Raw genomic sequence first — 465,536 nt, forward strand, 5'->3', positions numbered from 1 at the left:
AATATGAAACTTATAATACTTATGTGGACTTGAACCGACTGTTTTAGTCAGTTTCTAATTTAGTTTTAGACGCATTGCTTCTTTTTATCCATTACTTAACAATTCATATATCAAACTTTTTTTTTTTTTTTTGTTCTTTTTTGATAAACCTTTCATTATCTATTAGAAAATTTCCTATTGGTTTGCTTTGTCGAACGTGAGTCGAACTGTTTTCTATCCTTGCTTTCTCGAACCGCTTGAAAATTCTTATTGGATAAAGCCAGAGAAGATATGGAGAATGCTCATTATTAAGTCGAAAAGAGTTTTCAGAGCCCCCAAGCCATCTACACCCGTCTCCGATATACCCAGAGGCAGGCTCCGTATTTCTCATCACAATGTATACAGAAAGATACGGTTACATTTAAATAAAGTTATTAACAGTCGGCGGATTCTCACTCCATACTACCGATATCCGGTATGCGCCGATACTTGACAATTGCTAATGTATAATTAAATGTGCTAGAGTTTTATACTCAACTCATGCTTCTCAATTTCTTTGATGCATGTACGGTTGACGAAGGTCTAACTGCTTCAAATAATCTTGGAAAAGGATTATTGGTGGCATGGAGGTAAATGGCTAGATGCATTCCCGCGATTAAACCGGGAAGGGCCTACGGAGCCCAAACCATCAGCCACTGCCTCCGATACGCTCAGAGGCAGCCTCCTTATAACTACCCCCCTCCCGTACAATTGAGAGCATTTCTAATTAAAATAGTACCGAGCTTTTTTAAATTCTAATGTACGGATAAATGCACTTTAAATAATTGGACATACCTTATGTAATAGCCCGAGTCCCCCTTAAGGCAACTAAGATAAGGTGACTGCCTAGAATCTTTGCCGAAGAGGCCATACAGAAGATCCCGTGATTGCTAAATACTATGACGCCCATTGCTAAATGTTATGACGTTCATAGCGATGGCAGTAACCACGAAAAAGCAGCAAATCCACAATTGCTTTATCCTCACTGCTCCAGGGTTGAGAAAATGAACCTCCGATATTCCGTGTTTGAAACACTTTTCCTGCCAGGCTTCGAAATTGTCTTCGAATCCTTGTGTCTAATTCTTCCGAGTATTCGCTTGCAATTGTCAAAAGAAGCCAAAAGAAACTCCCACGCAGATTTATCCATTGTTGTTCGTTAACTCGCTTAGGATACGCTCCCAGCGAATATAACATTTCAACAAAGTTATCTAAAAATAGACAGACTTTTTATATATGTCGGAGAATGAGGTGGCCCAATCACCTCATTTGCTTGTTCCGATCCCACTTTTGATTGTCATCGATCGGTGTCACGTCAGAGTGACAGGCAATGCCATCTGGTTTTAACAACTGGCAACTATTAAATAATCCGCTTCCCTGATATATATGATGAGAACAGATTTTTTTTTTATATATTTGATAACTCGCTCAGGATACGCTCCTAACGAATTTATCGCATTTAAACGAAGGTAGTATATTAATAGATAGTATACAACTAAGTAAACTCGGTGAAAACCGATTTATTTAGTAAACTCCGTTTACATCGCATGATATTATGCCGAGAACGTCTCCAAGAGCGTTAAACAAGCGATGAGTCCTCTTGCTTTTTGCAATGCCCGTTAGCTGAATAAAATTGGGCCATAACTGCTGAAAATCTGAGACATACCTAACCTTATTGTAGGTTATAACACAGCCGTGTTCGGTAAGGTCAGAATCCACTACAGTATTGGTATATATAATACCAAGCAATAGAACAGTATTACATGCATGTAGATACTTGTTAAACAAGAGGTTCAAATGACTCACCCGTTGTCCATTTTTGTACCTTTGAATTTCACAAAAGAAAATTCTCTGACGAGGATGTACTTCTTTGCTGGAGGCCTTCCAGGAGTAGGCCCGATATAGAAATCCGGTTCACGACGTGAAGAAATTCCACCTCCAACATTACACTTACCACAGCACTTTCACTTTTAAACCATGTTACTCTATTGGGAAATAACGACGCTATGAGGTAAGAAGCGTAGTGTCGCCTTTACAACGTCTCGGCGCCCTACCACCTGGGACCACGTGACTTCCGGCGAATCGCTGATTGGTCGAAAACAGCAACCGGAAGTGTAAATCATTGGATAATCAAAGGGAAGTATACAGCGCCCTCTCACAGATGCTGTGCATCGTCACATCCCAAATAATACAAGATATTCTGTCTCCCGTTTATGCCGAATTTTAAGACAATAGGGTTTGTGTGTGGAATTAAACGCCGGTCTTTAACTTTCTAGAAATATTAAAAAATACATTTGAATGCCCATGACTGTCGTGAATACAATTCTGACGTGTTTCTGGCTCCGGTTTATTTGTCTTCCAAAAAAGCATATTCTCCTTGTTATTTTGAATAAAATTAATTGACATTTGACTTGGCCTACAGGAGATCAAGAAATAGAGTAACACTATCACGTAATATTGTAATTTATTCGAAAATAATTAAACTTGTTGATATTAAAGGTTTGGAGATGATACAAAACAGAAATTTCCCTTTACACGGACATATAATCTTCATAAAATCGAAACGAGCAATAAATTCACGTCCTAAATAAACTGTCTTAGAGTAGACCCTTAAGGAACCTAAAATAACAGAGAAAACGTGACTAGAGTATGAAATTTAACTTGAAACTATGAAAAGGTTTTTTGCGTTGACAGTTATGGTGCTAAAAAATGTATAGCTACTAAAAATTCAATCCAGTACAGTTCAGTTCTTTTTGGCTCTGAGATCTCGAGCGTATCAAACTGACTGGTTCAGATCTGGTTTAAATAAAATAATTAAATTAAGTGGGAGAAAGAACCTGGAAAACTAATATTAAGATACTCCATTCCTATTAAGACACTCTCGTCTCCCATTTTGTGTTGATTGGCGGAACTCAACGACATGATTTGCCTTGATACCTGAGCGAGGAAAACAAAACATTAAATATTAAATTTTCAGTGGAAATCAAACCCACAACTAGTTTCGTTTACACGCGACGCTAACGTCCCTGCGCCAATATTGGTCTGTAAGTGAATAAATTTACAATAAATATACAATTTAATAAATTTATTTTAATTAGTATCTACACAAAAATTATCTTTTTGGTAACTTTCCCCTATCTATTTACCTTTAAAACATTAAACCTAACCTACAATAGAAGACCATTTGAAACGTATCAAAGTAAGCAACGACTATCACAGTAATGTGCTCGTGTACTCGTATACATGTATCTGAAATCAAGAATCGAAGAGGTAGTTTGCGGGGCACAGATAAGCGTATCAGAGCCATTTGGCGTATAGCTGATAATTTCCGTTGCAAGATGGCGTCATTTACGCTTGCTAAGTGTTCGGTTGTAGTTTGAGCGTTTTTTTTATTTTATATGAAATATGAAATATTGGTTGGTCTTTTGTAAATTATATCGTCAGGGTGCACCTTCTGACGGCTTTTCATTGACAAGAATTGAGAAGAGCAAAGAGATTATTTATCAGATACAAGTTCAAATAAGTAACAAGCATCAGGAACAACAATTAACCGCTTAAAACACACACTATAGGCATGGATCGTTGTAAACTTATTAGCAAATCAAAGAGGTGCGGGTATTTTTTTATTTAACCCAGAACATGTACGGTTGGATTGAAAACCAAATTAAATTCAAATGAAAATAAATATTTGATTATGATAATCACGTCAAATTATATAATTATATAGATAAATAAATGATCGCCAACAACGCAACCACAACCTTACCTCCGTACGTAGCAAATATGAAAATTGTTTATCTAATTTCAAACTCTATTCTACAAAGCATAAGAGTCTTCAAAGAAACATCACTTAACAGTCTCTATGTTTTCGACAGAGGTATGAAACGTAGATGTCAGTTCGAGATAGTTTGATTAAACTGTTTTCTCAAAGGTGACACCTTTGGCTTAAGGTGAAGTATTATAGGTAGTTCATGTGAGGGTTTTCTAGGTCCTTTCTTATATATACATATGTATGGAATGGAGAGTCTAGTAGTATGGCAAAATTAATTATTTATTTCAACAGTTATGTCAAAAAATTCATCAATCTGATGACAATATGAGGCTTTATTTCATTTCACGTTGTATCCCGTTTATAACGGTACGGTAGGGTAGGTACGGTAGCAGTACGTTAAAGGGCAGTGGTGATTACTTAACACCAGGAGTACCTACGCTCTTTTCCCTATTTTTTTTATATACTATCCAAATATGAAGATATGGCGTGGTAAGTAGTGGAATTCTACCTACAAACAATTTTATCTGCAACGTGGCCATCGTGGCGCAGCTGAAGTTAACGAATTAAATTATTAATTAAAATTATAAATTCAATTTTAAATTTATAAAACAATTAAGTAATTACAAATTATCACGGGATAAGTACAAAAACAAATATCAACATAGTAAACGAGCGAGTAATTTAAATGAATATCAATACACGAACAACTGAAATATTCATGAAATGAAAGATACTCGAGTTTCATTTTATGTAATTATAGATGCATTGCTTTTGATGATTGTCTCATCTGAAATAATTTTGTCATTTTGCTCCGTTTTAATTTAACTAACGTAGCTTTTTTTGCTGCGTTGTGTTACGTTACTAAACACAAAATGTCTAGTGAAAATGAAAGAAGCTTCTTAACACTAGGACGTAGTCTCTGCCACTATTCACTGTACAGTATAAATTAGGAACAGATTATTTGACCCTAAAACTTAATTCTATTATAGCGGTTGGTAAATCGATCCACGCTTAGAATTATTTATTTAATTAATTAGCTTAGCTTAAGAATATATAGGACAAAAGTAGTAAAAAAATGAAAGTATTATATAAAAAAATTAAACTTGCACACAGTATTTCGGTACTTATAGGTATGTATATAGGTATGTATATATGTATACCGAACACAATCTCGAAAGTATTCACTAATGGGAGCAAAATGCGAAAATTACCATACTGTAAGAGACAGACCGCCTTTTGTAAACAGACGTCGACTTTTTCGTGATTAAACATCTAACTTAATTACTTAAAAGCTTTGGTAAAAATGCAAAAAGGCACCTTTGTTTTGTATCACAAAAAAAGTTCTAATTATTGGGGAAATTGTCAAGAAATCAGAGTTTGACTGTGAGTTATGATTGTGGGTTCGAATCCTATTCGAAATAAATGAAATAAATACTGAATATAAGTACCATTTTTACCTGTAAAATATATATTTTACAGGAATATCAAAAGGCATATATACACAATAATGAATATAAGCATATTAATTATTCTTTTTTTAATATAAAATTTAAAGGATTACTCCGCGTAGCGTGGTACGCAAAGAGACTTAATTATTACGATACAGGATACAGCGTGAAGCTGTGAAGCTGAGGGGGACGAAGTGTTTTAACACTAAGTTCTCTCGACCTAACCTGCAAAGTTTAAAAGTTTTTTATTTAAATTCTAGGTCGACGGGGAGTACTCCAAAGGTTTTTATTACGCGGCGAATTTCATGCAATATACATCAAAAACGATACATAAATGCTGGCTTTGATTGCGTTTACTTAGAAGTTTAATTTTAAACTCCATATGAGTGTAGACATGACGGACGATTCCCATTTATATTTTCAGTACAAAACCTACAACACAAACATTGTCCTTTAAATAGAAAAGTGATATTATTAAAAAAAAAAAAAACCGACTTCAAAAAGGAAGGTTCTCAGTTTAAAGCGTAACTGATTTTATTGCATTTTTCAGAAAAGTATTGTTACACTTAGAATAAGGTTTTAACATTTTAACCAACTTCAAAAGAGGATGTTCTCGAAATTTTTTTCGAGGATTTAACGAAATTACTTTAACTTTTTATGCACATACATGTTTTATACAATATAGATTTACAGATCCATACTGATTTAAACCTACAACTATCAGATATTAATTCTTATTCTAAACCACTATGCATTTATATCTTCATTTATAACATAGTATAGTTACCTAGTATCTTATTATAAGTTTTAATTATATCCGCATATTCGAAGCGCAGCGTGCATCTGATGCCTTCGTGATATAATTTATAACGACTAATTAATTAATATATAGCGTTTGCATTGCTCAGTAAATCTTGTAGGAGATAGCTAGCAATTATTATGTGATGGCAGCAAGTGCTTTATTGGTCAAGTAAGTAAATGTAGTGTTGGGTCACTCACACTAATTAAAAAGTTTGGATTTGAGGGTATTTGTATGTTTTGAAGTATCTATTGTAATTTTATATAGTTATTAAAGAAGATTGAGCAAATTGATGTGCAGTAGCAACAAGATAGCGACTAACTGAAAATGAAATGCTTGTAGGTTCGAATTTTACACGCGGAATAAAATCATTTTTATTTTTCCTTTTTTTTTTAAATTTCAAAGGTAGAACAAAGCTCGGCGCGTAGCTTTCAGTTCCACCAGAAGGCTGTAGATTCGTATTTATAAATCGTTTTTATTCATAGATGATTAAGAAGTCATCTCAAGATCGCTCTAAAGATGAGAGCGATTTATAAATATGAGCCGTAGTGTCTCAAATTCGATCTAAAAGTGGAAAACGGGAGTTAAGACTAAGTTAAGACTAAGTCTATTCCTATCCTGCTATATCCAGGATAAAGCACAAAGCTATAAAAGCAATCAACGTATATGTTCACTTTAAACTGCGGTAAAAATGCTATATGGTTGCTATATGGCTATCAAAATTATAGCTTTTGTCAATATGTTAATAAGGCCGTAACTGCGGTTAAAATGTAAAATTAAAATTTAAACTTTTTGTCTATAGCCTTTTATTGATATATGTACCTATAAAAGGCTATAGTGGGAATCGAACCCACAACCGTCGAACCGTAGTGCTTACACACACCCTAGTGCCCCTGCGTCACGACAACCTCAGTTACTTCTCTATGTATATATATTCTTTAGTTTGTTCGATTATGCTGTTGCGCTTACAACTAATGTCGTTAAAATGAGAAGCAAGTGGAGAATAGCGACTTATATATACGTACATAGCTTAAACTAAAAAAATATGTTATTTTCTATAATGTTTAAATAACACTTCCATATTTCCTAGTTAAGGGCACAATAACAATTGTGATGATCAGAGATTAATATCGCGACCCGTAGCGTTACGCCAAATGCACCCGTTGTTGGCTCGTTACCGATCGAATCATTTTGATATTTGAAATGTTAGTTACATTTCAAATTCAAATTTTTTACAATCCTTGTGTTGAATAAATCTTAAGCAGAAGGAGGAGGTACGGCTAAATATCTCAATAATCTTTTAAAGGGAATCTTTAAACAAATGTCCATTTATTTGGATTGCGAGTCCCAAGCACTGCTACTATCTCTTCCTACAACGCGATGGGCGCCGTAAATACAAGGAATGCTAAAGATTTTCTTCTCATGGTGATTGATCGCTTTGGCTATTAAATTATTGTATTGTATATATTGGCTTTCTTAGATGTTATTTGTTTATCTCAATATGTTTTCCACAAATGTTAGAGTAGACAAGGAAAATCCTTTTTACCCCATAACTCTTCCCCGAATAGGAATAGAATTTACAACCCTTGAAATTGGATTTAGCTATGCCAAAATTGTTATGATTTTTTTTTCAGCTGAGAATTTATTGATATTTTTTCTTAATATCTTTCAAAAAATGTTAAGGCTGCTCAAATAACAATCTCTTCATTTAATCTAATAAAACGTAATTACGTTATGATTGCTTTTACAAAGCAAATTTCTCGATAAATTTAAGGAAATTTGTAATAACGTTTAATAAACCACTAAAATTTCTATTCACTGACATGCTTAAGCATGGAAATAGAGTAATAATATGAACCTAAAATATAGAAAATTTACATAAGTAATTTAAAGCGAGTATCAAAATCACTCGTCTCACTACACAACCGCAGTGTCATGGAACGCAATATCCAAAACAGTAATCGCTTCATTTGCTTGAACTTATGATGTACGAATCGAAATGACCGCATTTCAATAATCTATATATATAAAAGGACTTGTCCTCACTGACTGAGGTAAGTAAGACGCGCGCACAGCCGTAACCGCTGTGCGTAGAAACGTGAAATTTGGACAGATGCTTACTTTCGTAATCTGGACATCCACTAAGAAGGGATTTTAAAAAAATTTAACCCTAAAAGGGTGAAATAGGGGTTGGAAGTTTGTATGGAAAAAAAATTAAATCGGCACCGATTTTTATAAAATTTGAAATTTAGATTTTTAAAAGTATTTAATTGAATACGTGTTTCATAGTTTTCTAGAATTCTCCCGCTAAGGGTGCAAATAAGGGGTTGAAAGTTTGTATCGATTTTTTTTAATCGGCACCATATTTTATAAAATCTGAAATTCAGACTCTTAAAAGTATTTAATTGAACAAATGTTTCATTGTTTTCAAGAATTCAACCCCTAAAGGTGCAAATAAGGGGTTGAAAGTTTGTATGGAAAAATCTTCAAACCGCCACCGATTTTATAAAATTTGAAATTACGACTCTTAAAAATATTTCATTGAACACATGTTTCATGGTTTATTAGAATTCACCCCTAAATAAGCTAGCGAAGCTGCGCGCGTCCGCTAGTATGTATATATAAGCTTATGGTTATTGTATGATATATGTATATATACTTATAATTATAAATAGTAAGAGGGACTTATGTGGGTTCAATTTATACTCCGAAGGATGAATCATTTCCACTTCCTGGCTCTGGAAAGACAACAAAGCGCCGTAAGTTCCGCAAAGTTCCGATTTTTTTTCTCAAAGAGCAGCTTTATGCTCTATACCGCATTTAGCATGGCTACAACAGCAGGCACTAGGGGTTAAGACATTCTGTTCGCCACGTATCGCCACGTATCAATTTTCGAGATATTACTTTTTGAGTGTCGGGTCTCAACGCCGCAGGTTTTCTCTCAGAGACTCGAATTTATTAATTTGGAATTACGTAATTTTTTTATCCTGCAAATGGCAGAGTATTCAGTGGGAACTTAGTGTTAAGACACTCCGTTTCCCACTTTCCCCCGAAGGAGGCATTGCGTGATTTTTCCAATTCCTATCATAAATGCCCTAATATTAGAATATCTAAAATAATTGCTACAGGCCTCCTCGTTACCGGCCGATGCCCAATGTAATGAAGTAGATATCTAAATTTCCAGAGGCTGATCAGCTCGTTACTCTTACAGCGTACTCGTAGATAGATTTAGACTAGTCTTGTAAATTCGCCAACTAATCAGTATTCAATCGATATAAAGTTGTGGTGCGAGTGATGGACGGCAGCGAGTTTTCATATTGGTTGGTCAACCATTACTATTTTTAATCGACTTCTGTAGAAAGAGAGGTTTTTTTTATTGGAAAGCATACACTTAAAGGGAACTTGAAGAACATCAAATTGATGAAGGTTTGGTTAGAATCCATTTTTTGTTGAAAATCATATTTTTTTTTGTCTTTGCCTTTTATTGAATTTGCCTTCGTCTTGTTATATGTTAAGGACTAGCCGTCGCCCTCAATATTAGCTCGCGGTGCATTTAGGCGTGTGTGACGACATAAATACCAACCAATATTGTTGAAAATACTATTGAAATGAAAAACTCAGTTTTTTCCCATTACTGTACTTTCTTGATGCTCCCCTACACTCCCTAACCTACTTTTTTTCAACTTCACATTGTATCCCACATATAGCAGACTATATATGCATGTATAGGCGTAGCGAGCCTGGTGCTAAGAGACTCCATTCTCCATTTTTCATCGAATTCTAGAGGCATTTATCAACGTCACGATATACAATACTTAAAAACAAAATAAATACCAACGAATACGTTTAAAAACGCTATCTTCTTATCACTTGGACATTTAAACGCTACTTTACTCAAAGCTCTCCTTGGGGGACGAAAATTTAGGACATGGCTTATGTACTGAGAATCATAATTCGGATGAATATCTTACTTAGTATATCATAATATTCCGTATTGCATGTTCATAATAAATAATAATCAATTTTTCATAGGATAACGTATTTTTACGAAGGTATACATTTTATTAATAGGAAAAGATTTTTCCAAATTTACGCTTTATCCCTAGTGGGATAGCCAGGTAGTATCCTTAGGAGGAGTAGGTCTCTATATACATGCCCTCCGGGAGGTCGTCATGCTTTTTACGTGACTCTAGTATTTTTGATAGTGTTTTCGAAGGTCAGTCGAGATTTCCCTCTAACTGTCCTACTACGTGCAAAATAAAAAAAGAAATTTAAAAAGTAAAATCACGTGAAAATATAACAAAATCGTTTTATCGCATATTTTACACAAGACAGGCGAATTCCTAAAGAATCTATCTACATAGCAACCCAGTTTCAAGCGAGCATTCTTTCACGGAATGAGGAACCATTCCGGGTGATGTCCAAATGAAACTTAATAACCTTCACGGTTTCGTGCCATAGCAGGGTAGACAGAGGAAAGGTTAAGACATGTCTTTTTGTAATTTCTCTCCGCACTTTATTTGGCAGGAGCGGATAAGTGCCTTACCAGTGCAAACATGCAGGCTCCCGCTATCCTGAAATTTCATCGTTTCATCAATGCATAATAATCATAATTTACTAGTAATAACAATTACTGGTAAAAAAAACAAGACAAGCAATATACAGTCATGCTTACATATGAAATGAATATTATTAACAATTTTCTTACAATTTGTAAGATTTTTTATTAAGCCGCGTTGTTGAGTTCCGCCACTCAACACGCAGTCTCGTAATATCTACAGAAAGTGGGGAAGCGAGTGTCTCAGATCTTAACAATAGGTTAACTCTGCTTACCCTGCGGAATACAACGCGCATCTTAAAAAGAACCTGAACTTGAATCATAGAAAGTCCCAGCGCCCTTAAAAGTGCTAAATCAGTTATTTATATTACGAGTATCAATTTGAAATAGCCATGACACGGAAACGTATAGGTGTTTCATAGTTTGGTTATGTTGCATTAAATATTTTAAGCAATTATGCGGGACGCTTGTTTACAATTTATTATGCTAATGAACTCAGCTTTATAGACGCCGGGTGGTTACATATACTACACAGTGCCGCCAAGGATGGACAATTGATTGTTTTTAGGTCACTGCTATGACACTGTAGGGTGTAGGTGCATGTTAAAGCAATGGTTATAGGTTCGATCACAACTCTGGGGAACGATAACGATAACATTTAAATAATTTTTATTTTTTCCCGCAAAAAACATATAGTCAAATCAAAATATCTTAACACTAGATTCTCTGCCTACTCTGCTATATGCATTGGAGAGGATACAGAAATGTTATTGGGTGCTGCTAACCTACTGATAAAATGCAACAATTTATTACTCTGCTTTCTGTTTTTTTTAAGAAACAAATGAATATTAATCGAAATTATACTTATATTCATACTTATTTTTGAATTTATTGAGAAAGGCTAAAGGGTTTAGATGTGGCATGTGTCATACACAAATCTTAGCTGTTTTCATTAGACCACGGAGCGAAGAGACTGGTAAATGTTGTTCATTTTATTAAGTGTTTTAAAGGCTATTTTACGTTTCTTTATTTAGCTTAAACGCTTCTTTATGTATCCCGCACATAGCTGAGAACATAGTGTGAAGACATTTCGCTCCGATTTAGACACTCTCCACCGAATACTGGAAACAGTTGAGTGGCGCAACTCAACGCAGCAAGAAAATGAAAATAAAAATATTTCACTTCCGCGTGTGGACATCGAGACGACAACCTATTTAATTTTATATTACATTTTTAGGTAAAATCGAGTTTACAAGGCAGTGTGTCCTCTTTACGATCTGTTTACACGAGCTATCTGCTGCGAACACGCAGAGTTACGACGCGAAAGTATGTTATACAGTTTCTGTGTCTGGTCGAATGTGAATGTATATATTGTCGCACACATCTCGGAAACTAGTACTGTACTTAATTGTCGTTTCCAGCAGCACAGCATCTGATTGTAAACTCGACAGTTATGGGTTTGATTACAAGTAGAATTAATTATTTTCATTTCCTCGATCTCGTAAAGTAACAAGACGAAGTCGCGCCGTTCAGTATCGCTACTCAACCCGCAATTCCTTGAATGTTAAGCAGAAAGTGCATAATGTATGTTTTGACAATAGGTTCTATCTCTCTATGTTATTACATATGCAGAATGCCGCCTTAAGCTACTTATATACTTTGTTTTAATAACACGGTAGTAGAAATGAGTCCTTAATCATTAATTTATCTATACCTATAAATTAAATTGAAGTCAATCTGTAATTTTAAAATAACCGTGTTTTTCCAAGTCATATAGTTATTTTAATTTTAGCACAATACCAACTCTGTCTTTCTATTTGTTCAGGCTGATCTCCGGAACAGCTGAACCGATTGTGGAACTGACGCTGAAAGATTAAGGGTTGTAGTCAACTTATAGGCTACTTTTCTCAGAATTGCCTCGGGATCGGGATTTACGCAAGAAAAGCCGCAATTGTCGTTCGCGCGAACCTGCGTTTAGATATGAAATAACTATACAATTTTCTAATACAATAATTTTTACTACCAAGATCAAAAAATATCGCTCGTTTCAAATAAATTGTAATTTTTGATATTAAATTAAAAAACGAACTGACTTAAGATTTTGTCTTAAATTTTATAATTTACTAGCGACCCTCTTGCGGCTTCGCCCGCTTTAACTACTGGATTATTCATATAATTTATGTTTGCAAAGCACTTAAAATAATGTGAAAATGAATTAAACCCTAATGCAACATTTTCGTAGTTTCAATAAGGATTATCCAATTGTTTTACACAGCAAGGATTTTTAGTAGGTACCGTAATTTTAAATCTGTGCTACTAATCTTTTCAAGTACTTATTAAAATATATTTAAATGACTATTTTTAGATAGTTAAATGACTATTTTTAACCGGAAGAAATTATAAACTAAAACCTATTTGCTAATAACTACTACAAAAAATATGAAATCAAATATATCGCGCTGAAATAATACATTCAACTCAAATTATGCAATACGTGCAAACGCATCTAAATATTCGTTGCTATAGAGGCAGGCGGGTTTTTTTTTCGAGCTTGGGGTTATGCTGAAGAGGGTATTCTCAAGAAGAGTCCCTGATGAAAAGCAATCACTACGTGGCTGCCTGTGAGGAAAATTAAATAGAATGCATCGGCCGGGAATCGAACCCGGGCCGCCCGCGTGGCAGGCGAGCATTCTACCACTGAACCACCGATGCGTGTAAGGCAGGCAGGCGCGGCGGACGCATGGCGAGTGGCGAGCCGTTTCGCAGCAATGATTTTTTGATATTGTAATAACTTCTAAAGTACTTATTAAAATGAAAAACATTAAAAGAAAGTTTTGATCTACATTAAATGGCCAACGTAACTAATATACTTATTTATATGCTGAGAGTAAGGGATAAGTGAAACTTGACTCGATACAGCTGATGTGTCAACGGCGTGATGTGTCAACAATTAAATGCGTTTTTCTCTAAAACTATTCGCAATTTCGAAATAGTTTAAAAAGCAAATTTTATCTTCGTTTAACGTAGAAATTTAATAAACTATTTTAAAGGAAAAAGATTAATACCATTATGAAAAAATATCCCTCACAATAAAAAATATATTGAAATTATTATTTTTAGACAGAAATATGATCATTACACGTTATTCTTAAAAGATAGTAATATGCTATCACGGACTTTTTTGTAGATCTTATAAAGAGGAACAATACTCCAGTACATTATTTTCATGTATTAGTTACCATTAAAGCAGCGCATGCGCGAAAGTGTCTCAACGGGTAGGACTTTATACACATTTATCGTATTTATGTTAATTTACATAAGAATGTACAAATAATAAACTATATATAAACCTTCCCTGAGAAATACTCGACCTAATGGTGAAAGCCGCATCAAAATCCGTTGGGTGGTTTAGAAGAAGAAGAGTTAGAAAGTTCAGACAGACACGAAAAGCGACTTTGTTTTGTAAGATATAGGATAGGATAGGATATTATTGTGAAGTTGCTATTGAAAAAAAAAACAATAAGAAAAAAGTTATTTATAGTGTGTGATAGACTAGTATATGAAAATAATAAAACTAAATCATCAAATTGAGACAAATTCAAAACTATCTGAGTTTGTACTATTTAAAAGTTTGAAGTATTTACTAGGAATTAGTTTAAATAAAACTGCGAAATAAGTTTATTATATATTTATTAATATTAATCATATAAACATAACTATATGTTCGTTATATATCTTATATCTTCTGATCAGTTCTGTTCCATTCTCCCGTCTTCTAACTTCTCCGCCTTTCCTTTCCTTAGACATGTTCGTGACATATTCACAATATAGATCGTAAATGACTATTTCTTCCAGGAATAACATTCAATCAATATATGTAGTACATACGCCTTAATAATTTCAGTTATATTGAGAAAGCAATCTAAAATATATAATATATAAAAATATATGTAAATAATGATATATTTTAATAAGTTTATGAATATTATACAGATTTATTCTAGATAGGTATTGAACCTACGACCCCTCAAATGCGAAGTAGAATAACATTATAAATAAGAACGTTAGATAATTGATATAAGGAAAGTAAATTTATGATTTTTTTTTCTTAATATTATATATTAATCTATAACAGCTATATACTTTCAAAGCTTACCTAAATCAATATTATGATATATATTAAATTCTGATGTATATATAATTATATGATTTTAGTTGTGTGGACTAATCAATCGATATTGCCTGAAACAAAAATTAAAAATTTTAAGTTAAAAATTTTGTGACATCTATAGTTGCAAAACGATGTTGTGTTGAGTGGCAAAATTTAACTCTGCGCTTTGTCTCTTGTACCTGAATGAGTAAATAAAAATAATTAATTTTACAGAATGGGAATCGAACCCATAATCACGTTTAAACTCATACACGACGCCCTCATCTAAATGTTTATTATATCAAAATACATAATTTCCAAATTAAAAAGGAGGACCTCGAATAGCAATGTTAATTAAAGTACCATGTTTTGATTAATTTCACATGCTAAAATGTTTTCATTTACACAAAATACATATTTTGGTCAAAATATTTAAATATAATACGATGCTATAGGCCTTCATGGGTAGTTAAACGCGATGTTTCAGCGTTCAATTCTTATTTCCCTTATTAAAGCCGCTAGTTCAAGTGAGGTATCAGTGAAAGTTCGAGACCTCTAATTTTTGTACGGAACCCTCGGTGGGTGAGCCTGACTCGCACTTGTCGGGTTTTTTAGAAAATTGTGTCTATACAAAATAGTACTTATATACAACTATACTTATATACAAAGTAGTCATGTAAGTATCAGATAACACTAAATATTTATTGATTAATAATATTATATTACAACCTAGAAATACTTCTATATTAGATAAGATAAACGGAAAAGATAAATTTATGTACCTTTTTATAGATAGATATAATTATGCATAGATTTCCATTAATATATATCAAAATTTAAATAGAATGTGGCCTCTCAATGACAACGCCGCGAACTAGAACAGTCTCATCTTTCTTCTGACATCCTCTTGTTCTACGTTCTTCAGTCCCGTGCAAAAACCAATTCCTTCTGAATTCCTTTCGGCAGTCTCTTCTCTCCCATGGTCCAGAGCTGTATGGTCCAAAATGTTTGCCACATTCATGGTGGTGACCATGATTGTGATGGCCATGCCTATGGCCGTGGCCATGAGGATGAAAGGGATGGCCATGTGGACCATGGCAGCGTCCATGGTGATCATGTAGCCTGAAGTGATGGCCATGGTGATCTTTGTGATGACCATCAAAACGCCAAGGGAAGTCATCATGACCATGGCCAGGAGGACCACGGCATCGCTGTGATATTTCTCTATCACCACCGGTATTTATCCAAGGTCCATGGTGGAAATCAAATCTGCTACAATTGGGTCCCCACATAGCTATTTTCTTTATTTCCTTTCTTTTTATATTCTTTTCTTTTCTTTATTTTGTTTCTGTTTTCCAGTTGTTTAATAGAAGACGTCTCTATAGTATGAGAGCTGACTGCCGAGTGCGCTGCATTTAAGAGAATTGACTTTTTATACGATGATATTTCACAATTTTCAATGGTTTCCTGCAATAATAGTTTAGGGGAATATTGTGAAATTTATGATTTCAGTATATTATGAAATTCAGTATGTTATTATAAATGGATATATGTATATGTTAATTGTTTTTTTCATTTCACAGTTTTGTCGATAAGTCTAACAAATTATATTCTTAACATTGTGTCATAAGGAATATTGATTTTACAAGGCAAATTTTTAAACTGGAACGTGACAGCTTGTGGTCTCAATAGAGAAAATGAAATATTTCATATTTTCATTTCCAAATTCCAATTTTCATTTCTAGTACCGAAGCACAGTGCGGCAGTGAATTCTGACAGTCAAGACGCAATGGAAACTTTATAATTATGATGAGGATGGATTCTGGCAATCCATGAGATTTAAGCCATCCATTACCCACTAAAACCTCACGGTGCTTCTCGCCGATCGCTACTGGGATGGACTGGTGCCAAGGGATTCTTTCGCGAATGGCAGGGTATAACCACTCGTGTTAAGACACTCTTTGCACTGCTTTCCGTCCGAATTCGAATTTTATTATAGATGTTCTATTATCATAAAAAAATATTACCCAAAGTTAAAATTTAAGTGTTTAATAGAACAATAATATTTTTTTTGCATACAACATTGTGCAATACAGTGAGTCACCACATAATTTCACAATAATAAATAAGTTTGTCTGTCTGTATGATTGAATTGCTTAACACTAGGTAAGGCAATCCTTCCCAGGTATCTTCTGTCTACCCTGCTATGTGCGTGATTCAGCGGAAAGCTAAAAAAATATTGATAGTGCTAATAATCTTAAAATAGGTCTATTTCACCAGGAAGACTATATTTTGTCACGTCAATCGTTCCAGTGTAACCTACTTCATGTCATAGCTGCTGTACATGTCATACAGGCGAAGCCTCAAATAAATACTAGTATAATATATAACAATTGAATCTCAAATGCAATAAGCTCAGTGGAAATCCACACGTTGCTCTAATTCTAACTATCAGCATTACAGAGGAAACCGCAGCCGACCTCCAATTCAAAATTCACTTGACTAATAATGGTGTATTTAGTCTTTTATCTCTGTTTTACCATTGTGGTGCAGTAGGATAGCGTTTAATTGTAACCGTGAGTCGTGGGTTCCATCCCCTGTGGGGAATAATAAATAAGTTGTCACGTAATTCTCTCCGCTTTGGTAATGTGCGTAGAATTCCACCAGGCATCAGTTTCCGGTGGGAAACGGAGGACGGAGGTTGACTTTAGTTTGCCTGTACACATATTCATTCATATTCTAAAAGGTATTAGAAAGGATATTAAATATTTTTTTATTAAAAATATATAAGATATTTCCTTCCTTTGGCTACAATATAAGAATAAGTTTAATCGAACAAAGCCACGTTTGGGTGTTTAGTACATAATTTATTACATGACTACATGTACTTAGATACATTTTAAGTGCTTTAAAGAAAATATGTAAAAACAACATAAATTACACATTCGTCGCGTCGCGTTTTAAATTTTCTACTAAATTTTAAACTTTATTCCTTTGTAAATAAAGTTTAAATTGATTTACCGCAGATATGACAGGTTTAACGACGCCGCGTCACGTAGTTCCTTCAGAACTTCAGAAATCACCAGAGAAGTGAAAGATGTCCATATTTTTTTAATTTAAGGGACTAATTGCTTTAAAAGCTTTTGTGGCGCGATGGTATAGCGTACGAATTCATGGGAATTAATTTATTTCACTTGCTCGCGCTCGGCTCACATATCTCGACAATTTGGCGATAAATTGAGTATTTTAAAAAAAGGTTCCCTCGGTCTAAAAGATATTGACACACCTAACAAATTATTTACACGCTTTTGTTGGATTCGTTTGTCTCAATCACTCTCACGAACTCCTTAACTTATTTCCTGGCTCTACCGGAAGGGTAAAAAAATATATAAATATAAGTGGAAATTGAAACCATATTATTATATTTTTTAATAACATTTCTTAAATATTTTCATTTGACATGTTTATATATTTTCATTTTCTCGCTCCACTCAACAAGCACGCCTAGAAAATTTAATGGAAAACAGAGCATCTTAACACTATGTTCCCAGGTTCACACCCACAGCATGGACACCGTACATCTTCCATATTTACACTTGAGAGCATTTTGTAGTGTTGATTCCGTAACGACTTGAAAATTTTCTTCCGTGTTTGTTAAATAGATAATTATATACTTTGCACCAACAACTTCGCTTAATACAAATCATTTTATTTATTTATATACGTTTTATCCAGGAGGGTCGACAAAGGCAATTTAATTTGGAGGTACTACATTCCTCACGCACCGGCCAATTGTCGAGTCATTTCGTGTTGAGTGGCGTAACTCAACGCCGCGTTTTTTTGTAGTTATTCAAGCGAAAAGATGAGAAAAATGATAATCGACCGCACATCCGTCGCCGTAACTGTTACAAGCACAGAAAAATATACTTATTATTATAATTATAATATTATTTGTCGAGGTCGATACCTGCCCCGTTTAAATACACCTACACATAATAATATACGAGTACAAAAGTATATTATATAGATACAAAGTCGATTTTTGCTTCAATCGTATTTACCAAACGGAAATTGACGCAGCTGAGAAGTTTTCTATAAGAACCCTATAGCTTTAACCGCATGGCAATAAATCTATGAAGTAGAATATCCGGCTCGTAATAATCGAGTATTGAGATATATTGAGATATATTACTTGTTTTGTATTTCTGAGGCCGTCGTGGTACAGTGGGACGTTGTTCAACTGTAAACGCATTGGTTGTAGGTTCGATTACCACACGGAGGAATGAAAAGTCAAATAAATCAGCTTCCAATGTATCCCGTACACAGCAAGGTACGCAAAGGGAACCTAGTGTTAAGACAGAAGAACGCAAGAAAAAAAATGCAAGTCTTTAAAATGAGCCGAGCGTGGAAAACGGAGTGCCTATGCCCACCTTACTATGCAAGGGTAGGCTGAGGGAACCTAGTGCCAGGACTACCTTCCCCCTTTTTTTGCTGAATTCTGGAGGTATTGCGTATTGAGTATGTTAAAATGTGTGTATATTAGACTTTTATACGCATTAACGATTAACATGTTTATGCGTCATAATGCAGATGGCTATATTAGATTGCGTGTCAAGAAGTTCACTTATCCGTACTAAAATTCTTAACTCAATTTTGTACTCTATTCAAAAGGTAATAAGATCGATAATGGAATAATAATACGTGATCCTGTTGGCCTGTGACCAGGCGCCGTGAAAACGGCTACTCATGTTGTGATATACGGTTAGTGAATTCTGGTGTTTAGTAATTAGTTTTTTTTTGTTATTTTTATTTATTTTTACGTTTTTGCTATATAGTAGAAATACTAAGGAAAATTTCCTTCAGGTTGACTACATGTACATGTAGTACATGTGTGTAAGTGGGTATTGCAGCGTTTTAACAGTAGGTTACCTCTGCCTATTACGCTATGTAGAGACACACAGCGTTGAACTTTATGAAAAAAAAAGAATATCTGAAGCATTACAATATAGTGACAAAACGTGACCAATTATTGATAAAATACCATTTTTTTTTACATTCTAAAATGCCAAATATGTGAAAATAATAACGGTAATGGCTGCATTGTAACAACAGTGTGTCACAAAATGACCGAGTGTGTCTCGTTCATGATAGAAGTGCATGAGTTGCATAATGCAACGGTAAGTTTATGATGACACTGTCAACGGATACAATATTAAGAAAATCTGGAAAATAACACATTAATATCAAAAAAAATATTAAGTTTTCGAATTACCTTCTTACTCACTTACGAATATTTTATGAACTGTTGTTTTTTAACAAGGTTTTTTTAACTAATTTCTTTTTATAATACGGTTCTTTCTTCAATTACTGCAAGTGACATGGTCGTGTATTCTTTCATTTCAGTGAATCAGAATTAAGGTAACTATCAAGATAGAGTTAACTTAAATCAAATGTGGTTTAATAATTGTGTTTTCTATTTAACTTAAATGTTGAATTAACTTTAAGACAAGCATTATTTTATCTTAAGGAAAGGAAACAGTGTTTAGAATTACTTCATCGAGCAAGTATATAAACTTTTAAAATATCCTATCATAATATATAGATCTACAGACACATATTTCACAACAAATATGCACTAAATCTTTATAAGTAAGCTATAAAAATTGTTCTTCACCATAACTTTCTGCAAAGCCTACATACACCGTAAGTTAGGAGCAATGAGTGGAATGCGAATCGTTAATTTACGGGAAACGGCGTCTTGTCCGGAATCACAATGCTTATGAGAATGTATGGTTCAATCTGTTGGAGACAAGGTTTTGCACTCGGGCGTTTAATGGTGTTTACATCATCGATCATTATTTTTCAAAATTAATATTATCTTATTATAGAAAACGTTAATACAAACGTGATGTGGCGTAGTGGGACAGTGTATGGTTATAATACCGATCATTATGAGTTCGATTTCCACTTGGGGGACATTATTTTTAAATTATTACTCTGGTAGATGAAAGAGAGCATTGAAATCTTCCACTCCAATGTCTACTTTCGCACTTCGTGCATTGAGAGGGGGTCGTTAGCATCGCATTTTGTGAGAAAATGGAAATAGAAAAAAAATAACTCACATTGATTTGACCCTATATTAATTCACATAAACCATCAAACAGAGGAACGCTAAAAATATACAGCCGTCTCAAATATATTTTAATCCGGCTCGAAGGACCAGTTTCTTCTTAACGCCAAATTGATAAAATCTCATATTTCACAGTGTAACGTATTGAAAATATCACGCGTCGACAAAAAACGCTTTTCCAATCTCCCGGTGATGGCCGACTTTGATATTTTTCTCAATATATCGATATACCTTTGATAATATTCCCATTTCTTGAGAAGTGCTGATAACGAGGTGGAGTTATTATGTTGGTTTATGGATACTCCGTATTTCGCAGTAAAAATGTCTTAAACAGGTATGCGCATAATATTAAAGGCTATCGTGTCACAGCGGCACGGCGTCTGACTGTGAAGATGTTTGTGGGTTTATGCCCATTTGAGGGAAAGAATTATTCTTATTCTGTTGATTTGAAAGCTAGAGAAAGCGCGGCCTTATGAACCTGCAACCGCTCTAGTTCTAGATATAAGTCTAGACAAACATTAAATACTTCTTAAATAATTCTAGACTGAACTATGACAGCACTATTTTGAAATAATTTATTAGATAGCTCCAGTATGGTGCTAAGTTTATTTTAGAGGAACGAGTAGACAAAGATGAACGATGCGCGCGTCGTACCAGACGCCACACATCTCAGTGTGCAACACTTGGAGACTTTAAATGAGATATTTTAATGAATTCTCGCCATCTTCGGTCTAACATTGGATAAGATTTAAATGATGTGACCTACGAGTCTATAAATCAATTTCTTCACTCTGGTAGACTAATCAAAGTTTGAATTCCGCCAATCAACACGCAATCGAATAATTGGGCGGAAAGTGGAGACCGGAATGTTTTACTTAACATCAGGCATTGACACTAGGTTCCCTTTGCCTACTCTGTGGGAAAATAGTGACCCTTTTTTTCGTTAATAAAAACGAAAAATAACTACAATTATATATTCTTTATAGATCGTACCATAGTAACACATAAAAAATCAAAAATGAAAGAAAAACAAAAAAAATGTTTTGAATAAATATTTAGAAAGGAGAGTAAAGAGCAAATTTGGATATTATCATAATTTCTTACTAAACCCATTCTGATTTACTAAACACTACAGTGTGATATTTATTATTATTTTGTTATCTAAGTCATATCTAGGCCAATTTAAATCTGAGCCAATATCCCGTAGACTACCAGGTAATTAAGAGTGAAGATTTTAATGAAAATTATTATTAAAGTAAATTTTTGCATTTCATGATATCGACACTATCAATTTTATTATAAGAGTAATAATTAAAAGCTCAGTTTAAAAGAAGAATTATATTAAAATAATTTTCCCAAGTTTACTTCCCGATTGATGTAAAAAACAAAAAAACAAAGAAAAATTGTAAAGCAGATGAATCAAGCAGTGGCAAGGCGACTGTAAACATTTAGGTTGTAAGTTCGATGGCCACTCGGTGAAATAGACTAAAATAGAATAGGCTAGAGCGACAGCGTTGAGTGCCCCAAACAGACAATATCTCGAAAAGTGACAATTGACAACAACATTAAAAAAACATCAATACCCGTAAAAAAGATTCTTAAATTGGCACTATGCAACAAAATTTTACGGTCAACAAACTTCGATGAATCGATATAGAATCCAATTTTGCAATACGAAAGGACTTCAACAATGCTATCTTTGATGAGGAAGTGGAGCGCGAAGTTAATAGTGGTCTGATATTAAATCTTAAAGGATTGAGATAAATCCTAAATTGGTAATTAAAAATATTGTTTGATTTTTATGTTGTATGTTTTTTTTCTTTAGAATAATCTTTAAATGACTTCAAAAGCCTAGCTTTTTTTTATGTTATGTGTCTATCCAAAATATTACGCAATCGGACGAGATGAACCATTTTGATATTAGATTCCAATTAAGAACATAGTTCAAGTTTCATCCAAATTGGTTCAGAAGATTTTGAAACATGAAGACTGACGCATTTCTTGAAGATCATTCACGGATTTTATGAAGGATACAATATATTAAAAATAATTCACGTGCGTGAGGCCTTGGTGGCGCAGCAGCATAAATTCTAAATAAACACAATGCTTGAAAATGTAACCCTCACTCGGGGGACCGAGATATTTTCCATGCTCTGGTAACAAAAAAAAACGCGTTGCTGAGTACCGTCACTTAACTCGTAATATTTCGAAAATTGGACAGAAGGTTGGGAACGGAGGGTTTAATGACTAAATTCTCTTTATATGGTAGCCAGCGAACAGGGCAGCCCTGTTATATGTTGGTTCAACTTTTTAAATTACTTTATTTTTATTTCATATCCTTATTCAGAGGGGCATCCTTATACATCTGAAGGAATAAATATTCAAGCTGTTACATTAAGTTTAACTTAAAAGTTTTTTCAACCGTCCACTCTCAGTACAGACTTATCCTCGATTATCGTACTTGCTAAGAAAGTATCGTTATTGGTCCTATTTCAATAAAACTTTGACTACAGTTTCGTTGCAAGAATTTCTTATATCGCTTATTTGAAAACGAAGTTGGGAAAGCTTGCATATTTGTATTTTAAAGTTTCTTGCATAATTCCTTCTGTATGGGACGTACTTATTAATAGGTTTTTTTTGGCGTCACACTGTATTCCGCCCGTAGGGGGCCTAGACAGATGGAACCCGGAAACGCGTAATGTTAAGACACTCCATTTTCATTAAGACATTTCTATTCCCCACTTCCGGACAAGCGGCGGAGCAAACGTGCGACTGTAGCTGTAACAACCACACGACGTTTGTGAGTTGCATTCCCACTCGAAGAAATAAAATATTTAGGTAATATTTTCATTTTCTCGCTCTTGTAACGAGGCAAAGCACAGCGTTAGGTCCCGTCACTGAACACACAACAAGGAAAATAAAATAAATCTACAAATGAAAATACAGAACACAAAAGGTGTGAGAACTCAAAGATAAATGAAAGGTTGTAAAAATATGCTAAAATTATTATTAGAAAGGCAAATATCATTTTTGACGCACGGAAACCCATAAAAGTAATGCGCCCATTTTTACCGTTCCACGGGAATTTCGATATATTGATATTGATTTGGATAACGTCCCATGAATTTTGAGTGGGCTTGAATGCAGGCTATTATTTAATGTTTATTGTTGTCTTGTCTGTTGTAGACGATATGATATTAAAGGAGCATCGTAGTATAATGGAAAATTCTACCTGTAAACGCATAGGTTGTAGGTTTGATCCTTACTCGTTAAATGAATTATTTTCATTTCCCCGCTTTGATTAGACAAAAGCAGGGCAACAAGCTCTGTAATTCAACACGCAATGTCTCAAATTAGGGTGAAAAATGAAGAACGGAACCTCTTGATACTATCTCTATCTATCTAAATATCTATCTCTGCCTACCCTTCTATTTTACAGAATACAACTTAAAACTTAAAATAATATTTCGCTTAAAGTTGAAATGGAAGGATATTAAATAAAATACAAATTCAGCTAAAATAAATCTTTTACTCAAATCTTGGAAGCGAGAATATATTTCACGTACTCAAAATTACTCCGGAGCCGAGTTACGTTAATTGTTGTGATAAAATTGAACCAATTACAGCCGAGCAATTTTAGTCTAACAATTTCAAAATACTCATCTTCGAATGGCTTGAGCTAGTTTAAAAAACAATGGAATATCAAACGTACGAGTATTCACCGATTCATTATATTATTATATTTTAGCCAAAGCTGGCTCTTAATAAATAATAATCTCAGTTACAGTTGATGAAATAAAAAAACAGTCGTAACTTATCGTATTTATACGGTAACCAGAAATTAATATGTTGTTAGCTTACTCTTTTAAACGAGGGTAAATGAAGGTGAAAAAGACTATAAAATCTGTGAAATTGTGACAATCGGGAACAGTTGCTTGTAGGCAACCTCTATCCGAATATGTTAGAAACATATAGACGATATGTGCTTTTTAGTGTTTTTTAAAAAAACATTAACCGCTTCCGATTTCTAACAATATTATTATTTTTTTGTTGAAATAAAAATTATATTTTTCATGATCATATCATATTTCAATTTAGCTGACATATTATAAAATTTGTCAAGTAAATTGTACACACTTTGTATGAACATTGAAATACAACATTATATTAGCAGCGTCATGTCACTGTGACTAATTGTTGCCAGCTCTCAGCTTCATTACGGGCTGAACTTGTTCAGTAGTTTAATTTATATATAAATTAGTGCTCCCACAATGACACTGTGCTACACCAAAAACTTCCAATGCTGAGAAATTTTGTTTCAAAATGAAGTCCAACTTAGATTAGAATTTGTATTTTGTATTTAATACTCTGTTTCTACGAAAAAAAAAACATATTCAAGAAAAGTAATGAGTTTTTTTTATTTGCACATATAAAATTTACTCAGTTTCCAAACAAATTACCAGCTCTCGTTGCGCCAACTGCTATACCAGCCCAGGTTTCAGCAACAACTTGGTTAATGTATGACGGATCCAGGTGAAATCCGTCGAAACGGCTGTTTAGGCCGGGTAGCTCAAAAGCGTAAGCCAGAGGTACACCCACATAATGAGCATAATCTTTTGCTGCCCCAGAAGTTTGTTGACCTAAAGCCAAAGCTGAATTACCCACTATATACCTAGGGAAATGAGGAAGAGAAACTTTCGCGATTGCGTCAGCCATTGAAGTGCCTACAGTGTGAAGAGCGAAAGCCTGGTTTGATAGACTTCCATCGTGCCCCCAAGGATAAAGAATAAGACTGCCGTAACTGTGCACCGTGATGTATAAAATAAGATTTTCCAGATTTTCCTTAATAATATCATCTACAGCTCGTACTTCAACTTCTGAAAACGATTTGCTTCCAGCGAATCTGTCACTGCACGGACTACTGCTTGTGCCAACAGTATTCCAGACGAAATCAAAGTTAAGATTGGCATCAACTCCGGGGCATATCCCGCCAAAAGGACTTTGATCGATCGACCTCGTTTTTTGCCATAGACGATCCTAAAAGAGGATATTTTTTATTTTGTAATCTTATTATTGGTTTATTTGCCTTTATTAGGGTATAAAGTATAATTAATAAAGGTAAATATTTTATTAAGTACCTATTTGGTAAAAGCGTTCACGACAAAATGCATTTCAACAAACACAAACAAATATTTGTAGCGTGTAAGGCATTTTTTAATTTACTTAATTTTTATGAATGTAGAATTTTATTTGCATCTATTTTCTTATGGTCTTGAGGCCGTGGTGTCTCGGCGGCACAGCGTTTGACAGTACACGTGAGGGTTCTAGGTTCAATTCCCACTGACGGTAATGAATAATTTTCATTTCCTCGCTCTGGTAACAAGACCAAGCGCACCAATGAGTCATATACGTGTCTCAAACCCAAAATTGGGTGTAATTTGTGAAACGACTAGGTTAGCGTGAAACTAGAAAAAAAACTTACACTCACTATTAATAAAACGTGTAAACTTACATACATAATCAAAACTATACACGTAGCCATCAGGGTTGACTACTGGGAACAGGATCCAGTTAAATCTTTCCAAGAGCCCAGGATCAGATACATTTTCAACCAGTTTGTGAATAGCGTAAGTGACGGCTGGTGGTGAGATCCATTCTCTGGCGTGAATTCCTCCATCAATGAAAATAACGGGTTTGTTGCTCTCGAATTTATCTTTGGAAACCTTTAAATATTTTAGAGGTCTACCCTCAAAGGAATTTCCAGCGTTAACTAAAGTTACAACATCGGGGTTCTCCTCCGCCACTTTATCAATGTAGTCGTAGATCTGTAATAAAAGGTCAACTAATTTATTCAATTCAACTTACTTATACAATATAAACTTATAGTAAAATGAAACTAAACTAAATACATTATACAATAAAATCCTACTAATATTATTAATGTGGAAGTTTGTGAGGACAGAGGAAAGTAAGTACAATATAACGCCAAGTTTAAGCGGGTGAAGGATTTAGTTATGGGAGCTAGATTTTTAAAATAGTATAGCCTGATAGATGTTTAATATATTATATACGTACGACGTCAAGAGGTTGATAATTGTCGTAAGGAATCCTGCCACCGTTACGTGAACTTGTCACAACCTTTCTAGCTTCGATAAGTTGATCATCGATGTCCAGTTGACTATAAATAACGAAATAGTAATAATGATTGAAAGGCAATTGAAATGACAATTAAATCCTGTGCGACTTCCACACATTTTACTCTATATTTGATTACTGCAAACTTATTGTCAACATTTAATAGTTATACATCTTGATTCAAGATTGTAGGAAGTACAGTAGCAGAGAAGAGTTCAGTACCAAATTCAAGATTCTTGAAGTTGGTACTGAACTCTCGATGTGAGAATCCGACACGCACTATACCGATATTTTTAATTCATGAGATATAGCCTGTGACAAACGGGCAGATAGTCAGCAAACTCATAGCAATAGTTTTCATTTTACCCCTTGGGTACGGAACCCCAATAGATTATAGAATCTTTTAATGTTTTTAATCCTGTCTTATCTTGATACAACAAAATTCCAATGATTATTTTTGCGGTTTTGTTGTTTATGTGTTGTAAATTCATAGCATAATAGTTAATAGTAGTAGAAGTAATAGTAGTAGTAATCATAACTTACACTTTAACATCCTCAGAGTGAATTCGATGAGCAATTTTTTCTTGCAAAAGGAAGTTCAGGAAATCTGTTTGGTGTTTTGGTTTCACCAACACGACACCCTCACGTTCAACCAGAGCATGACTTAGGAAATCGAGGTCAAAATTCAAAATTTTGCTATTGAGTGCTTTTAATTGGTCTTCGTTATTAGGCCCTACGACAATAGACTTCCACCTGTTTAGTTGAGTTAAAATGATTAACCTTTAAGTATGGACGTCGGGTCTGACAGACCCATCTAGGTCTACGAATTCTACAAATCGGTCACTTCTCGGTGACCTCCGCCACTGAGTCGCTCAGTACCTTTCGTATTAATGACAAAATGAGTGTAGATAGCACTGGTTGTGTCTCTGGGTTCAAAACACGTGAGTATTTAACTTTCTAAACGGGGCCTGGGTCTGTCAGACCCGACGTCCATGTTTCCCATACATGAATGATTTCAAAACACCATATATTTTTATAATATTACAAAATATACTTTAATATTTTAATTGTATTATTTGTATTCAAATGTTTTTATTGTTATATATCATGTATTATTTTGCATTGTTTGTTATATATTTTAGGAATATAAATATTATTTACCTAAAAAAGATTCAATTTTTTTTGTTTTTATGATAAAATGGAAAAAAATGATCGACCAAGCACGTCAGGGACAAAAATATCGGTACTTTATAATCAACATCAAACAAAAGAATTGGACGACGACATTTTATAAAGAAAATAGCACTTTATCAAATAAAAAGACGCGTTTCGTTTACTAAACTACTCTAAGAATTGAGAATGACTTTGACTCGCGTTTCGCGATCTGATCTATCATTTTATGAACATGAAGCTAAAAAAATTGTTTTGGGTTCTTGAAAAACATGTACACTTTGCCCCCAAAAGATATATAGAAAGACAACACATACTTATGTTGACTGCAATCGTCCTGTTTGCCTACAATGTTGAAAGCCATTGTGTATCGATGTTCAATAATACCTTATCTTGAGGTGTTGTCAAAATTTTTATTTTATAACATAAGATGTAATTTCTTTATTTTTTTTATTTGTTAGACTTTATATTTTGTTAAAAAAATATTTATTTTATTATCTGTCTTTTTTTAATAGTATTATTTTCTTAAGAGTCATCCCATGTGGCCAAAGACTGAAATTGTGACTTTAAGTTACTTAAATCGTTGTGATGCGTAAAGTTTAATAAAAAGCGATTTTATTTATATTGATTTTGTTTGATTAGAGGCTATTCACGTAAACTAAAACATAAAATTGTCTTCTTCCTTTAAAAATCAGACGGAATATGACCAATAAATACACTGGTCTGACAGACCCGACGTCCATATGTGTGTTATAAAAAATTCACGTCCATAGTTAAAGGTTAAATAAAACTGTTTCAATGAAAGAAATATTTTTAGATCCATGCTGTATTCTGCACATAGTAGTAGGTATACGCAAAGGGTACATGGGACTCTCACAAAATGTGGCGTTTACATTCGTTTAATATAAACACGCCACGACTAACCTCAAGGAAAAAAGTAAGACGTCTTATTGTTTAATTGTTGTTACTTTTTAGTATTAAAATAATAATATTAATATGACAAAAAAATATAAAAATAACCTTGAAAATATTATTACCATTAGCTTCTGATAACTAAATGACGTCCCCTTTGGTGCACTTATTTTTTTATATTTTATAATATAAGCTGAGAATCATTAACTTACCCAGCATACTGTTCATGCTTAGCAGACGCTACCGTCAAAGTTAACACCAATAACACCACGCTCTGCATTTTCTGTAACTGATACAATGTACTTCGACAGTACATGTTTTATAAAATACGCGAAACTGTAATCTTTCCATATCACGTAAATTGTAGCTGAATAAAATTAAATCATTCTATTTTAATATTTATTTGGTAAAAAATAAAGTCGAAATCTATCTCAGGCCATTTTTCTTTGATATTATCAAAGTTATTCGTAGTAATCTGTTTGTCAGTATTAAACTATAAATCATCAACTTAATTATATGAACAACATTTTACAATAGGTATTTTCTATTACAATTTTGGGTCTAAAAAAGGCAAAGGACACTCAATTGCCTTGAAGGATTTATGGAATTATTTGATTATCTCCCTATTTCGAGCTTTTACATGTTATATGATGTCACGAGCATAACTATTACAGTTCTTTTTTTAGCTTCCCGCTGTATTCTTCATATAGCAGGGTAGCTAGAAGGAACCTGGAAACCTGCTAAGATATTCCGTTCCCATTAAGATACTTATACACCCCCCACCGAACTCTTTAGGCATTTCGTGTTGAGTTGCAGAATTAAATACAAGAAAACTAATTTAATTTTTTTGTCTGTCTCTCTTTTTGTGTAACCGACCTAACCTCAGGACCAGTTGAACTAATTAGTGTGGAGCATCATAAAAGCTATTTTTTATCTCAGATTTTTTCTTAAATACTCTTAATCATTCTTTAATAATTCAAACGAATAAAGCCGCGCAGAGGCGTCTAGTAATTTATAAAAACACACACCTTTTTACATAAAAGAAAGTGATCAAATTAAGCTATTTGTTGTTGTTAAGTTATTGGTTGTTCATGAAACGCATGTATGCAAGGGATTTAAAGTACTTTCTGTTTAAATATAACTTATCTAATAATACCGATATTGAGAAATATTTGCTATTATACTTTGACTATATAACAGTAATCCTGTTCTATTATTCAAACTTCTACTATTGATAGTTAATATTTTATGAACTTTTTTTTCCAACAAGAATTGTGACAAAATATACAATACAAATTCATTATAATTATAAGGTTTTTTTATTTTCTTAATAAATAGTAGTTAATTGCTTATCTTATTTAATTTCTAACCAAACAAATCACCACCTCGTTTAGCGCCAACTGCTATACCAGTCCATGTTTCAACCACTACTTGGTTAATATATTGGGGGTCTAAGTGAAAACCTTGGAAACCTCCTTGCAGCCCGGGTAGTTCATAGGTATACGCCAGAGGGACTCCTATATAATGAGCGTAATCTTCTGCTGCACCAGCGACTTCATAATTTATAGTCAAAGCTGAATTACCAACTCTATATCTAGGGAAGTTCGGAAGAGAAAGCGCATCCATTGCTTCTGCCATTGCTGTGCCAACAGTGTGTAAAGCGAAGGCTTGGTTAGATAAACTTCCATCATGACCCCAAGGGTAAAGAATTAAACTTCCATAGCTGTGAACCGTGATATATAAAATCATATTATCAAGATTGTCTTGAATAATTTTATCTACAGCACGCACTTCAACCTCAGAGAACGCTCTGCTTCCAGCGAAAAGGTCACTGCAAGGATTATTGCTAGTGCCAACTGTATTCCAGACAAAATCATAGTTGCGATTACCATCAACTCCAGGGCATACGCTGCTGAGAGCACCTTGATCTGTAGATCTTGTTTTACGCCAAAAACGTGCCTAAAATAAAATATAACCAATTTAAAATAATTATCAGCACCTAAGCACATACATGTTTCACTGGTCAGATCTTATCTTATGATTTATGTGTTAATTATTACTTGTTATTCTTTAAGAAAGACTTGGTGTTTCAAGTTTCAAAAAATATCAATAAAATTAGTTTTTTAACAAAACGTATAAAAAACATCGTCGTGAGCAATTGAGGCACGAGTGATAATGGGCCCTTATAAAAAAAGTACCTTGCGGTTACCAAAACTTACAGATTCAAACGTATGCACGTAGCCATCAGGGTTGACTACAGGAAACAAGATCCAGTTAAATCTTTCCAAAAGCTCAGGATCAGATACATTTTCAACCAGTTTGTGGATAGCGTAAGTGACAGCTGGTGGTGAGATCCATTCTCTGGAGTGAATTCCACCATCAATGAAGATAACGGGCTTGTTGCTCTCGAATTTGTCTTTAGAAACCTTCAAGTATTTCAGAGGACGTCCTTCAAAGGAATTTCCAGCGTTAACCAAAGTAACAACATTAGGATGTTCGTCGGCAACCTTGTCAATATATTCGTAAATCTGCAATTGAAAAGATCTCGTTAAATCAATGAACTAACCGAGGAAAGCTGAAAGGCTATCGATATTTATTTATTTAATAAAAGTTTTATTCCTATGAACAGCAAGTTAAATATTTTTAATATTTAAATTAATTTAATTGAAAACGATTTTGATTTAAATACACACGTACAACATCAAGAGGTTGATAGTTATCATAAGGAATCCTTCCACCGTTACGCGAGCGTGTCGCAATCTTTCTAGCTTCGATAAGCTGGTCGTCGACATCCAGGTTACTGTAAATAATGATATAATAGCATATTTAATTCAAAATTATTTATAACCCTTGCTTATTTTTTGCACATAGTATTTGTATGTTATAAAGTAGCTATGGTATAAAGCAGCTGAACTCTTTTTCATAGTACCGTAGACAAAAGGATCCAGGACTTAGGACTTTGTGTCTTGTTGAATACACTGTTTCTCTCTTTCCGGCGATTCCGATTGCATCTTGTAGTTATAACCGTGGAAAATGTAAGAAATTTAATTTATTTTCAATGTAATAAACAATTTGAATAAAATAAATATTGATATTAAGAGGTTTATTCTTTATTTTGATATATTTCAGAAATTAGTAATAGACAAAGTCTAGCACCATGGCGCCAATATAGAATATTTATGATATCTTGTAGTTATTGCCGGGATTAATTTTACAGTGCCTATAATCTTTATATATTTTTAAGCTTCATCGCTTATCTTGAAATAATAAAATATATGGCTTTATATAAGGTCATCAAAACCATGAAATCATACGAAACTAATAATTTAATGACTTAGTTTAATGATGGTTAGTTGCTCAACATTTATTTTGAAGAAAGGCCAATGAAACAAAAATGTTCTGTAACATTTCTTCAAGTTAATCGTAGGTTTGTTTTGGTATACTGTGTAACAAATTTACTTTGAAATATACTAATTAACATATTTTATTAAGTAAAAAATAAAGATTTATTTTTCAGAGCTTTACTTATATAGATAGTTTGCGCATAACGTTATTCCACCCTTCTCTTTTTATATTTTAAGTCCTTTGCTGTTATCAAAGGTTGCCTGTAAGAGATTGTTTGAAGCAATAAGGCCGCCTTTGCATACTTGTTTTTTTTATTTCTTTTCTGTTCTATTTGTATTATTCTTTTTCTTTTATTTGCGTGCAATAAAGTATAAACTAACTAACTAACTTTATTGCAGGCCACATATAAGCAGAGTAGGCAGAGGAGCCTAGTATTAATTCTAGCTTCCCACTCTCCGCCGAGGCTTTGCGTTTGGTGAGGTGAAACTCGAAGCCGCTCTCTCACCTCCATACCAAACCGAAGAAATTAAAATATCAAATATTGAATCTTGGAGTGGGAATCGAAACCACAACCTGTCGTTTACTATGCTTCTTTATACTGGTCTTTAATTCCATTTTATTTTTAAAAATCCCTTCTGTCCCTTTTGTCTTAACACAAAATGTTTAGGTTTCTTACTTAGTATCAAATATGACGTTAAAATATCAAATATAAGTAACTTACGCTTTAACATTGTCAGAGTGAACTTGATAAGCAATTTTCTCTTGTGACAAAAATCTAAGGAAATCTGCTTGATATTGAGGCTTCACGAGCACGACTCCCTCACGTCCAACCAGGGCGTGACTCAGAAAATCTAGTTCGAGATCCGAAGTTTTGCTTTTGAGTGCTATCACTTGCTCCTGGCTGTTAGGACTTACGAAGTAAGATTTCCATCTGTAAAAAAATATTTAAGCGACATTGAAACATAATGAATTAAGAATAAAACCAATGATCGTTACGTCATAAAATTTAAATAATTTGCACATTCTTAAGATTTTACAAAAATTATATATTTTTTAGCTTCCAACCAATGTAAAATTTGTAGAATGATTTTGAAAAATAAAATTATTAAGAGTAGCGCTCCATACTGTAATTTATGATTTTCGCAACTTTTATTCATTTTTACGTCATCGGGTTTTCAAAATAGTTTAATACTGAATATACGCAAATATTCCGATTTAATAGTTTCATTCAGCCGTATAAGGGTTTAATTACAGTATCGATATCAAATTATTCTTTATTCAGTTAGGTCATTACAAGTTCTTTTAAATCGTAAAATTATATAAAAATGTCAGTAGTGTCAGTCCTATAGAAAACTCTAGCTCTGAAGGCAATTTTAATTAGAAAAGGCAACAAATTGAATATTAAATTTTTTAAAGTATTATTTATAATTAACGAATACTTTTTCGAGTGAGCTCTCATCAACTGCGTTAAATTTAAGGATTAACTGAATATAATATGTAACATAAACTTTGTTGGCAATATTTTAATGCAATTTATCTTTAATTTCATTAATCTGTACTGTCTGTCTGTTATTTTTATAATGTCAAGATCTTAATTTTTTTAGCTTAACACTGTATCCCGCTTACAGAGAGCCCGCGGCAGAGAGAACTCAGTGTTAAGACACTCCGTTCTCCACCCTCTGCCTAATTTTCTAGATATTGGCAGTTGAATGAATATGTAATAGAGTTTCAGTACTCACCCTGCATATTGTTCGTGTTTGGCGACTACTGCCACCGCGAGGAGCACTGCTAGCACCAGACTCTTCATTTTGTCATACTACACCAAAATAATTTGGCACCACATTTATAAAGGATCCCAAAATGATAATCTTACTGTGCCCGTCACGATCCCAGCAAAACGAACTCAAACGTAACTCATTATAGTCCTTATGACATATAGTCTAAAGTTGAATTTCACTTAGAAATGATTATTATCAAAGATTTTTGGTGAAGTCGATTTATTGTTACCACTAGATAAGGCTATTGAGAATTTATCCTAAGCAATTTGGCCGATTTAGATATTTAAATTATAGATATCGCTCATGAAATGTGCTCAACCCATAAATATGGGTTCGAATCTATTTCAGATTCGATATGAAATTTGAACAGTAGTTGGTAAGTTTAAAGAAAACTGGTAACTGAAGGTAAAAATACTCTGTACGCTACGAAGATAGTTGAAGTAGAAGATAAAATGGGAGTCAATTTTGTATTCTTTTTTTTACTTTCTCCGTAGAAACCTTATTCGTAACCTTTATCCGTAGCGAAGTAGTCGGTGAGAGCGGAACGTCACTCTCTGCTCTTGCTCACTTGCTCTTCACTCATTCTCTCACGGTACCGGTGCGTCAACGTCCTTGCTAGTACCTACCTATTTGTGTATTTCTTAATTGCTGATTCGGTCAAATAAACTGATTCCGCATATCCTACAACATAGAACCTCATATTTCCTTCCAAGAACTCATCGCTAATGAAGCCATAAGTTTTTATTTACACATAGATGTTCTTGTAGAATTGTGTAAAATTTCGTTTTTCCTGGGCAAAAGAGTGTCTTTACACTAGGTTTCTCCTGCCTACCCTGCTGTGTGCGATATACAGCGTGAACCGGATTTTTTTAAATTCTTTTTTCAAAAAATATATTAGCTTTTTGTGTCATTTAAAGTCTAAAAAGGTTTAAAAACGATTTTTTTGACGTAGTAAGTTTTTTTTTCTGTAAAAATTAAACACAAGATACATATATAAACTTATTAAAAAAAAACATTTTTTTCTAATCCTCTGTTGTGTAAGTGTCATATTGTGTTAAGAAATTTACTTAATAAATTTGATTATTAGGTAAAAAATATGAGTATGATTAGAATGAGTTTGTTTATATGCAATAAAAAATGAGTACTAAAACAAATCTTTTTATTGTATACCTCGATACCACAACTGTGAGAAAAAAATATGTAAAAATTTTGAAATAAGTTTTGTATCTCCCGTATGGTCTAGTGGCTAGGATACCTGGCTTTCACCCAGGAGGCTCGGGTTCGATTCCCGGTACGGGAAATTGTTTTTTCTTGTATTTTTTTAGTATTCTGATTATATTATATTAAAATAGGTTATATAATTTATTATTTTTCACGATAGAAAATATTATAGATTCCTCTCTAACATTGGTCTGTTACATTTTATGTTTCTAATATTTCATATTCTATCACCACGGAGCAGAGTCATTAATTATTTTGAGTTCTTCACTATCGTAAGAAGACAGCCTGGCGTTGAATACTCTAAACGCAATCCATGAAAAAGTATTGCCATCATCGCTCTTTGTAAGAAAAAACTTAATTTATAAATTTTTAGCTTCACGCTGTGTCCCACACGTAGCAGCGTAGACAGAGGGAACCTTGAATGCTAGTGTAAGACACTCCATTAATTCTGCATACAGACTTCCTACAGGGTGGCGGAATTCAACGCCGCTCTTTGCCTTGTTACCAAAGTAAATAAAAAAAAATATTAAATATTTCATTCCCGCAAGTGGGAATCGAACTCGAAACCGTCGCGCCGAAAGTCCTATAATTCTGCTCCTGCTCCACGACCACTTCTCGGGACTTTAGCGAGGAAATGAAACTAACTTATTCCTTTAAGTGCAAATTGAACCTACTACTATCGCGTTGGCAGATACACAAATATTACCATACGTGTCCGGTTACAACGTAGATTAAAGTAATAAATATTTTATCAATATAATAAATTTATTACTACAAGCACTACTAAATATCCTCAAGATTAACTTCGTCATACAGCTGCATAATCCATCTAATAAGTATATACCAAACAATTGTTACTTTTCCTGTACATTTTCCGCCCAATTTAAAGGACTGCCTGTGGCAGAGCTCAACACTGCGCTTTTCCGTCGTAGTAGAACGAGGAAATGTAAACTATTAATTTAAATTACAAATTTGATAATATTTTATATATGGACACCCACTAACATAATTTTCAATGATATATCTCAAAAGGCCATCACGTTGTTTCATTTTCTGCTTGCGTAAGACAGTGCGATATTGAGTACCACTACTCAATACCCGGTTCCGAGATATAGAACCGAGTGTCTAAACACTAAGGGAGGCTTCGCACTATAGTACCGATCACGGATCGTTCACAGCTCATTCTCAGTCCGATCTCATATTTTTGTGTAAGAAATATATGCGTGATTGGACCGAGATATGTGATTGGCACTATGGTATCCTCCCTAAGCTCCCACTGCCTAGCCTGCTATAATATTAGTTCAACAAAGATATTTTTTTCACGCTTTTTTGCTCACGCTGTTACCGGACATAGCAAGATAGGTAGAAGGCATCTGGAAAGATGCTTGCGTTCCTCACTAAATGAATACATAATCATTATTGTACCTACTATTTTTTTTTCTAGTTTCACGCTGTGAGCTGCGATATATATAGCAAAATAGACAGAGGAAGCCAAGTGTACATTACGTTCTCCGCTTTCCGATCAATATTTGAGACAATGTGTTAAATGGCTTGCTGCAATGCTGGGCTTTGTCCTATTACCAAAGCAAGAAAATGAAAATAATCCATTTCCCCAGAGGAGAATCGAGCCAACATCTGTCGAGATTGTATTCAACTGCTGACCACTGCTTTACCTCAAACATTTTGCTAATTTCTAATATATCTGGTATAAAAAACACTTAATATTTTATATACATATTTAATTTATTTTTGTGATAAATTAATTAATCACAACCAGTTATTTTTTACAAATGGTTTAATTTATAAGAATATCTGCAGCCCGTCTCGCGCCACTCACAATACCTTCCCAAGTTTCAAAGCAAACTTGCTCAATATATATGGGATTCATGAAAAATCCACCAAAAAGACCTGGCAATTCAATAGAGTAAGCAAGAGGCACTCCCAGGAAGTGAGCATAGTCCACAGATGTACCGGACATGGGGACCTGCCGTACAATAGCTGCGTTTCCAACAACATAATCAGCAAAACTAGGCAATTTATTCTTGTTGATCGCTTCAGCTATACTGACACCAACTGTGTGAAGTCCGAAGGCATTAATCGACAGAGTCTCTTCATACGCCCATGGATATAAAATCATACTACCGAAACTGCTAAAAGATATATACATAGCAATCCTGCCTTCATTTTCTTCCAAAATGTCCCGAACAACAGTAGTTTCTACTTCAGAAAAGGCATGTGTTCCAGGGTACACGTAGGAACAGTGAAGCTCGCTGGTTCCCACTGTGTTCCACTTTATATCGAAGTTCCTATCTATATCCACACCGGGACACATTCGGCTAAAAGGATCTTCAGTGAAGGAACGTGTTTTTCGCCAAGCAGCGCTCTGAAATATAAAATAGCATAATTCGGCATTGGAAATAAAGATATTTTAATTTAATAAATGACCAATAAAGATATTTATTCAAAGGTTCTACGCGCACCCCACCCCACCCCACCTTCCCCTCCCCCTTTCCTATGCCAAGGTCCTCTACACTATCTAACCACTCCAAAACTTCTAATTCTAGTAGTTTCGCCTGTGCGTTGTCTGTTACTCACTGACAGAAGAGTTTTATATAAAAAAAGTATTATTATTAAAATATTAATAATACCTGTGTGTATTTAATGCTGTCAACATGACAAGACATTAATCCTTAAAATTAGTATGTAAATGACTATGATAACATATTAAGATAATCTAAATTTCATAATCCTTTGCATTATGCTACTATAATAATTTACATACTTTGAAAGAGATATAAGTTCTATATTAAGTACATGCAAAAATATAAACTGATAAAATTTTACAATGTGTGATTAGGTAAAGTTGGAGTTATATAATGTAACAGAGATAGGTGTCATTGCTCTTCCGCTAGCAATAAAAGGGATGGCGGTGGTGTACTAATTGCCGTCAAAAAGAAATGCAGTTCCAAAAGACTTCTTCACCTTGAAACAGATGCAGAGGATTTATGGGTTTTGATAGATCTTCCGTTAAGACCTTCTATTAAGTTTCAAATTTGCGCTGTTTATTTTCCTCCACCAACTAGCCGAATTCTTTTGGATTCGTTTACGGACAAGTTTAATATTTCATTAGCAACCACAGAAAATGAAACATGTATTGTTGGCGATTTTAACTTGGGTTGCATTGACTGGAACTCAAAATCTACTTTATCCTATACCTCAGTTCTTGTCCAAAACCTCCTTGATTTTATATCAGCAAATAATCTTAAACAATGTAACTTGGTCTCAAATAGTAGTGGAAAAATACTAGATCTTGTCCTCACTAGCTTTTCGGAATGCAATGTCTGACCAGCATTAGATATTTTGAGTAAGGTTGATGTATACCATCCTCCAATCTTTATTGAATTTACTTTACCCGGTGGAGGGGCAATGAAACCTCATGCTCATTCTCAGAGACGCAATTTCTTTAAAGCTGATTATGAGGCTATAAATTCCTATCTTCAATTAGTTTCCTGGAGAAACGTTTTTAGGAGCTGTGAAGACGTGGATGGTATGGTTTCTAAGTTTAATGAAATACTAATGAAAGCTATATGTCAATTTGTTCCATATTATGTTCCCAAATCTCGTAACTACCCTCATTGGTTTAGTCAGAGCTTAATCAAAATGATCAGAGAAAAGAATAAAATACGAATAAAATATAAAGTATATAATAATCCCCGAGATGAATTAGAATTTCTGTTAATTAAAAAAAGATGTGAAGATCATGCCAAGTTTTGTTACAATACTTATATTCAAAAGTTAGAGAGCTCAATTAAAAGTAACCCTAAATTTTTTTGGTCTCATATAAAAAATAAACGTGGTCACCGAGATTCCTACCCATCTACACTTTCATATGGATCAACCAGTTCCTCGGATGGAAGCAGAATCTGTGAACTCTTTGCCTCCTTTTTCTCTTCAGTTTATTGTTCAGATGAATCCAGTCAAGATTCAACAGAATTAAAAACACTAGGTCACAGATTGAATAGTGACTCATTCACATGTTTGGCATTCGAGAAAGAAGAAGTTCTTAAAAAATTAAGGGGTCTAGACGCAACCAAAGGAGCTGGACCTGACGGTATACCACCGTATTTTATCAAAAAATGTGCCCACAGTTTAGCTTCACCCCTTGTGGAAATATATAACACTTCTCTTATTTCCGGCACATTTCCTGACTTGTGGAAAACCGCTAGAGTTGTTCCTGTGCACAAAAATGGTGACAAATCGCAAGTTACTAATTATAGACCTATATCTATACTCTCTACCCTGGCTAAGGTGTTTGAAGCATTGTTGTGTCCGTATGTACAGCGTTATTTTCATAAATACTTAATGGAAATGCAACATGGTTTTATCAAGTCGAGAGGTACTACAACTAATTTAACTAGCTTTATTGAAATGCTTTCTCGTAATATTGACAAAAATAAACAGACAGATGCTATATACACGGATTTTAGGAAAGCTTTTGATACGGTATCTCACTCAATACTTATAAGTAAGCTCTCCGCTTATGGTGTTTCTGGTCCTCTAATACGTTGGTTCAAGTCATACCTTACGAATAGATCCTTTGCTGTAGTTGTGAAAGGTTTCAAGTCTAACGATGTCAATATTGCATCTGGAGTGCCACAGGGCTCACGTCTGGGCCCAATTCTATTCAATATCTTCCTAAATGACATATCAAATTGTTTTTTAAATTCTACACCATTCATTTATGCAGATGACATAAAGTTCTCGCGTGAAATTAATACCTATGAAGATGTATCTCTACTGCAGGACGACTTAAATAGAGTTCTAGAATGGTGCAAAACCAATCACATCCATCTAAACAGCACAAAGTGTTCACACATTAAATTTACTAGGAAACATAACCTTATAAAGTCATCTTATGCCATAGAACGGTATACACTAACTGAAGTGGAAGAACAAAAGGATCTTGGGATAATCATTGATTCCAAATTAAGCTTTACCTCTCATATTGACTCGGTGGTGAAAAGATCTTCCCAGCTACTCGGATTTATCACTCGTAATACTCGTAGTTTCAAAGACTCTAAAACAAAAATTTTGCTATACTATGCACTAGTCCGTAGCATTCTGGAGTATTGTAGCATTGTTTGGAGACCACATTTTCGACGCACTTGCTACGACTCGAAAGAGTACAAAAAAGGTTTCTTTGGCATTTATCCTATAGTGCGAATATTGCCCACCGGCTTGGGTCTTACGATGAAAGACTTAACCATTTCCAGATATTATCTCTTAGTAATCGTGGGAAAATGCTAGATATAAGTTTTCTTCACAAGATCTTACATGGATCGATTGACAGCGCTGAATTAGTAGGCTTGCTTAATTTTAGAGTTCCAGCGAGATATCCTCGAAATCTAATTTTGTCTTTTGTGCCCCCCCTCAGAAAAACTGTACTGGGTGCGAATTCGCCTATTTCGAGAATATGTAAGCTGGCAAATGGTCTCCCAAAAAACATTGACATTTTTGCGGATTCTCTTCCTATTATTAAAAATAAATTAAAAATCTTATACACTTGTGTTGACAATAAAATACTTAATGAAACTTAAAGATATTAAAAATTATTATTCAGCTGTATCGTTCTTTTTAAAAGCTTTTATTACCATGTCAGTTTAATTTATTATAATATATATATATATATATATATATATATATATATATATATATGTATATGTGAGTGTGCGTGTGCGTGTGTGTATGTGTATATATATACATGCGTATATGTATCTTAAGCTTGCTGATTAATTTATTTTATTTTATTAATTTATTTAATTTTTAATTGATTGTACCATTAATTTAATTTCAATTTTAAAAATTATTTATTATTAAGTGTCTTTTACCTTAAATTATTAATATTATTAATTGTTTTTTTTTTCGTACTTGTATAACAAAATAGAATAAGTGAATAGTTCATTAATGCATATATGAATCTGTTTTTTATCTTAATAATGTATAAGTTGTGTGTAATTTATTATTTATTTTTTGTATTGTGTTTATTTTTAAGTTGTTGTTCGTTGTTATCGTTGAATTTATTTTTGCATGTGGAGCTTACCTGTAAATAATTGAGCAATTAGAAATAATTTACTTTGTTTTTTCTTTAATGGCATGTAATAATTGTATCAATTGTTGGTGGGCCTTATAAATAAATAAATAAATAAATAAATAAACATGTCTTTTTAGCTTCACGGTGTAACCCATACATAGCAGGGTAGGCAGAGGGATTCATTCGTTTTTCTTTGTTACAAAGCAGAGCCTGCAGAGCAAAGAATATGAAAATAGTAAATATTGTATTTCTCCGAGCGGGAATCGAACCCACTACCGTCCCGTTTGGCCTGACTGGGTGCAATTCCCACTCGGAGAATGAAATTATGTATATTTTCATTTCCTTGCTCTGGCAATGAGGCAAAGCGCGACGGTGCCCGAACTTATGTGCACGTATTGCTTCCAGAATTTGGCGGAAAGTAGGGAACGGAAATATCTGAATTGGAAGAGTGTATAGATTGTATTAACACTAAGTTTCCAGGTGCCTTGCCTACCCGGCTATGGGCGGGATATCATGTGAAGCTAAAAAAATTAGCTGTCCCACTGCGCCACTATGGCTTCCATCATCAAGAATATGAATAAACGATAGTATCTCATATACTTACAACAACACGAGAGAACATATAACCATCTGGATTGACAACAGGCAATAAAATCCAATCGAATTTCTCCAAAAGATCATTCTCTGTCACATTTTCAACTAGCTTGTGAACAGCATAAGTTACGGGGGGGATCGACAACCACTCCCTGCCGTGAATACCACCGTCGAGGAAAATTATAGGCTTGCTAGGATCTTCAAAATTTGTTGTCGAAACTTTCAAATATTTTATTGGTAAGCCATTGAATGAATTGTTTGGAGTGACCACTTTCGCAACATTTGGATGTGCTTCGGCAACTTCTTCTAAGTATTGATAAATCTGGAAACAATCAAAAGTTATAACGTTAATTTAATTCAGGAGATATCTAATTGTCAACGTAATGATTAAATTGTAAGTTCGATTCTCTGTTGAGGATGAATTGTTTTTAACAAGTAACAAGATAAAGCGCGCTCTTAATTTGCGCTACTCTCCAAAATTAGGCAAAAATTGGGGAACGAATGGGCTACGGCATATACCATGAAGTTATCAATTTATCATAAGTTTAGGCCAGAGAAAAAAGAAAAAGTGTATGTACCTAAATAGCCTGCGTTCAACATTTAATTAAAGTCAGTTAGAAGACTTCGGCTCTCTAATGTTCTTGATGCACGATAGATGAATCCAAAATTTTATTATTTCTCTATGGATAAGTTAACATAATTATATTTTAGATAAGAAATTTCATAAATAATATTAATAAGAATTTATTTATTTATTATTTGGGTACATATTTTATCAGATTTGGTTGTAATTGCTTAATCCACCATTACCTGCATGCTCACCGTTGACGATTTTATTTGTTTTAGATAACATTATTAGCTATATAATAATATGATATTTATATATATCCTAAATATTTTTAGTTTTAACAATATTACATATACACATTTAAATACTGTTTAATTACATTGAAGACTATTTCAAATCCTTTTTTGATATTGGTAAAATTATTTTTCTACATTTTAATCAGCAAATTTCTTACCGTTTCCACAGTTTGATATTGATCATAAGGTAATTTCCCACCGAAACCGCTATTAGTTTGCTGTCTTTGAGATTTAAAAATGTTATCCTCATTGTCGAAATGCCTGAAAAAAAAAATATTATTAAAAATAAACACCAACACGATAATAAATCTCCCACATAGGAGGGTAAGCAGAGGGAACCTGGGAACCCTTATGTTCGGACACTTCATCTCCGCCCCTCCATTTTCATTTTCTTCTGTTTTGCCAAATTCTGGAGGCATTGGGTGTTGAGCGACGGAACTCAACGCCACGCGTTGGTTTTCAATATTATTCAATATACAATTTTCAATCACAAATATCGCTGTCGTACGCTTATGTCCTTGTAATTGTACAATTGGCCTCTAACGAGTAAATAATTCTGAAATTATTATATTATACCGAAGAATATTTATTAAAGATATGTAATTTTTTTCGTCCTCCCTAGACAATTGAGGCCTATCGTGGCACAGGGGCACTAAATGTGACTGACTCGAGGAAATGAGATATTTATTTAAATTTATATTTCCATTTCTTCGCTCTGGTGTCGTGGCAAAGCGCGGCGTTGAGTTCCGCCACTCAACACACAATGCCTCTAGAATTCGGCGGAAAGTGGAGAACGGAGTTTCTTAACACTAGGATCCGTCTGCCTACCCTGCTGTGTGCGGAATATAATAATAATAATAATAATATTCTTTATTGTACACCCAAAAATATAACACAAGAAAAGGAAACAAGATCAGAAAGAAATGTACAAGAGGCGGCCTTATCGCTAAAACAGCGATCTCTTCCAGGCAACCTTAAGGCATAGGACGTTAAGCGTAGGAAAGGGTTGGGGGTGTGAATAATAAATTTAATAAAATACATAAAAATAATAAAATATATATATATATATATATATATATATTCATATATAAACATATCCATACATATATACATAAATACATACATATACATACATACAAACATACATACATACATACATTCATAGTACACATATATAGCTTACAGTATAAACAAAATGTAAATAAATAAAAGATAAGAAGCTCAGAAAGTAAGAAAATATTGTTTTAATAAACGTTTAAAAATAGGTAATGATTTTGCCCGTCTAATATTCAAAGGTAAATCATTCCAGAGTCGGGAAGATGTAATTGTAAAAGAATTGCTAAGGAAGGAAGAAGAATGTGAAGGAATTTTCAGTGTTAAGTTATGATTTGAGCGCAAGTGTCGTGAGTGGGATCGCCCCAAAAATTCAAAACGCTCTTTTAGATAAGGTGGGGTCAATGGATCAAACAGTACACAGTAAAGAAGATGTAGAATACGAGTATTCCTGCGAAGTCGGATTGGGAGCCACTTGAGCTTAGTTCGAAACTCTGAGACGTGGTCATACTTTTTTAATCCAAAGATGAACCGAATCGCAAGATTTTGTAGCCGCTCAAGCTTATTAAGTTGCTCTTCTTTTAAGTCAAGGTAACATGAGTCAGCGTAATCAAGAATTGGTATAAGGAGAGACTGTGCTAACGCAATTTTTGTTGGTATAGGCAGAAAATTACGCAATCTTAAAAGATAACCAGTCGAAGCAAACATCTTCCTGCTCACCTCACTAATCTGTGGATCCCAAGACATATTTTGGTCAATAATAATGCCAAGATTTTTAACAGTCTTACTGTACGGTATTGTTTGTCCGTTCAATAGTATAGGAGGTAAAGAGGACGTATTAAATCTAGACATAAGCTTTGGATTGTTACTTGAGTCTTAATTGGATTTAACTGCAGTCCAAAAGTCTTACTCCAGTTAGATATAGTCAATAAATTGTTATTTAAGAAATTTATCGCCGCAGGTAGTTCAGACACTTTGGAATGGCAATAAATTTGTAGATCATCTGCATATAGGTGGTAGAGAGAAGAGATATGTTGGGAAATATTATTAATAAAAAGTGAAAATAAAAGAGGAGACAACACGCCACCCTGCGGAACGCCAGCATTGACTGAAGACCAGTCCGAGTACGAATCATTTATTCGAATACGTTGACGGCGTCCATGCAGGTAATTGTGAAACCAGTCAATTACGTTAGGAGATATGTTAAAAGAAGCTAAGGTGGCAAGCATAAAGTCAAAATCTACAGTGCCAAAAGCATTGCTAAAATCTAGCAACACTAACACCGTGACCTGTTGTGTATCCATAGCAGTACGGATGTCGTCAGTTATTTTTATGAGTGCTGTAGTCGTACTATGACCAGGACGAAAACCGGATTGCAAAGAATTGAGAAGGTTATGCTTTGAAAGGAAGTATGTGAGTTGACTTTGCACCAGGTGTTCGAGGACTTTGGATAAGAAAGGAAGAATTGAAATTGGACGGTAATCGCTATCGCAAGTGGGATTATTCTTTTTAGGTAAAGGAAGAATTTGAGCTTCTTTCCATGCTGAAGGAAATTCACAGGACTCAAGGGAGAAATTAAGCATGGAAGTCAGGATAGGACAAATGATATCAAGAATAGGGATGATCATATTACGACTCACAGCGTCTGCTCCAACGGCGTCAGAGCTGATAGCCACAATATTCTTCTTAACATCACTTTCCGTAAGTTGACTAAAGAAGAAGTTAGGAGCGTTAGAAGAGGTAAAAGCAGTGATATGTTTGAGTGTTTTTTGCTTGTCAGTATGATTAATGTTACTTGAAGAAGAGAAATGTTTATTGAGCTTATTTAAGTCTATATTCTGAGGATTAACGCTTCTGCGTGCTTTACCTACTCCTATGGATTCAAGAAATTTCCATACTCTAGCAGAATCATCTTCTTCGACTATAGATTTATGAATATGGCGTCGTTGGTAGTCTCGACACACCCTATTGCAGTGATTTCTGGCTTTGTTATATTTACGTTGATTTTGGTCAGAGGGATTTGATCTGTAGCGTAATTTTGCCATATTTTTCTTTTTTTGCAGGTCTTTTATATCCTCAGTAAGCCAGGGAGCAGGAAGATGTCTCATCCGAACAGGACGTAGAGGAGCATGACAATCGTAAAGATGCAACAGTAAGGAGTTAAAAGTACTAACTTGTTCGTCAATTGTTTTAAAATTTGAAATATCGCTCCAGTTGATTGCAGCTGCGTCTCTCCGCAGTAGGTTCCAGTCTATACCACGAAAATTGCGTCGCAGAAGAATTCTTGATTTGGCCTTAGGAGGTTTAATCTTGTACGATATGTAAATAAGATCATGGTAAGAGAAAGCCAGAGCAGGATATTGACCGTGTTTTTCAACATGATTAATAGAAGATACGAAAGCTAAATCGAGAAGTGAGGGTAAGCTATTTGGAAAATTGTGCGTAGCAGCGAGAGGAAGTATATGCAAATTGGCACCAGTAACCACTGACTTTAGACGGGAGGCACGATAATCATCTTTTAATAGGCATGTGTTAAAATCGCCCATTAAAATTGTGTGGCTTCAGACGCTCCAACAGGGTTTCAAGAGATGGAAAGTAATCGATCGTAAGGTTTGGACTATAGTAAACTCCGAGCAAGACCCTTGTGTGTGAAAAAATTACCTCTATGAAAAGATGTTCTGGGCCACCACCTGTTTGGTGCTGCGACTGGTCAACTATATTAAAGGCAATATGGGAGCGTAAGTATATAGCAACTCCGCCTCCGGAGCGGCCAATACGATCGTTACGAATCAAATGAAACCCTGGGAGCGAGTAAGAAACCGATTGCAGACATGGCTTTAACCATGACTCTGATACCAATATTGCATGAATATTTTTATTGTTAAAGGAAGTAAGAAGATCTGGATAGTGTGCAGGAATACTTTGTGCATTAATATGAATGACATTAAAGTTTTTCAGAACGTCTGAGAAATTGCTATCAATGGTGTCACTTAATGTGGGAATACTGAGAAAGCTGTCTGTACTACTCGATCCACTAGGAGAGGAAGAAAGGGACAAAAAAGAATCGTCAGGTTCATCATTACTATTAGCCATAACTTATTAGTATATACCATATATGTTTTTATAAAAAAAAATATATATATATAAAATATATAAGACAAATATAAATATTAAAATAAATAAGAATTATAAATATAAAATAAGATATATGAATAAAATAAAAATAAATCAATAATAAATAACGAAAGTAGAAATAAATAAATATTTGTATAATAGATTTACTGATTGACTAGTTAAGTACCCGCCAGTTGCAAGGAGAGATTAATAATAACTTAAACAAGTACACAAAACAAAAAATTATAACTACTTAAAATTTCCCTATCACAAAAGAAATAGCAGAATTACATAAGAAAAATATTGTAATTATAAAAATTGTAACAATAAAAAGAGATAAAAAAAGAAACACAAGTATTAGAAAAAAGAGAAAAAAAAAAAAAAATAGAAGATTAATGACAACAATACATATGTATAGGTTGTTTATATAAATAACCTAAAAAAATAATAAAAAATATAACATAGTATAAGCAAAATCTACTATAAAAAAAATAAAAAAAAATAGGGAAGAAAAATAAGTAATCAATTAGTTAATAATATTGTTAAAGTGTACATAAGTTGTAAAAAAAAAAAATCTGAAGTAAAGGCAAAACAAATAATTTGAGTGGTATAGTCACTATACAAGTTATTTCTTGGTCACTCGTTTACACCTTCGAACAACCACTTTATTGTCTTTGTCGGTGCTTTTAGCAACCACAGTCCCTTGCTTTGTTGGTGGTGACTTAGTTGAAGCGACAGGCACTTCCTGGAGATCTGCATTACACTCCACTCGGTAACGCAAACCATTTGGAGCAATTATGTGAATGAGGCCATCCCGTGTCCAACATTTCCCCACACCAAATCGTTGCCTAGCCAGCATAAATACACCATGACGATTTTTCGTTAGAAATTCAGATATTGTGATACCTGAACCCTTAAGTTTAGATTTAGCGGTCCAAACATTGTGACGCATCTGCGGAGTTGCAAATTTAACCAGTACTGGCCGAGGTTTCTCTCCGTTTAAGCGACCAAGACGATACGCTGACCTGATGCATGTTGTAGAAAAATTAGGAAGGTCAAGGTTATCCGCCACAATATTTGTAACCAGTGCCTCAACATCTTCTGTCTTACTCTCACCTACACCATGGAAAAGTAGTGTTTTACGTCTCCTCGACATCTCCATACGGTCAACCTCCAGATTCAGTAGTTCAACTTGTTTTTGTAACGTACTAAGCGCAGTGTGGATGAACTTTTTAAAAGAAGTAAAATCTGCAGCAATTGTTGTCACGGTCACTGGTGATGAAGTTTTGTTCAGATCTTGTTGAAATTCGTTCATCCTGGCGTTAAACATGTCAGCCATAGCAGTGATGGACTCCTTAATAGCATCCATTGTTGAATATGAAGTTATTTTATTATTAATTGTAAAAACTCAATATAGGACAACACTAGCTTTAGGTACTTAGTTTCACTAGCACATATAGAAGTTTAAAATACTTGTAAATAAAATAAAATATAAAAAAATAAATACAGAGCTTTTCTAACAGCTGTTCACTTTTTTCACGCCTACCCGCGAATAGCGTGCGCGAATAGCGATATAGCGTGAAGCTGATATCTATATCCATAGAATTGTCTATTATTTATTTGTGTGTATTATATTTAGTGTGGTTATCCAACGTATTGACTTTGGATAACCACCGAAACAATACTTATCCAAAAATTTATAGAAAGCTAGAAACAATATTCTCTCTTTATAATCCTTTAATTGGGATGACTTAAATTATACATTGATTATTACTTACACTTTTAAATCGTCTGCGTGGATCCTATAAGGTACGCCTGCATTATCAAGCTCTTCAACAAAACCTTTAGTTTCTGGTTTTACAAAAACTAAGCCTTCACGATTTACACCGGCATGACTGTAAACATCTAAATCCAATTCTTCCACTATTTTATTTAAACCACGCAATTGATCAATATTTGCTGGTTTCACGAAATAGGATTTCCACCTGTAAAGTTGTATGAGTTCATTAAAAGGACCACTTCTCAAGTACAAAACTACGAAGTTTAAGTAGAAAATGTGAAAAAGTTATTTTTCAGAAATCTAAAATTATAGAGACAGTTAAGTTAGGTATACCCGAACTTAATCTATCTACGCAATTATGTCATTTTAGTGGTAGGCAGATAAAACTTAGTATTAAGAATTGAAATAATTCAACTAAATGAATACTTATCGATAAATATAGCAAATACATGAGAATAAAATATAGTTGCATATTGTTATCGCATTGAGAACTATAAAACAGCAGAATGTTTTTATTAATAGCTAATGTACTTAATTGAACAAGTTGCTATTTTATATACAAGATATAGAATCTTGTATATTTTGTAGTGTACAGAACAGAAACACTGGAAAGTCCCTGCAGCAGGTATTTTCTTCTCTTCTCCATCTTCGTACTAAATATGTAGATACAAACATTATATAAACACTTACCCAGCAACATCTTCGTGTTTTGCAAAAACAAATGAAATTAATAACGCAAAAATATATATTTTCGTTGTGGTAGCCATCTCTGAAGTACTAGCCGAAAATTAGACAATTATCGATATTTAAGTGATTCTGTTGTCGTGTTTAATCCCATGGGATTAATAAAAGCTGGAGATTTGATAAAACTACGTGCACATGGATAAAATGAGTCACGAGTTATTATATATCTAATTATATAACATTTTTTTATAGGAACATATGTATATAACATTAAATATTGAAATATTTGAAAAACGAACAGAGAAAATACTGCTTAGCATTAAATGGATTCAGAGTGCAGGTTTCACATTCAGAGGAGAGAAGGGAATAAGGAGCTTACAGTAGTGCCTGGAATTTAAGGCCACGTGTAGGTTACGAAACAAAACTCGAATATATTACACATATTACACGTCTTTGAATTACGTGCCTTCTTATGCAGCACGAATTTTTGAAAAATTAAAAGATTTATTTATTTATTTATTTCGGAAGTCATTAATTCATGCATTCTAGATTGAATGAACATTAGTACAAACATATATACTTTAGTGATTTATAACTTAAAGATGATTCTACTGTTTCAATTAAGAGAGTGAGAGAAGCATCGTCTTATAAAATACATCATTGACTTGCCCCTTCTTCATGTTATATATAATAATATAATATTTATAAGCATATCTAGTCATCAATGTACGAAACTATATCAATCTGTGTCGACTGTTTATCATTGTTATCAATGTCTAGTAATAATCATTTTCAATAAAAAAATAAAAAATAATTGATAATCTAAATTTAATTGTAATTAGAATTGAATTACATCATGAAATCCAGATTGTCCGATTTCAATAATATTTTTTAATTAGAAATTTAAAAATTAATTGATAATCTAAATGTAATAGTAATTAGAATTCAATAATATCATAAAATCTAGATTATCCATTTTTTTACTTCAGTACATATTTGTAGGGTAGGTAGGTAGCACATATTGGCAACAATGTTTAAATTTACGTTATTTTTATTTGTGTCTATTATATTATATTCGATTGAAGCTAAACATGAAGAATATGATGGGTAAGATTTTTTAAATTTATTTGTTACCACGATTTTATTGGATCGAGTCATAGCTACGTATGTAGTTATGTAATGAACACTAAGAAGGTAATCTTTACTAACTTGTAACAATTGTAAACTATGGAAATTGTCAGTTGTATGTGGCTTAGGCGACAATGCAGTAACACAGCATCATCAAACTGAACTGTTGATGGAGCCAAGACTTCAATAGTGAAACTCCTTAAAGGTTACTTGAATTCAGGCTCACATAATTGATAGTTGTTAGTACATTTTACAAAGTTACAAAGGCATATTTTTTTTGGTTTTTAAACTATAATTAACAATTATTACTACTACTAATATAATATTAGTGCCTTTCTTTTTTTTTTATATATAATTGATACAACATTAGCAGAGCTTTAAACTTAGATTGCTCGCAGCAAATGTGGTTTTCTCTATATAGTCAAACGTTATGGCAACATTTCTGCTTCTTTCTGGTAATTTGTGTTTATTGATTCGTCGATCAGGACATACTATTTCAAACGACAATTTTTCTAATACATATGTACTTATTAATATATGCGATTAATTCAATTAAAATAACTGTTCTTTTATTATTATTTTAATAGATAGTGATTTATTTAACATGGTTACTCTTTACAGGCACTCATTGTATCAAGTGGAAGTAAGCAATGAAAATCAAATAGCACAATTACAGAATATAGCAGAAAATCTCAATCTTGATATCTGGTCTCAAGCTGTTAGCGGACGCAGTGGGTTAATACTAGTGGCAAAGCACTTAAAAGAAACTTTTGAAGAAATACTTAAGCTTAATAAGGTGGAATTTAATATCATCAGTTCAAATATTAAGCAGTAAGTATTTAAGCAAAAAAAGACCATTGTCTCGCAGCAGCACAGCGTCTGGCTGTAAACGCTACAGTAACGTCCATTCTTGTTTGTAGGAATTGGATATTTTCCTTTCCTCGAAAATTGAGCGCTCTGTGTAGATCGGGGTGTTTTGATATAAGCCTATCATGTTTAAGACAAAATCAGTACAGTTGGAAAAGTTTACTGTTCAATTTACATTTTTGGTTTTAATATTTCCAGTGAATTAGAGCTCGAAGATAAGCTTTTAGCTGAAGCCTCAAAGAAGAGCAATATTTCAGATTATAGTCGGGCCAATCCGCGTCTATCCTTTGACACTATTCATCGTTACGCCGAGGTATTTAATTAGTTTTAATTTTAATTTAGGACAATTTAAGTTTTAGATTTAACATTATCTATACCATAATTTGACAAATGGTACTAATAAATAAATAGTGGTAGTATTGTATATTTATGGTCAATATGGATAGGCACAAGTGTGTGACTGTAAACGCGACTTGTTATGGGTTCTATCACCATTCGAGAAAATGGAATATTTATTAAAATTTATATTTTCATTTCTTTGTCCTGGTGTCGATGCAAAGAGCGGCGTTGAGTTCCACCACTCAACACGCCACACCCCCAGAATTCAGCGGAAAGTGGGTAACAGAGCTAACACTAGGTTCCCTCGGGTACAGCGTAAAGCTGATGTGACTATTAAAAATCTAATGATAATCTTAATACAAACTGATAGGAGGCTAATTGAGAAGACAAACAAAGTTCCGCCATTCAACAAACAATGTCTCAAAAATCGGATAGAAAGTGGGGAACGGAGTATCTCAAAACAAGGTTCCCTTTGTCTAAAAATTAAAATTATGCTTAAATCTTCAGGTCGATGAGTACCTCGTGGACATAGCCAACAGGTTCCCTAATGTAGCTTCTGTAGTTTCGGCGGGACAGAGTGTAGAGGGTCGTGATATTAAGTACTTGAGGATATCTTCATCAAATTTCGAGGTAATTCGAGAGGATATTTATGATAAAATGTAATTTTGAACTGTGACCGACCCTTTTGTGGCAAATTTGGCTGAACCTGATTAAAATACGTACAAATGGCGATTTAAAATATTGTTAATGAGATTTTTACAATCTTCACATTATTTATTAATCAATATTTACTATAACAAATTTCTGCTGAGAGTTCTGCATATGAAAATTATTAAATTTACAAATATTTTAACACTTGTATAAATACACATAGATACAAGAAAAGGAATAATAAATTAAAGTTTCATTTATTTAACTTAGAACTAAATCGATTTCTTGACTATCAATATAATTAAGCCTACCCCTGTGTTATAAATATAATATTTCTACAAATCTTGTATATTATTACGTTGTTTTTAAATATTTCAGGATAGTAATAAACCCGTCGTTTTTATTCAATCCCTCCTCCACGCTCGTGAGTGGATTACACTTCCGGTGACTTTGTACGCTATACAAAAGCTAGTAGTTGACGTGACGGAACAGGATCTTGTGCGGGACATCGATTGGATCATCTTACCAATAGCGAACCCTGATGGATATGAGTTTACTCATACTAATGTGAGTAAATGTATATATATATTAACAAATTTTGTCAAATATAAAAAATATATATTGAAAGTTCTTCTAGAAATAAAATTCAACATAACTAGGACTATAAATATGAAGTATACTACTAAAAATATCTTTTAAATACAAACACGTTAACACTTACAAATTATTGCAGACACGAATGTGGAGAAAAAACCGTGCTACCGGCTATGGTTTTTGCTTGGGAGTAGATCTCAACAGAAATCACGACTTTAATTGGGGAACAGGATCTAGTAACATACCTTGCTCTGACACCTTCCACGGAAGTGGACCATTCTCAGAACCTGAGACACAAATAACTAGAAATATTTTTAACGAATTAAAATCTCGTATCGCTCTTTTCCTTGATATTCACAGTTTCGGCAGTATGATTCTCTTTGGATATGGAAATGGTACTCTTCCACCAAATGCCCTTATATTGAACATGGTGGGTGTACAAATGGCACAGCGAATCGATTCTATTAAATGGCCTGAAAAGCCTAATTATAGAGTTGGAAACATTGTCGATGTCATTGGGTATTCTGGATCTGGTGGATCAAGCGATTACGCACAAATCATGATTGGTTCTCGTCTTTCTTATACATATGAATTACCAGCATACAGGAACATGGCAAATAATATGAATGGATTCTTGGTTGATCCTGATTTTATTTATCAAGCTGCTTATGAAACATGGGAAGGCATCAAAGTAGCTGCACGATATGTTGCGCCATTTTAACTTTTTGATTGAATGTAAAGTTTTAGCACCACAATCATACTTTTCAACATACGGATTGTGTTTCTTCTACTAATCTAATCTATAATCTACTATATCTATAACTTATTAGGCCTACTACTTATTAATAACTAATTTATAAAACAATAACGGTGCAACAATAAAATTGCTAATATCACTATATATCTCTGTCATCTCATCGTCATCAACATCTTAAAAGAGTTTAGTCCTCGTTCGCTACTCATAACGTTAAATAGGGTCTTACATTTTTCTAACTTGTATGTATTTTGATATATACATATATCAAAAATGTTATGTTAATTGAATTTATTTATGGCATAAATGTATTTTATTTTTGCATAAATTCTTATTAATAAAACATTCAATATTATATGAATTTGTTTTCTTGCTACAGACTTACTTTATAGTAAATTAACAACAACAATGTCATTACCAAAACTTCATTTTCATAGTAAATAATCCCAGTTAATTCATAATAAAGAATACAGGCAAAAGTTAAAACTACTTACAAGACACAACAAGACTTAAGTAAATGAATTGTTGATTATAGTTTATTAGGTTAAAAATAAAATAATAAATAGGTAAGATAACTATTTAAGTTTTTGCATTTTTCTACGTATAGATATTGAGACAAAAATTCTTTGGAGAAAAAAAACGTTAGGCTAAAAAAAAACTAAAGATGAACAATCCAATTCAAGCCTCAGTTTAAGTCTTGTACAATCATGAAGCCAAGCATGTGATTTTAAACATGACAAGTCGTGGGATCGATTCCCACACGAGGAAATGAAATATTTAATATCATATATTCGCTCTGGTGTCGAGGCAAAGCGCAGTGTTGACTTCCGCTACTCAACACTCGATGACTCCAGAATTCATCAGAAAGTGGGGACCGGGGTGTCTTAGTACTAGGCAGAGTACTGTCTATCCTGCTACATGCGAGAAAGAGCAAGAAGGTACAAAAAAATCGTAATAAAATTTTCAAATTAGTAGGGCAAGGACTGGGCTAAGATGGTATTGTAAGATTTTCTTACACACATTGATCGAGACAAATTATTAAATCAAGTAATGCAGTGCCACTTAACACGCAATGCCCCGAGAATTTAGTGGATAGTGGAGAAGGTTCCTAAGTTCTCTCTGTCTTCTCTGCTCTATGCTTGATACAGCGTTAAGCTAAAAAATATGTTAATATATTATTTATTGCCCTGAAATGCCCCCGGGCAGACTAAAAAACCTAAGTGGATCCGCTCTTGTTCTAAAGTATTATTATAAGGACAGAATAATATTCGTAAATGTTGAAATCGAGTAACAAAAACAAAATTTGACCTACGGCTTTAAACTATTTATCAAAATGATTATTTTATCAGCACATTATCATCAATTAAACTTTAATGTAAAGATAAAACTTGGATTAACAAGTTTTAATCGTTATCGATATTTGATAACTTCTGCTAATCCCAAGTCATTATAATATAATTAGGATATTTCAAAATCATTACCATTTAGTGGTAAATTTTTGGTCATTTATTGAGTATTTGGCCAAAATGTTTAAATTTTTTTTCTATTTATTCGTCTCGGTATATTTCGTTTATGCAAAACATGAACAATATGAGGGGTGAGTATTTTTTCTAGTGATTAAATTAATTAAAACTCATTATTATATATCTTAAACACAAATATAAAATCCTTTTCAACTATAATAAAAAAATGGTTAAGTACGATTCGGACTCGCCCAAGGTTTCTGTACCAATTTTAGGATTACGAACGGCAACGGGAAATACAACTTATAAAAATTTACAAACTGAAGTTTGTAGTCGTTTGCATTCATTTTGTATAAAATGAAACACAAGTATATATTTATGTTTTTCTTTTGCATGAAATTCTTATAAATTTTCAGACTACAGGTATTTTCAGATATGTGGTAATGTCTTATAGGTTTTCATTACACGGCATACAAAATAAAGAAAACCAATGCATAAATACCTATTATTTTACCTCGTATTTTAAAAATATTGAATTGTATCTTTTTTAATCCACCCTGCTAAGCATCAAAAAATGTAATGGCTTTTTTTATTTTATGGAACTTTCATGTACTTTACAGATATTTCTTATATGAAGTAAAAGTTAGCAGTTTGGATCAAGTACAGGAAGTGCATTCAATTGCACAAGATGTCGATGCAGATATTTGGTCATACGCACTCCCGGGACGAGAAGGATTGATTATGGTAGCGAAGGAAATGAAAGAATTATTTGAAAATAGTCTTAAAGCTATCGATGTCGAGTATAAAATCGATTCGTCTAATATTAAAGAGTAAGTACTGTAAACTATTGCCTCTTTTGAAGTTAAACGCCATCATTGTGGATTCAACCACCATCAAAATCACCCACTCAACCATATAAAACCCGTGATAAACGGACTATAAAGATTTCAGTTCCTTAATATAATTAAAGTTTAAGAAATTTTTTAAAAGCTTTAATACTAAAAAAAAATCTATAAAAAAATCAATATATTTTATATTGGTATTTTTGTCTATATTAAATTATGACAAAAGACGTGTGATCACCTCCATCCCTGATTAATAGACTATTGAATTTGAATGTAGGGTAATTATAATAAGCTTTATTTAGTAATTATATCTTCCACTGTGCAAAAATGACTTTAACTGAATGTTCCCAAATTGGAACAGCAGCCACGAATGGGCTGAATAAATAAAGAAAGGCAAATTGGTGACTTGATTAACGTCATTGCAAATTCCGCCGTATAATCCAAGGTTGAAACTATAATTATATCATAAATATAATGTCACAACAGTAGATAAATAATAGAATATGATATATTGTTGTAAATGAAATTATATCACATAAATAAATATGATATATGAAAAGTTTTCATATTCTTATCTCACTAAACACCGGAAATGTCTAAAGATTAAAAAAATACCAAATTATTAGCTAATTCTGAGCAAGAAGTTTGAAATTCAATCCTTGCAACCATCCACATTATGATAAAGAGAGTAATATTGAGCTCGAATTCAAAGTTGCTAATAACTTGCTAAGTGAGAAAGATATGCCGCGTTCACGAAATTACGAAATTCCTTTCCTTTAATTACTTACTTTATAATGGACGCAAAATTTTGGATCAAACCGCTGTTTGATATATTATTTTATATAAGTTCAACTTACTTGTGTATAAGATCGTTGCCCAAATGAAACGCATCTGAGTGTAAACGACATTTGGGGGTTCGAAATCATTTGGTATTCAGGAAAAATAGTAGCTTTACGCTATATCCTGCAAATAGCAGGATAGGCAGGGGAATCTAATATCAAGAGAAATTTTCGAAATATTGCGTGTTAAGTGATGGAATTCAAAGACACGCTTTGCCTCGTTACCAGTTATTTTATCCAGTAGAGAACTATTCTTCTATTAACGGACCGTCAGAACCCGTAGAGTAGGATACTAATATTATTTACTTTTTACAGAATTCTAGACCTAGAAGACACACTTTTAACTGAATGGCAAAAAAATAGCAACGCATCCGATCAGAGCAGATTTGGTTCTCGTTTGTCTTTCGATCAAATTCATAGATTCGATGCAGTAAGTTAATTGAAATGTACTTTTTACAAAATCTTATAATAAATGAATGTATAAATACAATACAAAAAATACCACTTTTCAAAATACAAATGTGGAGAATGGAGTTAGAACCCCGAACGGGGAATTCAGTGTCTTCACACTAAGTTCCTAGATTCCCTCTGCCTACTGCTGCTATTACCTGAACGCAGTATGAAGTTTCGAAGCTTCAAAATACGACCAATATTCATGTAAATCTAAAATAGTAAATAGTATTATTTTATAACTAGCGGACGCGCGCAGCTTCGCCCGCTTATTTGCACCCATAGGGGTAAATTAAAATAAACAACGAAACATGTGTTCAATGAAATATTTTTAAGAGTCTAAATTTCAAATTTTATAAAAATCGGTGGCGATTTAAAGATTTTTCCATACAAACTTTCACCCCTTATTGGCACCCCTAGGGGGTAAATTCAAAAAACCGTGAAACACGTGTTCAATTAAATACTTTTAAAAATCTAAATTTCAAATATTATAAAAATCGGCGCCAATTAATTTTTTTTTCCATACAAACTTTCAACCCCTATTTTACCCCTTTAGGGTTAAAATTTTTCAAAATCCCTTCTTAGTAGATGTCCAGATTACGACAGTAAACATCTGTCCAAATTTCACGTTTCTCCCATCAGCGGTTACGGCTGTGCGCGCGTCTTACCTCAGTCAGTGAAGACAAGTCCTTTTATATATATAGATTATATTTTTATATTATACAACATAACAGCAAAACTTTCCAGGTTGACAGGCACCTTGTGGACATAGCCAACAGGTTCCCAAATGTAGCTCGCGTTGTATCTGGCGGACGAAGTGTGCAAGGTCGTGATATCAAGTATTTGAGAATATCCACCACTAACTTCCAGGTAAAATATAGCAATAAGTATTAATAGCAAATATAAATAAATAGTTTGTATATTTTTAGAAAACGTATAAAAATTTAAATTGATTGGACTGTTTTCAAGAGTGTTGAAATTCGTATTTTAAAAACGGTTAAGTATGGAATAGCACTTTAAAGTATTGGAAATATTTTTATGTTATTAAAAGACAAAATATCTGTCCACACTATAATTTCAATAAATAAACAGGCGAATTATTATTTCTTACATCACACTTAGTGACAGATTGGTGATATATCACTTTATTCTTCTGTGGGTTTAAAGTAATGTATTTTTGTTGAAAAATTGATAATATATTTTTTAGGATAGAAGCAAGCCAGTTATTTTCATTCAATCTCTCCTCCACGCCCGTGAATGGATTACACTTCCTGTGACATTGTACGCAATACAAAAGTTGGTAGTCGATGTGACAGACAGTGACCTGGTGCAGAATATCGACTGGATCATCCTGCCTGTTGCCAATCCCGATGGCTATGAATTTACTCATACTAATGTAAGTCTTGTCATTTTAAGAATTAATCTTAAAAATAATAATATTTCGGTTTTTAAATTCTTCTCTTCCATTCAGATCTTACGATTTAACTAAGCGTGATTGAGCCAAATAACATTTTATTTATTTTCATTATATTTGAAAGAATGAAAAGCCCTAATAGAGGTCATATCGCGGAGTAAAATTCCCAATTTTCCAATTTTAATTATGATGGTGGGTTTTACCTACCATCATAATCTGCAGTCTGCGAGGCTGCGAGGCTTATGAAATGCGCTGTAACAAGCTATTAATTAGATTAACAGTACTTTTAAATAACTTAAACAATGTTTTTAGACTCGTATGTGGAGAAAGAATCGCGCTACTGGCTACGGCATCTGCCCAGGAGTTGATCTAAATAGAAACTATGATGCTATGTGGGGAACAGCCTCAAGTAACTCGCCCTGCACTGATACTTTCCATGGACCCAGAGCGTTCTCTGAACCAGAAACCCAAGTCACTAGAAATATTTTCAATGAGCACGGATCACGTATCAGGCTCTTCCTTGATATCCACAGTTTTGGAAGTATGATTCTATTTGGTTTTGGTGACAGAACTCTTCCGCCTAACGCATTAATTCTGAACATGGTAGGTGTACAGATGGCCCAAAGGATAGACTCTGTCAAATTGCCCGCTAACCCTAATTACAGAGTAGGGAATATCGTCGATGTTATCCGTTACTTTGCATCAGGTGGTGCCAGCGACTATGCCCAACTTATGATTGGTCAAGGCTTATCTTACACTTTTGAATTGCCAGCACATAGAAATTCCCTTGGTGTAAACGGATTCTTGGTTGATCCAGCATTTATACCCCAGGCAGCCTTCGAAACATGGGAAGGTATTAAAGTAGGCGCCAGATACGTAGCAAGAAACTAATAAAGAACTTTTAAAAATATTTTTCTTTTATTCTACTACATATTATATATTCAAAACTTTTTAAATATATATGAAATACAAGAAACCAGCATAATTTGCTAAAAGTTTTTAGTGTGTGAACATAATCTATGCATTCAACATCCTGTACATTTGAAATGTTTGTGTGTCTTATACATGCTCTGGAAGACAACTGCTTCCGATTTTAATAGCAATAACTTCATTATATAAAACGTGTCAGAACTTATGACGTCTGACTACAATAATTTTGATTTCCACTCGAATAAATTAATTATTGTCATTTCCTCGCTCTAGTAAATAATAAAAAAACGTATGTAACAATAAACGTTAAGTATCGCTCTCAACACGCAGACTTAATACTAGGTAGAGGTACCCTGCAATATGCGGAATTATGCTAATTAATTATAATATTAATAGATTGTATGTAAACTTAACTGAAGATTAATAAATTGGCTACTATGAGAAAATGTTGATAACTTACTTGGTGAATATAGTTGCCAAACCTAATTTGGGGGGAGTATGTAATCATGTTGTATAAAATTAACTACAAATATAAATTTGTAATGATTTTTTTCTATGAAATACCTATACCTATACCACTTTGTGCCTTTTAAAGCTGAATGTCCACAGGAAGTATCTTATGGGCTTAGAATACGCAGCGAATTTCATAAATAATGCAGTAAAACGATCAAAAACGCTCGTGTCTTTTAGAAGTTTAATTTTGTAGTGTGGAACAATAAAAAACAAATGTTGAACTTGAAATAGATAAACAAAATATTACTTGCTGATATCTTTTCTTATCTTTTCTTTATTTTATCAGCTCATTGATTTAAACTTACACGTTCTCTGCAAAGTTCTTTTGATGAAATTTTAGCCAATGTGTCTGCCAAAAATCCCACTCGTCTGGAAAATTGAGCGAAAATAGTGAACTGTCTTAACACTAGGATCCCTCTATATATTAACATTCTGCTTAATTTTTAATGTAAGTGTGATAGACAACATTTATCTTAGTTAAAATTAAATTTATCTTAGACAACATTTATCTTAGGCAGAAACAGCATTGTTTCACACTCGTAGGAGTGTACTCCTACGAGTGTGAAACAATGCTGTTTCTGCCACATTCCTGAAAAATGCGCACGACACCCTTTAGACCGCGTAATGCAGTTAACGTGTTAAATTTTAATTTTAAGATAAAATTTGGATTAACAACTTTTAATTCTTATCAAAACTTGATAACATCTGTTAATTCCAATTGATATGAATGATATTTCGGAATTATACACATTAAGTGAACAATTTTTGGTCGTTCAATGAGTATTTCATCAAAATGTTTAAAATTTTGTTTTCTTTGTTTGTATCAATAAATGTAATTTATGCGAAACACGAAGAATATGAAGGGTAAATATTTTTTATAATAATTAATAATTTTATGCATAATTAACCTTCAATTGATTTTTAAATATAAATTCAAATGGTAAGACAACCAAAGCGAGCCTGCCACATAACGATGGTTAAAGGTTTAAATACAATAAAATATATTTTTATTGTTATTATTTCTGAAATTTAAAGATATTTTCTGTTCTTATCTATTAAGCAAAAACGCACAGTAATGTTCCTCTTTATTGAGCCCTATCATATTTTATTACAGATATGTATTATATGAAGTAAAAATAAATAGTTATGACCAAGTACAAGAAGTGAATTCAATAGCACAATATGTCAATGCCGATATCTGGTCACGCGCACTTCCAGAACGCGAGGGATTAATTATGGTAGCAAAAGAAATGAAAGATATATTTGAAAATGGTCTTAGAACGATTGATGTGGAGTACAAAATTGATTCATCTAATATAAAGGAGTAAGTATCGTAGAAAAGTACCTTAACACTTGGTTCTCATTGAATATACATGATAAGGTGTGAAACTGACAAAAATTTTAGTAAAAAAATATTTTCATTTTTTATCAAAGGGGAAAAATTACATTTTAAAATATGAGTAGTACATACGTAAGTCAATAATATCTATATTTAGATATATATTTTAGTGAAAAACGAGATAAATATTATTGTGCTATAAAGGTAGGTACTAATTAATGACGACGTCATGATAACTTTTTATTGTTTCCAAAAAATAATACTTAATTTACTTACAGAATTCTAGACTTGGAAGACAAACTTTTAGCAGAAGTGTACAAAAAAAGTAATGCTTCGGATCAAAGTAGATTTGGCTCTCGTTTGTCCTTCGATCAAATTCATAGATTCGATGCGGTAAATTATTACATATATTGTTAATTTTAATTAGATAAGTATACATTTGTATACACACATGTATACTTATACAATTATAGAATACAATTATAGACTAGTCATCAACTCACGGTTTCGCCTGCTTGAACTACTCAATTATTTATTTACTAATCTTAAATAGGTACTTTGTGTCTAACAACAACATTATGATTGTAAAGATAATATCTGTACATTGTAAATTATGTTTGAAGTTTCGCCATCTTAGACCATGATGACTAGAGGAATATAATGTAAAAAATTGCTATGTATTGTTAGGAAAGAATCATTTAATGACACTTCAATATTTTTCAGGTTGACAGGCATCTTGAGGACATAGCCAACAGATTTCCAAATGTTGCACGCGTTGTGTCTGGCGGAAAAAGTGTTGAAGGTCGTGATATCAAGTATTTAAGAATATCCACGACCAACTTTGAAGTAAACATGAATATATACATATTTTTTAATAAATTCACTTTAACAATTGTTATGTTTTAAAGATTATATTGAATAAATCTAGATAACTAATAAGTTACTTCGCTTTCATTTTTGGTAAACTATTACTGTACTACTATTACTATTTTTATTATTATTATTATTTATGTTAATATTTTTTTAGGATATGAGCAAGCCAATAATTGTGATGCAATCTCTCCTCCACGCCCGAGAATGGATCACACTTCCGGTGACGTTGTACGCAATACAAAAGTTGGTGGAAGATGTGACAGATCGTGACCTGGTGCAGAATATCGACTGGATCATCGTACCTATTGCCAACCCCGATGGTTATGAATATTCTCATACTAATGTAAGTACAGACTTATATCGGCCTCAACTCTTTCTTGATATATGAATTTTAAGTAAGCAAACACAATAACTAGGTAACAGTTGTCGTGGTTCTCCGAAGCATATGTATAAATTTTCATTACAAATTATTACACATTTATAATCATTGTATATTTGTATAGAACTTTATAAAAATTGCAATAAGTTAATGATAACGTTGCATTTCAATCCTGAAGACATTGTCTAGCCAAACAAGAAAGACGATAATAGTTAGAATTATTAAATTCACCAAAAATGTTTGTATACCATTTTCATCGTTCCCTGTCACGCATTTCCTAGCTGTTGTAGCTCCAATAAATATTTACATATATGTTTTTTTAATTGTTTTAAATAATACTTTTTTAGAATCGTTTATGGAGAAAAAATCGCGCTACTGGCTATGGTGCATGCCCTGGAGTAGATCTCAATAGAAACTTCGACGCTATGTGGGGAACGGCCTCCAGTAGTGTATCCTGCACTGACACCTTCCATGGTCCCAGTCCATTCTCTGAACCAGAAACCCAAGCTACTAGAAATATTTTCAATGAGCACGGATCACGTATCAGGCTGTTCCTTGATATCCATAGTTTTGGAAGTATGATACTTTTTGGTTTTGGTAACAGAACTTTACCATCTAATGCTCTAATTCTGAACATGGTAGCTGTCCAGATGGCTCAAGGCATTGATTCTGTCAAATTACCCGCTAAACCTTACTATAGAGTTGGAAATATTGTCGACGTTATCCGCTATTTTGCATCAGGTAGTGCTGGTGACTATGCCCAACTTACGATGGGACAAGGTTTATCATACACATTTGAGTTGCCAGCAGCACATACTATTCCAGTTGGTGTTTTCGGATTCTTGGTTAATCCAGAATTTATACCCCAGGCGGCCTTTGAAACATGGGAAGGCATCAAAATAGGCGCCAGATACGTAGCACAAAATTATTAAAGAGATTTTATGATTAATTTTGTTTTATTGTATTTTTTATGCTATGCATATCATAGCTTTAGGATTTTTGAAATGTTTTTATGTATGTAAAACATAATATTAAGTGTTGTCGTCTAATACATAATTTAAGCGTCTCTCTTAAATAACGACACAACTCGATGACAAATCGATACCACTTAAAAAGTGGTCGTAAACATTTTCCACTTCCTTCTCGCGATACAAAAATAGATAATTTAAAAGATACTATTTTCGCAATAACTGCAGTAGCAATGGCGATTCTTCTATTTCAGAATGCTACCTATTGAATAATTGAGATCTTCACGTGACTGAGTTGTCGATGATCTTGTTCCAAGTTTAATAGCGACACCAGGAACTATATAGAGTAGGTATGCGTTATCGCATTTTAAGAGCAATTATAAATTAGATAATATATTAGAAATAGAAATTAGACAAGTAAAATAACACTAGTTATGAACTTATCTATCTTAGATTATATGAACAAAGTTCGACTGTAATATACAAAGGAATTGAATGAAAGATTGGAACCATAAAGCAGGGAAGGCAGCGGGAACCTAGTCTTAAGACTATGTGTCCTAATTCTGCTGAGAGGTACAGCATAAAATATTCTGACGGCGCACCGTACAAAAACAGACATCGGGAAATCCTGTTGTTTTTCAGCGCAGGTAAGCAATAATGGACGGAATTCGAACAATTCTTGGATGTAAGGAATGTTTACAATGGGTAAAAAGTCAGATGTTTTTCTTAGTCCTACTCAATTAGTCGTGTTTTTCCATACATTCTTAATATGTTTATACCTTACAAACGTTGACTTTTGTGTTGTGGATTTTTAATATTATTTATTTCAATTTGAACAGAGCAAACGAAATGAGATGCATTTAACGTGGGTCCAAAACGTAGCCGGTAGAATATGATTGTTTACAATATATGAGTTTATTCTGTCCTGTCTCCTGTCTGTTGGGCAGTGGAACTTTAGTTTCAATATCTGTCACTCATTGTATATCAAATGAAGAATGACGTGACTTATCAGTTTTTTCTCTTACACGAGGTTTCGAAAATACCTTTTCATTATTTTTTATATCTTTTTTATAGTTGATGTATGAGAACATTCCGTTCTCCACGCTGCCGAATTATTGAGATATTATGTATTGAGTGGCGTAACTCAAGGCCGCGTCTTGCCTTGTTACCAGAGCCGAGAAATGAAAATAATTCGTTCACTCGAAGTATAACAATAATTAAATAAATATATTATATGCTCCTATATTACACTATAACATTAATATTATCGAACACCAAATCAACAGTACATTTTTATTAGAAAAGTTCCTTCAATCGTGAACACGAAGCCTTATAAGAGAGTGAGAACGAAAAATATCGTCTCCGGATGCGACGTGATGTCATGCCCCCAGCGAGCTCTACACCTCTACAGTCTGGACGCTGTTAGTGATGTTTGTTTATATTACATTGAATGTAATAGTGCTTGAACAAATTAAAAGTTCCTTTGGAAAACAAACTACATATATTTAAGGTAATTTGTTTTTTTTAGTTTTCTACTTAAAATATCATATAATGCGGTTAATTTTTTTACTAGTTATATAAATTTCAGCACGGTACCTCCACGGAATCCCGGGATAAACGATGTTGATCGTCTGTCCGTCGCGTCGGGGAGAGACGGACAACAAAAGTGACCCAATAAGCGTTCCGTTTTTTTCTTTTTAGCTACGGAACCCTATAAATATATATTAAGCCTTGATATGTACACCGTATTATCCACAATATTAATATTTCGCAACATTAATCACCCAATTTCTAAAACAAATTTAACATTCAATTTATCTTACTCAAAGTTATACCGGTTACCCTTTAATTGTTCAAAACTTTTACGCTGATTCTAAATTAATAATTAAGGGCATTAAGTATTGTAGGCGTCTGCTGTCGATCGTTCATGATAAGATATACATACATTTACAATATATAAATATAATATATTACAACTTAAATACAAAAAAAACCAAGTTTACAGTTTTATGGCATAGCAGGATAATAGGCAGAGGGAACCTAGTGTTAAGATATTCAGTTTCCCACGCACCCTAATTTACGAGACATTGATCGAGGAAAATGAAAATAATTAATTTCGCAAGTGGAAATAAAACCCACAACTGTCGTGTTTACAGCCTGACGCTGTACCTCCTTCGCCAAGACGACCTCAACATAATAAAACAGAATAATCCAATAATATACAACGATTTAAATAGAAATCACATAATTTCAGCCACTGTTGCTAAATTCTCGAACGGATGTAGTATTATTAGGCGCATAAATCTATCTAACCGACTTGTCAGGGATAGCGTTTTGACATCGCTCGCACGCTCCGCTGGAACACAGTTAGCGATATATTATCATGCAAGTTGTTATATCAGATGTTTGTGTGTGATGTGGGATTATTTAGAAAAATAAAGCTACCTTGTAAACACGATGCGGTTTCGATATCATTGTGGAAATTGGAAGTTACAATGATATAAAGCTCTATTCTGTTCTATTCTTTGCATTGTCGCGTTGTGAACGTACCAGTTTAGTGTTCAATGTCACGTTTAAGAACACAAGACGTAGGGTAAGGGAAAAAAAAGAGATAATGTTACACAATGGGGAACTTTATAAGGAAGAACATCATAAAAGAGACGGATTAACTTAGATCAGGTGAAAAGGATGTGAGAAGGGGAATCATCGTTCAGGCCACATTCACATAGAGAATGGTCGCTGACCCGGATCTTCGTTAGATTGTGACCATATGTAAATCGAATATAATGAGAAAATAGAACCTAGCGTCATAAATTATCTCATGACACTAGGCTCTTTCTCTCCGCCCTAACAAAGGCGGGATACAGCGCGAAGCTAAAGAAATTATTCACAGTAGTATTGAACCCGCAACAGACATGTTCACAATCAAAGATATGTCACGACTATACAATCGTGATCTAATAAAGAATGTTTCACTGAAATCTCTGTGAACAATAAACCTAATTTCTCTAGTCTCAGAAAACATAAAAGAAAAAGTAGAATTAATCTTGCTACGAACACTTCGAGTGAAGGCTCAGACCGCAAGATATATAAAGTTGTAACGAAGGTCACTAATTTCACGATACACTGACTGACACTATAAGTTCAAACTTAGCTTTTTATAGCTTTTCATAAGAGCTATGTTTGTCTCGACAGTAGACGTAGGTTCAACTCGTTGTGTGTGGGTTTGATTTCCAATCTACATTTAGTGTGACTTCTTGACTTAGAACGGTAAATGGAAAACGGAGTGTCATAATACTAAGTTTTCTCTTGACAAAGAATGAACCTAAAAATACTTTTAAAGTATCTATATAATAACTTAAATATAAACCATTTTGTATTAAAAAGGAGATATAATTAATTAAATAATTGAACATTACAGCACTCTTTATCCCTCGATACAAATACGTGAATAATCGTACGTGAAAGCAGGTATCCGTTAATAGGACTGTTGAAATTGATAAATTTCGATTCCATTTGTCCTCTATTGGCTTAGTATGGATATTCCTACAATAAAATATATTCTATTTATTATTTGTGTATTAAGTTGAATTAGTGATTTAATTTCAAAACTTGTGGTGGTACGCGTACTAATAAGATATATTTAACACCAAATAAAAGCCTGTAAAAACTTTGATATTAATATATTATTATTATATTTCGTTTCATCGTCGTGCTAACAAGACTAAGTGTTAAGTTCCGCCACTCAGGATGTAACGATATATTATTTTAATTCATCAAAATATTTTAGAATTAATATTAAGTAAAAAGAGCATATCCTTACAAAGTGTAGCTAATAGCGTCGGTGAATAAACCCTGTCACATGTAACGCGTCTATCAATAAAGCTGAGACTGATTGCCGCATTAATAAACAATACTCGGCTTACAAATAGCGGGACTTGAAATGTTCAAATTAGAGAGAGAAAAATATACAGGGTTTTCTAAAAACATTTTTAACAGAAACATAAGCTTTTTTAACTAAATAATTGATATTTTTACTCAGCTGAAACAAACGTTTTAATTTGAAAGAAACATGCATATCACCTCGACCTCGTACTAATCGAATTGAATTATTACATACACTAATAGGGTATTTTACATACAATTTATATGCAACAGTGAGGCTAATGTACACATTGCATGTCGAGTTTCATATAATTTATCAAATTGATCATCAATCTAAGTAGGTACAGCTTTCGTAAAATACCTACACAGACCACATATACAATAGTTTTCCATGTGAAAATCGTGGGAATCTTTGCAAAGTATATACATATATAGAAATAAGTAAAAATAAACACTTCTATTCTCCACTTTCCGCTGATTCTGGAGGTAATGAATATTGAATGAATCAAGCGTACGACTAAACACCACAGGTTGTGATTTAATATTTTCGTTTCCTCGCTCTGATAACGAGGCAAAGCGTGTCGTTGAGTTCCACCACTCAACAAACAATGGTTCCAGAATTGAGCAGTGGGGAACGGAAGTGTCTTAATGGGAATGGATTATCTAGTTTAGTATTAGTTTTCTAAACCAATTGAATTCAAAACAGTTACTTAGAATATAGCTCTACGAAGAAGACAACTTTCGAGAAACTCAGTGATTGATATTTTATATAATTTTATTTCTGATTATTCTGCTCTTGATTATTTATTATTATTTTTATTTATGCAGCAGGAGGATTATTTATCGTGCAGGATGCAGCGTAGCTTCACGCTGCACGGTAGAAGCAGGGTAGACAGAAGGAACCTGGGAACCCAGTATCAAGATACTCCGTTTCCATTAAAACACTTACGTTCCACGCTAAATATAAAATAATTAATAAATGCATTTAAAACTGATATAAATATTTCAAGTGAACTAACAAGAACGAGCGATAGATGCGAGGAATTAAGCTATTAACGCCGACTCGGAGACGGTGAAAACAATTTAGTTCACCGTCTATGTTTGATTTCTATCACACCGCTATATTTTGTTTTTGATATAAATTGATATTTTTTTATAAATTTAAAACGCGCGGAGCGCGTGCCAAGTTTCTGGGTTTCAGAACTGGCGAGCAGCACCGTGTGTTATTTTACACGAACCATTTGAAGCCACTTTTTACCTATTCGTAACTCAAAAACTATTCCACCTAAAGCTGTCATATTTGGCTCAAATATTTAGACCCCCTACCTGTATACGTGCATAAAATTTCATAAACACAGCTCAAACAGTTATTTAGATAATGACGTCCAAAAATCTTAAATTTTTAGGGGGGTGACTGACCTATAGACCTTAATGTTAACCATGTTCCAGATGATCTAGAATGGTGAAATTTAGCATCCGGTTAAGTAATTGGGTGTATGTCAAGGGAAAAATCCGAAACTAGTATTTTTTTAAATATTTTCTTATAATTTTTCAATAAATAGATTCAATTAGGAACATTTACTTATAGCACCTGTAATGAAAGCATAGCAATCAAAGTTAATGATAACTGATTTTTAGGCATAGCGCCTGCCAACAAAATAAGAGCAATGCATTATTTATAAATATGTTGCTTTAATTTATGTCACGCGTTAGTAAATATTTTATTTGTTTTGTAGACTAACTTCACTATTACTTACGTAAGCCATCTAAAACAACACGATGCTTTCAAGTATATTTTAAGATAAGATATGTCTCCATTTGTAGCTGAAAATGAGTCTAATTAATGTCCTGAGAAAGCCTGCCATCATGTGGACTTCAAGGGCTTCACGTAAAAATATAAAAATATAATAAATGAATTAACATCCTTCATTATTATTTATTACTAGCGGACGCGCGCAGCTTCGCTTGCCTATTTAAGGGTGAATTCTAATAACCCATAAAACATGTGTTCAATGAAATATTTTTAAGTCTAAATTTCAAATTTTATAATAATCGATGGCGTTTTAAATATTTTTCTATATTCGGATATATATATATATATATATATATATATTCGGATTCGAGCACTATCCTTATAAGTCCTGGGCCAGCCCCTAAGTTGGAAAAGTTCAGGTACCTTGGATCCGTCATGCACGAGTCTAGAGGCATCGATCACGATCTCCATGGTCGGATAAGCGCTGCCGGGGCTAAGTGGCGGGAGGTCACTGGTGTGGTCTGTGATCGCAAGATACCGTCCAAACGTTTTCCGACTTAGGGGCTGGCCCAGGACTTATAAGGATAGTGCTCGAGTCTGGGCTCTCGCAGGCCATATACTCGGTCTTTGACACATAGCCAATATGCATTTCATTCATGTAGAATGGTTATGTAACGCTAATGCTGCAGCTAGAATGTATCGGAAAAGATACCAAAACGTTGAATGTCATCCCGATTATCGTGTATTTAGATTTTTCTCTCTTCAACAAAGAAGTAATCCAACAAGTGTCGTACCATTTCGGAATCCAGATTAAATGCGCCAACTTTTAAAGTTACTTGCAAAAACAGTGTAGTATATTTTTTTTATAGTACAGTCGGTTAAAGTTGGGTGTAGTAAATATTTTGAATTTAATGTTTGGCAAAAACACGATATTTTATTGAAAACTGATGCAGGTATGTTTCAATCTTAAACTGTAATTCACAGAAGGGTTACTCATGATTACATTACAGAAAAAAAAATGAAGAAAAAGTAATATTTGTAGTCCTGGGACTTGAAAAACCATCACAGGGTGTCGGTTTTTCCGATATTTTTTAAAATCAATATAATATGAAAAATACTTTATATTTTTTTTTATATTTGTCTCATAACTGTCATGACTTGGTCTATCACCTGGTTTCGTTTTATCGTTGACTCCTGGGACACCCTGTATATAGATAATTTAAACATTTTAGTACTTATTATACTAAGAGTATTTGCATAGTCGATTAACGTATTTGATATTAAATACCTGAAGAACTTTTATTAAATTAGTGAATCACTTTTACATTTTTAAATATAAATTATTATAAAAAAAATACATTTAAAAATATTAAAAAATTACATTTAAAAATATTAAAAAAACCACTCTTCCGAGGGCGGGACAAGGGTCCAAGCCATCGGTGGCTAGGGCTCCAGAGAGAGGAACCGCCGCACAATACGTGCCGTCTCAAGTAACACTGCCTTCTGTATCCGGTTCTTGATCCAACAGCTAAGCGATAGCCTCTTAAGGTGTTGGTCGAGGCTTTTCGCTATTAAACCGTTAACCGAAACCACTATCGGCACAATGATAACAAATAACAAATTATTATTACAATATTTAAGTACTAAGTCCTATAAGGGTTCTGTTTTATTGCTTTCGAGGTACAGAATCCTAAAACAGAAAAAAATACACTAAAAAATGAATATAAATAAAAGCTTTTAAAAAGTAATTATATTGATAGAAATATATATAAAATTTAATAATAATATACTATCTGTAAGGTCAGTCGTGGCACAGGGGCATAAAGTGTGACTGTAAAACCTGACTGGTTACTGGTTACTAGTTACTGAGTGTTTTAACACTAGGTTCTCTCTGTCTACTCTTCTGTGTGCGGGATACAGAGTAAAGCTGATTTGATTTTTATTTTGAAACATTGTCAGCCTACCAGCTATCTTAACAGAAGTAATTATAAAGTAATTATTAACAGTAAAAATTTAAGTAATTGTTAATAAAAAAATAAGAGAAAAAAAGAGAAAATTAAAAATTACTTAAACAAAATAATAAAAAAAACCAAAATGTGGTGTCGTGGGACACCAGTTAGGAACGAAGTTCGACGAACGACGAGTCCTTCGGCTAATGTAGAATCGACACAAATTGCAAAGTGCTCAATTTTATGTAGGTTTTCTTGATTTTCTCTTAAATTTTGCTGATTTGTTTTTATTTAAGTACAAGTAAGTATTTAGAAAATTCAGTATTTTAGGAAATAATAAATTACTTAAAATAAAAAAACATCGTAATTCAAATTATCAACTAAAAAAAGAAAGAGGGAGAAAGAGAAAGGTATTATACACTACTCGTCTGTGTATGCGACTGTCGCGCCTGCGCACGTCTCATTTAACGGTTTTATTCCACGCATTTTTCTTACGGTTTTACTATCACATTTTTTTCAGTCCGGTCACGCAGCGAAATCCCTATCCCTTCCAAGCCTGCCGTAAGGAACTTCGTTCCAATAAATAAATCCGCTTTACGGTGTATCCCACACATAGCGGGGTAGACAGAGGGAACCTAGTGTTAAGACATTCAGTTCCCCTCTTTCCATCGAACTCTGGAGGCATTGCGTGTTGAGTTATTCCAACAAAATAATAAAATTAGAAAAAAGTAATAATAAATTTATCAGATTTCTAAACGCAGCATACATTAATTACTTTATAATCTGACAACTGTCATTTAATCAACAAAATAAAAACTATAGTCGAGATTCATAGATAAATATAATCTAAATTCATATATAATTAAATATCATCTTAAGAGTAATAAAACATAATATTATTGACTATAATAAAAAAAGTAAATACCTAATTATATTAGATACATTTTATTGTACGAAGGCGCTCATATTTTAATGTTTTTTTTGGCCTGGGTTTCATGATTTTACTGGTTTTAGGAACACTTGTAAAAACGGCAGAGAACGAAGTTAACCTTGGGATCATATCAATTCAGATTGGTACCGTCAACACTTAATAAACTTATTGTTTATATTTTTTCCAAGACATGTTGAACAATGAGTCGTTCAATAGAATTGCTTGTGGGTGAAACAAGAACCTTACACCGAATTGTTCCAATGCCTCCCGATGGGAGCTGTCTCTTCCATGCTATTGCATATTCTTTGTTTGAGCGTATTGATATACAACAAACTAATAAATTACGCGAGACTATAGTAGAGTACGTATGTCGTAACTGGAATGATTAAGTATCTACACTAGCGCTCGAAACGGGAATCCTTACTCTTCTAAAGAAGACATGCTTTGCTTAACTACGTACGGAGCTACTTCCGAAATAAAGGCTGCAGTAGATTTGTACAATATTAAGATAGAAGTGTATTATCACAATGGTGTCCTACTTGGATTATTCGGCGAAGAGAAATGTCCTATGAAGCGCTTACTCTAAACTATGTTTTAAAAAGAGCAACTCTTGAGTTTCTTGCTATAGTAGCTTCCTATAGGAAAAGTACTTGTAATGGCCAAATTGAATAAAGAATATTTTGATTTTGATAACATTATGAACTTCCTACTTATAATTTCTGTACAAAAAGTAATGATATCCCATCAAAAACATAAATGTAAAAAGAAAGCCAAGTTCTGTAATAAAACGTATGCTTTCAGCGATAAAAGAAGTGAGATGTAAATGTATGCCAAGTTCAATGGTCAGTCCTGAAATTTATTTTTAACAATATAAAATATTTTATAACAACTGAAAATGCCCATTCTTCTTACAACTTGGAGACTTCATTTATGTGTAATATCTGACTTGGCTAGTTTTCAAATTAATTTACATCGATATTAATGAATGTATTCAAATTCTATTCTATTCTATTCAGATTCTATTGTAAATTCATATGAAAACTAGCCAAGTCAGATATTACACATAAATGAAGTCTCCAAGTTGTAAGAAGAATGGGCATTTTCAGTTGTTATAAAATATTTTATATTGTTAAAAATAAATTTCAGGACTGACCATTGAACTTGGCATACATTTACATCTCACTTCTTTTATCGCTGAAAGCATACGTTTTATTACAGAACTTGGCTTTCTTTTTACATTTATGTTTTTGATGGGATAAATGTATACATCTAGATTGTACTTGTAGAGTGCACTAGTGGAACTATTTCGAAACTGATTAGATAGGAAATTAAACACTATTGGTGGGAAGAAGGCCCCTTAAACCTACATTTGGGTAGCATTACCCCAGGCAATGCTATGAGCTTCAACGGAACAAAATTTATCGAAAAAATTAAAAAACCCAAAGAGAATCATCTTATATCCCCCAATGGAAATACATTTTAAAATCTACTTAACCAATACAGATGACACTCTTTAATGTTGTTATTCTCTAAATTAGAATATATACCACACTTAAATCAATAAACACCCCTTCCCTACTTTCTGCCCAATTTTAAAAATCTAGTGTATTTGCGGAATGAGTTACATTCATTTCCTTACTTTTGTTGCCAGAGGGAGGTAATGAAAATAATTCATTTTATAAAACGGGAATCGAACTCAGAATATGGCCAGAATATGACGGCATATTTACATTCAGACACTATGCCGCTCCACCACGACAACCTCAAATCTTACTTCAAATCTACTGAAAGCTTGAACCTCCAATTTACAAGGATCTTCAAATGTTATATTGTTATTTCCTTTTATTTAATTGAAAAGCAACAATACAACGGTGTGATACAAACTCCCCTCGCGCTATATTTCTTCTCGGACCAAACGACATATTCATATTTAAATTTATTGCAAAACTTGCATAGTAAAGCGGCGGCAGCGGGCAACGAACCTTTTGTTCTAGTTTGTCTGCACTCTACATTGAACAGCTTATGTTGTTTTGTTAGGATATTTGTTTTTGTTGGGAAACGTAATATGGCTGTAATTATGACGGCTGTGAATTCGATTTCTACTCGTGAGTTTTAATTAATTTCATATATTCGCTCTAACAAGACAATGTACGGCGCTGAGTTTCGCAGTTAAGCGAAATCGTAAATAAAAGCTAGTTTTTTATAACCTGGCCAAGGATAGAAGGCTCGAAGTAAATTCTCTACAAAGCTATATAGATATTTACCTACAGTAGAGTATAAAATAATGATCTAATCATTAGGTAAAATCAATAGAATAACGAAAGTCTACGTGAAAAGCATATAAAACAAGTTAGCGCTGCGCCGCAAGTAAATCAAAGGGCAAAGGGAAGAAATGCCAGTAGTAAATTACATTAATGACTCAAAAAGCTGTACTTTAGGAATCGACGCTAAAGCTTTGAACTTCGGATGAGTTAAGAAAATTCAAATTTTTGGGGGAAAAAGAAAAGAATTTATGAAGAGGCTGTCGGAGCGCAGTGGCGCTGATTGTGGCTGCAATGGCAATGGTCGTATGTGCTATTCCTATTTGGGGGAATGAATTATGGATCTCCACGTCGCACTTTGCTTTGTTACCAAAGCAAAGAAACCAAAATATTAAATATTTCATTTCCTCGGTTGGGAATCAAACCCACAACCTGTCACGTTTACAGTACCCGTACCCGTGCGCCACGACGGGCCTCTTAATGAAATACTCATATATTTTAAGACACGACCGCACAGTTAAGTGTAATATGTGGTGGAACCAATGTTAATGTATGCAATATATCAAAAACCATGCGGAAAAAGATATTTATCTTTCTTTTACTAGACACATTATCTTTGTAAATGAATTATCGTCTCTGATAAAAGTATCTACCATTAAGACCGTTTCTTCCTAAATGTACTTAAAATAAATGAAATATTAAGTAAGTTTTCAGCCATAAGGCCGTCGTCGTGGCGTGAGACTGTAAAGGCGACAGGTTGTGGGTTCGATACCCAGTCGAGTCTCTGGTAACGAAGCAAAGCACACTCAACAAGCAATGCCTCCAGAATTCGGCGGCAAGTATCTTAATGAGAATAGATTGTCTTAAACTGCGTGCAATGCCCTACGCCCCAATAAAAACATTAATTATAGTAAGCAAAAATCTCAAAACAAATTTTATACATTAAAAAGTTTTATTCAAAGTAATTTGTTGATTAGCATCCATATTCTTGGTTAATTCGAACAGAATTGCTTTTCGTTTCAAGAAACAAAAGAAGTCGTCGTATGCTACACTTTTATATGATCGTAAAAATTTTATATTTTAGGATCGTACAAAATTATATACATTATTTTACAATTGTTGTAATGCTAACAATATAAGCCTTTGTAATGAGACAACCCGCTATTGATGCGTTGTTACGTTGATGAATCGAACTCTAAGCAATAACTGACGTGTTAACTATAGTACTAATTATAAATGCGGCGAGAGTTCTAATATTATACTGGCCTGGTAAATGGGCTTAAGTTTGGGAAGAATAAAAGAAAGTTCGATCTGTTTTAACTAAAAAGAATAAATGCTTCACGTGACAGGGTAGGCAGAGGGTACACAGTGCTAAGACAATCCAATCTCCATTATCCGCTGAATTCTGGAGGCTTTGCGTGTTGAGTGGCGGAACTCAACGCCGCGCTTAGAATTTTCTTATTTTGAATTTAAAAAATAATGAAATAAACATAAATGTTGGTTAATAAATATGATATTTGTACCATATTGTCTATAAGCCATGCTTACCACTGGAGCCCATGGAAAATATATGTAGATACGCCCGCGTAGCTTTGTGGTACGTTTTACTCGTGAGTCATATGCCTTGTATAGGTTATATCAACTATCAAGTATCAAGTATGTACGCTTGCGATACACCAATCCTCTTGTGTATTCTGCAGTACATATCAATCAATCGAGTGTCAGTTTATGCGGGTCCCACTAAATATAATTATTAGTATATAGATATATACTTTATATTTGAAATACTTTATATTTCTTTTTCACATATGAGGGAGGGACAGGGAGCCAAAGTTGTGTGAGACAGTGTTGAGACACTCTATTTTCCGCTCTCCGATCAAATTAAAGATTTCTATCGATCGATGTCGATTTTGTATATAAAACTGTTTTTGAGTAACAAACAGCACCGCTGAAACTGAAAGTGGCTTGGGAGTGAAGGGAAGTACTAAGAGAGGATTCCTGATATTCCTACATGAACGGCAAAACGAGCGTTTTATACAAAATTATATTCATAATAACAATCTAATTTGACTTTGTTTTCTAAGTTTTCTACAATTCCCCGCTCTCCGCCCTTTTTTGCGAACGATCGAGTGGGAATCGTACCCATAACCGTTATGTTTACTGTTGGACTCTATGCCACTGTGGAAGGACATCCTCTATACAATTGACTTATTAATATGGAAGAAAATTTTGTAAATCTTATATTTTAATGTCGAAAGATCAATGTCAAACATATTGGTATGATATATCAATGCAATCATAATATAGAACAAAAAATTGCTATAGTAAAAACACTATAAATCGTTGTCTATGACAAGAAACAATTTTTTTATTCAAAATTTAATATTAAAATATATGAAAACATCTAGCTGTACCTATCAGGATTACATCACCTACTTAATTATATAGATCCGGTAGTTGTAAATGTTGTAGTAGTTACTGCAGGACCGGTAGGAGGATAATGTGGCTCTGAATTTTTCATTTCCAACCTTACATCAAATTTATAAGATCCAGGACATTCGAAAACCGCTAATCCTATATGTTTTTCATCTGTATATTCAGTACCGTTACATGTAAATGGCTTAGTGCATCCTCTTGGTAGATTGTCACCAAAAATTGTGCATATTTTCTTCAAATACCAGCTATCGGATACTTCGAATACTGTATTTTTGTATCCAATTTCTATGATAGGACTTGCGTCGATGCCTAGCTGGTTATATTTGGATGCAGATAGGCTGGCGTAGTTGCCTTTGGTTAAAACACAGTTCTTATACTTAATTGAATCAATACCAGTAGCGCAAAGACAAGTTTCACTGGGATTACCTGTATAAGAAAACCTATATTTATTATTACGTATCTCATAATATTTAGTCACGTTTTTAACAATTAAAATGTAATTTGGTAAAAAGTGGGAAACGGAAGTGCCTTAATGGGGAGCGGAGTGCTAGGTTGCCAAGATCTCCCTACGAAGATAAAAAAACCACAAATAACTTCTTTAATTTTTGATCAGAACACTTATGCTTCATAAGGTAGTGACGTACCTACCTACCTTCCGGTAGTGACGTAGGACGTTATTTTCGCCTATTGCTAAATAATGCATGGTCTCGTCTACTCACCATCCGCTTCACATTTCAAATATTGCGCTTGCAAAAACGTATTCATCTTCATTTCGTTCAAAGCGCACATCTGTGGCACTGTGTACCTCCCGCTGCCTTGTAAATAATATTCTACGGCTATTTCTCCACCGATATTGTCGATTATCCACGGATAGGTCCTTGTGAAGAAGGCGGTATCCTTAAAAACGTCGCCATATAGGGAAATAATATAAGCCGCGTCAGTTGGCATTAGGAAACACAAAAGTAAAAAATACATTGTCTTTTATCCGTAATGTGCGAATTTGTTATATTGGAAGGTGTTAAAGTAAAATCTTTTGTTTAGAGCGAGTACTTCTGATCGAGTAGAATGAGCTCAATTCACCTAAATTTCGATATGACCTCTTTATTTAATCTGTCTGTTGTTAATATCCATCTATTAATAATCGTGGTAATCGTTCCAATGATAACTATATATACACTTGTGAACGTCATTTAATATTATTACTTAACTTTCCTTATCTGAACACAATTTAAACTATTTCTTGACGTATTTTAAGGTCAGTGTATATACTTATGCCTCATTTATATTTATTTGTTAAGAGAGAGATAAGAGAAAAAATATTTTATTGAGTATATTTCAATGGATTCACAGATTTGTGAGAAGTAGATAGAAATTTAAATACGTCACTATCCTTTATTATTTTCTTTTAGCATGATTTAAAGTTTAAAATCTTGATAAATTATTTTAGAGGGAATTTAAAAACACTGCGAGTTGATTAGGGGAACAACTAACGAATGAACTTTGTCTTCTTCCTAGAATGAGAAAAGAAAAATAATTTATTCTTCCGAAGAGAATCGAACTGACAACCACTTACAGACAGACGAGCCGTGAACATCGACGGCATCTGTATATAATTATATATTTTTTTACAAAGCTTTGTATTGTGTTGTACAACACAAATGAGCAGCTATTATCCTACGCCTTACAATTTGTTTGAAATTTTAATAATCTTGTTCATTATAAAGAAAAATCCTTCTTCAATCCTAAACATAATGAGGATTTTGTTTTTTACAAAGAATTTCTATTCGGTTTTCACGACCGAGTGACGACTTGCCTTTAAAAATGAAGATAAACCACTCGGCTCATAAAATGAAAATAAAATAAATTGCTACCGTTTATAAAAATATTTTGAATAATATTAACTTAAAGTATTCAAGTAACAGTAGCGATTGGTATTTAAGTATATTTTTCCGCAAAAGCAAGTACAAATTATTTTTTGTATCCTTTATCCTTATACATGCTTAAAGTGTCGTATCACTAAGGAAAACATTTGGCCAAGAGGCGCGGAACTGAATTTTCACAAATGTCACATTTTTATCGAGTAAGTAGGTTTGTGTTGCGTCTCGTATGTAAGGATAGGTAGAGACACACACTCTGTTCCCCACAAAAGGATAATTGAGATATTACGTGTTCAGTACAGCACTTAACGATGCGTTTTATTTTATCATCAGAGTGACGAAATGAGAATAATTCATTAATCTAGTGGACATGGAACTCACACTTTACAGTCAAACGCTGTACCGCTGCGCCCCACGGCCTCTTTTTTATCAAATTGACACTAGTTTTCTCTTCTCTCAGTGCTATATACCACATGCGGAATACATCAAAATATTAGCTTCACAAAAAAATCTGGGGAATTTTCTACTCTCCACTTCCACTTAGTGCTACTTACTGCTAAGTGTTCAAAACGTTATATTCCAAAATCCAAAAATATATGTGCTCTACAAAATATACGCGACTCATCCGATTAAAGAGTTTCATTTAAAGTGAAGGAATTTATACTAATACTCTAAATCTATCAGAGGTGACTAATTATGCTTGAACTTTTATGCTTTGACTTCGAGTTCGTAACTTTGAGAATAATCGACGAAGACACTCGTCCGATTTAATAGAAGCTGGCTGTAGTGATAGCGATCAATTATTTATTTGTTTTTATTTTTTACTATACTATTATATAAAACTGACAGATTAATAAAATCTACTCAGGAGTACTTCTAAAATCTACTTTATAAGTTGTCTCTGTTTTTAAACTTAGGCACTGCATACAGAGGGAGACCTAATGTTAAGACTCGTCGTTACTCACTGTCGTCACGATTTGCGACACATTATATGTGCTGTGCAGTGCAAATATTGCATTCTCTGAAAGGGAATCGAGCCCAGGACCCTCACGTTTACAGTACACGCTGCGCCACAACGGCCTCAATATCTACCAACGAATACCGCCTCAATTCCAGACAAAGTTCCCTTTGCCTACTCCGCTATGTGCGGGGTACAGTGCTAAACTAAAAAAAAATAGTTTTCTGTAAGTATATATTTAATATTTGTTTCAAGATGTCACCAGGGTAATAGTTTAATAGAGTGGCTAGCCGTGTCTCATAATAGGCTAGTGTATAATCAATATATCAGCGCCCCCGACTCTCGTATATGTTTAATAGATTCTGCATCGCCGCATGATCGTAAATAGGGAGATTGCTTCAGCAATACTGTAGTGATGGACTGAAATTGTGTATCGAGTATTTTTTATTTACATTTTTTTATATCTTGTTATGGAAAAGTTTTATCGCTAAAAAACGTACCTAAACGTCGTTTTAACGGAGTTAACAGACAATACTTTAAAAGTACCGTACATTAAAAGAAAAAATGGAACCCTTATCTGATCTATATCTTTTGTCTATCTATCAAGACCAATCAGTATAGAATCCAGCTTTTGTAATTATTTAATTATTTTTTAAATAATATAAATATGGACCAGATTTATAAAAAATATTCTTACCAGAACCAAAAGTGGTGAATACTAAAAGTCAGGAAAATATTTGGTTCCTAACAATATAAATCAAAAGCATCGATTGCTACGTAAAAAGGCACATCCCTTTAAAGCATGAGGGAATCAAGCTAAGGTATATTGAAGGAAAATATGTCTTCACATAACACTAAAATGATGTCACCTCGTGTATTTACTGCATTTTTAACTTCAAATAACAAAAGATTACAATCAATACCATGAATGGTCGAATGTGGGTTCGATTCCCACTCAAGGAAATGAAAATGAAATATTTAATATTTTCATTTCTCACTAGACACTCTCGTTCCTCACTATCCGCCGATTTCTGAAGGAATTGAGTAGCGGAACTAAAGTAAAATGTTTAATATGATTACTTAGTAGAATCACTGAATTAATTATGTTATAATAATTAACATAGCAACCACCGTAACCCAAAGACTGTATCTACATTTACCTGTTAGCTGTCATAGCTTTCAAAACAACATGGGTATTTTACATATATTCATACATACCTATATTATAAATTCGAAAGTAACTCTGTCTGTCTGTCTGTCTGTCTGTCTGTCTGTCTGTCTTTTCCGCAATCAGGGCCAAACCGCTAATTTAATTGTGATAAAATACTCATATAGAGATACTTGAGGGTCCCGGGATGAACATAGGATACTTTTTTTTTCTCATATTTGTAATATTTTCGTTATATACCAATATATTAAAATAATTAATTTGACAAGGAATTTATTCCGCCATGTTAATAACAATCGTCGCTACGCGTTGCTAAGCAACGGCTTGCAAAGTTTGCTGTTTTAAGAAAACGTCACCCCACAGTGAGTTTGCTTAATGCATACATGGTGCGCGCCGATATAGATTTGTACAAATCTCTTTATACAAATCATTAACAAAAATTAGATGATTTCTATAATTTGATATTCATCCTTATGAAAATAAATATAATAGTCACTTTTAGCATTTCATCTAGATGGAAATTATAGTTTACTGTATAACATTCTAATAAATAATTAAGATGTGACTGATTTCAAATGACCTAGCCTTCGGGCGGCATAATATGAGTATGACCGACGCGAACGGGCGGATGACTTTGATGATTTTGTAAATTTTTATAGATTTTCGAATTACTATTATTTTTTATGTAATTATTTGCTGCTTATAATTAATTTATCTCAGTTCGGTTATCTATACCGATGTTATACACTTAAAATATCGTAATTTTAATCATTTGAGATTTTATTTAATATTGTTCGCAAAAATTAATAATTATTTAATATAGAAAAATGTTTAGTACGCGCGCACAGCAAAACTTTAGGTTTTTTTTTCTAATATTAATAATTTCCTTTAGTTACTTTTACTTCTTTGGTTTGTTCATTTCGGTTACTCAGATATTTTTTCTAATAATAAATCTCCACTTATTATTATTTTTTAACTTATTTGAATGATTTAGGCTTATATTTTCGCGGGCGTAGCCGCGTCCGGGCCCACTAGTACATCCATAATTAACTATTCTGTAAGTATGTTTGTCACACTGCTCGTTTCTTAACAATAGGACCGATTTGGATAAAATCCTGTGTGTATATTTCAACAAGTACCTAAACGATTTGAAAATTTTATTACATCCAGTAAGTGGCGCTGCAGTCAATGTGTTCAGTACCGTACAGTTCCGTTTCCAAGCAGGATAAGCAGAGGGAAACTGGCGTTAAGACACTCCGTTTCCCACTTTCCGCCGAATTTTCCGAGGCATAACGGAGGACTCGATGCCGCGCGTCTTCCACCAGATCGAACTCACAACCTTAGCATTTTAGTCAGATGCTGTTATAAATTAAAATCTTTTAGAATAAATATTATGTTGCTTTTGCGATGGCAGGGCAGGCTTGCAACTACATGGAATATTTTCGCAGCTAAATCTCCTATAATAGATACATTTTTACATGTACATTCTCTTATCCCACGTAAAATTTCCATCAGCACCAGTCATTCACTGTGGCATGACAGATTAGGAACGATCCGAGCTAATCCACGTCAAAGCTTCTTCATCAATACAGGCAAATAAAGCTATCGCTGGGCCCATATTGGTAGTTCATAAAGGCAGTCGACTATCGATTTCAAATGTATATTTGTATGTATGTATACTCAAACACGACTATACACTACTTTTATAAAGCTGAAGAGTTTGATTGGTTGAACGTGCTTATCTCAGGAACTGCAAGTTCGAATTACAAAAACTCTCTGTAGCGCTTAGACTATGTTACATTACGTCAATGTAGTGTCAGAAAATCTGATTTTCACAAAGTAACAATTCGGCGGAAAGTGGAGAACAAAAGTGTCTTAATGGGAATATGTCGAGAACATATCTTAACACTAGGTTCCCAGGTTCCCTCTGCCTACCCAGCTATATGCGGATGCAAAATGGATGGATACAAAAAAAATTATATGTATTAAATGCCCCTTTAACTCTTTAAAGTGTTACAACAAAGAAACAGATTGGATGTAATTATATTACTTGTACAAAGAAATCTAATACCTAATAGAAACAAAAACGCTTAAGGCTGGAAGTAATCAAAGTTTTGTAGGAACTGAGGATTTTTCGCGGCGCGCGGCGGCCCGACGACGTCTCGGGAATAGTATTTACGTCGAATAGAATGATTGCTCAGCTTTAGCTGACATGTGACGGATACGATGCTATATTTTTTTATCAGCTTCACGCTGTATCCCGCGAACAGCAGGGTTCGATTCCGACTCCAAAAAATGAAATATTTATTTAAATGTTTATTTCCATTTCTTTCTTCACTGCGGTTTCTTATTTTTTCAAAGCGCGGCGTTGAGTTCCGCCACTCAACACGCAATGCCTCTATAATTCGGCAAAAGGTAAGCAACGGAAGTTCCTTAATTGGAATGAAGTATCTCAACACTTCCCAAGTTCCCTCTGTCAACATTGTTATGTGCGGAATACAGCGTGATGCTTCAAAAACCACCTTATAAAAAATATCCTTTTTTACAATCGTGTCGTCGAATAGAAAGATACTCTCCAAATAAAATCACAAAATTTTGGAAGTTCAAATTGACTACCGGAAGTATTCTATTTCACTTTCATTTCAAAGTTTTCATAACAGTTTTGTTGGATCGACGTTTGTTTCACGCGTAGTCTGTTGTGTAAGTGGAGTTCCGGTTAATTTCACTTTTATTATACTCAGTTATTTTTAATAGCTTTACTCTTTTTCACACAGGGGAAGGTGGACAGAAGGAACTTAGTATTAAAAGTTTAGAGTTAGAAAGGGTTTTTTGTATTCTCTAATTATTATACTATAGATACTATATGACCAATTGTAGTAAATTTTTATAAGATCACCAAGCCACGTTAAAATTTTGTCTCAAGTCTTAATCTTATCATTTTTTTTATGTAATTACAATATAACAATATTTATATAGTTTTTATTTACAGCGCCACCTATTAAAACTATCTAAAACTTTGTGAATTAACTTTGAACGTCTTAGTTCCGAAATTCTTCACATGTTTAGATAAGAACCTCTTATCACTTTACATAATTATTATAATAATAAATTAAGACAATTAACTTAAATTTAAAAAAAATATTATAGTACTGATTCATAAATAAAAATTCTAATTTCATTATATTTTTATAAAATGCCATCTAGTGGCTGCCTCATACATTAATATGTAAATTAGTCGACAACACAATGGTGTGGTAAACTAATTTACATATTAATGTAGTTTGAGAAAGAATAATACCAAATTCCTTATATTTTTATCTTTTTTATGTTCACACAGTATCCCACACGTAGCAAGGTCGACAGAGGGAACTGGAACTGCCCCTCAACAACTCACTGTTATCTTCTTGTATCTGTATTAATATTTTAAAAATTGTTCATATTGAAAATAATTCCAATATATTTTTTTATTTAATTTCAATTCGTAATAACGTATTTTTCAACCATTACTGTACAAGACATCTAACAGCGAATCTTATCTGTACGAGTATATAAAATAAAATTGTAACCGATCGCTGTCTGTACATGGAGTATGTAATAGAACCATTTTTTTTACTTTTATGTATGTAATAGAACCATTTTTTTAATTTTTATCCGTTTCTCGGTTTGTCTGTACGATTGTGCACACTTATCTCAGAATCGGCTTAAATGCAGTTTTCAGTATTATACTTTAGCAAATTTCCCTGAACAAAGCGAGATTAGACCTACGACAGTCACGTACAGTCGACCACATTTATGTTGTCTTAACAATAGGTAGGTTCTTCTGCCTACCCTCCTGCTATGCGGGAAAAACGTGAAACTGAATAAAATAATAATAGATAAGTTATATTTTTTACTATATAATATAATATAACTATTTTTCAATAAATGATTATAATTTTGCTATAACTCCATATATATAAATATTAAGCCGGAAGTCGGTTTGCTATCAAACTACTACTGATATTTATATAACTAACATAAATACTTGTTTTGCCTTTATATATTGTTTTATTTATGTTTTATAACTGATTCCACATTAACGGTATTATTACATTAAAAATTTGAGAGATAGTCCAGACACCCGAATTAGAGATTAAATGGCGGAACTCAACGCCACACTGAGGGTTGCGTAAAGAGAAAATGTAAAGTTATTATTACTTTTATTTTACCTAGGTATTCTGATTAATGTTGAAAATTCATAAATAAAAATAGAAACGAAGCGTCGTAACATCAGGTTCCCAGTGCTTGGTGATAAAGCGTGAACCTAAAAACGTAACCCCCAAAGTTGAGTTTGATTGATTGACAACTGTTGTGTTTTTCATGGCAGTAATGATACTTTTCATTTCGTTATCTATATGATAATTATAATAATAATAATTACATAAGCTATCAATGTAAATTAAATTAATAGTACAATCAAGCTTCATAATATACATATATGTATAGTATATATATGTAGGTGTATACGTATGTATATTTAACACTGGCAGTACAAGGGGCGGCGTTTTGTTTCGCGACTTAACAAGAGATATCTCGAATTTAGGCAGCTGAGAGAGAAAGATTATTTAACACTACTTGCCTATTCTGCTATTCAAGATAAAGTAAAAATATATATAATTAATTTCAACGATAAACCAGCTATTTAATGTGTTTGTACTTTTGTGTGATTTGATTGACTTAAAAATAATAATTTACGATTATAATAATATAAATAACAATGATTATTTAATTTAATATGATTAATAATAATTTTATATTAGCTCTACACTTTTATTAATTTTATGAATAATTATATAATATCCATTAAAGAAAGTGTTTATGTATAAATTGTTAAAGTGAGAAATTATATTTTCAAAATAGTATAATAAATATAAAGATAAATATCGATTGTAAGAGGTTCACAAATTTGTAAACCAGGAAATAAAAATATAGTTATCAACTCTAGCCTTACTTCCGCCCCGCTGAAGAACTCCACCTTCGTGATTGTAGTGACATTTAATGAAAAAGTAAGAGTTTACAAAATAATAATAAGCATAGAAAGGTATTTCATGTTGTATCACATTTTTTAAAGGTCATGCGCACGCGCAACTGTTCAGTAACAGCGCTGTAGGCGCTGAAGGCAGTGTGTTTTATACATTGTATTTTAAGTGTATTTAATATAAGAAAATTACTTTAAACTAAAGTATAAACAAATATGTGAGTATTGTTTATTTATATGTTAATATTGTAGAATATCAAAATATTTTAGTTTTTTTCACCAGTAGAATATCTTTTTTTTTGGTATTTTACAATTTTATTAAAATCTTAATTTATTATAATTCGATTTTTAGTAATTTTGAACGTTGTTGCTGGATGTAACCTCTAACGTTCAATTTGACGTAATGTTTATTTTCGTAAAAAATTACCTTTTTATCGACATATATGTTTTTATTCCACAATCAAAAGCACTCTAAATTTGTAAAAAGAATTGGTGATTCAAGAATATTGGTTTTAGAGAATAAAATACTAGGTATAAAATAAGCAATTTTTAATTTGATATTATTTTATTCATTGAGGCCAGTCGTGGCGCAGGGGCACAAGCGTGCGACTGTAAGCGCGACAGATTGTGGGTTCGATTCCCACTCGAGAAAATAAAATAGTTAATATTTCCATTTCTTCGCTCTGCCACACACGCCATAAAAAAACGAAACGCCTCCAGAATTCGGTGGAAAATGGGATACGGAAGTATCTTAACGCTAAAAAAAAACTATTCATACAAGAGAATCTAAATTCGATAACCTAACCTAACGCCGTATTCTCTTTATTCAGATAGGCAATTGTTTGTTTATTAAATGAATCCAACATACAATTTTTCTGCCTGTTAAGAAAAAAAATTAGGTACGCAATAAGGAAAATTTTGAAGGTATCCTTTGATATTTCATACATTATTAAATTGCAATACGTCTATAATTATGGAGACATATTTATGAAATGCGTAACGAAATATTGAGGCCACAGTAACGTGATGACAGTAATACAATAAAGGTGATAGTTACAGGTTTGATTCCCGGTGGGGAGAATGAGTAACTTTCATTTCCCCGCTCTCGTAAGACAAAGGGTATCGTTAGGACTCATTTTAATCGGTCAATAACTCGTCAAACGTCAAACAGAATTCGAAAAGTCCCCGAATACGTGTTATCGAAAATTGAAAATAGGCTATCTATATACGGCATACGAGTATCTCCCCCGTGTGACCTAACATCTAGGACGTTCATCGGTTGGGAATTTCCCGCACTTTTGTACTTTTAATGTCTTAAAATCTATTAATAACTCTGTTTCAATACCTTTTGTAATTTGAAAAAAAGTCTAAAACAAATCTTCATATCCATATTCTTCGTGAGGATTTACCGTGTGCTACTTTGTCACTAGGAAAAAAATCAATCAGGTGGGAGTAAGACTCGTCCGTCCGTCCGTCAGGATGTCAGGATTATAAGTCAGCGGGAAGAGCCTACAATTTGTAGTAACTTTAGTTAGCGGGCCTATGCACTCATTTTGTACGAAATGAACTATAATTATAAGTTTTAATGATTTTTTAATGATCTTAACCTACCTACAAAATTTGACTGTTCGGATATGATTCCTTCATTTGTACTGTAAGTTCTTAGTTCAGGACTCAAACTGGCGACTTCATTAAGGCATTCACGCATACAATCAAAGATGGCCTTCATTTAAAAAAACGCATGATATTTATTGTAAGATGTTGCATATTCATTTGACCTAGATACGGTATTAAGTCAGTGTTTTATTACTTGCTGTTATCGATATTCAAGCAAAAAGATTAAAAAAGAAAGTATTATTTTTTAGCGGAGAGCAGAGTTCTTTAAACTATATTTTATGTGCCTTGCGTGTTCTTAAGTTGCATTCCGCGTAAATATATAAATGCGGGAAGGTTTAGTGACAGATACATTAATATGGTATCATCAAGCTGGTCTGATGATGGATGCAGAACTTAAATAGTGAAGCTCTTCATAGGTTACCAGAAAACCTATCCAGTTAAGGATCAATATGAACCTTTTTTTATATAAAATATATAGTACCCATTTCCAATAGTATATGATGAGTATGTACATATAATATGTACATATAATATGTATAAAGTATATAATGCATCAAGAAATTAGCTTAACCTCATAGTTAATAATAATTAATAGATTATAACTTTTTAATGGACATTCATTATACGTTTATCGCACTTTAAGTAAGTGCTATTAACCTTAAATGTCTTAACGGTTCGTTTTATGCCACACATATATACAAGTAACTATGTTCACAAAATAGATAAAATATAAATTAATTTTTAACAAAAAGAAAAACCGAACTAAAAAGTGAAAAATAATTTTACAAAGATTTTATAATTTTGAAGTCGGTGCCAAGTAAAACAAACAGGCTTAATAATTAGATATTGTAGTAAAGGTGTTGTAGCATTAGCTTGACACCGACTTCAAAATTATAAAATCTTTCATCATTATTTTATCATTCATTATTTTTTTTTATCATTCATATCATTATTTTTCACTTTTTAGTTCGTTGTTAGAAGTCGGTTTTTCTTTTTATTAAAAATCAATTTATTTTACGATTTTAAGTGATAGGTAGATCTTAAAATGATGCTTCTTAAACGAGTGGTGATGGTGGTGGTAGTGGTTGTCAACGAGTGGTTGTGGTTTTCCTATGTAAAACTTCATTTAATTAGGTATTATTTTGGTGCAAAGTAACATTTTGATATATTGACAAGAACATACATAAAAAGTATTCGGGCGAATGGGGAATCTCCCTTTTTTGAAGTAGGTTGAAAATGAGAACATCCTCTTTTTTGAGGTTGGTTGAAAATGCAACGATCAGGAATCTCACTTCTAACATCAATTTAAAAAGTTATTGCTTGTAACTATTACAGTATAATAAATTTTTTACCAAAAAAAACAAACTTTCTCAATTTTCACCGGATTCCATAATCGGAACCTAACCAAACTTTCACCAAATTATCCTTGAAGTGTATCCATTAAAATAAAAAAAGAATCATCAAAATCGGTTGGCGCGACATTGAGTTATTCGTCTATTTGTCGCGCACATACCTAATGCAAATTTATGACTTATGGGATTTTCTCATAGATACCATTGTCAGACATGGACGAAAAAAAAATGGGACCTTTCGAAGCACTATCTTTCAAATAAAAAAAAATATCAAAATCGGTTCACCCAGTCAAAAGTTATGAGGTAACAAACATAAAAAAAAAAAAAAGACCTTTTCTTACAGAAGTCGGTTAAAAATAAATCAGCTTCACATTGTATCCCGCACACAGCAGGGTAGGCGGAGGGAACCTAGTGTTCAGACACTCCGTTCCCTACTTTCAATGCTCACCCTAGAATTGTCTTGTGGGCACAAGACTCCAGATTTTATAATAACAAAAAATATCCCTTCAAAAGCTAGTCCAGCTAAAAAAAGACTAGTGCAAAATTTCACATTTCAGTTAGATGCCGTCCCACTTCACGATGACATGATGAAATTCTCAACATGAGGATGTAATTATTTTCCAAATAAGAAAAAAAAACATTTGTAATTTAACTGACGGTAAATGAATTTTGGAGACCTACGTTACAAAGTGAATTCCCAAAACAAACCTAAAACTGTTTAATTCAGCTTACCTTTTGTAGAGTCAATCCCTCTTCAGCTCTTATAAAAAAGTCTGAATTTAAGTGAACTGTTAACTATTTGTACCTGATAAATTAAATTACTGAATATTTTTATTCATAATGTGTATTATTTTAGTGATATTTTAAAATAAATCAATGGTTCCATTAAAATTATTGTATTACTGATAATAGTTCCTCATTTGATTCATGGCTAAAATTATTAAATGATATTGAATTAAAATTGTACCAGTACTTGTCAAGATAGTTGCTGATTTGATTAATAATACAAACTATAAAAAGGCGCGGAATAACTAGTTTAAGGAAGCCAAGGTCGAAGCTCGTCTAACTCGGCTTCCCCAAGTCCGGTGACGCAGTGGAGGCCGCTAAGGCTTCGAATAGTAAATATACAGCTTATACTAAAAACGACAACAAGTATAAGGTTCATTTTTTGCTTGTGCTTTGACGAGTACAGTGCTGCTTAGAGTCACAGTGTTTCTAATAAATAAATTACTAAAGAAATAGAACCATATTGATGTTTGTATTCGCAAAGAGTTAGAGACACGTGAGTAAACTTTGAATTCAAAAGTGACGAGTGTTTCCGCGTTACACAGTAAGAGGATCCATTAAGGTCAGTATAAAATATGTTATATTAGTTATTTAAATTGTACAATTATTTTCCTTGTATGGAATGAATTTATAGTATACATAAACAATTGACATTCTAAGGCATTATATACAATATACATTTTGAATATTATACATTTTTTTAATATATATTTGTACATAAACAAAGGCAACTGTTTGCAAGTTTCAAATTTGAGTTATGAATGAGAATGGAAACTACCTTCGAGGAGGAAAAAGACGCAAACGTGAACTTGGGCCAGCCATGGATCGTGAGCTGAGTTCGCGCAAATCAAGTAGAAGGCGATCGAGGTCGGATCTTCGAGATTCAAGGTCATCTTCTCAGGTGAATTCCAAAAATCAACATTCGCTAGGACCACGTCGCGATTACAAACACTGGAGAAGAATATTGGTAAGTGAGTAAATGTGGAATATTCAATCCCAATAGGAACTGAAAAAACTAGAATGTGTTTTACTTGGGTTGTACATAATAAACAAAGGAATTTAATGTATTATCTTAACGAACATAAATAAATAAGACAAATTCGCGTAACAGGAAATCAGTTACTAGAGCTCAAGTAAGGAAAAACATAATATAAATAATAAATATTAATGAAATAGAAGCAAGTGCAGAACAAAATGTTTAAATGTTTTGATACAGCAATTAAGCAAAGTAAACTCATCATATAGCAGGAAACCTAGTAACCTAGTTTTTCCCCACTTCCCGCCGAATTCAGAAGGCATTGCGTGTTGAGTAGCGGAACTAAACACCGTACTTTGGCGTTACCAAAGCGAGGAAATGAAAATATTAAATATTTCTTTTCTTCAAGTGAGAATCGAACACCACCACCACCCACAACCTGTCGCGTTTTCAGTCGCATGCTTGTGTGCGACTGCGCGCGCGTCGACTGGCCTCAATAAAATATATTAGCTCGATTTTTTTATATTCGAATATGAAGGGAGCTGTCAGTATTTATTATTAAAATAGAAATGATTATAAATGATGTTAAATTTTATTGTTAAAATAGTTACTGTTTTGACTGATTTAACAAAATATACAAAGACTTGAAATTACTAGTGCAGGGAAGGTGTTTTTGTTCCAAATAACTAATGCTTGACAAGTTCAGATCTGTTTAAAGTCAGTTATATTAATTACGTAATAAATAAAGTGATAGAACTGAAGAGCTGTTTCTATTTGTACACACACCTGATTCATAAAAAAATATTTTTTTACGTGGGTCGTATTTCTCGTACAGCCAATCTATACATAGAATATAATTATTGTAACTCAACGCCGTATGTACGTGGAAGATATGTGAGAAAATCTACTACTGGGTAAATGTATTGTTTTTTTCTGCTTGACTGTTTGTCGGCTGTGCAAGCGAAACGGCTTGACTGATTTAAATAAATATTTCACTATGTCATTTTGTAAATCTTTCCTTGATATTTAGTGTTTGTTTTATTTAAATTGGTTAATTAATAAAAATGTTATGTCAATATATTTTTTAAATATATTTTTCGACACAATTGCTACAAAACAATCCTTACCGAATTAGTTGAAATTTTACTTTTTGATGTACCTGTCGTTACCTGTGGATATCTATCTTCAAAATGATAATTTTATTTGATCACATGCCAAACACGTAAGTAAATAAATAATTGTGTAGTTTAAGCGGGCGAAGCCTCGAGCGGGCCGCTAGTCTCAAATATAATAAAACGCTAAGAGAATTTAATATTGCCATATGTAAATAAAAATATTAGACAAAAAGAACAACAAATATTTACTCAGTAGATAATGTCAATGCCAAAATAATAAAAACTGAATTTAAAAAAATATTAATGCAAACATTGCCACAGAATATAAAATAATAAGATTAAATGTCACATTGCTCAAAGTAATTTTTTACAACAATCACTTTGTCTCGACCTTTCTGTTTCAATAAATAAAACGAAATGAACAAATATTTACTTTTAGTTTCACGTTAGGGGGTTCCTGGACAGCCAGTGTTAAGAGCCGGATTAAAAATTGCCAAAAAATACAATAGTGAAACTTTAAATCGGTTAGCGTGCACAACCGCACTCAAAAACAGATAAAAAAATAAAAATTATCGGATTTAGTTCATTATATAGGTAAATACATCGATTTATCGGTATATTGTCCTATAAATGTAATTTATTTCCCACTCGGGGAAATGAATTAAATAATTTATTAAATCAGATTAACGCTGTATCCCGCACACGACAGAGTAGCAGAGGGATCCTAGTGTCAAGACATTCCATTCCCTACTTGAGGAGAGGAGAAATGAAAAAAAAATATTACTTTTCCTCAAGCGGGGATCGAACCCACAACCAGTCGATTTTACAGTCCCACTATGTGCCCCTGCGCTTGTTTATTCTTTTTTGGGGAGGCAGAGGGAACCTGTGATCCTAATGTATAGACACTCTGTTCCCATTAAGACACTTATGTTTACCATTTTCCTCTGAATTCTGGAGGCATTGCGTGTTGAGAGGCGGAATTTAACGCCACTCTTTGCTCCTTTACCAGTGCGAAATAATGAAAATACTCATTATTATTAATTTCATTCCCTCGAGTGGGGATCGCAACAACAAGCTATCACGTTTACAGTAGCACACTTGTGCCGCTGGGCCACAAGCTCCTAATTTATACTTTCCAGTATTATTTTAATATTTAGGTTCATATATCTTATTACAGTATAAGAAATATGATTCAACTACATATACGGTACCTACTCGTATCTGATCTTATATTACAAAGACAAATAGAGCGCTAAGCTTTTAAAAGTTAAAATGTGAGGCCAGTCGTGGCGCAGCAGGGCATCGTGCGACGGTAAACGCAACAGGTTGTGGAATCAATGTGAACTCGAGGAATTATTTTTTTTATATTTTCATTTCCTCACCCTGGTAACGAGAGAAAGCTCAACGTTGAGTTCTGCCATTCAATACGCATTGCTTTGAGAATTCATCGGAAAATGAGGAACGGAAGCGATTTAATGGGAACGGAGTGTGTTAACACTAGGTTCCCAAATTCCCTCTGCCTACCCTGATATGTGCGGGATACAACGTGAAGCTAAAAAAAACATAAGCAATGGCCCGAGTTGAGATTGGACCCATAATCATCGCATTTACATTTCTTCATTATTAATTAATTCTTTTTAATATATCGATCTAAATTAACTATCGATTTTTTATAATACAACCTATTTATATAATATTTAGTTTTACAAAAGATAATGCGGTCATACACATGTCAAAACTCCAAGCTTATCTGGTAATTTTAGCAGGCGATATCAATCACGCGCTAAACCAGTGTAGTGTTTAAGTTCAAGGGAATCTAGGGATAAGAGGTTAGAATAGGAAGTAAACTAATAAAATTCACTTATACTGACTATACATTATCTTAAATTATTTTAAAAAACATTTTAGAAAAAAAAATGTTCTAACCAAGCTTTTAGGTTACTTATATTGTAAAGTGGTAAGTTCTGTTTGGCTAACGCGATAATCGCAGGAACTACTGGAAGACTTCTGTAAAAGGAAGAATTACCATTTTGATTGTATTTTTTTTATGTTTGTTACCTAAGCACTTTTGAGTTATTTTATTTTTGAAAGCTGGTTCTCCTCATGTGGTACCATTGGTCCATTCCTGACAACATTATCCATTAGAAAATAACTTCTGGAAAAATATTACTGCTAAAAAAATCAGATTCCGAAAAAAAAGCCCCAGTCATTTTTTTCTGGAGCCTCTGAATTATTTTTTTTAAATTTACGTGTTTAAAAAATTATTTTTATTATTCAATTATTAATTAATTCAATTAGTTTCGCAATTAGTTCCAAGATTTATACCGATAGAATATATGATAGATTTATATCTATTATATGATACAAAAACCTACTGAGTCGGGTTGTATTTGCCAATTTCTTCAAGAATCCATTTTTTTCCAAAGAATCACAAATTCTTTAATTTATAATTTCTTATGGCTAAACCACTGCAAAATTAAAAGGATATGTGCTGAGGTTCCCTACCCATAGACGACAGTTCCGTCGATCGAGTTACACTCTATCACATATTGAATAATATAGAACCATTTTCTTATATTTCAATTTGTTCCAGATTATGTTGGGCTGTACAGTTATATTGTTACTGCATTTGGCAATCACCGCTAGCACCGTTGACTTGGCGGCTGATAGAGAACTGGTCCTAGCGTTTGTGGTAAGGTATTATCAAATAACATGAGGAAATTAATTATTCAATATTTTAATTCCCTCGGTAACAATGCTAAACGCGGCGTTGAGTTCCGCCACTCAATACGCAATGTTTTAAATATTCGACAGGAAGCGGCGAACCGAGGGTTTTATCATTAGGCTCCCTTTGCCGAACCTGCTATATAGCGGAATGTATGTAATGAATATCGCGTTGCAGGGTGAGGTGGTGAGAACACTGCCTGGGACTTGGGCCTCTTTGAAATGTTCGTGTTTCAGGTTTCTTTAGCCGGGTGGCAAAATTAAAACCCTTATCTACGAATACGTCATGTCTTTCTATTTATATATTTCCGTGTATGTTTCCACTTTATTTTTATTTAATTATATTTTCAGGTGAACAGACATGGAGAAAGAACACCAGATGCAGATGAGTTATCTCTCTCAGATCAACAAGAGAAGTTAAGAAACTTAACATATATAGAAGGCCTGGAAGGACTCACGAATGTAAGTTCCTAAATGTGACTTAATTAAGAACATTATATATCCTAATAAAAAACACACACTTAATAATAGTAAAATAAGCAAATAACACAAATTGGTAAAACTGGATTTTAGTATCTACGAGTACAGTACTATGAAACTCAATAAAACATTATAATAATTAAGATAAAGTAGAACACGGAAATATAGATTAAATAATTAACTCAGTTGCGTTGAAAGACTTAAAAAATGCCCTTGTAACAGAGCGACGCGGCGTCAAGGATTATTTAACGATTGTAAATACTACATAATACTAGTCGTCTCCCACAACTTTGTTTGCGTGGAATTTAAAACGTAAAATGGAAAATAATTTCTTAGTGCACCCTACACTCCCTAACTTATCTACTTCCTAAGTTGTAACTTTCTAAATAAAATAGTTTCGCCTGTGCGTTGTCTGTCAGTCACTCAGTATCGAAATAGTTTCATGTATGATAGATATTCTGAGCCCTATATACTCTTCAAATTTATATATTTTAAGAGGCCGCAGTTGAAAAACGTTTTACAGTAAACGCGACGGTAGTGGGTTCGATCCTTACTTCGAGGAATGATTATATGTAATTTATCTTCATTTCTGAACTCTGGCAAGCGAAGTGCATCGTTAATTTCCGTTATTTACTATCAAGCAATTTCAAAAAGTCAGCAAAAAGTCGAAAAGGGGTTCCCTGTGTGTACCCGTTATAAACATTTATAAAAAGATGTAACTAATTGCGTAACAAAATAGATTTTGCTGAATTCGATTTAGATTTTCAATATATCTACATTATCAATATAACCGAAAACACTTTCTCAACTAACGAAGTCCATCCAAATAAGCAAAACAAATTAACATCTCAAGTAAACTAATAAACTTAAATTACAGACTGGCAAACGACGAGCATTCCAAATTGGTAAATTCATTCGCCAAAGATACGGGAGCCAAGGGTACAACTTGCTATCGAAGATATACCTACAAGATGAAATAGCGATAAGAAGCACTGATAAGGAGAGGACCAAGATGACTGCTCAACTGACAATGGCGGCTGTATACCCACCGGAAGTCGATCAGCAATGGGGCGAAGGCCTAGGAAAGCTGTGGCAACCGGTTCCTTATACAGCGGTGCCTTTAACTGAAGATTATGTAAGATTTTTTGATATATTATATATATATATATATATATATATATATATATATATATATATATATATATATATATATATATATATATATATATATTGGGTTTGTACTGTAAATTTAGATTAGATTAGATATTTTATCCTGTTATTTAACTAACCGTCAGTACAGCATCTGACAGTAAGCGTTACGGTTCGATTTCAACTTTAGGCAATGAATTGTTTTGCTAGGTTCTCTCTGTCTACCCTGCTATGTTCTGGATATATTTGCGTGAAGCGAAAAAATATATTTATAAGTATTTAGTCGTTTTGACGATTATACTTATACTTATTTATACAATAAAAAATTGCCCCGATGCGCCACAATAATCGCAATACTAAAACTATCTAACTATTTTTTTTGCTATAATTATTTTATTAACTAACATATTAAATTATTATGAATTTCAGTTAAGATACTATTCAAACTGCAAACGTTTTCGTGAATTAATGGTGAAGGCCAAGGAAGAAGCTGTGCAGCAGGAGTTTCAGCAGTTCAAAGATTTGGTGGTCCTCGTGAAGAAGGAAACTGGGAAGAACTTTACTGAAGATCCTCTACAATTTCAAACTTTGTTCGATTTGTTTAGAAGTCAGGTGAGTCTAAGATCTTATAAAAAGTGTGTTTAGATAATTAAAATTATATATATAATTATAAAGTCAATCTGACTAACTAAATTACATTTTGCATGAAATCAACAACAAATATTTTTTTCTGTGAAATACTTTTTTATTTTCACCTTAAGTTTTCTTTAATTATTTCTTTATTTGTAAGTTCTCAGTTCGTGCTAATTTTCGTAACTGTAGGTCCTCGGCAAGTACCTACTCTATACGTATTTTTTAACATTTTTAAAGTTATTCCACACTCAGGAACGAAAAATACTTATTTAAAAAACGTATTATAACGTAATTTGGACGTAGCAGGATTTGAACCTGCCCCTCTCCGAAAGCGTCATAGTGCTCTGACCACAAAGCTATACGTTCTCATCAAGTTACATCGAAGTTCATATACGCTTATTATTTTTGTACGTTTTCTTAATAAGTATTACTCTATAGGCTTTGATTACGCGCGAATTTCATACAAAATACAGCAAAAACGATGCATAAGCGCTTGTCAGAAATTATTTATTTCTATAATAAAAATATATCAATAATAATATATAATATTTATAAAAATATATAATATTCAATTATTTAATAAAAGTAATCTATTACTTGTTAGAATTTATTAATTTCTATAATAGAAATATATCAAAAATAATATAAAATATATAATATATAATATTTGTAATAATATTTAAGTATTTAATAATTTAAAACGTATAAAAATAATCTATTACTGAAAAGTTATTTAAATTCTTATAACTGCTTTATATGGACGGGATAAGAGAAACAAATAATAAATTCAAAATAATATTTATTCAAATAGACTTTTATTATAAGCACTTTGAATTGTCGAATGAACATATGAACAAAAAGCTACTACCGGTTCGGAAAGCAGTTCTGCCGAGAAGAACCGGCAAGAAACTCAACAGTTGCTCTTTTCAAAATCAATGGTACAATTTATTACATTAGCTGACAGCTACGTCTATTACATTTAATAGACATTAATTCCATACATGTTTGTCCTCTAAATATTCTTGAATATATACCAATTTCATAATTCATAAACTAATTTATTATATTTCTTAATTTATTATATTTCCCTTATTTAATAAATTCAGTAAATACATCATTATATATTTGATAATTAAATAAATAATAGAAATATTAAATAAAAGCACAAGATTTATATTCAGTTAAATAATAGAAATAATAAGCAAAAGCAACAATTTATCTGTAAATAGTCATTTTTAAAAAAAGAATCAATAGAAAGCAGCACTTACGTCTGTTCAGTCCGGCAGCTCGTCACAAGATGTCTTTACAAAGCACTGCACTTCGATTTATAAACTACCGACCGATGATGGTGGGGAACCACCATCATAAATTTAGTCAAAATACTTCTAATAAATTTTATTATTTTAAGATACTGTCAAATTCATATTTTTTTTATTTTAGTATTATAATATTCTTAACGATAAAATTTAGAATACAATAAATGTATAATTTTAAGATACTATCACGGCCATACTGACAGTACTTCGCTCCTCGAAGTACAAAACTTAATATTAAAACATAACAAAATACGTAATATAATACAGTAAGTAATATAATACAGTAAACAATATAACATAGTAAGTAAAATAACACAGTAAGTAATATAACATAGTAAGTAATATAACACAGTAAGTAACATAACATAGTAAGTAACATAACCTAGTAAGTAACATAACCTAGTAAGTAACATAACATAGTAAGTAATACATAGTTAATTGCTTTTACAGTTAATTGCTTTTACAGTTAATTGATTTTACAGTTAATTGGTTTTACAGGTAATTGGTTTTACATATTAAATCTATACAATAATTCTTAAACATAACTTACTACTATTAACAATTCTTAAACATTAATCGCTGCCGCCAGACCTCTCACATTAGGTTGACAAGACAACGAACAACTCGCAACTGTTCTATCTCTCACATTAGATGAACATGTTAGCGATCCTCTTATTGTCATACCTCTCACATTAGGTTGACATAACTCGCAACTGTTCTATCTCTCACATTAGATGAACATGTTAGCGATACTCTTTTCTTACTATCTCACCTCTCACATTAGGTAGATAAGTTAAGAAATCACTCTTGCTGTCGCCCCATCTCTCACATTAGATGGACAATCTAGCAATATCCTCGTGTCCATCTTTCACATTAGATGAACAAATACCATAACATTAATAAGCAATTTAGGAAGCAATTAACACATATTATAAATAAAAACATTAATGAAAAGAAATCAACACTTAAAACATTATATTCATTATAAATTAAAGTATTATATACTACCAAATGAGATTAAATTTATCATGTGTCATCTACCCATTCTCCATGCCACAATCTTAATTTATCTTTAGCAACAACAATATTTCGTAAATGCCCTTGACCCTGAAGAGAGTACCTATCGTTTGGTAAGAGAGCCATAATTTTATATGGTCCCTTAAATTTGCAACTCAGTTTATCACGACGTCTGTGATCTTGGTTTACATAAACTATATTGCCTACCTCAAAAGACACATTATCCCGCCTTACACTGTCAAATCGATTTCTAAACCTTTCGGCTTCTAATTGTAAACGCCTGGTAGCTAACTCGCGATCGGCTCTTAAATCAATGCTGGACCCTGGGACACTAACATCATTTAAACGAGCTTGTATACAAGGTATGTTAGCATTTACACCTATAAGTAAGCGAATCGGAGCAAATCCAGTTGATTTTTGGACAGTGGTATTAATAGACTGTTGGACCTTCCATAAACCGCTTGGCCAGTCTGACGAACCGTTACAGGTAGTATTCAACATATTGATAAGTGTCGCAATGTATCGCTCTACCTGACCATTTCCCCTTGGGGTACCGGTTGATATCATATGATGTTCGATTTGTAATTCCGTAAACATTGACCTAATTTGAAGAGAACTAAAGTTAGTGCCTCTATCGGTTATTACCAATGAGGGAGTACCGAACAATGTAATGGTATCTCGAATAAGTGGTACCAATTCTACAGCACCGAGCGTTTTAAGTGGTTTTAACACACAAAACTTGGTGAAAGCATCTAAGAGTAACAAAATATATTTGTAACCGTCATTTGTTTGTACGAATGGACCCGTACAGTCTAAATGAATCGTGTGAAAGGGAATAGGGACTTTTTCAATTGGATGTAAGAAACCTTGCTTTGGGCCAGAGTGGCTCTTTCGTTCTACACAAATTAAACAGTGTTTTAAGTATTTCTTAATAAATGGAATCATTCTCGGAAACCAGAAATTTTCACGAAGCTTATGTAAAACTTTCTCGAATCCTACATGACAATTGTTGTCATGATAAAGTTGTAAAAGACAATCTAGCTCCTTTTGGTAAATATAATTTTGGCTCCCCAGATTTAATTTTATAAAACAATAAATGGTTCTCTAAAAGATAACGGTTTTCATCAAGGTCACCAGCTGTAACTCGACTAATTAAATTTTGAATTTCTGGATCATTTTGTTGGGCAATTTCTAACCAAGATGGCGTCTCATTAATAAAATTGACATTTAAGAATTCAGTAGGTGAGCATAGACTAGTAGAAACATTACTTGGAGCATTTTGATAGGTAATTTTAGCAAGATTAACAGAAACAGGACTCCCAACAGGATTGCGACTAAGGAAATCAACGTGTCCAATATATTTACCCTTTTTATATACGATATCAAATTCAAAATCTTGCATAAAGATCCACCAACGGGCTACACGTGGAGATAAATCTTTTTTATTAAATGTAGCTTTAATAGCATTACAATCGGTAATGATTATAAATTTGATACCTAAAAGGTATACCCTAAATTGTTTTAAGGCGTTATAAATAGCTAAAGTTTCTAGGTCATACGAACAATATCTAGATTCTGTAGGAGACGTTCTTTTACTAAAGTAAGCTACAACTGATTTTACATTATTTACTTTTTGCACCAAAACTGCTCCATAGCCTATTGAACTAGCGTCAGTGTAAAGTTCTGTAAGTAATTTTGGGTCAAATACAGTTAATAAAGGTTTAGATGACAAATGCTTAATGACATAATCCCTAGCCTCGTTTTGTTCGGGTCCCCACTGAAATTTGAAATTATTTTTAGTTAAATTCGTGATACAGGCCGTACGCGTTGCGAAATTTGGAATAAATTTTCTAAAATAACTAGCCAACCCCATAAACTGGCGCACCTGTTTAATATTATTAGGTACTGGAGAATTTACCAGTGCAGATACTTTTTTCACTAGGTCTTACACCTTCTTGTGATATGTGTCTTCCGAGATATTCAATACTGTCAACAAAAAATTTACATTTCGACAAATTAATAATAAATCCTGCAGAACTAAGAGCATTAACTGTTTTTTCTAAATAATCTAATCCTTCGTCGATTGTGGAAAATGGGATAAGGATGTCATCAATGTATACTAAGAGAAATTTTAAGTGTTGCACAGCCTTTGTGATGGATCTTTGAAACACAGCTGGACCATTACAAATTCCAAATGGCATTTTAATAAATTCGTAATGACCAGTTGGCGTCACAAATGCTGTATATTTTCTAGACTCTAACGCCACGGGTATTTGATAAAACCCGTTTCTCATATCCAGTGATATAAAATACCTTGCTGAACCAAGCTTATCGATTTGATCTTCGATGAGAGGAAGTGGATATCGATCCTTTTCTATAATTTTATTCAATGCCCTAAAATCTACACATAACCTATCATTACCATCTTTTTTTTTTTACCAAGATTACGGGACTAGCAAATGGAGATTCACTTTCGCAAATTATTTTTTTTTTCAAAAGCTCTTGAATAATTTTATCCACTTTCTCTCTTTCGACAGGGGCCAACCGATAAGGGCGGTAATAGACAATTTCATTACTTTTCAAACGAATAGTTAGTTCACCGGTTTTTACCGTGCCTATCTCATCCATGACAGAGGGGTATTTCTGAAAAATACTACAAATTTTATTTTGTATAATTAAATCTAAGTGACAAATCTTTGATGCTAAATCAGATAATTCTGTTACAGAAGAAATGAAATTCGCCTCTGCTATGTTTTCGATAGGTTTTCTAATCAAACGAGAACGAGTTGAATCAGTAACAATTTCTATATCCGGGTACTGTACTGCATTTCTACCTATAAGGAGGTCATACTGAAAATCAATATCTCTAACTACATGTATATCGAGTTCTAAATTGACATCTTCAAACTGAACACAAACAGTAATTAGTGCAAAAACATGTATATTATTGCTGCCTATTCCTTTTAAATATAAGGATAAAGGAATTAAGCGACACCCCAGTCTTCTAGCTACGGATTCTCTAATTAAACTACAATTTGCCCCTGTATCAATCAGGGAATTTAGTAATAAACCATTAATAGAAACTGGTGTGAGGCTTAATTCGGTTTTCCTAAAAAATTAACGTCTTTAGTAGGGATTGAAGTTACAGATCTTTTTGAATCTGCCCTTAGTTTATAAAAACAAAGATTTTCGGTATGACCTACTCTTTTGCAATAAGTACATGACTTTACATGAATATCATTTTGCTTCGAAACCTGTGGTGCCTGGTCCGTTTGATTTTTCACATTTTTCCAACATTGAGACTGTACATGTCCAGTTTGGTTACAAAGAAAACATTTTCTATCCATATCAAATTTAGACCGTTTAGCTCCACTGAATCCTGTGCCAGTATTCTTATTACTACTGTCTGAAGCTCTTTTCCTGTTTTTTATGTACGTTGACAACAAGGAGATAAGGGCTGCAGTAGTGGTGACACCGCTATTTAAAGATGCCATTTTTACATCAACATCAGTTATGCCTCCACAGATCAGCTCAATCAGTTGCTCATCTGTAAAGGTTACTTTAGTGTTGCGTAGTAACCTTATTTTTTCTCTGGCATAATCTCCATAGGATTCTACGGCATCAGATGAATAAAGGACTGCTCTTGAAAGTCTCTCGGACAGATTTTTTTTCTCAGGGTAAGCGTCAATAATGTCTTGACGCAGATTTTCCCAAGATCTGCCGTCCGAAGGCTCCCATGACTCAAACCAAAGTAAAGCAGAGCCCTTAAGGGCCTTACCGGATTTAGCCGCTGTTCGAATGCTGCTCCAGTTCAACTCCTTAGCGAGGGACTCCACACTGTTGCACCAGCTGGCGGCTCCACAGTCGTTGTGATCGGGGTCAAACACTGGTAGTGCAATGTCATCATCCTTTTGATGAGTAGCAGTAACGGCATCGCGAATTGCTCGGAGAAGACCACTTATTGCTTCAGAATCCATTCTGAAACTTGTAAAATAGGTGTTAACAATTATGGCTATACGATCCCACTTCTGATGTCAGAAATTATTTATTTCTATAATAAAAATATATCAATAATAATATATAATATTTATAAAAATATATAATATTCAATTATTTAATAAAAGTAATCTATTACTTGTTAGTATTTATTAATTTCTATAATAGAAATATATCAAAAATAATATAAAATATATAATATATAATATTTGTAATAATATTTAAGTATTTAATAATTTAAAACGTATAAAAATAATCTATTACTGAAAAGTTATTTAAATTCTTATAACTGCTTTATATGGACGGGATAAGAGAAACAAATAATAAATTCAAAATAATATTTATTCAAATAGACTTTTATTATAAGCACTTTGAATTGTCGAATGAACATATGAACAAAAAGCTACTACCGGTTCGGAAAGCAGTTCTGCCGAGAAGAACCGGCAAGAAACTCAACAGTTGCTCTTTTCAAAATCAATGGTACAATTTATTACATTAGCTGACAGCTACGTCTATTACATTTAATAGACATTAATTCCATACATGTTTGTCCTCTAAATATTCTTGAATATATACCAATTTCATAATTCATAAACTAATTTATTATATTTCTTAATTTATTATATTTCCCTTATTTAATAAATTCAGTAAATACATCATTATATATTTGATAATTAAATAAATAATAGAAATATTAAATAAAAGCACAAGATAATTTATATTCAGTTAAATAATAGAAATAATAAGCAAAAGCAACAATTTATCTGTAAATAGTCATTTTTAAAAAAAGAATCAATAGAAAGCAGCACTTACGTCTGTTCAGTCCGGCAGCTCGTCACAAGATGTCTTTACAAAGCACTGCACTTCGATTTATAAACTACCGACCGATGATGGTGGGGAACCACCATCATAAATTTAGTCAAAATACTTCTAATAAATTTTATTATTTTAAGATACTGTCAAATTCATATTTTTTTTATTTTAGTATTATAATATTCTTAACGATAAAATTTAGAATACAATAAATGTATAATTTTAAGATACTATCACGCTCATATCTTTTGATTGCTTTGACCTAGAAACTTGTTTTTTTTTCTGTGCTTCAAGGGACTGTGAGTGAGACCTAAATATTTAATAATAATTTCAACTTGACACCCTTACCCTACGCAATCTCGAAATAAATGGTCTTGACAGATAAACAGACAGACAACAGAGTGAATCTCTCTTATTCTCATAAGGGCTGCTTTGGCTGGCTGTACGTACTATTTTTTTCCTTTTGAGATATTTTGGTAAACAGAAATTGAATCCAGGATCTCCTCCATTATACTAGTTGCCAATATTAACTAATGATCACTATAAAAGACTTGTCATAAAACTGAAAATAAACCACTTAATATGTAAATGAATGTAAACTGAAATTCATAGTCTATTGGAGCGACGTTTTAATTAAGCCTTTAAAGTTATTGTAATGCTCTTTAAATAACGAATAGCGGCCAGTTTAAACATTTAATTAATGTTTAAATATGGTAACATTTGTAACTATTGTAAGAGAGTGGAGAAAAAAAATTAAATTTATAGGTATATTGTAAAACAAACATTACAAACTTATATTTGTAGTTCACTTCATATAAAATGAGTGCATATGTACGCAAATTTAAGTTTCCAACGATTTTTTTAACAATCCTAATATCGCACTTAATCGGTTCTTAAAGTGTTATTATAGAATAACACTTTAAAAATCGATCTTTATATATAGATATAGGAAAGAAAAATATTTCTGAAAACACTTTTAACCTACTACTTGAAAACATTTTTAACTGTTGAAAATACCTTCCAAACGTTCTGACCACTAAGATAAATAATTTGTGACGAGCGTATAAGAATTTCGATTCAGCTTGTGTGGCTTAGTGGTCAGAACGCTTGGGCGGGTTTCAAGAAGTGCGCGCTCAATTCCTATTTTATTTTTTTAATTTTTTATAATTTTTTTAAAAGTATTAACCTTTTTTTTAACAAATTAAAAACATTCTTCATTCATATAGACTTTCACAAGAACTTATGAATCAAATGAACATGGAAACTGATCGGCCGTTGCGACTCTTTTGCGTTCTGCGAAACGGTTGCTCTTTTTTATTCCTCTCAGAATATTTAATTTATATAACGAAATTTTATAATGTTCATTCCAGGTTGCTCTCGGTCTAGACATCCCGGAGTGGGCTAAGCCGTTGTTGCCTAAGCTGGGTGAAGCAGCTCGACTTTCATACAGACTGTACTTTCGGTACGATGAAATGAAGAAAATCGGTGGTGGTAAGTATTTTCATATATGTATGTGTTGAGCGGCGGAAATAAGCGCTACGTTGTGTTTGACATATAATATCAATTTTACGCTTCACGTTTTTTGTATCCCGCATGTAGCAGGGTAGGCAGAGGGATTCTAATGTTAAGATACTACGGTCACCGCTTTCCGCCGAACTCTGAGGCGAACACTCTAAGTTAAGATACCCTTCAAATAAAAAAGATTAAATCAAAATCAGTTCTTCCGTTTGTGAGTTCCAAGACCTGATATACAAACAGATACACAAATACAGACACGTCAAACTTATAACTCCCCTCTGTTGATGTCGGGGGTTAATGAAGACAACAATGTTCATAGAATACATTATTTTATTCTATCGGACTATAAACTAAACTTCCCATACATAATGCATGAATGAATATCACCGGTTCAAATCCAACAAAATTTTATTCGAACATAACTCCGCAATGAATGCAGCGCTGCAATGAAAAGATGTACCAACTTTATGACCTCCGGTAACATAACGACGCAAAACTTTCTGCTGAATCAAAAACAAGTTTATAAAACATATAGTTAGGTTACTTTAAAAGGAAGAAATATAATAAGGAAATGAAAAATATAAGCTGTTATTTGGAGGGCGTCGTTGCATAGCGCCGGACTGTAAGCACGAAGACTATGGATTCGATTACCACTCCAGTAAGTAAATTATTTTAATTTCCTCGTTCTGGTAGCAACACAAAACGCAGCATCAGCAGCAGCAGCAGTGCCGGCATTCAACACGCAATATGAATTCGAAACTTGGGCGGACGAATTCGAAACGAGGGGAACGGAGTGCTTTAACACTAGCTACCGTTTGTCTACCATGTTATATATGTAATACAGCGTGACGCTAAAAAATTACCATTTTCAGGTGTAATCCTAAACGACTTCATCCAAGCGGCGTCAAGCATAGAATCAGGAAAGCCTGTCAAGAAGCGTCTCCGCTTGTACTCCGCCCACGACTTCAACATCGGTTCCTTGATGGAAGTCACCAGAGTTATTAGACATGAACAAAGTATACCTGAGTACGGATCATTGTTTGCTCTGGAATTATATAAATCGAAGAGTACTGGAGAGCTGACTGTAGTGGTATGTTTGTTTTCTTTTTTTTATATTTTCACCACCTTTTACAATCTGTGGCTTACTCTCTATGGTCAAATAGAACCTCTGCAAGGCCGATACAGCGTGCTCTAAAAAGCCCTATTATAATTGTGTAACAATATGTTTTAAGATCCTATCCTAAAATATATTCGTACAAAGTCACATGAAAAAAGCTTAGTGATCAATAAAACCAAAATAGTAACAAACAAACCACTGAATGACAAAGTATCGAATAACCGTACAAAATTAATTTTTGAATGTTTTATACCGAAACAATAAAATAACTCGGTTCAGCATAATATATAAATTATATAGAAGCTTTAAACTTTACGAGTCTATTTGTGTTATAACCAATTATTTTTAGCATAAAATTAAGATATTTTCTCGAATTAAATGAGATTAAGCTCTATTAAGGGGTCTCTAAAGGGTTTCGGTATACATCCTGAAGCTAAAAAAAAACAAATAATCAATTCAAAATAATCTTTTCAGCCAATTTACCTTCCCCGAGCTGGTGACTCTACCCCCCAACTGTTACACTTCACTGGATGCGAAGCCAATAGTCACTGCAACTTGAACAAGTTCAAACATAATACCAAAGAATATTTACTTCCCGAGAAAGACTTTTACAGTATCTGCAGTATACGGACCGAGCTGTGATACATACTGACTGGGCTGTGATAAGCTGCGCTGTGATGCTTCATGAAATGAGCTGTATATAAATATATATATTTGTAAAAAAACTAACAAACTTTTATTTATTTCTGTATTGTTGTGAATTTCACTACAACTTGAATAAATTCCAACATACCTATTACCAACTGCAGTATCGACTGAGGTATGATATACTATGGTATACTACCTAGGCTGTGATAAGCAGCTGTGATGCTCTATATGTAAGGAGCTGTGTATAAATATACGTATTTGTCAACTTCATGGTGTATCCCGCACACTGCAGGGTACGCAGAGTAAACCTAATGTTAAGACACTCCGTTCTCCACTTTCCGCCGTATTCTGGAGGCTTTACTTCTTCCAATGGGATCGAACCTACAACCATGCGGTTTACAGTAACACTTTGCGTCCCTGCGCCTTGACTTATTTGTAAAAAAACTTATTCTTCTTTATTAATTTATTGTAAATGTTTTCCTTGGAAATGTCTAAAAGTTATGCATAACATATTGTAAATAACGTGATGCAATATACCATTTAGTAGTTCCTGAGATTATCGTGCTCAAACCAAAGAAACTCTCTAGTTTTATAATATTAAGCTATACTTAATATTATTAAACTTTTATACTATCTATACTAGTATAGATAGTATAACAATGTAGATATGAACAATGTTTAACTGTTTCATAGAAAAAAGTAGAAAAGTGTATTAAATTCATTTCAAGTTAATTGAAATTTAAAAGTTCCTTGCATTCTTGCAGCGACGACGGTTTAGTGAGAAAATCAGTTTCTGTGTTTACTTTATTTCTAATATCTAAGGGATCTTTTGTATAATTATTAATTATACATTCATTTAAAAAATATTATGTCCATTTCTATTAAATCTCGTCGTGGTGGAGCAGCACAACATCTGCCTGTGAACGCGGCGGTTGTGGATTCGAGCTTCACTTACTTGGGTAAAAAGACAAAAGTCGGCGTTAACTTCCGCCACTCAATACGCAATATCTCTATAAATCAGGCAGTGGGAGGCAAATGGAGTGTTGTGACATTACGTTTCTTTTGCCATATGCGGTATGGCATAGCGTGAAGATAAAAAAACCTGTTTTAGTTGAAACATATCTAAATATTAGTTATATTCATCATGATCTCGTCAATGTAGGACATAGAATTCCATTCCATTTCCATTTTTTTGAGTAAACATGAGAATACAGTGTTAGGATATTCGGGTGATCCAATTTTTTTTTTTCAATTTTTTAAAATAACACCTTAATTGAGGCCGCCTGAATGTCGTCGTAAAGTTTCACACCTTCAACCGGAAATTGGAAACGGAAACGGAATATCTGTGTTATATATATATTATTACGGGATATTCCGTCGAGAAACACCAAGAAATTATTTTTAACATTTTAATAATCTTCAGAGCCAAAATAAACAAAATTTACACTACCTATTAATATACGACACAAATTCCAAATGAATATATTTAATTGTTATGCAAAATGATTGTAAATGCGGATTGATTTTGACGAGGGTCCCCTTATTGCTACAAGTATGTCAAACGCTGGTGTCCCTCCTCTGTCAGGTTGATGGTGTAATGTTAATTGTTTAGATATAATCACGTTTTGGCAATGGGACATGGGACTAAGAATATGTAAACTCCAATATTCTTACAACTAATTGATTTTCAGATTAGAGAAAAAAAATATTTTAAAATATTTTAACATATTTAAAAGTTATAAACAAAGTTGACGTTACTATATAATATGTTGGCCGTAAATACAGAGCGGTACAGTGGTACATGTAATGCCTCCAATTTTAGCGAAAAGTGGGAAAAGGAAGTGTCTTAATGGGACGTCTTAACATTAGGTTCCCTCTGCCTATCCTGCTATGTGTGGGATACAGCGTAAAGCTAAAAAAATTAATGACTACATGGAATGAGTGAAGCAGCAGGGTAGGCGATAAGTAAAAAAAAATTAAAAAACCATACCTCGAGAACCTTACTTATATGATTTTCCTTTATATAAAATATTCAAATGTTAACCTTCCTTAATAACTAAAACAAGTTTTTTGAATGTATTATTTATTATACTCTTAACCAACCTATCACCTTTATTAGGTACAGTGCAGTGTCGACTCGTCTAATACTAATACACAAAGTTTGAAGGGTGCTCTACAAACTTTTCTCTTAGATATTTCCTCTGCAAATTACCTGTAACATGTGATGTCACTTGCACGCGGGCCCCTCACGCAGTCTGAGCTGCGGCAACGGTTAGGATATCTATACCTGTACGGTGGTTGTGGGTTTAAATCAAATAATATTTATATTTGTTTCTAGCGGCCCCTGTGCGGCTTCAACCGCTTAAGCTATACGAATATTTATTTAATATTATTTACAAAGGATTGGTTGATTTTTTTAATATGATAATTTCATTAAACATAATTAAAATCTTTTAGGATCTTGATTTTGCAAACGGAAATTATCGTATTTAATAAAATATAAAACAGCAATTGAACGCTTTTCTTGTTATTTTTAAGTTTCTCTCTGTATCCCGCATATTCTAGAAACCAAATTTTGACAACGCCGGATAGTAATAAATGTGTAACTAGATTAACCATCGCCACTTATTAGATTGACGAAGGTGCGATATACGAGGGCTCCAAGAACACGTCATAAATATATAATATTTGGAGCAGGAAAATGATTTATCGCATCTATAAGTAATAGTTACGTGTTTAAACTGAAAATGTGAAAATCTACGGAAAAAGATTAAGGATACCAAAAGTAGTCGTCAAAGCCCAGCAGAACAGTTTTGTCTATAAACGTTACGGTTGTGGCTTCAATTCCTACTTCAACAATGAATTGATCTCTTCAATCTATTCTTCCTTCTGATGAGAAGACAAAGCATGACGTTGAGTTCCACCACTGAACACGCTATGCCTCAACAATTCGGTGGAAAATGGAGAACAGAAGATGTTTACTGGCGAATAGAGTGTCTTAATAGTAGATTCCCAGGTTCACACTACCTACCCTGCTTTACCTGTGCGGTATTCAGCGCGAATATGAAAAAAAACATTTACAAATAATATCTTTTATCCCCCCAGTAATTATAAATTTCACAAAAAGTAAAACCTATTTAATCTGTAAAATTATACATAATTATGAATAAACACACACAAATCATGTAAAAACAGACAAATTATTGTGTAAACAATGAAAAATAAATTAATTACTATTAAACAGTATCCATAAATCTGGTGATATAATGATATTGTATTACAGCGATTACTCTGTCCAACCAATATAGCGTTATGTAGACTATAGGCTATAGAGACTGTTCGCAAATACGGTCATTTTAAACAAGGCTAGGTTATATTTAACAATATTAAAGTATTATTCCACACTTTATTGATTTATTTCTACGAGTGAGAATCGAACCCATGACCTGTCGCGTTTACAATCGCACGCTTGTGCTCCTGCGCCACGACTTGCCTCAAATAATATGATAATAAAAACTATAACTTATCTTAACTATTCTCACCGAAATGTAACCTCACAAAAAGTTTCACTCAATATCTAATAAGAACAATACTCGTAAGCAGCTGTTAACAAAATGTTCAAACAAATCAAAAGTAAGGAAAGCTTTAGCTTTTAGTGTTCAGTGTCTAGCACCCACAAGTACATGGAACTCGGAGCTGAAATTTCAAGCTCGACTCAAGTTTCTTCAAAGACGCTACAAGTAGTTCCACAGTTGACTCCAATGTTATCTTAGACCTGTAGTAAAGGTAAGATTGGCCCATCATGTGGGCCGAATGCGTGTTCATATAACATGTATGCATTTGGTCCATAAAATGTCTTTATAAATTACTTAATAGTACAGCCTGTACTGGCGCAGTATAACTATATATACGAGTGTAAGCAGTTGTGAGTTTAATACACTTGAGGAAATATAACGTCAGCTTAACGTGTAAATTTGCTAACAGCTTATTAAACAAATTATCAGAAGCAACAAAACCGTATCGAAATTTAACTTTTATACTCTACTATATGAAATTTTGTATTCTTTACACTTTCGAATGATATATAAAATATAAAAAAATAATTATATAAGTTTTACATTATAATACTATATTTATATATGACGGAATACGCACAGAACAAAAGAAACGCATACAGGAAATTTCTTACAAAGTGTAACATCTTAATTTAACATCTTACCTACATGTTAAATGTTAGGAAGTGTAGAAAGCGCTAAGGCAAGAATTTCTCTGAGCAAAGAAAGTTGCGGACGACGGCCATTAACCCATAGCTTGCAAATTATAAAAATAACTTCAATCAATCAATTAAGTCAGCCTTTTTATATCCAGTGCTGAACGTAGATCTCTACCAGAGTGCGCCGTCGTTCAGGTCGTCGGTACACCGAGCTGAAAGACACCCAACACCATGCTAGTACTTCAAACGCTATAATTACTTACACTAAAGTTAATGTAAAAAAGTATTACTAAATCTGCTTTTCGTAACCGCTTCCAATTTGCTCGGCTGAAGCGTAAACCACTATAGATCGTTCTGGTGAACGTTTGGCCATTTTGCGGTTCGCATTCTACGACTAACTATGAGCAACTTTTACCCGTATATCGTTTTTTTTTATGTGAAAATAATTATAAATATGTAGTCATCATAGCACACCGGCTGTAAACTGATTGTTGTGGGTTCGATTCGCACTCGAGGGAATGAGTTGTTGCAATTTCTGGTAACAGTACAATGCCCGGGGTTGAGTTGAAATATTTAAATATTTATTTGTACCACTCACACATAATGTCTCGAAAACTTAGTATGAAATTAGGAAACGGAATGTTCCGCGCCACCACTGACCTATAAAAATCTAAATAATCAAAATACATCAGCTTCACGGTATTCTTCTGCCTACACGTTTTCCATCAATTTCTGAAGGCATTGCGTGTTGCATGGCAGAATTCAACGCCGCTGTTTGCCTCAACACTAGAGCGAAGAAATGAAAAAAAAAAAATTAAATATTTCATTTCCTGAAGTGAGGATCGAACCCACGACCGTTGCGTTAGTCACACCGTTCTGCCTTTTGCGCCACGACGGCCTCAATGAAAGTCAAATTAAATAAAACATTACATTGTAGTAATAAAATAATACACTATAATAAAAGTTCATTAATTAAACGTTGATAATTTGCGCCTTATAATATATTCTTAGCAAAGATATTTTTCAATGTTTATTAATGTTTATAATGTCCTTTACCAGACTATTTCTAATGAGGCGTATTACATAGGCAGTTGAAAAAGGATGCATTTCTATTGTCGCTATATTAACAAAAATACTAAAAATTAAATACATATTTAAAGTGGGTCCCATACAAAGTGTAAAATGTGCAGTGTAAAGTCTTCATAGATGTAAAAGTGAAACAATAAATTGTGATTATTAAGTGCTTTCTTACACTTCCCTCCTGATATTTTGACACGAGTAAATAAATTGGAGGATTATCTAATTTATCTAAGTATCTTTTACCTTTCCAACATAATGGATGTAGAGAAAAATAACGTAGTTTTAAGACAGTTCGTTCTGCCGGTACTTAATGCCGGGCTTTTACTAACCCGCAAAATAATCTTGGAATATAACAATAACACGAAATTGGAATCGAATCTGCGGTCATGTGAATTCCTTCCCTTTTGCACCACAATAAACGATGAAATTTTATATAATTAATATATATATGAAATATATATATGGAATTTAATATTATTTAACAGTTTCCTCTTTTTATTAATCTAGTTCTAATAATATGTTTTAAAATTCACGTTAAAAGGCTTCACTATGTTTTATTTATGAAAGTTTGAAACTTTGAATGTATTTTACCTTAATTAATCGCGATGTAGTATAGCGGATTAAACACATTTGTTAATATTGGAAGTTTAGTAAATATTTATTCTTATACTTATATGGTAATGTTAAAAATTAAAATGTAATTGGCCTTATTTATTGTTTTTCTAGTTTTTTAAGATAGACGGAGAAAACCTAGTATTAGTACACTCCGTACAACACTTTCTGTCCAATTATCGAGACAGTGCGTGTTGACCGGGAACGCAACGCTTTGTCTCGTTACGTGAGGGATATATTGAAGTAATTAATTCCTCGAGGTGCGAATCGAACCCACCATCACCGTGTCTACAATCAGACACTGTGTCTCTACGACAGCCTAAATACACTTAGAGCAGAAAATAAAACAGCTTTTCAAAACTGAAATTCAAAAGCCTACAAAAGCGCTATCCTGTTATAACGATAAATCACGTGACTCATTCATTCTACAAAATGGCGGCGGCAGGTAAGGTGAGAATGGCGGAACCAAAATGTGAATATTAAAAATGAGGTTGAACAAATTGAAGTGATGCAGGGATTCAATGAAATCGTGGTTTCTTTTTCCCAATGTTAACAGTTGGTATATTATATTTACAGGTTTTCCGGTTTGGAGACCATTGCAAGTTGGAATTGGGTGAGGATTTTTTAAACATCCATACCTATATTATAAATTCGAAATTAACTCTGTCTGTCTGTCTGTCTGTCTGTCTGTCTGTCTGTCTGTCTGTCTTTTCCGCAATCAGGGCCAAACCGCTAATTTAATTGTGATAAAATACTCATATAGAGATACTTGAGGGTCCCGGGATGAACATAGGATACTTTTTTTTTCTCATATTTGTAATATTTTCGTTATATACCAATATATTAAAATAATTAATTTGACAAGGAATTTATTCCGCCATGTTAATAACAATCGTCGCTACGCGTTGCTAAGCAACAGCTTGCAAAGTTTGCTGTTTTAAGAAAACGTCACCCACAGTGAGTTTGCTTAATGCATACATGGTGCGCGCCGATATAGATTTATACAAATCTCTTTATACAAATCATTAACAAAAATTAGATGATTTCTATAATTTGATATTCATCCTTATGAAAATAAATATAATAGTCACTTTTAGCATTTCATTTCTAGATGGAAATTATAGTTTACTGTATAACATTCTAATAAATAATTAAGATGTGACTGATTCCAAATGACCTAGCCTTCGGGCGGCATAATATGAGTGTGACCGACGCGAACGGGCGGATGACTTTGATGATTTTGTAAATTTTTATAGATTTTCGAATTACTATTATTTTTTATGTAATTATTTGCTGCTTATAATTAATTTATCTCAGTTCGGTTATCTATACCGATGTTATACACTTAAAATATCGTAATTTTAATCATTTGAGATTTTATTTAATATTGTTCGCAAAAATTAATAATTATTTAATATAGAAAAATGTTTAGTACGCGCGCACAGCAAACTTTAGGTTTTTTTTTCTAATATTTTTCCTTTAGTTACTTTTACTTCTTTGGTTTGTTCATTTCGGTTACTCAGATATTTTTTCTAATAATAAATCTCCACTTATTATTATTTTTTAACTTATTTTAATGATTTAGGCTTATATTTTCGCGGGCGTAGCCGCGTCCGGGCCCACTAGTAGATTAATAAAAAAGTAAAAAAAATATTTTAAGTTAAACGGTTTTATATTGCAGATAAATGTACTAAAAGCTAAAAAATAATTTCATGAAAATTATGATTACTAAAATAAAATCGTGGGGCACGTCCAATATCTACAATCGAAAGACATGGCATGAGACTTCACCCACCTAGTGGTAAGCAGCAAGTGTCGTGTTTTCATCAGCATCAGCAATTTCAATCGGTTAACGGGAAGAGGGTTAAATTTCCATTACTAAATTTGACCCAAACAAATATACAAACAAATAAATAAACAAACGGGGTGAGCTTGTTACGTTAGCACACAACCCGGGAATTGCTGACCTAGGACCACCCAGAATATGTCCCACAACGTTACCCATAATTTAATTTCCAATTAATACATTGCACAATTCTCTTAAATCTTGGAATTGTTATTTGAATCCCCGCACCTGCTGTTATAATTAAAATTAGAATTAAATGTAGAATATAAAATCATTCTTGTCTCCGACTTTGAGCAAGTCTCACCTTTGTAACAATAAGTTAATTTTAATAAAGTATTTTTAAGTAAAATCGGTTTTTTTTGGATCCTACGCTGCCACCGTACATAATTGGCGCAGTCGGTAGGATACTCGCGGGCCGGGTCGCGAGCAACGTAACTTAAAATTCGGGAATATCGAATTTAACGTCTCCGCGGACCACCCGGGTGGCTCTCAAGCACCAGCACGAGTATCCAGAATCTACGAGGCGGCGCAGGAGTATCCAGACATTGATGCACCAGAGAAAACAAATTTAACCCAGTAAGTACATTAGAATCTTTCTAGTGATTGCTTACCCGTATTTTTAAGTTTCCTTTTTTCCGTTTCCCTTTTGTGGCAATTGGAGATTTTTTAATATTAATTTAGGTTTAATACGAATAAAAACGCGGTTCTTAAATTTCCTTTTTTGGTAATCTAAGATATATAGGTTTAGCAATTATTATTATAAAGTAATTAATTTTTTTTATTATATAATTAAATAAAATATAATTAAATTAAAATGTCTGAATTAGATAACATTTTTAAAGCTTTACGCCTAGTGCCCGAATTTGACGGAAATTCAAATGTTTTACCCAGATTTATTAGCTTATGCGATCAATTGGTACAGGAATTTATAAGTAACAATCCCGATAATAATTTAGTTAGTATTGCCCTTGCAAATGGTATTTTAAATAAAGTAACAGGCTCAGCGGCACGCTTAATAAATACAAGTGGTATTCCATCAGACTGGAGTGGCATTCGTAAGTCGCTAATTAATAATTTTTCAGATCAACGCGATGAAACTGCGTTGTACAATGATCTCTCTCTTTTAACACAGGGATCTAATACCCCTCAGGAATTTTATGAACGTTGCCAAAATTTATTTAGTACAATAATGACATATATTACATTGCATGAGGAAATTGGAACTACAATAGAAGCTAAAAGAATTTTATATCAGAAATTAACTTTGCAAGCGTTTTTAAGAGGTTTAAAGGACCCCTTAGGCTCACGCATACGATGTATGAGGCCGGAAACCATAGAAAAAGCGTTAGAATTCGTTCAAGACGAATTAAATACTATGTATTTACAGGCTCGAAATGAACCCGACAGGACAAAGCACCCCCAGAACTTTTCTTCTCAGTCTTTTAAGGTAAATAATTTTAATAACCACATTCCACAGTTTAAGCCACATTTTCAAGCTAATTATCCACTTCGTAATAATTTTATAACTAACCCACAACAGACATTACATAGACAACACTTAGGCCCAACACGTACTCAACAAATATTTAGAGCACAACCCCCAAATTATAATCCCCATAATGCATTTAGAATTATCCCACGTAATGCACCCCCACAATTTAACTCGACCTCTCAGGCACCTCGTCCTATGAGCGGTGTTAGTAATTTTGTACCTAGAAATTTACCACCTACTAGACATATTCCAGGACATGATTGGAGTAAGCACGGAAACCCACCATCGTCGAATTATTTTAAAACAAGGGAAATGAATTTCCACGACAGTGACCTTTATGACCAGTACTATGACTATTATGATTATTATGACGATAATGAATATTATAATTACGACGATTATTATTACGCAAATCCATATTATAGTAGCGAACCACCCCAAGAATTATCTCAAAATTGCGAACAAATTGTAGAGGAACCTTCGTCATCAACCCTTAATAAAGAAGAGGATTTTCAGAAACTCAAAATTTTAGACAAACCAAAATAGAACTTAATCTCCAAACTCAACGTCAACTTCCCTATATTCAGATTAAAAATCCCCCTCTAAAATTGCTTATCGATACCGGCGCGAATCAATCTTTTATAAGTCCAGATGCAGTAGAAAAATATTTTTATAAATTTTCTTTAAAATATGATCCTTTCGAAGTAAGTAACGTACACGCTGTAAGTAGACATAAGTATTCCGTAACTATTCCCAGTTTTCCTGAATTTAATAGTAAAGATAGCATTACATTTTTTATATATAAGTTCCATAATTATTTTGACGGTTTAATCGGTACGGATTTATTAGATAAATGGGAAGCGACTATCGATTATAAAAGAAAATTATTTGTTACTTTAAACGCGTGTAACCCTATTCAAATTTATAATTCGTGTAATTTAAATTTGTACGAAAATATTATACCGGCAGGTACCTCGAAATTAGTAAAGTTACCAATTAATATTCGTGAAGGTGAAATTTTTATCCCAGAACAAGTAATCTCTAGTTGTATTATAAAGGAATGTTTAACTTGCGCGAAAAATAACAGAGCTATTTTAGAAATTTATAACCCCACACGCAATGACATTATTTTTTCTATCGACAAACCTATCCAGGCGGAATTGAATAATATCGAATATAAGCATACCGAGCGAATGATAGAACGCGAAAAAGATGTTCTCTCCCGTTTACGGACTAGCCATTTAAATGAGGAAGAAAGAATTAATTTAGAAACGCTTTGTGGTCGTTATTCGGATATATTTTATTTAGAAGGCGAAACCTTAACATTTAGCAATACAATTAAGCATTCGATTAAAACGACAGATGAAATACCCGTATATACTAAAAGCTATAGGTATCCTTTTATACATAGACAGGAAGTTAGGGAACAAATTCAGAGCATGTTAGATCAAGGAATTATTAGACCCTCAGACTCAGCTTGGAGCTCTCCCATATGGATCGTTCCAAAGAAAAGCGACGCTTCCGGAAAAACTAAGTGGCGCATTGTCATAGACTTTCGTAAAGTTAATGAAAAAACAATTGACGACAAGTATCCTATACCGAATATATCGGATATTTTGGATAAATTAGGTAATTGTCAATATTTCAGTACATTAGACCTTGCTAGCGGATTCCACCAAATTGAGATGAACCCCGCTGATATTTCTAAAACCGCTTTTAATGTGGAGCATGGGCATTTCGAGTTTTTAAGAATGCCCATGGGCTTAAAAAACGCACCCTCGACCTTTCAAAGGGTCATGGATAATGTCTTACGTGGTTTACAAAATAAAATATGCTTAGTATATTTAGATGACATAATAGTTTTTAGCACTTCACTTCAAGAACACATAGAAAATTTAGGAAAAGTCTTTGATAGGTTACGCGAGTCAAATTTTAGAATACAAATGAGTAAGTCGGAATTTTTAAAAAAAGAAACAGCATATTTAGGTCATATTATTACATGCGACGGAATAAAACCAAATCCCGACAAGATATCTGCTATTCAAAATTATCCCATTCCGAAAACGAGTACCGAGATAAAACGATTTTTAGGACTCGTAGGTTACTATAGAAAATTTATTCCCAACTTTGCAAAGATTATAAAACCACTCACTCAATGTTTAAAAAAAGGTTCAAAAATTATTTTAAATCAAGATTATACAGATTGTTTCGAAAAATGTAAAAAATTATTGATTAACGATCCCATCCTGCAATACCCCGACTTTTCTAAGGACTTTATACTGACTACGGACGCTTCGAATTTAGCTATAGGCGCTGTACTTTCGCAAGGACCTATTGGTTCAGATAAACCCATTGCATATGCATCTAGAACTTTAAACACGAGCGAAATTAATTATAGCACAATTGAGAAGGAATTATAAGCGATAGTTTGGGCTACGAAGTATTTCCGCCCCTATTTATTTGGAAGAAAATTTAAAATTATGACTGACCATAGACCCCTTCAGTGGATTATGAATATTAAAGAACCCAATTCCCGACTGACTCGATGGAGGTTAAAATTAAGTGAATATGATTTTTCTGTAATATATAAGCAGGGTAAATATAATTGCAATGCCGACGCTTTATCCCGTATAGAGATTCATAATGAAGAAGCGAATTCAATTGCAGTAAATTGCTCAGAAAAATCCCCTTCGAATTCAAATACAGCAACCGTACATACAGACTCAGAAAACCCTATTTTAGAAATTCCCATAACTGACGACCCCTTAAATAAATTTCATAGGCAGATTATTTTTAACATAGTTGGCGACATTAAAAGTAGACCTGTGGTATCGAAAATATTTGAAAATTATATAAAAACTACTATTTCAATTTCAAGTTCGAATCTAGAAAACGACGTAGTAAATGCGGTAAAAGAATACATAAATCCCAAGGTAAAAACTGGTATTTTAATTAATCCCCCATTAGATATGTATAAGATAATCCCAATAATTCAAAATAACTTTAAAAATTCTTCAATGAACCTTCTCCTTTGTAAAAATAATTTAGAAAATGTAAAAGATTATTTAAAACAACAAGAAATAATTAAAAACTATCATGAAGGTAAAACGAACCATCGCGGAATAAATGAAAGTTATCTCTCGTTATCGAAACGATATTTTTGGCCAAAATTAAAGGAACAGGTTACGAAATATATTAATGAATGTTCTATCTGTGGGCAAGCGAAGTATGACCGTAATCCTATTAAGCAAAAATTTCAAATTGTTCCTCCCCCAACTAAACCTTTCACCATAGTTCATTTAGATTTATTTAGTGTGGAAAATCAAAAATATTTAACAATAATTGACGCATTTTCAAAATACGCACAAGCTTATCATTTAAGGGATGCTACTGCGATTAGTGTCGTACAAGGGTTATTAAAGTTTTGCACTCATCACGGTGTGCCCTTGACGGTCGTAACCGATAGAGGTCCCGAATTTTCAAACCAATTATTTTTAGAGTTCCTTAGACTACATAAAATTATTCACCATAAGATTTTACCTTGTTCGCCTAATGAAAATGGAATAGTGGAACGGCTCCATTCCACATTATTAGAACATTTAAGAATATTAAAATTAAACCAAAATGGAGAATCAGTTATTAATCTCATGCCTTATGCCCTCTTAGCTTACAATAGTTCTATTCATAGTTTCACAAAATGTCGACCCTTAGATATAATAACTGGGCATTTCGACCCCCGTGATCCCATAGACATTGACCTGACAGAACAATTATTACAATTATATATAAGCGATCATCGTGACCGAATGAAAAAGGTTTATGATATTATTAACGAATCTTCTTTACACCAACGAACCCAAATTATTGAAAATTTAAATCAAAATAGGGAACCCGAGACTATTTACTTACCCGACCAACAGATATTCATACGAAACCCTAAATCATCTCGACAAAAACTAGCCTCTCGTTTTACTCGCGATAATGTTTTAGCTGATTTACCAATACACATTTATACAAAGAAAAAACGATTACCTATTGCAAAAACGAGGCTAAAAAGAGTACCTAACAGTGCTCGATTGTCACAGACTGACGATCCTGTTAATGACCTTGACCCTAGCGGAAGAGATTAATTTTAGTAACGTGTAGATTTAAGTAAAATTCGTAATAGTTTAGACTCCGTTAAATTACAAATAAATAATATTCAGCCGATTTTAAAGCTTTCCCTTTTCTAAATGCAATGCAGCTGAAAACTTTTGAGTTTAATCGTGTTAAGAGAGGACTCATTGATAGATTATGTAATAGATTATGAAAAATATTTCGGGAAATCTCGACTACACGGACGCCATAAAGCATGATAGAGCCATTAACTTACTAGAAAAAATTAATGAATAATTTAACGAATATTAATACGGAATTGAAAACTAAATTTTATAACTTTTATACATTTTTAATTTTAGGAGGCAACATTCGTGCCAAAAGTAATTATCAATCTATTTTCATTTTTAATATGTATCAAGATATGTTAAGCAAATTAAATATATTATATAAGGAAATTAACTTTTAGGTATTAGTTTTAGTTATTATAAATGAAGGTTATTATTATAATGCTAAAGATATTCTTTTATTTTTTTAAATTTCCAATTGTTGTCCCTAAGAATTTTCCTGAATCATTTGTACTCTGTACCTAAAATAGCACGCCACACCCTTATTCCTCTCACCCCTTCCTAGCAATTCACAAAAAAAGATTTAATGTACATAGAGGCTGAATGCCCGAAGATCGGTGAATCATTATTATATGATCTTAATGCTAATTACCTACAAGGAAGTTTCGAAATAAAACTAAAATTAAATTCGATAAAATTAACTGAAATTTTCCAGCGAAATAAGAAATTTTCCGCACAGCAACCTATTTCAAAAAGTTTAAGAAAAATAAAAAGCCTAAGCCATCGAGTGAAAGGAAATTCTTCAAAAGAAGAGGCCAGCGCTCGAGATCCACTAGAGCACATTCTCCAGCACTATTCGAGATCCAAGGACACCGAATAGGTGCTGTTCTTCAGGAGGGAGGTGTTACGTTAGCACACAACCCGGGAATTGCTGACCTAGGACCACCCAGAATATGTCCCACAACGTTACCCATAATTTAATTTCCAATTAATACATTGCACAATTCTCTTAAATCTTGGAATTGTTATTTGAATCCCCGCACCTGCTGTTATAATTAAAATTAGAATTAAATGTAGAATATAAAATCATTCTTGTCTCCGACTTTGAGCAAGTCTCACCTTTGTAACAATAAGTTAATTTTAATAAAGTATTTTTAAGTAAAATCGGTTTTTTTTGGATCCTACGCTGCCACCGTACATAATTAGCTAAATAAAACCGTTTAAAAACAGGAAAGATTAAAAGCGAAAATTGAGCGATGCGTAGGCAACTGAGCGAGGAAATGAAAATAATTGATTAGAGCGAGTGGAAATCGAACCCCTTGCTTTTACAGTAAAACGTCATACTGCACCACGACGGACAATTTATTTCAGAATAATATTGTATTATTGAGCGCGTGACTGTGACCGCGACGGTTGTGGATTCGATTCCCACTCAAGGGAATCATATATTTAATATTTTGGTAACAAGGCAAAGCGCGGAAAGTGGAAAACGAGAGTGTCTTAATGGGAACGGACAATGTAGTTGGCTTCCTCTGTTTACCCTGCTGCTATGTGCGGATACAGTATGAAGCTAAAAACATAAGTAGGTAACTAATACTTGGCTATTATGTTAAAAGGCAAGTGTGCTACCTTTATCATACATCACTTTAAAAACCACAAAACAACACGAGAAATTAATGAAAATTCAACAGATATCGATAGCTGATGATAAATCATCGTACATCCATGAAAATCCGTTTACCCAATGACGCTTATATGCGACAACAAATGTTACGCTTTGTATTTACATACAAATGTGCATGTACAGTACGGTCGGAGAGTTGTGACACGTGGACGCCTGAAGTTAGCTGTGGATGGCTGCGCAGCTTTTATCTTAAGATTTACTTTTCATCACTTTCTTAGCTAGTCATCAATTAAAAATATGCAAACGTTCAATAAAACTAACTTGAGAACATCCACGACTCTTCGACCGTACTGCATGGACTGTATACATAAAGCTTATACTGGATATATGTTTTACTATTTATTTTTAACTAGTGTCCGCATAGCATGAAACCAAAAAAAGAAATATTCATAACTATGTACTAACTGTCTCACATCATTGATACTTAATCGACAATAGTACTCCATTTTCGTTTCGCCGCGCTTTGCCTCGACACTAGAACGAAGAAATTAAGATACCTACTAAATATTTTATTTTCTAATGTGTGGGAATTAAACCCCCAACCTGACTGAACTCAAAAAAACGTTGGCCTCTTAATGTTAAGAACATAATATTATTTCTTTATCAGAACACATTGTAAAATATAAACATGTGTATTGTAGTATAATTGGATCGAACTTTTCCCGGTAGCGAACTTACTTATATAAAACGAACGACTTATTAGTTATTCAAGTTCTTAACTGATAACAGTTTCTGAGTAACTATATAAAATGAGTAATACGTACTATTTCTTTACGATATATGCTTATAAAAATTCTGAGAACCCTTCGAATTTTTATTTTGCAATCATATGTCATTCCGTTTTAATTTATTTCAAGAATTTCAATAAATATGACTTCAAGCTGTTTCCCGCATGTGTCAGGAGTGAGGGCAGAAGGAACCTAGTGGTAAGTCAGTCAGCGTCCCACTCACCACAGAATTATTTAATCTAATCTTTTCTAAAACTTAAGGTGAATTGATTATACAACAACGCACGGGCAACGGTTGTGGTTTCGACGGCCTATGGTACAAATGAATTATTTTCGATTTAACGCTCTGTTATGTTGAATTTTGCCATTCTACACGTAATATGTTGCAAAAATTGGGGGTTGCGGTTCTTTTTATAAGTTTAGTGCAAAGTAATATTAATTTATCCACTTTTTTGCGTTTACAGATTACTTTCCCATGGCGCTGCCTGCATATTAAATATTTCATTTCATCGAGTGGGAACCGAACCCACTACCTGTTGCGTTCACAGTTGCACGCTTGTGCCCCTGCGCCACGACTGACGTCTATAGTTATTAAAGCTATATTGTTTGTTTAAAAGACAGTAATATAATAAGTATTATTTCGTATTATCCGCCATACATCCATAGTTGTACCTATCTCCACTATACACTGTAAATAAGAAGACGTCATTTGACTTAGTTTCCGGTTAACAATTGTAGTAGACGCTACGTCTTTCCGGTGTTAATTAAATAAAACCACAAGAGACACGGCACGCTGATTCATTCAATAGGAGACAGTAGTTGACGGAAGATTCATATTGAAGTATTATAACTTTATTTTTTTTTACTTTGTACAGTATAACTCTTTTATTAATAATAGAATCATAGTGTGTGTAACAAAATTGAATAAAATAATTATAAATACTGGATTCTGTGTCTCAATCCGTTAGTTCGGCCATCACAACATATTATATAATATTACGTGAAATGGACCGTTATAATCGATTACCAATAACACTACAAATGGGTGATTAACACAAATACAAACAATATTAATAGTTTCGACGCCAAATATATCAATAAGAGACTGTTTATTTGCTATTACAATATCTTTATCTATCGTATGTGAAGAATTATAGTATTGCCACTCCCGAAAATAATGTTATTAATTGCTTACTTCTTAGTTACCAGATGTCATAGTGTCATTTAATGTGGTGCTGACACTTCCATCATGTACCTATATAGATAACTACACACTACCTTAAATTCATAATACGACGTTTAATATTACTGTTATTAAAGAATAAACAATAATCCACTTCATTAAATAAAATGATAAGTAGGTGAGTCATTTATTATTCCTTATCTAGACCCTTAGTTTGACCTCCTTAGGTCATTTAAAGTACGTACTGCAAAAAAAATATTTTTTTATTTATTATTTTAAAAAAAACTTATAAATTATACAGTTACACAGTGCTGTATCTCGCATATAGCAGAATAGGCAGAGGGAAACTAGTGTTGAGATACTCCATTGCACCCGCACAATTTAATTTAAATGAAATTTAAAAAAAAAGAAACTTAACAACTTAATTTAAAAAAAAAAAGGAAATGAAAATAATTCATTCCCCCGAGTGGGAATCGAACCTATGGTGCCACGACGGCCTTCTTAAAAGTAGTAAGAATAATTCATATAAATATATCTTCACATTTAAATATCATCAATCTGAACTACGAGGCAAGTCAAGGGACAGGGGCACAAGCGTACGACTTATTCTTCGTGCGACTGTAAAGTGTAAACGCAACTGTTACGCTCTCTGGTAGTGCGGCGTTGACTACTGTCATTCAACACGCAATGTCTCCAAAACTCGGCGGAAAATGTTGAACGGAGTATCTTAACACTACGTGCAGCTTCCAGGTTTCCTGTGCCTACCCTTGCTATGTGCGGGTATCAGTGTGAAGCTATAAAAAATAATCTACATTTCTATTACAAGTTGAAAAGTCACCAGTCTTCAATTTAAAGTATAAGTAGGTAACAATATAATTAACGGATATCTAGATTTTACTTTCAAGTACTATTATCCGGTGAAAGCAGGAATTAACAAATTAAATATATTTTAACATTATAAATAAGTAAGTACATGACTAAACTTTCTAAAATTCCAATAATCAATCGGCTACCAATGTACGCCATTGTTGGACGAGCCATTAGATAAAAAATTAGGCGCCACTGCAACTGGCAGGTATTCGTGTGAAGTTAGCCGCGCATTCCTTCATTGTTAAATGCATTGAAATGCACCTATATTCACTGTTGCTTTAAGTTAATATTACATAAAACATACTTATAGAATAAAGTATATAAGCATGTTTTTTGTATATTTTTAAATTATTATTAATAAAGTATCTTCCATTAAAATTTTTAAAAGTTTCAATAAAACTTTTTAAACAGTTTCGTTTTAATGTAGATAATGCCAATAAATTAAGAAGTATCTTACGGTGTAATAAAATGAGAGACCGCGTGGGCTTTTTCAATTCGGCCAGGTTATACTCCTGTCAACCGAACGCCAGTTCCACGTTATAAGCCGTGAGGGGCTGTCGTGTCGTTTTTTCAAATACAAAACTTTTATCTTAACGATATAAAGATAAAAATATGTTTAGAACTCATCGAAATTACACGTAAATGTATAAAAACAGTGTTTTCGCGTGTGTTATGCAAGTTTAGTGGCAGTTTTTAAGTGTCTTAGTGCATTCTTTTATCTCTAGTGATTCATCTTGTGAACAAGAAATTCTGTTTGTACCGTGTTCTTATATTTGTGTACCTTAAAAGGAATGTATTTTGAATGCCACAAACGATTTGAAATCTACATTGCTGAGATATAAGGTAATATTTAATACATTAATAACAATTGTATCAATTACAATAAACGTGGCTATAATATTGACAATCTTTGCTATCTTTTTACCGCCTATATTATACGACAAAATTGTACAGATTAATAATATTTAAATCCGTCCGCAGCTGTACAGTGTCTGACTGTGAAGTGTGAACACAACGGTTGTGAGTTCGATTCCCACACATAAGAATGCGCGGCGCTGAGTTCCGATAATCAACACGCAACGTTCCTAAAAATTACGTGAATAGTGGTTAAAAGAGCGTCTGAACGTTAGGTTCCCTCCGACTATCTCGCTATATGCGGGATACAGCGTGAAGCTAACAAAATATTCATATTTAAATATACCACTAATATTTCGCCGCGGCAGAGGCAAAGATATTAGGTTACAACAGCCAAAGGTCTCGGTAAATGGCGAGAGCGAGTATTATTTTTAATAATAACTAAGCTAGGGCTCTTAAAGGCACCTGTGCCATTTCTTTGTCCGTGATTGTGTTTAAGATATGTTTTTGAAACCGGTTATACGACTTGGCCTTTCCACGAATTTATAGTGCAGATGCTACCTAGTTGCTCATTAATGTATGTTGTTTTAATATATTTTGGAGTTTATTTAGTTCTACATATTAATAGATAGATCGCGGCGTTGAGGTCCGCTGCTTTAAACACACAATGTCTTGAAAAAAAAATATTATTCTTTGTTATGTACGAATAATTCAGCCCTTAATTTAATCCAGATGCTTAATTTGTTGTATAATTTGATTCATAAATATTTATGAACAAACAATCTCACAAATATGACTAACATTCAAAAGGAGTCCTTTCGCTATTATCTAGAGATAGTTTACGTATAGTATAATGTCTGTGTTTCTATAATAATATTGTAGAGATGTATGTTTGGTTCCCGTGCTAATCTAGAGAGCTGGCTAGCTGGTTTCAATTTAAAAATACTTCATTGTATTATATACTCCATTTATTGATTCATAAATGTTTATAATGAAACAGTTTTACAAATATGACATGTGGAATATCGGGATGGGTAATCATTTGTTGGAATTAGCTATATTTGAAAATTACGTAACTTTAGTATTAATCTACACTTCTACCCTTAATATTATAAAACCGAAGAAATCTTTTGGTGGCACGAAATATTTAATATTTTCATTTTCTCGTTCTGTTAACGGGACAAAGTGGGGAACGGAATTAACTTAATGACCTTGTTTCCTTTTTCTACCCTGCTACGTGCGTGATACAACGTGAACGTAAAAATATGAGTAATTTATTTTTTGCATATTTGTTAATATGGGTAAAATACATTTTTCCACTTTGGTATGTAACTCTCGAATACTTCAACAATTATGGAGCGATACGCATACGGCATAATTGCAGTACAGTCTATGCAACTAACCTACTTGTTAGCAGAATTATAAGAATAACGTATATTATATATGATTTTTTTTATTATTAACATATTATATCGCTTTTCAGAGTAATTTTTATTTTACATTAAAAAAATATTATATTTAAATACACATGTTAATTTTATTTATTTATTTTTCTGAATGAACTGAATGTTGTATTTAAATTGATAATTCGTTCGTTAATTAATATCCATTTTAAAAAATTGTATTATTAATTCTATTTATACTAGGTAGGTCATGAGTATTGAGGCACAGTGAGATAGCGTTTGAATGTAAAGATGTTGTTATGAGTTCGATTCTCAGTTAGAGGAATGAATTATTTTCATTTCTTTGCTTTGGCAACAAGACAAAACGTTGAATGCCGTTGAGTTCCGCCACACAACCGTGATGCCTCCAGAATTCCAGAAAAACGGAGAGTCTTAAAACTTGATTACCAGTTTGGAGTCTCAAGAAGTCCAAGTACTTACTTATTAAATATTTGATTTCGAGTACGAATCGAACCCACAACCTGTCGCGCTTACAGTCGCAAGCTTGCGCATTGAACCGCTTTATTTCTTATAATAATATACTTTTGTGACATTACCCAAGAAATATACTCTCTTGGACCGTATGAATTGATACGTTTCAATATTTCATAAGTTAAAGCATTTCTTGACCTCTCCTCGTATAAGAGCGATGGTGAGACGCTGTATTTCCGGTTTTTAGGACCGATCTCTTTAAATGTACTTACTTACTCTGAAAGTTATATTTGTAGAGAAGCTTCATATTTGTTTTATGCTACCGTTGAGGTACGATTGATATATTATATTTATAGCGGGGTAAGCAGAAGGAACCTAATGTTAAGACATTCTGTTTCCTACTTCCCACCCAATATTTGAGATATTAAGTTGACTGGTGGAACTTAACGCCAAGCTATGTAATGTTATCAAAAAGAAGTAAAGAAATTAAAATAATTCATTTCTCTCAACTGGAAATCTAACCTAAATCTAATCTAAAAAACCTGTTCCACGACGGCGTCAAATAATATTTATAAAGGAGTTTAATATTTAAATTATTAAACGTTTACTTTACTTTTAATTTTACTGTAATATTATCCGCAAACATGTGCATACATAAAAAAACATAGTTACATTATATAGGACCTAAGAATACTTATAATAATATCTCTTCAAAAGAATATTACAATAAAATATTTTTTATATTGTGAGTTCGATTCCCACACATAAGAATGCGCGGCGCTGAGTTCCGATAATCAACACTGTGTTTTTACTTACAATTCATGCCAATGCATACCAACTTCAAAAATCCTTGACCATATGATTCATAACAAATACGAATAAAAAAAAAGCCACATAGGCGTGTCACTGAGTACTAATCATTTCATTGAGTAATGTGCTATAGTGTTATCCTGTGACTTCCTATGCGATGTGAACCTATACTTTTATACATATAATAAACTAGCGGACGCGCGCAGCTTCGCTTGCGTATTTAAGGGTGAATTCTAATAACCCATGAAACATGTGTTCAATGAAATATTTTTAAGAGTCTAAATTTCAAATTTTATAAAAATCGGTGGCGATTTAAAGATTTTCCATACAAACTTTCAACCCCTTATTTGCACCCTTAGGGAGTGATTTCTAGAAAACCATGAAACATATGTTCAATTAAATCTTTTTAAGAGTCTAAATATCAAATTTTATAAAAATCCGTGGCGATTTAAGAATTTTCCCATACAAACTTTCAACCCCTTATTTGCATCCTTAGGGGGTGAATTCTAGAAAACCATGAAACATGTGTTTAATTATATACGTTTAAGAGTCTGAATTTCAAATTTTATAAAAATTGGTGACGATTTAAGAATTTTTCCATACAAACTTTCAACCCCTTATTTGCACCCTTAGGGGGATAATTCTAGAAAATGATGAAACACGTGTTCAATTAAATACTTTTAAAAATCTAAATTTCAAATTTTATAAAAATCGGTGCCGATTTAATTTTTTTTCCATACAAACTTTGAATCCCTATTTCACCCCTTTAGAGTTGAAATTTTTCAAAATCCCTTCTTAGTGGATGTCCAGATAACGAAAGTAAACATCTGTCCAATTTTCATGTTTCTACGCACAGCGGTTACGGCTGCGCGTGCGTCTTACCTCAGTCAGTGAGGACAAGTCCTTTTATATATATAGATTTACAATATTCCTAAAAAAGAAATATACAAATAGAATTGTGAGAGTAAAATAAAGATAATATGAAAAGATATGCAGAACTCTGCTATAATTAATTTTTTATCATCATTATAGGATAAGCGAGTATTTAGAGGAACTTCAGATATTTAAAACTTCACCCATGGTAGTCAATAATTTTCTTGTTAGTTGGTGTTGGTAACAGAGTATCTTACTGACCGCTATTAGTCTTTCTTAGAATGAGCAGAAAAAGCGTAAACTTAAGAATATACAAAGTTTTCTCTAAGGGATATTCAAATCTATAACCACAGCTTACGCTCAATCGCATTCAAATTGCGAAACGACAGCGTTTTTACCATACATTTTGATATTTGAAAGCGTTTCGCTAAAAACGTAATATGGCGTAAAATAATTCAGTCTTTTTCCTTATAGGTACTGCGCCCGCGTGTTTTTACTAACTTGGCAATTTCAAGTTGAAAATATTAGTTTAAGCTGACTGTGGCAACTGATAAAACAAAGTGATGACGAAAATGACATCTTGTAAGCTCAACAAAATGGTGGATTATACATTCTGCCACCTACCATAGGTATCAAAGAAAAGGGTTCGATTTGTAAAGTAACTTCAAAATACGGAAGACTTAACATAAAGTTCCCAGGTTCCCTCTACCTACCCAGCTAAGTGATAGTCTTAGTGAGTGTAAAACATACCCATTTTAACGAACAAAGAAACTTTATATTTGTATCATGACAGGGAAATATACCCTTAAGTCGGCATAACGTGCGCCAAATAACTTAAAACGTAAAACGCTATTATATTCAGTAGCTTTGTAAATATCAGCTAATGTCGGTTTTTGCTTGTGCGAAAAACTAATTATAGACAAATTACCTTCGATAAAATTGCCTAAATTAATCCCCCACTTCAAAATGATCACGTCACTAAGAGAAATAACTTCATTAATACGACTCTAGCCTAAAACTCGATGGAAATCAGAAATAGAAAGGAAAACTTTCAATTAAACTTGCAGCTAATTGTTCTTTGGGCAGTTCGCAAATAAATCAATGTCTTGACAAACTCCCAAGTTGCTGCTGAAAACATACTTTTTCCTGTAAAACTAAGACCAGTAGGTCCTTTGGGTATCTTCGGGTTAGACATTAGATAGTGTGAACTTTTGCTATTTCTATTATAGTTAAAGATTTTCTTAAGTCTTTTCAATGTGAAGCTATGAGGATGAAAGTTAAAAAAGGGATATTAGAAAAATTGTTGCTCCTCCTCTGTCTTCCAGTGAATGTCCCTTAAAAATTCTGAGATTAGCCTAGACAAACAGAAAGACAGACAGACAAAAAAATTAAGGCTTAGGTTATAGCTATAGCTATAGCTAGCTGACGCGCGCAGCTTCGCTTGCTTATTTAAGAGTGAATTCTAATAAACCACGAAACATGTCTAAATATCAAATTTTATAAAAATCGGTGGCGTTTTAAAGATTATTCCATACAAATTTTCAATTCCTTATTTACACCCTTAGGGGGAGAACTCTAAAAAACGATGAAACACGTGTTTAATTAAATACTTTTAAAAATCGAAATTTCAAATTTTATAAAAATCGGTGCCGTTTTAGATTTTTTTCCATACAAACTTTTAACTCCTATTTCACCCCTTTAGGGTTTAAATTTTTCAAAATCCCTTCTTAGTGGATGTCCATATTACGAAAGTAAACATAGAATTTCACGTTTCTACGCACACGCGTTACAGCTGTGCGTTCGTCTTACCTCAGTCAGTGAGGACAAGTCCTTTTATATATATAGATTATATTTGTCAAAAACATTGGTACTGTATGAATTTCACAGGGCTCAATGGACAGACTACCAAAACGTCTACTGTCTCCGGCGACTGCCATAATAATGACGTGTTACCGTCACGTGGTGCGCACGTGACAGTTTGTCTGTTTGTAGTCTATACTGGTCCATGTATGTAAGTATGCCGTTCATACGGTCAGTATGAAATGACCGAGGGTATGAATGATGAGTTTACAAACGCAAACACTACAATATTCTCCACGGTCCTCTGGACAATAATTGCAAGCACAATACAATTTAATTTGCCCCCACAGGTAGCTGACTACTACAAAATGCTTTCCAAACTACAGAGTCCATTATAACTTTAAATTCGGATAGACGAGTCTTTTGGAAAGTCCTGAACTCGTATGCAATATCAGTTTGTGAATAATCGATGTATTTTATTAAACTAATCCAAGTCCAAAAACAAGTGAAATAAAGCATGATTTGAATGAATGTCCCTTTAGTCCGTAATGTTATAGTTTTTTTACCTTTACGCCGTATGTACCTGTATGCCGTACACAACAGGATAGGCAGAGGTAGTCTGGTGTTGAGTTTTATTGAGTGGTGGAACTCAACGCTGCGATTTGGCCGGATATTAGAACAATGAAACGAAAATATTTAATATTTCATTCTATTCAACGCACAACTGTCGCGTTTACGAACGCTTGTGACTCTGCGACGCTACGACGGCCTTAAATAACTATTTACATTTCTATTACATATTATGTTATAGATAAAAATGTATCAAAAGAGCGTCAAACCTATGGCCTTTAAGTAATACTTTTTACCACTATAGCTCGGAGAAAAGAAAAGCATTATAAGTTCTAAAGGTGCAATACTGCCCGTCGCATCAATGGACCTGGTCTTTTTACCTTCTCTGCAGTACGTGGGTACATGCCACAATAATACGTTGTGATTCCACTGGCTTTGATAGCTTTCAAATAATTGGTTTTCTTAGTATTTTATTTTATATTTAATTGAATTTTTGCCAGTCGTGGCAACACACAACACAAGCGTCTGATTGCAAGCGCGTTAAGTTGCGGTTTCGATTCCCACTTGAAGTAATGGAATAATTAATATTTAAATTTTCTCGCTCTGGTAATCTCAGGAACTAGTCGAATTGAAAATTTATTTTTTTTGTATTGTCCATTTACGCATGAATGCAGGCACTGGGCGCTTAGAATGAATTAGCAGATATTTTTTGCTATCTTATTCTCAGATAGTCCTCACAATCCTCAGATATTTTTTGACCATTGGAAGCTGTAGGTAGACTATAGTAAATAAACAAAACAGGCAACTCATACACATCTCTACAATTATCTATGTCAGTCATTGCTATTGTAAGACAATTGTCAGTGTGAGGGTATTTTACAGAATATAAAATAATAATACCCACATAATTATTTATAAAAGAGGAAGGGAACGGCTATAAAAAGTGACGTTTTTGATGGATTGAGTCAGTACGTCGTTATTCTGCCTGTCGTAAGGTGTAAAATTGTGACAGTGTTCAAGTATTTAAAATCAGTGTCATTGTTGGAACTATGAGTTTTAAAACGTGTATAAGTGTAAAGTGTTATATAGAAACAGTGTTAGAAGTGTGTATACGTAAAAGAGGAACAATAAATTGTGGTTATTAAGTATTTTATTATACTTAGCACCTGACATTTTTACAAATGTCAGAAGTGGGATCCAACACCTAAAGATAACTGGTGTTGTTACTACGCCCAAAGCAGACCAACCGGCGCACGACGACGAACACGGTACGTCTGCGACGGTGATCGTAGACAGAATAGACGCGGAGATAATCAGCGGAAGCGATCACGGCAACCGTAATAACCGAAGTTGTAGTCAAAAGCATAGTTATGGTCGCCGTCCAAGTAGCAGAAGGTACAGTCGAAATCGCAGAAGACGTGAACGTGAGGTACAGGGACGTCTCAGCAGGCGTAGGTGCGTGGTAGCAGGCGTGCCAGTGTGCGTGGTAGTAGTGTTCAACAAAGCAACAGCGACCATGTTTATAAGCCGAAGCGAGAACAGTATGTTTGCCGCTAGCGTGACAGCCGTGCAGATAGCCATCTTCTAAAGAAGACAATGAAAATCGTCTTCCTTGAAGTAAGCATCGTTATGAAGGTACGAGGATTTTATTAATAGTAACAGTAATATTAATCATCAAGTAGAAGTGCAGAAGCGGCACAATATGGTAACAAAATTTTAATAAGATATTAAGATTCAAAAGTCAAAGTAGTCGCTATAATTAAAGTCTCCTTTATAACAAATCTAACAGTGTGCTAAATGTCATGTTATAGTTTACTTAGTTAAAGTCTGTAGAAAAGTGAATCGCGTAAATGAACTAAGTGAAAATGTAATCAAAAAAAAAAAGTAATATAATTAAGTGACGTATTCTCAGTAAACGGCATTGTTTTAAATTCTTTCATTAAACTAGGAACTTTAAGTGAAATAAAAGGTCAATAGTATATTAAGTGAAATAAGGATGAAACGGAGCCTTCGATAGGTTTTGGTAACTCGACAGTTACAGCCGTAGACAGTTATGATATTTAAATTATTATTGATGGCATTTTGGCAATAACGGAAGTGCTTAGTGTCTAATGAATATTTACTTAGGTTATGCTGTTACAGAACAAATATTTATAATGTTTAAGACTTACGATAATTTTAAAATAATAGCTAAATAAAATTATAATACCCGCAGTATTATCATTTAGTAGAATTGAACAAAAAAAAAGTCTTATAAAGTCAAAGCATCAAACAACGGTTAGTGTATAGCAATGGTAGATGTAATAAACTTATAGACGTGTAAAGAATATTTTGTTTTATAAAAATTAAATGAATTTGACGATAAAAATTGTAAACTTATTCTAAAATAACTTGTTGAAGACAAAAAGAAATAAGCTGTCAAAATAAAGTTAAAAGATAGTTATGTGTTTAAAAAATTATTAAAGTAATAATAGTAATTTAAATAAGCAGACCCCAACTTAAAGTAACTTGTTAATGTAGATATTTCATTAATGGAATACATATCGAAATTATTTGTGGTTGGTGATCTAGCAAATTAAATTAATTGATAATAGTGCGGTAGTTTCTGCGTTATGGCGCCCTAGATTTTATTCACTGGTCTAAAGGTTAATTTGGTGACATATTGTATTCATTGCGGGCAACTTTTGAAAAACGTGTTTATTCCTCGAGTTTCTCGCTGCTAGCGCTAGATTCCATAATGTAATTGGCACATCGAATAGTATGGCTAGTAAAATGAGCCACGCGGATGTTTTAAGTCTTAATCCAGTTTTAAAAGATAAACAGAACACTGATGTAGTCATTTATGTTTCAAGTAAATTCAACAAAGTGCAAAAAATACGTACGGTTATGTTTATATTGTGTTTATCACAAGGCACCTAACAAAACCTAAAAGATTAGTAATAAAAATAGTTAATTGTTGTGAATCATTGACATATTTTCTTAAACTATGAAATAGTACAACCAGTTAGAGGAACAGATGCTAATTATGCAATTACAATATAAAATGTTATATTTTATATTTACTACTTCAGTTAGACTGACCAGATAGTTGACTTATAAGACAGACATTTAAAAACACGAAGGACGTGTTAAGCCCATTGTTACCGTTATCTCTACTCCACGATCTAATGAGCAGGTGGAGATATATGTTCCAGTATTGGTTTGAATATAAGAATAGTAAGGCGAGCAGCGTCATGTTCTGTTGGACTCTCATGGCTAAACAAATTGTTTATTTGTATATTTTCGAGCTTACTATCAAATATAGAAAGTAAATATATTTGTCAGAGTATTATTTACAAATCAAGGTGTCATTAATTATTAGTTATAATTGAATTGAGAATAACAGACTGTTTAGAGGTCTTATAAATAAAAGTTATACAAAAGGAAATAGAATACAGTGTTGCTGGTGCTAGTTACAAGTACTTTTTATATAGTAAATGAATCTACTTAATTCAAAGTGTCATTACTATTATTAAATAGAAATATTCTATATAGTATTGCTAGTGCTGTTTAATACGTACTTTAATTCAATCGTTAGCAATTGCAGACAATAATTGTGTTGTTAAATTATATTCATAATAAAGGAATCGGTTGAACGCCGACTAAGGTTTGAAATGTGAGTAGCAACTCTGATAGTCTTATGTTAAAGTCATTAAGCGTAGATATAGAAAATAAAATAGAGAAACAATTCGTAATAAAATTATAGATCAAGTATAAAAAAAAAGGGTTAAATATATAATAGTATAAAAGAACCGCCGTGTAAGTACCAAAACGAATTTTTTGTTAGTTTTTCGTAATAAAAAGGTTACAAGTTTTTAACAAAAGAACAAATATGCCATTAAGATATTCTCCCAATTACAAAAAGTGTAGAGGGGTTTTTATAGAGCAATAGTGGCTATAGATGAAGTTAGAGCGTGGGTAGTTTTGACCGTCTTTCTGACGATAGTGATTCTCAAGCCAAATCGGATAGTCATAATGATAACAAATGTCAGTCTCGAATTATTTAATTTAATGAAGTCTTGTATAAGTTGATAAACAGTCTAGATAAATTTTAATACTATTAAATAAATAGCATGTATGAAGGTTGATGACGGTGGACGAGGCTAGGGAGGTATGTAGGGGCCGTGGCGTTTGGCCCTCCTTTCTCTCTGATTGCCCCGCTAGGGATAATGCTTTATCTATATAAAGCATGGAGTTAAGTGAAGTTAAAAGTATAGTATACAGTGTATACTTATGTCACGTAGATAAAGTATACATGTATATGGATTTATTTACTTCTAAGTGAATTGTGATGTTTAATGTATAGTTTAAGATTTAGTTTTAGAGCAATTGCTCTAGTTCAAGATGGGCAGATTGCCCCAGTTCAAGATGGGCAGATTGCCCCAGTTCAAGATGGGCAGATTGCCCCAGTTCAAGATGGGCAGATTGCCCCAGTTCAAGATGGGCAGATTGCCCCAGTTCAAGATGGGCAGATTGCCCCAGTTCAAGATGGGCAGATTGCCCCAGTTCAAGATGGGCAGATTGCCCCAGTTCAAGATGGGCAGATTGCCCCAGTAAAAGATGGGCACATTGTCCTAGTTTCAGTTGGGCAGATTGCCCTAGTTTCAGTTGGGCAGATTGCCCTAGTTTCAGTTGGGCAGATTGCCCTAGTTTCAGTTGGGCAGATTGCCTCCAATGTCAGTTGGGCAGATTGCCTCCAATTTCAGTTGGGCAGATTGCCCTGGTTTCAGTTGGGCAGAATGCCTTCAGATTCAGTAGGGCAGATTGCTCTGGTTTCAGTTGGGCAGATTGCCCTGATTTCAGTTGGGCAGATTGCCCTGGTTTCAGTTGGGCAGATTGCCTTCAGTTTCAGTAGGGCAGATTGCCCAGGTTTTAGTTGGGCAGATTGCCTCCAGTTTCAGTTGGGCAGGTTGCTGCCAGTTTCGGTTAGGTAGATTGCCCCCAGTCTCGGTTGGGTAAATGGTCCCTAGTTTCGGTTAGGTAGATTGTACCAATTTCATGTTGACAGATTGTCCCAGTTTTATGTGGACAGATTGTCTCAGTTTCATGTGGACAGATTGTTCCAGTTTCATGTGGACAGATTGTCCCAGTTTCATGTGGGTAGATTGCCCCAGCTTCATGTGGGCAGATTGCCCCAGTTTCAGGTAAACAAATTGCCGCAAAGCTGATCACCTCCCAATTTGGGCCAAGTAGACGCGCAGGTAGCTGCTGCGAGCTACCTCGAGCAGACCATCAACGGTGACAACATCATCTTTGACTCCGTAAGGTGCCTAGCAGGCTTCTGCCGCCACGTTTCACGAAGGATTCTAATCTTCGCTGGCTCGCAGCCAGTGGGAGTCGAGGAAGAGCACTGTGAGGAGGGACAGATTGCCGCAAAGCTGATCACCTACCAACTTGGGCCAAGAAGACGCGCAGGTAGCTGCTGCGAGCTACCTCGAGCAGACCATCAACGGTGACAACATCATCTTTGACTCCGTAAGGTGCCTAGCAGGCTTCTGCCGCCACGTTTCACGGAAGATTCTAATCTTCGCTGGCTCGCAGCCAGTGGGAGTCGAGGAGGAGCACTGTGACGAGGGACATATTGCCGCAAGTTAAGGTAAACAGATTTCCGCAGGTTGAGGTTAGAAGATTTTTGCAGGTTTAGGTGAGCAGATTGCCACAGATTAAAATGGGCAGATTACTGCAGCTTAAAATGGGCTGCTTGCCGCAGTTTAAAATGGGCTGATGGCCGCAAGTAAAGGTGGACAGTTTTCCGCAGGTTAAGGTGAGTAGATTTTGCAGGTTTAGTTGGGCAGATTGCCACAGTTTAAAATGGGCAGATTGCCGCAAGTTAAAGTAGGCAGATTGCCGTAGGTTAAGGTGAACAGATTTCCGCAGGTTAAGGTGGGTAGATTTTAACAGATTAAAATGGGCAGATTGCCGCATCTTAAAATGGGCAAGTTATCGCAAGTTAAAGTGGGCAGATTGCCACAGGTTAAAGTGAGCAGATTGCCGCAGGTTAAGGTTAGCAAGTTGAGCCAGGTTACAAGTGAGTAAAAATTGGCCCTAGTTTAACATGGCAGATTGCCTTTAAATATTGTTTGTAAAAGCTGTAAATCTTTTTTGTAAGAGACATTATTACAGTCAATTATGCAAAAGTTATGAACCATAGTTATTCTTTTAGCTTTGTTTTTTTTTTTTTTTTGGAAACACGAGGTCGTGTTTCGGTGCAGGACGGCCGAACTGTAAGACAATTGTCAGTGTGAGGGTATTTTACAGAATATAAAATAATAATACCCACATAATTATTTATAAAAGAGGAAGGGAACGGCTATAAAAAGTGACGTTTTTGATGGATTGAGTCAGTACGTCGTTATTCTGCCTGTCGTAAGGTGTAAAATTGTGACAGTGTTCAAGTATTTAAAATCAGTGTCATTGTTGGAACTATGAGTTTTAAAACGTGTATAAGTGTAAAGTGTTATATAGAAACAGTGTTAGAAGTGTGTATACGTAAAAGAGGAACAATAAATTGTGGTTATTAAGTATTTTATTATACTTAGCACCTGACATTTTTACACTATGTAGTTTAAAGAGTATTTTCTATTTTTATTCTTCTTTTTATTTCCATGTCGTTGCTGTAGCTGCATCGTGTAAAGTATCAACAAAGTGCTTTCATTTGCATTCGATTTTTCGATATATCGCGTGAAATTTTAAAAGATTGCCCTACGTGAGGTAGATGCAAAGTAGCGAATCCCAATATACCCGCTTTTTGTCACCTTTCAGATTTTTTACGCACCATGCTTTGGACGATCAAAGGAAAATAAGCCTGCTTGCTAAGCCTGTGTGTTCAACTGTCGGGTTTTTGGATGTTTTGTGTGAATGTCATCCACAGTTCCATAGATTCACTTTTTTATCTTAACAGTGTATCCTGCATAAATCTGATACTTAGATTTCTTGTTCTGCCCTGGAGGCACTACGTTATCTGTTCTCCATCCAATTTTCGAGATATTGTGAGTTGTACGTAATTTACTCTTCCAAATGGAAATCGAACGCATTATCGCAAAACCAAAATCATTGTCTCGAAAATTGGGGTATAGGTTTCTTCTACCTACTCTTCTACATACGGGATAAAGCGCAAGTTAAGTTCAGTATGCAAAATCTCCAATAGAAAGTGGAAAAAGCAGTGTCTCAACTCCCAGCCTATCCCACAATGGCGGTAGATGAATAAAAATAAAACAAAACACTAAATAATAATTGTCTCGCGGTCGCCGCGTTTGTACCTGCAGAACACAGATAGTGCAATACTGGCATCGTCACTACCGATAATGAGGCACCATTCACAGAAATCACTCATGCGTTTCATTCTTTTGATATTTTTTTTATCTACCCGCGCAATTTCTTAGAGTGAATTTTTAGTATAATATTTAGTATTTTATTCTATACTAGGTAGTATAACTTCAATACAATAAAAAAGCGCTTTATATTTTTATACTTTGTTTTTATTTATGTAAATAATAGTGTTAATTACTTTCATTAAGAAGAAGCCAGTTGAGGCCAGTCGCGAAGCATAGACACAAGCTGTAGCTTATACGCTATAGCCTATCCCGATAAATGGATCTAAGCCTACCTCGCTATAGCCTACCCCGATAAATGGATCTAGCGAAATGAAATTCGAACCAGTACTTGCTGAGATTAGCGCACTCAACCAAACAAAACTTTCAACTTTGTAATATTAGACTCAAAATTAGGTTCTTCCTGCCTACTCTACGGTAAGAAGCGTGAAGCTGAAAAACTTGAAGATAAATCCATTGAAGTCGAGGTGTCTGAATTTAAGACTAACTAATTTGTAACAAACCAAGAAATCTATGTTTTAGTCTAGGATTATTGTGGTGAAAAGACTTGTATAAATTTTTTAGAAACAATCCAGTAAGTATAACTAGGTGTATTTGTTAATAATGACTATCGTTTGTCTACGGCTTACTCAACATGTAATGTCTCCAGAATTCGGCGGAAAGTGGGGAAAGGAGGTGTTTTAATACTAGGTTCTCCGGTTCCCTCTGCCTTAATATAATGTTTAAAAAATCTACTGCTTCGCCCGCCTGGTTGAAAAAAAAGTTTTACGATGAGTACTCTAGGAGAATTTAACCCTAACGTGCTGTAATGTATATGTAACACAATGCTACATATGAAATATAATAGGTACTATCATCACATATAGGTACGTATCATCGTCTTAACTTTTCTTATTTTTACTTATTTTATGTGTGTCTACAGATTTTTTTTGTATTTCTATCTTTTTTTCTAAAAAGCTTTTATTTTAAACGACCTTAATGGAAAAAAATATTGAAATAATAAAGTAATTTACAACAAAAATCAATACTTACGAGAATTTCTGTTCTAAAAACGAAAATCAGGCAAATAGCCTGAAGGCAAAAATGTAACGAGATCTCTGGTTTAGACAATAGAATTTATTAGCTCTTTTTTATCTCACTGAGAAAAGACGAGAGTAGTATGTTTGTGTGTTGGAATTAATGGACTATATAAAGCAAATTTCAAAGACTTTAAAGTGGTAAAGAGGACACAATAAGTAGTGGCTTGGTTTTACCAGGTCCGATTGTAAACGTGATGTTTATTTATGGGTTCGATCCTCTCGGTGGAGATGATTATAAATTGTTTTTTTCCCTTTGGTAGACGTAGCGCGGTATTGAGTTGCGAAACTCAACACACAATGTCTCGTAAATTGTGCGGAAATAAGGAAATGGAGTGTCTTGACACTAGACACTAGGCAGATAGAAATTTATATACTGTGCTAAACGGGAAAAAGCGTGAAGCTGTTTTTTAACTATCTATTAATGTAATGATAATATGTACTTAAGCATCATTTTTGTGACTTACATCTTAGACTATACCGCTCCTCAACGTTACTAACAAAACCATGAATAAACGCCAGTGCTAAGTTAGGGTACACAACGTATTGACCCACAGTAAAGTATCGCAAGATTTGTTAGCACAGTACAGTATAATTAATGGGGCTGGTCGGACTTGTGGGAGCCTCAGTAAGCCAAGACTGCGGGAACAGCCTTTGATTGGTAACTCGGTGTACCAATGTTTTCACCCTAATTGAATAACTGAAGAGTTGCCAAGATTTTTTTTTGAATTCTCAAATTGGCCCCAGAATTTTTTGCGCCCGACGTTTGGATTGTTATGTTACATTTACACATAAATTGCTTTGATGGGAACTTATTACGCGAATGTGGGACGCTTTTTTTGCTGTAACGTAATAAATTGGGGCCTTAACTAGATATAGGCATTCGTTTCTAAACGATTGAAACCAATTTAGTTAATATCTTTGAGTAACACATAAAATTGGTAATTTTATTTATCATAGTTCCGAGCTCCCAATATTTTAACTTGACTTTTTAACTATCTTTTCTGGAGTTAACGTGACTAGTAATTTGTGTTTAAATATATATACTTGAACCAGTCACTGTTATTGAATTACATTGTATATTATATATTATATATTTATATATCTATACTAATATAATAAAGCGGAAGAGTTTGTTTGTTTGTTTGTTTGTTTGTTTGTTTGTTTGTTTGTTTGTTTGTTTGAACGCTAAGATCTCTGGATCTACTGGATCGATTTACTTTGTTTTTGTTTTGTATGAAAGCTGCATTCTTCAGAAGTGCTATAGGCTATATAACAATACACATATATACTAATAAATTAAAATACCTTTTAATTTGAAATGCAATTTATTCTGCCATGTTAATAACAACCGTCGTCGCTACGCGACCGCGTTCGTTACCGCGTCATTTTGATATGCATCCTTATGAAAATAAATATAATAGTCACTTTTAGCATTTCATCTAGATTGAAATTATATTTCTATAGAAATTATATTCTTATATTTCAAGCAGGCGTAGCCGCGTCCGGGTCCGCTAGTAATATAATAAAGCGGAAGAGTTTGTTTGTTTGTTTGTTTGTTTGTTTGTTTGTTTGAACGCTAAGATCTCTGGATCTACTGGTCCGATTTACTATGTTTTTGTTTTGTATGAAAGCTGCATTCTTCAGAAGTGCTATAGGCTATATAACATTACATTACACATATATACCAATAAATTAAAATACTTTCTAATTTGACATGCAATTTATTCTGCCATGTTGTTATTAACAACCGTCGTCGCTACGCGACCGCGTTCGTTACCGCGACATTTTGATATTCATCCTTATGAAAATAAATATAATAGTCACTTTTAGCATTTCATCTAGATTGAAATTATATTTCTATAGAAATTATATTCTTATATTTTAAGCAGGCGTAGCCGCGTCCGGGTCCGCTAGTATTATATATAAGTGAAGAAAAACAAGTTCAAAAATCTTGGACTTGTCTAGAGAATGATAAATGATGTAAGTGGCAAGATAACATGAAAGAGCTCACGATTGACTTTAAAAACACAATGTCAATGATACTGGAGGAAGGTCGCGTACAAAGCGTGAGGGCTCTTCAGAGAGTAGGTGTATAGAAGAGGTTGTGCAAAAAATTTTATAAGTATGGGCGCCATCGTGGGCAGTTCGGAACATATTAATTATAGACATGATGGTTGGAAGTTCACTTTATAGGCTGGCACTTTATAGGGGTGTCTACCCCTATAAAGTGGGAACCTAGTGTTAAGACACTCCGTTAACCATTTTCTTCAAAATTTTCGAGATATTGCGTGTTCAGCGCTGCAAACAATTTAAATATTATAATATCTTCAAGTTTAGATCGAACCTACAAACGTGAAGTTTCAGTAGTAGTAGGTAGTTTTATGATACAATTGTAAAAATTGTCAATGCTATAACAAAAAAAATAGGTTTGCACTAAACGAAATAACTTAAATATAACAACACCTACTTCAAACGTATTGTTTATTGTTTTATCATACCGGTATCTATTCAGTGAACAAATATAGAAAAAAAAATAGTAGTAACATTGTTTGAAGTGGTGGAATAACAAATACGAAATAAAATACCACAATCAATTTGTTTTAATATTTTTGTTTACAAATGTATATTGAGGCCAGTCGTGGCGCAGGGGCACAAGCGTGCGTCTGTAAACGCGAGAGGCTGTCGGTTTCACACTCGAAGAAATGAAATATTTATTATTTTCATACCTCGGTCTGGTAACGACTGAAAGCGGGGCGTTAAGTTGCGTCTAGGGTGGACATTTGTTACAAAATTGTTCTGTTCAATTTCAACAGTATCTATATTTACTTATTACGTTCACTCTTCATTCCGCTTATAGTGATCGTAAGATATCCCCTTCTCTACCTCGCCCAAATTCGACATTTCTTAGAGTCCGAATACATAATCATCACGTCGTCACTACACCACGGCGCCACGATAGGCGTCTTCACCTCGACCGTTAAATAAATGTATCTCATAACAAAATAACAAAAGACTCGCTATTACCAACAATTTTTTGAACATTCTCTTTCCTAAATGAGCCCACAGCAACATCGAGTGCGTGTAAGTGGGTAGGAAAATGACACTGCTATCGCATCTTGAGCACGCCGCGCCGAAAGGACCCTCGAACATTTGATAAGAGAGGAGCTAGATCTATTGCTCACGAGTATATGATGTATATCGTAGGCTGACCCAATTTCACCTTATTACAGTGTATCTATGAAGTTATCGTAGAGTCAGATGAGGACAAATATCTTAATATTATCGTATATTTTTTGATAGATTATATGGGAAGCAGCTTTAAGGGTGAATATCATTGATTGTTACTTTAGTTGTTCATTTTGGCTGCTAATAATCTTCTCTCGGTCTTTTAAGTATTTCTTCTTTTGAGTATCAAATTGTTTATTCAAATATTAGTATAATATTTCACATGTACAGCGGCATCCCAAGATCGATCTCAGACTTGAGAGCGGCTTATAAATATGAGCCTGTGTTTCCAGGTTCCCTCTGCCTATCCTGTTATATGCAAAATATAGCGTGAAGCTAAAAAAATAGTTGACAATACCCGTTGTAGTGTATGTTTAATTTGTCTAATTACTAATGATGGATGCGTTTAAATTTCATTCAATTTTATTCTCGTTATCATCAGACGGCCGATCGGGCAAGGCAACGCATTAATTTATGCGTAAAGTGGAAAAGAAATTATAATAATGATATTCCTTAACAAAAGATATTATTTCTTCTTTTTTACTGTAACTTAATCAATTAACATAAAAATACAAACGAACTATGTATTATCGTTCTAAGGAAAATATAATAGAAAAATAAAGACAAGATGTACTGTAAATGAGACGGTTGTGGGTTCAATTCCGATCTCACTCGAGGAAATGAAATATTTAATATTTTAATTTCTCAACACGCAATGCCTCTAGCATTCGGCGAAAAGTGGGAAACAGCAATGTTTTAATGGAAACGGAGTGTCTTAACACTACGTTTCCATGTTTTCTCTGCAGCGTGAAACTAAAATAAAGATATCTTATATAAAAGAACTGTGGCAGGTATACGCATACTAGGGGCGCGAACTGGATCTCAATTTTGACTCGCTGTGCTCGCAAAATCTCGCTAGTGTCCACATGTTGAGCGAAGCGAGAAATAAATTGTTGAATTTTTTTCGCCTAAAACCATCTACGTGGTCATATCTATATGTTTGCAAATGTTCGTCTCAATCGGTCAAACCGTTTGGGAGCCTATTGGTGACAAAGAGTAAAGTGTCTCCAGTAGAGCCCTCCGATCGCTTCGCTCGATAATTACTAATATTAGCATAACTTTACTGCACATTTTTTTAAAGTAAGTGCTAGTAAAGTGGCTTTAAGTGGACAGCAAAATGACACCACCTATTATCATTCGAGGACGCTGCCCTAAAAGTGGCCCTCGATTTGATAAGGGAAGAGCTCGTATTGCCTATACACGTACACATTGACCCAATTCACTTATTATATTTCCCTGATTATTTATTGTAACCTTGTTCTTGACAATGGAAGGAATAATGCAGTATGATATGTTACTTTGATGTATGATCATTTCACTATTTAGTATTTAAGCAGTTTTTTAGCTATACGCTATTTCCCGCATATGGAAAGGTAGGGTGAGGGAACCTAGTATTACGACACTCCGTTCCCAACTAACTCCAACGGGAGAATTTTTATATTTATAATATCATTTCCGCAGTTTGTTTATTACTTTAGATAAAGCGAGACGTTAGTACAACTCTATATACCTATCAATTAAAAATAGCGACAGTATATGTGTATAGGTATAATCTAGAAAATATTGTCTCATCTGTGATAGGAAAAAGTCCTTATTTAATTTAAATTAGGTATATATTTTTCATAAAAAATATCCTTAGGGTACTTGTTTCCCTTTCATTTTCAACGTGTAATATCGCCCACAAATTAACAACACCGTCGTATTTTATACTTTTATTCTCCACCAAACTACTTCAGATTGGAATTTTACGTATACTCTAAAGCATTTTGGTAGTAAATAGTCCTTTCCATTTTATAGCATCTGCTCTCTCTAGGGGCATTATATTGAAACAATAACAAGATGCACTAGGGGTAGAATTTAAAGCCTTGTAGTATTATAAATGACTAGCGGACGCGCGCAGCTTCGCTTGCGTATTTAGGGGTGAATTCTAAAAAACCACGTTCAAACATGTGTTCAATGAAATATTTTTAAGAGTCTAAATTTCAAATTTTATAAAAATCGGTGGCGATTTAAAGATTTTTCCATACAAACTTTCAACCCCTTATTTGCACCCTTAGGGGGTGAATTCTAGAAAAACCATGAAACACATGTTGAACTAAATATTTTTAAGAGTCTAAATTTAACATTTTATAATAATCCGTGGCGTTTTAAAGATTTTTCCATACAAACTTTCAACCCCTTATTTACACCCTTAGGGGGAGAATTCTAGAAAACGATGAAATACGTGTTCAATTAAATACTTTTAAAAATCTAAATTTAAATTTTTATAAAAATCGGTGCCGATTTAATTTTTTTTCCATACAAACTTTTAACCCCTATTTCACCCCTTTAGGGTTAAATTTTTTTAAAATCCCTTCTTAGTGGATGTCCAGATTACGAAAGTAAACATCTGTCCAAATTTCGCATTTCTACCATGAGCGGTTACGGCTGTGGGTGCGTCTTACCTCAGTCAGTGAGGACAAGTCCTTTTATATATATAGATTAGTGACACAAACGTGGCTTTGCCCGCCTTAACTTATCGTTATAAATATTATATCTAAGTTATAATAAATCTTTATATAATTTGTTGCCTATTGTTATTCTGATGTATATCAAAATTTAAGATTCATCTACATCCGTTAAGTAGTTTTTGTAAGTGAGTGGAATAAACATCTAACCTCGCCAACGTTTACATTTATAATGTTAGGAAGTTGGGTAGGATAGGATAAGGAAATAATAATCGATAATTGCTGTAGGTACAGTGCTGCACGGGTTACAAATTTGAGAGATTTAATGGGCACCACACAACAAAAGATCGTCCCATAACTTAAGTACCTATTTAGTTAAAGTATAAAAAAACACTTGTAGAAAATGCAAAAAAAGAAACGCTTAGAAACAGTATGTGGTCTCTTGCATTTAAAAAGCTAAAGGAGTTTTTATCTCAATTTTTGCCACTTTCAAACAAAAAACTGTAAGTAAAAGCTGTTTGGGATGCTTTTATTATAGAAGCTATCGTGGCGCAGTGGGATAACGACACATATGCGACAGTTTTGGGTTCAATACCCACTCGAAGCAATTTATTGTTGTCATTGCCCCACTCTAGCAACGCTTAAAGGCGGCGTTTAGTTTCGCCACTCAACAGTAGAGTAGTTTTTTAAAATTAATCTTGAATTTACGTATAATAGTTTGTTGGCTAATTTACTAAAACAAAGTAAACATGAAACCGTTATTGTGGAACATTTGCTAGCTTAATGCATTATTTAGTCATAGTAAGTAATTGGTATATGTTTTAATAATTAAATTATAGTTTAAATGTTATATATTTCTATAGATACAGATTTAGTGTATAAAATAATATAGAACAACAATAATATAGACACAACAATATGGGCATTGAAAGTGCATTCATTCATTCATTCCCCCAAGTGTGAATTGAACCCGCAACCATTGTCGTTTATGGTCACGAGGCAGCGTCACCTGTGCCGTGGCACATATAAAGGCGGTCATCATATTTGCTCAACTTTTGAAAACTACGTACTGTTTTGATTTTAATTAATTATGATTATACAATTATAATTAAGAATTCATTTAAAGAATTTTTACTTAAAAATATATATTTATACTATAAGTCTCTCGAAATAATGGATTAGAGATTCCTAAGTGAGATGTCCCGCTCCCGACCAATATCTGTCAATGATATTTGGTGAATTATGAGCTATAGGACAAGTCGCTGTGGGACGGCCCCATTCTTCATCCTAATATTCTTAAATCATCATCATCATCTGATCAATCATCGTTTATCTTAATATTTTTAAATATTATACCTAATATTATATCTATTCCGTTGAGACCGTCGTGGCGCAGCGGCACAAGGGTGTGACTATAACGCGACGGTTGTGGCTTCGATCCCCACTTGACGAAGTTAAATATTTATTTACGTTTATATTTACATTCACAATTACTCACAATTAAAAAAAAAACGAATTATTTTATATCAGATTTTGGCTAAACGCAAATCTCAGGACTCTTACTTGTTCGAATTGAATTTTGAAAAAAAAAATTTTCGTTGTACGAGTATAGTCCATTTACTATCTCGCCGCCGAAATCGCAAGTAAAAGTTAGTATATTATAAATATGATAGTATTTAACAGATCGCTGTGATCACGACGTTAATAATGGCCCAAAGCTACCGTTCATACTATAACCCCCGTAGAACTATAAATCCGCGTCAGTGTGTAATGAATCATCATGTATTTTACTCGCTATTGGGAATATCTAATTGGTTGAAATACAGTGTGGAACTATTATTATACGGCTTCAATATTTTAGGCAATTAACATGATTTTATGATAAAATCAATATAATTTGGTATTTGTTATCGTGTTTGTTTTTAGTATTCATTTTCGAGTTATTAATGGAAAAATGTATTGTTATTGGTATTTATCGAAAGTACCTACTCAAGTTTTATATAAAAGATAAAAATATATATAATAATAACTGTATTCTGCTTACAACAATATAAAATAGTGTTAAAACCAGCATGATCAATGCTGCGAAATGTAAACTCCTTAAATATAAATGAATAAAAAAGAGAAAAAAAGAGTGCCCCAACTCTAGATTCCTCAATCCTCAATAACAGGAAAGGTTCATAAAAACAAAACAGTGAAAACTAACATTAAAAACAAATATAAATGTTTGCCATTAGTCTATGAATGCTTGGAGAGCAACGTAGCAAAAATATTTGTAATAGGTACGAACACTCATACTCCTGCATACCGTATGTTTTATTCATTGTTGGCCGTGTAATTTCGTACTACGGCTTTTTTGATGTGAAATTTTCATTTTTTTTATATGTAAATTGTAAAAAAACGTGTCATATTCAAACTTCAAAGTACGTACTGTGAACGCGTCAGTTTTAACTACTCTTGAAGAGTGGAAGACTTTTTTAATATAGGTATAAACAAAGGAATATGTAAGCGGTTACGTATATACTTAATGTTTAATCCTCCTTCTTATAATATAAAACAAGTTCAGGCAGAAGTCTAGCTGTATATCGCTTCGTTTTTTTTTCTATATAGTGACTTAATCTTAATAATCAGTACTTACAATAAATAAAAATAACTGCAAATCGCTTTCGAACTTACTACTACTTTATCATATTTATTTTTGTTAATCAAAGTCTAAAACGTTCAAAACAAAAAAATATATTAAATAAAAACCATTTCTGCGTTTATAAAGAGTATGGATATTGAATATTTCTTCCGCGCCGCAACACTCAGTAATAACTCGCTTTGAGACAAGAGTGCAATAATGGCTCTTTTTTTCAATAGGAACAATCCATTTACAGTAGTAACTTTAATATCTAAAGTGCCTTCAGACGTCTGCTTAAACAGTGGTTTTTCTACCTGGACGTTAATATTTTTTATTCTTGGACAATTTGAAATATTATAAAACTATCTTTAAGCTTTATCCCTCTTATAGCTCTAGGTAGGCTATGAAAATTTAATGTCAAGACACTTTGTTCTCTGCTTTCCAAGTGGCGAAATTCAATGCCACACTTTGTTCTTACCACAGCGAGTAAATTAAAATTTTAATTTCCGTCACTCAACACGCAATGCTTCTATAATTTGGTGAAAAGAAGGGAATAGAAATGTCTTAATGGGAATAGAGTGTCCTAACATTAGCAAAAAAAAATAATTCTCATGAGTAGTGATCAAACCTGTGATCGTTGCTTTTGCAGTTAGATTTCATTGTAGATGCTTGATGTCATAAAATATAACTAGGTAGTATTTATTTTATAAAAGTTTTCTATTTAAATTTTTATCTAAAATTCTGTAGCAAAACGAATGGTTAAACAACGTCATGTCAAAACAAACAAACAGTTGAAAAAAATACGTTGCTAACATTGATTTCCATTTCAACTAACTTCGAGCTAGTATAGTGAAAATATGCGTAAAGAGTGTCTAGCTGACTATTCATGCTTATGTGAGTGAACATGAGAAAGACGTGACATCCCACATACACACAGTGTTAAGACACTCCGATATCCCGTCCAATTTTTTGCTACCAGAACGAGGAAATGAAATAATTAATTCCTATGAGTGGAAATCGAACCTATAATCGTCGTGTTTACAGTCAAACCGTTGTAAGCCCGCTCTATCGTTATATCACGAGGACCTACTACTACTACTACTACTAGCTCTACTACTAGCTCTAGTTGCGTTAATGGGAAAGGATAATGAAATAAATTTGACCAAATAGATGTTTATCATTAGGAATCATAAAAAATCAACTTTAATGATTATTCCACTTAAACTCAAATAATAATGGTTTTTTTTTTCAAAGAAATTACCTACTAGTAAAAGTATGCATTATTAAAATCGATATATTGCAACACAATCTTTTAACGTATTTTATTTATATCAATGTGTAAACAGTTTATCAGTGTTTATCAAATACTTTATTTTACCCACGCGATTTTAACCCATGCAGTGTTAGAAATAAGTACAAATTTTGTTTATTCGTTTTGTTTAATAAAGTATTAAGGTAAAGTCGATGGGCAGGGCCCTATCTGTTATCAGACTGTATCTTATCATCGACGTATTGATGTGTAGAGTATTCACGTACCCCATGAATTACGAAATGCATTTAACCTATTTGTAAAATAATGTGTCACTTTATTAGTGTTTTTTTTGTTATTCGTAGCGAACCTAATGTTGAGACACTCTTGTCCCCCCTTTGCGTGTTTGGTGGCGGAACTCAACGACGGCGCGCTTTGTCTTGTTTCGAGAACGCGAAAGTTTTGATTTCCAATTCAGAAAGTTTTCAATTCAAACCAGTAGTTTCTAGGAATAGCGTTTTAAAATGTGAAATTGTGCGCAAATATCATAATACGTGTCAAGTCTTAAGTGAAACTAAAGTAGGATGTCCTTATATTAGTGAATTTATGTAATTAATATTAATTTAAACCATTTTTATTGTTTTCAGGTAAACACTATGAACTTAACTCACTTGGTCAGGTAAATATTACTGCTTGCTTTACCGTTTATTGAGTCGTACTTTTAGGCGATATGATGCAACATACAAATATACATAAAAGTGTTAATATATCACACTGTGTAATAAGTATTATTCTAATATGCAATACGAAAGTATAAAGTTATCCTAACCACTCTAAAACGATGAACTTTAAAGACTTGAATAAACAATAAAACAATAAATAATACGTAACATCTTGAAGATGGCTTTGAATTCAATTCAGCGAAAACCTCAGGTAAGAAGCAAATTGAATCAGTTCAAGATCGAGAATACAATTTCACAACATTTTACCTCTCAATTCGAAACTCGTAAGTAATTGTTCAAGTTAAAGATTTGTTCTATAGTAATATTTTCTTATAATAATTTATTGCTAAAATATTGTATTTAAAGAGGCCAATCGTGGCGCAGGGGCACAAGCGTGTGACTGTAAATGTGACAGGTTGTGGGTTCGATTCGCACTCGAGGAAATTTAATATTTAATATTTTCATTTCTTCGCTCTAGTGTTGTAACAAAGCGTGGCGCGCGATGGTGAGCTGTACCACCCAAAACACGGACGGAGAGTCAACACTCCTCTGCCTGCCCTGCTACATATACTTGGCACTTATTGGCTTAATGACACTTAAAATGTATCATTTATCATACATATCTCTAATTAACACAGGCAACGTCCAAGCCACAGATAAAATTTAGTTTTTATATTATCAACGCTGAAAAATTAACAATGTTTCATAATTATTAATTTACTTAAAACACAATCTGTGGAAATCTATTTGTAATAAACAAAGCCACAAATGGCAGCAACAATTAAGATAGCCTCACCCTTTAACCTGCTCTCGTTAACAGCTCTACTTTATAGATATAGGTTTGAAGGTTAATTAGATTGCAAATGACTTGAGACGTACTCGTTAGTGATAAGAAAATTAAAAAAAAACATTATATTTTCTTTAGCTTCACGCTGTATCCCGCACGTTCACTTTGTTCTCATTAAGACTTTCGTTCCGCAGGTTCCGCCGAATTCTAAAGTATCGTGTGTTGAGAGATGGAACTCAACGTCGCGCTTTGCCTTGTTCCCAGAACGAGTAAAAAAAAATATTTCATTTCCCCGAGCTGAAATCGAACCAACAACCGTCGCTTTACAATAAGACGGCTGCAATTATACATCCTTACCTATTTAGTAAGTATATGCGTTTTTGGGGCGTTGAAATCTTAATTCCTCAGAACATTAAATTACGTAAAGGACAATGCGAGCGTGGGAACGGCCCAGCGTAATTTATTTGTTTTTTGAATACACAAACTAATTTCTACATATTACAATAAATCTTGCAAGTTCCCTTTATAGATGGCGGGGCTTCGACAAAGTTTTATTAATACCCTCGTTAAATTCTATTTGCGTGAGTGTCCCTTTTGTTTATAACTTTCGGTTAAATAAATAGTTTTCGTTGTAAGTTTAGAGTTAATGGCGTTGAGACGTGTCTCAGACTGTGAATGTAAGGTTTCAGTTCAAATTTAGAGAAGTGACTTTTTTAAATTTATTGTAGAGACTTTATGTTCTGGAAATAAGTAAGTTTTCAATACGAAATAGTATTTTTTTCATACAAGTATAAATAAATTTACCTATAATTAAAGGCAAAGAAAGCGTCTTTGCAGCTGCTCCCTCTACTCTACCTAGTTTAGTGCTAGGTCTAGCTAGCCAATTTGTTTTCCTTATTCTAAGCTTATTTCAAATAATTTGCGTATTGTTTGACTGGACCATTGTCGCGTTTTGTATAACCAAACCAATATGAATAAAAACGGATTGTAGTTTAACGCTTTCTCCCGTACAGCAGTACAAGCTGAGGGACGTGTTCATATGCGGTAGTGATAAGACACTCTGACCCCACGCTATTCTACTGCGTCACGACGCGACGGTCTAAATACAATAAACATAAAGCAGAATATTCCTTTCCGTATTTGAACAGCGTAATTGAAAGTTTAGGCAGACCGCAAGGTCAACGCATGCTTGTTCAAATAAGCAATAAATCTATTGTCGTATTTTAGCCTGTAGGAGATTGAAACCGCAATTCTTCAGGGAGACCGAGTTTCGCGCAATGCTTCCAAATTGTCAACTAATTGGATTACCCTGTAGTGTGTGTGTTGGTTTTGGTTGGGCGATATTTAAATTATTTTCATCAATCGCTCTGATAGATAAAGCGCGGCGTTGTGTTCCGCCACTTAACACGCAATGTCTCTAAAATTGGGCAGAAGCTGTAAATGTTGTTTCTTATCACTGTGTTTCCTCTACATGCCTTGCTAAGATTGTGATAAAGTCTGAAGGTAGAGAAAAATAAAAGTGAGAAATCACTTACTTTACTATATTTTTTTTTGGTGATTGAAACCGCAATTCTTCGGGTAGCGCAAGTTTTGCTCAATGCTCTCCAAATTGTCAACAAATTGGATTACACTGTAGTGTACGTTTTGGTTTGGGTTAAGTAGAGAATTGTGGGATTGAGCTTTTTGTTGTGGCTAAATGAAATAAAAAGTAAAGCTTAATAATAGTTATCATGTTTTATCTTTACGCGAACTGTTCGTGCGACTACCTCAGTCGTGGTACAGCCGCGTAGTGTCTGATTGAAAACGCAACGGTTGTGGGTTCCATTCCCATTCAAGAAGGGGTTATCACTCTATATACTAGCTTATACTATAGCGGGTCTGTTAAATACTAGAAACAAGCAACCTGTTAACTCTTCACTTAAAACTACTTTATTGCTTTAAGTTAAAACCACGGAGTTACGGGATGTTCCGCAATACTTCAACTAACTTAGTTATAATGAATTGTGCTTAAACCAGGAGAATTTTATTAAAATTATATAAAAAGATATGACGCTCTAGGTAAAAATTAATTATATATGTTGATGATATCTTAAAAAAAAAGTTCTTTTTTGTTATTCTATTTACATTCCCCGCACTGGTAGGAAAAAAGCAATGTTTAGTTTCACTATCCAACACTACACATACACACTATATCTTAAAAATTAGGGAATTGTGAGAAGTGTAGTGTTTTCTTAACATTAGGTTCCCTCTGCCTACCATGCTGTACACGGGATACAGCGTGGAACAAAAAATTACTGACCTCGTTTCTAAAATATTTGCCAACAACACAAAAGCCTGTTATTGGGCCAATAACTACAAACGCTAGAATGATTCACAATAGACATAATAAATATTTTATGAACGTAAAAAAACGAAATGTATGTCGCATTCTCTAATGTGAAGCTAAAGTCTCTTTTCCATTAAAAATCTGGCAAACTAAGCAGTGTATTGTTGTAGCAGTCCAGCCTTTGTGACATGCTATCTGTTATACTTTTATTTATGTATGTATGTCTGTGTATAATGAAATTGTAGCCATCTCATAAACTTAGATGGGATATGCTTATGTTATATTGTAATATGTAGGTAGTTTAATTTATGTTTCTGTAGGAGTGTTCTTGTTTTCATTTCATGGAGAGAACATAGTGATACATTTTCCCGTTTGTTATCTAAATAAATATAGAGGCTGTGTATGGCTGCCTATGTTTTTTTTGTAGTGTTAAGACACTCCGTTCCCACCCACTTAACGCCTAATTCTCGAGGTATTGCGTGCGTAGTGCCTTTGACTTATTACGAGAGCAATGAATAAAAATATTAATTATTCATTACCACGAGAGAGAATCTTATCTGATCGAACAGTTAGACGTTTGTGCCACTGCGCCACTACGTTTTCTAACTTGGTTCTCTAATTAAATGAGTATTAATAATATAAGTTTTTTCTAAATAGTCTTCCGTTGTGCACTAACAGACTGACAGACGCCATACTACCGATGCCATACCTTTGTGCAGGAGCTAAATAAAGGACATTTAGCTACTGCGCAAAGAAAGTTAAAAGGCATTATATGCAGACTATTATTCTTTGAAATGAAAAAAAAAACGGAATTTCACTTTTACGTTTAAAGGTATAATTACGGAAAATAAAAATGGAATAAACAACGAAAAGAAATTGAAGAAACAATGTTTCGAGTAACTACTCGTTTAATATGGAAACTCTTTTATCAATCGCACAGGTGTTAACGTTATTTGACTCATTAGTACGTCTGATTCATAATTATCGTTGTACTTGTTGATATTTGAAACCTACAGTTATGTAATTATAAAAATGTATATTTATTTATTTCACTTATTTTTTTTTGTTTTGTATAATTTTATTTTATAAAATTTTATTAATACTAGACTAATTAAATACTTGAGTATTGAGAACATTAAAACTTTAGGGGTACTTAAACGTGGAATTAAATGAATGAACTTAAACAAGTACCGACGGACCTACTTTATCCAATTTAGTTTACATTAAAGTTGTGTTTTACAATATACACATTCGATTTTAATAGATCATAAACTTTATATAGATTTATGGCGTACTTTAATTCGATGGTGCATATTTACATAAGTCTCTACTATACTATTGTTGTAAAGCTAAAAAAAATGTATTTGGTTGATCTTGCTAATCTTAGGAACTAGTTGCTCGCATTAAATCTTTTTGTGTTGAATAGTCCATTTATTAAAGAAGATTATAAAATATATTACGTCAATAATTTCGATGTTGCTCACTGTTTCATAAAATGAGCAACTTATAAACCGAAATCGATTTTGAGATGCCGTTTTCAAGATCTCAAGATCATTCTCAGACTTGAGGGCGAGATATAAATACGAGATTACGGCATCGAAACAATGTATTGCTATATATATAACGTTATTTGTAAGTTTATGAAATTAACGCGATACTACACTCTACACGAACAATACTTTTATAATATTAGTCTAGATTAAGAATTACAGCCAGACCATATCTGGTGTTGTATATTTTCACCACAAATGTTAGAAAAATCTTTAGAATTTTACCAACTTAATTTATATACTTATAATTAAATATTATATTTAAATAACTTTATAATTAAATACTAGATACCAATTACAATACATTATATTAACAAAGAGACAGACAGTATCATATATGTTTAACCGAAAAATTGTCAAATTAATCTTTTATATAAGTTTGTTGGCTTCATCTGTACAGTCGTATGCCAGCGCCAATGCGTAAGATCTTTCTTTATGGCGAAACATAAATCCGGTTGAAAGCTTCCAGTAAACCCCATTGTTCCTTCAAAGTCTCGAGGAACGCGAATTTGGATAAGTTGTGATGTTAATATTATGAACAGGATGTTTCTAATGCTAACAGGCTTAAGTTATTTTTGTAGGCTGTGATTGCGGTTTGAGCGCGGCGTTGAGTTCCGCCACTGAACAGGCAATGTCTCGAATATTGGGCGGTGAGTGGGGAACGGAATGTCTAAATACTAGGTTTCTTCTGCCTTCCTTGCTGTAGGATACAGCGTGAAGCTATATAAAATGTTTTATTTTCTTTTAATCTGGCCTTCATTATGTGTTCGTGTTTTCCTTAGCAGATTTTTTATTATTTGACCATGATATAATTAATTAGAAATCAAATTAACGTTCATTTTAATTAAAAGTGACTAAACCACTATTTTGTTTTTATGTAGGTATATATCAAAGTAGACAACGAACATAGAGTTGAGTCACTCCATTCTCCACATATTGTAAAATTTATTTATGTATTTCATTACTTAACTTAACGAAAACAAGGAAATAAAAAAAATATCAAATTCAACATAATCATTTCCCTCGTTGTGAATACCTGTATAAATATAAATACTAAAACCTACACCGCAGTGCCTGTATAAGAATATAAATTTACTACTCATGGAAATCGAATTCCCTAACTTCCGTGTCGAAGTACTCTTTAAATATAATAAATATGGAATTTTATCGCAACCAATCTCTATAAGTTGTTTGGTGGCAAACTTATAGCAAACTTTGTGCTAGCATATTATATGATATGTTTTATATATTCCATGACCTAACTGAGTTCTCGGAGTGAATTTTTGTTTGAAAGATATTTATTTGTAGAAGATATTTTTGGACAGATCTGAAAAACATACATACATATATCATACATTCGTTCGTACAGTACATATGTACTTCCATGCTCAATGAATGATATAGTTATATGCTATAGATATAGCAAAAAATTATGTATATAACAGTAGAAAATTATTTATACATAATAAAACTGATTTGATCAGATTAAAATATTATTATATCTAAGCAACACCTAAGAATGAATAAATAACAACAAATTAAATAAAGTGGGGAACGTGATGTTCCTAGAATACTCCCCAAGGAACAGTATAAATCATACTGAAATAATGTTATTAATAATATCTTGAAAAGTTATTCTAGGGAATTATGTAGGTACATTAATTGAAGAGAGAAGTGGCTACTTTATTCTACCTCTTTACTCCTTAGAGATATTATGACAATGAAAATATACTTATATACACTTATTATAATTGTTAAGATGATGTCATTAGTATTTATTAGTATTACTTAGTTTTTATTAGTATAACTTACACAGAGGCCGTGCATTCTCACTCGGGTGAATGACTTATTTTCTTTTCCCTGGTAGCAAAGCACGGCGTTGAGTTGCGCTACTAAGCGCGTAATCCCTCAAGAATTTGCTGGCAATATAACAATAGGCAATATAGCAATATAACGATGAGTATCTTAACAATTAATTATATCCCATCCAAAACCCGCTAAAAGCTACATTTAGATTTTTTCATAACCGTAACCATAACAATTTCTATGGCAATAAAGCACGCTCATTTATTCTACCTGTCGACTGTCGTGGGGTTCGCAAGGAGAAATATTTGATAGTAGCATAAACGTTTTGTACCTTTCGTCCCCTCGCGTGTAATCTGTGGATCGCCGGGTTGATAGTGAGCCGTCTTTAATCTTAGCTTTGTTGGTTGTGGTACAAGTTGATGGGCGTACTGTTTTCTTAGGGTTTTACATTTTTTTGTATAGCTTGCCGTGAAAATTGCGCGTTTTTTGTGTGTTTTTTTTTAATATTTTCTTTTAGCTTCCCGTTGTATCCTGCACATAAGGTAGGCAGAGGAAACTTAGTGTTAAGATACTCCGTTCCTCACTGTGTACCCAATTTTCGAGATATTGTAACCGAAAGATTTGACCTCTTTAAAACTGTCCAAGGTTGACGTTTTCCAAGAGCAGCGGGTTCGAATCGCAAATTCTAAAAAATATAGGTTAAAATAACTTGAATCTTCCACCCACTCCAAATTATACCTACCCACCCACAACGAACTCGCAGTTTCATTTCCAAACAAGAACGAATATAAATGGTAAAAATAATAATTTCCAACTTTTCCGCATAAAACGCTGAATGCATTTGCATCCACTGAATAACAATTAGGGTTCTACGTGACTTACAAATATAATTATCGGGCATTCAAGATATTATGCTCGAATTAAAGAGATTCTTTAAAATACGTTCTTTTAGATTGAAATTAATGTTTATTTGAATTGGTCTCTAATTGCCTTTTTAACTACTCTTTTTATTATTTTGGAACGAGCTATTTCATATAAGCGGTAATTTCATATATGGCTAGGCTATAGTACGCTTTTGATATTATGTAACATATACTTTTTAATTGTCGAGTTCGTATTGTAAATGATAGAGAAATACCATTGACAGATGAGTCATTATTAGTAAATAGTGATATTAAAATTCGCAATGAATTTTCTTGTTTCCCTTCTCTCGTGCGTTTTTTTCTGAACATCTAGGTGTTAGAGGAACGGAGTGGTTAATAGCTCCACGCTATTTCCCGTATAGGGTAGGATAGGAAACCTAGTGATAACACTCCATTCCTCAAGCGCTCCTGCATAGTAGAAAAGTTAATAAAAAATAAACATACTCTTATAACACTTTAACAATATTCCAAGCCAAACACTTACACTTTAAATTTTAAACCTTCCAAACAGTCAGATTACCCCATAAATTTTAAAATGCTACACACAAAATTAAAAACTAAGCTATAGTACGGTCGGCCAATCGTGACCGCTCTGAAGTTAGCTGTACATTGATTTGAGATGGCTACGCAGATATGTTTTTAGAAATAGTCTTAATTTAGGTTATTTTGTGCCCGAGTGATCGATGCGCGAAAGTTCAAAAACCTAAGTTCAGGACGGCCACGACTCGTCGACTGTACTGTACGGCGTTATGCAAACTACTCTAGCATCGATCGGGTTAGAACCCACGCTTACCGCATTGGAGGTGCCAGCGACCATCGCGGCCAGATTTATGACTCTACTTCATTCCACGATAAGTTATAATGGTACGAGTAAAGTTGGTTGAATTGTTTCCAGTGTTTTATAGCTATAATTTTGTTTGGTTATTGAAATATGAAAATAGGAATAAAAAGCGATATTGCCTGACTATGAACGCGACGTCAGCGGCTTCGACTTCCACTCGAGGGGATATGGAATAGAGACCTAAGGACTTATTATTATTGTTTCTCCGCTTGGGGTAATGACCCCAAGTGGGATTCGAACTCAAAACCATTATTTAAAGTTAGCCACGACAATCTCAAAAGCTATTTGACATTTTAAATGAAAATCTTTGACCAGACTAATTGCGTATATTTAGAATAATACATTTTTGAAAGTCCGGCGTTTCGAATACTTTGCAGTCCACTTATTAAAATGTTTAAAAATTGATTTTATCAAAGACCTTATAATACTTTACCGAATTCTAATTTAGTCCTAAATATGTTAAAACAAGAAAATGTCCTAATATTAAAAAAAAATACATTATATTATCTAATGAAGTATAACAAAAAACAACATTAGAAAACGAAAATTTATATCCAAACAAATATAGGCGCAAGTACCCTATTAAAGTAATGAGACAAAATAAACACGCTCTGCTGCACGTAAACAATTCACTTTATAAATATGAAACGATCTGTTTGCCCGTTAATTGGGCGGAATCACTCAATATTATGTTAGAATTTAGTGACTTAATGTGTTTTTCTCAACCCCGAACATTATATATATGAGATAAACGAATATATATGTTATATGAGATAAACTAGGAAAATTAATATTGGTTAGGTATTCAAATTCTTATATAAATGTAGGTATATTATTGACAGAGGCCGTTATATCGTTATTGGAACTTATATAATTTATCAATTCGTTTTGTATTCTAGGAAATGCCTGTATTAAACTTGTTGCCAATTTTCACTTTTTATACACTACATCTTGTTAAAAAAGTGGGGAGCGCAGTGTTTTACTCTCACTAACCGGATCCCTCAGCCTACCGTGCTATGCACTATTAAATTACAATGATTTTTGCAAAAACAAGTGATCCATTGTTAATTGCAATTAAAATTTTCCCAATTGAGAACATCGTGACGATAGCATAAAAAACTTCATCAATCTATCAATAGATGAATATTTTTTTGTGTACAAATATATATCAACTACTTCTTACACCGTCATGTCTAGTTAAACAAAAAATATCAATGTCAAACACCTATTATTTACTTCAAGGGCGAATAGTTCTGTCAACAATGCCTATTTTTATGTTATTTTTTTTCATTCATAGAAATTTAACATAAAAGTACTTAGAGTAAAATATTTTTAGAAAACTATTAAAAGTTAAATCATAGCATACCTTAAACCCGCGTCTATTGGAAACCGTCCAAGCTAGCAAAGTCGTAACTCTGACCACTAAGCCATACGTTCTTAACAAGAGAATAGATGAGAATAAGTCTGAAACTAAATAGATATTTTGTTTTATACTCACACATTATATACGTCGGAGAGAGATAACCCGCTTCTACCAACGTGGAGAGTAACGGAGCTTAACGCCGTGCTTTGCCTTAGCAAAGGTAAGAAACGAAAATGTAATCTTAATATATACCAAATATAAAGATATTTCTGGTCTGTTATAACCTGTCACGGCCTTTTTGGTAAAGGTTCTATCAGAGCGATCGATACTTTCTAAATTATTTCTAACGGACAAAGCGATGCAGATACAATACATATTCTCTAGAGTTTCGAATAGGTTAATAGAAAATTATAGCTATTATTCGTTTAAATTCCAAAGTAATATAGATATAACTTTAACATTTACATGTATCTCTTAACGTGTGGCCTAGTGGTCAGTGCACTTGGACGGTTTCCAAGAGACGTGGGTTCAAATTGAAATTGTGTATTTAGAAAACTAAATAAGTAACAGTGCTTCAAACTCTTAAGCTCTGGTATGACGAAAGTACGGCGTTGAGTTTCGCCATTCACCACACAATGCTGCCAATTCGGGCGGAAAGTGGACAAAGTCGTGTCCTGATTACCCTAGAGGAATACTAATCTTTAAATGTGTCGTATCGCGTAAAGCTGAAAACAATAATTTAAGGATTATTATATCAATACTATTATTCTTATAATTTAATTGTTTTTCCAGGTAATTTACTTTTGGCGTCTTGTATCCCCTAAGGTATTGTAAGAAGACTTAACAGAGAAATTGTTGTGTCTTTTGGCAAGTACGCCTAGCTGCTTTTGGAGTCCGAGCCTAGGAAATGAGGTGAGAACGTCATGGCGAATCGGCATAGCGTTGTGGGATCGACAGTCACTTGGGGGAAATGGTTTGTTTTCATTTCGGCACTCTGGTATCAAGACAAAGCACAATGTTGTATTGCACTCAACACCCAATGTCTCGTAAATTGGATGGTGCGCTGGCTCTACACTCTACATATCTTTCTATATGCGGGAGACAGCGTGACCCTAATATTTATATAAAATCTAACCATTAACTAAGATAATATCTCTTATCAGTTAAAAGTTCAACAATATCTTCCAATAAGTATCAAAAAAACTTCTCACTGCAATCACTGAATAGATTTGTAAACCAAAAGTACTCTATAACTTGAAATTGTTCCGTTGTTTTTTGCTGAGCATTGCCCAGACTGGTCACACCGGTTTACTTTAGCACTTACAAAAAGAACTAATATCCTTTTTTGAATACATTTCATTTTAAATCTTATTCCTCTTCTTTTAGAGTTCTAATTTCTTTGAGAGAAAATAGTAATAATTTTGATTGGGTTTCCAATTTTATTATGGTAGAACTAAAGTTTATTTTCCCATGGTGGTTATGGTGATTGTAATAAGTTCATGGTGTTTTGTGCTAGAGTGTAAGTGAAGTTGGTGAATTTATGCCTCTTTACTTGATAGGTGTAAGTGTATGTAATAGGTTGTTATATACAGTACAAGGGGATTGGTAATTTTGCTTTGGTTTTTCCAGCTTTTGTCTGCTTCGCGCTATATTTTGCATGTAGCAGGATAGGCAGAGAGACTAGTGTTAAGACACTGCGATTGGTCTTTAAGTTTTAACTTTTTACACGTCCCTCGCAATAATTCTAGGTACGCAGATATTCATCACTCCGTTCTTCATTCTATTAGTTATTGTATATAAAATTAAAAAAAATCCTACGCTTTACTATTAAAATAATTTGTTTATCTCTTCTCCAAGGCTCCAAAGAAATGAAATTTTTGAATATTTCCTCTGATAGGAATTAACTCACATCCTGTCGCTTTTACAGTCACACTTTGTAATCCTGCGCCACGACTGGATTAATAAAATTAAATAATAATAATGAAATGGCAAAAAAGGGTACAGACGGATCATATGTGTATAGAGTCAACAGATTTCAAATAAAAAAGCGGCAGACCGGCGAACTGTAGAAGCAATGGTTGTGGGTTGGATTTCCGATAGGGGAAGTGTTTTTTTTCCATTGTCATAACCTGATAATAAAACGCGGCGTTGAGATCCGCCACTCAACACCCAAAGGAGTGGAGTGTCTCAACACTATGTTCTCTGCCTTTCTATATACGGGATACAGCGTCAAACTATTTATTTATTTTAAAACTTCAAAAAAAAAACATAATATTCCCACAATTTCTATATTCGATGTAAGTCAAGGTTACATTTTGAGTCATCGCTCATTCAGTGCAGTGTGAGTGTGACGGGAAGTTCATTCATAAAACTAAAATATTTATGTTATATCCGCTCTGCGGTTTAGTTTTTGTAAATTAACATATAATGGACCTTTTTGGGAAGTCACCAGCTCTCATGTGACTTACAGATGAGTTTGTGCAGTCTTGTGCGTCGTGTAATGTATCTAACGTTTTATAAGCTATATTATTAGGGAAACATTTTAAAAATAAACATTTCCATCAAGGAATTCGAACCTGCAATCATCACGTCTAGAGCAACACATAGCGATCAATTTCGTTGCGGTAAATTCAACCCCCAGTCATTTAAAGCACAGTTACATTTTATTACAATTACTAAACATTCACTTAGTAAGCTTTTTCAAATCGACACTCTACAGCTGGAAATAGGGAACCTGGCGTTTTTAAGCCTTTCAAACTTTACAGACGAGAGCTTTGACGTGAAAAAAAAGAAAAAAGCAGTTGTTAACATAGTTACATGAGTAAGCGATTAAAGTTAATGAACATTAAAATGTGGTTTTTTGTTCATTTTAGATAAAATTATTATGTTTACGTAATATACTTATATTCATAATACGAAGTTACATGCTTCAATTTGCTACTGGTTCACTAAAGTTACTGGATACCTAAGAAAAACAAGCGCAACAATCACGCGGAGATTTTTTTTTTCAAATTAATAATTTATAGATTTCAATTATTTATTAATGACAAACGCGATGATAAATTAATGTATGAAAGTTTAAATGCTTTTTATGAAGTAAATGTAAATAGATACGGACCAATTTTTTTTTTGCATAAACACTGGAATGTTAAATAGAATAGGCAGGACTACCGATTCATACGACCCGTATCAATTTACCTTCCATGAAAGCGGCGTTAAGTCCTGCCACTCGGCACGGAGTCTCGAAGATTCAGCAGAAAGTCAGAAACGGAGTGTCTTCATATTAGACACAGATCCTGTTACATACCTGTTATATAGAGCGCGAAACTAAAATGTCCCCTTCATGTTTACTTCACGTTGCAAGTGCAGTCACGTTACATGCAATATATGTAGATGGAAACCAGTGATAGCTCAGTTTGAGCCCATTTCAGAAATTTCGTTAATTTTAAGACACTCCGTTCCCCACTTTTCGTTTAATTTTCTAGGCATTACGTGCCAAGTGGCTTGAATAGTAATTGAACTCGTGACTATCACGTGTATAGTAAAATACTTTACCAACTACGTTTTGTAAGCCAATCCTATACATAATAAGAAGATGCAAAACTCATTGTAGTCCCGACGACATTTTAAATTCCAGTTTTAATTAACAGATGATCCTTAACATCTTTTTAAATTTTAAATGTGTCATTAAAGTTTCATTAAAGGGAATTAATGAAGTCAATTCCCATCAATTGAAATAATGGTGTCAGTATAATGTTGTGTGCTTATAGGCATTTGTTGGTGGCGTCCATGGCGCAATCTGACTGTAAGCGCGATGATTGTGGGTTCAATCCCCATCGGCAAGAATGTTTTGTTATAAATGGTTAAGTGCTTAGTTAACCTTTCGTTTATTTTAAAAGCAATGTTTGTTATGTTGAGGCTTGTCACAAGCGTGCGTGTGTGTGTGGGTTCGATTCCCTCTTAAGGACAAAAAATATTTATTATTTTCATTTTTTCGGTCTAGTAACGTGGCAAAGCGCGGTGTTGTGCTCTGACACCTAATATGCAGTGCCTCCAGAATTCGGAGGAAAATGGGGATCGGAAGTGTCTCAGTTGGAAATTGGAACGGAGATAAGACTAACACTAGTTTCCCAGGATTTCCCCGCCTAAGCTGCTATGCGCGAGATTCAGCGTGAAGTTTACTAAAAAATAATGTGGCGAAAATGTTTCCTAAATAAGACTGAAACGTACCTGTACCGTAATATTTAACTAAGTACAGGTATACTTATATTTACTTTGTAGCTAACCAAAGGCAATTAAGAGAATATTTTAACCAGGCGCTAGTTCAGGTGTTTCAGGTTTTAAAACAAATTAGTTTTCAGGTAGCACTAACAGCGTTACTATATTACGCCTCTAACACGCAATTAAACAAAGTACACAGCTACTATTTAAATATATGTACATTTAACGGATTTTATTCGTATATTACTTAGGTAGTTTGCGTTATTCTCATTTTTGTAAAAATGGAGTATTCAGATAGATGAAAAAAATCAAAAAGTTTTTGATACATTAAAGCGTTATCAATCCACAGTTAGGAAAGCTATTTTTTTTTAAATATATATAAAAAAAATTTACAATGCAGGATTTGAACCCACGCCTGGAAACCACCTTGGAAACAGTCCCGTCCAAGCGGGAGAAGCGAAGTTTCCCGCTCTGGCTACTAAGCCATAGGTGTTTACTTAGAAGAGTATGTAAGATATGGGGAGAGCTGGGCTGGGTTCTCTAGAAGAGAAAAAATATGGGCTAATAGGTACTCAATATTATCTGTCCCTTGAATCTTAATTTAATTTTTCGTCAGCGTCATTCTGTATCCCACATTTAGAAACGTAGACAAAAATAATTATTTAATTCGAACCTATAGTTTCTGAGATTAGCATATTTAATCAAACAAAATCTTCAGCTTTATAATTTTAGTACTGATATAAAATGTATGATATGTATTAATTTAATGAAATCTTAAGACGTATCTTGGCTTTACGCTAGAGTTAGTCGTTACATTGTTATTTACGTGCGTCATCTCTTGGGATTTGTTTCGGGACAATGTTGCATGTGAGTGGAATATATTATTTAATATCGAAATATGTTATGAACGTACTCGTACATAAGGAACGGACTGACTTTGGTTTATTACTTATATAGTTTGTTCTGACTTCGGGAAGCTACTGATAACATCAGTTTATTACGCAGCTGTCACTCTACTATCAGTAGTCTAACTCCCGTGTTTATAAACCGCACTCAATTTTGAGATCTATCTTGAGATCCCGTTTTGATAATATACGAATGATAACAGCATCTCTAGCTTGAACTCAGAGTTCACAGCAGCTTATTTCGAATTACTAGTGAAATGCTGCAATTCGTAACGGGAACGTAAGTGTCTTAATGAGGAACAGAGTGTCTTTACACTAGGATCCCAGGTTCCCTGTGCCTACTTTGTCATGTGCGGGATAAAGCGTGAAGCTAAAACAAAAAATAATATTATTATAATATACTAACAATTGTCACTGAGTACCTACTCCTTGTGTAACAACTAAGATAACAGGAAAACCCTTTCAAAACCAAACACAGTGTAACCCCACGATTTAAGAAGCATCATTTATTTCGAATTTCCAATACACGGCAGTTGGAAGTTTTAAAAGGTTGCCCTCAAGTTAACTGTTAAATTTACAATTTTTCCTCGAACCCTGAAGGTATGTACTGGTTGCTAACAAATACCAATACAATTTATTAAAGAACAAACCTTTTATCGAATCCGCGATTAAAATTGTATACTAGGTACTTTTACTTTGATTTTACAAAACATTTCTTTCCTTTATAATTTTTTTGTTAGACATTCTTTGAAATCGATGGAATATGGTGAGGGAAGTTTCTTAACTATAGATTGTGTACAGTAGTGTAATAGTTATATTTAAACATTTTAGTCGAGAGTTGTTGTCTGCTTTATAAGAAAGCTTGATGTACACTTCATGAAAGGAACGTATGGCTTCGTGGTCAGAACTCTTCAACAGTTTCCAAGAGGCGCGGGTTCGAATACCGTTACAATTTTTTTAATATATTTTCTAAAAAAAATAATTTTACCTAAGTGTGGACTAACATTTTTAGAATGTTATTTTTTATCTATCTAATACCAATAATACTTAATCCCAAATGTAACGAAAAAGACTTGTTAACTTAAAAATACAAAAAATCAATCGATTTTAGAATATTTGTAGTTTAAATTGAATCGTACGGTTACTCCAAACAGTATTCTTCTATTTTCGAGCTTTTATTCCAGTTAGCTGCTGGACGTAAGCCTCTCAGCGGTTTTAACTTTCAATTGTCATTTGTTTCACTCTCGCTAGATTATTTACAATAAACCGTGCCGCCATTTGTTCTCCAACTTGAAATGTTTCTTAAGTTAATTCTAGATATTCTGTACGTCTTCCTTACTAGGATTTAAGTTTTATGGTATTTTTTATAAATTAAACATTTACTGTTCAAAGTTAAACAAATACTTCAAAGATACCAATGAACTGTCCAGGCAAAGAGTTAATTTATACGGAGAATAAGGAGTGAGAGATAAAAAAGTGAATTTTCTCTATAGTTTGGTAAAAATCTTGGCCTATGTTGAACTATTAGAAAGTTTTTATTTCTAAAACATGTGCAAGTGCCCATATGATACATATAAAAATAAATAATAATACAAAACTAAATCAAAGGGAGCAGATTCATATTTAATGTTACGAACAGTGTTAATAGACTACTATCACATTACGAAATTCACATACATACATTATATATACATACTAGCGGCCCGCTCGCGGTTACACCCGCGTTAACTATGCTATTATTAATTTCTGTCTCCATGACTACGTCCTAGTGACGTCTATGCAAAATTTGAGACTCCTAGCATTTGTAGTAACGAAGTTTCATACAAACTTTCGACCCCAAAAACAACCCCTTAGAAGTCGAATATTGCAAATTCCCCTCTTAGCGAGCACCTACGTCCTATAAGTAACTCCTATGCAAAATTTCAGATTCCTAGCACTTGTAGTTTCTGAGATTTCGTGATGAGTGAGTGACCTTTCGATTTTATATATATAGATTTATGTATATTACAAGAGAGGCGAATCAGGGCGCAGGGGCGGGCGCGTGTGACAGTAAACGCAACAGGTTGTGGGTTCGCTTCCCACTCGAGGAAATTAAATATTTAATATTTTCATTTTGAGTTCCTTAATTCAGTGGAAGTTGGGGAACAGAAGTGTCTTAATGGGACGGACGGTCTTAACACTAGGTCCCCAAGTTTCCTCTGCCTACCCTGCTATGTGCGGATACGGTGTGAAACTAAAATAAGATTAAGAATGTATATTACACTATTCTTTTCTAAATTCGACTTGTATAATAAACCGTCAAGGAAATTAAATTACAAAATGTTCATAGCTTCCTTCTCAAAGAGTTAATAAAAGTCGGTAATTCTGGAAAAGCGCTTTGGTGTGACGTCACTTAATCAGTTCTCCATGAGGGTTCCTAATACTTAACGACATATTTAATATATAGGATACAAAGGATTAGCAGATATTGCTTTGTTGGAAGTAGGCTTCTGTTCGTTATACTAATTCATTAAAAGACCGAATAAGAAAGCTACACCCGTTTTCCTAGCAGATGGGTCGAAGATATTCCATTCCATAACTTTTTGCACAATATTTGAAAAGACTTAAGTGGAGGAACTCTACGCCGCGCTTTCCAAAATTACCAAATTTTTGAAGCCTATCTTAGGTCGTAAATCCCACACTGCTCAAACTTTTATGGGTATCCTAAAAAACTATTTTACTATAAAACATGTTAAACCCGTGAAACAGGTTCCTTAATACGTTATTAAAGGAAAGCCTCCACAACCTATAAGCCTGTACTAGTTCTCCTGTTCACTTATTAAAAAGTTTATAGCAAACATTACGCTGGTGAATAATGGGCTGCAAGTGTTTAAGCCCGGATGGAAAAAATGGATTTTAACTATGCACATAGTACTCAAGCCTTTTACTACCGGAATTTTTCATTTAACTCGTCTTGAGTTAAATGAAAAATTCCGGTTTTGAGCATTATTATTGTTAATTTGTTATATTGATGGATGATAATAAGTTTCTCTATTATATTGCTATGGCAACACTGCACTTTGATTTGACTAACGGCAGCAATATTTTTGTTACTTAATATATTAGTAACAATGATTTGGACGATTTCTTGTAAAACAACTGTGGGTGGTCCGTGTTTATTAAGAAATGTGAGTAGTGTCAGCAACACACATTCTTATACAAACGTCGCAGACATAAAAATAATAACGGTTAACATTCAAAAGAACATGTTATAACATGTTGCACGCCGGAGGAGCAGGACCTCACAATTGAATTACGTCAGTGCAGGTTTGCGCTTAGAGAAGCTTTCAACTCAATTTTATCTCTCAACAAGACATCTAATTCTTAGGTTTCAAACATTCTGTTTGATCCTTTGTGTCTCCATCTTGTATTGTTCTTTTATTCCAAGCCAATAATTTGTTCTAAAGTCTTGAGTTAAATGAAAAATTCCGGTAGTAAAAGGCATGATTAGTACCTACTATATGCATAGTTAAAATCTATTTTTTCCATCCCGGCTTAAACACTTGCAGCCCATTATTCACCAGCGTAATGTTTGCTATAAACTTTTTAATAAGTGAACAGGAGAACTACTACAGGCTTTAAACTTGTGGAGGCTCTCCTTTCATAACGTATTAAAGAATTTGTTTTATGGGCTTTACAAGTAGGCCAGTTGTGGCGCAGGGCTCACGCATGCGACTATAAACGCGACAGGTTGTGGGTTCAATTGCATATTGAGGAAATATTTATAGAAATTATTATATATTATATATATATTATATATTGTTTTTATAGAATCACACTGTATCATAGCCGCCCGCATGTAGAGTAAACCTAGTGTTAAGACACTCCGTTTCCCACTCTCTAATAAATAGTGACAACATTGGACCTCGATACTTGATAAAACGTATGAACACTACACAACGGATTTTGTAAATCATGTCGGCAATCTTTCATAGCGCCGACTGTCGGAATACTAAAATACAGCTAAAATGTAACAGCTTGCGTCAGTTTCGATTTTAGAGCTAACAATGGCTGGTACAATTAAGCCACTTATTTAAATGCTGTCTAGTTAGCATTTTGGTTTACAGCCTTTGATGCATTCGGTTAGGAAATTGTCATTTTGTATTTGGATTTTTGTTATTTATGTCTCTGATTAAGAAGGTTGTATAATTGTATATACAACTGTTATAGTTTACCTGTAATAATTCTTTTGCAGCTTGACGTTAAATAGTATGTAGAAAAAAGCGTTAAAGGGTAGGCACAGGGAAATTTGTGTGGAAACACTCTGTTCCTCTCTTTTTCAAAATATTGATCCCCTTGGATTGGGGGAATTTAACGATACGCATCATCTATGAGAGCGAGAAAATATTATTATTAATACTTATAATTGTAAAATTTAATTAAGTAGGTACATATTATATTTTTTGAGAATATTTTTCTGTTAAAATGTACTTTTTATTTATCTATAAAAAAATATTCTATTAATACTGACCATAAAAAGGAATATAACCGCTTATCTTGAACATTTACACTCGTTATAACTTAGATAAATACTCATCTAAGAACTTCTAAAGTAAAAAACATTAGTTTAATTATAAAATAAATGGTACAGTCTAAGGTCTTAGTTAGAAACAATATTGGCTACATGTAAAAGAATAAGAGAGAATAAAGAATTCGATTTTTTCTTTTTTTATAAGTAGTGACAAGTTGATAGAATTTGACGAATTGTAATCGATGGTTGTAAGTTCATCCCTTTTAGGTTCTAAAAAAGTCCATACTAAGTTTAAATATGCTTTTGCAAAAAGCTTTCTGTGTACAAATATTTGTACCACGCAGAATTTATTATGTATTTAAAAATATAACCCATGCTTTATAGTAAAGAGAACCAAGGCGGTCATAGTTACATCTATCTTAAAAAGCTAAAGCAACTTCACGTTTTTCCCGCATACACGGCCGGCAGACGTCCGTTCCAAAACTTTCAACCGAATTTTTGAAAACGTGCATGTTTCGACGACCAGTGCGAAGAAAAAAATTATATTCAAAATAATAATTTCCCCGAGTGAGAATCAAACCCATAGCCATCGCGTTTACAGTAAAGATGTTGTTCCATTGTGCCTGCACCGGTTAAGGTCTCCTATCTCAAAGTAGGCCAATAATTTACTAGATTTTTGTAATATCATTTGCCTAATGACTCGCTCGACCTTTCCCCAATATTTTGTAGATAAAGCTAAATTTTTGTGACATTAATCATCTCTAATACCTGCCACGTCTTCAATTTGCTTGGTAATGAAGACTGGCCAACTATTGTTACTGGTTCTATGGAATATCAGCACCCTGTATACGTTTTGTTCTTATAATAGAATGAAAGCCTTTCTGACATGTGTCAATATTTAATGCACATCAATAGATGTTTATTTTTCTTTAGCATATTGTTATCTCATATAACATGAGAAAAATGTCGTGGCGGAAACGAGCGCGACGATTGTGGGTTTGATTACCAATCAGGGTAAAGAATTATTTTAATTTTCTCATTCTGGTATCGAGACAAAGCGCGGCGTTGAGTTCCGCCACTCACCATTAAGTGTCTCGAAGCTTAGGCAGAAAGTGGGAAAGAAAATATCTTAACGCTAGGTTCACTTGTATATTCTGCTAAATGCGAGACGTCCCGACGAGAGTTCACGCTGTATCCCGTTGTACAATATTATGATTTACAACAAAATATTAACTTCTTCTAAAACGTCAACTAATACTCATATTTTTCTTTACAGGTACGTACAGTTTTGTGAAATTTGCTTAACGAGAGGTAAAATCTAAATAATCGAGAAACAATATTTACGGCTTAATTAGATTAACACATGTTAAATGATACTATTATAGTTTAACCGAATTAACCATGTTCGAGTATAACTCGCGAGTTAACACGTTTTATTTAATAATACTCGCTAGTGTTAGATAGCCTCGCGTGGCTTCGAGCTTGAACTACGAGTAATACGACTTTCTAAGTAAATTCGAGCGAATTCCGGTATAAACAGAGCCTATGTGTTGCTCTACAGTCCACTCTATCTTTTAGTGTACGTCCCATAATAATGGGTCCAGCTGTTCCAGGTTAGTCCGGAAAAACTTTTTTTTTTTAAATTGCTTGTGTTTTGGTATCGTGTAAGTAACTATTATACACTTGGAGAAATACGATTTAAATTTTTATTTTTTTCTTTAAGTTTATTTACACGTATACAGGGTAAGATATCTAGATGTACCTATATATTTCTTCTCAGTAACTTGACGCCGTATCCCATATAGTAGAACGCAGACACTTTAGTTATTGCGTAACTTCCCTATAGGTGCGTACGTTTTTTCAACGATCAATGTGAATGACAAGAGCAAACATAACACCAGGTGGTGACAGAGTGCATCTGCGTGATCAAATTGTAAACTAATATTGAATATGGATAAAAATGTATTGTTCATTGTAACTACGTGTGTCGTTACGTCATGTCGGGGTGCAAGAGGGTTGGCAATTCGAATTCATTTAAGGGTGGATTGTTTAGGTTAAAAAAATGTATCGTTTGAATTGAGAACAGTTGTATTAATCGTGTTTATTTAAGCGGAGAACGGAATGTGTTAGCATCAGGATACATCTTTTTACGCCGCTACATGCGTGATACGTGAAGCTAAAGACAATATCATAAACATTAAGTGATATTATTTTATTACAAGTTTTGACTCTAAAGTAGGTACTTTATTCTTAATTTAAGTATGTATATAGTAAAAGAAATTTTAAATTAATAAGTTGTACTTATATAATAAATTGGGTCTACTCTTTTGAGATTTAAATACCCACTTCCATACTATGCGGGAAAAGGCAGATGCGGGCAAAGGAAGATTCAAAAAAAATAATGTCAGTTTTATATATTTAAAAAAAAACAAATTTCTATCTGGGTAGACGTATAAAGACGTCTGCTACTATTTTACGAGCGTATTGCGCAAAGTAATAGTGTGGAATCAATTAAATAAGGATGTAGCTTAAGATAAGTCACGTTTAGTTTTAATAAACCGCGTATATCATAATTTTTCAAATCGCACCTTTAGTTCCTGAGTTTATTCTGTTCCACCATATAAAATCTTCAGCTTAAAATATTATTATAAAAATATAAGTTAATACAAGTCACGTAATGTAACATCTAGACAGTCATTAGCCCTAGATATAAGAAGGAATGCTAAATTAGCATTAATCTAAAACATCTGTCCGTGAGTCAATAGGAGCTGATTGTTTAATTGAAACCTTTTGTTTAGTTAACGTCTGCAAGCTCGGTGGAGGCACGTACTGGAGTTTAAATCAATTATTCTAAGTCATAAATAAGTTCATCTTTACCGTTTTATTATGGGTAATGTAGGTACTAAGTTCTATTCTCGTTTGAAGCAAACTACTTAGAGTAATAACAGCTTAGCGTGTCTTAAGGGACGGTTGTAGGTTCGATTCCAACTCGGCGGTAAGTTCCAAAGCTCACACGCAACGTCTCAAAAATTGATCACCGCGTGAAAAGCGGAGTGTCTTATCACTAGGTTTCTTCTACGTATTCTGCTATATGCGAGCGTTTAGATGTCTTGTAATTATTGTTACTTTGTAGGCCGCGCTTTGCCTATTACCAGAACAAAGAAATGAAAATATTAAAAGTTTCATATCCCCGAGTGGCAATCGAACCGGACCGAACGTTTGTACCTACCTAATTTGGTAATCAACAAACTGCAATTTGTATTAAACGCATGGTCAAATTAATGAATCATTTTGAAATATGACGTTGTTTGTAACGTAACTAAAATTGCTAGTTGCAACGTTATGTCTCGGTCTAAATTGACAACTAACTACAAGAGAATTACACTGAATTAGTAAAATTAATGTTCTTTCATTTTAATCTAGAATCACTCTGTTATGTGCGGGATAGACACCTCCACATCACCGTGGCTCTTCTAGACAAAACGCGGCGTTGACGTTGGCGAAAAATATAGAACTATAAAAGAAAATAATTGAAATTTTACTTTATTATTATCTAAAATAACACGTTTAGTAGGTGTCTCTTCACAAATTTAGCATCATTATAGCTATTGTATGCGCGTACGAATATATTAGCCGAACGCGAAACACCACCAACTGTACAGTAGAACTGTTATTTGCTGTAGCTGCCATCAACGCGCTATTGTGACGGAGCGACGGACGGGCTCGACCTTTTTGTATGCTTTTTAGATATAGACATTTGTGATTTTTATTGGTTTTGTGTAAATTTATTGTATTCTTTGTAAAGTAGGAAATTTGTAAGAAATATTTTATTTTTAGCTTTACGTTGATATATGTGGGACACATATTCTGTATAGACATTCCGTTTACTACTTTTCCGCTTTGCTTTAATTTTTAAGATACATAAGACGCTTGTCTCTCTTGTTAACAGAGCGATAAAATTAAGATAGTTAATTCCCTGTGGGAATCGAATCCACGACTGTCGCGTTTGCAGTCAGAGCAAAACATTGCTGTACCCCGATGACCCCAACTGTAACTTAAATATTTTCTTATTTATTAGTTTACCTTTTAAGTGTATGCGAATGTATACTTATTAAAAAAACATATAATTATAAATATTTCATATTTACTTTTAAAACCGTTTTTTTCCATAAAAATATATTGATGTTAAAGATTTCTCCATTCGTATAGGAAATTTACATATTTAAGTATGTTTAAATTAAAATCTGCGTTAATAACATATAAAAAGTTCATAAACCCGCTAGTTTTTAAAAGAAACGTAAATTTTTATATAAAAAGAATTGTAAGTACCTTTTATATTTAATTTAAACGTAAACTAGAAATGCAAAATTTTTACACAGTTATTAAGTTTTCATGGTTATTTCATATGAGGTTATGAAAAAATACTTCATTTTGTATATCGCTTACCAGTCGTCGCTCACACACTTTGTATCGAAAATCCCGTTTTTTTCTCGTTTCTCAGGGAAGCATCATACACTTCGAAACCTATACTATGAACATGCTAAATTTCAACTTACGCAGTCCAGTAGTTTTGTCTGTGCGTCGTCTGTCAGTCACTAAGTAACAGAAAAAATATATAAATAGATTTCTGTTATATCAAACTGTCACCCGGCCCGATACATAATAGACTTATTGCATCAGTCGTGCTACATTAATATGCTGATGTACTTCTAAGTTTTCTATTTTAATATATGATATATTGAAATAGTAGTAATCTATAGTAATATATTTTTAATAGTAATTTATACCAATATTATAAAGTTATTTTGGTTTAACGCGTGTGGGCGCTAGTAAACTGATCTAAACTTAATGAGACTATGGTTTCGTCTGCACACATCAAACACTGCCCGTCACTGTGACGTGTAAACTGTTAAACCTATAGCTTAGCTTAGCTTAGGCCTTAGAGTAACTTTTCTAATAGTATTTTACTAGGCATTTATCTACTCAAATATTTATTATATCCACGTGGACTTACCACGATAAATGTCTATGTCACTACTCTCGAAATTACGAAGCAAAGAGGATGTAAAAATATGTGTTAATGTATATGTTACTTATAATAAACATTATGTCCTTTTTTCTTTTATGAAAAAATCCCTAAATTTAGTAATTGCTTTATCTAAAGTTTTCTTTAAATAGAAAATCTTCGCGCTTGTTTCCAGACGTGTAAAGATGATTGACATCTTGTTAATACCAGAGGCTCTCGTTATATTTAAACACCCACAATCTCTTATTTGCATACTGTGTTACAAATTCAGTAAATATTAACGTGCGGTGCTTATACATTCTGCCAGTAAGTTTTGTGTTTAATGTTTTTTTTAGTTTCACGCTTTAACTCGCATATCTATTGCAAAGCAGACGGATCCTTCACGCTGGATCCTGCACACAACATCGGATAGGAATCGAGCCCACAACTATCGCATTTACAGTCGGATGATATGATGATATGCCACGATATATCTATGTAATAACATCTTTTGTAATGAAGTTAATACAATAATCCATCATATTTTTCAGTCCATATAAACCAAACAATCCAAAAATATTTATTTAGGAAACGTATAATAAATTAAACGGGATTTGAACCCGCGTTTCGTTGAAACCGTCTAAGCGCTCTGACCACTAAATAAGCCAGACGTTAATGTTAAAATTATTTAAAGAAATGAAATTACTACTGAACCACGACGGTCACCATTTAATATGATTAAACCCAGAATTGAATAAACCAGAAGCTAATGCCCAAGTAAATTAATTACACCAAATCTAAGCCGCCAGTGACAAGATAGAAAGGGGTTGTCTGCTGAACCTTTGCACCTTAACGATAAACATGTTGAGCCTTATAAGTATAAGCCTTATGTTATAATCTCTTTGATATACTTTAATAGTTATTTTTTATTTATTTTATATATAGTTGGTATGTAATATCTATACTATCTATACTAATATAATAAAGCGGAGGAGTTTGTTTGTTTGTTTGTTTGTTTGTTTGTTTGTTTGTTTGTTTGAACGCTAAGATCTCTGGACCTACTGGATCGATTTACTTTGTTTTTGTTTTGTATGAAAGCTGCATTCTTCAGAAGTGGTATAGGCTATATAACATTACATTACACATATATACTAATAAATTAAAATACTTTCTAATTTGACATGCAATTTATTCTGCCATGTTAATAACAACCGTCGTCGCTACGCGACCGCGTTCGTTAACGCGTCATTTTGATATTCATCCTTATGAAAATAAATTATAATAGTCACTTTTAGCATTTCATCTAGATTGAAATTATATTTCTATAGAAATTATTTCTTATATTTCAAGCAGGCGTAGCCGCGTCCGGGTCCGCTAGTAATATAATAAAGCGGAAGAGTTTGTTTGTTTGTTTGTTTGTTTGTTTGTTTGAACGCTAAGATCTCTGGATCTACTGGATCGATTTACTTTGTTTTTGTTTTGTATCAAAGCTGCATTCTTCAGAAGTGCTATAGGCTATATAATATTACATTACACATATATACTAATAAATTAAAATACTTTCTAATTTGACATGCAATTTATTCTGCCATGTTAATAACAACCGTCGTCGCTACGCGACCGCGTTCGTTACCGCGTCATTTTGATATTCATCCTTATGAAAATAAATATAATAGTCACTTTTAGCATTTCATCTAGATTGAAATTATATTTCTATAGAAATTATATTCTTATATTTCAAGCAGGCGTAGCCGCGTCCGGGTCCGCTAGTGTTTAATATAAATAAATAGGTACGTCCACGACGATACACGACGGTTGTTGATTCGGCTTCCACTCGGGGTATTAAGTTGAAAATTTGGTGGGAAGTGGGGAACGAAGTGCCTTAACACTAAGTTCCCTCTGCATAATTTCCAATGCGGGACAAAAACGCGCCAAAATATCTCTTTATGTTTATCCGATTATGCATAAATATGTAACTAATTAGTAAAGGCGTAAAAAACATGAGATTAAATTTTTTTCCTAGGTTCACGCTAGCACATAGCAGGGTGGGCAGTATAAACCTAAAGTGGTTTCGCTTATTTCTAAAAGCATTGTTGTTGAGTGGCGGAACTCAACGCTGCGTTTTTGGTCTCTTTTCATTTTTTGTAGTTTAAAATTCTACTGTACCATCACTTTAAAATTAAATTAAGAATTTATATATATTAGGTTACTACCTAACGCTTCTCCATGTAAAATGCAGAGCAGCATTGTTTATAGTGTAGATTGCGCCATGTTTGTGAACTTCTATGTAGCTTTGCAATATAAGCTGTAGAACAGCTTACCTTTCCCACACTTTTAGAAACGTCTTGACACAGCGTCTATTTGTCAGCGCGACAGTTGTGCGTTCGATTCTCACCTAGGAAGACGGAATTATTTTCATTTTCTGGGTTTGATAACAGATCGAAGCGCGGTATTGATTTGTGCCACTTATTAATGTAGTAGCTCGAAATTAGGTGGTACATTGTAAATCAGGTTCCCTTTGTCTACCCTGCTGTAGGTATTCAAGATACAACATGAAGATAAAAAATCCTCTTCTTTTTATACAGAATAATATTTTTAGTGTTATTCAGTGCCTTGGTAATAGATCTACTCATAGGTTCATATCAAATGATATTCATTTTAATAAACTTAAAAAATTGTTAAATTAATAAAATGTAAAAAATATCAAAATCCAAAATGCAAACTGTGGTGTGAAAAACGTTACACAATGTATTCAATTCCACTATTTATTAATCGATAGTCGTGTTAATTAAAACTTCGAGCATGTTTGTTCATTAAGTTGTTATTATTGATTCCATATCACAAGTCTATGTCATTTGCGGTGAATTGGGAGAGTTAAAACTGTGGTAATTATTATATTTAAAATCGTATGGTTTGGTTGTAGGTTTGATCCGTAACGTCTGCATCAACTTAATTATATAACAATAAAAGAAAAATATGATGTAAATGCGGTATTATTTTACAATTAAAAAAAAAGAACTCGTGGGCATTGGTTGGTTCAGAAATATGATAATACGAGTATATTACACTAGCGGACGCGCGCAGCTTCGCTTGCGTATTTAAGGGTGAATTCTAATAACCCATGAAACATGTGTTCAATGAAATACTTTTTAAGAGTCTAAATTTCAAATTTTATAAAAATCGGTTGTGATTTAAAGATTTTTCCATACAAACTTTCAACCCCTTATTTGCACCCTGAGGGGGTGAATTCAAGAAAACCATGAAACACATGTTCAATTAAATATTTTTAAGAGTCTAAATTGAAAATTTTATAATAATCGGTAGCGTTTTAAAGATTTTTCCATACAAACTTTCAACCCCTTATTTGCACCCTTAGGGGAAGAATTCTAGAAAACCATGAAACATGTGTTCAATTAAATACTTTTAAGAGTCTGAATTTCAAATTTTATAAAAATTGGTGCCGATTTAAAAAAAATCTATACAAACTTTCAACCCCTTATTTGCACCCTTAGAGGGAGAATTCTAGAAAACCATGAAACATGTGTTTAATTATATACGTTTAAGAGTCTGAATTTCAAATTTTATAAAAATTGGTGACGATTTAAAAAAAAACGTATACAAACTTTCAACCCCTTATTTGCACCCTTAGGGGTTCTCCCCCTTCTAGAAAACGATGAAACACGTGTTCAATTAAATACTTTTAAAAATCTAAATTTTAAATTTTATAAAAATCGGTGCCTGTTTAAATTTTTTTCCATACAAACTTTGAACCCCTATTTCACCCCTTTAGGGTTAAAATTTTTCAAAATCCCTTCTTAGTGGATGTCCAGATTACGAAAGTAAACTTTTGTCCAAATTTCACGTTTCTACGCACAGCGGTTACGGCTGTGCGTGCGTCTTAGCTCAGTCAGTGAGGACAAGTCCTTTTATATATATAGATAATCTTAGTTCTCTGCCCTTGCAAATGAATAAACTTTATCAAACATTCACTGAATTGTATTTTTTATCAACTTCACAATTCATTTTATTTTATGACTAGTGGACCCGAACGCGGCTACGCTCGCTTGAACTATAAGAATATTTATTAAATATATTTATGAAATTATTTTCAGTTTTCAATAGACATTTGCGTTAAGCTAGCTCATTTTGGGTGACGTTTTCTAACAACAAACTTTGCAAATCTTTGCTTAGCAACGACGGTTGTTATTAACATGGCGGAACAAATTGCATGTCAAATTAATAAGTATTTTAATATACTGGTATATTTTGAAAATATTACAAATATGAGGAAAAAAAAGTATCCTATGTTCATCCCAAGACCCTCAAGTATCTCTATATGAGTATTTTATCACAATTAAATTACCGGTTTGGCCCTGATTGCGTAAAAGACAGACAGACAGATAGACAGACAGAGAGACAGACAGACAGACAGAGTTACTTTCGAATTTATAATATAGGTATGGACTAGTGGGCCCGGACGCGGCTACGCCCGCGAACATATAAGCCTAAATAATTAAAATAAGTTAAAAAATTATAATAAGTGAAGATTTATTATTAGAAAAAATATCTGAGTAACCGAAATGAACAAACAAAAGAAGTAAAAGTACCTAAAGGAAATTCTTAATATTAGAAAAAGTACCTAAAGTTTGCCATGCGCGCGTACTAAACATTTTTCTATATTAAATAATTATTAATTTTTGCGAATAATATGAAATAAAATCCCAAATGATTAAAATTACGATATTTTAAGTGTATAAAATCGGTATAGATAACCGAACTGAGATAAATTAATTATAAGCAGCAAATAATTACATAAAAAATAATAGTAATTCGAAAATATATAAAAATTTACAAAATCATCAAAGTCGGTCATACTATACCACTCGTAGGCTAGGTCATTTGGAATCAGTGACATCTTAATCATTTATTAGAATGTTGTACAGTAAACTATAATTTCAATCTAGATGAAATGCTAAAAGTGACTATTATATTTATTTTCATAAGGATGAATATCAAATTATAGAAATCATCTAATTTTTGTTAATGTATACAAATCTATATCGGCGCGCGCCATGTATGCATTAAGCAAACTCACTTTGGGTGACGTTTTCTTAAAACAACAAACTCTGCAAGCCGTTGCTTAGCAACGCGTAGCGACGATTGTTATAAACATGGCGGAATAAATAGCATGTCAAATTAATTATTTTAATATATTGGTATATATCGAAAATATTACAAATATGAGAAAAAAAAGTATCCTATGTTCATCCCGAGACCCTCAAGTATCTCTATATGAGTATTTTATCACAATTAAATTAGCGGTTTGGGCCTGATTGCGTAAAAGACAGACAGACAGACAGACAGACAGACAGAGTTACTTTCGAATTTATAATATAGGTATGGATAGTACGTACCTATAGGTATACATACATACGTATAAGCCTGTATCAAATGCCACTATTCATATATCAAAAATAATGCAAATATCTAATATACGAAACGTTTCCCTAAAAATCCGTAAAAGAATTTATAATAGAAAATAACCTTCATATTATATAAAACGCAGGCAGCAAAAGGCAAACTAAAGGTATTCCTAGTTCGCTATACGTTCGTTATAAGCATAACCGTAGCTTATCAAGATTCAGGCGTCCATACCGGCAGGTCGGCAAATGACCTAACGGTGCCAAACTGGTTTCTCTCCTATACTAGATAACGCGAAATTGAACCTTATACCACTGTTTATTACATCAAATGTCTCTTTAAAAGTTATCTTTGGAACGTTTGGATGTTTTCTTAAGTGATTTTTAAGTTAGAATTGTGTAAAGCTCAAATTGTTTGTACCTAAATGTGCTTTTTGTTTATACGTTGGGATATTCGTTAAGCACGGGCTAGCTAAGCCTGTTAGGTAAGCAGTCTAGTTGCCTCTCTACTGCGCAATGCGAAAGCTAATAATTATTTTAAAGCAACTCTCTAACAATGAAATGGTGATAAATCACTTCGTTTTATTTTTGGAACTAAGTGTCAATTATTTGGGGAAGTAGATGCAATTGTTTTATTAACTACATTTTTCGGTTCTGGTTGCTTAGCGCGGGGTTGTGTTCCGCCATTCAATACGCAAAATGCCTCGAAAGCGAGCAGACAAACGAGAACTTAATTCTCAACACAAGGTTTTTTACTGAATGAGTCTATTACAAGCACTCTTAAATCAAGTTACATCAAAACGTCAGTACCCTAATGTCAGTCCTATTAGGAAGTCGCCTCAGCTAGTAAGGCAGTTCTGCTAAGAGGAGACGGCAACAGTTTAAATTTACCCATCAGTTTCACTGCATAATTCATTAGAACCTTTTAACTTTTGATTATGTGGACTATGAACTATGGTCTATGACAAGACAGAAGGTCTATAAAGTTACTTTAAAAGCCAAGTATAGTGGTTTCAATTCTTTTATATTAGTTTCTTATTTTTTTTATATTATAGGATAGGCAGGCGGAACATAGTGTTAAAACATTCTGTTCCCTACTTTTTTGCGGAATTATCGAGTCATTGCTTGCTTAGTGGCGGAGGTTCGGGGTAATGAAAGTAATCCATTACCGAATAAGAATCGAATCCACAACCGTCGCTGACGCTATGTCTCAACTTGTTAGGTAAGCTAATAAGTTTAGAGTTTACAAGAATAGGTTAACAACAATACAAAGTGGTATACATAAGCTAAGTTGGACGATCGATGCCCCTTTCGCACACGTAAAGTTACTTCGTGTTAGTTATCTGCATCGCCCTTACTTAGCCGTGATCTTGTTAGTTTAAAACGATGTGTTCAAGTTTGTTATTGATATTAAGTAAAATATAAAATAAATAATGATGACGGTAGTGGGTTCGATGCGCACTCGGGGGAATGAAAAAAGTTCCGCCACTCAATATGTAATACAGAATGAAACAGAATATCTTAACAAGTTTTTTTTATTTATAGGATATTTAACATGTGGCCGAAATAATTTAGAAATACGCCTCAATTTATTGCGTACCAGTCGAAAAAAAACCACTAAATTGTTTCGCAATCAGAGCAAGCTATTGTTGAACTAACAATCAATTTCCAATTTATATTTGTTTGTGGCTTTAAACACCATATCAATGTTACCGGTCACTTTCAAAACCGAGGAGGTCAGATATCTACTACTAGTTCTAGCCCCCGGCGTCATCTCCTCTGACAAATGGTTATAAATAAGAATGCCCATTAATGGCAAATTTCCAATTTACACCCGTTTCTTGAAAAAGAGTATACTGCGATTATCGCAAAGAAACTTGTTTCGGCCGACGAAATTTACATGACATTTGACGTCCCGGTGCAATATTTTGGGCCATCGGGACACAAGCGAAAAACGGTCAGTCCCGTTTAAAACGGAACGTCTAGTGAACGTCTCGTGAACGAAACGTGGAACGTTAGTTATGATGAAACGAAGAACTGGAGTAGCAAGCCCGTAACCTATAGCCTTGGTACATCGACTATTTAATACACCATTTTTTTTTCAATTCAAACCAGTAGTTCCTGAGATTAGCGTGTTCAACCAGACAAACTCTTCAGCTTTATAATATTAGATAGTAATTTTAAATAACCATGAATAGGGTTAACCTCATTCTATTGTAATCGAGAGTTATAATTGACAGTAAAGTGTAGAATAGCATTAGCGTTTTGGCGTGTTTCACGAATACTATAGAATATTTATAGAAATTAAATAACATTATTTCATGGCTTTACCTAGTTTTAAAAGGATAATTGGGTCTCTGAAATCTTAGATTTTATTACAAGTGCAAACTGTAATAAAATGTAAGAAACTGGCTAATCAAACTTGGCAGTTTTACGTAGCTTAGGTGATAATACAATAACATGGACATCATCGAACTGGTCTGATGATGGACATATTCATAATTGTACAATTTATTGATTTTAGGTTCTGTAATTAAATAAGATACTTAAGTTGAATAAAAAAATGTACATTTTTTTTATCACTCCTATAATTAATGATTTATAAAATATTTACCTACTATTGATTTAAATTTAAATTTTATTTATAAAGATTTTGTTTCATTAAAATTAATTCAATAATCTTAGTATGCAATTACGGATTCAAATTCCTCTCAGGGTTGCATTTATAAGTATTTCTCCTATAATTTTAGACAAAATATGCAGTAGGGAACCCCTCCCTTTTAATTTTGAATTTGAATAATCAACATTTTCTCGCACCCTTACTGTCCTATTCTCTACTTACTGCTTATGTATAAAAATCTATATTTTTTATTTTTTTTTTCATATACACGTTATTAAAGATTTGAAACAAAATGTATTTTCAAGTGCATTTGAAAATTGGTCTTAACATTCCCTTCAGTGTACTCTGCTGTATGCGGAATACAGCGTGAAATTAAAAAAAATACAATACACAGTACACATAAAAATATCGACATGACGAAAAAAGTCAAAGAACATTAAACTCGTAAATGTAACATAAATAAATAGGATTACGCTTTAGGACAATAGACCTTTGTGTATAAACCTGCCTGTCTTTTGTTATCGAACAAAAGACTTTATTTTTCGTAGTGTACATAATCCTATATCTTATAAAACAAAGTCGCTTTTTGTGTCTGTCTGAACTTTCTAACTCTTCTTCTTCTAAACCACCCAACGGATTTGTATGCGGTTTTCACCATTAGGTCAAGTATTTCTCAGGGAAGGTTTATATATAGTTTATTATTTGTACATTCTTATGTAAATTAACATAAATACGATAAATGTGTATAAAGTCCTACCCGTTGAGACACTTTCGCGCATGCGCTGCTTTAATGGTAAGTACTACATGAAAAAAATGTACTGCAGTATTGTTCCTCTTAATAAGATCTACAAAAAAGTCCGCGAGAGCATATTTTTATCTTTTAAGGATAACGTGTAGTGATCATATTTCTGTCTAAAAATAGTAATTTCAATATATTTTTTATTGTGAGTCATATTTTTCCATAATGGTATTAATCCTTATCCTTTAAAATACTTTATTAATTTTCTACGTTAAACGAAGATAAAATTTGCTTTTCACACAATTTCGAAATTGCGAATAGTTTTAGAGAAAAACGCATTTAATTGTTGACACATCCCGCCGTTGACACATCAGCTGTATGTTACTCAAGTTTCGCTTATCCCTTACTCTCAGCATATAAATAAGTATATTAGTTACGTTGGCCATTTAATGTAGACCAAAGCTGTCGTTTACTGCTTTTCATTTTAATAAGTACTTTAGAAGTTGTTACAATATCAAAAAATCCTTGCTGCGAAACAGCTCGCCACTCGCCATGCGTCCGCCGCGCCCGCCTGCCTTACACGCATCGGTGGTTCAGTGGTAGAATGCTCGCCTGCCACGCGGGCAGCCCGGGTTCAATTCCCGGCCGATGCATTCTATTTAATTTTCGTTACAGGCAGCCACGTAGTGCTTGCTTTTCATCAGGTACAGAATACCCTCTTCAGCATTAACCAACAAGCTCGAAAAAAAAACCCGCCTGCCTTTATAGCAACGAAGATTTAGATGCGTTTGCACGTATGGGATAATTCGAGTTGAATGTATTATTTAATGTCATTTAACTATCTAAAAATAATAATTTAAATATATTTTAATAAGTACTTGAAAAGATTAGTAGCACAGATTTAAAATTACGGTACCTACTACAAAATCCTTGCTGTGTAAAACAATTGGAAAATCGTTATTGAAACTACGAAAATGCGGGTTGCATTAGGGTTTAATTAATTTTCACATTATTTTAAGTGCTTTGCAAACATACATTATATGAATAATCCAGTAGTAAAAGCGGGCGAAGCCGCAATAGGGTCGCTAGTATTTTTTATATTTACAAGTAGGATTTTAATTATATCTGAATAGTTTACTTGAAACTTGTTTCAATTATATTGATTTCAAACGGGATGGTCGTGGATTGCCACTCGGTGAAATGAATCATTTTATTCATTCCTCCGAGTTCTATTCCTGTAGGTTTTGAGTTATAGCTCGAAAGTTGAGTTATAACTTTTTTCTTTCTGCCGAATTCTTAAGGCATTGAGTGTTGAGTGGCGGAACTCGACGCTGCGCTTTGCCAGACCGAAGAAATGAAAATATTAAATATATCATCCCCATGACTGAGAATCGAACCCATAACAGTTGCGTTAACAGTCGTAACGCCTGTGCTATTGCGCCACTACGGCCTCAATGGTTTTAAAATCAACGTATATAAGTACCTATACAAAGAAATAACTTTAAAGTCGTGAACGTGAATAGGATATATAAAAGATAGGTAGTACATTCTATTTCTATACGATAAGGGAGCTGAGTGAAGTAAAGTTCTTGAATAGAGCCGTAGAGTACAGTGTGGTATGTCATTGGGGTGCGACGTTTTAATTTAAGGGATGAAATGAAAATTGCATTTTATTTTTTATTTTTTATTATGTCTATATCTTTATTAACATTTTTGAGTGTATGATATTAATTTTAATTGTTTTTGTATTTATAAAGGCTACCGTGACGCAGTGGACAGCAGCAGACTGTAAATGTTACGGGTGTTATTGTGGAACAAGGTTCCTGCCCTCTATCCCCTCCTTAAAAAATATATACGTTAAATATATACATTTTAAGCTAAAACTAGACAGATTTCAATATTCATTAAATGTCCTCGACTCGTGACTGCAGCGCGGGCTCGTGCTGTTTATTGTGCGCTCGTGATTATTTCACTCCTTTCTTCTATGAATGGCCATTATATGTATATGTAGATATTATCTAACATTTATATTATAATGTTATTGTTTCGCTTTTAACGTTTTGTGTGGCTGTTTAATAGTTGAAATGAATAATTAATCTAAATAATTAAAGACATTTAACGTTTATCAAATTCATATTTTTTTGGGATAGTGTTGGATCTGTCACGCGTTCACACAGTATAGGTACTATTCCTTCATGGGGGAATGCATTATTTAAATTTTCTCTATAATTAATGATACTGTGACGGAATAAGGGCGAAGATTGCGTGTTCGAGTCCCATTCAGCGCAATGTTTTAAACACAATATATTTGTTTCCCTCGGGTGATTAGACATGGTGCGACGTTTGGTTTCGCCGTAGAAGAAATATGCATAATAAAATGGGTCTTCATTAGGTTTTCTATGCTTACCCATATACATACATTTAGGTAGATGTGAAAATAATAAATATAAATAACTATAACAGGCCGAGTCGCGGCGGCTCAGGCCAGCATCAGACTGTAAACGTAATGTTTGCAGGTTGAATTCCACATGAGAAAATGGATTATTTTAAACAAGAAAACAAATGAATGAAATTATCATAATAACTTCAAGCAATTATAAGATATCATAATACAAAAATAAATATTGATTGTATTAAAATATCGTATCTTTGGCATAATAATAAATAAAAAAGAAATGAATTAGACTAAGTATGCTGCGGTTCGATTTCTCTGGCACTTCCGTGAGTTAGTACCGTCGTTATCGATTTGGGACCCCACGGAACTTCAAAGAAGTAGGGTCGTCGTAATATCCATGGCAATATTTTTGTAAAAGTACTTTCATTGAAATAAGAAGGGGCATTCAATATGATGAATGGGCGGTAAGCTTATACCTACTTATATATAAATGTTAGTAGAAAGTATAAGCATATGCTTTGTAATATGTTTCTGGTGATTCTGAATGCTTATCAGTAATTATGTATTTCATACTGTCCTTAAAATATGAATGTATTCTTTATTATTATTTTTTATCTTCCCTTGCGGGGTTGCCTGACAAGATGGGCCGCCAAACAGTATGGATTTTGCATAGCTACTTCTTTTGCCTCGTCTATTGTTATCAACCTCTTCATACATGTCCTTCGCGCCTCATGCTTTTACGTGACCTGTCTAGCATCTAGCTAGCTATCTAGCATTATTGAAATGGTGTACTCGAATGTCAACCGAATTCTTTTTCCCCCGCTTTTATGACTCACTCTTGCTTCAGAAATCTTATTTGCTTTATAATTCTTTCGTCACTTTCGCTCACAATTATTTCGGAACTCTCGGCGGAGATAAACCAACTGAACACGTTCTTCTCCATTCTCACTGTTATAATTTCGCTAGTATATAAGTACATATAGTAGGTATAATTATATTTTTATATGTAAATAGATATGTTAACTCTTTTCTGTAATATACATATTCATATTTCTCATCCGCCTTTCCATTATATGTAATTCTGTTGCCCTCGGTCCTAGTTGGCAATTCAATTACAAAAGTTGTTTGTAATATATTTATTCGTTCGTCCATCTGTCTGTGAGAGGGTTGTAGCTGTAATAGATATCCTCTTGAAATTTTAATATAGGTAGTACGTATTGTTGGCCTCTCACTTACTTTTACTATTATGCATGATTTTGGTATATTTAAAAACAATACTACTTATATATGAATAAATATACAATGTTTATAGGATATAATAGATCTTGTTCCCGACTGCTAAGGAAGGGTTATGTCTCATTTACACACACTGCATATGTCGCGAAATGAAGAACAGAGTGTCACGTCATTAGTGTCTCCATCCTGCAAAACGGAAGACATGTTGGAGACGCTGCATATAGCAAGGTAGGAATCTCAACGCCGCGCTTTATCTCGTTGGTAAGACGTGGAAAATACTATGATAATAAATTAATCCCGAGAGTGCAACCCACAACCGTCGTGTCTGCAGTGAGACGCTGTGCCGCTCCCAAAACAAAGTCATACTGAAGTCATTCTTGCTGAATTATTAATTTAAATTATTATTAATAATTTCTCACGTAGCTGACTGCTCTTCGCAATGTCGGCATAAAATGCTTCGCGATCGTATCGCTAGAACGCCGATGTATACTATATGGCCGACCGATGTAACACACGCCTATAGTACGGTCGACGAGTCGTGGCCGCTCTGAAGTAAGGTTTTCTGAATTGATAGAATCCTAAAATCAAAGCTTTGTGTTCATCTGCAACTAACTTCAGGAAGGCCACAACTCCTCGACCATACTATATACGGAATGGCCGACCGATGTAACACACACTTAAGTGCTTCATAAATACGCGTACATTGTCGATAAATTTGAATCTACCCTCCTCACACTCACAGCCCCACTATAAGTCAAGTCCTCAGCAAAGATGAGGGAGGGTCCCCTCAGAGGATTATTCTAGAATCTTGCTGCAATTTAGATTAGACATAAAATGTTATAGAAAGAACGTACCAGGATTAGAACTCATACTCTAAGTTATATTAGTTCTTATTGAGCTACATGGAAACTATTATACGGTCAATGCTAATCATGTTGGTACCGCTTAGAGTAGAAAAAGACCCACGTTTGTTTTTTGTAAGAGATTAGAAAACTTTAGGTTAGGTTACACCACAACGGTTAACGTACTATAGATCATAGTTTTCCTCGATAATAATACTATCCAACACAAAAAAAGCATTTACAATTATTAACTCCTGAGATTAATGCGTTCAACAAAATAAACTCTTTCTCTTCTCTTTATATAATTAAGTATAGTATATAGATTAATAGCAAAACTTTACATTTTCTATCTTTAAAGGTTGTAAGAAAGATTTTGACTATCCGAAAAAAACTCAGATGAGCTAGTGTTTTTGTAAAGTTCCTAATATAAGTACTAAAGTTCTAGATAAGGCAGTGAAGACTTTTTGTTTTTCAGTTATAACTTTTGCTATGGGGAATAGTTTTTGTGACTTTTGTTAGGCTAACGACCTCACGTTTAGGCTTCTGAACGACTCGTGCTGGGATTTTGGTTATGTAGTTTGTAAAACTAAGTTTTAAACGATTTTTTTTATAGTTCTTTATAAAATTCTGTCGATTTCTAAGCCAGAGTTTATTGGTTCGATTTTCACCTTTTTGCGTTTTAATACTACAATTTATGTAAAGATTTCGTAGAATTTCACTATAATATAATAATAAGCCGAAGCAGACAAGATTGGGGTCACTAGTTCTCTCATAAAATGATATTACAGTTCCAAAAATAAATTTAAAAAGTTCAAATTAACTAAACTTTAATATATTGTTCGTTCGTCTTCGGTGACTAATATCTACATTTGGAATGCGTCGCCAGCTTAACTGTTCATTTATAACAGCGACGGGCGCGTCTTCGCGTTAATTGCTGTGAATTTTTAAATAGTTTGCATTTGGCTTTATTTTTCGTTTAAGTATTCTTAACGGTTAGACGTAAATTGTTTTTGTTTTGGAAGTAAAATCTCCGAATCTAATGTTCTTTCTAATTTTTGAGCGTGTTGAATGACAGAACTCAACGCCGAGTATTATCTTGTTACCAGAGTAAATAAATAAAAATAATTTATTTTTCTCAGTGGGAACCTCTATTACCGTCAGGCAGTTTGCCCCACGACGGGCAGTAATTTATTACTTATTTCCAGTTGCCAGTCGTGACGCAAGGACACAGGCGTTTGTCTGTAAACAGACAGGCTGTGGGTTCAATTTAGATATTTTTATTTCCTTGAAAGCTAAAAAAAAAAGAAAATACCACGACCTTGCAACAGCTACGCAACTTGCAATATCTACACATGATCAGAAACGAAACTCCACAAAATACAGAAGATAAACAAAAATAAATATATTAAACATACTTAAGATATTATATCAAGATCAGGTTCTGATATCTACACGTTTTACTTGATTTATTATCAAGTGTAGATCAGTCCAACCAGTTCCGTGACCCCCTCAGCTCGAACATGACTAATCTCCTTCGATGTAATCTCACTGAATAGGACGCCCCTGTAGATTTGAATCAAGGGGATTTTATGGTGCTTTGTTCGATAAAATTCCTATAGGGAACGTTCCTATTGACGGCGGCGGAAACTCGTGGGGGACCCTAGTTTCGTCAATCAACATTTTCATTGCAATCTTCGAGAATCCTTCAATTAAAATTTGTAGGTTTTTGTTCTGTAGCACGAATTTCCCATTGAAGTCCCAAGTTTTTGTTATATGTACTCTATTGTGAAATGTGAAAATAATAGTGCATTCAAAAAAGTCTAGATTTTTTAATATTTTTGAGCGGTTTATTGAAGTAAAGTCACCTGTTCACTCGTTTTAATTAATTAATGTTGATTCTGTCGTGGTACAACGTTGACGATTATAGCTTATATTTTTGTGCATTATGGTAGTCGCTTCAAATTCGATACTCTCCGAAATAGTATGTACATAAAAAATACAATAAGCTAAAATAATTATTGTAAAGAACTTTGAAAATGCATAAGTCGCTTTAATGTAATTAATTTTAATGAGATACAAAGAGGTGCAATCTTGTCCCTGTCATTTATGAATATATAATATACTGTCGTGGAGCACCGAAAAATAAACGCGACAGTTGTGGATTCGTTTCTCTTTCGAGGGACTGAATTATTTTCATTTCCTCGCTCTAATAACAAGAAAAAACGCGGTATTGTGTTCCATCATTCAAAACTTAATATCTCGAAAACTGGGCAAAACCTGAGAAACTGAGTGTTTCTATCTCCACTGCTATGTGCAAAAAGGGTGAAACTGTTTTCTTACTTTTCTTGGCTTAGGATTGTTTATAGCAAAAAAGTGGACAAGTCGTTATGCTTTGGTAAAAATTGTCTAAAAGTAAATATAGGTACATAGGTACATAATTCATTTAATTATATCTATAATCATTCATCAGTCATTTATCAAAAAATGATATAAACACACATTTGTAAACAACATAGAAGTTATTTCACTGATTATTCCACCGGCACGGATTTTTGGGTAAGTCAAAGTTAGTGGCTTCCAAGTTGAGATCTCAAAGTTCAGTCTTTAGGAGCCCACCCAGCTGTGTGTTCTGTTGAACTCCAAAAGCGTTTTAACTGAACACATTTGAATATGAAATTTGCTTGGATTACCATATTTTTCTTCTTACAGGTTGTTTGTGTAATGAAGTGATGTTAATGTTTTATAGCTTTAACTTTTACATATAGGAAATGGGCTCTTTATATTAATAATAATTAATGGCTAAACTAAACTTGTTACTATGGCGACACCTGGGTTCTATACCAATGCGAGGAAATAACTCATTGATCTCCGAGTGAGAACAACTGTCGCATTCATAGTAAGAAATATAACAAAGAATCGTTTTTTTATTTTATTTTTACGTACATAACTAAATTAACCTAACTTTAAACAGCAAAGTTTTTAAAGAAAACAATGTTATAACATAAAGTAGGATTAGCAGACGACCTGCGTTTACAAAAGAATATTTTTAACAGGATAATTAAGTCTCATACACAACTTTTACTTAGCAACATATTTAAGTTATTGTTTATTTAGCTTCACCTGTATCCCGCACATAGCAGGGTAAGCAGAGGGAACCTGGCAATTTACATATGAGATACACGTATTCAATAGTGTGAAACTAGAAAAATATATAACTGTAGTTTTAGTATAGGTTTTGTTAAATATCGCCAAGGATTTTGTCATCAAATTTTATTTATTTTCTTAATTAATCACAAAGTATGAAAAAAATATATAGTAAAATGCGTAATTAACTAAAACCATGTAAAATTATAATAATTCACTCGTGACCTATATACATGCCGACGGTGTATGCGGTCCTCTTCAATCCACCGTCTAACAGCAACAGCTAAACATATATGCGCTGTGCTGCATACAACCGGCCTATGAGACCATATATGCATATTTTGTTGAATATTATTATTATATATTGCTAATATTATAAAATAATAGACTGTTAATGTAAACGCAACGGTTGTGGGTTCAATGCTCGGGAGTAAATTATTTACTATTTTCATTTCAACAATCTGGTAGCAAGGTACAGCGTGGCATTGAGTTGCCCCACTCAAAACATGACATTTTCTCTCTCTCTGCCCTCTAATAAGCGGGATACGACGTCAACCTAAAATAAATACTAATTATTATGAATAACATAGTGAAAGCTTGTGAGGGGTTGGCTGTTTGTTCGACTTTTAATTTTTTGAACAGATTTAGATGAAACTGTACAGTCAGCTTGGCTGGCTACAATATAATATATATGTTATATTAGGATTTAGTGAAATTATGTTTTTTGTGATGTATGAGTTTATTATTATATAGATATCATGCACTTTTTTACCTTCATCCTGCATTTATCGGGGCTGGCAGAGGGAATCTTCTGTTAAGATACTCTCCCAACTTTCCGCCAAATTTTCTACAGATTAAATATATTGAATGGCAGAAATCAGCGTCCATATATGACTCATTCAAAATGAAGCAAAAGTTCGACAAAATTACCATAATTATTGAATTTCATTTAGGTATACCTTTTATATATAAGAATATATATACAATTTCTTTAGAGAGTATTTATATAAGAATCTACATACAGTTTCTTTAGAAAGTACTTGAGTGAAATTTAAAACAAACTTTCTTTCAGTCTTAAAATCGGCAGTGTTTTCCCACATAGTAAAAGTGTAGTGTCGATACGAAGCAAATGTCAAGGTATAACTAACACGTTGTAAGGCCGCGACGTGACCTAAGTGCCGTACTATATATAGCTTTATGTTGCGTAAATAGCTATAGCTTCAAGGGTCAACTTACATAATATAGTAGTGCAGCAGAGGGAACCTAGTGTTAAGATACTCCATTCCCCATTTTCCGCTGAATTCTGAAAGTATTGCGTTTTGGGTGGAAGAACTCAATGCCGCGCCTTATCTCATGGTCAGAGAGAAATATTATATATTTAATTTTCTGCAGTGGAAATCGAACCCACAACCGCCACAGCGTTTACCCTCACACTTTGTGTCCATGTGACATGACTGGCCTGTATTTTACTGAATTTGGTAATTTAAATGACCAAATTTTTTTTTAGTGATTTTAATACTAAAACAGAAGCCGATAGATTACAACTTTAGAATAAAAAGAATGTATGTGAGTTTTTATCACGAACGTTATATTTGTTGATTGAAATAGATCTAATTTCAATTTAGATTAATGTTTCATATCTTGGCTAAACAAAATTATACTCTAAATCTCCTATCACGGTATGTATGTATACCAAAAAATGAGAAAAGATCTTTTCACCGATCACGTTCTTGTTTAGTTTGTAAATAATAATATTTTATTATAGTGTCAAGAGGTTCCCAGGTTCCCTCTACCTACCTTGCTATGTGCGGGATACTGCGTGAAGTTAAAATAAACATATAAACATGTACCTTCAGTACATACACACAAGTAATAGTACGTACAAGTCTCTACCGATAGTGCACGAGGCACAGTGCGACAAAGTATCTTAGGTAACCTAAGCCTTTAATGGAAGGTAGTTCTGTTAGGCTCTTCCACGAGCTTTCAACGAAGTGAGTTGTCACAAGATTTAGTCGAAGCGAGAATTTAGGAGAATTTTCCGATCAAAAGTGTATTTTTAATTAATTGTCGGGAGCTTTTATCGCTTAATCCGACACTTTGTCGAGCTTTCAACTTTCGTGCTGTATTTACTTTACTAAGGTGATGATTTTACTTAAACTATTAGGTAAATGCATGTTGTATGCATCTAAAATTTTGCTTAAGATGCGAAGAATCTATACACTCATTGTTTTCACTCAAATTTTCCTGGATAACGTTGTTGTATAATAAAATTTTTTTATAAAATCGGTAACTAGTCTAAAACAAATAAGATTCCCGGCTCTCTCTACTATAGACTTTTTACACTCTTTGTCATCAATAAGCTCCTAAACGGTGTGACCGATTGAGATGAAAATTGGCAAACATATAGATATGATCACAAAGATGGTTTTAGGCGAAATTATAAAATAAGTAAACATATTACGTCCAACTATGCCAGCACATTTCTAGAGTATTCGGACAGTCAACCTTTTTTTTCATATAAAACCCGTCTCAAATCATCCTAAGGCTTTTTAGATACTAACTCAATTTAATTACCGATTTCTTTATTTAAGACTAAAAGCCTTGATTTTTGTCTTTTATTTCAGATGAAATAAATTGAAATTTCTGTATTGTTGTAGAGTTGTTAACATTTTAATGTAAGGCAGTGGCTATGGATAAATTTTTGTGTTGCATATTTATTTATAAAATAATCCAAACTACGTCTGTTACACACACTTAAATCTCATTTTTTGATATAATGAAACAACTAGTATTCACTTCAAAAAGTGTCAATACGTCAAGGTTGCACAAACAATTGGTGAATTGTTCCAATAAAATATAATAATAATACTTTTTATTTACAAAGCTGCATATTTTATTTACCAATTATTATTATCTATACATCTTCTCTGTACAACATTAGCAAATTATTATTAATAGAAAATCTTATTTGTCCTTAAATACTTTATGTGAACAATAGCCCAACCCATAAAGCATAAGCTTTGCTGCATGCCAGAGGAAGTAACTAATTTATATCATAACATTTAACGTCAAATAGAAATACTCGTAGCCTAAAGCCTCTCTCCATAAATGGACTCTACAAAAAAAATTACCAGTAGTTTCTGAGATAAGTATATATAAGTATAACATACATTCTTACATCAACTACTTACATCAAAAGCTTTTTAACAATCTCTGAGAGTTTTAAAAACAAATAACCCATAAAAAGGGAGCTTATTTTTCATTCTTGTTTACATATTTTTTTTAACCACAATTACTTATTCTAAGGCTTTGCCCGATTCGTTTACATTTTTAATGTAACTTCGGACGGGTTGGCCCTTAGAGGTTTGCTAGGGCCTTTATTTTTAAAAATATTGATTAACATTTTTACTTACAATTCGCCATGGCGATGTAAACTGCTAAAGTATTTATGAAGCTGAATAAATTAAAGAAATAAAGGAAATTCGTTTTTAATTAATAATTTCGGGGCAAAATGTATCTTTTGCTATTTTGAAAATGGGAGGGAGAGATTCTTATCACAATTGCATTGCTCCAATGTTCACCTATAAGGGCAATGCACCTGTAGCCCATATGATGTTACACGGGGTCGTGGGCGGCGTGATCATTTACCACCAGGTAACCCATACGCTAGTATGCTTTGTCTTTCCCATGAAAAAAATTCGATAGAGATAACAATTTCATGACAACATACATTCATATGTTTGATGCCATCGTGGCGCAGGGGCACTAGGATGAGACTGTAGATGCGAAAATTATATGTTCGATTGCTATAGAAATTAGGTACAGAAGTTTTTTAGTGGCAAGGCGGCGTGTCTTTCACAAAAACTTTCTTCACGCACCGCCTAATTTTCGAGACGTTCTATGTTGAGTTTTGACTAGGGCGAGGAAATGAAAATAATTTGTGGGAATGGAACCCGCGACCGTCGGGTTTACATTATAGCAAGTTAGCATGTTTTAATTTAAAATACAACGTTTAGAAAGAATTCAGGGCAGTGTGTGAGAAAACTTGGACACAAGTTGTTGACACAACACCAAGAGACAGACGTCAACACACAAAAGAACTTATTAAAGTTAGGTGAAAATGAAACGAACATTATTTTATTTTTTCTTTGCTTCACGCTGTATCCCGTTCATAATAGAGTAGACAAAGGGAACCTGGGAACCTAGTGTCGCCGCTCCGTTTCCCCAAGAAGCTATCTTTTATATTTTAAATAATTTTATTCTACTGTGCACAATTTAAACTATTACGAGACAAATGGAGAGGATATCGTAAAATAGTTGATTGTCTGTCAGTCTTTATTAAAGTTGATTATTTGAATTTCATGCCCGTATAAGACTTTTCATATTATTATCATAGACCTATTGAGACAATAATATGTTTTTTTAAGTCATACAAAAATAGGATCACGTTATATCTTGATCAAAGCATGAATAAGCACAGGTAGGGGCCTAGTGTTAACAGTTAAGATACCTACTTGACTTACACTTTGCCAAACTTTTTCTTGTGATCAGGGGGGTTTTCTTGTGATTTCTGATTGGGAATCTAACCCACAACCGTCGCGCTTACTCAGACGCTGTGCTGCTGCGCCATGACGGCCTCGTAAAAACTTTACAGGGAAATAAAACATGTTCCCATGAGCCTAATTCTAAATCGGGATATACCTATGTATGCTCTAAAAAGTAACCAGACTGAAGCTTTGTATGTAAATATTACCTGAACTTAGTCGTTTAGGCGGTCGAAGCCGCGGGCGGGTCGCTAGTAAATCATAACCATTGAAAATCATATTCCCTATAAATACATTAGGTTATGTTAAGTAGGTCTCAGAATTCCAGACTTGTACTCGGCGTGCTATCAACGACACTTTGTTTCTTGTTTGCATAATTTAATACTAAGCGTTATATGCACTTGAGTTATCTGCTTCGATCGTATACTGGGAATATGCGGTTGTACAGTCATTTTGTGTTAAGCTAATAGTTTTAGCTTGTGTGTTTAGCGTTTAGCGTTTAGTTGGTTATTGTGATAGTGTTTATATTTATTGACTTTAGAGTAGAGTAGTGGGCACAGATCAACTCCCCTCCCCTCCCCTTTTCTTCTATTTCTACACCCATTAGAGGTCATACATTATTAGAGGTCGCCGTAGCGAAATGTGACAGCATTTTACTGTAAACATACAGAGTTCAACAAATTCGTTTGACACTCCCTCGAGAGATTTTATTATTTTCATTTTCCCAAAGAAAGTCAAAAATTAGTTAGTAGGCATTAAATTCTGCCATTTAACATCTAATAACTTGGGGATAAGGGCGAAAAGCGGAGAACGAAGAGTCTTTACACTAGGCTATATGTATATAGAAAATATATTGCCTATATTTACGATTTATACACTGCGACAACTTTCTCTCATATTAAGCCAAAAAAGGCACTAACTATGTATGTCAGAGGAAAGCCGACAGTATCACGTAGAATGGAGCTTAATGTAGTAAATGTCTTTAAAATATTTGTACAACCACATTTCCTGTTGAATTTAGTTTTTGTTCATTGTTGTTTGATAATTTATCTGAATGAGTTATTTTCGTTTATCTATTGTAAGAAAAAAAAGGCGGCGTTGAGTTCCGCCAATCAATGAACGATGTCTCGAAAAAAGTTGTGTGGAAAAAGTGTTGTTACACTGCGTTCTCTACTTACAAAAAAATGTCTCTTAAAATGACAGCCCGGGTGAACACAGAACTTGGCACTCATATTGTCAATCATCGATTTTTTGTTGGTGATATCTCTTATTTCATATTGAAAGTACTGATTGGACATTACCAAGAAATCGGCAGAAAGTATGGAACGAAAGTGTTTTAACACTTCTCACATTTTCTTTGTTTACCCTACCTATGTGTACACAGAGTACGTGTATGTGTGATACAGAGTGGACCTAAAAAAATAAACATTACTAAGTGATACAAAATGAACACACAACTGCTACAAGATTATCTATGTTTAAACATCAGCTTACAAACGTTCATCCCCTTACACAAGTACGCAACTTAACGCCCATTCTCTTGAGAGACAATTGAAATTCCTTGCAATTGCAACTAGTGGTATTACCGCTCCAACGAACTTGGGATGCGGAACTCTAAATATGTTCCGCTTTCAGTACTAGCGCTGTATACGGAACATTGTTTATACCTTATTCGCCTTTATTGTGCGAATACATTTGCTTTGGATTGTTTAAGGTGTTTAGTAATTGAGATGGTAAGTTTAGACCCATTAGTTCTAAATAACAATATGGTAAAGATAATATTGCTGTTTAAAAGAATGGTGTGCGTATATGTTTTATTTGGATATTATCATATTAGTAGTTATAGTCCATGAAGGGAAAGCCACAGCTAGAACACTACTTTTTATATTATAAAGAAACACTAACCGTATTCAATAAAGTGTCTTGCTACAACGGGAAACATTAATTTAGATTTCTTGAGAAACTGACTAAGAACTTTTGAACTATTAAGTACTTAGCCTTATTTAGATATTTCTGAAGACAACTACTTTTTTTCTTTATTTTACCTTCTTTTATACTTAAATGCAGCGTTCTTTATAATTGTGCAAAAATTGCAAAGAATGAAATAATTTACCTTTTTTACACTTTTACTGATGATATTCATTCCTTCGTCTGAGGAACAAACCCACAACCAATGAGCCACGATAGTATCAAGTATTGTGTTATTAATTTGTCACTAGTTTTTTAGGAATATCAAATTTTTGTATCATTTTAATCACATTTACACCATTAGAACTATAAACATTATAAATTTCCCATTAAAATCAATTAAAACATAAATAAAAAACAATGCATCAAATTTCACAGTCAGTTCAAGAAAATGGATGTGAAATTGAGTAGAGAATATTATCGATTCACTTGAAGAAGTGTTCTGAAATCCGATTATGTTAAAATTATAAATATAATTATGTACATCAAACAGATTTCCGTGGCCGTTTCATGAGTATTTACTCTAGAGTCCAACGTAATATTGAAATACTATTTTCGGCATATATTAGGGATTCCAGGAACATTTTAGTCAGCATTTCCATCAACATCTAAAGCTATATAGACACTGTATACCATAAACATTTAGTATACTTATTCATTGAAATTACGGACAAAGTTAAGGAAATTTGAATTGTAAGCGTAATTTCCAAGTGGAATAGGTGTTAACAGCCACTCAATATAGCCGCAAGGCGTCTTGCACATTCAATGGGGGCATTAGCCGTTCCCAGATTATACGGGAGAGTGTTTTTGAAGGATAATGCTTTACTGTAAAGGTTTGCTGTTATAATGGTTTATTATTAATGTGTATATTTATGATTTTGACGTGAAATTGATCCATTATTCATTCATTCATCATCCTCATCATCATAACCATTTACTCACGCTGAGGCGGTCCTGACCAGGTCGTTGGTCCACCTGATGGAGGGCCTGCCCAGTAGCGTGGACTTTACTTGACCAGGCCGAAATGGCAAATGAAATATATATTAAAATAGACAAATTTTGTTCCAAATTGAACCTACAACCATCACCACGTGCACCCGAAATCCCATAGCTTTGAAGACGTAAGGCTATATAATTATATATGACTACCAATCCAAGCTTAATGGGTCTGAGATAACGAGAAGAGCAATACTAAGCTGTTATTGAACGTTGCATTTGCTATTACCAAATACTGAATAGTGTGGTCAATATCTTTTCTAAATTATATTATGTATAGAGCACCTACAAATTTTAATTATTAAGTATATATTTTTTAGCTTTACGCTGTATCCCGCTTGTAGCAGGGTAGGCATGTTGAGCCTAGTGTTAACACACTCCGCTCCCATTCGGCAGAACTCAACGCCGTGCTTTACCTTGACACCAGAGCAAAGAAATGAAAATATTAAATATTTCATTTTCTCGATTGGGCATCGAACTCCCAACTTATTGCGTTTGCAGTAACACAATTTAAAAAATAAAAGGGTAAAAAGGGAGTGGGCACCTGTGAGCCCGTGCAAGTTATTTTTCCTTAAAAAAAACGTAGATCTCCAAAATACCTCGCGTTATAAATCCGGCAATCTTTAATACCCAAAAGAGAAACAAATGACAAGCTTTGAGTACAAAATATTTCTTAGTCAGCGAATTAAGTGAAAGTAAAATTACTATGAAAATACTATGAGACGGTTAGAAGATATATTTAAGTGTCTCTCACCCTTTTATTTCAGAGATATAATTTATTACGCTTTTTGTGCTCGTTTTGCGTTTTTTTTGTAATCTATTAGGTAATTGTATTTCTTGCTAATATTTTAATAGTCAGTCAGTCTAATATGAACATAAATATACAAGTAAAGCAAGAAATAGTACAATGGGTTACATTAAATCGATATACGAGATGTAATATAACCTTCCTTGATAAGTGGATTATCTGGCAGAAGAATAACACTTCGATTAGTATCACTAGTTCCTGAGACAAGGGCGCCCAATCAAACAAACTCTTTAGCTTTATGAAATTAAAATTTTGATTTATTTACACATCCCTATGGCGCAATTCAGATATACTCTTAGAAAATATATTGTGTTCTTTTTATATTTCTTTTTCTTTAGTGAATATTATAGTTAAAATATTTGGCTTTAGAAACAAAGTTAATATAACTAACTGGTAATAATGTTGAAAAAAGTTTAATAACTGTCAAATAAACTCGTTTGTAATTTATTTTTATATTGTATACCATTTTGTATTTTTGTTTCAGAATAAAGTGGCCTTTAAAATTATTTTTTTCGATATTTGGTAATTTATTTTCCTTGAACTATTTCGCTTAGCTATTGATTATGATAGGTCTCTACTCTACATAATGAATCCCGTTTGATACTTGAAAGCTTCGCAAGAAATATTGGCAGGCCATTAATATGCTTTTCTATAGAAATCATTTTAAGCTCTACTTACTACTAAAGGGCTATAGGGCTTTGGCTGTTTTGTGTATTGGAAGTGTGTTTACCTTTAAATTATATTTTTATTTTAAACTTTTGTATTATAAGTTTTTAGTAGAATTGTTAAAGAACTAACACTTACTTATGTATATTCATAGCATTTTCATAGTGTTACATATATGTTAAAGTGAAAAATATTATGTAACGTATACATAACGGTAAGCTCAGTTTCCAAAACGCTAGGATTCGAGTTCTGTTACGTTTAAATTTTATGTTTCTAAACGTTTTTCTATTCTTAATGTACAAATTTTCTCGCAAGCTGGACTGGTGTAGTTTTTGAAACATCGCATGTTGCCGCGCTTTGTCTTGTTACCAGAGAGAGGAAATAAATCCTCCGAGTGGGAATCGAACCTGCGACAGACCATGTGGCCTTAAAATTAAAATTTATTGAAATGCAATAATCAAAATAGCTATTTTCACCACTTGGCACGCAATTTACTAGAACAAATTTCTAAAATACTTGTATACTAATAAATACTTGAAAATTCACTAAAACATTGTTTATTCCTTTCTTTACCAAACAACTATTCTCGTTTGGCCGTTCAACTAGCGACCCTACAACCTAACGTTTCTTAATACTCTGCACACGTACGACTAAACTAGTGTAGGAGACAATTTAAAAATATCTTCAAATGAAACTAGAAATCAACATCTAAGTCGACTCCTATTTCTTATTCTATAAGGGTGGGTATTTTCTAAGTGTTTTCAAGCAATGGGGTAGTTTGGAATCCAACCCTCGGTCCTGCATAATTAAATAGGATAAATGCACCATGACATCTCCCTAAAACGCTTAAGGGTTCTACGGCTTACATGGATATTTGTGTTAGAAATAACATTTCTGTTAGTTTCTTGAACTCGACCATAGCGTATGACTATAATCGAGAAGGTTGTGGGTTCGATTTTCAGTAGAGCAATTTTTCAACAAATGCCACTTTTACTTATAAATATCTAAAGTATATGAAAAATCAATAGATATTTATAAGCAGTTTCGTATAATATAATCCTTTTATAAGATATTTCTCTATAATACATACCGGAAAAACGTTGATTCATGTAACAATAATAGTATGAACATTCAAATAGCTGTATAATTAGACTGCAAATGCACACGACTTGGTCGTATACATTACGAACGCTCGGCGGCGCTTAAACGCAACCTATTATATCCATATTTGACAGTTTATTTAGTATTTTAACGTATTATTTATTTTCACGCTTTATCCCGCATATAGCGAGGTAAGTACATAGAGAATATTGTGTTTAGACACTGTTCTGCGGTAGACATTGCGTGATTAGTGCTGAAACTTAGAGGGGAAATAAAAATAATAATAGTTGTAAACATTAGTACAACGTATAACGTATAATGTTAGTTACAAATTAAAAAAAAATTGTAAAAAAAATTTCTTTGTGCATTAGATAAAAATTGAAAACCATCCAGGCGCTCTGACCAACTAAGCCATATGTTCTCATCGGACTGCATTGAAATTCTTATAAGCTTGTTACAACTCTTTACCTTCTGTTGCATCGGTGATTTCAGCTTTTCTGAAGATTTGTATTTTATCTTTCATGACTTACTCTCTGGTAAAAAGACCTAGCGCGGTGTTAAGATCCGACACAATAGAGTCAAAAATGTGTCGAATACTGAGTGGTGCGTGAGAATGTCCTAATACTAGGTTTCCTCTCCCTACCTTGCAAAGTAACTTGAAAATCAGCCCTTATACTTAAAGTTTAAAACAAAAAAAGATGGTATCTACACAAGGTATCAATTATTGTTGAAGACTATACAGCTCAAAGTTAATGAGATAAATCTTACAACAGATTGTGATAAAACACGTTTCCCGCAGCAAACACTTTTACGTAGAAACCAATTTTATAAGACGTCTTTTTGAAGCCTTTGTAGGTTAGTACTAGCTAATATACTCGTACTATATACTAGTCATCGTCCGCAACTTTGTGTGGACTTTGAGATGTAAAATAGAAAATCCCTTTCTTTTTTTCGTTCCCTTGTGAATTATTCTTTTTTACCTGCACTGCTGTGCTATATATCTCTGATAATATAAAATGTGAATGCTGATCGCTTTCTGTACTTGATAATAAGAAAATCTATTATTGGGAGCAATTATCATTGTAACAGAACCCAACACTGACTTATAAGCACAAATCAATACTTTGAATGTATTAAGCTATCTTACGATCCCAGCAGGAAGCACGTCGACGCTATTATTACTCTATATTTGTAAGTAAATGCAGCCCACATATGTGCACGAGTGTGTGTACGGAAGTGTTATTGCGAATGCGGCGCCGGCGACCAGTAATGGTTGATAGATATAAATGGATAGCTATATTTGCTGTGCGCTTAGATAGATAAGGCGCGGCGTTGGGTTCCGCCGTTTAATACGCGATGTATTGGAATTTGGATGGAAAGTGGTAAATGGAGTGTCTTAAACCTAAGCCTAATTTTCGAAACATTGTGTGTATTGTATGTATTGGCGCCACTCAGCGCCTTGCTTTGTCTTGTTACCAGAGCGAAGAAATAAAAATAGCTCATTCCCCGAATGGATTTCGAATTCACAACCGTCGCGGTCACACTCACTGCTGTACCGCTGCGTCACGACGGCCTTTAAGTAATGCACCTATTTCAAATAGTCTGACATAATACCGACAACATGCACTTCCTGCTAACTATAAATGTTAAGATGGCTTGTTAAATCTTACAGTCGATCACTTTGACGGTTATACATACGAAGGAATAATTTATTATTATTTTGCTGAACTCGTGATGATTGCATTTCGGTGCGTATGTATAACACTTATTTTGTGAATGGATTTAATTACTTGAACTGTTTTTATGTTATTAATAGTGTATTCCTCTTACAGGTACTTATAGCTGTTACAAATTCAGAGATTCTAGAGAAGTGATGCTGTAAGTTTAGCTGATCTTTATCTTTCTTGCATAGTATTTTGTTTATAATTTTTTATTGCTCTTTTAATTTTTTTAACTCTGTTGTGTAAAGCAACACAATTTATAAAACACAGCTACCAATGTTTTACTCTTAGGATGGCAATGTTATTCAATTTTTCATTTTAGGCATAGCACAAACGCGGCATAACACAAGGTTCTCTATGCTTACCCTGCTATGTGCAGGATACAGCGTGTAGCAAGAAAAAAGTGTTACGAAAATTAAAAAACTTCATAAACTAGAATACATTTAATGCAATTGCATACGCATGCCTATTGTTTATTAGTACTATCATTCTATTGTTTATATTACAATTGTCCTTATGTAAAAGGAGGGCAAATAAACGTCTCACTAGGATGTCTATAAATACATAAAATAAATATTAACTATATAAAAGAAAATTATATTTAAAGAAGAGGTAAGTATAGCAGTGTAAGGTGCAGTACGACAGCGTCTAACTGTCAACGCGATATTTTTGAGTTCGATCCCCATACGGGAAAATCAACTATTTTTATTTCTCTGCTCTGGTGACAGAGCATTAAGTCCCGCCTTCCAACACAAAATTCGGCGGAAAGTGGGGAAACGAAGTGTCTTAACACTAGGTTCCCTTTTCCTACTGTGCTATTTGAAAACAATATTACATAAAACAAATAAACCTTATCAAAATCGATACGGTGTAAATAAATATATTATTTAGTACCAATAAATATATTTATAAATTCTGTTATCACTAGTACCGTAGCGCACGAACAAACCTCTTTAAGCTATAACCCGGTCACTTAGAATACAATAGCATTGTGTTGACTTACCCTCATGAAACATGTATCCTTAATTTGTTAGGTACGTATGAACGATTTCATTGAGACTGTCAAAGGATTTCGTATATATTAAAAGTGTTTGTGTCTGAGTCCGAGTGTGAACGTGACGGTCGTAGGTTCGATTCCTACTCGGGAGAATGATATAGTTCCGCCGTTCAGCACGTAATGTTTCAAATACATGATGGTACGAAGGTACAGGTACGGAATACCTTACACAAAGTATTATCTATATGGTCTACCCTTCTATATGCAGAACACACCGTAAAACGAGAAAACAGGTGTGAAATAAAATATTGATTTAATCGAACATTGTCGCTAAGAAACCTTAGATGTCTCAACGATGCACGGTCAAAGTAAGAAATCATTTTTTTTTAAACTTTTAAAACTGTTTATTGCCTACGGTTTTAATAATATATCGTTTTTAATACAAAACAATCCCGATCGATGCAAGTTTATATTGGCAACAAACGAAAGCTAAAAGCAACAAAGTTTCTTCCTTTCCTGATAGTTACGTTTTTTAGCGTAACGTTGTATGTTGTACGCAATATTCACAAGGTGCTATACCGCTAAAAGGTTTCTACATACTTTTAATATGGCTTTCAGAAACACTGTTCTCTTCATAGAGAACTTAGGAATCCTAGATTTTGCTGAACGTGAAAATGCACTTTCATGGTCCTTTGTTACGTAAAACCTAAGGAACTTTTAAGATAAAGCTCAAGCTCGCTGATGCGAGTGTTATGTTATTCTTGTAGAGCTTTCAACTACTTTACTCGTGCGATTGGTTCTACTCAAGTGTTTAATCCATTCACCTGTGTTCCATTAATATATTTTCTTATAGTAATAATTATCTCTTTTAATTTGCTATGACGACACTGTCCTATGATTTGTTAATTAATGGCAGAATGGAGAGTAAAGCAAAATTTGGTTAGACTGGGGTTTATAAGCCATATTGGGCTAGAGCAGTGAAGGCGATTAACCCTTTACAATTTCCCTGGGTCCCCTGCTCGTGAAGACGTTTGGTTCGTTTGTTTGGCAAATCCCAGGCACTATTCTGAGCTTACGAGCATAAATATAATTTTTCGTTTTACGCTGTATCTCGCTCATAGCAGGGTAGGCGGAGTAAACCTAGGAACCTAGCGTTAAGGCACTCCGATCCCATTAGGACACTTTCGTCCCTAATTTTGATTACGTATTGAGTGGAGGAAATGAAGGTATTAAATATTTCATTTCCTCAAATGGAAGTCGAATCCACAACCCGTCGAATCGTACAGTCGCACGCTTGTGCCCCTGCGCCACCACTGGCCTTAAGTTTTCTTCATATAAATTATATGTAGAATACAACATTTGATACTACAATACTTTGAAGCCAAATAAAATTTTAAAGAAAATTCGGTCAAGAGTGAACGTATAAACCCAACCCCTTTTATAATAGCTTAATGAAAATCGACCTTATGTCTTATAAATAAATGTGTAACATAAGAACTCTGTCTCAAATAATTCGGGGAATTTTGTAATTTCCAAAAACTAGCCACTATATACTATCGAGGGTTGTTTCGACATGTGGTGCTAATACCACCCTTCTGTTGTCCTTTGTCCACATGGCGGTGTTACGTTACAAGGGCTTAGTTTTGTTTACGAAACGTATTTAATAGTATTCCCACTCACATACGTAATAATATGTATTTGTAGCAAGAATAATTCTTACTTACATATAAGACGACTATAAACAAATTATTAGATAATTTGATTTTATTTTTCCTGTATTGTTTTGTGGTTTTGATATTTTACATTAATTGTAATCCTATCATAATTATGTTTCGTTCTCGTTTCTTATATGAGGATCAATGAGAACATTCATATTTTCGTGCCGGTCCAACCACATGTATAAGAATATTTCTCATAACAGAATATAAGACTGCGACGAAGCCCAAAAGGACGGTTATGTTTGTAGCGCGTATGTATGTACAATATCCGTTCCGACTGACTGAAACTGAAATACGCGCTAAAACATAATGATTAATATAAACATTCTACATTAATCGTTAATCTCTTTACAAACACGTCCATAGGCTTACACTGCCCCACAAACGCCACCCCAAAGATAAAACAAAAATTAACGTAAAAAGCTGTAATTGGTCGTATCACCGGCTCTATCTGCCTACCTTTGAAATCCACGAGAATAAAAGATATAAAAGACATTTACGTATAAAATTCAGTTATCATCGGTAAGCGGGCGGTAAAATTAAATTGAGATCGCGTTTTGTTGAGAGTACCCACTTGACCTATCCCGCAAAAATATGAGTACCTACCTACCTACCTACCTACCTTCCTACATTTAGGAATTATCTATCATTTTTTTCCAGTTAAATTGAAATGAAGTCGTTCATTTTGCTTACTTTAGGTCGCCGAATTATGCCAAGGTAATAAATGGCAGCTGATTTTATTTTGTATGAAGGGGCTTACAGGTTCGATATCGTCAAACCGTATGTATATCTTTTTAGCTATATGCTTTACAAGAGGTAGGGCAGAGGGAACAGACAGAGTGTCAATACACTCCGATCTCCTCTTTACGACGCATACTCTACGCGTTGCGTGTATTGTCGTGGTTTTGATGCATGACTGCAGTAAGTTAGTAATTAAGAGAGGAGTCACTGTAGTGCCGGTCACGGTCCGTCATATGCGTGATTGAACCGGAAGTTGACCGGAACGATAGTATGAACGAACCCTAATTAGCGCTATATATGGCCACGCGATTAACCCGTTCAAAGAGTTTCATTTAAAATGTAACCTAAGGTAACAAAACAGGTACAAAAGCTTGCAACAGTACTTACTATTGCAAACTTTTGTAAACATATTTACATAATATATGTACAAAAAAACTCCGACGTTTAACCTGTGCAACTTTCGGCTATATCACATTGTATTTCCATTAAAGTTGTAGCCAACTTTTTGAATAATTTACTATAGCAAGGTTCGCCTGCCGGGTGGTTATGGGTATAGCCTGTCTTCACGTTATAGACTTTATGGTTCAGTATGGACTAACTATAACTATATACATATATATCTATATAGGTACCATGAATTGTGGGTTCGATTACCACTCGGAGAAATGAATTATTTTAAATTCTGCGCTTTTGGTAAAAAGACACAAGTCGTTGAATTCCGCCACTCAACACTATTGAGTGTTCGGAACTTGAATTTTCCGTAGTCATAGGAGTGAAAAATAAAGTAATACTTTACTAGAGTTACGATTGTATAGAAAAGTACACAACACAATGATTATAGTAGGTAATTATTAAATTGAGCCTTTTTAAAGCCACAAAATTGTATGAAACATAGCGTAAAGTGGACGGTGACAATATGATAAAATATAAATAATTGTTGTATTAAAATGGTCACAAAGTTTGCGGCTTTGTGGTTCATACATATGCCTAACTGAACACTGTAGAGATTGCGGGTTACAGTCCTGAAAATAATTGTTTTTATTTAAAACCGATTTGTACGGAATTCCATTATAGTTTTCCATTTCAATTGGTGTATAAAAACATATTTATTAATATTATAAATCTGAGGTTTGTTTCATTCAACGTTTCTCTCTACTTGCTGTTTACTTTTCAACCAAAAATTGTTCACAGGCGATTGTGTGAAAGGCTAATTGACATTGCTAATTGACGAGTTTTCAGATATCTTTATAACCTTTATTTTTTTCTATCTCATCTCTAAAAGAAAAAGTAACTTTTTATATACAATTTTACATTTGTATAGTAGGCATGTAATATTTCCACCCCCGGAACCGTACTGGCAGACGGAAGGGCACCGACTGTATCCGTCGCCGCCGTTTATCACGCGGTGACGGGACTCGAATGCAAAATGTCCTTGCAGCTTAAACTTGCGTGAAATATGGCGTGTGTTCTTTGTATGGCAGTTAACTTGCTAGTCGAAAGAGTTTGCTTAATAGAAGTACAGCAGTTTACAGCAGCAATGCCTTTAGAATTCGTGGAAAATGGGAATCGGAGTGTTTTAACACTAGGTTTCCACACAAAACGACTACCTCGCTACCTCGCAAAGGAAACCTGGGGATATAGTGTTAAAACACTCCGTTCTTATCGACTTTGTCTCATAAATGTGCATGTAATATTAGTAATATACTAATTAAAAGCCTACCACTAAGTTCTCTTTGCCAACACTTCCCTAAAATAGAATACCTAAAGAAAGTGAAAAAAGAAACGAAAATATATCCCAAATAACCTACCAAAATAACCAAGTTTAATCTAACTTAGAATTTAAAAAACTTTACTCCAAGTGACTCGACGAATGTGTTTGTCAGCACGATTAATCTACACATCCGACTTCAGCGGAGTCATGAAGGAAATGTGCTTACACTTTGCAAGTCGTCACCGACGCGAGCTTTGGGAGGTTTTTACCTATTTTTGGGGCGAGCCTATTAAAATTTGGAGTGTCTTGGGAGAAATTTGTATTTCTTCTTTATGTAACTTATAATTTAAATTGAGGCCAGCCGTGGCGCAGGGGCACAAGCGTGCGACTGTAATCGACACAGGTTGTGGGTTCGATTTCCACTGGAGGCAAAGCGATAGTTCATATTTTTATTTATAGTCACCCCCGAGTGGGAATCGAACTCACAATCGTCGCATTTACAGACAGACGATGTGCTGCTCATAACTTTTTATAAACTTGTAGGAGGTATATTAATAATACTATTTTTTTACTTTTATTTAATTAATATGTTCTAAAATATAAACTGATTTCGATCATAAACTGTGAAAAGTTATACACAAACATGTTAATGAGTTTGGCGTATGTTTATATTCTAATTTAATATTAATTAAACCTTAATTGACTTTTCTGACTACATTAAATCACGGCAGCGACACAACGTCTTAGTGTGAGCGTGACGGTTGTAGATTCGATTCCCTTACGCAGGAAAAGGGGTGCGAGCTATTTTCATTTACTCACTCTAATAAGACAACACGCGGCGTTGATTTCTTTTACTGAACACGCAATGTCTCAAAATTGTGATAAAAAATGGGGAACACAAAAGTAGCATTATCTACGATTGCTAATTAACACTTTATAGAAATAAACAAATCCTCGTTAAAGTTAGGTTTTATACTCTATCTATCTATGTCTATATTACAAATTACGAAAAATATATTATGTTAATATATTATAGCTTCAAATCTACAACGTTCGCTTTTACAGTGTTGCTCTAGCGCAACGACGACTTCAAATATAAACAAAATTTATAACCAAAATTAAAAATTTATAAATTCCACCTGTATCTATTTTTAAATGTATTTGAAGAGCATCCTCCAAAAAAAGCCTGTAAAAACATGTACTCTAATATTTTCCTTCCCAAAAATGTTTGTTTTACGTAAATTGCTTGATTCGAAGCGAATTGGTGGATTGATTTTTTAATACTACCCCTTGTAAAAGCTTTTGCAATGCAAAAGTACGGTCAGTACGTAGTAAAAAGTAAGTAAAGTTCTTATGCGAGAGATTATAGAGGCTAGTATTGGCTGGTACAGTATATATCGAGCATGCACATATGTACGCAGAAACGAATGAAATTTTAAAAGGCAATTAAATGCAGGGCCGCCCTAGTGGCACAGTTGGTAGTGTTAATTGTATATGTTGTTTGGGGGTTCGATCTCTTTAATGAATGATAATTTGGTCGGATAAGGTCAGTTGATAGCTTCTTTCCTCTCAAAACTACTCACATTTTAAATCTTTTATTTGTATCACTTCATTCTTAACACTTTGCACTTAATGCTATCACTTAAACTGTTAGCACTTGAGATATTACTTGAACACTTTTGTTTGGAACTTAATAATGATCTGAAATCTTTAGCAAGTCTCTCTCAACTCTTTATTTTGGTGCCTAGATTGGTATAAGGCAAAAAATATAATTCACAATAAAAAGTAGTTTCAGTGCTGCCATACTAATAAAATATTTCATTTTACTTACAATAATCATAGCAATAATTTTTATTTCTAAATAAATATTCATATTATCATTTGTAACAGTATTTTATTTGATTTACAATTTGTATTTTGTCCAGGGACAATTTTTAAGTTGTAAATCATATTAATTCCTCTTTATATTAACAAACAATTTATGTCTCGTTCTATTTGGATTTATCATAATAACTTAACTACTAGTAATTAATGCTACTTACCGTTAACATTTGGTTTTCCTCTGCCTACCCTGCTATGTGAGGGGTACCGCGTAAAGCTAAAAAATGCGTGTTACATAAAATAAACGATTGGCCGCCTTATCGCGACATCGCGTGACTTTAATAACACACAATGAAATAATTATAGTAGTGGCTGACGTTTGAAGGTCGACCGTTTAGATACCGCAGCTTAGGTGAGGCGCGCGCGGTTGTCATTTGGCAATTTTTATGTAGTTATCGGTTTGTCGTCTGTTTGTACAAAGTTTTAATGATGGTCTACGAATGATTTGGGTGGATATATGTTTTTTGTATAACTTCTTTTCAATTGACTTTGTAGATAAAAGTTAATTGTAGTCCGCTAATTCGATTACGTGAACTTCAAAATCCTTTTTTACCTGTTTCCGTTGGGATTTCCGGAAACTCTTATTGGTCCCCTGCACTTCCCAAGGACTCATGTAAAATTCCAGCGTTCTGTGCCTCGTAGTTTCTGCTGTGCTACGCACAGTCATATTTAACAGAATTTTATTTTATATGGATAAAGAGAGACTATCATTTAAAAAAAATAGGCAGCGTCTGAATGTAAACGCGATTATTAAGGCTTGATTCCCACTTATTAATTAATTATTTTAATTTCTTCGTTCTGGCACGGCGCTGATTGCGGCATTGAAGCCCGCCACTCATCTTGCTTCGTGTCTTGAAAATTGGGCAGAAAATGGAAAAGAAGAAAAGCACTCTTAATTCTAAATTCCCGAGTTAGAGAGTGAAGCTAATTCATTTTCTATTTTAATTTAAAAAAATAGCTTTTATTCGTAAAAATAGTTTCTTAGGAAATTACTCTCCAAGAAGCAGTTAAATAACGGGACATTACCACACAATTAAAACATTCATAAAATGCGAATATAAATATAACATTGTAGGCAGGCTAGTGGAAGTTTTAAAGGTCAAGTTTATTAGTCGTTCAGGTAGAAGAGGCTGAATGGATTTAATTAAGAGCTATTGCGGAATTCAACTTTGTACTACTTAGCTGTGGGTTGTATCTGTGGCTTAATGAAATTAAATGGCGGATGTAAAAGGAATTTTTAAAGGTAAGGGGGTTTTGCTTAATATTTTTTTAAGAGGGAAATACTATATCGTTTATGAATGCTTAACTGACTGTAAATGCAACGGTTGTGAGTTCGATTTCCACTCGAAGGAGTGTACTTTCATTTCTTTGCGGTGTTGAGCTCCGCCAATCAAAAATTAATGTCTTAACACTAGGTTCCCTTGACCTACCTTATATGTTAGTAAATTTATAAATTATGTTTACATATTTAGCTTTATGAGCATAACACCATAAAGCTAAACACTCGTATGTAGCATACTTATTAATTCCATAAAAAAAATATAAATACATAACTCTGATCTATTTTTACAAATTTATAAAATATATTTCTTTATAAAAAAATATCAATTATCGAGGAAAGTTTTATATTAACTTACAAAAAGAAAAGGAAAAACAGGGACTGTAATATAATTCCTATTAAATAAGCTATAATCAAGAAATTTAGATCACAATATAATACGCCGTCTTTGAACTTTGCGAAATGGCACTAAAATTCAGAGGTTACGAGAGATATTATTGATCGTCGCTCTAAACGTGTACGAAACGACTTAAGTCGTTAGAATTTCAAGACTATTTTTATCTATCTACAAATATAGCATTGATTTGGAGATTTGGAATAGATTATGGGATTTGGATATCTTTGATGTGAGATTTGGTAACAGCTTAATATTGATATTCATATGTGGGTATATTAACGAGTTAGCGTCTGATTGTGAACGCGACGGTAACGCGTTCGGTTACGATTAATTCTACTGCTATTCTATAGGGGTGTATTTCCAATCAGAATTTTATTATAAGAGGTACCTATGTAAAATGACAATACGTTAGATACCTTTGGAAAGAGAATACTCACGCATGAAGAATAAAGTAAGACCTAAAAATATCCAGATATCCACTTAATTGTATAATTCTCATCAAAAACCCCGAATTACGTGAAAATTTAATTTAACTACACTTTTATATGCTAAATACACATTTAAGTGTACCTACAGCTAGTAATAAAAATGCAAAGTAAAACCACGTAGCGCCGGTAGGATAAGCTTGTTAGGCTCAGGAGTTATGAAAACCTGACTTAAATACCAGGTCATGCTGGTATTACTGCGGTGAAATGGGAATTAGGTTCTTTGAAAATTATTTTTAGGTTTAGTCGCTGGTTCGATCCTCGTTCGATTAAATGCATTATTTTTTATTTTCTCGCTGTAGGTAACAAAACAAAGCGTGGCGTTGGATTCTGCCAATCAATCACGCGTTACGCAATGTCTCTAAAATTGGGCTACAAGTGCGGATCCTGCCTAAGTGCCTATCCTGCTATACGGGGAACATACATACATTTATTACCTACTCATAAAGTAAGGGAGCCAGCCCAAAATGTGTCCATCGAAAAAAGAATAAACAAATGGCGCTACCCATTAGTTTCTCTTTTTTGCCAGTACGTGGTGGAATGTGACGTTTAATATTTTTATATGTGTATAAACCTGAAAATCTAGTGTTAGGATACTCCGTTCCTCATTCAGACGCTTCCATCCTCCATTTGCCCGTTGGGTTGTGGAACACGATGCCGCGTCTTGTCTGGTTTACACACATTTAAAATTTTAAGAAGACAGAGAAAGACAAATTTAAAATATTAAATATTCCTCGAGTGGGCATTGAACCGTCTCGTTTCGTTCGACCTCGTGACGGCCCCTATCAATTATTTGTTAGATTATAAGATATTTGCCGATATCTTCTATTAAAAAGCCAAGAATAATATGTACCTACAAACTAATAGTAGACTATCACGATCGATCAAAGCTAACTAGCCCTGAATGTAATAGAATAATGCCGCCTACTTTGCCCGTCTGTTCGCCAGTTATCGATACAATGCAACACAGTGCAATACACTGTGCACTGTGTTCTGTGCAGTGCACTCGATGCTGTGTAATGAGCAAACTTCCTGAGGAAGTTCGCTTGATTGGATTCATCAAAATCAAAAACTAGTTGAACGCGCTTATCTCAGAAACTACTGGGTCGAATTAAATAAATATTTTTAATTAATATTGAGTTAATAACAATTAATATTGAGTTGTCCATTTTTTGAAGAATTAAGCTTGCGCACTTGTACTTGGGGTCGGAGTTACCTCTCGCACCTTCTATACATTGAAAAGTTAGTTAGTTATGTTCATTCAACGATCCAAACATGGTTACAAAAGTTTGTTTAAATAAGGAATATTTTTATATAATTTTTTTGGAACTAGTGTTAGAACCTAAAAATAGACGACTAAGGTTTGTAACACTAAACGCATTTCACTTTCTATTATTTTAATCCCGCTGTTAAACCATTTCGTTTGAACTAACAGCTAACAGGTCAAGCCAAGTTTTATCGCAGCTCGTGCACTTACGACTGGTTAACGATTCTAAAATGCTTAGAGTAACCTGAGATTTAAGTGTTTGTTTCCGTTCCGTGGTTTACTTAGCTTGAGTTTAATCTGAATACATTTTAGTGTTGCCAGTGCGCTTGGACGATGAGATGTTTTCGTGTCTTAGATCATGTTTATCCGAAATTGTATTATTTATAACGCTTGCAATATTTTTCTTGTTTTTATTTATACCAAAGTGCATGTAATATATTTGCAATTAACATGTAGTAGTAATGTGTATATTTAAGAATTGAATTAATCGTGTTTAGGGTGAGTAGAGATAAGTAGTTTCGTTCTTCACTTTTCGAGTTTTGATATGTTTTCACAGTAATTGGAACCCAAGACCAGGCCCTTTGTTTCTCTATAGTAGTGCTGCATTACACGAAACATATTGTAAGAATCGTCTACAGATCCAATTATAATATAATTATGAATTACTATTAAATTTTTGGTGACGGTTGTGGGTTCGGTTTCTTCTAGGGAGGTTGAATAGTTTTTCTCTTAATTTTCTCGCTCTGGTAACAACACAAACGTGACGTTGAGTTCCATCACACAACATGTGATGTCTCGAAAATTAAGCGAAAGAGGAATGGAGTGTCTTAACACTATGTTCCATCTGCCTATTATATTATATATGGAATACATAAAGAAAAATTATATTTTAACTAATAAGTATAATCTTCATCGTATAAAGTACGCATCTCGTACGTACAGTAATGAGCAAAGTTCCCATAAAACTTAACCTGATTGGTCTTGAATTATTTTAATCCTTAGTTGAACTTAATTCCAAGTTTGCCCAAGTTGTGAGAATTTATCGAACTCCGGGGGTAAGGTAGTCTTTTTCTAATTAAAACCGATACGTAATTTCCGGGACCAATTTATGTAATTGAATGATAATTTTTGCAAATTTTCTTCTTTTTACTTTGTTTGTTGATCGTTATTTCGAGGTGCGGCATTTTTTGTGTCAAGAACAGCTAAATAATATTTTAATTAAATAAATCGTTTGTTTTTTTTTATCTTCAGGTTTTTTTTAAAGTTTTCAAATTGAATATTGTAAAATCATCTCTTCTATGTGGTACCTTACCTAGCTACTGTGTTGCTTTGCGTTGCTTGTCAGTCACTCCGTAACGGAAGAGTTTTTATATTAGGTGTACAGATAAACATGTGACGACAAAAGTCTAAAGTATTTAAGCAAAAATCGCTTACTTTAATCCTAAGAACCGGCGAAACTCGGCAGGAGTTACGTCTGTAAGATAAAACCAAAAGTAATTAACATATTACGCCTTGGGACTTGGCTTTTTCTTGACGTTTGCCGTTTTACATTTTTTTTTTTGCTCGATTGTTTTTGCCTGTAATTAACATGAAATATATTTCTTTTGTTATTTATATAACATTCTTCTCTTTACTGCCCGAAATATAATATATGAATAAATAAATAAATAAAACAAATCAACACGAGGTTACGTCTGCCTACCCTGCTATATCAGGGATACAGCGTGAAGCTAAAAAAACCTCGTTAAGACTAGTAGGACCGTAATTGATTATAATTGCGATAGTTATGGGTTCGATTTCGACTCTGGACTTCTGGGAATAGAAATGTTTTTGGAGAGAAGGCGCTATGTTAAATTCCGCCACTCATCACGCAAGGTCTCCAAATTTCACTCTTAATGGGAACGGGGAGTCTTTACAATAGGTTCCCAGGTTTTCTCTGCCTACCCTACTATGTGCAGGATAGAGCGTGAAGCTCTTACAGTAATTAACTTAAAACATAAACACGTTAAAGTTTAGCGACAAATATATGTAGGTGAAGGATCTTAGCAGTTTTATTATCACCGTTAGTAACCTGGGTGTTTAGACTTTAACAAAATGTTGGTAGCTTTCCTGGATATATTGTCCCATTTATTTAAACGACGTATCTACCTACGTTATTGTCTAGATTTGTGTCTAATTTGGTCGCTAAATTACTATTTGTTCTAAATCGTTTTAACTTCTGTGATAAATTTGTTAGTATTTGAATTATATTCAGTTTGTTGAACTGGTTTGTTGTATAGATTGATTTATGTTAGGGAAAAAATAATGATACGTCATCAGGTCAGCTTCCCTTTTTTTAAACCGACTTCAAAAAAAGGAGGTCACCTGTTTGACATGTGATATTGATGGAATTGGATAATATTTCAATATGATGAACTATATGGGCTTCCAAGCCCGTGCCGTGTGCCAAATTTCGTATGTATATATATCTTTCTCTGTTTGTCCGCTAATATTTCGGAAATTGATAGTCTACTTAATGTTAAAAAATTTTGTTCCCCATTTCGCGCCTAATTTTCTTGATTTTGCGTTAAAATTGTAAATAATTAATTTCCCTGATTGATAATCAAACCCACATCGATTCGACAGTCACACGCTGTGGTCATTTTAGCACGAAACGAAACCCTTAAATCGACGGTGAAATCTCATAAATACATTTACTTACTGTTACTTTATAAGTGATCTATATTTAACCGTTTTCGTCAGTTCCAAAGACATTATAAAGAGATTAATCAACTTAGCTGAATTTAGTCGGGTCGACAGTAGGCAGCTATGTATCCAATTAGGGATGAACCTGAAATTGGATTATCATTATGTTTGGATTATCGTTATATTACTAAACTTTATTATGTATACATTTATATAAAATAAAATACTACTCTTGCGTTGAATTTTGTAGAAACTCTATCCATATAATCAGTCTAATTTTAAGCAATGGCTAAAGTAAACGATCTTATATATACATGTAGGTATTGAGGCCAGTCGTGGCGACAGGTTGTAGGTCTGATTTCCACTCGATTAATCGAAATATTTAATGTTTCATTTCCTCGCTCTGGTAACGAGGCAAAAGCGCGGCGTTGAATGCCTCTGCTCAACCTGCAATATCTTCAGGAAGTAAGGAACAGAATTGTCTTGGAACAGAGTATCTAAACGGTAAGTTCCCTCGGACTACCCTGCTATGTACGGGAAACAGCGTGAACATACACCATTGAACCTATTAGATTTAGAATATTGAAGTTCTATAATACAATAGGTAGGCTAGGGAGAATAGGAGAGCACTAAGAGAGAGATTCTAAAAATTCCTAAGGAAACATAAATCTCACATCGTACTATATAGGTATAATTGTATATAATGGATATACAATTATACCTACATCATAATCGCACCCTCGGGCGCTATCCGACTTCAACTTATCCTTGCTTCATCAAATTGAAAGGTAAAATAATGTTATAAGAAAATATCATTTAAACTTTAATGGGGTTTGTGTCTCTTTTTGATAAAAGGAAATAGTATTTTTTTACTATTTATATATTGAACGAACTATTCAGAGTAAATTAACTATTTAAATGTAATTATGAAACTGTTTCATTTCGTTTTATGAAATAGCATTTGGACATTGAAAACATGTTCAATTCCCACTCGGGAAAATGAATTATTTTAATTTCCAACTTTTAATTACAATATAAAACGCGACGTTTAATTTTACAAAACTTGTTTATTGATAGTAAAAAAATCCTACACAAAAAAGCTCTAAAAATAAATAAATACCTAAATTCTTCAAACGGCTCAACATATTTTTTCAAATCATGGCTAAGAATACTCTCATACAAGAAATAAAAATCGGTTCTTCCGTTTAAGAGTTCACAACAGATAAATACATAGACACGTAAAACTTATAATACCTTTCACTTTCAGTTTTCGTCGGGAAGTACTCCCACAGGCAGCCACACAGTGCCTGCATATTCTCAGGGACAGAGTACCCTCTTCCCTCCTCACCCGGTGTTGCTGTAAAGGGCAATAGGGCTAACAGAACAGAAACCTCAAGACTGAAAAAAAAACGTCGGGAAGTCGGAAAGACACGCCCAGAAACGTAGTTAATCTAAAGCCCGAATTTGTAAATCACTCTCAACTCCGAGATGCGGTTTTCGTTTATTATACTTTATGAGAACGGCATCTCATGATTGCTCTTAAGATCGATCTCACAGTTGAGAGTCTTACAAATAGGGACATATGTATATGTATATATATATATACATTGAAACGACTGTCAAGAGTATATTTAAACTTAGAATATAACTGAATAGTTTAGTAATTATGAAATCCGATTATATCAAGCCTAGGTGCTTTAGTAAAATATGTACCTATATCAAGACTTACCGTACCGTAGTACCTGAGATATTAGTTAACTTACATACATACATACATAATGTATATTGTATGTTAAAATAAAATTTATTTGCAGAATTTTACCCATAACTTGAAATAATGAATGCTTCGTCATACGATAAAGTTATTATTCATGAAGAGTTTTAGTATTATTAGTAAAGTTGGTCTAGATCTGCTTACTCGATGATTTTTTTAAATGTTATTTTTGTTGGTTTTTAGCTTCACAGTCTATCCCGCATATAACAGGGTAAGCCAAGGCAACCTAGTATTAAATTATTCCATTCCCAACCTTTCGTCCAGTTTTCCAGGCATTGCTTGTCGAGGGCACCGTACTCGACGCAGCGACCGCATTTTGTTACTGGAGCGAAGATATAAAAATAATGACCCACAATCGTCGCGTCTTAACGATTTAATATAATTAAAATAAAACATATGTATATTCAAAACAGCTGGTCTTATAAATAAGATTATACAGTGCCAGACCTGGGCAGAGGTCAAAGGCCATGAACACGTCAGTAAGGCAAAACCCGTAGTCATTCCAAATAATTCAACAAAGGGAATGATTGGAGCTAGATTATATTCGCCGTTTGTGTTATACTATCAATTTGGTACTCGAATGTATGTTTGTTCGATCGGAGATATCTGTATAATACTGTGTTATATAATTGTAATGCAGGTAGGCAAGTCATTTTGCAGCAATCAATGAATGAAAATCATTAAATTACTATAAATTGAATTAGGTAAAGAGAGAGAGAGAAAAACGTAGCAGTGGATACTCATTGTAAACGCGACTGCTGTAGGTTCGTTTCCCCACTCGGTAATGACTATATTTAATTTATTTATGAGATTTCTCACTTAACACACACTCACTCGAAAATTCGGCGGGAAGTGGGAACGCTAGGCTTCTTCTGCCTACGCTACCCTATTTAATAATTCATTATTTGTTGCTTTTATTTCTTCTTGTGTATTTTTTTACTTTATATAATGTTAGATTTACCAAACGATGTACCTATTTCTATTTACTTAGTCTCATCTGGCTAGTTAATAATAATACATCTAGCTAACTTAATTTTCTTAAGTATTGTTCATGCAACGACACCAAGGGTACGCCGTTGTTATGGCAACGCTTCCCTATTTTATTTTGTACCCTTATTTAGTCCCCATACAAAACGTTTAGGGTAATTTATGATATACAATTATCACCTGTATTCTTAAAGCTATACGTGTTATAATAGTATGTAACAATAGTTTACCTGCTTTTAGACTGTACATTATACGTCAGCTGTCGTGGCATCTATCACACCGATGTGGGGTGATAGAGAGCGCGTGATATATTTCTAGTGCTATTTTAGTTTATTTTTTAGCAAATTGCAGCGATAAAAAGATTATTTAAAAAAACAGTTAAGTGCGAGTTGGGCACGCCCACCGAGGCGTGGCGGTACCAAAGCGAGATAATGAAAATGATTCAACGAACAACAAGTAGGAACCGAACTGCAACTATGCTTTCCAAAGCATTAGGTTATAATGCCATTGTGTATAAAAACTATTATAGCGCCATTTAAACATTTAAAATAACTCAGAATCTGAATACTAAGTAGGTACTTACTACTTTACTTTTTTACCTTACTTAATGTATAACAACTGAATGACAATAAATTTAAAAACAACGCATGTTATTACAAAAGAACAACAAAAACAGAAACAAAGACTATAATTGCCTTTGAAAATAATGTAAAAAAAGAAAATCGCTACCCGCATTGAAGCGTCATAGTAACTTACAGCCAGCCTGCCCTTCTTGCGAGAACCCTTTGTCTTACTACTAGCATGTTATAACATTGTTAAATTGTATTGTTCTTAATAAAACGATTTGATGAGATTTTTCATGTTTATAGCGGCTGAATGGGGTAAAAATATGTTTATATATAGTAATATATGTAGATGAGGCCGTCTGACTGTAAACGCGTCGGTTGTAGGTTTAATTTCTACTCCGGAGAATGAATTATTACCATTTTATCGCTCTGCTCCGCCACTTAACTAGTAACGCTGGGTTTCTCTGCCTATCCTTCTATATGCAGGAAGCGTGAAGTTGAAAAAGAAATATTAATTCTGTATTTAAAGTAGATATTTTGTTATATTTGAAAAAATGAAACTTATTGATCTTTAATGGGTAGGGCTCTTATTAAAAAACTTATTTATCGGTGAAAATTATATTAATGTTCAATTTGGTATAAAAGACTGTCTCTAGTAGAAAGTAACAAATAATAAAACCTAAATATTGCCTTTCTAGACGACGTTCTAAAACATGTGGATTTTAAATACAAATAATTTAATTTAGCAAATTAACAGTGTAACAGTCTGCCATAAGGACGGCACAGAAGAATTTGTATAAAAAGTGCACCCCACCGTAATCAGCAATAAATAGCCGCGGTGGATCGTTGCCTGCTGTGGTGTGCCAACGTTATCTATATTATGTATCTTTTATCGAGAATTGTGACGATATATGTATTAATACATTTTAACTGAGTCTCTTAATAGTAGGAGACCCTAATAAGTAAAATAGTCATTAATGTATGATCAAAAAAAAGACAATCGAATTGATAACCTCCTTTTCTTACAGAAGACGATTAAAAATCAGATATAATAATCCACCACCAAATGACTGTAATGGTATAGTATTAATTTAAAATAATAAAATAAAAGATTAGGTTCTATTTGGCTACTATATATTATAATCAAAACATTATTCTAAAAAATATAAATATTTTAAATATATATATATATTATAATAAATAACTATGTAGTTCAAGTGCGCAAAATTGACAATTCTTATAAAAACATAAAATATTTTGAGAAAGAGGGTATAAATGTTTGTTACTTTTACTACATTGGATTGAAATCCATAATTATTTGGATATTATTACAATTTTCTAATTATTTCGCCCTAGCAGCTGTCAATTCCACGTGTAGGGTCGCAAATTGGAACGGAATAAACGAAAAGGTTTTCTCCAGTACTTTCTTCTGTAGGGGAAAATACAGTGGAACCATTCCGTTATTTATTGTTAAGTGGACGTTCATGTACAGATGATGATTATGTATGTAAAAATAAATAATTGAAGATTTACTGTAGGCAGTGATATAACGGGATACAGCGCGAAGCTAAATAAACCTTTTATTATATTACGTTTTTTTTTCTCTCTCATGATCCACTCTATAACCTAAAAAGCGCTCAATTACTTTGTATTACTTAATCAAGCTTGAAAAAAACCCTCAAATATTACTAAAAACGTTGAGACTAATCCTCCGTAGGGCAATATTTACGAAACAAGCTTCTGTTTCGCATTTAGAAGAATATTAATATCAATATTAAATGAAGCCAAGCGTGAGCTAAATTAGTACGTGACGGGTTACGTCGCAACGATTGCTCTTTTTCCCGACTGCTAAGGAAGGGTTATTAATTAATTATTGTATTTATTAGGGCAAAATAAAGAATAAGCACAAAGTCCATTTTCCCTGACTTTTCTAAGGTTGACTTATACTATAATTATAAAGTTTAGGTAAAATACAACAGTAGTGGTATCTTCGAGCTGGTTTGATGTAGGTAGACCACTCGAATAGCAATTGGCTAAAAACGTGCTTAAAAATTCTTAAACATTGTTTATATCAAATATTCTGTTCCAAAAATTGTAACGACAATATTATTGCAAGCTTAAAGTATAACATTGATGGTAACATATTTTGACTTATGTTACAATGTTGTTCAAGGACTGATAAATTGTAGCACACCGGAACATGGTCTGGCTATAATGGAATGGTTGTGGGTTCCTCCGCTTAATGGAGCTCACTCAGAGGAAAGATTTAATTTAATTTTCCTTTATCTGGCAACAAGACAATGCGCGACTTTGCATTCCACCAGTCAACATGCAATGTATCAACATTGGAACCAAAAGTAGGTTCCATTTTACTTTTTCTGCTATATTTGGGATAAATCATGAAACTACAAAAAATATAATTATATTTTTTGATATTAACGGAACTCTAAAAATTAAAAATCCTTTGAAGGGAATAAAAAAATATTTCATTATAATAAATACACTCTAGCGTCTAGTTTGTGTAAGAAATAAGGCTTTTGTTTCATGATATTGTTTGAAATTATTTCATTTATAGCGATACTTAAATTAGGTCAGTGCCTATAGATGATAAAAAAAGAAATTTAACAAAAAAAGGCCTATAGATATTTAACGCTTTCCACGAGGTGTGGGTTGAAATCTCGTTTCGTTCGATTTTTTTCTAAAAAGATTAATGTAGCCCTAATGCCGAATAACTCTTAAAAATAAAAGTATACATATGATTCATGATGTATGTGGGTTCTAATTATTGCTTGGAAATGTATATTTAACATTATTTAAACCTACGGTATTTACTTTTTTCCGCGAAACATTTGCAATGTATTAATGAAAAGTAAAAATGGGAGATCTTTCACCAAATTTTCCGAGAGATATCTATACAAAACATTATTTTAATTTTTATCATGTATCCCGCATATGGCAGAGTAGGCAGAGGAAACCAAGAGATGCTAATTTTTGAGACATTGCACGTGGAGTGACGAAACACTACGCCGCCCTCTCTATCTAAAACAAGATTAATTGGATAAAATTTTAGACTTAAAAGCTTACATGTAAATTGAAGTAAAATAGGTTTATACGTAATATTGTTGAAGCTCCGGGTATATAACAAACATTCATTTCAATGTAAATATTTAACGGAGGTGGATTGTTAGGAACATTATATTAATTAAGCGCAAAATCTGTAACTACCTATATAATTGTAAGGATTATACTATTATATTATATTTCTCTGGTGAAGTCTTTCATTCTATTTGTAGGAGTTTACAATTATAGCATGTATACAGAAATTTCCCTACTGTCAATGCAGTTAGCAAATAAAAATATATGTGACAACTTGATGACTTCATTAGACAGATAAAAGTAGCTTACTTAGTGAGTTCCAGTATTTGAATAGATAACGTTGTTTTGTTAAAATATTAAACACTTTAGTTAAAGAAATATAAATAAGATCCTTTTAGTAGGTTCAAATCTGAATTTCAAATTAACCTTTACCCAAAATAGTTGTTTTTATGTTTATGTAAAGGAGATGGAGAGAATGGGTTCGTAGAGAATGCACAGGTTGAGTTGAACAAAGTTCCTTTTACCCCATAAAGAAACATTCCAGATTCCCGCCGCCTTGCACATGGCCAAAAATGAAGAAGAAAAAAGCTATTTCTTTCTGCTCAAAATAAAAGATTCATGTTCACATTTCTAATGCTTAACAAACGGGACAATGCTTTAAATAGAGGCGCAAAGTCGCAAATGGCCTACAATTTTAAGTTCGTCTAGACTAGACTAGACTTTAGACTCTGAGAATTTCCATCTTTCTTTTGTGTAGTTTAGTGGGGCGTCTAATTGTGCTATTTTTGTTCAAATGTATACATTATATTATTTGACTTTACAATTAAAATTTAGTTGCACGTAGAGGCAACTTAGTGATAAGACACTGCGCTCACTTTCTCCACATTTTTCGAGAAATTGAGTGGCGGAACTCATCGGCGCGTTATTTCTTGTGACCAGAGAGGAAGTGGGATTCGTCTTCACAACCGTCACGTTTAAAATCAGACGTTATGCCGCTGCATCATGGCAATATACATACATACTCTTCTTCTTATCTTCTATATATATAAAATCGAAAGGTCACTCACTCATCACGAAATCGCAGAAACTACATGTGCTAGGAATCTCAAATTTTGCATAGGAGTTACTTATAGGACGTAGGTGCTCGCTAAGACGGGAATTTGCAATATTCGCCTGCTAAGGGGTTGTTTTTGGGGTCAAAAGTTTGTATGAAACTTCGTTACTACAAATGCTAGGAGTCTCAAATTTTGCATAGACATAGTTCACGCGGGTGAATCCGCGAGCGGGCCGCTAGTATTTATATATATTCTGTGAATAAAATATTGAACCCCTAAACTTTGCAGCCGTGGGTTGGAGGCCATCGTGGTGCAGCGGCACAGCGTCAAACTAAAAACATACAGTTATATTCCTGAATATGTGTATGCACTTGTGTTACAATAACATTATAAATAAAACATTTCTTAGTACTGTACTATTTAAAAAACACCATTCCCATAATATTTACACAAAGTTCCTGTAAAAGCTCGACTTACTTAAAACAAAAACTTTGCTTTGCCAACTCGATTGTTGAGTCTAAAGACCTATATTTATTAAAGTTTTCGAAACTCAAAATGTTTTGAAACTGAAATTGTAATCAGTCACAACTATACCTAGTTTTAAACACGCGTGATTTAACATAAGCTTTCATTGTTTATTATTATAACTAACCGATAGAGTAAGTAGGTGAAATATATGAGTTTCTTTGTTTTTAGTTTCCCATTAAGACTTCTGTTCATTTCAGATAATAATGACAACTACATCCCTCTTTCGGTATAATAAACCGCGTCGTTGAGTCACGTCAATCAACACGCAATGTTTGTCAACACAAATGTTCTGGAGGTTCAATTTGAAATTGTTCTGGAGGTAGAGACTATGAAGCTAAACAAATATTATTGTGTAGATCAGAGTGTCTTAACACTAATTTCTTTCTACCTGCCATGTTATATTCGAGATACAGTGTAAAGCTGAAAATCTATATATATAAAAGGACTTGTCCTCACTGACTGAGGTAAGACGCACGCACAGCCATAACCGCTGATGGTAGAAACGTTAAATTTGGACAAAAGTTTACTTTCGTAATCTGGACATCCACTAAGAAGGGATTTTGTAAAATTTTAAACCTAAAGGGGTGAAATAGGGGTTGAAAGTTTGTATGGAAAAAAATTTAAATCGGCACCGATTTTTATAAAATTTGAAATGTAGATTTATAAAAGTATTTAATTGAACACGTGTTTCATCGTTTTCTGGAATTTTCCCCCTAAGGGTGCAAATAAAGGGTTGATAGTTTGTATAGATTTTTTTTAAATCGGCACCAATTTTTATAAAATTTGAAATTCAGGCTCTTAAAAGTATTTAATTAAACACATGTTTCATGGTTTTCTAGAATTCTTCCCTTAAGGGTGCAAATAAGGGATTGAAATTTTGTATGGAAGGATCTTTAAAACGCCACCGATTATTATAAAACTTGAAATTTAGACTCTTAAAAATATGAAGTTGAACATGTGTTTCATGGTTTTCTAGAATTCACCCCCTAAGGGTGCAAATAAGGGGTTGAACATTTGTATTGAAAAATGTTTAAATCATCACCGATTTTTAAAAAATTTTAAATTTAGACTCTTAAAAATATTTCATTGAAAACATGTTTCGTGGTTTATTAGAATTCACCCCTAATTACGCAAGCGAAGCTGCGCGCGTCCGCTAGTCAAATATAAATGTTTCTCGCTGTTATAGAGTAATAAGGCATTATATCCTAAGCACAGCTCAACATAAATTAATATTAAATCTTGCATTATGTAATAAAAGGCCTTAGAATATTAAAAGAAAAATATTCACGAATCAGTCCCTTCGTTTTATTATAATAGAATTTCTATTGACTGCCCCTCTGTCGAATATAAATTTATTAAGGGTCATTGATTTGATCAGTCCAATTGAGTTCTAGTCACAGCGTACAAATACTGTACTACCGTACAGTCTAAATATAGTCGGGGCGTGGTTATTCTCGTACATTTTACAAAGTTGTTCAGTTACGACAAAGACATTTTGATATTTATTAAATTACTTAATTACATTACAAAAATTACATAATTACATTACATTACACACCTTTCTTTTTAGCTTCAGGCTGTATACAGAACCTACTTTTAAGACACGCCGTTCCTATATAGTCAGTTCCGTCAAATTCTGGTGGTGTGTTAAGCGGCGAAACTCAACGCAACGGGAATCGAACCAACAACCTACGCAACGTTCTTCATATAACACATTTCAGTTAATTTTAACGACAACAGTTAAAATCTGTGACGGGAAGTAGCCAGTTTCGTATTCGTAAGCCGCGAGGCGACGACGATATCTTGGCATTTACCTAAGAATCTAAAGTAGGGCGTTTTGCAATTCAATAGCTTTATCGGTCATTGTAAGATTAATTGGTTAAACCCATGGATTTTTTGTTGAAATGTTGAACATGGTGTTAAAAAATTGTCATTTCTTAATGTTTTAGTTCTCTTCTATAATGAAATAGAGATAAACTATGACTCTATTCTATAATAAACAGTTAAAAATTTTACAATAAAAAAAATATTGATTCCCACTTGTGGGATTTTTTTAAGCTTTACGTTTTATCTCGCACATAGTTGGGTAGGCAAATGGAACCTGGTAACCTAGTCCTAAGACACTTCCCATTTTTCGCCGGATTCTGGATATATTGTGGTCTGGAACAAAGTACAGTCCAGCGTTGAGTTACGCCCCTGAATGCTCAAAGCCGTGAGAATGCGGCGGAAAAAGGAGAACGAAGTGTTTTAAAACTGGTTTCACTTTCCCTACCTGACCCGATAAAGAATAAATGTTTTTTTGGTAAATGAATTCCTTTACCTCATACTATCTAATTATATTTTCAAAGTGCATTAAATTTTATATGTACTTTTATAATAACATCACAGTACAGTAACATTAACAACTTCCCTCGTGACAGTCCTTTCAGATGCTTAAACTTTAAGCTTGTTAGCGCAAAGTTGTATTCAAACGTACCTACATACGTACATACGTACATATGTAGGTATATGAAATGTTTAATAAGGCTTGACGTGAGCTCACGACTCTTAGTGTTATGGAGGGTGTGGCGGGTTCAGATTTGGTGTTTTAGTTATTCAGAATAAGAAATATATGGTAATAATGGTAACTCTCGCCTAAATATATATTGTTGTTAATTTGGAAGACATTATGAAAACAACATTTCAAAATATTGAATATAGTTTATTACATTTACTACCAAGGGCGACGACTTTAATAACTGAATTATAACTTAAAAGTGTCTGTGATTTTGCGTTTTATTCAATTTTCACGGCTATTGGAAAAGTTTTCACTTATTAAATAGACAGAGTGAAATTTGAAGCGTTTAAATATCCATTTATTTTGTAACGTAGTTTTTGATTAATTAGTATTAGTCCGGCTATAGACCCCGCTAGCTCAGATAATCTAATAGAACTTTTTTGAGCTTCTCAGTTTCTCGTAATAGTATGCGGGTTTGACGGCGGGTTTCACGGCATTTCCCGGATTGGCATGCTAAATTAGGCTAGGCTCTATTCTAGTAGCGTATACAAAAATAAGTCCTTAATGTATTTTAATAATTCATAAAAACCATATAGAGGTACTCGTAAGCATTCTAAGTTATTTATTAATTCATTTGTATTTTTTTTAGGTATGCTCAATTGGTACTTCGCGATTTAGAAAATTATTGATATTGGCAAGTATACACTGCTTTTTTATTTTATTTAAAAAAAAAAACGATTTAATAACTAATTTCACCGTTTGATCACGTTTCGTTCCGACCTCATACTCTTGTATAAGAAATATATGTGTGATTTAAGCGAACGACCTGAAGCGAAACTTGACCGGAACGATAGTATGAATGCTCTCATTGTTTCTCATATAAGAATATTTTTAACAGACTGAGATTGGACCGAAAACAATCCGGCGCTATAGTGTGAATCCTCCCTTATTTTGCAAGTCACTGTACCGAACTCCTCTTCCTGCAACGCGATTGACCTAAAATACATACATGGAATGGAGCTCAGGAACGCCGAAATGTTTAAACTTATGACATATTCCTCGTACAATAATAATACAGAGACTTCTGCGACGCAGTTGTTTGACTGCAACGCGACGGTTGTGCATTCGATTTCCATCCAGGAGAGTAAATTATATTTATTTTTTCCGCTCTGGTAACAAGCAAAACCACGTTGTTGAATACTTTCCTAGTTTAGATTTCCTCTGTCTAACCCCATATATTCGGGATACATACTACTATACTTACTTGAACGGGTTTATTGTGTATGTATTAGTAAGTAATTATTGTTTGTATTGCATCTTATCGCTGCGGCTGCACGCTCACCACTTAGATGGTAGGTTAGGTTCATATAAATTTCTTCATATTGTTGTGATGTCATCAAAATGTTTTGTGAACAAAAAAATTAATACTATGTATAGTGCATAATTTCTATATGTTAAATAGTTTTTTTTTAATTGTTCATGAAATAGAGCCCGATAAGCTATTAACTATTAGTAGATATAGATTACTTCTCCTACTTGTAAATCACGTCATATAATTTGCCTGTTGACTGTTCGATTTTAAGTTTTGTAAGCATTTTCATTCGGCCATATGTTTTTTATTAAATAATTTGTATAATTATGTCCGTTGCCACAAAAAGGAGATTAATTAGAATCTAAATAATCGTAGAAAAATAATAGTTGAGCTAATCCTGTGAAGACGAAAGTTTTGTATTTGGAGTTTTTAATTAATTGTGTAATAAATCTCGTAAAATCAAGAGTAATGCCACGTCATGACGGTATTTGGTCGTGGACATGGAAATACTATCACAGCTGTGCTTACTTCGTCGACTTTAATCAAACCGACATCGGATTTACGTACAGTCAGTGTGCGTCAAACAAACTAGGTTTTTATTTCGTGGAATTCTCACTCACATGAAACAAAAAATAGACTATACCTTAAAACATAAAATTGTAATTTACACGTACAATTGGAACGCAACACCAAAAAATACGTAGTAAATTACAACATACAATCAAAACACTATCATCTGGCCACGTGACGTCATACTGTAGTTTTTCATGGAAAACTGAAATGTTGGCAAGCATCATAAAAAATATTAAACTGCCTATTTTTATGTAAAATGTTAAAAAAAGTCAAAATAACTATAGATTACTTTTAGTTTCGATGGTTTTGCAGAAGGTAGGTACATAAGGTATTTAAGCTTTAGATTGTTTTAAATTTTAAGTGTCTAACTGTAAATGTGCGCTTGTGGGTTCGAGTCCCATTTAGGGTAATAAAAAATTTTCATTTTCTCGCTCTGACAAGAAGATAGCTTGGGACTCGGAACTCAATACAGTTCCGTTACTAGAACGAATTTCTCTAAAATGGGGAACTCTGTTATATGTATAGTCTTATCACTAGGTCCCCTCTGTCTGCCTTGCGAGCAAAATAAAAGTATGGAATTTACAATTCAGCTCATTAACTTCCTTACCTGGAAGGTCAAAGATAAAAAATGTCTACAAAAATGATTCGTTATTCATAGCATTCTTAATTTACAAAGAAAATGTCACTTTGTAATAAGTAATGGAAAATATATTAGGCTTATATTAAAATTGCTCGCGTTTCTAGGCCGTCGAGGGTACTTAAGAAAATTGGCTCAAATCTGTAGAATATTTTAATAGGGGCCTTTTAGATTAATATCGTCTAGACAACCGAAATAAAATGCAGCGGTGGGTTCCGCCAGTTAACATGCAGTGTCTCTCTTTCAAGTAATACTTGTATAACAATACACCTTACTTTAGTTACACGGTACTTCTTTTACACGTTTTCGCTTTTACACGGTTTTCCAAATAAGTTTTTTTTTTTGTTTTTATCGCACACTACTAAATGCTACTGTGATTGAACACGTGCGCTGTGTACACATCGTGTCATAAATCGCTGCTTGGCTCAATATGAAGAAGTTTACAAAGATCTTACAAAAAATTGGAAGCAATTGTTAATAACCAATTTTATTACCATCTCTCATAATGTAAATATTTCTGCTTCAAACATGGAATCGGCACAAATAACTTCGAGTGATTTTTATTTCTGTGTACATCTAAAAATATTGAAAAGAATCTGTTAAATAGCAAAATTATGCATTTTCTGCAAGCTTTTACACGGTTTGCCTTGAAATTTTTTTATTTTAGATAGATACGGTAGATACGTTCCTGAGAAAACCGTGTAATCGAGGGATAGGTGTAGGTACTTGAAAAATTCGAATTTCGAAAATTTCAAAGTTGAATGTCTTGAAGAAAAAATGAGATATTTGAGCAATCTTAACTGTATTCAAAAGGGCTATATATGCACTCCAGCTTCAGCTGCTCCAGCAACTCTGTATAGACCCAAAGAAAGAAAAATTTAATTTGCGATGTGGTAGGACCTCAAATATCGTCAAAAACGGCGATTTTTGCACTTTTAGGATAATACTTACTTTTATTCTTATTTATATATGGATTCGTGGTCAGCACACTAAAAATCATTGGAAAAGTATAGATAGTCCCTTTTCTGGGGCCAAAATGTTGTCGGCCTTTGTTATTGTACGCTTGAGGGCTGTCGTTAACCAAATATAGCTCCTTATTAACTGTCTTAAAATATTATATATTATATAATGACACGTGTCAACCCTAGTCCGGGTTTTCAGACAAAGTTTCAACGCCTACATATAAGGCAAACACCTCACGCGCCGACTATAAATATATATTATAGCCGCTTAAGCTAATAATAACTTTGACACCTTTGCTAATGAAACTAGCTTGTTTAGTAGACCGTTATGTGATGTGTGTGTGAGATAGTTACTAGTTCAAATGTAACTTGAGGGGCACAAGCGTGCGTGCGTGACAGGCTGTGTATTCGATTCTTACTCGAAGAAATGAAATATTAAATATTTCAATTTCTTCGCTCTGGTAACTAGCCAAAGCGCATCGTTGAGATCGATCACTTAACACGCAACACTTCCAAAATCTGTCTAAAAACGTCGATAGTGTCTTTCTTAATGGGAATCGAGTCTCTTACCACTAGGTTCCCAGGCTCTACCTACACTGCTATGTGTAGGATACAGCGTAAAGCTAAATACATACAACAAATTACGAAGCAAAGAGGGCAATTAACAACCTGCTAACTTATCTAGAACTACTCAGTTCGTTAAAACTCAAAACGTTTTTGAGCGAAATTAAAAAAAAGCTCGTACCAAAGCTCTCTAGCCACATCAAAAGCATTGAAACCGAACAAGTTTCTTACCGAATAAAATTCTCTACTGAGAACGTCAGCGTTTTTTATGATATTACTTGAAATGTCTTACATTTGTAACAACTATTATTGTCTTTTTAAAGAAAACAGATCAAAAATATTTTACAAAAGATATAAATTGAAATTGAATTTGAACGTAGCGGACCCGTAGTTTTGAAAGCCGTGTATTAAAAAGCGCCGATTGGAGCGCCACTACGAACAAGTTTTTGTATGTTTTTTATAATATTATAACATTTAAAAACTGTTCAAAATAAAGAGGGGTAAGTAAAAAATGTAATACAAGGAAAGTTAGGTAATTTTTTTATACATTTGAAACTTGTGTATTTTTATTCTAATGTAACAAATAACTTTTTTTACTTATAATATTTGTTAAAGACTAAACATAAAACATTTTATTTTTTGTAATAAGTAAAGAGAAAAGCTGTATTTATTAAAACTTGCTTTTCTAGGTGTTAGCAAGCTTATACTGGATGAACTTTTAAATGAAAGTTACTATAGTAATATTATTGTTTAAAGGTAAGCGTTGTTTACTTTTAGCTTAATAGACATATTTAAGGGAAATTAAATTGAAGAGATTTGAGATTAGTACCACCGTACCACATAATTGAAACATAATATGAACTTTTACTTATTAGAATTTGTTCTCCTAATTATATCCTCCTATAGCAGAATCTAGTGTTAAAACACTTCGTTTCCCACGTTTTTACTTACCCCGTTATGGTAGTCAAAGCTTGGCACGTGTAATGTCTCTTGCGGAGAGCGGAGAATTGACACTAGGTCCACTCTACTATATGCAGAGTACTTACAATGGCGCTAAAAAAACATACCTTTAAACAAAATAATAAATCCATTTAGTATTTTCAAATTTAAGCCTTTTTACTCTGGAAACAAATATTAACCAAACGTAAAATATTATAGCTTTAATACATTATATCTGACATTAATTTGCATATAGCGTGATGTAAACAATAAATATTTTGCAATGAAAAGGCTAAATTATAAAGCTGCAGTGGAAAGTTCGATCGATATAGAGACTATAAAAAATAGGTTAGTTTTGAGTACTGGTAGCTTCCTTGAGGCAACATTTTTTAAGATTTTGCGTGTTGAGTGTCGGAATTTAATGCCGAACTTTGTCTTGTTACTAGAGCGAGAAATTGAAAATAATTCATTCTCCCAAGTTAGAATTGAACCCTCCGTGTTTACAATCTAGTCACTGTGCCACAATGACATAAAAACTTTTAATAATCAGTAAGTATTTATATATTATATGAACTCATTTCAATAAATAACAGTAGGTACACGACATTCACGATAGTTTGATCTTGTTTTGATTTTAGAGCAGCGGGGGTTCTCGCTATAAGGGAGTTACACATACATACATACGTATTATATATCTACTAGCGTTATTACAGCATTTACTTTGTCGTCGACATGTCGTAAAGGACATAAGTTTTGCTATCAAAAAACAACTTTTTTCCTTTTATTTTCGGAATAGTTTTATTTGATCTTAAGATTTTCTTTTAAAGAAATTCAAATATTTGACAATAGATGCTTATGTGATATATTAATATTTGTCTTCTGTTAATTTAAAGACGAAAAAATGTTATTACCAGACTCGGAACCGGACCCAGAATGTATCAATTTTTACATAAACTATAAGCGTCAATTATACAAAGTAAAATAATAAATGTCCTGAATAAATAAAATAATAAATGTCCTGAATGAGCAAAAAAAACGTCAAAGGTAAATTCGACGATTCAAAAGTGCTTATAAAGTTTATTTGAATAAAGAATATTTTGAATTTGAATTTGAATTTTGATAGACGGTAGATTTTTAAAGGCAGCTTTAGATACTTAATTTATTTAATCTGTTTAATTTGTTAATAATAATATATATTTTTTTAATCTTTTATATATATATCTATTGTTTGTTTGTTCTGTTGCCTTTATACCACTAACTTTCATATAAATTTCTCCTCGTAAACCTATAAAGGTAAACCGTATTTCCATACACCAACAACGTCAACAGGGTCAACGTTATCCGCAACGTGTCGCTAGTTTATAGTCATGAGCGATTTAAATCTCCCATTTTGTTTGTATCCCGACTACAAAGTGTTATATTATAAGTGATTTTAACACGGTTCTTATCTGATACGCTTTAAATATTAATGTCGGGTTGCGTGCAATGTATTATGTATTACATCTTATCAAGATATTAGGCTACTGTAAAAGGCTATGGTTCAGTTCCCACTCGGGGGAGTAAAATATTTTTTATTTTTATTTCGTCTCTCTGGAGTCGGTGGTTCCACCACACGATACGCAATATCTCAAGAATTCGGCATGGAAGTGCGGAATGGAAGAGTCTTAATAAGGACCGGGGTTACATTAGATTCTCAGGTTCCCTCTGTATACCCTGCGTGCGGGATCCAGCGTGAAATTAAAAATAATAATCACTACTCAACAGAATGTCTAACCGCTAAACTAAACGGTAAACCAACCTAAATTCAACTTAATTTCACTCTGCCCTTGATCTTGTACAAACTTTGCAAGTACACAATCAATGAAAGCTCCTTGTCAAAGCTTTTGTTTTCTGATAAAGTTTATAGTAAAGTTTGACAATAAAGTTTTACTAAGCGAAGACCATCGTGGCGTAGTTTGTTGTGTTAGTGGGAGCGATTCTTGTCAGGCGGAGTTGCGTGGCGGAACCCAACACTGCGCTTTGTTCTGTTGCCTCTCACTAGAGCGGAGAATCAAAACCAATCACTTTTCCGGGTGGGTGTCGTACTCACAACCATTGCGCTTACACGAAATCAAAATAAAATAAAAATTTCGTTCGTGTACTAAAAGCTGAAGTCCGTCTTTAATTATACAATTCAATTCAACGTTACATCTATTTTACTACTGCCGGTCCTGACGTAACACATAAACCTTACGAATTTAATTTAATTTAGGAGTCACATTTTCGTTAATTTTGCGTAATTTTATTACTTGTGATAAAAATACTTTATTTCAAATATTATATATTTAATTTTAAACGACAGGAAACGAAAGTAAACGTACACACACTGACCAAAATATACAATCTTTACGCTATATCCCCCATTTAACATGGTAAGCAGGGAAAAACTAGAATTAACACACTCCGTTCCCCATGTACCGCCAAATTTTCGTGATATTGCATGTTGAGTGGCGGAACTCAACGCAGCGCTTTCTCTTGTTACCAGAGTGATAATAATTCAATTCCAGGTTACAGTTACCTGTTCCACTGCGCCACGAGGGCATCAGATACAAAATAAGGTCTCTTTAAAATTGAATTCCTTTATATACAGTGTAGTTTAAAATACTTTAGTGTTAATCTTCTATCCTGTCACAATTCATTTTGTCTCCCCATATCCTACTATCCCATACAAATGAAACCCGACAAACCAATTAAAAGCATTAACAGACGGCCATCGAGTTATATATAAATGTATATACAAAAATGAATTCCTTTTTTATACCAGATATTGCTGTTATAGCGTTTAATAAAATTTCGTTAAAACCTTCATTGTATGTTATGTATGGGTAATTCCGAATTAAGTGAGCAGGGAAATGGAAAATATGTATACTTTTTATTGAGGATGAAGAATAAACATCAGGCTAGTCGTGCGACTTGCGACCTCTTGTGGGTTCAATTCCCACTCGAGAAAATGAAATATTTAATATTTTCATTTCCTCGATCTGACAACGAGCCAAGAACCTCATTGAGTTCCGCCACTAAACGCAATTTCGAAATATAAATAAAAGTATACAGTATATATAGTATAAATAAAATAATTATAATTATTCATGGTTAACTTAAGCTTAGCTTTGATTCATTAAGTTATTGTAGCATCGCTTTATCGGATCTAAGTAAGCTGCGGTTATCTTTTATAAGTTCAAAGCAAACAGAACGCTATCATACTTTGAAGAATTAGTGGTTCGAACAAGAACGGGGAAATGAATATAACTTACTCAGCGGTGTGGAAATCGAGCTCATAACAGCTAATAAACGAAAATTGATATATTTTGCTAATTTAAATGTGTTTATTTAGGCCTATACCATATGATTAAATACTTTACAACGCTCTCACAGTATATCTAATCGCTATCACATTACTAGCAAAACCGTTCCATAAGAAATACTACTGTCAGTTGATGTATCACTTCTGATATACTCGTAGTATAGGTGTGTGTTTTATCAGTAAACTAGCGACCCTCTTGCGGCTTCGCCCGCTTTAACTACTGGATTATTCATTTAATGTATGTTTGCAAAGCACTTAAGATAATGTGAAAAAAAGGATTTTCCAATTGTTTTACACAGCAAGGATTTTTTAGTAGGTACCGTAATTTTAAATCTTTGCTACTAATCTTTTCAAGTACTTATTAAAATATATTTAAATGACTATTTTTAGATAGTTAAATGACTATTTTTAAACGGAAGAAATTATAAACAAAAACCTACCTACTAATAACTACTACAAAAAATATGAAACCAAATATATCGCGCTGCAATAATACATTCAACTCCAATTATCCAATACGTGCTATAGAGGCAGGTGAGTTTTTTTTTCGAGCTTGTGGTTAATGCTAAAAAGGGTATTCTGTCCCTGATGAAAAGCACGACGTGGCTGCCTGCGAGGAAAATTAAATAGAATGCATGGGCCGGGAATCGAACCCGGGCCGCCCGCGTGGCAGCCGAGCATTCTTCACTGAACCACCGATGCGTGTAAGACAGGCGGGCACGGCGCGCACTTGGCGAGTGGCGAGCCATTTCGCAGCAAGGATTTTTTGATATTGTAACAACTTCTAAAGTACTTATTAAAATGAAAAATAGTAAAAGACAGTCTTGATCTACATAAAATGGCCAACGTAACTTATATATTTATTTATATGCTGAGAGTAAGGGATAAGTGAAACTTGAGTAACATACAGCTCGTGTGTCAACGGCGGGATGTGTCAACAATTAAATGCGTTTTTCTCTATAACTATTCGCAATTTCGAAATAGTGTAAAAAGCAAATTTTATCTTCGTTTAACGTAGAAAATTAATAAAGGTACGTAGAAAATATTTTAAAGGATAAGGATTAATACCATTATGGAAAAATATCCCTCACAATAAAAAATATATTGAAATTACAATTTTTAGACAGAAATATGATCACTACACGTTATTCTTAAAAGATACGAAGATGCTCTCGCGGACTTTTTTGTAGATCTTATTAAGAGGAAGAATACTCCAGTACATTAATTTCATGTAGTACTTACCATTAAAGCAGCGCATGCGCGAAAGTGTATCAACGGGTAGGGCTTTAGACACATTTATCGTATTTATGTTAACTTACATAAAAATTTACAAATAATAAACTATATATAAACCTTCCCTGAAAAATACTCGACCTAATGGTAAAAACCGCATCAAAATCCGTTGGATGGTTTAAAAGAAGAAGAGTTAGAAAGTTCAGACAGACACGAAAAGCGACTTTGTTTTATAAGATATAGGATAAGCATTACTGAGGCCGTCGTCGTCGAGGCAGTGTCTGTCTGCAAAGGCGATGGTTGTGGTGTGTAGTCCGAACTCATCATCACTGTAGTGATCTTCATACAGTTTTCGTACTAGAAATGGGAATTTATAAAAACATACAAAAAAACGAAACATTTAAAAAATATACAAGTTAACTAATTTATACATTTTATAATATCCACAAATATAAGGAGAAATGTTGTTCAAGGTGAATTCAGGGCACTTCCAGCACTAACTGAAATAAGACCGCGAGTAGGTAAGAGCCAAGTAGTGTTCAGTTGTAAATAGTATACATAAATAATACTTTGCTAAGAACAAGAACTGTAAAATTAAAGTAAATTTAACACTTTGAACTTAAGTTTTACAAAACAAACTTGGGTATTATTGAAGTTGGTGTACATAATTTGTCTATGAATTAATAATTTTTGCCCATTTCCTGTGTTTTTAGAGAAAGGAACATTGAGTTTTCCATTTATTTTAGAGACTATGTAATGGGTGGCGGAACTTAACGCCGTATATTACCTCCCATGGCACACTTTAATTTCTTAGTCTTGTGCTTCATTCGAAGTAATAACAATCATGTACCTATAATCAATGAGGCTAGTCGTGGCGCAGGGCCACACAGGGTTCCATTCGCATTCAAGAAAACGAAATATTTAATATTTTCATTTCCTGGCTCTGGTAAGGAGGCAAACCGTGGCGCTGAGTTCCGTCACTCAACACGCAATGCCTTCAGATTTCGACGGAAAGTGGGGAACAGAAGAGTCTTAACACTATTTTCCCAGGTTCCCTTTACCAACCAATGTCAGGGATACAGCGTGATGTTAAAAAAATGTACAATCAATTAAACTTATCCAACTACGTCTTAACTTTGTTTAAATTGTTTTTATATTTTTACTTCAAACCCAAATTAAAAGGCCGTAATTGTAACTAAATATTGAATTGAATTCAATTACCTATTGTAAATATCAACAACCAGCCGGCTTACTGTAGACTAACTAACTGTCCCAAAAAACCGGTCAAGTGCGAGTCGGAACGGTTTATTATTTGTTGTTATATCGGTAAAAAAATTACAGTTTAGGTACTCCACAGGAATAATTACTGACATGGTCAAATTTTAATGAAGCTCTTTCATGTTTGACATCGATCGATCGATAAAACAACCAACGGTCCCTTTGGTTGATAATTATTTTGCAAACAACTAAGTCGCAATCTGCTGGAACACCACATTTTTTTTAAAATAAAATCTTTTCTTTTATAAAAAAAAAATACGTCAAACGGCCTTTCTGTGTGACATTTCATCTCATCTTTTATGGCAACTTATTCGATTTCCTTTATTTTTATCTTCAAAAATACATTTGGTCAGCTAGATCAATAAAAATAATAATTAATCTTAGAAGGCCGTTACATATGTTGACGTTATACTTTTATATTGGCAATCCAGGGTGTATATATGTCTCGCTCACTCCTATTACTATTCTTATATGTTAGAAAAGGACAGAATGCAAACGAAATACAATCTTCATTCCTCGACCAAACATGATACCGCTAATAAATCTGCACTACAGTATTTATTAAAATACACACGATTTTATACTCTTTATTCCGAGAAATAAGTATTATAATGGCATAAAATGGTATTTGTAATGAATATCACGTAGACAGTAGAGTTTTTGCGGTTCCATAAAGTCGATGTATGAGATTTCGTCACATTATGTTTCTCTGAGTACTTTTGGTACCTGGTATGGGAAATTGAGTTTTTTAACTATAAATATGGGAATTTTCTTTTTAGCGTGAATCTGCATAGGTACTAAATATATAAGAGTAGGCAGTAAAAACATAGTGTTAAGACACTCCGTTCTCCGCTTATTGCGACTTGTCGACTAGTGAAACTAGGCTAAACTAAGCTAAACGTAGGCTATATTGATTTTATTGGTTCATCGTTTTGGTTTAACCCATTGTACCTACGATCAAAGTTATCTTGGGCACTCAGAATGTGTCATTCAGAGTTCTTAGTTATTTCTATTTGGCCACGGGTGAAGCCGCAGGGAGAAGCTAGTCAAATATAAAGCTACTTAACATGACCGGCTTCCATGAGATTAAATTTCGTAAAAGAAAACCAAAACAAACTGTTTTTACATTTATTCACGTATTACTTAACGGACATTAAAATAAACTTATTTTTAATTAAGGCTGTAGGTTCAACGCCCTGTTATGCAATGTTTACGTTTTTATATTTTAATACGTTTTAAGAGTCCATCGTGGCGGAGTAAAACGGGCTGGTTGTCAGTTCGATTCTAATTTAGGGGAATATTTATTTACATTTTGCGGCTCGGATAGCAAATCGCGGCGTTATGCTCTCGAATTCAGGGGAAAAGCTAACAACCGAAGTTTCTGGACAGCAAATTCTTTCTGCCTATCCTTATACATATAAAAAATTTAATATACTCTTATAATACAACCTACCTATGTATTTGACACCTTATACGTATAATTTTTTCACCACACCACATCTATCATCAAGGAATTAATTATTATGAATGTATTTTGCTCTAACTAGTTTTTTTAACTTTACATAAGGCGTTATTACGATACGCTTAGTTAGGTGAGTTGCCTATTAAGGTAAATTAAGTTACCATTTAGTTACCTATTAAGGTAGAATAGCAAGTTTCTCTATATGAGTATAGGATCCTTATACTAAATTTAATTATTTATATTCTTTCCTATCCCTTTTTTATTTCAAATTGTTATAATAAGTATATATAGAAACTATTTTAGAGGCAATGACGATGAATTTATGTAAACAAAATGTTATCCTCGTTTAGTATTTCGTGAGTAAGCTCACACTATTTATATCGAGTTCAAATCGTCCGTGAGAACAGCGACATGTATTACAATCATCATAGTGACCAGACACGCCAAGTTAATAATGAATGGCGCGACACGCGTGCCCCGTGTAATTACAGCCTATCCTGTAGCCTGGCGTGATGAAATACCGTTTTTACGGGTTTATTTTGTTTTGTAGGCGAAAAGTCAAGTTTTGCTAGGTTTTTTAAATGACACTTGCTATTGCTGCTAAAAAAATTAAATAAAAATTTAATTTTAAAAGCTTTCAGCTTAAACATTGCTATGCCAATAATCTATATATATAAAAGGACTTGTCCTCACTGACTGAGGTAAGACGCACGCACAGCCGTAACCGCTGTGCGTAGAAACGTTAAATTTGGACAAAAGTTTACTTTCGTAATCTGGACATCCACTAAGAAGGGATTTTGAAAAATTTTAACCCTAAAGGGGTGAAATAGGGGTTCAAAGTTTGTATGGAAAATTTTTTAAATCGGCACCGATTTTTATAAAATTTGAAATTTAGATTTTTAAAAGTATTTAATTGAACACGTATTTCATCGTTTTCTAGAATTCTCCCCCTAAGGGTGCAAATAAGGGGTCGAAAATTTGTATAGGTTTTTTTTAAATCGTCACCAATTTTTATAAAATTTGAAATCAGACTCTTAAACGTATATAATTAAACACATGTTTCATGGTTTTCTAGAATTCACCCCCTAAGGGTGAAAATAAGGGGTTGAAAGTTTGTATGGGAAAATTCTTAAATCGCCACCGATTTTTATAAAATTTGATATTTAGACTCCTAAAAATATTTAATTGAACATATGTTTCATGGTTTTCTAGAATTCACCCCCTAAGGGTGCAAATAAGGGGTTGAAAGTTTTTATGGAAAAATCTTTAAATCACCACCGATTTTTATAAAATTTGAAATTTAGACTCTTAAAAATATTTCATTGAACACATGTTTCATGGGTTATTAGAATTCACCCTTAAATACGCAAGTGAAGCTGCGCGCGTCCGCTAGTTGAATATATTTAGCACTTAATTACCTGTGTGTGAGTACATTCAATTCAAAATTTAATTTTACCCATGAATAGTAAATCAGTAAAGGATTTTAATTATTATTTAAAAAGTAAAATGCTTCTAGCGTTAAATAGGTAAATAGTGTAGTATTTTTTATATTATAATATTATTTAACAACACAGCGTTCGATCACCATACGGAGCATTGATTTATTTCTATTTCCCCTCTCTGGCAAGACGAACTGCGGCGTTGAGTCCCGTCACTCAACATGCAATATCTCAAAATCGTGCGAAAAGTCGATGTCGGAGTGTTTTAAACTTCTTTCTCTTAAACAGTGTTATATGTGATGCGTTACGTTAATTTCAATGAAACGATTAAAAATATATTTTAACCTATTTTTTTTTATTTTCAGATGAAAACTGCTTGCAGCAATTGCATTTTGGTGTATATATAAAGGTATTTATTTTAAACAATCCTTTCAAACCTCTTTATCATCTACATCTATACGAGTATATTGATACGTGAAGCAGGTTGCTATGCCAAAGCGTTTTTTACGCGGTATTGCATTCTCTAATATAGGTAGGGACATATCGACGACTCAGAGTATAAACCTGCCAACATTACACTACTCGTTGCTTATCACGCACATAGCAAGCTAGGCAGAGGGAACCTGAAAACTTAGTTTTAAGGCACTCTGTTCCCATTATCACAATTTAGTTTCCTTCTTTCCGCTGAAAGCGCTAAACGGTAGAATGTTGAGATGATTTTTTTTATTTTGATAGTTTATAAAAGTTAAATTGGAGGCTTAAACTCTTAGTCAATAGAAAATAAACTAATCTGCAACTTTACCTTTTACATAATATATATTGAGAAAAAAGAAGATTTTCTTTAGAAAAAAGAAGAAGATAATCATGCAATGCCGTGAGCGGAAAACTAGTGTATACTAAGACTTATTTTCGCTAAAATGAGACAAGAGAGCGTCGTCCTACGAGGGGGCAGCGGCATGTCCCCGTCTCACTGCAAAAGCGACGGTTGTGGTTAGGTTCCAACTCGGAAGAATAAATTATTTCAATTTTCTTGTTCTAGTGACAAGAAAAGACGAAGTTTCGAAAATTGGGCAAAGAGTGGACTCTTAACACAAGGTTCCCTCTCCTGAGAAATGAGAACAGAATCAACACGTTAAATACATATCTTCTTTATTTCACTGGCCATGTGTTACTTCTTTATACAATTTACTGTAGTAAAATATCCATATGCGTAAATCCGATACTATTCCAAATATGTTGAAGTCTGAAATTCCTGAAATACCTCGCGTATTTACCGTTTCACAACTAACTTTATGTCACAGTTTATTCGTTAAATGCTTTTAGTTTTTATCAGTTAACAATGCTATTGTTGGTCTATTTTCTGATTTATGACGGCTTAGTAGGCCTACAGTTATCTAGATAAAAACTCGGTCAAGTGCGAGTAGCTAGTCCAGGCTAGTAGTGACTATTTCAGAAATGTAGGGGTAGGGAACGTATTTATAAAAGTGCCAAACTTAGGTTTGTACGCGTATGTACTCATTTTGTATGAAATGAACAACAAATATAAGTTTGTAATGGTTTTTTTCTGTGATATAAGTATAACATAAAAACAACAAATTGCAACAATTTCCATTTTTATGATTTTTCAGACAATCTCTAAACATTGCGCGGGCCTCAGTGACATTGCAGGATCTCGAAGCCATCAAAGATTTTTGAATGAAAAGAAGAGATGAAAGAGAGATGGAAATTCATTACCTCTATATATAAAATATATTAAATGACTATTACTTTCTTGTAGCAAAGTTCAAAATTTTTAAAGCTTATACTAATTAAACATGATTGACTAGTTCGCTATAAATAGACACCCTCGCACCCACATATCATTTCTCATCCTTATTTTTAAAACATCAATTAGTGTGAAAAATTACATACCTATTGAATTTATTTTTGTCTTAAGACAATATGCAGGATGCGTTAATGATGCTTTTTTGACTTTTAGTGTAATAATTAATATTTTATGCGCCTTTTAAGTAACATCGATTGAGGCTGTTCATGGTATAACGGCATAAACGTGTGAATGTAAACCCGAGAGGTTGTAGGTTCGATTCTCATTCGAGAAAATATAGCGGCTTACTTTTGCGAGTATAACGTAGTCCTTAATGTGTCCGCTACGCTCGCAGTGGAAACCGACTTATACTATACGAAATACATTAATGAGCCAATCGATACCATCGCGACAGCGACTGGCTTTAAACACTATAGATCTCACTAAGTTCTGTTGGCTATCTTGTTATGCGGGAAAAAACGTGAAGCCACAAAATATTATATATATATATACTGGCTATAATCCTACACTGGTATCCGTAGATAGTGACCGTAACCACCAGATATTAAATTATAAATCTCAAGCGGTAAGTTATTTCACAGAATCTCACGTTGAATTTTTTTAATATAAAATTTAAGAACAGTATTCTTATACTATTTCTTTGAATAAACTTTAGAAGTGAATTACGTACATAGATTTACATTTTAGTATAGATGTATGTGTTTATATAATATTATATACTATGTTAATATTTAATATAACAGCCATTACTGAAGTTAGTTCTCAGTATTTAATTATACTCATCATTATTATGTTAACTGTAGCTATCTTAATTAAGCAAGCCTAGCGTAAAATGATACAAAGTATCATATATTTTAGGAAATACGTAGAAAATTGATTCTAATTGTAAATACGACGTTTTGGGTTCGATCCCCAGTCGGATAATTGATTATTTTTATTTCCTCGGTCTAACATACAAAGCCCGGTGATGAGGTCCGCCTCTCAACACATAGTGTCAAAAATGGGAAATGAGGAAAGACTAAGTTCTCTACACCAACCTTGTTATATACGGGATACGGCGTGGTGGTATATTTAATTTACAAACCATTACTGAAATTCTCAAGATTTCTTTTAGATGAAATTCTCATCATTATAATGTTAACTTTGGCTATCTTAATTAAGCAAGCCTAGCGGAAAATGTTACAGTGACATATGTTTCAGGAAATGAATAGAAAACTAGCTCACCCCCTCTTTTTGCCCGCTTATTGTTATATTATAGTCAAATTATACAAATTGTTTTGCGGGTAATAGGAAAAGAGTGTCTTAGTATTAAGTTGCCTACCCTCTGATATGCGTTATATACTATTAAGCATTTTTTTATAACATCAAATCACTATTATTTTAAGCATAAAGTGAAAACTATCACATAATACAACTTAACTTCAAATATAACATCAATATTCCTCCCATAAAATATTTTATGAAAGTTGAAACGAATATCCTTTTACATTTATTGCAGCCGAAGCAATTTTAACGCAAAAAAGTGTAAGGGAAGGCGGCGACGGCGTCGAGCGAGTAGAGACTCATTTTTCTTTTTATATTGCGTTAGACATCGGTTAAGTCTTAAGACTAGTTTTCTGTTTACCTTACAATTATTTATAGAAAGTAACATTGAGTTTGAATTATGTTCGTAAAATTGTTTATAATGGTGTAGATATAGCCTCCACTTGCAAGTTCCACCTTCAACAGAATAACCAAAAGTAATATAATGTCTCATCATCATCACTCCATTAAAACAACGAAAATGAGCTTTTCACGTAGCATGGCAGCCAGAGGTAACCTAGTGTTAAGATATTCCATTCTCAACTTTCCATCCAATTATCATTGCGAGTTGAATGGTGAACTCAACGACGCGCTTCGTCTCCCAAAGCGGGAAAATGAATATATTAAATATTTCATTTTCTCGAATGGTAACGTATAGTCACGCCACTGGCCTCAATTAAATGCTTAATTACTTTTAATATGATATTACTCCCAGTGTTTCTTGTTCACTTAGTATGTAACTACAGGCGTCGTTAATAGATTGTGAGAAAAAAGGCTCTAGGAAATAACCGTCGAGGCGCAGAAGGACTTAGCTCGAAGATAAATCATATTTTTTACACCTACAGACTTTTATAGGGTAACTTTTCTTTTGACTCGAGAATAGCGAAAGAGTAATTTATTTATTCCTATAATTTTATTTTTGTATATGTTTGTTTATACATAGAGTTTTTTATAACAAATTGCTGAATAAATCAAAATCACTTTATTGTCCCGTAGTGTGGGTTGCCAAATTTTGTGTTTCGTTGAAAAACACAATAAGTATTTTTAGCGCCAAAATCTTAATTCAAGTTAAATTTAAACTGGACACATAGATCCTCTTGATAAATATAATTAATCTATTAATTAACAAAGAAACACAGAAAATTGAACCTACGATTACAAAGATTCCTATAAAAATAATCTGATAGAAATGGAGTATATGATAAGTTTAAATATTTATTTCAATGAATTTAATATAGTAAATAATGATTTACATATTTAATTTGTTAAAACACTATAATTTCCAAATGGAACCAAAAACCAGCAATTATCACAAAGACCATATTATATCACATATTATACAATACGTTTCAATAGGCACTCGCAATAATCCGTCAATCTCGTCTCACTCAGTTACCATGTGGAGCTTCATTTATTTTTCCAGGGGAATGAGCGATTGTCTGAGAAACGCGCGTCGATGTATACAGTAGGGTTGTCGGGTAGTGTGCGCACAAATTAAGTTACTTTCTGAATTTGTGCGCATTGTTCACTAGGAAAGATAAAAAGGCCCGTGTATCTCCACGTTGGCGGCCGGCAACGCACCTGTAGCTCCTCTAGTGTTGCACGGGGTCGGGGTCGGCGGTGATCACGCTCGTTTGTCCGTCCTCCTTGTCCTTTTCCATAAAAAAATCAAAGAAAAAATGTAAAAACAAATTGGTGTAGCCATCTACAGATAACTTTAGGGCGGCCACGATTCACAGGCTATGCTATAGCAAGCGTTACAAGTATATTATATACGTAATTTGTACAATACGACATACGACATATATGTTTGTTTTGTCGACACATTTTGTTGAAGTGTTTGAATGTATATGATGTGTTGTGGATTCGATTCCGAATGGGGAGATCTTTCGATTTAAATTTCAAAGTGAAATAATTTTATTCAAAATGCCTAGTTTTTTGAACATCAAATTATTTACCACCGGTTCACTAACGTGACTACCTCAGACCTGAGAAAAATGCGCGTAAGGAACTCAGCGGGCCTTTTTTTAAATTAGGTAGTCATTAAAAATGATTCAAACTTATTTATAGTAACAATGCGAGCGAGCATTTAAATCCCAAAACACTAATTCGGCCGACTTCCTGATTTATTCAACAATCGGCGTGGCGTTGAGATCCGCCACTCAACACGGAATATCTTGATAATTGTGCGGTGCGTGTGGAACAAAGGGTCTTACATTAAATTATAGTTTTATACGACTCTATAAATTGTAGTATTACATTCTAAAGTGTAAGAAGACATTCTAAAAAAGAGTTCATTATCATTAAATATACATTAATTGTAGAATCGGTCATACTACATGATGTGCTTATAAAACTTCTTTATTACAAAACTGATATTAAAATTGTATACTATACTTAACAAAAGGATTCTATGAAATTTGTAAACTGGAATAAATGGAGTACAAAATAATAGCATTTAAATATTTATTCTAATGAATTCTATAAATGATTTATGTATTTCATTTAATAATACAATACAATAGACTTTAAAATATACGCATAATGGGAGTTTACATAGACAATCACTTAGTGAAAAATAATTAGTTTTTTTCAGCTTCACGCTGTATAGCCGAGTATTCATACATAAGAATATTGATCGAACCTACAACCCCCGCGTTATAGTAAAAACCCTATCGTCATCTTCAATTTTGGGCCAAATTTGAAGATTTTAAATGAAAGAACAAGAGCACTTTGTGTTTTCATAGATGTTAATGTTGTGACCTACTGTACTCTATTAGTATGAAAATAAACTTTCAGGCCATCACTTTTTATTGCATTGCATTATTTGTTTTTTGTAGCATTATGCACAAACTGTTGTACCTACTTAACATTATTTCTAAGTGATGAATTAAACTTTATGTCATAAAGCAGAGTTGGTAGAGCTGGAACTCAACGCCGTGCTTTGTACCAGAGCCAGTTAATGAAAACAATTCACTCCCCCAGTCCAGTTACTGTCATATAATGTCCCTACCGGCCTCAATTATTAGTACTCATATCACGGCCATATAATAGCAAAATGTTTCTACGATCACTCCTATTTATATATATGTGAAGATACTTACACAATATTGCCTTATGTGATATGAGTTATATCCTCAAATATTCAAGAGATATCCGTCGAAACGTACGCCAGAACCAATCATCGTAGTGTAACGAGAAACTATCATATTTCAAGTATTACACGAACATACATATATGAGAGAAGTGTAGCCTATAAAAGTTGTTCACTTCAATAAAACTCATATAAAATGTTACTTTTGTAGGTTTTTTATGCACTAGGTACTACGAAGTACAGTGACCCGCGGCTTGTGCAGAGATGATTAATGTGTAATCCTTCCTTGATAAATGACAATTCAGTACGAAAATGATTTTTCAATTTAAACCAATTCTTGAGTAGTTATAGTACTGATTTACCATATAAATTCTCAATTGAAATGATATTTTTTTTTGGTTAGAGAGAAGGATTTTGCCTTTAGAACTTAGAGTTATTAACTAAATTTAGAAACACGAATTTCTAAAATCAACGCTGGTCTTGCTATACCAGAGAGGTGAAATAAACATATCTATTATATTTATTATGACAAGGTACGTATGTACTATTATTTCCTTCCAATATTAAAAATCCATAGAAATTGTTACACAAAACCAGTTTCCCTAACACGAGTATTATAACAGTCAGAAAGCTACGAAGAACCGCCGGCGTCCCAGAACAAAGTGTCATTCTTCAAGGCGCTATGCAAATGACTTGGACTCGATTCTAAAAGCTTGTTACGCTAGTACTGTTGCCATAAAAATGTATAAAATTTGAAATTTTATTGCTTTATATATTCTGCTTATTTGTTTTTGTTTTGCAGAAATTTACTAATTATTAGGACTAGCTTTTGCCGACGGCTTTATCCGGTCAAAGGAATATTACTGAGAGGTGCGTATGATCCATTCTAAGTGCCTGAGGAAACTGACCGAAGTTGCAATAGGTTTTATAGAGACGAATTAAATTAGGTAATATAGACTTCCTCCCTCGATTGACCAAAACTCCATCCAGCACAAAATATATTTTTTAATTAGAACAAGTAGTTTCTGTGTTTAGGACGAGCAACCAATATTGAATTTTAATACAGAAAAGTTGTTTTTTTACTGCACTTTTTTTCTGACGCTACTGAAACATGATATAGTTTAGTTTTCTATTCAATGCCATCAACTATGCTCTGTCTTATGCAATTTTCTAAAGTGGTGGCACTCGTTTGACTCGCATGTAAATATTTTGTATTACATACAACGGGTTTTGAGTGAACCCATTCTATAATTCCTTAGGGATTCACTCAGAAGAATGGCATTTTACCAGAAAATACTCTTATTGTGCACTTTTTGAATTTTTAATATCTACTTGCTTCGCGTTGTTGTGTTATATTTAATATTGCAAGCTATCTTACATTTTTTATTTTAAAAAACAGCCTCATGATTCATAGCAATATAGGTAGAGGGAATAAAATGTTATGTGATATTATGATATTCCGTTTCCCACTCTCCGCCCAATTCTTTAGATATTGCGGAACTCCAACAGGTTTTTGTAAGGCAACGAAATTATATTATTTTAATTACAAGCAAGTACCTACAATTTTTTATTATTGTATTAATTTGAGTAGGTACAATTTTTAAAAACCTTTGAACATGCGATACTTTTTATTATATACATGTTTAAAACATGTACTATGCTTTTCATATTTAATGTATGAAAACAATTCCAAAAATATATATTACTTTATTTTTTTTCATTCGATTCTGCTTCTTCAAAAAAGTAATTCTACAATCTCCCTTAAACATCACAGAAATAAAAAAAACTTAAAGGCATATTAGTAGTTCAAACAAACTATAAACTAGTAAACTAGAGTTGTAGGTTACCCAAAAATGCTCCGAAGCGCTACAGGAAACCAGTACAGGACTAATTAATATTTTCCCGTTTTTACTTTCGCTTAAACAAAGAAAATTGCTTCCTCAGCATAATTAATGGTGGAGGAAAATCTTTTAAAAGGCACTAGGCACTCTTTGTGCGTCCCCGACTCGAGTGAAAAATTATTAATTTTGCAAAACAATAAAACGTGGTGAATGCAACCTTTTGGATAATGTAGACAGTTTCTTAAAGATAAAGTTGAAATATTAATGTGTTAATCTGTAAGCAGATTATTTAGAAACATCTGTAAACGCGACGATTGTGGGTTCGATGTTCGATGTCCCATCTTTCTACCATACTATTTGTGGGATACACCGTGAAGCTAAAATAATAAGGAGCACTACATAAAGTACATCCTAGAGCAGGAAAAAGAAGATAATTGATAGTCTTAAACAGAAATCGAATACGCATAAGACGCTGTCCGACTGCTTCACGGTGGCCTCAATGGCGTAACCTTACATAGTATTTAATAATATAATAACATAAACTTCTCAAAGTACGCGGCTTTTAACAGGAACCGCACACGGAAGTCTTGTCATAACTCCACAACCATTACCCACTGTTTGCATTAGGCGCGCGAAAATGTGGCGATTACACGTTAAGATAATATTTTATACATAAAACAGAGAGTTTTATGTTTAGACGTCTTTATAAATGTTTGAGTCAGTCAGGCAAAGTGCGGATACAATTTAACAAAATTCCATAATTCAACACGCAAAGTCTCAAAAGTTGGGCGGTGTGTTGGGCATGGAGTGTCTTAACACTAGGCTCCATCCGCCTATTCTGCTATAAGCAGGACAGACGGAATCTTTTTAATTTTTCATGTAAACATACGAACTCTTAACAATTTCTTTTCCTTCATAATTTCATTCGACTCCTATATTTTCATTATATACCATTTTCATCTCAACATCGCTACACAAATATCAGGCGAGTACAAATCGAGAGGCGCGTTGTTAGCAAACACTGTACTTCAACACGTTTGGGGACTCTCTTTGTAAGTTGTTTCTGCGTTTTATTTGTTATCTTATATTTATTTTGTGAGTAAATACTATATAAATCAGAGAAGATTTTTTGGGAGATAAATGAGTTATGATTGTCCTTGGATGATCTGTTGATGGCTGTAGCAGATTTAAAGTAGTTGGGGTGTTTTTTTTCTTTCAAGATAGATCCTAGTGTCAGGCACTCCGTCTTTACTTTCCGCCCGAATTCGACACATTGCGTGTTGGGTAGAGGAACTCAACACACTTTCTTTTGTGAAATCACGAAAGGGAAAATAATTTAGCTCCCAGAGTTAAACGCTTTAAAGAGAAAAATATGTCCCAGAATATGCTCCAAGATATTTTTATGCGTGTAAAAATTATAATCTTAAAAAGGACTTCCATCATAAGCTTGTAGCGCAAGGGTGCAAGCTTGCGTGTTTACAAACACGATGGTTGCGGGTTGGATTCCCACTCGGAGGAATTAATTATTAATATTTTCTTACCTTCTTTCTGGTGACGAGGCAACCGCGGCAGTGAGTCCCGCTACTCAAAACACGATGCCTCACAAATACTGAGGAAAGCGGAGAATGAAAGTACTTTACTTAGAAACGGAGTACCTTAAGAATAGTTCCCAGGTTACCTCTGCCGACTGTGCTATGTACAACTAAAAAAAACAAGTTCAAATAATGAACTGTGTTATATCAATAGCTATTATTATTATAAAACATACAAATGTATGTAGAGTACTTATATTCAGCCTGGATCCATTTCAAATTGGGGTAGGAGAAATGTCAAATCCATTTAGGGGCTCCTTAAAAACTTCCATTGACACATTTCGCCAACGTAATGTTATTGTAAGCTATACGTATGTAGATGTTTTTATAATGTTTCTAGAAAGAAGGTTAGCGAGGAAGTACGATGAAATATCATGATGATATCTTTTTGATTCCGATTTTTAATCGTGAAAGTTGCCTACGTGTATCAGTTCCTATATAAAAGAAAATATAAAATATGGATATATATGTTTTAGTACATAGTTTAGAGTAGTTCTAGTGTTAAGAGACTCCCTTTTACAGTTTCCGTCTAAATTCACGACACTATGTTGTTGAACGGAACTCAACGCCGCATTTGGTCTGGCCAGAGCGGAGAAATAAAAATAATTATTTCTCCCAATGGGTATCACACCCACAATTACCGAGATTACTGTGAAGACACTATCGCACTATGCCGTCAGAGCCTCTAGTGTTTTATGGCTGTTTAGGACAAAGTTCAATATATTGAACTTTGTCCTAAACAGCCACTGCTGTATACAGCAGAGTGTAAACTTTACAGTAGCCAGTTTCATATAATGAATACGGGGACGAGATCGCTACGTTTATTGTTTTTTTACTGCCCACGAGCTAGGTCTTCAGTGGAAACTAATTACTTTGTCTGAAAAGAACTAATTATAAAATCTACTAAGTATACTTAAATGTTAGAGCTGTTAAATGTTAGTATTAAATGGTTGTAATAAAATGTGTATGACTTTCAACACAAACACACATATTACATATAATTTTGAAGCCAGTGGTGGTGCAGGGAGCACAAGCATGCATGACTGTAAACACGACAGGTTGTGAGTTCGATTACCACTCGAGTAAATGAAATATCTAATATTTTACATTGCCTTGCTCTTTGAACAAGCTTTATATATATTACAGTCATATTGTTCTATTTTTTCACATACAATACGTATTAGGCGAAATAACAATATAATTATATGACAAAAGGATCTTAGTAACATTCGTCTTCATATACAATATCTCACATACCATATGTATATAAGTGACGTAGAGGCTGCTATTGTGAGCTGTTATCCCAAAGGGAGCCTTTATAGAAATTTGCTCGGCTAATGACTACGAAAATGGAATGCTCTATTTAATTAGTTTAGTGAGAAATAAAATTATCTAAATGTGTATCGGAAGTGGTGGCAGTATGTAAAATTGGTAAACAGTAAAAAATATGTAATATTTTTATGATATATTTTTTGCCTGACCAAATTAGTATCGCTTAGGTTTGAAGAAAATTATTTAGTTTTTTTTAATTTCACACTGTATACCGCAGATAGGGGAGGGCAACCTCATCAACATCAACCTAGTGTTAGTACACTCAGTCCCCGTTATGACACTTCGACTTCGAACGGAGTTTCTTTACACTAAGTTACTTAGTTTAGTTTTTTCGTAGTTTTGTGCGGGCACGAAGTAGGGTAGGCAGAGGGAACAGTGTATAAGTTAAAAAAATGATATTAATAAATCGAACATATTGTAGACTGAATACCAACATTATTTGACGTTTACATGACTAGGTAGTAGCTACGTGACGAATTTTAGTAATTAAATTTCCGGTTCGATCGTTTCAGTTTTACAAAGCAAGTGTTTCAGTAGAAATATTAATTTGCGCGTATTTCACTTATATTTCTGCCATATTTTTTATATTTTCTTGCTCATTAAATATTTTTTTATATTTTTTTAGCTTCTTACTGTACTGTATTCCGTATATAGCAGGGTAGGCAGAGGGAACCCAGTGTTAAGACACTCCGTTCACTACCTACCGCCGAATATATACGGACGGACGCTCTATATTGAGTGGCGGAACTTACTGTATTCTGTATTAGGCAAATCTAGAGCAAAAAAGGCAGAGGAAACTTAGTGGTAAGAAGTATCTTACTTAGATACGTCTTAGCAAGCAGGTAAATTTCTGTCACTACCGCTCAATTTTCAAGACATTACGTACCTATTGAATGGCGGATCTCAATACTGCGCTTTGGTTATAGAGCTAGAACTAGGATATAAAAAAAACTAACTAACTTAACTTACCTTTATGCTGTATCCCTGGCGGAGTAGTCAGAGAGAACGGAGCGCTAAACGCTATTGATATAAAAAAATATAACCCCAAGTGGAAATCGAACCCACAGCCATCACGTTAATGTGTTAACATAACGTACCTTATGATAAATATTAACATTAATAATTAATGTTGAGTAAGAAACATGATCCAGTCTACAAATGAGTCATAAATTATTTCGGCTGAAAAAATTATGAATGGCTCTGACGTCATCGGAAACGACGCACTGTCTGCTTTAGTGTGTGTTACATTATATTTGTTAGTAGTATACGCTTCACTTAGTGTTATGTTGTAGAGATTATGGATGAGATGGATTTTTATACTGTTTTTGTATTAATTTTAGTAATTTTTATTAAATAAGTGGGCTTTTGACCGAGTACGCAGTGGTTGTGGGTTCTATTCCTACTCGGAGGAATGGATTATTTTCATTTTCTCACACTTTGACCTAGATTAATATCTCGAGATTTCGGCTGAAAGTGGGGAACGGTGTGTTTTAACCCGCTTTATGCGGGCTAGGTACATAAAAAACCAAGTGTAAATATGAACATATAATACAAATATAAACATATCATGGTTTCATGTTGCAAATAAATCAGTGAGCTCTACAACATTCATTTTACTAATTGGGAGAATAAAGTAATTTTCCAACATATTGTTTTTTTGTAAACTATTCTGAAATAACTATCAAATGTGAAATAACCAATAATATGGTAGTTAAAAGTTACCCTTAGAAAGGCTTTTCAATTTGTTAATCCTTATTCAGGAATTAGAAGTTAAGGAAAAATAACTTTTAGGTTAAGCTTTTAAAACTTTATTAATGATGTCTGCTTAAATGTTTTATTTATTTAAATTTTAAGATATTCATACACAGCGTTGAGTTACGTCTCCAATACCCAGTATTGGGAAGTGGGGAAATGGAGTGTTGTAACACCACGTCTTGCGGGATAGAGCGTGAAGCTGAAAAAAATCATTTACCACATCTAGTTGTAACTACCGTACAAAGCTACAAAGCTTATTTTAGTTCAGTTCAATGCCTCCAGAGTTCAGTACATTAGCCGATGCAAAGTGTTTTATTGTGAGTTATTTTGGACCGCGTCTTAATACGAGATGGGGCCGGTAATGCTTTTCAGTAATATACGAGTAGCTTATTTGAGTGTCGATACTCGATAGTCGTGTAAATTATTATTTTATGAACTACTGGCGTTTGTATTGACTATTTTTCATTTTGTTATAGCTTTGTTTTTATTTTATAGTTATTCTTATTTATTCCGTATTACATATATAACATGGTAGACACAAGGAAAAACTCTCTCTCTTAAAACTCCTCCGTTTCTCAATTTTACTCAGTTTTTGAGATATAACTCACTGCAGTGTAGAAACGATGCCTTCAAATCTTAAGAAATAAAACAGACATTAATAGAATCTTAAAGCCTTAGCCTCCGATAACCTCCTCCTTTGTTTCTTTCGCACCGCCTAATTTTTGACACATATAATAGGCATGTTGAGTGGAAGTCAACGCCGCGCATTATCTTTTTAGCAGGAGACTTAGCAGGAGCTTTGGGATGAAGGTAAATTAGGGAGTGTAGCCAGCACTAAGAGAGGACTATTTGAAATTCTTCTAGGACGGAAAAACAGTGGAGTTCCGGGAGGACACTATTTCACTAGTACACTTTTATTTAATAACTGAAAATAAATATTTTCCATAAATGATTCCATATTAAAATTATCTTCTATAAAACATTCGAGTCGATGCTATCAGTGCAATTATATGATAGCCGCAATTATGGCAAATTAATCGTATCAATTTACCATATATTTTTTTTACTGTACAGTTGCCTCTATTTGTGTAGCGCTATTTACTGTGCATGCTTAATTAATAATACAATAAATTATAGATTCAAATCTCACTGAAGGAATTATTTTTTTTAATTTCACGCTTTGTATTCCGCACATAGCAGGTTAGGTAGGGACCTGGGAATCTAATGTTAAGACTCTCGGTTCTCGATGTTGTGTCCGTATGTGAGAAAGAGAAACGGAGAATAAGAAGAAGAGAAAATATTTTACATTTATATTTATTTCATTTGACAGAAACAGGCGAACAAGAGGTTAAAGTGTTGATAAATAATAAGTCCTACTTGAGTCGATCTTCTCTTTGTATGTTGCTTATGTTTTGTCTAACAGCTTGCTCGCTTATAAAATACCTTTGATAAGTAGTGTGTGTAAACATTGGCAACACTCGTAATGTTAGTTAAACGGTATGCGGAAGCGTTAATTTACAAATGGGCCGACATCGCCACTAATTACGGCGTCTATTGACGGAACGTTTTCTATTTCCTCTGAGTGTGCCGACGTACATACAAAATACTGTTCTTAAACTGTTTTTGTTATAATTTCACTCTGTATCCCGCATATAGCGGGGAAGGCAGAGGGAACCTGGTGATAAGACACTTCGTTTCCCATTCTAACACAAAATTATCGAGACATTGTGTGTTAGGCGGTGGAATTCGACGCTGCCATGCCCTATTACTAGAGTGGGGAAATGAAAATGTTTTTTCCTCGAGTGGGAATCAATCTTACGACCATTTCGTTTCCCGTGCCACTGTGCAAGGATGGCTTCATCTCAACTGTTCTTTTTTAACAATTATTTTTTTTAATAATTGGAACATTTCTATACAACCATTTCATTTCAAACCAGTAGTTCCTAAGATCCGCGCGTTCAACCAATCAAATACATTTGGATGATGACGACTCGTCCAGTTGCAATGAACTGCGCGGTTATAGATCAAATCAATCATATTTTCTACGAAGTCATCTGCGCCCCATCTTATAGCTGACCGAAGTAAGTGTTACTTAACTAAGCAGTCAGAATAAATAATATAATATTTTATATAGTATAATATTTACATCTTACTTCAACCTAATATATAAACTTGTCCTTTATTAGCTACTAAGTGACTAAAATGTGTATATGTAAATAATGACTGAAAATTAACGCACAAAGGAAACTACTGGACTTAGAAAATTGATATTTGACATGTAGGTTTTCGTAAAAGCCCACGCACTTAAATTCCCACGAAATCGTAAATAAAAGCCAGTCCAAACTGTACTTTAGATACCTTTAGTATATACAAACATATCCTAGACTGAATACGCGTCGGGTTGTGGATCGATTCCCACTTGAGGAAATAAAATATCGTTCTCGTTCTCATTCTGGTAACGAGGCAAAGCGCGGCGTTGACTTCCATCACTTAAAGCAACTACACTTACCCTTCTATATGGAGAGTATAGCGAAAAGCTAGGGAAAAAAAACAAAAATAGGATCCAAATTGAACCACAGTCATCACGTTTACCATACTGTAGAGCAGAACTAGTACCATCAAAATATGGAAAAGGAGAAAATCCAGCTAAGGCTGAAATATGCACTGACAAGCAAACTGTAAACAGTCTCTTAATTGCATTCCATCGGACGTTATATTTGGAACTAGGTTTAGACCTAATACTAGGAAGGGAGTCAATTTGCTTTATATAATTCTGTTTCCAAAACGCCCTGTATTTCTAAACTTTAGTACATTAGATCGACAATTGATTTGAACAAAACTGTAGGTACATCTAATAGTAAACACTTACGACATTCCCATTAAAAACTTCCATTCTCCACTTGCCGAATTATGGATGCATTGCGTGTTGAGTGGCGTAACTTAACGCCACGCTTTGACATCACGACATTTTCTCTAGTGCAAATAATTTCTCAATCATTGAACTCTCAACCTCAAAAACAAGATTACAAAAGGATTTACACGGAATCAGCACAATATGTCAAAACTTATCGTTTCTAATCAAATACAAGGACATTGAAACACGTAATGTCAACAGCCTTCTAATTACTGGCCGGGACTCCATCAAACGTCACTATAGGAGTAGTTTGGTTTTCGTATGTTTGTTCTATCCTACTGGTCCTATGTTGATTTAGCTTAAGATATCTACATATGTAGTGGTTTGATTATAATAATTACTATTTATTTTTTCTATAATTCAAAAAACTCGTCGAACTTAAATGAAAGGTACAAAATAATATTATAAGGCTCTCGTGGCGCAGTGGGGCAGCGTGTGATGTTAATATGATGGTTGTAAGTTCAATTTTCACTCGGGGGAATAATAAGATTTTTTTTATTAAATTAATACTTCAATGATTTTGAGTTGAGTTCTGCTACTCAACCAGCGTTGTCTTAAATATTGAGCGGATATTGGGGAACTGAGACCTAAGTCCCTCTGACTACCGTGCTTTGCGGGGAAAACCGAGAAGCTGCTTTATTTTGTTAGTAAGGTAAAGTATATATAGTACGAGCACCGTGCTAAATTAACCAATAAATATAAAAAAACTTTTGAATAAATATAAACTGTATATTGAGCGTACCTACATTTTTTTTAATTTTTTGATTTCCTTTCATAAAGTATATGAAGTAAATGTGTAAATTTATATTGAGGACTTACAGAAACTGTGGATCGTTTTTAATAAAATTTGTACACAGAAGTGTTTTGCAGTCTGGATATCATTTTGATTCAAAATACATTTTTTTAAATGATGTTGTTGATTCTATGAATTGCTAAAATACATTATTTTTAGGTTTCCGTACTCAAAAGGTAAAACGGGACCCTATTATTAAGATTCCGCTGCCTGATCCTGCTGTGTACCTATCTCACGAACCGTAGTAGTGAGAGAATTGAAATTTTTACAGATGATATATACAGACATTGCGTGTTGCACGGGGTGTACATGAGCAAAGAAGTGAACATTATTGAAAATTTAAATATAATAATTATCCTTAATAAATCGTAAGATGTAACCTAAATAAATATATTTAAAGAAAATAATAAATATCATCATACACCTAGTCACATAATCCACCATAAAATCAAATACGGGCAATCACTGCCCAATATTACCTACTATTTAACTGTCAATTATTATACAGATTGAAACATTCTAAATAATTTAATGTCAAACCAAATGAGCTGGGAATACGTCAATAAACTAAATGCGGACTTCTCCCAATCAAATCGGACAATGCCAAATGATTATTGAGTTGATGCTCCTCAAACATTGAACGTGGGGCGGTTTGATTCAATCTATACCTACTCTATACTGATGTTGCTAATCTCGGGAACTGTTGGTTGAAGCAAGTGGACACATCCAACACTTGCGCCATCGCTATTGTAGTAAGGTTGTAAGCTTTATCTTGACAAAATTATTAAATATTTTCTAATTATTTTTGTTTAACAAAATCAAAGTACGTTTTACTTTATATAAAATTATTTTTTACTAATTATGTTGTTTGAAGTCGGTTTTTTTTTTGTTAAAAATTAATTTGTTATTTTACCCTCTATCCCGCTGAATAGGTAAAGAGAATTCAGTGTCAAGATCTTCTTTATTTCTTTCTGACATTACACCGCAATGCAACGCTGCACTTTGTCTTAATAGAGCGAGCGGCGGACGCGGCGGCCTAGCGTGCAAGAACGGCGATGAGTTAAGACATTGAGTACGCAATGTCTCGAAAATCATGTCGGAAAATGGGGAACGGAGCATTTTAACACTAGGTATCCCTGTCTATCCTGCTACGCGGGAAAAAGCGTGAAGCCGTTTAGCTTTGCCTTACCCTGAAATTACATTAACATTATTAAATTTACATTTAAAATTCCTATTTATCACAAATATTATGCAGCTTTATAGCTTTCAGTGGAGGAACTGAAAAATAGGTATTGCGTAAGTTGTCCTTCACAGTAATGAGCTATATAAAGATACACTTAACGGTTCCCAAGAATCTATGATGAATTGCATGAATTTATATAAGAATATTAATTTCTTTTACGAAATGATCGTAATATGGCAGTTTTTATTGCTTATACTTTTATAATGTTAAAAAGAGTACTGAGTTCGATACTTTTAAACCAGATACCTTAAACAAGAAATTATTTTTATAAGTTTTACGTTTTTTTTGTATAGAAGTAGTAATTTATATAGTTTGAATTGTTAAGGGTACAAGTTCGAATAAGGCTTAAATATATTTAATTTTTAAAACTCTTTTTTAAAATAAATGGTAATTCAGCATTTACATATAGGTAGTTTTAAAACTCTTCCCTTACCTAATGACTGACAGACACTTGCAGCCTAAAAACTACACAACGACAGGCAAATTTGGGTTCCTATTTTTAGGTTCCTTGGGGAGTGTAGGAGAGAACTAAATTAGGATTTACAATTGCAATTTTTTTGTCATTACTAAATTCTAATTAATATAACAACAGGAAGATTTCAATAAGTTATATTTAAAAAAACTTTTAAGTAAGTAAGTATTCTTATTTGTTTCAGGTATGAAGAATATTAGAAGTTAAACAAAACATAATGAGGTAAAAAAAAAGTTGTATTGTGCTCAATTTTTTTCTTTTGAGTTTGTGTTAGTAGTATCTTAGGTAAGTAGGTAGGTACATGTAAGTATACTTTATGACGTTATTGCGTTAGGATCACTTGTTATCCTGTTCCTATGTATTTTACTATCAAAATCAATCAAACAAGGGCAACAGCAATTCAAGGGCCACCGTGGCCCGGTCGAAGAGGGATGTGACTGTAAACGCAAAGGTTACAGGTTCAATTCCCACTCGGGGAAATGAATTAATATTTAACATTTTCATCTTCTTGGTAATAAGGAAAAGCCCGGCGGTGACCAACAACACAAGGCTTCACACTTTTCCATAATATGGAGATCGGTCTTTTTGGGACCATAGTCTCTACAACTAGGTTCCCCTTTATTTCAACGTACGGTAAAACGCTAAACGATTTCTCGAAAACTGGCGGGTGCTAGGGTGACTGAGTACGTCGGTGAGCGTGATACAGCGTGCAGCTATGAAATTAAAAAAAAATGCTTACTAGATCAAAAAAGTGAAAATATGTCATAAATGAACATATCAATCGGGTATCGAATTCCTTACCATCGCGTGAACTAACTGCCAGTGTTTATTGCTATTTCGTGCATACATACAGTCCAAATCGTAATATTTCTTCGAAATCTTTAAAGCTTTTAAGCACGTAAACACTTTCTTTTGAGTCTGTTAAAAAATAAACACGAATAGAAAGTGTCACGCGATAGTTGTGAATTGAATCCCGACTCGGGAAACGATTATAGGTATATTTTCAATTATTTTCATATAGAAACAAAATATCTTGAAATTAAATAGAATTGAATATAATTGATCATTGTCTTTTTATTTAAAACTTAACGTCAAAATATCAACACCGAGAAATATCTTCCCACATAATTCCAAAATTTAACTCCAGCCATAACCTTCGATCGAAAACACAACTGTCTCAAAATCCAAAACGGATACTAAAACAAATAAAAACAAGTCAAATTACAGCCGTTCGTTGGTCGGTACACGCCCCGCGGCGAGTAAAAATGTATGGAACATACAATATAGGTACCTCTCCGTAAGTATGCTGAACTCGTGTATGGAGGTATAAGGAAAGTAAACATTTTCATCGTAAATATTAATTTCACCTACGATCTGTAGCGGAGTTTGTATGTCCAAGCATGTAGGCTATACAACTTCATTCAAATGTAATGTTTTATTCAGTTTATATAGTACGTACATTTTGATTTTTTTGATTTTTTTGATTTTTTCTAGCTTCACGTAGTATATCGCGAGTAACTATATCGTAGGCAGGAGGGACCTGGGATCCTAGTATCCAGACACTTCCGTCCCAAATCCTACAAGAATTGCGTGTTGAGTGATGGAACTCAACGCCGCGCTTTGCCTCGCTAACAAAAGAGAAGAAATAGAAATATTAAATATTTCATTTCCTCGAGTGGGAATCGAACCCACAGCCTATCGTGTTTACAGTCACATGCTTGTGCCCCTGCGTCACAACTAACCAAATATAAAAACTATAAAGAAATTTACGCTGTTTCAATACGAAGTCTTTTTATAAAAACACTGTAGTGTAAAGTTAATTATAAGAATATAACCGGATGAACGTACGTCAGTAGTCAGCTCACATCCGGTCAGCTGGTCGCAGTAATAAAATTAACTTGGATTTTTACTATGTGTAATATTAACTGATTTTAAGTGTTTGTTTGTTTATACTGATCTAGTTAACTATTGTATGTAATTAAATTATAAATGTTATTTTAGTTGAAATTTTATTATTTAGTTAACATTTTAATTAAGATACAAGTTGATATTCCTGATATTACATATTATGTCCTGGCTGTGGCCGTTGTGATTTTTTCCTCGCATAAATTAGAAAACAAGCGCAGCGTTAAGCTGTGTCACTCAACACGCCATGTCTCGAAAATTGGATAAAATGTAAGAAACGAACGGGAAACGAACGTCGAAGAACATCTTAACGGAAAAAGCGTGAAACTTTTTGATTGCGCATCTCAGAAATGATATCTAGTTACGTATATATAAGGAAAGTAAACCACGTGTTTTTTGATGTTGGGGAACTGAATGCGCAACTCTAATTGCAATCACCTTTATACATTGACACTGATTAATCATTTCTGATAACTCTACACATTCCTCTGTCAGGAAAGTAGAAATTAAATCGTTTATCTATTTCGATTATGCTTATCATTATAGATATGAGTTCAACGCCTTTTAATAAAATTTTTTTCGAGTAGGAGTCAAACCCAATACTATCGTTTCCACAGTGACAAATTGCACCATAAGATGAATTCTTAAAACTTTTGAATCGTCAAATTACATACAAATGTTAGCAATGTCAGTCCTATAGGAACCATCAGTGAAGAAGACAAGCTTGCTTATATGTGGGTGGGTACGTTGGTACGGTACGATCGATGAGTCGTGGCCGCTTCGAAGTTAAGTTTACCGAACATTTGTTCTATGTTTATTCAGGATGAAAATAATCAAAAATAAGAAAAATCTTAAAATCAAATATGCGTACCCATCCACTGCTATCGACGTTAGCACAGAGTGACGACGACTCGTTGACCGTACTGTACCTACTTCTACTATAAACACAATACTTATTCCACAGTAAACGCAAAGTTCAACAAGTTAAGTTAGTTAAAGTTATCTTCTAAGTAAATGAACAAATGTTTTGTTTAAAACACAAAGAATAACTTATTTGTTCACAATTAGATACAGAGGACTTTATCACAATGATATTGTTGCTTATAAACTCTTAATTAGGGGTATTGTTTTATTTTATAGCGGTCGTGCTTTATTAGGCTAGCGTAAGACTGTAGACGTGGCGGTTACATGTTCGATTCCTACTTAGGGAATGATTTTTCATCGTTTTGTCGCTCTGGTTTCAAGACAAAGCGCGGCGTTGAGCTTCGCCACTCAACTGTCGAACTTCGCCACTGTCTTGACACTGAGGTCCCTCTCCCTTCCTTGATATATGCGGAAAACAGCGTAAAATATAAAAAAAGATGAAAGACCTCTCAATTAAATTGAGAAATTTAAAAAATATTCAATTTCTTTATATTTTATTTATCATTAATTCACTTATCAGGGAGCGCAACGAGAAAACAATGTTTTACTTAAACATTCGCGAAGTTAACTCTGAAATTCTTATTTATATATCCAATAACGAGGCAATTTACTTTACGGACATGTTACCTGCGTGTTTAAAAATATTTTATACCCAATTAAATTATCTTGTTGCCTTAAAATAATCTGTTTTCAGGATAAAATAAATTTATAGCCCAACTATATACTGGCGTGGCTGTAATGTAATAATGAAACCTGGAATTTAATGAAAACGTATTAAATTTTGAAATATTTTTGTTATTTTTCTATGATATAGCTGACTAGCTTTAACTACGACTTGCCTGCTTGTTGAAATGAAAATGTTATCAGAATTCCCTGTTTTTGCTACATTTTTCATTATTAAGTACTTCGATATTATTACATTATATGATCGAGTGCGATGCTATTAAGTCTATCTTCTAGTAATAAATGATTTATCCAACATTTTTTTTCAATTAAAATTAATTAATGAGATTAATTAGCACGTTAAAACAAACCAACTTTTTAGCTTTATATTATTAGTATAGGAAGGAATAGTATCTTATCACTAGTTCCTCTGTGCCTGCCTACTTTGCTATGTGTAGAAATAATAGTAATAATAATATAAACATTTTTCCTAGTGAAAATTGAACCGACAACCAGATCGTGCCAGACACACTTTTAAACACTATATTTCTATTATAATTTAGATAACCCTATACAAAAGCCAGTTGAAACTTGAAGTGCAATCTGTCAAGTAATGTTGGCAAACTCAAGTAATGTCAGAGAGTCCCGATAAAGAAACAAAGACGTGCGCCGCGAGAGTGCCGCGTATCTTTTATTTATACCCGCACATAAATTCCTCTATCTTAAAGTCAATAAACATAATCTATCATGTACCTACTTGTCTTAGAAGTTATATTATGTTGTTGTTATAGAGGTCTGGTGGCTGTCCTAAATTTTGTTTGTTTTGAGTTTAAATTAATTCCCTTTTCTCCCGGTTCTATAGAAATTTTGGAAAATTCTCTAGTTTTCTTTACGCTTCCCAAAGACTCCACACGGAAAATTTCAGCTCTACCCTACGTAGTGTATCTTATCTTATCTTTCTATCTATTTTGTATTTCATGGCAGGGTAGGCAGAGGGGATCTGGGATCCTAAAAAGTAAGCCATTTCCGTTCAACACTTGCCGTCGCATTCTGGAGATATTGCGTGTTGAGTAGCCGAACTCAACGCCGCACTTTTCATCGTTACCAGAGCGAGGAAATGAAAATATTAAATATTTAATTTTCGGATTCGGACCCAAAACCTATCCCGTCTACAGTCCCACGCTTGGGCCACAAGCGTGCACATCGAGTGGCTTCAAGAACTGTCGGTGTAGTTTCATTTTAAGTCAAATTATATTTTTTGTGTAATCGTTGCACATTTATTGATCATTGTCTCGAAATTGTAATATGTGGGTCGTCTTTATTCACCATCGACGACAGCGACGAAATTTACTCTTAACTCTGCGATACCGTCATCTTGCGCCAGAATGCCGTGTTCCTATTGTATTTCCACAAATTTACTACTATACCCATACCTCTATATACTTTATGCACTATTTTCCCCAGTATATGAACCCACTCCATCCACGCAACGTAAATAAGGAAGTAAATATTCCAAATAGTGTTAGGTAATATAAATAAAATAAGAAATGAACTGTCTAAATCTAGTGTTATATGCAAACGCGATGCTCCCGGCTTTGTAAAATCCTGTACGGATCAAAGAGAATATAGGGTAGTCTTTTTTGGGCTTTTACTAGGTTTTTGTGTATATATGTAATATATTAGGTGGTTTTGGTCGACGTGTATTTATACATACATTTAAATTTATTTATATAGCTCAGTAATAAATTTCTTAGTCAACCCATAAAATAATTATGTAAATTTAAAAATATGTCTGTTAGTTATAAATTTCTTTATCATCGCGTTCTGACAGACAAAGTACAGCGTTGTGTTCCGCCACTGATTAAACCAACGTCTCCTGAATTGGGCCTAAAATGAGAATCGAGTCATAACACTAGATTCTCTCTTCTTTAACCTGCTGTGCGAGAAAAAGTGTGAAGCTGCCATTTATAAATCGCTACTACGTGCTATAATATGACATTTTATTCCACGGCCACTAAAGAAATCAATCTTAAAAATGCTATCCCATGGAGGGAAACGTCTTCATCGAGAAGGAAGATTTATGTGCGACATAAATAAAACATACGTAATTTCTCCCTTCGCTGTGAGCGACGGACACGGGCGTGTGTTATGACTTATGAGTGATCACGGTACCTTTATTACGAGATTAGATACCTAATGGTTCTTTTTATTATTAGGTAGCAGTTATTAGGTGAATTAAATATAATATGTATAGCATTTATTTAGTGTTATTCCACTCTTATGAAAGAAAATACTTTTTTAGAAAACTTGTAAAAGATTGAATGCAGCGAAATTTGAACCTGCGCCTCTTGAAATCTACCTCCACTAAACCATACGTTCTTATCATTTTATTATTATTTGAAATATAGAAGGACAAAATATATTTCGAAACAACTTAATTAAATAACTGAACTGAGGAAAACTGATCGAATTAAATAATAGGTTCTTTTCTATATATTTTATTAGTTAAGTAATAGCAAATTCTCAGGAGAGATAAAATACTTTTTATTAAACTATAAGTATAGATATATGTATATAATCACATTTTTACAAATTCTAAAATCGATTTGTATTCTCTACTATAACGATAAAAATAGGATAGGATAAAAAAATAGGATAGCTTTTACGCGAAAAATACTCGACCGATTATCGTGGAACTTTGTACAGATACTCTTAGAGGTATTAGAAATAACATAGGATATAAAAAATATATTATCGTTTGGCTATAATTTAATAATAAGTTCAAAGTGTTAAGTCTAGTATAAAAACAAAGAGCGATTTTTTATATTTAAATTTGTAAAAAATGCATTTTTGAAAAGTATAAAAATGTACGATTAAAAACGGATTTAGCTGGTTTACAAAACCGACGATATGGTATATAATCTTTATAATAAGTATGATAAAGTAATTTTGAACATGCACTATGAGTAAGTGTCAAATAGTTTACAGCATAAAGCTAGTAGTTGATTAAAGGTGAATGGTGCTGATAGCATCGCTACAGCGCGACGCGTGATGACGTGAAGTTGTTATAGATTATGTTATAAACCTTGTATATTGTAGCTTGCTTTGTATATATATTTAGCTTTACGCCACGTAAACTTACTACGCTTACGTAACTTTGTTCAGGACAGGCAGAGGGCACCTGGGACCCTAGCGTTAAGACATTACGTTCACATTAAGATATACCTTTATTTATAACAATGTTCAATCTGTCCCTTAATTGGCTTTACTCAATAAATTCCAAATGTTGTTTTCAGCAACACAGTAATACGGGCTCTTATCTACAATAAACTTGCCTTCAATATCGACAGGTCGCATCAACGTTTGATTTGATTGCCAATTAGAGCTGTCGTTTGTAGCTGGTATTCATTTCGTATTGTTTTATAGGTGAAGGTTGAAAGGATTTATTAATGGATTGACGACGATACCCACTTTCCGTCCAACTTTCGAGACATAGCAGCTGCGTTTTTTCGAACGAAATTGGTATAAATATAATCATTACATACCTACACTCTATCTCTATCTATATCTAAATTCCGCATTGTTTAGACTATTCTATTCATCTCTTTTCGCTTTTATTATAAATACATCACAACGTCGTCGTGCCGCTGATATTTAAATTGAAACAGTAACCTTTTCTGAAACCCGCAGAGACTTCACTACTACAATGTCGTGCGGGCGGTGTCAAATAGATTATATTTAGTTTGACGTAAGACCACGAGCCCATTTTTACGCAAAGGCAAATTTGAGGCTATAATGGAGAAAATAATATTGGATAAGTCTTACTAAATAAATTATAAATTGAAATTTCATTAAGTAAATATTTATTATCCGGTTTCATAAATCAAAGTGTTCGCTAAGAGAAAAGATAGATAACTTTTATTTAAGACAGTCTGCTTACATTCCGTGACTATTCGCGACGTGGTGGAACTCAATCACGTTATGCCTTGTTACCAGAGCGATAAATTAAAAAAAAAATATTCATCCGAGTGGGAACCAAGCGCGCAGCCGTTATGTTTATATTCAGACGTAATGCCGCTGTGCCATGCCATGAGTTAATAAAACAAAACTTACAATACAATAAAGTAGATATATCTTACGAATGAGCGTAGCTATCGAATTAGAATCGATTTCTGCAGACTGATGTCTCTATTTCGAATCTCTTTATCCAATTGAAAGCATCAATTTAAAAGGGTTAAGGATAACGACGTATCTATGTTTATCGACAATTTTCTTTTCTATAACGAGCCTTTAGCATAAAAATTTTATATGGAAATGTATGTAGGAAAAGTGTGTGATAGTTTATTTTTTTCTTTTTTTGGTTTAAGATTTTTGGATCATTTGGTTGGTTTCCGGGAAAAAATGTCAATTGTAAGTAATAAAAGTATAACTAGCATTGTGAAATAAAGCAATGTTTTTTTTTATATTCACGTTGTTACTCGCATATAGCAAAGAAGACAAAGGGAACCTAGTTTTAAGATAGAACTTTCTGCCTTTCGCTTAATTTTCGAGACATTGAATTTTAATGACAGAACTCAAGCCATGCTGTCTTTTTAGCAGAACGAGTATTTGGCCAAAAATATTTTCACAAATGAAATTTATAATAGTCCAGTCGTGGCGTGGCGTGGCTTGTGCCCCAAGCGTTTAAATTCGTCAGTTTGGCTCCCTTTACCTACCCTGCTACATGCAGGATACAGGATGAAGCTAAATAAATATATAATTAAATTATGCAACAAAAGAATAAGAACTGCCCCCTAACCCGATAGTAGCGACATGTTCATTGGACGATTCCAGCAAAAGTCTATTTGAATAAAATAGAATATCTTTGTAATTGAATACCAATCCGCTTCTTGGTACAAGTTAATTCATTGAATTAACTAACACCAAGAACATAATTATCACTACATCTGTGAGTACGACAACGTTACTGTGTGATAATGACGTTTATAGCATCTTATATCGTCGTGGTCGAATAGCTCGTTAGTCGTGTTGGATTTAGCCTTTATAGGATCATTATTATATAGAGACAAATCTCTCTGATTTCTCTGTTTTTTTTGCATAATATATTTAATATAATAGTGACTGTATGGAATGAGGTAATGTATTAAGATATACAGTGTTTGAGATTTAAACTTACATTTATCGCCTTTAATATTGACTTATTCATCTGATTTGAATATTACTTACTCATAGATAATTCACTGTTAAAACAAATTAAAGTGGTCTGTGATTAATTATGAAATATATATGCATATCCTGAGGATCAGCATATACTCCATATTTATAAAAAAAACGACATTTCTTAACATTATTGAAAGCCAGGACGAGAAGTTTATAGAATAGTTTTGTATTATGATTTTTTTTTATATACCTATATTTGGAGCTTTTATAATTTTTTGAATTACTATTACAAACTAAGGAAAAGGAAATATTTTTTTCAGAAAACGTACTCATATCTTGAATTTTATTTTTTATTACAATTTTTAAAGTCCCACAGGTATGTCGCTAGCGGAAGCTGTCTACTAATAAATGCTTTATAAAGTAAACGTAATTGATCCCCCATTCCGCTTAATTTGCTCAGAATGAAATGAATAATTCATTTATTTTAAGCCCTGTTTATCCTTTTAGCTCCTTGCATTTTCAGCTGTCAAGTATTTGTTTTAACATCTTATTTATAGTTAACATCCTGCCAGTATAAAATTTGTGTTTTATGCAAAGATGATGATTAAGTAGGACCAGTTCACAATTTATAGTGTATTTAAGGTTAGTGTTTATAGATATTTGACATGGTGGTGGGTTCGATCCCCACTGCAGGAATGTATTACTTTCATTTCGTCGGAAAACACAGTGTTTTAACGCTCGGCTCACTCTCCTTAAACTGTACTCCGAATACACCTGGTTAGACAGAGGGTACCTAGTCTTAAGACATTCCGTTCTACAATTTCCGCCGAATTTTCGAGACATTGAGTGTCATGTGGCGGAATTCAACGCCGAGCTTTGTCTGGTTACCAGAGCGAAGATTTTAAATTATTAAATAGTTAATTTACCGAGTGTGAATCAAACCCATAAACGTCGCGTTTACAGTCACAGGTTAAAAGAAATCATATTAAAAGTTCTTTCAGCATATTTGAAACGAAATCCTAAGACTAATATTTAATTACATTAGGGTCACGTCAATCATTAATAATCCAGTCTTCATACCTTTCCCAATTAAGTTTAGCTCGTCTCATATTGTTTTCTGGAGGTTTTTTGCGAATTCATTATTCAAGGATTCAACGCGGTGGATGGAAGAATTCACGTTTACTCGAGTTTTGTAGAGTGAGAAAATTGTGGTCGTAATGTATAGGTATATGAAAATGTGCTGGAGAAAAAGTATGTTGTCTTAGTTGATTTTGGCCCGCACATAGCAGGGTAGGCAAAGGAAAAATGAGTTAAGGCTTTACCTTCGTTTCGTTAAGACATTTTCGTTGGCCGCTTTCCGCCGATTTCCGGGGGCATCTAAGAACCTGGGGTTCAAATCTGGCCGTGGAAAATTGTTTATTCGTCTTATTAAATATTTTTCTTCAAAAAAGTTTTTCTAAAAGAATTATATTTAAAGTTACTTTAGATAATTCAATTCTTCTAAAATCGTAGACACTAAAATTAATATTTCATAAAACACCTTATTAACAACGACCGCTGTCATTAGGTTTAGGTTTTAATAAATTGGTCTAATAAAAAATATCTTCAAAGAGAAAAGCGAGGTAATTTGTATTTGTTGGAATAAGACGCTTCACTCATCTCGGGCGTCATCTAAAATTTTATGCTGCCGATTTTTCATATTGATTGTGTGGTGACTGGTGAGTTATATTCTTTTTAGGGTTCCTTAGTTCCGTCAAAAATTGAGAATGAATATGAATTAAATATTGTCTAGGTGTATGTAGGCTTGGAAATATTTTTTCTAGATTTCTTCATAAGTCTTGTAAATAGATTTTTTTTTAGTAAAGTGGTACCTACATGTACATTTTACGCTATTCACGCTGCTTATCTCACCTATCTTCCCTACATGCCGAATTTGAACTTGTGAGTCCCAGCATTACCGTCTACGGCTTGTCTGACAGTCACTCAGTAACGGAATAGTTTGATGTACCAAAATGGTATCGTTGAAAGATAAAATTATATTATAAATCAAAGAAAATAATAAATTTTCAATAGTATACTGCATAAAAGCTGGAATTTACCACCGTACCAAGAACAGGCTTCCTTAAATAAATGATATGTTACTGATACTTGTACCTTTTGATTGATGGTTGGTGTACATTAGCCGCGTTGTACGGCGCCGGCTCATTTCAAAGTAAAAATACTAAAATAAACTTCTATGTACATTTATAGAAGTTACTTTAGATTAGATGGTTGTACTGGTTTTGGTCTTTCATTTAGAATTATACAGAGGATCACGCTTTTCCTGTCTTTTAGGCACATAAAGGGAGAGACAGCTTAGTGTTATGACACTCCTTTCTTATATTAATTATTTTCATTTCCTCGCCCAGGTAAAAAATAAAACGTAACGGTCAATGCGTATGCGAAATGCTAAACACTGTGTTAAGAAATAACAGAAATTGTCTATTTTATTTGTAAAGTTATATAGTGACAAGTTGAAACTACCCTCGTATTGCGTATAACACAGTGAGACCTCTTCTGCGGCCCTCAGATAGGCGCTACATTATTTATGACGGTCACGCTGTAGAGCTGTACTTGTGGAAAAATGTACTCAGAACGTTAAGCTTGTTCTGGTTGTGTACAATATTTTGAGAAATGGTTTTTACTTGAACATTTTGGATAAATTTAAAATTTTGTTTTAGTGTTTTTTACATTAATTTAAATATTAATTCTTTTATCTTTACGCTGAGGCATATTTAACTAAACAAAAGCACACAAAAAAGCTTCTTTTCGCAATATATAATTATACATTATGTTATTTTTGAGCTACAAATATTTTAAGTGATATATGATTCAGTTTTATAATATTAGTCTCTACTAATGAATAACTATAATATATACAGCAATATGAGCAGCGGGATGCAGCAAAACAGCGACTGTAAACACGACAATTATGGGTTCGATTCCCACTCCGGAGTGTGAATGAGTAATTTTAAATCCCCACTTCGGCAACAAAACGTGATTTTGAGTTCCGCCAAGCAACATATTACTTGGATGGATTTGGTTTCATAAATTGGGTAGAAAGTGGAGAACTGAGTGTACACAATACTGGTAAAGAAAATGATCTCTGAGATTTATTTAGCCGTCCACACTTGGATTACTGGCTGTGTTAGTCACCAAAAGGAGTAAAGCGTCTCGTGCAGAAATAGCTGGTTAATAACGATAGTCTAAGAGACGATCGTTATTAATGATGTTACTTGATTCTTTAGCTTAACAAAATTTTGTAGGTCCAAAATAACATAATCGTAAATTTAAGTCCTTATAGTGTTATTATCTATATTTTTGAAGCCAGCGCACAGCGCCAGGCGCAGGGGCACAATCCAATCCATCACCATTCGAGGAAATAAAAGATTTATTTTATATTTTAATTTTTTCGCTTGGTGTCAAGGCAAAGCGCGACGTGGAGTTACACCGCTCAACACACAATGCCTATCCTGCTGTGTGCGGGATACAGCATGAAACTAAAGTATTTTGTTTATCTATATTTTGACGACAATAATAATATGATAAGGTTATGAAGCAACAACATTTTTAATGTTTCTTTTTTAACCTTCCTATTAGTGTCGCAACTAAGAAGTGTTATTTAATAATAATATTAAATAACAAACAAACAAACAACAATAACAAACTGTTACCACATCCTTGTGGATATGCACAAGGATGTGGTAACAGTTGACAAAGGCCTTACTCCTCTTTCCTTGGGCAAAGAGAACTGGCGTCGGCCTGTAGTACTTACTACTTCTGATCCCATGGCTGTATGGAAGAGCAAGGAGCTGCATGGTAGATTCCATAGAGCCCTAGTGGGCCAGGACGTGGATACTGTTTCATCATTATCTTGGTTACAGTTCGGGGATCTTTTCGGAGAAACTGAAGGTTTTGTCTGTGCAATTATGGACGAAGTTATCAAGACACGGAACTACCAGAGACATATTATGAAAGATGGCACTATCGACATCTGCCGGGCGTGTCATCGACCTGGGGAGTCCCTCAGACATATTGTCTCTGGTTGTTCTCATCTTGCTAATGGTGAGTATTTGCATAGACACAATCAAGTAGCCAAGATAATACACCAGCAACTTGCTCTTCAATATGGCCTTGTAGAATTGGAGGTGCCTTACTACAGGTACAATCCCATGTCTGTTCTTGAAAATAGCTGTGCTTTGCTCTACTGGGATCGGTTTATTATTACTGACAGGTATATTGTTGCCAATAGACCTGATATAGTACTAGTAGACCGAGCGGCGCGCCGCGCAGTGATTATTGACGTTACTATCCCACATGATGAAAATCTCGTGAAGGCCGAAAAAGAAAAACAATCTAAATATTTGGACCTAGCCCATGAGATTACCGCCATGTGGGATGTCAATGCGACTATCATTGTGCCGATAGTGGTTTCGGTTTACGGTTTAATAGCGAAAAGCCTCGACCGACACCTTAAGAGGCTATCGCTTAGCTGTTGGATCAAGAACCGGATACAGAAGGCAGTAATACTTGAGACGGCACGTATTGTGCGGAGGTTCCTCTCTCTGGAGCCCTAGCCACCGATGGCTTGGACCCTTGTCCCGCCCTCGGAAGTGTGGTTTTTTATATTTTTAAATGTATCTTTTTTATAATAATTTATATTTAAAAATGTAAAATTGATTCGATTATTTAATAAAAGTATATTCTGTATATTAAATATATATATATTCGAAATAAAATATTTTTGTACTAATTATTAAAATAATCACAAAAACTGTAAAGTTTTACCCTGCTATTTTATTATACACAATATTATTACCAACCGCCACTTAGTCTATCTTACAAAGTTTCAACCGCAACGGATGTATGGGTAATTCGTAAAACACTTGTTTTCTTAAGTTCAAGTTTCTGTAGACTTTGTTGTTTTAATGAATGAGCTCTTTACATACTTGGGACTGTATACATACATTATAAATAAGACTACTGTTATACCCTTAGGATTCAATGGATGTGTTGTCTTTTTCTTTCAAAAATGTACAATTCTTAATATACGCCATTAAACAGGCTCAAGAATTTTATTTAAAATTTGTAAAAATAACGAAAATCAAAGACCTCACTAACTCTATTATTATTTAGTCATCAGTCATTCATTAATGTGTATAATTTTTGAAATTATTAACTGATGAAAATGATTAAGATAAAGATATAAATTTGTCAAATACAATATTTAAAAGCAAAATTATTTTGTAAGCATTCATTACTATAAACATGGATATGAGAGGCACTGCACTGCTATGTACGGAATACAGAGTGAAGCTAAAAATAAGACGACAATATTCTCTCGGACAAGATTTGAACCCACAACCATTGAATACAGTTTACTAAAAGATATTATAATAATAAACATTCTTCTTCATACCATATTTCATCATGCACGAGCATAAATCCAGACGGTTTTTGTCCGCACGAAAACATTTAAGATCACTTTTAAAATTTAATTAAACGTCTATCAGTCTCGTCACAGAGATTAAAGCTTAACGAAATGGGTTTACGAGTAACTCCTTGCAACGCATGTATGTACGTACCTATGGAGATATCTCCTAACGTTTTAAAAGTTTTAAAATGAATCAAACTGTATAAAATTGAAATTTTATAAAATAAAAAATCTATTTGCGAGATTTTTCCGCATAGTAGTACCCTACTAGGGAGGTTGAGGGAAACTATTGATAAGACGCTCCGTTCTAAGCTATTCGCCTAATTTTCGAGGTATCTCCGGAGGGAATAAAAATAATTTTAATAGAATCATTTATCTGAGTGGGAATCGAATTCACAACAGTCACGTTTACTAGTTACTCTTTACTATTAGACACTGTCCAGAGGCGCCACGACGACGACGACAAACAAGTAAATAAAAAAATAACACCTTACTGTTGTTATCTGAGATTGTTTGCATTTGAGCACCAATCACTTCGTTTCACCTCATATATTGAAATAAAAAAATCTAAAATTATTAGTTTTGAATTGACAAAGTCTAGACAAGGCAAATAAAGTAACCGAGCAAATAGTCTACACCGGTATAAAAGGGTTATCCTATAATTGATACTCCCTACGGTTGCGCCTCGTCCTCGTATTGAAAGTAAATTGCCTATTATATAAGAACTTACAATTACTTTGGAAGATTCAATCACGTGAAGAAAGTGTCTAAACAACTTAGTTAACTTAAATAGATCTTGAGATGAGATGTCTAGAGATAGAGTACCTTGTATTATTATCAATACACATTAGAACAGGAAAGCCATTATTTTATTAGGAAAATGAAGGAATCAGTACTTTACATATAATGTATGTATACGAGTATAAATATACTTACAGGCACATTATAAAATTAATGTTAACTCTGAACAACACAGTATGTTCCACAGGTTCCATTATGTAGGCGCTGATTAGAGAGCATATTCTAGTTGTAAAGCTCTTCTGTAAAGCTCGGGATAACTATAGTAAAATGCTTTATATAACTAAAGACTGTAGTGAAAATGGAAATACGAAGTATACCGACAATAAATGATTTGGGCATTTATAGCATCGAAAAAAACTTGTGGTTTTGGTTTCCACTCTGGTAATATTTTTTTTATTTTTATTTCCTCGTTCTGGAAAAGAGGCACTCCGCAGAGTTGAGTTTCGCCACTCAAAAATGAAACACAATATCAACTTTTCGCTATATTCAAATCAATTCTAAAACTTTTTTGTGATACTACATTTATATGCCCCCAGCATTCGAACTAACCCCGACTATAATTGCTATCTTCATATTTTTCATGTTGCCAACATTTAAAATAATATTTATGGTACAATAAAAATTACTAGAAGATTTATACTTTTGTAGACAACGTATAAAACAATGAACGAAGAGGGATTTTAACCCACGCCTCTTGGAAACCGTCCAAACGCTCTGATCACTATGCCATACGTTCTCATCAAGCTGCGTTGAAATCCTTACACGCTTCTTACAACTTATTTATGTTATTAACATCATCGTAGAGAGATTTTTATAAATATACGCGAGCCAAAGAGGTATGCTAACAATAATCATTTGGCGATAGAGACGATCCTGTTTTATAAATATTTTTCTAACCTTAATGTGTATTTTATATTTGAATTTTATTAAAAGAGAAATGATTTATTATACTCGATTATTAATTTCCGGTAAACTTATAAAGAAGTATAGTATATAACTAAATATTGTAAAGCGACTAAATACGCTAACATTATCAGAAGTTCACACTGGTCCGTAACAGGCAGTCTGTCTGTAAAATTACTCTTTCGCTACAAAGTCATAAGTCTTTAATACAATATTGACAGAGAATAAACGGTTTAAGTTCTTTTAAAGGAACTCTGCTTTTACAAAGCTAGTTGAAGCTTGCTCAAAGGTCCATTCTGAAGAATGAACATTAAACAACAAGGGTTTATTACTATTAACATTTTACTCTTTATATTTTCTACAGAGACTCCGTTCCCAACTTTTCGCCGAATTGAGTAGCGAAATTTAACTCCACGCTTTGTCTTGTTACCAGAGCGAGGAAATGGTAATATTTATTAATTATTTAATTCCTCAGGGTGATAATCGAACCCACATCCGTCGCTTACAGTCACGCGCTTGTGTATATATATTTTATACCTATCTTTCTCAGCGAAGTCTTGACCTCCATTACGGGAACGGTATCGCGTGTAATGGCCAATTTTTTCACCAGATCTGCTTTATTAGGTAATAATGACTTCTCCAATATCCGTTATGAGGGGTTTGTTCATTTAGCTTAAAGGTTCGACCCGATGTAACGGGACCCAAAATAATATTTTAATATTTTTTATATAGCAGCTTTACAGTGTCACTCGCGTGTCATGGAGGAATGGAACCAAGTGGTTAGGTTAGACACTACGTTCCCCTCTTATTTTCGAGATATTACGTGTTGAGTAGTGGAACTTAACGCCGCGCTATGTCTTTCGCTTAGTAGAAATCAAATCCACAACCGTCGCGTTAATATTCACACGCTTTGCTGTGCTTTATTCCCAAAACCTCCAATAAAAAGCTCAGTTACAGTTTTATGTTACGTGCAAATATTGAAAACAAAAAGCTTACCTACAGTCATTAAATATCAATCACAATGAACAATACGCGCTATTGTTCAATATCGAAAATACTAAAAGGAAACGAGCTGATAAACAAATCGGAAATCTCCTCCGCTACACAATTTAGATATTCCTTATAATAAACACTTGTATATTTATAGTAACCTACTCCTTGAACCTTACCTATTGTTATATTATAGAAAAAAAATATTCAAAAAGTTGACATAATTGTAGCTTAGTGTTATTTATATTGCTGTTTTATTGTAAAATTTCAACTTAATTCGTTTAGTAGCAGGTTTTTGAGTAAAAGGGAAACAAACAGACATTTTTTGCTTCAGGCTGTATCACGTCCATAGCAGGGAAGCCTGAGGGAACCTGGGAAGTTTGTGTTAAGACACTCCGATCCCATTAGGACATTTCCGTTCCCCACTTTCCTTCGAACTCCACGACTCGTTACCAAAGCGAGGAGCTACCGGATGGAAGTCCCAATAATGACGTTCGGTAAATGAATGTAGTATTTCAAAAGTCATAACATGCGGAAGGCAACTAGTAGTATATCATGGTTCACAAAAACCTTACGTTTCTTTATAACGAAAGAGATATCAAGTAAACAAGATGATTCTTATAAATAAACCGTAGAGCGTCTTACAGTTTTAACAACATGTACATACATTAGTTAGTGTTCTCGCACAAGATAGATGGGAGCTGCAGTGAAGCTTTCAATCTAAAGTTTCTTTTCATTATTTCTAGTAGCATAGCAGAATCTGTGACACTAAGCTTTTAGAACTAAACTAAAGCCTTGAAATTTTAAACAAGACTTAACAATTTTCTATCTTTTTAGTTTCATGCTGTATACCGCATGGGTATGCAGAGAAAACCTAGTGTCAAGACACTCACGTTCCTAATTTCCGAATTACCTCGCTTTTTCTAGTTACAAGAACGAAGAAATCTTTTTGGAAACCGGACATAAAACTGTCTAAAACTCAACTTAAAACTGACATTAATGACGTAATTGTATTTAAAAAAGACTATACAAACTTTACGTTTTTTGCAATATTTTAATACCTGTAAATACGTCATTTTTGCCTGGAAAAAGTGATATAAATATTCGAGTGAGTGGTTATTGAACTTTTGTTCAGGGGCGAGTTAATCTTGCGTCTCCACGCCCGGTGACGCCGTAATGACCATCCCAGATCAACAGCAGTATAGCCAAGTCGAAAAAAAGGAATTGAACTTCTCATTGCTTAAAAAATCATAATTTTCCCCTGCGCCACGATTGTATTCAAAACAGCTACACATGTTGACAAAAATACGGAACTAAAAACAAATATCGCTTTGTACCAACTTTATATAAACCACGGTCGAACCGAAGAGTGTTTTAGTAGAAAAATACGCATCCACGGCAACTATGTACGAGTATATGACGCGTGAGAGCTCGCGCTAGTTCGGGACGTCCCACTTTGTTGTGTATTGCACTACCTACGCGTTTGGGGGAGCTTACAGTGCATGCCAGCAGTCTTATTGTCCTTTGGGTATAGTATAAAAATAAGTTTAAGCGAGCGAAGCCGCGTTTGAGTCTCTAGTAACAAATAAAATATAACTATTAATAAAAAATAATCTAATACCGAGAGTGAAATCGAACCCACAACCGTACATTTACAGTCAGACCGCTGCGCCACGAGGGCGGATAGATTGGCTAAGAAGAGATACATGAAGATTAAAAAAATACTTATTCTTTCTCTCCTTATTGTCTATAACTAATTATTGGTAAGTAGCTATAAATAACCCCAGTAATGCAGTTAAAGCTGGTCCGTCCATAGACAAAGCTTGGTCATGAATTGCTCATTAGCCCATTACCTTGATGAATTGTGTGCCGTACAAAAGGTATATAAACAATAAAATATTGTTTTTTTATTATTATAAAAGGTATTTAGATTTTTGCCTTTTCGTTTTATAATACTGGGATTGTTTTTGCTATAATACAAATATTTGCTTTGAGCTTACTCTGTATTGTTTCATTATGTGGCTATTATTTAATTTGTGTTTTATTATTTAATTATTTAATTTAATGTGGATAAGAGTAGACTTGATATTAAAAACAAATAGTACAAGTGGTACAGAAAATAGTTTTTTTTATTTACACTGTATCTCGTATGTGATGTGGGTAGATAGAGAATACCTAGGGTTAGACATTCCATTCCACGGGGAACGGGAATGTAGTTTTCGCCAAATTTTCCAGATATTGCGTGTATAGTGGCGGAACTCAACACCACGCTTTGTCTTGTTACCAGAGCGAGGAAATGAAAATATTTTATCCTCTCGAATGTTAATCGAACTTATCGTTTGTAGTCAGACGCTGTGATTCCAAGAAAAAAAAAATCGTTCCTCACTTTCTACCAAATTCTAAACGCATCTTGTGTCAAGTAGCGTTATTTCTTTTAATAAAATATTTAAAGAATATTATTAATGACATATAATGAAGAGGAATAGTTAATCATTTTGTTTTTTCGGTCTGGTAAAGTACGAAATGAATAAATGAAAACAAAGTATTTGAATTAGTGTCCGATCAAAACAAGATTTTACAAGAAAATCGATCCAATAGATTGGATAGATTACTACTTTTAACAGCTCCTATGTCCGACAGCGAATGCGTGGAAATATAAAATAACTAATTTTCGTTAATTTAAATGAACAAAAAACAATATATTTTTAGTTATTTAAATTTACATCAAAAATATAGCAAAAACAAATAACATTGACCCCGACGTGATTTGAACACGCAACCTTCTGATCTGGAGTCAGACGCGCTACCGTTGCGCCACGGAGTCACAGATTCTACTTGTAAAATTTACTATCACATCTTTACAACAGTGTAGGCAGAAAGAAGTGTCTAAACACATTTTCAAACATTCTCTGATTTCCTTTGAATTCAAGATAATCGATAATCCCAGGAACTACTTGTTGGAAATGAAAAAGTATTTTTTGTATTATATAATCTATTTATAATGTGAGTAATAGTAGAGGCTACATGTTATGTTACGTCATTTCGATGTAACTTAGTTAATGTGACCGCGCGGGCGAGACCGTTGGTAAATAGAAAACTAGTGCATTTTCCTAAGAATTTCTATTAAAATAATATTTTCAATATAATTTTTCAACTCGACCAATTTAATTTGTTTCAGGTACAACCTGTCTGCCCTGCAGCCTTAGGATATACTGTGGTTGTAAATACAATTTTAAAGCTTTCTCAGTATAATTAAAGTATTAATACCTTTTGTTGAGGCCGTTTGACTGTAAAGTGACGGTTCTGGGTTCGGTTGGCACGATGAGTTTTCATTTTTTGCTTAGGTAACAGGATTAATTGCGTATTGTTATTAATTTAATACGCAGTGCCTCTGAAATTGTGTGGAAAATGCGGAACAGAGTGTCTTAACACTAAGTTCCATATCCTATCCGGTTATTTGCGGGATACAACGTTAAGCTTATAATATAAAACTCATCATAAGATTATAATAAAACTCAGTTTCGTGCCGTAGTACAAAGATGGATTTTGATCACATTTCAAGGTACTTTTGTATAATCAAATTACGTAAACTTTTTATGATATGAGTACGTTTCACGTAAAACTATAAAATCCACCTTTATTATAAATATTTACATTTCCACTCGCGACTTCGATCGGACTACACTAAGATAATGTTAATTTATTATACATATGAACTTTCCTCTTAAAACACAAGAATTTGCATACCTATGCAAATATCAGCACTTTTAGAAATCAAATCTACTATTCGCTCCTTTAATTTTAAACACCACCTCAGTCAGTGATAAGTTACCGTGAATATTCATTGTAGTGCAACTCCTTGCATAATTAAAGATGTTTAATATTTAACACACTTGAATCTAAATATCTTTTTTTATCTTTACAACTGACTGTAAAGGCGATAGTTAGCACTAGAGGGTCTGGTAGGTTTGATATAATAATAATGATATTTGATTAAAATCTATATATAAAATTGCCTTTTTGGGTGTGGTGAGACAATGCGTGGAGTCCTGCGACTTATCTCTATATTTGTAAAAATACGCGTGATATTATAAACATAGATTCTCCTTGTATATCGTTTTTATTTGGATAGAAATTATTTAATTTAATTATTATATATACAGATTAGGATAAACATATGTATTTGATAATTCATCACATACCACTTCAATTGGTTTTAACACTGAATTATTGATGAGTATTGAAATCAGAGGAATTAGTTAATATTTGGTCAGGTGAAATAGCTCCACCTATTCCTACGCCCATGTTGAATACACATTATCAGACCTTCCAAAAATATTTCAAAGGCTGTTGAAAGAACTAACGTTGTACATGAAAACTTTATTACAGTTACGTTAGAATGGATATTTTGTTAGTTTCTTTAGCAAATAAATACTTTTCAACTACACTAATATTATAAAAACATATTAAGTGACGTAGCTTGAGGCCGTCGTGACGCAGCGACAGCCTCTGACTATATTAATGTCACAGTTGTGATTTCGATTCAGATTTCAGAAAATACATTATTTTCATTTTCTCGCTCTGCTAAAGACAAGGCGTGGCCGTTCTACCTGGCAACACGTAATGTCTGGAGTTGAGCGTAAAATAGTATGTTAACACTAGGTTCCCTCTGCATTCCTATATGCGGAGTACAGGGTGAAGCAAGGTAAAAAAGATTTTCCTAAATATGATAAAAAAAACTTTATATTATTTATGTTAAGCAGATAAATAAATTTTACACAGATGTATGTAGGTATGTGGCATTAGCTACAATTTGAAATACAATTATTTTTCAAAAAATAATTTCAATTCTATAATTATTATTATTTTAATTTAACACACTTTCTACTTATACCTGTAATACATACACAATAAATGAACGTAGCTTGAACAAAATCACTCCCCGGAGTTGGAATTGAACCCACCACCATCGCGAGCACATTCAGACAGCGTCAAAATTGAAATTTTATTTATATCCTTATTAAAATATATAAAAATATAAAGAAAAATCTTAACATGTTCATATTCCGTAGTCAAAAGACTCACGCTGATGAAATTTTCTTTTACTTTGATATGTTCGACTACAAATTTCCGTCCATGTAATGGTTCTGTTCTGTTCTTTCTAATATGGCGTTCCGAGCGTGCCAGTTGAGCACAAAATCACTTCGCCAGTGTCACGTTGAATGGAGAACTCACGAAAGAGGTTGTACGGTAAAAAAAGAGAAATAATATTACACAACAGAAAAATGCATGTTTTTAAGAGTGGTCCAGTTAAAATACTGCCTTCACCTATAACAATACAAAAAATATATATATATATACAATATATAAACAAGAGGGTTAGTAATCTAAATCTAAACTAAAATCTATACTATTATTTTACAAAAATGTTAGTTTACAGTTTAATTTTGTTATTCTTAATATATTTACATAAAAATTTACATAACGGACTAAACACAAACATTAACAAACACTGAACATTAAGGGGGCGGGGAACTTTATAAGGAAGGATGTCATATAAGGGACGGGTCAATTTAGGACAAGAGAAAAGGATGTGAGAAGGAGAACCGTCGTCGAGGCCACATTCACACAGAGAGTGATCCCTGACCCTGATCTTAGCCAGATGAACAGGCGTACATGCATGCCCAAAACGCAAGCGACAAATTGTCGATATAATTCTCCGTTCAGTAAATTTTTGAGAAAAAAACCAAGGTCGCTTTGGGATAGAAGGTTGAATAGAAGCGTAGTACTTACCTTTTAGAGACTTTGATCTTTCCCAGAATTTACTCCAGGATTCGTCGAGATGAGTGGATGCAAGGGACAATAAATCTTGGGCCGAATTAGAGAAATGATCTAAAGTGCCACACTGTGTAGCTAACTTAGCGCAGGAGTCTGCCGATTCATTCCCACTAATTCCAGAATGCCCTGGAATCCAAACTAAAGTAATATCCAAACCCTTTAGATAACATGAGTACAATTTTTTACGAATCCTTAAAACAATTGAAGATCTTAATTTACTATGAAATGGGTTACCCCTTAACGCCATTAAGCAGCTTAGCGAGTCAGTAAAAATAACCGTCTGTCTAAAGTCATGGGAATGTGCAAACAGGATTGCTTCTAATAAAGCAACAGCCTCACCTGTAAACACAGAGGATTCGGGAGGACATTTAAATTGCAAAATAATTTTGAATTTTGGGATCCAGCATGCTGCACCAACACAGCCTTCTTTAGAGAGCTTTGACGCATCAGTGTAGATGAGAAGATGATTACACCAATTGAGTTGAATTATATCTTGAAACTTTGTGTTGGTGCCAGGATCTTCTTTGATCAAGCCAAGATCTGTGATGATACGAGGAGCATAAACCAAAGCCTTGTATGGTGTACAAAACAATGGGTTAGATGGAGAACAGGACAGAGGATGAGGAAGATTGGTAAATTTAAGGAAACTATTAAGTACATATGGTAGGGGTTTGTCATGAGGGATAAGGTCGGCTAACTCGGATAGCTTAGACCTTAAAGGATGGGAAGAAAGCTGTAACATTTTGCCCACAAATCGATCGGAGAGATATTGACGACGGATAGGAAGAGGAGGATCAACACACTCTACTTGGAGTGCGTTAGTGGGAGTAGACCTCATTGCACCTAGAATGATTCGAAGACATTTATATTGAATTCGATTGAGCTTTTCTGACGCTGCTTTATTAAAGGGGTCTAAAACAAATAAACCATAGTCAATATGACTACGAATTATTGCATAGTATAATAATTTAAGAGTATAAGGGTGTGCACCCCACCACACACCAGACACAGCTCTTAAAGCATTTATGCCTTTTTCACATTTTTTGCTGAGATACTCAGCATGTGCAACTCCGTTCAATCGTTTATCGAGTATTAAACCTAAAAACTTTACATTATCCGAAAAATTAATGGGAATATTATCATATAAAATGTTAAAATTTGGAATTAGTCTCTTTTTTGTAAATATCATCGCTTGACATTTAGGCACTGATAATGCCAGGCCATGATCGGAAAGCCATTGGTTAAGATAGTGCAAAGCAGTATTCAAACGAAAAGTTATGTCCTCCACAGATTTTGAGCTGTAGTAGAGAACGATATCATCAGCGTACTGAAGTATGTTGCAAAAACTATTGACAGACAGTTCGAGGTCATGTGTGTATAAATTATACAACAGAGGACTCAGAGCTGAACCTTGAGGAAGACCTTTCCAGACGAGTCTGGAAGGTACAGTAAGAAGCGGGTGCTTAACAGATACCGTTCTACCGGTCAGCAAATTGCATATGTAATGAGACATCCTCGGCGGAATACTCAGCTGTCGAAGTTTCTGCCTGAGTACCGGAAGAAGAACACCATCATATGCAGATGAAACATCCAGAAAAACACCAACTAGATACTCTCCTTTGGCATAAGCCCGTCGAATGTCTGTAGTTAAAACACTGAGACTATCTATGGTACCTAACCCCTTTCTGAAACCAAATTGAGAGGGTGCTAGTATATTCCTGCTTTCCACTAACCATTCCAAACGGTTTTTCAAAAGCCGTTCAACAATTTTTGATAAAGTAGATGATAGAGCAATGGGTCTATAGGAATTAGGATCGGAAGAACACTTTCCTGGTTTAAGCAAAGGAATAATAATTTGGGATTTCCATGAGTTGGGAATGTTGCCTGATTGAAATATAATATTTACCAGATTTAAAAAATGGCGCTTAGCTTGTTCACTTAATCTAGTAACAAAAGAATAAGAGACACCATCCTCTCCTGGACTAGTGTCCTTTAAATCCGTTAAGACGTTATTGAGCTCTTCAAAGGAGAAAGGACAATCCATTTCCTCTGAAGATTCAACCGGCGAGGATACAGAAAGGTCATAGGATGGCACAGAAGGAGGGGCCAATTTGTCAGCAAAATCATTAAGCCAACTGGAAGGATTATTGGAGTTTGGAGAGTTGACATTGTTAAGCGATCTGCGAAATCTCCTAACGTTTGTCCACACTAGAGAGGAAGAGGAGCGGGGACTTAGGGATTCACAGAAATTGACCCAGCCAAGCTTTTTCTTTTTACAAATGCATTTTCTAAACTTCGCATCACTGCGTAGGTACTCAATAAAATTCTCCATTGACATACAGGCCGCGTATGTCACCTCGGCAGACGTTCGCCGATCGACAGAATCAGAGCATTCCTGATCCCACCAGGGATTGGACTGCATCCAATTCTGAATGAAGCGCTTTTTAGGAATATGTGAGTCAGCCGCAGATAAAATGACAGAAATAAACCTATCATAGCAAAGAACGATATTCTCATAATTATCAGACTCAGGAAGATTGCCCAACATATAATCCACAGAGTCAGCATACTCAGACCAGTTAGCTTTTTTTAAATTATATTTAAGGGTCGAATAGGGATTAACAGTAGGAGAGTGTGAATTATTGAGGGATAACAGAATTGGGAAGTGATCACTACCATGGGTGGAAGGAAGTACAGACCATGATAGTTGGGAAGCCAGGGAAGGAGAGGATAAGGAGAGGTCAATAGCAGTCCTAGGATTCTGATTAGGATTAACCCTACGAGTCGGTGAGCCATCATTGAGAATGCAGAGATCCACATCGTCAATTATGTCTACCAACGAAGGAGAAAATCTATCACAGTAATAACACCCCCACATAGTGTGGTGAGTGTTAAAATCACCCAGGACCAGCACAGGGCTAGGAAGCGCAGAGATAATAGACTTCAGCTCAAGGAAAAGGGAAGAGGAAGGATGAGGGATATAAGCGGAAAGAAAGGAGATATTAAAAACCCTCACAGCAACAGCATTAATCTGCTGATTGTGAGGTGGAAGAGGAATACGGGAATAGGAAGAGGAGTGCCGGATAAGAATAGCACTACCTCCATACCCGTCACTCCTGTCCTCCCGCAAACAAGAGAAACCTGGCACCCTAAAATGGGAATCAGGCAACAACCATGTCTCCGAGAGGGCAACAATGACAGGCTGATACAGTGAAATAATATTCAGTAATTCATGCTTTTTAGGCCGAATACTGTTACTATTCCACTGGAGGAATTTCAATGGATCCATTATTAATGATTTTATTATAGATTTTAGTAAGGTTCTGGGCAACGTGGGACGGTAAAGGAAATTCATCAGAGGAAGAGATTATGCTCACAAGGGTCTCTGTTAGAACGACTAACAGGTCCTTTCTTGTCATTGCTGAATTATCAACACTCTGATTAAGAGCACAACCATTAGGGAGGGAAGAGGGACAATTACCAGTTATTGCCTGGTGAGCTGGCCTATCATATCCCTTTGCTAAAGGAGCGCGGGGACGGGGAAATTGGAACACAGTCTTACGATAAGATTTGTTAGGACCGACTGGAACACTGGAATGTGGTAACAGGGATTTATTCTTGGGAATTGGTTGGTATGAGGGGATAGGATGGGAGAACACTTCTTTTGCCATATCAGCATAAGAGCGTTGGGAAGAAGGGAAACGTGATGACGCCTCCATGTAGGATATGCACTCCTGTGACATTAAAAGTTTGATTGACTGTTGTCTTAAAAACTCGGGGCAATCTTTGTCATTGGCAAAATGCTTGCTACCACAATACATACAGTTAGACTCCTCCTTGGTTATGTCACATGTATCACCAGTATGCGACTGGGAACACCTGTAACATCTAGGCTTAGACCTACACTGTGCTTTAACATGGCCAAACCGACAACAATTTAAACATTGAATGGTAGGAAACTTGTAGGGTTCTACAGGGAGGGAAGAGTGATAGGAAAAGACCCTATCAGGCAACATCTGTCCACGGAACGTAACTACAACCGACTGTGTCGGAATCCATGTAGTTACCCCCTCACTTACATTCTTCCTATTTAATCTCCTGGCTTTCAATACCTGACCACACCCAGAGGGAAATACCAAGGACTCGACAAGTTCATCTAATGAGAAGTCAACGGGAACATCTCTTACTATACCCATTCTAGTGATGTTAAAGGTTGGAATAACAGCAACATATTTACATAGACTCAATAATGGGTTAGTCAAAAATAAATTCGCTGCAGTAGCATTTGAGAACTCAACGCTAATCTTATTGCGACCAATGTTTTTAATACCACCATCAATGATGTCGTTAATTTTATTCTTGTGTAGAAACTGGCCAAACCTGATAGCTCTAATAGATGTACCAGCTGCCGGGTCAGGAATTTCCCTCGCCACATACACAATGAAAGGGCCTTTATCGGATTCAAGGTATGACTTAGCATTTTCGGAAAGGGAGGGGTGAGTGTAAATATTTTGGATTGAAGGAGTTGCAGTGGATGGATCGATTATGGTTTTTTTAACCATATCAACATCAGGATGAGAATCTACACTTTGCCTTTTTCTACTTACCTGAGATTCTATACCACCAGGATCAGGGGGATCAGGCGGGGGGTCTGGATCCATTTTAAATCCTAACCTACAATTTCAAATATATATAATAACACCAATCTAGCAAATAACAACACAAACACTTACTAAAACCAAACACCTTGTTAATATGGAACCTCTAAAAACTTAAACTTTTCCACTTAAAACAATAAACAACACTAAATTAAATACAATCCTCACTGACACGTGTGTCAACCAAAACAAACATTAGCGAAGCTCCATGTAATGGTTCTTACATTATTTTGCTTAGACTTGCGACGATTTTGTCTTACTTTTTTTTAAAGTACCTATCGACTAATTAGTTTTTTTGTAGCGTAAATTAGGTAGGGTAATGGTATCAATAATTTATTATGTTCAAATTGCTTTAGCTTCATATTAGCCAAAAATAGAGAAAATCTCAAGTTAATGACTAAAAAATCACAATAATATTATTAATTTGTGTTGTGTGTTGTTGTGTTTCATAAAAAATGTTTACATATACAATCATCTAAAATATTATTTTACAGCTTTTATTAAATTAAATTATATGTAAAAAAAAAGGAAATATGTAACGATAAAATCAACAACATCAAAAAGCTAGAATTATTTATAGTTGGGAAGCAAGCGCATGGTTGAGTTCCACCAACCAACACGTCCATACTTTAACAGTGTACGTGTCAGTCTTAGAGTACGTGACACAGAATTAACACTAGGTTCCCTATGCCTACCCTGCTATACGAGAAGAAGTATGTCCAATTTTTTTAATGTAAGTCTACAGAGGCCTACAGAAGATTTGGATATCGCCATTCCTATGTATATGGATGCTGTGAAATTTTACGTTTATGTTTAAGATTATGAACGAAGAAATATTTTTTTGGAAACTGATCTTTTATCATCGAATATTCCTAACCGTATTAGTAATAATTGATTTCGTTACATCGACTTGTAAATTTTATTGAGCTAAGTTCTGTCACTCAACACGCAATGTGTCAAATCCGATCTTAAAAGTAAGCATGGAGTGTTTTAACTCTATGTGCCCTTTGTACTATTCTGTTTAGTTGGAAAAAGCGTGACGTTTCAGCGGGGCCTTTAGCGTGGTCGGCAGAGTAACTGCCATGACTCCATATAATCTGTACTTTATATTGTTAGAGCGTTTGGGCAAGTGAAATAGGAATAGTTTTCTAGTAACGAATTACCTAAATTGGTAAAAATGTGAAAGAATCCTCCATCCATATTTTTTTGCATATGATAGTTATTATAAAAGAATAAGATTCTTATATAAGGCTTGGAGTGTATATGTTCTATAATACATAAGTATTTTCTATACAATCTAGGCCACAACACACGCCAGGTTCAACAACTAGTATGACATAAATCGTTGGTAATGCGCTATTAGTGCATTCATGCGGATGTTTACATTGTATCTGCTCCATCGCTCCAGTGATCCTGAAGCTAACGTACATATGTCAGTAATTCCGCGTATACCGCGTATACCGCGTATACGCCCCTACATTGTTGCCTTTTACATTTTAGAGAATTGAGTATAGTTTTTAGAGTTCAGATTTGATAGTACGTTATGGAATTCGGCAAGTTTTAGGGCACTAATAGAAACTGTGGTGGTAGTATGGTATGGCATGTCTGATCATAGATTTTAATTTGATTCTTATTAGGTAAACTGAAATATATTCAATATTTTGGTTTTATTGTTCAAAGTGTACAAGTGAGTTACTTTATACAACCTATAAGCCAGTAAAATACATCTCAAACGCGACTAGTAGAAATAGTATTGCTCTTTACGCCAACAAGATTTTAGAAATAATAGGTCGTTGCTACATTATGTAATTCCTACATAAGACCCTGCCGTTCTCCGACAGACAACTTATAATAGGAACTACCGAAAGAAAAACACAAAAAAAATACTATGAAACAGTCAATTTTAAAAACTGAACCCCAAAAATGAATAAGCATATTACATGAAATGATTACACCAGGCGCGACCGCGCGTCGGATGCTGCAACCCCTCAGATGAACCGATTAAATGTTGCTGTGATTGATCGTACTAAATTATTTAACACGTCATTACATTTTTTCCGTCTATATAAATATTATATATTTTATTTTACTTCAGGACGTATGTACTTATTTTTTTTAACTAATGGAATACTTACGGAGTTCCCATGATAAGGCTACCAGTTTCCATTCTGTATTCTTCACCAAAATTAATAATAATATACCGTATCATTTAGTATGTAGTATTAAAAATGCGTTTTGTTAAAATTCGTTAAGACTGAAAAAAAAATACTGATATTCAAGCAGTAGTAGTAGTAGTAGTAAAACCATGACCATAAAGAATATGAATACGCCGTTTTAAACAAAAGATCATCTACACCATTACAGTCTTTTTACGAAAACAAAAAAGATGTAACAATTGAAAGCATTTCAACAAAAAATTAATTATACCGAAAAAAATGTACGAGAGAGCAATCAAAATGGCGAATGCAATAGGGTGCATGAAAATTGAAAATATGAAATCTTATTGAAAAATTAATACATTTATCACGTAAAGAACCGGGTCGCAGCCTCGCGACGTAATCGATCGTTACTTTTTAATTGGGTTTTTAAATATTTTTTTGTTATATTACGTTTTTTCACGTTTATCTCGAGTCGAGGCACTCGATTCTACATTGTGTTGAGTAGCGAAACTCAAGACCGTAATGTGTCTTACCAGTGCGGAGCGTTCATTTTCTCATAAATATCCCTCTGTTTAATGAAACATCTGCGGAAAGAAACAATCTATTGTATTTTTTTATTGGTTAGAGTTCGATTCCCATTTGGGGAATTAATAATTTTCATAACCTCGTTATGATCATAGAGGAAGTACGGTGTTAAAGTCCGCTACACTGTATATAATGTATCTAAAATTGGGCGGATGGAGGTAAATAGAGTTTTACTACGTCCCTCCTGTTCACCCCTATGTGCGAGGTATAAGTTACTTAATTTTAATTGTATTTACTGCATGCGTCGATATAGTTACTGTAGTTTAAGGCAATACTCTGAATTTCCAATTTTCCAATGTTCACAATCCAATTTGTATATATTCATTGTTATCTTTAAAGCAAACTCCTCGTTAGGCTTATTGAATACGTACACGGTTTTTTGAGAATAAGTAAAGGCAATGAAATGTAACATTACACCATTTATTTTCATAACTTGAACTTCGAAACACGCGACTAATCAGTTTGCCTTTACATTCCGTTTCCGTTCCGAACATTGCATGGTTAATGGGGGGCTCAACACCTATTTCCAATATTAAATAAGTAAATGTATGTTCTAATAACATTTAGCAAGAATCTCGCTAAAAAAGCTTTCGGACCGTCCCCATCGAAATAATTTGAAAAGTTTTCATAAGAACTAATAACTATAATGAGGAAATTAGTTTGAAAGGCTGTTAGCGAAACAAGGATAAAGATGAAACAAACTTAGCGTTGTTCCAAATTGTTTAATATCGTGAGAAACTCCAAATATTTTTAGTGCTTTTTATTATGAAGTTGTTTTTTGGATTTTTGTAATATTTTTTCTTGTTGGTGTATTATGTATGTACTTAAATATAGCCTACAGCATTTCACGATTACTGGACTATCGAACACAAAAAGATTTTTTCAATTTGATCCAAATAGTATTTAGATTAGCGCGTTCTAAAAGAGAAATTATTTATATCTATAACGAACATCACGTTTACTATAATGAACATTTAGTTCACGCTGTCCCGCCGTACTTTTGTAGCGTAATGTATGCTGTATATCCTACTAATAATAAAAACGTGGAGTTTGAGAGGATGGATGTTTGTTCCACTTTTACAGAAAAATTGAAAAGACTGAATTAAATGAAATTTTACAGTAACATACATCAGAATAGCATAGCATAATTTACTAAAACAACAACACTTTGAAGCGGGCGAAGCAGCGTTTAGTTCGCTAGTTGTATAATAAACACAGGATACACTATTTAATTCACCACATCTATTGGCCTGCATAATTGCACACTAACAACGCTTCAATGAGACTAATTAGTGCTCATCCTAAACAAAAACAACAAGTCACTTTGAAACAAAATGATTAGATATATTTTATTTATGAAGCACAGTTTAGTTTAACTTTTTTAGTTAAATTTAACTGGACGGCGTTAATGAGGTTAAAACACTGCATTATAGAGTAGACTTGGAGTTTGGGATTTGACTTGGTTGTATGAAAATTGCAAAATTGTTGCTTTTTCAGATATAATGTGCTGTCGAGCTTAGTTTAATTTTTAACCGACTTTATATATAAAGAGGTTCTTAATTTGGATGTTTGTGTCTTCGCTACGTTTGTTACGCAATTACTCCGCGTACTATGGATTCCAGGCGTGAGGGAATCGACCTCAAAGCCGTTGCATCGACAACAACTGTCGGACTGTAAACCAAGACCACAAAAACAAAAAAAACTATTATTTTTAAAAGATTACTCTGGACGGTACCGACCTCAAATATACTCCAATTACTAAAATATTTCATTATTTACAACGTACAACGTTAACAGATCTAATAACTCGCGCTATTTGATTTTGTACAACCAACGCGATAATGTGAGAATGGAGTTCTATTTAGATACATATGTTAAATGATCTTGGGAAACTAGAACAATACATATAAATGTGGAAATCAAGTGCTACAAGTTTACTGAATGTAAAGGCAACTGTTGTGAGTTCAAATTTACTCGGCGGAATTAAATATTCTCATTTCCTTGCTCTGGAACATGGCTCGGCGTGGCTCTATTATTGGTGGCAATGTCTACCGGCGCGGCGGTCCATGGGTAACAGTGTGTCTTAGCATTAGGTTCTCTCTGCTATACCTATACCTATAAAACATATAAACTGGTGGTATGTATCAGTCTGTAGCAATTGTCTTAAAGAGTTCCAAGTGACTGTTGATTCATTTAACCTCCTTAATAAGAACTTAACTTAGGTACTAGATTAATGTGGATAAGAATACTTGTTTATTAAGTTTATGCATAAAATATTTTTTTTGTTTAATATGAATAACAGAATTTTAATTTTCGAAAGTAACTTCTTATTTTTTACTCTTTATTACGCATAACACTACTAAGTATATGCAGGAAAGGCAAGTTGGCCAGAGGAAACAATAAGACACTCCGTTCCCTAATTTCCACACAACTTTTCAAGACATATACCAACATATAGCAGATATCAACGTCGTTATGAAAATGAAAATATTTCATTCCCCGTGTGAGTATTTAATTTACAACTGTCACATTTCTAATCGAAAGATATACACAAGTACCTCTATATTCACGCGGCGTTGACTTCCGCCACTATACGTAATGTCTCTAAAATTAGGTACAGAACACAAGGAACAGAATATCTATTTTGACATTTGGAGCAATTATATCCATGTAAAACTTTCGTTTTGAAAATCAACTGAGAGGTTAATTCAATGCGACCTTTTAAAAAGAGTAAAAGAAAACACGAGAGAGGCAATTACTTTAGTATAATGTAACGAACGATGACATTATGGAGATATTTATTTATTAAGTAGATAATGTAAAATATACATTATAGAAAAACAATATATAATATTTTAAAATTAAATAATATTTTATTTTATTGTTATTTTAGTCCCTAAATCTAAACTATAATTCTGCTATATGGTATGTATTATTATTTTTTAATAATGTTAGACCTTAAACATAAAATTTTAGGTTTAAATATAAATTAAAGGTTTAAATTAAAAATAATAATAAAAATTAAATCAACAACTACATATCTTGTTAGATACAAGATATATTAATGTAGAGCTGAGGAGTTTGTTTGGTGGAACGCGCTAACCACAACAACTCTAATTAAAAAAATATAGTCATGTTGCATTGTCCATTTATCGAGGCTTTAATATACCACAACTCTTAGTGACTTTTATAAATAAAATAAATGTTTATACAACTAATATCAAATAGCTACACGATATACATGGACACGATAAAAGGAAAGCTTCATTTATTTTTCGTTATGAAGCATAATATTTTCTATCTTTAATAGAAAAAGGCGTATCTATACAATGTTTGTTCGTAACCCTCACATGCGGGATCAATCATAGCGTAAGATTCAGAAGTCCTTTGAGTGAGACGCCTTGTTATAAATGCATTTTTTTCGGCAGAAGGGACCTACTTAATTCTCTCCATTTCCATGAAGACACTTCTGTTCACGCATACTTTCCGCTTAATTCTGGATGCGTGTATTGCGTGCATTGCGAGATAAGTGGTGGTAAAGTATAGTTACTCGCTTATGGCCCCTCTCCGCTACGACCCCAAAGATAGAGATCCCGAAGGAATTTCGATAAATCTTCCTTTAGAGTTTTCCTGCACTCCCTAACTTACCAACATTTCGACTTCCTAGAGAATTCATTCATTTCGAGAATAACGGGTTTCCATTTTCCTCCTGCCTAAACAGCTATGTGTATGAAACAGCGTAAAGAAAAAAAGAATATTTTGTCTAAGGTCCACATAAACAAAGCTACGGGCGCCGACTAGTATAATATACATACATATATGTATAAGTTAATACCACAGGACAACGCATATGCGGAACATTTATTTATCGAAGTGATATTAAATCATGCCAAACTACTTCTTGGGGTTTTTTACAGTCCTAACCTTACAGTTGACTATTTCTCGTCATTTGAAATCCTGGTCGATCAATTTATGCCCTCTTATGAGCATACTTTGATAATGGGAGACTTTAACACTTGTCTTTTTAAAAACGATATTCGAGCGTCTCGTTTACAAAGTTTAGTAAATTCAACTAATTTAAACATTTTACCTCTAGCACCAACTCATCACTTTCCACATTCTAATCCTTCTCTTCTTGATTTAATTTTAGTATCTTCCATTGACCATGTCGCGAGGCATGGCCAATGTCCTGCGCTAGCATTCTCCTATCATGATCTTCTTTACGTATCTTACAAAGTTAGACCTCCTAAAGCAAAATCAAGAATTCTTCTGCAGCGCAATTTTGGAGGTATGGATTCGGAGCGGTTAACTGAAGATGCCAGTAAAATTGACTGGACTGTCATTGATAATGCTCGAACAGTAGATGAACAAATTACTATTTTTAATTCTTTTTTAATAACTCTTTATGATACTCATGCACCAGTCCGACCGGTTAGAATTAAACATCTTCCTGCACCATGGCTTACTGCGGACATAAAGAAACTGCAGGAAAAAAAACATACCGCTAAGAGTAAATATATTTCTGACGGAAGTGAGGCAAATAGAAATAAATATGTGAGAGCTCGTAATCGCTGCAACAGGGTTTGTAGAGATAGTCAACGACGCCATATCTATAAATCAGTAATCGAAGAAGATGATCCAGCTAAAGTCTGGAAATTTCTTAAATCCCTTGGAGTCGGTAAAACAAAACATACAGTTAATCCAACAAATTTAGATTTAAATTCTCTTAATCAACATTTCACTTCTTCTAGTACAATCGATAGTACGAATAAATTGAAAACATTAATTGATCTTTCCTCTTTACCCGCTCCACAGACTCCTCCTTTTAAATTTAGTCAATTCACTGTATGTGATGTTAAGAGAAATATTATCGCTATTAAGTCGGGTGCAGTCGGCGCTGACTGCATTAGTCGTAAAATGATCATTCCTATAATAGATCTATTAGCTCCTGTAATTACATCCATTTTAAATCGTTCCATTCTCCACGGTGATTTCCCTTCCATTTGGAAAGATGCCCAAATTCTCCCATTACCAAAAAAATCTAATCCGTCTTCCTTTTCCGATTATCGTCCGATTTCTATCCTTCCATTGTTATCTAAAGTGCTAGAACGCCTTGTACATAAACAACTAAGCACATTCCTTTCAAAACACAATTTCCTAAACTCCTTACAGTCCGGCTTTCGCCATGGTCATAGTACGACTACTGCTCTAGTCAAGATCACCGATGACATCAGACATGGCATGGATGATCGGAAGATAACGGTGCTGACATTATTAGATTTTAGTAATGCCTTCGGCACTGTTGATTTTGACATTTTACTTGCATCACTGACTTCTCTTAACATATCTCCTGAGGTAATTGATTGGTTTCGTTCTTACTTGTGCGGACGCCGACAGCGCATTCGAATAGATGATTCATATTCTGAATGGTCTTTCACTAGTGCTGGCGTCCCACAAGGTGGCGTGTTGTCCCCTCTCCTTTTTTCAATTTTTATTAATACCATCTGTCTTAAAATTTCTTCTCTCTATCACCTGTATGCAGACGACTTACAAATCTACTCACAAGGTACTCTCACTGACCTACCCAATACCATCCAGAACATTAATAACGATCTTGAGCAAATTTCAGTTTGGAGCAAACATTTTGGACTTACTATAAATCCTTTAAAGAGTCAAGCAATTGTTATCGGTAGTCCTAGAATACTGTCGAAAATTGACTTAGCACATATGCCCACTATAATGATCGATGGAACTTCCATTCCATTTAGGGAATCTGTTAGGAATTTGGGTGTAGTTATTGATAAGCATTTGTCTTGGGAACCCCAAATAGGAGAGATAAGTAAAAAGATTTATGCTGCTTCTGCATCTCTGCGTAGGCTGCGCAATTTCCTACCAATACCTACCAAAATTGCGCTGGCAAACTCACTCCTATTACCAATTCTCGATTATGCTGATATTTGTTATCTCGACATTAAAGAGGAGCAACTGAATAAACTTGAGCGACTTCAAAACCTTTGCATTAGGTTCATATTTGGTATACGTAAATATGATCATATTTCTGAATTTCGTGATAAGCTCAAGTGGCTCCCTATCCGCTTTCGCAGGAATACTCATATACTTCATCTTCTCTATTCCGTGCTGTTTAATCCTTCTACTCCTCCTTATCTGAAGAAACAATTCAGGTTTCTACATGATGTTCACTCACTTTCCCTACGTTCCCAGAAAAATCTATTACTTGAAATTCCTCCTCACTCTTCTTCTTTTCTGACTAACTCCTTCACTATTAAAGCTGCCCGACTATGGAATTCCTTACCAATTGAGGTCAGGCATGCCAAAACCTTACAAAAATTTAAAACTTCACTTAAAAACCACTATATGAATATTTAATTTAGCCTTTGTTTTATACTTTTACTTTTCAAAATACTTTTTAGAAATGTATAAATATTATATCTATGATTTATATGTATATATATATATATGTTATTTATTGTTTATTATTATATTTATTTATATAAATATTTATTTGTAGTATATATATACATATATATGTATATGTATTTTATTTTTATTTCTACTATTAAACAATGTCCTGCAATTTAATGCACCACCCACCATCTTTTTTATACAACTCCAACGACCAAAGGTTGCCTGGAAGAGATCGCTTTAAGCGATAAGGCCGCCTTATTGTACATGTGTTTCAATGTATTTTGTATATAATTTTTGTAAAATTTTTATGTGCAATAAAGTATATTGTATTGTAATAAATACCATTGCCTGTCCCAATAACGCGACTCGGAATTACGACATTACGTTACGTACCCGTACGTAGAAAGAGAGCGTTACGCGCACTACGTATATTAGATCTGTACATGTCATAAGCGGTAGCGATTTACATACTTGATTATTTTAGTATATTTTGCATAAAACTTAATATAGATTTTGTAATGAAACAGTCGTTGCATGCGTCTAACTAAAAATTTATAAAATTTGGGGTGTTATTTTTTTTTAGCTTTGGTAACAACACAAATCGTTCCGTTGAGTTTCGTCTCTCATTAAGCTATGTATAAATTCGGGGGGGCTAAGGGGGCTAAGGGGGCGGGGAACGTAGTCTTATATACAGGTTCCCTGTGTCTACATTGCTATGTACGGGATACAGTGTGAAGAAAAAAAAAGGATAATATTCATTTTACCTTTCAACTCGCACTAAACTCAACACGACGACATGTAAAGAGCACACAGCGGAACGCACTTAGGTCGAATTGCTCTGTTCACGCGTCGCCGTCGTCGCATTTAACATTATTATCGTAAACTACCCCTAACGAGCTTTTTACTCAGACTGTCAAATCAAACGCCTATTTTGTGAGCCTCGTTTGTATTCTTACTAGGTAATATGTAGTGAAAGATTTATATGTTACTAGGTAATATGTAGTGAAAGATTTATATGTTTTTTTAAGTATATTTTTTTAAGTTCACGCTTTAACTCGCATATAGTAGGGTACGTAGAGGGAACCTAGTGTCAAGATTTTCCTTCACTTTCTGCCAAAATTCGAGGCGCTACGGGTTAGCGGAACTCAACGACGCATTCAGTAGCTTATCGAAGAGTACGAAATTGTTTCTTGTTTAAGGTAATCAAATATTTATCTTTAAACACTGCAAATAAATTTAACTTTTATATCTAGAACCTATATAAACTACCTAAGTTATTTTTCTCGAAATGTTGATTTAATATTGACCTGATTAAATATTCACCTTTGCTACGTGCGGGATACAGCGTTAAGCTTAAAATAATGCAAAATACATATAATATTAAGAAACTGCCTTTTCAATGATACGTTAATAAAATAAATATTTTTCTTTTTAAAATTCATTTTGCATACAACTACCAAATTATCGTTGTCATGTATGTAAGTGTAAAAATTATACAAAGCGTCAGAATATATTCGTATTTCCCTTGAAATTTGACGAATTTAATTAAAAACGGACGTGTAATGAGTGTCGCGCAATGTGCTGCGGGATGAAAGGGTGTGTGTGAATTATATCGACACTTGGGGAGTTCTGCATTAACACTATTGATAACTCAGCTCTACAAATAAAACAACTGAGCTTGAGTGTGAGGCCGTCTTGCCGCAGCAGCGCAACGTCTGGCTGTAAACGATGAGGTTCCGATTCCAACTTGGATTAAAAATAATCGATCGATTAAAAATACGGTGTTGAATTCCGCCACTAAAGTAATGTCTCGAAAATTGGGAAATTTATAGGGGAAAGGAGTACATTAGATTAGATTATTTCTGCCTACACTGCTATATGCGTAACATATTTATTAATATGCAATTTGTAATAACAAGACATAACATACAAAAAAATTATCTATTCTTATAATACAAAGCTGAAGAGAATGAATGAAAATGCAACTGATTCGAATATAAGTAATTTCTAAGGAAGATTAAAGTCCTCCTGGATAAAATTCGACTTTACCCAAGCAGACTATAGTCTTTCTTAGTCTTTATTAGATAATATTACATCATTAATGATTTTCCACTCTTCCTGTGGTCGGAGTTAGGGTCACTGAGAATTTGTCATACGCAACTCAAATGAAAATTATTTTCTCATTTGACCACGGAAGCAACGCCACAGTTTCACCGGACCGTAAAAGGCATTCATAAATTCCAATTTTTGCATATTAACTGAAATAAAACATTAATCAAATCGAGATGAAAAACAGATATTTTCAACCAAAAAATAAAGACGCGTCCACACTGATTGAAACATCGCCGCGTGTAAACAGTGACTGTGATTTATAATAAACATGTTCCCGAAGTAAGAAAAAACCTTTCGACACTCCTCCCATCGCCTGATAGTTTATGATGGTGTGTTTATCTGAATGTAACTTTACATCTGGTTATAGTCTTGTGGTAAAATAGACTATTTAAATTTTAAATAGAAAATTACATAAAAATTAGAGGCCGTCGTGTTCAAATGTAAACGCGATGATTGTGGGTTCAATTTCTACTCCGAAGAATGAATTATTTTCATTTCATGGCTTTGGTAACAAGACAAAAAGCTGCGTTGAATTGAGAGTTGAGACAGTCTCACTCAACACGCAATGTCTCGAAAAATGGGAAGAAAATGGGCAAAGATTTTAAAAGATTTCAGCCCCTTCTGTGTACTAAGCCAAAAATTACGTCATATACATATGTATGTACGTACGTCGTTTATTAATAGGACATAAAAAACACAGACTACATAAATAAAATCAAACTAACCTTGGACTAAAATCTTTAATTAATATATGTTTTTATATTAGAATACATTTTTTAAAGTTATACCACTTTATCTATGTTCCTTAAGCTTATTTTCAAAGTAAACGACCCGCCAGGCTATTACACAATGTAAACATCTATTTTAAGTATTATTGCAATTAACGCTTTCGGAACACGAATACAGTATGTAAAGCTGTAACGTTTTTAAATGCATCTAAGTAAAGACGTGGTATACGACAACCCCTTTATGGGTATAAAATTCCTTGTCTCAATTTGAAAGCTCAACTTAAAGTTTCAATCAAATATATTAGCGTGATTTGAGAGAATTTTAGATCCTTTTCAAACGAACTTCTTTAAATTTTTATTCGTTTGAAATATAATTGGAAGCCAGTCGTGATAAAGAGCACAAGCGCGCGTTTGTAAACGCGACAGGTTGTGGGTTCGATTCCCCCTGCATACCTTGTGCTGTGCAGCATATAGCGTGATCCTAAAAAAAGGTACACAGTTAAAGCAACACTAAATGGTTATGTAAATTATTTAGATTAAATGTTATTATTATAATAGCTTGAAATAGCATTGTAATTGTTATAGCTCCAATAAATTGATAGCTATCGACAAACAATTTTTGCTATATTATATAATTAATATCATATAGCAAAAATAATTTTATATAGCATGGGCTCATGCATACTTCACATGATATTGAAATGTAAATGTAACATTATTAATAACGTTAATTCAGTAGTTTCCATTTTTACAATCTTTTTTTAAGGATACTTGATTTTAATTGTCTTTTTTATAGAAAGTAATAAAAAACAAAGATACAAAGCTTAGCACTATTTAGTTTTTTAATGCAACCATAGTCTATATTTTTTCCATACGAAATTTACTTTTTTGATAACAAAAATTAACATTCGTTTTATGTTGTTGCAGGATTCCAAAAGATATATAATGGAAATTCGAATGCTGCACTCCTTGCTGGCCATGAGCCTGTGGCTGTCACTCGCCACAGCTGACTTCACAGCAAACTGCCCACAAGAATGCAAATGCGTCTGGGCCAGCGGGAACAAACAAGCCGACTGTTCACACTCAAACTTCCACGACATACCTAAGACTCTTAGCACTGAAATACAAATACTCGACCTAACAAACAACGAACTCTACGAAATCACGAGGCACGCCTTCGAAGACGTCAGGTTGATTAACTTAAAGAAGCTAATATTGAGGGAATGTAAACTTATAACCATCCACAAGAACGGATTGAGCGGCCTCGCGATTATGATCGAACTTGATTTATCGAAAAACGACCTCAAAACGTTACACGCGGACACGTTTAGGGAAACGGCGAAAATAAGATGGATTTTACTTAACGACAACCATATCGAGAAATTAGAGGATGGATTGTTTAATAATCTACCGTTTTTGCAAAAAGTGGATTTGAGTAACAATCGCATAGTTCAATTAGGTGTGAAGACGTTTATGAATGTGCCGAAACTTAATATTTTACGTCTCGATGGTAATAAATTGGAACACCTAAAAGTGGATGCATTGAGTGCTTTGACTTCTTTATCTAATTTAGACGTTCACGACAATCCATGGAGGTGTGATTGCTATCTGCAACCTTTTAGAAATTGGGTAATCAGTAAAAATCTATACACATCGCCAATAGCGTGTGCGGAACCAGCCAAAGTTCACAATAAATTATGGAAAGAGTTAGATTCTAATGACTTTGCTTGCAGGCCAAGCATTGTATACCCTTCAACCAAGACTACATTGAGGTCGTCAGATTCAAACATCACTCTTTCTTGTCAAGTTAACGGAAACCCTGTACCAGAAGTAAATTGGGTTTTAAACGCCCAAATAATTGATGGCACCTACAGATACCAGGGCGAAATAAAGTATTATGTAACACAGAGCAGTATTGAAAATAGTAAATGGGTGAACTTGACAATTATTGATGCTGTGAGCGATGATAATGGAGAATATTTATGTGTTGCCAAAAATGCAGGTGGAGTGGAAGAAAGGAGTTTAACTTTAGCAATAACTCACACACCTCCTGGCATAGTTGTACCACCTGGAATGGATAATAATATGCTACCAGTTTTAATCGGAGTTTCATGTGCTGCTGCGATTCTTCTAATAATATTAGTCATCCTTTGTTATTGTTGCTGTAGAAGGCGTAGTTCAGAAAAGAAAAAAGAGAACTCTAACGGAGAGGCTCTAATAGAAGGGTCGGTGATACCAGAGATGGAGAAAAGTCTTATAACAGCAGTGAATCCAGTAACCAAACCACCCAGGAGATACGATGCACCTCTGTCTATCAGTAGTGCAACGGAGATGTCAGAATTAAACAAAACTTTGCTTGACAACGATTCTGTTTTTGGTAAGTTGTATTTAGTAAAAAAATATATTTTAATGAATCTAAATATCTTAATATGATATTACAAAGTAATTTGCATATGTTTCATAAACTTATGAAATCGAAATTGAATTATGCACACTTGTATGAACTGAGGGAATTTTTTCCTTTATTAATATTGTATTGACTCTTGTAGTAATGTGTGTTTTTTATTGCAGCTCACAACGACGATGAAAAGAGATCACTGGAGTTTGACCAACATGGCAAACGATCACAAGACGCACTCAATGTTGAATACGGGCGCACTGATGGGCGAGCATATCCACCAGATCTTTTATCATTCCCACCAAGAGCTCCACAAATATCTCCTGCAGCGAGTAATGCATCAACTGTCCCTGATACAAGCAGACTACAAATAAACCCTGTAAGCCCAATTCACTCACCGATCTACGGTATGACCACCAATCAGAATCTCTTCCGTACTCTACCATATTCTCGGTCACAGTCTCCTTTCACTGCACCAATTACCCCACCAGTAGTGACTCCACGACAAGGTTACGTCACAATTCCCAGAAGACCGAGAATACCATCTTGGTCAAGCACAGCATCCACTGCAATACTTCCTAGTGCTGAAGCACAAGAGCCTTTGTATGACAATTTGGGTTTACGCACAACAGCTGATGGTAGTTCAGTTTTATCACTCAATAAAGCTGGATTGGAGCAACAACAGTTCTCCCCAATGAGAAATAGACCGCTACCAGCTACTCCAACTGTATACCAAAATCCTCATCCAGTCTTCTACGCGCCAATTGAAGAACAAGAACCAGCACCATCTCCTGTTCCACAGCCATTCACACCTACCAGAAACAGCATTAGCTCCCAGTTATCTAATCAGATGTCGACACCCGGACCACAAGAGCCACTAAGTCCAAGGATGAGTTGGACAGCCAAAAACACATCGACTCCACAACCGGAACCCAGAAAACAAATGGTAAATGTGATGGACAATAGAAACGCTGATGCTCAGTTACAAATTTCCGACAACAGCACTTTAAGTCGGAAGGGAAAACCAGAAACTGGCTCACTTCGAAGAAATCCTAGAGCAGATAGCAATGAAGTCACTTCTCCTTCTAAAGATGATCCAAGAAAGAATGAAAGTAATATATCGTTAAATCAATCAGGGACAATGGGGAGAAGTGGCAAAATACCTCCACGACCGCCCCCTAAGCCCAAGAAAAAGCCAAGCACAGAAGTGAGTCCTAACGAACCACTGTTCGAAGACGAAGGCGAGGACGGCACGGAAGTGTAATAGCTGCGCGAACAGACAATCAAAGTGCCAACGAGCTTTTAGTGATACAGTGAAGTGAAAAGAACGATGCGTGCAGTGGGATTATTTTGCGGTGCTCGTGTAAATAACTTGTGCTAGATTTTTTACTATTGCGTAAAAATGGACCATTCGTTAAGTAGAAGGCAAGCCATTATAATTATAATAAACGTATACCAACCAATACGTGAATATGTTAAGTATTTATTGTTTTCTTTGAATAGGACAGTGATTTAGTTGTCTATTTACTTGCCAACTGCGGCGTCTTCATCGATTTCAAGACTGATTATTCTAAATTTGTTCGACATTCCTTTATAAATTCCACGTTTCTAACTTTGCTGGATTCCAATAATAATACGGTTTTATCAATTAACATTTCTATAATGAGACTGAATGGTTTAGACGCTTTTCAATTATTGATTGAGTCAATAGTTTCTATAAAGCGATTGAACCCCGCTCTTTCATTCCAATGTTCACAAGCTGCAATTAAATTATAGCGTTTTGGAATTAAACCTTCATATTTAAGAAATTTTAACTCTCAATGAAATGTAAAATCATAATTGCATACTTACGTGTACTAAAATATATAACTTCTTTTCTAAGTTAGTATCATTTTAGTTGTTATTTTGCTTTAACATTTGTTTTGTGTCTTTTGTTTTATAAATGACGAATAGATTTTTGACGTATGGACTTGTATTAAAAATTATTCCAAAAACTAACAAAAAAATAAAAGCCTTTGTGGCGTTGTGAGTTCGATTCCAAGTCGAGGGATAAATTATTTTCTTTCACTCGCTTTGATAACAAAACATGTGCGTGGCGTTGAGTTCTGCTACGCAGCGCGAAATGTCTCGAAAATTTATCACTATAGCGTGTAGCTATTATTCAATAAAATAAAAAAAAACTGCAATCAAACATTTTGAAATAATACAAATATCTTTAGAATACAATTATCAGTTTAGAATTACAAACTCAAATCATTTTTAATTTTAACATTTAGAAGACTAATGTCAATTATTGTAAAACGATTTAGATGTCCATATGTCTGTTGAGACTAATTTAAACTTTTCTGACCAGCGATCACGGGTTCATCCCGATTGATGTAAATTCACATTGTGTTTGGATTCGTCAAGGATTTAGACGAAAAACGATGAATTCTGTATTTTCTCTGTTTAAGGGATTAAGCTATATCCCAAAAGTGTAAATATAATTTTTTAAACATCATTTTGTATGAAATTGTATGGATATTTACGCATATGGATATAGTTCCTAGTGATTTATTGTACAACTGTCGATTTGCACCACATCTCAAAAACTGTTAAAGTAATATACATACATATACAGATATAAATTTATAGAAGGTGAATGCTCTATGAAAATTACAAATTACTACATATTTTAACATATTGTAATAGCGTATTCCATAATGCCATTTATTTTGTAATATTTTTTTGTTTTTGTATAGTAATTTAAGTTTTTAATTTTCTGCCACATATTGGATGGGGAAAGCAGTGTCTTAATTCCCTCTGCCTACCCTGCTGTGCGCGGGATGCAGCGTGAAGCTAAATAAATTAATTTAGAAGTACAAAGAATATGAATGAAATATTTATCTTTTACTAGTAAAATTGATTTATGGCTGTACAGACAATTATTATTTTTTAAATACGAGTCTTGTCTTTTGTGAACTCAATTACTACTTGCGAAAATGAATTATTTTCATTTCATAGCTTAGGTAAAGAGAAATCGTGGCGTTGAGTTCCGCCACTCAATACATAATGTCTCGAAAAATTTTACGGTACTGTAGGAACGGCACGGAGTGTCTTAACACTAGGTTCCCTCTGCCTTCCATGCTATGCGGGAAAAAGAATTATGCTAACGACGAAAATTAAAATTTTAAGTAAAATATGTCATTAACATTTTTGAAGCTACAAAACAAAGACATTTTTTACTATTTTAATAATTTATTTGATAGTTGAATTAAATGTTAATTACATTGTTTGATCTTCTTAATACAATAGGTTTTATAGAAACCAATAAGCGGCAAACTATTTTGTTCGGTGCATATCGACCTTTATTATAAAATTTGAGGTGCTTATTTAACCATGTTTTACTTTATTTATATAGAAATTGTATTGTACTTTAATTATATGAATTGTATTGTCTCTTTTAGTTTAAGTTGAGTTTTGTTCAACGTTATACGTTATTTTAATGTATTTTTAACTAAATGTTTAGACAATATTTTCTGTATGAATATTTATAGTAAAAATAATTTGGTTATAGCGGCTATATGACAACCATTGGAACGTTTTGACTGTAAAGAGGGTTCAATTCCCACTCGAGGGTGTGTTGATGTTTCTATAATAAGCAAAAATGGAAGAAAAAGTGTCTTATGGCAATTGAAAACTCCTTTAAGTAATAGAAAGTTATATTTCAACTAAAATTTGTAATTAAATCTTCATACATAGTCTAATGACACTAATGCAACAAACACCTGTCGCCTACAACATTATTGTACATCGTAAAGTTCTTTATTATGTAGGTTGTTTTATTTTAAAAAAAAATGATTTTATACAAATTTTGACTTTATAAGTTTGATTTTTAATTTTTACAATTAGAAATCATGATTTAACTTTGTATTCTATTCATGAGATAATTGAAGGACTTTTGTAGAAAATGTGATTTTTTTAGATGTATCATTATTTTTTGTTGATGGCAGTACACAAGTACAGTTTTTACAATATTTACTGTAGACATTCGTTCGTATTTAGTTAAGTGCTATGTAAATATCAACATTATTATTAAAAGTGATTAAAAGCTATATTTCAGTATATATGTTGTTTTTTTTATTTGCATTTAACTTAATAAGTAACACTGAAATGTCATTCAATTAGTGCAATATTCCATTGAGTTCGATGATCGTAGATTCAAATCTAAAGAGGAAATTTATCTAGTACAGTTGTTAAAATATTTGGAAATATATAAAATTTTTAAAATAACGGGACTCGAACCTGTTCCTCTTAGAAACTGCACTCGTAACTCTTGCTGAATAAACCATATATTCTTATGAAATTTTCAAAATTTTTTATAACATATAAAATGATTGTCTTTCTTTTGTGTGTATGTTTTTTTTAAATATTATACATTAATTTACCCAATACTGTTTTAAAATAGGCGGGCGTAAAGTTGTAAACAGTGATTAACCCTTATATTTTCAGTGTCTACTAAATAGATTTTTTTGCTTATAAAAAATGTGAATCACAGCGGCGCTCTGTCTAACTGAAAACGGTATGGTTTTCAGGTTCGATTCCTACTCGGGGAGAAGAATCTTTTTCATTTACTTACTCTGGTAAGGAGAGAAATTGCTACATTGAGTTTCACCCCTCTACACGGAATGTTTCGAAGATGGGCAGTGCTTGGGAAATTAAGTGACGTAGCACTAGGATTCCTCTGCCTGCCCCCTATGTGCGGGATACAGTGTAAAGCTAAAAAAAAAAAAGAATTGTAGTAGTCAAAATGAATCATTTTTATTGAAAGACTATTTATATCGTTTATTCCAAACAAGACAACAACATATAAATTTAATCGCTAACAATAAACTGTATGTAGATACTGACTGATTACAGAAAAAGATTTAAATACCTTTTAAATATATAATTTAGTATTATGGTTTGTACATATATATTTATTGGGAAGCCGTTGTGGACATATTTGTTAGTAAACGCGATGGTTGTGGGTTCGTTTCACACTTGGGGAAATTAATTATTTTCATTTCGTCCCTCTCACTCGCAAATCAACGTAACATAACGTTCAGTTGGGCGGAAGGTATGTCTTGTTACTAGTTTCCCTATGCCTAAGAAAAAACTACTAGCTATAGAGGAGAACGAGGGAGAGTGCGGGATGTCAAGCAGGAGAATTTGACCGGAACGGTAGTATAAAATTTCCTATTCTTTCTCATTTATGAATATTTTAACAGATTGAAATAGGACCGAGAACGAACTGTTACCGGTACTATAGCGTAGATATAATATAATGGAACCAATGTCTTAGCTCATCTCTTTACATAACTAAATTGAAAATTATAGTATTTCTAAATTTTAATTAAATTTTCGTTTTCCTTTGACGAGAAAGTATTCAAAGGAAAACGAAAATCAAAACTGGATGAGTCCAATCGGTATACACACCGGGCCGCACCACACGGCTTTTTTTAAAGTCAGCTACAAAGAAGTTGTATAGATCAATGTATGTGCACATTTCAATATGGTCTTATCATTATAGGTTCGATTCTCATTTGGGGAAATGATTATTAATTTATTTAAGTTTCTTCGCTCGGGTGGATAAAGAGCGACATTGAGTTCGACTCATCACGCCCTGTCTTACGGAACAACACACATGTTCAAACCCTACTACTATAGATTCTCAATTATTGATGACGCCTAATTTTAACAATATCACATACATCAATCAGCAAACAAATAATTCCCTTTTTTTGTGGCCGTTTAAAAAGTTAATGTAAAATTACAGACAAGATTTACATGAATATCTTTAAAAAAGCTCTTAAATCAAATTTGACATATATTTAAAAACACCCTACGAAGATAAACCAACGCGTAAAACAAAACGGTGACCCAAATACAAGTCATAAACGCACTAGCGAGCGTCGTGATTTTTACTGCCCAATACATCGCTCGTAAAGTCGGCACTGCCACAGGGCAGGGGTTTGATTGGCTCATATATACTATGTCAGGCCATCGTGGCGCAGTGGGAACGACTCACTGCTGTTGTTGATTCGATTCCCATTACAGGGAGTCAGACAAAGTGCGACGTTGAGTGACGAGGTATATCATACAACATCATAGGGACGATATAATGTCTTCAATACTCCTCCTTTAATTCCATTTTTATCCGATTACCTCTATGTCCGTTCCTCTGTTCCCTTGTAACTGTTTGTAACCAGTGAACCGAGGATGAAAGTCGACATAGTTTAATTGGTGTACAATTTCTTGAGGAAGGTCACTTTAAAAAATAAAAAAAAAACGTGAACGTTAAATGCAATTCTTTTCTTCGAAGTCGTCACTTCGACGATTCGACGCGCTTCGTCTGACACCTTTTTAAATCAACTTTTATGTGTCTGAACTTTAATGGTTTAGTTTGTATTAAATCATTATTTTTTCTTTTTTATAATATAAAATATGAAATATTTCATTTCCTCGAATAGAAATCGAACCCACAACCAGTAGTGTTTACAGTCACACTTTGTGTCCCTGCGCCACGACTGGCCTCACTTTTATTTTTATGTTTCCTAAATAAGTAATTTATACACTTTTATATAACATTAATTTGTATCTATATCACTTATATTAATGCTTCATACCAACCCTTCTATAATAACTATTATTTTGTGGGTGAATTGTTACTCGTTCCGTCAAGAGTCACATAGCGTGCTGCGCTACTACCGTAATGTTGGTTAACTGTAGTCACTGCATTACTAACTTGACAAGAGTGGTGGTAGTGGGTTCTTTTCTTGTAGTTATTTTTTCGTATAGTGAATATGAATAACGAACGTCTTTTTTTCGTTTAAATTGGCTAAATATAGGCATAGAGATAACGGCTAAGGTAATTAATCAAAATTATGGAACTTTTGATCAAGCGGAAATTATAGATTGAAGCACATCCTCTTATATGGAGGAAAGGTAAGCGAAGATTGTATGAACTCATTAAATAAAATAATTTTTAAGGGATTTGGAAACGGATAACACTCATATACTACCGATAATATATTAAAATTTTCTCTTAAACAAACTATTAATCAATTCGTAAGAAAAAAAATCCTTAAAAATAATAACATTCATCTAAAGCGATAAGGCGTGATTTTCGTCATTTTTTCTGGAAAATGATAGAACGCGTTCGCTAGCGACTATCGAGCATACTACATGAGGGCGGAGATACGAAACCCATTCCATATCGACGTACCAATTATGTCCCTGTGTAATTAATCTAAATTCCCTCGACAAACCCTCATTGAGGCAAAATAAACTTTACTTAATAGGAATAAGGTCTAAATTACATTTAACTCAGGAACATTCCCTAATAAAGTCCAGTGGCCGTAGAACCTACACTTTGTTTGGGATAATAGCGGTATTTAATGATATATCCCACCTTTAACTATAAGAGGTCTAAAAGATTTGAGAGTCAGAGGCGGTTAATGTATAATGTTAATGCTTTATTGATTTCAATGATCATTTTTTTACGATACTATTTTTTTATACTTCAATTACTGAGATACTGAAGGAAGCTCGCGAAAAGGACGAAAGGAGGAAGGAAGGAGGAATGAGGACCCCCCCGGAAGTGGAAGAGGTGAAAGAGGTATGGAGAGTCGTAGCGGTTGGCCCTCCGTTCTCTCTGGCTACTGCACTAAGAATTAAGAGAGAAAATATCAAAATTGAGCCTAGTGTACATCAAAGTACATAAATCTAGGGAATAGCTAATTCTCACAATATGGTTATCCATCCTGCTATATTAATTAATGGGAACAGAGTGTCTTAACAATAGGAGCCCTCTGCTGCTAGGTGCTGGATACAGTGTTGACTTAGAAATATTTTATATGATTAAGAAACACCAACAGAATAGTTAATGAAAATAGTTTTATATTTTTATACTAAATAGTAATACTATAATCCTTTTTCAATTAAACTTAAATACTAGGGATGTGTGTTGATTGAAATTCCAGTTTATATTTATTATTTAGCTGAAGAGTTTGTATGGTTGAACGCGTTAATCTCAAGAACTATTGTCTCTAATTGAAAAAAAATATCATTAGAGAGTCCATTTATCAAGGAAGGATAAAGAATAAATTATCATTACGTTTTTTAAATTTACTTTTTCCTTCACGCCATGTCGAAAGAAAGAAACCGAGAAGCTAGTGTTAAGACACTACGTTCGTTTTGAATTCCCTACTTTACGCCGATTTCTGGAGGCATTGCGTTTAATCTTGATACCAGAGCTAGGAAATGAAAAATACAAAATATTTCACTCTGCCGAATAGGAATTGAACCCACAACCGTCGTGTTTCCAGTCCCACGCGTATGCCCCTGCTGTACTACTCTCTAAATAATACAATAAATGTAATTTGGGATCATTCTGATAAATTGAAAACTCTACACGTATTGACACAATGGCGTGCGCTCACAGCGATACGATTTTGGTGAAAACAATGTATTGTGGTCAATTACCCGCTGCATTTAGGTTCTTTAGAGATTGACCGAATAATTTAGAAATGAGTTTGTGAACCTATTGTACAATATGAAGTTAGATTGTTTTAGGTACTTATTATATTAATATCAAACAACATTATTAAGTTGATTTATTAACTATATAAGACATCGCGGGGCAGCGTGTGACTGTGAACGCGACGGTTGTGGGGTCGATTTAGTGCTCTGTTAATCCAACAAGTGGGTTGTGTTCCGACACTAAGCATGCAATGTTTCTTAAATGTATGTAAGAAAAGTGAAGAAAGGAGACGATCACGATGTATCCCGCACTTAGCAGAGTAGGCAGGGGGAACCTGAGAACCTAATGTTAAGACACTTCTGTTCCCCACTTTCTGCCGAATTCTAGAGGCATTGCGCATTGCGCATTAACTAAACGAAACTACTGGACTTAGAAAATTGAAATTTGGTATCAAGGAGTGAAGAAAAGCACTATGAGAGAAGTTCTCAAAATCCCTACGGGGACGATAAAAGCCCAGATTCTCCATATTATAACCCGAAACAAAATTGCGTCTTAAATATATGTTTGTCCCTGTGTATACAAGGTAAATAGGATAAGATACTCTGTGAGTTGTAGGTAACACTGGGAACCTGCCGTTTGATTAATCGTCCGCCTTTAATGCCGCTTAATGTTATTGCTTCCGTAAAACTCTTGAAAACTGGAGTGATCACTTTGAAAGAACTCTCTCGAGAACAAGTGTTTCTTTGTGAAATGGGTTGAAAATGTAAATGGATGGTAGGTTAATATAGCAATAAGGTTTATTTTTTGCTTAGGAGTTTTTTGTATTTTTTTAGTTTTAAGTCTCAACACGGCCAACGCAATTAAATTTATTTATAGATTTTGTAGGAGCTAGACTGCCAAATTGCATGATGATAGAATAATATTTTTTTATTAAACTGTATGTATTTTTTTTATGCATTGTATTATACTTTTTTATATCCAGAGGTATATTAAAAACACGAATGTTGTGGATTCAATTCCCACTGGAAGGAATAAAATTTTCTCGCCCTGATAACGATGCAAAGCGCAGCGTTGAGTTCCTCCACTCATCATCTTAAGTGGCATTGTGTGCAATGCTCGGGGGAAAGTGGGAAACGGAAGTGTTCCGTGTGTGTGTCCCAAGTTCTCTCTGCCTACATTGCTTTGTACGAGACACAATGTGAAGTTAAAAAATATCTATATTAGATCATCTAAGCTAGTTTAGATAGCTTAGATAGCCAATTTCTTATTCGCCGAATAGTTCCCGAAGCTGTCAGGGAGCGAACACTGCAGGCGATATCAGATGGAAGATTTACCGAAGGATTGGCGCGAGGCGGACTAATGGATTCAGATTTATCCGTAAAAAGGCTTTTTCACATTGATTTGGCTTATTTTGCTTTTGTTGTCTCAAGTCTGTCTTAGAGGCAAATAGGCCAAAGACTTTGTAGGATAGGTAAAGATGCAGTGTTTTCCGTTTTTAAAACATTATGCCGTATAGAGTACAGCCTGAACGCTGCACGGTGTCTCAGCAAGCTTGGTTAGAACGTTACTTATAATAGTTAATTTAGAAAAAAAAAATTTTCAAATATTTGTTTAAGTTACATGAACTAATTGCTACTTCAAGATTAGGCGCGCCCTTTGCTTTTGTTAGGAAATCTCTTAATGGGCTTAAAATCGGTCACAGAAATTCAAAACCGACAATTAAAAGAATAGCAGAAGAAGAGAAAGACGCTGTATCTAACTGTAAGCGCGACTATTGTGGGTTCGATTCTCACTAGTAATATTAATATGGGTAATGATTTATTTTCAATTGCTCGCTGTTTTTTTAGCTTCACTCTGAATCCCGCATATAGCAGGGTAGGCAGAGGCCGTTCCCCACTTTCCGTCAAATTTTCACATTCGAATTATCCTCGCTAATAACACGATGACGTGATGTTGAGTGCCCCCAGTAAACACGCAATATTCCTACAATTGGGCAGTGCGTGTAGAACGGAGTGTTTCTGAACAATAGAATCCTTCTTCATATATAAAAAAGAAATAAAATATAGTAAATTTAATTCCAGTCAATATGATGTGTCCACAATGTCGCAATCCTTGTACTGAACGAGTCTATTAGTTTATCTAAGAGGCTTTCTTTGTTATTACTTTTTATTTATATATTTTCAGAGGTAGCATCAAAAAAATGAAATGAATATTAAAAAGCTTTTAATAGATCTTATTTTAATATGGATGGACGTATAAGAACACATTATAAAACATATTTTATGTATTATATGGCGTGGGATGTGCCTGAATGGATACGATGCTCGAATTTTCTTTGGTGGTGGTTGTGGCGCAGAGGCACAAGGGTACAACTGCAAGCACGATGGTTCGATTCCCACTCATGAGAATGAAGTATTTAACAATTCCATTTCTTCGTCCTGGTTACGAGGCTATGCGCGGCGTTGAATTTCACTCAACACTCAATGTCTCCAGAATTCAGCGGAGAGTTGTGAACGGAAGTCGTACGTTGTCTTAATACTAGGTTCCTAGGTTGCCCAGGTTGCCTTAGCTTAACCTACTATGCTAGTGTAGTAAAAATAAAACATTTTTGTTTGCATTTTGGGGCAGACAAGAGAGTCTAATCTATATTTAAATAAAACTATATTTTTGTTCCCTTATGTGGAAAATCAGTATCGATCTGAAAACAGTGCCGTGCAGGTGCAGGTAAGCCATTTCACAGTTGCGAGGCGCAACAGATTTGGGCGGAAAGAGGAGAACGGAGTGTGTTAACACTAGGTTGATAGGTTAGACAGACAGCCTCTCCCAACACTACGCAGGAAAAAATATTATTCATATATCAAAAAACAAAAATACAATGTAGCTCAATAAGAAATGAATAGAAAGATATTTAAATCATATTTTCGCCAAAACTTTTGTCTTTTAAAAATAGTTTTTCGATCTACCACGAAGTTACTTCAGTATGAAATTTTTATCAAAACTAAAACTAATTTATTCCGTTGTCGTCGAAACTTTAACTTAATTGCAAACTTTCAAACGGAGAAAAAATGGTAAAAGCTCCTCTTTTGTGTCGGAATATATAGTTTAGGAGTATACGGTTATTTAGACCAAGTGGTTAGTATTATGAATTTTAAATAGTTTAAAAATATATAGATATTTTATATAATGCCTACATTCATCAGTTAGGTTAGCTGTTTGTTAGCGACTTAGCGAGCGCCTACATCCTATAAATAAGTCCTATGCAAAATTTGAGATTCCTAGCACATGTAGTTTCTGAGATTTCGTGATGAGTGAGTGACCTTTCAATTATATATGTATAGGTATATAGGTATATAAAAATAAAAACGAAGTACATACTATGAAAACAAAAAAAATAACTTTTTTTAAGCGCTACGCCGCGTGATGCGTTATACGTATGTTGAGTAAAATAGTAGCCTGAATATGTTTGAAGCTCTTAGTCTAAAAAAAAATTATTTAACAGTTTTGCATAGGATTACATAGTCGGAGTCAGGAACTTTGTGATCACATCTTGGTCTCAACTCGTCAGGACTTGGACTTGGACTTGGACCCAGTATTAATACTATTATTTTTTTAGAAAACAAATATTTTAACGTAGCGGGATTAGAATAACGCACATTTTTCTGTTTTTTTTTTCTTTTTTACTTTTTATAAAAAAAAACTTTAGAGAATAATAAACTTAACGTTTATGTGTTTGATGCCTATTGATGTTTTATATTGTTTATGAGGAATGAATAATTATTACTTTCTTGTCCTGGACAGTCGACAAGCAACGGTAGAAACGAATTAAGCAATGCATGCGAAACGGAGTGTTTTAACACTATGTTGAGAAATGCGTGAAAATAAAAAATACAATAATAAATATTCGCCTTGATTGCATTTAACCGATGTTAAACCACAGCGTAAAAATATAAAAATATAAATTGAAAATTCGTGACCTATTAATCCAAAGAACTGTATTTACATGATCGTTATAAAGAGTTTATTCAAATGAATAGGAAATTAAATGTTGAAATAATTTCGACCTCGGCGGAGGGGCAGAGGCGTGTGACTGTTATGTGGCGTTGCCGGCATACAGGTTAGGTGGCGAAGCACAACCTTGCACTTTGTCTTTAGAGTTTTAAATGGGAAAAAAATCCGGCTGCAAAGAACCGGTGTTTTTCGCCTGATTCTTATATATTTGTAATTTTTTGCGAAGCCAAAAATAGCAATAAAATAATAATCGATATTTTTCGAGTGGGGCATCAAACTACACAACTTTTTACGTTCATTATAAACAAATATATAACACGGGAAATAGCGTTATATTAAAAAAAAAGAAAACAGATTCGTTACAACGAAACTAATGTAGAAATGACATATGTACATACATATCTGCCGTTTGTAAAGACCTAGGTTTCAAACGCCTAAAGAGCTGTATTTATGGCAAGGATAGCAATATAGGTCATCTAAAGCTACGCTATTTTGAACTTTAGTACGTAGGTTTTAGTGTCGATTTTAGATATCCTTGTAAAGTAGTGACAAATTAGTTAGTATTGCCAAGTATTCTGTAGATATCATATGTTAGTGACGTCGCTTCTGTACATTTTGACTGAGTTTTTGTGCACTTTTTCTTTTAATAAATTATAAAATAAAATAAAGAGATTGTTGTTGAACAATCCATTTATCGAAGACGGCTGTAGGATATATTATATCATGTTAAAAAAAATACATACTATAAATATTATACTATGTTTGATATTTATAGTATGTATTTATGTATTGATTCTACTGCACCTGTAGTCTGTCTTTAAATTAAAATATGTAATAAAATACTTAATTGTCAAATCATTTATGATCTATAATTAATAAAAATATCTTAAGCTTCAAGCTATATCTCGCATATAGCAGGGTAGGCAGAGATAACCGAGTGTTAAGACACTATTCTCTATTTTCCGCGAAATAACGTTTAGAAGAAATATTCGAGGCATTAACAGTTGAGTAGCTGAATTCAACGTAACACTTTATCTCGTTACCATAGCGAGGAAATAAAAACATTTGATTGCCCCATGGTGGACTCAAACCCACAACCCCTCACGCTTACAGCCAGATGGCCTCAATTGTATAATATTAAAAATATCCAACAAAATAAACTTATAATTTCTGTCGCAAATACAAACTGGCGGCAATACGTAGAACACTCATGACTATCATTAACTCGTGTAAAATGAAACACGCGGCTAATGTCACATTGCAACTTTATACCATTTGTGAAGTAATCACAGCTCAGATGCAGAATATGACCAATGTACCTTGAATTGGGGAATATGGAAGTGGCATACGTATACCTGCACAGTGTGACACTCCATTATTATTTGCGCTCACAGTCACACACTATGCCACCGGCCCACGAGAGGCGGAATACAACGCCGGCAGCGCTACATCTCATTGCTAGCCACATGGCACTTCCACAGTATTTTAAGTTAGAAACGAAACACGGAATGAACAGTTTATACTGTTCATTTCTCGTAGCTTGAAGCCATACGCTTAATAACTTATTACAATGTGTAAATATCAACTACCCTGAGAATCTTTTTTCTTAAAAGTAGGTTCCCAGGTTCCTCCTTCCTACCATGCCGTGTGCGTGATACAGCTTAAAATTAAAAAACAAATATTGATTTTGTTTGTTTATTTTTCCCCCTTGTGAATGAGCAGCATTATTTTCAAAAGGAAAATATAGAATAGAGTGACATAATGAAATTTAGAAAAATTAGACAAAATGCATCACATTTCAATATAAATTGGGTGTTTTGGAAATATCCTACTAGTACCTACAGATAGACAAAAGGAGTTTAGATTCCATTTCACGGTACATCGCACGACGTATCTTAGAACGTGCTTAGCTTTTTTTTTCTTATAGTTGTTCTATAGTGAATAGAAAACTAACCTCTAGTCAGTTAGTTGGTCTGTACTTTTTTTAGTTTTTGCTTTCAGAATATTTTTCAATCTTGCTCAATTTTAGAGACATCGAATGAATTGGAGATAAACAAATTCTAATAGAATATAATTATATTTTTTTCCTAGGATCTATCTATATATATTATATTGTAAGAAACTATTGGAAATATTAAATAAAGTGGGAAAGGTAATGAATTAAAACAAGGCTTCAAATAATTATTAAATAACCAAAGGGAATTATCTAGCAGTCTAATAACAATACCCGGTTCTAAAGAATTCATCGGGCAGAGTGACGTTAGCAATCTTTTTCTTTTGGTCGTCGTTGACAGTCCATAAAGGTGCCAGCCAGTAATTAGAGTCGTCCTTATATAACCTCTATGGTCATTATTTCTAACAATATATATGAAATACTAGTGGGCCCGGACGCGGCTACGCCCGCCAAAATATAAGCCTAAATAATTAAAATAAGTTAAAAAATAATAATAAGTGGAGATTTATTATTAGAAAAAATATCTGAGTAACCGAAATGAACTAACAAAAGAAGTAAAAGTAACTAAAGGAAATTCTTAATTCTAAACATTTTTCTATATTAAATAATTATTAATTTTGGTGAACAATATTAAATAAAATCCCAAATGATTAAAATTACGATATTTTAAGTGTATAACATCGGTATAGATAACCGAACTGAGATAAATTAATTATAAGCAGCAAATAATTACTTAAAAATTAACAGTAATTCGAAAATATATAAAAATTTACAAAATCATCAAAGTCATCAAGACAGAGTTACTTTCGAATTTATAATATAGGTATGGATGAAGAGTGTGTGGATGTTTGTTCCACTTTCACCCAAAAAGTACTTAACAGATTTAGATGAAACTTTACAGTAATATAGCTTCTACATCGGAATAACACATACACAATTGTTTATGTAAAGATTTAGTATAATTTGGCTATAATATAAAATTCTATCATAACAAAATAAGTATAAAAATAAGAAGCTGCGTTCGGATCGTTAGTATAGCATAGAACACAATAGATGTATATGTACGAGTAAGTCGGTATATACGAGTATATATAGTGAACTAACTCAAAAAGTTCTTTGCTCCCATAGAGAATAAAGCAAGCGAGTTCGAATCTAAATTCGCCGGCGCGTCCCCCTGGGGTCCCCCCGGGCCCGGCCGCGGTGCATCAGGATTGAACACGATCGGGAAGAAAATTGTTTAAGTGATGTCTTTGTGCTTTAATATCGATGTCGATAGTGAGGAGTGTTTTATATATTTATCGCAAATGTGAACATTTAGGAAAGTAAAATATTTTGTTTAGAGAACATATGTATAATTTATTTCCCTTTACATTAAATTTTTATACGTTTTCTACAAAAAAGGTTCACTTTCTTCCTCTGTATTTACAGCCCATTTAGAAAATATATTACTAGGACATACTTAAAAATATTAATACCAATATTCTAAGTAAAAATAACTATATAAAAAAATAGTCGAAATATCAATGTCCACATAGAGGCTGGCGTCGCGCACGGCACCGTACAGCGTCTGACTGTGCCTTTACTGTTGCGGGTCCGAATCTCAATCAGGCGGATGATTCATTTCTATTTTCGTTTCCTCCTCTCGCTAACAAGGCGAAGCGAATACTGTGAGAAAGAAATATTTTAAAACTACATTCCGTTTGCCTATCCTGCCGTATGCGGGATACAGCGAGAAGCTATGAAAAGAAGTATCGACATTCTCAGTAAGTAAGACCATTGCCATGACTACAGACCACCGCACTGCGCCCAGAGCTAATGTTAACTAAACGTGGAAGTTAATGATATGTTTTTTCGTACTCTCACATTCAAAAGAAAAATTCAATACGAGTTTCTTTTTTCTATTTAATTTGTTCTCTACTTCGCTACAAGTTGTCTTGTTATAACTTGTATTTCGATGTAGTATGTAGAAGTAGTAGACGTACTTTGCTTTCTTGAATATGTATATTTAATTTTTACTTTACTTTTGTTAGTAATGTTATGAAAAAAATCTGGTGAATGAATTCTGTTCTTACGAAGTACCTATTATTATATCGAATATTTTTTATAGGGGCTGTCGTAGGGCAACGGCGTAATGTCTTACTGTATACGCGACGATTATCGGTTCGATTCCCACTCGGGGGATTGAATTCATTACACGATGTGTTGAATATTTGACGATGACTAGTCTCCCCCTGTTTACTCTGTCATATCGGGGATGCAGCGTGAAACTAAAATGTATGTTCTATTTTACAGACATAAAGTATAGCGTTAGGTCCGCAGAACAAAATGAAATGTTTTTCAAGGTCCTGATGTTAAGAGTAGATGCGATCTATGAAGACACATCTCGACTCTGGATTTCTAGACCCACAAATATTTCCCCTATCAATCAACAGTCAATATTTCAAAAATTGGAAAGCAAGCGTGGAGAACGGAGTAGCTTGACACTAGGTCCTCTCTTTCTACCCTTATATTGATAAGAGATAGAGAGAGAAACTTAAAAAAATGCTAAGCTAATCGTATAAAGTCGCAGGCAGCAGTAATGTATAATACTCGTATAAATCAATCCATCAAAATCCAACGCTCGTCTATCTCAGAAGTTACAAGACAGATGTGGCAAAGTTTTGCAAATAGATTCCAGTAAGTATTTGGGTTAGTATAATAAAGATTTTAATCATTTTTTTTATACTCAATTGTTTTAGGATTTAATCGGTTTGAGGAATATTTAGGAGTTCGATTCCTACTTACAGTATAGAATTATTTTTGTTTTCTTTCTTTCTTTGAGTTCATTTTAAATTTTGAAATTTAGCACATTATATTTAGCAACATATCAGGGCACGCATTTAGCTACTCTTTAATACGGGGTATAGTAGAATATTCTCTTTACCATAACGGTTCCTTTGATGAAATATTAAATACATCGCCATTCCTGATCGCCACACCGTATAATAAATGTGTGAATACTCTGTAAATGACCACCCTAGTGTTATGTTTAATATTGAACGGAACTTGGGAAACGAAGCCAAGCGCGGCGTTCAGTTTCGGCACTCGTCGCGCAATGGCTTGAGAATTCGCTGGAAAGTGGCGAACGGAAGTGTCTTAATGGAAACGGAGTGTCTTAGGCCCCCATGTTCCCTCTGCCTATCCTGCTATGTGCCTTCAATTCCTGCTCAAAAAAGAGAAGAAGCATCACGTTTTTGTTTTCCGGGATGGGCAGAGGTAACCTAATATTAAGACAGTTCGTTTCCTACAATCCACTCAATTTTCGAGACACTGCATGCTAATTAGTGTAAGTTAACACTACGCTTTATCTTGTTACCAGAGAGAGGAAATTAAAATAATTCATTTCTTCGAAGGGAAACTGAACTGTCTACTTACGCCTTTACAGTCAGATATTGTGCCACTTCGCTACGACAACCTCTAAACTATATACAAATAATAATCAAAATAATGTATTTACTTACATACACACATAAATCAATATAATTAGAAGTTTATCTATTAACAACAGATTTATCTTAGAGTATAACCGAAATTTGTTAACATTTAATTTAATAGTCATAAATCTATAAGCAACGACGTTAACTACTTAATATGATATATTGCCTATATAATAGTGTATAAATGAGTTTAAAAGTTAAGTGGCGTAGTGACATTTAGGGAAATCACTCGTCGGTAAGACATAGAGCGGCGTTAAGTTTCGTTATTGGATGCGGTCGGAAAGTAAAAAGTAGTTTTTATAACTATTGGGCTTTTTGGCGTTCTTCGACTTAGATACGAAGAAATAATGTAAATATGTTATGTATATTATCAAGTGTGTTGAGTGTAAGTAAATTAGAGATAGGAGTCACGTGGCAGTACAATCACGTTGAGTTTGTTGAAAAAAAGACCACTTTTTTGCTAAATTTTCAAGGCAATGCGTCGTGTTGAGTTTCGAAGCTTAGCGCCGCCTTTTGTCTTACCAACCAAGAAATTTAATAAAAATGTAGTCGTTCCTTTTTTAGAAATTAAACTTAAGTAGTTTAATAAATAACCAAACGACTTAAATATCAAAATCTCCCTAAATTCGGTTCTAATTATAACCGAGTGTAAATAAAACTCCCCATTCTTTTCCCATGCGACGCGGCAGTCCCGGCGCCCATATATCAAAGTAAAAGAAAGTGTAGAGTAAGCCGCGTCAATGAAAATGATTTAAAATTTAATTATGAACCGATGTGATTTAACGCGACAGTTTTTAATTATTTTTCTTTGCTTCCATTTCGTTTTTTTGTCTAGTTAGTATGCTATCGTATAACCAAGGCACTTGAGCGGTGGAACCTAACGCCGCGCTTTGTCATGACTCTTGGTGTTGATTTTTGGGGAATGAGTTAATTAAATTTTCTAACTAGTGTAATGATTTTATATAAATAGTTTTTATATTTACGATAATTTGTTATAGAAAAATGTAAATCAACCTCTTTGTTTAATAAAAAGATATATTTGAAAATTTATACATAGAACTAGCGCGACGCTTGATGTGTTGAAAATTCTGATGCGCATTATTAGATTTGGAGCTGAAGAGGAAAGTGGTCCTCTAGAATAAAATATTGTATTATAATTTAATATATACATTGTACAAGCCTAATGGTATCTAGCCCTGGAAGAAGTATAAGTTCTGTAAAAGTCCTGAGATATAAATTGTAGAAGCCTAATGTTATTTAGCCCTGGAAGAAATATAAGTTCTGTAAAAGCCTCGAGGTGTTTGATTTCTTTACATATCAGAAGCGGGATCCACGCCACGCGCCACGCACCACAAAGTGAGGTACGTACAACAAAAACATGGAAATCAAGTTTTCCACTGCTAGCTTTTGTAGATATTATTGATCAGAGAGCTTTTGATTGAAAATTTAGTCACTTTAAGAGTTATTATGCATTTTATTAGAATAGTATGAAGATAAAGTATATTTTAAAGAATACTATGAAGATTAAAGTGTAATTTATAAAATAGTATGAAGATTAAGTATATTTTATAGAATAGTATAAAGATTGATACACGGCTAAGGATGCCGTAGATGAATTAGTGGTCAGCGTGCCACAGAAGAATGGTTAGAATACCATAGATGAATTAGTGGTCAGCGTGCCACAGAAGAATGGTTAGAATACCATAGATGAATTAACGGTCAGCGTACCGTAGATGAATTATCGGTCAGCGTGCCGAAGATTGATGATTGATATTATGTATTTAGAGTAAGAGCCTGCTTGCTCGAGGCTGGTGGTGGCCTCGGTATGTCGGGCGTAGTAGTAAAGTAAAACATTAAGTAAGCGCCTGCTCGTGACTGATGATTGCGGCAGTCAGGCATAGTGTGTAGTAGTCTTTGTAAGTAATGTATGCTTAAATTATTATGTTTGTTTATTAATATTGATTATTTTAGTATTTTTTTTTTTCTTTTGATTGATTCTGATTTATTTCTTGACATTTTGACGATCCATTTTAAATATTTTTTGAATGACATTTAAAAGAGAATGCTTTTGAATTGATAATTTATAAATACACCAATTAATTTATTAAAATTATTAGTTTTTAATGACATTTGTTGCATTAATTTGAGGGAAATGGAGTCGGATGCTGAGACGCACCCTAGAGGAACCACCCAGTGGAATGATGGCAATGACAAACAAAAAAGGAATTTATCGAAAATGCAAAACTTCGAGATCTTCGCGGCCGTAGGAGTGATTTACATCTTCTGATGAGCGGTTCATCTGATGTGATAAAGCGCTTCGGTGACATAAAGACAAGCAAAGGAACTTTTTACTGGTATACAAAAGCAATGTTTAGATTTATAAATTTCTGTATAATAGATAAAAATTAAAGTTAAACTTTAGTTACTGGTATTATAAAAGTTAATAGATCACATTTAAATGTAATTCCGCAGTTCGTGTGACATATAGAAAATTGGCTTACATAAGTAAATGAGTGTATAAATTTTGCTCGTTTGTTTATAATGGGTCTTGTGAGGAAATAATTCGTATCTACAAAAAGTTTAATAAAGTGCTTTGAGCGAAATTATGATCAGTTTCTCAAAGAAATGAAAGCTAATACTAGACAATAAAAAAAATATACATCAATATTTCTGTAATAAATTACCCTTAGCTTTACTTTTAGATCTGGTTAAAACGAAAGAAAAAAGCTATTTTCTGTATTAGGATACTCGATAAACCTATTAGAAATGTAAAAAAACCAGAAGATTTATTGATTTATCTCAGATATCATGCATTAAAAGTAGAAAATTAGTCTCACTCGGGTATCGGGTCAGGATTAGGATCAGGATCAGGATCAGGTACCGTCAGTGTCATAAATATCATAGGTCATAACAGTGTTAGTTTGGTCTGCTAGTTCAAAATTTTATATATTGAAAGATATATATTTTTTATGTATCAATTATTGTGGCAACAAATATATTAAACAAGATAAATAGAAACACGATAACAAAGTCACAGCATTAGGTTCTGCCACCAGTGTAGTACCACCTACAAGTTTCGACATTTTTTATTTCCAGTATATAGTTATATATCGGGTTGGGGTGATTGGAATAAATTAATTAAATTTGTTTCTATGTACATAAGAGTTTATTAGCATACACACGTTACAATTTTATTATTAGCATAATTACAATATGTACAGACGTTGCAAGTTATGTGTAAATTAGAGAAACGACAGTCACAATTAATGAATCATCTCACTTTGTTGTCTTTTAGCGTTATCCAGTCTGCTTTGATTTATAGCAATTATTATTATCTTACGTTGGTTTTGTATTCACACGTATTCACTATTTTATTCTTTGTACGAGGCTGTCAATTAATTATAGACATCTGTCGGGGGTCATAAAAATGAAACGCTATGTTTAAAAAGGTAGTATATTGTCTTTACATATATTTTTCTCCAGTTCCAAAATATATTATTTAGTACAAAATGTATATTTATGTATTCTGCCATTTTCTTTATGGCAGCGAATTGAAACGCACATAGAGCGAGTGTCAATATCTGCATTTCTTAAGCTCATAAATTTAATAAACATGTAAACTAAGACTAGTAAACTTGTTAGTTTCTCTTCACCTCTTGGACCTCTGTCCAGGGGTTTACTTACCTTTTGAAAATTCATCTGATGACTAGGCAGGCGTTAGTGCTCTAGTTGTAGATGAGATTTTACTGCATTAAAATATGGCGTTCCGCGTTTGTTGCTTACCTTGTCTTAGTCAAATTTGTCACGAAGATAGATGTTTACTCTCTTACGAACTCGAAACTTTAACAATTGGTAGCTCGTAAAAGATCGCAATTTGTTTGCTGGTAACTGTAAATAATAATAACTGCTACGTACGTAGTTATTTAAACGCGATTTTGTTCCTCTTATGACAACATGGTGGTCACAATTTAGTGTATTTTCATTCTGGGACCGCATCGTCAACGTAGACTTAGAAACAATGTTTATACGTTGAAAATTACATTTTTAGCCGATTCAATAAGTTATTTTGCAGCAATTTTGTCTTACAAACGTGCTTCATATTAACATAACGTTTTTATTCATAAACCAATTCTAGTCATTAAGCGTAAATGGGCAATAAAGATTTCTAAATTTATTTATAAAAATTAAAGTATCTCAAAAGAAATATTTTTTAGGAAATTACTAGGGAAGTTACATAGGACTAAAAAAATAGTTTTTGTAGCATTGTGTATACGTTAAGAAATAATACGGAAAATTATTTTTTTTATCTATATAAATCATAGTTTTTAAAATTTGATTTAGCCGTCGAAATTACTCGTCCTTGATATATATATATGTATTTTTTTTACCTAAATTCAGTAAATTTCAATTGCGAAAATTTGAGGAATTTTCGGAATCGGTTCTTTAACGAGTAAATTTTACAACGCAAAGAATATTTGATGGTTTAAATGACTTTTATGTAAATATAGTTCAACAGATGATCGTTTCGAATATTTCAGCCACAGCCAACTCTCCTTGCATGTCGTTCCGTGGCATGGTTAGGGATTGCTGTGTTTAGGTCGGTCTTGAATAGTTCAGGGAACATGTTGTTCTACTTAATTAAAATTGGAATTCTCATATTGGATGATTTTAAAATAAAAAAATAACTTTGTAAAATCGTTATAGTGTTTCTCATGAGGTTATTCTTTACATTACATAAGAATTTATTTACTACTAGTGGGCCCGTCCGGGGCTACGCCCGCCTGAAATAGAAATATTAATAAAGGAATTGACAACTAAAGATTCAGTCAGTTCAGTAAAACACTTGTATAAAATAACTGTTACGGCAATTAGCAAATTTGTCGAACTAAATACTTTAAATTGGCATAACTTTTATTTTTTTTGTTTATGAACCGATTGTAATAAAATAAACCCTATATGTTTTCGGAAGCTTGCCAGAACCCAATAGAAGTGAAAACCACATTTAAATCGGTTAAGTCGATTCTGAGATAACAAACGCACAGACAAACGGACAAATAAACAAAAATTTAAAAATAATTGTTTTGGGTTCTATTAGGTTAATAACATTTTTTTAAAAAAATATATTTTTCAAGTAAAGACCGAACCATTTACGATTTCATTATGAGTATGTATGTGAAGTAATTGTTATAACTCAACTGCAAAATTGTTATTATATATATTTATTTTTGATGATGCCAATAGCTCGACGCTGTATTCCTATCGAATGTAACGTTCTCAATCCAAACATTATATAAGCCCAGCTAGATGCACACTACTTGGCTCTGTAATATCGTTGATCCTTTTACTTTTCTGAACGTACTGTTATGGATTTTTTTTTACATACTTATCAACATACATCTATTGTGTTAATTAAAATTGCTTAATAATATTTCCTAGGTATCCTTATACCTAGACCTAGACCTAGACATATTTAAGTTTTTGTATCCTTTTCTTTACAAATTAACGTGACCGTATTTATATATATTTGTTGACATTAGAAATTATATTTTATTATAATTAATAATTCTATACAATATAATAGGATATATTACGTATGTGTATAAGGATATAAAGCAGCGGTAGGCTACCGATTGACATACACTTACGAGTGCACCTTAAGGTAGCCTGGCAGAGATCGCTTAGAGCGATAAGGCCGCCTGCTGTGCATTTTCTTATGTTAAGCATTTTCTTTTACTTCTCTTTATTTGATGATGGGCAAAGTATTTCGTAGGATATTTGTAATTATAGCGGGTATCATTACAGGAGTTTCAAATATAAATACGCTATGCTTATTATTTTATATATTTAGAAGTGAAATTAAAGTTCAATAACGAAACTGACAGATAATAATAGGTAACAGCAAGAAAATAAGCTTAATAATGTAGGTAAAGAGTGCAATATACGCAGAGATAAACAAGCATGTAGCCAGTGGACATAATATTTATATTTGTGTGTATGATTATTGATATTACTTTGAGTTGAAACTAAACTTTATATTACATATTCCTTTACTTGCTCAACTTTTATTACTAAAATGTTTAAAGTGTTCATAATCTCAGGATATGCGTACAGACAAACGCAAGGAGACATAAACCGACAAAACCGACAGACATTTTAACAAAACATCTTTTATTTATTGATAGATTTTCTCGTATTTTTTCCACGCAGCGATAAGTTACAATTTCGTTATATGTACATATGGTTAAATTTCTGAGAGAACTCCAAAAGTCTTCTGGTCTCAAAAGTAATTATTTTTTGTAAATTATATGTTAAGTCTAGTATCTATTGCGCATTTTGTTATAATATGATTGTACTAGCTCCATAAGACGCAATGGCTTAATTAGTTGTATTTGTTGAAACTAGTGATGTCAAGTAGGCTGCGGCAATATCAATACATATATTATTTGTAATCGACCGAATGTAATGAGTTTATAATAATACATGGTTGATTTTAACTGTTTTTGTGAGTAGTCGTGCATCGGGAGATTGCACGAAGTCGGATGGCCGAATGTAATGATTTTATATAAATAGTTTTTATATTTACGATAATTTGTTATAGAAAAATGTAAATCAACCTCTTTGTTTAATAAAAAGATATATTTGAAAATTTATACATAGAACTAGCGCGACGCTTGATGTGTTGAAAATTCTGATGCGCATTATTAGATTTGGAGCTGAAGAGGAAAGTGGTCCTCTAGAATAAAATATTGTATTATAATTTAATATATACATTGTACAAGCCTAATGGTATCTAGCCCTGGAAGAAGTATAAGTTCTGTAAAAGTCCTGAGATATAAATTGTAGAAGCCTAATGTTATTTAGCCCTGGAAGAAATATAAGTTCTGTAAAAGCCTCGAGGTGTTTGATTTCTTTACACTAGGTAGGAATCTAAAATAACCTGTTCACCCGAGTGGGAATCGCACCTATAAGCGTAGCGTATATTCTTCAGACGCTGTGCCGCTGTGATCTTCAGTGGCGGAAACTAACGCCGCGCTTTTTTTGTTACCAGAGGGATAATTAATAATAAACCATTCACGCCTATATAGATTATACAGTCGACACTTCCGCTCCTTCAAGATACCCTCAACTTCTTATAGATTACTGCTTCAAAATCTTTAGTTATTTTCTTGTCATGAATCTAAAATACAACTGTTGTAGGAAAAGTCAAAATCTAAAAGTGTATTGCATTCAGCTGTCGCTCCCCAGTCGTCAGTTTTCTATTGAAAATCAAAACATCTTAAGTTTCTTCTAAAAAGTTGGCAATACTACAAAGAAGCAGCTTCACAAGTTTAAATAATTTTTAATGTATTTTATCTTTTTTATCTTTTTTTTATCTTTTTATCTATATTTATTTTTATAGGTAAAATTTCTTCCATATTGTATCGAAAACATATATTGTATAGAAATAGACAAAACCAAAAGATTATTAGTAAAATAAATAAGAATAAATCGTTAATACATGAATGCGATTAATCAGAACTGGTCAACCGAGTCAACACGGACAGCCCTATTTGAGTGTTAGTTTAGTGGTGGTGTCACATGGCGTCGGCTTAATATATTTTTTATAACTTCACGCTGTATCCCGCGTATAGCCGGGTAAAGGGAACCTACTGTTAAGACACTCCACACTCCGTGAAGCTGATTTAATTTTAAATATTATTCTTTATATTAAAATTAATTATATATAGAAGTTTTGTTTCATCGTTTTCAGAGATGGATGGATGGATTTTTTATTTACTTGATTTTTGCATTACTGTACTAAAGAAAGTAATATATCTAAGACCATAATTATTAGACAAAAAATAAATATTCTTCAAAAGTATATATAGTTCGTTAGCCAAACAGAACCTAATCTCAAGGCAACATATTGTATGTCTAGTGGCGTAACTCAACGCCACACTTTGTATGCTACGATGTTATCGATATAATTACAATAATATAATAATTTTCTTCTTCCGAGACGGCGATATGTAATCCCAGCGCCATCAAGTTATCAACAGTGCTCAAAGTTTAAGAACGGATTCGTTGATAACTTATCATAACCCGAATTATTGGTATTCGGCCAATACTAGAAGTTCTTAGTGAGTTTATATTGCATTATACATATATATGTATGTATTGAGACCGTAGCTCAAGAACTCAGTAGAAAGTGGGGAAAGGAGGTATCTTAATGGAACAGAGCGTCTTAACACTAGATTCCCAGGTTCCCTCTGGCAAAAAAATATAAATATTTTTTTGTTGGTTGTCGTGGCGCAGTGAGACAGCATCTGACTATCAACACGGTGGTTGTAGGTTAGATTACCACTTAGTAAAATTATTAAGTTAAGTTATTTTTATTTTATTTATTTTTAATTACCCACTCTGATAGAAAAAGCGCGGCAAAGTGCTTCGTTACTCTACACGCAATGTCTCGAAAATTGGGCGAAAAGTGGGCCACGGAGTGTTTTAACACTATGCCGACACAAAGCGGCGTTTATTTACGCATAAAACAAAAAAGAACTAAGAAAACTAACATACGACATAATAGATTGTAATCACGTTTACCCTTTAGGTAAATCTGTTCTCACATGAAAATCCTCGAATCACACTTCTGACATTCATTTTCATGAGCGAAAAAATTTGGGTCTTTTTTGACAGATGTCACTCTGTCAATTTATCTAAAGAAAGTACACGTAAAGTATTTTAGCGTAACCGTACGTATTATCTTGGAACTGGATGGCCTTCAACACTTGGTTGCAAAAATTATTTGGGTTTTTTATGGTTCCAGACCTTAAAAGAAAAAAAAAACGAAACTTTGATAGGATTGCACTGCTGTTTGTATGTCAAGACTATTTATCTCCAGATTATGTGGAAGTATCAAGCTAAAATTTATAACAAATATTTAATAAGCTTCTAAGTCAACGCAATCAAAACATACGAGCGTTTATGCATCGTTTTTGTTTGAACAGCACAGAATATTTCATACATATATGAGATATACAGACAGACAAACCTAATATCAAATGAAAACAAAGACTTAATAGTACACTACAAATCTACAAATCTTTGTTTTCATTGCGTGCGTAATATTATTTTAGCAGAACACGCAGAGAAAACAAGACAAGAGAGACATTGCGTGTTAAGCGGCGGAACTCAACGCCACATTTTGTCTACCAAAGCGCAAGAGTGAATTATTTTAGCTTCACGCTGTATAGCAGCGTAGGCAAAAGAAGTGAGAAACCTAGTGTGAAGATACTTCGTTCCTATTAAGACACTTACTTTAGGTTAATCATTCTCCCAAGTGGAAAATTAAATCAGATTCAACCATTGCGTTACAGTCCAACGCTGTTCCACCTCAGTTACTCATACGTATGAAATTCCGTCAAGGCGAATGAAATTCCAATTTTATCCCAAATATAACCCAAAATTATTAAATACAAATTGCAGGATATGAACCCATATACCGTACTAAACTACCATGAATTTGTAAATCGTTTAGGTAATCGAGGATAATTTGTGTGCTTCTTAAGGCCTGTTAAATAGCTGTTAACCTAATTTCGTAATGTCTCACATGAGTCATGGCATCGGAGTAGTTGCAGTTGCTATTAAATATTCAGAGTTGGTATAATAATTATGTTACGGTTAGAATGGTTAATTATCATTATTAATAATTCACTTAATATGTGACGGCATGTATTTCTTTTATACATATGTATGTATTACAATACACTATATAGACATACTATATTTTTATTTAATCGTTAAGTGTCATAACTGGACTGGTGGTGTGTTCGATTCCCGCTCGAGGAAATTAAATATTTATTCAAGCGTTGTTACGAAAACGTTGGATACCAGCTTACTCTGCTATGACGTCAGTTGGTCATGTACACAAGTTTACTGGTATAGAGTCAACTTACATATTACAAGGTTCAAGAGAACAATAAACGTCCCTACGTTTATTTGACTGATTGATCAAAATAGATAAGATATAATTTGTATTACTAATTTCGGTTTTTATTTTTCCATTTCTTTTCTTAGCTTATAATTTTCTATTAGCGAACCCTGCGCGGGCTGTTAGTCGCTAAGTAATGGAAAGGTTTCATACACTATATGTATATACCCGTATAGGTATGTAAGAGGCCTATAGAATATTGCAATAATAATATACACAAGCATTGAACAGTAATAATTTGAGTACAAGAACGCAACGTCTATTGTGAATTTAATATGGCAGCCTGCACGTAAGTGCAGGCCTCTTGGGTGGTTGTGGTGGATCGTTTGACACATTTGTACCTACATATATATATATATATATATATATATATATGTATGTAGATAGTAGATATATAGTACGTATTATGTAATATGATCAAAGACTGGTAGAACTGGAATATATCTTGCAATAATTATCTATGTAAACAATGGTTGCATGTTCTAACTCTGTGTTGAGACATGTGGTGGAGCGCTTAAATGCATAAAAGTAAAGAAATTTGTAATATATTTTTGAATTCATATACATATAAGCATGACCAGAGGCCACTCCACCGCCACTTAGGAATATCTGTCTAACAACACCGACATTTTTTTATATAGTCATCGCCCGGAGCGTTGAATCGACCCCACAACTATCAAGTCGAGTCAGACATCGTCGCGGTGAACCACTAGTTTCATACAATAACATAATCTAAAACATTCGACAGAGACCGTTACAGGCTCCCCCCCCTCCCTCCTGGCAGTGTGATGTAATTTTGAACGTATTCAGTTTACTGGACTCCCGGGATATGAAATACGTTTCACGTTCTGCCCATAGAAACAGCGGACACGAATTTTAGAATGAATTTTTAAAATATTCCATTTTAAATTTCCTTTGTATTAATGTCTATTTTTTTATTTTAAAAAGTCGTCCGTCTGTCTGTTTATTGAAAAATGTATGTAATTTATATTTATATGACATCAAATTTACTTATCAAATGAATTATTATTTTCATTTCTTTGTTCTGATAACAAGAGAGAGTGCGGTGTTGAGTTTCGCCCCTTAACACGCAATGACGAAAATTGGGCGATGCTTGGTTGGGAAGAGGGTGTGCGGGATTGAGTGAGAAGCTAATAAAATACTTACTGTTATCTCGAATTTTAGAATAAAAAAAAATATTTGATGCTTACAAAATTTGTAAAACTATAATTAACAAGTTTCATTTATATGTAATTTGTAAATATTGAGACACATAGTGACGAATTATTCCTCTTTACATTTAAAACAAAACAATTATATATTTCATGGCTCCATAGTGCCGTTCTGTTAATTACTATAAGCTAATGACATCGTCGACTCGAAACCGGAAGAGAGCAGCGTTAGTGGGTCAAAGTTCAAATTGAATTAGTTTTTGTGAATAAATTTAAAATTACATGTAATTTGCCCACTGTGGCGCAGAAATACAGTATATATGTGGATGATGGCAATGAGTTCGATGCCCATTTGAAGATAAATTCTAATATATTAGACTTCTATGAGAGAGAGCCTAGTATTAATTAAATCAAATTATTTTTTCTTATTTTCCAATAATGAAAGGTAATATTTTCTTGAATCTTATATTGACCCCTCCCCCACCCCGACGTCAAGACGGCATCTATTTATATAATATTATTTTACAAATTTAATATAATATATTTTTTTGATGTAAAATAAAATCTCTGACGGTCATACAAAAAAAAGTTACACATTTTTTACTGTAATTTAACCAGTTAAGTTTACTTTTTTATTTCATTAATCATTAAAAAAATTCCAGTTCTAGGTCTCTGGGTGCCCTAATTCCAGTATTCATTGACACGGTTCCCCGTAGAGGTGAGAGAAAATGTTGTTTTTTTTACAATTTTATACATTTTTTAGTGTTTGTAAAAAAGCTTTAATTTGGGCTTTCAGATTCAGAAAACGCTTCGTTTTACTTTTAGAGAACGTAATACAGCTTGAGCCTCTTGTAGGTTTTAAATTTGAACTAAAAATATTCATACATAAATAAATATAGAGTAATTTAAGTGATTTTTTTAATTTTTTTTTAGAAGATTTAGGGTTAAAATATTTTATGGCCGTATATCTTTAAATCTCAAAGCATATTTTTTATGTCTTCGTTTTTTTATTATAATTTCATAATTATATTTTAAAATCTTGTGTGCATATTTAGCATTAAATTTTTAGCATTACTAGGGGGCATCACCTCTTGCTCGCTTCTACCCCTGTAAGATCTAAGAGCTCTATACATATATATAAAATTGAAGTGTCTATCTGCTATTTCAAAATAACAGTTACTATAGAATAGTTATTTCCACACTTCCATGTTTTGCTAGCAAATCATTTTGAAATTTTTGTCTATCGGTTTTTTTGTCTATTGTCTGGGCTAATCTTCGAAACAGCTGAACCAATTGTTATGGAACTTAAACTGAAAGATAGAGGGAGATGTGGCGTCAACATATAGGCTACTTTTTATCCCAAAATTTCGTTGGGATCAAAATTTATGCAAAAAACCTACTATAAAATATTTTTCCAACACTATTAATGTTTGCGTAGTTAATTTTGTAATACTTCAATTCTTATAAAGTTCAATCGTGCGCTAGTTAGGAAAAAAAAATTAAACGATTGAAGGATTAAACTTAACTTTGTATTAGCTGAGGGAAAAAATCAAAATAATTTATTCTCCTGAGTGAAAATCGAACCCATAATCAACGCGTTTACAGTCAGACGCTGTGCCGCTGCGCTACGACGGCCTCAAGGCAAAGTAATAACAAAGTCAACGCCATAAAAAGGTCTCCTAATCTCAGTTACAGGAAAACCTTTAAAAATATCTTTTCAATGTTTTCAATGAAAAAGGCAAAATTTATGTTGGTAGCGCAATAACCGTTATCTGCTACGTTTAAGAGACGTGTGACAATACATGTATGTATGTTCGTTAAATAATAGCTCATAAATTGATTCGATCATTTTATAGTTTGATGGCTTTGCGCTCAGTAATAATAATTTAAACTGATGGTAATGGGTTCTGACACTTAAAAGTTGGGGTCGTAGACTGTTGGTGGTTCTATTCCCACTCGAGGGATTGAATTTGATATTTTTATTTCCTGGCTCTGGTAATAAGACAAAAAGCAGCGTCGAGTTTCGCCTCTTTACACGAAATTTCTCGAAAATTGGGTGAAAAGTTAAGAACGGAGTGTTTGATAAAAGGCGCCCTCTGCCTACTTTATTATATGCAGGAGAAGCGTAAATTAAAAAAAAATAGCTAATTCAAACATTACTCTAACATTATTGCTTAACCAAAAAACCACACGTGTGTCTATTTCGGGGTAATCACACAACTTGTTAGTGAAGCGCTTGTAAATGATCCTTTGATGCGGTCATCTACAACTGGGTTAGAACGCGCTAGCTTAGAAAATATTCTTTAAATATGTATATTTTTTTGCTATTTTTATTTTTATATGTTTTTAGTGTCACTTCTTCCTCTTTAGTAGGTGGACTTGTCTTGGTTCATCATCTTGAAACAGTTGTTCGTGACTTAGAGGATAATACAATAACTTGGTATCACCGAGCACGCCTGATGATGGGGCCAAGACTTGAACAATGGAACCCTTCAGAGATTACCATTAAAGCACTGCTGATTACGTTTATATATTAGCTCAAAGTAGATCAAGAACATACTATAACAATTGTCACGTGGTGTAGACGAGTGTGTTCTTTTGAATACATGTAAAAACGAGTTCCAGTAGAAATACAGACTACACCTATAAGAAAACATATAAATATTTACAATATGTACACAGCATATTAGTTTGGAAATGTGGGATATATTACAATGAACACTTCTATTATGAACATAACAAAACAAATTTTAAAAAAATCCTACAAGATAATCGAATTCGTTACATCCGCAGTACTGAACACTGCTAACATTTTACATAAAATAGATAAAATTCAGTTTCCTTTGTAAAGTGAACGTAGCATAAAGTACTAGTGTACACATGGCGCCTCTAGCAATACAGCGTGATATATGTACGCGGAGCTTTAAGCATTGCGCTCCAAGAACTTTATTATGGACCAAATTATCTTTTCTATTGCTCTGTGGTCATTTATGTTTGTAGGAAATGGTCTAATAACTAATATTATAAATTATTGTTTTTTCAGTTGTGATATTTAATATTTTTATAGATTTAAATATATCGGAAGCGCGGTTGGTTGATGTCTGTGACTCAACTCATAAAATTTAACATTTTTGAATATTTTTTTTACCAAATGGTAAACTTTTATATAAAATTCGTAAACCAAAATATATAAAAAAATTGTAACCCAACATACAATGGGCAAAAGTTTACATTGTTTTTAATAAACATTTCCACGTTGTATATATCATTCACTTCAACATAAAAATTGAACAAATGTATATTTTTAGGGTTCCGTGCCTTTTAACGAAAAAAGGAAGCCTTACAAGATCACTTTGTTGTCCGTCCGTCGGTTTGTCAAGAGCCTTTGTCTCAGGAACGCTTGGAGATATCGAGATGAAATTCAAACTTTCAAAATCATATATTTACTTTAAAAAAGATATGGCCGCTTATATTGCTAAAAACGAACGCGTATTTCGACACTATAACCGAAATCTAAATTAAATTGTAAAATGACCTAGAATTTTGAAATTTAGCAGCAACCATCTACTAAACTATTAAATATTTAATTCCTCCGAGTGGTAATTGAATCCACAACCGTTGTGTTTACACGGGCGGTAGTCACACCGGCGTGTGTTGCTATAAAACGACTACCTATTATTTATTACAATAAATACTAAAAACTAAACTAAACAAATAAAATGATCAAACCAAAAATATATTTAAAAGAATAAAACTCCCGTTCTATTCTGTTCCTCTCACATTTGTGAAAGACGGAGAGTTTTCAAATGCACAGTACTGAGATAAAGTCGTCGCGGTCGCGGCGAGTCTTCTATAGCGCTGTTACGGGTCACTCGACTTCTATGCGATGCGATAAATGCTTACTGGTCGTGAGAAATCATTGCTTGTGTCTAGATAAATAATAAAATTCTGAAAATTCTTTATATTTTATAGATAAATTGAGGCTGTTGTGGCGCAGCGGCATAGCGGCTGACTGTAAACGTGGTTGTGGATACGGTCTCCACTCGGGGGAGTGACTATATCGTGTGTGGAAACGGAATATCTCAATACTAAGTCCTCTCAGGAATTTCTCCACACTCCGTTTCCATTAAGTCACCTCCATTCTGCCTTTTCCTTCGAATTCTGGCGACACAATACAAAATTATATTTGCTTGAAGCACGATGTTAGTATATTATAATACTGACATTGTGCTTCTAACAAGAATCAAATCCACAACAACCTACATTTAACAAACCCACCTTTGACCGAACACAGTACAATCAAACGTTCCACCTTGACACAAAATTGAAAAGAAGCTTTCAAAAGCTTTTATATCGCAATAGTTCCGGAACTCTTTACTTAGGTACGTTACGTTTTAATCCGGAAATCCCTGAATTTCCTGAAATACCCGACAAGTGAGTACAAACGGCACTGAGTTGTGGCGCGTCACTGTCTCGTTAGCTTGCTCAAAAGATTTAAACGCTTAGACTTTGCTAACTGTAGATAGTGTGCTCGTTAAATGTCGATATTTGATGTGGATGTCTGTTTAAACGATAGTGTAATTGTATTCTCTTCTTTTTAGGGTCATGATGCAGAGGCTCAGCAACTGGATGCAGATGCGACGGGTATGGGTTCGATTGTCGCTTGGGGGGAAAGCATTATTTTCATCTGCTCGCTCCGGTAACTAAACAATGCACTGCGTTGAGTTCCTTGTTTTACCTTTACAATAATCAGCTCGTAGGTTAGTGTGTAATTTGGCTAATATGACAAGAAAATAAAGCGGGTGAAGCACGGTGTTGATTTCCGCTCCACTTTACATGGAATATCTCAAGAATTGGGTAGAAATATGTTAACGAAGTATTTTTACACTGGTTTAAAAAGCGTAAACGTTTATAATATTGATATTATGATTTAATTTTGAATTATCATTATGATTCAAACCCAAAATCATAACAAATAATCTAAAGTTAAGCACTACAGCCGTTGCCAGAGTGTCTTAACACTAAGTTCAGTTTCGGTAAGGTGAAGTCCGGCACATGATTAGTTCAAGCCCACAACCAACGAGAATAGCCTAAATAAGTCCAATATTATTCTACAAGATTTCATTTTGCATGATGAGTTTACGCCGTACGTCGTCGTCACATCACCAGCAGCTGATCCCGGCTATTATGTCCTTTCTGAACTAATTACAGTAGGATTTATAACAACTGGCTGGCGCTCGGCCAGCGAATATATTAAAGAGAATACCTGCATATGTGAATATTACTTGGTTTTAACACTTTTAAAGTGTTATTTTTTTATTATGATTTGAACCCGCACTTTTCGGAAACCGCCGACGATGTATCCTGCAGTGCAGAGGTGGCTAGACTTAAACACTGGATCGCATGACAAGTCCGCGTTTTGTCTTGTTACACGCTAGAGGAAACGAATATAATTAATCCCGCGAGTGGGAATCGAACTTACAACCGTTGCATTTACAGTTACATGCTGATACTACTACAGATATTTTATGTAGCTATATCTATAACGTTGGTTTTAAATTGTATTTAGAAACAACAAAAATAATATTACCATATATATAGGTTATTCCGTGTGGAAGATTGCACCGAGCGAGCTTTTTAAATGTAATATTATAACCTCACTATGAGGTTAGCTTTGTATGAAAAATCGTATTTAGTGAACATATATACAAAAATTTAAAACTGAAAACATACTAAAAGCATACTTTTTCTTAGCGTCTCGCTGCATCCTGCACATAGCAGGATAGGCAGAGGGAACCTGGTGTTAAGACACTCCGTTCTCATTCAGATACTTCCGTTCCCCACATTCCACCGAATTTTGGAGATATTGCTTTTGGAGTAGCGGTATCGAACCCACAACCGACAAGTTTATAGTCAGTCAGAATTTATAGTAAAATGCTTTTGTCAGACCAACTAGATACAGGCACTGAAAATATAAAACTATATAAATAACCAATAACCTGTAATATTTGTATTTGTACATACATTTTTAAATATTATAATATTATTCATTAATTTTATTATGTAGAGTAAAATATTTTCCAATACGCTTTCGTTCCAGTGGGCAGAGCCGACGTGTAGTGGCGTCTCGAGAGCGACTTAAGCGGTACGGCTCTCTTCTCAAATATAATGCTACTACATGAAGTGGTATAACTAGGATTTTAAAACATTTATTTTTATTTTAGAGTGCAGTGCAGGCCTAGAATTAAGACACTCCATTCCCCACTTCCTGTCGAATTTTGGGAGTAGCGGTACTCAACGACGCGCTTTATTTCGTTACCAAAAGAGGAAATAAAAATATTTGAGTAATTCATTTCCCTGAGTGAAAATCGCATTCAAAACCGTCACGCTTACAATCACACGCTGTGCCACTTCACCAAGATGGTCTCGAAATTTTAAATTGCTTAAAAAATAAATATAAATATTTTTATAAAGTATATTGCTGCGATAATCCGTTTTTTAAAAAATCCTGCTGAGTTTCTTGCATCGGTTCTTCTTAGGTCTGTTACAGTAACTTTAATGAACTAGTGGTAAGTCCTAGTTACTTGACGTTAAAAAAATTAAGCAAGTAACTCTCTTTTTCCTATCTGTCCTATTATTGACTTTGACTATGATTTGGTTCATTTTAGATAATACACATGGCACGTTCGGAACGCCATAAATTAAGAACTGAATTGAAATTAAAAACTCATTATGTATTTTTCTTCACAAAAGTGATGTTATATTCTGTTAGATAGTACGCAATGTATCTTTTTAAGGGCGCGTGGGAGGTTTTAACGCCAGACTTAGAAATTAGACATCTATTTATATAGCTCACGGAGCAGAAGAAAATATGTAAAAAAATTCTAGGAACAAAATAAACATTTTGTAAGTTAAGCCTTTTTGCGCCGACGGCAACTCATAATCCCTGTCAGCTCGAGCAGTCACTCCGAATCTGCCTACTGGCCAGGCTTACCTTAAAGTGCCAACTATTTCTATCTTATACGTTAATAATATTCCAATTTTTATAATTTGTAACTTGTTTTAGTTAATTAACATAATTGAGGCCAGTCGTGGCGCAGGGGCACAGAGTGTGCTGCAAAATCGACTGGTTGTTGTTCGATCCCCACTCGTAGAAAGGAAATATTTATTTAAATGTATATTTTCATTCACAATTTCACACACTTCACTCTGATGTCGAGGGTTGAGCTCCGCCACTCACTCGACTCGCTCTGCCTACCCAGCTATTTCCGGGGTAAAGCGTGAAGCTAAAAAATCACGTTTTCGCAATGATGCTCCTAAGCATTTCAATTTTTTTCTTTGTTTTATAAACTACGATTTCTATCTTATTTTCAAATAATAGAACCAATAAACACACTAGTTATCTGAAATTTCCTTAAGGCTCTGACTGCTTGCAACGGTTGTGTTTGATGCTTCACCGACAGCTGACGACCACTCGACGTGCCCTCGTGAGGTCATATGCACGCCCGTTCACCTCCGACAGGAGTGAATTATTAATTCTTCCTCAATAATTCGTACTAATGCTCTTTTTGCTCTAGGAGGAAGCTAAAGTTTTTTTTGGATGATCTGTTTTATCCATTCTACGTATTCATGATATTCTCTATTCTATACTAATATTATAAAGCTTACAGTTTGTTTATTTGAACGCGATGTTCTCAGGAAGTAAAAGCTAGTTTTTAATATGCAATGGAAGTCCATCATGGGGTCGTTTTCATGGATACGCCACGTCAGCTGCTTTTCAATAACAAAAAAAAAACAGTCATAAAAATTTAGAAGCTATATGGGAGTAGGATTGATCTCTTAAACAAAGGCATAAATTCCTCACCAAAGCCAGCAAACGTCATATACCATTACTCAAAGCGCTATATCAAAAAAATGCCGTCGACTTATTTAAGCTTTGGAAATATTCCCTAAGGGGATATGTGAAATTTACGATTTACGATGAAATGATTTTAATTTATGAGTGAAGTGTGCTTGTGCACTATGTTTAATTGTTTTTTGCTTTGCATTTTTAATGCCACGTGCGGGATACAGATCCCGCGTAGGCAGAGGGAACCTGGGACCTAGTGTTAAGACACTCCGTTCCGATTAAGTCTAGCCTTTTTGTTTTCAAACTGGAACTCATCACCGCGCTCTGACTCGTTACCAGAGCGAGGAAACGAAAATGGGCTCAATAACTGATACTCAATAATAATAACATATGAAATATTAAAATTTATTAATATTCATTTTGATTTATTTTTGTTTCTCCACTCTAGTAGAGGATATGCAACGTTGAGTATCACCGCTTAACACGCAGTGCCTCGAATTGTCGTAAAAAGTGGAGAACGGAGTGTCCTGTCCTGTCCTGTGTGTCACTGTGTGTGTAGTGCAATGGTTGTGGGCAAGCGAAGTAGAGAAAGTGTGGCGTTGAGTTCCACCAAACATTTAGTGTCTCGAAAATATGACGAAAAATGGAAAACACAGTGTCTTAACACTACGATCCCTCTGTCAATCCTGCTATATGCAGAATGCAGCAAAAAATATTTGTAGGCTGTAGTGCCTTAGATAGCAGTATAGCACGAAAGTTATAACCAACGTTTAATCTATCGTAGTAATAAATCTGAGCGGCTTCGCGCGAGGATCAAGATGGATTAGTGTACCGCGCTGTATACACCGACACAAGTGCGTTTTATACTATCAAGATTGATCATTCCGCATTTGTATTGGTTTTGTCGAAAGGCGATGCATTGGGTAGATTGTAGACAAAGCTATAAGTAATAGGCCTGAAAAATATATCTTTTATTAAATATGTATCTTTTGGTTAATAAAATTTAATAAAATTATTTAAAATAAATCACTATACCATTCAAAGCGTATATTGTATGGACATTCGCTAAGACGCTACCACCATTGTGGATATTAGAAAATTCTCAGACACCGAAAAATGTAATTTTCCGGTCAATTTCTCGCATAGTACACGGATTTTACAGCACGTGGGGGTGCAGGGGTGCATACCCGCGGGGAGCTGGAATGTAAGAGGAATTTCATAACACTAATAGCATATGATAACAGAGGAGTACCCTCTCGGTACTGTATTATCTTACTTGAATGAAAATTATATACATATGTGAGGCCAGACTGAAAGCGCGGCAGGTTCTGGGTTCGATTCCCATTTGAGGAATGAAATATTAAATATTTTCTCACCCTTTATAAACGAGGTTAAGCGTGGTGTTAAAATACATATGTAACTAATCGTGTCCCGCTTATAGCAAGATAGGTTGAAAGAACCTAATGGTAAGACTCCGTACCCCACATTGTACAGCCATGTTGAGGCGCAGAACTAAACGCCGAGATTTACTTTATCAAAACGAGGAAATGAAAATATTACTTTACCCTGACCAGGGATCGAGCCAAAAGTCATCCAATTTTCATTCAGGCGCTTTTCCACCGCGCGACGACGCGACGACCTCACGTATTATATTATGGAATATATTATGTTGGAATGGAAACTTTCTTTTGTTTTGCTAATGTATAGAAACTTACAAGGTTTTTGAATAATACAATTGTATATTACGTTATGTTTTTAGTATTTAGTTCTGATTCACTGAAACTGTATTATATACGAGCTAACAATGAAATATTTCATGATAATATGCTTAAATTCTTTTATTGCAGATTTGAGAATATTTTATATTATATTGACAAGTATTAACCTAATATTTATAATTATAAATAGATATTCTAAAAAATCAGCTTCACGCCCGTAGTCCGTACACAGGAGAGTAGGTAGAGGGAACCTTGTGTTGAGATACTACGTTCCCCAGTTTTCGCCGAATCCTGCCGCCATTGTGTGTGACATACCTACCGGTACGCCACAACCGGAATCATTGTTATATGCACAAATACAACAATAAGCATATTCAACTTTATAATATGATATTAGTTACATTACAAATAAACTATTTGAATTTAGCTTTACACCGTATCTCGCACGTAACAGTATAGGCAGAGGTAACCACCAGGCTGGTTCCCTATCCGCCATTGCGTGTTGAGTGGCGCAACTCAACGCCACACTTTGTGTCCACCTTTGCCACCTGAGCGGAGAAATTAATGATTAATGGTATTCATTCTCCCGAATGGAAATCGAACCCACTGCGATTACAGTCGCCCCGGCAGCCTCTCCTTTAAGACATTTTAATATTAATAATACTATTTCAAATTCAGGTTCAAAACATTTTGTATTAAATCAGACTTTTATAAACACTTTTGAATCGTTGAACGAACAGGCTTCCACCCGCCGGCTCGGAAGCTGGTACTGCTGATTTGAGACGGAAACAAATACAAGGATTGCTCTTTTCAACATCGATATCACCATTTTACTATTACATAGATTCCAACCAACTAAAAAAGAAAAACAAAAAAATATATAAAGTAAGTAATTTAAGTATTTAGTAAGTTGAAAACCTAGAATAGATTATTACTTATTTACTACTGAAGCCAAACTTTATTATTTATGTTTTAACAGCTGTATATTTTTTCATGGAAATATCTCTGTAACTACGAATACTAAATTTGTATTGACAGTTGAAGGCTGAACATAAATAGAGAAATATTGCTTGTATCTCACTTATAGCAGGGTATCTCTCTTCTTCTTCTCGTCGTTCTGGTCTTCTCTCACTTATAGACAGAGGGAACCTAGGAGCCTAGACTTAATACACTCTGTTCTCCCCCATGTGGAAATCAAATCCACAACCGTTGTGTTTACAGACGCGCGCCTTCACCCCTGATGTATTACTGGCCTATACGAGTATGTAAGTATATAACAGAAAGAATGGCTAGTAAAATTCGAACCCATGACCATCGCTTCCAATTCAAATTCCAACTGCGCTATAAAAGCTTAAAATAGAGTATCAATACTAAAATAGGAACACTTTACACAAATTGTATCCATAACCTACCCACTATACTGCATGTGGGGCGCAGGGGAAATTCTAGAGAAGCTTTTCCCAACCTGAGAAGCACAATTTGCGACGTCGTAAACGTGAACTCTAGGTCACGTGGTTGAGTGCAGTCAATTTCAATGTTCTATTGGGCCTGAGTTGCTACTGGCTTATCCTAAATATATTATAAGTAAGCCGTCACGGCGTAGGGGTACAAACCTCACGACTAAGTGTGATGGTTTTGGACTCGGTTCCCACTCGGGGTAACGAACAAGCAGCAATACATGTTTTCCCATGCATAGTAGGGAAGGAAGACGAAACTTAGTATTAAGACATTTCGTTATTCACTATCCTCTCAATTTCAAGACATTGCATGTTGAGTGGATTAACGCCGCGCTAAGTCCAGTGTGTACCAGAACTAGAGTTTTTTTAATATAACCATTCTTTCGAGTAAGCATCGAACCCGTAACCATAACGTTTACAATTACACTGTCACACAGCCCCACAACGGCCTCTTATAACTTACCTTCCAATATAAATATTTCGTCGAACTTCATAATCAAATGGAATATATCCCAGTATTATGATAGGATGTTCCTTTGAATATGTAGAGAACTCAGCCTTTGAGGAGATCTCGTTACAAACTGATTGTGTGTAAACGCCGTTTGTCTTTCTTCAGATGTTTCTTAGATAGTTGATATTCGATAGGTGTCTAGTGCATTGTATTGCATAATATTTATTTATAGTAGAGGTGCCGTTGATGCGTATAATACCCGTTGCCAACAACATGGCACTTTATACAAAAGCGTGTATTGTTTGTTAATCTATCTATCTATATATATAAAATCGAAAGGTCACTCACTCATCATGAAATCTCAGAAACTACAAGTGCTAGGAATCTCAAATTTTGCATAGAAGTTACTTATAGGACGTAGGTGCTCGCTAAGACGGGAAGTTGCAATATTCGACTTCTACGGGGTTGTTTTAGGGGTTGAAAGTTTGTATGAAACTTCGTTACTACAAATGCTAGGAGTGTCAAATTTTGCATAGACGTCACTAGGACGTAGCCATGGAGATAGAAATTAATAATAACATAGTTCACGCGGGTGAAACCGCGAACGGGCCGCTAGTCATAATATAATAGTGTATGTTACATTTATTTTATTAATTTTATATGATATTGTGCATGATTTTAAAAAGAATGACAATATTCTTCTCTCCTTCTCTATATAAACTATAACTTTGCCAAATTTCATAGTCCTCCCCCCGGTGTATTCATTAAAAGGCACAAAGTTTTTACACGTATATCAATATAGAGATATGATGCCATTGAGGCGCACTCTTCACAGTATTTTATTAGATTGGAGAAATGAAAATAATTCAATTCACTGAGTCGGATTCGAACTAACCACCACGTTTAAAGTCAAAAAGAATTTTAAAATAACAATATATTTGTGTACGATATTTTATAGAATTTTAAGATTTACTAAAGAGCATATTTTTATAATACACAGAAAAAATCACGAATAAAAAAAATTGAAACGGCTATTTTCACATAAAAAGCTCCGGCCAAGCTTTAAAAAACAATGCATTGTGTACCAAACTAAGCTTCTATTTACTCTCCATTGTATTTCTGTTTGTTTGTTGAACTGTATCCTATTAAAAAAACCCACACTAAATCAAATAATAGATTTTTAAGTCGTTGATTTTTTTAAATTAAGGTTGTTATATAATAAATATTGATAAGTTATAGCCAATATCAAGTGATATTGTGAAAAAATACCGGCGAAGTGCGAGTCATGGGATCAGCCTGATGACGGAGGAACAGACAGACGGATAGATGGTTAACCTTATCTGTACCTTCCTGTATAGGAAAAATCAAAAAAATATATATCAGATTTATTTTTTAGATTTTTTAGCTTTATGGTGTGATATCTCGCATCATAGCAAAATTAACAAACGAAACCTATTCAGTTTTTCCTTTGTTCATTGCGAAACTCGACGATGTTTTGCCTTCTTTTCACAGCAAGAAATTGAAAACTGGAAAAAACTTAATTTGGCTGAGTGTGTTCGAACCCGCGACCTGCCGCATTGAAAGTTGCACGCCTGTGCCCTGAGCCACGAGTGGCCTCAACAACTATAATATGCATTATACTAGTATTTAGAACATGCACTCAAATCTGTTCGGTTGAATGGTTTATTAAAACGTAATATTGTGTGCTGCTGTGTGCTGGAAATGAATTTGTTATTCAATTTACACTTCATTCGATTTAATCCATTTGAAGTTAAATGAAATAAACACTTTACAATTTAGTACTAGGTATGTTATTATTTATTGGCGCCGGGCCACAAGCGTGTGAATGTGAACGTGGTAGATTGTGAGTTTGATTCTCACTCGAGGAAATATTTAATATTTTTATTTCCTCGACCTGATCACGAGGCCAAATGGGGCATCGAGTTTGGCCACTCGACGCGCAATGCCGCCAGACTGAGTTATCTGAGTGATAACTTACGTCCCAAATATTATTTATATTTTTAAATCTATGGTTCCAGTGAAATGTAATATTATCGTAGTATTGTAAAAAATGGCGCCCAACGCGGGTCACAGATTAGACGCATCTGTGACGCTGATTTCCTCTTGTCGCGTGATGGATCACTTCTGTGACGCGGCAACATTTTTAAGTTCCCTTTTTTCAGCTGTGTGATTTATGAATTTCAACTTTGTTCATTTTAGGAGTAAATAAAATATACAGGTGCAGCGGCAAAATGTCTTACCGCTGGTTGGGATTTCGATTCCCATTCAATTTCCATTTGTTAAGTTGACTGTGTGAAAAGTTGTTAACGAATTATCTTAATAGTACCCTACCCACAGTAGGTATTTAAAATTAAAACTTTCAAGCAATCCAATAATTATTTATAATTTGAGAATAATGAGAATGCTGCAATTAATATATACAAGAATAAGATAATTTAAAGTAGGCCTTAAAATAATATATTATTCCATGGAACCGTTCATGTGAAAGAACGACTTGCTCTTGACCGATTTTCAGTTTCTCAGCTAACATATTACATATATTTATTAGGGTTAATCCACTCAAATTTATTATAGAGAAAGAACAGCCTCATTTGTCAGCCACATTAAGTGCTACTGTTGTCTAGTGTAATATGCTTAGTCTGACGTACGACCGAGGAATGGGGCAAAACATACGAATAATGTAAATGGAACTTACTTATATATGTCTTATAACATTTTTTTATGAAATGATTATGGATTGTGATAAAACTTTTAAAATGGATGAAAACATGTTAAGATTTCTAAAGTTCTTCTATGCTTAGAAATTAAAAAAAAAATCTTAAGGCTAAGAAGCCGCCATAGTCCTTCGGCTTATTTGCCATTTTTTTATTCAATAAAATAAATAATTCACTCAGTTAAAATTCGAAAGCTATTTCTTCTTCACTTCGGCAAGTGGGTAATGGTTTTCCTCGCTAAGCTAAATTGAAAGTCTGCGAAAGCCGAGAAGTAAACTACCTGTTGACTTGACGTTGTTATGAACAGCATAATTGAGTACTTATTAGAATATTTAAACCCATCCTGTTATTCGATTAAAACATAACATTATTTCCACGATTACTTATAATTATTTATGGAGAAGTTCGTCGCAGTAGGGCAGAGGTTGATTGTCCGTTTTACGTGACGTATTACTTTTGTACTATTTATTCCGCGTTCATATCAATATTTGTTGTTTGTTCTATGTTCTAATTTCCCGCAATATTGATACTGATCCTTTCAAAGGTTCTGGTCTCGTGTAGAAATAAACAAACTTTTCTAATTACATAGAATTTTACTTAAAATTTTGTAATATTGTGTAATTTTCAATTTTTTCATTAAAAAAATTTATTTCATGATTATAAATTGTATTGACCAGTTCTCTGTAATTAAAAAAAATATATTTATACCGTAAATATAGCTTTACATTGCATTCCACATATAGCATGGGAGGCAGAGAGAACCTAATGTTAAGATATTCCTTTCCTCACGTATGCGTATTGAATAGCAGAACCCAACGTCGCGATTTGTCTTATTATGAGATGGAGAAAATAAAAAATAATCATTTTCTGGAGTGGGACTTAAAACTCATAAACTCCACATTTACAGTCGGGCGATGTGTGATTTAAAAAGTATTCTTTTTAGCTTCAGAGAGATGCTGGATATGTGTAGACAGTGAGAACTTAGTGTTGCGACACTCCATGTTCGGACGAAATAATTTAATTGTAAATTTTATAGCAAATTAAGAAGCTTGATTTTAGCATTTTGAAATTGTGCCTATCGACTTCTGTGTAGAGAATGTTTTTTAGCTTCACGCTGAATCCCGAACCTAACGTTGCCCACGCACTGCCCTTTTCTCGAGACATTGCGCGTTGAACACCGCGCAAGTGCAATGAAATGAAAATAATTTAGTCCTCCGAGTGGAAAACGAACATTTATAATTAAGGCACACTTATATATAAGAACAACTTGAGAATAGAGAACTTAAGTCAATTTATTTATTGGCAGACACAAAAACTAAATTTTCCAAGCAATTTCCCTCAAAGCATCCACTCTGACTCGTGTACTCGTATCGTACGCTAGTACCACTGTCGTCTTTAGAATTCGAAATAATTTTCTTCTATGTTCCTTATACTTGAAGTTTGGAATAAAATTCATAAGTAGGGAGTATTTCAATTTTCGCTTTCTGGTAAGACAAAATGATGCGTAACAAGCAATGTCACCAAAATTGGGTGGTACGTGGGAAAGGAAATCCTTTGACAAACACATGTTTTTGGTACTTTCGATTAAGTAACTTTTAATAGAATGTCAATTAACGCTTAAAAAGTTTCTTTATATAACTTATTCTATGGACATTGTAAACGTACGATGATTGTGAGTTTTAAAATTATCATCAACTCTCCCGATAAAAATCTAAGTTCTAATTTGCTATTAAAAATACCTATGATAAAAAGTTTCCCTTTGTTTTTCTTTTTGGTTGACCTTTGTAAACATAGTGTCGATGATATTCTCACTATCAGAAAAGTCACGTAAAGCATGATGAGATACCCCTGATGACAGTGGAAGGGGTAAGAAAGAAAATACGCACTCACCGTACCTCTCTACCTCTACTAAAAATAATAATATGTAAAAATACCTATTTAAGAAGTAAATTTACAAAAACTATATATCTAAGAGTATCGTGAGATATAAGACGTTTACGATGTTGTAATATATTGGTAGTCGTAGTATCTGGGCGGAGAGCTGAAAATGTTATTACTTTCTTTACATAACATTATTTCATGTCGCCTTTTTTAGTGGCCTATTTGATAATGGCTTGAGATCGATTTCCATTTGGGTTATCTTTACTTAGCCTTACGGTTTAGGTATTTCTTAGTATGCGCAGTGTAACAGCTGCTGACTATAAACACGGCGGTTGTGAGTTCGATTCCCACTTAGTGGTATTGAATAAATAATTAAAATATAATGGAAATTATATTTAAATTATTTTCATTTATTTGCTCTAGTAAACAAAGTACCTACAGCGTTTAACTCCGCGACTACCTGATCTATCCAAAATGAAATGTGTTGTCAACATTTAACTTAGATATTCCGTTCTTTTTAATAGCTTCATTCTTTAACCTCATATTAGGAAATTTCCAAAAGATTGCGAGTTTAACGGCGCAACTCAACACCATTCTCTGATATACAGAGCGGTGATATGAAACAATATTAACATATAATCATTTCCCCGAGTGGAGAACGAACCTACAACCATGGTGTTTACAGTCGAGACGGGGTCCCATTGCGCCTGGCATTGGCCTCAAAAAATATTATTATAATTTCAACCATAAAATTTAATGTAGCTGACATGTAACTAAGACTACCTGTGATTTATATACCTACCTCATTGGGTACAACATACAACATAGTTTAAGTTATTACACCTTTGAGGCAATTAATTATCATTAAACAATCAAACCCATAGCGATAGGTCCTTAAGTACTCGGTTATTATAATATTATATTGATTACTTAGGTACTAGATGTATTTCATTATGACATACGTGCTGTAATTTCAACTATCTACATATATATCTACAGTTGAATACAGTTGATTTTTTAGATTATCCTATCCTATCCTATCCTATCCTATATCTTATAAAACAAAGTCGCTTTTCGTGTCTGTCTGTTGTTTCTAACTTTTCTTCTTCTAAACCACCCAACGGATTTTAATGTGGTCTTCACCATTAAGTCGGGTGTTTTTCGTAGAAGGTTTATATATAGTTTATTATTTGTACATTCTTATGTAAATTAACATAAATACGATAAATGTGTATAAAGTCCTACCCGTTGAGACACTTTCGCACATGCGCTGCTTTAATGGTAAGTACTACATGAAAAAAATGTACTGGAGTATTGTTCCTCTTAATAAGATCTACAAAAAAGCCCGCGAGAGCATATTCGTATCTTTTAAGAATAACGTGTAGTGATCATTTTTTTGTCTAAAAATAATAATTTCAATATATTTTTTATTGTGAGGGATATTTTTCCATAATGGTATTCATCCTTATCCTTTAAAATACTTTATTAATTTTCTACCTTAAACGAAGATAAAATTTGCTTTTTACAATATTTCGAAATTGCGAATAGTTTTACAGAAAAACGCATTTAATTGTTGACACATCAGCTGTATGTTACTCAAGTTTCACTTATCCCTTACTCTCAGCATATAAATAAGTACATTAGTTACGTTGGCCATTTAATGTAGACCAAAACTGTCTTTTACTGTTTTTCATTTTAATAAGTACTTTAGAAGTGGTTACAATATCAAAAAAATCCTTGCTGCGAAACGGCTCGCCACTCGCCATGCGTCCCGCGATGTTTTGTTTATACAAGCGCGTCCGCCGCGCCCGCTTGCCTTACACGCATCGGTGGTTCAGTGGTAGAATGCTCGCCTGCCACGCGGGCGGCCCGGGTTCGATTCCCGGCCCAAGTATTCTATTTAATTTTCCTCACAGGCAGCCACGTCATGCTTGCTATTCATCAGGGACAGAATACCCCCTTCAGCATTAACCACAAGCTCGAAAAAAAAAAACCCGGCTGCCTCTATAGCAACGAAGATTTAGTTAGAAGCGTTTGCGTATTGGATAATTGGAGTTAAATGTATTATTTAAGCGCGATATATTTGGTTTCACATTTTTTGTAGTAGTTATTAGTAGGTAGGTTTTTGTTTATAATTTCCTCCGTTTAAAAATAGTCATTTAACTATCTAAAAATAGTCATTTAAATATATTTTAATAAGTACTTGAAAAGATTAGTAGTACAGATTTAAAATTACGGTACCTACTAAAAAATCCTTGCTGTGTAAAACAATTGGAAAATCCTTATTGAAACTACGAAAATGCGGGTTGCATTAGGGTTTAATTAATTTTCACATTATCTTAAGTGCTTTGCAAACATACATTACATGAATAATCCAGTAGTTAAAGCGGGCGAAGCCGCAAGAGGGTCGCTAGTATTAAAATATAGTATAAAAATGTTTTTACACAAATTTCAGTAACAAACTTATAAATCAATATGCAATATCTTGAAGTCAGCCCAACAATTAAGAATTGAAAAATCAATAAGCAAACATTACTTATTAACTATTATATAAAATAATTCATTTAGTTAACACGAAAAAATATATATATATTAAAATATTATATGAATATACTAATGTTTTTATTTAATATTAAATTTTGTATTTTTTTAAGTACGCCATCTAACGGCATTGTCATATACTACATAGCCTTTTCCCATCTAGTACATACAACGCACTCATAGACATAGATGACGGCTGACGCGGCTAATCATGTATTTAGTTATTTCTTTTCAAATTCAAATCAATTATTGAATTTCATTATAAATTATATCAAATTAAATCTACTGCTATTAAAATAGATAACTTTATAAAAACAAAAGCATAAAACAATAAGATGTTTGGCAACATTTCTATAAAAAAAAGTTATACACAAACAACATGGTGGATCAGCTGTTTTCATTTTTAGCCGATTACTAAATTATTTGTATAAAACAAGACATTGTTATGGTCACATAGCCATGTGTGGACTAAAATGGGCTCAATCGCATCTGTGCTGCAATGGCATTGTCAGTCGTGCGGTCAAATCAACCCCACGGAGAGCGTGAGGTGTTTAAAATGTGGTACAAAGAGAGTATCTGGTCATGACAGTGCACAAAAACGTTATTACACGGCCGATTCATCTTCTGAATACGCTTCTAGAACTGAGAAGAGCGGTGGAACTACCCCTGGTTCAGAGGCGATCGTTATACCGCCCACTAATAATATTAATAGGTAAATTTTTCAGTCTATATTATTGACATTTTATTTCATTGTTGTATGAATGTGTCAAACGTTATTGATTTTTCTTTATACCATATTATTTAGGTTATATTAGCATTGTATTGTGTGTATATGTTAGTTATTATCGATATTGGCGAGGGTTTTCCTTTTTGTGGCGGGCCTTTGTCATCATTTTAATGGAAACTATCGTTTTTGTTGAACAATGATTGTTGGTATGTACTTATTGTCGTTATGCGAGCGTATATTCTAGTCATGGGAAAGATTGAGTAGTTCTAGATATTTATATATTTGTATGTTTATTATATACTGTGTGCCATGTGATGTGTTATATATGTAAGTCTTTGACATATGGATATACACATAGATGTATGTTTTGTTATTTTGTCCTTAGTCCTAGTTTGTATAAAAAAATAGTAGTAAATTGAGAAGGCCTTCTCTCCTTCATTATTTTTCTTTTTTAGCTGTGAGATTTCAATAAAATTTTAATTCATTTATTTAGTAATACTTCAAGTTATCTATTTTGACTTGACCTTCTTTATGTTGTTAGGATTAAACTATAAAAGAATAAAGCAATGGTATTTTAGATATATTATTTAGTTTGTATTAAGTAATTAATACTTTTTAGTATTAAGTCATTAATTACTGCTTATGCTATTTACTAGAAATGTAATATATGCTTGCCTTGCCTGCCTCATGATTTTTCCTGATTATAGCAATTTAGGCAAGGTAACAAAGAAATTAGTGTGAAATTCTATTTACTCCTTTTTTGTTTAAATTTAAGTTACTGTGTATCTACATGTCACCCTTTGAAAGTCCAATATATTTGTTTACTAAAGTAAAGTTGTTTTACTAAAGCGAGGAAGTGAAAATAATTCATCCCCCTGAGTGGGGATCACACTCACAACCATTGCAATATTAATGTTTTTTAACTAATTGAGATATCAAAAATATTCTATTTAATAATATATTTGTTTGTTTAGCTTCACATTAAACCCTATATATAGCAGAGTAGCTAACCAAAGTTTTTACTAATAATTTTGAGGAACTATTTCAGGAAATTGTATAAGGAAATTATGTTTCATTTTATTAATATGCTTATATTAATGAAATAATTTAATTCACTGACTATTTTTTATGAATATGCATTGCTTTTAATTAACTAATTGATTTTTTATAGCTATTGGCTTTTATTAGTATTTACTGAAGTCCATGTTTAATTTTCACTTAGTCTAGTGGTTTTTTTTGTCAACACTTACACTATTATCGACATTAGCAGTGTAGACAGAGAAAACCTAGTGTTAAGACAGTCATCAAGTCAGTTTCCCACTTTTGCCCAATTTCTGAAACAGCAGATATTGAGTGGCAAAATTCGATGCTGTGGTTTTTCTTGTTACTATAGCAATGAAATGAAAATAATTCAATATTCCCTAGTGGAAATTGAATCTCACATCATAATGATAAATAAATACGTAAACCCCAAGTGAAAATTAAATCTAATCAACACCAAACTTTTGGTATAACCTTTGGCACTCAGTTTCCTCTGGCAACAGCGCTAGAGATCCAGTGTGATCTTCCCAGGTTATCTCTGCCTATAATACATAGCGTGAAGCTAAAAAAAAATATACCCACATAAATCATACCATATGTTCTATATCTGATAGTTTGTATTTACCATACTCTCCCAGATTTTCACTTCTACTATATTAAGTAGAGGTGGTAGGTGTATGTTTAGGGGACACGTATATTTTTTGTCACATTCTTCCCAGCGGATGGTCGTGCGTGGGCTCCGCGCCGCTGGCGAGCCGCGCGTGGCGCTGCTGCTGCGGCCTCCGCAACGTGTCCGCCTCGTGGCGGTGCGCCGCGTGCGACACCATCGCTCCTCATGCGCCAGTTTACAGGTCTGATATCTTATGTTTGAAGTGTTATAGCACACTTAGAACTGTACTAAAAATATTTTTGTCTGTCCTTTTTAAACGGTTTCCAAGAGGCGGAAGCTTTCTAAACAAATATAGCTTGCATTACTGTATACTGTACCTTCCTTTTTGATTAATTACTTAATATTTGAATGGCGTGTTGCCCATTTGTTGCGCGTTTTGTATTCAAATAGCAGATAAATGAAAATTATTTGCATATTGCCCCCAATTTAAGTGGTATTTTGTGTATTTAATTTACTATGTATATGTTAATGGTATAAAATTTAAATGTAGTGTAGGAATAATCTGTAACTTATGGTAATTTTGCAGATTGTCCGATGACGAGGATCAATCATCAGGGATGACTGATAAGGATAAGTCTGACCAAGGCACGTATTTTAAAATTTTATTATTTTGTTTTATAATAAAACTGTATCACTTAATAAATGTTTCATTCTTTCTTTACAGACCGCAGTATGATAAGATCTAACACTCTAGCTGTACCTTCATACAAGCCTTCGTCAAGCTATTCCGGCGGCCGCCCTTTGAATCTCGATGTGCAATCTCTCCGTCTCTCTCCCACTCAGATCACTGATCACGCTCATGGAGTGACCAGGTCACTATCCCACGGCTCAGTGATCAATTCCCAACAAAAATGGTGGAATGTGGAGGAAACTAGGGGAACTATTAATAGACCGACTAGCTTGTTGGTCTCCGAACGTTATGGAACGTCTACATGTAACCCACGAGAGTCTTTCCTAAGAAGTCTCCATACGGTGACGCGAAGACCGAAAAAGTGCAATGAAAGCAAATCAAATTGGGAATTGAATTATGTGAAAGAGTATCAGAGAGAACAGAGCAGGGGTCTACACATGAAAAAATGGGCCTGTAGTAAGTGTACCCTAGAAAATTCGGGTATCAGGACTCATTGTGAAGCATGTCTTTCACCCAGAATATCCCCGTTGTCCAGGATTTCTAATACACGAGGCCTTAGTGTGACAACGTTGGGAAGACATGAAACCTTCAGCGGTAGGGATGGAGCCACATCATTACCCTCGTCTGGAGGTATCATGATTACGGTACCAGATTGGCCACAAACTGCCACTAACTTGGGAGATTCCTTCCAAAGGTCAATCAGTGCCCAAAATTCTCCGGAAACTCGACCTACCTACCGTAGATCGTTTTCGGAACAGACTAGTGAAAATCGACCGGTTGGTAAAGTCATATCGAGTAGACGAAGCTTGAATGATTATCAGAAATCTTTAGCTGGTTACTGTGGAACTTTAACTAAGCCAGAAGAAAGAGAAAGAGTAGGTGACAAAAAGGAAGAGAACATAGAATTGAATGACAAAGAATGTAGTTGGGATACGAATGCCGAAGGTGTTATATATGCCTTACCTAACAAAGGCAAATATAAAGACTTAAATCTCCAGCTCCAAGTTAACAATAATGGAACTAGATATTCCTACGTTTCGGTCCAAGATACTAAGACCGTGATGAGTAATTCACAGAACGAGGTGGTCTATTCCAATGACATGGGTGATGGGGACTATGCAAGGATAGACGAACTTTTGGGTGCGGAGAATTGTATCTCTCCAGTCAGTGAGAGTAACATACGGACGTCTCATATTGGGAAAGAGTCTGGTAAAGTGTTTAATATGTTGCCAAGTGTTGGCAAAGTATCACATAATCCGCGGGAACCGTCTAAAGTGCCTTCTATTCAATTGTCGTAAGTATGCATTTTTTTACTTAAACATGTTTTGTAATTTTTTGCTGTAATTCAGATTAAAAATGTTAAGAAAAAGTTTGGGCAGATCATCGTTTTTGTAAAATAAACATAGTTTTGATTTATTTTTCTGTCATTATAAGTCATTATTAAAAAAAAAAAAAAAAAAAAATGATCATTTAAATTGATAATTTTAATAATCATTTTATTAGCTTTGTTTTCGCCCTCATAGCAGCGCATATAAAAATATGCGCTGCTATGGGGGCATGCTATGAGGGCGAGAGATATCATTATTATTCCCCACTTTCCACTAATTCTAGAGGCATTATGTTTTGAAGAAATAACAATATTAATATTTCAATCTAGTATAGCATTAGTAGGATAAACTAGGCTACGTTTTTGGGGGTAGATATTTGTTCCACTTTTACACAAAAACCCCGGGACTGATATAAATAAAACTTTAGGGTAATATAGATTTACCATCAGAATGACAAATAAGCATTAATTTTAAGTGGGTGTTAGCCACATTTGGTTTGTTAGTATACAATAAGCGTATGACCCACAGTCGCGAGGGTGCCGCACGCATGTGGCAGTGCGGCGAGTGCTGGTTCGCGTATAACGCGTGGGGCGCGCGCTGCGACGTGTGTCGAAGCGCGCGCCCGCCGCACGCCGTCACGCTGGCGCCGCCGCCCGACCGGGAGCCCCGCACCAGGTACAGCTTCATACGGCTTTTGTGGACGATAGTGCAAGTAGCGACCTTGCCCCGTCGTAGAGAGCATCTGGTGGGCAATGTGGTAGACTTTGATTCGGAAATAAAGTCTGAATCAAAGGTAGAAAGTAGGTAAAGAGGTAGGCACTCCGTTCCCAACTTTCCGCCAATTTATCAATTTTTCAAGGCATTTTGTGTTGAATGGTGCCACGGCACTGCTGGCACCAAGCCAAAGTTTTGGCCTTGGTGCCAGCAGTGCCGTGTGCTGGATACAGCGTGAAGCGCACGCTTGTGTCTCTACAGCAATAATGAATATTAGTAGATATAGGCCCAGCTTCACATTTTTATCGAAATATTTTAAATATTCAAATGAAAAACAATTTAGATATAGAAGCATATCCTCTATGTAAATTTTTTAGGAACAATTCATCATCAGAAGCTAGTGGCCCCAAGCCAGAAACGAATCGAAATGAACCTGCGAAGAAATTGACAGTGCCCATTGCGTCCTTAGATCACGATTTAAATAGTGATGAGCTTTTGTTTGCAGTTGGTGAGTAAATATAATAAAACTAAATATTATATTCCAACTGTGCTTATGTACACAATATAATTTTTAAGACATTTACGTCTTCGACAACATTTTATTTAAATTTATATTCCTGATCGTAATTGTTAAATTTTGCCGGTCCCTAAATGTTGATATGTATTTTCGTTTTGCAAATAAGTGTTTTTCTTTTCTAAATATTGAATAACATTTAAAAATGTATAAATTGTCGATTTTCGTTTCAGATTCGTCCCCGCAGCCGGACAGGCAGGCAGAGGGCTCGTGGACGTGCGCGCGCTGCACGCTGCTGAACGAGGCGGGCGCAGGCGCCTGCGCGGCGTGCGCGGGCTCGCGGCCCACGCCTCATACTTATTGGTGACGACTATATTGTACTTCTAACACGTAGCGGGATTTAAACCAGCTCCTCTGAGCTTCTTTGAGCGTCCAAGCGCTATGCCCACCTAAGCTCTCATCAAGCTACTTCGAAATTATTATACACGTGTGCAACTTATGCTAACAATATACTTAAATACAGTTTGTACAATTTTTTATAAGTTTAAAAAGTTTCATCACTCAATACGCAATGTCTCTGAAATTTGATAGTGTATGGGGAAAGTGACCAGTGAGCACTTCCTTCTGCATTGCCTGTTATATGCGCCACATACCGTAAAGTTATAAAACTATATTTTTTTCCTTTCAGGTCGTGCAGTTCCTGTACACTACGCAATCCATTATCAGCAAACCTATGTCTCGCGTGTAAAACACCGCCGGTACCCAAACACGGAGTGCCGGGGTCCTCTACTGATACTAATGTGGGGGCTGGTAAGTTCATTTTTGTTTTTTTTTAAAATAAAAGTATTTACATTTTCTTCAAAATTTACAAGTGTTATATTACTTACATATGTAGTAGTTAATAATGTTCTATATTTTTTCCTTTCAAGTTTGGGCATAAGTTTTAGTTTTGGTTTTGTGGTTTGTGATGTTGCGAGTTCCGCCACAAAATTACTTTATGTTACAAAAAATTAAGTGGCACAACGAAAGCAGAGTGTTCTAATATTAGGTCCTCTCTGCCTACCGTGCTGGAAAAGGTGTGAATTTGTACCTTTTTGTATTTTTACTGTTATATAGCTGACACAGATTTTGTATTCAGGTCAGAAGTGATAAATGACCAATCAAAATAATATATCAGATATGTTTTTAGCAGGTCGAAGCCCCTCGCGTCACACGCCGGCGCCGCGGCGGGCTTCGCGTCACAAAACCCCGCCGCCTGAACATAAGTAAATATTTATAATATACTACATTTTACCGTACCGTCATCCCTGTAGTCAAATGGAACCAATGTTTGAAGTATTATAGGTCATTAGCCTTCTTTGATAAATGTACTATCCATTAATCATTCAGTTCAGTGATTTAAGTAATTAAAAATTAGCGCATTCAACCAAACTCTTTAGTTTTTCGGTATTAGATATTTATCTATATATGAATCCAAAAGTAAGTCATATTTAAGCTTTTATAAATATTGAATTGTCTATACAACGCCATCAAAATTGGATAAGCTACGTTAAGCTAAGATAAGATTATATAGCACTTTGTTTTTTTTATGATAGAACAGATTAAAAAAAAACAATACAGGAAGAAAAAGAACAATAAAATTTGACAATTTAAACATATAATAATTCAATTTAATTCTCATTGTAATCCCAACAGACCAGAAACAACCGAGTGGTCATGCTCCGAGTGTACGTACGTGAACGCGGGTTCGGTGCTCGCGTGCGACATGTGCGCCTCACCACGTGCTCGCTTGTTACCCGCTGCGCCCGCACCGCCTCGCCTTGATGATGATGACTCACGTTAGTATTGTTTTTTAGGAAGTATGAGGTTAATTGTGTCCCCATGGTGTCTTTTGCTACGTCCGTTGTGTCTCATTGAGGGACCAATGTGCCTCATAAATTTTAACGTTAAATCGCTACTTCCTCAGTTTTAATGTATGTATCATGTGAATAATAATATTTAATAATATTTTTCCCCTTCAGCGGACGAATCGGACGGAGAAAGACAAGAGAGCACACCGATGGAAATACTCAGGCTGAGAGAGGAGAGTCACGCGTGGACGCAATGGCAGGAGGTGCTGGCACAGTGTGCTGCGGTGAGATATACAAACACGCACAAGAACACCTACAAGTCTAAATTATTGTATGACGGGATCCAAACGCGGCTTCACAATTTATAGAATTTAAATTTATTGTTATATTATTCTTATCTGTAAGATATAATACTATAAAGTCTCATCCAAATCCGCTTAGTAGTTTTTGCGTGAAAGTGTTAAAACAATCATCCTTAGAAACTTAATACATTTATGATATTAGTAGGTTACTATAGTTGTAATTTTTTTTTACAGCATGACTGTTAGCTAGTAGTAGTAACAGTAACTTATATAGCAGTTAATCAGAAGGAACCTAGTGTTAAGATGCTTGTTTGCTCCCCTCGCAACGCCTATTTTGTAGACTTTGTGTGTTGATTGGCTGAACTCAACAATACGCTTTGACTTTTACCAGAGCAAAGGAATGAATTTAATTTATTCCCTTGAGTGTGGATGGCACCTACAACGGTTGCGCTCAACACTCAATACTCAAGAATTTTGATAAGATGATTTTTCTTCAACAGACAGACTGCCATCAAACCATGCATAAGTTAGTTCTGATAAAAATATATTGCTTAGTAGTTAGAGCGTTAGGATAGTTCCCAAGACGCGGAAATTTGAGTCCCTCAATTTCTAAAAATATTGTAACAAGACGGACCGGAGAGTGTTAACGTTCGGTTCCTTCTACCTACACGTCTATATGCGGGATACATCATGAACCTGAAAAAAAAATGTATCTATAGTATCAAATAACATTTTATCTAATTTAGATTTTAACACGTTTATTTCCCAACAGACAGGCGACATGTACATAGACGAGTCGTTCCCCGCGTCCCCGCGCTCCCTGTACTACAGTGCGGGGACGGCGGGGGGCGGCGCGAGCGGTGCGGGGAGCGATGCGGGAGCGGGCGCGGCGGCGCGATGGCTTCGGCCCCACCACATACACGTGGACGCCGACCCCAGGCTGCCGTGGGTGGTGTTCCGGGACCCGCGGCCCTCGGATATATCGCAAGGTATCTGGGGCTGATTAGGTTCTGATCCCTACGTACTTTTATTACGGATATTAATATGTCAGCTGTAGATGTGATTTTAGGATTTTCTTATATTTGATTATTTTTTCCTGAGTGCACATTGTGTAAAAAATCAGAAAGCCATTGCTTACATTCCATCATCCGACTTCTACTGAGGCAACCGAGCACGCAACACTCCTCGCACTCGCAAATATCTAATGTATTTTCCAAGTATATTATACTAAATTTATGACAAAGACTAACGGAGTGTCCGTGTTCCGTCTGCGTACCCTGCTGAGTGCAGGATACAGCGTGAAGCTGATAATACTAGTTTTAGTAGAAAAAAATGCTAAAACTTAGAATAGTTTGTTTTAGTCTAGGGAAAACATCTATTTTAGAGATAGATTATTAAATACATATATACCAAATATATCACATTTATCTCCCTTTCCAGGTGTTCTAGGCAATTGCTGGCTGCTATCAGCACTAGCAGTGCTAGCGGAACGATCAGCCCTCGTACGTAGTGTAGTGGTGAGGGCAGAACCGTCCCGTGGGGCATATCAATTAAGACTGTGTAAAGATGGACGTTGGTTGACTGTCACTTTGGATGATTTATTGCCCTGTAATAGGAAAGGGCATTTGGTTTATTCACAGGTTGGTTTTATTTTTGTAGTGTTTAATGGTATAGGTAGAAATAATAAATCAGTATTATTTTCATTTCCAGGCTAAAAGAAAACAGTTATGGGTTCCGTTAATAGAGAAGGCGGTAGCCAAGCTTCATGGATGTTATGAGGCTCTAGTGTCTGGGAGAGCAATTGAAGGTATTTTTTAATATATCATTTTATCTAGAAGAAGTGTTATCACAGATGATGGTGGTTGTAAAGGAATGTTAGGATTAGACATGTAATATTTTTCAATGACGATCAAAAATTATTTTCAGTCTCAAGGCTCTTTTGTATAAATGTTCATGTTTCTTTCTATATGTAAATAAATAAGTATAAACTTGCGAATATCATATCCTGTGTACTTACTGGTTTAAACATGTTTCTTTTGACAATAATTCTGAGCTTTCTATATTTAAATAAAGATTATTATATTAATAAAGATATTTTGCTCTTTATTGTTTTAGTGTTACTATTTCATCCCAAATATTGTCAATTTCTTATGATTTTGGTACTCATTATGTGACGGCATACTTATTTAGTTCTAAATGTCTAAAAACAGAACAAAGTGGTTCAACAATAAGCGAGAGCACAAAACTAAAAAAACAATAATTTCCCTCCCCAGGTCTCTGCACACTAACAGGAGCACCCTGTGAATCGGTGTCTCTCCAAGCGGGCGGAGCTGGTGGCGGTGGGGGTAGTGCTCCTCTGGAACAGCTTGATAGAGACCTGGTGTGGGCCCAACTCCTGTCTTCGAGGCAGGCCTGCTTCCTGATGGGTGCCAGCTGTGGTGGTGGGAACATGAAGGTAGATTGTAGTTTTATTGGGTAGTAGGACTGAATATTGGAATATAAAGATAATTACAACACTGTAATACATTCACTGCTTAAATAATGTTGTCTTTGGCGTACCTACGTTTATTTAATATTATATTTGTACTAATCTGTGGTAAACGGCGTTGGTGTTACACTTATATATTTTGTAATGCTGCTTTTTTTATTTACATGTATGTACACTGTTTACTCCTAATAAATTGGTCAGACACTGCCATATTTTTTTTGTATATTTTCTTTGTATATTTTTTTTATATTTTTTATATGTATAGATATAGATTGTATTATAGTAGTGGCGCAAAAAGTTCTATAAAACCAAAGGTTTTCAAAAACATCATAGAGCTCCCAAGTACAAAAGTCACAAATTTAATTGTGTATATATAAAACTAATGCACTTATTTATCACCCAGGTCGACGAAGAAGAATACCAGCGCCTTGGCCTTCGCCCCCGACACGCCTATTCAGTCCTCGACGTGGTGGAAGTATCAGGATGTGGAAGTCCATTGAGGCTCCTACGTCTACGTAACCCCTGGGGTCATTACACGTGGAGGGGGGCCTTCGCTGCCGGCTGCCCTCGATGGACCGAAGCCCTAAGACGAGCTTTACCGGCAGCCTCCACTGGGGAACGAGACCAGGGTGTCTTTTGGATCAGCTTTGATGATGTACTCAAGTTAGTGGTTTTTTCTATAAAAGTCTATATATGGTAGACCTTTAGAATTTGCAAGCCCAAGGGCTATTTTACCTAAAACCGAAGCCCTAAGAAGTGCTCTACCGACGGCCTCCACTGGGGACTGGGATCAGGGTGTCTTTTGGATCAGCCTTGATGATTTACTCAAGTTAGAAATCTAGACTTGTCGACCGTACTGTACAAGTACGGTCGACAAGTCGTGGCCGTTGCTGTGGCTTTCTGAACTTTAGCGCATTGTTCACCCGAGAAGAAAATATCAAAGGTTAAGTTAGCAAGTTAATCCTAAAATCAAATCTGCATACTTCAGGGCGACCACGACTCGTTAATTGTACCGTAGTGGATCTTAGGATTTAAAAGGAATCCTTGGGTTAATATAAGGTTATAAAGTTGTAGATTTTAGTAAATTCTTGTTAGATGATAAAAAAATTGGGTGTAAATAAGAATTAATTTAAGCAATAAAGTGGCCTTAAGCCCAAAGATAAATTATTTATTATTATCGTTTTTTCTAGATACTTCGATTGCATAGACATATGCAAAGTGCGTGTGGGATGGCATGAAGTGCGCCTAGCGGGCACATTACCCCCACTCTCCTCTACTCGCCATTTAACGTGCCTACTATTAACCGCCACGCAGCCCACTGAAGTTGATTTTACATTGTTTCAAGAGGGGCAGAGGTAACTATAAGATAAAATAGTAATATAAGATATTATAGATACACTTTGTATTTCATCAGTGTTAATATTTATTACAATAAACATTTAGGGATTCCTATTGAAAGTAAAAAAGTCTTTAATATGTAAATTATTAAATACATTTTTTTTTAATTATTTTATTCTGTTCGAGAAATCTTAAACAGTTCAATTTGAATAATTTTAAAGGTGTATAACCAATTTTAAAAAATACATATGATGTTGAAATATGTATAACTTTGGGCCGCAACCCAATTAATTGGACTTCACATTGTTTCAAGAGGAGTAAATATATTTTTTTTCACTCTCATTTCTCACCAAAACAGCCACGAACCAAAACGGAAAATAACGATATGCACATAATCGTGAAGTCAACGGGAGAATACTAGCTTATTAGTTACTTTATAATATATTTTGTTAAAACATTTATTTTGATTATTTTTTTGTATAGAAATTCAGCAAAAAGTCAAAGATCGCAACTGGACTTGTGCGTAGTGGTGTTCAGAACTAAATCAGGACCTAGTGCCCAAGTTGGAAAGCTAGTAGCTCATAGTAAAAGACAAGTAAGTTTTTTTATTTAGGATTTTATTATAAAAATAACAATAAATCCAAATTGATGAGGAATTTAACTATATTTTTTTTTTATTTTTGTGTATATTCTAAAATGTACAATACCCTTCTCACTCAAATCAATTTTTGTAAAGACTTACTAATATAATATACAAGAAGTCACGTGATTGAGGTATCAATGGTTGGCAATGGGTAGTGAACCTCAGTAGATATTTATTACACCCTAATGTATGTTTAGATATTTTCAATGTTTCAGAAGATATTTGAGAATTTGTGATTTTGGAAAAAATAGGATTCTTAAAGAAAATTGGCAAATACAACTGGACTGTTGGGTCTGCACCCGTGAATTATTTTTCTCAATATAGCTTAATATATTATATTGATTTATAGGTTTATAAATTGGAAATAACATCGAAACAAAAACCATTTTTAAATCAGTTTTATTTTATCAAAGTAATTTTAAAAATTACCGGTATTTCTGTAGAATAATCTCTGTAAGTCAGATAGGCGAAATCTCGAATCATGGAACAATAAAAAATCGTTATTCTTATTATGAGAATTGACTACATCTAAATGCAGTTTATTACATATTAACATAAGTGTGCATTTTTCACTAGTCTACTATAATGAAACAATGTTTATAGAGTACAAATATTTTTATATTGTAAAGCTATCATAGTACAGGCCGTGAAATGGCGAATGCACTTGGATAGTGGTTAATATTAACTTTCACATGCTGTAGAAAGAATATTTAACAAGTATTATTTTTAAATCGTCTACTTTAAAAACTAATCCTAAAATTTTACAATATATTATATTTAAAAAAAAAAATTAAATAAAAAAAATAAAGTAAAGCTTTTTACAATGGCGGGTTTATTTCTAAAAGAAATCTCTTCCAGCCAACCGATAAAAGTTTATTAATGTGAAACAACGAAAAAAAAAAAAACTATAAATGCAACCATAAAAGTAAATAAACAAAAAGATAAAATAACAAAAACATACATGACATGCTCTGTAATTATACTAAACAATGTAGCAGGATTTGAACTCACAAATTCTAAATTGTATTTACTAATTTCAACATTTATTAATTCACAGGTGCGCGGCTTCGTAGGCTGTCACAAAATGCTCGAAAAAGGTTTCTATCTGGTCGTCTGCCTGGCGTTCAACCACTGGCATACAGGCCTAGAACTGGCAGACAGTTCAGCTTGGCCTCGCCATGTACTAGCAGCCCACTCTTCAAAGCCCCTGGCAGTGGAACGACCACCTCTGCACCCCCACATTCTGGCTGATGCCATTATAGGGTTGACCTTGGCCAGAGGTCAGCGTCATGAGGGGAGGCAGGGCATGACGGCTTATTATTTGACTAAGGTATGGGCTTTTGATATATTTGAGGGTTTTAAACGTAGGTACAATTTTTTATTAGTTTTTTCTAGTTTTGATTTTTTTGGGCTTAAAGGATAGGTAGAGTAGTTGTAGTAGGATTTTTTGTGTTATGTTAGTTTATAACTCGTAATGTAGGGTCAAAATCTTTGGAATAATCAAGTAGACTGACATCCATTACACTCTCACTTCCTGGGAGATGCCATTGCAGGTTTGACATTGGTCAGAAAAAAAATGGCAGTGTTTAGTGTAAAAGATATAAGACTTATAAATTTGATAAAGTTCTCAGTGATTATCCATACAAAATTAATAATAAGTTACTGCTAACTACTTTTATATTAGAGTTTTTTTTTGGGGGTCTGGGAACCTAGTATAAGACCCTCCGTTTCCCATTAAAACACTTTCACGACCCACTTTCCGCCGAATTCTGGAGACGTTGCATATTGAGTGACGGAACTCAACGTCGCGATTTCACTCGTTACTAGAGCGAGGAAATGAAAATAAAAATACTTTATTTTCTCGAGTGTTAATTGAACCCACAACTCTTCGCTTTTACAGTCATATGTTTGTGTTCCAGCTCCATGTCGGGTCTCATTTTTTTTCAAGTGTGCTAGTTATAAAAGTCAAAACATTTATATAAATTTAACAAGTAATATTGATAATATAATACTCCCATATTTTATATTTTATAGGGCTGGGCTGGTTTAGTAGTAATGGTGGAAAACAGACATACAGATAAATGGATTCACGTGAAGTGTGACTGTCAGGAGAGTTACAATGTGGTGTCAACGAGAGGAGAGTTGAAGACTATTGATTCCGTACCGCCATTGCATAGGTTGGGAGAAATTTTAATTAAACATTTGGATTTTAATACGAGATTTTGTTTATTTATTTTAGCATCAAGCTGTATCCCGCACATAGCAGGACAAATAGAGGGAGTTTAGTGCTTAAACATTTTGTTTTTACTCGGCTTTCAGCCGAATTTTCGGGGCTGTGCGTGTTGAGTGCCAAAACTCAACGCAGCGCTATGCCTTATTTTACGTGAGGTAATGAAAATATTAAATAATGCATTCCTCTGAGTAGGAAGTGAACCTATAACCGTGACGTTTACTGTCACACGTTTGTGCCACTGCGTCGCGATAGTATTTATCTATATAAAATTTAAATATTTAGAAACAAAAAAATACACAGTGGGGATCGAATCCGCGCCTATTTTTAACCGTCCAAGGACTTTAGTCTTATAGACTAAATCGTAGTAGCACAATCGTAGTAGCAAATCGCAGTATCCTGCACATAGCAAAAACTAACACTCCCTTCTATTATTTACAGGCAAGTAATAATCGTCCTTACCCAACTAGAAGGTAGTGGTGGGTTCTCAATAGCCCACCGTCTCACGCATCGCCTTGCGGCGGGGGCCCGCCTGCAGGACTGGGCCCCCCGGACCGACGACGCCCCCAGACACAGACCACCGCTGGCGAGACGACTCAGTGGGTTACATGCACCGCGGCTTATTACATAGATGATAAAAGTATTATGAAAGTTTGTGAAAATATTTAAATTAGGCCCCCTGACGAGGCCACCCTGTGAACGACGATCTGGTTGCTTGTCATTATTGTTTTGATTGTTTTGTGATTTTGGAGAAATTTGTAGAAATAATAAGAATGGGCCTGCTGTCAAGGCCCCACATTGGTAAGGCGATTTAGTGTGTTACATGTACTGCGGCTTATCACTTAAAGGATATAGAAATTTGTGAAAATATTAATATCGGCCCGTTGACAAGACCAACAAGAATAAAAATATTTTAAGTTTGTGGAAATTAACAGCTAAAACTTAAATTAAATAGATCTTAAAATGGTAGTTTTGTAATATGTTCAATTTGATAGCAGAAATCTTCTTTTATCGAGGAGGTCAAGTGCTCTGAAATAGACCTCGATTAAAGGGGGAGGGAATTATAATGAAACGTATTTAAAATAATACTATGATTTAGAAATGCTAGTGTTTAAACAAATAAACTATGGCTGGCGACTGTTATGGGCCTCTATGAGTATAACTGGTCCGATACATTTTTAATATTTATTTAATCGAGTTTCCACTGGTAAGTTGAATTTAGAATTTATTTATGATTATCTTAAAAAATATATAAATGCAAAAGTGCGGCGTTGAGTTCCACCACCCAACACGCAATGCCTCGAAAATTCGGTGGAAGATGAGGAACGGAGTGTCTTAACACAAGCTTCCTCTGTACTTTGCAGTATGTGGATACAGCATGAAGCTGAAAAAAACATATCTTTTGTTTACTAACATAAACTTAGTAAATTGTAAAAATGAATTTGACGAGTAAAAAACAAAAAATGATATGCAATTTAAATTCATTTAAGCCCTAGTGTAGATATGTGGTGTAATAAAGACAATATACATATTAAATTGAAATTGTTTTAAATTTATCATAAAAATATTTTTTCCAATGTCTATGTAAATACTATTTGTGTATAACTTTGTCTAGTTTTACAGTAATAATAAGATTGTGTTGCACGGAAATCGTATCTACAACTAGGGCTTATATAAATAATTGACTTTGACATTTGCTATGACGAAATATTTATGTTATGTATGTATTATATAAAAACTACGTGTATTCAAATAATATAGCAATTTTTCATTTAGTTATAAGTCGAAACAAATATTTGTTAAGGTTTTTTTGTTATTTATGCTGTTCATTTAGTGAGACGTGTTTGCTTACGATTGTTTCTTATAAGTATAATTTTATACAAAGATGTTTTTTTATATTCATTGATTTTTTTAGAGATATTTAATTCGACTTATAATTAAATTAACACAAATTCATTTTCTACGATTGTTAATATCATCAACTATAATTGTGAAATATTATATATATTTAGGCTTCTACATATTTATATTAAAAAACCTTCAATTGGGAATAGAACCCACAACTAACTGCGTTATTACACTGTCCTAAATATTGGGTTATTATTATTTTTAATTTATTGACTTTAACAATTGTGGAATAAGACAGTTTGTCATTTAGAATAGATATGCAAGAGTTATTACTCCATAACTTTGCGTTTTATTTATATTTATTTTGTTTCAAGTACATACATATATATACATTGAATGGAAATTATGAAAATCAATACTTAATAAGTGAAATTGTAAAAAAAGAAATATAATAATTTGAGTAAAGTATTAAATTTTTAAAATTTTAGCTTCACTCTGTATCCCGCATATAATAGGAAAGATAGAGGGAACCTAGCGTCAGGACACGTGGATTCTTCAAATTTTGACTACTTTCAAAACTATTTGTAGGTCGCCGTAGTGCGTCGTAGTTGCTTTTAACTTTTCACTGCCTATATAGTAACATGTGACGTCATATCTTGCTAACGCTATGATACATTTTTAATATAACTAATTTTATATAATTAGTGTCTCTGAGTGAACTAGAGTGTCTTGTAAGGTTTTTGAACAGGTTTGACATTTTCAATAAACACCAGACACCAAACTACTAAACTGGTGAGTTTACGTGTAAACAGTACATACATTAAGGTCAGAAAGTCTGTCGTAATCTATTCTTATTATTACGCGATCTCTTTGCTTGCAAATTTTGTTCGGGAAACTGTTATAAGTAATTGTTTTCTCGATCGGATAACCGTTAAGTTGAGGTCGCTCTGTTTTACCTCGTATAAGCGGGATACAGCTTGAACTTAAAATAATACATTTTTATTATTATATTTCTTTTTTTATTTTGACATGGTATAACATGATTTTCAAAAATTATACCACGAACTTTTCGTACCATTAGATTCAACTTCAAATACTCTAGTAACAAACTATAGTACACTACGGCCGACGAGTCGTGGCCGTCCTAAAGTTAGCTGTAGATAGATGGTTGCGCTTGATTTGAGAATTTTTCTTACATTTAGTTATTTTATTCCCGAGTGAGCAATGCGGCAAAGTTTAGAGAGCCCTCACTTCAGGGCGGCCACAACTTGCCGATCTTAGTGTACACGTAATGTATAGACATTAACTATAACTATTTGATATCTTAATATATAAATAATAATAATATTATATAAAGTAAAGAAAAATAGGGAAAAATTCACCGCCGGTTATTTTATAAAGATTTCAAGTGTTGTTCGTACACTTAGGTTTTTTAAATGTATTGAAATTTTGTACGGAGTTCGTTTTTAATTAATGGGTTTGGACCTGAGTCTTTTTCCTAAAGTCTCTCGTGTTAATTTGGTTATAATTGTGGTACATTGGTTGTCGGTCGACTGTTGTAGGTTCGATCCCACTCGCGGGAAATAATTATTTTCATTACTCGCTGTGGTGTTCCGCCAGCTCTGCCACTTAACACACGATGTTTTGAAGGAATTAGATGGCGAATAGAGCACGCAATTTTTTTAAGACTAATTGTTCTCTGCTTACCCTGCTTTATATGCGGGATACAGCAAATAAGAACTATAGCTCAATTAGCTAAAGCGTTATCAAAGAGATAGCAGGTTCAATCCCGCTCTAAGTATGGAATTTCAATACATTTATTAAAATATAACAATAAAAACCACTGGTTATTTTTCGATAATATAGTCTGTAAGCACTGTAGGAGTAACTTGTATAGTGACGTGTTTAATGGGAAATAGTGTAGACGGATTCTTAAAACTAGTCCATTTGGTTGTATCGCTGTCTCTTTCTTATTTGATATGTGCGAGCGAGGCGGGCATATTATGTACATATACTGTATCTTTTTGTCCTAAGACGTTGTCTCTCTCTTATTTGAAATGTGTGAGCGAGACGGCTATAGCATTTGTATACCTTTATTCGCTGCCCTTTTCTCATTTTTCGTATGTATGAGCGAGATAGGTATATTGTATAATATATATATTCTAAGTCATTGTCTCTTTCTTATGTTGCAAATGTGAGCGAGACGGGTATATTACATTTGTATGTCTCGATTTTATTATATTTTTGAACGATGTATGGATAGTATGTTTGTTGGTTTAGAAAGAAATTATGTTTGTAATGTATAAATTAAATTGGTTTTAAATTAGTTTTATTTATATTTCAGCTTTAAACTTTGTATCTAAAGTATGTTTAGTCCAGTGTCTTTTGTCCCTTATGATTGCCTTTGTCACGCAGCAAACAATATTTTGTTAAGTCGAGTTATAAAAAGGAAATTGTTCTTTTTTTAAATAAATCGTTAATTAATTAAAGAACAAAACAAAATACATATTCATGTAAAAGTGTAATCCGATTTCGTTAGATTTAAAAGATTATTGCTGTCGCTTTGTAACTGGGACGGTCAGATCGATTTTGTATTGTGACAAACAAGAACAATACTTTATAAAAATTATGGCAAATACAATTATAAATAATATATATAAATAAATGAGGGTCGAATTGACTTCGAGTTTTCACTAAAAACACAAGAATGTTAAACATATAGTTTAAAACATAAACAATGTTTTGAAATCTTAATAATTTAGACAGTCTCAGTTAATTATTTTTTTTATTATTGAAATTTAATTTAAATTGTTTCATATTTCTAATACTCGTATATAATTAAGTTATTTAATATTATAACTATATTTATAAAAGACAATTCATATCGTATATTGTGATGAGGCTTGCGATTCATTCCAACGCTCCCAAAGCATTTGTATCGAGAATACATATTATTTATTATTTGACGTATAAAATAAGAATTTCTTGCCATTATTTTAAACTTTAATCAGGCCTAGGTTTAAAAAACGTGCAATATTTAAAAAAAAAAACACATTTTTTTTTTCGTCTGAAGACAGCACAAATATTATACAAAGAAAATAATTGTTAGGTTTTAGCTCGATAGTATATAGATTCGTACGACGCGAGAATCGATTTTTTAAATTATTATTAAAATATTATATAAATTATAATTTTTACGCTTATCATCACTTAGTAATGCTTTAGAATGTTTTATGTCGTACGTACTATGTAGGTGTATAAATGGACACATTGTAAATCTTAGCGAGTATAGCGGATTCGAATTCGCAATCGGTAATAAATTAAAAGTAAATAAACAAACAATTTGTACACAATAAGCTTTTTGTAAACAAGTGTTGATGTTTTTGGGAAGTTGTTTCGTTTTTTCACGGTTAAAATTTAAGATGATATGTATGTTTGTACTTTAGTGCCATATTTAGTTGGGGCTAGGTGAATTTTCGGTTTTGTAAAATCGATTATAGTCGAAAGTCAACTTTTGTCAGTTTAATCGATTGTTCAAATTTATGAAAATTCAAGTAGAAATCGATGTTCTTTTGTCTGTTAAAAACATTTCGACTATAACGAGATATCACTTAAGACTTTTTTGATAAATATAATATTTACATAATTGCCTAGAGATTGGTGTTTCTTGCTTTGTATTTTTTACATATAATGTATTTTCTTTATTTTACATATATTTTTTTATACATAAAACTACCGTAAAGTCATTTAAATTGTTCAATCACTGCATTTATTGTAATTTAATTGATGCTATACTGCCAAGTATGAAATAAGTATCTAAAGTTGAATATCATAATAGTCATTATTTATTTTGTTAAGATCAACATTTAAATCTAATTCAAAGAGTTTCAATAAAAAAGAAAATGAAAGTCTATATTTTTTGTTTTATAAACAATTTTAATATAATGTTAATTATAACCGTTTTACCATTAAAGTAAATAGAAAAGCAAGAAACGTAAAATCAATGGTTATTTGATGTCACCGTTTATTTATTTCATTGGCCACCGTACTGTACCGTGTTTAGCTGGTGTTTGTAGCGGACACGCTTACTTTACTGTTAGCGATACGAATGCATGTTATTATATTACTTGATATGATAAGTGAATAAAATTATTTAAATTTGATGCAGTTTTTGTATTTTTTCTTTTTCAATATGGCCTGTATGTAGTCTGGATGTAAATACAAAGCATAGCGTTGAATCTCGGAAATTGAGCGGAACATTTGAATTAGTATCTAAACTAGTCCGTCGGTCCACTCTCCAACTCTCTGTTGTCTGTCTATATAACACTTCTACATATTAGGAATGCAGTGTTAAGCTAAACAAAAATAATCAGAGTCGGCACAATGTTGCTATTTCCCATGTCTAGAGATCATAATTAAAATATTATCATATTATGTGCATAAAGATGTCAATGGTGTTATTTTATATCCAAATGAGAACTTTATATTTAAATTAAACTTACTTATAATTATCGTGCGGAGTGTGACACTGATAAATGTGCTATAATGAAGCAATTTATTATACCTACCGATTGACACTTCAACTACCTTCATATTAATTGTAGCTTAATATTAATTAATTTTAGCGCAAAAGGATGTCAACTTGTGTGTCTTGGTGTCCAATCCAAACGTCTTAGTCATACTTTACAATTCTCCTAAAAAGTGAATAATATTATAGTTACGTTTTTTTTATTATTAACCATCAGCCTGTCGCTCGACCCATTCTTCAACGAATCAAATTTTTACCAAAAATCTATATCTATAATCGCAGAGAAGAGTCGACAGCCCGAAGGATAAAAAAAACAAATTATTTGACGAGAGAGAATTCAATTTTTCTTTCAATTTTCAAAATTCATTCAAATCAAAGTTTTCATTCAAAGCTTTCTACATCAAATATCTTCTTCCAACTCGACAAAGTGCGTGCGTGTTGAGTTCTACCACTCAACTCGTATTATCTTGAAATATTGTGCGGAAAGTGGGAAACTGAGTGTCTTATTTTCCTTTACACCTTACTATATGCGAAATACGGCTTAAAGCTAAAAAAACTCAGAAATGACCATAAGCACTTAAAAATATTTCATTATAGACAGTGCCTATTTAAAAAAATAAAAGCCACATTTAAAAGTAACAATGCGTACCGACTCGCGAAGACGTCTGTCGCTTCACTCCAGCTCGTCGGAAGCACGTCGCGCACCCATCAACCAGTCATTTCCGCGCCGTGCCCTTCACTTTTGTTGCCGATTTCTTATGTATTATGGAAGAGGCTTAGGGACTTTCCTTTCAGCTTCACGCAGTATCCCGCGTGCAGCAGGGTTGGCAGAGGAAGCCTAATGTTTCACTCCACTCCCTATTTCCCCCTGAATTCAAGAGGCATTGCCTGTTGAGTAGCGAAACTCAAATATTATATTGACATATTTATTGTCAAAATATTAGTTAGGCTTAAATAATAAATTACTTTATGATTGTTATCAATAAATTTACACTATTTGCATGGCAAATGTAGCGTTAAGACACTGCATTCCCATTTTCCGCCGAATTCTGGGGGCATTACGGTCCCCTTTAACACACTTCCGTTCCTCCGCCACGCTTCATCTTGCAAGAAGTTGAAAATATTAAATATTTCCTTCTCTCGGGTGTGAATCCAATCCATAACCGTTGCGTTTTCAGTTGGACGTTTGTGCCGCTGTGCCACGAGTAACGACAGCTTCAAAATAAATTACTTTTTTTACAAAATAAAATACTTCAAAGTAAATTTATAATATTTTCATACCACATCTAGCAAATCTACCAGAGCTCTGACAATGGTAGTTAAAGTGTCTCATTATGAGAATTTCATTCCAGCGGGGAAATTGTATCGCAAAAGCGTTGACCTTAAATCGTAGATGAAACCTTGAAGTCTGAATACAAGGGCTAACGTAATAACTAAGACGCGTATTGGATTGATACAACGTGAAACACGCATCAGATCTATTTTCTGTAATTTCGTATAGGACAGAGTAGGATTTTAAAGTTTGCTTGAAGCTCAAAACCGGAGATAAATAGTACTAAAAACTATTCTGCTAAAAATATTGTTTATAATTTTAAATAAAAGTGTTTTTCTGGTTTAATGACATTGAACATTGCTCTAACTTCCTAACGTGACAACAAGATAAAGGCAACATAGTGACCAATCACTTTTCTTTATTGGTACCTTAGTTTCTATAAAGAGACATTGTTTCAGCATTATTGTCCGCGCACATTGTATAACCAAACAAAAATACATATTTAACAACCATTGCGTAGGATTTGAACCCACAATAGTACAATAATATACTTTAAACATAAATAAAGCTAAAACAGTTTGTGTACATAAAAAAAGAACAGTCGAGAATTCAATTAAAACCATCTTGAGCAATTAAGAGATTTCACCCTTAAATATTTGGCCTCCGCGTCCCCGAATCTGTATAATAAGATATCTTTTTGGTGATTTTAGAAGAAAAGGTTCACGCTTTCATTTAATATCAACATCTTTATTGTAACACATTGAGGACAGAGTCTGGCTATTAACGCGATGGTTGTAGGTACTATTACTATTTGAGGAATGAACTATAGAGGCAATGCAGTGCCTTAACACTAGGATTCTAAGTTCCCTCTGCCTACGCTTATAAACAGGAAAAATCTTTCCTAGCATCTTCGTTATAACATTTGACTAACTTCAATATACCTAACAAAAAAATCCACAAAATTGCTTAAAAAGTATAATTTGTATAGAAATCCGTTACTTTACATAATATTTATAGGTCGAAATCTAATAACGAGGAGAGCGAGATGCTGCAGTACGTTGTGGAATATAAGCTTCGGTTTCGAAATAAAACTCTTGTTTCATGGTGTGCCATTATTTCTTATGCGTTGTCGTTGCGGACGGTTTTCAATAAGGTATAGTTATTATATTAATTTTAATTTTTTTAAGTAAAAAAGATGAATTTTAATAGGCATTTCTTTTAAGTTTTGGCATGGCAATTTTACTCATTTAGAGAATTTCCTTAAAGTATGCGCGGCGGTGAGCTCGAAGTCAGCGTCATTTCTTTCATTGCCTGCCTTTGACTTTTTGAAGAACATCTTAATGACAAATAAGAACAACAAAATTTTTGATAAAAATATAGTTTCATCTCTATAAAATAAATAAAAGAGCAAAACTTTATATACATAACATTTTCAATACATTGCCCACAAAAATCCAAATAACAAGCAAATCTACATAATATTTTCTTAGAAATATTTTAAGGGACTTTCTAGCTCTATCTCCGTACAAACACATCAATTTGTGTTCAGTCTTGTGCTATATTATGCTTTGACGTGAGACTGACTTCAAATTCAAATTATGCATGCCTTTAACAGGTGAGATTGCGAAATGCATTTACCGTAGAATATAAACTGCATTTGTCGATATATTGAAGTTAGATTTAAAACTAAAAAAATAAATTTTATATGCACTTTTATTAAAGTCTGTACTGAGAATAAAAAATAAATAAAATAAAATTTTAAAAGCTAAGACGTGTCTGTTGGGTACGATTCCTATTTGAGGGAATAGATATATTTAAAATATTATTGTCATTTTATTCTTATCAATTTTCAAGGCCTTACGCCTTCAATGGCAGAACTCAACGCCGCGCTTGGTGTTGTTGAGAGTGACAAAATGAAAACAATTATTTTCTTCGTCCGAAGATGTACCTCTGCGTCACGAGGGCCTTGTCATTTTTTTTTATAATTTTAAAATTAAAATGGTTCTTCGTAGCTTAAAGCCGTCCTGTAAAATGTTATCTCATTTATCGGCCCAACATCGGACACTCTTATATTCTAGTAATACTACCTAGACTGGGTAAATTTTCTACTAAACCTTACTATATTTTCCGTTTCTTAAGCATTTAGTGAGAAAATTGAAAATTGCGTTATTTGTATATGATTTTAAATTGAAAGTTTGCTTATTATATTATTTATATTGTATCAAATAAATATGGGGAATCAATAGCAATCATTAAGGATTTGGTTGATTCCTATCACTAAATAAGCAGTGTTCCGAATTCGAACAAAAAGTGGAAGACGGAGTGACTTGGCACTAGGCTTTGCTGCCTATTCTCCTATTTGCAAAATTTGGCGGTTTCTCTGCTCTAATAACAAAGTGCGGCGTTGAGTTCCACCATTCATCGCGCAATATGTAATTTAGGGAAAAAGTGAAGAGTGCGACGTTTCACTACGTGCTCTTTATTTACCCGTAGGAGTTACTCACGGTTTAGCGAGAGTTACTTATTTTTGTTACTTTTTTTCAGCTTCACTTCAAAATGTAACAAAAATATGCTACTTCAAAATAAAACAAAACAACATACCGTATATGAATTTATTTCATTTATTCCCAAATAACTTACACACAAATTGAGCACTGTAGTTCTTATTTAGTTACATAATATTTACAATAATATGACAATTGTTTATAAAAAAGCTCTAATAATATTTGACTATAAAGCTTTTAAATTTATCGCTTATATATTTTTTTTGTAAATAGAACTTTTATAATATTAATGAGTTTCTTATTTATAACAATTACGTGGTTATAATGAGTTTTATCTTACAATGAATTTCAAAACAATACGTGATGTATGTTTTTTTGTATTTTTTCATTAATTTATTTTATTTCAAAGAAAAATAAAAAAATATTTTAAAAGTTATAATGTAAATTCACACAATTAAAAAAACAAAAAAAAAATCTAATAAAATTAAATATTTGAACCCGTACTCCAAACTAGACAAAGGTAATAATGTTGAATTATTCAACAAGCATATTATAAAAATACATTTTAGTCTAAAAAATTATTCGCTCTAAATGGAAATCGAATCCACGGTCTTAGATTAGCAGCGTCATCTATATATAATTTTTTTCCGTTACTAAGTGACCGAGGGAAAAAGCAAAGACAAAACTACTGGATTTGGCATATAGATAGATTAGAGAGAGAGAAATAGAGGGAGTGTAGGGTACTAAAATAGTACCCGAAATTCCTACCGGAACGGGAAAATCGGATTTCCATTTTACTTTGACTTTAGTTCATATTTCTTTGTATTTATAAATATTTACCCGAACTGAGACTTGAATATATTTATGTCGTGATAACCAATATATGAAAAGACAACAACATATTTATAAACTATTAAAAAACATAAGAAAAACAAAAAATACGCTGATAACATTTTCCTCGACTGATATCAGGTATCTCGTCGGTGTGTCGTGTCGTCCCTTTTTCTAAGAAACATGGCTTCTGTTATGGTTTGATCAATGATCCCTTTGTTTTGCGGTTTTTTTTGCCACCATCCTAATTCTAAAGCGACCAGTGACTAATTCTACACATTCAAATTCGATTTTGGGGATTTTTTACATTAAGCATCCATAAAGTTTGTACCCGACTGAAAACAAGTTATTTTGAGTTAATATAGAGTAATTATTTTCACTGAGCAGAAATAGAATTGTCGGCCATCACAATCGGTTACGATACAATTGAGCTACGATGACATGTTTTTTTTTAAATAATTATTTAGCCTCTTTCTTCCTCTTTTTTTAATCCGTCTTCGGTCTGTAATATATAGACCTACATATATATAAAAAGAGTGACCGATCTTCATTGTAAAAACAATTATTACTAACAAACTAATAAATAATTAAAACTAACAATTCTGCTAATTGAATGTAAAAACTACTTAATAACATTGAGAAAATATTTTCATTCAAAAATCTGAGAAAAATATAAAATAGTTTTATATATTTTTAAATTAAAGAAAGAAATATATAAAAAATATGGTAACACTTAAGAAAGAAATCGCCATAAAATAAATTATCCATAGTAAAAGGGTCCATGCTGATAAGCATCAGCTCGTCTGTCAATGATGATGAGGTTTGCGTTCTTAGCTGGTCTGCCGTGGTGGTATACCCACTTCTTCCCTCTATTGTGCCCCTGGGATTTGTGGTGCCCGCCTCCATGCTTGCCGTGAGAGTCTGAGCCTTCGGAGGCCTGGTGACCCTGGAAATTGTATATGTATGCTCATTTGTTAGTATATGATATATTGCACTAGTTTTACTTGTGACTTCACCCGCGTGGTCAAATAGGAGGAAATAAACCCAAAGTTTGCAAATCTGTGCGGAGAAACCGCGCCTCTTGGAAACCGTCCAAGACTTCTTTTGCTTGTCCAAAAAGTGAGGATTCAAATCCCTACGTTTAAATTTTTATAGGTTTTCTAAAAAAGTATGTATCTTTCCTAGTATGGAATTACATTCTATAAACGTTAAAATAGTATTACATGGTTAAAGTTTACCTTATGATGATGGCCGTGCCCCCCCTTAGAGAAGTGTCCTTTGTCACCCTTAGAATGTCCCGCGTGACCGGAATGGAGATCACCCTTCTTGAAGTGCCCGCCCTGCAAGAGTTCAATTTTATCATATTGATATGTAAAGTTATGAAATAATAAAGAAAGTATTCTGTATTATGCAGTGGAATAAAAGATTTGGACTATAAATACTGCAGTTGTGAATGCGATTAACATTTGTGGGATTGAATTATTTTCATATTCTTGCTCTTCTAGTAACAAGATAAAGCGTGAATGGGGTGGCTTAGCACTTGGTTCCCTTTGCCTACCCTCGTATCTGCGGGATACATCGTAAATCAAACAAAATATGTATCTTAGAAAAATGGTGGATTTTTGATCATTGTTATGTATGTAGTTGATTTATCTGTTTACGTGAAGATAAATAGAGTTGTATCAAAATTAACTTCTTGTAGATTTTAAATGTTGGTATGAAATGAAGTGGAAAAAATTGTATTAAATATTTTTTTATGTACAGTCTGTAGGCAGTAGGAAGAGGAGATTAAGACATTTCGAATGTCGATATTACTAGCGTAAACCCTCTGAGTAGGAATCGAACTGACGACCATCGTGTTGTTAAAAAGGAGCGACAAAGTGCGGCGTTGTCCCCCCCCCACTCGTGCAATGTCACTACTCAGATTTAGAAACCGTAAAATTATTAAATTCATTAGATACTCTCTACCTATTCTTACCGTCTATATGCAGGATATAGCGAGAATATGTAACCACTGTCTCCACGTGTACTACCCCACAGGTTCTTCTAATTCAACTATATCACTTTATAATCATATAGCATAATAGCATAAATGAATATTCATAATAACATTCAATATTCTGCATAATATATATATATATATATATATATATATATATATATATATATATGTATATATAATATATATTATATATACATATATATATATATATGTATATATATATATATATGTATATATAATATATAATATATATATATATATGTATATATAATGTTATATATATATATATATATATATATATATATAACATTCAATATTCTGCATAATATATCCATACCTATATTATAAATTCGAAAGTAACTCTGTCTGTCTGTCTGTCTTTTCCGCAATCAGGGCCAAACCGCTAATTTAATTGTGATAAAATACTCATATAGAGATACTTGAGGGTCCCAGGATGAACATAGGATACTTTTTTTTTTCTCATATTTGTAATATTTTCGTTATATACCAATATATTAAAATAATTAATTTGACAAGGAATTTATTCCGCCATGTTAATAACAATCGTCGCTACACGTTGCTAAGCAACGGCTTGCAAAGTTTGCTGTTTTAAGAAAACGTCACCCAAAGTGAGTTTGCTTAATGCATACATGGCGCGCGCCGATATAGATTTGTATACATTAACAAAAATTAGATGATTTCTATAATTTGATATTCATCCTTATGAAAATAAATATAATAGTCACTTTTAGCATTTCATCTAGATTGAAATTATAGTTTACTGTATAACATTCTAATAAATAATTAAGATGTCACTGATTTCAAATGAAAATGACCTAGCCTACGAGTGGTATAGTATGACCGACGCGAACGGGCAGACTTTGATAATTTTGTAAATTTTTATATATTTTCGAATTACTATTATTTTTTATGTAATTATTTACTGCTTATAATTAATTTATCTCAGTTCGGTTATCCATACCGATGTTATACACTTAAAATATCGTAATTTTAATCATTTGGGATTTTATTTAATATTGTTCGCAAAAATTAATAATTATTTAATATAGAAAAATGTTTAGTACGCGCGCACGGCAAACTTTAGGTACTTTTTCTAATATTAAGAATTTCCTTTAGTTACTTTTACTTCTTTTGTTTGTTCATTTCGGTTACTCAGATATTTTTTCTAATGATAAATCTCCACTTTTTATTATTTTTTAACTTATTTTAATTATTTAGGCTTATATTTTCGCGGGCGTAGCCGCGTCCGGGCCCACTAGTATATATATATATATATATATATATATATATATATATATATATATATATATATATATATATATATATATATATTCAATGGACTTTAATAAAAGGCAAGAATTATGAATAATTTAATTAAAGTTTTACAAACAAGGTTGTATTTATTCTCCGGCACTACACTATCTATAAACAGATAGAAATTTTGTTTCAAAGTTTATTGGAAATTTATAAATGCACAATGCATTCTAATACAAAATTAAGAGACATACAGAAATACAAAAATTTCACATATATATATATATATTTTTCTTATATAAACTAATAAATTAAAATTATTGATATGTAGTATTTTTTCATTTTATGGCGTATGGACACAAACGTGCGACTGTCACGACGCGCGCGACGGTTGTGGGTTCGATTCCAACTCGGAGGAATGAATGAGCTGGATACAGTGTGAACCTAATAAAATCTAAAGAAATTAAGTAAAATTTTGCAAATCATTTAAATTTCGCTAGAGACTGTAGTCTCTGTTGGGTCGGACGTGATTGACATTTTGTTTTTTTGTATTTTTTTGTGTCAGTACACTGACATAGTACGTGCCTTATTGTAGTCTACTCGAGCATTACCATTACAAGATATCTACTATTTGGTAATTATGATCTAAATAAACATTTTTGAGGAAGTTAGTGTCTAGTGCTTACTATAGACTGGTTTGGTTAAGCAATGCAACACGGTTGTATAACTATTTGAATTTCCACATGTGGGTATATATTATTTTTAAAGTGATCATAAAAAAATAATTTTATTAAATTAGGCCATCGCGGCGTATGGACAAAAGCGTGTGATTATAAACGCGACAGTTGTGGACTCGATGCCCACTTGGGGGAATAAAATATTTAATATTTTTTTTATTTCCGCGCTCTGGCAACGAGGTAAAGCGCGGAATTGTTCCGTCTCCCAACTACATAAGATAGAGAATGGAAGTGTCTTAACAGCAGGTCAGTGGTGCCTTCTGCCTTTCTGCAAGTGAAGTCATTTTGTATATCCAATATTTTTTGCTTCACGCTGTTTCTGCATATAGCTGGGAATACAAGAGTTGCTAAAGCATTTCAATTCATACGAATTCATTTCATTTTATACGAAACGAATAATTGCCTTAATTTTTTTTATTTGCGCACATCCTTTGCTAAGTACAGAGGCAACTATAAAAAGTCACTCTCTCAATCTATTTGTTGACTATTTTAAAGAAATTGCGTCAACTTATCATCATATTTCATAATAAAAACTAGATTACAAAGGACCGGCCTCAATAATAATAATAATCTAATAATCGCACACAAACTTACCTTGTATATACTCGTACGTACGTACATTTAGGTGAAACTGAGAACATAAATTTAAACTTTCCTTTTGTTGAAGTCGGTTAAAATAACAGTATTGGTATCTTCTAAGAAAATTAGTTAAGCCAAACGTGAGATATTCGTGCAAGCATACATACTCGTACATATGTTCTTGTTGTTCATATATTATACAGGTACTGACAAACTCCTTGTTTTAAAGTCGGTTAAAAAGATATTTTGACTTACCGAAGAGTGATCCTTCTCACTATGATAGCCTCCGTCGTTTTCTTCCTCATCTGAATCTCCTTCTTCCTCGAAGAACTCTACCTTTTTTTCGTACTCCTCTTTCTTGTGTATATCGTGGCTGCCTTTAGTGCTGTGCCCTTTCGAATGCTTGCCTGATTCTTCATACTTTTTTATAAAAAATAAATATATAAATTTTGTAACTGTGTTACGTAGTTATATTTTAAATGAAAAATAAACTAGTCGTTTTCATATTCATTTAAGTTACATATCAAATTTACTAAATGTACTTAAACATCGTATAGTAAATAATTTAAAAAAATATTACTGTAAAAGTTTTATGTTATTTTATTTATCCTATTGTAAATCAAACATTTATTTTAAAAAAACCTGTAATTAATATTTACTTATCTGTCTGTTTATGATTTCAAAGTTCCTAGATTTATAATAGAATATTTTTTTAAAGAAACTTTTACTTTAAAATATTTTTTTAGTAATTAAAAAGAAATACTGACAATCATATTTAAGCGTTATTTTTCTATACGAGTAAAATGAAAAGAAAAATTCTTACCTTGGCGTGTTTTTTCCCATGCTCCTCATGGTGGTGGGAGCCGTAGTGGTTATCTTGTTCGTGGTGGTGCTTGTCGACGCCGCCGTGGTCGTCGTACTTGTCCAAATGATCCTCTTTATCATGGTGACCTTTGTTCGTCTTTATGTCTTTGTGAACACCCTGTGGTATTGAAAATGAAAAAGAATATTAACATATTCTTCTTTTGTGTGATTAATAACAATAAGATTCAAATTCAACAACAAAATGCTTGGCGTTGAGGAATGTAATCTCCTTCTCTTGTACTGTTCCCCATTTTTGCTAAAAAAATCTTATGGAACCCTATAAAGCATATTTTAACCAGCAAATTATAAAGACTAGAACAAGAGGAATAAGAGAAGATAGCCGGGCCTTGTTCGAGTTCAGTGCGCGTTGTTCCGCGCTAATTAAATCCACGGTGAATATAATTGACTTGTTAACTCTCTGCATAGACACTACTATGAGTTATTTTAGTATATTTAATTTAACTGCACGTTCTCTCCTGTATGGGTAGGCAGATGAAATTTAATATAAGACACTCAGTTCTCCGCTTTCTCCTGGAATTCGAAGCACATTCTGATATATCATGACGGGGAAATATAATTTCGGAGGCCTATAAAAAATTAAAATAAAATAAGATTCTTAATTAATTTGTTCGCTCTGGTAACAAGACAAAGATGGCGTTGAGTTTTTAATATGCGAGATATGGCGTGTGGCTAGAAAAATACATTTCAAAATAAATTTCATGTTTTGTACACTAGTAATAATATCAAGTGTATTAAATATTCACCTATTTGTCCAAAATGAAGACATATAAAAAATTAAATTAGTGTTTTATAAATTCAATACTAGCTGTTTCCTTTCATTTCGTAACTCCTTTTTAACCAAAAAAAGTAAATAAATTTTATCTTTAAAAGCGAGCTACCAGTGAGTACCAATAGTAACCAAAGAATCTTCACAGCTAACTTATAAAACTATTTTAAACAAATTAAAGCGAGTCTGGTCTCAAAGTGAGGGATCGATGAAACGGTTACGATAACCCGATTATCTATTATAAGGCTTAATTTTAAATATATTCTTACTATCAATACTAATATTTATTTTATAAATGCGAAAGTCACTGCCTGTCTGTCTGTTGAAATTTTTATAGAGATGCCAGAGGGTCGTGGGATGAACAAATTTTTTCTCCCATTTTACTTAAGTTTTTCTATGAATTTCATTGTTTTACGGAAAGCCGAAAATGGGCTTCGTGACATGGCATGCGTTGGCTCAACTTTATGGGACACATAAAAAACAATGTTCTACAAAAACATTGAGTTTTAAAAAAAATATAAAAAAGTCCTCGAAATTTTTAGACATAACCATATACCATGTATATGTTTATGTCTGAAAATTTAAATTTATCGTGTTATGAGCAATAAGTATTTTCTCCAAGTTGGTAATAATCCTTATCAAAACAAATATAATAGTCACCTTTGGCATTTTTCTAGATTGAATTTGTACTTAATAGTACCTAGGATAGGTCCTAGGTACTATTAAGTACAGTCCAGTGATGTAGGCATCACTGGAATAAATCGCGGTATAAGAGCCAGATGAACGTATCTACATTTTCAAAATTTTAGGAATTTCTTGTTAGGTAATAGTGAGGTATGTATTTTGTTTTGTTTATTTTAAATATTTTTTTGAAACTATAATTTATAATATAACAAATAAGCTAAAGCGAGAGATGCCGCGGGCAGGTCGCTAGTAATAATGTAACAACAGCACTAGGTTGCCTGTGATCACACTGCTGTACACCAGATACAGTCTTATTATGAGAAGACTTTGCTAAGAATATTTGTAAACAATATAGCATTTAATGAAATGATTTATATAAATATTATTATTTTCCAAACTAAAGAATGAACAATGAACGATATGTATGTTATTAAATATTTCAATTACGTTCCTATAATAGAGGCCCCGGTGTCGCGGTGCTGTGCCTCTGACTTTTGTCTGTAATCTTGGTTATGAGTTCAATTTCCAGTCAAGAGAACTGGGATTTCATTTCCTCACTCAGCGTTAATTTCTGCCACTACACACAAACACTGTTTCGAAAATTCAACGGAAACACCTTGTGTTTTTAATAATTAAATCTTTTGTAGAATAATATTATAACACTGTTTAAAACACAATAATGGAACAGACAGCATTTTAAAAGCATCCTTTGTAACTATGACGTTAAGTAATAAAATGAAAATAGTTGAATTAAAATTATTTAGTCTTTGTGGTTATAACCACATGTTATAACATGAAATTTAAAGTATTTTTGTATTATCAATGTTTTAGGAGAGGACCTTGTAGGGCGGCAACGTATCTTACCCTAAACGCGACCGTCGTGAATTCGATTCTCAATCGGATCAATGAATAATCTTCGATCTGGTACGAACAGCACTTGCGACGTTGAATTCAAAACGCAATATATGGAAAATTTTGAGTTTAGTTTTTTAACTCTAGGTTTTCTATGTCTACTCTGCTATATGCTAGATAAGGGTCGGAGAAAAAAATACTTTTCGTTATCTAGAAGTATAATTAACATCATTTGATAATTACGTCGCGCTATGTCTTGTTACCAGAGCAAGGAAATGAAAATATATAATATTAGTTCCCCCAGGTGGGAATCAAACCCTCAACCGACGTTGTTGCACTATGCTACGACAGCCTGGGCACGATGTACGTGCGTACCTGATTAGGTAGCTATATTGTGTTTGAAATAGGGGATTCCCTATTTCAAACACAATATAGAAATCGGTTGCGTATAAAATATTTGTAAAATCAAACTGCATTCATATTCGATGCAATCACAATCCATTGAGTGTTTGTTTGGAGCTAACAGTCAATACCGCGATATTAGATGTCGATTCATACTTTTATGAACTAAAAATACATAAATGTATTTTCAACTGTATTTTTTATTTTCATTAGATACGTATAATATTAACTTAAGTTGTACTGTAAAATTGTAAGCTCGGTGGTTGTGAGATTCATTCCCGGTTGGGGGGAATTAATTATTTCCATTTGTACAGTCTTGCAAGACGTATAGCATTGAATGCCGTATCAACACTGAACCCCTCCAAACATTTACGTACAAGTATACGTTTTAATATTAGTATGTTTCATAATTACATCAATAATTTCCTAGACAGCTGTCAAAGTCTCACCTCGTATGCCTTCTTTCCGTGTTCCTCGCGTATTTCATCGTATTCAGCATGGTGTTCCTTGCTACCACCTAGAGAACACAAATAATATAATTAAACAATTCTATAAACGTGGCTGTAGAAATAGGAGGGGCCGGGTGGTCCGTGTCCATCCCAGAATGGCCTTGTGCTAACCCCAGAAATTTTACTAACATAAAAATTTTTTTTAGCTTCACGCCGTATCCCGCACACAGCAGGGTAGGCAGAGGGAACCTAGTGCTAAGATACTCCGTTCCCCATTTTCCACCGAATTCTGCAGGCATTGCATGTTGAGTAGCGGTACTCAACGTCGCTCTTTGTATAGATACCAGAGCGAAGAAATGAAAATATAAACGTAAATAAATATTTCATTTCCTCGAGGGTGGAAATGAAATACTTAGTAATGGAAATCCCCACTCGAATGGGAATCGGACTCCCAACTGTCTGTTTACTGTCAAATGCTGCCCCGATGCACCACGGCGACATTTCTATATAAACAAATGCTTTTTTTTTTAAAAGTTTCTCAGTATAAAGAAAGACAATAATTTCGAAGATAAATCTACTATCCGAGATAAATAACTGACGGTTTCTGTTAGAGTATTAAACAATAAAGGGATTGGATACAATTGACAGCGTTTGTAGCAGACATTGAATGACTTATCTCGCTCGTGAAGAGCTCAAAGCTTAGGTAATTGTATGGATTTACTATATATTACTATATTTTCTTATAATAGTGAATTGAAAGTTATTGTTATCAGTAAAAAGGTATAGAAATTAATAATGGTAAGTACCATTAAACTCAAGGTATTTGGAGTGAAAATCGAACTCACAACCGAACGATGTCCCATTACACCGCGACGACGCGACGGTCTAAATATAGATATATAAACAAATCTAAAAAAATAAAAATATGTATATACATAAAAAAATAAGCATCTAAGATATATTTCTAAAGCTGGATATTTGATATTTATTTCAAATAGACATATAAATTCCAGATCTTGAGTTTAATGGTATTTACAAAAGGACGCACAGACAGATAAACAACAAAGTGATCCTATAAGAGTTCTATATTTTTAAAGTAGCCTAAAAAATATAAAAAGTTCTTAAAATATCTTTTGAAATTTATTTATTGAAGCATCCAAATACCTTAACTTTCTATTGTCATACTTTCTGCCATTATCTCCAGCAGATTACGAGTTATGCAACGGCGCAGCTAAAATTAATTTTGAATGGTAACAAGACTTGTAATACTTGAATACTTAGTTTCACCCTGTATTCTGCATTCATAGGGTAGCCAGAGAGAACCTAACCTAAATATTCGAGAAATTGCATGTTGAATGGCGGTAGTTAACGCCGCAATTATTCTTACTAGAGCTTACTTACTAGAGTTCGAGGCATCCTCTGACTGTAGACACGACGATTCGAGTCCCACTCAAAGGGATAATTATATATATTTAATTATTTATTTTAACTTCATACCATATCCCGCATATAGCAGGGTCGGCAGAGGGAACCTAGTGTTAAAACACTTCCGTTCCTGCCTCTCCCTCCTGTTTATTTTCATTTATATTCGTTTATTCAACAATTTATTTCCGTTTATATTTAATGGATTAAAAATTCCCTCTATATGGGGAATACAACGCAAGCAACAAGCTATTTATTTTTTATTTATAAACATTTTTACGAAATTACTCAACCGTAGCTTGTTGTTATATTTGTAGTTAGAACCCCATAACATCAGTCACGATGACTCTTGACGATCAATGATCATATTTAAAAATACCAATAATTTGGTATTTTTAAATATGATCATCATTAATTGTAGCTATTAAGCTACAACCCGAAACTAATATTTTTCATAATAATAATACAAAGAAAAAATATTTCATATCTTTACAAATTTTGACTTATTATTGTGTTGCACAAAATTGGATGCGGTTTCAACAGTTACATTGCTTGAAGTCTAGCCCAAACTACGCAATATCTAGGCAGCTAAAAGTCGAGTTATCTATATTTAATACAGGGTGAGTCATATTGAACTTTCCGGTTTTGGAAGGACGTTGCACGAAGAAGGGAAGGAGTAGAAGGGTGGGGATGGTGTCATTAGACGCGCCATGACATGCAGTTTTAGTGTGAGCAATGGCTTGGTCGGGACAACATCGTGCGTTCGTAGTTGAAGAGTTTATTAAAAATGGCGGCTCCGTGATCACAACACAGCGTGCGTTCCGTTTACATTTTGCTATTGGTCGACGTGATCCCATTCCCACTGGACCAACAATCAGAAATTGGGTATCAAATTTTAGAGCAACATCATCAGCATTAAAAACAAGACCACAAGGCCGAATTAGGACGTCAACGTCAGCGGAAAACGTGGATAGAGTGCGGGCTTCAATTCAACAATCCCCTCGGCGTTCTGTTCGGAAACATGCCGCTTCACTAGGATTATCTTTCAGTAGTGTCCGCAGAATACTGCATAGAGACCTTAAATTTCACCCATACAAGATTCAGGTAGTGCAAGAATTAACAGTTAGAGACTTAGACACACGAACAAATTTATGCCGCGACATTCAGCAGATCCCCCGCACTGCTGTTTTGATCTTCAGTGATGAGGCACATTTTCACCTCGCCGGAACTGTCAACAAACAGAATTTTCGATACTGGGCTGAGAATAACCCACGAAACCTACACGAACGACCACTTCACAGCCCTCGAGTGACAGTGTGGTGCGCTATTGCAGAGTTTGGTGTGTGGGGTCCCTATTTTTTTGAAGAAGATGGTCAAGTCGTCACAGTTACCTCTGCTCGGTATTGCGACATGCTTGAAACTTTTCTGAAACCGAAATTGGAGGAATTAACGCAGAATCATGACAACGATAACATCTGGTTCCAACAAGATGGTGCTACAGCCCATACATCCAGGCGTTCAATGGAAATCCTGCGACAAATGTTTCCCGGTCATCTCATTTCTTTGCGAGGTGACGTTGGGTGGCCGCCGAGATCACCTGATTTAACCCCCTGCGATTTCTTTCTCTGGGGTTACCTGAAGGAAAAGGTGTACACGCATCGTCCCCGAACCATCGATGAACTGAAGGCTGCAATCACGGAAGAAATCAATGCTATTCCGCTGAATATGACTCGACGAGTAATGGACAACTTCCGGGAAAGGCTTCAGCAGTGTGTGGTCAATGGAGGTAGACATTTACAGGATATCATTTTTAAAACCAACTAAATTAAAACTGCATGTTATGTGCTTTCAAACAATAAAATAATTTTTACTGCATGTCGCTTTGTTTTTAATACACACCTTATTGAAATCGGAAAGTTCAATATGACTCACCCTGTATTAGGAAGATAAAGAGCTTGTTCGATTGGATCTCAAGAACTACTAATTTAAATAGAAAAATATTAGATATTCCATTTATCGAGGAAGGCTATTTGGCTATATTGCAGCAAGTCAATTGTTCCGATGTGACCCACTGCTACATCTCCACAACTCTTAGACCTGTATTTATAAAGTCTTATTTAATAAAATCCCATACTAAAATCGCTTTTAAGATCGATCTCAGATCTGAGAGCGGCTCGTAAATACTACTGTGGGCTTTAATTATTTCCATTTGATCATGGGGATGAAGCCTTCGAATAGATTCTTATAGCTTCCCACTGTATCCCGCTCAGAGCAAGAGAGGCAAAGAGGCACTCCATTCCTTACTTTCAGTCCAACTTTTGCCTTCTCATCAGCTATAGCGAGGAAGCAAAATAAATCTTTCCACCGAGTGAGAATCGAACCTACAATCACAGGTTACACTCCGTTCTTAAGCAAATCAATATAATTAATATTAAGGATTACTTTAAATATAATAGATGTCGAAACAATAATTGGCTAACATAGAAGGTCACTTTTAATTATATTCATCTACACTTCTTATTGTAATCGCGAAAATTCTAAGCAATATTTGTCTATTTATTTAGAAACCTATTGTAACTAATCGTGGTCTGTACAGCCGTTCAGTTTTTTATCATACAATAAAATGCTTTGCGAATCAATTTTGTTGGCAAAGTAGAGCATCTTGTAGTTGCTGAGTGTTGGGGTCAGCTTACACAATGTATGGTATAGGTAGTAGATTCATTTTTAGATAGTTTGCGAAGAAAAATATTATTAAAACAAATGATAAGGTGATCGTAGTTTCAAAATTAGATTTTTTTGTTTTACGCTGTATCTTGCTCATAGCAGGGTAGAGGTAGAGGGAACCCGGGAAGTGTTGAGACCCTCCGTTCCCATTAAGACACTTCCGTTTTCCATTTTCCACTGAATATAGGCATTGCTTGTTAAGTGGCGCCAACTCAACGCCGCGGTTTGCCCGTTACCAGAGCACGGAAACCAAAACACACGAACCACATTTTGACTTTCTAAGTCGAGTAATTCCGCCTGTGCATTGCCAATAATAGTCCAGATTTACTTATCGTTTTTTATAAACGTACCAAATCAATTTTTACGTAATGTATCTTATAATAATGGATTTAATTTAATTCTAGATTCAAGAAAAAAATTGTCTATACAATTTGTTTATACTTTTCTTTCATTGTAAATTAGCATTTCATTTATACAATGAGCGTGTCACGGTTGATTCCTCCCGGCACCTGTTGATTGAATTCGACCTCAAAAATGAATTCGGAGAGCTAATGAAATTTTGTGTCTATTTCCTTTTTCTTTTCAGCTAGTGTCAAGACACTCCGTTCTTCATTTTCCGCACAAATTAGAAACTTTACGTGTTGAGAAGCGGAACTCAAAGCCGCGCTTTGCCTCGTCACCAGCGCGAAGAAATCAAAATATGAAATATTGAGAGACTGAATTAGAAAAGGAATGTCTCTACAGTGTCACACATTCCCCGGCCTAACCTGCTATGTGCGGGATACGTGAAGATAAAAAATACAGCTTAGGTAAACTAGTCACCATTTACACGAATTGTTTAAAAATTTCTTTTTCGCCAGAAAATTGTCTATAAGACATTCATATGAAAAAGTATTCTTTTTTATCTAAAGAAAGTTTAGTTTTATATTAAGAATCTTAAACATTTTAAAAACGAATGCTTAATTTTCCATATATTTAGATAAAATATCTTTTAAAATATTGTGTATACTGTAATATAACCGTCGTATTATCATAAATTACATTCACTTTGTGCCCGCTGCAATTTTTGAAGCTAAAAGCTTGATATCATAATATATTATTAAATAGAATTTTTAAAAAAAGCTTTATGAATATAATTTGTCAAAGCTTAATATTAACTTATACTTATATGTTAGGTGGAGGCTGATAGAGGGAATATTTCTATTTTAGTTCGCTAAACGAATAGGTCAAGGTTGAAATATGTATTTCATCTAATTCAAATGCATAATTCAATAATTGTTCAATAGTTGTATTTGTAAATCAAGTACAGCTATTGAACAAGTTTGGGGACCTGGGAACCTAGCGTTAAGACACTCCATCCCCCTTGATACATTTCTGTTTCCCATTCTCTGCCGAACTCAACCACTGCCCTTTACATGTACCCCATTTTTCACGCATTTTTGGCTAAGACATACACACATACCACACACACCGCATGAATTATTTTCATTTTCTCCATTTGATAACGAGACAAAGCAATGTTGCCTTCTGTCACACATCACGTGGTTTTGAACACGGGCGGTGCATGAGGAACAAAGTGTCTTAACACTACATTTAAAAAAATAGTAATAATAATAAAAAAATGACATATTGCTCGATGGACAGACAAACCCTTTCCTGTAGCCTTTTCTTGAATAAAACAGGAAAGTTATTAGGTATATAATTATTTCATCTTTTAACTTTAATTTGAGTCTATCATCATCCATCAGCTTTTTTCTCTACAGGCAAGAAATATTATAAAAAAAACATAAAAATATAAAATACAAACAAATTTTATATGGCAACATCTGTTATTGAAGCATATAAGCGATGGTATTCTAACGATACAACGACCGAACCGTCGGTCGTTAGATCAATTATTTATTTGGGTGTCATGTACATTCCTAATCTAACTTGGTTCCACCATGTTTATACAGGTATTTCGATACGCAGTCAGAAATAGAATATTTTGGTCAATATTTAAATGAATACTCGTATATGGATATGACAGTTACCTTTGCTGGTGTGAAGATTTCTTATAATTTGCCAACTAAAAATATGCATACGTAATAGATATATAACACTAGCGGACCCGGACGCGGCTACGCCTGCTTGAAATATAAGAATACAATTTCTGTAGAAATATAATTTCAATCTAGATGAAATGCTAAAAGTGACTATTATATTTATTTTCACAAGGATGAATATCAAAATGACGCGGTAACGAACGCGGTCGCGTAGCGACGACGGTTGTTATTAACATGGCAGAATAAATTGCATGTCAAATTAGAAAGTATTTTAATTTATTAGTATATACGTGTAATGTAATATTATATAGCCTATAGCACTTCTGAAGAATGCAGCTTTCATCCAAAACAAAAACAAAGTACATCGATCCAGTAGATCCAGAGATCTTAGCGTTCAAACAAACAAACAAACAAACAAACTCTTCCGCTTTATTATATTAGTATAGATATTATGAATTCAATGTTACCTCGATTAAATATAAGTATATATGAACCTTGTGGATATTTTTTTATAGAAACTATGAGAACATATACAAGTAGGTATGTTAATGGCAAAATGTCTGCCAGTACGCTATAGTTTTTACCACCTAGTACATCTCTAAATCTCTAATAAGCGATTGAGGAGAGTGGAGGATGGAGTAGCTCAGCGTTATGTAATGTCAACCTTGTCAAATGTGGAAGCAGCAATAAAGTAGCATTTCCACATTTTTATCAGGAGGAGAGGTAAAGACACACTTACCGCCTTATTTTCTACTCATTAATTGTTGAATGGCGGATTCCAAAGATGCATTTTATCATTCTAAGGCAAGGAAAAATAACAAAATAAATAAAATAATTCCCTGAAATGGATATAGAACCCACAAGCTCTGTTTCAGTTAAACGCTCTCCCACTTCACTACATAAATATCTTTATTTAGACAAATATTATCTCATCATTTTTATAGAATACAATATACTCATTGTGTCTCAGTGGCATGTTATGTAAACATAAATTGCTTATTTAATTTCATAACACTATTTACACTACGACCGCTGTTATTTTTAAATTTTTGTTTAGTGTTTTAGTAAGAGACTAGTTTGCGCCCGAAACTTTGTTTGCGTGAAATTTATGACGCGTTATTAAAGAGTTCATCATTTGATTTATTATAGAAAAATCTGATTGAAATGATTAATTAATTGGTTAAACTAACCTGTTTCCCGGTGAAAGTCTTCATTTTTTTTCTTTTCCTTCTTTTGAATAGAAGCTTGAGCGGAATCACTTGTACTGGATGCTGTGACATCTGGAACCTGGACATCGCCTGTTGCAGTATTCGATGCTGATGAAAAAGCATCTGATGGACTAGTCAGAGATATACCTGCCCCTGTTGTTTCTGCCCCTGATATTCCTGTCCCTGATATTCCTGTCCCTGATGGGGCTGTTTCTGATGAGCCACTCCCAGTTGGACTGACTTCTAAAGAATCAGAACTTACTTTAATCTCTGATACAGAACTGGTCTCTTGGCTAGAATCAGCTGTAGTATCAGGTATGGGAGTAGTCTTAATCTTGAACTTGCGTTTGTTTTGACGTTTTTTGGCATAAAACAATGTAGGTTCACCTTCTTTCGAATTTTCAGCGGGGACGAGCGATATTCTCACATTGTCTTCGTCGGGTGATGAATATCTTGAAGAGAACCTTTGAAGAGGATCTGCTTTATTTTTACTTATTTTTGCAGTCGTAGTATCGTATTCTTCATCATTAACTGTGTATAAATTGGGGTTTCTAAATACAGAAAGCTTTCCAGTGGCTACAGTTGTGCCAGTTGTTTTTCTAGGAGTTGTTTTAATATGTTTTCTTGGAGGCGTTGGTGTCGTGGTTGTTGTGGTAGTTAAAGATTTGTATGGCCGACTGTCATATTTATTTCTATAAACAGGTCCTTCATCTTCCTCTGAGGAATCTTCGTCAGTTATTTTCTTCCATTTAGATCCAGTATGAGCATATTTATCATAATCGTCATCTCTTTTATTACCTGTTCTTTCTAATTCTCTTTCCAAATCGTCTTTAAATATTTCTTCTTCTTTTACTTTTTCTGATATACTCTGTTGTTCCTTTGCATGCCTTTGTTTAAGTTCGTCGACACTGTTAAGTATTTTTGCTTTTTTCGCCTCATTTCTGCGTTGTTCTTCAGTTTTTGCCGCCTCTTCTTTTTTTTTTTCTACACTATCTTCATCATCATCACTTTCTTCTTTTTCCGTTTCATCGCCCTTAGATTCTTTATTTGTTTTGTTTGTTTTTTGTTTTTCTATACTCTCACTTTCCGTTCCTTCATCGCTTTCTTCAGCATTATCTTTTTCGATGTCTTTTTTATTATCTCCATTATTTACATTCTTTGAATCATCTTCTGTTATATCCTCTTGATTATCATCATTTGATATTGGATTTTCTGAATTATCCTTATCATCCGTAGGTTTCTTTTCTGATTGTTCATCTTTACGTTTATGTTTTTGTCTATTTGGCTGTCGTCCATTTAATGCTCTTAGTATAGGATTATTGTTTGGTTTTGTAATAATGTTTACAATACCGTCTATATCTGATAATTTAGATGGATTAATAGCCTTCTTATGATCAACAGTTTTAGCCGGTCTGCTTAAATTGGACCATTCCTTTTTTTCGTAGTAATCACCACTGTCTCCTTGACTTTTATCATAATAATCATCTCCTTCTGAGTCGATTGCTTTCAAAACGAAATGCGCAGGTAACGCTAACCTTTTTTTGGGTTTTGGCTTATTAACATCTATAAACTCACCCAATTCATCCCCATGTTTATTTTTAAACGGCACCCAGTTCGGAAAAAAGCTATTATCAATCTCACGTTTAGTCACAATCTGTTTACCTTTCACACTCGACGCGTCGCAGTTAGACACGACAAATAATAAAATCCAGATGAAAAACGACATTTTGATGTGAGAAAATTCTCATAATATCATAACTCAGAATGATGTTTTCAAACGCGCCCGGTCACGGTCGATGGTGACGGCGTCGCGGCACTGACTGTCGGCAATGCTTCGCCCGCTATTATTTATATAAACTGTTTTTTTAAACGATTCTCTTCGGTCCAAACAACTGATAGAATGGAGTAGCTATTGCAATACTAGCAACCGTCTTTTGTACACAAATCATCTAACGTTCTCGCTAATAATTATTTTTCAACACTCTACCGTTAACTTTTTCTTTTATCATAAATTATAAATCAATTTTTCGCCCGCTTATTAAGAAGATGAAATCATTTAATTTAATAGTTTAAAAAAAGAAATTAAAATTATCCCATTAAGTTTTTGTTTACAAAAAAAAAACAAGAACCTTTTATAAAAACGGTGACAAAAACTAAAATTAGGTAATCCATTCCATAGAGCCTTCTTCTATGGCTATTCATCTCTGTGAACTCTGTTTTGATGATTAAAGATTACTTATTGTCAAATAATTGCTGTTCATTAGAAATCAAACAATCCAAGGTTTAAGAAACTATTAAATTCGTGACATCTTTTTTGTATTCACAATTAAATAAAAGTAAATATAATAAGAAGATTTTTAATGACTTTTTAGATTTCTAAGACAAGGTTCAACGAGATTTAGAACTTGAAGTGTACCAAGAGTTGGTAGATACCTTAGTTTAGTTAGCATGTTTTGTCAGCTACGTGTGTAGTATTATTGCTGTGATGGAGGAAACAGATTTTTTAAAATAATAAATTACTCTTTTTAATCCGAGTCCGGGTCTATCAACTATCAGTTGTTGCATCCATGCGTGAAACATAGCTTACATAATCTATCTTCGTAGTAATATATAGAGCAATAGAGGACCAGGCGGGTTTTCAGACATGGTAAAATCGCGGTATGTATGTATTACGTCGCTTCTCAAAATATCTGTTCAAATACACGTTATAAGGTGTTTGACTATGTAATAAGTATTTAGAAACTCCGTTTCCCACTGTTTGCCCAGTTCCCGAGATGAAGATGAGATATGAAGCTTTGTTCAACGCATTTCCCCAAATAAGATTGGAACTCACTACCGTTGCGTTTACACTGCACAGTCAGACACTGTGACGTAGTGCCATTGCGACACTTCGGTCCCAGTAATGTATCGTGCATGTCCTAAACAGAATTAAATGATAACTTCAAGATGATTATTAAATAAGATGTAGAAATTCCTATTCTAAAGTACCTATACAAAATGACCGCAGTTAATATTTTCTTACATAATTTAAATAAAAGTAATAATCAATTTAAAATAAATTTTCTATTCTGTATAATTTAAATGTAAAGCTGGTTTTGCGTAACGACAATCATTTCTTGTTAACACCGACTGTACGAGTACAATAAGTACGGGTTCAATTGGTTCAAAAATCAAATCCAATCAGCTTCACGCTGTATCTCGCAAACAGCAGGGTAGGCAGAGGGAACCAAGTGTAACTAGTGTTAAGACACTCCGTTTTCCACTTTTCGAATTCTTCGGAGCTCTACGCCGCCTACATTTAAGTAAAAATTCATTACTTCGACTCGGGATCAAACCCATAACCTGTTGCATTTACAGACGCGTCCTTGTGCCTCAGCGCCACGACTGACCTCGAAAACTAAATATAAAATTCTATATAAATTTCGAATCTCAGAGACATATTTATTTGAGAGACAAGCGGACAGTCGCTTCAGGCGCATCTTTGCAGTTCGTATGTAACTTGTAAGAGTTAAATAAAAAGATTTAAACTGAATAAATAAGACAGTATTTTATAAAGAAAATTGTTAACCGTATATAACATTATATCAATACTAGTATTACAAAGTTGATCAGTTTATTTAGTTTAACGAGCTAATCTCAGAAACTATTAGCTCTATTGGATTCAATTTGAAGAAGTCAATTTGTGATGACTAGCCCAATTATCGAAGGTAGGCAACACGCAATGCCTTCAGAACTCGACGGAAAGTGGGGAACGGAGTGTCTTTACACTAGGTTCCCTCTGCCTACCATGCCGTGTGGAGGATACAGCGAGAAGTTGATTTGATTTATTTTACTATAGGCTATATATCACATCACGTTAATATTTTTGATACAGCCCATTGTACCCGCGCTGCGGTCAGAGTTTCGTTGGGCACTTGGATGTGTCAGTTATTTCTATTTCACTAGGCGGGCGAAGCCGCATTTAAAGTCTAATTACGTATATTATTTTTGATTAATTTTATTTTTTTCTCTTCAGGTGACGGTAATTGTACCGTTTTCAAAATAGGTTTTGTTCCCGCTATCGACCTCGTAGTGTCTTTATTATATAGCGATTAGGAGATGCTATAAAGCTAAAAAAAAATGATATCGGATGAAATAATTTAAAACGCGCGGAGCGCGTGCCAAGTTTCTGGGTTTCAGAACTGGCGAGCAGCACCGTGTGTTATTTTACACGAACCATTTGAAGCCACTTTTTACCTATTCGTAACTCAAAAACTATTCCACCTAAAGCTGTCATATTTGGCTCAAATATTTAGACCCCCTACCTGTATACGTGCATAAAATTTCATAAACACAGCTCAAACAGTTATTTAGATAATGACGTCCAAAAATCTTAAATTTTTAGGGGGGTGACTGACCTATAGACCTTAATGTTAACCATGTTCCAGATGATCTAGAATGGTGAAATTTAGCATCCGGTTAAGTAATTGGGTGTATGTCAAGGGAAAAATCCGAAACTAGTATTTTTTTAAATATTTTCTTATAATTTTTCAATAAATAGATTCAATTAGGAACATTTACTTATAGCACCTGTAATGAAAGCATAGCAATCAAAGTTAATGATAACTGATTTTTAGGCATAGCGCCTGCCAACAAAATAAGAGCAATGCATTATTTATAAATATGTTGCTTTAATTTATGTCACGCGTTAGTAAATATTTTATTTGTTTTGTAGACTAACTTCACTATTACTTACGTAAGCCATCTAAAACAACACGATGCTTTCAAGTATATTTTAAGATAAGATATGTCTCCATTTGTAGCTGAAAATGAGTCTAATTAATGTCCTGAGAAAGCCTGCCATCATGTGGAGTTCAAGGGCTTCACGTAAAAATATAAAAATATAATAAATGAATTAACATCCTTCATTATTATTTATTACTAGCGGACGCGCGCAGCTTCGCTTGCCTATTTAAGGGTGAATTCTAATAACCCATAAAACATGTGTTCAATGAAATATTTTTAAGTCTAAATTTCAAATTTTATAATAATCGATGGCGTTTTAAAATTATATTATTTATTATTATTATTATTATTATTATTTTTTTTATTATTATTTTTATTTTTTTTTATTTTATTTTTATGGCGTTTTTGAATTTACAATAGAATCTGAATAGAATAGAATAGAATTTGAATACATTCATTAATATCGATGTAAATTAATTTGAAAACTAGCCAAGTCAGATATTACACATAAATGAAGTCTCCAAGTTGTAAGAAGAATGGGCATTTTCAGTTGTTATAAAATATTTTATATTGTTAAAAATAAATTTCAGGACTGACCATTGAACTTGGCATACATTTACATCTCACTTCTTTTATCGCTGAAAGCATACGTTTTATTACAGAACTTGGCTTTCTTTTTACATTTATGTTTTTGATGGGATATCATTACTTTTTGTACAGAAATTATAAGTAGGAAGTTCATAATGTTATCAAAATCAAAATATTCTTTATTCAATTTGGCCATTACAAGTACTTTTCCTATAGGAAGCTACTATAGCAAGAAACTCAAGAGTTGCTCTTTTTAAAACATAGTTTAGAGTAAGCGCTTCATAGGACATTTCTCTTCGCCGAATAATCCAAGTAGGACACCATTGTGATAATACACTTCTATCTTAATATTGTACAAATCTACTGCAGCCTTTATTTCGGAAGTAGCTCCGTACGTAGTTAAGCAAAGCATGTCTTCTTTAGAAGAGTAAGGATTCCCGTTTCGAGCGCTAGTGTAGATACTTAATCATTCCAGTTACGACATACGTACTCTACTATAGTCTCGCGCAATTTATTAGTTTGTTGTATATCAATACGCTCAAACAAAGAATATGCAATAGCATGGAAGAGACAGCTCCCATCGGGAGGCATTGGAACAATTCGGTGTAAGGTTCTTGTTTCACCCACAAGCAATTCTATTGAACGACTCATTGTTCAACATGTCTTGGAAAAAATATAAACAATAAGTTTATTAAGTGTTGACGGTACCAATCTGAATTGATATGATCCCAAGGTTAACTTCGTTCTCTGCCGTTTTTACAAGTGTTCCTAAAACCAGTAAAATCATGAAACCCAGGCCAAAAAAAACATTAAAATATGAGCGCCTTCGTACAATAAAATGTATCTAATATAATTAGGTATTTACTTTTTTTATTATAGTCAATAATATTATGTTTTATTACTCTTAAGATGATATTTAATTATATATGAATTTAGATTATATTTATCTATGAATCTCGACTATAGTTTTTATTTTGTTGATTAAATGACAGTTGTCAGATTATAAAGTAATTAATGTATGCTGCGTTTAGAAATCTGATAAATTTATTATTACTTTTTTCTAATTTTATTATTTTGTTGGAATAACTCAACACGCAATGCCTCCAGAGTTCGATGGAAAGAGGGGAACTGAATGTCTTAACACTAGGTTCCCTCTGTCTACCCCGCTATGTGTGGGATACACCGTAAAGCGGATTTATTTATTGGAACGAAGTTCCTTACGGCAGGCTTGGAAGGGATAGGGATTTCGCTGCGTGACCGGACTGAAAAAAATGTGATAGTAAAACCGTAAGAAAAATGCGTGGAATAAAACCGTTAAATGGGACGTGCGCAGGCGCGACAGTCGCATACACAGACGAGTAGTGTATAATACCTTTCTCTTTCTCCCTCTTTCTTTTTTTAGTTGATAATTTGAATTACGATGTTTTTTTATTTTAAGTAATTTATTATTTCCTAAAATACTGAATTTTCTAAATACTTACTTGTACTTAAATAAAAACAAATCAGCAAAATTTAAGAGAAAATCAAGAAAACCTACATAAAATTGAGCACTTTGCAATTTGTGTCGATTCTACATTAGCCGAAGGACTCGTCGTTCGTCGAACTTCGTTCCTAACTGGTGTCCCACGACACCACATTTTGGTTTTTTTTATTATTTTGTTTAAGTAATTTTTAATTTTCTCTTTTTTTCTCTTATTTTTTTATTAACAATTACTTAAATTTTTACTGTTAATAATTACTTTATAATTACTTCTGTTAAGATAGCTGGTAGGCTGACAATGTTTCAAAATAAAAATCAAATCAGCTTTACTCTGTATCCCGCACACAGAAGAGTAGACAGAGAGAACCTAGTGTTAAAACACTCAGTAACTAGTAACCAGTAACCAGTCAGGTTTTACAGTCACACTTTATGCCCCTGTGCCACGACTGACCTTACAGATAGTATATTATTATTAAATTTTATATATATTTCTATCAATATAATTACTTTTTAAAAGCTTTTATTTATATTCATTTTTTAGTGTATTTTTTTCTGTTTTAGGATTCTGTACCTCGAAAGCAATAAAACAGAACCCTTATAGGACTTAGTACTTAAATATTGTAATAATAATTTGTTATTTGTTATCATTGTGCCGATAGTGGTTTCGGTTAACGGTTTAATAGCGAAAAGCCTCGACCAACACCTTAAGAGGCTATCGCTTAGCTGTTGGATCAAGAACCGGATACAGAAGGCAGTGTTACTTGAGACGGCACGTATTGTGCGGCGGTTCCTCTCTCTGGAGCCCTAGCCACCGATGGCTTGGACCCTTGTCCCGCCCTCGGAAGAGTGGTTTTTTTAATATTTTTAAATGTAATTTTTTAATATTTTTAAATGTATTTTTTTTATAATAATTTATATTTAAAAATGTAAAAGTGATTCACTAATTTAATAAAAGTTCTTCAGGTACTTAATATCAAATACGTTAATCGACTATGCAAATACTCTTAGTATAATAAGTACTAAAATGTTTAAATTATCTATATACAGGGTGTCCCAGGAGTCAACGATAAAACGAAACCAGGTGATAGACCAAGTCATGACAGTTATGAGACAAATATAAAAAAAAATATAAAGTATTTTTCATATTATATTGATTTTAAAAAATATCGGAAAAACCGACACCCTGTGATGGTTTTTCAAGTCCCAGGACTACAAATATTACTTTTTCTTCATTTTTTTTTCTGTAATGTAATCATGAGTAACCCTTCTGTGAATTACAGTTTAAGATTGAAACATACCTGCATCAGTTTTCAATAAAATATCGTGTTTTTGCCAAACATTAAATTCAAAATATTTACTACACCCAACTTTAACCGACTGTACTATAAAAAAAATATACTACACTGTTTTTGCAAGTAACTTTAAAAGTTGGCGCATTTAATCTGGATTCCGAAATGGTACGACACTTGTTGGATTACTTCTTTGTTGAAGAGAGAAAAATCTAAATACACGATAATCGGGATGACATTCAACGTTTTGGTATCTTTTCCGATACATTCTAGCTGCAGCATTAGCGTTACATAACCATTCTACATGAATGAAATGCATATTGGCTATGTGTCAAAGACCGAGTATATGGCCTGCGAGAGCCCAGACTCGAGCACTATCCTTATAAGTCCTGAGCCAGCCCCTAAGTCGGAAAACGTTTGGACGGTATCTTGCGATCACAGACCACACCAGTGACCTCCCGCCACTTAGCCCCGGCAGCGCTTATCCGACCATGGAGATCGTGATCGATGCCTCTAGACTCGTGCATGACGGATCCAAGGTACCTGAACTTTTCCAACTTAGGGGCTGGCCCAGGACTTATAAGGATAGTGCTCGAATCCGAATATATATATATATATATATATATATATATATATATATATATATATCCGAATATAGAAAAATATTTAAAACGCCATCGATTATTATAAAATTTGAAATTTAGACTTAAAAATATTTCATTGAACACATGTTTTATGGGTTATTAGAATTCACCCTTAAATAGGCAAGCGAAGCTGCGCGCGTCCGCTAGTAATAAATAATAATGAAGGATGTTAATTCATTTATTATATTTTTATATTTTTACGTGAAGCCCTTGAAGTCCACATGATGGCAGGCTTTCTCAGGACATTAATTAGACTCATTTTCAGCTACAAATGGAGACATATCTTATCTTAAAATATACTTGAAAGCATCGTGTTGTTTTAGATGGCTTACGTAAGTAATAGTGAAGTTAGTCTACAAAACAAATAAAATATTTACTAACGCGTGACATAAATTAAAGCAACATATTTATAAATAATGCATTGCTCTTATTTTGTTGGCAGGCGCTATGCCTAAAAATCAGTTATCATTAACTTTGATTGCTATGCTTTCATTACAGGTGCTATAAGTAAATGTTCCTAATTGAATCTATTTATTGAAAAATTATAAGAAAATATTTAAAAAAATACTAGTTTCGGATTTTTCCCTTGACATACACCCAATTACTTAACCGGATGCTAAATTTCACCATTCTAGATCATCTGGAACATGGTTAACATTAAGGTCTATAGGTCAGTCACCCCCCTAAAAATTTAAGATTTTTGGACGTCATTATCTAAATAACTGTTTGAGCTGTGTTTATGAAATTTTATGCACGTATACAGGTAGGGGGTCTAAATATTTGAGCCAAATATGACAGCTTTAGGTGGAATAGTTTTTGAGTTACGAATAGGTAAAAAGTGGCTTCAAATGGTTCGTGTAAAATAACACACGGTGCTGCTCGCCAGTTCTGAAACCCAGAAACTTGGCACGCGCTCCGCGCGTTTTAAATAATTCATTCCCACGACTGGAAATCGAACTCACAACCATTAAGCTTACATATCTCCATCTTGGTTATCGCTTTGGATTTAATTCGGGAAATAAAAATGTATAATACATTTTCATTTTTAACACGCTTTTATTAGGTCGACTTGTGACTAAGTAATATTATAATCTAAGAAATTTAATTTCATAATTATAATAATTGTATCATCATGAAACTTAATGTAGTCGTGTTTTTGTAGCAATTTTTTGTGTGCTTATCTAAAGTAAGACGTTCATAGCTACCACTTCGTTTTGTTTGAGTAGAACCTTTGAGGCGGCAAGGAGGATGAGAGCTTAACTATGATGATAGTTTTGAAATTTATTTTCTTTAACTTCACGCTGTTCTCCGCGCATATCCTCCTCTACCCTACCACCCTATAGTCAGAGAAATTTTAGTATTGAAACACTCCGTTAGTCACTTTCTATTTCGTATCCCAATTGACCTCAATGCCGTGTATTGTCTTGTAGCCAGAGCGACCACATTATAATTATTAATTTCCCCTATAAAAAAAGAAACTATATAGATTATATAATTAAAAAATAGTCTAGTTATCGAGGCACAGTTTTTATTATATTTCATGTCAATGTTATTAATATCCACTTCCAACGAACAGACATAAACAAAAACTGTACGTACATATCCCATTGAAAAACTATTCTACACTACTCTTATTATAATATATCACTCGAAACAATTCACTGAAAATAAAGACAAGACAGACAAGTCAGTATTTCAAGGTGTAATTTCCCAAAAGGCGCATTATTTAGAACGCATCGAATTAATTCAGCTGAAGATACCTGAACGTATGAGATCCCTTCTGTAAATGTTAGATATACGAAAAATTTGGCTCTTCACTACAAATTGTTGTATACCGACAACATTATTTATTGTTTAATAAATATTTCCACATGGTTATAACTTTTTTATATCGCTTCACGCAGCATCCAGCACAAGGCCGAGTAAGCCGAGGGAACATGGGAACCTAATGCTTAGATTTTATTGCACAGAATTATCGAGGCATTACGTGTTGTATAATATTAAATATTAGTAATACTTGTGATGCTATAAAGGCGCAGCAACACGTAATATCGCAAACATTCGAGCGGTTCTTGGGAAAGGAATTGACTAAGCACTGGTGTTCCTCTGTCTACCTCTGTCTTCTACATACTATACGGTACGGTAAAGGATTTCTTGCATTGATCATGTTTATTCTAATGAGAGTTACGGGGATGTCGTGGCCGAGCCCACAACTACGCAGCGTCTGACAAAATAAAACAATGCGCGGCGTTGAGTACGGAGTGTAGGGGACGGTGTAGGGGATGTCTTACTACTAAGTTCTTTCTGACTTCCCTGCTATGTAGCAGGGGTACAACGTAAAGCAATGAAAAGCACACCAAAGACCTTAACATTCACTTAAAAAGCCGAGAAAGGTAAAGAATACAAACTAAGTGAATTCCCGTCAAAACATTAGTCGATTCTTAACACGCCAAATATCTTAATTGAATTCTTATACGGATTTTGTTAATAGGGTTGTGTATAACCGGATTACTTGCCCAATTTGAAGATTAACCGAAAGGCCAACGGGAGACGGCCTTTTATTCGTTTTTAGCTTTTATTTATACGTTTATTATTGCATTATATTTTCGTTTTTTATCCAAATTCAAAATATTGCGTATTAAAATTGTGGATTTCAACGCCGCGTCATACCAAATCGGATTAATTATAATTATTTATTCATCGGTTGGGTATCGAACCCACAGCCACCGCGTTTCATTGCGCTACATCTTTCCATCTAATTGCAAAACTGATCTCTAGAAACTTTCCATTCTACGCAACACAAGTGTTGTACTCGTACAGTATCAATAGTACAGTAGTTCGCGGTTTTCGTTGTTATACGCGGATTTGTTCGACATTAAACAATAATGAACCACTCCAGCTGGCTTTGTGAACGATACTCATGGACGTTGCAAAAAAAATATAATAATTATGATGATCGTGAGTTCAAAACTAAATTGTTTAAGTGTATCTATAGTCATTTTGTAAAGCTGAAGATTTTGTTTGTAGGTGTGTACCGCAGATGGAGTTACCTACGCCACTAAGATGATGGCATGTGTCATTACTCGTAATAAAGTTCTTAGTTACTTCTATTATGCAACGCGGGGGACGATGATGGTAATATAAATATAGAAAACGTGTAAACAATTACTATAACCTATTATAAAATTTTGTATAAATATATATAACATTTCATCCGTCCGTATGTAGTTCTAATGTCGTCATATTGTGTTTATTCACATCGGGGCAAGTCACGAGTACTGTCGGTAGACAAGCGATGGTATCCATGAAACTTTTATGAGATACTTTTCTAAATTCATACGTCTGCCTACAGTACTTTGCAGAAGGGCTTAGGGTTTGTTTAGAAATGTTGTAATTTCATTTATTAAATGCTTTTGTATATTAAAATGTACATGATACAATATTAAACGCTTTTTCCCGCATATGGCAGGGTAGACAGATTGAATCTAATACTTAAACCCTCCGTTCTCCACGCACCGCCCAATTTCCGTGGCATGAAAACTGACGGAACTCAACACCGCGCTTTGTCTATTCATAGTGAGGAATTAAGAATAATTCGGAAAGCGGTAAACGGAGGGTCTTACCACTATATCACGCCTGCCGACTCTGCTATGTGCAACTTAAAACACACATTCACAAAGCCAAGCGTCGATCGGCAACCGTTTTTTTTTCTATTAATGAGGTAAATTAAAACGCTCAAACGAAATTCCCACGAGTCGTGATCAGAAAGCTGAAGGAGCGAAGGTAAAGCGAAATTAGGTTTATTTATTAGTTCTATTTCTTTGTCTTTTTAACTACAATGTAGTTTAATTTGAAGAAATAAAATACTATAATAGAATTCATTGTGGTTTCCTTTAGGCTTAGTTTGTGCGATAGTTGTGGGTTCGAATCGGACTTCAAAAAAATGAAATATAAGTCCGTTGGATTTTTCTAGGGGAATGAATTAGTTCCATTTCCCCGCTTTTTTAAATTGAGTTCCACTACTCAGTCAGTAATGAGGGACTTAGGCGGAGAGACATAATACGGAATAGATGCATGTTTTTAATATCTGATTGGATAAAGAACAGCTTTGGGTATTTTCCCCAAAATATTTTTTAAACAAATATATAATATAATAATATAATCTACATATGTAGGTTACCCTATTATTATAAATGGTAAAATATATATAAACTCTACCCGTAAATGTGCCCTTAATAACTGAGCATGTCATATTATTGACATCTAGTCTCTTGGGCCTTTTCACAAAATAAATTGTGAACTATTTTATGACATGATAGGACAAGGAATTTTTATCATGACCGCGTTATAGAGCTAATCTTTTTTATAAGTTTTGCCAACTACGAAAGGCGCGAAGATAAAATAACTCGGTCAAGTGTGAGTCGGACAAGCCCAATTTTTTTGTAATATATCTTCCATTACAGATGCATGTATAGATAACAAAAACGAATGAAAACGTACAGATAAAGATTAAAAAATTAATAATATAAACAACACAATTTTAACTTTTAAATGATTATTTAATCTACATATAAAGTAAACTTACGTGAACAGGTTTATCCGTTAACCGCGATGACCCCATCCCGTTACTGTAGAACCTTTACCCGCGTCGACATTAATTGGGATGGTTAAGCAGAATTAATGATATGGGTGGTGTCCTGGGGTATTTAAATTGTGTTAGGCTTGCCAAAATAATTGCAGTGGTCGATGTTAGCGGGTTCGATTTCTTAAGCTCATATATTGGGTCATATAAAAATGGAGATATAATTAAATTGTGTACCAAAAGCAAATATACCCTATTAATTTTCATTCCTTTTATAGTGTAGAAATACGCGTTTTTTGCTATTTAAGGCTATTATTTTTTAGGATATAACCACAAAAGTATAGTTTTCAAATTTTATTTTACCTGTAGATGCTAGCCGCCAAATTACATAATTCTAGGTCAACCGGAAGCACCCAATTAATTTTAATTCCCTTCATAGTGTCTTTTTTCCTTAAAAAGTACGGAACCCTAAAAACATCGCTTCAAATCAACTGTATTTGACTTGATGTTTTATGAAAAACTTTTATTATATATTTTTATTTAATTGAATGCAACATTATGCACCAAGTGATTTAAAAAGAAAATAAAAAAGGCGTTAACAAGAAAATTGATTAAGCCGGCTCTACAAAGTTACCTCATCAATATGTATCACTAGGGCCAGTGTTAACTACTTGACACTCTGTAGAAAGAGGCCACTCTGTATTTTGTCGTTGGCCCGTAGTAATATCTAATATATTAATTATATTATATTTAATGCTTTTATTTCCTCATTTTCGTGGTGAGGTGAAACGCGGCGTTCTGTTCCACCACTTTTCGTTCGCTCCTCCAGATTTCGGCTGAATGTGGGGAACGAAATTGTCTTAATGGGAACGGAGTGCCTTAACACTAGTTCCTCAGGTTTCCTCTACCTAGCGTGCTACGTGCGATATACATCATGAAGCCAATAAATAAGTAATTGACCCCCAATTGAAATAGATGACTTAACTAGGTTATTTTTTGCTTACTACATACCTTGCTTGAGAATTGATGATTCAGAACACCAAAGGAACGGCCTTAATTAATTATTTTCTGATAAAAATAGCTCCGTTAAGAGTAAAAAGGTAACGATATACTAATGTATATATATTATATTATAAATATGTTATTAAATTAATTTTATTAAGAATAAAAAAAGTTCATAGGTACTGCTGCTAAAGATCAGATCGACGAGTTCCCAGTGCATCCTTTAAACTGATTCTAATTTTTTTCCTGGATACAGTAGGTAGAGAGAATCTAGTGAAAATACACTCTGTTGTCGACTTATCGTTCTGAGTTCAAGATAGTCCCTGCGATAGTCCCAACTTGCCTCAGTTTGAAAATATAACATTGAATCGCTGGCCTTCCTGACGCAGCGGCATAAGGGTGTGACTAACGCGAGGGTTGTGGGTTTAATCCCCACTCGAGGAAGTAAAATATTTATTTACGTTTATATTTCCATTTCATCGCTCTAGAGTACACAAAGCGCGGCGTTGAGCTCTGCCACTCAACACGCAATGTCTCCAGAATTCGGCAGAAAGTGGGGAACGGAGTGTCTTAGCACTAGGTTCTCTACCCTGCTGTATGCGGTGTACAGCGTGAAGCAGATTTTTTTAAATGACTATTATATACGTATAACAAAACATAACATATAGAAGTTATTGAAGTTTATAAAATACAGTTACAATTTATAGTTTTATTGGATACAAGTGCAATACAACAGCATAACTCGATGTACTATAACTTTTTAAATAACGCCGCCGTGTAGCGGTGTTATTGTTTCAATAACTCGTGAGATACGATAAATGTCATTTTAAAGTTTTCCTGTTAACTGACAGATAACGTAATAACGGAATTAGTTTATCTATCAGTTAAGACAACAACATTTAAGGTGTAAATATTTTCATGCCTCCGTTCTGCTAATTAATAATTGTCATTTCTTACAAATTTCACATGTCACAAACAAATTTCACATGTCACAAATTTAGGTGGTGTATGGATATAAAAGTGGAGGGAGCATGGGAACCTTATATTCAATAAATGGTTCCTTTTGCCTACTCTCCTACAAGTGGAATAAAATATAAAATTTTAACAAAAAAGATATGTTACATTTGTCACTTAATATGGCATAGATAAAGCAAAACTAGTTGAACGAGCTTATATGCAAATTGATCCATAAATAGTTAACAACGTAGCTTAGTACAGAATACTTTTATCCTGATATATGATATAGGCCTACTATTACTATCACCATATTTTTTAAAATAATTTTACACACTACGTTTAAATACTAACCAAATGAAATTGTTTTATTTGTTATTGGTTGGAAATTATGCAAAATTTAATGTAGCGGGATTCGAACACATTTGTGTACATATTTTTCTAATTTATAATATACCTACTTTACTGTTGTGTACCATACCTTAAAGTTAATAAAAATTAAATAACGGAAATTTTAAAATTTTGAAATTTAGTAAATGCCTCAAAAATTCCGCGGAAAGTGAGGAATGGAATGTCTTAATAGGAACGGAGCATCATAGCATTAGACTCCCAGGTTCCCGCTGCCTATCCTTTTATATTGAATTTTTTCAGTTAGTCTTTGACACGGCCTAAATAATACTCCTTCACGCAAGTTCCGCGAAAATATCTTATTTAAAATTATTTCCACTCACAATATCTAACAACGGCTTCGAAAATTCAGTATATAAAGTGTGTTAATATACATTAGTGATACAAACATTGCAATTAAAATGTGTATAATATCATAAATAACGCAATAATTCCTTAGATTTATATATTAATTTTTTTTTGTGACAACTTGTGCGGTCAGTTGAATATTTCACTGCCACAGTGGTCAGAGTGCATCAGCGATCGAATCTCACGGTTACGCGCTAAGCAGAAGAACCATTATCGTATGCAGAGCTTTCGTCGAGACGTATGACGTACCCTAATCACTTCGTCATAGATTAAGCTCTGCAGATAAGACACATGTACGAACAAGCAAGCATTTGCATCTGAGAGGACAACATTATTATCATATTATTTACTCAAACTTATTAAATAGTAAAAATGTCACGGTCACGATGGGGTTGTTGTTTACCGGAAGCAGGTAATAACGATGAGTCTATAACATGTTCAAAGTGTAAAAAACGTTATCACTTTGCATGCATATTTCTTGACGCAACACTAGCTAATACAGATACGGGTTGGAGCTGCCCTGAATGTTGTCGTAATTCCTCTAAGAATGTAAAAAAGGATCACACTCCTATTCGCAACGTATCTACTGTGAGAGGAAGTAAAAGACCAGCACTTCAGTCTCCGCCTACACCGGAAAATCGCAGCATAACTCGAGATGATTTACGTGATGCAATAGAAGAAGTTATGAATCAAAAAATGCAAGAATTATTTTCTAAAATGGAAGATAGTATTAGCAAAATTATTGATAGAAAGATAAAACCGTTAGAAGATGATATAATTGAAATTAGAAAGTTTTTGAATTTCACTAACGAGAATTATGAAGACATGAAAAATAACATTGATGCTTTTAAGGTCAGAATATCTGAGTTGGAATCTGAAAGAAATGAGCTTGGCTCTACTGTTAATTCTCTTAATCAAAGGATCAATCATCAATCAATAGAGCAGCAGTCGAGACAGAGTAATATAGAGTTACAATGCGTGCCGGATAATAAAAATGAAAACCTAATTAAGATAATTTGTGATTTAGGGAAGATTGTCGGTTGTCAACTAAAAGAAAATGATATACTGCGCTGCACCCGCACTGCAAAGCAAAATCAAAGCTCTCCACGCCCACGATCAATAATTGTACAATTGTCAACACCAAGATTGCGAGACGAGCTTCTTGCTGCGTCTATTAAATATAACAAGGGAAAATCTCTAGAAAATAAATTAAATTCTGCACTACTGGGATTGCCTGGAATTAGCAGGCCGATCTTTGTCTGCGAACACCTGTCTCCCATGAACAAGGCTCTTCACGCGGCAGCCAGAAAGAGAGCGAAGGAAGCTGGATACAAGTATGTCTGGATTCGGAATGGCAGAGTGTTTTTGAGGAAAAGTGATGAAACCGAATTTATCGTAGTGAAAAATTTTGATATATTAAAAAACATTTGATAATTTGTTTATTTTTAAGTTTATTTAACTAGTTTTTAGCGGTGTTGGTATGTTATTGTCCAGTTCTCTTTTTAAAATTCGATTCCAATATAAAATTGTACTATCAAAACTCACGTGGATTAAGAACCAAAACACACAGCTTTCTTCAAGCGGTACTTTGTAATAATTATGACATAATCGTTCTCACAGAAACGTGGCTAAACGACTCGGTTTCTTCCAGTGAGCTTTTTGACGAGAGATATGTGGTTTATAGAAGAGATAGAAGTAACGCCGAACTAATTCACAAAAGTGAAGGTGGCGGTGTCCTTGTAGCAATTTCCAGACAAATACACTCCAAACGTATATTTAATTGGGAATCTAAACTTGAAGACCTCTGGGTCATTATTGAAATTCCGATATCACATTCTTTACGTCGGGTTGCTCTCTGTGTAGTATATTTGCCTCCTCCGGTGCATAGTTCAATGTTAGATTACTTTATAGATAATTGTCGTCTTGTTCTCGAAGATTGTGATTGCAGCTGTATCTTAGGTGACTTTAATTTACCTAGTATTAATTGGAATTTATTGAATGATACTTCTTGCGAATATAAGGTGCCAGGTTTATGTCAGCCTTTAATAGATTTAATTAACATACATGGACTCAAACAGCATAACAGTGTAGTCAATAAGTCCGACAGAATACTCGATCTGGTATTATCTAATATTCCAACTTGCATAGTCCGTCCTAGTCACTCAACCCTCAGTAACATTGACCAGTTACATCCTCCTCTGGATGTAGATATTTCATTTGTAGGGCAAACGAAGCTTCCGTTTAATCACGAATCTTACAAGTTAAATTTTCATAAAGCCGATTTCATTAATATTTTAAAAGAACTTAAAAAATGTGAATGGGTGCAGATATTTGGGGATGTTAATGATGTTAATGTTATTCTTTCTAAATTTTATAATACCATTGGCGATATCATTGAAAAATTTGTTCCTAAACAAAAAATGAAGAAATCTCGATACCCACCCTGGTTTAGTAGTAACTTAAAGCACCGTTTAAAAGAAAAATACAACCTTAGATGTCGTTTTCAAAAATATAAAAACCCAATGGACGAACTAGAGTTGCAGTTGCTAGATTCGCGTTGTACACGTTTGGCCATTGATTGCTATAATAAATACATTAGTGACTCAGAAAAAAATATCTTAAAAAACTCGAAATATTTCTGGACCTACGTTAAAGCTAAACGAGGTGGCACGAGCTCTTACCCACTTTATATGACTGATGGATCGGTGACGGCCTCAGATGGTAAGCAAATTTGTGAAATGTTTGCGTCATATTTTGCATCCGTATTCATAAATAATACTACTCAAAACTCTGATTACAGAGATTCCTTGGAGTACATGGAAGAATGCAGTCGGTTTATAGCGCTACCTATTATAGACTCTGAAACTCTACTGGGAAAACTCAAAAGTTTAGATGAAAACAAGGGTGCCGGCCCTGATGGGATTCCGCCCGTGTTTATTAAGAGATGTGCTATATACCTGGTAGAACCTTTATTAATTATATTTAATATGTCCTTGCAAACTGGCATTTTTCCGGCTGAATGGAAAAAGGCGAGAGTAGTCCCAATTCACAAAGCAAACAACGTAGATTTAATATCAAATTACAGACCTATTTCCATTTTATCAACTTTAGCTAAGGTACTAGAATCGCTTGTTTGTCCCTCTGTACGTTTTCATTTTAAACAGAGTTTGAGCATTCATCAGCACGGGTTTGTTCCTTCTCGGTCAACATGTACCAATTTAGTTGATCTCACAGAAAATATAGTGGAGGCTCTTGACTCTCACAAGCAAGTGGATGTTGTATATACAGATTTTAGTAAGGCTTTTGATCGTTTGCCTCATGATTTATTGATGCAAAAGTTATCTGCTTATGGCATTTCTGGTATTTTTTTACAATGGATCAAGTCTTACTTAGAAAACAGAACATTCTCTGTAATAGTCAATGGCTTTCACTCTAATTCTCGGAAAGCAACGTCAGGTGTTCCGCAGGGGTCTCATCTGGGTCCCATCTTGTTCACTGTGTTTGTTAACGACATACTTAATGCTATAAAATTTTCCAAAACTTTTATGTACGCAGATGACCTAAAATTGAGTAAAGTTATAGACACTGTACAAGATTCAATGATGCTTCAAAGAGATCTTGATGAACTTCTCAATTGGTGTCGGCACAATAAAATGGATCTCAATCCAAATAAGTGTTTTTTGTAAGGTATTATCGGAAAAGAAATGTCATCTCATTTCAATATAGTATTGCACAAAATAATATTAAAGAACTTGAGGAAATCCGCGATCTGGGTGTGTTATTTGATAAAAAATTAACGTTTGTACCTCACATTGAACAAATAGTTAACCGGGGCTCAAAACTACTCGGGTTCGTATTAAGGAACATTAAAGGTTTACGTGATAACAGAGTCCGGATACTGCTGTACACATCTCTTGTTCGCAGCATCTTAGAATATTGTTCAGTAGTATGGAGACCTCACTTTGCAAGCCATTCTTTAGTAATAGAACGAATACAAAAAAGATTCTTACGGTACCTATTATTCTCGAACGGAATTTCAAAAAAGATACTACCTTCTTATTGTCAGCAATTAAATCACTTTCGAATGATTTCTTTAGTAGAACGTAGAAGGCGGTTAGATATATTTTTTGTCTCTAAAATTTTTACCAACGGAATTGACTGCCCTCAGCTACTCAATAAGTTTAATATACGTGTACCAGCGAGGTTTCCCCGTAACATAATAACCCTCCTTTATCCCCCACCCCGGAAAACAGTGTTTGGATCAAACTCTCCTGTTCCTAGACTTTGCAAGTTGGTTAATGAGTACAGTGACCTATTTGACATTAATGCTGATTCAACTAGCAAGATTCGATTAATATTGAGCACCAAAAATCAAACATGCTAAAAATATATTAAATTTAACATTTATTTATTTTTTAAAATTTTCTTTTTTGTTTTGTGTTGTTTTCTACGCTTAGGAGTTTATTTTCGGTCTATTATAGCAAGATGTATCTACCTGTAAGTGTTTGTTACATTTAGTCTTAGTTCCATGTACTATGTATCTTTTTTGTATGTATTGATGTAAACAAATGTTGGTGGATCAATAAATAAATAAATAAATTTTATTAATGAAATTAAAAAATATGATCTTTTTCCCGAAATTGAACTCACAGCTGTTTATTCCAATTTACAGACTACGTCTACAGCACTAGTGCTACGTAAATTTTTACAACTTCAAAGCAGTTTCATACAATAAAATCAGTATAAAAATTTATTACGTTTCAATTAACAGTCCACGCCCTGTGGCGACCAGCTATGGTGTGAAACAAATAACTTTTACAGTTATGGCCACCATTAGGCGCCGTCGACTTAGATTAAACGATTATTTCTGCCGTATATTTTGTTGTAATTAAAAATTATTTCAATTACACGTGTTGGTTTTGATATTTTTATAAAGAAAAAGGATTTTACCTATATAATATAGTTAAGACTATTGCCCTGATTGTTTTGGGAGCAAATATTAAATGTATGTGAGAATTCAGGGGAACGGAAGTGTCTTAATGGGAATGGAGTGTTAACACTAGGTTCCCAGATTTCGTCTGCTTACCCTGCAATGTGCAGGAAACAGCGTGAGGCTAAAAACAATATTTATCGTGACACAGTGAGACATCGTCTAATATACAGATATTACAACAATTGTAGAACTCCTATTCGGAAGAATTATCATTTTTTGATTTTCGATTCAAATTATTATATTATGATTCTCGATGGGGCTGAAGAAAAGTATTTTAAAATTACCCTTTTTCCTTAGTGTGCAATAAGAGTTAGGAAGTGTTAACAATACTTAAAATCAACGTATTTAAGATGATGATGATGATTATACTGTACAGTCAGCCTTAAAAATACCGTGTGATACGATACAATGCTACTTTTGAAATATCAACAAGATTAAAATAATTCTGATTAGATGCAAAGTCTCTCTCGTAAATTCATACATAAAGTGTGTGAGTGTCTTGGCACTATGGTTTATCTCTATACCCCGCTTTATATCATGTATGTATAAGGGATCCTACAATAAATACATGAGAGATACAGCGGGTAGTTAAAAGAACAAAAATTCTTATACGATTATCATAAATGCAGTTAATCTTTGGTAGGCCTCCAGTAGCCGCCACAGTTGAGCTGATTTTCATGATAAAAGATTGTCACTTTTTACATATAAAGCAAGTGTTCCTCGAATCGGTACTCTGGCTATAAATATCTGAAAAAAAACGTAGGCGAAGGGCCTCCTACGCCTTTCACGATAGTGCAGACGGTGTCAAAAGTCTTCATGATTCATTGAATTTCGTTTTTGTAGGGTAGTTTATGCGCCTATGCCATGATTGTGGGTTCAAATCCGCCCCAGGAAAAATATTTTATAAAATTATTTTATTACGTATAATTTTTTTTAGTATAATACTACATCTTATTAACCGGTTTTGAATCTAAAAATACAAGTTCTTTCCTGGAATATAATTTGTTATACTTATACTTGAGACCTACAACAACCATTATCAATCACATACTATGCACGACAGTGTCGACACTCATGTCATACACTCGTACATAAATGTATACAGAAAATACAACAAGAAAAGCTTATTAAATGTCGCTAGAGGGCAAAGTTCTACCTGTTAGAGTTAATAGTAAGTTTCTTAATATAGCAAAATTAAGATGCATCCAGCCAATGAATTATTCATTGCAACTTGTCACTTGAACAAAGTGCTCACAATTTGTAATTACTTCGCTCTGACCTCAACAGGTTTTTTCGTTTTTTTTAGATTTACACTATATAGACGTATATGAGCTATGTAGGCGGAGGAAACCTATTGTTATGACATTCTTTTCTGTATGCACTATCCAATTTCGACACTCGGAGAAATGAATTATTTTCTTGTCCTCGCTCTGGTAACAATATAAAGCATAGTTGAGTTTCGCCACTCTATTATACCCTTTGCCTTTGCCTACCCTCTTACGTGCAGGATATTGAATGAGATTTGTAGCGGAGCTCAAATTCTCGCTTTGTCTTATTACTAGAGTTAGGAAATGAAAATATTAAGTTCAGTGAAATAGTTACATTTTGGCACGGACTGCAACTGGTGGGCGGTCTGCCTACGCCTTTGTCGACGTGTAGAGGGCTACGTCATATTTTAACCGACTTCAATAAAAACCACAACATGGATACCTACATACTCTGTACATTTTTTATTAGTTTTAGGGTTCCGTACCTCAAAAGGTAACGGAACCCTTAAAGTGAAGCTATTAAACTGATATTAACATCAAATAGGCATCTAGGTCTATAATTCCTTGAAGCACAGCAGAATTCAAGCTTCTAAGTGAACACAATCGATATATACGAGCATTCATGCATCGATTTTGCTGCATTTTGTATGTATGAAATTCGCCGCGTAATCAAAACTTAAAGGGTACTTCCCGCGGACTTACAGTTATAAAATTTGGCACAAAGTGAAAACTTACTATACAAATGTTAGGAAAAAGTCCGAAAAGTTAAAATTTATAGGTATTTGATAGGTTAAATCCTTACAAACTTATATTTCTATTTAATTTCATTCCAAATAAGTTTGTATGGCCACAAATTTAACTTACTTCCCGTTGAACTGCAATTTTGAAAATCTGACTATCCAACACAAAGAATTATTCAATTCGCACTAGCAGTTCCTGAGATTATCGTGCTTTGGAATACCAAACAAATTCTTTACCTTTTATATTATTAGTATAGAGCTTCACGCTGTATCCCGCATTTTGCAGTGTACTCACAAAGAGCCTTGTGTTGAGACACGACGCTCACCGAAATCTGGAGGAATCGCGTGTTGAATGGCGGAGCACATATATAATATTAAATAGCATTTCCTCGATTGGAAGTCAAGGCGCAGGGGTACAAGCGTGTGACTGTAAATGCGAGATTTTGTGGGTTCGATTCCCACTCGAGGAAAGGAAATATTAAATATTTTCATTTCTACAGATGCCAATGCTTTTAAAATTTGGCGGAAAGTGGGGAGCTGAAAAAATAACTTATTTCGTAGATGTGTTGGTACATGATGCAGTATACTTTTCCAGCTGTATTCGGAACTTCCTTCGAAAAAAGAAAATTACTCAGTAAATTAAAAAAAACATTCAAAATTACAAGTGAAGCGAAATAAAAAGACTAGTCCACCTATATCTATTATCGATATCTTATTAAAAGAAATTTAATATTGACTCTCTAGCTTATTGATAAGAGATCCTCTTCCATTCGAGTTAGAAATGTGTTGTCATATGAGATTTATGGAAGTTCATACAGTAAAATATAATTGTCTACGAAGTTTTTAGTTACACTAAGATTAATAATTATAAACCGAGTGAAGGAATTATTTTTCTTAGGGGGAGCCAGGTTAAATTACATATTATTTGTTTAGTCTGAAATCACTACATTTATAAGAAAATACCTAAATGTAGGTTAGCGTTGATTGGACGCGCGATGTTCGTGGGTTCAATTTCCATTTGTTCTGTTTTTAAGACATTTGCATTCCCCTTTTTCCACGGAATTCTCGAGGCATGGCGTGTTGGCATTTAAATTGTTTTCTGTTACCCACTCTATCAAGATAAATTGCGGCGTCTAATTCCGTTTGCCTGTATCAGAGAAAAACTTAGAATTATAAAAATAAAGAGACAACGCGAAATATAAAACATTTAATGAAATAAAAAAGGATGACTACCCAATGAACTATTTTCGTTATTTCACAATTTATAGGATAGTATATTTTTTTAGTAAACATACAAAAACATATCGGTACTTACACTCGCAACTCTGGGAAGGCATCCAAGCGTTCCGACCACTAAACCATACGTACTTATAAAACTACGTCGAAATTCTTCAACGTTTCAATAATTTTCTTTCCGTAGTGTGGTATAATTCTTTAAAAACATTTAAAAGAAGTGAAAACAATTATTCTAACTAGATTAAAATAACTGTAGCAGTAAAATAACTACCCTCATTATGTTACAAGTGTTGTAACTCATTATTATTTTTTACTATTTTTTAGTATTATTAATGAAGGGCATTTGAATTTGAGGTCAGTCGTGGCGCAGGGACGTAAACATACGACTGTAAACGCAGCAGGTTTTTGGTTCGATTCCCACTCCAGGAAGTGAAATATTTTAATTACTTCACTCTGATAATGAAATTGACCGCAGCGTTGAGTTCCACCAGTCCGCCATTCAATTGTCAGTGTCTGACTGATCTGAATTTGGCAGAAAGTGGAGAACGGATGCATCTTAATGAGAATGGAGTGTTATTCCCTCTGCCTATTCGGTTATGTGAAGAATAAAGCGAGAAAAAAAATAACGTATGAATAGTTACTATTATAATTATAATTGAATTTATGTTAGACAATAGAATTATGTACCACTATAAAATTAAAAGAGCAACTACTTAGATTCTTCCTGGTTCTTCACAACACAAGTCGATACTGTCTTTGTCTCTTTTTGATTAACAAAATCCGAATGTAAAGAGGTCGCTATGGCGCAGCGGAGCAACATCTAAATGTTAGTCCCTTGAGGACATTAATTATATTATTTCCTGGTTCCGGTAAAGTGGAGTGGAGTGTTGTGTTCTGTCACTCTACACGCAATGTCTCTAGTATTATATTACTAAGCTACCTCTGTCCAACCTGCTATACATGGAAAATACAGCATAGGGCTAAAACGAAACGGTACGAAATATTTCAATATCCAATAAAAAACAATTAATTTAAAAATAATAATATAGTTTTATTATTATAATTAATTAGAAAGATAATAACGAAAGTAGTATATAAAAAAAACAAGTTAACATTTTCTCATAGGCTATCGAGGTATTTAAGCACTTGACATAAAAAAATTATTGCCTCAAAAAATATATGTATTACCACACTGCCACTGAACTCAAAGGGTAAATTTTAATCTATTTCCCATATACCTACTAACATTAATTTCGTTACCTAATAAATAAAACGTATCTTTATGACATGAGATAACTTTTATTATATTAACGTGAGCGTAAACTACTAATTTACTAATAAGCTCACAAAAATGTTATTTTATTAGCGTTGTTTTGCGTGAAACATAAAATAAAAGGTTTTGAGGGTGTGAAGGTAGTCGCTTCAATTCCCGCAAATGCAAATATATGCAAGATTGTAATTTATTCAAGATTTTTCGAAAAAAATATTTGGAAGATTAATCTAATTAAGCTTTTGAAAAGGCAATCATTTATTTATTTTTTCAGATAGTAGAATTAACCTCGTTTCTCATATTTTATTTCTCATATCTTACGGACCATGTGGATCATCATTGTGGGTTCAAATCCTGAAATACATTAGACACATATATTAGACATTTCTAAGAGGGTTCTTAAGTTTAAATTTGGGTCTTAAGTCGTAGGCACTGCTCCTCAACCTGCAACGCGATGGGGTCCCAATGACTCCATTGAATATTAAGTAGCATCTTCATCTTGTTTCGATGTCAGTACATATAATATTATGTTTTGATTAACTCTATATCAAACATAAGAAAATATTATTGGAAATAACAAAATATTTACCAAAATATTTTAAGGCTTTTTGTTAGAATGCTTATCTAAATAAAAACAACGTACATTACACATATATGTATGTATTGTATATGTATTTTTTTTATATTTATTTATTCCATATAGGCTGAATATATGTATGTATGAGGAGGATCAGGATTCATTTAGTATACTTTGTTAGTAATAAGATACGAATCCTCGTTCTTAGGACTTGGTGGTAGATCACTTCGTAAATGTATGTGTGTAAATAAATGATAGAAAACCTTTAGTCAAGTTATTCATATTTTCCTGGAAAACGAAACGAAGTCTCTTAACACTAAGCGCCCAGGTTCCCTCTGCCTACTCTACTATTTTCGGGATACAGCGAGAAGCTAATAGAAATAAATATCAAAACTCCCGAAAATTAGGGCATTGGGAAGATATGTTTTAACACTAGGTTTCCTCTGCCTACATTTCTATATAGGGTTAAACTATAAAATAAAATAACAAACGTAAACCCCATAACCGGAGCTAGTATAACAATTCAACAAGTGAGGCGGCGCCCCGGCTCTAGGCGGCGCCTATAAAAGCCCGACGCGATGCCAGTGAGGAACGCGAGCGCGAGGGCAGGCCACGCTGGTACCACCCGCTACTACTTCGATAGTCTATCACGTAAGTTTTGTATTCATTTTTTTAGTTTTAACTACGAAATATGTTTTTAAAATAATTAAAAAAATATTTAATAAGTACTTTTAATATTTTAAAGTTCACTTAGAAAACATAATTCCTAATCAGTTTTCAAATTATTATACGTTTTCTAAATAAGTATATTTAATAAGCTTTTCGTGTTTTGAAATAGCTTTTAAATTGATAGCATTGATTTATTTTCGTTTTTTATATTGAAAAGTTAATTGTTACTCACGTAATTTTTACTTATTCTATAATTAAAAATTAATTTAATTCTTTAAATATTTGTAATAAAAAAAAGATGTACTTAATTGGTAATTATGACTTTTTATATATTATATATTATATTATCATTGACGTTTTGACATTTTGTTTTGGTATAAATTTTAAATTAATAAATTGGATAAAAATGTGGATTTTTACTTTAAAAATTGCAAAGATTTCCTAATTTGTTGCGTTATTTATAAATACATAATAAATAAAAATTTTAAATTACTGTACAACTTCAGTTTTCAGTCACATAATGTTTCTTTTTTTTATTTTTAATAACGAAAAAGCTTTGAAGATCATTAAATAAATATATAATAAACTATTAATGTTGTAGAAATAATTTCGAAATTGATTAAATTGATTGAAAGTTTAAATTTTTACTTAAAAAGTCAAAAATATTTTTGGTTATTTGTTAAACTTCGATGTTTACTTACATAAGTTATTTTTTTTTATTAAGTTCTAGAATGGGTACTTAAGATATATTTCGGAATATAAATTTTCGAAATTATTTAATAAATATATAATGAGTTTTACGTGTTTTCAAATAATTTCGTAATTGATAAATTGGATGAAATTGGTTGAAAATATGGATTTTTACTTTGAGAGTTCCAAAGAATTTCGACAAGACGTTTTTTTTTATTCGTATATAATATATATAATTTTTAAATAACTATAAACTATAATTTCACTGCTTAGTCACTCATATGAGTTTTCTATTAATTTTAAGTTTTATTTACTGAAAACATCTTATAATATATTATTAAATATATAATAAAAGCATTTCGTGTTTATATAACATTGAAATTGCTAAATTGGATGTAAATTTGGATTTTGAGTTTAAAAGGTTTAAAGAGTTATGATAATTTCTTACATTATTTTGTAATACTCGTATATTGTAATATTTATTTATAATAAATAAATAAATACTGCCACTCAACACGCAATGCCTCCAAAATTCGGCAAAAAGTGGAGTGTCTTAACACTACGTTCCCTCTGCCTATCCTGCTGTGTGTGGGATACAGCGTGAAGCTGTAATATATTATAATTTTTTTTTTAATTACTGCAACCTCTACATCTTTAATGTTTGCATAGCGTTAAATTATTAAATTAATTTAAACTTTGGAAATATCTTACAATAGCTTTTTTTGCTTTTTACTAAACTTATAATTATGGCATAAAATACATAAATATTTTAAATAAAATATAAATTAATATGTTCTTTTAATTTGTAACTAATTTTTAATTCAGCGGAAAGTGCAGCGCGAAGCTGGAAAAAAGCTGATTCTTAATTAATACCATTTATAACTAACATCCATACCAAATTGATATTACTATTGAGCTTGTTAAAAAGTTACAGTTTTGTATGAAATATTCTGAGTTTCGTTAAAAATTGGAAATTTAATTAGTTAAAAATATACATATGTATACGTCATCAATTTAACTAACTTAATTTTATTTATAATATTATGAAACAGTTTTCAACAAGTGAAAATGTGTCTGTGCATTGAACAGTAGCGATACTAAATTAATATGAAAATGTATTTCCATTATATTTCCATTTCTTCGCTGGTATCGACGCAATGCGCGGCGTTGAGTTCGTTATTGCGTATATGCGTTGAGTTATTCGGCAGAAAGTGGGGAACGGAATGTCTTAACTCTGGGTGCCTTCTGCCTGCCCTTCTGTGTGCGGTATACAGTGTGAAGCGTACAGCGTGATGTATGAAAATTAACAATCAATTGACGTAAAAAGTAACATTATTTATTTACTCAGGCTTTTACTCAAATCAATAAAAGAAAAAAAATATATTTCTTTAAGCAAACCGTGGAAAGTTTAAAACATACTTCTTTGAAGAAAAATACCCGTTGAGTGTCTTATCTTTTATTTGTATCAACGGAAACTGCCTTACGTACTGGCAACAGCTTCCCTCACACTGACAATACTGACCTTCTCTCATAAAATGTTATTTGATGATTGAAGCGCACTTTAAAGGTCTTGGATAAATATTATGTTGAATAAATTTCAATATATTTAACGTTTAAATATGTAACAGACGGAACAAGGGGATGGTATTTAAAAGGAATGATTAATAGATAAGATGGCATTATTGTGTACAAAACAAAAAGGTAAACAATATCTGCTAAGTGATTTTAGCGTCTATTTACGTCGATTTACGAATTCAATGTGTTTGTGTGTGTTTTTTCTCGCTAGTATTATAACAAAATAAAAACATCTATTTGAGGCCATCGTGGCGCAGAGATACAAGCGTGTGAGTTCGCTTTCGACGCGGGGGAATGAATTTCTGGTAATGATGGCGGCGATGAGTTTCGCCACTAAACACGCAATACCTTGAGAATTCGGAGGAAAATGGAGTAACAGAACAGACGACTTTAACACTAGATACGACTGTGTACGTCGAAATGCTCCACAAGATGTGAGTTAGCATGTTACAATTATTTTCCAAATATAAAAGAAAATACAACAATTAATATAAAAAGGCGGTCTCATGGCAAAAGCTGCCGTCTCTTCCAGACTACCTGTAGAGCGAAATGAAGCGATTATACAGTCGCAAATTTGATAAACAAATATTATAAAGCTGAAGAGTTTATATGGTTGAACGCGCAAATCTCAAGAACACTTTTTTGACTATAAAAACTATCCGTTGAAATCTGAAGTCTTTGCGTGTTGAGTGGCGGAACTGAATGCCGCACTTTGCCTCGATATCAAAGCGAGAAAATGAAAATATCAAATATATCGTTTTCTCGAGTGGGAATCGAACACACAACCGTCGCGTTCATAGTCACACGCTAGAGCCCCTGTATCACAACGGTTTCGACTATGCAATAGCAAGTGGAGGATCAATGCCTACTCGGGGCAATGGTCTTATTTAAATTATTTTCATTTTACATTAGGAAAGGATAAACGGGGAGCAGAGTGTCTTAACTCTAGGATATCCCAAAATAAAAAGTGAATAATAATATTTTTTGTTGTAATTTATCCATAGATTTGTTGTGATTCTGTAATACCCTCGTATCGTAGTGCAAGTGGACAAAGTGTGACAGTAAGCGCAGTAATTGTGGATTCAATTCCGATATACGGAATTAATTATTTTAAAATCCTCGTCCAGCAAAACAGCTGGCGACGTTGAGTCCGCCACTCAACATTATTCTAATTCGGACGGAAAGCGCAAACACGACTTGATACTAGCCTTGATACTACGTTTCCTCTGACTACCTCGCCTGACCTGCTCTGGCCTGACCTGATGTACCTAATGCGGGATGAAGCTTTAAATGATAAATTAGATAATACACTTCAAGTAACAGAGGACCTCGATTATCTACTTCAGAACAAAGTTCACGCAAAGAGCAGGCGTCGTGTGTTTAAAATATTTGACTTTTAAATGAACTTCTTAATTACTTTAATAATTACAATTCGTATATACGTATGTATTTACTAATATATATATACCGTCATTATATATATATATATATAAGACATTCCGTCTCAACAATATTCGAAACACTATGTGTTGACCGGTTAGACAAGTTAACATCACGCTTTGTCTTGTTACGAGAGCGAGGAAATGAAAATAATTCATTCGCCCGAGAGCGAATTGAACCTGCAACCGTCATCTTTACATTCAGAAGCTGTGTCGTTGTGCCACGATAGCCTAAAGATCAAATATTCCCCGAACCCAAGAGACGATAGACGCGGCCAAAACCTAGTTCAATCCATCTCAAAGATTACAATACGCGAGTACCTTAATTGAGTTCGCAGCAAAGTTTTCTATTGTACATATCTCTTAATGAGCGACATTTAAAACAATATGCCTCATATAATATAATATAATATGATATGTATATATGTATGTAAAATATCTTAATATGTTCCGTATAGAGAAATTGAAATTTCATTACGATTTAAATGCTTTGTCTTCATTTCGTATTTTGTGAAAGTTGTGCGTATGAAATTTTGGCTTTGTTCTGTTTTATGGCGTATTTGGAAATCATTTGAGTATTCCCTCCGGGCATAAAAGATTGTTAGTTTCATAGCTCTATCCCACACATAGCAGTGTAGGCAGAAGGAACCTGGGAACTTTGTGTTAAGACACTACGTTCCCCAATTTCCGTCAAATCCTCGATTCGATGCGTTATGAGTGGCGAAACTCAACGCCGCTCTTTACCTCGTGAGTAGTACGAATGGAAAATGAAAATAATAAATATTTCATTTTTTTTAATGGAATTCGGAACCATAAAGACCGCGCTTTAAAAAAAAGCAAGCGAAACCGCGTGGGGCCCCTAGTACTTAATATAAATACGTATATACATATAATATATTGTTCACATTACACAAAAGGTTTTCAATTTTTTAACGCTCGAGGACATCGGATATGAAAATTAAATTCGTTAATTTCTGTCAAAGAAGTCGCATTGTAACTTTCATGTGACATGCTCGTTAATTGCTTTCGCTTTATTTTAGTTGAAATTGTAGTACCTAGATATATTTATGAATGGCTAAAATATTTAGTGAGTTAAACAGTGAGAAAGTGTTGACGAATACTCAATATGGAGATAGCTACTTGAAAAGTGGTTGTAGGTTCGATTTTTCTTCCGAGGTATCTAAAACATTTCACCTTAGTTTATCAAAGACACTCTATCTTATGTTTATTCTTAATCAAACATAAGAATAGGAATTAAAATTATGATTTAATAAATATTTTTACATACTTGACATAGTTATCATTACTAAATGTTAGGCTTAAAGTGAAAATAAAGCCTATATGTTTTTAGATTAATACTGTACTCCGCATAAACAGGGTAGATAGAGGGAACTTTATTCTGAAAATATTGTAAATTGAGTGGAGGAGCTCCATGACGCCGACGATCAATTTGTCTCGTTACCAGAGCGAGAAAATAAAAATTGATTCTTTCCCCCGATTGGCAATAGAACCCACAGTCGTTACGTGTAAGCGTAACCCCTAACAAAAACTATAAAAAAAGTCATAATGAAACTCTTACGACCATACAAAATATGCTAGCCTGACCACTTCTGGAAATTCACGTGAACTCGCTTATGTCAATATGCGATATGGATTATTCAATTAGAACTAATGAAAATTGTAATAGTAATTCGTAGAATTTCGATAAAAGTGCGTAATTTTCCTGTGTCTGGCTGAGGACCATCAGTCACTACGACTTTAAGTCTTATTCGGGGAAATATTTATAGTTCAGTAAGAGCGACAGTTGTGAGTTCGATTTCCGTTTAAGAAGTGAATTATTTCTTTTTCCTTATTCTAGTAAGAAGTCAAAGCGCATTGTCGATATTTTTTTAGTTTCTCTTCCGTAAAACCGAAAAAAAATATTTTAAAATATAACAAACACGCTAAGTAAATAAAAATATAATAAACGAATAAACATTTAACGTAGCGGTACTTAAAACCGTGCCTCTAGTTCACCGTCCGAATGCTCTAACCATTTGAACTGTGATTCTAATCGAGCTACGTCGAACTTCTTATACGCTTCTTACAGCTTATTTTTATTGATAGCATATATATTTATATTTATTTCGGCAGTTCCCAAATATAATTATACAAAACGCAACGTTATGTTTTTTGGCCGACTTTTTTTTTTATAAATCGAGTCCTATCGTGGTGTAGAGGCAAAAGACGTAGATTTATTCCTAGTTTTTCTTCAATTTACTTTGATAAAAAAAAAAAAAATTTCGTAAATTGAGTACTGGATTATTTTTATTTCAGTACAACTTTCAAACTATTAACACTCTGTATTTATGGAAACTAGACTGAACACTATCACTGAACGTAACGGTATTTAATTAATTTAAATGCATTTACTTATTGTTGGTCAAGTTTAACTAGAGCACCCGTGCTAAGTCATCCGTATACATAAACTAGTCGTTCCGCAAACTATTGCATATTTATGGAATATAAATGAAAATAAAATAGTATTACTTTAGTAGAGCACAAGGGATTTTAATAATGAAAAATGTTTTAATTTACGATATTTTACTTTAATGTGGTAAGTTCTGTTCCCTAACTATAAACATGGTTGTTGTAGATTTGATTAAGAGACATCATAAGTAATATATATGCTTTAATATAATTTAGACTTTTTCATTTGAAGGTAAATATTTTAATTTCATATGAAAATTAAAATCTTTGCAACTTGGAAAAATTTATTTGATAAAATGCGAATTTAAAGCTTATAAGAAAATAAAGGCTTGAAACTGCGAAATTGAACATAGTGGTCTTGAAAACTTTCCAAGTGCTTTGACTACTACGCCATACGTTATTATCCAACTACGTCGAGTACATAATTACAAGTCGATCTTGTAAAAGCGTATTAAAAATAGATTATAAAATAAACTTGAAAACACACACACACACACACACACACACACATATATATATATATATATATATATGTTATGTATGTAAACACTTAAGGTTAGACCAATGTCTTTGATACCGCTACTCAAACCCAATATATTAGTTAAAAGGCTCCCATTGAGTATAACAATATTCTCTTTGAAAGTTAAATATTTAGAAGTACTTCAATCCTCTCCATAAGAATACAAAAATTGTAACAAAATGTAAAAGTATATTTTTGCATAAATATAAGTATAATAAAATTATCTTAAAAGCTTAGTAGCTAAAGCTAAGGGAATTCTAAAACGTTAACGGAAATGTAGTCAAAGGGCCCAGCAACCTTATCGTTATATTAATGTCGAGTGGATTGTTTAAGTGCAATTATTTCATTGATGATTATAAATAGATATTAAGCACTTGTTATAAGTGAGATTGGACTGAACTGGAAATATTAGTAAGCATATTTATAAACCGATGTTGAGCAATGGGAACACATCTGACTGTTCATGCGATGGTCGTGGGTTTGGCCCCACGAGACAGTGATCATAATTCATTCACTGTGATTACACGCTCCGATAGACACAAGGCAGCGTTGAATTTCGCCACACAACGGAGTGCACAGCGGAGTGTCTTAGCCCTAAGCTCCATAGAGCCTATTCTGCTTTAAGTAAAAAGCGTGAAGCTGCTTTTCTAAAATATTGACAACATTAGTTAATGTTTTTAATTTTTTTAATGAGTTAAATTTAGAAAATATTATTTATTCCCACTCATAACATTACTTTGACAATAAAAGAAAATATATAAATTTTAATATGAATTAAACAAAAACTTGTTCTAAAAATGTTAAAACGTTAATTAGAATTAGAACAAAAGGTGGGGCGATTGAAAATATCTTGATTTAATGAACAATGAAAAGGCTTTATTAGGTTAATGTCAATAGATATCTGGTGGGAGATATCTATAATGAACTGAAATCTCATTTTACATAACAAATATTTTCATATTGTTTTTAGTGCAAAAATATATTTTTAGAAAAACAAGACAAATATTTTATAAAGATCATTTTTTCAGTTTCATGCTGTATCCTGCATGTAGCAGGATAGTCAGAGGGAACATGTTGCTGTATTTTCCAGAAATTGCATGTTGAGTGGCTTATTCTTAAAAATAATGTAGGCACAATATGTAAAAGCACATTTCCTCCCCTCACATCCCCCTCTTGTAGACTAACAGACAGTTCTTACATATTACCCAACACGACTGCATGATATTCCAGTAGAGTTTTCAAATGAAAGCCGCGCCTCATTTTGCAAGGCTCTATAAAGATATCAAACAATGAATAGTCGACAAAAGAGTTTTAATTACAATTTCACTGATAGTAATGAGAAAATATTATAAGTATTGTACTCTGTAGTCGTGTCGGTTTGTGATTCATTGGTTTTAGTATTAGTTTGTCAGTGGGGTCGTGGGTTTGAAATATTGGAAATATATTTAATTTTAAATCCAAGCTGTATCCCGCATTATACTAATAGCAATCAGCAAATGTTATTTAGTATCAAAATGTGCAGTTTTTCATTTTTGTCGCTCTATTTCCGAGTTTTTGCGCAGCGAAACTTAACGCAGTGTTTTGTCTTGTTACCAGAGGGATAAAACGAAAATAAACGATTCCTCTTAGTGGGAATCGAACTCACAATCGCCGTAGCTTCTACATATATTTTTACAGGGTCATAGTAATTATATGTATGCATGTTACTTGTTGTTACAAATTGTTACTTTCATTTTTTTAATTTTTTTTTATTCAACACTTTATCCTATCCTTTTCAATATAGGGTCATAATCAGAAAAAGTGCACATTTTGTGTCTTTTCTTGTCCCGCTACTTTGAATGCGTTTTAAAAATACAATTTTAAAGATAATTTAAATATTTTGCCATTTAAGATAAATTTACTTATTAACTTAAAGATTTTTGTAATATTTTAAATGTATTAAGGCTTTTAATAGTATTTTTTGTTAGTTGCAAAAAACTTTTCAAAATGCTTCCATACAATTTTTCGTGTCCCATTCACCACTTTACTATTTAAAAATTGATTTGTTACGAATATTTATGGTTTTATTTGATTTCAGATATGTTTATATTACTTTACTTTATGCATAATATTAAATAGAACTACTTTTATTGATACATTATTTAATAAATAATATATATTAATTAACTAAATTTGTCCCAAAATATTGTCTTTTTGTTACTCAGGGCTAGTAACGTACAATTAAAATATGAACGCAATTATTTTGGATGGTATTTAATATTAGTTTTTATTGTGGCACCATTATTCTAAAAGTCAATGCTGTCGTAGCTACAACCAGTAGTGTTCTCGCTGCAGTTGAGGGGTTCAAATGTTTTAAAGGGAATGCGTAAAATTACATCTCAGGGTTATAAACGGCTTTTATTTTGGTAAGTATTCTATAATTTCGTTTTCTTGTTTATGTTATTTGCTTCTTTTTACAAAATCTCAAAAAAGAACGTCAGTGCTTGCACATGCAAAATGTGGCTTATGAGCAAATATTTAAAAAGGTTAGAATTTCTCAGACTTCATTCTCAATTTCGTTATATTTCGTTACGTAACGAAACTGAGAAAATATGAAGCCTAGTTCACAATTACGGTACCAATGTTTTCTTATATATGTTTATAATAAAATTTTATCGAACCGGTGCTTGTATATGAAAGATATGTATATAAGAAAAAAAAATTACTGGCATATGAAAAAAACTATTAGTGACTTTTCATAACGTAAAGTAACCAAAAATAATGATTTTTAAGTTTTTTTGCTTGTTTGCTTGTTTGTCTATGTGTTTGTGCACGCTAATCTCAGAAACAGCTGAACCGATTTAGTTAAAATTTATTTTTATTCTTTCTGAAATTAGTTGTGATTTTGTGATTATTATTTTTTGATATATATTTTTGTATTTTCAGTAAGCGTAAGCTCCTATGTCAAATGCTGAAACAAATGCCTTTTTTTTTTAGATATAGAGAACGTCTTAAAAGGACCAATCCTATTAAATATGAAGATATGCGGAATAAACACTTACAAAGAATTAAACTTAATTCCAATGATAACGACTCAAATTTTGATATATTTTAAAGTGAATTTAATTTTATCATTAACTTTGTGATCTCTAACTAGAAATATAAGTTTATTACGTTACGAACTAGCATTATTATATTGTTAATATTCTCACTTTGTTATGTTTTCTTCTTACATTTATAATCAGTTAATTCAACGATTGAACCTTTAAAATTTTGATCTGTGTCTCATTAAATAAAAAAAAACAATAGTTTTATTCATATAATATCGTTATTTTGTTGTGTATAATGCCTTATGTCATCAGTTTCGTAACAAACTTTATCAGTGTTGTTACTTGTCAGTTACGTTACGAATTCGAAAATGTCCACTTTTCTGATTATGACCCTATAATGTTCAAAACAAGAAACAAATGTACAAGGAAAAATATAAACAACCACATATACCGAGAGATATTTAAAAAAAAACACATTTTATATAATTATTTTACTATAGGTAGTTACTAAACTATAAACACAGTCTTCGTTTTCACGAACTACAAACATTTTCCATTATTATTTTATGTAATTTATTACTTAGGTACATAGAATTTGTGAATTAAATTCTGATAGCTCTAAACATTTGGATTACAAAACTTAGGAAGAACTCAAGTTATTATATTAATAATTTTACATTGGCGCAGAGGGTAGAGTCTCTATTTGCTACGTACGGGATAAAGTGTGAAGAATATTCTATATATAAATAAGCAAATTTTACTGTCTTCTAAATTGAATTTATTTTAACGTTAATCCAAAACGACGTTTTTTTCCTTCTCAATTAATTTTACTATTAAAATGGTAAACAACGCACACAAATTATAGCAAAACATAAGCTCTTATATCAAAACTTTGAAACCACTAACTAAAATGCTAATAGAGTCATTAAGAGACACAAAAACTGTATAGCTATTTTAAGCTTTGGGTATGATATTACACTATAATCTATCTTGAGGCTCCTATAGGCACAGTCAGACAATAGCGGGTTTAACTAACACTCGGGAAAACAATATATTTTAATTATTTTCATTCGGGTAGATTTAAACGCGGCGTTAAGTTTCGCCGTTTAATGTGCCATGCCTCGAAAATAGAGCGGAGTACCTTAATACTAGGTGCCTACATGCGGTATACAATATTAGTAGTATGATCCTGGTCGCCAGGATTTTCTAATACCCAAAACAAATAAAAATAGTTTAAAATTCATAGTAAAACAATGTTATGTTAAAAACCGTGAAATAATAGTGCAAACTTTGTATTTCTGCAAAAGTTTGCTTACTTAGCGTTTTGAAACAATGAATATGAATATTTAGATTTTTTGTGAGCTCACATTACTTTGTTATGCTCTTTTAAAAATAAAATGGTAAATTTTCATTTTGCACAGTTTATCGTCAAATAAATATTTTTTAACGCTAATAGTGGCGCAGCTAAGAAATAGCTAACGCAACGGTAGTGGGCTTATTTCCGATTCGACGGATTGATTGTGTGTTAAATTTTACTTCTTTTTCCTCATGAAAATGTTAAGTATTTAATTTCCACCAATGGGATGCAAACCCACAAATGATTCGACCTACGTATATATTTTATATAATATACATTATATATTATGTATATTATAAATATAATTATTTTATTGGGTATTTGTCAAAATCATTACTTCACCAAAGCTAGAATGTCAGGAGTTTGGAGTGACCACTGAGCTTAGTTAATGACTCTACCACACGTACCAGTACGGGTAAATAATTTTAGTTCATTATTTCAACTTGTTCACTCCTGCAGCCGTTGTTATGCTCGGACTTTGAAATACCGTAGCTACCATTATATGTTATTGTATTAATGAGGAAATACTTATTTTAATGAGTTATATTTTATGTTTAGCTTATGTATTAATAGTGGTTGCGGGTTCAATAATGAACTAAATAATAATGTCAGCTTTAATGCCGCTAGGGCACAATGTTGAGGGTCCTATTCCCACTCGAAAAAAAAAAATTTAACATTTCCATTTCTTAGCTTTGGTAACGAGACAACCTGTGATGTTGAGTCCCGCCCGATAGATCGTTTTCATTTTGAGGATACTAATGTGTATAAAGAAGCAATTTTATAATGAAGTCCTCTGAAACCTTACATATTTAGAAGTAATCGTAGAAGGAATCCCATATAATGACATTTTCGGTAATGCGCGTCATCTAATCATTCCCCCACATAAGGCGTAGTAGAAAAATGGCTTCACGCTTTTTCTCGCATAGCGAGATAAGCAAAGCACAAGCCCATTTTCGAGGCATTGCGTGTAGAGAGGTAAACTCAACGCTGCACTCTGTCTTGTCACTAGAAGAGAACCAGAGATCGAACCGACAATCAGGTTTTACAGTCAGACGCTGTCACTGCCCCACAACGGTCAAACATAAACATATAGTCAAAACGTAACCTTTTAAACCATACATTTTCATACATCTCAATTTGAACTCCACAAACACGGTTGTGTTATCTTGGGATACAAAAAACTATTTTTTTATATAGAGAAAGATGAACAAAATGTTCGACACAAATTATTGTCTCTCAAAAAAATTATATTATAAGTTGGCATAAAAGAGATAATATACACATATAAAACATATCTACTTGTAGTAGTAGAATGCAACAAGTATTCGTAGCGCCAGCTTGTTCCGTTGACTTCCGTTCGCATTGTTTCCGGTGGAACTTGTCCATTTCAATATTAATATTCACTTTTGTAACATGTTCTCTGATGATATATTGAGGCCGTCTTGTTTTAAGTATGACGGTTGTGGGTTCGATCCCCACTCGGAAGAATGATTATTATAGTTGAATTATTTTAATTTCAAGAAATTCTATTATCTAGATAAGAAGTAGCGGTGGTGAATTTTGCCATTCAACACGCAATGTCTCAAAAATTCCTAAAAAATTACAATGAAGTGTCTTGAGACGCAAAGTTATTACGTATTTGTAACTTATTACTTAATAGTTACTTTTTGGTTCATTATAGGCACAGTTTTAATACATCTGTAGAGTCCTACAAACATTAGATTCAATTCTAGCTCAAATATATTTTTTACAGAAAAAGAAAAATAAGCATTTTTTAAAATTTTTGTGTGTTATTTCACACACACAAAGAAATGTATATAAATTTTGACGTAGCGGAATTTGTATCCGCTACGGTGAGGACGCTACGGTTTCCAAACCGTAGCGCCATTAAATCGACATTCTCATCAAGCGACGTCCAAATTCTTATACGCTTGTTACTTCGCAACGCTTAGCCTTCATCCTTTTTCAAATATTATTTTATAGCGGTTGAGATGTGATACCACTATTTAATATGATCTTATTTATTTTACACTAAATGAGTAAAATTAAAAATCCAAATTGTGTGGAGAAATTGTCCAAATTTATTTAACTCACAGATACGTGAAGAGAAAATAATCACAGAAGGAAATAAAGAAATTTAAATAAATACCAATAGAAAATACAAGCTAAACTAGCACGTAATAGCAAGAAGTTAAGGTTGAGAATTGAATGCAAGCTAAGAGAGCAATGGATACACAAGTGATTGTCGCAAGCGATTCTAGCCGACTCTTTAAACGTGGCGATGCTAGCTAGCAGCCTACGACACGCATAGCAAAAAAACTCGGAACAGGTTTGAATTGTTCTAATGCGCTGCGTGCGGATGATTCTAGTAAATGTAATAATATTAATTTTGAATAAGTAATGTTCCCTACAATTTACTTATTTAAAACTACTATTGAACACTTGACTGAATTTTATAATCTTTATGTAGGAGATGCATCCATATGAATGGTGACCCAATGAAGTCTTCCGCACGAATTTATGTCTAAATATGGTTCCTATCGGGCGGAAACGAACCCGCCACCATGGCTTTCAAAGTCAGCTACTTCCTTTATACGCGTAATGGTTCATTGGTATATTATCAAAAACTTCTTGATTTAATACAATTTAATTTTCAAAAGTCTCGAAGTCAAGTGTTTACGCCCACGAAGCTGGCTGTCAACAGAAAGATTTACTGTCACCGCAATACAATTAATTTTGCTCTATTCAATTTTTTTTCTCAACTGAATTGAATTGTGTTTGAACCGTTCAAAATGTATTGTACCTCAGAGTTGTAGGCTTAAATTCGATATTTTCGGTAGTGAACCTCATAATGGGAACGTAAATGATTGATCGATCGGTTTTATTTTATGTGGAATTTGAAATGATGGTGGTTGTGGGTTTGATTTTTTAATATCTGTAATTTAAATCTATATTAGTATTATAAAGCTGGAGAGTTTGTTGAATTGAACGATATACATATACACCGTCCACATATACGTCCAGACCTAGTAACAGGGGCAGCGTTCGACTGTCACTATGATACCTGTAAATACAAACCCTTAGCTATGTAAGCTAGTACTATAGTAACCTTCGAAACCTAACGTATTCAAAAGAAATATAATTAAACTACAATTTTTCATATTATTTCAAACGTTTCAAGTTAATTCACAGATGTTTAATTGAAATAGCTTCGATCTGATGTATTGAAAGGAAACATTCGCTTCTCATGTAATAATAATAATGAACAATTGCGATTTTAATTGGAAATTACACGGCACATTAGCAGCTAGAGATATAGCTTGTTTAATAAATGCATTTACAAATTGACAGTACCGATATTTCTATATTTTTTTTCTAATATAGAGGGAACCTAGTTTTAAGACACTTCGTTTTCAACACCACCGCCATATTTTCGAGAATGGTGGACCGGAACGATAAAATAATAAATATTCATAATGATAACATTCTGAAACTGTCCCACTTCACCAAAAAAAGCATTTCAAAAACCACCAATCGTGGCACAGGGGCACCAAATGTGACTGTAAAACCGACTGGTTGTGGGTTCGATTCCCACTCGAGGAGATGAAATATTTATTTAAAGTTATATTTCCATTTCTGCGTTCTGGTGTCGAGGTAAAGCGCGGCGTTAAGTTCTGCCACTTAATACACAATGCCTCCAGAATTCGGCAGAAAGTGGAGAACGGAGTATCTTAATATTAGGTTTCCTCTGCCTACACGGTGTGCGTAAAGCTGATTAAATGTTTTTTTAAATAAAAATATTATTTATTAAATTCCACAAACTTAAATAACAATATATATATACAAAAAAGGGCCAAAACTCCAAGATAATATTTCATTCACTTACACCGCGCAGTAAATATCAATAAAGCCTTATCTAAAGCGGTTACCGTAACTCTTAATACAGGATTTAATATCCTCTTTAAGAAACGCACAGAAAATAGCTTTAGGCTTAAAAAATATAGTTTAAGTAAATTTTATTTCTTTTAGGTAAAGGTGCGATCCCCACTCGAGAAAGTTAAATATTTATTTACGTTTATATTTCCATTTCTTCGCTCTGTGGTCGAGGCAAAGCGCGGCGTTGAATTCTGCCACTCAACACGCAATGCTCCAAAATTCGGCAGAAAGTGGGGAACGGAGTGTCTTAACGCTAGGTTCCCTCTGTCTACCCTGCTGTGTGCGGGATACAGCGTGAAGCTGATAAATATATACTTATACTAGTGGGCCCGGACGCGGCTACGTCCGCGAAAATATAAGCCTAAATAATTAAAATAAGTTAAAAAATAATAATAAGTGGAGATTTATTATTAGAAAAAATATCTGACTAACCGAAATGAACAAACAAAAGAAGTAAAAGTAACTTAAGGTAATTCTTAATATTAGAAAAAGTACCTAAAATTTGCCGTGCGCGCGTTCTAAACATTTTTCTATATTAAATAATTATTAATTTTTGCGAACAATATTAAATAAAATCCCAAATTATTAAAATTTCGATATTTTAAGTGTATAACATCGGTATAGATAACCGAACTGAGATAAATTAATTATAAGCAGCAAATAATTACATAAAAATTAACAGTAATTCGAAAATATATAAAAATTTACAAAACCATCAGTCATCTGCCCGTTCGCGTCGGTCATACTCATACTATACCACTCGTAGGCTAGGTCATTTGTAATCAGTGACATCTCCTTAATTATTTATTAGAATGTTATACAGTAAACTATAATTTTCATCTAGATGAAATGCTAAAAGTGACTATTATATTTATTTTCATAAGGATCAATATCAAATTATAGAAATCATCTAATTTTTGTTAATGTATACAAACCTATATCGGCGCACGCCATGTATGCGTTAAGCACTTTGGATGACGTTTTCTTAAAACAACAAACTGTGCAAGCCGTTGCTTAGCAACGCGTAGCGACGATTGTTATTAACATGGCGGAATAAATTGCTTGTCAAATTAATTATTTTAATATATTGGTATATATCGAAAATATTACAAATATGAGAAAAAAAAGGATCCTATGTTCATCCCGGGACCCTCAAGTATCTCTATATGAGTATTTTATTATATAGTATTTTATTTATCACAATTAAATTAGCGGTTTGGCCCTGATTGCGTAAAAGACAGACAGACAGACAGACAGACAGACAGACAGACAGACAGACAGACAGAGTTACTTTCGAATTTATAATATAGGTATGGATGGATGTACAAAAATGGCATTTACAATAAAATAAAATCACTTTTAAATTAATTTATTTAGGTCTAATGAAATAAATACCTTTTAGTGTTTTCATACAGCAAATTATATAACTACAATAAATAATTTATTTCATTTATCACAAACAATTGAGTGCATAACAGAGTTGAGAGCACTCATATCAAAAGTTATTTATCATATTGTTTCAAAATTCAAAAATCCAATTCAAGCAAATTATGAAATTATTTGTAAATATTATTTATAACATCAAATAACAAAACCTAAATGAAAAGTCCTTAATGTTGTTTTCATTACAAATTATTATTTAATTAAAATTATTTGTCATTTAATTTAAAATTATTTATCATTATAACCCGCATACAGGAGAGGGATGGGCGTAGTGCTAAAATATTCCGCTCAATACCGAACTTAGTCTCCTTACCAAACCAGAGCTAGGAAATGAAAGTGAATCATTTCTCCAATAGGAATCGAATCCGCGATTAATAAAGATAATACTACAGATAAAATCACATATAAAAAAGATTTTTTACCAATCATTATTATTACTTATTAATAATAAAAATGTTACCAAAACGTTCCTATAAAAATCCATTTAAGAGTAAACATAATCATTTTATCACACACTTTAAAGGCCAGCAGCGTCGTCGTCGGCGCCAACCGATAAAGAGCTCGTAAAATTGTATATAAACTAGACTTCGTGTAGTAAACTTTCGTAATGATTGGATACTTAATAAATCATGTAGCGATAAAAAAAATTAATACCTAAATCGAAGAATCGTAGAGGGAGTGGTACACCTCGGTTCACTTGCGAGTACAGTCGTCCACCGGCAAAAGAGATATGTAAAAAGTGTAGCGTAGCGCTACGTGCTCTTTGGATACGTAAAAGCCTAGCCTGAAGTTACACAATAAACAATCGTGTTATAATAGAATTTTTCCGATACCTACATATATAAATATATCTAATTTTGTACTTCTGTGTTGGATAGAATAGGATTCATTTATCAAAACTATATTACATCACGCTACGACCAATAGCGATCACCTCTCGCGAGCAGATCATAAATTTTCAAGTGCTCAGATACCTGGTGAACACCAGCTTGTCAGCGATCTGACTATGACTTTTGCCATGGTCGGTCAACTGGTAATCTTCTCATATATCTAACTCATTGCTGGACAAAAACAATAGACTGTAGGGGGGAGGGGGGAGGCTCTGGTTATCTTACCATTGACTTATGTATAGTCAGATACTATAAAAAAAGAATTGTACTAATAGTCAGCTACTATTAGTATATTTAGAACTCAACGCACCTCTACTATTAAATTAAGACATTTTCTTCAATTACCGCTCAAGTTTAACGAGTTGAACAGCTAATTGTAAAGACGGTCTTTGGATTTTCGGAGCAAATAAATAGGAGACTGAAACTTCCCATTTATGCATATTGAAACAGGCAGCAACAATCAAACAGCTTCACGCTTCATCCTTCATCCAGCAGGGGAGCCAGAGAAGGTAGAGCCGTGTTCGCAACGTCCACTATCATTAACCTATTCATACATGTCCTCCGAAGGGTCCTCAACCTTTTTACGTGACCTTCCTCAAATTGCAAAACACATTCCAAAGTATATAATAATCATAATCTCAGTTATGTTATTTGGCAACCACTTCCGATACAAAGTGGTCTTTGTAATTGAAACTCTCAAGTGACGCATGCATTTGTGTACTATTGTAGTTGAGTAAATATTAGTTCAGTTATATTGCTTAATGAGGTTAATTTGTGTTTGCTCGAACATAACGTTACAATAGACACACATACAAAAGTACATATAACCATATTTTATTGGTTGACTAGAAGTATTAGCTTGGTTTTTAAACGGTTTTATTTAGCTCACTCCGTTTGTTTGTTTATTTATTTATTTGTTTGGGTCAAATTTAGTAATTGATATTTAACCCTCTTTCCGATAACCTATTGATATGAAATTTGGTATACGCCTTTGATTCTGGTGACAATACAATTATCCATATTCAATATTATTGTGAATCCAAGATGGCCGCCGCTCCAAGATGGCCGCCGCTGCAAGATGGCGGACAACTTAGTTTTTTCAATCCCATTAATATGGGTCTCAAATGAAAGTAGAACTAAAATAAAATCGTGGGGCACGTCCAATACCTACAATCGAGAGACATGGCATGAGACTTCACCCACCTAGTGGTAAGTAGCAAAATCGTGGGGCACGATTTTATAATATAATATAACTTTTTTATATTAGTTGTCTTTATAGAAAAGTAACTCATATATAATTATATATATATTTGTATATAAACCTATAACCTTTCAATTACTGACTGAAACTACTAGACCTAGAAAGTTAAAATTTGGTGCGCAGGTAGAGTAGAGAGTGTAGAGGAGCGTTAAGAGATTCTCGATTCTACCAAAAATGTGAAAAGACAGTATTTTACATTTCATATGTTAAAGTCCACTGAAGAAAATTTACGGGTGACAACGAGTCAACTTTATTTTGACCCAATTCTTGTCACCGATTTTCATCATATGATGAACTTTATGCAAGACCATAATGTACCAGAAAGAGCACTATGACAAGTAGCTTTGAATTATTCAAATTATAATTGCTGTATTATCGATCAAATACTATGATGGATATAAAGTAACGAGCCGACCGACTACTCCACTCACTATCGATTAATAATAACCGTTAAAAGTATTAAATAGGTTCTTAACTTGATATGAAAGATACATTTTTTTTATTCAAGACCGTTTTGGTCTCTGACTGTAGACGGGACGCCTGTGGGTTCGTTTCCAACTCGAAAGACTGATTGACTGACTGACTTTCATTTCTTTGTTCTGGTAGCAAAATAAAGCGAGGCATTCAGTTCCACAACTCAACACATAATCTCCCGTTAATTGGAAGGATGATGACTGAAAAAGTGAATTGAAAATTGAAAAGAGTGAAGTGAAAAAACACTAGCTTCCCTTTGCCTTGCTATATGCGAGATATCAGCGTTAAGGTACATTTTTTAATATTTATAACAACAGTTCTAGAACGTTTGCCATATCCAATTACTCCAACCCTCGTACATAAGTGACGCCAGTAAAAGATAATAAAGCTATAACCTTAATAGTTAACTTCTAGATTAAATATGCTAATGGAATGAGCTATCGGACGGTATCGTTATATGAAACATTGTATATAAATTGTTGCGCTAGATTATGCTTGTGGTGTCATAAAGAATTTAAACCAATCAAAATATATTTTAAACTAGATACCAAACGTGACTTCGCCCGCTTAAGCTTATTGCTTCCAAATTATACAAAATAATAACATAAACTATAGCCTATGTGTTATTCTAATATATAAGCTATATTCATCAATATCCTTTGAGTAGGTTTTCCGTGAAAATGGGACATACATCAACAACTTTTAAATTTATAATATTACAATCCGGTCGTGGCTTTGCCCGCTTCAACTATACAATTATTTAATGACTAATATGAATTACTTTCATGTTCTATTGTCATTATTAATTTAGGAACAATATCCATAAATTAAAAACTGAATTCAATAAAACATTTATTTTGTCGAATGAGAAACTTTATATTGATTTTTTTTAAATTTAAGAATCGATTTAAATAGAAGAAAGATAAAAAAATAAATCTTGCGAGAACTACATTTAAATCGGTCAAGTTATTTCTGAAATTCAATTTTGCCTAAAGTATGTTTATGATAAACGATCATTGTGAGTGTGAATAATGTAAATTTTCGCGTGACACGACGGTTGTCGTCTCCTCATTTTTGTAATAAAACAATTGCGCGTCGTTGAGTTCCGCCAAACTACACGCAATGTCTTGAAAGTTGAGTGAAAAGCGAAGAACGGTGCACACTACATATATAGGGTATTTAAATTGTTAACCTGAAGCCTCTGTCCGCACAAAATCAAAGTTTATTTGATCTTTAAATCCTTTGAAATAGCCGTTGAAGGTGTTCATGCACTTGACAAGTGCGATGTAAGAAAAAACATTTAAAAGGGAAAATATACATGTATTTAAACAACTTTGATACAATACAAAATAAAGTAATCAGTGAACTTTGAGGCTATCCTGACGGAGTAAAGCAGAGTCAGCGTGCTTAAACGCGTCGGTTGTGAGTTCAATCCCCACTAGGATAGATGATGATGCCTAATTTTCAAGACATTGGAGAAACTCAGTGCCATACTTTGTCTTGTTAGCTAAGCAAGAAAATGCAAATAATTCATACCTCTTAATAAAATCGAATCCACAACTCCCATCTTTAAGCAAAGACGGCACGCAATGACGGCATCAAAGCCGCCAAAAAAAAAATACCCATTGTCAATGTAATAAGAAAACGTATTAAAAATGTATGTAACACGAAATTCATAAGAGCTTCGTAGTTTATGTAACATGCGAGTTTGTTTGAGGTCCACTGTGTGGTTAGGGTGACTGTTGGTTTAGGAAAATAGAGTTTTCTTAAGAACGATTTTATAACTTTATGTTCTTTCTGAGATCGGATTACGATAATTACGTAAAATATTACAAATGATTTGTTTAAGGAAGATAATGTAAATGATAATTTATCCCACATAGCAGGGTAAGCAGGGAAAGTGAGAAGACATGCTTTTCATTTTCCGGTTCGTCATATTTCAGAGTCGGTACCAAATATTTTTTATGGCAATTGCTTCAGAACTTTTTGAGAAATAAACAAAAATAAAGAAAAATATTTAAAGTTATCTTTTTAACAACATCACACATGAACTAAAATTACAAAACAGAGAATAACACAAATAATATTATTTACTTCAAAGTTAAAATAATTAAAGAAACCCAACGATTTTTTTTAGCGAAAATGAAATATTAAATATTATATTTCGTCGAGTGAAAATCGAAACCACAATCTGTAGTGTTTTCTGGTGACTACTTACTTGAACATATAAAACATACAACATTCCTCTGGGAACTTTTCCAAAAAAGTCACTTAAACTAAGTCCCCTAACCGTCTGAATGATTTATAAGTTAACCATCAAAAGTTATGAGGGTTACTAAATTAATTTTACAGTTCTAATTAATAGAATTTTGTATTAATTTTTGCGTGACAGCCTTACGAGGGCGACCCGCGGGAAGCAACCTCGGTCAGTTGACTGTTCCCGAGATATTTGGAACTGTTTAAATATTAATGACATAAAACCTTAGATTACTAGGGTACTGTGAAGGTCTATGATGTAAAATGTAAATTGTTGTGAACTTTCATAGTTTTTTATGTTATGTTATAATAGGTTTTATCTATCTACATTAAGAAAATATTTGAATCGATTTCCCTACTTTATCACTAAATTATTGTCTTAAATATGAATACAATGCTAAGCTATTATTTCTTTAATAAAATTCACTACGCCCCGAGCTGTTCCTCTAGAACAATATTATAAAATATTCCCAAAACAAAACAACCCCTTTAAGAGGACATGACGGAACGGAAGGAAATCAAAGTAATAATAGCTTTACAAAATCTTTTGTTTGCTACATTATTTGTATATTATTATTTTTTTACACAAATCGAGTTTCTTAGATTTTATTACATATAAAGCTAAAAATATTGAAATGAAAGCGGAAAAGGTCTAGTTTATATCCATTTAAAATTGAGTTAACTAAAACAATAAATCTTATTAAAAGTTCTCACAAAGAAGCCTTCACCCAAATCAGACTAATAATAAAAGATAGATATTTTCAGTTCTATTTGAACAAAGGCGGTGGGAAAAACACGAACACTGCATAAATTAATAGCGAAAAGTTACAGACTTTACTGGCACTGGCAGTGATAATAATAAATGGTAATAAATTTTGGGTTCACACTACACATACGAGGGTAAACAGAGGGAACCTGGGCACCTAGTGTTAAGAAACTTCGTTCCTAGTTACCCACTTCCCTTCCCAATTTTCCGTTGAATTCTGGAGGCTTCTTGACTAATATATGTATTTATTATAATTAAATATCTATATATACTTTTCTTTAAAAATAATTTTAATTTAGTTTTTGATTGTGATATTACAAATAGAATTTTCTAACAGAATTACACCATATTCTGTTCAAAAGATCTCCATTTACTAATGAATGTGGCTTTTTTCTTCATTTCCTAATGAACACGTAATTTCGTTTTTCACAAACTTTGACATTTTTAGGTCGCGAGATGACGTTTTAGAACAGTTTTGAAAGACAGACTCATTTTACAGTTTTTTTTATAAGAATAAGGAAAATATTGAGACCCTCGTGACGCGGCAGGTCAGCATTTGACTGTAAGCGTGTCGATTGTAGGTTCGTTCCCAATCGATGGACTTCCACGCTCTACTACACGCGAACAGGATAAAACGCGACTTAACACGATCTAGAAAATAAGGCGAAAGTCGAGGAAAGCAATATCTCACACTAGGATCCTTCTGTCTGTCCTGCTGTATGCGGGCTACAGGTGAAGTGGAAGAAAAAATAATTTATATGTCTGTTCCCACACTTTAACGGAACTCAAAGTCGCGCTTTCAGAGCGAGGGAATGAATATAATTCATTCAGACAAATCGCTATGCCACGACGACCTCTAAAAACATCTACACTATAATTTTAAATATTACCTTAAATCAAAAAAGTAAATACTCATAATGTAAAAATCGACTAATAATACCATTTTACACAAGTTATATATTTTTAATATGATTCATTATTCTACTTCCATTTAAAGCAGACTAATTAAGCTCTTAAACAACGAGCCAATAAGTAAGAAGCTCGTGGAACTCTCAACAAGCTAACTCGCTAAGTTAAGTTTTATTCAAGTTTAGTTACCCGCTCGCGGCTTCGTCCGCTAGACGCATACAAATATTTAAGTAAATATATTTAACAAATGTTAATGATTTTATTATAATTTTGCAATTAATAATTCGTACTTTAAATATTGTCTTTATTTTTCCCCCTTCTCTTCTTTTATTATTATATTGTATTTATTCTTCTTTTAGTCTAAAAAAAATCTAGAAAAATATTTAGTTATTTTATATCTATATCAGTAGAATAAAAAGTTAAGTTAAACCTATATGTTGCTCCACAACCTCCTCTGTGTTATAATGTTACTCTCATTAAAAATATTTTCAACTATTCCGGAAATTAACAGACAAATAAAAAAATAAAATTGTTCGTTTGAAAAGGTTTATCTTACACGAAGTTCCCTCTGTGTCGGAACTAATTGACACATCTCGCTTATTACTTTGAAAATAATTAATATCCCCAAGTGGGAATCGAATACAACACAACTTTCGCGTTTCTAGTGAAACGCTGCGTCCTCTACGCCAGGACGCCCTCATGTATTTTGTACTAACATATTACATTCATTAGTAACATACTCAAGGGAAATCTGGCTAGGACACTCAAAACTTTAAAATGGTTTGTGGGTGTTAAAGATTTTAAGTTTGTCGAGACTTGTCTTAGGGCTCGCTTAAAATATTTTCTTATTAAATATAGGTGCCAAGAGAAGTGCTTACGTACGTATATATGTGTATGTCATGAGGTGTTATTTACCTTTGTGACACAGTGGGAAGTCTAGAGTCGATGATACTGGGTTAAATTAATGATTAAGGTTAAGGAATATTTCTTTTCAATTTGGTTCTAAGATAAATTTGCGCGCCAAGTTCCGCCACTCAACACGAAATACCTCAAGAATACGGCAGAAAGATGAAAACAGAATTTTCTTCAAAAGGAAAAACACATCATAACGCTAGCTTCCTGGGTTCCCTCTGTCTACTCTGCTGCGCGGGATACAGCTAGAACTAGAAAAAAAAATCGAAGGTTCTAATTTCACAAATTGCATGTAATTTTTATTCGAAGAAAAAACACTAAGATATTCTATTTTACTCATATATAAAGAAATTAAAACCCATAAGCCTAACCTATAAGCCTAAGCCGTATTCACATAACGAAACTTAATATCTCGGACACGTCGTGAGACATATTTGCATATTAATAGTTAGCTCCACTATGACTCGTTTGACACCTGACAAGTTTCAATACCGTCAATATTGATGTACGTACATATATGCATACATACGTCGATATATATTATTGAGTTCTTACTACGATTAGACTTTTTGTTGGTTTTACTTATGATATCTATAAGTTGAGCTCTCTTCTTACTTTTTTAATCGGTTCCCCACTGTCGTCCGCATTTAGCAGAGTAGATAGATGGAACCTTGTGTTTGCAGCCCAGCGTTAGTTAACACTGTCCCGTACTTCCTTACTATTTCCTTAGCTTCAGTCTGTATCCCTAGCAGGGTAGTCAGAGAATGGAGCGCCAAATGCTACAAATCCCCACCACCTGTGCAATACTGTGCCGCTGCACCAAGACGGCCCCAATTGTTGTTTATATTTTAATTCTTTTAACTTCTATATCCATTAATTTTATTTTGCCTATCCGAATAGACATATTATAAATCGTAGTGACCTATCACTAGATTCCTTCAACCGCTAGCCGCAGCCGGTAGAATCCCTATGAGCTTAAAGATAAAATGATGAGCTTACATCGTATACAAGTTAATAAGAGGTTCAACAAAGAGATGCGTGAGATCTTTTAAACAGATACGGCACGTCCTCGATTGTTTTCCGCCCAAAGCGGCATGTTGGTACGAGTACCTGTCCGTGCTAGCTTTCTAATTGGATGTACACGCTAATTGGTGGAACACCTGTTATTTCTATATAAAATGGGGAAACTTTTAAGGAAATACTTTGAAAGTTAAATTAAAAATTAAAAGTTAAATTTTAAGGTTGTAATTAGTTTTTTCCCATAAATTTTCAATTTTCTGTTTTTTTTCTTTATTTGTAAAAACTTATCATCCAGATGCTATTTTTGCAAGAATCTTTCGTGGTGAAGTTTCGACCTACGTACTCGTACATACAGGGTGAGTCATATTGAACTTTCCGATTTCAATAAGGTGTGTATTAAAAACAAAGCGACATGCAGTAAAAATTATTTTATTGTTTGAAAGCACATAACATGCAGTTTTAATTTAGTTGGTTTTAAAAATGATATCCTGTAAATGTCTACCTCCATTGACCACACACTGCTGAAGCCTTTCCCGGAAGTTGTCCATTACTCGTCGAGTCATATTCAGCGGAATAGCATTGATTTCTTCCGTGATTGCAGCCTTCAGTTCATCGATGGTTCGGGGACGATGCGTGTACACCTTTTCCTTCAGGTAACCCCAGAGAAAGAAATCGCAGGGGGTTAAATCAGGTGATCTCGGCGGCCACCCAACGTCACCTCGCAAAGAAATGAGATGACCGGGAAACATTTGTCGCAGGATTTCCATTGAACGCCTGGATGTATGGGCTGTAGCACCATCTTGTTGGAACCAGATGTTATCGTTGTCATGATTCTGCGTTAATTCTGGGAATGGCATCACGTCGACCAATAGCAAAATGTAAACGGAACGCACGCTGTGTTGTGATCACGGAGCCGCCATTTTTAATAAACTCTTCAACTACGAACGCACGATGTTGTCCCGACCAAGCCATTGCTCACACTAAAACTGCATGTCATGGCGCGTCTAATGACACCATCCCCACCCTTCTACTCCTTCCCTTCTTCGTGCAACGTCCTTCCAAAACCGGAAAGTTCAATATGACTCACCCTGTATTATCTAACTCTTAGTAAAGGTTACGTTCTTACCTTCACGCTGCATATCGCACGTAGCAATCCTGCTATTTACAGTTGTTTTAGTTTTATAATTTGTATTACAAAATGTTTTCTATGATAGTGTAATTTAATAATGCAGTTTTTACTAACAGATAGATAGAGAGTAATTTAATGGAAGGAGTTTATGTGTGATATATTAAAGTGATAATAATTATTATTAATTGTCTTGTTACCATAGCGAAGAAGTAATTCATTCCTCTAAGTCTGAATCGAACCTAAAAACGTCGTGTCCACACAAAAGCTGACCCACTGCGCCACGACTGCTTCTATTAACAAATATATTTATATAAAATATAATTTTAAGAAACGTGACAATTCCTCAGACGAACGGCTCTAACGCCCGAACTGACTTTACGTGATAGGACTATTAAGTGAAACACTTTTTTTATAGTTTACTAACATTGCTTAGAGAAAATATGAAATGTATTTTAAAAATTAATTTAATCTATAGTTTAGCGCTTCAAAATAAGATAAACGTAGAAACTTTCGCAATATTTTAAAGAATTTTGAATATATTATGTGGCCGTTGTGGCGCAATGAGACCGCACCTGACTGTAAAGGCGTCGTGGCTTCGACTACCAGCTGGAGAAATATTTATTATTTTCACTAATTCATTCACAATCTGCCCTCTTATATGCGAAATACTATATGAAAATTAAATATTTAAAAATTTAAGACACTAAATACGCGCTTTACACATTAATAAAAAAAGTTATATGAGCATTGATATGTTTGCTATTAGCCAGTCCATCTGCCATATTTAATTTCATCATTAGACCAGATTGATGGTACCATTCTTAATATAAAAATGTACTTTCAAATGTTATAATTTACTTTCAACATTTATGTCTGATTATTGTAAATTCGATTTCCACTGGGGGAATGAATTATTTTCATTTTTTTACTCTAGTCTGCATAAATGTAAACATCCGAATGGTTATCGAACCCACAACCCCCAAACTTACAATGAAACTTCTTCAAAAAATAAAATAACACCTAAACATATAGTTAATATAAGAATAATAAATCATTGGAATATATCAAAATATTGATAAAAACGTCCCGGCCTCATTATTCTTGAAGGGTAACAGACGTACGGCGTGATTACTAGGAACATTTGCATGGTGGCTGACTGACGATATAAAAAATATGTAACAATAGAATGGTAACGATTTCCTGTTTTGTTGTACTTTGACTTTATTTTCTACACATGTGTCATACATGTAATGTTGTCATATTTACTGACAATAATATAGAAAATCAAAATTTAAATGTACTTTACTTAATAAGGCCACAAGCACCTTTGAATCGTCAAGTTAAACAAAAAAATGTGTAATATCAGTCGTACAAAGAAGCTACTGCTGGCGTACAACGCAGTTTCTCTATTGCAGTGCAATGGCAACACTGCACTTTTATTTGAATTATTTTCCTTGGCCATATTGACTTTGAGCTACAGCCAACTGACATTCTTCTATTATTACCCCATAATATTATTTAGATATTCGAACAAAGACTGAGGGTCAAATGTCCATCTTACTTAAAAATGAATGTTATTTGTAAATAGATAATATATCGAAATGAAATTAATCAAAATTTATGCCAATTTTAATGATTTTAACCAAAGACACCTATCGCGGTCACTTTGGCCAGCACGTTTGAGAAAATAATTAATATTTCATAGTAATTGCTGTACCCTGCTCTGATATATGGAAAGGTCAACTGTGGAATATTTAGTCATGAATCACTGACTTTATAAAGTATCAACATCTAGTTTACTAATTTATTGATGTTTATTTTTGAGAATATCAATAAGGCTTGTTGGGCAGAGCCAGAAGGAACCAACCGAATGTGACACTAACTTCGTATACAAATTTTCGTGTAGAATGTTGAAGTTCTATGCACTTTCTCTTGTAGTCAAATCGAGAAAGTGGAAAATAATTTATTCCCCCGAGTGAGAATCAAACTACTGACGCGAGTGACGCATTTACAGGATAGTTTATACTACTACGGCCTCTAAATAAGTTCGATTCGTGTATATCTATTTTTTTTTTCGTTATTTAGCAGAGTAGGCATAGGGAACCTGGGAACCTACTGTTAAGAAACTGTTCTCATTAAGGGTTCCCCACTCTCCACTAAGTGCTCGGGGCATTGCATGTTGAACTTTGAACGAAAATTTAAATGTTTTAAACATTTCAATTTTCTTTCTATCAAGTGGGAATGGTATCCACAGCGTCCACTTTACTGTAGCACTGTTACTCCCCCGCCCCGCCGCGCCGTCACGACCTCGTATGCGTGTTTCTTTTATATAATATGTAAATGAAGCTCTGTAACGCGTAAACGTTGCACGCGTGCTCGCCAATAACAGTGTAAGTTAATGAATTGTAAATGTTACACAAACATATGTAAAACACGTGTCAATATTACATTTATTTTACATTTATTATGTAAGCGTAATACATTTGTTGTGTAATTGTAACTTGTTATTAACATTTAATTTTTTCACATTCGATTCCCACTCGGGGGCATGAACCATCTGCATTTCCTAGCTTTCGTAAAAAGCTTAAGCGCGGCGTTAAATTCCACGACTCAACACGCAACGTTTCTAAAATTAGGTGGCGCGTGGGGAATGTTGTCTTAACCATATGTCCTCTCTGCCTATCCTGTTATGGGATATTAGTTTTATTTCCTTATCCTTGCAAAATAAATTACAACGTTGAGTTCCGCGACTACACAATATATGAGATTCTATATACTATAGTGGGTCCTCTCTGTCTACTTTTATTATCATTCAACGACAACTGAATCGGGAATGAACCTAGAACCATCGCGAACACTTCAAGATTTTCAACAAGTCCTACGTTAGCATTAAATATTAACATTATAATTCAAAATGTTACCACAAAAGGAAACCATACAGTTACTGCAACACGATAGTCCTGTGGTTATATTTTCTTTTTGGCTTTTAACAGTAAATTCGTCGTAATTTTCCTTTTTCGAACGAATTAAAGAAAGGAAGTTGTTCATTATTCTAACATATTCACGACGGCCTCGTCATTTATGATGCCTTAAACATCAAATATTATATTGTTATAGTATATTTATATTACTATAACTTCAATAATAAACCTATTACCTCCCTTAAAGTTTTTATGGATAATGTCGTAGGTCCTAAAGTAGATATAATACAATTGTACACCATACATAAAAATCGGTGATATCGTGCCGATTTTTTTGACATAGGTAGGTAAGTAGGTATTATTTCACACTTCACACTGGGAGTATTGATAATATTGTTTTTTTAAACGTATAAGTATATATAAAAATATAAATATTTAAAACCAGCGAGATTCGAACCCGCGTCTCTTGGTTACCTACCATATCTACATACGTTTTTAAAGTATCTAAAAAAGTAGATATCAGCGGTCCTGCCCTATCTCACATCTTGATGCTCAACCGTAAAGCTTACGCCTCGTTTGATAAGAAAGCTCTACGGGGAAAAGTTACACAATAATTTCAATTTTACGAAGCTTTTCATTTCATTTTATCTTTTATCAGTAAGGTTATAGCATTCTTAAATAAAATAAAAATTAACGGAAAAGAATTTAGTACGTATTGGTGCTATGGGGCAGTATCTGTTTATCAACGCCACAATTACTTTTGAATGACATTTTTTTTGCATTTGGCAATGTAGATGTAGAGAGCGATCAAAAATTCCTTTAAACAGGAATCGAACCCAATCTTTGTATATATTATCAAGTATGAAGATCCCATAAGATATTTCTTTATGGCGACCACTTCACGTCGTTCTTACTTAGCAAGCTGTAAATCGCTCGTATGTAGGTTGGATCATAAAAATAACATAAGATACCTATTACCTCGAGCTTTATTTGAACCGAAAGTGCCGAAAACGACTTTCTAAGGCGATATGTTCTTACGATTGTATAACGAAAATATAAACAGCTTCACGAATTCTTCCAGCACGTGGTGTAGACAGAGTAATGTTGTAATGTCAAAACACTCCTTTCTTCACGCACTCTTCCATTTCCTTGAGTGGAAACCGAACCTACAACCCTTCGCATTGACACAATTAGCCTTGATTATTATAGCATTAGCTTCAATATTCAACATTCCTTATGAAGATCCACGTTGTGACGCCTAATAAACTATTATAAGAAAGCTAAATAAAATAAAAAAGATCATTTTAAACTTTTTCAGCTTTAAATGTTCTCAACTTGAATAAAAGTGCATCTCCACTGTCTAAGTGAAGTAACGTCGCATAGTTTACAATCTCAACAATATAAGTTGTTTGACACGGAACTTCAATAAAAAGCTGCCTCTCGTTTTTTTCTCAACTTTTATTGAGGGTAGCTTTCAGCATGTACTAACTTGAACTTTTTATAGAGGGCAGAAGCTATCCTGAATGTTTGCTGGCGGTTTTTTTTTTTGTAATAGTGTATATATTCTCAACTTTCTTTAAAATAATTCTGTTGTGGATGGTGAAATTAAGCGCCATTCTTTATTAAGCCACATAAGGCAACACAGGTATTTAATTTAATTAAAGTTAAACAAGTGTCGTTCAAAACTTTGATTTGAAACGGAGTATCCTAACACTAGGTTTCCAAATTCCCTCTGCCTACCCTGCTATATACTGGATGCAGCGTGAAGTAAAACAAAAAATAATAATATTTCACCAAGTGGAAATCAAATAGAGAACCATCGTTAAAGTACTCTACAGTCGATGTTGGGAGCAGAAATATAAACGAAAACCCACAGTTAGTATCCGAAAGGCGCCGATTCAAATCCGACTGACTTACTAACTTACTAACTACTTACAGAATTTCAATATAATAGATATTTGCTGAAAAAGGTCTTCAATATAAGTGGTTTACGAGGCGCGGGACATGCATATCCTACTGTACTTTATGCCGTGTTTACTGCAAATAGAAACTTAGCTTTATAGCCTTTAGGATTTAATATACAAGAACATACATACATGAATTGCCAGTCATGCTGTAAGGATAGAAGCGGGCGACTGTGAACGCGATAGATTGTGGGTTCGATTCCCATTCAAGGAAATAAAATATTTGATATTTTCATTTACGTAGCTAACAATGAAATACAGATCGATATTGTGGTTTACTATTGTGCTATTTCACTACAAATTAGTGATTTCTTGTTATCAGAGCGAAAAATTCTCAATTATTCATTCCCTCAAGTGGGAATCGTACCTACAACTGTAGTCACTACAACCAGACTCTGCGCTGCTGCGCCACTGCGGTAGTAATAAGTAATAAGACTATTTAATCTTGCATTCTCTCCAGTTTACTCCATTTTATCTTTAGTTGTCTACACACAAGCTTGCCTCTTTAACGTGGTAAATTAAAATTCACAGAGCTCCCTCACAAAGGCCACTTAGTAAGGGCCGGGAGCGGCGGCGGTGGCGTGTGGGAACTGGAAAATGCAGATTGTTGCGAACTAAAACCATACTGGTAGTTTACCGTTTTCTACTCACTGGTTACTGGTTTACCAGTGTATTTGTTGGTTAACTTTAATTTTTAGTATTGTAATGTTAAACTTAGAGATATCGATTAGCACTTAATTAACATTTTCCACAAATACTTTTTCTTCGCTTTCAAGTTTATTTTGTATAATATGCATATAGACTATAGGATAAGCAGAGAGAGTGTAGAGTTAAGACAGAAACAGCCATCGCTTTTTTAAAGCTGCTATACAATAGTACAAAAATATAAAATATTACATATTAATATTCGTTCGTTGTTTACTTTGCGTGTCATATGAACAATTAACTGTATTGGCCAAATCCCTAGGGCGGTATTTTTATTTGATATGAGTGTATTTAAAGAGAACTAAATATATAATAATAGCTATGTCTTTGTATTTACTTGTAAATTCACAGTTAAAAATCATACCATAGACCGGAAGTATCTAAATATTTCGAAATATAAATTTATTACGCGATTGTATTAAAATTATTTACATTTAAATAATAAAACATAGCTCGGCGTTGAGTTCCGCAATGCCTCAAAATTTGGGCGTGGTGAACGTCTTTTTTTATTATGCTAAATTGGAATCCTACTAGTCCTGATAGTCTTACATAGTTAAACTACTTCATGTATTTATACCTGGTTTACGTCACTATTTTAAAATTGCATATCAGTATGATGACCGCAATAGATAGCGCACCTAACAAGCGGAACTGCACTCCAAATAGGATATTGAACATTTTAAATATCCTGTAGATTACGTAGGTATACCATACTATCTAGCACGCTCCGACCTGACACGATAGGCGTGACGTTTTTTTAAATCTTCACGCTTTTCACTTCACGCCAAGGGTTATGGGTTCAATGTAAGCTTGGAAGAAACAAAATAGCGCAATTTTATTTCCCCGTTCTGACAAGAGCAAGATGAAGCAGGGCGTCGATTCCACCACTCAATACTCACCAGAAACCATAAGGAATGAAGGAAACGGAGTGTCTTAACACTGGTTTTCTCTGCCTGTCCTTTGATATAAAACTTTAGAATTTTTAAATAGCTACATTGAAATTGTACTATTTAGATAAAAATAATACTCTTTTGGTTCAGCTTGCAGGTCTGATTGCGGAATTACTTGAAAGCTTATCTGAGGCTGATGTTGACATTTTATAATAACTCTAACTAGTTTGGTTCATTGGATTTTTTGATTCAACCCAATAATTTTGTATTGGCAATCTGGACTTTAATATTTTATAGTTCTTAATTTTTTAGCTTAAATGTTTACGTATCCCGCATATAGCAGGGTAGACAGGGGGAACTTGTAAATACACTCCGTTCCCATTAAGGCACTATCGTTCCCATCCCATTCCCATGTGGTAAGTACTGGAACTCAACGCCGCACATTGCCTCGTTACCAGAGCGAAAAAATTAAAATACAAGGTATTTCATCGTGTGGGAATCGAACTCACAAACTGTCGCGCTTACAGCTTGCTTGTACCCTTGCGCTATTGTGCTGCTACCCCACGGCCTATTTGTGATCTAATAAAAAATATTTATAATTATTAAATTTGAAAAGAGATAACTTGAACATAAAATATTTTATTAAAATTACGATCACAATTAGTAAACACACAGTACCACAATATTCATTTATATAAATAAATGAATTTTGTGAAATAAAATTAAAGCTAAGAAAAATTCCAACAAGATTCTAAGTTGCTTTTAGCATAATCTTCTTAAGCCGCATCTAGTCTACTATTATTTAATTAAAATCTCAAAGAAAATATAAAAGCGAAGTTTGTAGCGGAAATTGCTAGATATAAAAACTGCTTCTGCCTCGATAAAAATTATTTTGATTTCAACCTGGAACCTTCCAGGTCAGATCAGATGCACTTACTTCATTTTACTACAAAATTACATAGTTTACGATAGCTGTGAGTTTTGAAATATTTATTTAAATGTATATTTCAATTTCTTCGCTCTCGTGTCGAAGCAAAGTGAGTTGTTGAGCTCCTCCACTCAACACGCAATGTCTCCAGAATTTGGCGGAAAATAGGAAACCCAAGTTGTCTTCTTCCCTTATATATTATGGGATTAGATCACCTGCCAACAACACCCACGCATTCTATTTCATATTATTTCTTATTAACTTTACCTCAACCTTCTGAGAATCGTAGACAACTAATCAATGAAAATAGTCATTCGAAGTAATAAAACCACAGGTTTATTATATTTTAGTTAACTAAAACTATCTTAATTGTTGTTAAGCTATAATTATTGCCAATCATTTATAATAACAGTTATTATTGACATATAAATATTGTTTTTAGGTTCACGCTGTCCTTGCATATAAAAGGATAGGCAGAAGGACATTTCGAAACATTACGAGGTGAAACTCAACTTTGTCTACCTGAGTAGAAAAATTTCATAATTGAAATTTAATTTAATAATCGGCTCTGTAAGGGTATGGGTTCGATTCCTACTCGAGGAAATGAAATATTTAATATTTTCATTTCCTCGCTCTGGTAACGAGGCAACCGGGACTCTGGTTCGACGGATATATCTTAATGAGAACACAGTGTCTTAAAACAAGGTTCCCAGGTTCCCTGTCAAAAAAATCACAGGGTACTTGACACAATCATTTTCTTGATTAAGTAGTGCTGAGCAAGTTCCAACAACCATTGTATAAACTATTTAATACACACTAATTGCTCTACGGAGGCGTTTTCTTTAACACAGATAGATATTGTTAGGAAATATATAGATATCAATTTAGCATTCGATTATTAATGTTTCGTTCCATCTTTAGAATATATTTTAAGGGCCAATTATCCATTGAACTTATAATAGAGAGACGTTATACGTACACTCGTACCTCTATCATCGCGTATACAATAGTGGAAACTTTAGTTCGGATAGAAAATATTTATCAATCTATTTTATTTATTTATTTTTAGGGTTCTATACCCTAAAAGAAAATTGATACCCTCAATTTGTGTAGTGGCAAATTTAAAATAAATATTTAATAGTAGTTATTTCCTCGCGGCTTCGCCCGCTAAGACTTTGATCGTCGATAAATATGGTTTTACTACAGTACGTTACAAATCTTTGATATTCTTCGGCTTACTCTAATGTTATATACATGTCTTTTAATCCTTTTAAATCACTTTGTATATCTATTAGTGAAAACCGCGTTAAAATCTGCAGCTTAGTTTGAACATCTACTACTCGTACGTTTGATCGGTGGGAAGAGACTTACACTTAATACCGCCGCGCCGTCTAATGTAGGGTTATGGATTCTAATAGATTTTACTTATAAGTCTCATATATATAATTATATATAAATAAATTAAAAGCGTCTGTCTGCATATTGTTCACTAAATATATTTAAATATATTCAATAAATATTTTATTAGGTTGCTATGGCAACAGAGTACTGTCTAGCTAGTAGCACTCCACAAATAACAAGGCATACAGTGTTAAAACACTCTGTTCCTCATACACCGCCAAATTTTTAAGCCATCGCGTGTTGATTTTCTTGTTACCAGAACGGAGAAATGAAAAAAAAGATAGATTCATTATTTCGAATGGGAATCGACCTCTAATATTATATTTAAGTAATCAAATTATATAAAGGGCAACATTAGATTACATTGTATTTAACCCTATGGAGCAGTAGATGTAAGCGTTACTGCATTGAAAGGGGCCCATGAGGGCCACACAAGTTAACTTTAGGTTCGCAGGTGCATTCTGCTTCCCCTGTTACGTGCAGATTTTGTCTAGTTATCTAGATTTATTCTACACTAACACAAGTCTGACCTCTTAAAGTATTAACACTGTACGTTCTATATAAATTGAAAATTCCAACATGGCATTTAAAAATAGTTTGTAGAGAACTATTTATTTTTAGATTTTCTAAACATTCAGAGGAAAGATTTAAAATGTCAACAGTAAGGGCGAGTTTTCCTCGCGTTTCCTCCTTATAAGTATACGAAATTTCTTTTTGAAACAGACACGATGTTCATTTAAAATTCTATCGTATGTGTTTTGTATGGGCGCGAGACGTTAAGAATTTTTCCCCTTTCATAGTGCTCAGTGGCACTTTCTGTGATGTTTTTACATTTTTACTTTATGTTTTCTTTCTTGTTTTGATTGGAAAATTTATTTTAAAGTCCATTTCGTATATGGATGTTAGTTTAAGGAAGTAACTTACGGCAGTGGGGCAGGATTTGGCTACAAATGCGGTGTTCGTGGGTTCGATTTCGACTCATGGAAATTAATTATATTCATTTTCCCGGTCTTACAAACAAACAACTGCAAATACAAACTGCAAGCTTCACTCGCACCTTTCCAAGGGATACTATGAATTCGAGAAGAAAGGAGGGAAAGGAGTGTGTAGTAGAGTACTCTCTGCCATTCTATTATGTGGGAAACACTTGGAGCTGTAAAACAGTATACAACAAAGTTTGTTACATTGTGTAGAGAATTCGTGGTCTAAAAGACAAAAATGTGTTCCTTACTTGAGAATACGTATAAAAATTTAAACCTATCGGGATTCGAACCTGCGCCTTGGAAACCGTCCAAGCACTAACAACTAAAAGATATACATCTAAAAAAATTAACGTACATGGACGTCTATGGCTTAGTGGTTAGAGTTTGGGCGATTTCCAGGAGGTACACGTCGAGTCCAACTACGTTAAGTTTTTACACATTTTTCAAAAAAAAATTACCATAGTTTTATGCAAGCTCATAATATAAATTAATATATTATATTAGTATATTCAAATGATAAGAATAGATTCAATTATAAGTTTAAACTTTAACAATTACTAGTGTATACCAATACACGGTGACACCCTCATGGATCAGATGGGACGTCCTTATCTGGTTAATTATATTGTTTGATTTGATTGTTATTGTTACGGGTTCAAATTCGAAATAAAGGGGTTTCATGAAATATTTATGATAGGAGTATGCAGAAAACATATGAAGTAACTTCTTACCTTATAAATAAGAAACGAAATGTACCTTCTTAGTAAGACACGTTCGTTTTAAATTATGTATATTGTAAAAGCAAAATGCAATTTGCAACAACATATTCTTGGTGTGTAGATTATTTTTCTGAATTTCTAAAGTGTCGTCGCTTAAGTTATATGGTGGTATTTTAAATATGGACTCTTTTTAAATTTACAATTGAGTTTTTGTTCTTATAAAACTAACTATAGGAAAAAAATTAAAAATAATGTAATTATTTATGAATTTTAGCTTCACACTGTATCCTGCACATAAATGAAGATTGGCGAATCTAGTGTAGGACACTCCGTTCCACACTTTATGCTCACTTTTCGAGAAATTTATTTAAAGTGGCGATAATCAACGCAGTTCTTTATTTTATTATCAAAGCAAGAAAATAAAAAGTCGTCATTTCCCAGATGAGTATCAAACTTACGTCCATCGCAGACACGATGACGATTTCAACCTATTTATCGACTCACATATTATTAAAAAAATATAGGTAAATCAATTAACACCAGCCTACCGTGACAAAGTTCAGGACTTTGATTGGAAATTTCAATTTGTCTATTCAATAACTTACTCAATTACCACACGGCGCGGCTGTCCCCCTTCCCCCCCCCCCTCCACGTCCCCCATTGTCCCCTTTACTTGGTTCAAACTTAAACTAATAATCAAAATAAATGTATTAATATAACCGTGAAAATGAATAGTGATATTAAATTTTGATCCGAAATTGATTTTATCAATATTTGGTTTGTAGAAATATACTAACATTTAGATACTACAGAATGGTTACTTTGTTAGATACCTGTTTTTGAGGCGACACTTGTTTATTATAGTCAATGGATTGAGATTTTAAATATATTTATGATTTTTAATATTTTAATTTACATAATTTTAAGAGGAATTTTCCGCGTGTATTGTATGGCGGTACTTAACCCCACAATTTGTTCTTTTACCAGAGTGGAGAAATGAAAATTAATTCCATCGAGAAGAAACTGAACCCTACGCGTTGACAAACGTCGTTTACGAGTGTCTTTACACACAGTTCCCTCTATCTACCCTGCTATACCCGGAATACTGCGGGAAGCTATTCCTATCAATTTTATTTTATTTACTGTAACCTAATATAACATGAATAAACAAATAAATCTCATATTGTACAAATAATCTTTGTAATATCGTCAGACATCATGGGGTCTTTATTAAATGCGATTAGACCCCCTATAGACTATCGTAAAGCAGTAATAATATGTGTGTAATGGGTCTCCAGAGGCTTATACCTACATATAGTATGTTGGGGCCTAATAGCTTAAATACAATATTTTGAAATTTAAGTTATTTCATTCGGTTGAAGCCGTCTGACTATAACAACGAAGGTAGCAGATTCGATTCTCATTCGAGAGTTTCGCTCTGGTAAACAAAGCACGGCGTGTATTTGTTTGCAACATTACTCAGAGGAATGAAAATATTAAATATTTCATTTCTCTGAGTGACCATCGAGCCCAAAACCTGTGGCGTTTACTACTGTAAGCACCACAGGTTGCACCACGCTGGAACGTAGGTCACGACTGGCTTCTACTATATATGTAGTTGTTAACAATTAGTAATTAACATTTACATACACACGTACTAACAGTTTCGATTATTACAGAATGATCTACACTTCTCTCATCGTCCTCTTGGTGGTAGGCGCTGTGGTGTGCACACCAGAAGTGCCACAGGACGATCAAATGCATCAGGACTCTATTCCAGATCATGCATCTACGATGGAGAAGAGATCTCCTCACTACGACTTTGGTTTAGGCAAACGAGCCTACAGCTATGTATCCGAGTACAAGAGGCTTCCAGTTTATAACTTTGGATTGGGGAAAAGGTTAATTCATAAATAATATAGATATTAGCAATTTCGACTGTTTATAATATATTAACCGAATAACATTTTTATAGCGATAACTAGCAACAGTGACTTTTAGACGTAAAATGAAAAATACGTCTCCTACTTCACCTTAACCTACCTACATGACAAATTTTAACTTTCTAAGATGTCTCTGTCTTTTCTGTCAATCAGTCAGTAACGCAAAAGTTTTATAATATACCTAAGATCCTATATTACCTATACTATACTACCTATATTCTTATTAATTTTTCTTCATTGTAGGTCTCGACCTTACTCTTTCGGCCTTGGCAAACGCTCAGTTGATGAAGATCAAAATGAAGAAGAATTCCCCAATGATGTCGATCAAGCTAGTTATGCTGAGGTCTTTGATCAGTACGATGATGCACCAGGTATTGCTTACTCACAAATATTTCCTTATAAATTATCTTTCAATTTTTCTTTTACTTTTAGTGTCTCTTTTTAGCTTCAAACTATGTCTCGCATATAGCAAGTTGGCAGAGGGAACATTGTGTAAAAATATTCCGTTCCCCGTTTTCCACCAAATTTTACAATTTCATATAAAATAACATTATATAAATACTAGAGACCCACGAGCGGCTTCGCCTGCTTGTTTTTATATTAAAGCCAAATTATGCAATTTTTTACATTAATTTATTGTGGCTATATATTATTCTAATGTATAAATAAGCTTTATTACTGTTTCATATAAATCTGTTAAGTAGTTTTAGCTTGAAAGTGGAATAAGCATCCATCCTCATAAACTTTCACCGCTATTGCCGCTATCGCAAAATGATATTCATAATTAAGAAAAATCAAAAGCATGAAGATATTTATTCGTTTCAATTAAAATTTTTTTGAATGAACAAAACCAAATCGAATTCATGAGATTGTAATGTCAAAAAAAATAATCAAAATATTTCAAGTAAACTATGTTAACGTGACTCGAAGTAGTTATTCTAATTGAAATAATTAAAAAAGATTCCGTTCTAATATTAATTGGTTGTCACTTTGATTGCCATTTTAATGCAAATTCAGCAGTTTCCAAGATCCGAATGACAAAAGATTTTTAAAATCCCTTTCACAGCAAGAATTAAAGGCCCCTTTTCTTTCTAAGAATATATTCTCGATTTATCATAATTTCCTTTGATGTTAGTACTTCTAATGTAGGTGTTCTTACAGGATACGAGAAGCGCGCTCGACCCTACAGCTTCGGTCTCGGGAAACGAATGAATGAAGACGAGAATAATGAGGAGAAACGCGCCAGAATGTATGATTTTGGCCTTGGGAAACGACCTCATCTGTACAACTTTGGTCTAGGCAAACGCGCAAGAAGCTATAATTTCGGTCTAGGCAAACGTTTGAGCAGCAAATTCAATTTCGGCCTAGGCAAGCGGGAGAGAGACCTCCACAGGTTCAGTTTCGGACTCGGCAAGAGATCGGAGATCCCATTCGACGATAACGACAACTACTTCGATGTTTAGGCTATTTATTGGTGTTAATGGAAACTTGTGTGGAATAGTTTTTAAAATAATTGTATTATATGTATTTTTAATAATAGTAAGTGTTTTGACATCGTTAGAGATTTCATTTGTTACTCAACTTAGTATAACTATGGACTAGTGTCGATATTATCCCTATATTCAGTTGTACATTTCATCGTGAAAGTTACAGCCATTTTTAACATTTAAAATACTTATAGTTGGCTATAAAATGAATAGTTGGTTCCACGTGAGTTTTCATGTTTCAGAGTTGAATTTAATTTTAATTAAGCTGAACTGGACATGACAGAACATAATACGTATTCGCTACAACGTACTCTGTGCGTATATCGTTTGTTTTGTAAATCATTGTTACTGTAGTATAGAGTGATACTTGAAATTATTAAATTATATATGTATAGGTCAATTTGCTTGAATATAATACACATACATACATAGATGTACCAAACCGAAAGTTGTCTTTTGATATTTTGAAGTTAATAATAAAAAAATGTGCCAAAAATACCCAGATTCTGAAAATATAAGTTTTTCCTTATTCCCTCCTTTTTTCAACTTTTACCTTCTTGTATGTACTTCGAGATTTCAGTATGTGTACATCAATGCGATATTTCCTAATAACTAAGTAAATATGTTTCGAAAATTTATTGACACATTTGTTTTGAATATAACCATTAAATATACATAATTATACAAGTAATAGAAATTGCATCATTCTGCCTTTAATTATCACCCTCTCCTTGATCCCTTAAAATAAATTTAATTATAGTTTAAGTTTAAATATTTCTAGAAAATATAATAAATAAAAAAACACGGTGTTCAACTTCAATCTTCAACTGATGAGTCGAGTAAGTTCTCTCTGTAAGCTACATAAAAGAGCAAAAAAAAACGAGAAAGAAAAAAAGAATATTCTATTGATTTGTATGTATAAAAAGAATATAAAATAATAATTTACCAAACCTATTTATAATATAAAACAAAAATTATACATAAAATTCGGCATTACATTGTAGCAAATCATTTCCTTCTCATTATCTGTACATACCACAACAAATACGATTTGCTTGTATAACAAAAAAGTCAAATAAATACACCATTCAAGTGGGGAACGACAGTGTCTTATTGGTTCCCAGGTTCCCACTGCCTACCCTGCTACGTGCGGGATGCAGCTAAAAAAATTAAGTAATAAATGCTTTTCAAAACATCTCATTCATCTACTTAAAGAAGTTCTTATTCTTATAAAATACATTATATTACGATACCCACCTACGTAGTATTATTACAGTGTAACTGTATATCGTCGGTTTGGTGATGAAGAGAGTCAACTCAAATATTTCTATCAAGTTTCACTAAGTTAAACTTAAAAATATAATATTTTTGCCATAGTTTAAAGTGTATTCCACAATATGTATTTTTTTAGAAAACGCATAAAGTATGCGGGACTCGAACCCGCACCTTTTGAAAACCGCCCAGAGCCCGCTATGCCATAATTTCTTGTCAAGCGACGTCGAAACTCTTTTATGTACTCTTACGAATTATTTTTATAGCACCTCTGTAGGAACATACGAGTAATAAATTGTAAGCACGCATATATAACAATAAAACAGTTGTTTAAAGAAATTTTGTCGAACGTTCTTTAAAATAGTATATTATTTTTTATTTATAAACTGATTGAAATATTTAAAATAAATATTAAATGTTAAGGGACGCTTGCTAAAACACAGAAGTAAAAAGTGCAATTAAATCGGTTAAGCCCTTTCTGTGATGTCTGCGAATAAACTCCCAGCCAAACAGACAAAAATTTTAAAAAATCTATATATTTTCCTATATATAACCTATAACCTATCCGTTGCAATTGAATTATAAGTACAGATAAAAAGATAATAATAGATTGTTTTAAAATTTGCAATATTTGGTTTGGCTCTCTTTACAATCTAAGCGTTGGTATTTCCAAGTGAACTTAACGGTGAAGACTGTAAGGTGTAAGAAGAAAATTGTTTTATAACAAATGATCTCAAAATGTCACGTGAAATGCTTTCATACAATTAAACCCACGGGTCGTATCATTTATATGACATTTCATAGTTTAGAGGCCGGTAGTGTCACACTGCGATAGTTGATAACGGGTTAGATTCTCACTCGAGGGAGTAAACAAGTTTGAATGGTTTATTTTGATAAAATATGGCACGGAGTTGGGTTCCGTTACCGGAAGCACAATGTTTTGAAAGCGGACGGATAGTGCAAAATGAAGCGTCTAAAAATTACCGTCCACCCTGGTATATTAAATGTAAGCAATAATAGTCAAAGATCAATCGTCGTGGGATATCAAGGATGGCTTATATTATCCTGAACTTAAGCAGTTAACGTAACACTGTACCAAGAGAAGTTACTTATTTAAAGTATGCAGAAAGTGGAGAACGAAGTGTCTCATGCTGTAGAAAAGATTAGTAAAAAATATACTTTTTATCTTCACCACTTTAAATTAAAGCCCAATTTTAACTACTCTATGAAACCCTAATTCTACAGATTTTTACCATTTTATAGTGTTATTCCACATTTAGGGAAAAATATATTTCTTTATAAATGTAGAATAATGTTTTTAAATGTTAAAACATTAAAGTAACAAAAATTCCTTATAATACGGCAGTCTCTCAACTAGTTAGCACGAGAGTGGGAGATCCACAAATGTTTACACTTCCTGTTGACCCTTGCAACCGTGTCACACTAGTTCTAGCTATATATTTTGGGTTAACTCTCCCTCTGCCTACCCGCCTGAATACAGCGTAAAGCTGAAAAAATAGATTAAAGAATACCCACAAGGGAAAAGGGACATACCAGTATATCAGACTTATCCCAAATCCGAACGAGATGGTTGTGGGTTCGATTACCACATAGGCAATGAATTTTCACTCTCCCGCTCTGCCATTCAGCATTTGCAACGCAAGGACTTGACATTGGCACAAGGATTTTTTCTCGTTGATTTTTCTCTCTTTCATTTTGCAGGATAAATGTTAGAAATCAGAAAGTAAGTCAAAGTATTATTGCTATAAATATAATAGCTTACATTTTTGTGGCGACACGTGGATGGAATCATGTTGAGGATAATCTTAGAAAAGTAATTCTCGCAAACACATTTAATTAATTATTTTTTCATATACGCTTCGGAATGCGCCAAACAAAAAAATAGATTTATTATTTTTTTTTTATATCAGTTTTCATTTGAAATTGTTAATACGTGTTTTTGATTGTACACACTGTATGTACATATCTCTCTGTCACGATAACATTCTTAGTTATCTTTTAGAAAACTTAGTGTCTGAATTTAAGACACTGCGACAGTTAACAGGAGATATTTGAACAGAATAGGAAAATGAAAATAATATATTCCCTCAAATGGGAATAGATCCCATAACTATAGCGTGAACAATAAAGCACTGCCCCACTACAAGCAGAACAGATAGGATATAGGGAATCGAACCAGCGGCGTTTACAGTAACACGCTTGTGCCACTGCACCACGACTGGCCTATAATATTTTGAATACATTTAATTCTACCAACCTGGAGACCGGCAATACCGACAAAGCACTGCGTTCAGCGTTCACCGTTCCTCCCCATCCAACAAGTAATGCCTCGTTTTGACGAAAGTTGGGGTATGGACTGTCTTACCACTGGGTGATTTGGACGTGAGACAGCTCTTTTGTAACTCTCTCTAAAACACTAAAGATATATAAAAAATGTGGACATTAATAAGAAAAAGAAACTAAATTGATATAAGTAAAAGAGCCTGATGTTATTATTACGCCTATATTCATTCATAGCATGATTTTCTGAGCCATTTGGTTTGAACGACGGGTCTGACGGACGTCTACCTACGTCTACTTTATACTTTTAACCATAGAGGGATCCATGTTCATAATATTATAAGATATAATATATAATATGCATAGGCATTCTGTAAATTATGAAGACACTTTTACTTTACTTTGCTAATTCTTTTAGATTTTTGCCACTAAACACGCAATGCTTCCAGAATTTGGCGGAAAGTGGGGAACAGAAGTATCTTAATGGTGACGGTGTGTCTTACCCCACTATATACGAGATACAGCGTGGAGCTATTACAGCGCGTTGAGTTCTACAAGTAACAAGCAATGCCGGGGAAAACTGGGGCAAGGACTATTTTAAAACCATGTTACGTCTGTTTATCTCCTATAAGAGAGAAAAAGCTTTAAGCTAAAAGTTATGTGATGCCATACTCATTAAATACTCAAATTAACTTTTATCAAACATTTTTGATGAGAATAGAAAGTTAATTCAAATCGTGAAAATCAAATCTGTTGTTTCTTTTGAAAGATTTAAGCGTACATCAGTGGGAAGCGTCTTGTTTTATAATAAGTAAAGGAGATAAAGTGTATCTTATAGCACCTAAACATCAACCACAAATATGAGACGTCGGAAATTCCACACTTCACTCTTAGGGATGATAAACTTGAAATATTTGAAGAATTTCGTTGGTAATTTATAAAGATTTATTTGACTTAATCAAAATATTTTAGTACAATCACGTGTTTTAAGTTTGAATCCGAGTCTGGCTTCCTACATAGGTCTAGTGACAAGATGGAGCGCATCGTCAATATCTAGATTTTATTTTAAAACTTAATTTTACATTTTTAAATAACTCAATAGTTTTCAATTTTGCATTGAAGAATTCAAAAATAATTCCTAAGATTACCAACTTCGACCGAACAAACTATCGAGCTTTATAATATTAATACATAAGTATAAACGTCACAGAAGAGTCTTGATGGGAACGGAGAATCTTAAGAGTAGGTTCCCAGGTTCCCTCTGCCTACGCTGGGTTTGTGCGGGATACAGCATGAAGCTATAATAAAAAGCTGTAATAAAAATATGATAAATAATCTTTTTTCTTGCCAATGTTTTCTTTAAGTTTTTGTTCGCGGTCCTTAGAGAAAAACCATATCTCAAATTGACGCTATTTGTTATCTCGAGTGGGGACTCGAGATGCTGTGAAACTCGAGTGCCTGTATCAGTTCATATGATTAGGTTATTTATACTTTTACTTTATGAAATATTGTTTGTGAAGTTCATGTTTTATCACCTTTGTCTATTATAGTAATAGTTTATGTAATAATGTTTATTGATATTATTATTGAAGGCCAGTCTGTGCGCAGCGGCACAAATGTGCGATTGTAGATGCCATATGTTATGGATTCAAAACCCACTAGAGAAAATAAAATATATAGTATTTGACAAAATGTGTCTTTGAATTCCGCCTCTCAATACGCGAAGCGAATTGTCTTAATGCGAACAGAATGTCCTAACACTAGTCTCTCAGGTTCCCTCGGCTTACCTTGTATGTACGGGATACATACAGTCTGTATGCTATACTAATATTATACCTATATAAAGTTATATTAAGTTAATATAGTCTAAGCTTCATCCGTATGTCCCACCCTTTTTATTTCGAGACTATTAGGACTACACACTGCACAATTGAAACTTGGTTGGTACCTAAATATATGTATTATATAATAATTATGCTTAAAAAATATTATTGTACATCTCGATAATGTCCCTAAAACCTTTTAAACCCATTGTTACTTAACAAAATAAAACTTAATATTAATTTAGTTCATCGCATCTACAACTTTTGTTACAAGCGAAACTATCGGCCTGTAAAAATGTGATTGTGTGCAACAAAAGAAGCACCATCTTAAGAAAATTACAAAGTTTTGTTAAATGAACGCCAACTCGCTGTCCCGAGCTCCACAGCTCAGTTCATCGGTATACAATGAATGAAGTCCTTTTGTAAGATGTGATGAATTATTTCAAAAATATATAGGTAAAATACAAGAAATCTGAGCAGAAAAAGTTTTGTATAGGTTTCACAATTTTGTCTATTTCCAATTTAAGATTTTAATTTACGATATTAGCAACAAGTGACGTGACGAGTTGCCAGAACTATAATATATTGTCTACAGTGAAATTAAAACTGAAGAGCTTCTTATGCTGATTGCTCTAATATCAGAAACTGCTGGTCTGAATTGATATTTTATTTTGTGTTCGATAACGCATTTTAATTTCTCTGGATTTTTAGAATGTGTCATATACTCTTAACAATTTCTATAACACCACACGAGGAAACCCGATGGTAAAAGCTAGTATACGACAAAAAGATATTTTTACTTAATTAATCCAATGTAATATATAAATATTAAATTGTGGTGTTAGCTTAGAGCGTGAAAATGCTATTGCTGCTTATATCAGCTATAACCGCTAACATAAATAGAAAAAACTAAGTATATCGTTTAGAGGATATTTATTTTTTATTATTACTGAGAGCAAAGCGAGAAAGGATTGATTTTTAAAACAATAAAATAACAAAAAACTTTGAGTAAAACTGTCGAAAACTAATCAAATATCGTTACAAGTTACAACCAATGTCAACGGGCAGCGTGACACTGGCCTGCATCGCATGTGTGTCTAATCTTAGGATAATTTTATCAGTGGCCGCTCAGCGTGCGTTTCTAGACAATTTAACGCCGATTTAAAAAAATATCAAAAAATTTAACGATTAACGATTTTAAATATGTAAATAACTTTGGAAATGTTAGTGTAGTATTTTTGGAAGGATGTCTCTTTGAAAATGCTCGAGTGTATGTTTAAAGAGGCATAAAAATAAAAAAAAATCTATTTCTTCTCTATACAAACAATCATCGAAAGCGGTACAATAAATAATTACAAAAAAAAAATAATTGCCGTTGGGGCAAAATGTATGACTGTAAACGCAAAGGTTGTGGGTTTAATTTCCACTCGAGAGAACGAATGAATTTAATTTCTTCCCTCTGGTAGAGAATAGTAGGTAATATAATTTAAACTTACCGTACACCGTATTTTCAATTAACGTTACCGAATTGTTACTTTATCTCATCAATTTAAACTGATATTTTTTTTCTTTCTTTAACAATATCTACCCTAACAATATGTCCAAACGCTCTAACTACAGTTTAGTTCGGTGCCTACAAGAACATAAATTGTAACAAGCGTATGGAAATATTGATTTAACACGATTTCATAGTAAAGCTTAATTGGCGAGAGTGCGGGCGCATGTAATCCTAGTGGCGAGCCTGTTAATTCTACAAATACTACGTTACAACGTGACCATTTTGTATTTTGTAGGTACTTTTTCGTAGAATTATTATATGTAGTAGTTATGTTGAGGCACACAGGCCGTCGTGGCACAGCGGCACAAGGCTGTGACTGTAACGCGAGGATTGTTGGTTCGATTCCTCCTCGAGGAAGTGAATTATTTATTTATGGTATATATTTCCATTTCTTCACTCGGCTGTCGAGGCAAAGCGTGGAACTCAACACGCAAAATACTCGCTTGTATCTGAAAAGGGACAGAGTTATCTTTTCTGAAAATATATGTTTTAGATTAGATAACATAAATGAAAATTTCAAATGTTTTTTAAAAGAAAAAAACATATAAATATATATAACAAGAATAAGACTCTTATACCACTTTAAATATGTGCATGTGTCGATCTCTCCCACCATAATAGTTCCCGTGGGTGATGTCGTACTTACTCTCATACTCCCCCCACATAGAGCCTATTTGTCATCGCTTTGTAACACGAGTGTCGGGTGTAGTTTACTTGAGTGCTCTCACAATACTCATAACATTACAATATTCATATTTGGGAGTGAAATTTTGTATGAATATACTTGACTAGATCCTACCTGCAGCTTCGGCCATGTGTACATAAGTACGGTATAAAAATCCAAATAAAAAAATCGAAATACATTGAAAAAATTGAACACAAGTATCATGTCGGTAACTTAAACTTAGTTTAACGCTGTGTGCCAGCGAGGCAACCTGCATCAACACTGCATTAAGTTCGGGCGATGTGTTGACGTTTCGCCCATCCCGAATATACTCTACAGAATATACTTCCCAAAAATACTTCAATCACTCGTTCTAATATCTTACCACTTACACTAATCTTGCATTCCGTCTTTTCTTCTTTTGTTTGAAATATTAGAACGTTCTACTTACTCGCATCATAATGTCCCTAAATAAGACGAAAATGAAAAACTACCTAGATCTGTTCGACCTTATATATAAAAAATACACTTAAATCTTGATTTTAATAAAAAAATAAAAGTTAATGTGAATATTACATTAAATATCAACGCTACAACGGATAATCTCCTAATAGCCAGCACAGCCTTGTTTAATACCTAACGAGGTAAACAAGCGCATTCCTTGCATTATAGCCGCTCGTTAAAACGTATAACATTGTATTATTACAACTATAATTATAATTTTAAAATATTACTAGTACTTAGTTTTCCTGAAGTGGATCCGTCACCAGCAATACCTAGGACTTGCGGGCCAAGTGTAGGAGGTGTGAGGAGGCTTAACGCTCGCCTACAGTGTACCACCTCACCTCCACACCAACCTCGAAGACCGACATTAAATTCGAAGTACTTTTATTGCCTATTCACATAGCAAAGTAAAAGAGTGATTTGGCTTTTGCTGCGAAATATATAAAATTGATATTAAATGTAAACGAGTTTTCAGTTTCTGTACAAATTTTGCCACGTTTAAATGCACGTTAAAAAGGATTTCCATGCGACAGTTGGGGGGGGGGGGGTGGCGTTTGAAAATTTACTTTGAACCGCAGATAAATTGATTAAAAACATGTCGTTTTCCCGTCCCGCGTAAAACGATGTATCTTTTTCCCAATTCAATACGGGAACATTTTGTCAAACTTGTATAACAAATTGTGTATACGCGTATATTTAAAAAATATATTTATAAGAAGCTGACTTCTCTTCTCTTCTCTTCTCTTATTACTATTAATTATTCTAATAAATCTAAACATCTTCACGCCGTATCCCGCACACACAGAATAGTT

The 465,536-nt window shown here is 33.7% G+C and overlaps 14 protein-coding genes, 1 long non-coding RNA gene and 2 other non-coding genes across 21 annotated transcripts; 9 read left to right on the forward strand and 8 right to left on the reverse strand.

Annotated features, from left to right (window-relative positions):
- The first annotated feature begins 8,568 nt into the window (after positions 1 to 8,568).
- On the forward strand, positions 8,569 to 325,440 carry LOC146533217 (uncharacterized). Its single transcript, XR_014878650.1, has 2 exons — positions 8,569 to 8,649; positions 324,131 to 325,440. It is a non-coding gene; the product is annotated as an uncharacterized LOC146533217 (long non-coding RNA).
- LOC146533218 (uncharacterized) lies at positions 14,266 to 16,159 on the reverse strand. Of its 2 annotated transcripts, XM_085196599.1 has the most exons (3): positions 15,525 to 16,159; positions 14,749 to 14,834; positions 14,266 to 14,514 (listed from the first exon to the last, which is right to left on the reverse strand). In XM_085196599.1, the coding sequence occupies exon 1, from the start codon at positions 15,929 to 15,931 to the stop codon at positions 15,617 to 15,619; it is 315 nt and encodes a 104-aa protein (XP_085052725.1). In that variant the 5' UTR covers positions 15,932 to 16,159; the 3' UTR covers positions 14,266 to 14,514; positions 14,749 to 14,834; positions 15,525 to 15,616. The 2 variants fall into 2 exon arrangements, with proteins under 2 accessions (XP_085052725.1, XP_085052726.1); XM_085196600.1 differs by lacking the exon at positions 14,749 to 14,834.
- LOC146533219 (carboxypeptidase B-like) lies at positions 24,374 to 29,418 on the reverse strand. Its single transcript, XM_085196549.1, has 5 exons — positions 29,302 to 29,418; positions 27,551 to 27,760; positions 26,948 to 27,050; positions 26,389 to 26,697; positions 24,374 to 25,909 (listed from the first exon to the last, which is right to left on the reverse strand). Exons 1-5 carry the CDS (start codon positions 29,403 to 29,405, stop codon positions 25,313 to 25,315), a joined length of 1,323 nt encoding a protein of 440 aa, XP_085052675.1. The 5' UTR covers positions 29,406 to 29,418; the 3' UTR covers positions 24,374 to 25,312.
- LOC146533220 (carboxypeptidase B-like) lies at positions 30,419 to 34,273 on the reverse strand. The gene is made up of 5 exons (XM_085196550.1): positions 34,174 to 34,273; positions 33,156 to 33,365; positions 31,787 to 31,889; positions 31,309 to 31,617; positions 30,419 to 31,048 (listed from the first exon to the last, which is right to left on the reverse strand). The coding sequence occupies exons 1-5, from the start codon at positions 34,239 to 34,241 to the stop codon at positions 30,455 to 30,457; spliced, it is 1,284 nt and encodes a 427-aa protein (XP_085052676.1). The 5' UTR covers positions 34,242 to 34,273; the 3' UTR covers positions 30,419 to 30,454.
- TRNAE-UUC (transfer RNA glutamic acid (anticodon UUC)) lies at positions 35,441 to 35,512 on the forward strand. The gene has a single exon. It is a non-coding gene; the product is annotated as a tRNA-Glu (tRNA).
- Positions 37,194 to 49,723, reverse strand: LOC146533222 (carboxypeptidase B-like). Its single transcript, XM_085196310.1, has 5 exons — positions 49,620 to 49,723; positions 48,928 to 49,134; positions 43,141 to 43,243; positions 42,129 to 42,440; positions 37,194 to 37,816 (listed from the first exon to the last, which is right to left on the reverse strand). Exons 1-5 carry the CDS (start codon positions 49,694 to 49,696, stop codon positions 37,229 to 37,231), a joined length of 1,287 nt encoding a protein of 428 aa, XP_085052436.1. The 5' UTR covers positions 49,697 to 49,723; the 3' UTR covers positions 37,194 to 37,228.
- LOC146533223 (carboxypeptidase B-like) lies at positions 50,632 to 54,281 on the forward strand. Its single transcript, XM_085196392.1, has 6 exons — positions 50,632 to 50,720; positions 51,363 to 51,572; positions 51,807 to 51,921; positions 52,455 to 52,577; positions 52,977 to 53,165; positions 53,332 to 54,281. Exons 1-6 carry the CDS (start codon positions 50,644 to 50,646, stop codon positions 53,911 to 53,913), a joined length of 1,296 nt encoding a protein of 431 aa, XP_085052518.1. The 5' UTR covers positions 50,632 to 50,643; the 3' UTR covers positions 53,914 to 54,281.
- LOC146533224 (carboxypeptidase B-like) lies at positions 55,419 to 59,867 on the forward strand. The gene is made up of 6 exons (XM_085196391.1): positions 55,419 to 55,543; positions 56,030 to 56,239; positions 57,409 to 57,523; positions 58,291 to 58,413; positions 58,751 to 58,939; positions 59,270 to 59,867. The coding sequence occupies exons 1-6, from the start codon at positions 55,473 to 55,475 to the stop codon at positions 59,846 to 59,848; spliced, it is 1,287 nt and encodes a 428-aa protein (XP_085052517.1). The 5' UTR covers positions 55,419 to 55,472; the 3' UTR covers positions 59,849 to 59,867.
- LOC146533225 (carboxypeptidase B-like) lies at positions 60,541 to 63,940 on the forward strand. The gene is made up of 6 exons (XM_085196198.1): positions 60,541 to 60,545; positions 61,494 to 61,724; positions 62,018 to 62,132; positions 62,463 to 62,585; positions 62,767 to 62,955; positions 63,339 to 63,940. Exons 1-6 carry the CDS (start codon positions 60,541 to 60,543, stop codon positions 63,921 to 63,923), a joined length of 1,248 nt encoding a protein of 415 aa, XP_085052324.1. The 3' UTR covers positions 63,924 to 63,940.
- On the reverse strand, positions 75,495 to 78,321 carry LOC146533226 (uncharacterized). Of its 2 annotated transcripts, XM_085196545.1 has the most exons (3): positions 78,255 to 78,320; positions 77,894 to 78,071; positions 75,495 to 77,600 (listed from the first exon to the last, which is right to left on the reverse strand). In XM_085196545.1, exons 2-3 carry the CDS (start codon positions 77,961 to 77,963, stop codon positions 77,179 to 77,181), a joined length of 492 nt encoding a protein of 163 aa, XP_085052671.1. In that variant the 5' UTR covers positions 77,964 to 78,071; positions 78,255 to 78,320; the 3' UTR covers positions 75,495 to 77,178. The 2 variants fall into 2 exon arrangements, with proteins under 2 accessions (XP_085052671.1, XP_085052670.1); XM_085196544.1 differs by having other exon boundaries at positions 75,509 to 77,600; positions 77,894 to 78,321.
- LOC146533227 (venom acid phosphatase Acph-1-like) lies at positions 86,276 to 107,531 on the forward strand. Of its 3 annotated transcripts, XM_085195857.1 has the most exons (9): positions 90,347 to 90,511; positions 90,677 to 90,916; positions 94,634 to 94,732; positions 95,116 to 95,226; positions 96,122 to 96,379; positions 96,823 to 97,005; positions 105,539 to 105,659; positions 106,559 to 106,776; positions 107,278 to 107,531. In XM_085195857.1, the coding sequence occupies exons 2-9, from the start codon at positions 90,707 to 90,709 to the stop codon at positions 107,443 to 107,445; spliced, it is 1,368 nt and encodes a 455-aa protein (XP_085051983.1). In that variant the 5' UTR covers positions 90,347 to 90,511; positions 90,677 to 90,706; the 3' UTR covers positions 107,446 to 107,531. The 3 variants fall into 3 exon arrangements, with proteins under 3 accessions (XP_085051984.1, XP_085051983.1, XP_085051985.1); XM_085195858.1 differs by lacking the exons at positions 90,347 to 90,511; positions 90,677 to 90,916 and adding an exon at positions 86,276 to 86,412; XM_085195859.1 differs by lacking the exon at positions 90,677 to 90,916 and having other exon boundaries at positions 90,371 to 90,511.
- Positions 125,862 to 304,712, forward strand: kek5 (leucine-rich repeat, immunoglobulin-like domain-containing kekkon 5 protein). The gene is made up of 4 exons (XM_085196167.1): positions 125,862 to 126,165; positions 241,088 to 241,131; positions 299,138 to 300,587; positions 300,782 to 304,712. The coding sequence occupies exons 3-4, from the start codon at positions 299,156 to 299,158 to the stop codon at positions 301,870 to 301,872; spliced, it is 2,523 nt and encodes an 840-aa protein (XP_085052293.1). The 5' UTR covers positions 125,862 to 126,165; positions 241,088 to 241,131; positions 299,138 to 299,155; the 3' UTR covers positions 301,873 to 304,712.
- TRNAW-CCA (transfer RNA tryptophan (anticodon CCA)) lies at positions 278,457 to 278,528 on the reverse strand. Its single transcript has one exon. It is a non-coding gene; the product is annotated as a tRNA-Trp (tRNA).
- On the reverse strand, positions 283,608 to 286,106 carry LOC146533230 (uncharacterized). The gene has a single exon (XM_085196572.1). The coding sequence runs from the start codon at positions 286,102 to 286,104 to the stop codon at positions 284,800 to 284,802; it is 1,305 nt and encodes a 434-aa protein (XP_085052698.1). The 5' UTR covers positions 286,105 to 286,106; the 3' UTR covers positions 283,608 to 284,799.
- Positions 325,441 to 348,662: 23,222 nt separating the features above from the next.
- sol (calpain 15 small optic lobes) lies at positions 348,663 to 368,810 on the forward strand. Its single transcript, XM_085195846.1, has 21 exons — positions 348,663 to 349,035; positions 350,811 to 350,942; positions 351,288 to 351,346; positions 351,426 to 352,686; positions 353,249 to 353,395; positions 353,812 to 353,942; positions 354,182 to 354,311; positions 354,637 to 354,758; positions 355,138 to 355,213; positions 355,644 to 355,786; positions 355,970 to 356,082; positions 356,873 to 357,089; positions 357,541 to 357,740; positions 357,811 to 357,907; positions 358,374 to 358,555; positions 358,992 to 359,251; positions 359,779 to 359,943; positions 360,410 to 360,521; positions 361,627 to 361,899; positions 362,604 to 362,746; positions 363,241 to 368,810. Exons 1-21 carry the CDS (start codon positions 348,797 to 348,799, stop codon positions 363,428 to 363,430), a joined length of 4,392 nt encoding a protein of 1,463 aa, XP_085051972.1. The 5' UTR covers positions 348,663 to 348,796; the 3' UTR covers positions 363,431 to 368,810.
- Positions 368,811 to 373,227: 4,417 nt separating this feature from the next.
- Positions 373,228 to 391,620, reverse strand: LOC146533232 (uncharacterized). Its single transcript, XM_085196563.1, has 6 exons — positions 389,796 to 391,620; positions 382,415 to 382,482; positions 379,200 to 379,358; positions 378,632 to 378,796; positions 375,022 to 375,123; positions 373,228 to 374,729 (listed from the first exon to the last, which is right to left on the reverse strand). Exons 1-6 carry the CDS (start codon positions 391,537 to 391,539, stop codon positions 374,544 to 374,546), a joined length of 2,424 nt encoding a protein of 807 aa, XP_085052689.1. The 5' UTR covers positions 391,540 to 391,620; the 3' UTR covers positions 373,228 to 374,543.
- A 24,834-nt stretch (positions 391,621 to 416,454) lies between these two features.
- AstA (allatostatin A) lies at positions 416,455 to 457,307 on the forward strand. Its single transcript, XM_085195967.1, has 4 exons — positions 416,455 to 416,568; positions 454,852 to 455,073; positions 455,359 to 455,486; positions 456,277 to 457,307. Exons 2-4 carry the CDS (start codon positions 454,853 to 454,855, stop codon positions 456,576 to 456,578), a joined length of 651 nt encoding a protein of 216 aa, XP_085052093.1. The 5' UTR covers positions 416,455 to 416,568; position 454,852; the 3' UTR covers positions 456,579 to 457,307.
- Positions 457,308 to 465,536: the final 8,229 nt, after the last annotated feature.

Source organism: Heliconius melpomene, chromosome 13, assembly GCF_056956725.1.
Source record: "Heliconius melpomene rosina isolate 202511_hmr_F chromosome 13, ASM5695672v1, whole genome shotgun sequence".
In the NCBI taxonomy this organism is placed as follows: domain Eukaryota; kingdom Metazoa; phylum Arthropoda; class Insecta; order Lepidoptera; family Nymphalidae; genus Heliconius; species Heliconius melpomene.

Coding starts and splice junctions, on each gene's coding strand:
- LOC146533218 (XM_085196600.1), bottom strand. CDS start 15,931: ATGGTCATGATGACTTCCCTTGGCGTTTTGATGGTCATCACAAAGATC.
- LOC146533219 (XM_085196549.1), bottom strand. CDS start 29,405: ATGTACTGTCGAAGTACATTGTATCAGTTACAGAAAATGCAGAGCGTG. Junction 27,761..29,301: donor AAGCATGAACAGTATGCTGG/GTAAGTTAATGA, acceptor TCAACTAAACAG/GTGGAAGTCTATTGTCGTAG. Junction 25,910..26,388: donor ACGTGTATAGTTTTGATTAT/GTATGTAAGTTT, acceptor ATCCTCTTTTAG/GATCGTCTATGGCAAAAAAC.
- LOC146533220 (XM_085196550.1), bottom strand. CDS start 34,241: ATGAAGAGTCTGGTGCTAGCAGTGCTCCTCGCGGTGGCAGTAGTCGCC. Junction 31,618..31,786: donor ACTATCAACCTCTTGATGTT/GTACGTGTGTAT, acceptor TTTCAATTGCAG/ATTTACGAATATATTGACAA. Junction 31,049..31,308: donor ACGTGCATACGTTTGAATCT/GTAAGTTTTGGT, acceptor ATTTTATTTTAG/GCACGTTTTTGGCGTAAAAC.
- LOC146533222 (XM_085196310.1), bottom strand. CDS start 49,696: ATGGCTACCACAACGAAAATATATATTTTTGCGTTATTAATTTCATTT. Junction 49,135..49,619: donor AAACACGAAGATGTTGCTGG/GTAAGTGTTTAT, acceptor ACAACTTTACAG/GTGGAAATCCTATTTCGTGA. Junction 37,817..42,128: donor ATATGTTCTCTCGTGTTGTT/GTAAGTATATGA, acceptor TTTATATTTCAG/AGCGCTGCTTGGCGAAAAAC.
- LOC146533223 (XM_085196392.1), top strand. CDS start 50,644: ATGTTTAAATTTACGTTATTTTTATTTGTGTCTATTATATTATATTCG. Junction 50,721..51,362: donor AAACATGAAGAATATGATGG/GTAAGATTTTTT, acceptor TACTCTTTACAG/GCACTCATTGTATCAAGTGG. Junction 52,578..52,976: donor TATCTTCATCAAATTTCGAG/GTAATTCGAGAG, acceptor TAAATATTTCAG/GATAGTAATAAACCCGTCGT.
- LOC146533224 (XM_085196391.1), top strand. CDS start 55,473: ATGTTTAAATTTTTTTTCTATTTATTCGTCTCGGTATATTTCGTTTAT. Junction 56,240..57,408: donor GATTCGTCTAATATTAAAGA/GTAAGTACTGTA, acceptor TACTTTTTACAG/AATTCTAGACCTAGAAGACA. Junction 58,414..58,750: donor TATCCACCACTAACTTCCAG/GTAAAATATAGC, acceptor TATATTTTTTAG/GATAGAAGCAAGCCAGTTAT.
- LOC146533225 (XM_085196198.1), top strand. Junction 61,725..62,017: donor GATTCATCTAATATAAAGGA/GTAAGTATCGTA, acceptor ATTTACTTACAG/AATTCTAGACTTGGAAGACA. Junction 62,956..63,338: donor ATGAATATTCTCATACTAAT/GTAAGTACAGAC, acceptor ATACTTTTTTAG/AATCGTTTATGGAGAAAAAA.
- LOC146533226 (XM_085196544.1), bottom strand. CDS start 78,149: ATGTATTTTTTACTTTTGTGTTTCCTAATGCCAACTGACGCGGCTTAT. Junction 77,601..77,893: donor TTTGAAATGTGAAGCGGATG/GTGAGTAGACGA, acceptor TTTCTTATACAG/GTAATCCCAGTGAAACTTGT.
- LOC146533227 (XM_085195857.1), top strand. CDS start 90,707: ATGAATGAGAATGGAAACTACCTTCGAGGAGGAAAAAGACGCAAACGT. Junction 96,380..96,822: donor TGCCTTTAACTGAAGATTAT/GTAAGATTTTTT, acceptor TATGAATTTCAG/TTAAGATACTATTCAAACTG. Junction 97,006..105,538: donor TCGATTTGTTTAGAAGTCAG/GTGAGTCTAAGA, acceptor TGTTCATTCCAG/GTTGCTCTCGGTCTAGACAT.
- LOC146533230 (XM_085196572.1), bottom strand. CDS start 286,104: ATGGTTAAAAAAACCATAATCGATCCATCCACTGCAACTCCTTCAATC.
- kek5 (XM_085196167.1), top strand. CDS start 299,156: ATGGAAATTCGAATGCTGCACTCCTTGCTGGCCATGAGCCTGTGGCTG. Junction 300,588..300,781: donor TGACAACGATTCTGTTTTTG/GTAAGTTGTATT, acceptor TTTTTATTGCAG/CTCACAACGACGATGAAAAG.
- sol (XM_085195846.1), top strand. CDS start 348,797: ATGGGCTCAATCGCATCTGTGCTGCAATGGCATTGTCAGTCGTGCGGT. Junction 354,759..355,137: donor TGATACTAATGTGGGGGCTG/GTAAGTTCATTT, acceptor ATATGTTTTTAG/CAGGTCGAAGCCCCTCGCGT. Junction 359,252..359,778: donor AGCTTTGATGATGTACTCAA/GTTAGTGGTTTT, acceptor CGTTTTTTCTAG/ATACTTCGATTGCATAGACA.
- LOC146533232 (XM_085196563.1), bottom strand. CDS start 391,539: ATGTCGTTTTTCATCTGGATTTTATTATTTGTCGTGTCTAACTGCGAC. Junction 375,124..378,631: donor GTGAGAAGGATCACTCTTCG/GTAAGTCAAAAT, acceptor GAACTCTTGCAG/GGCGGGCACTTCAAGAAGGG. Junction 374,730..375,021: donor GGCACGGCCATCATCATAAG/GTAAACTTTAAC, acceptor TACAATTTCCAG/GGTCACCAGGCCTCCGAAGG.
- AstA (XM_085195967.1), top strand. CDS start 454,853: ATGATCTACACTTCTCTCATCGTCCTCTTGGTGGTAGGCGCTGTGGTG. Junction 455,074..455,358: donor AACTTTGGATTGGGGAAAAG/GTTAATTCATAA, acceptor TCTTCATTGTAG/GTCTCGACCTTACTCTTTCG. Junction 455,487..456,276: donor TCAGTACGATGATGCACCAG/GTATTGCTTACT, acceptor GTGTTCTTACAG/GATACGAGAAGCGCGCTCGA.